The 576716-nt window shown below is 38.9% G+C and overlaps 3 protein-coding genes and 2 pseudogenes across 3 annotated transcripts; 3 read left to right on the top strand and 2 right to left on the bottom strand.

Annotated features, from left to right (window-relative positions):
• Window positions 1–122002: 122002 nt before the first annotated feature.
• Window positions 122003–122094, bottom strand: LOC117034210 (uncharacterized; annotated as a pseudogene).
• A 121951-nt stretch (window positions 122095–244045) lies between these two features.
• On the top strand, window positions 244046–455282 carry SNTB1 (syntrophin beta 1). Its single transcript, XM_033125880.1, has 7 exons — window positions 244046–244949; window positions 343816–344038; window positions 382584–382791; window positions 425354–425493; window positions 442721–442917; window positions 447291–447481; window positions 450435–455282. Exons 1-7 carry the CDS (start codon window positions 244379–244381, stop codon window positions 450525–450527), a joined length of 1623 nt encoding a protein of 540 aa, XP_032981771.1. The 5' UTR covers window positions 244046–244378; the 3' UTR covers window positions 450528–455282.
• A 971-nt stretch (window positions 455283–456253) lies between these two features.
• On the bottom strand, window positions 456254–529986 carry MTBP (MDM2 binding protein). The gene is made up of 22 exons (XM_033125879.1): window positions 529816–529986; window positions 528900–528980; window positions 525655–525728; window positions 525405–525556; window positions 523591–523649; window positions 521909–522050; window positions 520779–520896; window positions 518736–518870; window positions 516693–516787; window positions 515535–515607; window positions 511317–511434; window positions 490170–490343; window positions 488873–488980; window positions 482261–482422; window positions 480159–480276; window positions 476770–476925; window positions 473931–474026; window positions 466161–466427; window positions 464179–464428; window positions 463377–463490; window positions 461672–461737; window positions 456254–461114 (listed from the first exon to the last, which is right to left on the bottom strand). Exons 1-22 carry the CDS (start codon window positions 529928–529930, stop codon window positions 461076–461078), a joined length of 2712 nt encoding a protein of 903 aa, XP_032981770.1. The 5' UTR covers window positions 529931–529986; the 3' UTR covers window positions 456254–461075.
• Window positions 508116–508488, top strand: LOC117033674 (40S ribosomal protein S25-like; annotated as a pseudogene).
• Window positions 529987–530097: 111 nt separating the features above from the next.
• Window positions 530098–563462, top strand: MRPL13 (mitochondrial ribosomal protein L13). Its single transcript, XM_033125878.1, has 7 exons — window positions 530098–530335; window positions 533722–533845; window positions 540801–540894; window positions 545356–545416; window positions 551161–551247; window positions 553848–553969; window positions 563205–563462. The coding sequence occupies exons 1-7, from the start codon at window positions 530309–530311 to the stop codon at window positions 563224–563226; spliced, it is 537 nt and encodes a 178-aa protein (XP_032981769.1). The 5' UTR covers window positions 530098–530308; the 3' UTR covers window positions 563227–563462.
• The last annotated feature ends 13254 nt before the right edge of the window (window positions 563463–576716 follow it).

Genomic DNA, 576716 nt, shown 5'->3' with positions numbered 1-576716 from the left:
TCTGGCTCTTCCCCAAAGTCAAAATGACTATGAAAGGCAAATGTTTTGAATCTATTCAGGATATCAAGGAAGCCACAACAGTGCAACTAAAGACATTCACAAAAAAGAACTTCCAGAACTGCGTCAGAAAGTGGCAAGAATGATGGGATAAGTGTATTCAATGTGAGAGGGAACATTTTGAGGGGGATTAATGGCAATGTTTCTTTTACTGTAATACGTTTTTAAAAATTTAAACATTCACCATATTATTTGATCACATCTCATACTTTCTCCTGCCAACTTCCTACCTTTGGCTACTTTCTCAGTGCTGTTCCTTGGTGCCTCATATTTTCTGACCTCTTCTGAAAAGTAGGCACTCTTCGAAGTTCTATGCTCTATCCTTTTCTCTTCCTTTCTAAGCAATATTTCTCAGCAATGTTTCACACTAGTGATTTCAACCATTGGATGATCCATGAAGATAAACTCAACATGACCTAGCATGTGCTCCAATTCTCCATCTTGGATTTATCTAATCATTTTCACAAATCTGAAACCTCTAAATATCTTTAGCTATTTCCTTTCAACCCCCACAACCAATCAGCCAACAAACCAAGTTGATTCTTACCCCCACACTGTTTCCAATAGCTGTTTTCTCATTTCCATCACTGTTGTCTTTGCTTCATATACCCTACTTTCCAAAATAACTTCCTAAATATCTCCCGGCTTATCACCCTCTTTATGAGTCATCTGAAACCACTCATCTTTCAAACATATAGATATGGTCATATGACCTATTGATTTAAGCCTTTGCTGGCTTTCTATCTTCTCTAGTAAATACACCCAAGTACTTGATACTATCTTCAAGCATCTTCACAGTTGAAACCTAAATTGCTTTATTAGTACTTCTCATTAATACTTTCATTGGTAGTCTGTTAGTCCAGTATTGTGAAACTCCCACCTCAACTTTATTCCTCTATTTACTCACCATCCCCTGAACAAAAAAAATCTGTATAACACCTTAAGTCCTCCTGAGCTCTCTTTCTCTTTTTCTCTTTATGTTTTTCTCTTTTATGTTTTTCTCTTTATGTGGAATATCTTATTGGCACACAATAGATGATAATGAGAGCAACAACAACTACATTTATTGAGCACTTACTATTAGCAAGTACTATTTCAAGAGTTTGTCATTTATTAAGTCATTTAATCCCCACTCAACCCTCTGAGGTAAGTAGCATGATGTCCATTTTGTAAATGAGAAAACAGAGGCACACAGTGGTTAAGTAACTTACCCAAAATCACAGTGCTGATAAAATTTTAATGAAATTCTAATATAAGCAAGGCAGTTCATTTCATTTCATTTGGCAATTAATGTTATGAGGGAGGTATTATGTAGGTTGCACAGGAAATTGGGGTTTACAGAGGTCTGCCTCCAAAATCTTTGCTATTTCCATAATTAAATGCTTCCTCTGATCTAAAGGAAAAGCAAGCTTTATTGTTCGAGTGAAATTTGGGGATTTCCCACTTAATGTAGTATTATTTTCTCCATGATGCTTTCAGCAGGCTGGCCAAATGATGATGGTAAGTAGGCTTGGGTTACACATTTTGTGATGTGCCAGCTGGAGCGCAATCAGCCAAGGGAAATGGATTTGTAAGAACAACTAAATTACGAGTCTGCCTGTGACATCCAATTAGCATAGTTCTGATAGCATCGCTGGCTAAGATAAATGTTATGTAATATACAGTCATGGACTACACAGAGTCTAAGCTTTAGGTTGTGTTTCTAGATATGCTTCCGAAATCAATACCTGTGACATTGTTCACAGCGACTGATTCTGGATTTTAGGTTTTCCTATGTTTTAAATTTTCTTCTGAGCCAAACAGTATGTTTGTTATGAATAAGGCCATTTCAGCTATCAAAATAATGAGGGGCATTTTCTCCCCCAGAACAGTTACGTGGGAGGTTGCTCTTGCCTCTTCTAATGCATCGACAGAAGAAATCAAACCACTCAGACATTGCACAATCACACTTTTTTTTTTTCCCCTCCAAGCTGACTGCTTTTTCTGGGTAACTAAAGATGACATTTTGTAGCTCAGTGTCAGAGATTGAAACCAAAAAGTGAAATCACTACTCAGATGTTGCTATCTATAAAATTGAAAAGCTACAAATTCACCAACCATGTCTTTCCTGCCTTTTGGTCAGTGGCCAAAAATGAAATAACATATTTAGCAAAAAAAAGCCGATTATGAAAGTAGTCTGGGAGATTGTAGATCACTTGAAAGTTTGAGAAAGGGCCTCTATCCAACATTATTGTTTAAGAACGATGTGAGTGAGAGCCAACGGCTGCGTGCACTTCAGTAACCCCCATGGTAAGTGATGGCAGATGTATCACGTGACTTCTAGTCAAAATTTTAAAGCAGAGGCATTTAGTTTGGTCCCGTGGATAATGACGGATTTATACATCAACCTCTAGATCCTGGTTTGTATGGCGAAAAGTGCAAAATCCCACCAAGCCCCAATGTAGACTGCAACGACCACTACCAAACTGTTGTCAGTAAAGAAGTCCTATTTCTGGTCAATGACAGCTCCATTCTCCCATCACTCATGCTCTAATTTCCAGGCAACTTTGAACCCTTCTTCTGCCTCTCCATACACATCTACCATGGAAGTCTTATTAAATCCCCTTTTGTCAGTCTTTTCCCTCTCCCTGCTCCAGAATTAGGATGCTGTATTTTTCAACAGACTTTTTTTGTAGTTGTTTTTTAATAGGCAGCTTGAATTCAAGATCCTAATGTTCACCATTGAACAAATACTCCAGTAATTATCATACTATTTGTCTAGCTTTGTAACAGAATTATAACAAATATAAAGGAAATATTTTAAGGAGGACAGTCTGTCTCAATCTTACTATCCAAACATATCAGCACTTTTTCAAGGCTACCATTTCTAGTCTATTACACATAGCTAAAACACATAGCTATTTGTGTTTCCATATATTCAGATCGCACACATAAATCTATTTTCTACTTTTTAACTAAATATTTGTATATGAAATGAAATGTAATATAAAATTATATTAGGCATTGCTATATATAGGTGTATGGTGTTTATAATTTTCATTTTTAATGGTTTGTCATATTTATGAGGTTACCATACCATACATTATTTAACTACTTTCTTATTATTGGATAATTTCATTGTTTTCAATTTTTGTTACTGAAAATGATAGACTATGATTCTTCATGTCTCTTTTCAATATTAGGTCAGAGGACAGGATGCATAATATAAAATACCAAACTTCATGTTGAACTTGTTGCATAAATGAATGCATTAGAAGTAATGTGTGAGTACATCAGCTATATTTAAAAAATCAGTAAGATGAAATATTTTGAATGCTATTTTTGAATTACATGCGCTCTTTGTAAATTACTCCTAAAGGTTTTTTTTTCATTTAATTTAACCACTGAGGTCCTGATTTTTTCTAATCAATTTGTATGAATGTTTTGTGTAATGTAGAATCAAAACCTTTATCATTTTATATAAATTTTATATGATATTTGTTTTCCTTATTGGCAAGTTTAAAAGTTTTATGCTGGATCAATTGATCTTTGTTTTTATTTTACTTCATTGCTTAAAATATTGCCCCACCAGGCATCTAATAACTACTCAAATTCATTTTCTGCTAGTTATTCCATGATTTCACTTTACTTTATACTTAACTCTTCAATCCATTTGGAATTTTCTTGGGGTATGTTCTCTGGTCATATTCTACAACTACAGAGAACCAGAGTTTTTTTTTTTTTTTTCTTGAACAAAAATGGACAGAACCAATGCCTAGAAATCTACATTTAATAGGTCTGAGATTGAAAAAAAAAATATATATATATTTTTTCACATATAGTAAATGAATATAATTAATATAAGTATTCTTTTTATATATTCAATATCATTATATAATTATTAGTTATAATACATTACCCAATTTAGAAAAGTTGCAAGTTGAGGAAGAGGAAATATGTCAACAATAAATACAGTGTAAAATAAGGTTGGCTCATTTTCCCCTCCAAATCGGTTTGGAATTTCTTTCTTAATCATATGTGACATAACCCTTCTATTTCATATATATATATGTGTATGTGTGTGTGTATATATATATATATATATATATATATACATATATATATATATGTGTGTGTGTATATATATATATATGTGTGTATATATATATATTTGTGTGTGTGTGTGTGTGTGATTACTGCTCTTTTAGATATAAACATTTCTCATGTAAAAGGGAGTCCTAATTCTCTCTTATCTCTATCTGGAGTATGCCGACTTAGTCCTGTTCATCTTCACCCTATGCATAACCCCCTCCAGTTCCTCAGATACATGAACCTTGAATGTCCAAAGGTCATCCATGTGTTACTGAGGTGTGTCACGTTGCAGCAAGTAACCACTGGAATGTTAGCGAGCAGTGTCTCACATTATAGAGAGAACAATAATGAAATTGCAGAAAGTAGCTAATCTGAGAAAGCTGGGTGCCGACACATGGTGCTGGCTTGTTTCTTTATCTCTTAACCTGTTCCACACACTAGAACAGCATCTGTTCCAAGCTGTCCCCTCTTTAATCCATAGACCCTCACTCTCTTGAACAGCACTTAACCTAGGGCATGGTATCAAGACAGGCCTCTCACTTGAAGAAACTAGAGCCCTGTCCACCTTCTCTATGGTGGCAGAGAATGAGATTGCTAAAAGTATACAGAGCCTACTTTCCAGTGCTTCTTGTTGTTTTGTATGGCCATATGACTAAGTTCTCACCAATGGAGTGTGATCATAAGCAGTGCGGGCAACTTGTGTGCACCACTTCCTGACACAGAAATCGTTTGTCCTCTTACATCCTCTCCTTCCTATTTCACTTGGACTAGACCATGCGCATGATGGTGAGCCAGTTTCCACCATGCAGAAGCGGGCAGCATCACAGGAAATGGTATAGCTGCATGAGTGAAGAAATCTGGGCTCCTGAATGATCTCATGGAGCAGACATACTTACCTGACCCAGATACCTGCTGACATCGAGACAATCATACTTTGGGGTCTCTTTGTCAGAATAGTTCACATAGACACAAACTGTTCTCTGGTCATATTCTACAACTATAGAGAACCACATGTGGAGTGTTTTTTTTTTTCCTTGAACAAAAATGAACAGAACCAATGCCTAGAAATCTACATTTAATAGGTCTGAGATTGAAAATATATATATATATACACATATAACAAATATAATTAATATAAGTATTCTTTTTATATATTCAATATAATTATATAATTATTAGTTATTATAATACCTGTCCTTAATTACTCCCCTTCTTTCTAGAATCTGCCCACTTTTTCTTTTAGATAGTCATCATCGTACACATACACACAAGGGAGAAATATAACCCAACTCATACCAGTGAGTGACGTCACTATCAGGGACCCTCGTTAGGTCTCCACCCATCTTTCTGATTATGCCGTTCTCAGCAGTTAGTTCCAAGATGATTTATCATTTATCACTGATAATCCAAAGAATTATAAGATCCCTACCTAGTCTTCTAGAATGACAACTTTCAATGATTTTCAAGGTATTTTTCTATACTCTATCTTCTTAAAGAGTTTAATATTTGTCAGTATTTTCCTTCATGAGTAATTAAATGTCTCTGGAAAATCCTTTCTGTTTGATTACTCTATATTGTAAACATGCTATAGCAACAGACTACCCAATAATTTCCCCTACCACTAGTTTACCTACTGAAATCCTTCTTGCTCATCGTGGTGAATTTATTTTTCTCAAATCAATCTCTGATTGTATCACAAACTTTCTTTTTATAAAAAAATGATCATTTCTAAATATTTATTTTTCAATTACAGTTGACATACAAGATATTAGTTTCAGGTGTACAGCACAGTGATTAGACATTTATATAACTTACAAAATGATCACCCCAATAACTAGTGTCAAAAACTTTCACTAGCACCTATTTTACCTGAAATTTAAGTTCATCCATAAGTGCAGCCTATGCTTTCAACCTTATTATTAATTCTCTCCACCCCCTTTCAAGTACCACATGTGTCACTGGCCACCCTATTCTCCATACTCAGAAAATCTGGCCACAATGCACACCTCCAATATGTCTGCACATCTTTCAAGGTGCAGTTGCAATGTCCCTGCCTTGCCTGTGACATTTTCTCTGAAGCCCTCATCTGAAAGTAACCTATTTCCCTTCTTCACAGAATTTTGATGGCATGCATCCATCTCATATTTTGTTTCACCCTTATATTTTGGAGCATATATCTACTGGGAAGAAAGATTCTTCAGTGCAGGGACACTCTCCCCTTTGTGTCTTCTATCAGCCTTATGACAATGACTTTCCAAAAGCAGAGGTATAAAAACTGTGACATAAAAATGACACTTTGCTTTTGGTAATTAATAATAGCTAAAATGCTATAGCAAATCGTAATCCATACAGTGATTTCTGCAATTGTTTTCTTAATACAATCTCACAACAAACCTGGAGGAAGGAATTCATGGCATGACCATTTTGGTAGATGAAGAACTTGAAACACAGAGAGCTAGCTGATGGGAAACTTGGATTTTTCAACCAAAGCCAACCTCAAAAGGTAAAGATGTTATATTGCTTGTCCTTCCTTCCACATTTCCTCCCACAAACCGGCCCCCCCCACCAACTCTCTCTCTCTCTCTCTCTCTCTCTCTCTCTTCTACTCTGTCAGCTGCACTTTTACTCAAATTTACTCTTTATCCTACAACTAAAGCCAAGTTTTCAATTTTATCCAGAAATTTAAGTATTAAAATATCAATAAAGAATATCTGTATTATTATTAGGAGTATGTGAATACTATTTATGGCTAAAGGGCATTAACTGCTCAGATTTTATTTCCTTCCTTGAATATTCAATATTATGCTTCCTGGATCACTCAACAGATAATTTGTTTTATCGTCAATATCCAAGGGACTTTTTTTTTTCTTATACCAAACAGTTGCTTAAAATTCAGGTTTGTTTTGCATTTGGATTGTGATACAGTTCTTTGTTCATTCTGGAGATTCCCATTGTCTTTTAAGAACATTATTTGTTTTCATCATATCTTCAACTTTCCCAACCTTTAAATGAACTTTCTAATTTAATGACTTTTTTCTTAAAACTTGGCTCTCCTTTGCCCAGAAAAACCATCTTCCTACTCCAATCTGAACTATTTGATCTGACAAGAATCATTCTGAAGCCTAAATCTCTTCAATGATCCCCTAAATGAGACCTCCTGTCAGTTGGATCTGATATCATTTATTATTATTGTTCTATTTTTTTTGTTTATACTGATTTTCTTTAGTCCATACTCAAGTAACTTCCTAAAACAAGGATGCATGAGACATAAACTCCGCGTATGTGAATCATGTATGCCTTCATTACAACCAATAGTTTATGGACATATAATTCCAAGATTTAAAATATTTTTTCCTCATAAATTTGAATAAATTGCTCCACTGACTTCACGTACAGTATTACTGATGAGATCTATGATATCAGTCTGATTAATGTTCCTTAGAAGTGATTTGCTATTTTAGTCTGGAAGATTTTAAGAGTTTCTCTTGATTTTTGGCGTTCTGATGAAACTGAGATTATGCCTACACATGCATGCCTTTTTTTCAATTTATTTTGCCAGGCATTGTTGTGGTCTCTTAGGAAGCTCATTAATAGCATGCCTTGTTACACAGATTCTCAGTAATCAGAAAAAATAAAGTCTAGGTAGAACCCACACTACTGTGGTTTCATTAGAGAATGTACTTTAATATCAGAGTCAGATGGCTTCCTCATTCTATAGCTGGAATTTGGAGGACGTGCTCACAGCTACACTGAACTGGGACCGCCTATTCCACACCCACAGCGTCAGAGTCTCCCCCTACAGGAGCCACGTGGAATGCCTGCCCTACCTGGGGAGTTTGCTTCTAAGTAAAAAGATGAAGCTGAGTACTCCAGTTTTATCTTTTCAAAGTTACCAATGATATAAACCTCTCCATATGCTCCGGGAAAGAGGAAGACATAAAAGGATACCTTAAGTAACACTAAGGATCTTTCTTTACCTGGGAAGAAATATCAAAAGTGGAGAACTGTCCCCTCTTACTAAACCTGAGGTGGATGCTAGGGATATGGAAAAGGGTATCCTAGTATCCTATAGCAACTCTGGGAACATCTTCCTTAATTTCTTTAATAAGCTTCTCACTTCCATTTTCTCCATTCTTTCTTTCTGTACCTGCTATTTATAGAATATTGGCTAATATGATTATTCCTATTCATTGTAATATTTTCTCATATATTCCTTGTCTATTTTTTGTTCTATATTCTTGGACATTTCATCAACTTTATATTACACTCCTCTGAATTTTTTCAACCATCACAGTCTAAATCATTAAGGCCTTTTTCTTGTTCTAATGGTTTCTTTTTATAGCATCACGTTCTTTTTCATTAATGCATTTTTTAAAATATATCTGAGTGTTAATTCCCACCCCCAACAATAAGGCTCAGAACCACATGTCTAAAACATACCAAACTTACTATTATTCCACACGAGCTGGTCTTCCTCTATTATTTGCTATTTCAGTGAATCTGTCAGATTGATTTCAGTCTGACTCAGCTCTGAGACTGTCATTCTTTTAGGGACAACTTTCCTAACCTCTGTGTCACTGACTACTTCTCCATCATTGCACTTCTTAGAACATCGATTTCTCATTGATCTGCGTGATGATTTGATTGGCAATCTCTCTTACTCAGTTTAAAGGCATCTGTTTTTGTTCAGCATGTACAGTGCCTGCAGCCTGACAGGTGCTCATTAGATACCTGTGGTAGGAGTGAAAAAAGGCATGCATGAATGCATGAGTATGATACTTCATGCCTGTAAAATCTAGAGGACTAGGAGTATCGGTATGCCAAGGAACGCTGTGTTGCAAACCAGAGTACTCATGATTTCTTTAGAACTCAAGTTTAATTTATCATCTCTAGGAATCTGTATTTGAGTGCTAAATGACTTAGAAGTGGTTATTTTTTTTTTAATCTGGAACAAGACTCAGTATTGGAAATTAGCAGGTTTTAACCCACAAATGCTTTACCTATACAATTATCTCTTAACTGTCTTTGAGAGGCAGAATATATGCTATTCAAAGAAAGAAATAATAATAACACGAAAATATATATCCTGTTTAATGCTGAAAAGTGCCTAATGGAGAAAAATGAAACAGCACAAGGGAAACAAGAAGTATTAGAGGGAAAGCATTGTTATTGTTGAGCAGTTGGTTAGTTAGCTAGTAGCTAGCTAGTTAGTTAGTTAACTTTTATATGTTCAAGGAAGCCCTCACTTCAAAGATATCATTTGTGCAGAAATGAGAAGGAAGTAAAGAACAAGCAATGTAGACATCTGGTTGAAAACCATTTTGAGAAGATTAAAAAATAAATGTAGAAAGACCATGAAATAGAAGCAAGATTGGCATGGTTGAGGAATATCAAGGAAATAAGTATGGCTGAATTAAAATGATTAAGGGGGAAAAAATAGTAGGTTTTGAGTTTAAAGCAGCGTCCAGAATTCCATGTGAGCCTTTGGTAAGGCTTTGAAACTTTACTGTGAATGAAATGGGAAACCACTGAACACCATACCACAAGCAATATTTAGTCATGATATAACATTACATTCTTAAGAAGTTGACAATCGGATATTAGAGATAGACATGTAGTTAAAATGTTATTGCATATGATGACGTACTATGCTAAGACTATTTCTAGAGAACAATTCAGAGGGCCACCTACCCCATCAGAAGAAATCATATCTAAACTGAGGAAGAAGCAGAGATGTGGCGTCAATCTCATCTTTCATTATTCCTCCCAGTTCTGATTGTTAGTGGGACCCAATAATTGGACAAGGACATTTCTAATTCCTAGATCAAACTTGGAAGGATAGCCAAAGCTTAGTTCATAGAGACTTAGGAAAACTTTGAATATATTGCTGCTACCGTGTTGGTAACCTTGTTCTTCATATGTTATCCGAGTTACATTGTTTTTATTTCCTGACCTTCTGCCATCTTGTAAAAAATCTGACTCGGCTAGTTTCTCTGATTAGCACTTCACTTTTCTACTAACACTTGTCTCCACCTTTATCCAGGAGCAGTCTTTCATTGGAGGTGTCTATCAGTCAGTGTTCAATCAGGAAAACAGAAACTGCTGTAGGGATATCAGGCAGAGAGAAGCTTAGTATAGAGGTTCATTTATAAAATCGATACCCATTTGGCAAGGGAATCTGGGAAATGTAGTTTTCAAGCTTCTAACCCCCAGCAGTACAAAAGAAAGCAAAGTTGCTCTGAGGTTGATTACCAGCAGACAGTTGTCTGAACAGCCCCTTTCAAGAAAGTACAGGTGACTCAGAACCAATATGTCACCCCTACTTAAATGTGAGCATAACCCATTATTTTGAACTCCTGTTGCTATGCTACTATTGGACATACCGATAGAAAACATTGACTGATTCATTCTGAGCTACTATGGTGATATAACTTTGACTGTGAATGGGTCAGATTCTAAGGGCAGGAATTTTGTGAGGTTAAGTGAAATTATTGTTGAATAAGATTCATAGCATGTGACCTACACAGAATAACTATCCTATAAAGGGAATTATTACTACTACTGCTAACAACGACAACAGTAATTGAACCCAGTTATTTTTATTTTTACTACTCTGATGAGCAAAAACGCGCTGTAAAAAATAATAAAATTGAGGCCAAGTGAAAACAGAAAAAGAAAAACCAATTCACTAGTTGACTTCTCCAGTTTCAAAGGGTAGAGAATACTCTCATTCATCCATCCAGAATGTAGTTCTAGACATTTCTAACCCCCCTGGGAAAAGAATGTATACCCATCCCCCTGGTGGAATTGTGCCCACGAGCTTGGCTTATTCTAAGACCCAGGAACAGCCTCTGTCTTACACCCCTATGAAAAACACCCCTAAACAAAGGGCACTCTAAAAGGATGACTCTTTACTGTCATTTCAAACAGTAAAGAATTTCATACCAGTCTTTGGTACCAACAGAATTTCAGCGCATGTGCAGTGGGAGCATAACACTTGCTTGGCTGTGATACTGCTTGCATCACTTTTAAAACGTCACATAAAATGTGCTGAGCTTCCACGCTTTCATTTTGTGTTATCAAGTAAAAACAGGATAGTTGGACTGGTAATAAAGTACTCTTCAGGGAGGATCGTGGAAGCTAGAAACAGTTGCCCCTCAGGGGAGAGCATACAATTCCAGGACTCTCTGGTTCTCCCCGTAAAGCTGTGCAGAGAACGGGTGTCAGAGCCCAGCACCGCTGACCCTGACGACGGAGGGAGCCTAGGGCTGGTCCCTCAATCAGAGCTTTCATCATGTGTTTTTGGTTTATAGGCTCTTATTCTGGCTTCCAGACGGGGCGCTCACAGCTTTCTAACCTGAATAGGCAGAGACCTCATGTTTATCCATCCTGGGGCTCTGACATCTGATGTCCAGCTGTGATTACACCAGAAGAATGGACTCCAGGGGCATCACTCCAGTGACTTCTCCTGGGGAACAGTCTCCAGGGAGGGACACAAAATCCCTCCCAGATCACAGAGGAGGGAGGCTCCAGGGAAAGGCAGCCAAGGAGGCAAGGGAGCTCGGTAGGGAAATTGTTGCTAGGTGTGCACATTTGGGGTCGTAGAAAGAACTAAAAAGTGTTGCTAATGGACCATTTACTTCTCACAGAAGACAGTAACCGGGGTGTATATTTTCTTTTTAAGACATGTTTCCATGGTTCTCCATACCCTTATGTGGAATGCAGAGCTACATGTGCCCCTTCAGTTCTTCACATTAAGGCTCTGTGTAACTCTCCTCATTCAGTTATTCATTCATTCATTCATTCATTCATTCATTCATTCATTCATTCATTCCCTCATTGGTTTTAAATGCCTTGACTGTGTCAGGCACGTGCTAGAGACCGGGAACACAAGAAGGAATGGAAACTCTTTCTTCGAGAGGTTGTCTGTTCTCTCTCCAGTGGTGGCAGACAATAACAAACATAGAATGAATTTAAAAAGCTTGTATAAGGTTTGATATATAAAAAGGCTTTATACAAGAACTTCCATTACATGTGCTGGTCCTGAAACTATCAGAGATTTGTCTTTTGATAAAGTGATGGAGTAGAGGGTGGGAACAGGTCAAGAGAAGGTTGTCAGACAAGAGAAAGTTATTTCCCATGGGCCAGACATCTTTTTTTTCTATCTGTAAAGCCAAAGAGTCAGCTCTTCAGTACACTCTTGGCACAGATTTAACTCGTGGTCAATTAAATCATGACTACATCCACCACCACAAGTTTTGGGGAATTTTACTTGCACTTTCTCAACTGATATTGTTTTGGGAAAAAACGCAAACACTAAACTTTATCATTTTCTTTCTGTAGAATTTCATCCTATCAGTTGGATTCAATCTCCAAATCTGGTGAAATCATTATGAATTGTGCTTCTGTTATCTATTATTGTAACTACTCCACCCAGCTTTATGTCATCTGAAAATTTCACAAACATCCCCTCTTTCTCTTTACCTCTATCCAGCCCTTCTAACACATGGCAACACCAGTGCTCTTTCTAAAATAAAAGTCTGATCTTCTTATCCCCCCTTCCCCCACCACATACACACACAATTTAAACACGACAAAGAGCCTAACACGGAACTCAAGGAACTGCAAGTTTGCCCTTTGTTTGTTTCTTCTTCATCTCTGATACACACCTTCTCTTACCTCCAAATATATTCAACTATTCAGTTTTCAGAACTCAGTGTATACCTGCTGCCTATCTTCCCTAGCTATGCTCTTCTAGAATATACTTTTCTCCTCAATTCCCCTTGATAATTACTATTCATCCTTCAAGCTTCAGCCACATTATAGCTCCTCTGGGAAGCCTTCTCTGGACAAACCCACACCCACAACCCCGCCCCAGGCTGGTGTTCCAATCTCTGTGCTTTCATGATCATTTATATACACATTAATATACCACCTCTAAGATCAATTAAAACTCAGAAACTGTCAAGCTCTTGTGTTCAGACAAATCACCTAAGAATCTTGGTAAAATGCAGGTTCTGATTTGCAGGAAAATCTGCATTTCTTACAAATTCCTGGAACATGATGATGCTACTGGGTCATAGACCACATTTTAAGTAGGAAGAAAATAATTCCTGAATATTTTCTTTCTCAGCTGTGAATATTTTATCATTAGGTCCTATGACTTGACTCATCTTCAAATCCCTAGAACCCAACACACATGTAACTATACAAAACATTTTAGATGAATTGACCCTGTATCATTATCTAATAATCTATGTTTTCAAATGTTGAACCTGTTTACCAGGAACTACCTTCTGTGTTGATGCCAATAGAATTCCCACGCTTCACTCAAAGTAAACATTGGCTGTTTCATTCTTGATTCAGAAAGTCCGGAAAAGAATTGCTGAAGGAGGAGCTCTTGACAGCACCTTTTCTCTGATTTTAGCTGAGGATTTTAGCAAAGAAGATAAAAACAAGTAGGCTACAGATACTTTTTTATTTCATGATACCCATAAAGGGTTTGCATTAGCCTTGATGCAAACCACGTTTACTTGCATGTGTCCTTTATTGTTCCTTCACAACCACCTTGTGAGACAAAGACACACAGACTCCAAAACGCAGCTCACTGGTTTTGATCCCTGACTCTGCTATTAACCTGCTGTGTGTACCAGGGAAAGTGACATAATATCTTTGAGCTTCTATTTATAAAATGAAGAAAACAATAGGTTCTGCCTCACAGGTGTGTTTTGAGAATGTGTTAATGTAAATGAGATGCTCAGATCAGTGCTTATACATGTTAAGTATAACATAAGAATGAGCCACTATTACCATGTTTCCCTGAAAATAAGACCTAGCCAGACCATCAGCTCTAATGCATCTTTTGGAGCAAAAAGTAACTTAAGACCCAGTCTTATTTTACTATAAGACCGAGTCTAATACAATATATACTATACTATACTATACTATACTATACTATACTATACTATACTATACTATAATACCGGGTCTTATATTAATTTTAGCTCCAAAAGACTCATTAAAGCTGATGGTCTGGCTCGGTCTTATTTTCAGAGAAACACGGTGGTGATTAATACACTTGAAATATTTGAGTTCCTGCTGTATGCTACACACTGTGGTCTGAGCTGGGACTACAGTCATATACAAGATTCTCAAGATACATGTCTATTCTCAAGAAGCATATAGCCTTGAGAAAACAGAGAACAAGCAAGGAGATAAATAAATATATAGTTACAAATTGAAACGTGCTATGAAGGAGCCAAAGGGAGCTTATCAGAGCTGGGAAGGGGGTGGGGCGCGGGTTTCAACAAGGTGGTGAGAATCAGGAAAGGTTGGGACTTTGACGTTGACACCTGAAGCCAGCCAGGGAGGCACAGAAAGAAAAGCATTACAGGCAAAAGAAATAACCTCTGCCAAGACCTGAGGTAGGAAACGTATGGGGATGAGATTGAGACTAAGTGAGGTTAAGTGATTGGACTACTGTTAAATTCTAAGCCCCAGCAAAGTCAAGATTACAGCCCACATTCCTCATTATATGGCTTTCATCATTATAATACATCATGTTGTAGGTCCTGCATGGAAGGGCAAATGAGACACGTGGCCAGCCATTTGCTCATGAGATTAGCTCAGCAGCTGCCCAGCCTCAAAGGGGCATAAATCAAAACCAGTCTTGTTATCTACGCATCAGGTTGGATAGGGGATGATATCAAAGTCCAGGGCTTCCTGAAAAAGTTGTCTAGGAAGAAAAGGAAGATATTCCTAATTTTTACTTTGTTATCTGATTCCATAGTATATTAGGCAGCATCCACTAGCTAATATACTATGTTGAAATAAATTACTCCAAGTAAATTACTCCAAAATAACAGTGTTTATCAACAATAAGTTGTGTTTCTCGCTTGCCTTACATTTTGGTGATAATTTGGTTGTAGCTCTGCTCATTCCATGGTCTTGGCTGAACTACGGGAAGACGAAACTAAGCAATGGTTCTTAAATGTTCTGCGAAGAGGAGTCTCACATCACTTCCACTACTACAAGAAAACGTGGCTTGGCTAAAACAAGTTTCATGGCCGAGGCCAACATCAATGAGATGGAAGTTAGAGGGGAGACGTTCTTCTCCCAGGGAGGTGCAGCAAACACACAGAACAGCAGGACTATCTGCCATCTGTACTCAACAGAGGTCTTCAAAATTGTTCTCATTTCAACTTAGGATATTTTAACGGCTTGTGAAGGTTTACTTTCAGGGTTTTGTGAGGGGTTTCTTTAAATCCAGTACAGGTATTTATTCAACAAGCAATTATTGAGTGTTGCTATGGCCGACTCTACTTCCTCTTTGCTCTTAAACCTGTACTCCTCTACCCTTAACCTCAAAGACCCCTACGTGAAAGTCTTATACGTGTCTGTTTTCCAACACACTAAGCAATTAACACAATTCTGACAGTATACCTGGGTTTAGTGCCAGATCCCACAGGTGAAGGGCTCACTTGCAGAAGACTACCCCTACTTCAGATACCAATTGCACGTCCAGGTCGCAGCCTGTGCTCCTGACCTAGTTATGGCTATAAATGGAAGGTCCCCACTGCCTCCTCCTCAGGTCTGATTAATGTGCTAGAGCAGCTCACAGAACTCAGAGAAATATTTACTTACATTACCAATTGATTACAAAGAGTACTATAAAGGCTAGAGAGGAACAGCCTAAGGAAGAGGGAGAGCTACAAGACAAGGTACGTGGGAAGTGACTCAGAGCTGCCTTGCTCTCTCTGAGCGCACCCCTCTTCCCATCTCCACATGTCCGCTCATCCTTTTGTGTTTTTCATGAAGTCTTCCTTACACAGACAAGATGGATTACATTATTGGCCATTGGTGATTGATTCAACCTCTAGCCCCTTGCTCTTCCCTGGAGGTCAGTGTGGAGGGAATAAAAGTTCCAACTCTCTAATCACTTGTTTGGTTCCCCTGGCAACAAAACCCCATCCTTAGATGCTTTCCAAAAGTCACCTCAGTAACATTAATAAACCCAGGTGTGGTTGAAGGGGGTTTATTATGTATATCAAGACACTTTTACTACTTTTTCATTTAGGAAGTTTTGAGGGTTTAGGATCTCTGTACAAAGAATGAGAATGAAGAATAAATATGTATTTTGTATTATGAATCACAGTATCACAGAAAGGAAGGACTGATGGGTGATTAAGCCTTTTTGCTTGTAGTGCATATATACACGGAGGAAAGAAAATGACTGTCAGTGGTAATGTGGCAGAAAGTATGGTTAAATTTGAACCATTTTTAACACCAACACAGATAGCCTTCTCTAATTCTCTCTTTCTGCCTTCTTCCAGAATCCCTGTCTCATACCTCTACTAGTAGCAGAGCCCTACTTTGACCATAAGAAAAATAGGTGCTATTCACCATCTCACATGAACTAAGGGCTCAATATTGTAAAACTTACTGTGAAACTGGAAATGGTGAAAGCACCAACTACCCAAACACACATGAATCAGAGTTTAAAGGTTGTTAATAACCCTCCACAAATATATTTCGCATTAATATGTCAAGAATTTACAAGTATCTACTTAAACATTGGCACCTTACAGGATAATATCACTGCGTGTGAATCTTATACTATGGGACAAACCTAATGAAAAAAAAAAAGGATCTTCTGAGTCTCATTTTCAAATAATATACTGAAACTAAAATTTACTTTCTTGAGGTTAACCCTTTGCTAGACAGAACCAGAGACTCAGAGATTTTGATTTAATACAACTCGTCTAAACGTCCTGAATCTTCATCACATGAAATGGTACCAGCAGGACTGATACTTAGATAGCCACACTGATCTTTTAACTACTACACGCCGGTAGTTAACATTATGAAATACTTCCGTATCTGTTAGTGAAAAGCCGTACCCTAAACCTCTTCCCTGTTGATACACGTTTTGAAATTCACCCCTTGGTTGAAGCCCTTGGTGTTCATGATCAAGTCGGAGCAGTGGTCTAGTGAGATGACTTAGAATTCAAAGAGACAAGTTTGAGCCTCAACTCTGCCACTAATTTGAGATGTGGTACTTGGCAAGCCCTTTCTATTTTTTCTTCATTAAAAAAAATTAAAAATGGCAGCTTGTAGGACTGAAATTACAATCAAACAAGGTTGTGTCAGAGCATTTTATGTTAATTATAATAATAGTAATGTGTAAAAGGTTTATTATGCACCAGAAATTCTCCTAAGTGTTTTACATCCTTACCTGATATCCCCACACACAATGTTATTCAGGACAAATTCCTAACAGTTCTCTTTTATAGATGAAAGAGAACCACCCACGGTCATTATCAATGGGGTGTGGCAGAGCTAGGGCTTGATTCAAGATCGTTCAGAGTCTAGGATTCAGCTAGTTAGCAGAACATTAGAAGTATTAAGAATAGCAAGGTGTTCCTATAATCTTACTTTCAAGAACCAACATATATTTGCACAAAGGTAATTGTGAGTATGACCTTGATTGCCAAGTAACAAAATCTCTTCAAAACATCTGATCTGGGTGAAAAAAGCGAAGGAATTAAGAAATACAAATTGATACTTACAAAACAGTCACAGGGATGTAAAGTACAGCATAGATAATATAATCAATAATGTATTAACTATGTATAGTGCCAGGTGGGTACTAGACTAACCAGGGGATCACTGCATAAATTATATAAATGTCTAACCACTGTGGTGCACACCTGAAGTTAATATAAAATAGTATTGAATGTCAGCTGTAACTGAAAATAAAAAAATAATTTAAAAAAATCGGATCCTGGCCAAAAAAAAAAAAAAGAGTCAAAATAAGAAATCCAGCTTCTTGGTCCACAGACTATATGCCTATGGCCTCCTAAAACACATGTGATGGCTCTTTTAACATGACCAGGAAATGCAAATATTTCTGACCAAATTTTCCAACTTCTGTGTTTCTCTGATGAGAGAACAAGTTACAGCCATTTTCCAGGACTAGGTAAGATGCTCCCTGCTCAACGTGTGCTGCAAGGAGAAGGGTTCATCCGGCAACATCTGTGAACTGAACGGGAAGCCTCTCGCGTTGAGCCCATACTTGAGCCCCGTTGGCTTGTCTTCCCATTTGGAAAAAGACTGAGGCCATGGAAAGTCTCTGACCTTGAAATAGGGCAGGAGTCAATGAACTGAAGTGACCACAGAATTCAGACAACCATGTTGAAACAAAGAGAATTCCAGGCAAAGGCTGGCTTAGTCTGTAATCTATCTTGGAGGAAGTTCACCATTATGACTGCTTCAAGACGCAATGGGATCTGTTCTTACGTTTTGTACTTTCCCCCACAATCCAAGATACATGCTATCCCAGTCTTCTTCCCCTACAGATAGATGGGCACCCAGCGTTTTCATACTCTTTCCCACACTTCTGCCTAAATCTATTCTCAAGGCAGGATTTGATAAATTCATTCCCGAGGGAGAAAATTTGTTAAATAGGTTTCAAGGTCCTGTCTCTCTCAGAGAGATTTACATTTTAATGAGCAAGGCTGCTGCTACTATAGAACCTTCCACTACAGAAGTAAGTCATTCGAATATTAGGATTATAGATTTCTGATGAATGGATCGGAAATCACATTATGTTATACAAGCCCCCATCCAACCTCTTTGACTCTCTGCTACCTCATGGAGGGTTACTGAAGGTAAATACCAGCTTACAAAATAAAGAAAAGTGTAAAGGAACCCGTGATCATGCAAAACACTTCAAAATATCCGTGTCACACTAAGTGCTTGAAATCTCTTATTCTTACCCTCCTGCATGCCCCAAAGATGAACCTCAGATACTGACTCATATATGAAGCCTTCTCTGACTCCCACTGGGGCCTGCTCCACTGTGCCCTTGGCGTGCTATACGAGGTCAGACAGTTAAGTTCGTGAACTCATCCAAGAGAAAGTGCTACATACCTCAGTGCTGAATATCACTATGGTCACCTTCAAAGTACGCCCCTTGGGAAGCTATGCACCAATGCCAGTGCCTAGTCCACCCTTCAAAGCAGTTTTGGAACTCTTTTTCTGGAATGGCCATCAGAGCTGTTGTCCTATTACCCTTGGGGTCCTACTTGTCATCAAAATGTCTTCCTTTCAATATTTCCTTTATCTTCAGGTAAAGAAAGAAGTCATTGGGGGCCAGATCAGGTGAGTGGGGAGGGGGGTGTTCCAATACAGTTATTTGTTTACTGGCTAAAAACTCTCTCACAGACAGTGCCGTGTGAGCTGGTGCATTGTCGTGATGCAAGAGCCATTGTTGGCGAAAAGTTCAGGTCATCTAACTTTTTCCTTGAAGCCTTTTCAGCACTTCCAAATAGTAAACTTGGTTAACTGTTTGTCCAGTTGGTACACATTCATAATGAATAATCCCTCTGATAGCAAAAAAGGTTAGCAGCATCATAGCAACAAGTTTGTGAACGTAATTGTCTGACCTCGTACATTTATCACTTTGTAAGTATTTGTTTAGATATCTGCCTATACATTTGTGAGGACGGGAAGGACAGGGCTCAGATTTTTCATCTCTGAATGTCTGGTTCCTGGCTCATGCTTCAATATAAAAAGCACTCAACAAACATTAGAAGAACGATAAGTGGAAGTAAGCACAAAGGTGTGCCTGTCTTATTTTGTTCCAAAAATGGATTTGAATTAGTTTCCAATATTTAACTATTGTGATGTTTTGACAAGTGCCTGCGGTCCTGCCCTTGATCCCATTGCTCTTAATTTCCACATTGACATTTCAGTACTTTTGCCTTCTATTAAATTACCTCCCTGTGCAATTGCTATTGCTGTTCATTCTCATCACAATGCCAATAACAGTCACGCGACGAAAAGAACACCTCATCTATCCCACGGTAGTTTAGCCTAGCCAACTTGTCCTATGTTAGCCCATCTTCCGGAAGACATGAGTGTTTCAGACCCTTCTGGAGTGCAGGAGCTCCCCAGAACTCCCACCAGAGCCCCAGCAGGCCTCATCCCGGTGCTTCCAAATGCCGCACCTGTTGCAGTGGGCCTTCTTTCATTTTAACATTTGGGGGTTTTCTTTTTTTTTTTTTTTAATTCCATTTTCGGTTTGTATATGTCAGGCCTTCTGTTTTTAATAGATCTCCTTTTGTCAATCATCCACTTCGGAATATTCACTTCAGCTTTCACTTTATTTCCTTTCATCTTCTCATTCATAAATCTTAAAAGCTGTTTCACATTAGTTATTTTTAAAGTATAATCCATTCTGTTTCCTTTGTCAATGTATTTGCAGTGTAGCCAGTGCTGGCTCCGCCCTTTCGTATGATGAAGGCTTTTCTCATAATGCAGATGTATGCATCTACTTGGAGAGATTTCTAAGACTCTACAGATAACTGAAATTTACCTAATATATTTAGGAAATTTGGGGTAGTATGTGAGTTAGTTTAAAGATAGCAGAAACAGGTAATGGGCTCAAATTAGATTAAATACATAATTGTTATTTTTATCCTTCTGTCTCCTTTTAATTTCATCAACAAACATTTATTGAAAATCTGCTCTATGCCATGCACCATGCTGGGCGAGAGTTATTGCAAACAGACATAATCCTTCTCCTGATGTTACTTACAGTCTCATGTGAAAGATTGATGATAACTAAACAAGCAAATAAATGAAATATATGAGGTCTGCAACGATGTCGCTAACCTTTTTTTGATATCAGAGGGATTATGCATTATGAATTTGGACCAACTGGACAAGCAGTTCACCAACTTTACTCTTTGCAAGTGCTGAAAAGGCTGCATGAAAAAGTTAGACAACTTGAACTTTTTGCCAACGGCTCTTGCATCACGGCAATGCACCAGCTCACAGGGCACTGTCTGTGAGGGAGTTTTTAGCCATTAAACAAATAAGTGTATTGGAACATCCTCCCTGCTCACCTGATCTGGCCCCCAGTGACTTCTTTCTTTACCCTAAGATAAAGGAAATATTGAAAGGAAGACATTTGGATGACATTCAGGACATCAGGGTAATATGACGACAGCTCTGATGGCCATTCCAGAAAAAGAGTTCCAAGATTGCTTTGAAGGGTGGACTAGGTGCTGGCGTCGGTGCATAGCTTCCCAAGGGGAGTACTTCAAAGGTGACCGTAGTGATATTCAGCAGTGAGCAATGTAGCACTTTTCCTAGGATGAGTTCGCAAACTTAATTGGCCAACCTCGAATTAGCCCCTAATAGGATGGTCTATATTCTGTTGCAGGGAAAAAAAGGTATTAGAGGTTAAAACAACAAAGTCTTATTTGTCACTCTCATGATGGGTCCTCAGGGGGTTGGCTGGGGAACTGTGTGATATGACACTTCACATCTGTTTATCTATTGCTATGTAACAAATTACCCCAAAACTTAACCATTTAAAACAACAAACATTTACTATCCCCCAAATGTTGTGCTCAGAAATCCAGGTTCATCCACACTGCACACTGAAGACCTGATATGGCTCCTCGGGGAATGATGTGGCGGGCACTACCAGACTCTTCTCCTCCAGAAGATAATCGGAGAATACAGTCGAGACGACAGCTGTTCTACCTGGAAACACTTAGATCTCTTCCACTGGTTCTGTGCCTATCCTCCTACTTCCATGGCTTTGCTTCTTAGGGTTCACACTCTGCCACTTTATCGAGAGGCTTGTCCTGAGGTACTGGTGCTGCTTCACCGACATGCCCTCACGTACTGAGAACCACTGGGCTGGGTAGTCGCTGTCCCTCTGGACAGCCTGTAGCCAGTGACCAACTACTGCAGGGGTAGGGATGCTCAGCTTCCTTACTTCAACGTGAGACAAAATCTCAGGCATACTTTATGCTCCAGAGCTCTCTGCAGAATCAGGCTGAGTGTGGGACTTCACTAGAAATTTCCATCTGCTCAGCTTCTCCTTCTCTGTCCTGCTTCCCCCACTCTCTCGCAGGTTTCTTCTTGGGAGGACTTCCTTATTCAATCACTTACACACAAACCCTTGTCTCAGGTACACCCTGGAGGAGGATGCTTGCTGCATGAGGCAACTGACGAGGCCACCCGAGGTCCTACTTTCTTCCCCAAGGACCAAGGACATCAACATCTATGGCACATATATGACTGGCACACTCTTTGGGAAGCTCTGGGCTAGAGAACCAGTTGTGTGTCAATACACTGTACGGCAAGAATCATGGGACACATAATAGTTTGCAGCCTCAGTTCTGTTCGCTAATCAACAAGGCGAGATAATCTACCTGTTTCTGAATTCCTATCCCTCATGTTATTGACACAGATGTCATAGAACCACCATATTCTCATCTGTAATTTTAGGACAGAAAAAAATGTGTAACAGATGTAAAATTATTTGTAGACTCTTCCAAGTCTCTTTTGCCGATGAGTCCTAATTTTTTTATGGAAGCGGTTTTAGTTGGCATGTGTCCTCCAGCCTTTGCCGTTTGGACCACAGTGTGTAGACATGAATGGTGAAGACACTAACAACTTTACTTAAAGTAGTTGCATCTTACTTTAAACACAACACTAGAAGTCCATGATTTTGCTGACAGACTTCTGGTGTTTGAATTCTATTTAAAGTGAATTTTGAAAAACATAAAACAAAAAAACCTATGCTGGGCAAAAAAAGCTACAAATAGCTTCATGAGCCTTGTGTAATGGACTAACATCTCATTATTTTGATATGAGTTTGTTCTGCCTTGTGGATAATTCAAAGCAACTGCTATTTCCCTTAAATGCCTTGTTATTTTTTAATAAAAATAGCTGAATCTTAGTTAATTGAGACTCACTTATTTTTATTTTTTTTTCCTGCTTCTCATTCATTAAGTTCCACCGTAAAGTTCAAAAAGAGCTAAGAATTATGACAACTAAAAAATCAGTAATAGACTGAGAACTACAGCTTAAATGTAACTATACTTCCCCCCCTTTGAGTAAGCAGCTTTGGGCCCACTCTGTTCCCCACTGCAGGTTTTAATAATAGTAGTTAGGTTGGGTGTTTCTTTCTGCAGTTAATCAAAACTACTTCCCAGCGAGACCGAACTTAGCTTTTTCCACATTTAAACTGCAGCTGTTTTTCATATGGTGGTGTTCCAGAAAGGATCTGCAGTCTCCTAGCCCCATGAGAAGGTGGGCAGAGTATGAGAAAGTTCTGTCTTCCACCATTTCCTGCCTTTTCAGTTCCCGGAACACTCCAAATGAAATGATAAGTTGTTTTGTCCTTAAGAAAATTCTTTCCTCCATCTTTTTCCTCTGTCCAAGCAGTTTAAACACTCAGCAACCAATTTTTTGACTACTCATCTCTCCTGAGGGGACTGAGTACTAGAAAATATTTTCTGTGATATTCAGGCTTTTACTGTAACAATGTGACATAGGTAGTGACAGAAAGCAATCAATTCTGTCACTCAATAGGTATCTGTCCAGAGCTTATCATGGGTCCCTGGACTAACATGGAGGGAACAGAGAGGAACAAACCTAATTCTTCCACTTGACGTGTTTATGATTTTATGTGGGGTCAGAGATAGATAAGCCAATATTTTCAAAACAACAAAGTTAATTACTTAAAAGAAATATATGTGACTTAAGCACAGTGGTTAAGTTACTTGCCCAAGTCACATATTTTTAAAGTGACAAATCAAGAACTTGAACCCAGTAACAATACACTTCTGAGCCCCTGCTTTTTCTAGCACTATGTCACACTGCTTTTCTATTAACCAATTATTCTCATTGTTTGAAAATACTGGCTTATGTTTCAAGTGGAAGAACTTTAGCCTTGTTCATCTCTGCTGTGTGTCTTAGTCTCCAAATCTAGGAAATATAGATAAGACCACGGTACCTTGATTTTTAAAGTATCATTGATTTTTAAAATACCCTAATAATAGGTTGTAAGGGAGCAAACAAAGCACTATATTGAATGTACACATAGCTGTAAAATGCCCCATAATTGCCGAAATTAAAATGTGAAAAAAAATATGAATACAAATATAAAAGAAATATAAGCAATGCCTCAGGAGGTTGTGAGGATAATTGAGAGCATTTAGAAAGAACCTCATTCATTGCCTAATACATAATAGGCATTTTATGAATAGTAGACATTGCCATTGCTGTTCCAGAACTCAGAATAGGGGAGTAGTTAGAGGTAGGAAGGCGCTTAACTATCTCATAAGATAAAGCTTTACTTAAGCTGACTCTTCAAGATTTACTACTCAGGTAGATAAGGAAGGGAACTGCATTTGAAGGAAAGGGAACAATAGATACAAATACACACGGGTATGTTAGTTTTCTAGGAATGTGAAATAGTTTGTGATGGCTAGACTGCAAGGCATGCATGCCAACAGGATGGCAGACAGGGCTGCAGCTGCAAGCAGAACAGGGCCAAGTCCAAAGGGCCTCGAGTGGGCCTAGGGTGGCATGATGTAGAATTTGGGATCTCAAATGGAAAATGAACATAGGGCGAAGAATACTTGAAATTAAATTTCTCTACAAATTTCATTTGTTGCCATTGACTTCTTCTTTTGATTTCCCAGGTAGAAATATCTCAAGAGTTCTAGAGTTTCAACCCCTTTAACAGTGCGGTAACCTCCACAGCAAACTTATGTATTCCACTACTGGTGGACTGAAGAAGTTATAGAGCCCTTTCTTCCCAGCAGCTCATTCAATTCTATAGGAAGCGTAGAACAGAATATATTATAACCTATTTCTGAAGACCCTGACGCTGAGCAGATGACTAAAGGATGGACTTGCCCAAGATCTCATAGCTAGCAAGCAGCAGATTGGGATTCATACTCATGTCTTTGGACTTCCGATCAGAAGCCTATCAGGTCTCTGGGGAAAAGCTCTCCTGTGTCTTTTGTCATATTAGAATCAGGCTAGTCTTTTTAGTCTTTTTTAACACCCTTTGCCTTTGGAACATTCCTTACACAGGTCCTTCTGCCTAAAATGCCCTTACTCCCCTCTAAAATCTGGCCTATCTACCCAAAATCTGACCATCATAAGGGAGCTAATGCAATTCCTTCCTCATTTGAGAAGACTTCTCTGCTTCTTCCAACCCACTGAGGACTTTCTCTGTGGCACCTCCCTATATTCTTATGTATCGAGACCAAATTCTTATACTATTAATCATGGAGCTTTCTTTTCCTTCATTTTCTTCCCAATATTTTGCCCTGGTCATTTGGAGTCATCAGCCTTACCTTGAGTGAAAGTAGGATTTTAAAGCAAAAATTTTTTAAATGTAAGAAAGGCTTAATGTTTGTTCTTATTTTTACCCTTTGAAATACGTGTAGGCTTTTGATTCTAAAGAAAATACCAAATAAAATATAGACCATAAAAATAAATTGGAAATGGAATGATGAAAGGACCAGATAATCCATTCTCGAATTTCCACATCTGTAACTCAAGAGAAACTATTGGTGAACTATGTGGAGATGTCAGCAGGCCAGCATCTCAGATTGCCAAGCGACATGAATGGCCAGTACCGAGATGATTTGTAGATGTTTTTCATCACTGAATGAAGTACCCTATGTCACCTAAAAGAAGCCAAATTAGAATGACTTCACTATAGTAGGGTGTGGACCATCTGTCAACTTTTCTCTTTAGTAGCCAATGAATCATCCAGAAGAAGGAAATCTGCCAGGCCCTAGGGCTTTCCTCAACTCTCTGACAAATGACCATAGTCAGTGGTCCAGGACAATAGGAAAGCTGTACCCTGGAGTTGCAAGCTGCTGTACAACTAGCCCAGAAGAAAGGATTCCTTACCTTCATCCAGCTAAATAAAAAGAAGTGTTTTCAACCTTAACTCTCAGGAGTGGCTATGGAGGGATGTGTAATATAAAGTTGAGTTCTGAAAATTGGGAGGTTCTGGAGAATGGTGAAACCCAACCCCTTCACAGTTCTTAACATCCATATGGTTATTATATTTTTCTTATCTTTATGTCTTTATTCCACAACTAGATTATGAAACACTTTTTGGCTAAGACTAGTCTTATACCATTGCGTATCTCAAACAGCCCTTACAGAAGTGCAATACATAAAACTATATCAATTACTTTATGAGCGGATAACTTTTTCAAAGTCTCAACATAGTAAGAGATCACAGTGACAAATTGTAGATTTGGGACTTCCGATTTTTTAAAAATAATTTCTCCTAAAGCCCATATTAATTCATGAAGTGAGTTAAGTACTGGTAGGTATTACACACGTATTTTTACACCGCTGGAATTATTATAACTTTTAAAAACATGCACATGCATTTTTGTCCTCAGCATTTACTACAAGGTCAGGGTTATAGGTAAATGGGAAAAGCAATGGGCCAGGAGTCTTTGGGATAACACCTTTATGAAGTCTTTCTTGACCAACTACACTCGCAGGGAGGAAATGTCCTTCTCAATGCCCTCATTTTACCCTGTTAGTATTTCTATTATAGCTGCTATTCTTTCATAACCCTTCCCTATTTATACATTTTGCTCTCCCTCTAGAACAGTCGTTCTCAACAAGGAGACATTTAGCAATTAGGGGAGATAATTTTAGTTGCCACAATAGACAGGAGAGGGGAGGTTTGAAGGGGTGATACTGGCATCCAGTAGGCAAAGGCCAGGGATGTTGCTAAACCTCATACAAGGCACAGGCAAGCCCCCACAGCAAAGAGTTATCTAGCCCAAAATGTCAATAATTCGGAGTTGAGGCCTCACTGTAGACTGTAAATCTCTTGAAGGTAGGGATTATGGCTTATTTATGTTTAACCTTAAATGACTGGAATATAGTAATTTATCAGTATTATATTAATAAACCAATACAATAAATATTGTAATAAAGAGAACCTCCTTCAGGTTGTCTAAAGGGCTGTTTCTTCATCTTGGGCCAAGTAGCTATCACTTTTGTTTCCGTTTTGAGACCCCAGACTTTTATCTCTCTTCCAAAGAAAAGTAGTGATAAATATGTGGTAAGTGCTTGCTTATGTGCATGCACTGTCTCAGACCAGAGATGATGCAGGAACAGAAAAAGAAAAAAAATCCTGCTCAACTCTTCTGCCCTGTTATCTCCAAATAACGACACAACACTATTAACAATTTTAAAGCTTTTTAAAAAGTATTAATTTAAGGACTTTCGTCTTATAATTATTACAGAGAAGAACAAGCATAGTTTGTTGGATACTGTTTAGGGAAACTCAAGATGAAAGGACTCAGATATCAGTCAGGCCACATCGGCCTTCATACAGAGCTCTTCCCCTGAGAAATTATCTTTAATTTCTCGTGTTGCTTATTTTTGTTTGTGGGAGGGAAGGGATCATTTCCATGCAGGTGAGAAAGCTTCCAGAAGAGAACATACTAGAGTGGCCACCATGGGCCACAAGAGACAAAGCAGATGTTAAGAATAAGAACTTAATTGGGGCCATATTGTAAAGGACAAACCAAGGAATCTAGATGTCACTCTGTGGTTAATGGAGCGTTATTCAAGAGCTGGAGATCACTCTGGAACTGGCAGTCTGGTCCTTGTTTGTAAATGGTATGATTCTGAAGTGAATTTCCCGGGAGAGGTGTTTTACTGACTTGAGCAGCACTCTCCAACAAAACTTTCTGCAATGGTGGAACAAATACACCTTCTGTGGAGGAAACTGGAAAGTTACTTGGCAAAGAAAGGGTATGCCTCCGGAAGAGGTTAAGATCAAGGAACAACAATCCAATCTACCTCACGGTTCTAGATTGTGGTATCCCATAGGGCAGGCATTAGCTGCATATGGCTAGTGAGCACTTGAAATGTAGTGCTGAGCAACTGAATTTTTCATTTTACTTCATTTTAATTAACTTAAATTTAAACACACTTCTGGCTAGTGGCTCTGGTACTAGATAATGAGAGTCCAGAAAAATCTATGATCTTGGTTAACACTGTCTAATAGAAATAAAATGAGTGTCGTATCTGTATTTTTAAGTTTTCTAGTAGCCATATTAAAAAAGTAAAAAGAAAATTAAAATGATTTTAACAGTCTATTTTATTCAACCCAATTATGCAAAATATCATTTTAATATTTAATCTATATAAAGTTATTAATGAGATAATTTACATTATTTTATTTAATTAAGTCTTCAAAATCTAGTATATATTTTACACTTAACAGCACATCTTAATTTGGATGCTAAATTTCCAATGGTTAACAAGAAACAGAGTCCTACAAAAATAATAAAGTTGTGTTTAATAGAGAGCTATTTTATATGGCTTCCATTTTTAAATCTAAAAATGCACTAATTAAAATGAAATAGCATTAAAATTTTCCTTCCTGAGTCACACTAACCCCATATCAAGCACTCAATAGCCACATATGGCTTGTGGGTACCATAGTGGAAAATAGAGCTCCAGACAAATAAAAAAACTAACAATATTGAGATGAAATATAAAATGAGTTGATCTTGCAGTGAGATCAATATAATAATTGTGATGAAAGTTGACACTATTCAGATTTAGATGCTGGGATTTCCTACCAGAAGTGAAAAATTAAAACAACTTGCGGAAATGGCATTCCCCCATTTCCCGTTCACTTTTTCATTCTCTTATTCCTTCAGAGGCTGTGATAGTTCTAGCGTGTGAATTTGGCCCGTCCTGCTCCCACATGTTCTCCTGTCCTGGCGAAGCAAAATCCCTCTAAACGCAGTTTCAGGGATTCAGCTCCATTTGTGTCAGATCCTCATACTTCATTCTGCTCCACCACCGTAATTCCCGGGACACGGTCCCGTCTCCACAGAGCCGGAACTACTCTGGCTCCTATTGTTAGCGTCTCCTTCTCTCGGGGTTCAACTGAACAAGCAGCTGTTAAGAAGCACAAAAGAGTACTATACACTCCGGATCTATCTTCCTCCTGTCTCTACTCCTTGGCTCAGAAAGATCCTACGTGAGAAATAGGGAGGAAAATGATTTCCAGGCTCCTATATCCACTTTTCTTCCCAACTTCCTCTCCCAAGTATCAGGGAAGAACTGTTTGAAATGTCAGAGCGGAAGACAGGATGTTACCTCTGAAAGGGCATCCTGCCCCTCAGAGTTTGAAGAAAACGGAGTCTCTGATGCGTGCAGTGTACATCTTGTGAAGGTCGGCCATATCCAGATGCAGAGGAGGCCCCAACGGGATGTGAGAACTGCTATTAGGGAACCACTGCCAATTTTTCTTTGGAAGAACTTTCCTTGGAAATGAGAGACTGGCCCCCAGACACTAACTGTTAATGGGCCAACTGGCACATTCCAAATTTTCTATTCCACTCGTGGACAGTCTAACCTTGTCACATGTTGCAAGAGCTTTCTGTAGGGTATTCTTTTTCTTAATTGGCCTCAGGTGCAGAAGGTTGAGTTAATCATTTTCCCCAGTTCATAATACTTGACTGTCTTTCGTTCAGGCAAGCCCCACTGTATTTATTTAATTATTTATTTACTTTATCATTTGCTTACCCATTCATTCATTTTGCTGTATAAGTCCTTTTATCCCCTTTCCTTACTCCTAAATCTCTTCTCTAGATAGGCAAACATTGTATTATGTTTAGTTATATTTTCTTTTTAAATGTATGATACAGTATATACTTTCCGTGTGCGTGTATTTTAACCTATATCATTTATGTTGCTCATGTTGTTTTATATCATTTATTCCATTTCTTAGTTTTTCACTAACATCTGTATGTTGAAGATCCATCACTCCATGCTACTGTGTGTACGACATATCTGTTGCTCCTAATTGTTGCATGATATCCTTGGGGTGCACCCAGCACACTTTACCAATCCGTTGTCCAAGGGAGGGGTAATCAAGCTGTCCCTACTCCCCATCACATGTAATTCTGCAATGGACTTCCTCACACCATGGTTCTTTCTGTACCTACGTGAGAATTTCTTTGGGATCTTGACACAGGGCAGAGGGCAGTCTTGTGTATTTGGCTTAGCATTTTCACAATGACGTTTCTCACTCCAAAAGCCAGAAAATGAGCATTATGCTTCTGAAATCTGCTAAGTATATCCACCCCAATCATGTACTTGGCACTGGTGAAATGATCATAGGCTGAGCCTATGGACAAACTGACCTACTGCGAGATGTACCTGGTCCCGAATTCCGTGTATCGATTGGCCTCCCGATATTCTCACTCACATAGACAGGCCATGACGGCGTTCTGGGTTCCTTGATGGCACCACTGCCAGCTGTATTCAACAGCCTTCAAGTGGTTTGCCCATAACCCTTCCCCCGGGGTGGAGTTCCTGAGGCAGCATTTATAGGCCAGTTGTAGGCTGTCTCATCTCACATAGTAAATATACTCAAACATTCCCAACGCTCTGAGCCTTTTGATCTCACAGTGTACTGGCAAGGCAGTTTCAACATCTCCGACTAATTTACTGTAGGTCTAGAGCAGGGGTGTCCAAACTGCAGCCCGTGGGCCAACTGCGGTCCGCAATCCATTGTTAATTGGCCCGCAGCAAATTCCAAAAATATATTTAGTTTACTTAAATAAACCAGGTGAGGTAATACGTGCTTCACCTCGAGTGAGTGGCCCGGCTGTTTGTGTATTTTACCGCATATGGCCCTTGGTGAAAAACTTTGAAAAAAGTTAGGACACCCCTGGTCTAGAGTATTGCCATTGCCTTAAACAAGCTTTAAGGAAGCAATCGAATACATATTAGAACCAGCTCTAGCATCTTTGCCAAGATGTTAAAGCTATGGTCATGAGAGAGTGTCCCTCAGCCAACAAACTCTTACCTATCTGGCCTTATATTCCATCCACTCTGTATTAGTTTCCTAGGTCTTCTGAAATGAGTTACGACAAACTGGGTGGCTAAAATAAGGGAAAGTTATTCCTTCACAGTTCTGGAGGCTGGAAATCTGAAATCAAGACATCGGCATGGGATGCTGTCTCTGGAAGCTCGGGAGCATCTTTCCTTGCCTTTTTCTAGCTTCTGCCGGTTTCCAGCAATAACTGGGGCTTGTAGACACATCATTCCAATCTCTGTCTCCATTGTCATATGGCATTCTCCCTGTGTGTCTCTGTGTCCCTGTGTCTTCATATTGCCTTCTTATAGGAACACGAGCCATTATATCCAGGATAATCCAGTATGATCTTTTCATAATTTGGTAAAATCTGCAAAGTCCCTATTTATAAATAAGATCCCATTTACAGGTACCAGGGGTTAGAACTTCAACATATCTTTTTAGGGGACACGATTCAAGCCACTGCATACTCTATTTCAACTCTAGTCCAATGCTTTCAATACTGGCTCCCTTATGTGTTCCTCTGTTTGATGTTGATACATAATTACCAGGCCCGCAACTCTTTTAGTATGAAAGCTATTTCCTTCCAGTACAGAAACTGTACTTTTCTGCTCATGCTGGATTGACCCCATCCTTAGTTATCTGTCTGACAGCAAAGAGAGGATATAGGGATAGATATTGAGAACAAGCACCATCTTATAAGTCATTTATCAGAGGTGAGATTTTGTATAAATGGAAGGCTATCTTAATAAGGAGCGGGGAGTCACTTCTGCCAACCTAAAAGACTCAGGAGAATCTTGGGAGTTCAAATACGGTTAAATAGTTTTAAAAAGACTGTGAACACAAAAGTTAATGCAAACCAGGAGAATAATGTATGAACAAATAGAGAATATCAATTAATATAAATTATAAAGAGAATAAACAGAAATTCTGGAGCTCAAAAGCAAAATAACAGAAACAAAACCAAATTCATTACAGAAGTTTAACACCAGATCTGAGCAGGCAGAAGAAAGAATTATCAAACTTAAAGAAAGATATGGTCTAGCTTAAGGAGAAGATAGAAAAAAACAGAAAACAGTCTAAAAGACACTGAGAAACCATCAAGTACATCAACATAAACTTAATGGAAATCCCAGATGAGGGAGAGAGAGAGAAAGGGACAAAAAAAGTGTTTGAAGACATGATGGCTGAAAACCTCCAAACTTGATAAAAGACACTATTCTACATATGCAAGATGATTAACAAACTCCAAGAAGAATAAATGCAAATACACACCAAGGCGCATTATAATCAAATTGTCAAAAGCCAAGGACAAAGGTAGAATCTTGAAAGCAACCTGGAACAGCACCTTTGTCCTATGAGTAGTGTCTGGGAGGAAGAAAGGAGTTCCCAGCCTCTTGGCTTCTGTCACCAGGAATTTAGTGCCTTCAACATGGAGGTGGAGGGGATGACAAATGCTGACAGCGTGCCTCTCCTGTTGAGATACTGTAAGCCTTGATCGGGAGTTGAGGGGAGTGGGAGCCCCCTAGTCTTGGTTTCATCCACCCAGAGTGGAGCTTCCCTCAAGCTGAACTCCAGAAGCGGGTGGGCAGGAAGGAAGCATGCTACGGCTCCAATGCCACAAACCCTCCCCAGTCTTACTGAGAGTTAGTCGATTTTCTTGATTAAACATTTCTACCTTAAGACAATTTACAGGGACTTTAAATTGTTGTTTTTATTGTTGGTGTTTAATAGTTTTTGCCAGCTTTGCTTGCTTCTCTGAGAAGTGAGTCTGTGGAGCTCCCCAGGCTGTCGTCTGGAAGTGGAGCTCACCACTGGGCTACTTTTGAAGTGTTCTGAGTTATTTTAAGGGAACTTCAGTAGACCGGCACCAAAAAAAAAAAAAAAAAAAAAAGTAAAGAACAAAAAGAAGATTCCTAGTAGACTCTCCAGAATGCAATCGTATTTTTGTGACTTCTTTAATGTTAATTATCCTACAGCTATTTGAGGATGAAACCACACTTTGCCACCACTGGTGGTGCCCTCTGTAAAAACAGACATTTGTTTCAAGGCTACTGCCTCTCAGACACCCCAACTTGTATTTTCTGCATCCTTCCTGTTCTTGCCCACCCAGTGTTTATGAAAAAAAGTAGGGAAAATAGCCCTCCTTCTTCACTGTAGGCCATGCTTTGTCACTGAAGTGGGCCCTGAAGGGGAAAAAAAAGCCCCTCAACAATATACCTCTATAATCTGTCTGATGTTCGCTTTCCACATACATAGACCTGACTGGCTCCATGGGACTGGGCCTGAAAACCAATCTCTGGGAGATGCATCATTGGATCCTCAAAATATTAATTCCTCCCTCTTTGCTTTTGTACACACAAAACTCTAATAAAAATCTATAAAGAGATCTGCTTATAATGGCTTTTTCCATTAGTTCATTAAATATGGATATTTTTGCTTCTTTCCCCTTGACTCTCAAGTATTTCCTAGAGCAAGAGTTGGCAAACTATGGCCTGTAGGCCAAATCTAGCCTGCCACCTGTTTTGGTACAGTCTGTGAGTTACCAAATGGTTTTGACAGGTAAATATTTGTAATCAGTTTAATAATAGCGAACACTATCTTTGAACAGACAAGAAATATTGTACTATTGTTATGTAATGTGATAAATATTGCTACATCAGCAACCATATTACAATATATGTGTGAGAGTAACCCACTGAACACCTTAAACTGACACATCTAATTCATTCAATTAAAAAATTTGTAGAAATGTGCCTTCTTTCTTATTATATAATGTATACACTATCCTCAATTTGTTCTGTTGGCCCAAAAGTCTAACATATTTACTATCTGTCTCTTTAAAGAAAAAGTTTTCCAACTGTGACCCTAATGAATGCCCAAGAGAATCTAGGCATTCTCTGAAGACTTCTAGAGAAGAGTACAAAAGGTGTGAAAATTGGCACACTTCCGTACAGGATATAGTATGCTGGATCTGGGGGAAAAGACTCTAAGAGCTAGTGACAAAGCTGCAAGGTCCAATAGCACAGCCACAGATTTGCAGCAGATGTGGTCAATTTACTTCTTTCCTGACCAGATGGAGACTATAAAGTCAGAAGCAAGACAACCTTCTTTGTACCCGTTCTTTACACTGTCAACACATAAACTCCGAAAAAAATGGCAGGCACCTTGCTTTCTTCAGGGCAAAACACATGCAATGAATTTTTATTAGCCTAATTCTCACCCATATGCATGGCTAACTCACCGTGCAATGGTTTTTATGCTCCAGCCACCTGTGCAGTTGCATGATATATTTGGGTCAGAGACAACAGGACATGGTAGAAGCTTTGCAAGATAAGGAATAGGAACTTAAGGGTTTATCCTGCCACTTAACTGAGGGCCGAAGTCTATTAAGTGATTTAACCTACTAAGTCTTCGGTTTTCTTCTCTATGAAATGGAAACTATAATACATAGCTACTTCCAAAGCTGATATTCCTAACATGAATGACCAATACGGTGCAAGCATTGATCAGCTAGAACGTATGTTTGTCATGAAAAGCGGGTAAGCCATACGAGCCAAACTCCCATAAATTGTTCAGGGACTAAATGACAAATTGTTTTGTCAGAGAGCCTAAAACAGAGTAAGTGCTTCATAGTTTTTGGTATCGTCACAATTACACAATTCCTTCTCTTCTTTAAAAATGATTTCCAACCTTATTTGTTAAAATGCCCTGTATTTCCCCTAGAGTGACACATTCACAGTGTCAGATCTTCTATTTATTTTTGGAGATTTGCCCACAGTGAAGAAATGGGCTCTCTTGAAATAAATATCTGGAACGTGATCCCCCAGGCTGGCATGATTGGGAAATATTACCCTTTTGCCCATAACACTAAGAACCATAACTGGCAGTGAAGATTCTTACTAGAAGCAAAGAGTCATAGGTCTTGAGAAAAAGCAAACTTATAAGAAAGGGTCGTGGTAAATTTAACAGGTTTTACCCAAGCTCAGACCACATGGAGAAAAGCCTCAGGCAGAAAAGCAACCATTAGTTCACCCTGGTTTTGATCTAGATGCTTTAAGTATTTTCTAGGTTGAAATCAAAATATAGAACACTTCTCAGCAACAGCAATTAGGAGAAAGGTCAAAATGTGATCAGCAAAGTTCTACATCTTAATTAGGTCCACCATGACATAAAACAGAAATGATGATTTATGGACTATGTATGGGAAGACGTTGGGCTTTATATTCATTTTCTCATAGAACCCTTACATTTCTATCAGGTAGTATATTGGACACGTTTCAATCACCACTTTACAGTCTCTTGCTCTTTCCTGTCCACAACTACAGCAAACAGCTCTGCCTGGGATTCTCCTGGCTTCATATTGTACAACTGATAGCATCTGGCCTCAGACCACCTGTCTTAGTCAGTTCTAGGCTGCTATAGCGAAGTACCATAGGTGGCTTATAAACAACAAGAAATTATTTCTCACAGTTCTGGAAGCTGGGAAGACAGATCAAACCGAGTGAGGGCCCGCTTCCTGGTTCATAGATAGCAGTCTTCTTGCTGTGTCCCCACATGACTGAAGGAACTAGGAAGCTCTCTGGCATCTCTTTCATAAGGACTCCACCCTCATGACCTAACTATCCCCCAAAGGCCCTACGTCCTCATACCACGACACTGGGAGCTAGGATTTCAACATATGAAATTTGAGGGGATGCAAACATTTAGTCCATTGTACCACTCATTCCATTTGTTTCTTTATCTTCAACCCCAAGACTTCTCTTTTGATGCTCCAGAGTAGGACCCCAAGGCAACTAGGTCAACATCTATGTTGCAACCCAGCAATGAAAAGGAGCTAACCCCCAGGCAAATCTTTATTCAGTGAGAATCAGGAGCTGAGGGATGCATGTTTTCCCTTCTTTCCCCCAAGATGGACAATCTTGAAATGTTTTTCCCATGGCTTCTTAGACAGTACTGCAGAATTAAGTAACCAGAAGCATGCAGCAATGGCCGAATCAATAATACATCTTCGTACTGGCTCTCCCTTCTTCTCTCCTTCACTACTCAGTCTCTTATTCCTCCTCCCTGGGACCACAGTCCTCACAGCTATACTCACACATTCACACATCACTCAAAGAAGACTCTGTCTTAGGATCAGCCTTCTGTGGAACTCGGTAATAATCCAGCAAGTACCAAGAATGGCCCTAAACAGTACCCTCTCGATATGGAATTCTGGAGCCTGATTACTCATCGGTCAGATGGAATAAGATCCCTATTCCCATGTTACTATGGTGAGGAGTACCACTGGAATTAAGAATAGAACTACATTAGAATAACTAAAAGTTTTACATCTCTCTCTCTTCCTTTCTCTCTCTCACACAGGCCAAATTCTTCATGTTTTACTTTTTTTCCCCCAGAGAATGATTCTGTTTCCAAATTATTAATCTATACTGTTATATTTAATACTTCTTTTCATTTCATTGCTTTATCCATTAGTTCTTTAATTTGCTTCTAAAAATAAAGCTTATTTCATTTATTTTGTCTTTATTAGTTTTCATTAAATGTAATTAAGAATATTAGATTTTCTGAATATCTCTTTGACGACATCCCGTTATTTTGCACTGTGTTTTTAATATCTAAGTAGTCTGTGATTTCAGTTTTAATTTCGTCTTACATTTAAAAAATTAGAAGAGGTCAATATGTTTTGTTGTTAACTTCTAAATAATTGAGTTTTATTAATTTGTTTATTTATCTTTTGTTGCTAATATATAATTTCATTCAATTTTTGCCATAAAATATAGATTATATAATCTCATGTTTTTAAAATATCCTTCAACTTTCTTTGCGGCTTCATAATGGGTAACTTTGAAAGTATTCTATTAATGTTTCAAAACCAAATATATTCTTTCTTTATTGGATAAAATAAAATTAAATCTAATTTCCAGTATGATTCACCCATCTTCTTTATATCTTTACATGTTCTTTTTATTTTTGCCTATTCAATTCATTGGTTTCTGAGACAAGTGTCATAAAGCCTTCCACTATAATATGTGTGTGGGTTTTTCTACTGCTCATATTTCTAATAGCTTTTATTGTATACATTGTGTGTGTATATGTGTGTGTGTTGTGTGCATGGGTGTGTTTCTTCTATTATATTTCTAATATATATTTCTCTTCAATAAGATGTTTAAATGCTTATGGTGAATTGTAATTTTTATTTATAAAAACTGTTACTTTTTTCTGTGTATTTTCAACCTTGATTTCTATTGTTTTACATACACTGCCATTCTTTTTGTTAACATTTTCACAAAGTATTTATCACTTCATTTTTCACTTTGTATTGTTTCTTCTTTTGAATATGTGTATGATAAACAAGATACAACTGAAGTTGATGAATTTGTTTACCTAACACAAGAATCTTACATTTATTAATTTTATCTTTTTTGCCCTTTATGTGACTCAACAAATTTTTTATTTCACTGCTTATGTTTTTAATTATGAAGACTGATGATTCCTTTTACAAGAAGTAATTTTGTTTGTTTTTAAGAATGGGTTACTCTCTCGTATTTACAAAACTATTATTTATACCTCTTTTCATATTTCCTTCCACCTTTTATGCTAAATCTGTTTCATGGGGAGACAGTGCTTCTGTTAAGTTTGCTGCTTCACTTTTATGTCTTGGTGCTCTGCAAAGGTTTGGTGGTTTTTATTCATCAGGAATTGTTTACTTTTCATAATATTGTAACTAGGGCATATTTCCATGACCTAATCAGAATCTCTCATTCCTAGGCAGACAGTCCAGACTCTGACTGCAGGAGTCCAACCTCTGAAGATTATGCAGGGAATAAGAAAATGGCATGTGACAACACAGAATGTAAAATTTAGTTTCTAGTTCCATGTCGTGACCTACAGGTTTCCTTGTGGTACTACCTTCAGGTCTGAGGCCAACAAGCCCACTCTGGCAATCTCATACATTACAACGACCACCTTCACCTCTATCTCATCCAGTACAGCTATTTCACTCTTTTCATTGACAACTCTTTCTGCCACATAACAGACCATGGCCAATGATTCCTGAATTTTCACTTCCTCTAGAGAGCAGTTACACTAACTTAGAAACTCTTATTTCCAGTCTGATCCAGGTTTTTATTTGCCTGTCTTAGGAAAGATAGCTACCCATGTACCCATGGTTTGTATCCAAGGTATCAGGTTATACTGACGTGATGGCTCCCAGAGTAATCATATAGATGAAAGAGTATAGGGGGAGAGTGGGAACCGGTGGTTACCAAAGGAATTCCTTAGAAACAAGGCAGGTGATGGCCAGAGGGAAAAAATACCAAGTACTTTGTGCAGGACAGACATTTAGTGATTGAATGCAAGAGGAAAAGGAGGTTAAAATTAGCAAAATAACAAAACTGTTACAGAAACTGGGAGGAACAATGCCAAGTGGTCTTTTGCATGGCTCAACAGCTGCATAAATGTGAACCTTAGAATGCATGACAATTGAACATGTACATGACTTTTGCAGCTCCAAAAGCATCAAATGATGCCTGCTTTCCATCTGCGCTATGTAGTATTTAATGTGTATATTTATATATAGTTTTTCCTCAACCTACTTCAAAAAGGTTTTGTGTTGGCTTACCATGAAAGACAAGCACATAATCAGATTATTTAACAGTTGAAACAGAAAACACCATAAACTCTAAGGGAAAATAAACGGAACAGAAATGTAGGTTGCAGTTATCATGACTGAGCATTAAATCTGGCTCTGGGCTCCTTGGTACCCAACGCAAAATGTTTTCAGAGTCTGAATAATGAAAGATGTTAGATCATCCAGACTGAAGAAAAAAAAAACAAATCCTGGGAAGGAATTTATCATATCTTTATTCAAAAGATAATAAAACATGTAAAGGGAAATCTTAAAATAGAAGCATTCTTCATATAAAAATATTTTCTGTAAATCATAAGTTAAAAAATCAGAGTCTAACATTAAGGCCTTAGTTAAGGTATGTCTTTAGAAGGCTAAGATGTTGTGGTCTTGGTATATATATCTCCTTGGATTTCAACGTTACACGCGTCTCCTATACATCGTTAATTTCAACTCATCTCTTTACATTTATTGTAGGTGTTGCCTCCTTCTCAAAGCTTGCCTTAATTGACTTTTTGCTCCCTGGGCTCAGGTAGGTGTTTTTCCACATGAGGCAGCACTGCTATTCTTCTTCAGCACAAGTATATGTCTTTATCATAGTATGGTATCATAATTGTCCTGCTGCTAGTGTCAATGCTTGTTGAGGGTAAGGACCATGACTTATTCATCTTTATATGCCAAATGCCTGCTACCGTGCCTGTGTTATGTAAACACTTTTAATATTTATTAAATAAATGAAATAGGAAAATAATTAATGTTGCTCTAACTTGATACAACTTTATTGTGTACATTCCCTATCGCTGTAGGTAGAGACTCTTTATGTCTATCTTATTCTAATCCCAATGTCTTCAATGGTGATTCTGATAGAACCTTAAGATCAGACTAAATTTTTTGATTTGCTCACTTTGAAAAATGCTACATGACTTGGATGCTAAATATTTGTGTTTTACAAGTGCAATGGGATATATCACCTCCTAGGGAATCTTCAGATAGGGTCGATTATTTTCCTCAAGCAGTAAATTTGGGTGTGTCCATAAAGCCATCAATTATTGAGTGCTTACCATCTTTGGTCATTTCCTAATTGGTACCATTGAGTCCCATGGCTTTAAAGGTCATCTGTATATTGATTAGTCCCACATTCATACCTCCAGGCCCAACTCACTCCTTGAAAGCACCTTTCATTCATCCAGTTGCTCATACCAACCCTCTCGGAATCATTCTTGATGTCTCGCTTCCCCTTATACCCTGAATGCATTTGTTATTACCAAATACCAAGGAGTGTGACTGCTGGATCATATGTCAAGAATATGTTTAGCTCTGTAATAAACTGCCAAGCTCTCTTCCAAAGTGGTTATAGATAGCATTGTGCAGTCTTGTCAGCAATGAAGGAGAATTTCTGTTGCTCTACTTCCTCACCAGCATTTGGTGTTGTCAGGGTTTTAGAATTCGACTATTCTAATAGGTGTTTAATGCTATCTCGTCATTGTTATAATTTGCATTTTCCTGATAACATGATGTGGAACATCTTTTCACGTGTGTATTTGCCATCTGCATACATTTTTAGTGAGGTGTCTGCTCAGGTCTCAGTCTTCGGCTCATTTTTTAAATTGGGTTGTTTTCTTACTGCAAAGTTTAAGTGTTCTTTGTATATTTTGGATAACAGTCCTTTATCAGATATGTCTCTTGCAAATATTTTCTCCCCATCTGTGGCCTATCTTCTCATTCTTTGACACTGTCTTTTGCAGAGCAGAACTTTTTAATTTTAATGAAGTTCAGCTTCTCAAATATTTTTTTCATGGATTGTGCCTTTGATTTTGTATCTAAAAAATTATCACTATACCCAGGGACACCTTGATTTTCTCCTACATTGTCTTCTAGAAGTTTTATAGTTTTGCATCTTATATTAAGTGCTAAATCCAGTTTGAGTAATTTTTTGTAAAGGACATAAGATCTGTGTGTAGATTCCTTTTTTTTACTTTAATGTGGATGTGCAGGTGTTCCAGTACCATCTGTTAAAAAGACTGTCTTTGCTCCATTGTATTGCCTTTGCTCCTTTATCAAAGATCGGCTGACTATATTTATGAGTGTCTATTTCTGGGCTCTCTACTCTGTTCCACTGACCTATTTATCTATCCGTTCATCTATACCACACTGTCTTTATTACAATAACTTTATAGTAAGACTTAAAGTCAGGTAGTGTCAATCCTAAAACTGTTCTTCTCCTTTAATACTGAGGTGGCTATTCTTGGCCTTTTTCTTTCCATATAAACTATAGTATCAGTTTGTCAACATCTGGGATTTTGATTGGGATTGCTTTGAATCGATCGATCAAGTCGAGAAGTGACATCTAGACAACATTGTATCTTCCTATCCACGAGCATGGATAATCTCTCCACCTATTTTGTTCTTCTTTCATTTCTTTCATCAGTTTTGTAATTTTCCTCATGTAAATCTTACACATATTTTGTTGTATTTATACCAAAGTATTTCTTCTTGGTGGTGCTAATGTAAATGGCAACATGTTTTTAATTTCAAATCCCACATGTTGATTCCTTGTATATAGGAAAGTTATTGACTTTTATTAATCTTGTAGCCTTCCAACTTGCTATAATTGCTTATTCATTCCAGGACTATTTTTTTTTGTCTGTTTTTTTCAGATTAACTATATAGATGGTCATGTCATCTGTGAACAAAGACAGTTTTATTTGTCCCTTCCCAATATCTATTACTTTATGTTCTTATCTTATTGCATTAGCCAGGACTTCCAGTATGATGTTTAACTGAAGTTGTGAAAAGGGACATCCTTGCCTTGCTCCTGATATCTAAATTATTTATTTTTCTTAAGAGTTGACACCGTGAAAAGTAGTAGACCTTTTGGTTTGAAATGAACGATTAGAGAAAATGTTTTGAAATAGTCTATTGCTTGAATCATTAATAAACATCTACTAAAAAAAGGAAAATGCTAAATTTAGTTAGTTAGGGCAAGAGTTCAGCTCTTTAATCAAGATCAAATAAAAGCAATTGTTTAAATCTTTCTCCCATAAAATTTTATTCTGTTAGCCAGTCCAGAAGAGTAAGCAATGTTCGTCCTCAGATGGTCAGCACAGAACCCTAGTCCTTTCTTTTTTGTCCTCTGATTCTCTAGGCTATTGTCTTTGTATGTTCAAACATAGTTCATCCCCACTGTGCCCATATTCCAGCTTGTAAGGAACAGCAAGTAAAAGCAGAACACAAATAGTTTCCTTTAAAGTTGATAATGTTAAAGATATATGGTCTAACACTTAAGTTTGCAAACTTGTTGCAACAATGGTGCTAATCTTTTTTTTTTTAATATCAGAGGGATTATTCATTATGAATTGTGTCAACTGGGCAAACAGTTAACCAAGTTTACTATTTGGAAGTGCTGAAAAGGCTGCGTGAACAAGTTAGACGACCTCAACTTTTCACCATCAATTCATGGCTCTCGCATCACAACAATGCACCAGCTCACATGGCACTGTCTGTGAGGGAGTTTTTAGCCAGTAAACAAATAACTGTATTGCAACACCGTCCCTACTCACGTATCTGGCCCCCAATGACTTCTTTCTTTACCTGAATGAAGCTAAAGGGAATATAGAAAGAAAGACATTTTGATGACATTCAGGACATCAAGGGTAACATGACAACAGCTCAGATGGCTATTCCAGATAAAGAGTTCCAAAATTGCTTTGAAGGAGGGACTTGGAATGGCGTCGGTGCATAGCTTCCCAAGGGGAGTACTTCAAAGGTGACTGTAGTGATATTCAGCAATGAGGTATGCAGCACTTTTTCTAGGATGAGTTCGTTAACTTAATTGTCCGACCTCGTATCATATATACACACACACATACACACACACACATATACATATACATATATATACATGTATATATATACGTATACGTATGTGTGTGTGTGTGTGTGTGTGTGTATATATATATATCTCACTTCTGCTCACTTCTCACTGGCCACGACTTAGTGATATGGCCACATCTAATTGCAATGAAGGCTACAAAATGTAGCGCATGGTTAGCCAACCATGTATCTAGTTAAAATTTGGTGGTATGGGGAAGAACCTAATACTAAAAATAAAAATAAAATGGATTTCAGAGAACAATTATGAGATGCCACACCACATAATAAGTAGAAATAACAGAGCAATTTTCAAAAATTACAGACAGAACACACAAAATTGTGAGTTTTATAAGTTTAAATCAGTTTTAATGAGGTACTGAAATGTTGAAAGTATTAGGAGAGGCACTGTATAAGAATATAAAATTTCTCATATGTTTAAACCCAAAATTTCTTAAAGTAGGTTCACTCTGGGTAAAGTAAACAAGTGACAATTGTATGAGGTCTTTGGATAAATTTTACTTCATTTTAATAATTATCCCTTTATTTACTGGCTTTCTTTTATGGCAAGCTATCCCATCTTCTCATTTACAACAATTATATGAAGTTTCTTTTAAAAATATATTTAGTCAAAATAAAGCATCACATTTAAAGAACAATATTAAGTAAATTAGAATACAGACATGAGATATATCTAACAAAAATTACTAAGGTCATATACAAATGACTTAATCTATACTCCTTTAATAAACATAAAACTTTCATTCTCTCCGTGTTGATATTTCCAAATAAATTAAACATGGCTAAAAGCAAAAGATTTGATTCCTTTTTGAATGAAATTACATGGGACTATCACTCTCAGTGGACTCCTGTTGGAAATGGGGATGGTAAACATTCCCACCTCAGATGGTTGTTGTGAAGATTAAAAGAACTAAAGAATGAATAAATTTCCAGTTATAAAATGAGTGATGGGTATGTAATGTACAGCATCGGGAATATAGTCAATAATACCAAAATAACCTGGGATGGTGGCAGGTGGCTACCAGACTTATCATGGTGATCACTTCCTTAGGTATATAAATGTTGAGTAACTATGTTCTATGCCTGGAACTAACATAATATTGTACATTAACTATACTTTTAAATAAATCAATGAATTGCATGGTATACAGAAGGCACTCCTGAAATGTTGCTTTTAGTTGAGGTTTTTGGAAATATTAAAGGCTTTTCTTGAAATTGTGAGTCTTGCTTCCATGTCATAGGCTAACACTGTAGTTTGTCAACAGGTGCTGAAGTAATATTTCCTGATCAACCCTTCCTTATTTGACCTCATCATTCAAAAATGCACAAATTTTCTTATATTTCTGTTTCACTGAGTGCTTTAAATTCCATATTACTCCTCACCCACCATTCTCAAAATATGTATATAAATAAAATCAATCTTTGACAGTTCTAGCATTTTCCTATATCCTACCAATGACTGGATAAAAGACTTGTGTCACTGTGGACAACATCCAACCTTTTGTAAAAATTTTGTGCTCATCTAAAACCCTTGCAGGGGGTTCATATGTTGCTTTTAACTTGTTAAATACCGTGCTTGCAGATTCAACCTCACACAAGGATTTTACATTTGCATTCTTTCCCTAGGAGCTGATCTTCATTTGTATACTTTCACGAAGCAACATGCACTAGGCACTGCAGAGGACAGCCCCACCTGCCTGGCTGGCCTTGAAAGATAACTTGTAAGTTAAACACAGTTCATCGCCCCTGCTACAACCAATCCCATTCCTCTTGCCCCAAACAGAGAAAAATCTGATCATTTTTCATGGTCCTCCACACATACAAACACGGCCACACAGCCTTCAATCCCATTAATCCAATGTTAATTTGATGCAAGTTATGTCTAATTTGATGCAACAAATTGCTACTCCCCAGATGACCAGATTCACTCGTTCTCTTTTTTATTAAGAGTCCCTTAATATTCTGGTGTCTAGTGTTTGAAGATAATGAAGTTCTATTATATGCAAGCCATTTACATAAATGGTGGTCAATTTGTATCAGGGCTCATTCTATGCGATATTCGAGGCTGTTTTCAATAAGGTGACTTTTATATTCCAAACCATATGTGTCCAGATGATCATGAGTATAGAATATGTGAGGAGAGCTGGAAATGTGTTTGATTTTTGAAGTTAAACTTCTAACACATCATGGTGGTCTATACAAAAAAAAAACCCATATATATATATATATATATATATACATATATATATATATTTTGCATCTGTGAAAGAAATCAAATGTGGACTTTTCTTTTTTTAATTCTTTAAATGCAAAACAGAATTTGCCTAATATTAAGAACAACAGACAAATTACAACATGAGACAGGAAATAGCTAAACATTGATATCAGACTTCACTGTTCCTGAAATCCACTGAGTATTTCCCACCCAGGCTCCGCTCACAGCTCATCTCCCATAATACCTAAATCCTCTGCCCTGTGCAGAAGTCATTTTTCACTTCATCTCCAGAAACTTCTTCTTCCTTCCTGAGTCTTCCAAACTCTTATAGCCCAGGGCTTCTCAGGCTAATATTAATATTAATATTAATAACAATCATCATCATATTCCCTTATTATTTGAGGCAATTTAGCTCAGCATTTTGTCAAATTCCACCTCCAGAATTAGGCCTGAACTTTTCTGGTTTTCAACTTGAGACTTCTCAAATCAACCAAAGTATCATTCAAGGGTGAAATTAGAGTAAAGACATTTTTAGATACCCTCCAAAAAATTTCCTTTCATGGAACCTTTCTCAGGAAGTTGCTGAAGAAGTTGTTTATTAATACAAAACAGTAAAATCAGGAACATGGAATGCCTGATTTATAACAGGAATTCCCACAAGTTTTCTCAAAACAAAGGATTAACTTGCCAGCCAAAGTGGTATGACAGTCAATGATATGACTACTGGACCAAACTTGTACCTCCTCACCCAAAAGCAGATGCCTAACAATGGAACGGCCTACTAAATTCCCAAATAAGGCATGGGCTCAGCTGTGAAGTCATCTAGGATGCAAGATGTACACGAAACCAAAAGCCATTAGAGCCTGCTGTGCTTTAGTCATTAAAACGCATGCGTCTGGGAGCCAAAGGGTGGGAGTAAGATTGGCCTGTCTCACCAGCAGCCTCAATCACCCACTTGGGTGATTGTGCTTCTCAGGTCATAAACTTGGACTCCACTAGATCAGGAATGCAGGTTTGCAAAAGCTTCTTATAGCTAAGACTAACACCTGGTCACTAAGGGGTAGGAACAAGGTAGCTCCTTCTACTAACCACTACAAAGAAAATGACTTTTAGAGATATGGAGGGGTATAACTTTTTTTAACCCTTTCAGCTTGTTGGTTTTTCTTTTAAAGTTGTGGTAAAAAAAAAAAAAAATATGATGAAATTTACTATCTTAACCATTTCTAAGGGTACGGTTCGGCAGCATCCATTATATTCACACTGTTGTGCAATCAATCTCCAGACTACTTTCATCTTGCGAAACTGAAATTAAAACTATGTACCAGTAAATAACAGCTCCCCAATTCTCCCTCTTCCCAGCCTCTGGCAACCACCATTCTATTTTCTATTTCTGTGAATTTGACTACTCCAGGTAGCTCATGTAAGTGGAATTATACAATATTTGTATTTTTGTGACTGGCTTATTTCACTGAGCATCATGCCCTCAGGTTCATCTATATTTACTATATATACTACATACTACATATGATATATATATATCATATCAAATACACTATATTGTTATAGTATATTTCAAATTTTCCTTCCTTTTAAAGGCTGCATATTCCATTGTATGTATATTCCACATGTTGTTTACATTTGTCCATCACTAGACTGTTCAATTGCCACCATATTGCCACTATATTTTTGCTACTGTGAATAGTGCTGTGATGAACATGAAGGCACAAATATTTCTTGCATACCTTGCCTTCAATTCTCTTGGAGACATATATATATATATATCCAGAAATGGAATTCCTGGGTCATATGCTAATTCTAATTTTAATTTATTTAAGAAATCTGGCATATTGTTTTCCACAGTGGCTGCCAACACTACTAACAGTGCATAAGTGTTTCAATTACTGCATATCCTTGCCAGCACTTGTCATTTTGTGTTTTTTTTTTTTGATAGTAGCCATTTTAAAACCTAAATTGTGTTTCAAAACCCCTTATCAGACACATGATTTGCAAATATTTTTTTCGCTTTCTGCAGGTTGCCTTTTTACTCTGTTGATTGGGTCCTGTGATACACAGTTTTAAATTTTGATATAGTTTGTCTGTTTTTACTTTTGTTGCCTATGCTTCAGCTTGTTTCTTTTTTAAACCACTTTAAATGTAAGACTTTGCTACCATTTAAAATAGTTTGTAAAATTTTGTCAGTGGTACATTGTGAAAACTTTATAAGGGGACATCAAAAAAGACGAAAAGGATATTTAAATCACTCTACAAGAAACAGGGGGGCGGGTCAGGGACAATTATCCCAAGGTGGCAAAAGTAGACCCTGAATTCTAAAGGATGAGCAAAATTCCATCATAATAATAGTAAAAGCTAACTCTCAGTATTATAGTGCAGGTATTATGCTAAGAAATATATATATATATATATATATATATATATATACACACACACACACATTTTCCCAGTGACCCCCATGAGGTAAGCATTACTATACTCAGATGAGATAACTAAAGAGAACAGTTAAGTCACTTGCTCAAATTTCCCCAGATGGTGACTAGCAGAGCTACGAAATGAAACAGTCTAATCGGAGGACAAAACATGCCAAAACACATGCTCTTAGCTATGCTGTCTCCTTTGATACATGAAGTCGCATAAGGGATTTTAGGCAGAGGGAACAAGACGAGACAAGCACAGAAGTATATATAATGCAATGTATTTCGTGGGAGAAGTTGTAGGAAATTTAAAAGATCTGGACAGAATTCCAATGAGACAAAAAGGGGCTGAGATCCTACCAACAGCCCACGTGTAGGGAAGGCCTGCAAATGTAGGAGAGCAAATTATGGGAGCCTTACAGGACTGAGGAAAGGAGAAATGACCAGGTACATTTGTCTTTCGGAAGAACCATTCTGATACCCTTTGGAAATGGATTGGAAGGTGGACAAACTGGAACACAAAGACCATTTAGGAGGCAGTCGCAGTAATGGTGCAGAGAAAGCCTGATTTCAGGCAGGGGCTGTGGAATGGAGAAAGGATGCTTATTTTTCAGAGACTGAGATATTAATGAGTTAGAATTGGTAGGATTTAGTGTACAAATGGATACTCAAATGGTAAATGAGTCAGAGAGGAGGGATGGAGGGCAGCGGTATGCTGGTAAATGTTTAAGAATCTGCTTTCCAGGAAAAAAAAAAAAGACAATAATATCCTGGTTTGCATAATTTGCCAGTGTCCTTGGTATCAATGCTGAATGCGAAGTAGTTCTGTCTTACAGATACAATAAAAGTTAGTAACCTCAAGAGCACAGATAATAGCAAAATGCAGTAAAATAATTAATTAGAAAGTAATGCATTTGGAGTATTTTATTACCTTTGTTTTTAATAGATTCAGTTGTAACTTTATACGATTTGGTTTTTTAAATAACGGCTATGTTTAGCAACTGGCTCCCCAAATTCCTGAACATTAACCCCTGGTTTCATGAACCAGTGTGAGATGAGTCCAGCACACAGCTAGGGGATACTCAAGATTCTGGCTGAGGTGTCATCTCCTCCAAGAAGCCTCCCTTAATCATACCACAGGAAGTACTGAAGTCCTTCTCTGTGCTCCCGTGGTACTCTGAAGAGTATACTGCTGCTCAGTGCGCACCAGATCTTAATGGCTGATTTGCATCTTATCTTCTCCATGGTGATGGTCTAGTGCTTAGGAAATCAGAGCGAACTTTCCCCAAAATATTTCTGTGCAGACCTAGTTTGGCCTGAAGTACAAAGATAAGTAAGAGGTAGTCTTTATCTTCAAGAAGTTCATCATCTGGGAAGAGAACAGACAGTAACTATTACTACAATCCCCTTGTATTAAGAACTAGGATAAAGGTGAGCATGAAATGCAAAGCAGGCACAGATGGGTGCCAGCTGACCCAAACCAAGTCGGTCAACCAGGGAAAGGATCCTGGAGTGTTGACATCCAGTGCTCAGGATTCTCTCTGCAAAGTCAGTTTTAAGCTTTAACCAAAAAATAAAAAATGAAAAAGAAAGAAAGAAAAAGGAAAAAAGAAACAACTTTCACACTAACAGCAGCCAAAAAGCATTAGACCTATAGCACTAAAGCCAATTTCAGAGTTAATGGAGAGTCTTCCAAGTATTTTTTCACTCTTAAGATTCTGTATATTTAAAACAGTCCATGTTTCCAGATATATTTTTTCTGTCCCTTCCAAGAGTAACTGTTTGCTTGAATGAGGAAAAGGCTTCTGAATTCTCTAAATACAGGAGTAAAGGAAGGAGGTAATTATCCGCTCCCCAGTCTTCATACACACCATCAGGCCCTAACAGAAACACGTTTGTAGGAAACTTTTTTCTAAGCCTAAGATGTTTTCTTGCTCTACTTCCACAGTCAGGGGTATGACGTAGATGGATTCCCATCTATGGGGTAATTGACTCAGTGCTGTCACTGTTCCAGGAAGCCTCAGCCAACGTTCAGCAGCTGATGGCCTTAGCTGGATTCTCACGCCAGTGGCTCGTCTGCAAAATCTCAACATCAAAGTAAAATGTCATTGGTCCTTGAGATTGAAACCTCCCTGAGGATTACAGACAATGAGCCATTGTCCTTCCAAAAGACCCAAATCTGGGAATTTTGAAGTATTCAAAAAGTATTTATTGCTTCTGATTTTTAACGTGTGTGTTTTATCAGCAAAACAGGAACTACCTTTCCAGAAAGGTTGAGAAGTCCAGAGGTAAGTGGGTTATCATTGTTACTAAATAAGTCAATTTCTGGATTTTGATATTATGAGATCTATTTCAAATTTCTCAACTAAGTTTAAGATCCAGTGTTTCCACTTAAGTAGTTACTTACACTTCAAAAAAAAATCTTTTAAATACATTGATTCTGTTTCCCTATCTATTAAATAAGAATCAGATTTTCTACCTTACAATACTTACATAAAGATTAAATGAGATAATATTGAATGAATGAATAAATGTTTCTAAGAGTTTGGGACTACTATTTGCTAAACTAGAGAATACAATGCAAATATTATTTCCATTAATATTATTATTAATGCAAATAAGTGTAATTATTTATATGTAAGCTTATAAAAAGTTTCATACGATTATAAATTATATTAGGATGTTGATGCAAAAGCCAGAAAACATAAACAGATTGACAGCCAAAAACCATAAGTAGAGGGCTCACCACAGGAAAGATGGCACCCTCCTGCTGGCTACTCAGGCAAAGGGCCCCTCACAGGGAAAATGACGACTATCTTACAGCCCTCACCTGAAGCCCTCAGTCTGTCCCCTGTTTGTCTCTGAGGCCTCCTGAGTCACTGTCCCTCCACCAGAGCTCAGGAAGAAAACCACTCAAAGAAAATATGTTTAGAATATGACTTCATGTGAGAGGGTAAAAGGACCAATACGTGTTTATCAGGCATTTCCACAAAGAGCAGTTCAAATCCTTTCTAGTCCTTTGGGATTAATCCTCCAGAAAAGAGGGAAAAGCATCTGCTTTCTTTCCTGCTGAAGCAGGAAAAGCAACTCCTTTGTAGGTATTTCTGGAGAGTCGTGGAGCCAAAGACAAGAAAAGTATCTGTCCATTGAGAAAGCCTGGAGGCAATGACCCCGAATAACAACGAGCACACCTGGTGTCCAGATCTTGGCATCTAATTACCATTCTCCACTGAAAGAAATTAAGGCTCCTTGGAGAAATAGCTGGCTATGGACCGAACTGAAGCAGGAAAAGTACAGGATGAGCCTGGAAGATCTTCTTATGCCAGAGAGCAAGGATGTGCACAAAGAATGACAGAGATGTATCAAAAGGATGCAAAAAAACCCCCAAAAAGCAGCTTGAACAAACTTCTAATGGTTAAATTGGGGGCAATTTGAACAACATATCAAATAAAGACAGTAATGGAGCACAACCTATTGAATCAAATAGGAAAAAACATATTTAAATAAATGGATAAATTTATCTTATATAGTCTTGAAGTAGCTCCCCACAAAATATTTACTTATTACAAATGGAAAACAGATAAATTTTACAGTGGAAAAGTCTGGCAGACATCATCTTAATCAGGAAAACAAACATCAGGAAAACAAACATCACCAACAATGAGACAAATCAAAATCATGCCACATGATAGGATGCAATGAGAAGAACTTAGCATCACTTCTGGCATGTTCCTGCCAAAGACTCACAATTGAGTCTAATCTTGAGGAAATAATAACCCAAATTAAGGGACATTCTTCAAAATAATTGGCCTTTTATTTTCAAAATTGTCAAGATCATGAGAAGACTAAAAAAGTGTCCCAAAGTAAAAAAAAGCTAAAGGGACATCACAACTAAATGCAACGAGAGATTCTAATAGATCATTTTGGTATAAGTGGCATTATTGGAAAAATAATGACATTTAAATGGATTCTGAGGAATATACCATAGTATTATATCAATGTGAATTTGCTGACTTGGTAATTAAATTTGGTTATGTAGAAGAATATCCTTTTTAGTAGGAAACATACACGAATATTCAGATTCAGGAGTAAGCAATATACTACATACGATTCAGGAAAAACAAAAGTTCTGTAACTGTGTTTCCAACTTTTTTGAAAGTTTATGATTATTTCAAAAATTTAAAGATTATATATATGAAAATCTGCTCAAGCATTTGAATAAAATTATTTTCAAAATATTCATATAAAAAATTCAAAACCAATTTTCAAAAAAAAAATCATAGAGCCAAGAGATATTGAATAACCAGTATATACAGAAAACCAATATGTAGAAAATTCATATTTTATATATACAATAATACATAAATAGTCATACAGTTCAATATATAATAACATATAGAAATAAAATTATTAATAAAAGTATTGAAGTTATTTTGTTATCATATACATGATGAGATGTGAAATACGGGGTTTTTAATATGTGATCATTTTGGCAAAGGTTTAAAAACTGATAATATACTAGGCAGTAGGTGTGTGAGGAAAGATACTCGCAAACCCTTTTCATAGCAACAAATTAGTACAGCTTTTCTAACGAGCAATTTGGTAAAATATATAGAAAAATTTAAATTTGTATATCCTGGGACACATCGATTTTTAGAAATTATCTTAAGGAAACAAGTTAAACAAAATGTATGTAAGATGTTCATTATAGCATTGTTTAAAATATAGAAAAATTGGAGTCAGTAAATATTATGTGCATTAATAGAGAATTAATAGTGCATTAAATTATAATACAGCTTGTAATTCATTTAATGAAATATAAAGCTGTTACAAACATTCATACGCTTCTATATTTATTGGCCTTTATTATATAAGATATTCCTGGTATATTATGGTATATTCATGACCTATTAACAAAAAAAGTTTAAAACTGTACTCAGAGTCTAAATTTTTGTAATATAGCATGATAGACAAGATGTTAATCATGGCAAGAATAATAGTTGATATTATTATTTTTCAATAAGCCTGTATTATTTCTATTATAATAAAGAAAAATATTTTACTTTGAAGGTAATTTTTTTTCCTATCTCTGTTTACCACTGATAATAATAAACATTCTTATCTTTATGGTAAATTACCCTTTCCTCTCCTACTCCTATCCTTTGTCTACCTCTTGCATCCATTGTTCCATGATACTATGATTCAATGTCACCACAATTAGTCTTCATCATAGCAGTTGTGACATCACAAAGTCAGGACTATCCTGAGTTGATGTCATAGTGACCCTAGTAGAGAAATCCCTAAATCTTTTTTTTTTTTTTTATTGGGGAAGGGGAACAGGACTTTATTGGGGAACAGTGTGTACTTCCAGGCCTTTTTTCCAAGTCAAGTTGTTGTCCTTTCAATCTTAGTTGTGGAGGGTGCCGTTCAGCTTCAAGTTGTTGTCCTTTCAGTCTTGGTTGTGGAGGGCGCAGCTCAGCTCCAGGTCCGGTAGCCGTTTTCTAGTTGCAGGGGGAGTCGAACCGGCAACCTTGTGGTTGAGAGGATGCACTCCAACCAACTGAGCCATACAGGAGCTCAGCTGCAGCTCAGCTTAAGGTGCTGTGTTCAATCTTAGTTGCAGGGGCAGGGGGCACTGCCCACCATCCCTTGCGGGACTCGAGGAATTGAACCAGCAACCTTGTGGTTGAGAGCCCAGTGGCCCATGTGGGAATCGAACCGGCAGCCTTCGGAGTTAGGAGCATGGAGCTCTAACCGCCTGAGCCACCGGGCCAGCCCAGAGAAATCCCTAAATCTAAAGTACTTTCTCCTTAACCAGGTTAGGGAAAAAAAAAGGTGGAGGGAAAGAAAAAGGAAAATTAAAGGGAGAAAAAAATAAAACTGTTTCTATAAAAACTGATGATTATATTATGTTTCATTAATCAAAATGACCAGTAGTGCGGGTGGATGTGTCAAATAATGCATGTGTTCGCATGTAATATGTATTTGCATCTTAAAGAAAAGCACATCTGGAAAACAAGACTTAATTTTCAAATGTTCCATTGAGATAGAAGAGAAGTGAAAATTTGTTCATACACCAAGCAGAGAAAGAACATGTAGTAGTAGGGAAGGATGTGAGCTAATTCTACAGGCTTTCATTGACGTGTTCTAGAAATCCACTTTCAGCCTTCTTTTCTCCATCATACATTCTCCCTTGAGTACTTCACTTATTCTTCTTGCTTCGATTCTCATCTACTAAATAGTCTTACACACAATTACCAATAACAAAATGAATCCACTTCCATACATGGGGTAAGAACAAAGGAGTTCAAAAAAGAAAGAGGTGATACCTGATGGTGAAACCCAAGAAGGAGCATTGTTGCTGAGCACTCAGAAATGGAAGAAATACCTAGAGCTGGCCAGAAATGGGGAGAGTAGTACAAATGTATGAGGAGCAGAGCATGTATGGAAAGATAAAGAGAAGAAAAAAAACTGAAAAAATTAAATAAAACCCAATAAATTAGTTTAAAGTGAAAAACCATGTATCATGAAATAGGAGGAGATGATGCCAGAAAAATTAATTTGGACTGGATTAAAGAGAGTATTGAATGCCAAATTAAGAATCTGAGACAATAAGAAGAAAAAAAAGAATCTGAGACAATAAAAACATAAACCATTATAATCATAATATCATGTTGACATTTTTCTGCCTGTTCTCTGCTTGCATTTTCTCCTTGATTTAATCAGGCAATTGTTCCTGATACTGTTCTTGCACAAGATGGTGGTTATTATATTTTTTGAAAAGTGGAAAAATAAAAACCCACCGTTAACTCAGTAAGAAAATTGCTGTCACTTTTAATCTCCCTAATTACACAGGTTTAAGGCATTACTAGAAGATTTGGCAACATTTGGGGAAATGACCATTCAGAGTTAAGAGAAATCAGTCCAAAGATCTATGATTTTCAGGGAAATTTCCCAAATCTTTCCAATAAGAATGGACATGGCCCATTCTTCATCCAGGCATGTTGACTATTAACGTCACAATCTATTTGCAATGGGAGTAAACTTTCAGGGCTATAACAGATGACTAGTGAAGGCTTAATGACCAGAGGTCTCAGAAAACTTGGCAACAAAATTCTGAGTACTTTTATTGAGTCTGGAGAAGAAAAGACTTAATTAGTGTCCATCAAAGCACAAAGTAAAGAGAATATGGAAAGATAATGAGACACCTACTAAGCCAATGTCTCTTTGAAGCAAAACTATTTTTGGACTCCTGATTCCCCCACATCCCTACAAACAGGTGAGCATGCTTCCCATGCTAATTTGCACTCTACTTTCCCAGCTCTGTGTGTGACGAATACTCTGCCAAATGGAAGGAGACCTGCCAAGATACTGCGCTTGAACATGGACACACACTCCTCAAAACTTACATGGCTTCAAGTATCCACTACAACAGTATGCTGATCCTAAACCAATCTGACTCTGTGTTGAAATGGACCAAAATTTTTCCTACAGTCTACTTTTAATCATTGCCATTCTTTCGAGGCTCAAAGAATTTTATTTCACTTAATCTGACTTCTGGCCCAAGGAGATTTGGCTATTATCCCTCCAGATAAGTTATTCCTTGCCAGATAGGTAATTATGTAGGATCATTAGAATGGAAATAGGAGGAGCAAAAGTATTCCTAGGGAGGATGGATTGTCTACACACTACGCTAGTAGGGTTGGCTAATTCTCCTTGTTCCAAATCTTCTTCACCATCAGCTTGAAATCTCATCATTAAAATTAATTTACTTGAGTCTTAAGACTTTCATTCTTTAGTATGTCACTACTAAAATGCAAATACCTCTGAAAGCACTAGCATTTCAGGCTTTATCAGCTGGCTCCTTTAGGGAATGCATCACAGGCTGGATAAGTGCTTTGGAGCAGGGGTATAACAGTAAAAAAGAAAGAACTATTAAAAGGAGTAGTAGAACAACAAAGGCACAATTTCCTCCTCACCATTTTGTGCAAGAATGGGAGGAATGCACCATTGTTTCTAATTGAATCTTCTCTGCCTTAATAATTTAGACTCTTCACACTTCTGAAATTCTAGTAATCCCACCTTACCTGAAGAGAATCCCATTAAAAGCAACAAGAACACCAATAGTGGTGGAAGAAAATCAGGACATATTTGAAGCACATTTAGGTTAGAATCAAATAATTGGAAACTTTTGTGTAACTTTCTTGGCTTATGTTGGAGCTGGGAGTACAGGGAGGCAAGAGATGCCATGTGTGATTACTATGTGCATTAGTTTTTCTTGAGACATAGGTTTTCTTTTTTTTTTTTGGGTAAATGCCCAGGATTTCAATAGCTGAGTTCTATAAGAGTGGATTTATTTTCTTTTAAGAAACGGCCATATTATTTTCCAGAATGCTTCCACCATTTTGCATTCCCACTAGCAATACAAGAGAGATCCAGTTTATTTGCATCCTAGGCAGAAATTGGTATTGTCACTATTTTTTATTTTAGCTATTCTAACAGGTCCTTGGCGATATCTCATCATCCTGGTGTTAATTCCCATTTCCCTCATGGCTAGTAATGAATGTCTTTTCATGTGTGTATTTTCCAACTGTAAATCCACTTTAGTAAAATGTCTCTTCATATCTTTTGCCCATTCTCTAATTAGGTTGCTCATTTTTAACGTTGAGTTTTAAGAGTTCTTTATATATTCTAGAGATAAGTCCTTTGTCAGATATGTGACTTGCAAATACTTCCTTAGGTCTGTTGCTTGTCTTTGCATCTTTTTAATAGGGTCTTTATCAGAGCAAAAGAAATTAATCTTTATAAGCCAATTTAGTGAGTTTTTTTTTTTTATTTTTATTCATGGATCAAAATTTAAACTCTTCACCAAGTTGCAGGTCCCAAATATTTTCGTATCTTATCTTCTAAAAGTTTTCAATTTTCCTTTTTGCATTTAAATTCAATCCATTTCAAATACCTCAGAATACAAAATGTAAATATAATATTTAATTTTAAACCACATTTTGAAGCTAACATTTCCAACAGGCAAGAGTCGTAAAACGTCCATTTGCTAGTGGTGGCTGCCATGATAGGACAAGTAATCACCTTCCTGGAGTTTCTCTCGAAGCCTTTACTGTGTGAAGAGTAAACTGTTCTACAAGTTTGCCTTAAACTTGCCTTAAACTTGGAGCTAAGCATATTCTCCGTAGGCTTATCATCTCAGACTAATCCCAGTAAGCATAAAATTGGGAAGACCTTCTCAGATCCTGGCAATGTTTCAGCCATATTTTCTCACTGCAACTGCTAGCTTATCTTTTCCATCATGGGAATCATGAAAGAAAAAACACAATCTCAGCTATGATGGAAACATTAGAAAACGTTTCAACATTTGGATGGCTAGTCCTAGTGATCAATCTAATTCATTTTTATCCATTGATTAAAAAAACATGTATTGGGAACCTATTATGTATCCTTCTCTTGAAGTATATAATCAGAGATTGGCATATAAATGAAGTTGAAAATTACTAACTTCCTTCAAAATATTCTTTCCAAACATAGTTTTTAGAAGAAGAAACCAAACGTGTAATTTTTCATCTCAACATATCCTAGAATATCTTCTATATCCTAATTTTACCATGAACAAGCTACATTTTAAAAGAACAAAACCAAACAAAAATCTCGTAGGTAATGTTATGAACTCGTGCAGCACTTTGAAAAGTTATGTGAGAGGAAAATATTTTCTTGTGGATAATATGAATTTGAAAACTGGTCTCATTATTGCATAGACTGTTTCCAAACTCCCAGATCTTGAGTTATTGAATCAACTGCTGGACCGTCTCGTAGACATAGGATTTCCTTCTCGGTCGGTAAATTTTAACTCTTTACAAAGGAATAATGCCACCAAGTTTATGTTTGTCTGATGTGAAAGTGAAATCTCTCATTTCAGAGACCTAAAACTAGGACAAGCCCGGAGAGAGAAGTGACTATAAAGTAAAAACATGTGGCCCTAAGTCTCCCACCCCATTACACACGCACAACACGCCTCGGCTAGGCAGTGCCCTGCTACAAGACATGCCCGAGAGACACACAGGAGTAGCGTAATATACTCTTACCAACAGAGAATATTAGCCATGAGAAAAGAAGAACAGAGCTGAATGACAATATATATAGATCATACTATCAACAAATACCACCAGCATTAGAAAGGTATTTACCAATTTAGGCAAAAGGATGACAAAGACAACAATTTTCTCTGTCATGTGATTAACTTACCTTTTCTCCTTATGAACCACCTTTGTCTATTTCTGGCTGCCCAGAATTTCGTTTACCTCCAGGGAACTTGCTTAGAGCTGTCAATCAATTCCTAGAAATCACTGAGGGTAACATGTGACATACACTGAGCTAACCTCATCCCTCTAGAGACCATGTTTGATAGATATCACAGCATTCTTTCCCACAGAGCACTCACATATTCTCTATCGATTTATGGGGTTGACACAAGAACACTGTTTTCCATCTCTGCCCTAAGGTATGAATTTAACCACACAAAAATAGTTTTATTTCTGCCCTATGTGTCCTTACCTACTCATAATCATATGCTCCGTTAGCATTTCTCACTATCTTTCTCTCTCTCTGCTTTATGTCAAGATATTTCTTCTTCATTAAAGTCTATCAGTGCCTTCTGACCAACTTCAAAACTTACCACCTCCAGAGACTTCCTAGATATTCTATTCAAGGAAATCCAGTATTCTGGATTTGTTATAACTGAAGCCCAAGTTTGCGAAAAGTTGCCTTTTTTTGTTATAGTCAAACATGTACATCCTCATTAGCCAAATGGAGATGACATCATGTGATCCGTTATGCATAAATGTATGAAAAATATGAGTATGTAACACATGCTATTAAAACCAAATGGAGCAGATATTGAATTATTATGTTGTATAGCTGAAACTATTACGTTCGTGCACAAGTAATTGTTTTTTTTGCAATTACTAACCTTTTAAACTGCAATTATTTGTGCACTAACCTAATAACATGCATGCAATTACATCTTTAAAAAAAGTGGAGCATTCTGTACAGTACAGTGAAATCTTTGAATTATTTAACTGCTTACCTGTACAGTTCCAGAGCAGGTGAAATGGTAGACTACTGAAGTAACATACACGAAAATAGTGAGGATGACAGACCTTAAAAAGGAACAAAGATAGCACTTACAATATGAATCAAATCTTAAAAGGCAAAAATACTAAAAAAATATGTGGAGACTATAATAAAGACATCGCTAAAATTTTACTGAAGCCATAAAAGAACAAAAAAAATGGTAAGACAATCCATATTTCTTGATAAAAACATTGCTATAAAGATGTCATCTCTTCTAAAATTAGTTTTTGATCTTAACACAATTCTGAACCGACAATGGAGTTATTTTTTCAGTGAAGGTTAAGTAACCTGGTAAAATAATTCTAAAGTTAAGCTGGAAAAGTAAATTCATGTGACTTAAGAAAATTTTGAAAAAGAAGAGTAATTAATATAATGTTTAATATTAAAAATAAATTACTTCTATTACTGACAGATTACTTCTATTATTGTTTAGTAATCTCTAAAAATAGATTACTTCTCTCTATTAAAGAGAGGTTACTATTACTTCTTTCTATTACATTGAGGTAATAATAGTGTATATTGAAAATAATAATTTTCATTATATTATTTATTATTATTTATTTATTATTATTGTTATTTATTGTTATTGAGGGGCTATTGTTTGACAGCTTTGGGAATAAACATTTTACATCATTGATTAATTCCCACACAATTCTATACTGAAGACAATATTATGCCTGTTTTACAAATGGCCAGAGTTCGTTCACAAGGTAGAATAGTCTGTTGGATTGGTCCACAGGCTCTGGGGTCAAGGAACTCTATATTCCAATCTCAAATGTACCCCTTGTTAGCTGTGGGCCTTGGAGCTTGTGATTCAACTTTCTGAAGCTTTAATTTCTTATCTGCAATTTGAGGATAATAATTATAAGAGCAATATATGCATGAAACAATATAAGTAGGCTAAGCATCCCCATCACATAATTGATGCTCAATAAATGCAAGCTTAAAAATGCTTTAAAAAACATGGTGGGACAAGTATTGAAATATGATAATAATAGTTAATACAGAAGGTGCCAAAAATTGTACATACATTTTAAGAAAGAAAAAAACTGTATTAAAATTGTAATTCTCCAATATCGGTAATATACTGATAACAAAAGATGAATGCAAGTCATGTGTATACATTTTTTGGCACCCCGGTGTACACAAAGGATGCCAAACAAAAATGTGTACACATTTTAAGAAAGGAAAAAAAGCGTTATTAAAATTACACTGATGGTAACCACTTTGAGCACGTCTTGTAATTGCAGAAGTCAAACGTGACTTGTATTCATCTTTTGTTATCAGTATATAGTGTTACAATTTTAATACGGTTTTTCCTTTCTTCAAATGTGTATGCATTTTTTTGGAACCCTCTGTATATGAGCACTTATGATGTTCTGGGCACTGGTTTTTAGTGTTTCTCATGTATAAATTCATGTCAATTATCCTCACAACATTAGGGGTCGTCATTATTCTTATCCCTGTTTTACAGATTATGAAACAGAGGCACAGAGAGATTAAATAATTTGCCAAGCGCATACAGCTAAACTGAGGCAGAGCTGGGATTAAGCACAAATTGTGCTCTTAGCCACTACAATCTATATAAATTCCTCACATGTGATCACACTGGTAAGAGACACAGAAGGAGAGGGATGGGGTGGGAAAGCCTGAATACAGCCTGTGGTTAGGATACTATTAAATAGCCTGGCCTTGAATAATGAGGACTTAGGCAAGAACAGATACACAGGGATTAAAAGGGAAGAAACTAGGATGGCACCTTTATTTAGGAAAAAAATAATAACAAGATTTAAAAAGCAATCAGATGTAGATGAAAAAAGAGTCCCATTTCCAAGTTAGAGAAATGGAAGAGCTGAGGTTTTTGATCAAGATAGGGAAGGCAGGAGAGAGAACAGATTTAAAAGAACCTTTGCCCAAATTGGCCAAACTGGATACTCTAACACCAAGTCAATAGAAAGAGTTTATTTAACATTTACTATGGGTCATGGACAATTTAAAAATAATAAATCCCCTTGATTAACACTTGATAAAAAAAAGAGAATTTTCACATGAGGACAACATAATAAATACGGATAACAAAACGATGTATTATGGGGATTTCTTGGTTTAAGTTATTCAAGCCAAAGTCTTATTTTGCAGTAATTCGCATGCAGAGAAGTTTTGCAAGTCTTTGGGAAAATCAGGGGAAAGCCAAATATAATTGCTTAAAATTTTGAAGTGCCAATTCTTAACAAATAATACTCAGAGTTTTGTCAAATTCAGGCTATTTAAGATACTTTAAAATTCTCAAAGTTCTAGGGTACTTTTATCAACTGATGCACCCTATAAAATGTCTGGGAATATTATGGGATGACAGCATCCCCTGGCATTATATGTTAACTACAAATTTTCCTATATAGGCATCATTATTAAAGTCATTTTTAAGAGCCCAAATCACCTTTCCCCCAATCCTTCTCACCTCTACTCCTGTATGAATATATGGATACACACCAACTTATTTTCCACAAGACAGCAGAAGAAATTATCCAAAATACGTCACTGACATATGCTGATTTATTCTGACAGTGAAAAAGATTTCCCCTCCTTCTTACAGAATCTTTCCTCAAATTTAGAATAATGTCGCCAGCTTGTTGGCCTGAGAGTCCCAACTCTAACTTCTCCAAGGACAAGGGACCATGATTTATAAAGGTATTACAGCATTCTAGGAGGAGGAAGAGGCCGTGAGGGCTACCAACTGCCAGCTGGTACTTAAAAAAAAAAAAAATCACATCATAATAAAACACAAAATCAACTTCATTCCCATCACTACCACCATCATCAACAAGCCAGTGTCCCACACAGCCATCAGACTATCTTGGGAATTTGTTAATTCTTTTTCTCTGCAAAATTGTCTTTAAAAGACAATACAGGCAACACTGTGGAAATAACTCATCGTATGAGAACACGAGAACTGTTGTACTCAGCTTCTTATCCCTGGTTTATCAGACCAAGTAATTTAAACTCTTTGAGCTTCAGTGACCTCATCTATAAAATACTGGGCCAGGTGAAGAGGCTCTAAAATCTACGCACAATGGTAATGTTGTTATTTGACTATTCTGCCTCAATGTGGATTAAAACATTAGATGGGAGAAGGAGAACCCAGAAGGTAAGTTCTGACTGGCCTCTCTGAAGAGGACCCTGGACCTCATGATCTTTTCTCCTTAAAGTTTCTACCCTCAGCCAAAGTTATAATAAAACATTATAGCCACTGTAGCTCAACCACTACTGTTGTTGCTATTTTTCTGAATGTCGTCAAGATTCTAAACTCATCTTTCTCTTCTCTTCTCTCTTCCCTTCTCTTCCCTTCTCTTCCCTTCCTCCCTCCCTCCCTCCCTCCCTCTCTCTCTCTCTCTCTTTTTCTTGCTCTCTCTCTCTCTTTTTCTTGAGAGTCCTATATGAACAATCACAAATGTTACCCACCAATGACAAAGTGGTACATAAAATGGACATAGAACTAACGGACATGGCTAATGTTCAACTATACAGATTTGAGGGGAATTCTCACTAACATTCATAGGCTCATAGATGTGTAGAGACTGGAAGGGATTCTTAGACTTTAATTATTCTAACCTCATATAAACACATTGGAATCCCTAAGAGATGCTTACTCAGCCTCTCTTTGAGCACTTCCAGTGATATGGCACTTACTCCCTCACAGAACAATACATTCCACATCTTCAGCACCATATAATACATAACACATGACACCCTTTTCTCCAAGGGATACAGGAAAATCCCTTTTAAAAGATCCAGCATGCCCTTGGCAGGACATTTTATAATGCCTCCCCAAGTGATTATTTTGGGAGGTCATTTAATAATCTCGATAATTAAAGACACATAGTTTGAAATGATTAATATCTTAATATCGGCACAATAAATATTTCAAGTATAACAAGCATCTTAAGAGAGGATTTCCTTTGTGGTCATGCATGAGTTCAGGTTTGAAGTTTGTTTTATGAAGAGAGAGAAGGCAGGCAGGATTAAAATGCTCTGTTTTAATTGTACTGTTTGAAAAAGAGTGCATTTAAAATATGTACATATGGTGAGCTTCTAGGAAAAGATGGAAAAGTAAATATACTCATCTATGTTTGTTCTCTTGCAAAACTCCATTAAAATGACAGTAAAGGATTTTTTTAACATATAAATCCACAAAGATGAGGAGAAAAGGATAACAAAGTATTAGAGTTGGAAAATAAATAGATTAATAGTAAATGCCTTAGCGAATCCAAGAAAATTAAATCTTAATAAAGAAGTGAGAAAAGCCATAATCCAACTTGAATTGCCATGAATTCCCTCAAGACTAGAACAGCCAACAGTTCTGAAATTGAAAATAAAGGGGTGGCATAATAAGGAGAACTGACAGAAAGTCCGTTTAAGGAACAAATGTCCAGATCTTGTCTCTGATTGCCAAGAGCTAGAGAACTGGCAACTCTTCAGGGGTTTATCCTCAAAAAAGGATAAAGAGTCTTTACTTGAGGAACACTGGGCACATTTGTGAACAGAGGTATCATTCTCAAAGAGGAGGATTAAGGAAACCCCACCAAACAAGTCTTAAGGGGCTCCAGAGATCCACTCAATAAAAAAACAGGCTTTTCTAATCTTGCAGTCAACCCTGTGAGCCTGAGGTTTGGGTCAAAGACACATCCTGGGAGTGATTAACTTATGGATAAAGAATCTGTCAAGATGATCTCTAGAGGTCAAAGTAGATCCAACACAGGAAGAAGATGAAAGAAACCCCTGAGGACAATGCAAGTGAAGAGAGCTATGAATCAGGCCGAGGGACAACCAGTCCAGAAAGAAGCAGAGAGAATGCTCTGGGAGAAATTCCGTCAGGGGTGGAAAGTGGTAGAACACCCAGTGTTTAATTTGGAGTTGCACTGTGCTAAGGACATAGAAAACTAAATGTAAAAATCAAACAAAAAAACTTAAAGAAAAAACAAAAAGGTGTTCAGAGGAAAAAAATTACCATTCAATATAATGCAGAAAAATATACCTGATCTCTCACTTCCTAAAATTGTGTACATAATTATGGAACTCACAGTTCCAAGTTCAGGGGAAGTATTATTTTGATGTAAATATGAACTATTGAATTGACTAAAATAAACCATAATTATATTAAGAGGCAGGTAGGTAGAAAGTCCATGTATAAGGAATGCAGAGCGAGAAAATAAAGCTAAGTTTCCATTTTCTGTGGTAGAAACCAGTTAATGATTTCTAAAACTAAAACATCAAGAAGTAATATAAGCAAAATTAATCAGAGATATAATGGTTAACACTAAAGAATCAGTAAAAATACTTGAAAGATGTGGCCTATGGAGAAGACAAAATGGGGACAGAGGAAGAAAGGGGATATTGATTTCCGTATCAGTGGGTAACTTTTCTCAGGAGCAGTTTGACATTTTTAAACTGTACGCATCAATGAGAAACAAGGAAAATTAATGGGTTCCCTACAAAGGTTCAGGGCATCTTTGAACAGCCTTAAGAACCAAAAAGGAAAGTATTTCCCCCACCAACACTTGGAATCAATTCAACAGACCCTTGCATTCTAGTCCAGCTGGCAGAGCCCATTCTCACCAAGCTGTCAATAGTCAACCCAACATCTGGGTCCCAAACACTGAATCCAAATTGCACCTCCTTCCTACCTGCTCTGTCAAATATTTAGAGGCTGTAAATGCACTTTGCTGTGGGTTGAACTTGATTGGTTTTATTTCTAGCACATGTAGGCAGAAAGCAGGATTTAACCCAAAGAAGAAATGTGTCTCAGTATTATGCTTTGGAAATCCCTAAAATACTCCAGAGGCCACGGTTGTGTCAGAGTCAAACTACATGGCTGACAGAGAGAATTAAATTAAGGCTACTGTTGTCCAACCGAATAATCTAAGTAGCCTCAGAGACCAGCTGTCAATCTGTCTTCAAAATGTCACGGAATTCTTGGTCTCTCTGTCTCTCAAACTCACACACACACACACACACACACACACACACACACACGTAGCTGAGATTGACTACAGATTTTATTTCTTAATAAATTTTAGTTGGCTTTTGTCTGATCCCTTTGACGTTATGGCAGTTAACCAAAAGGAATCCCCACCTTATGGAAAACAGTATGGGGTTTCCTGAAAAAAATAAAAATAGAGCTGCCATATGAACCAGTAATCCCACTTCTGGACATTTATCTAAAGGAAACTGAATCACTATCTTGAAGAGATACCTGCACTCACCCATTCTATTGATGAATGGATTTTTAAAAATATAATATGATATAAACATAAACACGCACACACAATGGCATATTATTCAGCCTTTTAAAAGAAGGAAATTCTGCCACTTGCAACAATATGGAAGAACCCAGAAAGCATTATGCTAAGCGAAATAAGCCAGACAAAAATACAAATACTGTTATGGTATTATTTATATCGGTATGTACAATCTAAAACAAGAAAATGTTGAACTCACAGAAACAGAGAATATAATGATGGTTGCCAGAGCTGGTGGTGGCAGAAAAGGGGAGAGGATGGTCAAAGGGTACAAACCTGCAGTGATAAGGTGAATAAGTTCTGAGAATCTAATATACAACATGGGGACTACAGTTGATAATATTGTATTGCATTACTCAAAATTTGCTAAGAGAGTAAATCTGAAGTATTCTCTCCCTCCCTCAAAAAAGTTAACTATGTGAGGTGATAGATGTATTAATCAACTTGATTGTAAAAATCAATTCACAAGGTACATATGTCAAATCATCACCTTGTATACTTTAAATATGTTATAATTTTATCAATCAATTTTATCTCAATAAAACTGGGGATAAAAAAGAGATCCTCATTAATTTATTTCCTCCCAGGCTTAGACAGGGTTCCACATTGGTATGCCTGGATTGACGGGCAAATAATACAAACCATAACTGAACTCCTAAGGAAATTCAACTGACTTCAGCAAAGCAGCCAACTAAGAAATAGTAAAGAAGACCAACAGAGCTTGTTCACAAGGCCCTTTTAAAATTGTTTGCTACCTCTTGAGTGCTCCTATTTTGGGTCTAAGGATCCAGTAACTTATGGGAACTAAGCCTTTCCCGGAGGCATTTCTTCTTGGCTTTGAACAGATATTAAATAGAGTCCCCGGGATTCCATGTTTCTATTGAATCACCATAAGTTATATTATAGATACAAATAATTCTACAACAGCATCTGTATGCTAAATGATTCACTTATCTTCTGCCAACACTGGCTCACTAAGTTTTAATTTGAACAAAGCAGGAGTCCCAGACACCAGACCACTGCCAATATACGCTGTGCACTTCTCCAGAGTGGAGTAACCTTTGAGGAGAGTGTAGCTGTGGTTCTGAGACCATCATAGTTTCATCCTGCAGTGCCTCCCTCAACTAGGCAGAATTTTCATATTCAGTTCTATGTATGGATGATCATTTTTGAGTAAGGTCTAAAGACTTTTTCTAATGTTTGCCGCTCTGTTTTTAGTTCCTTATTTAGCCAGAATATAAGAATTTTAGCTATTAGACGGGTTCAAAAGTCCCCCACCAAATGAATTATACCCTAACCAAGCAGAACCCATCACTCATCACTCCATTTCATGTCATTTTAAAATTCAGATTTGAAGTGTATTATAAAATCAGGATACATACACATAAGTTGAATATCCAAAATTAATGATTAGAAAACGTCTGTTACACAGAACTAACTTATTCTTCTTCTTCACCTCCTGGCCTCACGACTTTGATCACACTTTCATTTCCTCATTTAAAATAAAGTTGAGATGAAATTAATGACAGTATCTGGAATAGTAAACACTCCAGAGGTAATAGCTGTTACATTAATTTTATTTTAATACTTCTATGTAGTTCCACTTGTACAAATTCATTTTTCAAACAACAGCATATATATTTAAAAAGTTTAACACTGCTTGTTGATCAATCCCTTCTGAATATAATTTTATAAGGCTTGTGAGAATAATACCAGGTAGACAATTGCTATGAAACTGTGACACATATATACCTTCCATTTTTTTCCCTTTCCAAATGGAAGTACTCTGTCTGCCTTTATATGTAGCCTACAGAGATGGGCAAATATTTTTTTGTTCTTGGGTCTCAAAGAGATTCATATCAAAATCCAAGGTGCAGATTATCACAAAATTAAGCTAGTTGCTATGGTTGGATGCAAATTTGGTGGGTATTCCTTATAGATAAGGTCAGTGTTTTTTTAAGTAAGGCTATGATACAACTATTTGAAGTGATGAAGAAGAAAGATTAAAATAGTGTATTATTATTGCCAGTTATTCACTGTCCTATAACATTATGTTTTCCTACCCAAATGGAATGAGGTCTAACAATTTCACTTTTTTTGATCAAAGAAATAGGCAGTGATATATGCCATATCCAAGCGTTTAGAGAGAATCAGAGCCATCTCAAAAGGGAACAGTAATAGAATTACAGATGACCCACAAACATTATGTAACATAAGAAAGAAAACTTGGTTATTTTAAGACACTGAGATCTGGGGGTCATTTTTATCACAGCCTAATCTAACAAAATTTGATTAGTAATATGTATACAAAAAGTATTGCATTTAATAAGATATGCATTGAAAAGGCACTTCAATTTTTCCAAAAATAAAAAAGGAGCATCTCCCAACAATGATCAATTTTAGTGTGTGTAGTATGTATAGTTGAATTGTGAATTACTAATATATAGTATTTCTGGATTACTAATATATAATAGTATTTTGAACAGCCTCCCTATATTTTAATCATTTCTCACATTATGAACCCTGCTCTTCGGAGGTAGAATTCAGAAAACATTCTTTTAGTGCAAATGCGACACATGACCTACATCCTTCCAAACAGAGACAACCACGTGAGACTTGAGTTTGGAATAGAGCAATGATCTATACAAGCTTCCGTCACGGACACTGACCTGTAGCAAACTTGAAACACACATTTAGTTCTTCAGAAATGGCCGCTCGTGGGATACCCTGCATTCTGTCCTGAATGAGAGGAACTGGACAGCCGGGGTTCTGAGAAGACCCTGCCACACAGTTATACACTGGGCCTGGTTACACTGTTTCAGAGTCCATGTCTCTGTACCTTCTAAACGGCCATTGAGAAATTACATTTTATTATTATTATTAGTTTCAGGTGTACAAACAACATAATGATTAGACATTTACACCCCTCACAAAGTGATAACCCCAAAGTCTACTACCCATCTGACACCATTCATAGCTATTATTACAATACCATTGACTGTATTTCCTATATATATATTTTTACACTCCTATATTTTTTAAATATTACACCCCTATATATATGTATATATATATATATATATATTTTACACCCCATATATATATTTTTTTAAATTAGAGTTGACATTCAATATTATTTTATATTATTTTCAGGTGTAAAGCTCAGTGGTTAGGCATTTATATAATCTATGAAGTGATTCCCCGATAAATCTGGTACCCACCATACGACACCATGCATAGTCTTTACAACATTATTGGTTCTATTCCCCACACTGTAGTCCACATCCCCGTGACTGTTTTGTGACGACCAATGTGTACTTCCTAACCCCTTCACCTCCCCTAAATCCCCTCACATCTAGCAACCACTATCCAGAGATAACGTTGTTATTTGCAATTAGGTATCCCAAACAATACGTATGTAAACAGAAAAATACTGTGTTTTGCTACATTTGTACGTGAGGGTAAAATGGTTCATATTCCAGGGTAAATCAAGGTCTCCTGGAAGATGACACCCTCTCAGCACTTTCATAGGTGAAGATTCAAGGAGAGCAACTTCATCACAGAATTGGACGGTCTAGAGTTCTTGACTATTTCTAGGAAAACACTGCTTTACAACATGGATTTCCAGTCCATTGGGTCACAAATCTCTCTTCTTGCTTTCATTCATCCTCCCCTAATCAACATCCTCATCCCCTCTTCTAAGGACTAATGGTTTTCCTGCCTCTAGTTCTTCAGTAATCTAATTTAACATTCAGATTGCCACCAGAGCAGACACTTTTCTTTACTCAGGAACAGTTATCCCAATACAGGAAAAACCCATCACAATGTGGTCCCAACCTACCTTGCCAGCTGCCTCCTGAACTAAATCCTCTCCTGCTTCCTGCCCTTCAGCCACCTGAGACTTCTGAAAAGTGTGCTCAGTGACTTCTTACGCCTGAACACTTTAGTTCACCCTACTACCAGAAATGTCTTCCACATGGTCAGTGCCTTCCACACCTGCACGCCCGGAAAACTGAAGAGGATAAGAAAGAAACTGCACCGTCCTTCCAAAGAAACAAATACTATCTGTGTGGGCAGCTTTTTTGATCCCTTTGGGGAAATTCATCACTCTCAAATCACTGTGTACCTCTCTTAGAGCATCTATTTCTATTTTGTTGTATTGTTTTATTGTTTGCAGGTATCAACGCACATTATATTGTGAGCTCTTATAGAGGAGGAGGCATGATTGAATCAACTCTATAAATCCAGAGGAGAAATAGTATTTTTGTCTCTAATAAGTACACAAAGAGTGTGTACAGGTAGAAAAAAGAAAATAGCTTTGTCTAGAGTAGAACAGATGATACAGAGCAGGATATACATATCCTCAAAGTTTAAATTTCTCTGCCTAGGCCACAACAGCAGCAACAAATTTTGTTCCAACATGGCCAGGGGAGTCCATAGAAAAAGATGAATGAAAAATGTTCTCAGGAAAGATCAGATTACTGTGATGGCCTTAGGGAAGAAAAGAATCAATTCTGATGTGCATGTTTAGACTGTGGACCATTAAATGGTCTTGAATGTTTGGAAACAGGAAAGGAGTGAAGTCCAGCTTCCCCCTTAAATGTGGTTCCATCGATGGTTGATTATGTACTTAACTATTGGCATCATTCTAAAACAATCAATTCTTCTATACAATGTCACCTCACATAGGCTATCCAGCAAAAATACACTTAGGCCATCATTTCTTTCAATAGGGAGGAAAAGTTGACACAACGAGTTCTATAGTTGCTCAGGGAATCTGGATCATGTGAGGACAGCCATGTGAGTCCAGATGGGGTAAAGTGGGTCTCAGTGTGATTCCATACCCGACATCTTTGTCCCAGGTGACAGAATTCCCTTACTCCCTTCAAACAAAATCAACTTGTTTGAAATTAAAAATTCAGTCATAAGTTAAGCATTTAATGTAAACATTACACAACTCTAGTGATGAGCAAAGAGTGTAGAACATAATGGATGGTCAATAAACATTTGTTGAATTGCACTGAATGACAAATCCATCATCTTCCTCCCACATCACCCCAAAAGAAAAAAAAATGACCTGCTGCTCTGGTTATTCCAGAAATATAATCATCTTGAACTGTATTCATATATCCCAAGTTAAACTTTGTTTTTATCACACCAAAAATCTTATTTATTTTACTTAATCAATCATCTGTCCTGACTCAAAGTATTGATGAAATTGACTATATTTTACTGACATGTAGACATGGTCCACATTCCCTTTGGTAGACCCTTTCACTTTTTAAAATTTCTTCAACTTTGGGCTTCCTAGCTAAGTGTGTATATATATCCTTAATATTTTGACCTCTGTCCTTTTCAAATCAATCAGCTTACAGTGCTTGATTTCTGTAGTGATGAAATATAAGGATTAAATCACCCTCAATCTAAACCAAACTACCAACTCTCTAGAACCAAGAACAAGTTGGAGAAGCCTTCAGAGTCTTATAATGCAAGTCATTATTCTTTATACTAAAATTTAACACAATGGTGAAGCAATCAGTTCTCAGACACTCACAAGGGGAAAAAGAATATTAATTGGTGTGTCTCAATCTAAAACAAAATGCTAATTGGGAGCAATAAATTTTTTTGTGAACTTCATTTGTAATTCATCAACTTGGCCAAATCAAAATGTAGCATAAGGGAACATTCAAGTAAGAAATTTATATGCTTTGGGGATACACAAGGAGATACTGAAAGAGCTGTGATTAATATAGTAAATCATTGAGAAGAAAGTAATTTAATGAAACAGCTGTTTCATCTTTTTTTTTCCTATCTGGGTATAAATATGAAAGTGTATCCTCCTCCTCCAAAACAGAATAATTCTTGCTTTCCATAGAGTAAAAGGGAATCTCTCTATGTTTGTAGTTATACAAAAATAACAAGTAGCAATTCATGTGTGCTATTCATTTTTAGATCATGAAAGAGCTTAATTGTCATGAAAGTATTCCTCTCTTAGTAGTACTACAAAAAATAGATCCAGATATAACGGAAATGGAAAAAACTCCAACTACTCTTCATAAATATTTATGAATGTTAATTTTATGAATATTAATTTTTTCCAGACTGGATAAAATAGGATTCTACTTAGCTGACCATCAAGTGAGCAGTGTTGTGCCTACTCATGTGACAAAAAAAAAATAAAAATGGAAACTCACAAAAGTGATTTGATGGAAACACCAACAGATTGAAAAAAATCTAGGTTTATTGTGTTCAAATTCTCACTTCCTTGCTGAAACACTCATTGCATTTTGTTGATAATTACTAAGCCACACTGCATTTAGAAAAGGTATCCACCACACCACTATGCCTGACACTATATATCTTCATATCATATATTTTTTAAAAGATGACTCTACAGGAAAGGTACCATTGAAACATCACATATAGGCAATTTTGATTATTTTTGTAAAATAACTTTGTCTCCAAATCTGTCTTTAGTATAACAAAATATAATGCCTTTCTATTCAAGTGGGAGAGGGCAGAGAAATGGGAGAAAGGAAATTAACTTTTGTTAATTTTGCCTGTGTGTTAAATATTGTGCTTGGTGCTTCACATGTATTATTTATCCATTCCTCACAAGGCAGATATTATCCCAAAATGATAGATGAGAAAACTGAGAAGATATTACTAACACATCAAATGCTTTATAGGTAGCATAACAGGACAATATCATTGAAGTTTTAATGGAGGCACCAAGATAAACAGATACAGAATTCCAAAGAACCAGACTAAAATGGAAACTTTCAATGTAAGTGTGTTCTAGGCTGGTTTCTTAAACCTTGGTCCCTGCATCATTAACAACTGTCCCAAATTGAGTATATAAAAGGTCAAGAGAGTGGAGAGTTGCTGCCATCTTTGACACATGTGGGGCCACCATTTCACCTTTAGCTTACGAAGAGAACCCTTGTCTCCTTGTAGAGCTTCAGATGAGTTTGATAGACAAGACAGGTGGGTGGGCAAGCTACATTGCCAACTAAGCTTTGGTCAGATGCATCTGGAAAGTAATTGCACTTCCCTTTGAAAGGTGATATGAAAGTGTTGCACGCTTCCCATGGACCGTTTTGTAACCTTGAAGGAGAGAAAATTAGCCTCGAGCCTTTTTTTAAGTCCTGTCCAAGAAGATCTTCTAGAGGAATAATGGGTTTCCAAAAGTGAAAGTACCTGTGGAGAGGGTCTCTGAAGAACCAAGAACTGAAAAGAAGCCGCACCAAGGGAAGGGCATTGCCCTCATAACGGAGGAGCTGCAGCCAGAAGTTTTCAGAAGGAATATCGCTTTAGGAGCCCACAAAAGCTGAGAGAGAGAGGAGGAGAGAGGAAAGAGGAGCTTCACACATCCACAAAGCCAGAGAGGGCAAAGTTATATTCTGACAGCATCAATTCAAGAATTAATTCTGTTTCCTTTCCCCCTATCTCCTCCATATATTCCTTAGTTAGATGAGGGGGCATGGCGGCTAGTCAGTGGGTTCAAGATGGAAAAGAGAGAGTGACCACACCCTCACCCCCAAGCTGAAAGGACAGAAAAAAAATTAACATTAAATGAAATTCCATAATTTGATTATTTTCTGGACTTAAAAATTCATATTTAAAAATTGAACTGTGTTTACAATTTCAAATGATTTTAGGACATTCAGGTGATTTGTAATTTTCTTTTTTTCCCTCTGGATTCAGAAGTCGAGTCATGATGTCTTTCTTCTCTGTTTCCCAAAATGTTACTACCACATGGATTGATCGATGTCCCAGCCACAAATATCAGGATGTTCCAGAGACTCTGGGATCACCTAAACAAACCTAACTACACCCTGGCTCCCACCAGCTGCTAATTATTTAACATAGTTTAGAAAGATGTGGAAGGGCTGAAGAACAAAGCCAGTAATAAGGGAAGAAGGGAGATAATACAAGGTAAAGCGGTATAAGGAGGACGGAAACTTCCCTGAGGAAAAAAATAAAATTTCATGTCATCACCAGCCACAGAAGTGCCCAGCACAAAAAAGACCTCATGCCGGAGACAGGCCTAAGATACATTTCTGCTGAAAGGAGAGAAGAAACTGAAATGTCGACATGCATGGGCAATGTTTTGGTAGCTGAATTGCTTAGGTGTTGACATATTTGAAAAATAAATACTATGTCCTTATGCTGTTACCTCAGTGAAGTCTATTACTTTGGTATTTCTCCAAACCAACAGGCTAGAAGTACACCCAGGGATAAGTTGATAGACCTAATGTGTGTTCTACATGTCTGATACATGAGGATAATTGATATTTGATGAATGAATGAATGAATATGCTTCTAAATCTATCAATGACCATAATAATATTACCTTTCATTACAATATAAATACAACCTCTGTATTTTTGTTTGAGTGTTTGTTGTTGCTTCATTGTTGCTTTATTGTTCCAGTACTTGTTTTTCATAGCTTAAAGGACAAAAGCACCTAGTGAAAGTGGCCTTAAAATCCTCAGGCTTGAAAGAAAAGAAGCCGATGCAATTACAACAATGGCCTGGGAAATCAGGAAACAGTTGGCAAAATTAAACTGCCAGCATCCTATTCAAACTTTAGTAACAATAAGCAGTGGAAGAACTGGACTAAATGAAGGTATGGGGGCTATGGGAAAATCCCTCACAAATCCCTGACGGACAGCTAAGCTCTGAAATCCATCAGAGACCTCTCAGGCTGCCTTGGCTGACTACAAGAAAACTAAACAAGGCCCCTTACTGACAGTAGTGGCACATTGGGGCAGGCAAATTTCTAAGACTTCCCATCAGCTTTACTGAACTTTCTTAGAACTGCATTTTTGTCTTATGCCGTCCCTCCCAACCAACTTTCCTTCCTTCCCTCCTTCCTTCAAAGGGTCAGATGAATGAACAGACACTTCCTTTCCCTTTCCCCTCACTGGGCTCTTGCAAGTCTGACCTGAATTAGCAATTGGTGCTCTGAGGAGCCAGGGTAATATTACAGAGTGTATGCCCAGGTTACCACCCAGCAGTCCAGCAAAAGCTCATGGTAGCCCTGCAAGAATGAGACCCAGTGTGGTTAAATATTTCTGGAGAAATTAAAAATCCATATTTTTATACCAAATTCAGGATTTTTAAACATTGGTTCAAATTGTCCTTAAAAATCATCTGCAAGTCAAACACTAACACACCTACTATCTAAATTTGCCCACAGTCAGCCAGTTTGCAGTCTCCACTCCATAATATAATTCTTTACATTCATAGTATAAAAAATGTGATTTTTAAACCACGTCTACTAGGATCTGCTTTCTCTTTCCTTTTCAGTGTCTTAATTTCCACACCAAGGACAGAGGACTCTAGAAGTTCAAACAAAGGCAGGAGTTTTGAAAAACCTGGAGCCGAGGATGGAAGAGGAGGCCTCGCTGTGCTCAGAGAACACTTGAGACATGGAGATGTACGAAGGGACCACTTGCCTTTAAAGCAACAGAAACAGAGTGAACACCCATGTCTTTCCCTGAGTTCAAAGACAAGGTTTAGACAGCCCTGCCTCCATCAGAGGCTGCTTCTGACCTAGCATTTAAATGTGCTTTCAATTGGCCTTTGAAATTTGAGAAGGCTGTATAGGACCCTTGCTATAAAGTCTTTGCTTAGCCTGGAAAGCATGTCTTTAACGGCAGGCTACTGTAAGCCTTCTCAGTAAATCACTACTACTTATGGGTTTCGATTCTATTATGGTCCAGTCAGGCTTCACCAGTACGAGAAAGGCTGATTTATTTGGCTCTCAAACTCAAAGTTTCTGTCTGTCTTGTTAGAAGACAAAATCAATCTTTTATTTGCCCTCTGCACAATGTTAGTCACTGGAGGTCCCCAAATACACATTCATTTTAGTTGTGCAGAAACGGTTATGGAATATAATTAAAATGGATTCCTAGACCACATTTGTGGTGAAATTTCCGTGACGGACCTGAGTTAATAAACTTCCCTCTTACTCTCCAAGCTCCAAAACATCCTCAGGCTTCCCCTCTGTGTTATTCAGAGAGGACTGAGCCTTAGGGAATATGAACACAGGCCATGCCATTTTAATCAGTAACAAAATGAGTCTCACATTATCTGGTTATTTCCTACGTTATTCGCCAATGCTGTTGAACTTTGCCTCTCTAAGTTTCAGAGAGCCTCAGCCAAGATTTCCAGGGCTTTCTGGCTGGTAAGAATCGGCAGAATCCGAAAGTGGTCCCTCCTCATTGCTAGCCACTTTGACAAATGACTTTCTCAAAGACAGCCATATAAACTGGTTACATTTTTTCTGCACAATCAACCTACTTCAGACTCTGTATCCCACGGTTCAGCTCTACAATTTTCTCAGCTAAAATTTGAGGCGTAGATTCATGTACAGAGAAAACTTCAATGATTCTGTCCATAAATTAATGGAGAGAGATTTGACTCACCACTCAGAGGCCTTGATTGTTATAACAATCCTGCCCTTAATATGTGATTCCAAGAATTGAAAAAAAAAAAAAGAAAAATTCTGGGCCTGTTATCTCATTTATATAATAAGTGTGTTGCACCAAGTAATATCTAAGGTCAGGGATAAATCTCGGTTTTATGAGGCCTGATGTGTATCAACTTGGGGGCCTTTTAGAAGAAAAACAAATTCAAAATTATGAACACAAAGTTAGATATAAAAGGAAATATTTATAATAAGAACAAATTACTAATTTTCAAAGGATGATAAATACCACAGACATCACAAAACAGAAGACGATTAAATATTTTTGTGAATTAACTGCATAGTGCATCTCTATGATACTTACTGTCCTAACTATTTTGGCTGCATAGTCTTGATTGACTCCTCATTTGACAGCAATTTTGTAACATTATTGTCTGCAGAGTAATGAGAAAGACAATTCAGTCTTTCCTCTCGCAGGGTTGATCAAAACTTTTGTATTGTGTATAGTTTATTATGCAGAAAAATTTGTTTCAGTTTCACAACCCATTATTAGTTCTCTCATATAAACCTTTCCTATGTTGCCAAATTTGGGGACACCTCTATCCAGTGTCTTTGTATACAAGCTGTAAGATTCAGAAGAATCTTCCATAGACCAGCTTCCGGCTCTCTCTATTTGAAACTTTGCATCTTCTCCACTATATACATACTCCCAAACCAGATGCCATGGACGCATTTATAATGCAGTATCATTTCTGGCACCTTTGCGACATGAGTCTGAGTGAGTCAGAAAAATTGTTGGTAGGAATATTCCAGGAAGCCATTCCTATAATAAGATGGCTAGCAATAATTTAATAATAACTGGAAGAGATTGCAAATCACATACATATAGCCTATTGAACTCAAACTGCAGTTAACTATATCTTAATTTTTTTCAAGTTTTATATAAAAATATAAAACAATGTAAAATTATTGCCAGGGATCATGCCAGGATCTTGGAAAGATCCCATGTGAGGACCCCTAAAACTTCAGTTTCAGTATCTTCATGGCAAATCCATTTCTATCTAAGACCTTTCCTAATTCCAAACATGGTTCTGAGAAATTAAAGTAGCTAACACTCAAGCCAATATCATGGCTTAGAAAAGAAAAAGTAGAAGAATAAAAAGAAGTGAAGGATAAGGAATAAGTAGATGTATAGGTATATGACATAAATTATTTTGTGATTATGCATTGATTTCAATAACATCTAGCCATTTTCATTTATCATAAACAAACAAGAGTTGGTAGTAAATTCCTCTTGTCAATTAAACTAGGTAAGAATATAATATGTCTTGAATTATTTAAGAACTGAGTTGATCCTGTTCTGAATATAATGTGGACATAGCTTACATTTAGTAATTTAGTATTATTCGCTTAAGTTACAACCTTTAATTCTGATACAAGATTGGATTTAAAACTACAATTCAGTCTGGCAAAAAGGTGTCAGGAATTCTGCTTGCTGTTATTCGTTTGTTCGGTTTTTTGTGGGTTTTTATTTTTTTATCATTATTGAAATTTAACACACAACAAGCTTTGTTGTAATCCCTGAAATGACCCTATATCTAAAAACACAATCATAAGGTGAAAGACTGGTCTTCAAGGAAATTTTAGTAATTAATGGGAAAAGCCCTACACTCTTTACTCATCCATTCATTCAACAAACTTTTATTAATACTTAGTAATATGTAGCAGGCACTGTGCTAGGCAGAAGAATGTGTATACTTTGGTGACTCTGACAGCCTTTTCCCAGTTTCCTGAGCATGTTGATTCCATTCTTGCCAGTCTGCAAGTTCTGAGTTAGTTGGTGAAATAAACAAACAAACAAACAAACAAATAAAATGCTTCTGACTGCCATACGATCTTCCTTCCATTGAATTACAACAGACACAGAGTTTTATAATCAGGAGTTAAAAATCTAGCTTCAAACGCCTTTTCTGCTTCCTACCACCCATGTGACTTAGGCAGGTGGTTTTGAAATGTTTTACTTATATTTGCCCTGACATGCAGAAAATGTAGACTGATGTCTCAATTTTTTTGAAATAAAAAACTTAAATGGGTATAATGTCTGTGGTTTTGGGTATTGTATAAATATTGATATTTTAAAATAATATGGTTATATAATCCTTTTGAATGTATTCCGTATATCTAAATGTCATAATGATAGGCATTTGCCTTCATACATTTAAAAAATACATGAACAAGCTCTTCCTTAACAATTAGGATATTTATCTCATTTCTTTTCTCCTTGAACCTTTTTTCCCATTGCAATACACACACACACACACACACACACACACACACACACACTCTCACACACACACACTCCAAACATAATATATTTTTACATTTAACAGGTCGCCTTATCATACTTATCAACAAAAATATTTACAGAAATTTAAAATAAACATCTGTCATAATTATAATAACCATTAGTTTTACAATTAAACAGAAGAACAAAACTATTGAAATTTTGAAACTCATCAAACAATAAATTAATTTTTGGAAGTTTATCTCTTAGATTTTTTGTTTCTTGTTTCTTGTGTCTGTGGATATTACTTGTCACTAGAATGAAAGTTTTCAGTATCACTTCTATTCCTATTTTTCATTTTTATAGATGTAATCTCTGAGAAAATTTGTCTTACAATAAGCTGAATGAGATATAAAAACATTTCTATTGCAATATCACCCTTTCCTTTGAATTTTTTCCAAGTTATGTGCCAAAATTCATAGTCACCTAGCATCTAAAATTATTTTTCATAGTCTCTCAACTAACAAGTTAGTTATTTCCTCCTTCAATTTTGTTGAAAGCCAAGAATTGGAAAATACCTGACCTATGATTTGTTATGCAGTAATGACAGTCATTCACTTTCTCAGTTTCTGGGAAATATACCAAAAAGGTTTACCAAGTCTTGTTAAATGACAGTTGGTCTTTGACTCAGTGGCACCTTATTTAACCCAATATCCTCAGAAAAGTTTGAGAAAATCAAAATATTGCTATTTTCAGTATGTTTTTGACAATACTGATTTTTAATAAAAATAATTTCTGTTCTTATCATGTGGCTTAAATATATTTTCCTCAAAACCCTGGCACTACAATTGAACGCATTCAGTGTGTGGAAATTAACTACATAACCTACCTGGCAAAGTCCGTCCTCCTTGTCTCACCAATGTAAGTCAAGATTTACTTTCTATGAAGAAATGTTTCACTTTAGTGTTTGATGCAAATAAGTTTATCAATTTGTAGCCATATGACCATCAGCTAACTTCTAAATTATATTTCGAAGATAAATACACAGACAAACCACAGAACTTTGCCATGCTTTTCCTTTTTAATGACTTTTAGCTTTATGCTCCTAAAACTGTCCCTAAAGAACAATGAATTTTTGACAATAGTCAGACACACAGCAAACTAACAGAAATCAGAAAGCTGACTAAAACTGCGGCATGGAGAGCATACAGGAGTCCTTGAGCCCTTCTAGTATAAAGTGAAAGACTATTGCAACTATTCTGAATGAAAGGTGGCACAGTTTATGAGGTCTGACAATTAAGTTCGCGAACTCATCCTAGCAGAAGTGCTACATACCTCATTGCTGAGTATCACTATGGTCACCTTTGAAGTACTGCCCTTGGGAAGCTATGCACCAATGCCTGTGCCTAGTCCACCCTTCAGAGTAATTTTGGAACTCTTTTTCTGGAATGGCCATCAGAGCTTGGCCATCAGAATGGCCAAGAGTATATTGTATTACTCTTGATGTCCTGAATGTCTTCCTTTCAATATTTCCTTTATCTTTGGGTAAAGAAAGAAGTCATTGGGGGCCAGATCAGGTGAGTAGGGAGGGTGTTCCAATACAGTTATTTGTTTACTGGCTAAAATGACCCTCACAGACAGTGCCGTGTGAGCTACATTGTTGTGATGCAAGAGCCATGAATTGTTGGTGAAAAGTTCAGGTTGTCTAACTTTTTCACGCAGCCTTTTCAGCGCTTCCAAGTAGTAAACTTGGCTAACTGTTTGTCCCGTTTGTACAAATTCATAATGAATATTCTCCCTCCTATCAAAAACGGTTAGCAACATTGGTATAAGTTCGCGAAGTTAATTGTCAGACCTTGTAGTCGAAGTACATAGACATTTACCTTGTGACTCAGAATTTCCACTCCCAGATCCATATGCCAAAGACACTGTCACCTGAATGGGAACACATACGAGTATGACTGGTGGAGGTTATCAGATTGTCTGTCACCGGGAGAATAGACAGACATAATGTGGGAAAGGATCACCGTCCAATGGATGGATCTTAATATCACTGTGCTAGAAACAAACAAAACAAAACAAAACAAAACAAAACAAAACAAAAAGGGCCCAGCCCAGTGGCTCAGGTGGTTGGAGTGCCGTGCTCCTCATGCAGAGGTCGCAGTTCGACTCCCACATGGACCAGTGAGCTGCGCCCTCTACAGCTAAGATTGTGAACAACGGCTCTCCATCGAGCTGGCTGCCATGAGCAGCCGGAGGTTGGCGTGAGCTGCTGTGAGCCCACCACTGGTGACCGACTGCCTCAGCCGGTGGGAGCGCAAGGCTCTTATTACCAGCATGGGCCAGAGAGCCATGTCCTACACAACTAGACTGAGAAACAATGGTTTGAACCGGAATGGGGATAGGCAGAAGGGGAAAAAGAGATATATTTCATAATATTTATGTAAATTTAAAATACCTGTACATTAGACAATACATATTTTGCAGAAACACACATGAGGTGATAGGGAGTAAGCACATTAGAATTGTTGCTGCGTTACAATTGACTGAATGCTGACAGATTGACACACGTATCTTATATAGTTTATAAATGTGTGACATATGGTCATCATTCATACTCTGCCTTCAGATACGCTCCAACTAACATAGGACCACCATGTATACTTAAGGATATTCTTTCATTCCTCCTCGGATCTTTTCATGCAGGATGATTGGAGAAATAGTATCAGGGTAAAATAAATGATCCAAAGGGAAGGCAGAAACAGCTCTTAAAAAAATGGATTTGGTCTTCGAAGAACAAAGGGGAGTTCTAACCTTTGATGAATGAAAGTGATCAAGCTCTAGGGAAAAGACTCAGAATTGGGCCAGGGAATCTCTTTCCTCCTCTATCATCCACTGATCCCCCTATCACATCCCCTTGTATTTCCTTTCATATATTCCCACACCATGATTACTAGGTCAAGAACTTTTGAGCTAAATATAAATGACTAATAAATAAAAGAGATGTTAAACCTGTTATGAACTGAATGTTTGTGTCCCTCCGACCTCAATTCATATGTTGAACCTCCGTCTCCCCGGTATGGATATATTTGAAGATGGCAGCCTCCAAGGAAGTAATTAAGGTTAAATGAGGTGATAAGAGTGGGGCCCAGATCCTATAAGATCAGTGTCCTTAAAGAAGAGATACCAGAGAACTAATAGTTGGCCACCCACCTGCACCTTCCTTCCACTTGCGCACACACACACACACACACACACACACACACACACACACACACACGAAAGGCCATGTGAGTACATAGCCAAAAGGTGGCCAGCCAGTCTGCAGGCCAGAATGAGAAATCTCATAGAAACTGAATCAGCCAGAACCTTGATCTTGGAATTCTAGACTCCATAACTGTGAGAAAATAAATCTCCGTTGTTGAAGCCACCAAGTCTGCGGTATTTTGTTTTGGCAGCCTAAGGAGTCCGATACAAACCTCAAGTGTATTTATGGAAATTGTTATTAAAACACTAAAAATATACCTTAAAAATATTTAAAAAGAGAGGGGTATGAGTGAGAATGCTTTTGAAAGAAGGACAGACAGATACATACGCTGACAGATCACTGGATTCAAACTTTTAATTAAATATACAACTCTCTAGTTGGATCTCAAGACATAATGACACAGCATACAAAATTTTAATTATAAAAGTAATGATAAAACAACAAAAACACCACTATTTAGTTATTTCAAAATAGCTTGTTATACCAGGAAGACTGAAAACACACAGCCAGTATTGTAATATTATAACTCTTGGCAACTTAAAGTGTATAAGCTTAAATAAACTGTGTAAGACTAGAGTGTCAAAAGTATAAATATACCAATTTTTGCATGAACTCGACTTCTATTCCCTGTGACTTTCTACTTTATCATGTGACTTTCTACAGCAAATAGCATTTGAGCAGACATGACCTATGCCATGTCCAAGGGGAAACTACAAGATTGTTGTGGGCTGAACTGTTCCCCTAAAAATGTGTATGTTGAAGCCCTAACCCCTAGTCCCTCAGAATGTGACTGAGGGAGATATGTGTCTTTGGAGATAGAGACTTGTAAGAGGTGATTAACTCAAAATGAGGCTAAGATCGTCTCTAATCCATTCTGACTGGTGTCTTGACAAGAGCACTGTTGGAGACACAGAGAGACACTCTTCGTGGGTATGTGCTCACAGAGGAGATCGTGTGAGGAGACAATGAGAGCACGGTCATCTGCAAGCCAAGAAGAGAGGCCTCAGAAGCAGCTGAACCTACCAACACCTTGATCTTGAACTGCATAGTCTTCAGACCCAGGAGGAAAAGAACAAGAAGCTACACGTCCCACATCAGAGCTACTCCTTCAAGCGGGGTCCCAGAAGTGAAAGTTAGGTGAAGCCACATGAGTTACACTTGTAACTGCCAACATGTACCATAAGAATACATTCTTGTGGTTGCAACCCTCCCCACCCCCGACCCCCCACCGCCACACACACACACACACACACACACACACACACACACACACACAGACCAGAGGTGTGTGGAATATACTTTGTGGATGAGTACCAAAGGGCAAAGAGTTAAAATCAGTATTGGACCTCAGCCTAACTAGAGTTGAATCACCACCATGGGAAGGAAAGTCTGGAATCCAGAAATAAATCTGAAATTTTATTTAAATGCATCATTGTCATCATTATTATTTGATTATTTTAAATTGTAGTGGTGGCCAAATTTTATGGATTTGACATTATGGTAGAGGAACAATGACTTCTTAGCCCGGTCAGCTGCCTGATTACACCCATGGTTACCAACTGCACTTGAACAAAACATAAAAGAAACTTACTTTCAGTTGGCAGGGGAGCAATTTGGCTGCTGCTAATGTAAGTTGCCACAAAGTTATTAAGCGTTTCTTCCTCTCCAACATAACCAAAATAAAGCCTTCATAGACTCAAAACAATAAGGAATTTTCTTCTAAAAGCATTCTTGTAAAGCCTGTTGTTTTAAAGTTTGAGTTGAGAGAACAAAATGTTTTTTGGTATGTGTTTTCCTCTAACCCTCGTCCTCTAACACTTCCAGGTCTTACTTTTATAATAATGAATATACATTTATATTTCAATGGACTGTTAGAATGTTAAGAAATAAAGAACTTTTTCCTTCCTGCGCTTGAAGTTTTTTATTTTGTCTGGATCAAAGATATGTATAGATACTTATATAGAGAGAGATGTAGATATTTATAAATCCTGAATGTTTTAGGAATGAGTTTAAGGACTTCCAAACTCTTAAAATTTTGAGATAACTAAGCTTATATCCTATTTTTATTTGTGACTATTTCCCAAATATTATTTTGCATTACAATATTTATACATGAAATTAAATAACTAAAAATTAAATGAAGCTCTCAGCAGTTAATTGTTTAATATTCAGGACATTAATACACTGTGTCCTTAATATCACAAAATTTGGATTAACTTATAACATATTATTTTTGTATTATTTATATTTTACATCTACCTCTGACTCAAAAATAATGTTTTCCCAAGTTATCTAGGCAAAATCACATTAAATGCCATTTTTTGTACTTTCACAAATTATTTTCAAGTTCTTGTTTTTGAACAAAAATGAACATAGTTCAAAATTATCATGGTTTATTGACCACATTTTAGTCTTACAATAATGAATATACATTTATGTTTCAGTAGACTTTCAACATTTCAACTAGTAGAGCATTTAAGGTGATTTTTCACTACAAGTTATATCTAGCTTGCCTACTTGTTTGACATCGAAACATTCATGTATTCAGATATGAATATTCAGAATGTTCAGATAGTGACAATAAGTTCAAATGCCAGTGTTGGCACCCCACCCAAATGCCATACACACTCATACACTAGGGAAAGTCAACAGGAACTTTTACAAACGGAAGCACTGAGACTCTTTCTCTGAAGGCTTTCTCTAATCACAGGAGCTCACTCAGCCTAGTGGGTAGACCAGAAGTACTGAGGGGATAAGCTACCCCCTCCACTTTCCAGAAATCCTTTGTCAATAATCGATGGGATTCGGTGAGTAAATGCCTACCTCAGCTACCACCTCTCAGCTGAGAGGACTCTCGGGTATGTTCTAGTGTATCCACCCGAGTTTATAATTTTAGACTTGAGACCTCGTTGTCCAGTAGTAACAGGCTCAATGACATGCCATAGTGGCTGTCCTCCCTTCCCTGTATCATTTCTCACTCACCTACTAATGCTTTATTGACTTTCCTCCCAAATAAACAACTCACAAGCACATCCTTTGCTCATAGTTGACTTCTGGGGGAACCAAATCTAAGACATACACAATCATATGACTGAACCCACATCAGGAATGCTGGGAGTAATATTAAAATGGGCATTAGGCCCTTCCACCTTCAAAACCCTAAGAACCAAGACAATTTCAATATCAGATTTTTACTGAATGAATTACAATGACCAAAGGTAAAAGAAAAAATAATATGGCTATATGCTGTTCACAAGAGAAATTCCAAACAGCATGGCATGGAAAGATTAAAAGTAAATGGACTGAAAAGATTTTCTAGTAAAATATGAGAGAAAGAAAATAGGCATATTAATATTAATAGCAAATCAAAATCTTCAAAATCGGCAAAGAGGATTTGTTTAAAAAAAAAAAAATGTATGAAAGCTGCAGTCCCCAAAGATGATGATACTATAAGCCATGAACTTGGATGCACTTAGTCATGGAGCATCTAGATATATGCATATTGAAATATAATTTTAGGGTGTTTCAAATCTACAGTAAAATGAAGAAACTTTAACAGCAATCAATAAACAAAGAACCAAAAACTCATAATGGCAACATTCATAAGCATGATTTAATGGATATATAATTTTTTTTGGTTTTTTTTTTTGGTTTTTACTCAACTAAGCATAGATCTGTTTTTACCTTGACATGGTCACAAAATATTAAATGTGAAGTAAGTCACAAAAAGTTTTCACCAAATTTCACAAGGCATAAATCTGGCAAGCCATATCTTCGAATCCCAGTATAATAAAATTAGAAATTCACAACAAAAAAGAAATAAAAATAAATTCATTCAAATTTTAAAACACCTCTCTAAATTATTCTTCATTAAAGAAAAAATAAACAGTGAAATCACAAACTTTTTAGAAATAACCAAAATTCAGATAACCTTAAAAGTGTTGTGGTACAGGAAACTTCATAGCTGTCAATAGTTTTATTAGAAAACAATACATTTTGAAATGAAATATTTCAACTCATGAAGCCATAAAGGAAATATTTAAGAAAAATAAAAATGAAGTGAAAAGATAACAAGTATAAATGCAGGAGACTATACGAAGTAAAAAATAATAGCTATAAAAGGGAAAAAATGATATTTAAAAGAGGAACACATTCTAGTGTGGCTAAAATTGAAAGTTTCCCCAGGACATTTAACCAAACTGTCTTCCCAGGCCAAGAAACACTATCCTCATTATTCGAGTTTTTCTAATTCATATTTCCAAATCATAAAGCAGGAAGAATTTGTGAACTGGGTAGAGCTGCTATTTGGAATTCTCTATTTCCTTTGTTATCACCGTATCGCCACCATCACCATCACCCCCGCTCCTCCCCCAAGACCCCAGCCAAGGCCACATTCCTATTAAGCCTGGCTCAGATCAGCACCACGACTTAAAAAGCCCTGACACACTCACCCCTGTGTAAGTCGCTAACTGCCACTTTACAAAGGTGGACTCTTCCGTGTTAGTCTGAAAATTGTTAAGCCTGTATCAGTTGCCTATGGCTGCATAATAAATCACCCCAAACTCAATGGTTTGAAATGACAAGGATTCATTATTTATCACAATTCTATTCATTAGCTGTGCAATTTGTCTTCTCATTTCCTCTGGCTCCCTGACGCAGTTGCTCTCATGCAGAGAATCAGCTGGGCTTGAAGGTCCAAGTTGTCCTCACTCGTGTATCATAATTGATGCTTGTTGTTGGCTGAAGTGACTTAATTTTTCTGTATGTAGCCTCTCATCCAGGAGACCAGACCTAGCTTCCTTACATGGAAGTCTCAAGACAGCATTCTACGAGGACAAAGACAGAAGCTTAGAAGCCTCTAGAAAGTTAGGCTCTGGCACTGACAAATGTCACTGCATCCACATCCTATGGATAAAGGCAGCATATCGAGGCTACCCTGGGTTGAAGGAGTAGGGTTATGGCCTTCATCTCTTAATGGAAAGAGCTAGAAAATATTATGGCCATGTTTTCAATCTACCATGAACCCGACTGTCTTTGTGACAGAAACCAACTAGATGCTCACCAATGCTACTTCCGCTTTCTGCACGTGAAACTGAACTGTATTTCCCAGACTCCCTGTACGCAGGTTGTGTCCAAGGGCTTGAATTCATGGCACTCCCAGGGGTAGCATGTCCTCTATGGTCTGTCTTCCAGCAATAGCATGTGCTGAAGATGGCAACATCACAAAATGGAAGGAACACAGAGCCCGTTAGGGTTTCTGTGGGTTTTTGTTTGTTTGTTTGTTTGTTTGATTTTGTGTGCGTGTGTCTGTTGTAGTTTTTTTGAAGAAAAACACATCTGAATTTTATCGAACTTTGACATGAATGAGAAATACACTTGTATTGCATGAAGTCAATGAGACTCAAGCACACTACAATCTAGCATACCCTAACTAATAAAACTTTTCAGAACAAAAAGAATGAATCTCAAATAATGGGGTAGAGGACATGGCAGTACACTGGTGACAGAGATTTTTGGTCACTGTTTTTGTTAGGAATTGAGGGAAAAACTCCCCCTCATTTTATACCATTTGGAAATCTCTCTACTTCCTAGAACAGCTCTCCTGATGATATATTAGAACTTTAGGCTCTGTTAGTACCCAAGAAGGTACCGAAGAAGAGACTTCCTTCTGTGGCAGAGATATATACTTGCATAGTATATATTTGCCACAATTCCATCTCACAATTAAAACTACTGCTCCTTATAGAGAAGAGATAGCTGCTAGGAGCATATGCAAGCATCTGGGGACTTGAGCTTATGACTAGCTTAGAAAGACGCTATCTTTGATGACAGTTCCAAAATTATTATTATTATTATTATTATTATTATTATTACACTCTTGGTCTCTCATTATTTCTCATCTCACTCCTTAGATATATTCCTTTCTATTGGAACAGCACTTACAGAATTTCACTCTGAAAGACCTCCTTAAGAGGCTAGTTTTTCCTTTGGTTCATAGCTGAGGCAAGTCACTCAAATGATCAGGATCAAGTGGGTCACTGGGAAATTTTCATCCAGTTTCTGGATTAAAAACTCCTCTGCGTGTTTTAAAGATGTAAACCTGTCCCCGTTATGTCTGGCAGCGATACTGCTGATGAGAAAAACCCTCCCAACCAGGATCTATCCAAGATCTATTTATTTGTCCGTAATCCCTCTGTTTATGTGTTCTTAAATGACTATGAGGCCAATCTGGAACGGAAAGATTTTGCCACAATTTAGACAGATGGTTTCAGTATATGTGTATAAAGAAAGTAATGCTGGAAATGTGAAAATAAAGATATGTTTTGTGCCATTCTAAGTTTTTCTAAGAGAACAAAGATAAAATAACAAGGGAGCATAGGAGGGTGTCAGTGTTACTAAACCATACAGTGTGATCCTCGCACCTTAGAAGCCTCTGGAATAACTACTGAATCTCTGCACTAACACATAGATGGTTTCTTTAGCCCAAACACTTGGGAAAATCTAAACATATGCTCTAGTCACTGCTTTAGAAAACTTGTCTAAGCAATATTAAGTGAATTGTTGCCGATAAAACGGTGACCTCACTCCAAACCTGAGCCCTTTCTAGAAGTGAAGCAAAACCAAATATTTCTGGGCAATTTGAAATATAAACAGAGTTGACCATTTTTCAGGACTTTGCATAGATGACACATTTCTGAACCTTCTACTTTAATCCAGTTATCCAAATTTTAGTGTGCTCTCTCTTAATGGAAAACCCTAGAAGTCTTGGTACATTTCCAGTTTACTGTGTAGAGTCTAGCAATATGAAGATTCATTCATTCATTTACTCATTCATTCGTTCACGTATTCTCAACTAATGCTCACTAAACACTTAGTCTACGTAAGACATGACAACTGATGCTGCAAAATCCTAATATGAATACACCCATCAGCCCTGTCTTCAAGAAACTCACAGGTTTTACAGATGTGTAAACACATTGGTGTGATATAGTATGATAAATGCACAACTCCTGGAAAAACAAATGTATTTTTTTTTCAGATGATGGCTACAGTGGTAACAATATCAAAGAAGTAGAATGGAGGTGTGAAAGGGAAAGAACCCAAGTGTAACAGGTTGCCCAGAGACATATTACCCAGAAATCTGTGTGCTACACCAGTACTATTAATGGTAATTGGCTGAGCTTTGAAACTATTTGTGGTGGTGGAAGAGACAAGGGCTGTATGTGGATCTTGCACATAAACATAAGGAGAAGACTATATACATGTGCTTACAAAGCTCTTTGATGCAGTACAGAAATAAGACCAGCAAGAGAAAGGGGTGTGTTGTGGGCTATGGGTTGGCTATCATGCACTATTGCAGTGAAACACCCAATAAGTTTCTGGATTCTAAATTCTAACTTGGTCATTAGGAAGATATATTTTTCAAGGTAGGAGGACAGAAAAATATTATTTAATATTTTGTTAACTAGATTTATCATTTTTAAATGGCATGCATTACAAGAACTTTTATTTCTAGCTCCAATCCCACCCACAGGTTGTGTATGTTTGGGAAGCTCGTTATCAAAGAGTCACAGGTTTTTTTCAGGCTGGGCTTCTGGTTTCTTTGGTAATAATATTTCCTCATAATCTTTGCAGGTATTTGACATATTTGTTTCCAGTTAGTTCTTATACAAGTAACCACAGCCAATAGTTTCCTTCTCATCCCTCTTTCAATTTAATTTGATCTACCTTGAGCTAATTTGAAACAATGGTTTCAGGTGGGTAGACAACGCTGTTTATCTGATCTTTGGCATTAAGTTGTCTCCTAGTTTCTGAATAACATGTAATGGGAGGGACGCATTAAAGGCTTGAAGTCCCACCCTTGTAAAAATGGTTTCATCAGCACTACTAATAACTAGCCCGATTTCAACTCTTCCTTGTAGAATTTTGCTAAAATATAGCAAAAAAGAAGCCAATACACATCAACAGTGTAACTTTTTTCCAACATGTTTGGCTAGATACCAACTCTGTTGGCATGTGCTCTGCCTTCCAAGGTACTGCAGATCAGAGTTTTATTAAATGTTTTACAAAAGCATAACACAGATCACCAGATTTCTAGCCTACACTATGTATGCCCAACCCCCAAGGCCAATGCTAAGCTAATGGCATATGTTTTACATATCTGTTAGGACAGTGGCCCAATTCTAAGTATCAATTTCTATATTACTTGTAGAAAATAAACTCAGTTGCATGAGACCCAAAACACAGTGATTAAGCAAGAGTCAAGTTCATTCCTCTCTTAATAGCAGTCCAGGGCTGATGGGTAGCTTTGACATTTCCAATGTGGACTTTCTACTCTAGGTCCAAAAGTGAGTGTCCCACCCCACTTATTGTCTCCCAAGTGATAAAAAGAAGGAAAGAGGCAAAAGCAGCACAGATGCATTCATTTTAATGATGAAACACGGAAATAGCACATATACTTTCTGTTTCCATCCAATTAGACAGAACTTATTCATATGGCTACACCAGGCTGCAAGGATAGCCGGGAAGTGTGATCCTTGGGTGTGTGGCTATGTGTACAACTAAAACTGGGGCATTCTGTTACTAAGGAAGAAGAGGAACATATAGTGATGGACAATCAGCAGTCTCTACTACAATGAACCCTGAGGTCAGAATAGGAGCAGGGAGAGAAAGAGGGAATAAAGAAGTTACCGACAGAAGCAGTGTAAATGGTTAGGTAGGGACCATATTCTGAGCTGCTTTGAAATCTGACACTCGGAAGCTGTCAGTTCCTTAGGAAGAGCTCCCTCTACATGGAGTTCTCCCTTTTGTCTTCTAAGAAAATATGTCCCCAAATTATATAAAAGCATATCTGTCACTTGAAGGTTTCAATGATTAGTCTCTTTCTCCTTTATTTTGTAAGACACATTCACCACAAATAAAGAGGCACTCCTGTGTGTGTGTGCAGAAGCAGCTCAGAAGAGCTCCAAGAAGGGAGAAATAACTAACATAATCTGGAACTGTTTTATAGAAGAGGTAGGACTTGAGGTGAATGCAAAAGTAATAAAAAGGGCAGACAAAGTGAGTCAGGCTTCTGTGAGGACTGACCAGAGGGGCCGTTATTGCAAACCCAAGCTCTGGACAAACTCAGAGGGGATGACTCAGAGCCAGGCGGATTAGGACTGGTGTCCATAATAAAAACAGGTGGAACTTGAACTAGTTACTTAACCTCTTGGTTCTTCAGTTTCCTCACCTATAAAACTTGGATAGCAAAGTAGACCTCATAGGGCTACTTTGAAGAATTCAATGAAAGGACGTAGATAAAGTTCTACATAATCTGCATAATGCATACACTGTGATTGAACATGGTAAAGATTTAATCAATATTACCTAAAACATGTTATCTTGGTATTCTTATTTAAATCACAATAAAGGAAAGAATACATATTTTTATTCATACTAATATTTTTCACTGTTTCTAACATTGTGCCTGGAACACAAAAGTCATTGAATGAATGAATGAATGAATGAATGAATGAACGAAAACATTTTGAAACCCATTAAAGTAACTCCCCTATACAAGGTTACCCTGGCTTCTTAAGTTTCTTAATGATTCTTAAACAGTGGCTTAAAAATGAAGAATTTATGTTAGAAATGTGAACCAATGTACATAATTCTACCTGAACAAAGAAAGTCAAAACTGCTTATTAATTTATGATGAAGTCATAATGTCAGGCTGGGAAAACCAAACATACAGCAGCACAGAAATTTCCTAGAACACACACAAAAAGAATCCTTAAGTTTCTGTAGGAAAATGGAGCCATCTACAGGCCAAATCAATTTACCGTAAAAAAAAAAAAAAAAAAACCAAAAAAACCAAAAACAGACAAACAAAAAAACCACTTCATTTCTTGAATTACTCATCATGAAAGAGGAAAGTTTTTTTCTTTAATTTGTTATCACTCTTATTTTTGTTTCTTGTTACTCTCATTCTTCTTCTTCCAAATCTATAGCTCTAGTTCCAAAGCATACCCAGAATATGACCAGTTTTTAGTACGTTCACCACCACCCTATGCCACCATCATTTCTCCCTTAGACCAATGCAATAATCTAACGAGTCCCCTGCTTCTGTATTTGATCCAGGACTGTTTATACGCAACAGAATCAGAAAAATCCTTTCAGTTTTCAAGGTAAACTTAAATCTCTTTCCATTAAATTAAAAAAGTAATGAACGTCCACCATAAATCATACATGATTCCAAGTATTGGTAATAAAGTGATAACAAAGCCATGGTGCCAGGTGTTGTGAAGAAAACAGAAAAGCTTATGGGAAAATCAGTATCCCCAGAATAACATAGGTGAGAGCCGAAGGAATGATGAGGGATGATACAGCTGACTCTCTTAAAAATGAGAGAGCATTTAAGCTGGTTCTTGAAGGACAAGTAGACTGATAGTTTGTTTTTGGTCTTTATAGTGAAAAAAAGAAGAATACTGGGAAGAAGGCAACAGCTACCATTTATTGAGGACTGACTACCTACCAGACAAGTGCTACGTGCTTCAACGCATTCCTTACAACTCCTCAAGTGAGGAGCCGTGTTATCACGTTGTGCAGAGGCAGAAACTGAGAGTTACAGAGCTTGGGTAATTTGCCTAGGGCTACACATCTAGTCAGCGGTGGATCTGAGCCCCAAATCCAGCCTGTTATGGGAGCCTGTGGTCCGTAAGGACTAGGCTTTAGTCTATGAAAAGCAAAACCAGAGATCCTGGTGACGAAGCTACTGCAACAGCATGGAGATTCTCAGGATCTACTCTGTGGGCTTTTCACTGACCAGCATCCTGGAGCTTTAAAGGAACTGTGATTATTTATATGACTGTCCTGCAAATCCCTGCCTCAACAAAAATTGTTGACATTGCAAACCCCTGCGCAAAGAGATACAGATGCTGCATGAAACTGTGAAATTAAGAGGCTCTAACCAGAACATGAACCCATCTGGGCAGGCACTACGTCTTCTCATCATTGTGTCCCCCGTGTGCCATTCTTGGCACACAGTGGATGCTGAATAAATGAACAGATGAACTGACACTCTTCATTTTCGATATCTAGTTACAAACGGAAAGGTAAAAAGTGCCACTGGAGAAAACCAGATTGCACAACAGATTGTGCCTGCTGTCCAACAGTTGACTGCTTTTATTTTCAGATGTCAGCCTTCAACAGGCAATTGGGCAAGGATTTGGAATAGGCTAAATCAAGTGAGCGTTTGGGTACGTCTTGCTTAAGTCTAATTTTACCACCGTGCCTGTCACCAACTTCAGTCAGTGACATACATACGAAATGTATCCTTTGCTGATAATCATTCAGGCAGAGCGTTTGCACCCCCAGAGCCAATGACGACCCTGCCGGGGGCACCAGGTAGTGACACGAGCAGGCATGGAGTTCCTAAAGGTTATGGTGAAGAGAACAAAGGTCCTGACACGAGAGGAACAGTGATGTCTCAGAGTTCATGAAGACCAGCCCACCAGGTTGGAGTCCCATCGGGACTCATTCAGTTTCCAGTCATAGAAATCTTTTTCAGACTTGCTGAAACAATGATTGCCTCCTGTAATTGACATGTTCAAGAGATATGCCCAACTTTAGAAACCACTAGACCCAATGCCTCAAAAATGGCAAGCCCTTCCTTGTCTCTCCAGCTCTTGCTTCAGCATTCCTCTGCATTTGGCTGAATTCTTAGATAGGTTCTCATGTGGAGTTAGCCAGAGTAGTTTCTAGAAGCTTCAAACTTACATTCTATTCGCTTAGCAGCCAGGTGGATAAAGAGGCCTCTTTTCCAATCATTCTTGCTAATAAATCCTTGGACACCCTCTGATTGGCCCTGCTTGTGTCACTGGGCCATCCCTAAACTAGTCACTGTGGCCAAGATCATGCAACCAGCTCTCTGATTGGTCAGAATTGAGGCAGGTACTTATGGCTGGAGTCCAGGGTACCATGGAGCCCATGGTGTCACCTCCGCCCAAATGATACAGACTGAGACTCAAAGAAAATGTATTCTCTACATAAAACCTGAGGTTTCTTTTACCAGAACAAGGTATTGTTTTTGTTGTTGTTATTGTTGTTTTGGGATTTTTTTTAAAAAAGAGATATGAACAGCAGTAGCTGAAAATATGGAAAAACATGGTGAATGTGACCTGACTAGATCTGACTCCTGCCTGAATTGGTTTGGGATGGGAAATGGGAGAGAAAAAGAGAAGAGTAAACCTGTTAAACCACAAAGCAGTCACTAAGAACTGCATTAAGGAGGAAGTCTGACCAAGTTGTAACTGGGTAGTAATGCTATGAAAGGGCCTCATTCATTCACTCATTCGTTCGTTCATTCATTCATTCGTTGTAGGTGATTGAATGAATGCACATGTGCATGAAAGAAAGAATGAGAGAATAAACAAATGCAGAACAACTTTTTAAGGTAGTCATTATTTATCCCATTTAACAGTTAAGGAAAATGAGATACAGAGGCTGAATAGCTCAGTTAAATTTCTAAGAAACTTAGCTGAGGTTTCACCCTTTGGGTCATCATTCCTATGGGCTTTAAAAATGGGGTGCATTAACACAGAAGTTTATTACTGTGAATAATTCTTCATCCTAAAATTCAAAACTGTGACAGGAACTTTCATAATAAGAAAATATAGCTTAAATCTGGACTCTGTCTTTTAGCTAGCCAAGGGTCCTCGGGCAAATAATTTCATCCCCTTAACCTCTGTTTTCGCATCTGTAAAACAGTGATAATTACATACTCTTTACTGTGGAGATTAAATGAGATAATCTACGTAAAAGCACCTAGATAAAATGTAAAATTAAATAAATACATTATGTAATACTAAGTTAAAAAATGTGAGATTTTTTTTTTTAAATAAAATGGAAACCGTGGTCCATGCTCTAAAATCAAACAAAACAGCACCAGAAACGAAAAAACAAAAAAACAAAAAACTTATTTTGGCTTTTACCCAATTGTAACTCTAAATCGTCCACCTGCTGGTACTTAAGTGAATATAATTATGTACAAGGAAAGGAAGAGGCATTTACTAAACACATAATGCATAAAAACATGACCTGAGCTAACTCATTGGATCCTAAAAGCAATTTAGGTTGGGTATCACACCATCTGCAACCTCTTGGACTTTAGAAGCTTTGAATCAACACTACATGACCTTGCCATAGATTGGTTTTTCTCTTTAGTTTTAGACTTGTGCCCAATCTATAACTCTGGACTCCATCCAGGGTCTTGTCTTGAAGTTAAAGTCTTACCAAATGGCTGTCTTCTGCAAAATAAAGGAGTAATTATATCCTTACCCATGTGCCACCTCTACAGCCTTTTCAACGTTTTTCTTCTAACACAAACTCCCTATCCCAAGCCATTACCCCTCTGGTTTTTGTGATGTTCTTCCCCTGTGGCTTCAAAACTATGTCTTCACTCTCCCATTTAATCAAACACTTTCATCACTTCTCTTTTATTCTGACCACCCATCAACAGTCATAGCTGTTTCACAAGTGTCTACTATTCAGCATACAAAACAGGATAATTGAACATTATCATAAAGGGAAATACTGATAAGTTGAACTTTAGAAAAGTCAATAAATTCTGTTCATCAAAACATATCCACTAAGACAATGAAAAAGCTGAGACAATATAGTTGTAATACTTAAATCTGACAGAGAACTTGTATTCAGATTTTTTTTAAAAATCTACTTTACATTAATAAGGAAGGACATCCATTAAAATGGCAAAAAGTTAAAAATACACTGAGTGGATCAGTGTTAGAGAATATGCAGAACTAGAATTCTCACATCCTTCTGGTAGAGTTAAAATTGGTACAACTACTTGAGAAACTATGTGACGGTATCTACTAAACTTGAATGGATACATATCCTATGACCCAGCAATTCGTCTCCTGGCTATATTCCCAACAGAAATGCATATATGTGTCATATAAGAACAAAAAGTATATTTAAGAATGTTCAAAGCAGCATCAATGTAGTAGCCCAAAAGGGAAGCAACACAAAAGTACAACAACAGTGGAAAATAAAATTGTGGTGGTAGACTCAAGTAACAGAAGACCAAACAACTATAAGAAAGAAATGAACGAACTACTGCTATACACAATGGTATGAATGAAATTCAAAAACTCAATGCTGACCAAAACTGCATGTTCTATGATTCCTTTTATAAAAAGTTCAAGGAAGGGAGAAACTGATCTAGAGTAATAGAAGCCAGTACAGTGGTGACCTTTGGTGGGGGGAGGGGTTGACTGGGAAAGGCACGGCAGGGGACTGTGTGGCATTGGCAATATTCTCTGTTTTTATCTGGAGCGTCAGTTGGGTGTTACACAAGTGTGTATACACTTCTTAAAAATACATGAAGTTGTAACTGAAGACGTGTTTCGTTTCCAAATGCAGTTTATATATCCATAAAAAGTACACAAAGAAATCCACATCCTTCTTCATACTTCTCATTAAGACTCATGAATTCCACACAATCAATTTTGTGACTTTAGAATAAACTTGTAAATATGACTGGAATTCACTCATCCACAAGAACATTTTCATACTACATACCCACAAGACCAGCTTAAAAAAAAAAGAAAAAAGACTTTTATTTTCTGCAATTCAGCTTTCTCTGGGCATCATGATGGTTGTGGAAATCATCATGTACAGAAATGGAAAGCAAGAGGTCAAGAGTTTCTAAAACAGGCATCATACTAGTTGCAAATATGTATGGATTACTTACTACACATTAAGCAATGTGATAAGGACTTTAGGGGTAGTATTTCATTTATTGTCACAATAAACATTTAAAAGTAAGTACAATCAGTATTCCCAGTTGAGAGGATAAGGAATCAGATCCAGAAATATTAAGTATCTTGTCTACGTCCACACAGCTGACAAGTGGCTAGAATCAGGATTTAAATCTAAAGATGTCAACTTACCATGTCACCTCCCTGAACACTAGACTCTCCTGCCGTCCTCCGTGGGAGGCAGAGACAGAGGGAGTAGGAGATACTCTATCCTCCCTCTTTGGAAGAGCTTCAAAGTTAGGAGATGGTAGAAAAGAGCATAGACATTTCATTTTCAGAGCTCTAATCTTGCTGGGAGCACAAAGTCTGTGATGGGGGATGCCCTCCATTCTGAAAAGATGGACTGAATGGAAAGAGAACACACAGGCTGTAGAGTATGAGAGATCTCACAGCTCTCCCTCTTGTATGCCGTTGAGTAAGTCTGTTTCTTTACCTATACAATGAAGATGATAGATTATTTTCATAAAGTCATTGTGATAATGAAAATATTGGTTGTCTGAAACCATTGAAATTTGGAGTTTTTTGTTTTGGTTGGTTGGTTGTTTTACTAGTGGAGCAGAGCCGATGTTGTCTAATACACTTTCCTTCTGATGTCTCTTCTAATCCTCACAACAGCCCTGGAATGTATTCAGAAAGGTGATTAGCTTAAAAATCACATGGTCTTTACGTTAAGGTCCCTCAGACCTTTATCCACTATGCAAACTGCTCTAAATTCCTTTTCTCATTCCTTCTTATGTGACCTACCTTGGACAATTTGAAAGAACACTCAAATATCTTTATTTCTCTCCTTTGAAACTTAGAACCAACACTAAGGTGCTGTTTCTGCCTTCTAGATCTTATACTGACCCTTTTCAGCAACTGAGAATCAAGTAATTATAGCTACCATTTCACCAGCACCTTCTTTGTGACATGTCTAAATCTTCAGTAACCTTGGCCCAAAACCTTGCTGCTCTTTCCATTCGGTTTTCATAATTTGCTGCCATCATCTACATAGTTTCCACAAATTAGTATCTTCACAGTCATCTTTGGTTCTCTTCCCCCCTTCAACCCATAAAATCATTGTTTTAAGACAGAGTTTAGCCCACTGCCTCAAACCTTTCCTTCCACTGCCCGATTTGGAAAGCTGGATCTTTCCGTGCTTTAATCGTATCTCACATCTTCCCACTGGTCCCTCTGTTTCCACCTCTCTGCTCCCTTTGTTTAAAGATCTCTCATCTATACTCCCTATAGAATAAACTCCAAATTTCTTAAATGGCAAATAATGCCCGGCACTCTCTAGACCTCCCTTTCCATACGCATCTACCTTCTCTTATCATACTCTGTACTTCTGCCATCCTGACTTTATCACCATTCTTTTTATGACCATTTATGCAAGCTGTCTTCTCCCAACCCCACCCATCTGGAAATCTCTTACATATCATTTAAAATGCTGCTAAGTGTAACTTCCTCTGAGAAAGCTTCCCTCCTCCCCCACCCCCAACTCCCAACAGCCCAATTGGTTAATTTCTATTCTGAGCTCTAATAGCACTAAATATATGGGATTATAGTACCTATTTTCTAATTCCTTTCATTCCTCAGGAGCAAAAGTTGTGTCATTCTTACCTTTGTATCCCCAGCGCTTAGCACTATACCTGGCATATACAGCTGTTATGAGGATTAGAAAAGATATCAGAAAGTATATACAGCATGAATGAATGCATGAATTAATGAACAAATGAATGAAATTTTTACAAATCTAAGCTGAAATATCCACTTGAAGAGATAAATTACAATATAAAGATGGAAATGCTGCAAGGGAGAATGAGAATCTGATTAGGAAAAAAAGCACTGGATGAAGAAGCCATATATCTGTGCCATTCACTGGTCATGTGGCCATGACGGTGTAATTTTAGCCCTCAGGACTCAATGATCTCTGATATCCCTTCCTACTCTAAAATATCATAAGGCTTGAAAGAGAGTAACAAGCCAACCACCTATGTCTTTCTCTTTGTGCTGTAAGTGTTCATTCACATGCTAATGAAGTTGTATCCTACACAAGTCCCTTTCATAACCGAGGCCAGGAGGAAAGAGCCACAGCATTTCTAATCAGCAGTCTTCAGGACACAAGAAAAAGGAGTTTTGCCTCAGGAGTAAAATACAAAGGACACACTCTGGATGTGGGACAAACCACACGAAGTAAGAGGAAATACTCTTTATGAGAAGATTCAAGCCAACCCCTCTCCCCCAACAAAACAAAAAACAAAAAACCTGCCAAATTAGAAGTCCATTCCAATGCAAAGCAGTTTCATTCAGGGGAAGTCATATGGTGCAAAGGTCTTTACTGAGTTGGACCTAGAAACTCCACACTCAAAACAGACAGGAATTTTAACTTTGTACGTGTGGTCCTGCTATTGGCAGTTACCGATATTTCTAATTAGCTTTGGTGGTCCTTTTCAGCCTGGACTGGAACTATTTTTGGTTTCAAAAATAGGGACTCATTTAGTTTAAATTTTGAAATGGAGGAGGGGTAGCATTGAAAGGATACATAGAAAGAAGACTGAGAAGGATCTTATCTGTGCTATTAGCCTTCATGAGGGCAAGTAATAGGGAAAGTCAACTTTCATGGGAGCCCAGGAAAAACCACCCTGCTGACCTCACCAAGATCAGAGGTGTGGCAAAAACACAAGTTGGCTCTTAAAAATTCCTTCTCTGAAGTGACTGAAGTCAGTTCTGCCCACATTTCATTACCTAAAGCAAGTGATATATCCATGCCTGAGATCAGTAGGGTGAGAAAGTATAATTGCGCCCAAAGAGGGGCAGCAAATATTTCGAACAAAATACATTCTACCACAGTAAACAATGACAAACATAAAGAGAATATAAAATGATATAAACGGTTTGACCAAGGCATGTGTGTTGAAGGGGTGAAAGGGAAGAGACAGAGTCACTACTCTCCTTTGCAGGTCATTTATGACTTTCAAGAATGTCGCTATTGTGTTGGAGTCCCTGATTTCAATGGGGTGACAGTATTCCAGAATAGCAGAAGCTCCGTGTCAGCACTTAATCACTAAAGATTAGCCTGGCAAATTTACCAAAAAGAGAAGCAGGGAAACACTGGGAATGTAATATCTTAGCTCAGGGAGACCTCTAGCAGAGCTGAATTGAATACTGTGTCCTTCAGGAAGAAGTACACAAGTGGTTTACTACATTATTCCTTTTTGTTATTTGTCTTTTCTAATTGAATTATAATTGACATACAATATTATGTTAGTTTCAAATATACAACAGTGATTATTATATATATATATATATGGCCAAAAAAATGTAGACACATTTTAGGAAAGGAAGAAACTGTATGAAAATTGTAATAATATATACTGATAACAAAGGATAAATACAAGTCATGTTTGACTTCTGCAATTAAAAGAGGTGCTCAAAGTAGTTACCATCAGCATAATTTTAATAGATTTTTTTCCTTTCTTAAAATGTGTATACATTTTTTTGGCACCCTCTGTATATGTGTACACACACACACACACACACACACACACACACGAAGGTCTGACAATTAAGTTCACAAACTTGTTGCAATGCTCTTGCTAACCTTTTGTGATAACACAGGGATTATTCATTATGAATTTGTACCAACTGGACAAAACAGTTACCCAAGTTTACTATTTGGAAGTATTGAAAGGCTTCATGAAAAAGTTAGATGACCTGAACATTTGCCAACAATTCATGGCTCTTGCATCACAACAATGCATCAGCTCACACGGCACTGTCTGTGAGGGAGTTTTTAGCCAGTAAACAAATAACTGTATTGGAACACCCTCCCTACTCACCTGATCTGGCCCCAAATGGCCTCTTTTTTTACCCCAAGGTAAAGGGAATGTTGATGACATTTAGGACATCAAGAGTGATATGACAACAGCTCTAATGGCCATCCAGAAAAAGAGTTCCAAAATTGCTTTGAAGGGTGAACTGGGCGCTGGCGTCAGTGCATAGCTTCCCAAGGGGAGTATTTCGAAGGTGACCATAACAATATCCAGCAATAAGGTATGTAGCACTTTTTCTAGCATGAGTTCACGAATTTAATTGTCAGTCCTCCTAAATGTGGGTTTATTTCTAGGCTTTCTATTTTATTCCATTGATCTATGTGTCTATTTTTGTGCCCATACCATGCTGTTTTGATTAATATGGTTTTGTAGTATAGTTTGATATCAGGTAGTGTGATACCTTCAACTTTATTTTTTCTCATGAATACTTTTGCTATTTGAGGTCTTTTGTGGTTTCATATATATTTTAAGACTATTTGTTCTAGTTCTGTGAAAAATGCAATTTGGTATGTTGATAGCTATTACAATGAATCTGTAGATTTTCAGTAGCACAGACATTTTAACAATACTAATTTTTTCAATCCATTACAATGGTATGCGAACTCATCCTAGAAAAAGTGCTACTTACCTCACTGCTGAATATCACTACGGTCACCTTCGAAGTGACCCTTGGGAACCTGTGCACTGATGCCAGCACCTAGTTCACCCTTCAAAGCAATTTTGGAACTCTTTCTGAAATGACCATCAGAGCTGTCATTGTATTACCCTTGACATCCTGAATGTCATCAACATGTCTTCCTTTCAATATTTCCTTTATCTTCGGGTAAAGAAAGAAGTCATTGGGGGTCAGATCAGGTAGGTAGGGAGGGAGTTCCAATACAGTTATTTGTTTACTGGTTACAAAACTCCCTCACAGAAGTGCTGTGTGAGCTGGTACGTTGTCATGATGCAAGAGCTATGAATTGTTGGCAAAAAGTTCAGGTCATCTTACTTTCTCAAGCAGCCTTTTCAGTACTTCCAAATCGTAAACTTGGGTAACTGTTTGTCCAATTGGTACAAATTCGTAATAAATAATCCCTCTGATATCAAAAAAAAGGTTAGCAACATCATTGCAACAAGTTCACGAACTTAATTGTCAGACCTGCATATGTCTAAATTTAAAGCAATCCCAAGACACTCAATTGCCATAGTGTTCAAACAGATGTAAAATTGGTGTCACAAAACGTCGTAAATGAGTGAGCTCCCAATAACATGAAGAGCTTTGGAAGGACATGAACATAATACAACACCTCTTTTGAGAGATAACTTGGGAGAAAGTTCTCACCCTTCATTCAGACATTTATGGCACATGAGTCTCACCTCCTTGTCACGAGGTGACCTCACGACCTCCTTCTGTTCCAGGGCACAGGTGCATGGAGATCAATGGTCCTCAACCTTGGCTGCAACCCTCATGGCTGGTCCCTGCCTTTCCCCAAAGATTCTGATTCAGTTGTGGAGAGATGAGGGTCTGAGACTCAGTACTTTGTAAAAGCTCCCAGGTTATTCTAATGTATATCCAGGATTGAGAATCACTAATGTAGGATATTTTACAGTAGTCCGTGGACCAGAGTAATAGACCTGATTTTTTGTCTAGCAAATCACTCTAATAAGGATATTCACATCCTATTTGTTGCGGACTGAATGTTGGTACCTCCCCCCTCACAAATTCAGATGTTGAAGCCCTAACTCCCAATGTGATGGTATTTGCAGCTGAGGCCTGTGGGTGGTAGTTAAGGTTAGATGAGGTCATGAGGGCAGGGCCTCCAACAGGGAATTAGTACCATTATGAGATACCCCAGAGACTGCTTCTCCCTGTCTCCAAACTCACACAAAGAAAAGATCATGTGAGCCCAGAACAAGGTGGCGACCACCTACAAGCCAAGAGAGGAGGCCTCAGAATGAAATTCCCTCCCTGGTACCTTAAGCTTGGACTTCCCAGCCTCCAGAACTATGAAAGATAAATGTCCGTCATTTAAGCCACCTCATCTGTGACATTTTGATATGGCAGCCCAGGCTGACTAGTATATACCATTTCTCTTCAAAATTTCCAGGTCCTATTTATCACTGCTAGCACTACACGCACACACGCACGCACGCACACAGCATTTAGTTTTTTGTTTTTGTTTCATTTGTTTGCCTGTAATGCATTTTTAAATGCAAGGTAACACCATTTATCATCCAAACGAGACGCTTTTGAAAGTGAGAAGGTACACTATTTCTTCCAAAGAGTCTTTAGGATTTATAGTTTGAAGATTCAAAGTCTCTAATGAGGACGAGGCTAAATAGCGGTTAGGAGACCTTTGGTCTGGAGCGGATTCTGCCACTTGCTGCTGGACCACTTCACCTCTGTGGATCGCGCTTTCCCATCATAAAGGGGCGAATCACAGCAGATGCTTTGGTAAGGTCCTGCCTTTCCAGGGCAGGAGTCACGCAACCACCCACTTTAAAAAATGGATTGAGCTTTTCAAAAGTGACAAGATTTAGGACTTTCCTGTTCTCCCAACCCCAAGTTGGTTCATTGGTTCAGGGCAGGTGAGGCCATTCTATCAGTATGATTTTTTAAGTCTGTCCAGAGGATCCTACGGAGCAGCCAAGATTGAAAACTATGAGCTATCTGACAAATTTTTATCAGTAGGGATACAGACAGGTGAAGTCCCTTGCTCAAAATCATACATAGCTTTTATGTAGCAAACTCTGGTTGTCTACCTGCAAAGCTCCGTCTGTCGTATGTGGTACAAGAGCTCCTGGCACATCAGCAGCAACCTGGTGCTATTTCCAGAACTTCTGTTGCTCATATTTGAAAGTGACGAATCAGCCACCCTCACCTATCAGTTGCAGCAGGTGTCCGGGACTGAAACTTCGGTTATTGTAGAGCTGAGCTCGAGCCCTTGTTCCTTCTGGGCCCAGCAGGCTCTACTGGCCTTCCATACGTCGGGTAAAAAGGAGAGTAAGATGCTCAGAGACTAATTGTGAATTGTCACTAGGAATGCCCAGAGATTGCTCTGGCCTGCATTTCCACACAGAACTATTCTCTGGTACACGACACTGGCATTTGGATTAATGTTACATTCTTGGCTCATTCTTCAGTTGCAGCAACACAGAGATTTCTGTCTACATGTACTATTAACTGTCATCTGAGCTTCCCACTCAATGTAGCTGATAATTACACATTCTGGAAGCCGAGTGTCACAACCAATTAGCTTGACAGGCTCCACTGATTCGGGGAGAAATGGAAGCTGTACAAATCTGTTTCATGGTATCTCAGTATAAACAGAGAAGTGATTAAGTGCAAGGGCTACAATAAAATAATACCGGCTTAAACCCAGGCGCATGAGGAGTGAGGAGGAAGATTTTGAGCTTTGGAGCCAGAGACCAAAGTTCAAATCCCAGATCTGCCACTTACAAGTTGAATGGTCTGAAACTCAAGTTAATTAGTCCTACTTTTATTTTTCCTATATATTTACCCCAAAAGTACATTTAAAAACGGATGTGCTTATTAAAGAAAATAATAAATATCTTTAGTTCAGTAGGCCAGATTAAGAAATAGAACTGACCAGTATTCCCCAAACTTCCACAACTGTACCCATTCTCACATCGCCTCTCTCCCTGGTGGTAACTCAAAGGCTCCTTTATTCATTCCCTTCCTTTCCTCTATAGTCTCCCCACCTGTCTCCCCCTAAATACAGAGGATGCCAAAAAAAAATGCAGACACATTTTAAGAAAGGAAAAAAACTGTATTAAAATTGTAATAACTCAATATATACTGAAAGAAAAAGATGAATACAAGTCACGTTTGACATCTGCAATGACAAGAGGTGCTCTAAGTGGTTCCCATCAGCGTCATTTTAATACAGTCTTTTCCTTTCTTAAAATGTGTATACATTTTTTTGGCACTCACCGTATATTTATATTCTGGTTACCTGTTCTGAATTTTAGAATCATGTTACACGTGTGTCTTCTCTACCTTATTCTATTTATTCCACATTGTGTCTATGAGTAGTTCACATTGATGTATGTGGCTAGAGATCATTTCTCTTCACTACTATATAACTTTCTACTGATTGACTATAAAACACTCTATGCAACCATTCTACTGGTAATGGCCATTTGAGATGCTTGGTATTCTGAAAAACTATCAAAAGAAGCATTTCTGTAAAAATTCTCCCAATGTTTCATCATCAATTTTTCTAGAGCAGGAGTCAGCAAACTACAGTCCAAGGGGCAAATCCAGTGTGCCACCAGTTTTTGCAAATAAAGTTTTACTGAAAATAGCCATATGCACTATGTCACTCCCCAATAAGTAGTTAGGTGTAGTTTGTGGGAAATCCTTAGACTGTCAGGCATATGGCCCGTGGCTGCTTTTCCACTATTACAGCCCCAGACCCCATGTACTTTCCTGAATGGTGCCTATTTCCCCCAGTGCTCAACACGAAAATTCTGTATCCCTCCACTCCAAAAGGCCTAGTTTTCTCTTTTTTGCTTTTTTAAAAAGGACCTTTATAGTCCCTTAAAAAAACAGCCCAAATTGTTAGCAACTACTTAAAAAATAATAATTTTCTTTCCTTGAAGGCAAGAATGTTAAATTTCAAACACTCTGAAAGCTAAAGGGAAATTATTGCGTTCATCTGGGGACAGTAGTTTAGGCATGATTGACGGGTACAAGAATAAAGAATGTTGTTTGGAAATAAAAAGGCTGTTCTTTTTACAGCTTCCTACCTCCTGTTTCCTGTACTTGTTCTTACTTAGAGGTAATCCTTCTTAGTAATAATCTCCTCCTCGTCTCTAGGGCAACTTGGTCTGGAAACAACCAAAGGTGATTCCTTAAGAAACCAAACATGTGGGCTAGTCTGGCCAAATGTGTGGCTACTGCAAGAAGAATGCCAAGACTCTCACATCCTGTGAGCTTTCGGAAGGGAATTCGTTGCCTCCCATCTTTATGAGAGATTCCAATCTCATGTGTCAGAGCTCCCTGGGCAGTCCAGGAGACAGCTCTATCTTGAAGCCTGTTATTTCCTTTGGGTAGAAATATGTCGCTCACCAATAAGTGGTAGGTGTGGTTTGTGGAAAATCCTTGGAACTTAACGCCACAGAGACCAGACTTTGGGAAATCTCGGATCCTTTGCTATCCAGAATTCTCAGATAAATTCCAATCCTGTTGTCTGCTCCGACATGTTTTGATTAAGCAAGTCGTTTGGCTACTATTCATTTCCATTTTGTTTTTCAACAAGAATTTTTAAATAAGAAACAACTATGTGAGAGGTCCAGAGCTGGTACAGGTAAAGAAGAATCTGAAATACCCCTATCTTTAAGGACAGCACCACCTACAATATTTGCAGGACTCATGCAAAATGAAAATGCAGGGCCACTTGTTTGAAAATTCTTAAGATTTTCAAGATGGTAATAGGTGATAGCATAGCATTTAACCAAGTGTGAAGTCCTTCTAAATATGGGGTACTGTGCAACTCGCGTCCATAAAGCCAGCCCTAGTAATCTAGTACATGAGATAGACAGGAAGGTAGTTACCTCACAGAACAAGACAAGAGAAGAAAAAAAAAGTGATGTTAAATGTCTATAAAGTAATGTGTTATGGGCATGTAATTCTAAAGGATAATTAGGGCAGGCAACTCACAGCAGGAGATATTTAAACTGGACCCTAAATGAGTGAAGACACTTTTATAGGCAGAGAATGTAACCAAATGCTTTCTTGGCTGGGAAGCAGCACAAGGAGAATTTTGTGGGGTGAGAACATTGGCTTTGATAGGGAAGAGGCAGGAAGGCCACAAGGGGTTAGAGTACAGCGGGCACAGGGGATGCAGTGCTTCACCGAGAAAGGTCCCTTCAGGTCAATTATGGGGTGTTCCTGGGACCTTGAATTCTTTCAATTTGGACTTTACATTTGGAATTTGAATTGGATATACTGAGCCTTCCAAGATTTTTAAGGAGAAGAATGACATGATCAGTTCTAGAATTCCAGGAAAAGAAAATAACACCAGTTGTAATGCGGCAAATGGATCAGAAAAGAAAGGGGCCAGAGACAGGGAAAACTTTTAGAAAATGATGTCCAGGGCTAGAAGATAAGTTCCCCTGTTACAGAGAGAAAGGAGGCAGAAGGAAGACACACGGCAGTGGCCCTTTCTCCTTTAAAAAACAGAAAAGGGAATTGCTAGGAATTTACATTTGTTTTGTTCTTTACGTTTTTTAAACCACTTTATTGAAGTATGATTGACATATAAAGAACTGTATATTTTTAATGTATGCAACGCTATAAATTTAGGGATACATTAATAAAACTATCACCACTATCAAGGCCATAGATATATCCATCATCTCTCCAAGTTTCCTCCCACCCCCACCCCCTTGTAGTATTATTGTGTGTGTATGGTAAGAACACTTACCATAACATTTACCCTGTTAGGAAATTACAATCCAGCATGGTTAGCTATAGGTACTATGCTGTACAGTAAATGTCCAGGACTTATTTACCTTGTATTCATGAAACTATGTACCCTTTGACCATCACCCCTCATTTTCCCTTCCTCCCACTAGCCCCCAGCAGTCACCATTTTACTCCCTGCTTCTATGAGTTTGATTATTTTAGGTTCCACATAAAAGTGAGGGGTGGATGGGTTATAAATATTCATGCAGCTCTCCGGGAGAACTCGATGCCCATCTCAGGAAGATTGTTTTTGCGCCTTCCCAAGCAATGAACAAGGACAGACCCACACTAACACGTTCTAGGCAGGGCAGCTATAGGCAAGGAGGTCAACTGATGAATGTCATGGTCGATGGAAGGACCTACCCTGAGCTGTCCACACATCATTGTATGTTTGTTCCAGTCAAACCACTGAGCTGTTGAGCTGAAACACCCAATCCTTACCTTAGCTGGGCAGCTTCAGGTAAACACCCAGGAAATCCTTTTACAAATTTTCCAGAAAAGACTCAGAAAGCATCAATTTTGAAATTGAGAGATGAGTAGGAACCAGAAAAATAATTTTTTCAATGTCCTTGCAGGATCTGTTTTAAATACTGAAAGTGTCACTTTGTTCAGGAGAAATTTTTAACAAAATATAAAATTTTGATACAAAAAGAGATATCAAACATTAAAACATGGGTTTCTTGCTTCGATTCAAATTGAGATTACCTGCTGCAAATTCGAGTTGGAACAGTTGTAGGGAAAGAGCTCAATTCAAATCATGGTTCTGCAACTTACTCCTGACCTGATCTAAGTAATTTAGCTTCTGAGACGCTGTCTCCTCATCTTAAAAATGCATATACTGTTATTTGCCCTGCAAACTTCTCAAGATTATTAGATTGAGCAAAAGATGAACACGTACACAACATGCCTTGTGGGGCTTCTTAGAAATCTAAGGTTGTACCAGCAGTACTTCTGACTTCAGGGGTCTGAAATTTTCAATTCACTTCTTTATAACAAATACAGTCCCAGGAAACGTGGTATCAAAACTGTTTGAATTGTTGTTGGTGTATGTACGTGTTTTTACTGTTGTTGTTTGGACAAACTTATAGCAAATATTAGCCGATATTATAACACGAGACTGCATCATAAGAAGCCCTGCCAGGCCCTTTAGTGTGTCACCAAGAAAATATACTCGTTATGTTGTCTTCCGAGCATATGGGAAATGTTAAAATAAGTGAACCCAACAAATACTTGTAAATCACATTGCTCTCGCTTCCCTGTCCCCCCAACAAAAAACACTCATAAATCATCCATTTTATGTATAAGCACAGTTGTTACCTCCTACTTGGCTGCTTCTGAGTGTGCAAACTGGTCACGTTAAGTACTATTCCTGGCTTATAGAAAGAATTCGGCTGGCTCTTGCTCTGACGCGTCTTAGGCTGTTTACATGCTTCCCTCTCCCACTAGAAAGAAAAGGTCTTGAGGGCAGACCGACTTCTTTGTTGCATCCTCGGCTCTCGTTTCAGTGCCTGACACGCAGTAGGTGCTCAGTCAATGGCGAAGGAATGAATGAGGATTAAAGAGTTCTCTTAACTATGCACAGTACGATTTTTCTTCTCCACGTGACTGTCGCATGTTCGTGGGTAGATTTGTTTCCTCTGCATTTCTCCAAAGAGAACGAAGAGCACCAAAGCACCCTTTTGTGTTTTTTCATAACACGATTCTACCTAATGTACACTTTCCATCTTTACACAGTGGTAGCGAGTATGCACGCGAAGACGATCATGGTGACGTGAAGCACCCTCGGTAAGCTGAAGAGCGCATTATTCGTTCCTTCAAGAGGCAGAACAGTGGCGCTGAAGCCACGTTACTTCGAATCACATCCCAGTTCTGCTGCTCTTGCTAGGTGAGCCCAGGCATGGACGTGACATCTCAGAGCCTCAGGACTTTCGCTCGATAATGGAGAAATAATACTGCTCACATGACAGCACAGCTGGGAGGCTCCCATCCTTAGTGTGTTGGAGGATAACGCACGAACAGGAAACACATGCAAGGTGCTGGGAACACAGTAAGTACTCAATAAATACAAGAAAATACAGAAAACCCAAGAAACATTGTTAATCACCTGTTAGATCCAAGAAACTAGCTCTAGTGGGGAGAGACAAGACGTAGTCCCAATCCTCAGGGAGTTTAGATTCTAGGCAGAAAAGATCTCCATCCGGGGAATACTTGATAACAGGGATAATCAGACTTCCCCTCTGTTGTTCTCCCAGAGCTCTGCACCGGCACGTAATTGAGAGAAAAAGGATTTTTATAGCAGCCATGTAAATGGACTGTTATATGCCTCCTAAGACTTCAGCTTTTAAATGTAAGTTGGATAGAAATAATAATAATAGTAATAATAACTGTATCATGCTGAAATTTTTATATTTGATCTCACTTAATCTTTGCAACAAAATTGCAAAATAAATATGTCCAAGCTCTGCCCTCATTTTACAAATTGAAGTTCAGAGAAGACAAATAATTGTCCAAGGTATCAAGGGTATCTAACAGCTGCACTGCCACCACGCCTGGAGATTTTCCCTGGCCTTTTGCTGGAACTCGGCAGCTATATCAACAAGCTCAGTGGGAGTATCTTCTCTCCTCATGAGCGTTTCCTGAATTAGGAGCTACCCCGCTGGCTGGGGTGGTTGTGGTGCTTTTGCTTTTCTTGGCCTTAGGGGTGAGACGCAATGGGGTCATCACCACTACCTACATCCTCCCCTTCACTCCCCTCACTTTCCCAGGTTTTTCATCTCTTCGCGTCCCAATCAGGCTTTGTCACCAGGTCTCAGACCTCACACTCCACAGCTTGGACCCTCCTCGCTTTACAAAACGACACCCTACGGTCTCCAACTTACTATCCTGATTTTGTACCATGGCTGCCAGCCCCGAAGCTAGCAGAGTGTGAACAACTGCACATTCTTCTCTAACCTCAGCTCTTCTTCCAGCTTTTTAGCACCCGCTGCAGCGTCTCGTTGGGCATCTGTGTTCTGCGGAACTGCTCAAGGTAAGGCCAGTTCTCTGCAGCAGCCATGCGTTTCCATTGTCTGGTGCAGAGTGCTCTGCACAGCTCCTCAAACAAAGGCCTCAGACCGGTCAGTGTTTTGAGGGAGTTCCCACACTCACGAGGCCGTCCACAAGCAGCTGACATATGGACGACCCTTCCCCACAGAGAGGTTGATGGCCAACCCAGGATTTCCCCCGCAGATGCCTCTTTCAAGACCGACTTCTTCGGTCACCTGGATGGCTGACCAATTAATGTTTCACCACCTCACGAGTTCCCCAGATGAAATCTGAAACTAGTCTCTAAACAGGGAGGGCCAGGAGACACCGAAGAAAGAGGCAGCCACCTAGATTGGTAAGTGGCCGTCTTACTAAGCAAGGGAACTGATATACAAGGTTTACCTTGAATGCCCACAAGATGAGACCTCCACACCCACCAACTAGATTCTTAAAAGTTTATAGAGAGGCTTTAATGAGGTCCAGTCGCATATTCAGTCCAGATGGTCTCAACAACACCTTACTCTCTCAAGGCTGTATCACTGAAGTGGCTCTGGGGAAGGGACTGACTGGCAGATGCACATTCCAGGGGAGGGGACAAGGCGCCTCTAATGCCCAGGTCCAGCTCTCAGGTCAACCAGTGGTCCCATCCTCTCAATGACCTACACCAACATCAAGTGTCACCAAGTCACAGATCAAGCATAACTGCTTTCACAAAGAAACCCCAAAATGTGCAACGGTACAAACACAAAAGAAGTTTAGTTCTTGCCTACATAGTAACGCTGGGATGGTGAGCAGGAAGGCACAAATCCAGGCTGCCAGAAGCTCTGTCACTGTGTGTATTGCAACAAAATAGGAAGGAGAAAATGGATGGAGGCCACTAGATGGGAGGTGTAGCGGCCAGGCCTGGAATTGCACATTGCTTTTGCTAAGTTTCCAGTCTAGAATTCAGTCACATGGTCACCCATAACCCCAGGGAGAAATGGGAAAGGTAGACTCCCATCCATAACTCTATACTGTGGCATGGGGAGCATAAATATTTGTGTATCTTCAAGCCCTCTCTAAACATAAAAGTAAGTACCAAATTCATGATTCTATCCCAGGTCTGCCTGTCTCCAAGCTCCATGAGTCTAAACACTGGTAAGTAGGAGGGCCCCCCTATAGGCTCCGTGCTGCCCCTGAGTCCTGTACATGTTTCAAATACTTTTATACTCAAAACAACTCTGTGCAGTGAGTTCTGTTATTTGATAGACAAAGAAAGCATGACCCAGAAGGATTCAACAGCTCGTTCAGTTCTTTCATAACAATTAACCAACAGAGTATGTGTTTGATCGGGACCTGTACCCTCCCAATCCCTGTCCTGACAACTTCCCAGTATTGTTTCATGTCTGCATGCAAGCCTACAGCCAACGTTTGCGATCAGCCTTGAAGAATACCTTCGACCAGGTATCCCAGGAGCAAAGTTGAGCTCGCTCCACAGGGATGCCACCAAAGGCCCCAAGACATTCTATGGGCTATTATTTTGGCCTGTATGATGCCATCACTAGATTATCTCACTTTCCAGATAATGCTGGCTGTGGGTTATCCGGGAATTCCACAATAAAACATCCCACTGAGAGAAAAAGGTTTTGGCTTTTGACACAAAAATTTAATGTACTTGCAGCTTTTGGAACACAATGTTTCTCCCAAAACGTTTACCATAAAATTGTGACATTTGTCAAGACTAAAAAGCTATAATTCTATTCATATACGACTTTGAAGTTGAAAATTAAAATTGCATTTACTGGACATAGATTTAAAAACCTCTATTTCAAAGTAACCACAGACCAATTTTTTGTAGTGGAGTCTTATATCAGAGGAAATTTCATAGTGGTTGCTCCTTCTAAAGGAATTTCATGGCATTGTGATAACAAGCCCATGCTTTGGACCTAGGTTGCATGTTTAAATCCTAGCTCTGTTACTTCTCCCAGCAATGTGACAAGGGCAAAGGTACGTACTTAATTTCTCTAAGCTAATATTTCCCAATCTGGGAAATGGGAACAAACCCAGTGCCTGTTTGAATTTAGTGTGTTTGTGAAGATTAAGGGATTTACGGTGTCTGACGTACTACTCAGCATTACGCTTGGTCTGTAGTAAGCATTCACCACATTGTATAAGGTAATAAGATATTTTATTTTCCCTTTTTTTTTTTCTTAGATTTGGATTACCTCATAATAGATCAGACAGAAGTTCTTCTTTCTAATACCCTGAGCCCATCAATTGATGCAGTACTGACCATCAACCTATGGGTGGAATCTGTGTTTCATCTTGTTTCAGAAGGGTGGCCCCACATATGTCCTTTCAACTAGATTTACACGGCTTACCCAGCACATTCTTAGTGTAATGTTAATTTGTACCTGCCGAATAAAGGGGCAGGGGATGGGGGACAGAGAAGCTTAACAGTACAGCTGTTAAAAAGCTCAGTTTTAGGGCTGGCCCAGTGGCTCAGGCGGTTGGAGCTCCGTGCTCCTAACTCCGAAGGCTGCCGGTTCGATTCCCACATGGGCCAGTGGGCTCTCAACCACAAGGTTGCCAGTTCAATCCCTCGACTCCCGCAAGGGATGGTGGGCTGCGCCCCCTGCAACTAAAATTGAACACAGCACCTTGAGCTGAGCTGCCGCTGAGCTCCCGGATGGCTCAGTTGGTTGGAGCGTGTCCTCTCAACCACAAGGTTGCCGGTTCGACTCCCGCAAGGGATGGTGGGCTGCGCCCCCTGCAACTAAAATTGAACACAGCACCTTGAGCTGAGCTGTCGCTGAGCTCCCGGATGGCTCAGTTGGTTGGAGCGTGTCCTCTCAACCACAAGGTTGCCGGTTCGACTCCCACAAGGGATAGTGGGCTGCGCCCCCTGCAACTAGCAACGGCAACTGGACGTGGAGCTGAGCTGCGCCCTCCACAACTAAGATCGAAAGGACAACAACTTGACTTGGAAAAAAGGCCGGGAAGTACACACTGTTCCCCAATAAAGTCCTGTTCCCCTTCCCCAATAAAATCTTAAAACAAACAAACAAAAAAGCTCAGTTTTAGAGCCAGATAGACACGTATTAAAAGTCTCCCATTCTGTGTGGCCTTGGGCAAATCACTGAACTTCCCCACCCCTCAGCTTTCTTATCACTAAATGGGCTTTATAATAGTATCATCTGCATAGGCCTACTAGGAAGATTAAGTCTGATATGACAGACACTGTGCTAAACACTTTACAAAAACATAGTAAGTCTCCAATGAGTACAGAAATCCTTTAAGCCTTGCAATGAATGCTCATTTTTTTCTTTAAATCAAGACATGCTAAATGTAAATTTAAAATGGCGCAGTCACTACAGAGAACAGTTTGGCGGTTCCTCAAAAAGTTAAATATAGGATTACTGTGTGATCCAGCAATCCTACTCCTAGATATATACTCAAAAAAAATGAAAACATATGTTCATGCAAAAATGTGTACACAAATGTTTATAGTAGCTTGAGTCATAATATCCAAATGTGAAAGCAACCCAAATGTCCATCAACTGATGAATGGATAAACACTATCAAATACTTGTCAGCAATAAAAAGAAACAAAGTACTAGTATATTCTATAACATGGATGGACCTCAAAAACGTTATGCTAAATGAAAAAAGCCAGACACAAAAGACCACATGTTGTATGATTCCGTTTCTATGGAATACCAGAGTAGGCAAGTCTACAGAGACTGAAAATAGATTAGTGGTTGCCGAGACCTGAGGGGAGGGGGGAAAGAGATGAGGGGCTAATTGGTACGGGGTGTCTTTTGGGGGTGATGAAAATATTTTAAATTTGATTGTGATGATGAAAAACAGGTGAATTTTATGGTATGTAAATTATTATCTCAATAAAGCTGTTTACAAGGAATATATATATAATGGTAACTCTATCTACTACAGGTTCTTAGCTGGAATGTCCAACACACTGCTTGTATGTTATAAACATTCAAAATGTAGCTATCAAATGAAGAGCAAAGATAGAGAAACCTAACTTTTCCTCTGAAATCTCCTGCCACTGACAGACTCACCATTCTCCTCCTAGCCAGAAACCAAGTTGAATCAAGTGCCAAAGCAAACCTCAAAAAGTTGAAAGCGGGGAGCTTTCTTCCGGCGACGTTGGTGTAGGAACTAGCACCTGTGCTTTCTGGTTCTTCCATCTAAAAGAGCAATAATTTCTCACCTACAAATATATTCTCTTTCATATACAACCAAACAGTTTGAAGACTAGAACTTTGTTTTAACAGGTCAGCAGAGAAAAACATTTTAATTACTTAATTGCTCTGTTGTCTGAATTTTTCCTGTGTTTATGACTTGTTGGAGGAAACTAACCTAACTTACTCATTTATTAATATTTGTAGGTCACTTACTCTGCTCCAAGTGCTCAAATTATCGATCTATTTGAGCATCACCAAACAGAAGCATTGTATTTCCCCGAGATGACGTGGATGAATTCGTGGAGATCACATAGAAAAGTAAATTTAATGAAATTAAAGTCTGGTCTGCCATCCAGAAAAAAGTACAAAGGGTACTTGAGTTGCCAAAGGTTTTCAAGCCAAAAAATGGTGACACTCTACTGCCCATTAAGAAGCCATTTCTTATTGGTCTGGTCCCATGCCTTCTATACACACTAAAGGTATTACTGATCCAAAGAGAATGTGGAAAGAAATGTATTTTCCAATGAATAATCCCATTCTCCACACATGAATTCCAACTACAGCTTCTAACACAATAAAAAGGGAGAAATGGCAGAGACGGAGATAGCATGACGTACTGATGCACCCAACGTGGGTCCCTCGGCCTCCCCTGTACTCTAAGCTTTGCTCTGGCCATTCCCTTCAGCTTTCAACTGGCTTCAATTACCTCTAGACTTAACTTCAGCAAACAACAAAGTATTGAAAACTCAATTTTCCATTCTTCAAAGTGCATTACTAGAAAAAGTGAAATGCAAGGCAACAAAGAACATTTAATCATTAGGATCTTGCCCCTTGCTGTGGTGAAACCACACGGCCTGGCCCACTTCCAAGGCTAGAATTAATGAATGAGCAAGATTCTCAGGGAAAGCCTGTAACCACAGCCTGCTCAACCCACAGAGCCTGCCCCTTTATTGCTCTTGGCATGTCTGCCTCTGTTTCTAATGGATCACCTTCCCCCAGGAATACGCACAGAGGGAAAGGTACAGCCTTATGAGTTCATGTTTTCATTTCTTTTCTTTTCTTTAGAAATGGACTTAAGGAGATTTAATTATGCCGAAGCAGAGACGTCTTGAGTCTTAAGACTCAGACTGCAATCAATTGTGTTCCTCTTCTGCCGTTTCTCAGCTGGGGGGAATTTGGTGCTTGCTTGTGGCCATAGTTCTGGGTTACAGTATCTCAACACGAAATCTTCCCAAAGCTTGGACCTCGAAGGCCTGCAAAGCATCGGCCTCTACGATGTCTTTCCCCGTCCTCATCCTTCTTGAAGAGGCGGATCGTGTTGGGTCAGGGTCAAAGACAGTGATGGCTACACCCTAGGGGCTGGAATTTTGTGACAACCAAAGTTAAGAGCTCTTTGGCTTTTATCCTGGGATGTCCTCTTCCGATTGCTTCTCTCTGTCAGGTTTCCTTAAAGCTGCAAAAGAGGCCTGACGATGCTTTGTGACATTTGTTGTATGTCGGCCACTCAATAATCATACCCTCCTTCATATGTGAATTTCACCTTAAATCATTTTGTGGAGACCCCTCTCCCATCTCTACACACAGACTGGCAAATGTCAATGAATCACCCTGCCCATCTCTAACCAACAGGTGAGCACATGACATAAGCTGGGGCCACATATGCTCTCTTGCCAACATTTTAATCTTCAGCAGAATAATATCAAAAAAAGCTGAATACAGTTTAACTTTCTTTTTGGGTGAGAAGAGTGTTTAGGGGAACATATTTGATCAGTTCCTGCTAAAAAGGATGCACTCCTCCACCTCACACCGCCTCTAACACACACAGACAGCTGTTGTAGCCCCTTGTTCTTTTTCCCCCGCCCCCAATCTGGTCCCTGAGGAACTTCATATCCTTCCAATAAATTCCCTCTTTGCATAAGTTAACCAGAGTCAGTTTCTGTTACTTGACACCAAGCAGCTGCATAATAGGTTCAACTTTTCTCATTTAATAAAGCCAACTCAAGGATATAACGAAGAACTGGTCCCTGAAGATGCTGTATGCTTCCAGTCTTCAAGGAAACCTTAACAAACGTACCTTACATTTGTGTAGTCTTTTACAGCCTTGAAAGTACTTTCTCTCTCTCTCTCTACACACACACACACACACACACACACACACACATACACACACACAAACACACGTGTGCATAGCTAGAAGTACACACTCACGTATACACATGCGCGTGTGTGTGTGTGAAGAGAAAGAAAGAGAGAGAGAATATTCTCTACTGAAACTAACAGCTCTGTGACATAAGTAGCTATCAGACCCAGAAAAGAAGTGAATGAGTTGCTCAGAAAAAGAATGACGTTTATAAAAGTCCTCAGATTTTCTGGCTCCAATCCAGAATGCTTTCAAGTAAACATTACACAAAAACACAAAACTACGTGTCTTAACATTTACTGATGAGGTATTATAGATGTCCTATCAGACTTAATCCTCTTCATTACCTTCTAAGATACTATTAGGCTTCTTTAACACTATGAAGTAAATGAGATTTGTGAGTGAATTGTTCTGGTCCTTGGCTAGCAAATTAGAAAGGTGAGGTGATGCACGCCAGGGGTGGTTTTGACTATAAAAGCTATGAATGGGACCCTACATCATATGTACTCTCTACAGTGGGGGAGAAATAAACCCTGAATGGATCAACTTTTAATAAATGCTACTTGATAACTTGTTTAAGTATAGGGGAATAGATTCCTACCACTCACTGTACATAAATCAACATTAATTCAGGGTAGATTAAAGAGTTTTATGTTTAAAAATTAGTGTTTTTAATAGACCAAATAAAATAAAATATAAGCCAGATTTTTCTGATCTCAGGGTGAGGAAAGCCTTTCTAAGCTGAAAAATGAAGGAAGAATCTTAAAGGAAATTATCGATAATATTTGACTACATACCAATGAAAAACATCTGTAGCACAAAAAGTACGAGGAACTGAATTCAAAGACAAACAGGAAAAAATATTTCCAAAATGCATTACACAAGATGAATAGTCTTAGTACGCATATACATTTCTTCTAAAACAAACAAACAAAAGTAAACAATTTTTTGAAAAATGCAATGAAGAGATCACCAAAGAAGTACTCTATATGGGAAGAACATATCTAATAAAAACATAAGTTCTTAATAATAAAAGATACAAATCAAAGCAATTATACACTATTTTTCATTGACCGCACTGACAAGTTTTTGTAGGAGTAGCGATACTATTGTAACACTGAATGCAGTCAAGTGTACAGGGACGGGGTACGTCAGCACAACTTCTCTAAGGTGCTTTAATGATATGTACCAAACACCTTAAATGCAGTCTATACAAGGTATCTCGATGGGCAAGAGTTTTAAACGCATTTTATGTGATAAAATTCAATGCAGTTATTGGTAACAGGGTGATTTTCATCTTCTTTTATACATGTCATATTTTCCAAGTTTCACAGTATCTATAGGAAATGTGTGCATATGTACATACGCATTGCTATATATGTATGTATGTATGCATATATATACATGAAAATTTTAAAAATGATATCCATTTACATTTATCTGTATTTAAGTGTGTGTGTGTGTGTGTGCACGCGTGTGTGCGCGCGCGCGCACTTATTGAGAAGTTTAAGCTCAATGGGGTATAAACTAGAAACCATTTCAATCTCCTTCTATTCTGTGAAATCTCCCTTTTCCATCCCCTGTTCACACCCAGGCATATTCCACAATTTCTGGATACTGTTAGTTACTTGAAAACTCAGCCCTTTGGTTTCAAAACAGAATTTCTCCTTTGATTCAGTGCTCTTCCCGGCTCCAGCACCAGGTAGTGTCCTACCTTGGGGCTCTGGGGGTTGGGGAGGCTGGATGCGTGCTCTGCCCTTTCTCTAAGTTTAGGTAGACAAGGAGCATGGCCAGCTTCTGGGACACAGCCTGCTCTCTCTTTTGGACATAGCCTCTCTTCATTGGAGAACAAAAAGACAATAGATAAGTAAGGAGATAGATAGATAGATAGATAGATAGATAGATAGATAGATAGATAGATAGATAGATAGATGATACATAGACAGACTGACAGACAGGAGAAGGTATTGGGACTAGCGGTACCAAGTCACACTATGTCAGCTGTCCCTGCTTCTCCGAGGACACCGAGAGATGGTGCCCTGTGTGCAGTGCCCTGGTGGCCCTGCAGAGCCCCCTTCACATGGTTCTGGCCGTGCTCCCACTTCCTGCACCCCTTGAACCTTCCCACCACACGGATGTTCCCCCAGAGTCTTTTGCTGCTGGAAAAGTTGCTCTTGTACCGGAGCAACTCTGTCACTCTAGAAAGAAGCGTCTGGGGCTTACCCATCGTGGGCAGCTGAGGAGAACAAGAATAAAGAGAAAGCGACTAAGTACCTCTTGACACGCTGGGTTCTCTTAATGTCTGTCACCATGAGCTCTGGCCACCATTCTCTCTTTTCTCCCAGCTCCTTCCATCCCTCTTTCCTCCAATTCACTCTCCACCTTGCAGCCAAACGACTCCTTCTAAAACTCATATCCAATTGCTTAAAAATCTTTCAATGATTTCCTGTCCCTTTAGGATAAGCTCCAAACATATCAATAGGAGACAGGCCTCTCCTTACCGTCTACCTTCATCTCCTCTTTCACACCCTCTCCTATCTTAGCCATACTGAAGCCTCACCCACCTCCAATAAGCCACATTCTCTCCACTAGGTTTTCACACATGCACTTCCTTTCTCTAGAACACTCGCTACCATTCCTAATGCTATCACACTTGTCTCTATCCTTCACCTAATCAATGCCCGCTCGTTCCACAGATTTCAATTTAAACTGCTCCCTCAGGAAGGTCCCCATGTACTCTTTCATCACCTGTCATACACTCATTACACTGTTGTGCAATCACTGGTTTAATTTCTGTGCTCTCTGATGCAATGCTTTCACTGAGAGTTGGAACTGCGTCTGCCATATTGACAGGGGTTCACATCCCCAAAACCTAGCACCTCGTCACTTGACCCACAATAACCCCTGCAATGCGAATGAACTCATAATTTGGACTGAAGGCTGCTTAAGGGTATCTGTTGGGTTCTCCGCTGGACACAAGCTGAATAACAAAAAAAGAGTTGAATAAAAGGTGTATTTTCAAAACAGTGGGCACAGCTTAAGGAAAGCCGCAAGGTGGACACAGTATCCTGAGGACAGGAACATCAGGGCACACTGATCACACTAAGGCATAAAGGACCTACTCAGAGACAGGGCTGCACAGAGAAGGATGGCTGAGCAGAAGCAAAGCTGACACAAGCCTGCAGTTCAAGGGGGGTGTCAGGGGATAAATACCCCAAGCTCTCACTCCCGCCCACTCCCATCTCAGTTGGTGTCTTCCATGGCCTGAACCAACCCAAAGCCACAGGGCGAGGAAGCAAGGTGATGTGGTCCATGTACAGCAGGCTTCCAGGGCCCAGGGCAGGCTGGGAGGAGGACAGACACCAGCAGAGCAGGTCTGAGCTCTACCTTTCTTGGCCTCCCACTCTGTGCCCGGCACACAGACCATGGGCCATAACCACCCAGGAAAATGGATCCACTAAATTGTATTGAATGAAACAGAATTGAACTGAATTGTTTTCAACTGAATGGAAGCCACCAGACAGCTGAGTTCGTTTCCAAGTCAGACATTGTCTCATCTTCAAGATATAAGCCTGGATAGTGCACCACTGAAATCCAATAGTTTCAGTCTAAGCCTCCTGGTGTAGCAGAGTTTGGAAGGCATAAGAGCACATGTTCCAAGCAAGCCCAGTGAACCCTGCAGCTAACCATTATATGACATTTTATATGACTTGATGTTTTAGTTTTAATTACTGGGTCTCCCTCCCCACTAAGTTTGCGAGGCATAATAATTTGGGCAAAGAAATATTGTTTCTATTTAGGGTTTTACTCCCTCAGAGGCAGTAAACTGTTGAAGGCATATATATATACATATATATATGTATACACTTTTCTTTTTTTTTTAAGGAAAGGCAAGTGCTCTGTTTCCGTGGGATCTCCAACATGTTGCAGCAGCATCTATACAGGCCTGCAGGCGCTGGCATTGGCTTGCACACAGCAGCACCTTGTGAACACGCAGCTGACAATTTACCGAGGGCTGCTTCTCCGAGCACAGGGCGCTTTGAACAGCTGCAAACACTGGGGCAGGTGGCGTGCCAAAGGCAAGTCACGGGCATCCCATTAGAGGAGGGCAGTTAACAGAGTCCTGGAGTTAGAAGGGTCACTCAGGCCAAGTCAGGCTGACTCTAAAATAACTGATCCAAAAAAATCACTCATTTTAGTGGGAAAATATTGCCAAACTTTCATTTCAAGTAACAACCAAATGACTGGATGGTCCCTTGCTTACCCGGTCATGTTATTTCAGCACAGGCCCAATTTGAAGAAAACTACCATTTAAACCCAGCAATTAAACTTGAGCACAATGCAAACAGTTGGACTAGAAGGTCTTTTTATGATTCCAGTGTTGGAAACAGAACCAAAACTATCTGCTATAGGAGAACTACCCCTCGTCAGATTGATATAATAATGAAAATTATTATAACGAGTTCACCCACAATAAAAATATTCTGTGTAATTAAATCATGCTCTAATAGGATTATAGTGGCTACACATAGGCTGAAAAGTCACCTACCTTAATATCAAGGTTTCCCTAAGGCTGTACTGATGGGGGGGGAAAACCCTCCGCAAAAACCCACAGAATTAGTGTCTTATCCAGTCAACTATAAATTAGCACAGTGATCAGATTAATTGTGTAATATGGAAACTCAAAAAATTACACCCTTCATTAAAACCTACCTAGTCTGTTCATTCCAACGGAGAAGTGATTTTAAATTAGGTTCAAACAGCATAAAGCGAGGTGAAGAACTGAAAATAACAGGGAGAACCTTTAACCCAAAAGTTTGGTTTTCTCATCAATCAAAGCTATTGGAAAGTTATTGACCCCCCTGGGAAGTCCTGAAATGGATAATGGAACCAGAGGACAAAAGCAAGCGGGAAGAATGACCCTGAAGGAGCCTCTGGGCCTCTGCTGCTCATGCAGAGAAAGTGAAGACCCACGGGCTGTCTCTGACGAGCCCGCCCAGGGAGGTCAGTTTAAAAGAGGTGCCTCAAAAAATCACGAATAGAGTTACCATCTGACCCAGCAATCCCTCTCCTGGGTGTCTACCCAAAAAATCTGAAAACATTGATCCGCAAAGACAAGTGTACCCCAATGTTCATTGCAGCTTTGTTTACGGTGGCCAAGACCTGGAAACAACGAAAATGTCCTTCGATAGATGAATGGATAAAGAAGTTGTGGTATATATGCACAATGGAACACTATTCAGCGGTAAGAAAAGATGAAATAGGACCATTTGTGACAACATGGATGGATCTTGAGGTTATAATGCTAAGCGAAATAAGTCAGACAGAAAAAGCAGAGAACCATATGATTTCACTGATACGTGGTATATAAACCAAAAACAGCAAAAGAACAAGACAAACAAATGAGAAACAAGAACTCATAGACACAGACAATAGTTTAGTGGTTACCAGAGGGTAAGGGGGGTGTGGGGTGGGAGATGAGGATAAGGGGGATCAAATATATGGTGATGGAAGGAGAACTGACTCCGGGTGGTGAACACACAATGGGATTTACAGATGATGTAATACAGAATTGTACACCTGAAATCTATGTAACTTTACTAACAATTGTCACCCCAATAAACTTTAATTGAAAAAATAAAAAAATAAAAAAAATAAAAGAGCACCAAACGTGACACCCTCCCTCTTCCTCATCCTCTCCTCCTTGACCCAACAACTGGAGAAGAAAGAATGGAAACCAGTAAGCAGTCCAGCAGACGACAGAGTGCATCTACCCCTTAACAATTACATGGCCATGAGCTATACAGCCAACCTGAGCTGGATGGAGGGAAACTTTGATTAGCACATGAGACTGAAGTTTTGAGCTGGACCAGACTGTATTTTTCAATACCTGAAATGAGGCTGCTTCTTTCTGTTGAAAGTAACTTGGCAGCTATGGGATTTTTCTAAATTCAGGGCACAGGGAAGAGGGAGCCAACACATAAGAGAAGGCAGCAGTAAGCAAAAAAATAGGATGATGATTTCCTCTTTGTAACTCAATCAAGAAAATGGTTGCATGCGGTACTGAGAGTTTATAATCGCAACATCCAACATTAATATCAATGTCCTCCCCCCACAGACACACAAAGTACTTTAAGAGGCTCCATGTCGGCTATACGCCCCCACCCCCTGCCAATCCCCTTCTCCAGGGAGAAAAGTTTCTCTAGTTGGTCATGCTAGGTCACATATATTAGGTTGGTGCAAAAGTAATTGCGGTTTTTGCAATTTTAATTTTTTTTTAACCTTTTAAACTGCAATTACCTTTGCACCAACCTAATACATTCATGAATTAAAGGAGACTGAGCCCAAAACTGCTGGTCCTGCTGGTCCTACTGCAATCAAGTAGAGGGGAGTACAGACCATTTCCCAAAAGGAAGGGATGCTGGAAAAGCAAAACAAACGGAACGAGAGCAGGACAGTACACGAGTGCGAGGTGTATCACGTCAGCTGAGCAATATTCTCTGGTTTTGTCGCAGCTCTCAGTAATCATTTCCTTCTGCCTTTTTAAATTATTAATCTACTTTGTAAACTTCTACCTTGAATATCAGGATTACTTGAAGGAACCAAAAGAGCAGGACATCTTTGGGTCAGAGTGAAAGTGGGGTAGTCTTCAGGCCAGTTGGTCCCAATTCAGTTCCTGGTTTTTCCCGGAAGCTGTACTACTTGGGCAAATCTTATTTCCAAGCCTTAAAACTCCTAAAATATCTTACAAAATTAACCAAATCAAGGGAAAAGAATAGTCAGCCAACAGCCACATGAGAGACCTTGCAAACAGTTTAGAACCTCAACCCTCACAACTCTTTAAAAACCTTACAAAATTAAACTAACAAGGGGAAGAAAAAAAAAACCCAACAGTGACCTCAAAAGCAACCTAACTAATTATGTGCTTATCCTTAGAAAACTAAATATATAATCTATATTGTTATGCATCCATTATTGGATTTTAAGGATAAAATCAAGGAACATAAAACTCACCTAACTTTGTTCAACAATAAAGATGTTCTATATAATAAACTGCCCAGGTGAAGTTGTAATTAGAAAAGAAAGACAGAAAACAAAAATCCCAAGGAAAAGGCAGAAGAAGCAGAGACAAGCACAATCAAATTAAACTGGTAAGAATAGATACTACACTTGATCTTAGCCAAAAGACCAAGAAGCGATAACACAATCAGATTAAAAAGACAAACCAAGAAAAACACGACAGGGTCTCAGAAACAAGATGGGAGAGACAAGAAGCTGACTTCTATATGATAGGAGCGCCATCTCGTGGAATATAAGGATCGTGCAGCTGAGGACTTCTGACGCCTTATATCTTTTCTCCATCCATATACAGTTAAGTGCAAATAGTAACATCAATTTTGCAAAACACTGATTGAAATTAATTAAAGGGAAGGCCCCATCTTATGTACTGAAGTTCCAAATTCTTCTTAGGAGAAGCAATGGCTTATAGAACATTCTAAACACGAAATATTAAAAAGATGAACATACATATGAACATGAAAACATTCAGAACAAATCTAAAAATAATGAAATGTGTAAGTAAAGATTTTCTTTAAGTTTTCTATGGTTTATTTCCGTTTAATTTACTCCAATTAATTCATTTGTTCATTCAAGCATAAATATTTATTGAGTACATGTTATGTGCCTGTTAAAAAGCAAAATTCAACCGAGTATATTTGAAGATCTGATTGGCTTTATTAAGCAACTCCTGAATTAGGCAACAACCCATCTAGTGACTAGATGGGTGCTCCAAGGGGTTGTACAAAATGGAAGATTTTTAGATTTGTACAAAAAAGGAAGAAGTGGGGAGGCGGGGAACTGGTAATTAAAAAAAGAAAGGATTATTTTTAGACCCAGACACATCTTCTTTTGGGGGGAAGGGAACTGCAAAGGTTTTTATCATGCAGATTGCCTCTTCTTTCTAGGGGACAGATGACCTTACTGGTGCCTGGCCATAAAATTCCAGACTGGCTGATGAAGGTTATATTTCTAGGAAAGATTGAGACAATAATTATTAGGTCAGGTGTTAAATCTAGGTTTATTATCAAGGACATCAGCACAAGTGACGCCTGTGGGTTTCTTCTTAACATGCCCCAGATACCACTGTGGGTACTGGGGATACAGCAGTGAACAGGCCCTACCTACCCTTTGGTGCTTTGGTTTCAATGGGAGAAAGATAATCGAGAAATGGACAAGCAAATATAAAGTGACAAATAGCGTTAGTGACAAATGCTAACTAAAGTAGGGTGTGGCAGACAGGAGGTAAGGGGGTGTTGAGAGAGGGAATTGCTATTTTACATGAGAGGGATACAGTGAAAATTGATCAGAGGCATGAAATAAGAGAGGGAGTCAGGCTATTGGGGGGTGGAGGGGAAACAGAGCCAATGGTGATTTATAAGCAGAGGTGTTTGGGCTCTGGAATCAGTCACACTTGAACTGGAATCCCAGCTCCACCATTTACCAACTCTGTTACTTGAGCTCTCTAAGCTTCAAGTTCTTCATCTCCAAAAGGGGAATAATAATGCTTTCTTCATTACACTACTAGAAGATCAAATGGGCATTAAATGTTGTAAAGGTTAAATGCATATAAAGTACTTTGCCCAGTGCCAGGCACATGGCGAGGATACAATAAACGTTAGCTGACACCTATGTCAGTTTTGACCATGTAAATTTAGAGACACAGACATTTGATATCACCTTCTTGATTCTGACAATTTTAGGGGACTTTTCAATAATAATAATAATTAATATTTATTGAGTGCTTATTCTATTCGCCTTATATTAAATCCTCACAATATGTCAAAAAGGAGTCATATTGGAATAAAATGTCCATTTTACAGATGAGAAAACTGAGGCTTAAAGAAGTTAAGTAGCTTGCCCATGGTCATTTACACAGCCATTGTGAGCCAGAATTCAGATCCAGGCTATCTGACTACAGAATCTGCACCTCCCACTTCTTCCTATAAAGCACTATTAGGCATGACAGGAAACTAGCCCTCAGCAAGTTGTGCACGTAAGGCAAGTGTCTGAAGCTAAAATCAGAACTCAGATTTCTCATATCTTGCCACTCTGTGAAAGTCTCAGTCAGAATTACTTGACGTAATCATACAGTGATTCAAATTGGACAGTTACACGGCACCTATATGAATCCAAAACAACTGGTCAGTGAAAAATAAGATTTCAACACACTAGGGAGTTGTAAAATTAATTTGGTCAATTGTAACCAGCTTCTTTTAAAAAAATCAATAAACGGCGGGCCCGGTGGCTCAGGCAGTTGGAGCTCCGTGCTCCTAACTCCGAAAGCTGCCGGTTCAATTCGCATATGTGCCAGTGGGCTCTCAACCACAAGGTTGCCAGTTCGATTCCTCGAGTCCCGCAAGGGATGGTGGGCAGCGCCCTCTGCAACTAAGATTGAACACAGCATCTTGAGCTGAGCTGCCTCCCGGATGGCTCAGTTGGTTGGAGCGCATCTTCTTAATCACAACGTTGCCGGTTCGACTCCCGCAAGGGATGGTGGGCTGCGCCCCCTGCAACTAGCAACGGCAACTGGACCTGGAGCTGAGCTGCGCCCTCTACAAGTAAGACTGAAAGGACAACAACTGGCAGCTGAACGGCACCCTCCACAACTAAGATTGAAAGGACAGCAACTTGATTTGGAAAAAAGTCCTGGAAGTACACACTGTTCCCCAATAAAGTCCTGTTCCCCTTCCCCAATAACATCTTTAAAAAAGGAATCAATAAATAAAATGTAAAGTACCACATGTAGTCACACATAGTAAGGATAAGTATTTTTTTAAGTAAACCTTAGTTTCATTTACGTGTGTGCGTGGGTGCACACATATATAAGCACTTAGTACTCTCTGTATTGTGATGTAAAATACACTTGTTATAGGGAATCTCAATCTAAATATCTTGAAAAACACTAATCTCTTTGATTCTCTCAAAAAGAAAAATGGTCGCCCAATTATGCTTTTTGCTTTCTGTTGAAATCGGGTATGTACATCATAAGAGAAATCGCCAAAAGGAAGTATTCATGGTTTGTTCAGACATGTTGCTATCATAAACCCGCCACGTCTTTTCCTATATGTTGTCAGCAAATCTGGATCAAGAGCAAACATTTTACGCTTTTCGTGGTGACTATTTCCTCCAAAGATCTGTCAGATTTTTTTTTCTTTCATTGAGACAAGTCATGTTAGTATCAAACACATACTGCCTTATTTTGATAATTATGAAATTTATGTCACACACTGGAAAAACCCCAAATTACAGGCCTTAAAGAGACAGGCTGCGTTTTCAACCTGTAGGTAAATTTATAGACCATATGTTCAATGGTCCTCAGGCATTTTTCAAAGTTGGAAATGTCAGGCATTTATATGGTTTATTTGTAAAGCACTAACAATAATTGGAACATTATGGTCTGATTATTTGCTAAAGTAATTTATTTAAGCAATTCAAGTAGTTGAAATTAAAGGGTGCAAAAAATATCATGTGACACCAAATAAAATTTTATTACTGTTTTTGCACTTACATAAGTTAGAAACACCTATTAAAAATAAAAAAATAAATAAATAGCTTCCTCCCTTATAACAAAAGTTTAATCTTAGCTCATACTTTTAGAGACACGACATAGAACAAAAGATGTTTTGATAACTTTAGAATTTTCTGTACAAAATATGACTTGGAGCCAAAAATATCAATCAGTTCTGGTAGTACGGTCATCTGAGGCAAAAAGACAAACAATTAAAAAAAAAAACCACAACAGGAAACCTTACATGTGTCTGATATTTTACTCCCATGGTTGTCCTCCCTTGGTGTCCTTCAACTAGTGTTAGAGAAATTTCTGGAACAGAGAACAAAGCTGACCAGAGCTCCTCCATTCACACCTTCCACACCACCACTATGTTTAATTCTACCACTTTCAACATGATCATACCTCCAATGTAAAAACATTCTGCGAGTAAAGCAATGAGGTCTCTAAGGCTTCCATCAGCCCATCAGCCTTCACTTAGGTATACACGTCATTTGCTTCTCTTGTGCTCCCTGTGTCTCCGCAATTGTATTCACAAACCATGAAACATTGATTTCCAAGAAAATACTTATCATTTCTATGGCTCTGATTTTCCTGATCCTCTCTGATTTCAAATACGGTGCTCTCTACTCCTCAGAAACAGGGTTAAAATTGTGCCACACCTCTATCATGCAGCTTCTGTGACAGGTAGCACTTACAGTCTTTCCTGCTGATCCGAAATACCCAGCTTCAGAACCCGCCTCCACACTGCCAGCTGGGTAACCACTACTAGCTGAAAAGAGCTGACATGAGATGAAATGTAGTTGCCCTTCCTACCATTAGCCATCATTATGTCTAAAATCGACATTTTTTTTTTTTTTTTGGTTCAAACTCTGTATCTCAGACTGTCCGTTGCACTTAAAAGGGGAACAAATATCAATGCCAGACAATGTGTTTGGATTGGACAAGAGGGTCACAACATATAACAAGGGAACAAATAGCTTTCCTGGCACAAAATGGTCATGATTAATAGGACTAAACAATGGGAAATCTAATGAGTATCCCATCTTGAGTGTACTATCCCATTGATCAACCAAGAAAATCAAACCTTTTGTCAAGTCAATAGATACAAATCTATAGATCTAAATGAAACTGATACCATAGCTATCTATGACCATGTGTTCTCTTTCGCAAGAACATTGGTAACTAAGCCATGTCTCAAAGGGGACCCAAAGGATTTTGTTTGAAGAGGATTTGACTTTAAAGAATTCCAGCTAGGAGGAACCAGGAACTTCTTGTTTATGGCAAGATAATGTATGTATGGTAACATCAATTGGATCCCCCTCCTCCAGTTAATGACACTAAATGCAGGAAACTGACATGATTCCTTAGTAGAATACACATACCTGAGTTAAAATAGCAGCTTTGCAATTTACTGAGATGTGTTCTTAGTGCATTTAACCTGAGTTTTAGGGTCTTCATATTAAAATGGAATAAAAGCATTTCTGACGATCAGAGAACAAACTCCCTAGCACACAGTAGGTGCTCGGGAAATGGCAGCCACAGACTTTTGTTGTTCTTGTTGCAAAGCCAAAAAGTGCTTTGCTAACTTAGCTGCACTTAACGACTCCAGGGGGCTCCATTCCCATCCTGGTCTAGGTGAGTGGAGTCACAGTTTCACCTGCCTGGCTGTATGGGGTATCCTTAGTGTGCTGTCTGGCACACTAAGCTATTATTGTCTCAGGGGAAAAAAATAAAAAAGTCCCAAAGTCAGACATCCAGAATCGGGAAAGGTACAGGTGGTTTTTCCTGAGATAAAAGATAAAGAAGACAGTTTGGGGGTTGAATCTATGAGTTGCAGAACTCCTCTCCCCCGATACTCCTGGCTTTAAAGTGGGTGCCCTCTGCTAGGGCAACAGGCGATGTTAGAGCACGGACTGCTGAGAGCCATATCCAGGGGTTGTCTGGAAATGGTGAAAGTACTCACCAACAAGCAACATCACGAGCTTAGACAGGACTAAACACAAAGAAACCCTCTGCACTAGAAGAGCTCCTAGAATACTTTTCCTAACCTTAGCGAGGGAAAGACCTCCACTCAGAATCCTAAGACTTGGTTTCCTGCTGACCGGGCTGGGTCACAGAAGTGGAACTTCTTCAGTTGATCATATTAAACTTAGAGAAATAAATACAAGTGCAAATTTTTACCCTTGCGTGTTGAGGAGTAACATCTATTCTGTTAATGTAAGGTCTAGACACCAAATCTGAATTCTGGGATCCTCAGGGCATAGCCTCATAGCCCTCGGTCCATTAGTACTGCCCATTCATTCAATCATTCAATGAACTTTCAAAGAGCAATGGATGTGCCAGGGGCAATATCCAGCAAATACCCCACATTTCAGGAGACGGCAGCCCCACTTCTTGAAACTAACTGACAACCCCATACCCAGAGAAAATCCCCTGGCAGTTGTGTTTGGTTGCGTGATCTTGTCTAACAGGCCATAGATGACTGGGCAGGTGAGAATACCTGACTCAAGCTCGACCAATCAGATTCTCTTGAGAAATGTAATTAAAATGGTGGTGGGAGCTCAGCTGTGTAAACAGAAGAACTTTCCATTGTTCATGCATCCTTCCAGTTTATTGAAAATGTCATGTTCTTTCCCACATCACATCTTTTTATTCTCCTCCTGCTCATAGGTGAGTGGATCTTTCCTCGTACTTCAGGTTTCTTCTTAACCAACACTTACCCCACCCCGCCTACCAGACCATGCGACCCAATTAGTTGCCTCATGTCCCACCCGCAGTTCACTCTTACCAGACCCTGATTATTTTCCTCATCTTCATAACCTTTAGACCAGTTTGAAATGATTAATTAATGCTTTCTGTTTTTATCCTAGAGCCAAAAACGTAAAAACGATGTCTGCTTTACTCACCATCATTTCACACCTAGATTCTAGCTCAGCAGCTGGAATACTGCAGGTCCCAATAACCATATGCTGAATGAATAAATGAATGAATCAGCACATCCCAATTTGGTGGAAATAGATTTTACTATTTCTGCCTCCCAAAAAATTCAAATCTAACCACGAATTATTCTGGGCCTATTTACAATTGCTTAAATCTGAGATGTCAGAGAGATCATTCTCAATGGTTCTACAACTTTTGCTAAGTTTCGTATTCTTTCGCAAAAGGGCCTGCTGAAAATCTCTGCCAATACCTTAGACTTATTTTCTGACTCCCACTGTAGGATGTATAGGGATTGGCCGACCTTGCAAGATGGTCAAAAGAGAATAACTTCCAGGTGTAATGGGAGCATCCTTCCTTTTAATGCCAAAATTATTACTCTTTGACTAGTGCCTTTCTTGTACTATTAAATACTTCCTTCCTACCCACACCCTTCCCAAGCCATCTCCCCATGACCTCAAAATGTCAATTTCATGAATTTCAAGACTCTGACTTGGGAGGACATCTAACTACTTTTCAGATGTATAGCCATGGCTTTTATCTCTAAACCCATGGCTTGTATTTTCATCATTTCATATTCTATAATGACCTATTCCAGTTACAACTCTAACCAGTGTAACTTCTAGTCTTAATTTCCCCTTGATCCAGTCTTCTTTAATCTTCCCTTGCCCTATAACCACTGTTGATGCCAAGAACCATAACTTAATGCAAAGTACTCTGGCCCATTTACTTCTTCCAACACTATTCCATGGGAAAGAGGCCCCAGCAATTCTCTCTGGGTCAGAAAAGAACTGTCATTGTCCAAGCAGTAATTATGGTCTTTTAATATAAAAGGCAAAACCACATTCCTGGGGGATCCGACAAAGGAATTGCTGTGATGGGGTTTAAGCTATTCATGTGGCATTGTGAAACTAGTTCCAAATATTTGAAGCCAGGCCTTAATACACGTACAGTAGTTTAGCTGAGATTATCAGAAAATGCCAAGAAAATGCCTATATGCCTGTTATTGGCCAGATTTTGCAGTCATAGTCTGTGGTAATTCCTACTAACTTGAGTAAGAATTGTACGTAGCTTGTCTGGTTGTATTTATCGATATTGAGTATTAACGACGTACCTGGCCCAAGTTTATTCTTGGAAAAAAATAACATGCCCTCAGCAAACAGGGGTTATGTTTCAGAAATCAAGCATTTAGACCTCTAGTAGATCACTGGTAATTATGGTTCAATCCAAGACTTGTGAGAACTGTCCCTGGGTTCATGAGATTACCCCAACAAAAGATTCTAAAGGACTTCTCAAGAGAAAATAATTTAAAAGATGAAAGTGAACAGGAAGAAGAGCCACAGCAATAATGAAAAATAAAAGACAGAGAGTTGTGGGAGAAGGAAATTTGGGAAATAGCTGAAAACCAGGACATGGCAAAGGGAAAGTACAGAGTAAGGTTAAAAATCACTTCTAGTTCTCCTCCATTCCTAATAATATTAATTGAGCACTGACTATGTGTTATGCACTGTCCCATAGTCTCTACTTGTATTTAATCCTCACACCAATCCTATGAGAAATGTTAGTATGTCCGTTATACAGATGAAGAAATGGAAGCAAAGACAGGCTAAGTAATTTGCCCAAGGTTACCCAGATTGCTCCGAAACAGTCAATGTCCAACACCCCATCATACATACATCCCACTTCAACTGATTTCTAGGTCAGTCACAAGATAGAAAGTTGACCCCCTCTTAGCTCTGGTTAAGGGCAGAGATCTGGCCATTTCTAAAGCTTTTGCTATAGGCAGAAGGAATCCCACTGCTTTGATTTTGAACCAGGTAGCTAGAATACCAGTGCTATCTCTGCTACATTAGCTGTGTAACTTGAGCATCACTTACGAGTATGTCTTTTAGACTAAGTTCTGTTGTTTGTAAAATGGAGGTAATCACTCCCAGTTTCCAGTTCTGCAGGTAAGTATGTCGGACGTCGTTACTTCATCCTAACGTAAATAAAAAACTCAACGGACTGAAAAAGCAACAACTCTTCTTGGATCTGGAAGAGAGGGGAGGACACAGGGCAAACTGCTGCCCCCAAGATTGGAGAGACAGACAGGCAGATGAATACAGAGAGTCACGGTTTGTAGCAGATTCACAAGTAGAAATCTCATCTGGAACCAGTGCCAGCACCGGAGGCCTGAACTGTAATTGAACAGTTACTGGAGGCTCAGTGCGGACAACTCTGAGTTACAACCTTCAGGGAATCCAGTCAAAAAGGGAAGGAGGGTGAAACATTGTGAGATTTACCTCTGGGAGCTCAACCAAGATCTCACAGTACATATCAGAAAAAAATCCCCTTGAGATTTTTTTTTGGCAAGTGGGACGCATATTGAAATGTGCTCAACCACCCCGTTCTTCTAAACTAGTTAACCAGAGCCTACCCTCTGGTGCACAACCTCGCCAACCAGTGAAAGGGACATATCCAACTCCAGCCATTCCTCTCTTACCTACAGGGTGGGGTGGGTGGGGGCAGCTGAGAAAGTTCACAGTCCAGAAGCATAAGTTCACTAAAAAAGGAGGTAATAAAGCCTGCCCATGGCAAGCACTCAGAAATAAAAATTTGATGAATATATAGTTGGCCTACTTACTTCCTTTATTGTTCTGAGCATCAAATAAGATAGGATACAAGAGATGTGCTTAGCAAATCTGAACATACAATTCACAGTGCTGATTATTGTTGCCACAGCAATAAATATCCCTTTAGCCTTTTACTTTGCTCAAATTTGTACTTTTTTTTTTTTTTTTGCCAAATTATTGCCCATTTCTAAAACAGCTTGAGAAAAGTTTCAACTAAATACATGCGGATATGACATTCACTATAATTTGAACTCTACCAAACATGTAGGTTAAAACTGAAAATCCTAATCAATGATTCGCATATTCCCAGCTATTAGAACCTGGTAGAATCATGCCTACTTGGTAGAATCTACCACATGAATTTCTGAATTTTACCCACATGAACTCCAGGTCAGAATATCTCAAGATATTATTTTGAAATTTTCGTATTTATAAAATATGACTTTTCAGTGGAAAAACTTCTACTAATAAAATAATAAAAGTTTACTTGAGACCATGCAGAACTTATACATACACATATATATATATATACATTCTATATAATGTATTTAATATATGTATCATGCATATATATTTTACATACACATCCATAAATATGTCACTTATTCATATACACATGACCATACACCCAGCACTTGCTGTTACAAATACATTATTTAATAAAGTAAAACTTCAACTTCTGCCATACTGATGTAGATTTCATAATTCTCCAAGGCTTGGAATAGACAATTAGCTTTGAATCATAAACAAGAAAATGTCTAAGCAAATTCTGTTTGCAAGATTTAAAGGAGGGGAAATACTGAAGAATGCTTTACCTACTCTATTTAAGAGAGTAAACTTTTCCAGATATACTTGGATCTATTGGAATACAAGATGTTTTCATTTGCGTAGGAGGGAAAGTACTGATTAAGGTGTTCAGCAAAATAACAACAACAAAAAAACACGGTTAATGGTTCTAATGCATTCATAAAAACTTGGCACACACCACATATAATTAATGAAATACCTTGGGGAAAGCAACTGTAAGATTGAACAGGTTGGCTATTATTTATACTTGCATATACATCCCAACATTTTAATCTTGGGCATTTTTTTTTTCCTTGCTAACCAGCACATCTGGACTTACTCCTTTTTTCCTCCTAGGAAAGCCAAGGGGAGGCAAAATTATTTTTTGTAATAAGCCAAGGAAAGTAATTAGGAAATGAGATAGTTCCCATGTCCAAATCATATAATACATAACAAAAGCAATTATCAAAGAGCTGGATATTGTCTGCTATTTTCAATTAAATGCCTCATTACTTCTTTTCACTGTCCTGGATTACTGAAAGTAGGTGGTTGCACACTAATTTAGAAGTGTTCACAATTTAGAATGCCAGAGACGGCCATTCTCACTTGTGCTGAGGAATGTAATTCATTGACATTTTTACAGATGGGAACAACTTGCATGATTAATGATACTGCTGCTTATAATCTTGCTCAAACCCCCAGAAAAGGTACAGAACCACCATCTAAACCAAATATCTGTTCTACCCCCACATCGGCATTACACTGAGAGAAAACATTACCTGAGTTTGAGAAGAAGGGAGAGGGTTAATTTAAAGAATACAGGTTGTGGTTAAGGAGGTTTTTTAGGGGGTAGGGGAGGGAGGTAATTGGATTTCCCCTAATTAATGGCACTAAATGCAGGAAGCTGACATGATCCTTTAGTAGAATAAACTAAATAACAGCTCTGCAACTTACACTCTATGTTGTGAGTTCTTGGCTGATATATTTAACCTGAGTTTTAGTGTTTCCATATTAAAATGAGATAAAAGTTGTTTTCAGGATTAGAGATGACGTACACAAAATCCTTAGCCCATAGTAGATGCTCGTGACATGGCAGCTTGGTAAAACTATCACTGACTAATCCATTCAGGCTCTTCCATTGTTGGGTGAACATATGTGGGACAACAGAGAAGAAAACTTTGCTCCTCCATCACACTTCATGGTATTTCTTCTGAGAATTGGTGAACTGAAGTAGAGCATACTGCAAGGTATTTTTCCAAACCTATCACATTCATAGGTACACAAATTCAAAATCGTGGAATTTGCTCTTCTAAATTCCAAAGATGCCACATCTACCCTTCCTTTTGCCTTAGATAATGACCTTATAACCAGGGTGATGTCTTTGGCTCTCATCCTTATAGTGAGGCAATATCTCAATAGAAGAGTTAAAGGAACATGGATACATTATTGGTTAAGCCCCTTGATCAATACCTGCGATCTTAGTTCTCTCTTGCCAACCAAGACTACAATTCAATAGCTGATCCCAAATTTCTGATACGCCAAAGCCCCTCAAAAGCTGCCTAATCACCTCCTCCTTACTTGCAATGCTTTTAGGGAAATGACTACAAGACTTTCATTAGCAAAACAAGGCAAAGGCCATTTTGTATGGCAATTCCTGATTCTACAACAAACCCACCCAAAGAAATGCATAATCCACACATTCATATATGCTAAGCCATCCTAGCATTCCTAAAACAAACGCTGCTTTGTGTTGACACATTTTAAAATACTATTAGAATTATTAATATTTTACTTAGGTATTTTGCATCTCTATTTATAAATGAGGTTGGCTTAGACTTTCCTTTTCAATTGCCCTTGTCTCATGTTTCTATCAAATTTATAATAAATTTGTAAAAAGTGTTGGGTAAAATTTATGTAAGGTTAAGAGTTCTGTCATTGAAAATACACTGTGGAACCAGTGGTGTTGAGATTATGACTGCAAATTCTACTTGTTAACTTGATATTTCAGATTTTTCATTCATTTTTGGTAATATATGAGTATTCATACTTTTTTAAAAAGTTAATCATTTTATCTAAATTTACAAAGCCATTTGTATATCTTTCTTTATAGTATTATCTCAGAATATTTTTAACCTCTCCTATAATTGCACTTATATTCTTTTTTTCATTTCTGCTTTAGCCTGCATTTCATAAGATTAGGTGTGTAATAATTTAATATTCATTATGTTTTAACATTTTAGTTCTTTTCATTCTAATTTCATGTTTTTAATCAGTTATTTGGAAACACATATTCAATATCCAAAAAAATATAAAACTTGAGGGAACTACCTTTTAATTTTTATGTTCTAATGTGTTTATTGTGGTCAGAGAATGTAATCTGGAGGATATCAATTCTTTGGAATTTATGGGATCTCATAACTTGCTATGTGACCAATTTTTATAATCTTGTCACATGTGCTTGAAAAGTATTAGGTCAGCTGTGTTCACTGTTTTGTTCAAATCTCTCACTGCCTTTTCAATTATTGGTCTGCTTTATCTACAAATTTTTCAGAAAAAAGTGTTAAAAATCACCCAGTATGCCTACAGATCTATCAATTTGTCCTTGATATTATATCAGATTTTTACTTTTATTATCTCAAGAGTACACTGTTAAATACATAAGTATTCTTGAGTATTGTATTATCTTGGTAAGTTAGCTTTTATCAATATGATATATATATATATATATATATATATATATATATATTTTATTGTTTGAACTATATTTTGTCTGACATGAATAGTGCTAAAATTTTTATTTTTGTTTTCAATTTACCCAATACCCCTTTACTCAAAAGTTTTTTTGTTTCTGTTTTTGTTTTTTTTACTAAACTTAATGTGTCTCTGTGATTTGGGTATACCTTTTCTAAAGAGCATTTTACTGGAACTTTTTTTTTCTCTAAGCTAAGACTATCTTGTAACAAGTCGGCTTAATTTTATTTTATAATTCTGGGAATTAGAGTTATATTAGTGGCTACCTGTAATATTTTAACACTCAAACTTACCTTTGTATTTTAGTTATACTTTGCATATTTATAAGGTGTGATCAAACAATATGATGAATGTTTAAATTTTTAAAAAATTATTACAGTAAAAGACACATTGCCATTAATCCCCCTCAAAATCCTCTTCCTCATTTCGAACACACTTATCCCATCGTTCTTGCCACTTTCTGAAGCAGTTCTGGAAGTCCTCTTTCATGAGTGTCGTTAGTTGTGCTGTGGCAGTTGCCTTGATGTCCTGAATCGATTCAAAAAAGTTTACGTTTCATGGTCATTTTGACTTTGGGGAAGAGCCAGAAGTCGCATGGTGCCAGATTTGGTGAATAAGGTGGATGAGGACCCACCGTAATGTTTTTATTTGACAGAAATTGCCGTACAAGAAGCAATGTGTGACATGGTGTATGAAATCCCATCATATAAGCATTCACCTCTTAAGGTAAGTCTAGACAACCTGTATTCCAGGGAATTCAAAACCACCCAAGGTCTTCGCTTTGTCCTGTGTTACCACATAACACCATTAGATGGCAGAAGTCGCAAATAACTGTGTAGTCCAGGCTGGGATTCATTAGTTTTTTTAGGTGGAGCACAGCTGTACTTGGGAAAGTAAAGCAGTCTGTATAATAGAAGGCAGTAGTATCCTGAAATAGTCTTTCAACAGGCTTAAATTTTCATTTTTCTTCCATTGTTCCCCATCTGATGGTCCACTTGGAAAAAAACCTTCTGGGTATTCAATGTATGAGGATTCCTAAGAACAAGAGAACGATATCCCCTGAAATACCAAATGCTATAAAAGTGTTCTTCCATTGCTACCGTGTTTCCCCGAAAATAAGACCTAGCTGGACTATCAGCTCTAACGTGTCTTTTGGAGCAAAAATCAATATAAGACCCTGCCATATTTTAATAAAAGACCGGTCTTATATAATAATATAATACAATATAATACCAGGTATAATATAATACCGGGTATAATATAATACCCAGCCTTATATGATATAAGGGTCTTATATTAAATTTTGATTATATGATTATATGATTACCGGGTCTTATATTAAATTTTGCTCCAAAAGACGCATTAGAGCTGATGGTCTGGCTAGGTCTTATTTTCTTTCGACTGTTCAAATAATATCGGAGGTATTTAAAAAATTCTGTAGCAAATATACTCTTGAAGTGGATCATGCAGATCGGATTTAAGATGAGGCAAGTGATGATTTTTGATAAACCACTGACGCATGTACTGAAAGCATCTCATCTAAGTGTGACTAGCTTCACTGAACAGGACGTAAGTTGGCTCTCCTTGCACGGAATCAACGACAATGCCACAATAGGAGGAGGGAGGCATTCTCAAAAGTGAAACTTGAACTAAATAAAATAAGACCCCCTTGGAGAAGAAATATGGCCAGTGTTCAAAAAAAAAAGTATTTATCTGAAAGAGCATAACTGGTAACTGCTACTTCCTTCTACTGAGCTGCCCTGAGTTCTCTTACCCAACATTCTATTCTAACGGCCCACAGCTGTCCTGCTGAGAGAGGAAGAAGCACAGAAATAAAGCCTCTGTGGGAGCAACTACACAACCCCTGGCTGCTACTCTGCTGAGAGGAAGAAAGAGATCCACAAGTTGTCTCTGGCCTTGGGGAAAGCTCCTCGCGGCATTTCAAGTGCTCAGCACTTGACTTACATCATTTCCCCTGATGTACCCAAGGACCCTCTGTTATCATCCTCATTCCACACAAGGGGAAACTGGGGCTCAGAGAGATTAAACAGCATGCCCAGGACCCCACAACTACTAAGGGGTGGGGGACAGCAGGTTCCAAGGCCAAGACTCTTTCCTCCTCTATAGCTACAGACATAGCAAAGTGGGAAGGGACTAAGGGCCACAGGCTGAGGGCTGGCCCATGTCGGCGTCCTCCCATGGGTGATCCCAACCCCATTCAGCAAATGGAGAGTATCAGAAGAGTGGGGGATGGAGAGATGTGGGTCCTACCCACTGCCAGACTCAGACTACAAGCCTGCAACCACTCCCTGTCTCCACTCACAGCCAACGGGCAGGCTTCTTCTGCCTGTGTTCACAGAGGAGAAATCCAGGTTTGTCTTACTACTTTCTCTTGTAGAATTTAAACTGCCTGGTGCTCGTTTTGAGCATCACATGGCTACACCCTTTGTAAACTTTCTCATTAATCTTCATTTAATGTTTTTGGCAGACATTGCTGACAGTTGCCTAGATACATTATTTCATTAGAGTTAGCAGAATGGAGGGTTTTGTCCCCCGCCCAGCTTTACTGAGATATAATCAACACATAACTCCCTAAGCTTAAGGTGTGCAATGTGTTCATTTGATACATTTATATATTGCAAAATGATTACTACCCAAAATGGAGGTTAAAAAAACAACAAAGAAACCTTATCATTCCTCCTACACTTATCAGCTAGAATTCTTTAATAAAGAAGAATGTTCCCTCATTGCCTGTTTGATCACCTAAAAGTAACAAACAAACAAAAGTAGGATAAATGCTTGATTCTTCCCTTGTATTTATCTATTTTCAGCACAGTGAGCTGGTACCCAAGAAAGCTCCAAATGAACTTGTGGATTTTATACATTTGATGTGTTTCAATATATTATCATCATTGTTTGCTTTTATATTCTTTCTAAATTTTGGCCAGTGGCAGCAACTTCAAGTCCTGCTTTGGGGCATAACAAACATTTCTTGAACCAGGTCTAGAATTGCCATTTGTCCAAGGAGCCCTTGTTCTTTTAAGATTGAAATGGTAACTACACAGTACATTCTGGGTACCAGGAGTGACCATTGCTACTGAGTTGGTCATGCTTCTAGTGGACAGATCTAGGAAATCTGTAGATTTTAGGAAGAGCGAAACAAATGATAAATTTGTGCTGATATTTCTAATTCAAATAAAAAAGATTACAGCATTTTACTTCAATTCTTTTATTTTAAATTTATCTTTTCCTCCTTTGAAAATCTTACCTCCTAAGAAGACTAACTTAATTATTTAGTTGTTTTATCCTACATTTTATATAACAGTATTCAAAAATAATAATGCACACATTGCCACTAACAGCTATCAAAAAAAAAAATTCATTCTAAGATGTCTTTGAACTTCTTTTTGTCCTTAGGATATATCCCCTTAGGAACAGACAATCCAAATATGTGTTTTTAAGTCATTTGAAATAATTCTTGAGATGGTTATGCCACAGAATTGACATTTCTTTCCAGTTTATTTTAAATTTTTAGGACTTGTTATGCTTCTGTTTGTTTTCCTCTTTGGTTTGACTTTGGTTTTAATTGTGTAAAACATTCACATGATTCCAAAGTGACAAAACAAAATAAGGTTAACAGGGAAGTCTATCTCCCCTCCATATCTCCTACCTTCCTGTTCCCTCCATCCCATTTTTTACTAATTTTTGGTTTATCCTGCTACTGACAGTGTATTTCGTATTTTCCCTCTTAAGTGTAGCATCCTGGAAACGCCACACTGCATTTTGTTGTTGTCACATAACAATAAGTCTTGCCCGTCATTCTATCACAGCACACAGAGGTCTTCACATTCCTTTTTACAGCTACATGATGGGGTATCGTGGGAATAGTCCACAGTTTATATAAGGAGTCTCCCTTTGACAGGCATCTGAGTTGTTTCTAGCCTTTCACTAATTGGTGCACTACAGGTATCTTATTTAGCCCTCCCAAGAGTCCAGTTGGTTTGGCTTATTCTCCTCATTTGATACAGGAAGAAACTGCTGCATAAGCAGTTAAGGACTTTTACAAAAGTCAGAGCTAAGTAGGGAGGAGGGGGAATAAGTTTTCTCCTCCTTCCATAATGTCTGTTCTGTGCATGAATCTACATAATGTATTCTGCAGTGTAAATATCCGTTAACACCTTTATTTTAGAGTTGGGGGAAGGAGAGGGAAGCACGTGCTTTGGGGTACAATGTGGAGGAAAATTTAGCATTTAGTTCAAGGCTGGAATTTCAGGTCTCAGACAGCCTGTGGGAAGAGTATCTGAGGGAACAGCTGGCCTTTCTGGCATCGTCCCCAGTCTAAGGAATGCCAGACATTTACAAGCAGGTGGGTCTATTTTTGGCAGAAGGACCTTCTCGATGCCTGCTAAAATCACATCGTGTCCCCTTCTATCTCAGTGCACTTTGCTACCATGGCAAATCCACCAGAGGCTCTCTTAGAAGGATACAGAACTATCCATTCTCTAAACTTTCCTCATCAGTGAGTACCACCTTCTTCCTTCTTACTCTGTAGACCGGTGAAAATTTACTCATATTAAACAGAAGAAAGTTCTGATTAATAAAAATTATTTTACAGTCTTCTTAGAGGAGAAAATTAAGCTGAGATTTAAAGGAAACCTTAAGATGTTGACCAGACATTTTCATTAATTTCCCCCTTTTCCATCACTTCATTTTTAAAGAGAAAATGAAGAAAAATAATTCCGTGTCATTATGTTATTTTTAAATGGGTATCTCAAGGTAGGGCCTCATCTCAGAATACTTTGAGCCCAAACTCCTCCCACATTCTCCTCTCCAAAATCATCATGTTTATAATAAAGACGAAAACCAGTGTAAGATACGAGGATCATCAGCTTTTCAATTCTAAGACACAAATGTCCACTGCACAGTCCTTACCAAACCAGAACAGACAGCCACTACATTTACAGTGATTTTCCAAAAGGGTTCAAACAAAGGAGCTTTCTTTTCAGCCACGGTGACCAGAATACACCATTCCCTGAGTAGTCTTGTTAATAAAAATTTTTATTGTGCCATTGCTAAGCTTCTGAAAACAACCAGCACAAGCACATTCACCACAAAATCGTCACACTACGAAGTGGGCAGCCGGGGTTGACCATGTGGGGATCTGATCTCATCATGGAGCTGAGCCAAATCCTACACCAGCCAGGCTGAGGACACTGCAAGTTCAGCTGTGTGGACCTGTTCAAATGTAGCTCGTGTGCCGTAACGCTGATGTCCGTCCTGTCTAGTCACCAACTGGGACATGTGAGTCGAGGCCTAAAGGTTCCCTCACTCAGCATCTATCAAGTGCTTTCTGCAATGCGCCAGGGATGGGGAAGAAAGTTGTGAGCAAGACACATACTTCCTGCTGCCTGAGAGCAATAGGAAGAAAGAGGAACAGAGAAAAACCATTCTATGCAAGGTAAGTGTTGCAGTAAGACTTTGGGTATATTTTTAAGTTCGTTGTACCTCTATTTATTCATCTGCAAAGGAGGATAACAAAAGTAAGTAAATTACAAGGTTGTAATGAAGAGTAAAACACCTAGAATGTGTCTGACACACAGCATGTGCTCCATAAATACTGGAGGTGCTAAAAAATGTATAAAAGTGGACACTTTGGTCAATGTTGCTCAAGCAGTAGTTTGCTGTAATCACAAGTGTCTGGACGCTGATGGGAACCACTTTGAGCAGCTCTTGACATTGCAAAAGTCAAACGTGACTTGTATTCATCATTTGTTATTGGTATATATTGAGTATTACAATTTTAATACAGTTTTCCTTTCTTAAAACGTGTATACATTCTTTTGGCACCCTGTGTATTAGATATAATTAGTTATTAATTATAATTAATTATTAAATAATTGATTATATTAATTATTAAATAATTATATTATTTAATAATTATTAAATAATTTATTTAATAATATATTAAATAATTATATTATTAAATAATTAATAAATAATTATTACTAATCACTCCCCTGGATTTAAAGCTAGATCTTCTTATCCTTCTTAGAGTACGGTATCTCTTCACTTAACATTGTCAATAGGTTCTGTGACTTTAAATGAAACGACATATAACAAAACCAATTTTACCTACAGTATCTCAACACTATAACAAAATGACATTTAAGGAAATCATGTAATTTGAGGACCTGTTGCATCTTTGTCCCCCAGTGTTTCATTTAATTAACCCAGCAAAACTGGAGTACAACTGCTACCCATATTTGAAGAAGTTGAGGCACAGAGTTGCATGAACTTACCCAAGTCTTACATTTCACATGAAGTAGAGGTGAGACCCAGATCAAGCCACATCAAGTTGGCCCCAAAATGCCTTATGCTTTTGACCCAAACCTCATACTACCTTCCCTGTAAGAGTCAAAACCATCAGACCATATATACACAGAGGAGGAAGAGGTGAATTCCATCATGAGTTACCTAGACCGGCTTCTTGCAGGAAGAAATGTGAGCCTACACTCCCCCGCTACACTTTCCATGACTCTCGTTGCTTTACAATAAAGTACAAACCCCTTACCAAAGCCAGAAATCCTCCTTTGCCTTCAGCCCCTACATGTAAGTTATCAGCAAGTCCTGTGAGTTATAACTATAAATTTTATCCAAATACACACAGTTTTCTTTCTCTGTCTACCGCCATCACCCTAATCCAAGGACCATCATCTCATGCTACTGATCTCCCTGCCCGCTTCCTGCCAACCTAGAATCCACTCTCTGCAGAACAGCAAGAATAAGCATGAAATGCAAATCAGACCATGACACTCCTCTACTTTCAAGTCCTTCAATAATGAGCAATTTTATTTAGAATTGTATCTAAATTTTTTACCGTGGCTCTAAGTATGCATGATCTGGAGTCTGCTTATCTTTCTCACTTCATCTAGTCAACTTCTTCCCGCTCATCATGCTACTGCTCTCAACACCTCCTTTACTGTATCCTACAGAACACATTTTTTTATCCTACCTTGTGGCTTTATACTTCCTGTTTTCTTTGCCCAGGATGCCCTGTCTTTCCTTCCTGACATGCTGCTTATTATTCAGACAGTTAGGTGTCTGATTGGAGAGATAGCTACAAACAAGATAGAAAATCCATGAGCTAAAGCAGATTAAGTGGCAAGAGTGAGTTCAACATTGGATATTTCAAGTTTGAGCTTCCAGATTTACTGGATATTTATTTTAATTTTATTATTATTTTCTTTCTTTTTTTTTTTTTTTTTTGCCACTGAAGCATTTATTCTTCTCTTGTTTTGACCAGTGCCTCCTTTTTCTGAGAGCGATCCTACCTTCACTTACTCGCTGACCTTATGCTTGGGCGGGGCTGTACGCAGTGGTGAGCTGTAAACCAGCTCACGTATATACATACATACATCCATACGTCCCTAATTTGTGGTGTAAATACTCCTACCTTTCCCAATTTAATGCTACTAAGAGTTTAACAACCAGATTAGAAAATTACTGAAATGTAATAATTCACTGGCTCCAACACACCACGGGCTGTATCCCTGATTTTGCAATGAATCACATGACGCAGACTTGCACCAATCAGTGCATTGAATTTCCCCTGGTCATGGTGATTAGTTCTGAGATGGGCATATCAGCCAATTAGAGTCAATGAGATGCAATGATACTCTTACTATGCACCTTGAGAAAAACTTTTACTCTCCCTTGACACATGTAATCAAGAGATGATGCACCATCTGAAGTCAAAGACTAGAGCCAATCCTGAAAGACAGAAAGTAAATCTAGATGACATTATTTGAGCCATAAATCTAGCTGTAGCTACAACTAAATCTATTCATAGACTTTTTGAGTCAATAAATTTCTTTATGTTTTCTTTTCTTAGTGTAAGTAAATTTTGTTCTGCCTTTCCTTTACATCCAAAGAATCTTAGCTGATACTCTGTGTGACATCCAGAAAATTAATTATATAAATATGAAGCCCAGTGGACAAGTTCAAGATTGACAGAATATGGCAGAAATTTAATCCATGCAAAGGAACAAGCTCACCACGAGATAGAACTATCCTGCTAATCACAATTTTCTTTAAAATGTTACAGAATCATTTATGGAGTCACATTAGAGACATGGGAGTCACATTAGAGATTATCCAATCCAACTTTTTCAATTAACAATTTTGAAAACTGTGTCTCTAAAAGATTTAATATTTTTTCCAAGTTTACTTCATAAAACCCAGATTTCCTGACTACTATGTATGCTTTTTTCAAACCCTTGCAAATTATGAGTTACTAGGATCTAATTTAACTCAACAAATATATGTTGTTTATATTATGAATGAAATGTATAACATTTTACACTGTAATAGATAGCACTTTACTATTTCAAAACATCTTGTATAATTTAATCTTCTTGAAAATTTTGTAAAGTAGATGGCACAAGTATTTTAGAGATAAGAAGAAATCTAGGGCTGGCCTGGTGGCTCAGGTGGGTGGAGCGCCGTGCTCCTAACACCGAGGCCGCAGGTTCCATTCCCACATGGGCCCGTGAGCTGCGCCCTTACAGCTAAGATTGTGAACAGCAACTTTTCCTGGAGCTGGACTGCGGTGAGCAGCTGGAGGTTGGCGTGAACTGCCACGCAATGCTGTGGGCTATCGTGTGCTGCCTGCCGCACGGCAGCCGGTGGCCAGTGTGAGTGGCTGGCAGCTGGCCAGAGCTGCCATGAACAGCCAACCGACAACTGGTGACCGACAGCCTCAGCCAGGGGGAGCACTCGAGTGGGGAGGGGAGGCAGGAGAAAGGGGGGAGAAAAAGAAAATCTAGACTTGGAGCTCTTGAATAACTTTTTCAAGGACAAATAGCCAGTGAATAAAGACAGTACTAGAATCTAAGGCATGTGATCCCTTCTGCCAATGTTCTGCATCTCTTTCAATTTAATGGTGTTTCATTGCAAGTGCTAACAGTATGAATTAAATAGCACAACTTCCCAGGATTTTTAGATAACTTCCCATAAATTTCAGAAAAATACATTCTGAGATAGTTGTTCTTTGCACTATAATTTCTGTAATTCTTCAGGCAACTAAGACTTGATCTGTTTAGTAGTCAGGTGTCAGCACAAATAGTTGTATAGCAGGTATATCAGTTTCCAAGGCTGCTATAACAAACACCACAAACTTATTGGCTTGCAACAATGGATATTTATTCCTTCATGATTCTGGGGGCCAAAAGTCTACAACTAGGATCATACTCCCTACAAAGGCTCTAAGGGAGAATCTATTTCATGCCTCTTCCAGCTTCTAGTGGTTGCTGGCTACCTTGGCTTGTGGCCACATCACACCGATCTCTGCCTCCAGTTTCATATTGATTTCTCATTGTGTCTGTCCTCTGTATGTCTCTTGTAAGGACACTTGGGATTGCATTAGGGCCCAACCAGATAATCCAGAATAATCTCATCTCTATATTCTTAATTATTTCTACAAAGACCCTTTTCCCAAATAAGGTATACTCCTAGGTTCAGGGGATTAGGACATGGATCTCTCTTTTTTTTTTTGGGGGGGGGGTTGAGGAATACCATTCAGCCCTCTATGGGAGGCAAAGGAGAAAGATTGTTTTGTTTTGTTTTGTTTTTTAGGAAATGCATTATTTTTCCAAAGGTCAGAAGCCTTATAAATGGAGTGAATCAATGATCTGTACCCCCAGTGACAACAAACCATTCTTTTCCAAAGATGGTCTTCAACTCATTTACAAATTTTGAAAAGATCCAAGTGGTCCATAATACATTCTCTGAAAGGATGCCTTGCCATCAGCTTTGTCAGCTAGCTGTGGGTCATAGGCTAGAGGGTGAAAATGCATCCAACAAGTAGTGACTGGTTTGCATGCTTGGGCATGTGCCCTGTTTATATGATACCCTCTGCCAGAGTGAGCTCCATGCCAAGAGGCAAACTTGAAAAGCCACTGTTGAAACAACAGCTCCTGTTTATATCTGACCAACATAGCAAGTTCTCTGCATCATTCACTCTCCTGGAGACTCAGCCACTAGAACACCTGTACTTCACCTACCATCCTTTACAAAGATTATTATGGACTCATTTCCAAGTACAGAACTATGTCTGTGATGTGTCACAATCTGTAGAACTCACATATAAGCCACAGTCTTTTAGAGACTAGTAACAGCTCTACAGTATGCTTATTTTTCCGTGGGAAAGGTACCCTTCTGCCCTCACTATTGGGAAAGGAAAAGGGAGATGGGAAATAACACTTACTAGCATGATGGACATTTTCATTTTGCCCCCAGATCTACTCTTCGTCCTTCTCCACTCCTGTGACTTTAATGGACTCCTTTAGCAAAGGGCTTCAAGTTGGGATTGGCCAATAGAGGACGCTGAAGGGATTGGAGGGAGGCAAGAAGAGAGGGAGGGAAGCTACACCGTTCATCTCCCAGTCTCCCAGTGCTTGCCAAGGGCAGAATACATCTCCCCACAGAAGCTCTCTCTGAGAACTCTTTCTACGTAGGCTTCTGTCTCTAGGTCCCAGGACACACCCCTACACAGACCTTCAAGCCTGAAACTGGTAACCCCAGAGTACCGTACAGTCTTTTGTGGTTTTCCTCCATGCTATCTATATATTTTTTTTAAAACTTCCTGCTATTACACTTTCTCAAATTTTAATAACTTGAATGGGCCATCTGTTTCCAGGGTCTTCTATTAGATGTTTCTTTATTCCTGTGATTACAACATTCCTACAGGGGAGGTCCTCTTAACTCCATATGATAGATGACAATACTGAAGATTACAAAGGTGACATGACTTGCCCTAGGAAACACAGCTAGCAAGTGAGGAGATAGCATTAGAAACCAGATTTGTCTAAATTCAAAGTCTTTGGATTTTCAGCTATTTCTCTCCAACCTGGAAGAAATGTCTTAAAGTATGCCTGTGAAACAGTAAGTTTGAAGGGACAAAAATACCAAACTGACTTAAATGCTTTATTCAAAGTTAAATTTTATAAAGCCATTCTGAGGCCTGACCACTCTTTAGTATCACATGGAAAAAAGAAAAGTAAAAAGAAAGAAAAGAAATCTACCTAGAAGCTGCCACAATAATTGGAATGTAATTTGCATTTTTTTTTTTTACTGTATTCTCCTAAAAGAAGGCCAGGAGTAAATTATACTTATATGCAGAGCCAAACTTCTTAAAAGCCTCTTTCTTTCCTTCATTATTCTCTCTGTATATCTCATATATGGCAGCTAGCCACAAAATCCGTTTTCTCACCCACCCCCAAACTCTTAAGATCTCTCCCAGCAGGATCACTGCCTCCTGGTTCCTTCATCCTTTTTGTTTTCAGATTCGCTCCTGCCAATACTGCTCTGCCTTTTCCAGTGGAAATCCTTCTTGTCTTTTCCAGGCTTTTCCAGATTTCCTTTAGCACCTTGTCTAATTAGCACAACTAAAGAGCTGGATGGATAGCAACCAAAACAATACAAGCATCTTCTGGAGAGTTTTGCTAACATTTTTTATTTTATTTTTGCCACCTAATATAGATTCACTCAGCTTTTAAGAAGAAAATATTTTGGCATCTTACATGAACTCTATACTAAGGATGACATGTAGATTATAAGTACCTGGAGCAAGGGAAGGGTAGTGGGAGAAGGTGAAGGAATATTCAATTCACGTCATATTCATTCTCTCAGCTTCCCAATGGACGGATGTAGTACAAATATTTGACTCAATTCACTTGTTTGGAACTCCAGACATATTTTATTTGAGAAACTTCATTACATACTATATTTTTTTATCCATCATAAATTGTGTTTGCACATAAAATTATAATTATTAATGATATTTGTTTCCCCATCAATAAATTCACCATCTGTTCTTCTAGGTCCCATTCTCTAACGAGGCAACCACACAGTCCTAACAATACCAGAAGCGGGTTCTAAGAAATACTACCTTTTACAGCTTTTTAAAAAGCTTAATTTGTGAAAACTCAGTACAAGGTAGACTAACACTGCAATCAAAACAAGCTTTTTGCGCTAGACGTTTTAAAAGATAGTAATAGTTATGGGTTGAAAGCAGTTCATCTGGAAGTAGCCTCTTTGGCAGGGCAAAATGGAGAGAAAAAAGGCTGACTAGCTCTGGGACTTAAAAGACAGACCCTCACAGTAACATTAAACACGCAAACTCCTCCTGAATCTACCTGCGGTTTGCAGGGATGACAAAGATCTTCATGTGTCTGGCCCTGAGAAAGGCATCAAGCAAACCTGAGAAGAAGCCAGGTTGTTCTTTTTCTGTAGAGCAGGGAGTAGAGAACGCAAGAAGACTATCATTTGCTGAGTCCTGCCGTGTGTGAGGCATTATTAAGTTAATAACTTACCCTAGGTCACAAAAATAGAAAATACAGAGGCCAGGAATTAAAGACTATCTAAATGTTTATTGTCTGGCCCCTCCACCTCCACTGTCCTATTAAATTGTAACGTCTCTGGGAGCATGAAGCTTGCCAGTCAGCTGATGTATGCCCAGAGCCTTAAACCTAAAAGGAGCTCAATGAAAATATGTCAAATAAATGAACAAATGAATGAGTTCTCTCTGACTTCAAAGCATGGGGTTATTCTCCTCCACCTTACTGATGGCTAGAAAAACGAAACTCAAACAACAGTTGCTCTTAGGTTTTGAGATATCTCCTCTGCAGTGTACTGGCATCAGGATATAGTTTCTTCCTTTCCAAAGCAAACCTCCCCTGCTCATCTAAGTTATCATTGCAAACTGAAAAGTATCATCAACATGGAAATGAAAACCACAATTTCTATTAGCAAACAAACCCATTACTCTTGATGATGGTGTGACCATTTAACTTCGACCCCCATGGTTAATTTGGAAGTAAACTGTAAACCATAAAGAAATTTAGCAGGAATAATTACATTATAATGTAAACTCTCACAAACACCTCATGCTGTTTTAGGTTTTCTGTGGCTGTGTTTGCAGCCAAAACCCAGTCAATCCACCAATTGTTTGCTCTACATTACACCAAGAGTGGTTTGCCTGATTTTTTTTTCCCAGCAGATTGATGAATTGCTTTGGCATCAGGTAGCCAGCTTTTATCTTGGGAAATAATCATCTTCTACAGAGAAAGCTATTCAGTTGTGTGGTAGTGCTTTATCACCAACCATGCATAAATGGTGCTGTTTGCAATTTGATAAACGTGCACAGAGGCTCAGAGGCCCCCAAACACAAGTCTGATATGTAAACACAATCAAATCACGCTATTAACCAAGGGACCAAACTGTGATTGCTCATCCTTCTCTGTCTTTTTCAACTCCTTGGTAAAAAAAAATCTTCATACCTCATTTTGCACAAGCAAAGTGAGGGGCATTTTTCATTCTTGGGTGGCATTAGAATGACTGTCAAATATTTTCCACTTCTTATGTACTGAATTTTTGATTGGTGAAAACTACATCAAAACAAACAACTTCATAAGAAACTGGAGCACTTTCAAAGGCTTTTAAGTCCATTTCAAAATACTGGGGAGTACCTAAGGAATGCCAAAGAATAGCTCATTCTTTCAACCTTTTTTTTTTTTTTTTTATACCAAAGCCTTTGGAATCATAGAATTTCAGGTTAGGAGGGACCAGAAATCTCTCTCTCCCTCTCTCTCACACACACACCCTATTTAGATAATTAAGGATTAAAGTTAATTATATAATATAACTCTTGCCAACAATTATGTAGTAAACATTATCTCCATTTTAAAAATTATGATGAGGATTTCTGCTCAAGATGGTGGAATAGTAAACTCTGTGCTTGCCTCCTCTCACAACCATATCAAAATCACAACTAAACCACAGAACCATTACTGAGAATCACCGGAAGTTTAGCTCGACTGAGGTCCTACAACTAAGGACATACAGAAGCAGCCACCTCAAGACTGGTGGGGGGGGCCGAGACTCAGGGCAGGCTGCTCCTACATCCACATGTGACCATTAAAAATCAGCTATGGAGGTCCCCACCAGAGGAGTAAAGGCTGCCAGTGCCAGGGAGAGAAGTCCCCATAACTTCAACAGAGAAAACCAACAGAGATTGTGCCTGAGTGAGACGAGGGCGGCTGAAGTTTCAAGCACACTTCTTGAAGGGCCTGTGCACATACTTACTCGTTGACAACCTCAATTGCTCTGAACTCCAGGGCGAGGGCAGCAGTGCCAAGGACATATGAGGAGGAACTGAATTATCTGGCAGCAGGCCGAGGACTAGAGGGGCAGCTTTCTTCTAAATGGGGGAGCTGGCAAAAACCATCGTTTCTTTGTTGAGCCCTCACCCCTACCGGCATGCAGATGCAGCCAGCTGCCACACTGAGCCTCCATCAACTTGGCTAACACGGTTCATTTGCCCTGATGCTCTGGGACCCACCCCACCCAACTTTTGGACCCACCCAAGCCACTTCCAGTGGCTTTTCTATAAGAACAGCTTGTCTTGGCTCATGCTGTGGACTTTCCTAAGATCTCTCAAAGGTTCACAAAACTAAAACAAACAGCATCTGGCTTCAGAGTGTCCTGTACCTTTGGCTGAGCAGCCCTAAGACTGGCAGTAGTGACAGCCAACCTCAGATTGTGGCTTGGCCTCTTGATGCACCTCCAAGCCCAGCACAGGTGGCGGCCATCTGTGGATTACTTTGTGGCTCATGCCAGGTGGCCCTGGGCAGGGCACAGGCTGCAGCTAAACTTCACCTGCAGCAGAGCCTCTTGCAGGAGGCCTGGGACTGGCATGCCCAGTGGGCAGCTTCGGACAGGGCCCAGCTGGAGCATCACCTGGCCACCTCCAAGGATAACATACCCAAAGGGTAGACTAAGCAGGCACCAGAGCCCTGCTAAAATAACTCTGCTCTGTAGAGTGAGGCCCTGCACAACAGCTTCTCCACTGTAGTTACAGCCAGTCCTCACAAACAATCAGCCTGAGGGTCAACCCCTCCCACTGAGGGTCAACCCCTCCCAAGGCTCAACTATATTAAGAAAGCACACATAACCCATGCAAGGGACACACATGGAGCACCTGGCTCTAGTGATCAGGGAGACTGTGTCATTGGGCCCCACAGGACACCTACCACATAAGGCCACTCTACTAAAACTGGGAGACACAGCAGCATAGAAACATAATACAAGGAAACAAACACAGGAAGACAGCCAAAATGGGGAGACAGAGAAGTAAGTACCAAATAGAAGAACAGAACAAAGCTCCAGAAAAAGAACTAAAGAAAATGGAGACAAGCAATCTACCAGACACAGAGTCAAAACACTGGTTAAATGGATGCTTGATCTCAGGGAGAATTTCAACAAAGAGATAGGAAATATAAAAATGGCGATAGAAAACATAAAAAGAACCAGTCAGAAATAAAGAATACAATAACTGAAATAAAGAAGACATTAGAGGGAATCAACAGTAGATTAGATGAAACAGAGGACTGAATCAATGATTTAGCAGAACACACATAAAGAGAACAAAAATAATCCAAAACATTGAGGATAGTTAAAGGGCCTCTGTGACATCAAGCGTACCCACATTTGCATCATAGGAGAACCAGAAGAAGAGAGAAAGCAAGGAAATCAAAACCTATATGAAGAAATAATGATGGAGAACTTCCCTAACCTGGTAAAGGAAACAGACATAAAGCCCAGGAAGCACAGAAAATCCTAAACAAGATGAACCCAAACAGGCCCACACCAAGACACATCATAATTAAAATGCCAAAGGTTAAAGACAAACAGAGAATCTTAAAAGCAGCAAGAGAACAGCAGTTAGTTACCTAGAAGAGAATTCCCATAAGATTGTCAGCTGATTTCTCAACAGAAACTTTGCAGGCCAGAAGGGATTCGCACGAAATATTCAAAGTGATGAAAAGCAAGGACCTACAACCAAAATTACTCTAGTCAGCAAAGCTATCATTTAGAATCAAAGGACAGATAAAGAGCTTCCCAGACAAGAAAAAGCTAAAGGACTTCATCACCACCAAAACAGTATTACAAGGAATTTTAGAGAGACCTCTTTAAGAAGTTGAAGGGGGAAAAAAAAAGATAAAAAATATGAATAATAAAATGGAAATAACTACGTATCTTTCAACAATTGCTTAAACGTAAATGGATTAAATGTTCCAGTCAAAAGATAGGGTGGCTGAATGGATAAGAAAATAAGACCCTGATAAAGGATGCCTGCAAGACTCACTTCAGATCAAAAGACACGCAGACTGAAAGTAAAGGGACGGGAAAAGGTATTTCATGAAAATAGAAACAAACAAACAAAAGCTGGGGTAGCAATACTTAAACCACACAAAAGAAACTTTAAAACAAAGGCTATGACTAGAGACAAAGAAGGACCCAATAATCCCACTTCTGGGTGTTTATCTGAAGAAACCCAAAATGGTATTTCAAGGGTCACCGCAGCACTGTTTACAATGGCCAAGATGTGGAAGCAGCTTGGGTGTTTGTTGATGGATGAATGGATAAAGAGGAGGTGGTACATATTGCTCTTTGGTAAACTGAATGTCATCAAAATGTCTTTCTTTCAATATTTCCTTAACTTCGGATAAAGAAATAAGTCATTGGGGGCCAGATCAGGTGAGTAGGGAGGGTGTTATTTGTTTACTGGCTACAAATTCCCTCACAGACAGTGCCGTGTGAGCTGGTGCATTGTCCTGATGCAAGAGCTCTTTCAGGACCATTTTTGCACATACTTTTCTCATGCCAAGATTTTCAGTTAAGATTTTCCTAACTGTTTCTCTATCAATGTTTACTTGGTCTGCTATGCTTCTAACAGTCAGTCAATGATTTTGACGCACAATTTGATGAATTTTTGCAATGTTTTTATCAGTTCTGCTCGTTACTGGCCACCCTGACCTCTCTTCGTCAGTGATGCATTCTCTCCCCTCAGAAAAACATTTGATCCATTTGTAGAAATGCTGTTTTATTCATGGCATTATCCCCATAAACTTAGACTAACATGTCCCTGATTTCACTGCCACTTTTGCCAAGTTTAACAAGAAATTTAATGTTTATTCATTGCTCTAATTCAGGCTCATTTTCACGATGGCACACAAAAACACACAACAATAATAAATGCCACTCAGCAAGACACTGCCACACGTCAACACTGTTAGGTCTCTGAATGTTACAGACCTTGACTTAACGTTAGGTCTCTGAATGTTAGATCTCAGAGACCTTGAGTTGCAGACAGAGCCATGTCTGCAAGTAAACAACAAAATGTCTGTTGGCCTGCACCTGCAGACAGAGCCAAACTTGCGATAACAGAAAATGCCACAAACAGCTACTGGTTTGCAGGCAATCAGCATTTTCTGTTCAAACAATGCTTCCCTGTCAGTACAGCCCCTATAAAAACCTCCTCACCCTCTCCTTCGGGACTGCAAGTCTCCTTTAGGCATGCAGCCCGGACTGTAGCAGTCTTTGCTCAGTCTGATATACTTTTCTCTCTCACAATAAAAACTTTTTTAACTTGCCTGACCACGTGCGTTCCTTTACCGGCCGACCTATCAGACACGAACACAGCTGTGAGACACTGATATACCAAGGTTATGAAACCTTACCGCGCTGTTTGTACACTGCTGCCAATCTCAGCACGTGGTGACAAGTTCGTGAACATAATTGTCAGTCCTTGTATAAAATAATATTGAATGTCAACTGTAATTGAAAAATTTTAAAAGGGGGGAAAAGGTGAAGGGGAATAGGGGATCAAACTTCCAAGTATAAAACAAACAAGTTATGGGGATGTAATGTACAGCATAAGGAATATAGTCAATAATATTATGATAGTGTGGTACATTGTCAGATGGTTGCTGGACCTAACCACGGTAATCACTTCTGTAGGTATATAAATGTTGAACATCTATGGTGTACCCCTGAAACTAATATAATATTGTACGTTAGCTACCATGTTTCCCCGAAAATAAGACTGGGTCTTATATTAATTTTTGCTCCAAAAGACACATTAGGGCTTATGTTCAGGGGATGTCATCCTGAAAAAATCATGCTAGAGCTTATTTTCTGGTTAGGTCTTATTTTCGGGGAAACATGGTATATTTTAATAAAAATCTAAAAACAGATTATGAAACAGAAGCAGAAAAATTAAGCAACTTGCTAAATATCCTACATTTGGTTAAGTGCCAAAATTAAAATCCAATTATATCTCTAACTCTTTACTGCACCACATCACCTTGTCTCTACAATATTCCTACCAACCTGTGCTTGAATTCCTTCTTTGACAATGAACTCAGCCCATCCAATTTCAGACAACTCAACTTCAGGTGTCTGCTCTACAAGTGAATTAAATTTTGTCTTTCTCTAATTTCTACCTACTGATCCTAGATCTGGCCTGGAGCCTTACTGAATAAGTGCAGTCCCTCTTCCAAGTGACAGGATTTTGAATATGTAAAGCTGGCAATCGTGTCACCTGGGGCCTTTTTTCTTGTAGGTAAATATCTCCAGATCCTTCAGCCATCTTTCATACAACATGGTTTAACTTTCTTGATTGCTTTCTATTTTATATGTGTTCCTCTTAAGATGTGACCTAAAACATTTAAACTGTGCTCTGGCCTCATCAAGATCAGAACTCTCACCTTCATCAGCCTACAGTGTTTCCCTGAAAATAAGACCTAGCCGGACCATCAGCTCTAATGCGTCTTTTGGAGCAAAAATTAATATAAGACTCGGTCTTATTTTACTATAAGACCCGGTCTTACGTAATAATGTAGTATAATATAATATAATATAATGTAATATAATATAATATAATGTAAGACCGGTCTTATATTAATTTTTGCTCCAAAAGACGCATTAGAGCTGATGGTCTGGCGAGGTCTTATTTTCAGGGAAACACAGTATTAATGTAGCAAAGATAAAATTAAAGTTTCTCCACTCTGCATCAATCCTATGTTTTTAAACCTATACCTTATGGGCACCCAGCCTTGCCACAGAGTTGCCCCACACTCACACACAGTGCCAGATCTCTAACAATGCTCTCCTAAAAATGCTATGCAAATCCTATATGAAATTAATCAGAGGACCCAATGGGACATTATATTATGAAACTTACTCCTCTTAAATGCCCTGCCTCTCTCCCCAAAGCCTCATGAGCCAAGAAACCCTATCTCTAAGGAGTTCATAAGTCCTTTAAGCGCCTGCCACAAACCCAGTCAGTCTTCTAGGAAAGTGGCCCCAAGCGGCCTTCCCTGCCACAGCTGTCATTACTTGTTAATAAGGTACAGTCACCCATCACCCTTGCCATTGCTGATGAGACCATTCAGGAAGGGGTGCTTGAGCTTAAGTGGACGTACGTGGTCTAGTTACTTCTGGAATGGATATTATGAACTACAGCAGAAAAGATATGCCCTTACCAAGTGATGCCAAATCAACCTCATCATGTATTCTCTTTAGAAAATATACGAGTTAGTCTTAAATTCAAATGTATAAGGAACATATGTGAATTTTATTTCTATTGTAAGTTCCCATATTACCTGGAGTTTAATCATCTTAGGCAATTGAGGGGGTCCCTCTCCTTTGGAAGGGATTACCTCTAACTGGTGGGTGTTTATGGAAGGCTTAGTTATTGCTGGGATAAAGGCATCTCGTTTTGGTCATTAACCTCCCAGGCCTCTATTGAGCTGTCTCCTTCCTTAGGTCTCCCTCCTGGTCTTCAATTATTGATTCACTCCATTTGGGGTATGTCATCGTTATTCTTGAGCATAGGATTTCTCCTGGCTAACTTCCTGAGCACTGGGAAATCCTTCTTTGTACCCATGCCACACACACACACACACACAAAAAAAAAAACACTACAAGAAACTAAGTAGGGTTGTTTATGTCCATTTTCTTATTTCATTCTCCCCAAAAATCGGGGGTAATCTGTTTACACACACCCTCTCAGATCCCCTATACTGCCTAGACTTTTGAAATACACAAATCAAGAAAAGATTCTTTGTTTCTCCTTCTGATATGCCATCATTTTTTCGAGACAATGAGCTCAGCCCTTCCTTTTTATTACCTACATAGCAGAAAGAAATACTAGGAATAAAAACACTTAAATTGATACTGCAAAAAGCATTAGTCTTCTGCTGGTATAAACTGAGTGCACACAAAAAGATGGGGAAATCACTCAAACTCAATGGCTGCCCCAAGTGAGAAGGAAGGAAGTCTTCTGGTTACTGTCAGTATCCTCATTTCATAGGTGACCACACTAAGAGAGAGACTAAGTAACATGCTCAGTCACATACCTAGTAGAACCAGGATTTGAACTCAAGAAATCGGATCTCAGAGTAGTGCTTTTAACAAGGAAAGGATGCAGAAAGAAAAGCCATAATGAATGGCCATAGTGAACTAACTGTTATGAAGAAAGAAAATGTATAGTGCAATGGAGTGTCTAACGAGTGGAGAGGAGAGAATGGCAGGACTCTGATCTAATTTAAAGCATAAGAATAGATCGCTCTGAAAAAGTGACATTTGAGCTGAGATCTGAAAGGCTGTATAGGAGCTAACCAGTCACCAGGAGGTGAGAACAGCACATGCAAAGGCCCTGAGGCAGCACGATCACAGCCTCTTGTAGACCAGAAAGGCCAGCATGCCTGGAGCAGAGAACATGTCAGGGAGATTGGTGAGTGATGAGTCTAGAAAAGAAAGCAGAAGCCACATCTGGCTGGGCCTTGTAAACTACGCTAATGAATTTTACCGGAAATGGCCATCCATAAGAAGAGTCTTAAGTCCTGAGCGTACATTGCCTCTTCAAGCATTCAACATGGATGAATTAACATGTTTTCAAACTCACAAGGTATAGCATGTGGTTGGTTCAACTTGGCAAAGGTTTCCACACTTAACCAATCAGCAGATATGGTAGGGTCACGTGGTCCCTGGAGCCCACCAGTGTGAGCAAGAATGTGTGGTCTACTACAAGCAGATGTATGTATCAGACCACAAATTCCTGCACTGTCCAGCATCTCTGAAATTACCAGATTCCCAGACATACTTGTACTCAGGTTTACCTTGGTCAATGGGTTTTATCATAAAAATAAGACAGAACATTAAGAAAAACGTGACATTCTTTCAGAAAGCAACATTAGCTCCAGCCACCCACTGTACACAGCAAAAGCGCAAGCTGTTTGGTCGTGTGCCTCTCAGCAGCAGGCATCCATTTTGAATGCTCTGCCACTAAGGTTTCTTGGCGAGTCTTGGGCTCTGCTTCTTCTCCTATTATTATGATTTAACTCTCTCTGTGCCTTCTGTTCTAACTCCCCAAGAGCAAGGACCTGATTAAGCTGAACAGTCACCTTTTGGTGTACAGATTCCCTTCTGAGAAGGATCTTCCCACAGTCATTTCATTTCCAGGGAATAACCTAACGAGGGCTGTCATAGCCCCAGTGCCATTTCCTCTCCAATTAACTGAAGGCAGAGCAGTGGTGCTATGGGTGAAACACTAAACCTGAGTGCAGAGTGCTGACTGTAATAAAGAGGCTGGAAACAGCCATAGCTATGCTTGGTTTGATTTACTGGCTATACTGGCTCACCCAGTATTTTTTGAAATTTAATGCTCAACCAACATTTTTAAGTAAGGAGATTTCACGTGAAGACCCAGATTTCCAGTTTCCCTTGAAAAATGTGAATATCAGAAAACACTAGCCACAGTCAACAGACACTGAGTAGTGACTGACACTTAGAAAGTCCCGCGCTCTGCATTTCAACATAGTCCCTGAATCTCCCTACTGTCAGCTAACTTGACTCATTTACTTCCATGCCTGACCCACGTAAGCATTTGAGTTGGCAAACACTGAAGTATTTTCGTGTTTCCCCGAAAATAAGACCTAGCTGGACAATCAGCTCTAATCCATCTTTTGGAGCAAAAATTAATATAAGACCCGGTCTTATTTTACTGTTAAGACTGGGTATAATATAATACCAGGTCTTATATTCATCTTTGCTCCAAAAGACGCATTAGAGCTGATGGTCCGGCGAGGTCTTATTTTCGGGGAAACACGGGATGTGCAGTGACTGTTCTCAAAAGGGAGTTTATGGGGAGGCTGGCACTTCAAGAGTCACTGAGTACAGCACCGTCACGATTTCTAGTGCAGAGACTATGCCTAGTTTCATTTCATTGCTGCTGGCAGCTCCTGAAACAGACTAGTCTCTGAACAGTCAGCCCGTGTCCCTGCACTGCTGCCTTTGGGCAAGTGGTCCTTTCCTTTCCCACGATAGCCTAACCAGACTTGGTGTGAGCATTTTCAAAAGGGGGAGGGATGAAATAAAGACATGGCTCCTAGACATTGGACCAATCCCATCCCACATCTTAGGTCATCTTTTCTGCCCTAATACGCCTGTTACAAAACCCAGTAATAATAGGATGTCCTTGCCAAGCTACATGCTCCTTCTGGTTATCAGACAGCCCAGAGGGGTGGATCCCTCATACTAGTAAAACTGGGCCTCACATTCTTTAAACTAGCATGTTCATGCTTTGGTCTTGAGAAGAGATTCCACAGATTGTGGTAAAAACACATTTTACAGGCCAAACTGGTGTCCATGTACCTGCCAACCATATGACCTTGGGCAAGTCACTTCAAGCCCAGCAAACAGCTCTCTAGCTCCAGCCCTCATCTTGCCATCGTAAGAAATTTCTTATCGCCTCTCCTAGGTTCCCACTCCTCTGCAGGGCCCTCCCCAATCCAAATGTGTAGCCCCGGTTTTGCAAGGAGCAGTTTCTCAACCCTAGAGGTGGCTGCATACTTTCAAAGTGGCTGCAGCTGTCCCTGTTTCAGGGTGAATGCCACCTGGTCTTCATGGCAAAATAATTATGCAAACATCTCACTGTGCTGCCACACACCTCTGATTACCAAACCCATGGAGTCAAGGAGAGGCCCTGTTTGGTGCCACTGCTGTGGTCAGCTGGCATGTGCCACGGGCGCAGACACAGCCTCTGTGAGGACAGGAGAAGTCTTCCCCCGGAGGTGTACGCTGCCATGGAAGCTTCATCTGCCTATCCCACCACCTGAGTCAGTTCCCATATTACAGACTCTTAGGTGTCCTGGCTGCTCCCACTGCCACACACCCTGAGCCACGTTCCCAAAGCACACGTGCAATCTAGCAGAGCTGAGTTGGAAAGCATTTCCCAACGCAATAGCATACTGTGACAGAACCATTTTCTCTCCTTACTTCTTAAGTCCCCCAGCCCCACCCCACTTCCTACCCTTCAGGCCCATACCCATCTCCTACCACAGGATGCGTTTATTTCATCTATGGAAAAACCACAAACAGAGAACGGCCCTGGGCCCGCACGTGACACAGAACGTATGCTCTTCTTCACCTCTCCTTGTGATCACAGCCACCCGAGCCCCTCCCAGTGCCACACACGTTAAACCACCGAGTGACTCAGAGACATGTCAAAATGGGGGCTGTGTGGCCATTCAAGTTTATGTTGCCTGGCAATCATTCAGGAGAGATGTTGCTATAGGGTCCTGCCCTAAGGAAATGGTGAAGCAGGTGACACGGGTAGAGAGGAGGAGTAAAGAGTATGGCGGTTAAGAGCTGGGATGCCAATGACAGATCAACCAAGACGGCGTCCCAGGGGTGCCCCTCCCTGGGCTCTGTGACCATGGTGAGTCACTTAACCTCCCTACGTCTCCATGTCCTCATCTGGAGGATAAGACTCTCATGAGGATCGTAGGAATTAATATAAAGCACTTACAACAGTCCCTGATATGTAAAACGTGCTATGTTTTTTTTTTTTTAATCTGGAGGACTCTTGCCACCCCAGTCCTCCAAGCCCTTGTTCCCATTGAAATGTAGAAATTTCCACGGAGAAATACTCACATGGTACCATTGAAAACTAGGAGGAGGGAACTTCAGACCCTGCAACCAGCTGAAAAGATGTGACTTCCTAAATTACATTTATGTAGTCCTCGTGTTTACTTTTCACCAAAGACATAAATAAATTGTTCATTTTGGTATCTGTCTATATTTCTGAAGTATGTTCTGTGTTGCTGGTTAATAGGAGGGGACTTTCTATGGCCATTGAAGTTGAAGAGGCCCCAAATTGTATCACCCTTCTTTCTCATCCCAGGTGAGAATCCACCGAGAGGGAGTCAGAGAAGAGTCAGGTAAGTGAAGGACAAAGTGCCTGATTTAATACTGATGAAGCGGATGCAAGACTGCAGCTTAGGAAGCAGCTACACTGGGTTTCCTTATACTACACCCTGGATTTGGACAGACCCAGTCACAGGCAGCTCCAAATCCCAAGGCAGGGCCTGACACACAGTAGGCACTCGAGAAAGAATGACTGGAGGGAGATAATTGAGAGAAAAGACACAAGAAGGAAGGAAGGAAAGGAGGGAGGGAGGGAAGAATGTAGAGAGAGAAGGAAGGAAAGAAAGAGTGGAAAAGCAGCAAAAAAACCTTGAAGAATATTATCTTTACTGGTACTGAAAAGAACATTTATGATAAATATTCATGACATTTCGTCACGGTTCCAATATAGCGGTATGAACTTGGGACAATTCCTTAAGCTTTCTGAACTTTTATTTTCTCACTTATAAAAATGAGATTATTCAATACATTATTTCAACGTGTTGGTCTGAGAAGCAATGAAGCTAATGTCAATGAAAGTATCTAGTTCATGTAATAAACACTCAATAAATGTTAGTTAAATGTAGGTAGAAGTTATACATTTTAAATCACCAGTGTTCCGCCAACTGTTAAATTTTTTAAAGGCTCCATTGCACTTCACCCCAGTCTTGAAAACTCTGAAATTAACTCAGGAGCGTGGATTGGGTCCATCATAGCTGCCAGACCGAGGTATTTCACTTTGTATTTCCCTAGAAAAACACATCAAATCTAGGAGTGTAGGCTGGCTCGTGTCTCCTGACGTGGGTGAGGCACCCACACACCGACTGCTACCAACCTCAGGGTCGCCGGTGTAGTGGAGCAGCTCAATCAATGCTTATGTGAAATCTTCATAATTATTAAAGGAGACACAGTCTTAAATAGCTTCTGAAAGTACTACAGCACAACAGAGGATGCTAAATTTTGCCTCAAAATAGCTACCAAAACAGTTTCCCTTTCATGATTGAAAAAATTAAATAAATAAATAACATCCTACCCTGAGTTCCTCATTAAAATTCTCTGCAATTGAATGAGTTCCAGAATCTCTCTGATTACTGTGAGTCTTGGGTGTCAGGGCCTGGAGTTTGGCTTGGAGAGAAGGAAGGAGACGACTACTGATGCGGCATCCAGTACGTGGGTACTGACTTGGTGGGGAGCAAGAGGCCCTCGGTATTATACATGACATTCAAAACCGCGCAGGGGTGTAACCCCCAGCAAACTTTTTAAATAAGATATTGTGCATTAGCTCCCACAGGACAAGGCTGTCTTCATATCTTGGAATCCTCACTCAGTACCAATCATAGCTCCTGACACATCATAAATGTAGGTGGTCGTTGTCTGATAAAAGCACGAAAGGAAGATCAAATAAGATTTGAGGAAATAACTGACGGAGTTGCTGACTGAATAAATGAATCAGTGAGACAGTTTGAAAAACTGCTCAACAGGGCTTTTCAAAGTAGGAACCTAAAGACTTATGAGAAGTGTCTAGGCCTTGGGTTTAAAATTCAGGAACCAGATTTTATCTGGATTGATGAGATATGAGATTATTGGGGTTTTAACCCAGTGAACCTGCTTCTTAAATCACTAATTAATTAAGCAGTGTCAAATTGCTAATTCACTATGAGAAATCTTCATCTGGGGCCCAATTTCTGACTCACAGCAGGCACACATTATTTATAAATAATGTATGCTTTATAAATATTTACTATATATAATATTTAGTCAATGTGACAATTATTTTACGAGTACACACGGTGAGGCAGGCACTGAACTTCGCAGAGGGGAATACCGTGATGAACAAATCTGTGAGATGATGTCATCAGGCAAGCCTCTGCCACCGGGAAATCTATACAGGAAACTTTATTAAGACAGAAAAAGTTGCTTGGCATACAGAATCAGAGAAAATATAATGTAATGATCTTAATAGATAATTTCACCTAACTCTGATGGGGTGCTATTTGCAACTTCCTACCGTCCTTGATCGGGGAGGTCGCTTTAAGAAGAGTTGGCATCAGATACGTAGATCATGAATATAGTATTTCATCCTGGGTGTGCTCTTTTCCTGGAATCTCTTTAGGTTCAGGCAGAGTATTGCACATTATCTCCTTATTTCACTGAGCTCTGCATCCCCCAAATCATAGTGCAATACTTGGCATCTACTGGGCATCCAGCAGTTTATGAAAAACTACAAAATACTGCCCATATATCCAGAGCCAGATTCATAGGCTCATAAGTACGGGAGGATTTATAAGGACAACCATATTGTTGAAATCTCAACTTTCATTATACTGGGGAAAATATCAGGCATAGAGTTATTGAAACCAGAGACAGATGCAAAGAGGGACCAGAATAAGTTGTGATTCACAAAGAAATGAAATGATAAATAAGGCAATATTATACACATATATACCTATATCTATATCAATATCAATTTTTACATGTATATTAGTTTGCTAGGGCTAACAATATACTACAAACTAGGTGACTTATCCACAGTACAGAAATTTATTGTCTCACACTTCCAGAGACTAGAAATCCAAAAACAAAGTGTCGGCAGTGTTGGTTCCTTCTGAGAGATATGAGGGAGAGTCCATTCTGTTACTTGTAGCTTTTGGTGGTGTGCTGGCAATCACCGGTGTTCTTTGGCTTATAGAAGCATCACTCGGATCTCTGCCTTCATCTTCACATGGTGTTCTCCCTGCGTTTGTCTGTCTCTACGTTCAAATTTCCCCTTTTCATAAGGACACGAGTCATATTGGAGTAGGGCCCATCCTAATGACTGCATTTTAACTTGCTTATCTCTGTAAAGACCCCAAATAAGGTCACATTCTGAAGTACTGGGGGTTGGGACTTCAAGATATCTTGTCCATGGGATATAATTCAACTCATTACAATATACTTGTCATTCATAGAAGATTTCTGCACAAGTACACAAGAAAATGTTAACAGCGATAACTTCTAAGGAGTTGGATTATGAGATCAGGGGATTTTTGCTTTTTGCTTTTTACCCTCTGATTCTATTTGGAAAATTCAATGATAGTATTTTCTTGATTAAAAATTACTATCGTTAATGCCTAATTGAAGCTTTCTTCCTTATGTTATTGGAAATAGGCCAGAGAGCATTTAAGAGAAATATATAGCTCCCCCAATCATTTTGTATTTAAACAAACACCTCAGGATTTTTATGAGGAGGAAGAAATCTAGATTCTATTTCCACTGAACACAGTGCTTTACTAAGTCACATAGTGGAGGCTGTCAGCAGTCTGGCGCTGGACTAGTTAAATCCCATTTTAGACACAATGCCCAGTATGTTTTTGGCCTTCAACCTGGGCAAAAGGCAGTATCTGTGACCCATTTTTGAGTGACTACAGCTTATTGGCTAATATCAAACAACATCTCTTCTGTTCTTAAAAAGTGGATTGATGTGGAATTTGCTGTTGCTGCTCTGATCCCTTAAAAGGGCTATGCTAACAGAGCCAAGCAAGGCCATCTGAGGCAGAGGCTCGTTCTTGCTGCATGTCACTTGGCAGTTTTCTCTGAGTAGTCCCCCTGTGCCATGCCTCTAAGGCCACAAGTGTGCATCCCGTGGGGCCCAGCCAAGAAACTTCAGTACATGCCTTTCATCAGTACATTCAAGGCCAACACGGCCCACAATTTATTTCAGCTAACTCACAGCTCAGTTTTCACTTCTGTAGAGAGAAGAATCAGCTAATGGAAACCTTTGATTTCAGTGTCAGTATGAGATTGGGTTGAAAGAGGAGGCTTTTTAACGTAAAAATAGAGAACCTATTGAATTCATCAGTCAGCAACTGCTATTTTCTTTAAGATTTTGCTGATTCCCAGGCGTTGGGGGCAGCATGGGAGTGCAGTGATTAGTAACAGGGGCCTCACGATCAGAAAGACGTGGGTCTGAGTACTGACTGTCAGATATTTAAGGCTGAGCCACATGACGTTGCCAGCGTTCGGCTATTCTGAAATGTAACTCAAGGCATTGAGCAGGCACATCCTCTCTTGGCAGAGCAAAGCCGGATGATTAATTTATAAGACATGGGTTTCACGTTATGGTAATAGGAAGAAAACTAATTTCTCATGACGGATGATAAAGTTCTGCTGAATGATAGTGTGTGCTTGCCCAGTACCCTTGCACACTTATTCTACGGGGACCAGGCTTTTTCTATCCTCTTGCCCCACCGTCCTCATCACAGGACTGCCATCCTCACGGTGACAGGAGGTCTGCTGCACCTCCAGCCATCACACCTACTTCCCAAGCAGCAAGAAGGCAGGAGGACCAAAGGCCTTCAACCTAATAGAAGCTCTTCCCATCAGACTTAAACTTATGTATCTTTGGTCAGAATGGTGTCACACCTCCACTTCTAGACTACAGCTAGGAAAATTGCATACTTAGCTGTCTATTCTCCATGTTATAGAAAAGTAAAGAAGAATCAGTGTTGAGTGAGCCAATTCTTGACCAAAGCAGGGCCAGGGACGGATGGGAGGGCAGGAGGCAGTAGGAGACATCAGTTATTTAGTTATTCTTATTTTTTACATTAAAGTGAGGAACCAGGGTTCAGGGAAGTAACAATCACCCAGATGTAGAGATAAAATTCAAGCCCGAGTCATTTGGACTCGAAAATGTTGGCTCTTAAGAAGAACTGTACTTACTTGGAGCAGAATCTAGACTTTCCCTTTAAGCACCTCAGGCCAGAGTAATGTTCTCTATTCTGATGTAAAAGTAACAATCATGTCTGCAGTTGGCAAGATACCTCCTTTACTGGCTTTAGGACACAGTGGAGTTGATAATTGAGTTGATTATTCAAGATAGATGCTTGCAAATCCTACCAGACCATTGCAGCTACTGACCTCTGAATACAGGAGGCAGAAATACATCTATTTTGTGGCTAAAGAAAATGCCTCCAACTTGATTTACGTACCAGGAATAGTCTCCATCGCTTGTGATGGTTTAAATTGACAAGCTAATATCTTTTCACAGTCCTTTTCTTTTAAGGGTAAGCAGAAGGATGTTCAAACAATTTCTGTGAATGGTAAAATGCAGAAAGATATGGTTCTCAGAACTTCTACATAAAGGCTATCAGCAAGGCACTGAGAAACTGTGGTCGCTAAAGAGAAGAGCGATGAGAGGGATTACAAGCATTTGAGTTGTCTTCCTAATACTGTAAACTGTGAGTAAACTGGAGGACAAAGAGTATATGGAGCAAAATGTTAGATAACAAATAAACCACAGTTGCAAGAGTCTGCAAGTCATTCAGGAGACAAGGTCTGCTTACTCCATCCAACACCTGGATCTTACAATGGAAGGTCTGTCTTCACAGTGTGTTGCATAACAGTTAGGGCTAGACTTCATGGAGCACAGAAACACATCATTTCAAGATATAGCGTACCCTCAGAAGTCTCTGTGTCACGACACAGAGTGAGCCATGGACAAAAGCATGGCACTCGTGTCCTTGAAAACAGAAGCTAAACTGCATGGCCCGCAGAATAAGCTGCAGCACTGGCAATCGGCTCCGGGAATTGGCCCATGTAGACGACTCACTCACGAGTTCCACACACCGTTACTGATCAAATACGGAGCTAATCACTGAGACCCTACTTAAAATAATGTGATCACAGACTAAGAGAGACAGTGCCCTGCTTTAGAGGGAGGGCCCAGTTAAATCGGCTACCATCTCACTTGTGGAGAGCTACCTCCAGGAAAAGGCTATCTTACTACCTTTCCCAGGAACAAGAGGAAAATGAGCCCACTATGACTGAGAGCATGAAAAACTAATTCTATGACCTGAAAAGGTTTCGAAGCTGTACAGGCAAGAACCTCTTGTTAAATAATCAAACAATTAAAAGATTTCTGAGAATCACACAGGGCTTATCCCAAAGTAAGCAAAAAGCTATTAGTCACCTGCTGGGTTATCCAATTATTTATTCAATACAGCCTTTAAAGTAACCTAATGTGTACAAATTGAACTTTTAGAGATATTGATGGTCATGGGACATGAACTGGTGACTAATTTCCCTTAGCACTTTTCGGAATTGAGCAGTTAAACCAGGCACCACATCCATGACTTCTTGTGCCCCAGCACTCATCTCACCTAGTAGCAAATTTTGGATTGTATTTAAATAGTCTCTCATGCTACATTGTATATTCTCTAAGGTCTGGGAATGTTCTGTACTCATCTGTGTATACTAAGCAGTTAACACAAAGCCTGGCATATTGTAGGTTCACAATTCATTTTTAAATATATGAATATATAAGCTCATTTCTCTCTCTAAGGTAAAATGTATAATTTATTAGGAAAAGCACTTAGGTCGGACGTATATAAATATTCTTAATAAAAAGATAAAACAGGTGGGTAATTTTATTTGAAACCTTCTGCTATATTCCTCTTAGAAAAAAAAGAACAACAAAATCTCTCCATGTATTCACGTAAAGAGTAAACAGTGTTTTATAGTCAGTTCATGCTGCTATAACAGAATATCATACTGGGTGATTTAAAAAACATTTATTTCTCACAGTTCTGGAGATTGGGAAGTCCAAGACCAAGTTATCGTCAAATCCAGTGTCTGGTGAAGGCACTCTTCCTGGGTTGCAGACCGATATCTTCTCATTGTAATCTCATGCCAGAGAGCAGAGAGACAGAAAGCAAGTTCTCCATGTCTCTTCTTATAAGGGCCCTGGTCCCACTCAGGAGGGCTTCATCCTCATGACCTAATTACCTCCCAATGTCCCGTCTCCTCATACCATCACTTTGGGGTTAGGATTTCAACTTAAGAATTTTGGGTGTGCACAGACAGTCCATAGCAAACAGTTTTCTAAGGTAAAGTCTTGAGCAGTGTCTGTGTTCCCAAGTGCAATGCACAATGCACAACTCACACAATGCACAGGACCCAGTCCATGATACCCTGTTCCATCGGTTAACAGCTTACTTGTTTTTTATGCAGGTTCACACCACGACACGCAGGCACTCTCTACCAGGCAGTAGCAATTAATGTGGTCTTATTTCAAATGAATGTTCAATAGTTGATTAGTTGATTAGGAAGAAACAGGTTTTTCTCTACATAAAATTTATACTGAAATAGACTAATTTACTAATTCAAATTCATTTACCCAAGTACCGACATAATTGGGCAAAATCATTTTCTTTTCTGTGCAGTTCTTTTTCCTCTTTCATCTTCTTGTGATACTTAATGAACAAGGCACCTTCTTGGGCGGTGTAGTAAGGTGTGCAAAATTTGGATAATAAAACAAATTCTGGGACACAGCACTATATCATGCATTATTCATTTTTAGAATTTCAACAGAGTTTCAGTTATGCCTGGACATGAGAGTCACAACACTCAACAGAGATAGGTGGATGATAAATAACAAGGAGGGCCTTTCTCTTTTCTACTGGAGGAAGCTCTCTCTTTTGACAGCAGCAGGACTAATTAAACCTCCCAAGTTATGTGTAGTAGAAACCTGAGAGTCCATAACTCTGATTTATTCTAAAGATAATTTACCCTCCCTGAGCCCCAACCTCTCACTGGACTCCACGATGCTGAATTTTGGGCACGCTCCTTTAAATTGATTAAGACCTCAGAAAGATCTAAGGCAGCCCCTTTTAATAAAACAACAGGGATTCAAGGAAATTTAAGAGTGTTGTCCCACAGCTGTTCTCTGCAGAAGCCTAAAGGAAAGAAGATGTTCTCATCATGATGGTAGAGGTGGCTTTTGTCTAAGGAGCTAAACCCAGTAAGGTTGCCAAGAGAATCACAAAGTTTTTAAGGAAAATGATTGGCAGAAATACCACCAACTTAGATTTAAAGGAAGAGATACAAACAAAATGAAATCTTTAGAAACTCTGAGAAAGCTACAAACCTAAAAACATGGCTACATTTCATGAAAAAAAAAGGTAACTCAGAGAATGGAAATATGTAAGAGCACAGAAGGCAGAGTCAAGAGTCATGAGGAATTAACTCCTAAGTCTAGTCCTACTCAACGACTATCAACTATTAACCTGTGCCCTGCTGAATTTCAGAATTGCTATGTACTTGTAAGTCCTAGTTACCTCCCATTTCTCCCTTTTTTGAACAGGAGTATCTACAGCAACCATCCTATGTGGGGCCCACCATTGTATGTTGGGTGTGTGTGGAGAAGATAACTTGTCTTTTAGTTCATAGATCTTTCGCTTGAGAGGAACTGCACTCAAGGAAGTGTACTTATGGGAATATCCTAAAAGCCCCATTCACACCTGGACCACTTAAAGTCCAGGGAGATTCTGGACTTTGAGCTAAGGCCATAAGAGAGATTTTTTAGGACTTTGGAAGGGATGAGCATATATTGCATGTGTGAGGGTTGTGAGCTACTGGCAACCAGAGAAAGACTGTGGTTGTCAGGCTTTAACAAATGATTCTAACCTTCTAGTATTCTGCATTTATGTACTCCTTCCATATTGAACGAGGCTGGCTTGTGTAACCAAAAGAATATTGCAAAACTGATGGAACATAACTTCCAAGGCTAGGTCACAGAAGTCACTGTCACTTTCAACTTTTTCTTAATTTGCACTTTCTTCTCAAGTACACAGGACAATTTGTTAGGCAAAAAAAAAAAAAAAAAGTCTCAATAAACTTTAAAAGACTGAAATAATATAAGTATCTTCTCCAGTGAAAATGGAATGAAATTAGAAAAAAATAACAGAAGGAAATCTGGAAAATTCATAAATATGCGGAAATTAAACAACATATTCTTAAGCAATCAAAGGTAAATTAGAAAACACTTTGAGATATAAGAAAATGAAAACACAACATACCAAAACTTATGGGATGCAGTGAAAGTAGTACTCAGAGGAAAATGTATAGCTATAAATGACTATATTAAAAAAGGAGAAAGATCTAAAAATCAATAACCTAGTCTTCTATCTTAAGGAACTAAAAAAGAAGGGCAAGCAAAGTAAAGCCAAAGCAAGTACAAGGAAGGAAATAATAAAGATTAGAATCGAGATCAACGAAATAGAGAATAACAAAACCAAAATTTGTTTCTTTCAAAAATCAATAAAATTGACAAATCTTTACCTAGCCTGACCAAGAAAAAAAGAGATAATACTCAAATCTCTAAAATCAGGTAAGAAAGTGGAACATTACAACTGATTTTACAGAGCTGAAAAGATAACAACAACTCAGATGACCTAAATAATATGGACAAATCCTAGAAACACACAAACTGGCAGAGCAAACACAGAGAGAAATACAAAACCTCAATAGATCTATAACAAATGAAGAGACTGAGTAATTAATCAAAACTCTCTCCACAAAGAAAATCCCAGGACTAGATGCCTTCATGGGTGAATTTTATGAAACATTTAAAGAATTAATATCATTCCTTCGCAAACTCTTCCAAAAAATAGAAGGGGAAGAAACACTTCCTCACTTATTATATGAGGTGACTGACTACTAACCTGTTTCCAAAACCAAAGACACCACGGGAAAAGAAAACTATTGGCTAATACTACCTATGAATATAGACGCAAAAATCCTTACCAAAAACCAGCAAATACATTCAACATTGTACTGGAAGTTTGAGCCGAAGTAATTGAGAGGAAAAGAAAACGAAAGGAAGTTAAGGGAGAGAGGGAAGAAGATAAGGAAGAAGGAAGGAAAGAAGGAAGGCAGGAGAGAAAGAAAGATGGAGAAAAGGAGGGAGGGAGTAGCGAGGGAGGGAGGAGGGAGGGAAGAAAGTATCTATCACTGCTGCTGAAAATAAAAGCTTTTTGGTGGTCCCCACGTTTTTCAGGTCGCTGACTCTCACTGCAAGTCCGTAGGGAATGCATACGAATCCCATGATCCCACGAGACTCAGATTATGCCCCTCACCTCTTCCCTGCAGAGGAGGCTGGGGAAATGATTATCTAGTATCCTTCTGAGTCTTATGAGTGGGGAATTCACACATAGGATGGATTTCTAAAGCTGGGCAGACCAAAAGAACAACACCACCTATTCACTAGCCACATCAAACCAACTGATTTGAGGACTGTCTCAGATAATGACCGTGAAGGGTTTAGCCAGTACCTGGCGATGACTGTGCAGCATCTACTGCTTGCCCAGCAGGATGCTAAGTCCTGTATTGGGTCAAAAGAAGTCAGAGGGCCTGAGCTCCAGGAAATTACAAGCAACCCCCAAAGGGTCAAGATGTGACCTTCCAATGAGGTCAATCCCTTTAGCACAAAGTCCAGTGTTTAGGGAGAGCAAACTGCCTTCTGGTTTCAGGAGACCCCATTACTGTTATTGAAAAGAAGATTTGGCCAGAGAGAAACAATGGAATGTTTTCACTTTCTTGTTTGGAAAGCTATTTAGAGAAAAGGGAAATGAGTAAGCAAGGGATTTGGTGATGTGATGGATGACAAAAGGTTTCTCTCTATGCTGCAATGGCCCAGAAAAGGCAACAGTGACACACGTAATGCTCGTTACTGCTAATGGGAGTTGGGTCTGGCATCCAGAGAAGAGCGTGCCCTTGGAGCTGCGCCTCCCTCTGCGGACAAATTGACATTGAGGGAACCTTGGTCATAAATAATCCCTGCCATTCAAGAGAACATTTAGCCCATTGCCGCAGAGGGAAGACAAAAGAGTCATTGAAGTTTCAGAGACTCTGGAGCTCTTCAGGAAGACTAACAAAGGCACAACAGGCTTCAGAACTGCAATGATGGATAAAAGAAATAAAGGGGTTCTGAGTCACTGGGACTTAGGATGGCTGAAGAATATACATAATACCACACATCCAGGTACAAAATGAATAATCCAGTTACTGCTGCCCAAAACTGTAGTCTACTGCTTTGTGTAGCATTTTTCAAAAAAATAGACAAAAAGTAAATAAAAAATAAAACACTGTCACAGTCCATTCAACCAAGGATGCTGTCCCTGGAAGTACAGTTAAAGATATTTTGAAAGTGCACATACAAAATATAGTTAATAATACTGTAATACTTGTAACTATGTATGATGTCAGATGAGTACTAGACTTATTGGGGTGATCATTTCGTAAGGTATATAAATGTCTGACCACTATGTTTTACGCTGGAAATTAATACAATATTGTGTCTATAATTGAAAGTAAGTTTAAAAAAACTAAAACAATAAAATTAAATGTATATATATTTTTATATATATTATATATATATTAAAATACAGGTATTTTGCTGAAGGACCCATGTTATGTAAACAAATAAATGAGGGAAGGAAGAAAAGAAACAAACAACAGCCAGCTTCACTGAATTTATTTGCCCATCACCCATCTCCCAGAATCTTTCAGGAAGTTAATTTTAAATTCTTTCAAAAGAGTTAAAGACCAATGACCTAAAGTCTCCTCAGACCTAACTATACAGTTTTGAGGGTAAATCTCATGAGACTGACAAGTACCACACAGAGTTCTTTCACAAAACCTGGTCTAAATGGAGTACAGTTTATCAGAACCTTCAGTTTAACCATCTATACCAACCTTTTCAACATCTTCTTGTTCCACATGCTCCCCTATCATTATGCTCTGGCCACACTGGGCTGTTCTCCACTCCATGACAGACCCAGCTCCTGTCTGCCTCTGCGCCCTCTGGCTGTGCTCCAGCCCCACCACCTCTCAGCCTCTCAGCTCTTCACTAAGGAGAAGATCAACTCTGGTCTCATCATTAGTGTTACCCAGACCCCTCTGATGGCTCCACCCACAGTCGTCCTCCCCTTTACTTCAGACCTTTGTTTATCTTCTTCATAACACTTTTGATCATTTGTATTAAAGGGGTTGAGAACATGTCACCCCCAAATATTTAACTTTGGCATATACATTATTTTAAGCTAAAGGAAATCATAACCAGCAGGTACAGGAAAATCTCTCAACCTCCCCTTTACCTGCCTAAAATAAAGTATAACTTTCCCCTTTTGTAAAGGAAAGGTATAGAGGAAACTTCCATTACTAGTAAAGTCATCTGTATCAGCAAGAGAGCTAGTCCCAGAGACAAATTTTTTTCACCTGAGAGACTCTTATCTGCATAACAAGGCAACCTTGATTTTCCACATATATCCTCCCCCTTTGGTACTTGCTTTTCTCTACCAAGTACTACCAAACGCCTATTCCTTTCTGTATCTTGGGATAGTATACAAGTCTCAATCATCTGGACACCTCCCTGAATCTTATATTTTTGTGAACCTCCTGTGAGTATACATGTATTTAAAATTATTTTTTTTTCTCCTGTTAATCTGTCTGAAGTCAACTTAATTCTGAGACCAGCCTCAAAACCTAGAAGGGTAGAAGGAAGCTTTTTTCCCAACCTACACTGTGTTTATTTATTTGTATATGTTCTTGCTTTTCCTTTTTTCCCACTCTAATTCAAGCCCCATGATGGAAGGTGCAGGGTATACATGGCTCCTTATTTTATCCTCCAAGCTAGCAGAGTAACCATCACATGATAGGAAATAAACAAATAAAAGGTGAATAAATAAATGAATGTGTTCCCACTTTTATTATTCAATTGGCAGAAAATGAGAACAGAAGAAAATAAGTTTATATTAACAGATGTATTAAAAATAAAAATTTCCAGATATATCCTGTGGGCATTAAATATTCACCCTATGTACCTAAGTATTTCATCTTTAACATTTACAACCAAATACTAAACAAGAACAGCTCCTTCAAAAAGAACATCTTGAAAGGCAGTAAGAGAATCAACATTTGTGTACCTCTCAGATATTACAGGATCTACATAATTTCTTGCAACTCCAATATTTCTGAGACAGATATAATTAGAAACACAAATCCTATGATTGTTTTTCCTCATCGACTGATGTGAGACATTTAAGTAACAATAAGGAGTAGCATGCAGATATCATATTTCTGGGAAAACTGGGATCAGTATGGATTAGGGTGGTCCAAAGGGACTTCTTGGGAAATGTGGGGCTTAAATTGAATCGCGAAGAATGCAGGACATTCAGAAGGTAGAGAGGAAAAGGATGGTCAGTCTATGCAGATGGCAGAACACAGACCAAGTACAAACAGGAAAGGAGTCCGCAGAGCAATCGAAACAAAAACAGTGGAGAGATCAAGATGGCTGATGGTTCACATCAGGAAGGAAATAAAAAGATCGATTCTGTCGGCATTCTGGAATTCCTTACATTCTAGGCTGACAAGACCAGATTTTATGCTGTACACAAGAATGAACCAGGATGAGAAGTTTTGGTTATGAAGAAAATTGCATGTGAGGAAAATCAATGTGTTTGTGACGAGGTGAACTGTCAACAAGAAAAGCTGGAAAGGGGAAGGGTTCTTACAGAGCTAATGTTCTCATCTAGGTGCTGGGCAGTGAAAGTAGAAAAAGTGTTTAATTGTACCAATCAGGGTCCATTCAGAAAAGCAGAAATCATTCCAAGTATTTCAAACAGAGGGAAGTTAATGCAGAGAACTGGCCACACAGATGATTTTAGAGCTGAAAAGTAAAACAGGGGGACAGTGAAGTCGGTCAGGAATTAACATCAGGAAGCTGTCACCAGCCTCAGGGTTGGAGCAACAATGGGAAGAATGGCACTTACTGGAGTCTAAGATCTGGGGCTACCTCTTGGAAGCTAGAAACAAAGAGAGCCTGTCAGGGTGTAAAGGTTGTTTATTAGAACCTGGAGCCACGGAGCAGCTCTGTCTGCTGCTGGAGAGAAAGGAAAGAAGAAAGTACCATGGCCTTGCCCTCCTCCAATCTCCCATTAGTGGTTCCTTTGGTTGAACCCACAAAGAAGGTTCAACCAGCGAGGTATCATGAAAAATATAGTTCCCTGCAAGTGAAAATGAAAAAGAAGGTTGGGGAATGAATATGAGAATTAACAAGCAAAAGAACAACACCTCAATCAAAGAAGAGAGAAGAGGAGCTGGGACTTTATGACTATAGGATATAAAGAGTGAAGAAGAAAAAGTGTCAAGGCATATGCTTCAATCACACCACTGAAAGATACTGACGAAATCTGGAGAAAAGGTTTATGAGGAAGAGCGTGTGTAGTCAGAGTTCTCCAGAGAAACAACCAATAGGGGTGTGTGTGTGTGTGTGTGTGTGTGTAAAGAGATGGATGACAGATGAAAGAGAGAGAGAGAGCGACTGTAAGAAATTGGCTTCTGTGATTATGGAGGATGACACGTCCCAATATCGTCAGGGTGAGTTGACAAACTGGAGACCCAGGAGAGCGGAGGGTGAAGATCTAATCCAAAGGTCATCAGGCTCAAGACCCAAAAAAGCCAACGTTTGAGTTGGAGTCTGAAGGCAATAAAAAGCTGAGGTCCCAGTTCAAAGGCTTTCAGGCAGTAGGAATTCAGGAACAGAATTACTCAGAGGAAGGTCAGCCCTGTTGTTTTAATCAGGCCTTCAACTGATTGGATGAAGCCCACCCACGTTAGGGAGAACAATCTGCTTTACTCAGTCTATTGATTTAAATGTTTATCTCATCCAATAATACCTTTACAGAAACACCCAGAAAAATGTTTCTCAGAATAATGCAGTCATTCAGAGACCCAGGTTCTTTCCATTTATCCCGATGGCCAGTGGAGTCCTCCACTGATGCTCTGCATCCAACCAGTAGATGAAGAAAGAGAATGGAATGGATGGGTGGGCCATTTATGAGCCAGGCATATATAATTTATTCTCACATCGCATTGGCAAGAACTCACTCCCAGAGCCACACCTCACTGCCTGGGAAGCCAGGAATATAATCTAGATAGGTACCCAGAAGCAAAACGGAAATGGTTCAGTGAATGACTAAGTATGTTCAAGTATGTTGATCTGGTCCTTCTTAAACTATTTTCCAGAGTGAAGAATCCTTTTGTGCTTTTATTCCCTTGGTCCCTGTAAATTCTCCAGCTGAATTATGCTGCTCCTAACCTGAGACATCAGAACTACACACCATATAGCAGAGATGAGAGGGGGAGATACGAAACGAGAGCAGAGAGCTTCTGAACTCAAAAGACCTGAGGAGCAAGTGCATCTCAAACACCTCATTTCACAGAAGAGAACACCGAGTCCCCAAGAAAAGGAGTGACTTGCTCAAGGCCAGACATCGTTAGATATAAAACTGAAACTTCAACACAGCTCTCTTAATTTTCTGTTCAGGATTCTTATCTACACATTATTTCAAATGTGTGTCTGCTAAAATTTGATACAGAGATATAATAAACTTTCTATGTACTTTTTAATACTGTGCTATAATAATGCCTAACATTTTCTTGACTAAGGAAGTACATATTTGATCAACATTCCTAGAGTGCAAACTAACAACCCAGAGGCCTTCATATGAATTAAATTAAAATTTTTTCACTGAGTATTTACTAGGATGCATGTATGCCCTACAAAGGTCTCCAAAAAGGGGGACGTATTTGGAGACAGTTCTTTGTTTTTGTTTTTAATTTTCCTCCGCTTGTCGTGTTAGAATTCTTTCAGTTAGCAACGGAAATATATTAATTTTGGTTAATTTTAAAAAGTAATCTATTGTATCATATAGATAGTGCACGATTCAGGAATACTACCAATATCATCACAGCTCACTCAGTCTATCACTCATATTTACTAATGTTTAATTCTGTCTTGGGTGGCCTGATTCCCTCTTCCTACAGACAGGCTATTTCCACCCGTTGGGAATGACGACCACTGGCAAGGCCAGTCCTACAGGATTTAAATTGATATTCACAGAGAAGAGAGATTTCCCCTCCAGCACCAGCAGAAAAGTCCCAGAGTGGACTCTTTCCTGTCTAGCTTCAGTCACTTGCCTTTCAATGAGTAAATTTGGGTGAGGTTATTGGCAGGGGGAGCAGATACTACGATTGGCAACCCCACCAGAACCACAGAAAAGGATCTACAAAGCATGCTGAGCAGGAAAAAAGATTAACTATCATAGTCCACTCTGGTTGCTGATTAGGAAAAATATATTAAACACAGAAAAAACAAAATGCTTTTTAACACACAACAAAAATCCCAGACAAAACTATAACCTGATTCATTAAGCATACACTTCCAACCTATCAAAGAGGCAACATGCAAATTCAGGATATTTTCACCCCCTCTTTTAAATTATAAATTTAGAACAGTAGAAAGTACAGGATATGGTTCCTCTATCAAATACCTCCTGTTGTTAACGGGTATTACATGGAAAACATCAGACTTAAAGGTAATTTGGTTACTTATGCAAAAGTTAATCATTATGGTAGCCCCTGCCATCCTCTGCCTTGAAACACAGTATAGGTAAATACTGGGTTTGGAAAGGGGCCGTGAACATTATCTAGTTCATCTCTCATTTTGCAGGTTATGGGACTAAAGACCAGAGAAGTGAAGTTACCTGGCTAAGTTATACAGCTTTTTATTGAATGGACCCTGGGTTAAAACTCAAGGTTCCTTGCAGGTAGCATAGTATTTTTTCCATTGTACACCACTGTTCAAAGTTTGTACATGTTCCTCATGTTGTAAGTTTAAAAAAATATGTAGAAGCAAATAGATAATTGTCAACTAAACAGAGAATTTATTGGGCCTGGCAATCGTTCAAAAATTTTTTTAATTTTTTTTGCAACAAGTCTCAATAGAAATTCTCCTCTCTCCATATTTTCCAATACACAACCCTGTCATATTTGTAAAAATGGTTGCTGCTATTGACACCAAGGTTCAAACTGTGTGTTAAATGCTTGCAAAAGTAATTACATGAAATCGAAGCGATGTACATTGTGAGGGATGCCTTTCCAACTCGGTTTCAATTAAAAAAAACAAAACACCTATCCATGCTGTGTCTAGTTTACACAATTATACACAGCATGATCAGATGGAGAAAAGATTCCCTAAATACCATGAACAGCTAAAATAAAGGCCTAATCAATTCGCTTAATTTTAAATTGTCTCAAAATACTAACACAATCATTCTCAACTTTCCTTATTTTAGTAAAAATTAAGTTCTGTTTTTCTTCACTAATAAACATCTGCTCAAGGATCTTAAAATATTAAGATCCTTAAATCCCTAATCAGAAAATGCAAATTAAAATGAGATACTATCTTTTGTCTCTCAGGTTGGTAATGATTAAGAGTGAAAGTATCTAGTTTAGCAAGAATGTGGGGAAAGGGGTAATCGCATATATTTCTAGAGCAAATGTAATCACTTCACCCCCAGGGTAAGTGCAATCACTGTATTTCTAGGGCAAGTGTAGGCACTATAACCTGTCTGCAGGCCAACTTGGCAATGTGCATTTAGAACCATTAGGAAATACTCGGGCCTTCTAATCCAGTAATTCTACTTTCAGTAACTTTCCCTAAGGCGATTATCAAATGTGTACAAAATTGACCCCCCCCCCAAAATGTTCATTTCAATAAGGTGTGTTATGGGGGGGAAAAAAAGGAGTATCACCAAATATCAAAAAAGAAGGTATAGTTAAATAAATCAATAATGGTACGTATGATAGAATATTTTCCAACCTAAATGACCAAGAATAAAACATGAGCAAATAAACTTTAGTGCATTGGTATGACAAAATACTAGGTTACTATTTTCTAAAGGCAGAAAGATGTTATAACAGTATAATCAAATTCTTGTAAACTTCGTACAACATAATATGTTGTGTACACACACACACACACACACACACACACACAGAAATAAAAATAGTATATGCACCAAAAATAGAGGTTAGCTCTATCGGGAAGTATATGCACCACTATTTGGAAGTATATGCACCAAAAATAAATGTTAGCTCTATCTGGATATAATATCCACTTCAAAATGTTGCTGTCCGGATATACAGAATATACAGTAAATATAATATAATAAATATAAATAACATAAAGCCAAGTCAATAGCATTTATAGTTTTTATCCCTCATTTTCATGCATTCAACAAGAATTCATTGTGCAACTGTGATGAGTCAATGCTAAATGTTAACATATGTGCGTGTGTGTGTATGTATGTATGTATATATATGAAATCTCCCAATCAGGGGGCTTGGGAAAAAACAGACCTTCAAAGAATGCCAGTCACCTTCTTGCCTTTGCAATGTTTTCCATGTTACACCCACCCCACACTATTCTACATCTAATGTGGCTCTAAGAAAGAACACAATCAGGGATAGAGAACTATCTGGGGAAGGGGAATAAATCGGGGGGAAAACAAAGCTTCTGGAACTCTGTGAGGTGTCTCTGCACACATCCCTGTGTAGCCAAAGCCTTAAGCCAATGTTAGCTTTGAAATGACAGCCGGATGTCAGGGCTTCATCACCCAGTGATTATCTTAGTCTACCTTACTGATGAACATAAACTAAGGATAACCTCTCTTCCAGAATGTGCTCTCTCATTACCTTTTAAAAGCATGAATCAGACCCTGGAAAGGCTTAGGTTCATTACTTTAAGATAACCATGTGAAGGAACCCAGGGCCACATAGCCAAGCTTAATGGATTCTGTCCCCTGAAAAAGGCATAATTTTGGACTCTCTTTTCAGTTCCCTGTTGGGTTTCCATAGTAACAAATGTCTGGCGGTCAACTCTACTCATCTTTGGTTGGGGAACTATATGAACAAGTAAGAAGAGACAAAAATCTGTCCCCTTTGGGAGCTGATGGGATCTAACTATGGGCATACATTCGGCCATCATAGAGAAGTGGAAGACCCTGAGGTGATGCGGGATTTTAAAGCTAAAGCAATGAAAGCTTCACAGAAGTGTGACACATTTTTTTGCCCCTCCAAATTGCTACCTGGCAAGCTGTTTCCTAACCACCTTTTAGTTTGCTTTCTCTTTTGTTCAAAGAAAGGGTAGAAGGTACCTTTTCAGGCTATTCAACACAAAGGGAGAAAGGACTCTCAAACAGCAATCTAACTTAATGGAAATAAAAGTGAAACTGAATGGAACATGAAGGTGTTACTTGGCTGTGAAATAAACTAAATCTCAAAATGCACAATGACCTAAACTACTGGTTAACTCATTGCTGCAAACGCATATTCTACTGGGGACCGCCATTCTCCCTCCAAGCAACTGCATCAGGAATGTTGGAGGAGGCTTGAGCCATAATGAGTGGGGAATGCAGACTCCAAAGGAATTCTTTTGGTCAAAGTAAGAGAGGTTGTACACACTCACTAAATTCCAGGGAAATATCTAAAACGTGACTGCAGATGTTACACGTAGGTAAGAGAGAGGGGTCATTGCAAGACAGCTTAGTTTCACCTAGAACTTTCTGGTGAACGTAACAGTGAAAGGTTGGTCTGAATCAAGTCCTAGCCATACTAACTACAGTTGCCCTTTGAAAACCATGGAGGTCAGAGGTGTCATCCCCTCACGTAGTTGAAAATTTGCATATAAATTTTGACTCCCGCAACACTTAAATTGTCCCTTGATATCCATGAGGGATCTGTTCCAGTCCTCTGAATGTGCAGAGTCCCAACTTTGGATTGACAACAGTACAAGTATTTATTAAAAATACGTGTGTGTATAAGTGAACCCATGCAGTTCAAACCCATATTGTTCGAGTCAACTGTCCTCCTCATTGCCATATGCTTGCTCTATGTATCCTGACGGAGTAATTATCAACCCTTCTTATCACCACGACATTAACCGCTCAGGAAGGAGGTGTTTAGGCAAGTACCGCCTTTCTCCTACAATTTAACCGACGAGAAGAGCTCTGTGGTCTATCATCAAGGTTCCCGGTGTCAACTTTCAAAAAACCAACGCGACCTTTCCTTAGCACCACCCACGTATGTCCATCAGTAGTCATAAGTATATCAAGGCTCTGCTCTCCAAAAACCAGTGTCCAGCTTGCATTTTACGGAAAGAAATAAAGAGAGGAAGGATTTGATATGTTAACCTGTACCCTTAAAGACATGAAAAAAGTGATTTGGGGAGTTTTTCATAGTTGTGGGAGCCAAGCCTCCTGTCTTCCATATTTCAACAGCATTTACCGTTTATATCCCTCATTTTCGTTCATTCAACAAGAATTCATTGTGCAGCTGCGACGGGTTAAAGCTGAACGATGGCACCTCGTTACCGACTGGTGACACTCCTTGCCCTGTCAAGTAACTGAACACCTGATATGTCTTCTCTCTCAACAAAGGTCTACGTTTCTTCAGGGGTGGACTCATGGGACACTTCTGCCTAGAGAATAAAGATGCGATCCTTCTCCCTCCACAATGTGGCAACAACCCATCTCCCCAGCATCGTCCTCACCTTTCCCTTTCATACACCCTGCATGCCAAATAACCCAGGCTATTCGCCATTACCACATCAATCCTGTACAGGCACCCCTGCCAGAATGCACTGGCTTGGGCGGGTCCTTCCACATGCATGCCCTTCCATAAACGCTTTCCTTCGCTATTATACCCATTCTTCAGTGTCTTTCCCAGATATCCTGTCTACGAAATCTCTGGAAGGCCTCCAGAACCGAAATACTGTCTTCTTTCCCTATGTACCTATAGCATTGTTGTTTCAATTTTCTGTTGTAGAACTTATCACATTCTGCCTTTATTTACAGCCAATAGTGTCATCTCTTCTATTAAATTATAAGCTCGCTATTTACCACTATATACTCCTTGTTGTATATACCAGATACTTAAGGATTTGGGAATAAATTGATCAATAATAGCCATGACAATGATTAATAATGTCTAAGCCAATTCAACCTAATTATCTAATAAAGCACTGATTAAATAATTGTCTTATATCCACAAAATGGAATATTATGCAGTCATTAAAAATAATGAGTTAGAGGGGCCGGCCTGGTGGCTCAGGCGGTTAGAGCTCCCTGCTCCTAACTCCGAAGGCTGCCGATTCGATTCCCCCATGGGCCAGTGGGCTCTCAACCACAAGGTTGCCGGTTCAACTCCTCGACTCCCGCAAGGGATGGTGGGCAGCACCCCCTGCAACTAAGATTGAACACAGCACCTTGAGCTGAGCTGTCGCTGAGCTCCCGGATGGCTCAATTGGTTGGAGTGTGTCCTCTCAACCACAAGGCTGCAGGTTCGACTTCTGCAAGAGGTGGTGGGCTGTGCCCCCTGCAACTAAGACTGAATGGACAACAACCTGAAGCTGAACAGCACCCTCCACAACTAAGATTGAAAAGGACAACAACTTGACTTGGAAAAAAGTCCTGTAAGTACACACTGTTCCCCAATAAAGTCCTGTTCCTCTTCCCCAATTAAAAAAAAAAAATGACTTAGAAGAGATTTCTAGGCTATCACTCTCTTTTATTCTCCTTTGTAGCTTTTTCAAGCTACTTACACCATCTCAAACTCCCCAGCTCTCCTATTTTGTCTTCACTTTCAGCAAGATGACTTTATTTCCTAATTTACAGAGAAAATAAAACCAAATTAAGTTTTCTTTTCAAATTTTTGTCACCAAACATACAAACTCACCTGCACGTATAACCATCCTTTCTTCCATGTAGTTACACTGAAATAGATTTTATTCATCTTGTTTTAAGACTAATTTCCCCCATGTGTCTCAATGTTATCCTCCGCTATATTCTTCCATGCCTCATTTTTTGATTATCCCTTCAACTTTTTTATCTTTAGGTTCTCTCTCTCTCTCGCTCTCGCTCTCGCTCTCCCCACCCTTTCCAAAGGCATTTACAAATGCCATATATTTGCACTTAAGAAAATAATCACCTCACCCTACTCTGCATCCTCTTCATAGAAAAACTTCTCAATGGAGTCAGTTACCTGTTTCCTGAATTTCATCTACTGTGAACTTTCCCTCACTGAAATCTAGCTCTCTTCTCCTCCATTTAAAAAAGAAAGAAAAAACAACAACACTTCCTCAGAATCATTACTTACCTTCTTATCGCTAAAACCTTTTATTACTTCAACCTTTAAGCAGTTACATGATACTTCTGATAGCTCTTCCTTGCACAGCACACTTTTCTCTGGTTATTGTCAGACTACACTCTACACGGTTTTCCTTCTTCCTTTCTGGATTCCTCTTTGTGAGCTCCTCTTCCTCTGACATCCCTTACATCTGCTTAATTCTCAGGTTCTTTCTCTAGATCCTCTTCTCTTCCCACTGCACACATTATCCCTAGGCAATCTCAGCCACCATAATTTCAATTACCATTTTTGTGCTCATGACACACAGACATGAGGTTTGCAGTTTCTGCCCTGATAACTCTCTTCTGCTCAAATCTCAAATATCCAACTGCCTCACAGACATCTCCACTAGACTCCTACGAGCATTGTTTCTCAACATTTTCCAAACTGAAGCCATAATGTCCCACCCCACCATACCCAGCATGCCCCTCTTCTGCTTCCTTCTCAATATTTCTGAAATCCATCAACCTCTCTTCATCCCCTCTTTTCACCCTATTCCAGGCTAGCATCATCTCTCACCAGGATTCCTGAAACTGCCTCACAACTGAGTTTCCTGCCTCAGTCATGCTAAACTCCAGTCTATGTCCTGTATTACAACCATAGCATTTATAAAATATATGTTATATCCCTATTCAAAATCCTTTTGGTGATATCCCATTGCCCTCAGAATAAGCTACAAAATCCTTATTATAATCTCTGTGTTCCATGTTAACGTAATACCTGTTTACTTCTATGATTTTTATCTTTCAAATGCCACCTTTCTTCCCCCTTCTGCTCCAGCCATATTGAAAATCTGAGTTCATCAACTTACTCATTCTACCTTACACTGTGTGGCTTTGCTCATTCTGCCTGTAACGTTCTCCTTTCCTCTAAGACCGCTCTCTAGAACCCGCCAACTGCATGTGGCTAATTCGTCCTCACTCTTCAGATCTCAGGGTAGACACTCAGATTAGAAAGAAGTTTCAGGTATCCTTCTCATTCTTACAAATCCCGTTTGAGTGTCTCTTCTTTCTCCCACAGCATGCGATAGCTCTATCATAACACCTTACCCAAGACATAACAATTTCTGTTACCTGTCTGCATTATAAAATTCTCGAGGACAGATTGTGTCTATGATCACCATTCATTGGTTCAACACATAGGATTGTAGTCCTAGTTCTACAATTTCAGTGGGAAGCAAAAACAGACATGGGAGTTCCTCTGTGTCTCTTATAGCTTCCTGGGGGAAACAGACACTGATCAAATGGTCATATACAGAACTGAACTCAGGTAAATGCTACAAAGGAAAGTTACATCTTATAAAGCCTATAATGAGGATATTGATGTAGTCAAGAAGGCCAGGGCAAGGAAGGCCTTCTGGCTTCTCAAGGATCTGAGACTGAGAGGTAATTAATGAACAGAGAAGAAATGTTCTAGTTTAGGGAACATGTGTCGAAGCCCTAGGGTCAGATTCAAGGAACTGAAAGAGATTTGGTGGGATTGACGCACCAAGAGAAAAAAATTTCAGGAGATTAGTGGAAGACTGGAAAGTAGTTAAAGGTCCAAATATTCCGATTTGCATACTTATCCGATAGTCATTGAAGGATTTCACAGAGATGTGATGTGATCAGATTTTTGGTTTGAAAAGATGCCTGACTGCAGAGCAGAGCATAGATGGGATGGACCCAGACACAGATATTGGTATGCCTCTTAGGTCCCTGGTTGGTGCCATAATCTAGATGACAGATGATGGTGCCATGCATTACATTGGTGGCACTTGATAAGGAAAGAAAAAGATTTGAGAAATATTTAGGAGATAAAATGAATGATACTTGGTGATGGATTAGACAAAGAAGTTAAGAAGAAAAAATTCCCTAGAGCAGTATCTGGCATTAGTATCATTACAATAAATATCTATCCAGTAAATATTTACTACATAATATTAAAAGAAAAAGAAAGCTCTTGAACATTATGTAGTGCATATTTTTTTAATTATAAATATATATATATGAACCATAGTACAATTCTAGTTACTGCACTTACTAACTTTGACCAAGTCACTTAATATCTATGTGACTAAATTTCTTCCTCCATAAAATGGGAGAAAATACATAGTAAAAACCTCATAGGGCATTTTTATGAGAATTAAATGTGAAAATTCACATAAAGCAATTAGCACTATCTTAAATATATAGTAAATGTTCATATATGTGAGCTTTAAAAATATGTATATAATTGCTATATATCATTGCATAAACACAGACAAAATACAGTAAGGGTGTAAATCAAATTCAAAGGGGAGGTTATTTTGGTGGGTATACGAAAATAAGAGGGAGATGGAGTCAAAAAACTATACCAGAAAAACAAGGGATACAAGGGACCACATTTATGAATTGTAAAATTATGTTTCTATATATATATGTTTAAAGACAAGTTTTGCACATTTTCAATAAAATATTTTCTTTATAAGTTTTTCTCCTTTATGGATGCATATTTAAATTTTTCTGCAATAAATATATTTTGTTTATAATAAAAAATTAATTTGTAAATATAAAGAGTTCTGGAGTGTCCATTTTTATATTCAGTGATTCTGAAATTGTATTCTCTTAATATCTAATCCAGTCATTGGTGTTATTTTGTAATTCATAGATAATTTCCCTAAGTTTGAGGGCACAAAATTTTACATAATTTGGCCTGTATTTCTGCTTTAAACATTGAAGAGCTGAAATGCAAAAGAACTTCAAATATATATATACATATATATATATTTGTATATACATATATAATATATATATATCATATATCAAGTACATTTGATAGATATATATATATATCTATATATATCAAATAGATACCACGTTTCCCTGAAAATAAGACCTAGATGGACAATCACCTATAATGCGTATTTTGGAGCAAAAATTAATATAAGACCAGGTCTTATTGCAAAATAAGACCCGGTATTGTGTTATGTTGTGTCGTATTATTGTATTGTATTGTATAGTATTGTATTGTATTATATTATATTATACCCGTCTTATAGTATAGTAAAATAAGACTGGGTCTTATATTAATTTTTGCTCCAAAAGGTGCATTAGAGCTGATTGTCTGGCTAGGTCTTATTTTCGGGGAAACACGGTATATTTCAAATACGTATATCCAACATATATATATGTGTACATATATGTCTACATATATATACACATATATATAGACATACATATATATGTTGGATATATATATGTGTGTGTGTGTGTATATATATATATATATATGCAACCATAATGAAAAAAATAGCTTACTGTACACAATGGACAGGAAAATTAACAAAATAAAGATCTTTGTATTTAAGCAGTGTGAACTCAAGGGTCAATGGCAGATAATAGCCTTAAAAATTGATTTACATAACGAAACAAAAAAAATAGTCTGTAATAATTATTCCCTTTTTTTAATCAAAAGTACTGAAACAAAGCTTCCAAAAAAACACAGTGGAAGCTTGCTTTACTACTGCATTATACAATTAAATGGGCAAGTAAAGGGAGGAAGAAAATTAGGAAACATACAATACTGAACACCTGTGTTATTTCCCAAAGAAGAGATGTCTTAGGTTCATGAAGGCATAGCTAAAGATCGGGTGCAACCAAGCAATCTAGTTACAGAAACAATTTGGAAGAAAGAAAGCTGAAGGATATAACCTAAACTAAATGAAGGTCAAGAGGACTACAATAAATCTTCAGACTTTGAGCTAAAAAAAATTCTTTGATTAATAACTATATTCTAGGTACTGTACTAAGTACATTACAAATGTTATCTCACTCAGTCCTCCCAAACAACCCTTTCCATTCCACTATAAAGAAATCCAGAGATAAAAAAAGGTTAAATAACATGTGAAATAGTCCAACTCTTTGAACTTTCTCTTTGCTCCTGTGGTCTAGGGATTGGAGAAGAGGAACCAAATTTCAGATTGCACTTGAGACAATCTATGCTTGAGTATAAAGGCAGAATTACAAAGTGGCATTTGGAAGAGTCCATCTATCCCTTAAGACCAAATGGCTTTTGTATGATTTTTTTTTTAGGCAAAGGTTTAGATTATAATTCTAGCATGTAAAGCTTGACCGGTCAATGATATCTGAGCACGTTGGCTGTGTCAGTCAAAGGGTGGACGGGCTCAAAGACTTTAACTGAAAAGAATTTAATGAAGAAGCTACTTCCAAAGGTGAGGGCAGGTTTAAAGGGTTCCTCGAAACTGCGGTAAGGACCCCAGGACTAGCAGCACCTCAGCCTTGAGTGGCGTCCCAAGGAGCCTCCTGTCAGAGGTCCAAGATGGCGGCGGCACAGGAAGACGCTGAACTCACGCCCTCTGGTGAGGAAAATGAACTATACGCGGATACGGGTAGCAGTTACTCCTGAGAGACACCAAGTGCTGAATGGGCAGCTTCCGACAACAAACAAGTGAGAGAGCCTGAACAGAGAAGGCTGGGAAGCCGAGGGAGCCCTCTGGAAGCTTCTGGAACTCTCCGCAGCCAGTGGAGCTCCTGGGCACCATTATCTACGAGTATGTTCCCCTCCACTTCCACAGGCGAGAGCATGGACGTGGGGCTTTAACCTACCTGCAAGCCGGCCGCAGCACCTTCACAGCTACACTGCTTTGAGGACGTCTGCCTCCCAACAAAGGGAGCAAGCGGGAAGCCCAGGGCTCAGCAGCAGACGCACCGGGCCTCGTCCTGGGCGGCTCCTCCCATCACGCCGCTGCCGGGGCACCTGTGAGCGCATGCTCGGCTCCCAGCAGCTTCCGGAGACTACCCAGCAGCTTCCGGGGACTACCCAGCAGCTTCCGGGGACTACCCAGCAGCTTCCGGGGACTACCCAGCAGCTTCCGGGGACTACCCAGCAGCTTCCGGGGACTACCCAGCAGCTTCCGGGGACTACCCAGCGGGTGCAGCCTGCACACGGCCCGCTTCTACACACGGGACCATTTTCGGTATAACAAACCAAGAGACTGGGTAGAGAAGACTGGAGAGCCACAAGGGCTCTCGGGGACTGCGGAAATTCTCTGGGGTTGGAGGCACCAGTGGGCGCCATTGTTCATGTCCCTCTCCACCTCCATCAGGTGAGCAGAGACTCTGTCCAGGTGCTCTGGCCTACCTGCATGGTCACTGCAGTGTGTTCCTGGACACATGTTCAAGCCCATTTCGGCTGAACAAAAGGAGCAAGAGGATCAACAGGGCATTATGACACACAACTTGCCTCCCTACCCAGAGCTGCTCTAGTTCCGTGGGCCAGTGCCCAGACAGCATAAGCACCTGTTCAGCTCCTTCTGACCTGCCAAAAACCAGTTGGCACACACAGTCTGCGCAGAGCCCTCTTCTCTATAAGGCAGCTTCTTCAAGACTGGAAGACAGAGCTATTTTGTCTAATTCATATAAACAAACATAGAAAGTGAAACAAAATGAAGAGACAGAAGAATATCTCTCAAATGAAGAAACAAGAAAAATCCCTAAAGAACAGCCTGTCGGTAGCAGGTCATGGATCTTTAGGAATGGAACACAGCAACACATTAGGCATACCTTCACTGCAAGTATTTTCAGGGCTAGAGACATTATTTGAAAGGGAACAATATGGGACACGCTGCAAAATTTAAAGCAAAAATATCATCACTATTGTCCTGGATTTTGGTGGGAACTGATACGATAGTGATTTTTATCATGGAAAGATGGTGTCTATAATTAACTTCAAATGGTTATTGGGCAAGTGAGAAGCAAGTACAGTCTACCTGTGTTTAGAATAACTGTGAAGTAAAAACATCTCAGAGACTGGATCATCTGTTGTTAACAGGAGCAAAACCAAGAGATACTGAATTGGGACGTTTTTGCAAATGAAATATCCTCTTAAAATTCCTCATTTTAGCAATGAGTAAAGTAAGGCCTAGAGAAGCCTAGGAACTAGTATAGCCCACAATATTGAGAAGAAAGAACAAAGAGAACTTACACTATCTGATTTTAAAGCTTACTTCTAAGATACAGTAATCAAAGTAGTGTGATGTTGGTATAGAGATAGATATATAGATCGATAGAATAGAATAGAGACCATAGAAATAAACTTATACATCTATGTGGTCAGTTAATTTTAACAAAGATGCCAAGGCAATTCAATGGAAATAAGATAATATATTTTTTTAAATGTTTGAACAATTGAATATCCAAATGGAAAAAAAGAGGAACCTCGACCCTTGCATCATACCATATGTAAAAAGTAACTCAAAATGAATTGTAGATCTAAACGTAAGAGCCAAAACTATCAAGCATCAGGGAAAGAAAAAAAAACGCATAAAAGCCTTAGCAACTCAGGATTCAGCTAAGACTAAATTTAATAAATAGGACCCCAAAGGCATGAAATATAAAATAAAAAATTCACAAATTTGGCTTCATTGAAATGTAAACTTTTGCTCTTCAAAACACATTAATAAGAAAATTAAAAGGCAATCATAGACTGGAAGAAATATTAACAATGCATGTATTTGACAAAGTATTTGCATCCAGAATACTTAAAAATTTTCACAATACAATAACGAGAGGACAACGAGCCTGGACTACATACAGATTATATGCAAAAGATTATACTTCACAAAATAATGAATACAGATGGCAAATAAGCCCATGAAAATATGCTTATCGTTGATCATTACAGAAATGCAAACTAAAATTATAATGAGATACCATTACACACCCATTAGAATGGCTAGAATTAAAAAGATTGACAATACCAATTATCGGCAGTATGTGAAACAGCTATAGCTCTCTCACATTGGTAGTGAGAATGCACACTGGAAAAATGTGGCAAGTTCTTCAAAAGTTACACATATTCTTCCCATATGCCCAGAAATTTCATTACTAGTATGTATCCAAGAGATATGGGAACATTAATTTACACTTCAACTCAAAAAGTAGATTTATTCATAATATCCCCAAACTGGAAAAAAATTAAATTCCCATCAACATCTGAATAAACTATGGTATAATGAAATACAACTCAGCAATAAAAGTGAAGGAACTGCTAATAAATGCAATGACAAGAACAAACTTAAGGAACATCTTGCTACGTGAAAGTATCTAGACATAAAAGACGACATGCTGTATGGTTTAATTCATGTAAAATTCTAGAAAAGCCAAAACTATAGTAAAAGATAGATCAATAGATCAACCAGGAGTCCAGAAGAGAGAATTAACTTTAAGGGTATACAAAAGAACATTTTAGGGAGATGAAAATATCATGATTACTAAAAAGGTTACACAACTGTATATAATTATCGAAACTCAACAAATTTTACATTTGAAATCAATGAATTTTATTGGGTGAATTACATTTCAATAATGCTGATTTTTAAAAACAGTTCAGGAAAAAAAATACCGATAGCCCTAGTGATTTAATTGTCAATGGAAACTTTTTGCTGTTACAATTTGGCAACGGTATTGCCTTAACTATGAGAATGTAGTGTTTTGCTAATTAGTTACATGTAATCTGATACATGATATGATAAAACTGTGTTTAAAATACAGATTATTCTAAAAAGCCAAGGTAACATTACCAAGTATCCTTGAGGGCAGCAAGTAGAAATCTCATACAATGCTGCTGTTTTCAAAAACAAACTCTTTCGCATTATCCATTAAACCTAAACATACACATACCCTATGACCCCTCGGTTCTATGTGTGAGTATGTATCTGATTAGAATATGTTCTGTACCCATTAAATAAACTATACAAGAATTTCATTCATGCTTTATTCATAATACTCCTAAATGAGAAACTCATGAAATGTCCAAATACAAAACACGGAGAAATAAATGGTAGTATTCACAAAATGGAATACTATTCAGCAATAAAAAATGAACTACTGCTACCTACAACAATACAGGTGAAACTCATAGGCAATGTTGAACAAAATATGCCAGGCCCAAAGTGCCATTCAAATTAAGTTAGGAATATGCAAAATGAATCTAAGTTGGTATAAATCAGAATGGTGCTATTTTGGGTGGGGATTATTATCTGTGAGGGGACATGAGGGAACCTTCGGGAGTGCTGAAAATATTCTATCTTGATCAGGGTAGTGGTAACATGCCTGTATACAAATGTAAAAATCCACCAACGTGCACATTTAAAAATGGTGCACTTTATATGAATTATACCATAATTTAAATGTTTTCTTTTTCAGTTTAAATCATGCTTTAAAATTTATGAAAAACAAAAAAATATATGATATATCATAGCCTTAGAATACTCAGTGTTATTCTTGTTCTGTGGCTAAGAGGCTGAAGAGAGAACGCTTTTGGAACATTCTCTTTCTAAAAATCCCTCTGGAGGGAATTCCCAGAATCAGATAATATGAGCCTTCAAGCCATAGGGGAAAAAAAGCAAGCTCTCAGTTTATTTAATTAAAATGTCAACACTTTTGCCACTCCTCCAGTGCTTATTTCTTTTCAGTGTCACGTAAGGGTGGACCTGGCCTGATTGAGAATACACAAATTATACTCTGCTTTCTGAGTAGTGGTGTGCGCTTATAGGGAGTCAATGATATCAGATTCCCACCTGACAAAAATATTTTTACTAGCCATCATGAGAATGCCTCCTGTCTACTTAATGTTGGTTATGAGCTGGACACTGTGCTGGCTAGTTTGCACACAGTGTCTCCAACCTTGTAGGGAAAGTCTTACTATTAAGAGGCAATATAGAGCATGTTCTCTGGAGTCAGATTCTGTGAGTTAAAAACCTGGTTCTCCTTTTTCTCAGAGGTATAAATTTGGGCCATGATGTCTTCATCTATAAAATGGGAATTAAACACACACACACACACACACACACACACATACACACACACACACACACACACACACACACACACACACACACACACCTTCCTCCCAGGATTGTTGCTAGGATTAAACAGATTTATATATATATATACACACACACACACATAAAGCATTAAGACTATGCCTGGCACATGCTAAGGGCTACACATGTATTTGCTAAATAAAAGGACAAAAATTATTTTAAAGATGAGAAAACACAAGCTCACAGGGCCACAGCTTATCAAGGGTGGGGCAGTGAGGTGCTACACCCCATGTGCAGACCATGAGGGGGTGCACTGTATGCTGGGTTTTTTACATGAGAAAAATAAGGCTTTTATTATCATCATCCCCTAGCAATTCAAAATAATAAGTAAAAATAAAGTCAGAAATAAAATTCCCTCCAATTGTTCCAGGGCCCCACCCACTTTGGACATCTCTGCACTGAGGTTAAATAACTTACCCAAAGTCACACAACTTCAGGTGGTAGAGCTGAGATTCAAACACACAACCGTCAGATTTCAGAGTTTATACCGACTTAACGTAAGGACCATTCTTATTCTCAGAATCCCTGTCTGCTGTGCATAGTATCTATGTCTTCTTCTTTGAAACCCTTTAAGGATTACATATAGTAGGGCAGCTGGTTGGCTCATTTAGTTAGAGCGCAGTGCTCGTAACACCAAGGTTGCCGGTTCGATCCCCGCATGGGCCAGTGAGCTGCACCCTCCACAACTAGATTGAAAACAACGACTTGACTTGGAGCTGATGGGTCCTGGAAAAAGCACACTGTTCCCCAATAAAATAAAATAAAAAAACAAAAACATATAGTACGGTAATACCTACCACGGACTGGGTTCTGTCCAGCCACTAGGTATAGAGCAGTAAGTAAGACAATGTCCTTTCTTCTTGAGAGCTTAGATTTTAGTAGGGTGAGACAGAAAAAAAAAATGCAAGCATATTATTTTCAGATGACAATAAGTAACTAAGAAAATAACCAGGCTGATGGGCCAGAGCCATGGTTCCCAATATAGTAACCATTAGCCACATGTGTTGAGTACTTAGAATGTGGTTAGTCCAAATTGAACTGTGATGTAACTGTGTAATACATATCAATGTCAAAGAGTTAGTAGTAAAAAAAAAAAGTGTAAAATAGCTCATTAATAATTTTTATGTATTTGTCATCTGTTGGTAAGGAAAGGAGCCTTTTTATGTTTAAAACAATATATTTACCATTCCCAGTGCTCTTTATTTTTTTTCAAGTTTCAAGTTTTCATCTGGGTTTATGTTTCTTCCACATAAAACTTCTTTTTAATATTTTTTATAGAGCAAGTCTGCTGGTGATGAATATTCTCAGATTTTGTTCATCTGAAAAAGTCTTTATTTCTCTTTTCTTTTTAAAGGTCTTTCCACTGGATAGAGAATTCTAGGTTGATAGCTTTTGTTCTTTCAGCATTTTGAAGATGTCATTCTATTGTTTTCAGGCCTACAGTGTTTCTGATGAGAAGTCCACAGATTCTTATTTTTTTATTCTGCATGGAATGTGTATTTCGTTTCTCTGGCTGCTTTGAAGATTTATTCTTTATCATAGACTCTCAAAAATTTTATTATAATATGTGAGGTTTTCTTTGCCCACCCTAGTTGGGGTTCTGTCAAGTATCTTGAATATGTGGATTAATAGTTTTCATCAGATTTACAAAAATTTTTGCCAGTGTTTCTTCATATAATTTTCTGGTTTCTTTTTCTCTCCCCTTCCTATAAAACTCTGATTACACTTGACACTTGATATGTTGACACTTGATATTTTTCTCCTGACCACTAAGGTTCTGTTCATTTTGTCTTTCTGCCCTCTGTGTTTCAGTGTGCATAGTTTCCATCGCCATGCTTCCAAATTCAGTAATTTCTCCCACCACCCCCCCCTTCTTAGTGTCTAATCAGTTATTAATCCCTTCCAATGAAATTTTCCATTTCAGGTATCATTTCATTTCTAGAAATTCTGTTTTTTTTAAATCGTTCATTCCTCTCCTCATTAGATTTATGTTTGCGTTTAAATCCTTGAAGGTATTTATATTAGCTATTTTAAGATCCTTGCCTGCTAATCCCATTACCTCTGTCATTTTTTATTTTCTTTATAATGATTGATGCTTCTCCTTGTAGTAGGCTGTGTTTTTTTCTACTTCTTCACACAGCTAGTATTTTTTTTTATTATTAGGTCCTGGACATTGTGCATTTTACAATGTTGAGTGCTGGATTTGGAAAAAAATAATACATTCCTTTAAAAGGTATTGGACTTTATTTGGGCAGGCACTTAAATTACTTGTTATTCAGCTTGAGCTTTTCAGTTTTCTTATTAGCTTTTCAGGGCAGGTTTTGAGTGTCCTTGACTCTAGAGAAGCTAGTTTATTCTCTCTCGTCAGGCATGACCTTCCAGTGTCTCCTCAACAAGAACTCTTTTCTATGGTTTATCAAAATGCAAACATCTCCCAACTCCCTATTAATTCTAGGAACACTTCAGTTTACAGTTCCTTGGTTGTTTTTGCCCAGCCTCATGGAGTCTCACCCTTTCCATCCGGGGGTTAGTATTAAACATAATACTCGAGGGGTCCTTTTGGCAGATTTTAGAGCTCTTTCTCCAGGCAGCTCCCTCCTCTCCAGGACTTTGACCCTCAAATTCCAGAAACCTCACTCTTCCAAAATTCCAAACTGCGTCTCCTTCTTTGTGCTGCTTGAGATTCTCCTCCCTTCCCTGCAATCTGGAAAGTGCTTCCAGACAGAAAGCTCGGATCAACATAAAGTTCACATTGTTTACTTCCCTTTTCTCATGAATCACAGTCCTGCACTGCCTATTGTCTAATGTCCAGAAACAGTTGCCTTATGTGTTTCATCCAGTTTCCTCATTGTTTACCATGAGAGGTGATGTCTCATTATAGCCAGAAGCAAAAGTAAGCCTGTGTGAAAACTGGCAATTTATGAAAACAAGAATGATTTATTTTTAAAAAGTAGATGGATTCCAAGAGCATCTCATCATCAGCAACATCGAATCCAGTTTCCTGATTTTCAAACTTGGTTGTGCATTGAAATAACCTGCAGTGTCTCTCCCAGAATTTCTGATTTAAAGGGTCTGGAATGTTCCTTGCGCATCAGAAATTTCTAAAGCCCCCTTGGTGATTCTGCTGTGTAGCCAGCCTTGAGAACCATTGATTTGATACGCTAAAGTATTTAGTGATGGACATTCCACTACAAAAGGGTGGATGCTGTGTGTGTGCATGTGTGTGTGTGTACAAGTGTTTGCGCACATGTAGAACTGAGTGTACACATGGAGTGTATCCTCCACCTAGCTCTCTAGATCAGTGGTTCTCAAACATTATTGGAGAAACACTGCTCAAAATAAACGCCTAGCAAAACATATTTCCACAGCACAGGATGTGCCTAGCCAGCCCTAAGAAAAGAGTAGAAAATGAGGTTCAAGTGGGTGAAGGCCATTAGAAGCAGCTGTCTGTAAATGGGGAAGGGCCTATAGCTCATGGATCAACCATTTGATCATCTGTTCATTAACGTGAGTCAGACTGGCTACGACTGAATCCTCCCAGAGAAGGCATATGCTTGGCATGCTGGGGCTCAGAGTAGAGGTCATACCCCTCTCCTCCACCCGCCAGTTGCTACAGTTTTTCATACCAAAGCCCCATTTAGGGAATTATTGATGGTTAATCTCTCTCTACTGAATCAGGATTGAATTGAAAAACTCCACAGCCTAAATTGGATTTTCTTCTCCGAATATATTCTAAAAAGAATGAAGATATGAAGAAATAATACATTTATTGAGAGCCAGGTATTTTATATGTGCAGTCTCAATAATAGCACCATTGACCTTGGAGAGGATAGGCTCATTTCAAAGAAGAAACCAAGAAAAACATTAGGACTTTCTCTCTTATGATTTTACCTGTGAGGAAGATGGGAAAAGAAACAAATGATAAGACTGATTAAAGTATATCTACTTTCAGTGAAGCAGATGAGGATATCTAAGGCCCTCTTGATATCTCTTTTGGTCCTCATAGAATTCCCAGATGCTTTTTTGTGAAACTGCTAGAGCTCCACTGAGCACAGAGTGAAAACACGAAGAAAATAAAATAAAAACTATTTCAAAACGTGCCTTTACAATAGACACAAGTCACACCCACTATCCATGGATTCATTTGAAAAACCATTATTGGAAGTCTTCTATTTTTACTAGGACAACTCTAGTACTTCGAAAATTTTCTGCCACATAACTAATCAATCAATAAATATTTGGGTACTGGAAATTCAAAGACACTGCTATCTAAAGGTCTTTGGAAACAAATGAGAATGTCTGCTTGGATTCCCATCCTCCTTTTTCTCACCCAGAGTCCCGAATGTCTCCCTATCTCTCTTTGTGTACAAGGTAAGTGTGGAGGCAAATTCTCCAAGACCCCTAGTGTTGGGAAAATTTCCCGAGGTATACTGAAACCAACCTCCAAAGGAAGACGGGAGCTGAGACAATGAAGAAAGAAGCTGACAACTGCAGAGTTAAACAAAGAGTCTATTAAGGGAACTTAGGGACAGAAGCAGAGTGGAGGGGATGGGGGCTTGAAATATATATATAATATATATATAATATTTGTATTGCCTCCGGGAACACTGGTGGTTTGTAGCCAAGTGGCTCGTGCTTGTTTGCTTCCAAGGCAGTAAACAACTTAATGGGCTACTTATCTATTTAAAAACATTTCTCTCAGGTGCCACCCTTCCCCCGGGTGACTTGATGGTCACTGAGAGTAACTTACTTCTCAAGATGGCATTGATTACATCAAGCACTAGAAACCATTTTGCCTAACACCTAGTGAGGGGTCTTTAGGAGGCGTGGCTACTATCAGCACAATCCAAGGGTTTATGTCTTCTTGTTGGAAGGCCTGGTTTATCCTACTAATATGTGATGAGCACTTTTTATCGGTCACTTTCTATCGTGTAAGGTGCATGATCATATTCAAACCTCATGAGATAAATTATGCCTAATATTATTCCCATTTTATGGATCAGAAAACTAAGGCTCAGAAGGTTAAATAATTTTTCAAAAATCATTCAACTAGAAATCATGGAACAAAGATTCCAACCAAAACATCCACCCTTCAGATATTCCAATGTTCTTATCGCAGGCACAACAGAACAAACCAACCAGCTTCCCAGAGAACTTTTGGACTTGGGGTTTAGCCCAAGCCTCCGACACCTCTTCAGCTTATGCTAGTCCAGATGCCAAACAAGGTGACTAAGACAGTTGTGGTCTCACAAGACAGAGTTCACAAGAGTATTTGCAACCAATCAAATCCCAAGGGTGGGACCCTGATGTCATGGAAAGAACACCATCTGTGGAGTTCAGACACCTGGTTCTTAGACCCAATTCTATCAATTTATGTTAAATGGTTGTACAACTACTACTTATTATATTTGTTAGGTTGCTCACATGAGATAATGTAGAACAAATTACAATAACTACATAATTAATTCATTTGTTTAAGAAAATAAGAAAAGAAACATGATAGAAGTTTAAAAAAAGTGATCCTTACTTAGCTTTTTAGAGAAAGGTTTGGTGGAAGAAGAATTTTAGACCATTGATTACAGTGAGAGTTTTCCTCTATCTTGGGTTTTCATTTATCCTGACCTTTTTCTTTTTTCCCCCATCCCTCATTAACACAAATCATTAAGGTCTAGTTCAAGGTCTTTCACAAATGTATAAATTCAGTGTGATCATACCTATGTGAAAAAATAAATAATTCATTGAAAAAAGAAACTGGAAGGTAATGCACTCAAATGCTAGCATTGATTATCACTGAGTGATGAGAACATAGATGAATTTTTGTTTTCATAAGAGCATTCTTTTCATAATGAGCACATATTATTTTCTGAGTGAAAAAAATAATGCCTATTCATGTGAAGTCCTGTTATACTCACCCAAATGAGTACCTTGAAATAAACAACAATGAAGTAATTGAATAAGTAAAGAGTGCTCAAAAAGTTCTTATCCATAAACATGTGATGTACTTACAGATAAATCAAAAATGAAGGGGAAAAAATATTCTGCAAAATGTAGCAATAATTTTTATAACCATGACTATATTTATGCAAGCAATATAATCTGGGAGGGGTACTGACCTCTGAATGTGAAAGCAGAGGCTTCTCCACTAGATACTTCAACATTGTAACATGTCTCAAACTATTACCAACAAAGAATTGTAGCCACAGAACAGAATAACCAATAAACAGCACAAACTATGACTTACTCAGTGGAAACATCTGAGTATCTACCTTAGCCTGGGTTTTCTTGTGGGTATTTATTAAGTTGGGCAATATCGAGTTGGAAGCGCACATGTTTGGAAGCTCCATTTATATATTTTCTTGGAATACAGGAAAGTATCCACAATTCAATCATGTGGACCAAGTTCAAAGGGTACCCCCCCAAATACACACATCATTGCTTTAAATACTTAACATCAAATGATGCCCAATCTTGTTGAATGCTAGCTGAGGTTCTTCATCAACTTACCATTCTTTTATCAAACTCAAATATTTGTTCAGCTGCTACCTTCCAGCTTAATTCATTTTTCCAGGAAAAAAAAAAAAGAGGAAAGTACTTGGATTTAAACCTAATTGTCAAATGTTCTGGACACGATAGTGGCCTCAATAAAATCAACTTCAAAGATAGGTAATCACAGGTGACGGGGAACATGCTTCAGTGATGCCGCCATATTTGTTGACAATCCATCTTTCAACTGGAAATTTAGTGTCAACTCATCTTTACTTTATGAGACACAAATGGGTGTCACAATCACTTGTCTTTTTTGGTATTTAGCTACTGCTTTATTACTTTCCCCCTGACTCTGTTAGGTTCTTCCTGATCAAGTATCTTCTCTCAGCAACTATTTTAAACAAAGCACTGTCATCTGTTGTGGTAAAGAGAATGAAGGCTAATCCGTTGGCACTTCTTTCTTTGCTTCAGCCTCCTAAGGGAATTTGAAGCATGTGTGGTTCCTCTTTTAGAAGGTTTGCTTTCCTTGTTACTGTTACAGTCCACTCCTATCATTCCTTAATAATGACAATGATTGAAAAGATTTTATAAAATGCTTTCCATCATTTCCTCACGTAATATCCATAGGCTAAGTAATGTTTATGTTTTATGGGGTAGAGGTATTACAAATGCCCAAACCAGGCTTGTACTTTTCACTCATTCTACAAACATGTGAAATACTGGGGAGTGAGAGCCCTGGAATGTGAGCCTTGACCAATGAAAGACAAGAGACAAGAAGGAACCTTGTTTAAATTCATTCCACAAATATGTAGGGAGGACCTAATATATTCTAGGCACTGTACCTGCTTCATGATATGACATAAACCTCTGACATAGGCCATATAGTCTTGTGTCTTTTCTTCTTTATCCTGGAAGCTACTTAAGAACTATAATGAACAGAACTGAAATCACAAGTCTTCTATGCACAGTGTCTTTTAAAAGCAGCCATTTCTCTTAATGGTAGCAAATCTTGGAAATCTTGCTGAAAACCACATAACTCTTAGAGTAAACTATGAGAGGATCTCATCTTCCCATAGTGATAACATTGGGTGAAAAACAAAACTTAGAAATTAAATGGATTACCAGGGCCAGGAATAGTTCTAAAAAATATGAACCAGCATAGAGATGACAAATTTCCTTTTTTGTTTCCAACGAAAGCATTCAAAAATAAACTCAAACTACTATTGCCATAATTTCATAACACAAAGAACATTTTGATTTCAGTAGAAAGGAAATATTTTCAGAATTCTAATATTCTCTTAGAAACGTAATTTTATGAAAGTTCATTAAATATTCTTAGTTTTCTCATTTCACCCCCACTCTAGTTGCCCTGACACTAGACCTTCCACTAAAATCTTTCTATGTGAGCTTTGTCATAGACTCTGTTTTCAAAGAAACCCGTGGCTAGACAGTGCTATTCTTTTATCCTTGTTTTAGAGATGAAGACAAATGAGACTTAAGCAAGTTTGTCCAAGGTTACATAGACCGCAAACTGCATAATTGGGATTCAACTCCAATTTGCCTAATATGTCTGATCATTACGCTAGTATGCTATATTAAGTCACTTGAATAAATTGATCATGTGAGTCATTTTTCACTTTTTGGAAATCAAACTTTGACAGCATTTAGAGATCTCCATCTTTTGCTGGCAATGCCTGGTACATACTAGGCACTAATCAGAGGTTTGTTGAATAAATGAGTGAAGAATAAACTGAGGCATGAACTACCAAAGGAAGGATGAAGGAGCTCTGAGTCCTGCCAGCTCCATTAGGTTTAGCTTGGGTGGGAAGCCTCCATCTGCTTTTAGACTCAGAAACCAGTGTTAATTCAAACTAGACATTGATAGCGGAGGTTCTGTGTTTTCGGCTTTTAATATCTACCATCTGGTCTCAATGCCTCAGTTTATTGGTTCTGATAATGCAGAATTATTTAACTTAAAACAATGGTTTCTAAATACTTATTTCTTTGTTGAGTAATTGTGAATTTTGAGAGACACCCCAGACAGAGGACCAAAATCAAATGTGTTAAAATTAAAGGGAAAATTATGATAGACACCACTAGATACCTAACCCATATTTAGCTTCCCTTTCTTTTTTCGTAAAAGATCCATAATTTGGTTTAGGGTAGTTGAGTATTTTTTAGCTTCCTTTGCAGGTAATGGTAGCTATATGATATACTTGTGACAGGGGCATCTAATTGGAAATCACTAGGAATGGATTCTGAGAAAGCTCTTTAAAAGGGGACTCACTCGGCTAAAATGTACTCGTTGCCCTTCACCTTTCCCCCTTCATTCTACTTAGACTGTGAACTTGAAGCTAGAAAAGGATCATTCATCTTATAACCACAAAACAATATTTTTGCAAATGAAAACCACATGCCGAGGAAGTCTCCGTGGAAACACAGAAGAAACCTGGGTTGCTGGTACTGTCATTCGCTGCCAAACTGGATCTGGACCGCCCACATCCGGAATTCTTGGTAAGTGAAAAAAATAGATCCTCTCATTGTTAAAGAACCTTTTTTTTTTTTCCAGATTCTAATTACTCAGTTCCTAGCAAACTCAATTCCTACCTGATCAATGATACAGACATGCCTTCTTTTAAAAAAACAAAAAATAAAATGATTGAAAATGTGTCGGTACCTTAAGGAATTATAAGAGTATCAAGCAAAGAATTTGGATGCTCAAATGCAGACACTGGAATTGTTAAGAGATGTGAGTCGGATGCCTTCCAAGGTGGAATCATGGAGTAAGAAAGGGAGAAAAAAAAAAAAAAGGAAATAGTTCATTTGAGTGGAAACAAGGTCAAGAGGTAGACCAGATGGTAGATATTAAAAGCTGAAAACACAGAACCTCTGCCATCAATATCTAGATTGAATTAACACTGGTTTCTGAGTCTAAAAGCAGATGGAGGCTTCCCACCCAAGCTAAAGCTAATGGGGTTGGCAGGCCTCAGAGCTCCTTCATCCTTCCTTTGGTAGTTCATGCCTCAGTTTATTCTTCACTCATTTATTCAACAAACCTCTGATTAGTTCCTAGTGTGTACCAGGCATTGCTCGAAAAAGATGGAGATCTCTAAATGCTGTGAAAGTTTGATTTCCAAAAAGTGAAAAATGACTCACATGATCAATTTATTCAAGTGATTTAATATAGAATGATCGATGTATTTAACTAACGTAGAATGATCAATTTATTTAACTCACTTAAGAGGGAATCAGCAGAATCATCAAACATAATCAAAGAACATTTGAGGAACAGAGAATTTATAGGGGTAAAAGAAAGAATATTTGAGTTAGGTTAGATACACAATGAAGAAACTGTCCTCTGCAGTTACATTTTCTACTAGGCAGAAATCATTTGCATCTCCATTGGACAAAATTCTACAAGTTAAAATGTAACATCACAGAGTCAGGGCTCTGGTCCATAATAAACAGGATATCAAACCAAGGCGTTTTTCTCCTCAATCATTAAATAATTCTTGGGTAGGTCTATTAGAACAATGCTCCAGAATGACACTAAAAGGACATGCAGTCCTCTTTGCCTTGTTTCTACGTATCAGATAATTTTGAGAATACAAAGCAGATTCTATGGGCTGTCTATTACAACTATACTTGCCGAACTTCAGGAAAAATAAAAAAACCAACAAAAAGGATTGAAGGAAATAAGTCCTCAGTGTATATATACCTGGAACTTACATATGACAGACACGTCATTTAAGTCTCATCTGATCGAGCAAAGTGGTTATTAGTAAGCAAATTTTTAAAATCAAAAAAATTGAGGTGGAAAGTACTATCACACAATAACAAGAGCAGCAAGTCTGAAATCCATACATGTCTGTTTTTAACTTTTGAGCACTTTCCACTAAGCCACATGGGCACTCATGAAATTCACAGATTTGTTGAGCCATTCACTCATTGGTTAAGTCAACAATATTTATTGATCGCCTACTACATACTCAGCACTCTTTCAGGCCATGGCCCTGGGGTAGTGAACTAAATAGGTTCTATCTTCATTTAGTGTCTGCTTCAAGCCGCTCCCATTCTAAGGGGCCCCACAACTTCATTTTGGCCAGTTATCACCACAACCATTTTCCTCTGACATATATTAAAAAAAAATTTTTTAAATCCCCACTAATTTAAAGTGGTTCCTTTTTCTTTTCAGAAACATGTTCCTCTTTCTGCTATCTCAGCCTGCAGATGCCTGCCCCTTTCGTCCAGTGGCCTCTGCCTTTTCTTGGTCCCTTTTGTCTTTCCCTTCCAAAGCCATTTCATTCCGAGTTCAGAGCTGCAGAGCTTCCCTTGTGAGTCAGACACCTCACATGCTCTGTTCGAAGGTTTCAGATGCCTCAATGACTAGCAGCTGCTCTCGGGAAACCTGACCCAGGAGCCCTTTCCAGCAGTCTGCTCCATGAATGTCCCTACCCTCTGCTAACCGATGCTGGGCCTGGGATGGACAGAACATTACCCCAGGCTAGAGTTCGATTTTTACTTGGGACACAAGTCTTGAGAAAACTGTTCCTTATTACAAAATGTCACATCTATCTACGTGTCCTGTATGAGCAGAATTGAGGCGGCTCTCTTGGTGGTCATTCTGATAAAACAGGACCCAAATGCCCCCAGAGGTCCAGGTATGGAGGAGCTCTATTTGGCATTCAGCAAGAATGCAAAACAGCAAGACCGTATACCTTTATAGCTCATGCAGACCACTTTCTCATGTCCTTGGAACCTGTGGTAAAACTCATTTCCTGCCTTTGAATTGCAGTGACGTGATTGTGCTTCGTGTAAGCGGCAGGCCATGGAATCCTAACCTTTTAGACCTGTGAGTCCAAAACAAAACAAAAAATTAAATTAAATTAAGAGCTAACTATTGAAGTCATGGATATGTTCCTTAGCTTGATTGCATTGATTTTTTCATGATGTGTCCGCATACATAAAAAATGGCAGCTGTACACCTTAAACTTTACAATTGTTATTTGTCAATTATACCTCAATAAAACCGGAAAAAAATCATATGCCCCATTCCCCTGCTTTCGGACAGGACTACACCAGAACTATAACATTCAAGTTGGAGAAACCTAGTCATAGCCCAAGGCAAAAGGGGACAGAAACTTCCACTTTCTCCCTCAATCAACCATTCCAACATTTAAGAGATTCCACTACCAAACACACTTTTCCTGGGGCACAAATGTAATCCCTCCAACTTCAGTTTAACAGTTTCTTCTTCCTCTTCTGTATTTATAGAGATGGCATGAGACTGCTCAGTATCAACTGAACTATATAACCCACTGCCACACTCAAACACAATCTTCTCTAAATGTTCTCAATCCCCAAATGTCTGGAATTACATGGCTGTAGACATTGAACTAGAAAGCAGGCACTTATCTCAGTGAGCTAGCTCTCTGGGGGAATGAAAGAGGAGGCTCTAGCTTGTGGGGAAAAGGCGTTTTTACTTCCTCTGCAGGGCTGACAGGGCCAGGGCCACTCTTATTATTCCTAAACCAAAGGCCAGGCTCAAATATTATATGTCAAACAGAGGCTCACATACCATAAGTCAATATATTTTCAAACTATATCAAGCTAACAAACTGTTGGTTAAAATAGGTTCTATCCTCCTTCTTTGAAGACATATCCCTTCATAATGACAAAATTGAAAAATATTTCTAATACTGTTTATTTTAAATAGTTTAAATCAGCATAATATCAAAGATTACTGGATTTAATTCAATTTGGGGTATCCTGTTGGTAAGCTGCCATTGCTGGAATGAATTCTGAACACAAGACATATGATTCATAAATTATCATATTTTTTTTCATAAAAGTACTTTCTTGCCTGTATTTCAGCACATCACTAATTACATGGTTAAGGAATTTCACATACTTTAGAGTCTACTGACAGCAAAGCTAAATTAGACAAACTTTCTTGAGTCATTTATAGTTCGTAGTCTTCTAAAATTAATTTCAATTTAGAGAAATTTTCCTCTTCTGAGGCAATAGCAACTGGAATTGTCAACAGATTCTTTAAGCAACACCCAGATTCTGAAATTAACTATAATTTTATCATGTTAAACATTTTAATTTGGTCCCATATAATAAATTATCGTCACAAAATGTCAGAAAATATCTTAATTTTATCACATAAGGCACAGGTGCATTATATATTTTCTCATTTCTTTAATGAAATACTCAAATTCATGATATCTGTGTTCCATTTATCTCTTCTAGTGAATCTCATATATTATCTAAATTTAATTTAGTTGGTTTAAACAGAATGTAGTCATTATTTTCAGCATGTATCTGAGAGTAATTATGACATCAGATTTGATATGCGTTTCATCAAAATGTACCTCCTTTGACTAGATCATTATATATAATCATTATATATATTATATAAAGATTATATATAATGTTAAAACATTATATATAATCTCTAAATTATTCCCGATGTCATCGCTCTGAGCATCTCTGAAACCATTCTCCTTGTAACAAATTCAAATTATATACCTTGCATGGCACACAGAATGTTTCTCTATTTGGCAAACATTCTATTTTGCACACTTTTTTCCTCACCCACCAAGTTTATACCATGATCCTAGGCCTTTCTTCAGTGTTCCTTTAATTACTTAATAAGCTGACTATTTTAAAGTATGTGTTATATTTCACTGAATATTTTTGTAAAAATAAAACTATTTGCAATCCCAGCTTCAGTACTGCTCTAATGGCAATTGTCAAGAATCAGTATCACACTTCACATGCGTTACATCTAGACCAGTGCTGCCCAGTAGACTTTTACACATGATGAAAATGTCCTATTTCTAAACTGTCCACTGTGGTAGCCATGCTGCACGTGTGGTTACTGAGTAGTTGAAATGTGGTGACTGAGACCGAGATTCTGGATTTTTAATTGTGTCTAGTTTCAGTTTATATACACTTCAGTGGACGTGTGAGACAGGTGACCACCATACTGGACAGCGCAGACCTTGACTTACATATAAAGAAATTGAAAAGTAATATGAATTTGTCATATTTCAAAATATTTCTCAGTTGCCAATATTGTGCAAATTAATGAAAGCTTCCTTGTCCCTACTTGGAAACCCTATTTCATTACGCAAAATCTATTGATTACATGCTATCTGAGAGGAAGGATTTAGGTTCATTAATTTATCTTTTTAAATTCAGAGTTCTGCCACTCAAATGATTCCCACACTCTGATATAGCGTCCAGGATCTCTACTACATTGTCCCACCCGAGACAGAGATGTACAGAAGCGTTTTGCTGGGGCCTGAACTGTTTTTTTTTGTGTTTTTTTTTGGTGCTGTGTGACATCTTCTAAAACAGAGTCCTAGGTCAAGGGCTCCTCTTGCCCAGATATAGGGTGAGGCAAATGTGACCCTGAGTTCAAAAAGGAGGTGAAGAGAAGAGGAAGGAGAGTAGGGCACAGAGCGTGGTTTATCGTGTCCTCCCCTTGCTTTCTCTACTCAGGATGCCTAAATGTGGAGCTAAACGGTAGTTGGCAGCTTCTGACCACACTTTCTTTCTGTTAAATTATTCATTATTCTGAGGGAGGAAGCAGGATTTTGTATAATCAACACTCAGGAAGTAATAGTCAATTAAATGAATAAACAAAGCCTACATCCATGTACACCACCCCTACCAATAGGAGGAGGGGCTTTGTAATCAGTCACTCTTTTAGGTCCACTAATTTGACACATTTAGCTATAGTCCTAAGAGGACTGTGGCAAACTACATCAACTTACCTGAGATTTACTTTTATATCTATATCAAGACGTTTTCATATTTGGAACAAGAATCCATCTTCTTGATCTTCAGTGAGTTGTTGTATGTTCACTGTCTAGACTTCCAACCGCATTGTTGCATCTGTTACATGAGATGGCTACAAACAGATGGTACATCCAGGCTTTCCTCATTACAGGAACACCATTTCAGGGACACTACATTTGTTTACTAGGGCTACCTTAAAAAGAATGACAAACTGAGTGATTTAAACAGCAATTTGTGTCTTATAGCCCCAGAGTCCGGAAATCCAAGATCAACGTGTTGATAAGACTGTGCTCTCCGAAGGTGCTGGGGAAGAATATGCTACAGATCACTCTCCTAGGTTCTGGTAGTTCCTTTGCCTGTGGCAACTCCAATCTTCACTTGGCATTCACTGTGTGTGTGTGTCCAAATTTCCCCTTTATATACGGACACTAGTCATATTGGATTACAGGGCTCACTCTACTCCATTAAAATCTCATCTTAACTAATTACATCTGCAGCGACCCTGTTTCCAAATATAATCACATTCTTAGTTTCTGGGAGTTAGGGCTTCAACATACAAATGTGAGAGGAACACAATTCAACCTGCAGCACACACACATTCCAGATTCATCTGTTTTTAAATATATTGCTGTGTTGCATTCAACATGTTTTTCTTTTCTAAAAACTCCATATATTTTCTACGTAGATCATGTATCATTTCCATTTACTTATTCTTCCAGGTAAGAGGAACATAAAGAAGGTAAGTGATATTCCTAAATTTACACAATGGTTTCCAACACCAATATCCAAGTGTCCTGATTTCCAGGCCAGTGATTTACTCTAAGATTAGATGACATTGCCTCTTCATACGTGATTTATTTTTCTATTGGTCTAATTCCCATCCAAATTGAATGTTTAAAGGCCACTTAGTCTTGTCCATTTTGTGTGCCCATAAAAATTCCAACTTGATCCTTTGTTATTGTGTTTGGTTTTGAAGAACAAGATAAACTTTTCAGAGACTGGGTTCCAAGTCTTCCTGGAAGCCCATCCGATGGTTCACGACTCTGAATCTCAAGGCAAGACTTGGTTCCTCAGAATCAGGGGATTGTCCCAGGACATCTGTCTGATGACATCTCTGTAATCCCACTGAGGAAAACCATGGAGGTGGACAAAAAAGCCAAAGATTGGAATTCAGGCAGGACATGACTAAAGTTCCACCAAGGCAACATACTAGTTGTAACATCTCCGACTTGATAATATAATTTCAGTAATATAATGTGACTCATCAAAATGCACATTAAAGCATTTTATAAATCATGAAGCATTTATGCAAATGCTAGTTCTTCATGTAATAGTAGTGAAGGGGTTCAAACAGGTCTCCCCCCACCCCCCCGATGTACTACTTTGGCAAGTGGATTATTTTGAGCTGAAGCCACTGAGACCCTGCAAGCTCAGGAGAAACTTCTGCTCCTCCCTTAACTTCCTAGAAGAATCTAAACTGGGGCCCTTGCCCATAATAAGAGTTATTACAAAAATAACTTTTTATGACCTACCTGTATGACAGGACAAACTTCTAGCTACTGAACAACAGCTCTTACCTTCCTGAAAATTGCCTTCCTCCCCTCTGAAGCCTCAGGGTTGTTACCTCATCCTTAGCCCATGATACCATATGTACCTCATTTTACCTTTCTGTCTCTGAACCTCTCATGTATGTGGGGTTTCCCAGCGTATGAATGTATTTAAAGGTGGTTATTTTCTTTTGTTATTCTGTCTCACGTCCATTTAATTATTAGACCAGCTGACAAAACTGAGAGTAATACAAAATAATTTCTTTCTCCCCCACATAAGTATATTCCACTAACATCCCACTGAGCATTTGAACACTACCACTGGCTTCAGGCATCTCGGTGTTCAGAACTCTCTGCTCTCTTTCTCAGCATCTTGAGCGTAAAGTGTGTGTTGTCCAGACAGAGTGGGTCAGAGGAGGACTAATTAAATCTAAGACATAATTGGGTACCTCTCCTGCCAATGCCTTGCATGTAATAAAGAGGGTCTGGATGAGAGAACCTGTCCAGAGTAGATGGTCTGAGACCAATGCCTGGACCCATAATGCTTCCTGGACTAGCTCCAGATGTTCCTTGCACAGACCTGGCATTGGAACTCTGCTTTATCCATGCAATATCTCCCTTCTTGTCCTCCACCACACCACGGAATCCTCACCTAGTCTAAAGCAAAGAAAATTTCAATATGTCTGGACCAAAAAATCTTCCAGTTCTTTCTGAAATTTTCAAACCTAAGAGTCAAAGAGTTTGACTGCTGTCTTCTCTGATCCTTTCTGGTGATCTTCCTCATGTTAACAAATAATATATGTTTAGATATCTGGTAATAGTAGAGGGTTTAGGCCTCTTCTAAGGAAAGTGGACTGGGAGAAATATACAGTCGGTGCCAGAAAAACGTATACACATTTTAAGAAAGGAAAAAACTGTATTAAAATTAGGCTGATGGGAACCACTTTGAGCACCTCTTGTAATTGCTGAAGTCAAATATGACTTGTATTCATCTTTTGTTATTGGTATATGTTAAGTATTACAATTTTTATATAGCTTTTTTTCTTTAAAAGTGTATACTTGTTTTTGGCACCCTCTGTATATAGCAACTCTTAAAAAATATTATTATTCAATGATTTGGTCAGTATATAATTCATAGTGGAAACTCCTCTGCCCCATTATAAGGCAACATTCACTCCATGAAGGTCATTTACTGTCAAAGTAGTCAAAGAGTCTTCCAATGGGAAGCAGTGATCCAACTTGCTCTGCTAGTATTGGTTGTGTGATCCGCGGCTGGTCCCAGAACACCTGTGGTCAGTTGAATAATGGTTCCCAAAGATACCGGGTCCTAATCTCATAAACCTGTAAATGTTACATTATATGGAAAAAGAATCACTGTAAATGTGATTAAACTAAAGATTGAGAATGAGGAGTTTACCCTGGATTATCTAAGTGAGCCCTAAATGCAATCACAAGTATACTTATCAGAGATAGGCAGAGAGATATGTTAGATACACAGAAAGAAGTTGACATGAAGATGGAGAGGTTTGAAGATGCTACACTGCTGGCCTTGAAGATGGAGGAAGGGGTCATCATGAGCCAATGAATGGAAGGAATGCCCATAGCCACCAGAAACTGGAAAAGGCGAGGGAAAGGATCCTTCCCTAGGGCCTCCAGAGGGAGCACAACTCTGCCAACACCTTAATTTTGGCTCAGTGATATTGAGTTTGGAATTCTGGCCTCCAAAACTCTGAAAAAATAAATGCCCATGGTTTTAAGCCATAAAGTTTGTGGCGATTTGTTACAGCAGCCATTGGAAACTAATACAATACATCTGAGTCCAAGTTTCTCATTAGTTGAATTGGGGATGGGAGGCAGAATAGATCAGTGGTTCTAAACTCTGGCTACACAATAGAATCAGCAAGAGAGCTTTTAAATTATTCTAATGTAGGTCTAGCTTCCTAGATTCTGGTTTAACAGCCGATGGTGAAACATGTGTATCAGTGCTTACAAAAGGTCTCCAAGTCATTAAAAGATGTGGGAAGGCATGGAGCTAATAGGCTAGATGGTTCATCCCAAATCTAACATGCTTTGATTCTATGTCTTTATACTCTAACATAATTAACTATGTAAATCTGGGGTCGGAGATCCCTCAGGAGGGCAGGAGGAAAGAAAGTCCCCAGGAGAAACCAAGAAAAGACTTAATGGCATGTAAGACAGGCAGAGGATCATCCCAAGAAATTTTAGCATGTTCCTTTGGTCTTTGACATCCCTTCCTCTCCTGGAGAGGGTGAAATCACGGCAAGCAGTGAGGAAACACTGCAGAAGTAGGTGACTTTCAGAAAGACTACATCAAATGGCAGGCCAATTTAATTCTGAGCTCTGCCAAAATAAAAATCAAAAGATCTGCAGAGATTCAAAGGACTATCTTTCTTAATGATTCATGCATTCATTTACAAGATATTTATTATTTTCTTGTATGATGTTCACTATGCAGTCATTCATCAAATACACATGGGGTACATACTGTGTGTCAGGCACTGTTCTAGGCACTTGAGATCCAGACAAAATCCAGAAAGATCCTATCCTTCTTGAGATACTGGGGGGAAAAACACACTGTAATGAAAAATAAATCAGAGCTGGGGGACAGAGAATGGGGTGGGAGGTGGTGTGCAAGTGTGGACAGCAAAAGGCTTACTGAAGATACATTTGATCAAAGCTCTGAACTGGGTGAGGACAAGAGACTTGGGCATTTACATAAAGAGCTTTCCGAGCAAAGGGTCACTTTTGTCAATAAATCTAGAGAATTAACAATCTCCTCAGCACTTGATTATATGATTAAAGAATGCATGTATTCTCTTCTGCTCAAAATTACTTGGAAATGGAAAATATGAGTATCTATTTAACTGTAAGTAAAGCTTCAGTGTAAGGGATATGGCTTTGGTGAAGAATTGGTTCTATCAATAAGACCCTTCTTTACCCTTTTTAGCACTAAAGAGAGCGAAAGGAAACTTTTCAAGGCGAATACACCAAAAGCAAAAGTTGAGCCATTGTGGCGCTTCAGTCTCCAAAGGGCAAATTCCTTGACAAGAAGCTCAAGGGAGGAACAGTGAGCACGCAGCAGAAGCTGCTAAGCTCCATGCTGATTTTCAGCACTGTGATGTGATTCCCCTTTTATCATTTTTGGACTAGTCCCCTTTCCAATTAGGGATCAGAGCTGCTAAGAATAAAGTGGTGTCTGTTTAGCTGGCAGAAGGCACAATGGCCCACTCATGCCATTAATGGGAGTCATTGTTCAGGAAATATTGCCATTGAGTCTGTTAAATGCTAATGGAATTAATTGCTCTTTTAATGCTGATTGTCACCAGTTCCTTTTTTTTTTTCAATACAGAAAGTCTTCTTTTATTGTAGTGTATCCAAAATATTTCTCATGAAAATACAGATTCACAATTTTAAAACTTCGAGGAACCTTTGCTATTATTTATTTAACCAAGTCATTTATAGAGGAGAATGCAGCCAAGAAAGGCTATGTAACTTAGTTAAAGCCACACGGCTACTTTAATGGCAGACCTGGAATTAGAAACCAGTCTCTTCCCCATCTGATAGTCTTTTCACTCTAGCAGGTTGTGCCAGCAGAAATATTTTTGTTAGAGATATGTAATTCACCGTTAAATTTTCTTTCCCATGAATAAGTGCCAAAGAAGTGTCTTCTCCCAGCGATTTTTACTTAGCACTCAAATAAGAAGTCCAGTTAAACTTCTCATGGCCTTTCTTGTTGAATCCATGCTACCTTGTCCACTCAAGGAAAGGAAACCCTTGCACACTGTACAGCCTGGGGAAATTGAAGGAAAGTATATTGCTCCCTCAGATGCAGGCATGTTGCCTGATGCAATACATTCTGTGGCTTGTGTGGACTTTAGATATCAAGAGTTTGTCCTCTTTCAATGACCTGATCGGCCGTTGGTTGTTGGTAAATTACTCCAGATAGATGAGAGTGCTTCAGCCATCTGAACGCAGTGCTCTGAAGATGGCGCACTCAATGAGCCTTGTTTGAAAAGGGAATCCCTCTAACATTCTGAAAACTACAAATGTGACTCAGTTCACATTTATAGTATGCAAGCACTGTTTCATCTGCATATCCATCGTTCTGCTGTCATTAGCAGAACACAAGGCCCTGGTTTAAACAGACAACTTTAAGCACAACAATAACAACAACGAAAGCGATGAACTTAGAATTCAAAGAATTTTTGCTTCAGGGACTTCATTCAATCATTTATTCAATAAAAAATGTTATTAAGATCTACTAAAAGCCAAGCCCTATAATAGGTGTTAAAAAACTTATTCATGACACTTGTTAAAGATGGAAGGCATACCTCATTCAAAGGGGGAGTGAGAAGATGTTCATAGGGACCGTTATAATAGGGTGTTGTAGTGAGAAAGAGATTGGGCTCAACTCCGAATACCGCATGGGCAAGTGGGAATTTGTAGTCAAGGAGCAGGGTGGGGGACAACAGATAATACAAAGATTAATGGACAGAAACCTCATTTAAATTGTAGTTGGGAAGGCCTTAAGCGGAGCTCTCACACCCTATGTCAATGGCGGAGCCCAACAGGAAGAACTCTGTTTATAATAGCTCTCCCAATGTCCTCTTCCCTTCTAGAAAAGAGTGGCCTCTCTGTTTGGCAGAACATGTATGATTCGCTGTTAGACCACATGGGCCAAATTGCAATTCTCGGTTGTTCCTGAATAAACCCATGTTTGCTGGAGGATTATCTGGCTACCTATTTGTTTTAGGTCTACAACGGAAAATGACGAAAAGGAAACATCAAGGGTAAAAGGAAATTCTTGCTAAACCAACCTAACAGAATTCTTGCTAAAGGAGGCCGCCAGGGTGATAGACATCACTTGATGAGGATGAGGATGGGGAACCCCATGAGGCAGGAAAGATGTTGAGGGTGGGGGATTCGGGCTAACCCTACATAGCAGGATTCTTGCTAAAGTTGGACAATGCAGAAACAAACATGGAAATCTAAAAAGCTGAAGCCCAGTTGCGAAAAGTTCAGGAGCGCCGGAGTAGAGTTTGGTCCAGAGAATCTTTGTTAGAGGCACTAAGTGATAATGTTGAGGTGAGATAGGTTTCCTGCTCTGCCATGGTTTGCAATGTGACCTTTGAAAAATCCATTCTACATCTCTCAACCTCAGTGTTCTCATCTTTAAAATGCAAAGTTTTAATACTTGTCTTAAGATCTTCTCACACAAAGTATCAGCTTTATAAACTATGAATCACATTTTAAATGCAAAGAAATATTTTAAACACAGTCCTTTTGGGGGGATGCTAGTTAATAATAATGGTGTGCCAGGCACTGTGCCAGGATCATTCAATCATTCCAACATCCTGCCAGGGACGCAGCATTGTTTCCTTACAACCAGCAATAACTGAGGCACAGCGAGGTGGTGTTTACCCACGTTCCCAAGGCCAGGAGGTGAAGGGCCCAGGAGTCAAACCCTGTCTGCAGCTCAAAAGGCTCTGAAGTGAAGCCCATGCGTATGTGACTTCTACAAAATAGACCTGACTTCAATTTAGCAAGAAAAAAAACAAAAAACAAAACATAAAGGCTGTAAAACTTTTAAACTATCCAAGCTGGTTTGCAAAATTTCATGGACTTCACAATGACATATACCCCCACCCCCATCAATAGAAATTGTCTCCTGGAGCCAAATGTCTTAGTTCCTGATACAAATTCCAGAACCACCACAAGCAATAATTGAAATCATATTTCCAGGTCAATCAGCCTACACATTTGACAGCTTAACCTAGAGCTGTGTGGTCTCCACTGACACACACACACACAAAAATTGCATCTAGGCCCAGACAATTTCAGTATGATAAACTCAGATAAACAAAGTTTACCTGGGGCGCACACAAAAAATTTTAGGACTAACCATTGCAGGCCTAGATACTTTTTTTTTTTAACCATAAGCAAAAAATTAAAACAAAACAAACAAACCTGAAGAGCTGACAACAAAAATTTCTAATGCAATAAGTCTTCTTTAGAACATTAAACATTGGAGGGCTTCAAAACAAGCCTTTCCAAGATGTGCTTCTTTGGCGTGTGGATTATTTTGAGCTGAAAGCAGTAGAGACTGGGGGCTCCCAAGAAACTTTTACCTCTACCTCAAAGAATTTAAATTTGGGGACTTGCCCATAATAAGAATTATCACTAGAAATAACTTTTATGAACTCTATATAGGGCAGGGAAATTTTTTAATTATTGAACATCGGCTCTTTTTATCATCCTACGGATGACCCTCCTTCCTTCTGAATCCCCAGGATACCTTACCTCATTCCTAGCTCACAATGTCATCCACGCCTCATTTTGCCTTTCTGTCTCTGAACCTCTCATGTCTGTGGGATCTCTGACTCTCTCATGTATGTGGCGTTCCGGTACATATGCACATAATTAAATGTGGTTATTTTCTCTTGTTAATATGTCTCATGGCAATTTAATTATAAGACCAGCCAGAAGAATCTAGAAGGGTAGAGGAAAATTCTTCACCCAAAACATCCAGGAAGCATTAACAGGAAACAAACCTTGTGCGTATTCTCTCATCTTTCTTTTAAGGTGTCACCAGTGGTCCTAAAAGCAAATGCAAACTGAAATCAACCTCACAAGCAGCCTGGACTGAAGTTAGGAAGACATTGAATTCCATCATTACCTGGCATATGTGAAGCCATACCCCTGCTCCCAAGTAATAATCCAAACCCTCACCTGTGTTAACCTTGAAATGTTAGTTCTAGTATCTCTTAGGTAGAAGAGATGTCTTAGGAGAGAGAATTCAACTCATCAAATGTGATTATCTGGCAGTTTGTTTCCTCCGGGTACCTGAAACATGTCTGTCAAGTTAGGGACATGACAAAAAAGAAAAAACGGCAAAGAGCAAAGCTGGGGACCAAGACCACAGAGCAATAGTTGAACTTGGTTCCGACTGTCCTGAACCAATGTTAACATCACCCTTTCTCAATCTGGAAAATGGCTTTTATTTGTTTCACTAAAATAATTCAATTATACTATTTTGAAAATTCCTATTTTTAGGATTTTTGCTTTCTGTGCTTTGTGTAATCCATCTGCCAAACTGCAGAGAGAGTGCTTACTTGGGTACAAATCCTCACTTAGCCCATATATATGCTGCATGTGTGTTATATTTATCATACCACATAGTCCAGCATTGGCTATAAATGTAATACATTTCTGCGTTGTGAAATGTATAGAGACATCTGTATTACTCTTTACTTACATCAAACGACCTACGTGTCTCATCTCTTTCCATCCAGCCTTAACACAATTCTGCAAAGAAACCGAAAAAAGGTGCCACCACTCCCATTTTACTGATCAGGAAAACTAAGCCTCAAAGAGTTTAAGGGACTCACCTGATAAAGCCTAATAGATTCAATGTCAAGTTATAGGAAGAACACAGACCCACCACCTGCTTTACCTTCCTCTCCATCCCTCCCTTCTTTCCTTTCTCCCAGTAGTCAAGAACTATTGAACTCCCTGAATTCAGCAGGCAGACATTGGGTTCCATCCTTGACTGGCAAATTAGTGGTCCCCCTCGCATTCCAATCATCAAAAAGGAATACTCTCAAACCTAACCTTTGCCAAACATGAAATAGTAAACCTAACCTTACCTTACGTCTTAGCTACTATAGGTGTTTTTGTTGGCGTATGTGCATAAACACCTACTGTTTAGTGGTGCAGATCATTTTCACCATTTCACCATGGTGTGACTGTTTTGATCACAAAAGTATTCTTTTGTCTCCAAGTACCCTTGAGAACAATGACTTAAACAACAAAATTGGGCTAATAAAAAACTGAGCAGAGTTCCATATATAAGAATGACTCACGGGAGGCTTAAGGAAGGAAGAGAGAGAGCTTTTACCCTCTTGTCTCCAATGAGCCCATCGTTCTCTCAAACACCCTCACAGTACATCGACTATTTTTTGCTTTCAGCAATAATGCCGTCATTTCCAATGTCCTTAATCACAGGACCTCAGGCAAGCTTCTGACCCCTCCATCCTTCATTCCTGACAGCACATATCAATTGCTTCATTGTAAAGTTTGAATGAGATTGTCTGAAGACAATCAGCATTTTTATGATTAATATCATTAGTAGAGGTCAGCCGGCTGTGAAAATGGGAGATGGAGAGGCAAAGAAGACAGACAAAGGAGAAGCAGTAGCATGGGAAAACTCCGAAAAACTCCTTGTAAGTCAATTACCAATTTTGTTCCTCCTTGAAGGGAGAAAAATTAGTCTTTCCCAGAGCATGTGTGAAGACATGATATGAACGAGCTATAACACACATGTACACACCGGCACACACACAGGAGGGGGAGAGGGGAGAAAGCCATGACGGTGCTAACTAAAATTTGAAGTTTTGTATATAAACTTTAATATGGAATGGAAATTGGAAGACAAGATGCGTGCAGAACATGTTGTGGTTACCAAATGTATGTGATTGTGGAAATATTTTCTCACAGTGTATGTCACAGAATGTTCTGTGGAACACACTTTGGTCAGTTGCATCCGTTTAAAGAGAGAGAGAGAGAGAGAGAGAGAGAGAGAGAGAGAGAGAGAGAGAGAGAGAGAGAGAGATAAGAACTCCAGATAAAATATAGTTGAATTGCACCCACGCACATAGTAAGTTACAGTTTATCGAACACTTAACTGATGTCACCTCAATATACGATGTTTGGATCTCACCCTTCCCTTGAATTTTACCTCATTCTATATGGCCTTCAGTTAAAGCAGCTTGGGACCCGTCTCAACAACACAGAAATCTTTCTCAGTCTCCCTCCAAATTCTCCCATTCTTTTCATTCCTATGTTCTCTTCTTTTACTCTAAATACTGAACCAAGGGAAAGCCACCTCCTTCCTCCTGGACCCCAGGTCCAGCACTTTCTTCTTTCCCAGTAGGATCCTAAATAGAAAGAGGTTACTAAGAGTGCAGCTAGTTAGTCGTTCAACCTTTGTTGAGTATGCCCATGTTATTAGTGATTAGCTGGTGACAGTAAGGATGTACCAGGCCCCGCATGTGGAAATGCTGGGTAAGGCATAACAAATCAAGGCTCTCTATGAAGGTAAATTCATATTAGATTAATAACCCAGCTTCATTGCTGCTATGGGACAAGAGGAGACAAAAGAGAAGTTGTCTTCTGCCACTTTATAGTGCATACATTGCTGGTCCCTGGCTTCCCTGATTAAGGATAAAGCAGGTAGAAATAATTATCTGATGACCCCTGTGTCATTTTTATTAATGTGGCAGCAGTCGGAGATAGTTGGTAACTTTCTTTTTTTTTTCCTTTCACAGGATCTTTCTTTTGTAGCATCATGTCTTCTCCCAACTCTTGGTCCATGTGGTGTGAAAGTGTGGAAAGGATGAATTTCATCCCCCTGATCCAGAGGAAATATATGGCGAGAGAAGTCTGTCCTTCGGCCAAAGGGATACTTTGAGGGATGGGCACATGATGTCAGCAGGTCAATTAGTGTTAACCCTCAGGACTTTGGCTGAACCTCTCAGGAAAGAGAAGTTCTTTGTTCTCTGTGATTCCTCGCTACGAGCACAATGTAAGCCTAGAAATTCTCGTGGCCACGTTAACCACCACATTAGAATAGTTTCATGAGAATGAATCCAAAGCTGAGGAAGGCAAGGCCAAGATAGAGACAGGGAGAGAGAACAAGGCAATTTACTGATGACATTACTTGAGCTACTGGACCCAGCCCTCCTGAAGCTAGAAGCACTTCTGAAGTTCTAGCTTAATGAGCCAATAAATCCCTTTGTACCTAGAGAAGTTTGATTTGAGATTGCAACTAAGTGGATTTTGATTTCTATATAGAATCTCAATAAAGAAAATGAAGTGTGCACATATATATATATAATTTTACCATCTTGCCAGAGATAATTGGAAGAAGAAAACCAAATATTTGTCTTATTTAGAAACATAAACATACAGTGGTAGTTTAAATGTTTATTGAAATTGTTTAGAACAAGATTTTGATGGTCATTTTAGAAATTGTTCATTTTCTCTAATTTTAAAAATGTATTGGCGTAAAAATATTCATTATAATTTCTTTTTTAAAAAATCTCTGTTTTATATACTTATGTTCCCCTTTTTCCCCAATCATGTGTATTTGTGTATTCTTTCTCTGTCTCTCTCTGTCTTTGTCTCTGTCTGTCTCTCTCTCTCTCTCTTTTAAATTAGTTCATAAGTTTGTCTATGTTATTACGCTTTACACTGAACCAGTTTGGAGCTACTGATTCTCTCTATTTCTTTTTATTTTCTACTTAATTTATTTCTGCTTTTACATTTATAATTTATTTCCTTCTGCTTGTTTTGTGTTTAAACTGCTGGGTTTTTTCCTAAGGCTTTAAATTTCCCTGTAGTACCATTTTAGATTTTTGATATGTAAAAAGTTCAGGTATTTCAGCTCTAAATATTTTCTGAACTCCATAATACTACTATTTAATCAACGGGTAATTAGGAAGTATACTTTTTTGATTTTTTTGTTTGTTTTGCTTTGCTCTACAATCACATCTGGTAATTTTTTAGTTTTCTTTATGTTGTAGTTTTCTAATTGCATCATGGTTATAGGAAGGAGTCAGTAATTACTAGTGGAACTTTGGTTTACAGTGAAACGTGCTTTGGAGGTATGAGCATGATTGATTTTGGCAAATGACCAATATATTTTCACAAAAAAGTAATGTATATTTACTAATTGTTAAGCACAGAGTTCGATATAAGTCCGTTAGGTCAAGCTTGCTGTGTTTTTAAATATTTTCTATTTTTCGCCTCATTTTTATTTTGACTTGATTCATTGTCATGCATTCATTTACTCAACACACATTACATTAAGTAGAATATTCCAGATGCTACTTTAGAACCTCGAGGTATAATGAAAGCAAAACCAAAACAAAAGTTCCTGTCACCACAAAGGTTATTTTTCCATGGGGGAGAAGTAAAATATTTAACTTATTTAAGAGTGAAGGGTGGGAGATGAGGGTAAGGGGGATCAAATATATGGTGATGGAAGGAGAACTGACTCTGGGTGGTGAACACACAATGTAATTTATAGATGATGTGATACAGAATTGCACACCTGAAATCTATGTAATTTTACTAACAATTGCCACCCCAATAAAGAAAGAAAGAAAGAAAGAAAGAAAGAAAGAAAGAAAGAAAGAAAGAAAGAAAGAAAGAAAGAAAGAAAGAAAGAAAACTGCTTTGATTTTAATATTATAATAATGCTGTCCAGTCTGGTACCGTTGGACACATAACATTATTGAACACACGAAATGAGGTTGGTTCAAATTGAGACCTGCTGTAAATGTAAAATATTCGGTGGATTTAGAAGACTTAGCACCACCAAAAGTAAAATATTAATAATTTTTATATTCATTACATGTAATATTTTGTATGCATTGGATTAAATAAAATACAGTATTTAAATTAAAAAAAAAAGAGTGAAGGAAGGAAGGAAGGAAAGAAAGAAAGAAAGAAAGAAAGAAAGAAAGAAAGAAAGAAAGAAAGGAAAAAAGAAAGAAAGAAAGAAAACTGCTTTGATTTTAATATTATAATAATGCTGTCCAGTCTGGTACCGTTGGACACATAACATTATTGAACACACGAAATGAGGTTGGTTCAAATTGAGACCTGCTGTAAATGTAAAATATTCGGTGGATTTAGAAGACTTAGCACCACCAAAAGTAAAATATTAATAATTTTTATATTCATTACATGTAAATATTTTGTATGCATTGGATTAAATAAAATACAGTATTTAAATTAAAAAAAAAGAGTGAAGGAAGGAAGGAAGGAAAGAAAGAAAGAAAGAAAGAAAGAAAGAAAGAAAGAAAGAAAGAAAGAAAGAAAGAAAGAAAGAAAGAAAGAAAGAAGATATAGCATTCCAAATAGTGATAAATACATTGAAAAAATAAGGAAAAAAGGGATAAGGAGTGCAAGCATGGGAAAGAAAAGGGGGCTGGACTTTAACTAGGATTAACAAAAAAAAAAAGATTCATTGATAAGGTCACTTTTGACTAAAGACTCAAGGAAGTGAAGATGTGAGCCATGTGGATATCTAAAGTCAAAAAGATCAGCAAGCACAGAGATCCTGAAGTCGGCGCTGGCATGACCAATGAACCCAAGGGAGCCAGTGAAACTTCTCCGGAATAAGTAAAGGGGAGAGTAGGGAATGATGCATTCAGCAAGGAAAGGCAGGCACTGGGTTGGGAGGGGAGAATGAGATCATGTGGGGACTTTGAGCTATTTTCAGGACTTTGGCTTCTATTCTGAGAGAAATGGAAAGTCAGTTGTGTCTATTCCACCCTTCCACTAAAATTGTAGCCCTTGAAGGGTCAAGCTTCACACAGTGCTTTCACTTACCATTCTTTGTCTCATGTGAGGCCATTTTTTCCTATCTCATGTGTGTACCTAATAGCTTATGTGACTAAGACTGACAACCACTCACTCTAGAACTTCCACAGTTCCATGTTGCCAACTACCTTTTTTATAGATCTCGTGGCACCCCGTGGCTTCCCTTATTGATAATCTAAGCTATGCTTCAAAAGGATGTTGTCTATATTTTAACTAGCATTTTGAGGTGTTTAGTCATGAGAGTTTTGAGTTATCTATTCCACCATGTTTCAGATATAAAAATATAACTGTTGTTTTAAAGTAGTTCCTATTGTAAACCTCAGGTTGTCTTCATCTTGACACAAACAATTGTGAAAAAAAACAAAACTGTGTTGCAATTGGCATTACAACTGGCAAAGGAAAAATGTAATTTTCCTATTGCCCCTTTCTTTGTTTCACAAAGTGTTTCTGTTGAACTAAGAGTCTAAGAGCAGAGAACACATTTTTTATTTGAGTCTTCTGAGTTATATTAATTAGTCAATGTTTTCAAAGTGCTTTTTGAGATGAAACCATTATTCATCAGCAAACCCAAGTTTTTTGTTATCACAATGATGGCTCCTTTTAAAGATGCTAATTAGCACCTGCCATGAAAGAACACCTAGACATCCTATTTATGCATTCATAAGTGAAGACTTCATTGGCAAAAAATATATATATATATATATATATATATATATATATATATATATATATATATTTTTTTTTTTTTTTTTTACTGTTACAATAGAAATGAAAATTCACTGCAATGAAAGTGAACATTTTGGAAAATGTTCTGCACTTCCTGAAAATAGAATGTTGCTTGTGGGAGTCACAAGAGAAAACCCATTATTCTCATTGTTTCCATATCATTGTTTCAGTATATATGAGAAATAGCTCCATGTTTCTCAGCTAACAAGATCTCACTGAATAGTCCATTCTCAACACCTGGCCTGTAAGTATTGTTTTATGCGATTTCTACCCTGTTTTTGTAGAGGGGGAAGAATTTAAATGATATTTTCATCATTGAAATGAAAATAACAGTAATGAGTAATTAAGCAGTAACAGGAAGGTTTCTCTCAGGTTCGTTTCTAAAATGCAAAGAGAGAATATTATGCCCTCTCTAATGTTATCCAAATATTTCTTGGCATTTTTTTTTCCAAAATTATATTTTTATCCACACTGTATTTTATTGGACATCAAATGTTTGATATGACACTTGAACTGACTTAATTTTTTCCAAGGGCTAAAACAAATTTGTATAAACCTCCCCTACAGAATCAAAACTGTTTGGAAGGCAACAATAATAGCCGTCTCATCTGAGAAAGTAAGAGGCCTATAAAAATCTAGTAAAGAGAGCCAAGTACACCACAGCTCTTATAAACTTTAAGTCTAAAAATAAACTTTTTCATGACACTTGTTTGAAAAAAAAAGTTGTTCTGAGAGAATATTCTAGAAATAAATGTAATCCAAATGTCTCTTTTTAAAAAAATTAGCTGTAAAGCCTTTGTTTCATAATAAAACAGCCTAATAGGCGAGCAATTTGCTAGCTGTAAAGTAGGTGCTCGGAATGTTGAGTTAACTCTTTTGATGCATTAAGTTAGTTAAATAAATATATAAAATATATTATGACGATCAATTTCATGTGTTTCTTTTCATTTGGCTCATATTTATGGCTTACGTTATATTTTTATTGGATACTACAGGCTTCTCATTTCTGTATCCTTGTGCGTAAGATAGAGCCTATCACATAGTTTATATCGCACCCACCAAGAAACAGTGGAAAGAAGCAGAAGGACAATCTGAGACTGTATAATACAGTACAGAATGGTTATTGTCAAACAGTGTCTCTCTAAACACTGGTGTTTTTGGAACTAGACAATGGTGATCCACCACTAATGGCCTCTTCTCAGTTTTTTGGAGTCAGGGTCAAATGACAGAATTTTCTTAAACTATTAATAGTATTTTTGTTCATGAATTTTTCTTAAACATTTGTTACCATTTGCTGTTTTTGTGCTGTACAATAAATAAATAACAAGCTAGTGTGGTGAACAGAAAAACTGAAAAGAGCCCCATTCACCTAAAACTGAGAACTCCCTAGGAAAACAGTATTCCAGATCCCTCTGTAACTTATTTCCAAACTTCTTACGTTTCAATTCAGTTTGTTCTTGGCTTCTGGCCTTTGGCTTCATTTCTTATTTTGGATCTTCTTCTGCCCTTTGGACAGAAGTCAATATTTGGCTTTGTTAGCTTTCATGGTTGATGCTACTAGAGATGTTGGTTTTGCCTTCCTCTTCTGGACTTGGGCAGGGGGAACCATATTTTAGTTTTGGCCTATTAGCTTTCCCAGCTTGTTCTGAATTGTACTCACAGAAGCCTAAGGTATTATAGATTGAGGAGACAGCATTGCTTTGAGCTCTTTGCCCTTGGTTTTATGAATCACTCTTCACAAAAAAGCATCAGCTCACATAGTCCACTTGATACCACACATGACATTGTCATACTCTCTATAAGAAGAGAGAAACATTTCGTCCCTGAAATCCATAGTGGTTAGGAGCTTTGGGAAGTTAGTAGAATTTAAAAAGCAATCTGTCTGTGAGATTATTTGTCAGGAGACTAGGATGCCGAGAAAAAAGATGTCCATAATGCAAAATACATATACTGAGAACTATAAGAACTATTACTCCCCTTGTTTCCTTTAATTCAACTTAACTCTAATTATCTGCCCCATCTCACCAGGCTGGCAGACTAATTCAATCTCAGGTATTCTCATGGTCTCATCTCTGGCCCAGGTTTGCACCACAATTTGGGATATGTAAGTAATATCTTAAAAAACACAGGGAAAGTCTTCTAACCTCCCGTTTATATAAGGACCACCATGTCTTAGAGTTTAAGCCCACAGTAGCCCCTGGCTTCTAAGTGCCACTTTTGGGGTCTGGGAACTCTTTCTTAAGCTGAGAACCTTCACAATGTAGGTCCCACCTCCCTAGGCATTCATCATAATCTTAACTTCTAAGCTTGTGAGTCCTCTACAGGGGTGGCCACAGAGCAGTGTATAGTCTACAGATCCCTACTGGTATGGGGGCACACAAATCTATCTCCGTTTCCCCATTCTGAAGATTCTCTCTCCATTCCTTTGCCCTCCAACACCTTCACCCTCTCACCTCTTCCTCTGGGACACAATATGTTTAAATATCCATAGGATTTTACAAAAGACAGAAAGAGTTATTAACTTGAGGTTGCTTTTACTGAGACTTTGGCTTCTACCTGGTACAGGAGGCAAGACATGGTACAATCAGGAGGAATGAGAAATACAAGGAGAAATAAAAAAATCATAAATGAATGTTTTAACCAAATAACCTGGGACAAACACAGTCAAAACCATAGATTTAAACAATGACTTCTTTGTTTTTTTTCAAAATCTGTCTCTAGTAACTAGTGTAGTACTTGGCTTACTAAATATCAATCATGTCAAAGAATGAATGAATAAATGCATGAAAAATATTCAATAAGATTTATATTGACCCCAACTTTCCTCAAGTCTGCCAAATGTAAGCAATCTCCATCATTTTCTCAGCCTTCCCCCATAAATCGGTACATCTAAACCACAACTATCTCAAGAGCAAAGAAACAGACTGTAAAGTCCTCACGGTCTGAACCTTCAGTGCTACATGCAGGAGACAAGCAGAACAAAATCCAGGACAGTTTAAACACCTTTTTGTCAAGCAAAAAAGTTTGTGGGCCTATTTTTTTATTCTACTTCTGTATAAGGAACTTTGATGTAAGACTGTGATAGCCCCACCAGTTCTGATGTAGAAAGTGTCTGCAAATTGTTGCTAGGCCAATCAACCCTGCAAAAATCAGCTTCCATTTAAAGAAAAATAAATGCAAAGATAAGAGAGAGTGTGGGTGAGACTCTCGCGCCCTCAACATGTCTCCAGGTTGACAGAACTCAATTTTTTGCTTTACCCACTAAAAAATGATCTATATGCATTGCTATCTTTCCCTCCTTTGATCCTCTTCATATGAGAAATGATTTTCCCCCTCTTTTTGAAAGCAAGTCCCCCCGACTATGTTTGGGATGTGTATGAGTCAGCTTTGCTGTAATAACAAACTTCAAAATCTCAGGGACTTATATCAAAGGTGTACTTCTCAGTCACATCAGTGGACCAACTATGGCTCTCTCTAGGTGACAACTCTTACCCCACAAATCCTCTCACTCCAGTATGCAGGCTGGGAGATCAAACCTCATAGAACACCTAGTTTTCATCGTAAAAGGGAAGAACAGAAGTTGATGATGTATGTCAAGACCGCTCATATACTACAGACCAAAGCATGTCAGATACCCAAGCCCCGTCACTGGAATAAGGATGTATAATTGTCTTAAAGGGAAGAGAGATAATAATACAATCAGAATAATAATAGGATCCCTCTTGTTTCCTCGTGAAGCTTCCTCCATCAATGACCACTTCTCTCTCCTGTATCTTCAACCTCTCTATTCACCCACCACTTGACCTCTGTATGGAAGCAAGCTTAGTCGTCCGCATTAAAATAAACAAGTCACCCTGCAAAGCCAAGTTTTCTCTACTATCTAATCACTCCTCTTTTTTCCAAGATTCTTATCAGAAGAATCAAAGTCTGCTGCCTCTTTTCACTCTTCAACCCACTGCATTATAATCTTTCCCGCCCTACCCACAAAACCTTGACGTGGCTGTTGCCAAGGTTACCAATATGTTCCTAGTTGTTAATTCCAATGAGCACTTTTTCAGTCATCATCTTACTTTATCTCTTGGCCAAGACAGAGCACTGTTGAGGCTCTCATCCCTCTTAGTCGTTCTGATACATGCTCTTCTGGCTTTCTTCCTGTCCTCTTGGCCATGAATTCTAAGTATCTTCTGAGAACTCCTTCTCTTCTTGTTGTATGTTTGTGAAGGCCCCATAAATAGTACCCCCTTTTCCTGCATCCTTTTGGAACTAACTGGGAGATAGGCCGGGAGTCAGGTAGGTGAATATAAAAATGAAGCTACATTTATTGATGAAAGCTATACTGGCAATGTGGTTTAGATGTACAGCAATAATGAACTTCTTAAAACTGTAACTCAGGGGTTAATAGACTTACCCGTTTGGTCCCAAGCAGTGGTGGACACTCATAGGCCTACCCTCAGGGGCAGACATTTTTTAATTGCTTTTTTGAGGATTCTCTGAAGGGAGGCAGATGTGAAAGCAGCAGCAGAAGAAATTACTGAGGCTTCCTTGCTCAGCTCTTCCTTTTAAACTCACCAATCAGATAAGTCACTCCTCTACCCTCTAATTGACAAGGCAGTGAGAGTCAGGTCTGTTACTCTAACTAAAAGTCCCTCAGTGGAGAAATATGAGCCATGAGGAAAGAGGTTCTCTCCTCACCCCACGCTTTCTTACAAATGGTAGATAAAAGAAGGAAGTAATATTCCCACGAGTGTGCATAAGACACAGAGGTAGAAGATGGAGAAGCAGAACATGGCAGGTCTATCCCTTTAGACATTCTGATCACCGCTACACTTAGAATTTAATGCCACCCCAGGCCATGTAACCTGAAATGGCCAGAACTCACCTGTCCATTTCTTGCTTCCATACCACTAACAATCTGTTTATTTTGTGAGGAATGTCTGCCCCGCCTTGTCTCAAGATATCACTCCTAATTTTTCCTTCAAAACTGTTTTCAGACATCATTTAGTGTGTGAAATCTTTTCTGAGTCTCCCTAATTTAGCCATTTCTTCTAATATAACACTCCAACTCTTTCCTTACTGCTCTCATTGTCTTGCAAGAATGCCCCCTGGACACAGGAACCATCCATGGAAAAAAAACCAACATTAAGCTTTTAATTCTACGTGGCCTAGTCAGAGTCCAGCACTTACACCGCGGTAGGCTTTGCAGCACAGATTTGTTGAATCAAACTAAAAAAATCTGAACATAAGAATCTAGAGGATTCCCTTCATTTGTTTTTAAAAGATATCATGAAGGTTAAAAAAATTAAGAAGTATATGGATATATGCTTTGGGCTTTTCAAGTCATGTAGTCTCTTGCAAATATATATAAAGTATATTAGAATATATATATATATATATATATATGAGTATAGATATATATATGTTATATACTGTGGATAGCATATATACACACACAGTATGGGTCAAAGCTTTTTTTATGTGTCTCTGTGTATATCCGTACACACATACACTATGTTCGACAAAGCTCTGGTGTTTGAGCAGATACATTTGGGGAATGTGTTAGAGGACAGGAAGCCCTTCATAGCATAGATGACTGCCCAAAGGACGCCATTGATTTTCATACAGCAAGTAAGATAAATTTCTAGAGCACAGGGGAGACAGTGAAAAAATCTAGAGCACCGCCACATGGGAGTCATTCATTTGGCTTTCATACAAGGAGCAGCCACTTACTAAGGGGCAACATCATCCTCCTCTACTTCATGTTTCCACAGAGGGGAGCCCCACTAGAGTAATGTCCTGGCTTCCTCCCCCACCTTCTTAATCATTCCTCCCCATGAGAGAAGTGATTTATCTAAATGAGAAGCTTGGGAGAAGGAATGGGACCACTCCATTCTTCAAGAGCTATTGGGTCAGCTCAGCTTCTGAGGTGGGGGTGGGCTGGGGGTGGCTCTCTTGGCCCAACGGTTCCTGTAATTGAGTGGGTAGGTGTGTCTGATTCTGGAATTCAGTATTAGGAAGAAACAACCTGGCTGTGGCACCCCCTAAAATTCCACCACTCCTATATTGTGTTTACTGTAACAGCCATTGGAAACACAATTACCAATAAGTCATGATCCCTTCACTCAAGAACCTCATGGCTCATAGGCGGAACCAGGCACAGAAACATAATTATAAAATAAGATGGTAAGTCATGACGGACATAAGTACTGGGTATTATGAGAACACAGAAGAAATACACTTCAACCAACTTGAGGGGTTCAAAGAAATCTCCAGAAGCAAGCTGAGTCTTAAATGAGAATTAAAATTTAGCCATCACAACAATAAATAACAAAATAATTATCATTTATTGACAATGTGCCATGTTCCAGGTAAGTGTTTTACATGAGATATCTTATTTAATACTCATAACAATCCGTGAGATAGATTGTTATTATTCACATCTGAACAATGAGGAAACTGAAACTCAAAAAGTATATACATTATTTGAACTCATACAACTTGTGAGTGATGAGGATGGAGGCAAGTGTGTCTCGGTACTTTAAATCAGGATTTAGCAAAATTTTTCTCTAAAGGGCCAGAGAGTAAATATTTTGGGCTTTGCAAGTCATGTAGTCTCTTGTGACTATTCTCAATTCTGCTGTTATAGCATAAAAACAGCCACAGAGCGTGCATAAATCAACGGGCAGGGCTGTGTTCCCATTAAACTTTATTTACGGACACTGAAATTTGAATTTCATGTAATTTTCCAGTGTCTCTAAATATTCTTCTTCTCCTGGTTTTTTCAACGATTTAAAAAAGTAAAAGCCCTTCTTAGCCATAAAAAAAGATCATCCACCAGCAGGGGAGGGGACAGATTTTGTCCCCGGGCCATCGTCACTGACCCCTGCTTTAAATCATTATATACCCGATTTCCTCTCTGACTCTTGCTTGCAGCTATCCCCTCCTTTGTGACAGCTGGGACCTTGGTTGGTTTTATTTTGTTTTCATTAAAGTGTGAGTTGCTGGATTTTCTTTCCGGTTTTCTAAGGCAGAAAATAATTTCTCACCTTCCCAAAGTGCCACTTAGCTGAAAGTAAAGATGTTACAGCCTATGCAGGTGCCAATTAGAACCCATTACAGTCTGTCTGCCTTGCTGTAATTCTGAAATATTTAGCAGAACTTTACTTCTTGTTCTATCAGCCCGTTATGTTTTTTTCTCAATTCCCCAGGTACGTCCCTCTGAGTTAAGAAGTTCATTCCTCTATTAGTCCAGAGGGGGAGAGTGATAACAAACAAAGTGATGACTTCAGAAAATAACCCTCCAGTTCCTTACTACATGGAAGTGTTGGGTGAGCCCTAGAGCATTCCTTCTTTTATCCAAAGACGAGAAATTAAAAGCTCCTGTCGACACTGTGTTATAGAAGCCTTCATGTAGAAAAGGCCCAAATCCAGTAACATGGTCAAAGTTCACGTCTGACCCTTGTCAGGGGTGGAACTTACTTTCTGAGAACTTCCATCCCTTCTGAGAGTCCTTCATGCCCGCTTAGCCCCTATTCAGCTACTTGCACCCTTAGGTGCCCCATGTCCTCAATATGCCCCTTGGTCAGCTACTCACATCAAAGTCATTGGCAGAATGGCTTCCAGCATTTTGAAACTATTGGATGAGATCCCTGTCCTCCCCAACACACAGGAATGGATTATTCTTGACAGAACTAGTACGTGCCTACCCTAATATCCATTCTCCCTTTCTTCCTTAGTAACAAAACCCAAAATTGTTATCCAGACCAATTACTGTCTAGAATAAAACTAATTTTCCCTACAGCCAGCTGTAAACAAATGACTACATTCTGAACAATGACGTACAAGGGGAACCACAGTTTATATGAAGCATATTAGTATGCACGCTTGTTGTCCATTCTTTCTGTCCCTTTCTCCTTGAAATAAGGATGCTATGGCTGAAGCTCCAATAGCCATCTTGACCACAAATGAAGGCCACAAACAAGGCATAGTGGGTGGAGAGCTAGAAGGAGCATTGGTCCCTATTTTCATATAGCTACCAAATTAGCTCTGAGTTTCTTATATATGGCGCAAAAAAAAAAGTCATTCTTTAGGTTATTTAAATAATCATTTATTGGGTTCCTATTATACACAGTTCCTCCTAACTCTAACTGATACAACACTCAAGTTTGCTGAACTCATGGGCAGAAATATTACGTCTTTGGCTTTTTGAGGCAGTTCAATTCGTATACCACCAGGTACCCAGTGACTGGTAAAGGTCATCAGGGCACGCTCAAGAACAATTTCTTGGCTCCTACTTGTTGGTTCTAGATGAGTCCTCAGCTCAGCTTTGAACTTGGAGACCTTCCATCTTAAATAGGGATAGGACAGGATAGGATAAAGGTCAAGAGCAGAAACTCAAGAGTTCCTTTGCCCCGTCTGCTCAATCATTTACTATCTGTGTGTCCCGGAATAATTTAACCTCTTTATGCGTCAGTTCCTCATCACTAAAATGGTGATATGAATAACAACCACCTCATAGGATTATTGTAATAAGGCTTAAATGAGCTACGGTAAGGCAACATGCTTAAAAACAGTGTCCAGCACAAAGAAGGGCTATCTAAGTGTGTATTATTATTCATATAAGATTAATTACCTAATTTTGCAATTATGAATATAATCATACTATTTATGATTATATCTTTGATGCTTTGGACTTGATTGTGATAGCACTTGATCTTCTTAATATAGAATTATTCTTGTTTATTTAACTCCTTTATAAGTTCATTTTACATATTGTTTTAATTCTTAAAAGATTAATAGTGACTATTAAAAACATTCAAATTGTACATAAGTTGATAAAATAAAACTCAGAAGGCCCCTTACCATGCTGGTCTTCTCACTCTCATTCTCAGCAGCAATCATTATTAACTGCTGCACATGCATTGTTTCAGATATTTTTTTTGTGTAGAGAAGCATAGATAGATATATGTAGAGGGGGTGAGAAACATATATGGATACCTACATTCTTGTTGTTTTATTCAAAAAACACACCTACTATTCTATTACTTGCTTTTTTTACTTATTAGTATTATCTTTAATTGAGGTGCAGTGGACATATGACATTGCATTAATTTTAGGTGTACAACATAATGATTTGATATATGTATATATTGTGAAATGGTCACCACAATAAGTCTAGTTGACATCCATCACCACACATTGTTACAATTTTTCTTGTTGTGATGAAAACTTTTAAGATCTACTCTCTCAGCAACTTGCAAATATACAAAACAGTATTGCTAACTATAGTCATCATGCTGTACATTGCATTCCCAGGACGTATTTATCTTATAACTGGAAGTTTGTACCTTTTGCCTTAATATTATTTTGACATCTTTTAAAATGTTTGTGTGGTATTTCCTGTTCATGGACATCTAAATTATTTCCAGATTTTTACTATTATAAAAAACACTCCACTGAACTTTCTGGCACAGTATCTTTGTGCACTTGTGTATCTGTCAGAAAATTTCCCAAAAACAGAACAGCTGGGTCAAATTGTATGTGTATCACATATAGTTCTAAAAAAGCTCTCCAAAAAGTTTGTTTCAATGTACAGCCCACTGATAGTGAATGCAAGCTCTATCTCACCACACCAGCTTTAAGATTGGGTATTATCAAACTTCTTAAATCTGTGCCAAACTCAGAGATTTTTTTAAAAATAATGCTTTATTATTTCAATTTTTATTGTGAGTGAGGCTGACAAACTTTTTGGAAATTTATCATCTGATTGATTGATTGATTGATTGATTGATTGATTGATTTGATGTCTTTTATTTATGTACTTCCAGTATTTGAATCTTGCTGTTTCCTCAAGGACTCTGGCTTTCTGTGCCCTGGGCTGCCTCCCATAGGGACCCCTACTGGCATTTGGTCCTGACTTTGGACATCAGCCATTCAATTGGCATCTTGGCCTGAGTATCCTGGTTCCAAACGCCCTCTTCTAAGTAGATGGGGGTGGTGATCGGATGAACAGGTTTGGACACACCCATTCAGGAGAGTTAGGTGACACAATAAAAAACTGTAGCCTATTCTATTTCCTAAACCACTGCTCCTCCATGAGACAAAAAGATAGGTTATGTAACCGTAGGCCTCACTAAACTGGTGTGAGTCCTCCCCCAGAGTTCCCAGGTCTCCAACAGCACAAAGTTTGCTGGTGAGAAGCTGTTACCCTGTAGTGAGGACGATGACAAAAGCACAAGTTCTACCATTCTATGTCAGAGTGGAGTCCCTTTGGGAATGGCTGAGAGGGGCAGGGTCCCCCAGGCAATGAGGTCTCCTCAGTCTGGGGCCATCTAGAGCTCCCAAGGTTGACTCTGGCTAATATATTTCCCCAAAGCTCCTGGCATCACCTCCCAGCACCAGCTGCAGCTCCGCAATACAGAGCAAATAACAGAGAACGTGGAGTGCAGCAATCCCTGTTCACGCTTTTCATAGTATGCAGATCAAGTAAAGTAAGTACATTTGTGGGCCATGATTTTGGTAGGTTTGAAATTTGAATCATTTTTTCAGGAACTTGTGCAAAGCCCTGTGTTGTGAAACAAGTGTGCATAACATCCTCCAGAGGCCTCTTAACCTGTCCTTCATCATCCCCTAAAGAAAGGCAAGGTGCAACCCCTTCTTCCTTACTCCAGGGAGCCCCTTTCTTTTTCTCCCACGAATGCTTGCAAAATCTTACTTTTCATCCACTCCAACGAGTACCTGAACTGAGGAAGCTGGGGCACTTGGCAAAAGCAACAAATTGCCCTTCAAAACAAAGAGGCACAGTTTTAAATCCAGCTCCAAGAACACACTGTGCTAATGAATACTCTCCAGCCAGGTAAACCATCTGAGTTCTGAGAGTGACTTTGCATCACACTGCTCTAACCAATCACCCACCCACTATTCATGCTTTACCAACCCACTCGTGCCCTCCTCACCACCACTGGGCCTGCACCAATCCACGCTCACCATTTCTTTCAAGTTTCAACTTAACACTCACTTCTCTGACCCTGCCCTTCTCTGAGGATGCCCACCTTTTACAATTCCCTGGGCACTGAAGTATTCAGTCCCCAACACAATGGATGCCTGTGTGTGTTCAGGGAGGCAGAATAGCTCGGTGAAACTCTCCAGGACTTTGACACCTGGCAGAAGTGTGGTTGGATCCCAGCTCTGGCTTTAGCCAGCTGTGACCTTGGGCAAGTTACTTAATAGTTTCTTCCACTGTCAGACTGATAATCACAGTTGCCTTGGAGAGTTGTTCCAAGGATTAAATCAGATAGTATGTGTAAAGTACTTAGCTCTGGGCTCGACTCAGGCTAGGAGACCTATTAACTTTAGTTTTACCTCTCTTTTCTGGTAGTTGCATATGAGTCCTTTCTTTAAAATCCAACTTGTCCCTCCCTTGAGATCTGAAGCCAAGTTTTATATATATTTTTTTAATGCCATTAAAGTGTCTAGCACAGGCTATTTATGAACTAGTCAACAATTTTTTTTCTGAAATTATTTGACTATTTACATAATATTGAGGTCAAAGGTGAAAGGGACATGTGAGTCAAGTTTAAAATTTGATGGCCTCAATAGAATTGCTAAGTATTATATAGACCAATGATTCTCCAGATATTGAAGAAAAATCACTCAGGGTTTACTAGTAAACTTGGTAAAGTCACACATATTGCTAAGTTTTTGTGTCCTCCACAATAAATGATGCTTAACAATATCTGACTTGTCTACCTTTCCAGGGCATTTTGAGGATCAACATAAAAGCATTTTCAAACAGTAATATAATATAAAAATGAAAGATGTGAGAAGGGTTGGGTAAATTAGACTTCTTAAGATAACCTGGAAAAGGAGGAAAGAGGCAGGCTGTTTCCCCTGGAAACTGCTCGATCTCTGACCATTGTTACAATTTGCAGCCTTGAAATGTGTGCATAATTTGATCCTTTTCTGGATGATGGAGGATCAGGCTATACTTCCCAAGGCCGCTCAGAACCAGATCTGCTTGCTCCTTAAACTCTGCCCCTGTACCTTGGTTAAGCCTATGGTGGCTAAAGCCACTTTCTAAAATATTAGGAGTATTTATGGAGAACAAAGTCCAGCTACTTACCCAGAAATTCTCTCTCGCTGACTACGTTTACAGAGAATATAAAGTACAGAGAATTGTGGAACTCCTATCGATTCAAATACACCCAAACTTCATCTTTATACAAGACCCGTTTTTACCACTGCTGGGATTATGTGGTGCTGGTTTATTTTCATTTGATTTGTTTGTGGAAGTGTTTGTGGAAGTTTGTGGAAGTGTTTGCCTCTTGATAACTGGGAGTTTGGAAAGAGTGGAAAATCACTATCTGGTAGCTCTTCTGTGCCTTTTTTATAGGAACCTGCTATAAAAGCATCTTTTCTGGTGCTGAACCATACAGTAGAAAACAGAATGTCTACCATCTTATTTCTGCCCATCATTTGTGCACTGGTATAGGTTGAAAGAATACACTACCGAGTGGGAAAAAGGCCAGCTGACTAGTTGCCAGAAAAACTATTTTGTCGTATTACGTTTCTTGTAAGAACAGGAATGGGTAGTCTTTGACACTCAGAGATTTGACTCTATGAGAACATGAGATTGTATCAGAGTACTGAGAATAGACTTACCATAAGCAAACTTCCCAGAGACTGATAAAGAAAAACAGACCTCCCAGTTCAGTTACTTACGTTGAGTAGTACAAAATCATGATCTAAGAGTGAAAACCAAATCTAGCCTACATGAGTCTTTGGTTTGCTTGTCTTTTATTTTATTCATGGGGCCAAATGATATTTCATATAAAGATGAGCCAATTTTTTTTCAGCTTCATTGAGATATTATTGATATATAACATTGTGTAAGTTTAAGGTGTATAATATATTGCAAAATGATTATCACAGGAAGGGTACTTAACATGCATCACCTTACATAGTATCTTTTTTTTTTTATGGTGAGAAATTTTAAGACCTACTCTCTTAGTAACTTTCAAATATAAAATACAACATTGTTAACTATAGTCTCCATGCTATATATTAGATCCCCAGAACTTGCTCATCGTACATCTGAAAGTTTGTACCCTTTGGCCACCTTCTCCCATTCCCTATTTCCCCAAAAACCTGGCCAACACCAATCTACTTTATGTTTCTACAAGTTTGGTTTTTTCAGATTCCACATGGAAGAAATATCATACAGTATTTGTCTTTGTCTGACTTATTTCACTCACATAATGTCTTCATGTTGTAGCAAGTGGCAAGATTTCCTTATTTTTATAGCTAAATAATATTCCATTTTATTTTTATGTACCATGTTTTCTTTATCTTTCAACACTTAGATTGTCTCCATATCGTGGCTGTTTGGATAGTGCTGCAATGAATGTGGGAGTACAGACAACCCTTCAAGATCCTGATTTCATCTTCTTCAGGTGAATACCCAGAAGCAAGATTGTTGGATCCTATGAGTGTTCTATTTTTAATTTCCGAGGAACCTCCATACTCTATTTCAGAGTCGCTGCACCAATTTACATTCCCACCGACAGGGCACGAGTGTCCCCTTTCTCCACATCTACTGGCACTTGTTAGCTCTTGTCTTTTTGATAATAGCCATTTAATAAGCTAAGCCAAATTTTAAAAATTCATCTAAAAGTATATTTCTTGATTGTCTTGGAAAATCAGAAGACCTGGCTCCTAAGCTTTCTCCAATGTCAGCAATCACTGCCTGTTGCTGAGAAGTGCGGATTCTTTACGGGAAGTTTGTGTACTCTATGTTCATATATCTTTCTCACCATGGATTATTACCCAACACTGGGGCCATTGATCACGCTACTTGTATCCATTTTTTGTAATATCTCTTCCATACTTATGTCTCTACCTAAATTTGGAAAACTGAATGGAAAAGTAGAGGGCAGAGTATTGCAAGAAAATTGATATATCATCATCCTCCTTCTTCTCTTCTACTCTCATAAGCTGCTTGCTTCCCCAAAATAGAATCACAATAACTTTAGCTTTGAAAGAATTTAATAACTCACGGATTATAATGGACTTTTTGGTGACAGAATCTAAGTTCATTCTGAGTAGATCCTTTTAAAATTTTTTTTTTCTTTTAAAGTATAGTTGGCATACAATATTATATTACTTTCAGGTGTACAACATAGTGATTCACTCCAGATTCTATTGGGGAAAACAGAATTCTCTTTTTAAAAAAGGGAAAGAAAAAGAAGGAAGAAAGGAAATAAAAAAAAAAAAATCCCCAATAATCTCAAAACAAATGTTTCAGTTGCTTGACTTTCTGGAAAGAAAATAAATGGCAACAACGTGTTTTTGCATGTATACCAACATAAGACTCCCTTGCTCTGACTGGAATCTAAAGCTGCTTTTGACTTGGGGGCATTGGTAGTTGGTGACTCTAAGAGGATCAACCACAGTGTTTTAACCTTTCAGAAAGCCTGTGGGACAGAATTTAAAACAACAATGTTAGGGCTGCCCAAGACTCACCCTTTGGAAGAGAGGTTGATTTTCCCGGAGGCTTCCCTTTCAAAATCATTTTCAAGGCCCTCACTCAGAGCACCACGGATGTAAACTCTTGAGTTTCAATCCTCTAAAGCCTAAAATGTGGTGAAAGTAGCAGGGTAACTCAGAGAAGGACACGATGTGGATGGCGTTTGTCAAACTTAAGTCTGAATTCCTCAAATTCATGTGTCCTTGAGTGGGTTTCTTGATTTCTCTGTGTTTCCAGTTTCCATTGATGGAACTTGGGTGACTTTTGCTTCACAGAGTGAATATTGCTTGAGGAAATATAAACAGGCCCTTTGTGAGCACTTTCAAATGTTGGTCTTTATTTTTTTTATTTGTTTGTTTGTTTGTTTCCTTATCTATAATAATGGCAGCTACCATGAACTGGACTGCTTACTATTTGTCAGACCAGTGACTCTCAACCTGACATCCAGTTTTCCCCTGTTTTTAAAGTTGCTCTAATCCTTTTCCCAGCATTTTCGTACACTAGACCAGGGATCATTCTTTATCGATATAGGGCCAGGTTAGAAGTATTTTCACATTTTTGACTGTCTCTAGGGTCAAAGGGTTCAAATGTCAGAGGGCTCTACAATCTCTGTCACAATTACTCAACTCTGTCCACCATTATAGTATGAAAGCTTCCATAGACGATGTGTAGACAAATATGTGTGGCTGTGTTCCAATAAAACTTCACTTACAAAAATAAACAGTTGGACCAGGGGCAATAGTTTGCCAACCCTTGCCTTGACTATGAATCTTCAGCATCCTGTACATAGATCTTGCTATCCTAAGGCATAGGTAAAATTTCAGTTTGTTTTAGGAATGAGGGAGAGAGGCAAAGAGAAAAGGGGGAAAGAAATAGTAAAAGAATGTCAAATGAATTTATATGCTGGACACTATTATATTTAACGAAACACAGAGAAGATTCTTTTTCTTTTTGTCTTAAGCTATACACCTTAACTAGAACATTTACCATTTACTAGCTCTGTCATCATTTCTGTCATGACTGGTTCACATTTATTGATCATTTATTTTTACTCCGTGTGAGCCTTGTGTCAAGTGCCATACATGACTATTTTATTGAATCCTTATAATAATGCTGGGGGATAAAAATAATTTTTAAACACATATTTTATAGGGGGTTACACTGAAGTGTAAAAGAATTAAATACTTTCCCTGGTGTCAGTCAATTAGAGAACTTGAGACAGTCAATTAGAGAACTTGGACTTAAATCTAGGCAGTTTGACCTCACAATTGCTTAACCTATAAGCCTGTTTCTTTATACGTAAAAAAGTAGGTTATCTATCTACACTTTGGTTTCTTGGAAAGATGATAACAGTGAAAGTACCTGAAAGTACCTGGGTCAGAATATGGGAGCACTGACTCAATTCTTTTTCCTTTCTCTACCCTACCATTTGTGATTACATCCAGCAATTATTAAAGAGTAATTGAGTACCCACTATTTTTTTCTGGTTTGACTGATCTAGAATCAGTGATTCCTAGGAGAAAAAAGTTTTAGTCTCGACTTTGCCCCACCCCCCAAGGATGTGTGACCTTAGGAAATCTTTGGCCTTGGGTTTCCACATCTATAAAAGGACGAGAATCTGCTCAGCCTTTCTTAAAGAGCTGTCTTATCTGTATCAGAAACCTCCTTGATAAAATGTACATTTCCTGACCTTTCCCAAGACCAGAATCATCAAAATCTTTTGGGGGTGGGGCTTAGATTTCTGCATTATCCCCAATTCTATTTTGAAAAAAAAGGACTAAACGTATCAAAATATTGAAAGAATCATGCAACAAACCCCCATTTACCTTTTACTAGATTAACTCATTGTTAATTTTTCCATGATTGCTTCATAGATCTCTTGCTCTTGTTCTCTCTTTTCCTCTCTATATTTTCACGTCAGTTCACAGTTTGCCACATTTACTTGATAGTTCTTCTCTTTCTCCATTTGAAAGTCAATTACAGGCATCATTTCATCCCTAAACATATCACTACTTAGCTCCTAAGAACAAAGAGAGTCTATAACAACAATACCATTATCACGCCTAAGGAATTTAACTGACATTGATGCAATTAAATTATCAAGTATACAGTCTATACGTAAATGTCTTTAATTGCCACAAAAAATATCCTTATGGTTTTTCTTTGATGATCCAATCCAAGATCTTGCATTTTATTTTGTTTTTATGTCTCTTTAGCATCCTTTTGTTTAGAAAATTCCACACTATTGTTTGTCATTCACGAACTGACATTTTTGAGGAGCCCAGGCCACTTGTTTTGCAGAATGCCCACCATCTGGATCTGTCTGTTTCCCCATATCTAGATATTTAGATGACAGTGGGCATCAAGCATCTACGTGACATTCTGTGCATCTTTATTGGAATATAATCTAAGGACAAAATGAATTGCAAAGAAATTTTGAACTTACTAAATAGGTTTTTTGTTGGTGTTGCTATTGCAATAGTAATAGGAATTCTGAAACAGTTTCTTTCCATATTGTAGGACACAGAAAACTGAACACATCTATTGACATTTTTGAATACCAGATTTCTCACATATTGAGAGACAAATATGGGATAAGGAAATTCTAGGGACATATCTTACAGCGTTGGATTTGAATTGGGGATATGACTGTGAACTCTATTGTCATAGTAGCAGTAAGCACATCTAGTCTCCAGATCCTGGTTTTTAAATAACATTTCACACTACAAGGAGCCAGGGCTCCTGAAGGAATGGCAGGTCCTAGGGACAGGCAGATAAAATACATCTGGATTCTGGAATAGCTTGTTATGCCAGAAAGCAAAAACCAAACCAAACAAAGCAAAACAAAACCCCCAAAAAACAAAAAAACTGTGCTGGAAGGCAATAGGGACCTGCCAAAAGAACACAGTCAGCTTGAAGAGGTTCATATTGGCCACATTGGGTATATCTAAGCAGAAAACAAAATAGTGATAGTAATGGTTCGTAGCACTTTAAATTAGAATCTATGTCATGGTGAAATTAAAAAGCAACAACAAAAATAATTATATGTAGAACAAAGTTTCTTACTTTAGAAGTATGTCTGCTAATAAATATAGAAGGGATTGTTGAAATCAATACGTGTCATTTTAACATGCTCCCTAGGTGCTTCTAATTCCTTCCAGAGTTTGGGAACAACTATTAGATATTACCTTGAAGCCCTTCAAGTCTATAATAGCTATAGAATCTTCAACATAGCCCCTGCCTCAGAGAAACTAATACTCCACAGAAATATATGGAAAATGAAATTTTAGTCAGCCTGAGATGATTTGTTTTCGCCTTTAAAATATTTCTGAAAAAAAATGTTTTTCCTCACTGTTTTCTACAGCAGTGCTTCAGGTCACTGCTGAAACTTGCCATTCTCTTCTACGGTGGTCGTAGAGAATTCCTTCTCCCTTATTTTCACCACCATCTTCTGTCCCTGCCATGCAAAGTATTTATGCCCATGTAGATGGGAAAAAGTAGTCTGACAAATAGTTGCCTGGATTGTCACCAGGCTCTGCCTTTCGCATGCTCTGGTTTCTGTGTCCTTTCATCAGGCAGACCAGAGTTTTGAGGTCTCGATCGCCTCTTTGCAGTTTAGTCCACTGGACACGGTATGCAAATACAATGTCTTGTGATGCTTCAGAAGCTTGAATTTTCATTTCAGAATTAGAACAGTGCAGTCTTTTGCCTTTAAATGTGTTTTCTGCCTCTGGGCTTCCATGTTTTGCAGTTAATTTGGGCTATTTTTATATAGTTCGTGTTTAATTATGCAAAGAAGCAATTCAAAAGTTAGCATAGTTATGAATTACTCTCCCCATAATCAAGCTTTCCTTTGCTCCCCACGTCCGAATCCATTGCCAGGCCCTGCCAATTCTGATTTCAACACTTGTTAAGCATCATCCTTTGACTTTTCATTTTCCTGATATCATTACCAAAGAGCCACTGCTGTTTGATCCCTCAAGTTTCTCCCTTTGATCACATTAGACTCTAGTCTGAGTAAATGGTACCAAAATGCCCCTTATCCTGGACATCACTGCCTTTAGGACACTACCTGTTGCTTATTCTATCATTTCCTCAAACTCAACAAATCTAAAAGGAGCCCATGCCACCTCTGGATGAGTTCTGCTACCTTCTTCCTGGCCATCTAAGCTCATACCTACTATACTGTAACAATTAAAAAGCATGAGTTTTGGTGTCGAACAGCACTAAGACGTAAACTTGAATCCCAACTCAAACACTTGTAAGCAGTGTGAACTTGTTGAGCTGAACATTCTCCTTTGTAATATGGGGATGACATTCCTTATGTCAAATAGTTGCAGTCTGTAACCAATGACATATATTGCTTACATACAGGGCCTAACACAGAGTAAAGATTTAATAAAGGTGGATTATCGCTTCATTGGCTTCTCCTCTTCCTAGTTCTCTCTCTAGTAAATTATCACAATCTGTTCAATCTTTCTCTAAACCATCTCTTTTACTTCCACACAAATACAGATTCTTTATTATCCCTCCCCAGGCAATTGAACAATCTAAGTTATTTTCCTGTCTTCAGTACCCCCAAAGGCTTGTGTTCTTATTGTGTGCAAGAAATCATGCTAAGGCATTTCAATCTTTCCCAAGTAACCCATTCCTTATTCTGTCAAAAGATTTATCTTCCCCGGTATCTTTTACTTTTTTTCACTACACCTGTCATTTGGTTAGGAAACATCAGTGGCTTTCCAGTACCTTTAGGACAAATTCTACAGCTAGAGTAGATAGGTTCCAACCTGTATGTGGTGGAGAATTATCATTTGGTCTGGCCTAGCCCTCTCTCCTGCCTTGTCTCATATACGTATATATTAATTTATTCTGATGATTTGCTTATTATCCCCATTGCAATGATGGAACTATACTGAGGACTGACCATCATGGTATCTCCCTTTGGCTACCAGTGTAGATAGGTGAACCAAGCTATGCCATTTGAGTTCTTTCTTACTTTGGATATTTTTCCAATTGAGATGAGGGGGAAAGAGCCATTTTCTTCCTAGAAGCCAAGTTAGGCACCATGAATCTTGGAGCTCCCAATGGCCATGGTTTGGCCTTGTGCAATAGAGAGAATAGGGTATGCTAGTATCTATTCTCGTTGTACTGGCGGCTAGCCTTTCTCTTGCCCTTCACGGAATGGCACTGTGAGCTCATGCGTTTCCCACTTAGTGTTTAGTGTCAATTAGGATTCTCTCATTTGGAGCCAAGCATTCTGACTAATAATAGTATCTTTTCACCAGATCCCTGTTTTACTTCTTCTTTCCAAACCCATCTAAGCTGATAAACCTACCGCTCCATGAAGACAATCTGCACTTCCCTTTCTTCCTTCTTTGACCAAGTTGTTTCCCCTGCTGGGAATGTTTGTTCCCTCTTATCTCGTTCTCCAAGGTCTGTACTTCCTTAAGACTCAGCTCAAAACCTTCCTCTTTCATGAAGCTCGGTTTGTTCTCCACTAGCACAAGCTCCCTTAGTTTCACATTTAAAGTTTAGATTGTAAAACCTAAAGTCATCTGATACTTATTTACTAATTGGGTCATTAATTCTTATTATTTCTTACCAATCTACCAAATTAGGAAAAAATTCCAGGCTCAACTAAGGTCTAGAAGTGAAGGGACTACTTCCAAGTCACAAACCCAATTAAAAGCAGAATACATTGAAGTTTCCTTAAAAATACTCATGTCTGACTGATGATAGTGGAGGAATGCATTGAAAAGGGAAAACATGAACCAGCATATTAAATCATCCAAAAATGTCTAGATTTTTAGAGGTTTGCAGAAAAAAGATAAAACATAATTTGAAGAAACTTCTAGAGTTTGCTAAATGATGAAAAATGGAAGACTATAAGCATCCAATGACCTGCATAGTCATATGCACGAGGATCAAAAATGTTGGTGTAATCTTTGAGAGACCTCCAGAGAAGGCAAAGAGGGTAACGTTCTTGCCAGAGAATGCAGTAGGGCAGGAGATGTGGTATTTGGGAACTAGTGCAAGTTACAGTTAGAATGAGGAAGTAGAAGGAATAGATGAGAACTCAATCTAGGATAAAAGGGGATCTGTACATGGCTACACTGAGGGACTAAGAGTTCAGTACAAAGAGTTAATGGGGAGATTATCTGGGCAAAAAGTGCTGCCGTGGGAGGGAATAAATTGGATCATAAACAAAAATGGGCTATCAGGTTGTGAAGCAGAGTATGGAAGGAATTTTCTCAGGGATCAAGGGAGAGTACGCAGGCATGATTCCATAAAGGAAGTGGAGATGGTGTGAAAAAGAGTTAGCATTTCCCTCACAGATAGACCTCTACTTCTCAAGGTTCCAAAAGTAAGTCAACAAGCAACCTCTGGGGGCCTGAAGGTTAGCTTAGCAAGATCCTGAAATACTTAGTTGAAATTTCATTTCTTTTTCATTTCATCTGATGTTAAAGATGTGTATGGGAGAAATTTTGATTCCTTCTTCCTCTTCACCCTCGCACCAGGACATCTTGTATCCCTATTTAGACCAACTTGCTAAAAAGCTCCGAGAATGTGGTGCATGCCTTGCTTACCAGGATTTCAAAGAGCCATTTTATTCAACGTCTTTAATAAGGGATCGAACCTAGCATTCCACAGTTCTTAAAAAAGAATCAAATGTATGAACCCGTAGGAAAAGTGACTTAAATTTATATCATAGATATTAAAAGACTGCTATAAGGCTTGTTTCAACAGCCGGTTGTCATGGAAGGGAAGTAAAGGGAGTACAACTCAGTATGAGAAGGTAGAACATAAACATCTAAGTATTTTCAATCCTGCCTTGGGCTAGTCTGATCCTGGAAGCAAGTCCCCACTGTAACATTCTAAAATGAGTGAGCAATCAAATAACTCTCACCTGACTGACTGTCTGGCTGAGAATATAGGTAGTGGTCTATCTAGTTTATCAAGGACCCGCCCAGGTAAATGCCAGACACATGCAATAGAGGGTGTTTGCCAACCCATTTAAAATTGATGAAGTACCTGCTTGCCAACTGGGGCATCCCTGCTCAGCCTTCTGTTCATATGCCAACCCCCAGTCTCAGTGCTTTATCACTAACCCAGCATTACAATTTTACAGGAGCAGGTAGTCAATAAGCACTTAATCAGTGTGCATTTACATAGGGACTCAGGAGTTTTACATTTCCAGCCTCCCTCCTGCTCCTCTCTCAGTCTGTTCTCTAACTTCCCCTCAGATATCCAGGAGGTCTCCACTTCCTCCTCTTCGCTATTCACCTTGAATCCACTGTCCATCCTGTATATGGAATAATCCCCCAAAAGATGCTCCACCTGTTATTCAGGAAACAGTGCCAAACGTACAATGATCATATTTGCAAACCTAAACTTTGGCACACGTGCTCTCACCAGTAGAAGTTTACTCAGTAGGTAATAGGAAGTAATATTTGAAATCAAGACTGTCCCTGGCTATCCAAAATATATGGTTGTTGAAGCTCGTAGAAGACAAGGAGGATGGTGGTCTGTGTCATAATCCGCCAGGGCCCTACCTGTGATCCGGTCCAACCTATTTCTCTGATCTCTAATCTCTCTCTTCCTCCCATGAGTTGCCCCAGCCACTCTGACCTCCTTTTGGTCCCTTGAACCAGACAAGCTTGGTTCTGTCTCAGGTTCTTTGCACTGGCGTTTCCTTCTCCCTGGGACCCTCTTCTTTAGATCTTCCTTAGACCCCCCCCCTCTTCTTATCATCCATGCCCCAAGATCTCCTTGTCTCAGCCCCAAGATCTCCTTCTCACAAAGCCTTTCCTCAACAGTTATTAATCCCCCAGGTGCCCCTTGCTCCTAGTCACTCCAAATCCTATTACTGTGTTTTACTTTCTTCCCAGAATTTACTTCTCCTCGAAAGTATTTTACGTTTGCAGTCTTTCTTCACCTCCACCCTCCCACCCACTACGATGGCACCTCGCGGGGCACTTCTTCGCCAGTTTGTCTGCTCCCATATATGGCACCTAGAACAGTGCCTGGTGCCTGAGACATGGTAGTAGATGTAGGACACTTTGTGGAATGAGTGGATGAACACTGCCGCTCCTGCCACGCACTGTGGCTCACTCATGTGGAGCTGAGGATTGTGTGACCTGCTTTTGGAAGTCTAAGTTCACCCAAACATCTGTAGGAAAATGCACTTCCCACGGGAAAGGAACACACACCAGAGAACCCCAATTTTGCCTGGGTGGGAAATGGGAGCCAAAAGTTCAGGACAGAAGGAGGAAACAAAACAGAAGATGAAACTAAGCAAAAGAAATCTGGTAAAAAAAAAAAAAAAAAAAAAGGAGGGGGGCTTCAGATGTAATGTGTGGAATACTGAAGGTGGGCTGTTAGTCATGGCAACACAGTTGTGGCTTTGTCGCAAACTCCTGATGTGGCTTGCCTCCAATCTGCCATTGTTCTACTCTGAGCTTCAAATGCCACTCTTCTACGATGAGAAAGCTGGAAGTCTCTTCAACCCTTTCCAGTGACCATTCTTCCTAAGGGGAGACCTAGGAGAGTATAATCTGGCCTGACTGTGAGGATTACAGGGCTGCAGTGCAGTAGTCCCACCCAGAACTAAGAAATGAGTTCAGTAAGGTTTACCTTTGAGAGTCAGCATGAATAATCAGAGGCCAGGTATGCAGAGCCAGCTATCTGAGGGATAAGATTGGATTTCTAGGCCTTGAAGACCATAGCAGTAGCCAGTTTCAACATATGAACATGTCTGAAGGGGAAAAAAATGCATCAATTAGGGAAGGGCAGGGTGTTCTCTAACCTTGGAAAGAAGGCGAGGCCAGACCAAAAGCTGGCAGGACCCTTCTATGTGTGGTCTAGGAGAAGGGCCTTCCCGCTCTGGGCTTCCCTCCCAGTGGAAAGTCTGGCCTCAGGGCAAGATGGACACTGTAGCTAACAGGCTGTGAGTATTTTCAGAAAAATGTAGGGCAATGGTTGAGTCCAGACTCTTTATAGTTGACTTCGAATCCTGACTGCCATTTACTAGTCCCATGACTAGTGCTACATGAAACAGTTTTTAAATGAGTCTCTCTACTTTTCCACCTCTAAAATGGGAGTGATGATAACAGTAAGTATCCCCCCAAATTTCTGGAGGGTTAAGTTAGTATGTATAAAGCATGTAGAATAGGGGCTGTTATTATAATAATTCCATTGGCAAAGCCATCTCTATCACGCATGCCTCAGGCCTAATGGTGTTAAATATATGTCTTCCCTCCTTCTGAAGCCACTTTGAACAGCAACCTACTCCTTCCCGCGAAGCTTTGCTTACACAGAAAAAGAAAACAATAACAAAAACATGCTTATTACAAGATTCTGAGAAATTCCCATCGGAGAGCCTGCAATATCTTACGGCAGACTGGTAAATTATTTCTAGTTTTGCCTGGGGCCTCCCACTTTGCTTGACCACAGAGACAAAAGATACAGGTGCGATGCAAATGGAGGATTTTGCATCTGTACAGGAGCAGATCTGTTTTGATTTCTAAATCGTCATACTGGCATTCTAATGCTTCTCTCCACCTTAGTGTGCTTGGGTTAGAACACAGACCCTCAGGCTCTGATCTCAGCGATGTATGTGAGTCCTCAGTGCCTAAAGCAGAGGGAAGTGCCAACTGGTTTTCCCACGGGACAGTGGGACCACCTATGTCAGCTCCCTCTCTGATCCTGCTCACAGCAGCTGCTGTCCCTACCATGGGCACCTTCACATGAAAGAAAGAGCTTTTGGAAAACTGGTAGGTTAAAAATAAGAAAAGGAGGACACTGCAACTAGAAGCATGAATCCAAGGGTTCCCAGCGACCTGTCTACAGTGACTTTTCCTCCTCCTCCTCCTCCTCAAAAATAAATAAATAAATAAATAAATAAATAAATAAATAAATAAATAAAATTGTCCAAATGTTCTCATTTCATTCTGTGACTCTGCCTGGAATACCAACCACCCATTAGGGATTTGTTTGAGTTGTAAACCTTCCTCAGTGAAAAGTGTGAGTCGTTCAAGAAGACTTAGAGAACTTCCAATGATACAAATCAGTGGAAATGTGTTCAATATTTCTTTTCTCTGACACCTTGCTGGATTGGGTTTACCTTCAGGAATTTCATAGATTTTTGAGTTGTTTTTGGAGAGAGGGGAGGAAAATGTGGAAAGGGGAGGTAACCGAGAACATGAAATACTTGGAGAGGCCCATCAGTACTGCTGAGGGTTGGGGGAGAACTTGAGAAGTTCAAGGACCAGGAGGATTCTGGGAGGACTATGACATGGGTTATGTTGGCATTTCCGGATTGACCCGGGAAGGTAACCAACAATTATAATATTGTTCCCTGGGACACAGGCAGCTTGAACTCCAACTAAGCAACTTGTAAAGGAACTTTTGAGGATACAATCCGTTGCAACTGAGTTCCTAAATGGTGGGCTTCCTAGAGAAAATCTTGGGAAGAAAGACCCAGGAAGCATTTGAGAAAAAATATAGGTTGAGAAGCATAGAGCATATAATGAGCTGGAAGAACATTTGTCCCTGGGGTCTGGGGCAGGCAGCTACCTGCTGAAAACCCTGACCAGCAGAGACTCCTCTCCAGAGAGCTGGCGGAAAGAGGTCCTACATTTAAAGAGAGGGAGTTTGGGACCACTCGAGTTATGCTGACGTTTCTTTCATCCTGGGTTCTTGGGACAGCTTTCTCTCCCCCCTCTCAGAGAACTCTGGGCCTCCGTCTGAGTCTACTGAGAGTCTTGCGGTAGGAAGTGACAGGTAAGAAAGAACTCAGCAGAAGCCAAGCCTTGGTTTGAGGAAACTGGAGTGAGAAGACCTGGGTCTAGATACAATCTGGGGATTAGGACTAAAAGACAATTCAACGGGGTGAGTGAAAGGGAAAGTGGCTCAGGAGCATCCAGTAAGGGGACCATGGCAGGGACACACAGACCCAGCAAAGGTGCGGTGTGGGAACCCGCCGCAAAGGGAGAGTCAAGATGCGAGTGCTGGGGCGGTGTGGACGGAAAGCCCTAGGGAAGCTGTCCCTGCAGCGACGGGAACTCCGAGGAGGGAGGCGGGGAGGGTCTGAGCCTGCGGGCGGCGTGTGACCGCCGAGGCTGCGGCAGCTGGAACAGGTGAGCGGCGGGTCCCCGCCCTTCCCCTTCGCGGCGAGCGTGCCTCCTACCGGCTCTCCTCCGCGCTTCGCCGTGCCGCGCTGCCCTGGGTTTGGGGTTTTGCAACTGGCAGCTGGCTTTTTTTTCCCTCCCCTCCCCTGTTTCTGTCTCTCCTTCTTTTAGATTGCTCCACCCCGCCCAGGATCAGGCGAGGGGGGAACCAGCTGGGCTGCGGCTGCCAACTCGCGCCCGGCGCGGCAGCGAACTCCGGGAGTGGAGTCCCGCGTCCTGCCTTTTCCCCTCGGAGCGCGCTCTCCTCGCGCCCCCGGGCCCCGCGGCTCCCCCACGCAACCCTTCCCCACTTTTCCCCCCTTTTGCAATCACATGGCATTTTAAGAATGCCGGAAAGATGGCGGTAGCGGCGGCGGCGGCGGCAGCGGCGGCCGGGCTGGCCAGCGGGGGAGGCGGCCGGGCACAGCGCAGCGGGCTGCTGGAAGTTTTGGTGCGGGATCGCTGGCACAAAGTTCTGGTGAACTTGAGTGAGGACGCCCTGGTTCTGAGCTGCGAGGAGGGCGCTGCGGCGTACAACGGCATCGGGACCGCCACCAATGGCTCGTTCTGCAGGGGCACCGGGCACCCGGGCGCGGGCAGCTCGCAGCCCCCGGACTCACCGGCCGGGGTCCGCACCGCGTTCACCGACCTGCCAGAGCAGGTGCCGGAGTCCATCTCGAACCAGAAGCGTGGCGTGAAGGTGCTGAAGCAGGAGCTGGGAGGCCTGGGCATCAGCATCAAGGGTGGCAAGGAGAACAAGATGCCCATCCTCATCAGCAAGATCTTCAAGGGGCTGGCGGCGGACCAGACCCAAGCCCTGTACGTGGGCGACGCCATCCTGTCGGTGAACGGAGCCGACCTGCGGGACGCCACCCACGACGAGGCAGTGCAGGCGCTGAAGCGCGCTGGCAAGGAAGTGATGCTGGAAGGTAAGGGGTTAACGCCGCGCGCGGGCCGCGCCAGGCGCGCACACCCACTCACCCTCCCACAGCGCTGCTCGCACTCTCACCCACGTGCTGGGGTGTCGGAGGTGGCACGGAGTTTTGACAACTTTTACCCACCTGGGGGTAACTTGTCCCCACCCTAGAGTCGTTACAGGCTTTGACCCAGGAGAGGTGTGTGAAAAGGCGAAGCCAGCAGGGTGTCTTGAACTCCTACTATGTGCCAAGCACGGGGTAGTCTGCTAAGTGCGCACCGTCTCATTTTTATCTGCAGATAAGCCAAGTGTAGTGTAGGGGCTGGGAAGTGGAACTGGAAATGAACTGTAGACGTAGAGAGTCATCATATCCACTGTACGAAGCGAACTCACTGAGTAATCGCAACTCGGATAGTTTTTTGCTTTGTCAGAATTTCCTCCTCAGAAGCCTGGTCAACCCTCCTAAAAGGGTTGAATGGCGACGGGGCCAGAGAGAGGTGGCAGTGTTTGAATGCTCAAACTCCCACCACCCTTCTCGACTTCCCTCCTTTCCAACTGGAAACTGGGGTTATGGCTGGAGAGTTGTGCCAAGGGCTGGGAAGTGAGCTGCAGCTTTATGCAGAAGTTCACTTCTGCTGCCAGGTGTTCGGCCGGTCAGTCGGGATTCCAGGTTGCTCTGGGTGGAAAGCTGGCGAAGTGGTTTTTCTGCCTCTCTTTTCTTGGGATTTTTCCGGAGGGGTGTGAAAACAACTTTGTATTTGTAAACAGTTTCCCCTGCCTGTGAGGCATCTTAGAAACTACTCTCTTGAGAATAGTGTCCTAATTATTGAATGTGAATACAATAGGTAGTGCTTTTTGTACCTATTTGTGGTTATGTGGTGGCATGTGGAGAGAAGGGCAGTAGGGTAGTAAGCGGATAATCGGTTCTTTCCCACCACCGCTGCATTTTTCACTTGATATCTGCCTCTCTGCCACTTAACTGGCTTTGTACATACCCCTGTCAGCACTAATATTGTGTAATTATTTTATAGATTTACTCAGCTTCCCCCTAACTGTAGATTGAGCTGTCTGGGGTCTTTTATTCCGTCATGGGTCATCTCCCTTGGGCTTAGGGGCTCAGTGACAGACTTGTTGAGTGAAGGAACAAATGAACCCATACCTATTGAAATAGAATGTTCTTCTGAAATCTTGTAAACTGGTGGTTAATTTAAGTCCTAAATTAAGGACGTAAGTCAATTTTCTGTTCAACTGATGTGCTGGTATGTGAAACTGAGAAAGTTCAAAGTTGGGAAACCAACTTTGTTATGTGTGACAGCAGATATAACCTCTTGCCTATTTCCCGACCTGGAATAGGGAGGATTTCCCCTCCCTCTTATTTGCCTAAAGGATTCGTGATGTCTTCATATTTAATTGCTACCCTGGATCTAGAAAGTGGAAGGCTATTTGCTTTGGCTTGATGATTAACATAAGTAAACAGAAAAAAGTTTTCTTGACTCCAGCGTGTATTGGTTTGTGTGACAAGGGGCAGGTGAGATCTGGGGGAAGTGTAGTTTGGACTATAAACTGCTGGACACTGGTTCAGCTTGCAATATTTACTGTAAAATATCAGGGAAGACAAAGGCAGGTCATTTTTATTTCAGGCACTGCCCTTCATTATATCCCTTCTATTCGTCTGCTTGATTTCATTTTAATGAATAATGCCTTAGCAAAGAGGTAAAAAAAAAAAAAAAATCTCTCACCCAAAAAGAGGAAGAAAAGGTGACTCCCTGCAGTTGAAAATAAACAAACAAAAGACCATCAACCCGTTATGTGACTTTATTGATGTGCCACGTGAAAAGTGAGTTTTGTAAAAACCTCTAACATGACCTTTTACAACACATTGTCATATGTGGCAGGCAGCACGTCCGGGGAAGACCTCTGGGCCTTCTAGACAAGAACCAGCTGGGCTAAGGGCAGCGGTCTTATTTCCAGCCTCAGCTTGCAGAAACTGACGGCTCTTAAGAGAAGCAAGTAGAGGCCCCACTCAAAAGAGTGTCTTTTATTCTGAGCGAAGTGTTGGTCCTATTAGATGTGGTAGGAGTGATCATATGCCGTCAAATCAAACGGCAGACATCCTCTCATTTGTAGTGCGGCCTAGTACACAATTTCCCTGCTGAAGGGGCTTATCAGAATCATTGGAAGGGCTTTTTAAGACACGTATCTACTTGTTTGTATTCCAAACGCCATCTTGATTCCAGAATTTCTATATAGGAAAGGCTTTGCAGATGTCACTTCATTGGACGGGAGGGCTAAGGGAGATGTTTTAAAGATATAGTTAAAGATAGGGAAAATACACTTTTTTTTTCCCATTTAGATTGTAGGGGGGAGCTGATGGAGATTAGTGGAGTCCCTTAATCACTGCTAACAGGCACCCCATTACATGGCATGCGCCCCCTAGTGGAGAGTCACTATCTTTACTTGTGGAACACCCTATGAAATGAAAACGCTGAACTTCACATTTCAATGCCTGCCTTCTAGCGTTAGGTTCAGCCACGGAATTATCTTAACCTCCCTGAGCCCCAACGTCTCCTTCTGAAAATTGGGAATAAAGAAACTGGCTGGACACGCTTACATTACAGGGCTGCGGTATGGAAGAATAAAAGAAGGGGAAAAAAGCATATATCAAATGCCTGCTGTGGTTAGTTGTTTTTACGATTTAAATGAAATGAAGATGAAATTGCCCCTTCTGAGGGAAAAACCCTCCCCTTTTTCCTTACTAGAGTTTATATTTCTTATTTTTTATCCTGCTTTATTTTGTACTCTAAAACTGTAATGTTAGGAGGCCATCCTTCTGGGGAAAGAGAGTCATTAAGATAGCTAACCTTTCTTGAGCACACGTTTGTTCATGTTACACTTCGAGTACCTCCACGAGGCTCATGTTATTGTTCTTTTAACTGATGAAGATACTAAAATGTACCGACAGTCGTTTTTTGCTCGAAGCAACGTAGCTAAGAGGCTTGCAGGTCTCTCTGACTTAAAAACTCATACTTGTCACCTCTATGTGAAACAGATACTCTGAGCTTCTTGGTGGAACTGTGTACTTGAGTTGGTGGACGCTTCATCAGTTATTGAGCTCAAGATGTTCTTTCTCACTCCTCAAAGATGCCGAAGTGCTTGGGACAACCCTGAGCTGGAAACAGAAATTGTGTGGGCTGCTCAAAAGGGAGGGCGGGAGGAAGAACGGAGTCTTAAAACCCCAACGCACCAAGTGTCTGGCTATCAAGAGGGACCTGCTGCAGTCCGGCAGGGCCTACGTACTTGAACGCATGGCCAGCAAGGGACTAAGTGGTAATTCAGACTTAAAACAGTGAATACACTGTGTCACGTAAGTCAGCGTTTAACTATTCAACAAAACGAACATCAAAAATCTTCACACCATGAACTCATTTTTCATTTTCGGGAGTGGGAGCAGAGACCTTGCATGCAGTCATGTGGATAATGAACCCCGTAACTCCAGGGGTCACCATTCACATAGACCATTATGTGAATGGCACCTTCTGGAGCTGGCCTGGGTGGGAGGATGAGGGGTGAGGGGTGTGGAGGCATACCTACTTAAACAGCGTCAGCAGCTCTGGGTGGGGGCAGGGAAGTTTTTTGCCCTTAGATTAATAGCAAAATAGTGCTTTGAAAAAACGTCAACTTTTTTGTAACTGAAACTACAATAAAACTAGGTTTTCCATGACGTTGTCTAGATCGAGGAGTGCAGAATGTTTGGGAAGACTCATGTTGGGATGTGGACGTGGGGGGCAGACCGAATCATCCCTGGATCCCAAAGATCTCCTTTGGAACTGAACCAGAAAAAGTGGAAAAAGTGAAAGGAGGAGAAAGTCAGAGACAACTGTTGACATTAACCCTCTCCACCAAATCTTTTCCCTCTACTGCTCCCAGTAATGCTTGGCTGTTGAGATTATCTGACATGTCACTTTCACAGTCACTTTCTCCAGTGGTGGAAGTGGGGATGGCAGGGCAAGGACATGGGGTGCAAAAGAGGGACAGTGAGTTTTGCTGGCATAAAATCTCAGGATTGAATGAAAATTTGAACTTTAAAGAATCTTGCTTTATTTAGGATCAACAGATTCTTAAAGAATACCGAAGAACTCCAGAATTAGAGTCTTGAAACTGGAGTTGTTTATTGTCTTTTCACTAACAGTTACTCTTTTTACAAGATGCTTTATCTCTTTGGGCCTTGATTTTCTTTATTAGAAAGCTAGGGAAGTGGGTTAAGCCATCTCTAAACCTTATTTCACCTCAAATCCCGTCGACTCAGACCCAGCACACCTTCAATAACTATTTTTTCCAATGCCCCTTTTATTATCATCAAATGAATTTCATAAATCATATAACCTAACTCTAATTTAAAATTTAAAAACAATATAATGCCCAGTTATATTATTAATATTATTAATAATATAATACATATTACTAATAATATATAATACGTTAATAATATATTATTAATATGATGGGGAAATAAAGTAAATTATTCCTTAAAAGCTTCCGTAGATAATTCATGGCACAACTACACAGGAGGTCATAACAAGGGAAGCAGATATTAGTACCTGTGTGTAAAATCACTATCAATACACAGATGCAGATAAAGGTGGCTAAGAGTATGTACTGTCCTTTGGGACCTGGTAAAATCTTGCATGCCAATAGCTGAAGGACTTCCTCAGATGTTGCAAGATGTTTAGAATCCCTGGCTCCTATCACTAAATACTAGTAGTACGCCATGAGTACTCCCCTTGACCTCTAAAATGTCTCCATAAATTTCTGCGCTGCTGTTGACGAGGGGTATATTGAACCTCCACCCTCTTGAGAACCAGTGTTCTGTAAGAATGCTAATTCTACATTACACTTTAATAATATCTCACCTTTTGCAAATTCTTTTTACATATGTAATAATAGGTAACGTTTGCTTAACACTTACATTGTGCCACATGCTGTTCTAAACACTTCATATGGACAAAATCATTGATTCTCATAATAACCCAACACTATGTCTATTTTACAGGTGAGAAAACTGAGGCACCAATTGGTTAAGTCACTTGCCAAAGGAACACAGTGAAGAAGTGCTGAGGTTGAGATTCAAGCACAGGCCCTATACCTTTTGATCCTCATAAACAGCCTTATAAAATAAGCACATTAGGGACACTGAGCCTCAGTTTGTTGATTAGGAAAGTGAAGTTCCAAGAAGTAGAATGCTTTGTTCTAATTAGGTTATCTACTTTCTTGTCTGGAATATTAGTTTGCTATGACTATTATAACAAATTACAGTACTCTCCCCTTATCTCTGATTTCATTTCCCCTGGGTTCATTTACCTACAGTCAACCGTGATCTGAAAATATTAAATGGAAAATTCCAGAAATAACAATTCATAAATTTCAAATTGCATGCTTTTCTGAGTAGTATGAATGACAACTACGAACATCAGGATTTACAAGTCACAAAGCACTTGCACAATTATGATCCCATTTGATGCTCTTGTAACCCTGCAAAGGTTATTATTATCATTTTCGTTATAACCATCATCATTTTCATCATCATCATCATCATCATCCCTATTTTATAGAGGATAAAGAAACTCACAGCTCACAGAAATTGTGACTTATTTATGTTCAGTGTATGAGTCAGGACTTTCAGTTGTATTTGACAATAACCCACTCAAAAAGGGGAACATAGGAGAGAAGTGCAAGGATATACTGAGTGGCGGGTATGACTAGATCCAGGACTTTACTCTCCAAGCTCCGCTTTTCTCCCCTCTTGATGGCAGATGGCCCATGATAATATTTGTTCCCTCAGTACAGACGAAAAGAAAAAACAGTCTTAACAATCATAGTAGTTCCCCTTATCTGCAGTTGCTCTTTCTGCGGTTTCAGTCAGCCACGGTCAACCATGGTCCAGAAATATTAAACGGAAAATTCCGGAAAGACACAACCTGTCAGTTGTAAATTATACAGCATTCTGAGTAGTAGGATGAAATCTCGCGATGCCTGCTCCATCCCACCGAGGACATGAACCCTTTTTGTACAGTGTCTCCACACTCTAGATGCTCCTTGCCCTGGGACTCACTCAGTAGTGAGCCATCTAGGTCATTAGATCAACTGTTGTGGTATCACACTGCTGGTGTTCAAGTCACTCTTAGGTTACTTAGTAACGACGCCAAAGCACAAGAGTAGCGATGCTGCCAATTTGGATGTGCCAAAGGGGAGCCTTAAACGGCTTCCTTTAAATGAAACACTGAAAGTTCTCGACTTAATAAGGAAACAAACAAAAAAAAATTGAATGCTGAGGTGGCTAAGATCTAGGGTAAGAACAAATCTTCTATCTGTGAAATTGTAAAGAAGGAAAAAGAAATTCATGCTAGTTTTGCTGTTGCCTCAAACGGCAAAAGTTACAGCCAAGTGTATGATAAGTGCTTAGTTAAGATGGAAACGCAATTACATTTGCGGGTGGAGGATCTGACTTTGTCGTGGCTTGATGATTCTCCTTCGGACATATTGTCAGAAGGTCCATAGTAGCCTAACTCTACATCAGAGTGCCACTAGGGCAGTGCACTTGTCACGTGCTGTGGCCTAGTATGGCTGAGCGGGCAGAATGTGACCTTCAAACGTTTCTGAGGGATAAGAGTGAGGTTGGCAAGACTCTGGTAAAATGACCTGGCTCCCTGCACCCACCCAGCAGCCCTGGTATTCAACCACTTGACTCTGAATTATACTTAGGAGAGCCTTTCTGAGAAAGGCTTAGATTTGTCAAGTGGCTTTCCTTGCATTAAGATTTTTGTCACTGGGCGGTTCCACCCTCTATGGATGGTTGGACTGATGTTATGATCCCCATTTTGTCCAGAAGGAAATGGAAATATCAGATATTAACTGACTTGTCTGAAGTTACCTTGAATGAGGGAGCTGGACATCAGATTATCTAACAAGCTCTTCCTTCTGTATGTGTATGTGACACAAATTCAAGACATCATGCTCTAAGAGGTATCACGCATGACCTCTGATGTCAGGGAGCTTACCGTAATTAATGAGGTCCGGCATTTCTGGCTGATTGTGCAGTACTTGAGATTAGTAATGCAAATAGTATGATTGTTACCCCAGCATTTATAGCGTAGTACCTGGCACATGTTAGACTGTTAAAATGTGATAGAAAGGGAAAAAAATGGAAGAACACGTGGAAGGAAGGAAAGAAGGAAGGAAGGCAAAAAGGAAGGAAGGAAGGAAGGAAGGAAGGAAGGAAGGAAGGAAGGAAGGAAGGAAGGAAGGAAGGAAGGAAGAAAGGAAGGAAGGAAGGAAAAGGGGAGGATGGGAAAGCATTTGGGGATCTAGTGACCTTTTTTATGACTTCCACCCTCAACCACTCATGCTGTTGGACTATGGTGATAAATATTCGGCATCGATAATGAAAACTATACTTTGCTCTGTAGAGCTAAGAAATACAGAAGTGACTTTATAGACCTAGAAAGCACCAGTCTTGAAACACAGTTGACAAGAGAGGAGCCAGACATGATTTTAAAAGTTATCGGGAAATGTAATTATCCTTTTAATGTTACATGTATAACCTTTCCTTTGCTCCCCTGTGGCTCTGGGGACTACAAGTCTGAATCTGTAAGAACGCTTTCTACCTGAGAGGTGAAAACTCTCTGCTTAAATATTTTAATTGTTTCTCTTTTAAGTTTATGTATCAGCCTGAGCATTCAGACCATATTCTTTAAGTGAAGCTGATTTGAATGGTCTTTCAGTTCCTTATTTCTGCTGGGGTGGGTAATGAGGAGTCACGTTCAGCCGTGCATTTTAGCAGTTACCCCATGGAGTATGTATTAAAAATAACTCACTGCACGGGGCTCCACATTTGTGAAAAGCATCTAGCTACCAGTGGTCTGTTTGGTGAAGGGAAATTATTCTCTAGCAGTTAGTGGCCTACTAAGAATTCTATTTCAAATGATGCATTTCCAAGCAGTTAATGTTAAAGAAAAGCCAGAATTTACCCTGCATTTATACCAAGTATTTCATATACCAAACCTCATTACCCACTTCACTGGCTTTGATCTATAATAAGGCTTGCCTTCAGCTCTGGCCTGCAGAGTGAGACTTAAGAGAAAATATGTAATACACGCCACAAAGTAAATGTCCTAACAGACTCATGGAAATGAGCCCCACTCCCAAAGTGGGAGAGACAAGACAGAAATGGTCATGATTAAGAGTGATTATAATGGAAATTACAATGATGAGCTATACTTTAGTTTCATAGACTGTGAAGATGCCTGACCACTGCGTTATACAACTGAACCTGAAGTAGAATAATATTGAATGTCAACTATAATTAAATACACACACACACACACACACACACACAGTGCCAAAAAATGTATAGACATTTTAAGGAAGGAAAAAACTATTAAAATTGTAATACTCAATATATACCAATAACAAAAGATTAATACAAGTCATGTTTGACTTCTGAAATTACAAGAGGGGCTCAAAGTGGTTCCCATCAGCGTCCAGACACTTCTGATTACAGCGAACTACTGCTTGAGCAATGTTGACCAAAGTGTCCATTTGCATCCATTTTCTTGGTTGTGTGTGTGTATATATATATATATATACACACACACATATATACATATACGTATATATATACACACATATATACACATATACACACATACATATTGTGTATATACACACATACATATATACACATATATACATTTATGTATATATATACACACATATATACACATATACACACATACATATTGTGTATATACACACATACATATATACACATATATACATTTATGTATATATATACACACATATATACACATATATATGGTCACGAGATGTACAGCATAGGGAATAGAGTCAATGGTATTGTAACAGCTGTATACAGTGTCAGAGGGGTAGTAGATTGAGGGGGTTATTTCTTTGTGAGGGGTGAAATGTCTAACTAGTACGTTGTTTTGTACACCTGAAACTAATAAAAAAATATTAATAAAAAAGAGTGATTATAATGGAAATTAAAATGGTGACCCAGACTTTAGCTCAGTACTTTTTGAAACTATTTCTCCTCCTTGTGGTTTGAAGCATCGTTTTTAGCATGTGGATGAATGTGCAAAATCTATGTAAACTTTGGTTGCTGAGCATTACTGCAATTGACAAACCTGTTTATTTTACCCTACTGTTCAAACTGCCATTGTTTCTTCCCATTGCAATTTTTTTTTCTTTCTCAAAGCTGTATCGTGCAGGGGTGTAGAGATTTATTCTGGATTTACTCTGTCTGAGCTTAAATTCTTGTTCAGCCTCTTTCTATCTGTGCGATCTTGTGCAAGTTTCTTAACGACAAGCCTCAATTTCTTAATCAGTAGGTTCATTGTGAGGAATAAAGTGATTATGTATGTAAAGTGGTTAGCTCATTGCCTGGAACACAGTAAGCACTGAATAATTATTAACTACATACTGTGTCACATCTGATGCTTAGCTAAGTATTGTTTTCAGAGGGGGAGATTCAATCATATAAGTTAAATGAAGGGTTCAACCATATGTTATAGGAAGTCTTTTGCTGGTGGAGGGGAGGTTTGGCTTTTGCCATGTTAGGGAACTGAATAATGTAACTGATGTCCTAGGAGAGTTCATTTGTCTTGTCGAAGCGAATGATGATCTTACAAGGGTGTATTTCATTGATGATTTGTTAGTTTCATCAGAAGTTTTCCATCAACCAAACCACAGTGTAGGTTGCTGTGGTTTTGGGTGGGCAAATGTGAACTATGTCTTAAAATGCTCATAGGCAGGAACATGAAAAAAATTGTTTCGTAAAGGGAAAGCTGGAAAGTCAGGATTTAATCTACAGAACCAAATTCAAAAGTCTTTGAAACATTTTCTAGTAATTGTAGGAATGTGGAGATCTTACGAGCCCAAAGAAGCCCAACTGTTTCTTTTATTAAAAATGTAAAATATTTACATAACTGTTATTAAGCCAGAATTATATTTTAGTTTTTTCTTCTATTATTTAGTATTATATTTCATGGAATCCGAGACCTTCCGGTGGAAGATACAGCGTTGTTCATGTACCCTTAAGAAAGACAAAAGCTTCTATGATGGGGTGTATAGTAGGATGTCTGCTTAATGTTGGGACAACAAAGAGCTGTCCCTTCTATGTGGGGATAAATGAAAAACAAACCCATTACAGAGAAAAGCACAACAAAGGAACTCACATATTTGAAATCTGATACAGGTAGAAGGAAGAAAAAATGTATCTCCCCTAAGATTTTGAATTGTAAGTCAGTTCTGATAAATATTTAGGACGGAATTTCCAATGTCAATGTAAGTTTAAAAAAATGCTTCGGCAGATAATTTCATCTGAAGTGGTCTCAGGTTGAGAGGGCCCGGATGCATGATCGGAGCAGTGTCAAGACTCTCTGCAAGAACTCGGCTTTCATCCAGGCCTCCAGCGATTTTACGACACATTCCCCAAATTGGAGAAGATAAAATATGAAAAAGATGGGCAGTTTGAATTGATGAGATATGGTGTGTAATAGTTATACAAGTAGTTATTAAAACAATTTTTCTTCTAATGTTTGTAAGATCAGACCTGTTGGTACACTGAAGCAAAAATCTATAGAGGAATGAGATGACATTCCTGTTCTTCTAAAGTATAGCAGTCCAGAGGGGAGGCAGGTGTAACATAATAAATTACATTTATATAAATTACAAATCAATTTTGTTATAATAATAATAGTAATAGTCAATTATAAAGGAGTAAATGCTGTAACAGAACTTACAGACTAGCTAAGAAAATCAAACAATTGAAAAAAAGTTAGTAAAGAATAAAAAAATTAAGAAAAGTAAAACAACAATAAAGAAAGAACTTATGGACTATCTGAAGGCACTAAGGATATGTGAAGTGGAAAGAGATGCTCCACAGAAGATATGACTTATATAGTAAGGTTAGATAAGCAAAGTGAAATTTAAAATATTGGTGGTTATTTGGCTATTCCGGGCCCTGCATTTCAAATGCTTTCACCTGAAACGTCTTTTCATCAGCAATGAAAACCAAGGTTAATGATTTTTCTTTTTTGCTTGCAATGTTCATATATTGTCCTCTGTTTTCTGCTTCATTTTCAAAATGTGTCTAAATCAAAATAATACACGCTTATAGCATCCCTTTGCCTACCCTTTCCCTTACCATCTCTCCTGTTTCCCAGAATATTAGAATACATATTCTAGTATTAAAATACATATATTGTAATGGCGGTATAGGCATATTGATAATCTTAACTATTATACAACATCTAACAATTATTTATACATTTATATATTAGAATATATTCTAATATCCTAAATAAGATGCCTACACTGCTATCTTGATATATCAGTTTTAGCCATTATTGACTAATTCAGCCTATGTTTACAAAATCATAATTATGTCAATATTGTTCTATTTTCCAGCCAAGAAATATGCTATGATCAGGTTTCTTGCAGTTACAAACAACTTTTCTTACTTTGCATTTTCTTAGTTTTCTTGTACCTATCTCAGTTTTGTTTCAAAATGCAGTACTAGGTTTATCAAATTTCTAGCAATATATATATTTTTTCAAATACTGGTACATAACAAATAATCTATCCACGCTGTTCGTTTTTTTTCCTGGAGCCCTGCTCCCCTGGACTGGTTCTATCTTGGCCTGGTGCGTGGCCCTCTTCCTCAGACTGTCCTTGGTTTTCTCAGAACTATGTCTGTTTTTCTGGATCCACTGTCACCTTCACTTGTGGTTTACTCCCTAGTTTTGCTGGAGCACATTCTTCAGCAGCTTACTCGGGAAGATATTTGGGAGGTAAACATGTGAAAATATCTGTTCTCTTACTGTATTGATACTTTGGGTACAATAGTCTAAGGTAGCTGTCATTTTCCCTCAGAAGTTTTCAGAGTTACTGGTGAGAGGTCTGATGCCATTCTCATTCTCTTTCTTTTATGTGTGACCTGTTTCTTCTTTCTGGTTAATAACTTCTTTTAAATCGCTCATATTCTTAGTTGTATTAGGTTGTTGCAAAAGTAATTGCAGTTTTTACAATTATTTTTAACCTTTTAAACTGCAATTGCTTTTGCACCAACCTAATATACAGTGATTTGCCTCTATGTGGAGCTTTTGTTAAACAAGTTTCTAAGCATTTGATGGGCACTAATTAGGGAAAAACCATGGTTCTCAAACTGTGTGCCAAGGTGCTGTAGCGTGCCCTAGTAAACTCATAAGGGTGCCATGGAATATTTTTAAAATTCAAGGAAAACATAGCAACATCTGTTTCACACCAGGCAAACCATTAACTCAAGTTTAACATTAGATTGCTACGTTCCTTCAGTGACATCAATGTTTTTGCCAAGCTGAGTTTTCTGCAGTTGCTGTGATTTAAAAAAAAAAAAAAATGTACCTCATGAACACTAGCATGGAATAGGAAATGAGGGTGGCGGTATCCACTGTGATTTCAAGGTTTGAGAAGTTGTATGGCATCCAACAGGTAAGTTTTTAGGACATAAAGACATTCTACATTGTTCAGAGTTAACTACTTAATAAACTGAATTGGGAGGTATTTTCGGGACGGGGGGAGCCTAGGAGTGCCATGAAAATAATAACTGAGACATTAAGGGTGCCATTTACTGAGTAGGTCGGGACCTGTGGCCTGAAGACTCTTCCACTTAAGTTCTGGGACATTTTCTTGTGTTTTTCTTTGATAATTCGTCTCCTCCATTTTCGTTGTTCTCTGTGTATAGAAGTCCTTTTAGTTGGATGTCGGACACTCTGCGTTGACACTGGAATAACCTGATTTTTGTTGTTGTCGTATTTTTTCCTCCAATTGTCCTTTTTTATTTTTGTGTTTTTCCATGAGAATTACTAGATTTTTACCTACATTTCTTATATTGATTTTTTTTCCCACTTCATTTGCCTTATTGGTAAGTTCCAAGAACATTCTCTTGTTCTCACTGTTCATTTTTTATAGCATCCTCTTATTTTGTGAATGCAATATCTTTGCTGGTCTCTCTAAACATATTAATAATAGTTTCTTAAAATTTATTTTTGCATCAGTATTGACTCGCATGGCTCCAAGTTCCTTACTCTCTACTTCATTTTTCAGTGTATTGTGCATATCTGGTAGTTTCATCTATTTTGAGACTTGTTCCAATTTTGTGTTCCCCGAGAGCCAGAACCTGAGATGAGGAGGAGGTTTACTTGCGATATAATCCCAGGAAATGCTGGTAGTGGAGTGGGAACATGAGATGGTAAAGGGAAAGAATCAATAGGTCCCACTGTGAGTCTCTTAGTCACTGTGGAGCTTAGCACTGAGTACTGAGGAAGCGGGTAAGACTTATTCCCTACTTCTCCATCCATCATTCCATTAAGGGCTACTGATGGGGGTGTCATCTTTCTGGTACTTGCGGCTGGCATCTCTATGAGGGTCATGAGTACTCCCCTGCCAAAAAGATGCCCTCAGGCATACATCTGTAAGGTCTTCACTATCAGCAGCTATCTGCATGTAGAGCCGATGGCAGAGAAGACAATAATACTAACTTAGCTTCATCAGAACCACATTTCCCCATGTTAAAGCGATGCTTAATTTAAAATTGTGGTGGAAGACGGACTGCACTCCGGCTGACACATTTCCATCCCAAATCTTTTGTCAAGTCTGGTTCAGACACAATCAAGATTGAGTATATTATCTTTGGGAAGGCTTGTAGGGCAAAATTTTGGCACCTTGTACCTGATTTTTAATTTCCTTGAATGTGCGGTTAGCAGAGAGTCTCACAGATCCAGTTAGTTGATGACACAGGTCCTGTGGGTAGGTTAGGCACAAATTAGATGAACTGAAGGGGAATATTGTGTTTCTCAACCTCAGTGCTCTTGACATTTTGGACTAGGTAATTCTTTGTTGGGGTGGTTGTGGGGGGGGGCTGCCTTTTGTAATGTAGAATGTTTAGCAGTATCCCTTGTCTCTACCCAGGAGATGAAGTAGCATACTCTCCCCCTGGTTGTAATAACCAGAAATGTCTGCAGACATTGGCAAATGTCCCCTGGAGGGCAACATCCGCCCCCATCGAGAGACCTTGGTGTATGCAGCCTGTAGCACCGGTTCACAAACTTGGCCCTGCATTCAGTATACTTGGGAAGCTTTAGAAACGCTCATGACTCCCCCAGAGATCCTGGTTTTACGTAGCCAGGGATTTGTTCTGGGTATCAGTTGGTTTATCAGCTCCCCCAGTGATTCTAATGTACAATCAATCAAGGCTGAGAACCACCGGCCAAAAATATCTTGTCATTAACTGTGAAGTAGTGAAACAGATGTAAGTCTAGAACCATCAGGAGTGGGGCGGGGCATGGCGAACTGGGGTTTCAGATCTCATGGAAGGTGAGCTCTTGTTGCCATATGGAAGAGAGTTCGTCACTGTTTTGCCTAGAGTCTCTGGATCTTGTAGACTGATTTTCCTGTATTTGTGCTTTGAAGCACACAAAGGACATTGACAGCACACCGATCTTTTGATAACACGATTCCTGTTACGGCAACAAAGAAACTATTGAGTCACAGAGTGACAGTCCAAAGCTTGGACGAGGACCGAGCAAAGTGGACAAACTAGCTTTGCGACCTTGGGCAATCGCTTTACCTGTCTAGAAGTCAGTTTTCTCATTGATAACATGGGTTAACAATAACACTTTCTTTGTGGGGTTGTTGTGAGAATTAAAAGAGTTAATGCAGAACTTAATACCGTGTCTAGCATGAACACTTGAAAGTGCGTTGGTTATTATTGGGATGTATTTGTCTTCCTGCTCTAGACTATAATCCTAAGTGAAGCAATCTAGTCTTACCCCTCTTAAAATCTTCAGTGAACTGAACAGAATTGACCCATTGCAAATACCCGTTGGTTATTAGCCCCCACACAGCAGGATTTGGCCAAAGTAAGAAACAAGCAGCTTTAGTTGGTGAGATTTATTGACTACAAAATAGTGTACATGGCATTGGGTCAACAACCACTCAAGAATGTCTCTAAGCCAGAGACCTTTATTATGTCAACCCCTGGTTAAAAGAGGGCCTAAATGAACAAGGTCAGATGTGCTATCCTGATCCTTACTTTAATACTTGAAACATAGAATTTTGAAATGGATTAACTGGGATTCAAATATTTTAACCACTTCAAAATTTTTATATGGGTACATTTTATTTTAAATTATAGTTCATGTCCCAGATTCATTATTTCTCATTTTGCTGGAAAATGTACTGTCCCCAAATTCACCTTTGCCTCAATAATTATGAAATGACAGGAGACCATGTTCCAGTATGGTATGCTTATCAATTTGTATTTATCGGGGGGAAAATAACTATAATTTCATGACCATCCCAAGTACTGACTGAGTTGTGTATCCTTTGAAAATGCCCACAAGACCTAGAAGAATCATCTGAAAGAAGAAACTTTTTAAAGACTGCATGTCAGACACTGACTTATAAAAGGCCATTCCCAGTTACTTAATATTTTTAGGTGTATTCATGTTTAGACATTTGCGTGCATGTAACGTAAGATATGCACACAAAATATACTTTGGGAAAACCAAAAGTTTACCTGACATAGTTGTAGCGACAGAACAGACATGGAAAATGCACCTCACCCTGCACGACAGCTTCGCTAAATGAGTATTACAGATAGTACGTGCCACGCATATAATGAGGGAGGGATCCTGAAAGCTGGGGACATGTCTTTGTAGAGCTAAGCCTAAACTGGACACAGAGTGATTCATTCTTGACTGCCCCTCACTGCCTGCTTTCACACTGTGTAAAAGCAGCATGGTTGCCATGCAGAACAGCTTTAACCTGAGTCCCCTCACCAGCTCTTTGCCAACCGTGGGAACCAGTTAGACTCTTGGGGGGCAGGTCCCAGGTCCTTGGAGTCTCCCACTTCACACATTTTTCCTGTCAGTTTTCATAGCCACAGCTATTTTATTGCTTTTTGGCTTTCCTCTCGTCTTTCTAACACAATTACAGATTACCCCTTCTTGTAAATTGAATATGTCCTCTCCCAATTCATATGTTGAAGTCCTAACCCCCAGTACCTCAGGATATGACATTTGGAAATAGCATCGTCACAGATGTAATTACTTCAGATGAGGTCAAACTGGAATAGGGTAAACCCCTATTCCAGCACGACTTGTATCCTCACAAAAAGGGGAAATGTGGACACAGACACACACACACACACACACACACACACACACACACACAATACAGTGTGAACATGGAGGCAGAGATCCAGGTGATGCTTCGACAGCCAAGAAACTACAAAGATTGCCAGCAACCCCCCAGAAAAGAACAGAGAGGCACAGAGCTGTTTCTCCCACACAGCCTCCAAAAGGAACCAACCCTGCTGACACCTTGATTTCAGACTTTTGTCTTCTCGAACTGTGAGACAATAAGTTCCTGTTATTTAAGCCACCCATTGTGTGGTGAAGCTTTGTGGGGGCAGCCCTAGCAGACCTATACACCTCCTATAGGACGTTTTAGAACAGACTTCATTGAAATTTGGCAAAGAGTTTAAAGAGTGAGTGCATCGTAATTGAATTCTAGCATATTTTTTCTCTTTGACAAATATCTAATGACACCATTTGTCTTTAGTAAGTGTTCAAACAGATTCCTCGTCACCTCTGGGTGTGTGAGTCAGCACCCAGAGGTCTGGGCAATAGCAAAGGTTGTTGCGAGTTTGTCTGTGTTTGTGATATAGGTAGGGGCTAGGTCTCTGTCACAGTACATAGAGCACTGCGGAATTTTGTTCTCATGCATTTTAGTCTTGCCATGAGGACTATTAGAATTTCTCTACTTTGTACATGAGTCAGAACCTGATAGCCATGCTCCTGAAGTCATGAATGCAGCTCCCCAAACCTTCACCTGGGGGCTTGCTCCATAAAATAGAGGTATTGGATACAAATACTTTTTCTAAGTATGTCACAAATATTGCATAGGGCGTACTTGTGTTAGAAAATATTTGTCGTTTATCTGAAAGTCAAATTTCACTGGGCGTCTTGCATTTTTATTTGCTGAAGCTGACAGCCCTATTTACATGGCTTTGGAGGCAGTAGCCTGCAGCCAGCCAGTGACAAAACCTTGAGTCACTAGAGATAGACTGATCGGAGAGGTGGATCACTGGAAAATGGTTTTGTAAAAATAAAAGTAAATGAACAAGCTGCTCAGAGGCTGTGGCTGTGGCCCTTCTCGGGCCCTTCTCAGAAGAGAAGAGCAGCAGGTGGGGGAGTGTGATTCCTTCTCTGAAGACTCTCTGCTCCTCATCCCCAGTGTTAGAGGGACCAGAGTTTGGTACAGCAATTAAGAAATGGGGTCAGGGGCAAGGAGTAAGATGACCGTGAATCTAGAATCAGCACTGACTGAAATACTAATAAAAACTAATATTACCCATGTGAGCTGAAGTGGTTATCATCTGAAATTGAAGAATTGGCATCTAGTTGTAAAATTAACACAATTGTTAATAACAGCTCCCCCTTTATAGCTTTCCCCTGCTTTCCTTCTAGCATATCATAGTACATATTTATTATATTTTCTACTATATATATAATATATGATATATATATATGTACATATATATATATATATATATATATATATATATATATATATGATTTTTTGGTTTCCTCTCTGTTTCCCTCTGTCTGAGGCTATATTCCCAATGCCTAGAGGATTACCTGGAACTTAGTGGGCACTCAATAAATACTAGCTGAATGAATGAATGAATGAGTGAATGAATGAATAGCTTTCTTTAAGTAACCTACGTCTTTACCGAAGACCCTCTAGTTAGTCAGTATGAAAGAAAGGCCTTACACGCTGAGCTTTCTGTGCGAAGGTCTGAGAAAGTTCTGCTGTTGTAAATTAACTTGGGCTGAGAGCAGTGGCGGAAGAAGTTGAGAGTGGGAAAGACCTTTTTTTTGCCAAAATTTCCAGCATTCTGGTCTAAGTTATCGAGTGGTGTCAGGCTTCAGGACATTGTATGATCTAAAGAACTTCTCGAAGACTAGTTTCTTGCTAACTGGTAGTGAAGTTAGCCTTCTAAACACTGACTTCACCGGCTGTTTGCTCATTCCTCCAGGGTGATTAATGAAGGGGGAACAAAGACACATGGGACGAAAGCTTCATTTCCTGGATCTTATCCTATTATCGTCATCACTAAACCAGTTGCAAGATTTTTTTCCTTTCCACAGCATAAAATCAAATATATCGTGCTTGACCTATATTAAAAATAAGTTGAAGCATGCATTTATCATTGAGGAAGACACTGTGAGCTAGTCACGTTCACAGAAGTTCTTTCATGTGCTTCAAATAATAAATATATGAAGATTTTTAAAAAAAAGAATACATTTTTTGTTCTTTGGCAGCAGCATTAAAATTCAGCTTAAATCTTTGATTGTTAATGTGTTCTAGACTCTTGTAACTAGGATTTTTTTTTTAATCACCTTAGAAAAATCTGTACTTGACTAGTTAAAACAATGTGGGGTTTCAAGTTAAATAGGCTGATTTGCAGTTGCACAATTCCATGGACCCGAACCACCCAAATCTTCATAATTCCAATTATCAGAAGCCCAGGACACTGGAAGGAAAAAAAGTTTTTGAACTGGACTTGGTCCCTTGAGCAGAACACTTGATAGATTACATTTGGGAACAGCATTTCTTCATGGGTAGCCTGTGTCCTCTCTCTTAGGTCTCAGCTTGCCTTATCTTTTTCGCAGCATGATTGGAAGTGGTCTGTGCAATTGCTATGGAAAAATTTACCAGGAGGTTATCATATTTAATGTTTCAGAAAACTTCCTTTTGAAGGTGATAACAGTATTTCTTAATCACTGTGCCGTTGGGCAAGCACAGGTGTGTTGCATACCGTTAAATCACTCTATCCTTAGGACATAATGTTGTTCTTTGAAAGTATTTGGCTCTCATTCCACTTCTTTTGCCTCCCACCCCCTCTTTATGCCAAAGGAGGCACATTTCCCAGACTTACTCTCCACACCTAGCAAGGTATTCATTTAACAAATCTTGAGGGACTTTTTTGTTTAACTCATTTCACCCCAGTTGCGTCTCCAGGCTCACGATCCATGTTTCCTATTCAGTTCTGGTCCATACCTATTGTATGTTTCCTATGTACCAGGCACTATAGCAGTTTCCAGAGATGGAAGTATATTAACAAAGCACCCGTCTTCAAGGTGCTTATAATCCACTGGGGGAAAGTCCTACAGAGTGGCCATGTTCTCTTTTCCTCCATTTTGAGTTTGCCTTGCATTGAGTCAAGAAGAACCATGGAGTAACACATAGTTCAATTCTAGTATTAAAAAGGGTGGGTTGGAATTGTAGCTTAGTCAATTCTGGTTACATTCAAAGTATGAGTCTTGAAAGGCACATGATGGAGAAGCAGAGGACTTTTTGATGTGAATCAGTTAAGAAACATATTGTAAAACCAGCTACCTTTTAATTTAACTACAGTATAAAACCTTAGATCACTGGTCTGCCATCAGAATGTGCTACAATTTTAGTCCCAATTTTACAACATGGGACCTGCCACGATACTTGGCTAGTAGCAGGCAATTAATAAATATTTTGAGAATGAATAAATGAATAAATGAATGGATATGAATGTATGTATTTCCTCTTTCATGCTATTTTTAATACTATTTTTCACAGCATTCTATGCCAAGAATATTTCAATTCCAAATTCCTGAGAGAGAGGGAATCTGCTGCTGTGACTTTGGGCCAGGTGTCTCCTTTGTCCAGTTAGCTGTGTCTAAGAAATCAGAACAAATGGCCTAATGCCCACTCAGTAGGGATTCTGAGCACACTCTCTGGGAAGGGGGTTATGAGTATGACCTGCCATACCTCTGAATAGTTTAAGGAGCAGAGTTCATTGAAAGATTGTGGGGGATCAAGTATCTGGAAGGGGCAGTAGGGAAAAGGGAGTTTGCTGATTTTCCTTTTTCACCCTTGAAATTGGACAGAGATTGAAGGAGTGGCCAGAATTGGAAAGAGTTACAAAGAAAGTGGTATTTTCAGGGGAAAACCAGGCCTCCGTCAGGACAAGTAGGAGGAAGAAGGAGTGCTTGAAAAAGATTAAAGATAAGGCAAAAGAATTTTTTTCATAAGTAAACATAATTCATTTTACTTTATGCTTTAATTATGGGTACTGCCATAATTATTTTTCATTGTCTCATTGTAATTAGATAGGCATGTATCGAACACCCAAGACCTAGTCTACATACGCAGCATTACTTTTATTTCAAACAATGCATTCCAGTGCCAAATAGTATTACTATAAATTTAAGGAAAGCAACCTATTTTTCGGTTGGGATTTACCCATGCTTGTTGAATGACTCAATGAAAAGTGAGTGAATGAATGAGTTAGTGAAAACAGATAAACTAAAGAGAAGTCAGTGTATTTAGAAAACTTATCAGCTTCATGTAATTTACTTTCATGAAAAAATATTTGCTACTCCGTATTAGTCTGTTGCCAGAACTTGTTTTCAAAATTAACCCAGAATAGTTGTCCCATGTTAGATAGCTACATTTGCAAAAGTTTTTAGGCTAATATACAATTGCATATGATAGCAGAACTTTTGATTAGATAGCCCTAATGAGAGGGAAAATTTCCCCTTTTTAAACTCCCTGTACAGTGTCTTTGCTCTAAAGACAAGAAGAGTTGACTAGAAATCAAAGGGAAACCTGTTATCTTCGTTTTTCTTTCTGGGAGAAAAGCAAAAGGTAAATATCATGGTCGAATGGAAAAGTAAATTGGATTTAAAATTTTTATGTGTGTTTCCCAGTTTGAGGTGTTCAGACTTCATTCAACTGTACAGCTATAATTGACAAGACCCCTTAAAATGTGACATGACCACTTGAAGGTTGAACCTTTTGATGTAGCTTTTGGGTGAATACTTTTACATTGTTGGATAATGGCTTTGTTATGTAACACTTGCTCTGCTTATAATGTATACATACTTATGTATAATTTAACTTATTATTACTTCCTTTGATCCTAAAGCATCCTAGAGTATATATTCATTTAGAGGAGATAATGTTATGTATGTTTAGCAGTCTCCATTTTATTTAGTAGAGGATTTAAATGTAGTCAAACGTAAACTGTTAACCAACCAATCTTGTTTTCCAACTGATTTTAACTCTGAAGGGGATATATTCCCAGAAAAAGAAAATCTTCATGAAACTCTGTAAATGTTTGGGGGATGGCTTCAAGGATTTAATCATCTCCTGGTGTTATAGGTTGAATTGTGCCACCCCCCCCCCCGCCCCAAGTTCATACGTTGAAGTCCTAAGGTCACCTCCATAGGTGGAAATTGAGTTATCGCCGATGTAATTAGTTGAGATCATACTGGAGTAGGGTGGGCCTATCATCCAGTATCACTGGTATCCTTATAAAAAGGGGAAATTTACTAAACATGCAGCCCTGCGTTGAAGGAAGACTGTATAAGAGACTTAGGGACAAGGCAATTACCTGCCAGGGAGAGAGTCTCAGAACAGATCCTCCCCTCACAGCCCTCACAGGGAAGCAACCCTGCTGGCCTCTTGAATTTGGACTTCTGGTCTCCAGAACTGAGAGACAAATGTTTTTATTGCTTAAGCCACCCTATTTGTGATTCTTTGTTATGACAGCTCTAGCTAACTAATATACCTGGCTCCTATGTAATCACATCAGTCGTGGTGGCTATACAGGGTGCTGTGGTTCCTCCCTCCTCTGACGCTGATTTTCATTTTGGAAATTTCAATTCCATACCCCAGCACCTGGTACTTTCCGTCTAATGAGGTTGAGTTATGGTATAATTTTCCAGGAAGTCCTATTGTGTAGTCTGAAAATTCCTGAATAAAAATGAATCCGTTCCCTTTTTTATGAAATTCATAAAAACAAGGAGCTCAGGCGTATGTGGCTAATGTACAGATCTAGTAGAGAAGCTAATTCTTGCTTTGGCTCTATGCGCCATGGCCTGGGGCAGGTCACGTCACTTATCTGAATCTCAGTCTTTTTATTTGCAAAATAGAAGATAGTCTGTATATTTTTGTGACTTTGTGAATGTAAATTCAAAAATCTATGTTACATAAGACAAAGGAAGCATACATGTCATAATAACATTTAATTGCTCTTTTCCACTTTCATCTTATCCAAATAAAAATTCCATTGGTTAAAATAAATCGCAAAGTACAGAATGCCTTATAATGAAAAGTACGGTCTCCTGCTTCAGCCCACCCCACCCTCGACAATCCCCTGTTCATTTCTCAGAGGAAACCAGGTTTAACATATTTAGCTCTTTTAGTGGTTACCGCCCTAATTTTAACATTATGCTTATGCTACATTTCCTTGATGATCTACTCTAGACATTATCTCTTCACTCCTTACCACTTACTAGATTTAAAATGAAGAATCACTGATTCAGCAGACATCCCTGATAGCCTGTAGGTCAACTGGCTTCTTAAGGCGTCTCACTCTCTATGAATCTAATTTGAGAAAAGAGCTTTGGCTTCAGTCAGAGGGAGACAGGGATTAGATGATTTCCACAGGGCATAGCACAAGACAATGGGAAAAAGCTTGGTTTAATTACTCAACCTCAAATTGGGCCAGAGTTGTTCTGTTTTTACTCTTTTCTATTTTTCTGCCTGCGTATATTTATTTTAAATGAAATAAAACAAAAACTGAACTTAAAATATTCCAAGTTCCTTTTATAGAAAGGAAAAATATCTATTCTGTTAGCTCATAACTTAAAAAGAGAGAGAGATAGATACTTAAAGGGTAAGATGCTTTATTCTTTCATCTCAAATGCTAACCAAACTGCTGTGAGGATGTCAACTGATGTTCATTTGTGACATTAGCTTGATTTGGTTTTGCAGCTTTCTCCTTCTAGAAAATTGCACTTGGTTACCCAAAGAGTAAGATAAGACCCAGAGTTGAAGAAACCATTACTGTTTCTTGGAAACAGAATTTCTGCAATTCAGATTTTTCTGGAAATGCTATTAAGTAAATGACTTTGACTTCTGATTTAGAAAACCACTTTATCATCCATGATGGCAATAAAATATATTTGACAAAGGTTTTCATGTTGACCACATGGGGTTCCTTTGAGCCCATTCAAAGAATCTGACACATGTCTTCTGTTCATTTTTTTTTTTAATTTAAATTTATTGGGGTGACAATTGTTATTAAAATTACATAGATTTCAGGTGTGCAATTCTATATCACATCATCTATAAATTACATTGTGTGTTCACCACCCAGAGTCAGTTCTCCTTCCATCACCGTATAATTGATCCCCCTTACCCTCATCCCCCACCCCCCAACCCCTTTACCCTCTGGTAACCGCTAAATTACGTTCCCCAGATTAATTTTCAAACCCCGTGGCCATCCTGTGGTCACCGACTGCCCTTCAATCCCTTCACCCGCCCCCCCACCCCCCCCCCCACCCCGCCCATCTAGCAATCCTCAGTTTTTCCTCTTCTGTTCATTTTTAACTCCTGATCAATTTGGAGGATCACCAAAGTGGAAAGAGAAAACTCTGATGTGAATGGAGTTTCAGATTTAACTATAATGTATATCATAGCCACAGATAAATACTCAGGCAAGCTTAAAAGGAGATATTAAAGAATGTGTTTGCTAATGGGACAAACAAATTTAGTGGTGGGGTGAAAAGACATATAGAAAGGGTTGTTTCAGCACTTTTTGCTACTTACCAGCCCTCTTTCTGGAATCTCTCTCTTGCCTTGTGACTTTATAATAGCACCCTTTTCTAGGTCTCCTGTTCTGTCAGACAATTAAGTTCGCGAACTCATCCTCGAAAAAGTGCTACATACTTCATTGCTGAATATCACTATGGTCATCTTCGAAGTACTCCCCTTGGGAAGCTATGCACTGTTGCCAGCGCCTAGCCCACCCTTGAAAGCAATTTTGGAACTCTCTCTGGAATGACCATCAGAGCTGTCATCATGTTACCCTTGATGTCCTGAATGTCATCAAAATGTCTTCCTGTCAATATTTCCTTTTTCTTCAGGTAGAAAAAGAAATCATTGGGGGCCAGACCAGGTGAGTAGGGAGCGTGTTCCAATACAGTTATTTATTTACTGGCTAAAAACTCCCTCACAGACAGTGCCCTGTGAGCTTGTGCATTGTCGTGATGCAAGAGCCATGAATTGTTGACGAAAAGTTCAGGTTGTCTAACTTTTTCATGCAGCCTTTTCAGCACTTCCAAATAGTAAACTTGGTTAACTGTTTTGTTTGTCCACTTGGTACAAATTCATAATGAATAATCCCTCTGATATCAAAAATGCTTAGCAACATCATTGCAACAAGTTCACGAACTTCATTGTCAGACCTCGTATCTTTTCTTACTGCATCATCATTCCCCATATGTCTTTAATAGGCTTTGGTAAGGTCCCAACTGTAATCTACTTCTTTTCTACTTGCACATTTTCCAACTATCACTTATTTGCACACAACTCTCAAATCTCTTTCTCTAGCTATTGCCTCTATCCTGAACTTCAGGCATGTCCCCCCAAATCACCATCGTTCACTGTTCTGCTCAAATTTACTTCCTCCAAGTGCCCCTCAATTGGTAAAAGACTCACAGTCTATCTACTTACCCAAGCCAGAAAACTGAGGCTCAGGCTCTGTACCTGCCCCCCTCTCAGAATTCTGTTCATTCTGCCCCTACAGTGTGTAAATCCTTATGCTTCCCTCTGTGCCCACGGCTCTTGTTTTAGTCAGGTCTTACCATCCTGTTTCAAGACTGTAGTAATGTCTTTATAGGTGAGCTGTCAGCCACCAGCTTCTCTAATCCTCCATTTTTTAAATTTTATTTGGGGCCAGAACTATTTTATTTAACGGGAATTGTGATCACGTCATTTCTGCTCAGAAATCATTCGCTAGATCCTTAGTGATTATCAGGATACTACGGAAACTTCATAGCCTGACATCTGCCACCTTTACATCTGTCTCCACTGGGTTTCACTCTGTATAATACATCGAGAGCCCCACGTGGAGCCTGGCACACAGTAGAGGCCTGATGAATAAATGAATAATGAATAAAGGAATGATTGAATGAATAAATGAACAAATGACTCAACAGGTATTGAGCCTGCCAAACATATGCAACGTCCCATGCTGCCAGGAAAGCTATTTCCCTCCTTCTAAAATAGGTGAAATCCTACTTAAAATGTCATTTTTGTGAAGTTTTCATGACTACCCAATCTCAATCAATTTCCATATCTCAATTTGTGATTTGGGGACATTTTATTCACCCCGTAGTCATGGCAGTTAATATGTCATGGTTATTTACACGTGTGCTGGGACCCTTTATGGAGATGAAGACTCAGCCCCTCATACAAAGCCTGACACACAGAGAAAATCAATCCATGCTTGAACTCTCGCCACCACTAATTTCGTTCAGGGTCTCATTATATTTCTCCTGACGTTCTACAACAGCTTCATAAGTGTTTTCCCCACCTCTGTTCTCCCATCCTAAATTCTACTCTTCACAGCCCTGCTAGATTAATTAGTCCTTTTGTTCTGCAAAATGAAAAGTTTGCAGAAGTGCCAGAACACAGATGGCACTGTGTTAGAGCCTCCTGATTCAGAGGTTGTTGCCTTCTTTAAGGTCTGAAATTTTCCTTTTTTTAGTGACGCCTATCATTTTACAGTTTTAGGCATCCTAGGTTGCAAAATAAATAGAATATCATTTGGTGGGGTCCAGGAGATATTTCAGTAAACGTTAGCTTCTTAATCATTTCACGGTATTTGGTCTTTGACAGTAAATATAGAGTTAGGAAGAAATGTTCTGGGACAAGAAGGAGACATGTTTAAGCCTAAAGTGAACTTAATAACTCTGTATTTTCCCTGCTAACAGGAGTCTTGGAAACTACCTGAGTTGTATCAAATAAATACAATCATTGCAGTTTGCCTAGGTTACGTTCGTGTGCACATAAAGTCCACATATGGCGGAAGCCAATGACCAGACATTGCTAACAGAGCTGGAGTTTGCAAAACAGCTAAACAAGTTATTGAGTTGAGAAATGGAGAGAGTGGAGAGAAACGCCAGGCAAACTGAAGTATTTCTGCTGCTGCTGCTGCTGCGGATGCCACAGCTGATTGGAATTGCTTATTACTTCACTTACTTGCAATAGTGCTTTGGGGGATACAGTTGCCTTCATTGCCTAAATCTGTCCCTGCCACCAGTGACTGGACAAGCCAGGGCATTTTAACAGGCAAGCCTATTACCTGAGAGTTGGCATCTAGTATTCTCTATTAGAAGTAGACGTTTCTCCTGGGATTTAATCTTCTGTGCCAAGTCTGAACCACTTTGGTAGAAAAATGTGGTCCTAATACCGTTTGCCAGTCACCTGTGGCTTGCAGAGTCCTTAATGCTTATTAAGTCATTAATCCTTCCCATGAACCCTGTGAGGAAGGCAGATGTCAAGTCGCGTTTTCTTCCTTCCAAGGGCTGTGAATTTGAAGCACAGATTTGTACCGGCTGTGTGGGCATATCCGTGGCAAATCCTGGGAGGTGACCCAGCCATTTTGAAGTGTCTGAAACCAACATTTAGCAGCTGATTCTTTTTTTTTTTCTCTGTAACTCCAAGATGGCTTCCACTCTATAGCCACCAATCAAAGTCCTCATGGGTATAAATCTAGCAGAAGACATTGGCTGAAAATAAAATTTGGAGAGCAATAGCAATTGCTCAGTTGGGTGGGAAATTGATAACTGTAACATCAAGACAGGATCTTGGGGTTTTTCCAAATTCAACTTGTCAGTTTTTTGAGTTTCCTATTTACCCATGGAATGAGGGTTTGCTTAACCAACTGTTTTCTTCTAATTCCCTCGTAAACATTTATGAATAAAACCATGGCAGGTGCTGTTTCAAGGGACCCAGTCTCTGGCTTCTGGAAAGTTCTGTCCTTCCTCATTCTAAATCTAAATGGTAGAAATGTATCCTACTTGAATATTGGTATTGGATGCTTATAGCTGAAACTGCGATATTATACCTACTTCTAGTTGTCTCATTTCTGGCCCTTAGCTCTACAGATAAAGGCTGATTTCTGAGGATCTGTCCAGTCATAGGACCTGAGTTTAATTGACATGCCTCTCTCGGAAAGCATATTGCCATCTTATTATTTTTCTAATGAAGTACGCAGAGCCCAAGGACATGCAGACTGTTTTGTCACCCATGTATGCATTTATTCATTTAGCAAGTGCTTCTTTAGTATCCACATGTGACAACAATGGGCTAAGCTGTTGGGGATTTTAAAATGATCAGGCTTATGAGGGAAGAGCAGGTGGGCTATTTGGCCCTAGATTTCCTACTCATAAAGGGCCTCAAATTGAGACTTTTGACATTGTTCCTAAATGAAGTTTTATTTTGGTTGTAAGTAAAGGTAATTTATGAAATACAAACATTTAGAAATATAGGAGAGTTTTGGTAATCCTGCTTTGGTAGTTCTTAATTTCATAACATATTGGCAGTTTCAAAAGTGGAAGTGATCTGAGCCCCATACCATCTTTGACAACTGGCTGAGATACCCTCCCTGTGTCTCATGACACCATGAGAGATCAGGCATCCTTCTCCCTAAGAAAGAAAGAAGGTGGTATGCCTGGAAGAAAGGCATTTTAACAGGCAAGGAAGAAGGAACATCTCCGCAGAATACAAATGTTGAGAAGAGCAAAGACAGCCTCTACTTACTCCTTTTTGTGTTAGGAGAATAGCCCTGAAAAGGTGTGGGACATCCGAAAGTCCCACAGGCATTTTCTGGCACAATGAGACGAGAATGGAAATGTCTTAAATCTAATGTGCTCCACCCTTTCTTCTGTAGAGTGGGATCCATAACAGAAGATACTGAACTTTCCCTCGCTCCATGTTCCCCTGCGGCGTCATTACTCCCTGGGACATAGGCTGACTTCAGTTTCTTTCTCTCCCTCCCTCCCTCCCTCCCTCCCTCCCTCTTTCCCTCCATTAAAATTGGGTACATCCTGGTTTACACTTTCTGCCATATCTTCTTGCTACACTACTCCATTGTTCCTATCAACAATAGAGGTTGACCCACATCAAAAGCAGAACATTTGGTTTTAATCAGAACAATATTTGTGTTGTGCTCTTTGATCTTGCCTCTCCTGCCTGGGGCCAGAGCAGGACTTCACCACAGCACTGAATTTAAGGCCACGTGTTCTCTTTGGAGCTGGGATCATCCAGGATGCGGTTAGCCTGTTGCAGAACTAGTATCACTTGGACAAAGAGGCTGCAACCAGTTTTTCTCAGTAAGTCCCAACTACATGAGGAAGAAAAGACAAGAACGCACAAACAAGCAACCCTCTTCTCCTCCCAAAACACAAAAAGACAAAGTAAGCCAGAGTGACTATTTACCTGCCTTGTCTTGTTCCTATTTCTTTTCCTTTGGGTTTTAGACAAGTGCAATATGACAAAAGTTTAACTCTACATTTCCCTGGAGTTCCAGAATTATCTTTGAGCTGCCTTGTGGCTAGGACTACCAAATGTGTCAAAGACTTTTCAAACTCAACATGCCAAGACGGAACGTACCATTTCCCCCTAGAAACCTGCTCTTCCTCTTCAGTTTTTGTAATCTGCTGCCAGGTTCCCAAGCTAGAAGCTTGGCTTCGTCCTACTCTGGTTTCTGTCACTCATCATGTTCTGTTGGTTCTACCACCTAGAAGTCTGTGAATCCAATTACTGCCTCCCCTGCATTCTCTACTCCATACGGCTGCCAGGGAGATCTGTCTAAAATACAGGCAATTGTGCCATTGTCCTCCTTAAAAAGCTCTGAGGATCCCCCAGACTCAGAGGATCATACCCATGACCTTAAACATGGTTTAGCCACGTGGTCCTGTACATCCTGGCTGTAGCCCTGGGACAACCCTCTCTGCAGCCGCACGGATGTCTGACCATGCCTTCCTGGGGCATGCTCGTGAATGCCTCTCTATCTCCACTCCTCCAAGTCATACCATCTGGAATATTCTTGTAACAACTGGTCACATCCTGCTCTTTCTTCTAGATTTAGGTCAACTGTCTCCCCTTTTATCAAGTCTTCTGAGGCCTCCCAATTAGTTGGTGGCTTCATCCTTTTACCTGGACTATGGCTCACTAACAAGAACATGGGTTTTGGAGTTACAGCAAACAGATTTGAGAATCCATTCCACTCTGAATCTCACGGGCGTCCTCTATACCATCAACATAGGGCCACCTTCACAGAATTATTGAGGGGATTAAACAAAATAGCACTGTGTCCAGTAAATGTTAGTTTCCCTCTCACAGCAAATTATACAGAGATATCACATAATTAAAAAAAACATGACCCTGAATCCAGAACATGTGGCTTTAAAGCCCAGCCCCGCCCCTTACTTCTATCTGTGACCTTGAGGAATTACATTTGCTTGAGCAAATCACTCATCTTTCAGTGTCTTCATCATGGTACCTACATCATAGGGTGCTTTGGAATATTAAATGAGATAAATGTAAAGTGACGTACTGGCAGAGAGTAACCGTGTAATAGATGTTGGCTGTAATGATTTTCCCTTGGACCATAGTTATCGGTTACATGGGTTTTTTCCCTATTATGCTGAACATCACCAAAGAGACCAAATTGTGTTTACTTACATTTGTATCATCAGCCACTATCATGAAACATGGAATGAGCATGCGGAAGACATTTCTTCAGCTGCATAAAGCCAGAAGCATTTCGTCTGAAGTTTGAGTTCTGTGCTGCATTTGACAACACAGCCTAGACTTCTTCCAGGATCCTGCCCCTTTCTCACACCCATGCCAATCGCCCTTTAAGACCCATTCAAAACAGGCTCCTCTAAGAAGCTTTCCCCACATCACCCCAAGTCCAGTCACATCTCTCCTTTAGATCTCGGTTACTGTGGCTTTATTAGTTTTTAAAGAAATTATTACCATTTGGCATGTGTATCCTCTGTGGGATTGTAGACGTATAAAGATGGGGACTTCCTTCTTCCCTGCTCTGTGAGTGATGTTGGTACCATTTACAGTGGCACATGTGTGGCAATGTCTTGCGGCAATGTCCTTTTCTTTAATAGTGCCCTTCCTCTTTCTTCTCTTCCCATTCCTTCCAAGGGCCTCTCCAGCCTTGAATGAATGTTTTTGAACGCAGCTTTAGACTAGAGAACTTCCATTCTTGTTCCAGCCCCCCGTCTATCAGTTTAAGGCCTGTTCTTTCCTCTGCTTGTGGCAGTCACACACAATTTGGGGTGTTTTTCACTCTTCCTTTATCATCGTTGATTCCAGTGGCATTCAATGCCAGGAAACATTGATCTGCCCTCTTGGTTGTTATATATATATATATATATATATATACACACACACACACACATACATACATACAAACACACATATACATATGTATGTATATATACGTATATGTTATATATATGTATGTGTATGTGTGTATATATATATATATATATAATTTTTTTTTAAGTGTGCCCCTAACCTCATATCTGAGAGGGTTCTTGACAGGACATACCATGTAGGACAGAGATTAAACATGTATTGTAACATTCTTACCCAACAGAACTAAGAAAAGCAAATTTTGGAAGATTTCTGTCAGTAGGGCTAAATTCTGTGGTAAACTTGCTTAGAGAGCTTGATTAAAGCTCTGTGTTTAGAGTTAAGTTTCAAAGAAAAGAAGGTATGGTTTTCTTTTGTTTGAAGTATGTTTTCCCCATTGTTTGCAAGTCAGATTCTCGAGTTGAAAATGATTTTTGACTGGGAAGAAGACAGAAACCAGTTAAGGGTTTCTGCAGTCCACACTGAGTGGTGACTCTAAGGAAATGTAAGCATATTCCACTTACATTTACATAACCTTAGTTTTATTCACTTCTTAGCAAAGAAATTCAAACACTTGTGATCTAATGGAGAAGAAATTACCTGGACATTTCCCCCTAAATCTGTCCTTTTCTTATTTTCATACAGAAACATAAAATTTTCATGTGCATTTTCCTGAAGAATAATTGTTTCTCCACTTTTTGGATAACAGCAATGATGGAAACTAAAAGAGAACATCACCCAGGGTTTTCTTTAGTTCCGTAAATTCTGATCTCCTTTTATCTCATTCTCCAGATTCTGAGATTCTAATTTTTGACTGGGTCCCTGGGCCTTTCTCTTTTCCCAAAACCTTGTTCGCCTCCCTCTGGGACAGAGCAGTTTCCTTTCTTGGGGATATTGGTCTGCTGGCCCCATTCTATTCCAGCCACAGAGCCAACGTCACTGAGCTGTCAAATCTGCCTGATCTCCTCACATAATGACTTCTGTCACCCTCCCATTGAGTGAACAATCTGGAAATAGTCAATCCAAAGCGATTCTTCCTGTTAAAATTCTAAGATCATCATTCCTTGTCTCTGCCTGTCTTTCCCATTCCCCAAATAAATTTAAATGTAGGTGAAGATTGGTACCAGAGATAAACTGCTTAAGAAAATAAGCACGGTCCATTTCAGTTAGATGATTTCATAGTTAAGCGCCCGTATTTTAGGAGGTATTTTCTGCACATAGGGTTTACATTCTCTGGTTTAATAGCGAAGGCTCAACTGTTGTAAGGTCCAATTTTTCAGTAAGCACTCAAAATCAGGCAAAGGAAGACCATATGGTTAAGCATGGCTCTTATCAGAAAGGCAGGGATGGATGTAGGGAATGAGATAAAGGAAGTTAAGGGGAACTTTCTATGAGTTCCCACACTGACCTCACTTTCTGTACAGGGAATGGTTGTTGTTTCTCTTGTCTCTTTGTGTCAATTCTGCCACCAGGATCAATGTTTATTGGGGGAAAAAAGCCACCTGGCAATGCACAGTTAATAGGAAAGTCACTAGAAGAGTGATTACTGTAGAGTTAGATGTTGAAATAGTTATAGACATAAACTGGTAGGAAGAGAGATACATTTCATGACAGAAATGACAGCTAAGCTGCATAGAAATGTTTCCCACCAAATCCGGTGGCTGATTATAAGCAACCGCCCAATGATTAGTGAGATCAACTTTGTGTAGTAGAGAGAAGCCCTGGGTTAGTAGTGCAGACCTGCCTATGTTCTAGGCCCTGCCCCAAAACAAATTTGCTATGTGAGTTTGGGTAAATCACACAATGATAATATCAGATATTAGGAATGTATTGAACATTCTGTTAAGCATTTTATATGTGCTGGTTATCTGTTATTTGTGTAACAAACCATCCAAAAAAAAATATCATTCTCTCTTACAATTCAGGGGGCTGATGTGCTCAGCTGAGCAGTTCTTTTTTTTTGGTTCCTCTGTACAGTCGCAGTCCAATTGTAAACCATCTAAAGGCTTTAATTCCACGTCTGCACCGTGGCCTGAGATGGCTGGATCAGCTGAGGATTCTTTGAGCAGCCCTGTCTCTGCAGCCTCTCCCTGTGGATAGCTTGGGCTTCCCCACAACATGGTTGGCTCAGATAGTCAGACTTCTTACATGGCTGCTGGTGCCTCCCAGAACAAGCATTCCAAGAGACAGGAAGTAGAAGCTGCCAGTTTCTTAGGCCTGGGCCCAGAAACTGGGACAACACATCATTTCTGCCATATGCACTACAGGTCAAAGCAGTCCCAGAGTCCCTCCACCCCCTTTTAAAGAGGAAGAGAAATTGACCCCACCTCTCAATGGGAGAGGGTCAAAGAATGCAGTGGGATGCCATGTGTCAATCACTCTTGGCTTTAGGGTACAAGCACATGGTCAAGGGGCTAGTGGTTTGTGCTGTTTTGCTGGAACTTGAGCAGGATGAGGACAGTACATTACGTGGGAGACTGTGGTGTGATCACGCACAGGTAAGGTAGTCTCGGTAGCGGGTTAATTGTTTCTGGCTGGGCTGCTGTTTTCTGCAGCGAGTTTCCCAGACAGGAATATCTGTCTTTCTTTCTAGTAAAGCACTTAGAACATCAAAACGATTGTCTGGCTCTTGGGAAGATCACCAAACCAACTGAATGCAATTGCAGTTAAATAATTCAGGCCCCAGAAAGGTACTGCTACTTGGCTGGGTTACGGCCATCTTCCCTGAGTGATCCCAGTAGGACTTCTGGGGAAGTAGAGAAGTAGCCTCTCTCCTTGCATTCATATGAGTTCTCATTTATAATTTATCAAGAATGAGGGAAGTTAGTGTTGGAAAGCGCAGAAAGATATAAATTACGGTTATTATCACTATGGTATATGGATGATAATGCCACGGTGCTCAAGAAACAACAAAGCCTGATAAAAGCCTAGTAATAAAAGAGACTTTTTTTAAAGATCCTTTGTAAGGGCTTTATGTGTTTCATCACATTGAAGTCTCAGAACAAGCCCCTGAGGAACTATCATCCCCATTTTAGAGATGAGAAGGCTGAGGCACAGACATGCTAAGTGATTTGCTCAAGATCATACTGTAGTGTGTGAGCCCAGATTTGAACTAAGATAGTATCGCTGTATAGCCTGTGTTCTAAACAACTGTACCACTAGGTCTTTCTATTGCCTTTTGTTTTTTGTTGTCATTGTTAGCATTTTCAAGGTCTGCAGAGTGGATAAGCAAGCCAAGTAATACAACTAATATGCAAGCGGTTTGTAATATTGAAATATATAAGCATGGTGTGTATCGGAACAATTTACAGATTGTGTACAATTATGAAGTACAGTGGAGTGGGAAGGGATTTTAGAAGCAGTTTATTCCAGCTTCCCACCCAATGCAGGGATTCCCCAGAGAATCATCATCCAGCTTGGCTTGAACTCTAAGGTCAGGTGAATAAAAATACAAATGGCCAACATAAGAGCTGATGCTAATAATTGCTGTAACTATGGAAACCGAGTAGAATACAAAGGACAACAAAAGCTTCTTAAAAGAGAATTAAAAGAAAAAAACAAGATAGTGACTGGGGAACCCAGATAAATTAATAAAGGCTGGAAGATGGAGGCTGGGGGAGGTGAGAGATGTATGAACAGTCAATTTCTGGTTATGTTTAAAACATCAAAACACACTTTTCTGTTTATTTGTTTTAATTAAATAACAAGATTTTTTGTGTTTGTGAAAAAAAAAACTCTACGATAACCACTCATACAATTAAAAATAGGATGCCGTTCTTCTAAATGGCTCTAAGTTATAAAACACAGCTTATGCAGAATAAAAAGTGGAAAAGAAAAAGCAAGGAAACAAAAGAACAACAGTAAACCCCAAAGTGTACGCGTTATGGCCAACACATAGCTTTAAATTCTTCTATTAACACATAAAATATTTTAAAGTTGGTCATAAAGCAATATGCAGTGATTTGCATTCATTACCTGATGAATACAAATTGTCTAGTGAATTATTGTGCTGTACAGTATTTTATTAGTTAATATCTTCTCTAATTACCTTGAAGACAAACTTGATGTCTTACTCACTTTGGTATTGCCAGTGTGTAGTTGGTGCTCAAATATGTGGGAAATTATTTAATAATAAAAAGATAAGTGGATAACAATATGAGGAAAATCGTATTTAACCAAAGACTATGACACACAAGGGAGTGGGTGGTTTCACACTGATAAATGGTATAATTCATGGTGAAGTGATTAATAGATTAGAAATTGTGTGCCAAAGAGCATCGCTGTGAAACATGTGGGCCCAAAACTGTTAGAAATACAGAGATAAATTGGTGGTAAGAATATGGGCTTAGTAATCAGTCATACCTGGATTTGAATGTGGCTTTGCTATTTATTAGCTTGGGCCAATTATTTCTCCTTTCTGAGCCTCATTTTCATCATCTGCAAAAACGGGAATAATCTCGTTGTTGTGAGGATTAAGTGAAGCAATGTAGGTAAAATACTAGCCCAAGGTAGTCAGCCTTCTCCCCCTATTTTAACTTCTGAAAGAAAAAGGAAGGAAGGAAGGAAGGGAGGGAGGGAAGAAAGGGAAGGAAGGAGAGAGGGAGGGAGGCAAAGGGAGGGAGGGAGGGAAAGGGGAAGGGGAGGAGGAGCCCTGTTCTTATCAGTTATTTAGCACTTGGTCAATAAATATACTGGAGCAAGCACACATCCTTGTCATTTTTGCAGTCCCCCAGTGCCAGTATAAAGCCATATTAAAGTAGACATTAAGATGTCTGCTGAATACTGAATAATTTTTTAAAGGAGTGTATCTATCACTTCAGCTCTATTTGCCTTATTACTAACAGAGCTCTGACTATAATAGCTTTAAAAATCAGGGGTTTATTTTCTTATGTCAAGTCCAGACATAGGTGGTCCCGTGGTGGCTCCAGGGAGTTATCAAGGACTCAACATTTCTCCCCTCCTTTAGTTCTACCAACCTTAGCACTTTCCTTTCATGCTCAAGGTCACACAATGGCTGCTGAAGTTCCAGCTGTTATATCTACAACCCAAGTCAGAGGAGGGAAGGGCAACAGTGAAAGACACTTCTCCCACTTTAGTTGCTTCTTTTTAAAAGCGCTCCTGCAGTCCTCACCCACAAATTCTGCTTATATCTCTTACTACCCACCACTCCCTATAATAAAGGCAGGGACATGTGTTTGTTTGTTTGTTTGTTTGTTTGTTTGTTTGTTTGTTTGTTTGTTTGTTTTTGAACTGGGCACTTGGCCACTGCAAGTAAAATAGAGATTCTAATGTTGGTGAAGAAAGTGAGAACTGATACTGGCAAGGCAACAAGCTGTCCAAAGGACTGATGGTTTTCTTGGATGGGAACTTCATGCTTCACCTATGAAACTTTTACACTGACACGCGTATATTCATTGGTGAGCAGAGCCTGGACTGAGGTCCAGAAGTGACCATGGTGCTTTGTTTTGTGGGTTCTGTATGATCTATAGTCTCTAACAGATTTAGTTTAGAGGTCACAAAGCAATTAAAGGTAGCTAGAGAATATTGAAGGGTATTTATCAATTTGACTATATCAACCATATGAAAAAAAATTCAACAGATACAAAAGAATTACAAGTGAACAGTAATGTTTTTCCTCCCACCCCTGACTCCCGGTTATTAAGTTCCTTTCCAAGGAGCAACCACAATTGCTAACCACTATTAGGATTTTGTACAGATTTCTGGACATAGTCTCTGCATTTACATGCACATATGGTTATGCGTTCTAGTTTAATTTTTTAAACAAATGAGACCATACCAGATACACAGCACTGCACATTGATTATTTTACTTAACTAGATTTCTTGGATATCTTTCCAAGGCATATTGAAGACGCTGCCTCCTTCATTTTAACAGCTGCCTAGTATATCACTTCATGGATGTGCCATTGTTTATTTTCTTGATGAGTTTGTGTATACCATCATTTATGTAACCACACCTATTTGGATGAACATTAGATAGTTTCTAATATTTTTCTATCATAAGCAAGACTGTTAACGAATATTCTTAGAAATGTCATTTTCCGTATGTGTAGAAGTACTCCAAGAATTAAAATGTCTCCTGGCTCAAAAGGTATGTGTACTGATGACTTTGAGAAGGTTGCCAGATCACTCTCCTGAAGTATTACACCACTAGCAAAATACTGAAAACGTATTTTTCCTCTTACCCTTGCCAATTACAATGTGTTAGCCAACTTTTTGATCCTTGCTCATCTGATTAGTGAAAAAAACAGCACTGTAGCTTTGATTTGCATTTCACTTATTTTGAGTGAGGTTGAGTATCCTACAGTAGGTTTAAGAGCCTTTCAATGTCTTTTCCTGTTTATGTTCTTTGCCCATTTTTGTTGGATTGCTTAACTCTTCTCGGTGTTCTTTATAGTTTAAGGAAACTAGCCACTCCTTAGTTGCAAATATGTTCCCCATTTGTCTTTTGACTTTGTTTAATAGTATTTTTTAATGCAGAAATTAAAAAAAATTCTTCCATCGTGAAATTTATTAATCGTTTTTTAAGTGAAACGCAGGTTTTATGTCATATGAAAAGCCTATCTTACCTTACAATTATTGTCAAAGGCCATTTTTCTGCAAATATTTAATAGTTCCATTATTTAAGTTTACATCTTGATCCATCTGTAATTTATTGGTTGAAGGCGCATTGTTTTAAACTGACCTATAAATTTTACCTACCCAAAACGAGTTGTACTAATAATATCATGCGTTTTGGTATCTAAAACAAATATAGGGAGACCAGGAACTAGCTCCAAATATCAGCCAGATGGTTGTCAAAAAAGAAGTATGTCAGTTCTGCTAGGACAAAAAGACCAGCCAAACTGCAAGTTACAAGGCAATTTCCTCTCTTCCAGGAAGAAAGAACATTTTAACAATTAGAGTCCAACAATGGAGTCGGCTCCTTATTGCAGGTTTCTTTGTGGCTTTGTAAGCTAACCATTTTTCTGAGTATTCCAGGAAGCCTGCATTGCTTATTTCTTCAGTCTTCTATTGCTTTTCAAGAAGAGCTTTGCATTTTACAATGGGCATCATTACCAAACAGTTCTTGGGGGGAAAAGCGCATATAGTAATGGGATATGTAGGACTCAACTGCCTAAATATCAAAAGACTTTCATGGGAATCACGTACATTATGCTGAAGGTAGCAGTTTCTGAGGTAGGTCAGTGTTGTGCTAAGAGCCTGAGCTTCAGTGTCAGACGCTCTATTTCAGCCCAGGCACCTGTGTGCCTGGCTATACCTCTGAGCCTCAGTTTCCTCATCTATAAATGGGGATATTAATATTACCAACTACAAGGGATTGTTGACAGGAATTCTTGAAAGTTTAAATGCTCAATAAATATTAGCTGTTTTTAGTATCCTGTTTAGGAAAAATTCCATTGCCCAGCGTTTTTTGTGTTTTTTTTTCATTTTGGCAAACATTTATTGAGTGTCTACTGTGTACTAAACACTCTACTGAATTCTGGGGAATAAACAAAGAAGATTACGCAACCTACCTGTTCCCAAAACCACAGCCTGACGTATGGGGACAAAATACTAATAAAATCCACTATTAGACCAATAAGGTCAAAAGCACTGTACAAACTCCAGATTATAATCTAAACTAGAGAATGAATGGCATATGTGGCAAAGTAATTTATGTTGGCAACACGCCTTTGAATGACTAGCAGCTGGACTGGAAAATTAAGTAGAGGCTTCCCCCTCCCCAAACCCAAACAATCCCCTTCTTTCATGAAAGTAACGAGAGATGACAGCACAGGATCAGGTCCTAAGGCACAGCCTTTCATGAACCCAGCCCCTCTTTTCATCCTGATTAGAGAATAAAGGAAATGGGTTTCCTGGCTGGTCTCATCCGGGTAAACATTTTGCCTGCTTTGCAGAACCATGACCATAGTTAAGTGCCATTTGCTGGACCTGTGCTTGGTAGAAAACAGCAGGGTCTTTGTCAGTGAATAGAGCTGTGGTGACAGGGAGGACATTTATAAAAATGCTGGCGTGTATCATGCCCTGTGCCAGTCGGTGCTATTAGTGCTCTTTGATGGGACTCTTGAAATTCACTAGAATCAATCCTGAAAGGAAAGCCAAGGCATAATGAGTAATCAAATTCAGTTGTCTGGAATCCGTAGTTGTGGTGGTGTCTAAACATGGGGAGTATCCCACTGAAAATGGAGAATTTCTGAGAAGTTGAGAAAAATAGGCTGTTCTTTAAAATGTTATTAGAAAAGGTATTTTTGTAAAGGATCATTTGGGTTCTTTTCTAATGGTTTTATTTTTATAAAGAACCAACCATCCATGAGCTTAAGGACATGTGTCTTGGTCTGTTCTGGCTTCTGTAACAAAATAGCACAAATTGGGTACCTTGTAAACAGCAGAAATTTATTTCTCAGAGTTAGAGGCTAGAAGTCCAATAGCGGGGTGTCAGCATGGATGAGTGAGGGCCCTCTTCCTGGTTGCAAACTTGTCTTTGTAACTTCACGTATTTGAAGGAGGGACCAGAGAGCTCTTTGGGGTGTCTTTTATTTGGGCACTAATCCCATTCATGAAGACTTTATCCTCCTGACCTAAGCACCTCCCAGAAGCTCTGCCTCTTGATACCATCACATTGGGCATTAGGATTTCAACACATGAATCTGAGGGAGACCTTCAGACCATAACAACATGGGTAGCTGGTACCCAGCCTCTATGTGAATCCTGTTTTATGGTCAGAGTTATCATGTTGATAAAAAGAAAGGCTTCCATTAAAAGTCTCTGGTTCCTTCACAGGGTGTCCTATAACTATTCAAAAATTTCAATTATAAAACTTGTACAGAGTATGGGGAAATGTCTGGGGTGTGATGACTAAAAAAGCCAACTCTAGTTGCATCTACTTTATGATCACCATTATACTAATATGTGTATGGATAAACTCTGGAAGAGACTTCTTCAATTAAAATTCTTTGATATGCTTGGGCCATGGAATGTGTTCAGAGTTTTCTCTTTTTCTTTTTAATTTTTATGTGCTGTAGAAAATAAATAAAAGTGACTAAAACTGAAAGAACTGTGATTAGGTAAGTGTACAGGCCAACCATCATTCTCCCTTGTGGGCAGGGTCTTGGCCAGTTTTCCCACTGGGCCTGAGTTTTCCGTTTGCTACTACAGAGACTGGTGTGGAATGTCTGGAGCCGCTGAGAGGTGGTACAGCCAGTGTAAGGGTGCTGAAACCATCTCAGAGTTAGGCCTAGGAGTGGGTTGACTACGGCCTGTGGGCCAATTCTGGTCCACCGTCTTTTTTTTTTTTTTTTTTTTGGTTTATCTTCCAAGGTGTTGGGCTGTGTTTACTGTTTGCTATAGCTATGGGTGTCAGAAGCTAAATTTCCTCTCCTGTCCTTGTTTTCTCCTTTCCTGTTATCGTGGGTTTCCCTATAGAATCCTTTATAAATAGGATCTGAGCCTGGCAGTTCTTTTCAGCTGTAATCCCCTGCTATTACACAGGAGCCCTACGGATGTGATGGCACAATGTGGGAGGTGGGGAAGCACTCTTTTATCCTATGATTACATCTTGGTCCTTAGTGAGTCTCTATCATTGTAGATTTAAGAGGCTGTTTATATTTTTTGCCCATTTTTCTGTTGGGTCGATATACTTTTGCAGGCTTTTTAATGTATATAGTTTAAGGAAATTATCCTCCCATTAGTTGTAAATATGTCTCCCATTTGTCTTTTGACTTTGTTTATGGTATTTTTTTTTTCCATGACCCGTTGCAAACTCTTTCAGTCTTCATCGTTATGTATAATGGCTGTAAGACATCAAGTGGGTTGGTGCTGAGGAAGGTCTGTGTGGGCTTATATAATAGGGTGGGTGCAGGCAACAAGAAGATATACGATCTATATAAAATTCTTCACAAGTGCTTCTCAGAATATTTTTCGCCCCTTAGGTGAGACAGGAAGACTCCAATGGGCTGAGGTTGGGTGTTTCCCTTCTCCCAGGCCAGTTAGGCTCTGATAAAAGCCCAGTAGTTTAGGCCTGGTAAAATAGTTTCCGTTGAGGGCAGATCCTGTTAAGGAGAACAGTCTAGATGTATTAGGTTGGTACAAAAGTAATTGCAGTTTTTGCAATTATTTTTAACCTTTTAAACCACAATTACTTTTGCACCAACCTAGTATTTCAAAATGGCTACCTTTCCTCTCCCCTTGCTGGAAGCTTGAAGGGATTTTGTCTGATCTTCACCATGAGAACCCGATGGCGCTCCTGGAGATAAAATTCAGAAAAGTGTGGGGCTCCCTCAAAGTTAGGCCTCTAAGCGTTTTTAATCTTTCAAGCTCAGTCTCCAGTAATTAGTAATTAAAAGGCAATCAGCCAATTACAAATTTAAGTATTCCTCCCCAATGCTAGCTGCAGGAGCATATCTGCTCCTGGTCAGTTGTTATTCTCTGTATCTGCCTGTCTCTCCAATTTGGAGATGGTGATTTGCTCCGTGACCTCAGTTCTCTAATGGACCTAAGAAGAGTTGTTGATTTTCAGTTTTTCAGCTTTTTCTTGTTGTGAGGGTGGGAGTGACAATTTTCAAGCTCTTTATACGTCAAACCAGAAACCAAAGTCCACCACCCTTTTTTGTACAGCTTGTGAACTAAGAATGCCTTTTGTATTATTAAGTGGTTGAAAAAAATTTTTTAAAGAATAATGTATTGTGACATGTAAAAATGATATCAAATTCAAATTTAAGTGTCCAGAAATAAAATTCTGTTGGAACATAGCCACTCTTAATCATTTATGTATTGTTTGTGGCAGAATTAAGTCATTGCAACAGAAATTATGGCCAGCAAAGCCTAAAATATTTACCATCTGATCCTTTACAGAGAAAGTTTGCTGACCTCTGGTTTAGCACACTCTGGACACGGGTTCTGATTAAGTTCGAATCCTTTTGGACACTGTGCTTGAGTTAAAAATCAACACCGAGCATGTATTAAGTGCTGAAGAGGATGTCACATTCAGAGATGAGTGAAAAACGTAGCCCTGCCCCCAAGAAGTTTACAGGCTTGTGGGGAATACTGGAGGGTCAAAAAGTAAGCATTTACGGGACTGGTTCAGAATGAAAAACATTGGAGTTAGTCTTGGGCAAGAGAGAGAGAAAGTCATTGGAGCCCAGCCTGTTTGGTAGAACAGGAAGTAACTGATGATGTGCCAAGGCTGGCTCCTCTTAGGAGTATCAAGTGTAGCACATTGGTGTGCTACACTTTTTGACTCAGCAACAGTCATTAACAGTTATGGACATCCAGTGATTTCTGGGGGCCACCTCAGTATTGTATTGCCACTTTCAAATATGCATAACTGTATTCAATGTGATTTTCAGTTCTTAAGTTACCAAGAGGTATACTGCTTTGGGGAACAAATGGGCTCATTTATCAAAAAAGTATTCAAAGCAGACTGCCAACCTAATCTCAGGAAGTAATGACCAAGACTGGGGAGAATTTTGTAACTATTTCGTGTAGAAAAAGCTAAACCGCAAACTGTTGAGCTTATGTATATCCTGTAATGCAGAGTGGGTCTGTTATGATCTCCATAGAGAATAGGAACTTTAGAACTCTTGGCCAGGACCTGTTGCAAAGTTTTTCAGTCCTCACTGTTATGTATAATAGCCGGTAAGACATCAAGTGGGTTGGTGATGAGGAAGGTTCTGTGTGGGATTATATAATAGGATGGGTGCAGGCAACAAGTAGATATACGATCTGGATTTCCTTGTTCATTAAAGACAACTTCCCTGAGGCCCAAAGTCTTTAGGTAAATGAGATGACCACACTTGCCTCTTGGGTCCTCTTTGGAGGCCATAGTATTAAGGTCGGCCTCGTTCATGATTGAGTAGTTGTTTTGAGTCTTTTCCACTTATGTCCCCACACTATGCCCCCGATTGCACACTATGCCATGGTTTGGCATGGAAACAAAGGTATGTTTCTTGTCACCTTCTTTATCAAAGTGATTGTGAAATCCCCCCAGGAGGTCTTGTAAGTAGGCCACCAACCGATTATGTTAATGGAGTTGGAGAAATAATGAAGCAAATGACCGATGCAGAAGTGACTGAGGCACAAATAACAAGCATGTTCTTGACTGTCTTACAGGTCTCCTAGAATGTAGACTTCACCTCCAACTCAATTCAAAGATTAATTTAATGAAATGTGCGCCTTAGTCTCATCATCCAGACCCTTCTTAAATATGTCCAGAGGTGGAGAACTCATGCTCTCACCTCAACCCATCTGCATTAGGGTTGACTAACGGCCATGCATTAGTCGGGTTCTTGTAGTTGCAAATGACAGAATCCAACTCAAAGAATTTTTAGCTCTCTTGACAAAACTCGGGAAGGGCACGTTTCAGGGACAAGTAGAAACTGGGTTGGAATTCTGGACATTCTGTTTCTCTCTCTGCCTCCCTTATTTTCCTTCTTTCCTCTTTCTATCTCTGATTTTCTCTGTTCTTCATTCTTTCAAATTGGCTTTCTCCACTTAGTAGAAAACATAGTAACTTCCCAAGCTCACATATCCCTGCTTCACGATTAGAAAGGGGATTCTTCGGTTTCCCACATTCCTTGTGTGTGGGAGATCTGATGAGCTGAACTTTCATCCAGTATCTATACCTATGGTCATGATGACCAGGAAGGCAGGACACCCCCACTAGAATGTTATGGCTGGAATAGAGGAAAGTTTTTCACAGAAGGAAAGTGTGTTAGGCTGATGAAACTAGAAATGGACATTAGAGACACCTGGAGTAATTGAGAATGCTTTCATAAATTAAAATGGAATTTTGCTTTCTCTTGAAACATGAAATAAATCTTTCTCCTCTGTGACCTTTCCAATATTTAAATACAGCTTTTATATCTGGCCACTTGCCTATTACAGCAATCTCCTGGCCTACGCCTCCAGTCTCTGAGTTACCTTTCACTCCAATTCGACCCTTTTGGATCTGTCCCTACTTATTCTTTTTCGTCAGTCTCCTAATCACCCTGCCATTCCACCCCACCCTGCTCTAGTCCTGAGTCCCCCTTAATCATTGCTCAGCTGGCCTTGGCAGCTGCAGGACCTATTACTCAGTATCATGTAGGAATGCAGTCCTTTTAGTAGAAAACAGGTTTGGGAACCTGATAGATCTGTTTTGATTCCATCTCCCCCACCGAGTCAAAGTGTGACATTGAGAAACTGACTTAGCCTTTTGCAGTGTTGCTGTAAGGATTACTGCCTAATACCCAACACCCAGTCTCTAGCCTAAGGCCTGGCATATGGGTTGGTGCTCAATAATCTATAGCTGTGGTTATTGTTATCATTATTGTTATCTCAAGTCCTGACATCCCCCAGGTAAGGGACATGTGGTTAGAGACCTTCTACTCCACCCTGTGCCCATGGAGAAAAAGATGGGATTCCTCCTGCCCTGGAAAAGACAACTTGAAGATGTGGCCTGACTATAGGCAGGCAAAAATCAGACCTTGGGACTTCAATTTCTACCCCTCCCCCCCACGCCCTGCCCCACCCTGCAGGCCTTAGATTTCAATCTCAGCATTTAGGCCACTGGGAATGTGGCAGTTGATTTTCTCTGGTTTTCTACCTCAGGTCTTAAGTCAATTGTCTTGAGGGAAATAAAAGGCCCATTATCCCAAGCTAGGGAATTGGACAGAATGCAAATTTCATCTAGGTCAGCTATTAGAGACCCTAAAGGTAGAGATGATTATTCTCTGGGACTTTACTGAGACTGCCAGCTCAACTTGTTCAACTCAACTGAAGAAAGATGGCTTTCATACTCTTACTTTGGCTAAATGTCTTGGCATTTGAGGCTGTCCAAATTTGGGCTCTAGCTAACTTTTCCTGCTTTACGTCCTTTTACTCTCTTACACTCACCTTCTACCCATTCAGATAAGGTTGGTTTACTGTCCTCCCAACCCGCCTTGTGATTAAGCACCTCTGAAATTTTCTTACATCATTACCCAAGTGGGTGTCCTACGCCGAACTAAATCCACCTTTACCACATTATTCATCCACCCATCCATCCATCCACCCATTGAACAAATTCACTTTTGTTTATCCTATTATTATTCTTCTATTCCAGGGGTACTAAGGGTACAGATATGAACACCCTGCTTCTGGGTTGGGGTTTTCTATATAGCAGATCACCTCCCTCACTGCGATCTATTGAGTGAACTTGTGTGAACAATACCAAGTTCCTGGCCTCGTGGGATATACATTCTCGTGAAAGACACAGAAAACAAACACATAAATAAATACTGTAATGCCAGGTGTGTTAAGTATTGTATTCAAAATTAAAGCAAAGAAATAGAAAATGATGTTGAGGGTGGGCCGGGTAGGGAATGATGATGTTAGATAATCGCATTATGGATCCTGGAATCTTAATAATTTGGAGGGTCAGGAAATGGACAATCATCTAGTGCAGAGTATCTCTGACGGCCTCTCTGAAAGATGACTAACCATAGAGATAACACACCGTTGCTCATAAGAGGCTAGGCCTTGGAGTTGGATTAATCTGGGTTTGAATTCCAGCTCAACCACTTGTTACCACTAACCACCATCTTAGAGATGTGACTTCTAAAAGTATATATATTTTATATTAATCAATCATAATATGTATTTAAAACTATATGTAATACATATATACATACTTGTATACATATATAAATATATTTTTTTCTTGGAACTTTAATTTAGCCAAGTTACCTGTTTTGAGATCCAATTAAATTTTTCGTCAACTTTTTGTCTAATAAACCAAGTAAACTTGCTCTTCTGTTAGGCTTCGCTTTGTTAATTATCTCTTTAATTTGGTGTTCAGCTTTTCTCATTGTATATATCATTTTTAATGAGACAAATACATGAAGCGGTGTTTGGGGGAGGTTTATAGGCAGGAAAAAAAACAAGACCATCACCAATAACAGGGAGCAAGTTATAATGCCAAGATTCTCGAAAACATTTTAAATGGCGTGCTGAGTTGCACCATTTGTGGTGAACTGCTTTAAGCTAGAACACGGGGAGCAAACGAGAACTGTTTGGAAAAGCTCCTTGATTATAATGGCGGACATTTATTGGGCACCCATTGTGTGCAGACACTGTACTCAACCCTTATATGTTTCTCTTTTGATCTTCATACTGTTATTAGTCCCATGTTACAGGAAATAAAATGGAAGCTTACAGAGTTTAAATAGGAAGCTCATGATAACATAACTGTTGGAGCTGCTGAGTAGAGAACTTCATTTATTTTTTTTATATATATAAAATAGTTCATTGCCCTACAAGGGAAGAAAGCTTTTATCATGAGCCAAATGCATAAGGGAAAAGAAAAACGGGCCAACTGTAAGACCAGGCGTTTTCTTCCAGTGCCAATAACAATATTGTCACCGCTGCAGGTACAGACATGATTGTGGGGACAGACTTCTTACATGTAAAATCTAGCTTTTAAGATTTAATGCGTATGCATATCTGAGGGGGCTGTTTCAAAAGGGGGGCAATAAACACATGCAAGGAGTGATTTGAGGGGCTCCATGAAATCTTTGTGTCCCGTATTATCTCCTCTAGCCAGTTGCCATTATCTTAAATGCCTTCATTAGGGATGAATACCCTCGCGTGGTTTTTCTAGGGGTCATCTTAATGTGCACAACGCATTCATAGCCTCTCAGATTTCATCGAAATTCAGAGTTTGTCTTCGCACATTCCCTTCCCTCCCTTCCATTCCCTTCCATCTTTCCTACTCTTAGTGTCCTCACTGGACTTTTTGTTTGTACACTGAGTGTCACTTCATTGTCTCCTTCATTAGGACTTCTGCCTTCTGCGACTCTGTCCCTCACTCGCTTGTTCCCTAACGCTGACAGTGGATGATAATGGGTCGATTATTAGATGGAATCCCTTAGCCAGAGACACCATGATTTCTCTCCTTAGAAAACAGTGCTGTAATATTTAGGCAGCAGGTTGATTCTGTGAGTTTTCAACATTTGGATTGTGGTATATTAGGTTGGGAGGATGGTTGAAGGAAGTAAGCAGGCTTCTTTTCAATTTGCCAGAAAGCTTTCCACCTTCTTAAATCACAATTCCCTTTGCTTAGGCATAAGGTTTTGCTTATAAAATGGAAGCCAACCCTTCATTTTCTACCTGACACCTCATGACAGATGGAAATGTCCCTTCTGCTTCTCATTGTTATCTTTCAGCTTCCTTCTTCTCTGAACAAACGAGCATTTGTGATCCTTAGTGAGTCATTTCCATTTAAACAGTAGGCCAGACACACCCCAGTCTATTCAGTTATTTTATAATCAATTCCCTTTTCTGCAGCATCTTTTTTTTCCAAGGGTCAGAGAGCGCTTTGCAAACTCTATTGGCAACATTATCACAAGTCAGAGCATAGTGACTGGCATCCAATGACAGTGATTTAGGAAAGAATGAAGGGGAAAAGACAACTTTGATTTTGATTGACGAATGATAAGCACTTCATGTGTTACCTACATCAGGTGACACCTAGAGAAACAAGCTCAACAAATAAGTTACTAATGAAGGAATTTCAGGTAAGCCAGTTGGTATTGGGAATATTGAGGAGCCCAGCAAGTCATTTCACATTCTACACACTTAATAAATCTCTATTGAATAATTGACCACATAAATGCATTCATTCAAATTATTTGTTGAGCTCCTGCTGTGTGCCAAACACTGGGCATAGCCCTGGGGATGCTGGGATAGGATGGAGTAGTGAAAGAATAGAATACCACAGTGCTTGCCTTCATGAAGGTTACACGAAGACACACAAGGCAAATACACATAATGCAGATGATTAGGAGACACAAGAGAACAAATAATCACAATGAAGATAAAATCTACAGATCAGAGGTTAAAAACTGGCATATTTATAATGGTCTGCTCAGAGTTTAAAAAGTAAACGGTGGGGCTGGCCCAGTGGCTCAGGCGGTTAGAGCGCCATGCTCCTAACTCCGGAGGCTGCCGGTTCGATTCCCACATGGGCCAGTGGGCTCTCAACCACAAGGTTGCCAGTTCGATTCCTCGTGTTCCGCAAGGGATGGTGGGCTCCACCCCCTGCAACTAAGGTTGAACACAGCACCTTGAGCTGAGCTGCCTCCCGGATGGCTCAGTTGGTTGGAGCGCATCCTCTCAACCACAAGGTTGCCTGTTTGACTTCCGCAAGGGATGGTGGGCTGCGCCCCCTGCAACTAGCAACGGCAACTGGACCTGGAGCTGAGCTGCGCCCTCCACAACTAAGACTGAAAGGACAACAACTTGACTTGGAAAAACGTCCTGGAAGTACACACTGTCCCCCAATAAAAAGTCCTGTTCCCCTTCCCCAATAAAAATCTTTAAAAAAAAAAAAAAAAAGAAAGTAAAGGGTGTTTTGAGTCAGTATAGAAAACACACACACATGCACCTGTACATGCATGCACACACACACACACCAATTTTTGAGCTTCTTTTGAGTAGCTCAAATCTGGTAACATTAGCCCCTGTTTCCATTGTAAGAACTGGTTGAAGCCCAGTAGCCTTTCAGATGGGCAGTTTTTCTCCAACTAGCCACAGCTTCCCCCACTCCCCTGCCACGCGTGATACAGTCACGGTCACTTAGACACAGTGAACCTCTTTCACATGGATGCCTCTTTGCCACTCTAAGCATTTAAGTTTGAAAACGCTGCTGTAGGGTGCAGTGGGGAATAAAGAAGGGAGGTGTTAGTCCTATTTTGAGAGGTGTCAGGGAAGAAGTGACTCTTGAGTGTTGTTAAAAGCTGAAATGTTTAATTAGGTGGAAAATGGTGGATGGACATTCCATGCAGAGGGGATAGAAAAGGAAAGGCAAGCAAATGCATGAACTATTAGGGGAACTGTGAGTTTTTGCCTGAAGCATAGTGTTAGGGAAGGGATTGGGGAGACAGGGAAAGGCCAGGTCATGGGGGACCTTGCTTGGCAAGCTAAGGAATTCATATACATTTACAGCCTCTTTTTCTCTGCAATTCCCGCAGTTCAAAGATACTAATACGATGAATTAAACTTCTAAAAAGGAGTTAAAGATAAAGCCGCTGAGTTACTAAGGCCAGAACCCCTGAACCCATCCTGGATTGTTTTTTCTCTACACCTTCATGAATGTATTATCGAGCCCTGCTAATTCCTCATTCTAAATATTCCTTGATTTTGACTCCTTTCCATCTTGATCTTGCACCACTCTCTCTCTTGTTCACTGCATGACTTCCAAGCCCTCCACAGTTTCTAGTTGGGTTTGCTCTTGTCTCAGGGCTTCCTACATGCTGTCTCCCTGCCCAGATCTTACTTTCTTTATGGCAAGTTCTTGCCCACCCACAGGTCCCAGCTTAATTGTCACTAACTCTGGGACCCTTGCCCTGAATTGGCCTCACTCCTCATTTCTTCTTGCACAAGACTAAGTTTCCCTATTTAGATTTTCAAACACCCTTATGCTTCTGCACCGTAAAACATACAGCGATTTTATTGCCTGTGTAATTATCTGCTCAGTGGCTCTTACCATCATTCAACTGTTCCAAGACAGCAAGGGTAGGTGGTGTCTGTCTTGCCCATTGCATCACCTGCCCCAACCAAAGAAACACACCTGCCCCAAACAAGAAGCACAGTTCGTAGCATATCACTGTGGAGTAATACTTATAAAAATAATTATTTAAAACATCAATGCTTTACATAGTAATAATACTGTGGAGTAGTAATAACTGCCATATTATTACTGAGGAGTAATCATGAATGACTGGCTCTATGAACAAAGGGACCTTATTCATTATTTCATTCAAACAGTAAATACTGGAGGCTCATTATGTGCATAGTATTATTTTAGGAGCTGAGGATAGAGCACTCTTTGACTTTGTGAACTGCACACAGATGAGTGCATACGTGAAGGAGCAGGAGAGGATGAACAGAAAAGAAGGAAGAAGGAAAGAAAAGAAAGAAAAATGGAAAGGAAGAAGGAATATTGTTAGCTTAGGTAATGGAATAGTTTGTCTCTGGAGAGAGGGTTGGCCTTGAAAGAGTAAATGAACTTTCTTAATACTTCTTAATAATGAAAATAATCATGTATATGGTTGATTCGATTGAAAAATTGAAAGTAGAAATTTCTGTGTCACATCCCACGATTGCCAGAGGTTTACGAAGTGAAAACTTTAAAACTTGAAAAGAATCGACAATGACTTCGATAGAAAGACTTGGGTGAACAGTCTGTTCACCCAAAAAAAGAAACAGAATCTAGACTCATGAGGAACTTAGGTAAGTTCATAAAAGGGCACTTTAGCAGACCGGGATTCCAAGACCAGCACCGACCTCTCCATACTGATATTTCGAGCCAACCCAAATGTTGCAGCTGCTGAGCCACACCTAGCTGGGCTTTCAGTGGATATGGAAAAACAAGAAAGATATTTGGCTCCTAACTTCCCCTTACGTTTATTTCCGTTTTCTTTTTTTGCAAACCTTTATCAACATTTTTTTCAAAACGCTTTCATAATCACCAAAAAAAAACCTCCACAGGCAACCACAAGAGAGAGCCTCCACAGCATACAGACAACCACAAGACAGTATGGGAGAAGTGGAATAAAATGGCACTAGGTAGATGGATTGTAGTGGTTTGTGTAGAGTATATTGATCCATCTCCTACACATGGAAAAATCAATACATTTAAGTAGCCTTAAAGAAAATATTTGGCTTCTCAGGAAGCAGCCTGACCAACTGCTAGCATACAATGAAAGGAATAATTTAACTTAGCCTCAGTCACAACAAATTCTGCAAACATGTACAGGAGAAAAAGGATGCTTTTCCTTTCTCTTTCACTTCCTCCTACAACAAGCGGATGGTTGAAGGTTTGCCCTAACAGTTAATTTAAAAAGTTGAGGAAAAAACAGGTTGTTGGAAGAACTAGCTACCATGTTTCCCCAAAAATAAGATCTAACCGGACCATCAGCTCTAATGCGTCTTTTGGAGCGAAAATTAATATAAGATCCGGTCTTATTTTAATATAAGATCCGGTCTTATTTTAATATAAGACCGAGTTTTATATAATATAAGACTGGGTATAATGTAATATAATGCCGGGTCTTATATTAATTTTTGCTCTAAAAGATGCATTAGAGCTGATGGTCCGGCTAGGTCTTATTTTCGGGGAAATACGGTAGACACAGGCTCTGCCCCAGACCTCTTAATTAATCCACAGGAGGCTGTCCTCTCAATATTTTTTTCATACCTTCAGCGTTTGAAAAATCAGGCATACTAGATTATTATTATTACAACCAGTGTTTGAAATAATATTTTTATTACTTATATTTATGCCATTAGTAAAATAGCTAGCCTTTATTATTTCCTTCTAGATGCCAGGAATTTGACTACCCATTACATATATAATTACTAACAATAACAAAATTACTACAAGTTGGTCGTATGATTTCTATTATTTTTAGAAAAAGGAACTTGAGGCGCAGAGAGATGCAAATGACTTACTAGAAATCCTGCAGCTGTGAAGTTACATGGTTGGGGACTTAAATGCTTCAGTCTGTCTGGCTCCAAAGTCTGGGCTATTTCCACTCCACTGGGCTTAATGAAACCAGAATACTGCCCCACGCAATGAAACAAGGATGTCATTAGTGTCGTTCTCGTCTTTTGCTGGGTGGGTACTGAAGTATTAACATTACCTCTGGAAGAAATTTTCAGACTTTTATTTCCTTTTGGTATTCTCTGCCTTGAAGTTATATAGTAAACTCAAGAACTAACTTGTTTCCCCTTCTCCCCCTAGCTCGCAAGTGGTCTTGTGTCCTCCTGATGCAGGAATTTGACTTCCCCAGACAGCAGTTCCCTTCACCATCTCCCTTCCTCTTTAGTCTTTATAATTCCTGCATATGCCAGATGCTTCAGAAACAGATCCTTTGTATTGAATTTCCAGACCACAATTCCCAGACCACGGAAGGATGAGGACCAAATTCTGCGTATTCCGTCATCTCTATTTTTGTGGGTAGATGTATTTTTAGAGCAAGTTAAAAAGGAAGAGGGACAAAAAAAAACACTCTCAAGCAAAGAACTCCCTGATCTAATACAGAGAATGCAAGGGTCTTCACGTTCAGTAAAATGGACAGGATGTCAACTGTTGCTACAACAGAGCTTGATTGCATAGAGTCAGAGTGTAATTTCTCTGAGAGAATGCCTGATTGCAGAGGAGAAAGGGGAGTGAAAGGTTTGGGTTAATTAGAGAAGCCAACAGTTATTCTTCAGCAGGCATCCAACTGGTAAACTCTGGCAAACAAGTCTGTTCAAAATTTCATCAAATAGAAAATGCCTAGTATAGTGTAAAATGTATTTCTTGTGGGGGAAGAAAATAGAGGGAAGAAAAGGAAAAATAATCACTTTTTATCTCTCCTCACAGTGACAACCATGTTTGAAAATTAGCGTATTGTTCCAGATTATTTTGTTGGCACATGTGGGCATGGGTATGCATATATACATATATACAAAAATAAGAGCATAATATATATTCTGTATTTCACCTGCTCTTTTTATTTAAAAATACACCACGGACACCTTTCTCTGTTTAAAAAAAAAAAAGAGAGCGAGCGAGAGAGAGAGATAAAGAAATAAAAATGTGAAGGAAAGAAGGAAGTAAAAATTTTACATGACTATTTTTCACTGCTACAGAGTATTCCTTGAATGGATATCCAACAGTTGTTGGCTATATATATTGCTTTATGCTTACCTATTACAAACTACCTGTGTTGACATCCTTGTAGCTGAATCCTTGTTCACTACTTACTAATTTCTTTAGGATAAATTAATAAGAGCGGCATTAATCGGGTAAAAGCTCTGCACATAGTCAAGATTAAACTATGCTCAGAAAGGTCTACAGTCTGAATATAGGAAATACTATTTCTCTAGCCTTCACCAACACTGAGTATTCATGATACTGAGTAATAAAAAGAAAATCATCACTTTAAAAGCTAGCTACTTATTTATTTTGGTTGGTATCCTGACAAATGGCAAAGTGATGTTGTATTATAAACTTGTACACCTGAAATTTATGTTATTAATCAATGTCACCCCAATATATTTAATTAAAAAATAATCTGAAGACTGCAACTTTTATTTAGGAAAATATCTGCTTGACTTTTTAAGTTGAGAAAGACTGGACCAGGGGTTGGCAAACATTTTCTGTAAAGGGTCAGATTGTAAATATTTTAGATTTTGTGGTTCATGAGGTCTCTCTTGCAACTATTAAACTCTGTAGTAGCCCAAAGAAAGCCATAGATGATGGGTGTGGCTGCATTCCAGCAAAATTTGATTTACAAACACAGGTGGATTTGACCCAATGGGTCTGTGGTTTGGCAGTCCTTGGGTTACACCTTTGGCATAGTTTTTAAGATTGAGACAAAAATCAAGCAATAGGACCTTGCAGGATGCAGTAACTGATACTTAGGAAACTCTCGGTAGGAGAGGGCAAAGGTTTGGAGGAGCTGGGAGAGGATTTTGGAGCAGAAGAAGTACAGGGTCATAGCAGGTAGCAAGACTTAAGGAGAATCCTGCCAGAGAGAAATTCCCTATGATGTGGGTGCTGAATAAATTTGGCTGAGGAAATTCCTCATATCTTAATTTTAACCTGTTTCCTGTTTTGCTCCAAATAGGAGTCCTCCTCCATCTTCCTCAGGCCTTCAGTAAGATTTTGCTACAGTTGCTACATTGTGGCCACATGCTTTGGAAGAATGAGGGAGACAGGAATGGTTCCAAGGGTAGAATGGTTGGAAAGAAGTGAACGTGGGCAGTGGGGTGTCATGGTGGATGGAGTGTTGGAGAAATAACCCGGGAGAAGGAGTAAGACCAATTGAAGATAATCTTGCTTCTCTCCACGGAATCTTCAGAAGTTCTAGGGTCATGCTGGATTTCTCTCAGTCTGTGGAAAGGGGCTGTATCAGGAAGGGTCCTAGCAAGAAACAGATGGAATGCTGGAGCAGAGGTGTGGGCAAGGTTAAGGGAACCAGCCAAGATGGGGATGGGCCCAAGGACTAGCAACAGCGGGGAGCCATCAGCACCCCTAAGTGTGGGGAGGTAGGGGAGAGAGTCTTGTCACCAGGGGTTGATGAGAGCTGGAGCCATGGAGGAGGACCCCACCACCCCCAGTTAGCACTTGTAGCTGTGTGCAGCCAAGATCAGAGTGAAGGCGTAGGCTATTAAAATAATCACTCAGACCTCTTTCTTCCCATCTTTGTTCTCCTGCCTCTGCTCCCAATGGCTGGACCAAATGAAAGTCAGAGGGTAATGAGACCGGGAAATGAAATCCACTGAGGTCAGTCTCCAGAACACCAAGAAGGGCAGAGTGAACTAGCCATTTTATTTGCATAATAAAAGAAAGGATATCATCGGAAACTGGAGAGTTTGGTCTATGTGGGTTTAAAAAATTTCTGCCAAATTATTTAATGAAAAATGATATCACATTATTTTAATTCTGTGTTTGTTTTTTAAACATGGCAACAGTACTAGGTGCTCTGGACATAGAGAGAGGGGACAGCAGATACATAAGTGATTTGCATTTGCTTCTTTCTTTTGTTTTGGTGTTAGGAGACTGAAATATGTCCTACAGGCCTGGAGAAACTACTGCCACTAAAAAATTAATAATAAAATATTAAAATAAAAGGAAATAGTTGTGCCTGCTGAGTCCCTGCAATCTTGTATTTACTGGTTAAAAAAAAAAAATTGAATGTATGCCGCTTCAACCATATTAAGATTAACTGAAAATTTTAGTTTTGTATTCTGAGAGAGTGAGAATGATCCATCTTCTCCAGAAGGGTCAGCCTCCAGGGCTGGTAGAGGCACGGAGACAAATGACAATTCATAATCGTCTTCTTGTGTAGCCCAAGGAATCTGTACATATTTCTGTTACAGAGAATTTCATTGTTAGCATTGATCTTCACTTAAATGGATCTGTCGGCTTTCAGAGGGAAGTGAGAGGTACTGGTTAATTTTTAGTGTAAAAGATGTAGGTGCACCTTCTTCCAAGGGTAGATTTAAACAGCTTCTCTTCTTAATGAAACTGGAAATAAATGGAGACGAAGACATGAATTTGCCTAACCCATTAGCTTCTTGTAGGAGGGATTCCCAAGCAAAAAAAAAAAAAAAAAAACACAGCATTTTCTTTTATTGAGACCTGTGGTATAACAGTAGTGTGCTCCATGCTTTAGTCTGAGACACACAAGTTTAGGAACAGATTTAGGTTACTTCATCACTACCTGCCAACATAATAAGGGTGACAACGCACAAAAGCGCCACCCCTCTGAAAGCACTTCAGCCCTTAGGGAGACTAACTGCTGTTTATTTAATGTTTTATTCATAGATTACAAGAGGGTCTTACTTTATCAGGAGACAGGGAATTACCTTCGTGCAAAACAAATTTCATTAGATTTTCAACTTCCTTTGCTGAAGCACAGCGCCTTAATCACAGACCTCGCGTGACCCTTCACTCAGCTTTCTGTTCATATAGTCTGATTACGCCTGCTTGCATTACAGATATCAGTTAACAAGTGTGATGCTGGCCAGGTATCAGAAACATGAATCAAGAAGCCAAGGAACGGGAGTTCAGCCTGTTTTGTAATTACCCGTGTTACGTGCAATTTCCAGACTCCAAGTGATAATGCAACACAGCCAGACACTCGGCACCATTTTAAAATCCGTGTCCTCTGAAGATTAAGCTTCATTGGATTGCCCTCACATATTTTGTCTATAACAGTCAGAGGTTTCGTTGCAGTACCACTGAGCAGAAAGACCCATGAGGAAGGATTTCTCCTCCCTTTGTGTAAGCCACAGGCACTGACTTACAACCCAAAGGTGTCAGAGCAAGTTGCCAACTCTATACCTTCTTTAATACTCACGAGAGAAAAGCAAGTCTATTCATTTGTGTTAGGGTTATATTCATGGAATGGCCAGAAACCCAGCAGGCAAGTAAGCACATTTTAGACTTTACCTGTCTTTCAAGAACAGCTAGAGTTTTGTTAGCTACCCTACAGGCTCTACTGCCCAGACGTCTACTTGTAGAAATTTTTGACCTTTCCTTTAAGAGTTGTGTTGTTCTAAAGACTTGATCATACATAAAAACTACTTTATAGTTTGCATACATGATACCACGTAGGGCACAGTGAGAAATTTCTCAGCAGTCATATTGGCTCTTCAGAATTTTTGCCTGATATTTTAGAATCCCCCAATCCCCACCGTCTGTACAGGATGAGCTTTCCCCTTTGTTCAGCAGAGTAATTCTGGAACCTGGTTGTGCACACACTTAAGGGTCTCCAGTACCCTGATAGGTGACTGTTGATTGTTCTCTTAGTCCATTTGGGCTGCTGTGACAAAATACCTAAAGTAGGTGGCTTATAAAGAATAGAAATTTATTTCTCATAGTTCTAGGCGCTGGGAAGTCCAAGATCAAGGCGCTGGCACATTCGCTGTCTGGTGAGAGCCCCACATCCTGGTTCTTAGATGGTGGTGATGTTGTCACTGTGTCCTCACATGGCAAGAGGGACAAGGGAGCTTTCTTGAGCCCCTTTGATAAGAGCACTAATCTCCTTTATGAGGGCAGAGCACTTCCCAAAGGCCACACCTCCTCATATCCTCACCTGCGGGTTAGGATTTCAACATAGGGATTTTTTTTTTTGGTGGGTGGAGGGAGGACACACAAATATTCAGTCTGTAGCTATTGTAAAAATAAACAAAACAAGGGCTTTTAAATCATTTCATTTTAAAGCACTTTAGTTACGGTGCTTTCTGATTATAATGCATAGTAAGTATAATGTCAGCGATGGAGGGCAAATAGAACAAAACAGATTATCGGCAATGCTGAACTCTGTCCACCTTGGGGTGGTGTCTCTAGGATACGTCTTCTTGGCTTCATGATTTTCTGTGACCACGAAGGATGGTTCAGCATCCTTTCTCTGCATCCTTTCTCATCTTTTCCTTCAGTGCACTGTTTGGCATTCACCTTCAGGGATGGGGCAGCCCCTCTGGTTCCCTCTGCGGGGCCTCAAGAGAGCTGCCTGAAGTTTATCGCACCTCACGTTCCGTTTCTTTGGAATGCCTTATTTTTGTTCACGTGGACATCTCTATATATTCTCCCTTCCCAGTCATTTTAAAAACAGAATTGAGGGACATAGGGCTGTTCCATGAGAGTCACCACTACTGGTTTTACTTGTCCCCTGCCCCCACCCCCAAGATGTGAGTTGATCTGTCTTTCTCCCTCCCTTTTCCAAGAGCCACAGGGGAGCTCTGTCTTAGTTTTGAGAAATTCATGCTGTGTTTGGGGCCTTCTCTGAAGTTTGTGCAGGGTTCCCATCTAAAAACTATCAGTCTGATCATTTTCAGAAAGAGGAGGACCATTTTTCACTCTAAGAGGCAAATGCATCATTCCAGTCTATGATAGTATCCTTTAAAGCTATTGAATGGAACATTTAATGAAATGCCATGTGTGTGGCTTGAAATAGTTAGCAAATGTCCTAAAGGTGGAAGACTTCTACCCCCATCTGCATGAGGAAGCTTGGTCTAGGAGACAAACAGCTAGGGCAGGCTGCTTAGAGTCCTGTCAATCAGTCTCTCTGCCTCTGCAGGAAAATAAATGGCCTTAGATGAACATGATGCTTTCAGTCAAAAACATCCTCCAGAAGAGGTAAGCCAATCACCTGCCTCAATAACTTTTCCTTCACTTAATAATCTTGGGTTGGTGCACTTTTCCTTATGAAATCCTTTCTGTTGCTTTTCAAACCAATACAATACAATGCCCAGGAGAGGCAGGAAAATGTTTTTGAAAGGAGCAGTTTTCTATCTCAAAATGCTTTCCGATAAGTCCAGGCCAAAAACTGGCAGGCACTGTTTTGCTTGGCTGGTAGAGGGCTTGTTTGTTTTTTTTCTTTTTTTCTTTTTTTTTTTTAATTTGTACTCGTATGTCTGGTTTTATTCTCTTGTTTCCACAGGCCCTACCATTTCCTAGTGTTTTTCATCCAGCCCTTTCACATGTGTAGTCTACCTTCCTAGCCCCTGTGGATATTTGGGTTTGGGACTCTTGATTAAAACTCTGACTTTCTCAACTTTCTTTATAAAAGACAGTATTTATATGGTCACCTCATCATCTCCTATGCATACTCATTCAATACTGACCCTAGAATATTTTTGGAGAATGAGGAGTTAGTATAATACATTTTTCTCCCATACGGCTAGGCAAAATTGGTAGTGTTTGCCAATTCCCACAGTGTAAATACTCCCACCATGGCTGAGTCCAGGCTACCTATGCAAAGAAAATCGAATGCTGATCTGGGAAGATGTGCACATAATTGGTTGTGCAAGCCAGCTTTCAGCACATGACTAATTATTGCTGCCATCATACCTATCATCTCTTTCTGGTTTATTTCCTCAAATAGGCACTAATCAGATGAAAATGACATCTGATTTTGGCAATAAAGCAAAATGCCCAGAGAAAAGATGAAATACGTTTCTCTGATAAACCTTAGAAATTACATAAAATATGAGATCAGCATTGTTTTTCTATAAAAGGGGCAAATAGTAAATATTATAGGCTGTGTAGGCCACGCTCTTTATCATATCACTCCTCCTTCTTAGCGTGCTGTCCATACACATACAGGCTCAAAGCCAGATTGGTCCCTGGCTTGTAGCTTGTAGACACCCTGATATAGAAGAATAAAAGTGGGGAAGCTGCTCAGATTCACATTTTTAAAAATTAATAGGGGGTAAAATACCATACTTCTAACCATTTTTTATCTGAGTACCAATGCGTAGATCTGGAATCAAATTTTTAATGCAAGGAAATAAAGGAGATTTTTAATGCAAGGAAATAAAATCAATAGTAGTTGCCACCAAGACTTGGTAGATTTGGATATACATCTGGGATTTGATTATGTGAGGATAGAGCTACAAGAAATGGAGATGGATACACTGAACACCAAGATGGATACACTGGGTCCTGTGTGCGAACTCACTGCCCGACATTAGGCTATGGACCGATGTGGCTAAGGCTGATGTGATGTTATCGTGCCTCGTGACTAAAAGCATGAGCTGTGGGTTCAAACCCTTGCTCTGCCACTGTCTAGCTGGGTGTAACCAGTCTTAAACTCTCTGGGTCTGTTTCCACATCTGTAAAATGGCAGATGCAACTGCAACCACTTCACAGTGCTGCTGTGAAGATTAAATGAGTAATTAGATTTAAAGTGTTTTGTGGCAGGCCCATGGTAAATGCTCTATGACTATTTGTTCTTCTTATTATTGTGACTATTATTATTGTTTGACTGAAGAGGAACTGGATAATGCTTTCTTGAGAGATCACTCTATAGAAGAAAGATGTGGAGGGGGTGGGTGAACTTGAATTTGGATGCTTTATTGTACATGAAACACAAAATATAGCATGTGCCAAGTTCTTGATGATGACAACTTCATAGCCAAGAAGGTAGAGAAAGTGATCAAGGCAGTCGCTATGGACTTCGTCTTAGCTTTGGCCATATTTGTAAGTGGTATATCACTTCCAGGTTTCTAGTTCTCCTCATGTCACTATAATTATAGAATCAAAAAGAAGGAAGGAAGGAAGGAAGGGAAAGGAAGGGAAAGGAAGCGAAGGGAAGGGAAGGGAAGGGAAGGGAAGGGAAGGGAAGGGAAGGGAAGGGAAGGGAAAGAATCTAGTATCTTGCCTGTGGCAAACACAGACCACAGACCTTTTTGAATAGAGGAAGTAGGCAAATGAGTTCCTATAAAATTTCCTTTAGGACCATTGACTGATGTCGCCTGGCTTAGATTGGTTACTCTAAGAATATGGGTCCATGCATGACTGTGTCATTTTTACTCATGCCAGCCCCAGCTCATCTATTAACTTGGCGAGTTTGAATAAGTCACTTGGCATTTATGAATCTCCACTTCCTCGCCAATAAAGTAGGGGTAATAGTAATACTTCCCTATCTGGACAGAAAGCAAAACATTGAAGAATTAGAAAGCACTCTACAAGCCCAAGTGCTTTGTAAATATTGAATACTTAGTAGTTGAGGTAAATGTCAGGAGAATGTGGAACCAAACATTAATCTTTTTGTTATGACAACTCTTTAGATGTGTTTAATTCCTCAGTCCAAACACTGGGGACCCTGAACTTTTCTGACCCTTTCTCCTTTTCTTGTGTTTCTTCTCCCACTATGCCCAAGTATTTCCCTTCTAACATCAAATAACTGTTCATTCTAGTTTCTCTGCAAAAAGTGGTGTTAGCTCATTAGGAGTTCCCGTGTGCTGCTCTCCTTGAGTTCCTAAATACTTGTACACAGAAAAACTTAGGCTTCATTGGAAAATTCCCTTTTTTGACAGAAGTACCATTTTTTGTTAGAATCTGACTGAATGCGCTTATCCGAGAACAGCCCCCACTGTTGGAGTCCTCTTTTCTCATTGGGCTTGCTTATTTCCATGGATGGGAAATAAAGTCATTTCCCTTCAACTTCACAATCCTACTGGGTCCAGGTAATTAGCGAGACTTTTTGTCTGCCACTGTCAGCAGGTTCACTGATTGAGGAAGGTAGAGGTATAGGTAAATTGAGAGGGACAGGGGTATTATTTTTGTAAATATTTTTAATAACGCATAGAGCTTTCTCCAGATTAACTCTGTTCTTTCTCTTGAAATTACAAGAGCTTTTCAGTAAATGCTTGTCTGGACACAGTTTCACAAGGGAGATTTGCTACACGCTGAGGATAGCATTGGTTTCTATTGTTCACTGCTATGCCCATGTCACACCCACCTCAGCTGCCAAACAGAAGAACAATTCTTATGAACAACGATTTGCTTTGCAGTTTTCGTTTATTCTTAAATTGCAGACATGGTTGATGAGTGAAGTCTTCTAGTAACTTTTTACTGGAACAGAATGGAGCATAGTTTTGGGAATTCTGAAGCTGACATGTGTTTGGTGGGAAAAAAAAAAGATAATAAAAACTTTGTCATTTTTTTTGCTTTCCAAAAACCCTCAATGATGATGTGTGCAGTTATCTAAAGCTAGATATACTTGCGTTGAGCTTTGCAATTTGCATAGGATTTTTAGGTACATTATCTTCTCAGCTTTAAAATCGCGTTTTTGAGGATTTGGGTTGATGTTCAGTGACAGCTTTAGAGAACAGAACTAGGATGAAGGACAGGGAGGTACAGTGAGGAGTATTATTTCCCAGAGGTCTCAGCTTCTTCATGTGTAAAGTGGTGATAATTAGGGAACGTACTTCTTAACACTGCTGTCAGGCATTACATAAAGCTGCATAAAGCCTGGCACAAGCTAAGCACTCAGTCAATATTAGCTTTGATGACAATTATGCAAATAAAACTTAGTCTTGAACTTCTTAAGTTATAAGCTTCCTTCCTCCTCTTTGTGCTCCTCTGTTACTTTTATTCAACAAAATATTTACTGACTATTTGGTAGGTTCTACGCACTGTGCTGAAGGCTTTACATTCGTTGATCTTATTGAATTCCTCATGATAAGCCTTGAGGTTGATATGGTTACTAACAGAACTTGACAATCCTGAAGCTAATAGCCTTGAACAAGACAGATATTGTGCCCTCCTGCTAGAGCTTACAGTATAGTGGGCAAGTCAGATGTTAAAGCAGTAATTACAGTATAATAATCACACCACCATAGCTCTCCTTGAGGCAGTGCCTATTTCTCAATTGTGGTTTCTAGATCCTGGAGTTTAAATAGAGTTTTCCTTACTGTTGCTAAGTGCTGTATGTTGTGAAATTATATTACCAACCTCTTGCATCCTTTACGGGTCTTATCAATGACAATCTTGAAAGCTTAGAGATGGAAGAAAATAGAAAGGATATGACTGTTTGCATTTTTCAGGTTAGAGCTGATTATTTGACATGACTAACTAAACAAGACACAGACCTATGCTCCACTCCTTCTTTCAGAAGGGACCAGAGAGCTCGGAATTCCTAGCCAGCGTCCTTAGAGAAGGCAGTTGTTGAAAGAGAAAAGCTACTTGGTTGGCTAAATGGGAATTTAGAAAAGGCTGATTGCTTGGACACCCAGAGTCCCTTGCTGAGCCTGGGCCCTGCAATTCCAAGGAGCTGTATACCGAACACAGAACTAATGTTTTAGGGAGAAAAATGATACAGATGCCTAAGCACATCCCACAAATTGTCAGCCATGGGTAACTTTCAATTTAAAACCGCAGCCAGATTTCTAACATAGACAGACTAGACAGACGTTCTCATCCATACAAAGTGATCTCTCAGGTACAATGACTCATTTCAGGAAGAGGAAAGAACAGGCCACCCAATGATTCTGAAAGAAATTATCGCTTTTTTTTTCCTCCATTTTGTGAGTACTTCTCAGAAACAGTATTTCTCTACCTCATACTTTGCATATATATAATTGTACTCCCAGTCAGGGCCTTTTTTTTTTTTTTTTGGATAAAAGTAGTTTTCTCTGTCACCCCTGTGATGTCTGTTTGTCACATGGACTAACATTCTTGATATTGCCTAATAGCTATAGTTCTGATAGCCCCTGGCAATGATGTGTTTTACCCCAAAGTATAAACTCCTGAAAACACAGGCAGACAGAGTTGACTCATGTCTGTTATGTAAGCTGCCATGCCCTATTTGTCAGTCTGCAAGTGTCTCAAAGAAATGTTGTATATGCTCCTCATTCAGAGAATATTTGTTTGTTCCAAACAGAAATGATCAACTCTGAACCAAAGTACGTGGTGTAATGATCTGAAAGCAAAAGAAACATGTTTCATGCGCAAGAACCCAGAACCCACATCCTCAGAACGAGGTTTCTGTCTTGCTGGTTAAATGTGAGGGAGGAGTAACCAGAAAAGTCTAAGTATGCATTCTGCAAGAGACGGCAAATATCGCTTTGGATATCTTTGCCTTTTGGTTGTTTTTTAAAATCATCAACCGCAATGCTCTCTTCCTCTCAGTGGTTTAAGGTTGCAGAAGTAAGCAGAGTTAACACACAAGTTGTAGGGAGGTATTTGAGAACCAAAGGAGACTTGAAAAACATAACTGATTTACCAACGTCATACCATCGCTTTGAAGAAAACAACACAGCCGCCGTATCCTATTAAAAGTGACAGTAATAAAAGCTCATTACAGAGGTTTTGAGTTTGCCAACTTTTAATTTTCGTACCCTCGTGGAGAGATAAGCATCTCAAAAAGAGCCAAATTGCTTCATACGCCTGTCAAAAGAAGCTCCAGTTTTGAAACACTGCTCACTGTTTACACGGTCCCCCCATTTTCATGAATAAAATTGTCATACTAGTCGCCTTTGCAGAAATTACACAGCATTTGGAAACACGGAGTTTATTCCATTGAAGTTCGTTTTAGGGGTAGTTAAAAATTTAACGAGTCATAATCATTACCCAGAATTAAACCCATGGTATCTAGTAACAGCTGGGGTGCTGAATGATAGACTGGAAGGTTCTGCCACGGGCGTCTGCAGGTTTGACTTCTGGTTCTGGGTTTGGTACTTGTTCGCTGAGTGATTCAGAGAAAGTCTTCTCTTAGTGGGCCCCCGAGTCCTCCCTCATGACATTGAACCTGACATCTGCCTGTTCACTGAGGTCCTTTCCTACACTGACACTCTATGACTCCTGTAGAGGCAAGAGAGCTAACCTTTTCTAATGGAATATTAAGCAGTCTAAGAAGCCTCAGACATCATCGCTTCCAAACCTGGTCCATCCAGGATTTCATAAAGTGGCCCAGAGAGATGATATTGACCCTATTGATCCATTTCTTTTATCTTATTTAATTTTTATTTTATTAAATTTATTGGGGTGACATTGGTTGATAAAATTATATAGGTTTCAAGTGTACAGTTCTATAATACATCATCTGTATATTGCATTGTGTGTTCGCTACCCAAAATTAGATCTCCTTCAGTCAACATATATTTGACCCCCTTTACTCTTTTCTACCTCTCCGCCACCCTCCTTTACCTCTGGTAACCACCATACTGTTGTCTCTGTCTGTGAGCTGTTTGTTTGTTTGTCTTGTTTGTTCATTTGTTGCTTTCAGTTTTATATCCCACATACAAGTGAAATCATATGGTTCTTGACTTTTTCCATCTGACCTATTTTGCTTAACATGATATTCTCAAGATTCATCTATGTTGTTGCAAATGGCAGTATTTCAAATATACAGATTAAATGCAATTCCCACGGTATATTTTAACAAAATAGAACGAAAAATCATAAGATTTGTATGAAATCACAAAATACTTCTAATAGCCAAAGCAATCCTGAGAAAAAAGAACAAAGCCAGACATACCACACTTCCTGTCTTCAAATTATACAACAAAATGACAATAATCAAAACAGCATGATATTGGCAGAAAAACAGACACACAGACCAATTGGACAGAATTGAGCCCAGAAATAAACCCATATATATATATATATATATATATATATATATATGGCAAATAATTTTTGACAAAGGAGCAAAAAACATACAATGGAGAAAAGAAAGCCTCTTCAATAAATGGTGCTGGTAAAATTGGAAAGCCATGTGCAAAACAATGAAACTAGACTATTTGTCACCATACACAAAAACTAACTCAAAATGGATCAAAGACCTAAATGTAATACCTGAAACAATAAAATATATAGAAGAAAGCATAGATATTAAACTTATGGACCTTGGTCTTAGAGAGGATTTTAGGCCAGGGAAGTAAAAGTGAAAATAAATGAATGGGACTGTATCAAACTTACTGATCCATTTCTAATGCTCTGCCACTGACTATGTTTCATTCTTCCTGGATCTGAAAAGAAGGAACTGCTCCTTTGTTTTATGGAATGTGTGTAGTACCTTAATATTGTGGTTGTGTAGTTTTTTTTATTTACTTTAACTGGCGAAAGGGAAAAAACAGAGATAGCTAAGCATTTTTTTTTCCTTGAGCATACTAAAATAGACAGAGTATAATTTGATTTATAAATTTTGCATTTATAAAACTGCAATCCATTCATTTAACTGAAAACACCTGTACTTTTTCTTCTTAGCTATTATTTATTAAGGAAACTGATGGCAGACACTGTTCTAAGCTCTCTGTCTCTGTCTCTGTCTCTCTGTCTCTCTCTCTCTGTCTCTCTCTCTCTCTCTCTCTCTCTCTCTCTCTCTATATATATATATATATATATATATATATATATATATATATATAAAATCAAAAATCTTTACATCACCATGAAACATAGGTGTCGTTATACCCATTTTACAGAAGATGAAATTGAAGTGCAAAGATATTAAGTAACTTACCTAGAGTCAACTCAACTTGTGATGGGACTGATATTTCAGTTTATAACAGTGATCCTAACACCAATGTTATATATATATATATAATATTCAGAGTCCCAAGACATTAACACACACTCTCTGCTCAAAAATATATTAGTGTAGAATTCCTAGTCAGGATGACATAGTAGGTAAACACTGTGCTTGCCTCCTTTCACAACCACGTCAAAATTACAACCAATACAAAACAACCATCATTGAGAATAGCCTAAAATCTGGCTGAACCAAATACCTACAACTAAAGACATACCTTCGAAAGAGGGAGGAGGGACAAAGATGTGGAATGGACTGGTCCCATACCAGTGTGTGACCATTAAAAATTAGGAGGGATGTCTCCTCCCCGCCCACCCAAGGAGCAAGGGGTTGCAACCACACACCATTCTCCCCAATCCAGGGTTCGAGTGCTGAGGAGAGAATTCCCCATAACTTCTGGCTGTGAAAACCACCAGAGACTGTGGCTGAGTGAGATAGATGGCAGCTGAAATCTCAGACACTACTTTAAGGGCCCACACACAGACTTACTCATTGATGGACTCAGTCGGTCTGGGCTCCAGCACTGGAGCAGCAGCTCAAAAGGCTCCAGGGACATGTGGGGAGGAACTGAATTGCCTGGCTTCAAGGCAAGGGTTAGAGAGGAAGCTTGCTCCTGGATGCAGGAGCTGGTGGAAGCTATTATTTCTTTGTTGAGCCCTCCCCTCTCCTCATGTGCAAACACAGGTGTCTGCCATAGTTGAGTCTCCATCAACCTGCCTAACACTTTCATTTACTCCATCCTGGTTGTTCCCAGAGACCCTGCCCCATCCAACTTGCTGGTCAAACCAAGCTGCTTACAGTAGCTTTTCCATATAAACAGCATGTCTTGGCTTATGCTGTAGACTTTCCTAAAATATCTTAAAGGTTCACAAAAACCAAACAAGCAGCTTCTGGCTTCGGCATGTCTCATACGTCTGGCTGAGCAGCCCTAAGCCTGGCACTAGCAACAGCTGACCTCAGTTTGTGGCTTGGCCTCTCAAAGCACTTCCAAACCCAGCGCAGGTGGCGACCATTTGCTGATTGCTTTGTGGCTCATGCCAGGTGGTCCTAGGCAGAGCATTGGCTGACACTGAACTTGGTCTGCAGTGGGGCCCCTCCCAGGAGTTCCCCAGGCCAGTACTCCTGTTGGCCAGCTTTGGACTGAGCCAGAGTATCACCCTGCTGCCTCCTAGAATGACAGACCCAAAGGGCAGACTTGGCAGGCACCAGAGCCTTATTAAAGCAAACTCTGTCCTGTGGTGTCAGCCCCTGCACAACAGCTCCTCCACTGAAGTCATGGCCAATCCTCACAACCAATTAGCCTGCGGGTCAGTCCCTCCCATTGCCATGCAAACTACAACAGGAGGGCACACACTACACACACAAGGCATATACCTGGAACACCTGACTCAGGTGATCATGGAGGCTGTGCCGCTGGGCCCCACAGGATACCTGCTACATCAGGCCACTGTACTAAGACTGGAAGACATAGCAGCCCTACCTAATAAATAGAAACAAACATAGGGAGACAACCAAAATGAGGACACAAAGAAACATGTCCCAAATAAAAGAACAGAACAGAGCTCCAGAAAAATAACCAACCAAAATGGAGACAAACAATCTACCAGATGCAGAGCTCCAAACACTGGTTACACAGATGCTCAGTGATCTCAGGGAGGACTTCAACAAAGAGGAAATATAAAAATGGAGATAGAAAACATAAACAAGAACCAGTCAGAAATAAAGGATACAATAATGGAAATGAAAAATATGTTACAGGGAATCAACAGTAGATTAGATGAAGCAGAGGATCAAATCAGTGATTTAGAAGACAAGGTAGCAGAAAACACCTAAACAGAACAGCAGGAAGAAAAAAATAGGATCATTTAAGAGACTTCTGGGACAACATCAAGCATGCCAACATTCGGGGTACTAGAAGAAGAGAGAGAGCAAGGAATTGAAAACCTATTTGAAGACATAATGACGGAGAACTTCCCTAACCTGTTGAAGGAAATAGACGTTGATACCCAGGAAGGACAGAGAGTCCCAAGGAAAATAAACCCAAACAGGCCCACACCAGGACACATCATAATTAAATTGCCAAAGGTGAACACAAAGCATGTACTTCGTGGTCATACCATCACACAGTAAATCTCAGAAAGAGTTTCGCAGGAAGCTGGCTCCTAATCTCTGTTCCTCTGTGCTACAGTAGGAAGCTGTAAAGTATAGCTAAAAGACCCCAGGGCTTGGAATCAAACTCACACAGAATTTGTTAGCCATTTATTCTCCCAGTGATCAGTAAACAGAATCCTTATAGGAAACCACCCAGCCCAGTGCTAGGCACATAGTGGATTTTACAGAGGCGTGGTTGAAACTTCTGATATCATGACTCTCCTACAATACTTCGGTTCTACTTCACCTGAGTCTTGTTGCCTTAGTGCACATACCGTGAAAAACAAAACCTGGCAGTAGTTTTCCTCATCTCTGAAAGCAGAGGCGAACATTTATTGAGCTTGCATACACGATCACCCAACGATGTTATTACTATTATTTTTGAGACTGAAAACTGAACAGAAAAGTGAAATCGTTTCCTCTCCGTCATGCTTCAGGTAAATGGCCACTGCAGGACTTGAACCCTGATCTAGCTGACACCAACGTGCACGTTCCTAACACACGCGCCTGCCTCTAGTCTCCATCAGATGGTTTCACACTCAGCAGACACAGCCCTTGGACATCACAGAGAAGAAATGAACTTCTTACCACCACAGCGAGCCCCGTTCTCGGCTCACATCCCTGAAGTTTTATGCAGCGTTTTAATTTGTTGCACATGCAAACACTAAGTTGTGGCACCCTTTGACCCCACGTGTCAGAGATTCCATATTATTCTCTCCTGTATGCGTCAGTAGGTAAAGGCTTGTATTGCAGTACATTTTCTGATCTCTCCGACTCCCGCCGTCTCCCAATCCCCTCTTCAGGAGAACCTTCCTGCCTTTACATCTCTTGATCACAGCAGGCTCCATACGATTCCTGCAGTGCCGTGCGGAAAAAGAAAGGGAGAAAAGTGGTGACTGAGAATTCTGGAAAACATTATTTAAGCTGAAGAGGAGCACTGCAAATCGACTATTAGACTATTCATGCTAGTAATGCCAGGACGCATTCCTGTCAGCATGCCAGTTTCAGATTTTTATGGCTGTTTAATTACCACCACTATTCCACATCGCCAGGATGTGCCTCTTCAAAACACTCCTGGAAGTTCATTGTCGATTACAACCAGCTACACGCACTCTCTGCATTGTGGATCTTTAGTAGCTTTCGTCATTCCGTGGCGCTGTCCCAAATAAGTCTAGATAGCAGCTCTAATTTTCCCTCTAAGAATTCATATTCCCCCCCATGTACCATGAAAAAAAAATACACAAAACTGTTTTCTTTCTGCTGAAGAGTGACTTTCCTTGTAACGATTATTTAAACAGGACACTCTTTCAAATTGTCCACCCTTATCTTACATGTGATCTGAAATTCATTTATAAATTTATTTCACCATCTGAATAATTCTGGGAATTCCATATTTGATATCAATATTCAAAGAGGAGTTTAATTCCATAGAGCGTGATTTGTATCAAGAAAACAGCTTTGCTGTGGAAATAGATGATTCTTTTCTTTTACAGACCAACAAATCAAATCCGTATCCAATACAATGTATACTCACTGACCAATCATGTCTCTGAGAACGTCTAAGAAACTAGAGAAGAGAATCTGAGGGCTAAAATCATATTCAGATTTTTAAGTGATAGCTGATGATTTTTTTTTAAGTGTGTATTAAAAAATAGATTCTCAAAACTGAATGAACACAGAATTCTTAGAGAAGGGTGAACAAAATAGTGTTGCTTATCCGGCTCCCATGAGCAGGGAAAACTGTAGTTCCTGTTAAATACTGTATATAGTGAAAACAGAAGCCCTTATGGAGGTGGGAAGGGAGTGAGGCAGCAGATGCAGTATAATGAGGACTGAACTCACCCTGACCTCCCACGTGATCATCTAGCAGATTGATTTATAACAAGTCAATAGTGACATCTTTTTTTTCTTTAGGCTTTTGATACCAGTGCTCTCATTCATTGTCCGTGTTAATGATAATTATTAACTTCATAGGTTTTGTTAATAATATTGAGGCATTTTCACATTGCGACTTTTAGGAAAGTCTCCCCTGCTTGGGATGCTGGGGTAGCTGTCTTAACGTAAGAAAACAGGTTAGTGTCTTAAGATTCTTCTCAGCCCTGTGTTACTATGATTAATATTGTATGTTGTAGGACCTTTTCAGGGACACAATGTCTGTGCTTTCTCTGTTGTAGCTGCTGCTACCACCTACGTCTTTCCTTCAATCCTCTTTTGGTTTGGGGTCCACTGAAAGGAGAGTCTGAGACAAGAACGTAGGTGCAGGTAGTTTATTTGGGAGGCGATCTCAAGAAGCTAGAACGAAGGCAGAGAGATTGATACAGGGAAGAATGGAAAGCCCATCAATATTTCCAGCATAACAGTGGAATATTGAGCTGGTAACCGCTTTGGGCAACTAGAACTATATCTCACTGGCAACCCTTTGAGGAATTGCTCAGAATGCACCTAGAGTCATTGCCGCCACCCCAACAGGTTTGGAGGCTGCACCATTACCCACCAACGCCTCAACCTGCTCTGCTTCCTCTCCCTTTCCCTGACTCTGATTAACTCCTCCACTCTTGGCGGAAAGGGTTCTGCAGCTTTGGAGAAAGTTCTGAAGCAGAAGAGCTGAGAAGCCTTAAGATAAGAAGCTCTCAGTGTCTAAGGGAACTGTGTCCACCACAGCTGGAGCTGAAGTCACACGCGGTTTAAGTCCTAAGGGACTGAAAGGATCAAGCGTGGAACCCCATAGCAGCTGCTGACTCCTGTTCTAACTCCTTTCGCTCACCCACTCTTCGTCTCCACCTCCTAGCCTGCTTTACTGCTATTCACTCTTTGTCTTATGCTTTCATCCCACTGGCTTCAGTCGTCCCTAAGTCTCCTGGCTTTTCTCTTTATCCTCACCCCTTTCTCTCTGCTGTATTACTAATTCAACTGTGCAAGTCTGCCTCCCCTGCTTTTCTTCCTCTCTAGCTGACATCACCCTTGTTTGTGGGCCTTACCTTCCTTATCTGCTTTCCATTTCATGGAAACAGCAAAATACAACCCCCCCCCCCCCGAAAAAAAAAGAAAGATCCTCAAAGCTCAAATCTTACTTTGGGTTAGAGATGGTAGAAGATATCGTGAGCTGATTTGCATCTCTACCTTGAAAATCTCATGCTTCTTCTCCATCAAATTAGTCAACCCTCGTTCCTACTCCCTATTCCCTAGAAGGGAACTGCTACTGAAAATAGCTTTCAGAGTTTGAAAGCTGGAAGGTGGTGTGGGCTGAGGGTTTCAGCTTTTTGGGGAGAGAACTTTATTCCGAGAATTATAGGAGACACACACCTCTGCTGAGTAGATAACACAAAATGATGGGAGTCCATGTTCTATAGTAGCAGTGATGGAATGTATGCCAACTAGAACTAATTAAAGCAGGCAGACCTGGTCCCACAGCTGTCCCTGTAAGCTCTTATTGGGGTGTGTCTAAGAGCTCTGCCTGGTGATATTAACCATCCACATGTTGTTCAGTGTCTCCTGAAACAGGGCACCTTGGAGCGGCACTCAGGCTGAACCTACAGCAAAAAGGCTGATGGATCTCCAAAGCCTTCTCTGCTATCTTCTGTGGGTTTCCTTTGCAGCTTCAGGAACCCAGAATATCTTGGCAGAGCCTAAAGTAATCTCTTTCCTTCATGATGAATGAGCAAGGGTTCCACGCTAACTCCATCAAGCGTGTCTCCTTTGACTTCCCAAAACACATTGTTCATGCTTCTGTAGCAGTGACGATTGGGTTGTAATTTATCTGTTCACAAGTCTGCTGCCTTCCCCATGATACTGGAAGCACCTTGTGGCAGGAGACATGTTCTAGTCATAATAGCTGCCACTTATTGGACATTCAGTATGAGTTAGGCAGGGTACTAAGGCTCGAAGCATATTTAATTTTCTTTGCAATAGTCCTCCTGGATAGGGAATATTATCTTCATTTTGTAAATGAGAAAATTTGAGGTTGAGAGAGGTCAAGTATGCTCAAGGTTGTTGAGGGACAGAATTGGGACTTGGACCCAGTTGCCTATATGTCTAAGCCAGTGCGCATGACCAGTGAGTGAGCTGTATGGCCACCTCACTGCTTATGTACATGTGCCTCTTTGCCCAGAAGTCAAACAGGAGTGAATGAAAGAATACAGACAGTGGACTTAGCAAACCCCAGGCTTATCTCACATTTACTTTCTGTATTTGGAAGTAATATCAGTCATACCCATCCTTCTACACTGAGGAAATGTCATGTTTCTTTGCTTTGCTTTCTAAAAATAATTTTAATTGGCTTTCTGTATAGTTCGTAACATTGCTATATACACTTTCAGTCTTTTCTAAAGCATATGTAATACGTAGTGTGTGCACAGTTGACCCTTGAACAACACGGATTGAGATGTATGGGTCCACTTATATGTGGATTTGTTTCAATAAATACTGTAAACATATGTTCTCAACATTTCTTTATCTTACTTTATTGTATGAATATAGTATATAATACATATAACTTACAAAATATGTGTTAATCGACTGTTTATATTATTGGTCAATGGTGGGCTATTAATACTTAAGTTTTGGGGGGAGTCAAAAGTTACATATAGAGTTTTCAACTGCTCAGGGAGTTAGCACCCCAATCCTCATGTTGTTCAAGCATCAACTGTCTATATATAAACTATTATGTTGTATACAGTTCATTAGAACCTGCTTTGTTCATTTAACAACATAACACCATGAATATTCTTCCATATTAAAATATCATTTCTGATATCGTAGTCGGAATAAGTGTTGTGATAAAACAATCAGATTGAAGGGAACCTTTTTGAAGTCACCACCTACCTTTATCTGAACCAGTGATTTCCCACTTATTTTTAACCATGGCTTATTTTTATTCCCCCAATTAAATCTATATAGAACACCAATAAGTAGCATAACTAAAAATGGCGTCAGGGTTATATTTGTTTGGATTTATTTCGTAAGTGCAGCTTTATCGCATTTGCGTATTAAAAAACCAACCAATCAGAGTAATGAGGCGGTTTCAGTTAGACAGCACTTTGTAACTGGAAGTTAGGGATGGCACTTTTGGTTTTATGTGTGCCTCGGTACCTTGTTCTCTTTGTGCAGTGATGGGAGGATCACGGCCTGTACAGGTATTTGTAAGCGGTCATCATTATTTAACAGATGCTGCTGCAATTAGCTGAGTTTGTCCTGCAGGAGAAGCTTGATTTCAAGGTCTGTGCAAAAATGAATTAACCTTGTAGCAGCACTCCAAACCTTGGTGTGCTCGACATGTCAAAGTCACATATAAGACATGTTTAAATACACGAACACCACTTTTCATGACCATTTTTCAATAGTCAAAAGGTAAATTTTCATTAAAAAGTGAAATCTTAACCCGATGTTTTGTGTGACCCCTTAAAAAGTATGCATTACAGCAACCTGGGATTCCAGGACCTAGGGTTGTCTGGAAATCAGCGAGGAAATCACAGATTTAGCATACCCCCCAAAAGCCTAATGAATAAGTAAATATGAGCTAGGAAGCAGGGAGGCTACCCAAGACTGCCTCAGGAATACACACAAGTATTTAAATCTCCTAATTATGGCCAGAAAATTCTTCCTCATGCCTGACTCAAGTCTCTTAAGCTGCTACCTGAACTCAGCTCGGTATATAGAAGGCTTTTCGAAAATCCTTGATGACTGATAGATTGAGGCTTCTGTGGAGGGGTAAAGTGATTAGTCACCCTCCTTCTCACCAAATAAATAATATATAGTCTCTCACCCATTCCTGATGTGGCATTGTGATAACCTGTGATTAGGCAGCATCATTTTCTGATTAGTCCAATATCCTGCCAAAGCAATAATGACTTCTTTGTCACTTCTGCACAGAAGACGTTTGATTCGCTATATTTTCCATGTTTAAGTTTGTAAAGAAAAAAAAAATCCTGGTCAATGCTCTTTATAGCACATATGCACATATGTGTGTCTCTAATACATATTGTCCCAATACCGTCTGGGATAGAGGTGATTGCAGTGAGTCAGACAGAAAGGGAAAGCCAGTAATTTGACCCGTCTGCTTGAATCAACTCGTTGTTTGGGAAGTTGAGTTCACGTGCCCCAGATAGGCACAGGAGATGATAGGCATACCTGAGGCATAGGAAAGGAAAAGACGCAGTTGTCAGAACGACGTCAGAGCGTCAAAGGGACTTGACACTGCTGGCTGTATGCTGTGATGAGGGTACTTAAATCTATCCTTTCCTTTCTGGCTCATGTCAGGCCAGACATGAGAACCAGAATGCTGGACCTTCAGGTGGGGGCTAAGTGGGGAGTTGGGGGAGAGGAGAGCTTCAGAGCTTAGCCAGGCAAGGTCTAATATGCTTAGCATCGGGCTACCCCAAAGGGCATGTGGGCTTCTTCTCCTGCAGTCTTCTGGTATAGCTGGAGCTGTCTTGGACATGGCATACCAGGAGGCAATTAAAATTATTTAGTGAGCTTTTCCTTATCTGGTTACCTGCCCCTTTATTTACCCTTGCCCATATATTTACTACATTACCTATTGGCAGAAGGTGTGGTGTGGTGGTAGCCCAGACATTATATAAGAAAATGTGTTGCTGTGTTCTAATCTTGATAGAGAGTATAATTTTTTATTGAAATATGTGGATAGTGTGAAATTATTTTACAAATAGGAGGACAAGAGCTTTTGGCTTTGCAAGACTTGGCCACTATTCATGTAACTGGATTCCTGAATAAGAGAGAGAAAAAAGGTCAGGTATGAAGCGTGAGGTTAGCAAGGTGAAATCTGGGTGAATAGTATGTTTAGCTATCAGCAGACCATACTGGCTTTCTTCCTTCCTGTCTCTCTCCCCCACATTCTTGTTTGTACTTCTGGGAATCCCTTCCCAAATTAGCCATCTGCAACCAAGTCTTATCTGAGGCTCCGCTTTGGGCAAAAGCCAAGCTAAGACAGTGAGCTCAACAGTGAGACCATCTTCTACTTCTCTGCTATGGCGATGATGGAAGACAGAAACTTCATCTGGATAAGCCAACCTGAGCAAAGCAAAGAGACACTTGGCCCAGCCACTTATCCGTGCGTCCAAGAAAGTAGGAGTGTGCCTGGAGCAGGGAACTCGTGCGGGGTGTAGTGAGGGAAGGTTGGAAATGGTTGCTGGGAGCTCAGTTGTGGAAAATTTGTATTACCGGGTCAATGAGTTGCGTCTCGGTTCAACTCCTCTGCTGTTGGACGAATCTTTCTTTTACCTGTTGCCGGCTTCCTAGCTAGCGAGAGAGGTGGGCTTTGCAGCACATAGTGATCCATGCCCTCCCTTCATTGCACCTTCTTGCTCCTGGTATCAAAGGAGTTCTAGAATCACAAAAGTCAAGGCAGAAGAGAATATTGTTTCTTCCTTTCTTGTACAGAATTGACCCTTTTTCTGTCTGCGTGCTTCTAACATTTAGAGTTTATAGGAAACCATAGGGGAAAAAAGTGCTCTATTTTTACTTCTTCCTGGTGGTTTTAATTTCCCTTAACTTCTTAAATGGTTCTGGGGACTCTATAGTGCCTCCTATCCAGCCCCCCAAACCTTCACGTCCCACCTCCCAAATAATGCTTAGTCTTTCTTTCATTTTCCTTCCTAGAAGCAGTCAGTGGGTAGCGGGTATGTCAAAATCAGGCCCACTCCTAATATTTTCAAAGCCCTGGGCGTGAGTGAAAATAGAGGTCCACATACTATAGGTCTCAAGAGTTTTATTGTTATCAGTCAAATTTACAAACATTACATAAAATCTACTCAGCCACCTCCTTTGTTGTGTTATGTTTAGAATTCTCCAATCCCTTGGAGTTCCACTCCAGAAACTAATGGAGGGAAAGCTGGTGGGAAACCTGGGGAAGAAGCGGTCGTGGCCTGAGGCGTCTCCCTCTTCTCTGCCAACCTCTGGCTCCATAGGCACCACAACACATTTTTTGTTCACGAGTGGACACCCTTGCCCACCCACACCCTGCGCCAACAAACACATGTCCCTTTGGCCCTTCTTGAGCCTTGAGCATACTGTGGCTCAGTGACCCTCAGGAAGACAAACAAGGAGGAGGTGCCATGTGCCCTGGAGTCAGGTTTGGGGCCATCAGACAGGAAATTCCAGGGACCTGGCTCCAATGGGGCACATTCTTTTGGCCTGGAGGACTCCTCATCCTCTGGCATCAAAGGAAATCTAGAATCAGAGAGGTCAAGGCAGAAAAAGTACTCTTTTTTCCTTTCTTGTATAGAGTTGACACTCTTTTGTCTGAACGCTTGTAACATTTGGAGTTTCTAGGGAACCACAGGGCAGGTGTGTAGCTAGAGAAGGGACAAAGCAGAGCCCTCTAAGAGGGGAGCTCTGGACGATGCCCTCTCTTGGCTGGTTCAGAGGGCAGGACCTCTTAAGGCTGATGGGTGGACACATCAGCTCCTCTTCCGGCACCACTAAAGGGCTCTCTTCTTTGAGCTTCTTAAGGAAAGAGTGCTCTGTTTTCCATTTCATTTTTGTTTTCTCTAAAAATGCCCTGAAGATCCTCTCTCTGAAAATGTGGAGATTAAATGAATAAGGAGCTTCTGACCTTGGCCTTGTTTCTGTGTCTGGAGTACACAACAGACAGTCCATGTTGAACCTCCCTGGCTCCCTTGTACCCTCGACATCATTCTTGGCTATTTATCATCTGCACACAGGGAAGGGTCCATTTGAAACACAAGCCACCTGTGTAAACTCCTGCCTGGCCTCTGCTGCAAGGCTGGAAACGTCCCCATGTTGGAGAAAAGCAAACGTCACTACTCTGGAGGCTGACCTTGTTTGCTAGCCGAGAACCTCCATCAGTAAAACTGAAATCAGAGAGAGAGAGTATATTGTGGCAAAGTTGGAAGAAAAAAAAATCACCTGATGAGCAGGAGTTTTAGTCACATTCCCTGGGCCGTTGGAGTCACCCAAGCATTCCTTTGGCTTGGCTGCTTTCCTGCAAGGGCTCAGTGTCTTAGCTCTCAACCCATGCAGTGGGAGGACAGTCTTAATATAGAGCGGGCTGGTTTGAGTGGGGTTCAATGGGCTGCATCGCAGGCTCTGAGATAGCAGGTGATATTTCATATCATCTAGGCACAACCGAAAGGAATATTACACTGCATTTGCACTATCAGTGAGGTCCTTAGTGGCCTGAGGATCAGAATTGGAGCCTTCTAATCAGTCTGCCGAATGTTTTCCTGCGCAACCTCCTACAGGCCTATGACGAGTTTGCACAGAAAGGCTGAACCCCCTTTCATAGGGGAAAAAGTGATCTACAAGGATGCCTGAAGAGTGTTGAGCCAGGGGAAGTTTCAGTGACAAGTTAAAGGGCTTTGAACTATGAACGAAAGAGTCACTTCTAGGAGAAACCGAAGCATTTCTGCAAAAGGGATTGGCTCCCTGGGCTCTTAGAGCATTGAAATCTGTGACAACTACTGTGAGGGGGATCAGTAAGGAAATTGCTGTTCAGAGAAACCAAAGCTTTGGTTTCTGGGGCCCTTTTGCCTTCATGTGAATTATTTAGCAGCCCCAAAACGACTTCATAGTACTATTAGGTTGGTGCAAAAGTAATTGCGGTCTAAAGGTTAAAAATAATTGCAAAAACCGCAATTACTTTTGCACCAGCCTAATAGCAAAAACTTCTATTTCCAGTGCTAAGTCATGACATTTTAGAATTTCAGGTTGAAGAGAAGGTCAAGGGCACCTAAAGTGAAATGTGATGCTTGAGTCCTCTCCAAGGTGCTACCCAGTGAACTTCCAGCCTCTGTGAGAAACCTGGAATGACAGGGAACTCACTGCTTGTAGCTGTGGACATTTCTGATTGTTAAAAGTTCTTGTTACCAATCAGAATTACAAACATCAACTGTTCAAAAACAGAGACCTATATCTTAACTTCTAGTATCGACCCCAAAGGAAGGAGGACATATATTTGCAAGGTCAGCTGCCGGACTAGGTGATTAACTACCGTGTTTCCCCGAAAATCAGACCGGGTCTTATATTAAGTTTTGCTCCAAAAGACGCAGTAGGGCTTATGTTCAGGGGATGTCATCCTGAAAAATCATGCTAGAGCTTATTTTCCGGTTAGGTCTTATTTTCGGGGAAACACGGTACAAGTTTTGACCTGCACAAAATAGAAGAGTTTGCCTGGGATATTGGCTAAGGAATCAGTTTTATTTTGTGTGAATGTGTGAAGAAAACAACATAATGTGAATAGCTTCAATAAGCATAAACATTTAAGGTTACTAATATGCGAAAACACTTTGAAGTACATTCTGAATGAAAATTGTCAGTAATGATAATGGAATTCTGTACAGATTATATTCTTTATCCTCACGCAGTCAGTCTGTGGAAGACATGCTTGAGGCAGGAAAATGTATTCCTTCATTCATTCATTTATTCATATATTCAAAAAACATTTATTGGACACAACTATGAGCTCAGCCCCAAAACAACAGTGATGAAAGACCTGAGTTTCTTTCCCTGTGAAGGAACCCCGAGTCCAGTGGGAGAGATGATTTAAATTATTCATTTTGATTCACTGAAAAAGGGAATCCCAGGGTTCTACTGGGACTAAGGAATTGTACCTGGATAAAATCAGAGGGAATTTTCCTAGGTAAATGGGACCATCACAGATTGATATCAACTGGTTCTCTTCATTGTTTTCTCCAGAAACCCTAGTCCCTTGATGAGTTAGAGACATGGCTTTTTGATTAGCCCAGACTCTGATTAGTTTCTCAAAACATCCCCGCCTCTGCTGTGCAAGCAGGACAGTCTCATGAATACAAGGAGTGCTTAATAAAGATGAAATGAGGAGGAGGAGAAGAAAGAAAGAAGAATGCCACCTCTTTTACCTGTCATTTCAACCTCTGGTAATGAGGTCCTTTGGTCTGTGCCAAGTAACTTCTCATCGCATGACATCACATGAAATCTTGCATAGAAATTTAATCAAGTCCTATCCACCCTCTTTGTTTAATCATACCTTCTAAGCATCTTCTGTTGTTTATCACTCCTTTAAAAGCAACATCTTTAAATCGTAAAACCCAAGTCTGTCTTTTTTCTTTTTTTTTTAACCACTTTTCTCCCCCAGATGTACAATTCGTGATGCAAACAAAATTGCTGTTGTTTTCTGGGATCTGTTAAGTAACTGCCAGCCTCACTTTTTGATGAGAACCAATAAATTTGAGCGTTGGATAAAAATAAAATATGAACTCCACTTAAATATAAGCAATTTATCCTTCATTACCAGTTAGGATAATGAACCAAATTCCCTATTTCTGTCATAAGGATATGGCGAGCTTAATAAGACCAAACACATGCTTTGACTTTCATGCATTTAATCTAAGCTTATTTTGGAGAAGTGAACAGGTGAAGTTGAGATTAAATGACCTTGAGTGTATCTTATGGAAAAGAAATGGAGATCTGCATAGAGAGGAAAATGAAAAGGGAAATTTATAAGATAAAGGTTGGATATATTATTTACAACTCCCATGGTTGTGTATTGAAAGGGAATTCAACTGTGATAGGGATTTATGTCTTTCGGGTACATGAAATTTTTCCAATTCGTGCTACTACTGTGTTTCCCGAAAATAAGACCTAGCCGGACCATCAGCTCTAATGTGTCTTTTGGAGCAAAAATTAATATAAGACCTGGTCTTATTTTATAATAACATAAAACCGGGCCTTTAATATAATATAATATAATATGATGATATGATATGATATAATGACTGAGCCTTATATTAATTTTTGTTCCAAAAGATGCATTAGAGTTGATTGTCCGGCTAGGTCTTATTTTCGGGGAAACACGGTATGTAGCTCATCTTTTCACAGAAATCCAAGACTGCTGACAGATCAAGACGCTTAACATTTCAGATCCTTTCAGCATTCAGCAAATGTAATAAACATCAGAGGTGGCTTATGTTGAATATAAGAACAGATGTTTCCACAGGAAGCAGAAACTATACCCACAGGCTTGCAGGAACTTGGAAGACATTTTCTTCTATACCTTATTCTAAATGTGACTTGATATTTTAATAAACTTTGTATATACAAGTATTAATCTTTCCCTTTAGGGCATCATTCTTGCCCTAGTTGCCACATGACAAGGGGTCACTTCCAAAGCTCCTCTGTTAGTTCAGTGAACAGAGTCTTCTGAAGTTTTTCCTTGAGGGTTTAGGATTTATATTAATATTGACACCTCACCCTGTCAGACTGATTTTTGGCAAAACTCTTTGGGACTGGTACCCACTTCCCGTTTAGATTTGAAGACCATGCTTTTAGTGAAGAATGCCTCTAGGCAGAAAGAAGGGACTTAAGATATGCATTTCAATGATTCTATTTCCTTCTACAGTATGTATTGATTTATTGTGGCCAAATCTCCTGCGAAAGGCAGGATTGGTATCGTATCTATAAGAGCCAAGCTCCAGTTCCTTTGGAAAAAATTGAATTACATAGTAGGACAGAAGTGACAGCATAAACTTTGGCTCCTGCTAAAGGCTTGCATTATGAATGGCTTTACGTATGCAGGTCTCTCAAATGTAATCTTCTGATGTAGGTGGGTCTCTCTATCTTTGTGGTGGGCAAAAGAGAATGTTTCAGAAATACACTGGGAAGGTAGTCCATCAAAATTGTCTTTGCACAGCAAAGAAAAAAAATTAATTCCTGGTCTGGAAGGATACGTTCAATCTAATTCCACCCCATGTGCCAAATATACGTTTCTGGCATTGATGTCCTTAAAACATATAAAGAATGTGATATGAGAGATACTAATAATGAAACCCTTTCTCCAAATATAGTCCAACCTGTGATAGATTTAGATATTTCTCCTCTTGGCTTTAGCAGTCTCCTGTTCCTGGGTTTCCTCTCTTGAATAATAATAATAATAACCATTTTTTTTGGTAGACCTTAACTAAGTAATAAGCTATATTATCTCTTTTAAGGCTTATATCAAATTGTTATTATTGGGAATTAACGATTATTATATACTACAACATGAATAAATCTCACAAATATGATGCTGAGTGAAAGAAACCAGAGACACACAAAAACAATATTACACTGTATGATTCCATTATATAAAATTCCAGAATAAGCAAATCAGGTTGTTTTTCTGTAGAATGGGGGTAGGGTGACTGAAAAAGGAGCAAGAGGGAAATTTCTAGGCAGATGGAAATGTTCTGTCTTAACATGCCTTCATCCGTACTGACTGAATGATACACTTAAGATGTGAGTAATTCACTCAGTGTAAAGTATGACTACATTTTAAAAGTTATGCTTTCTATTGGTATACAAGTACATAGATGAGGAGGCAGAGCTTTAGGAGGATCAAGCGAGTTGTCCATCATCGTGCAGCTGGAGGAGACAGCTGTGCCTCAGTCTAGGTGATCCTGACTCATAAGCCCAGGTTTTTCCACCCTGAAACAACTTCCAAGAATGATAACATTTATATTACTCCATATATCTTCAGACGCTTCCTGGGAGTAGAGATGGGTTTCTGAAAGCACATCGTTGGGTAATGGGAAGAGCAAAGAGCAAGGGGCCAGCACGCAGCTGCACAGCATGTAAATGTTAGTAGCTAGTGTTGAAATCACAAAACGGGTTCAGATCCCCCCTCGGCGACTCAACTATGCATGTGATATTAGACACGTAAACCTGTCTGTGCTTCAGCTTCTTCCGATGTAAAAATGGGTTGTGGTGAGGCATACATGTCATCATTTGTAGACTGTTCTTAAGTGTCTATCAATTATCAATGAATATTTCCTATTATTAGTCACAGTTTGGGTTAAAGGAGGAATAAATGCCCTTGGGGTATTAGCAGATTTGCTGTGTCATAATATGTCTTACAATGTGAAATCTTTGTCTGTACTGTACCTTTCTAAGTGGCTATATAATTCATTTATCATATTAGTGAAATGTGCATATAAAGCTAACATATAAAGTGTTCCAGGGCTTCCTTCCCTGACTTCCATGTTTTGGCAACAGGCATTGTTGAACACTTTAGAATTGTATAGGAGGCTCCAAGATGGTGAAGTAGATGAACTCTCTGCTTGCCTCCTCCCCATGACCACATTCAAATTACAACTAAATAAACGAACAATCAACCTGGAGAACGATCTGAAGTCTAGCTGAACAGTAGTCCTATAACTAAGAATATAAAGAAGAAGTCACATCAAGACTGGTAGGAGGGGCAGAGATACATCTGATAATGGGTTAATATCCAAAATTTATAAAGAATTCGTACAACTCAACACCAAAAAGAACCCAAACAATCCAATTACAAAATGAGCAGAGGACCTGCATAGACATTTCTCCAAAGAGAACATACACATGATGACTAGACATATGAAAAGATGTTCAATGTCACTAGTCATCAGAGAAAAGCAAATTAAAACCACAATGAGATACCACCTCACACCCATCAGGATGGCTATCATCAATAAATCAATAAACAACATGTGTTGGTGAGGATGCGGAAAAAAGGGAACCGTGTGTACTGTTGGTGGAATTGCAAGTTGGTGCAGACACTATGAAAAATGGTTTGGAGGTTACTCAAGAAATTAAAAATAGAGCTACTTTATGACCCAGGAATTCCTTATCTGGGTATTTATCTGAAGAAATTCAAAACATTAATTTGAAAAGATATATGCACCAGTACGTTCATTTTAGCAGTATTTACAGTAGCCAATATATGGAAGCAACTCAAGTGCCCTTCAATAGATGACTGGTTAAAGAAGATGTGGTACATATATGCAATGGAATATTACTCAGCCATAAAAAAGAATGAAATCTTACCATTTGCGACAACATGGATGAACCTACAGGGTATTATGCTGAGGAAAAAAGTCAGAGAAAGCCAAATACCATATGATCTCACTTGTATGTGGAATCTAAAGAATAAAATAAATGAAAAAACAAACGGAAACAGATTCATACTAGATACAGAAAACAAACTGAAGGTGACCAGGGGGCGGGGGGTTGGGGAGCTGGGTGAAAAAAGTGAAGGAATTAAGAAATGCAAATTGTCGTTACAAAATAGTCATGGGGATGTAAAGTACAGCATAGAGAATATAGTCAATATTGTTGCAAAAACTTTGTATAGTGCCAGGTGGGTACCAGACTAACGGGGGAAGGGATCACTGCGTAAATTATATAAATGTCTAACCACTGTGATTTACCTCTGAAACTAGTATAAAATAATATTGAATGTCAACTGTAACTGAAAAACGTATATATATATATATAAAAAGAGTTGTATATACTTTATTTGCTGAATAATGTCATGTATTTCTCAGTTCTGGTAGAAAATTCATTCCAAGTATAATTCACTTATAAATCTACAATTTCATGAACTCTGGGTATGATTCACTGAAATACGTCTTAATGTTTGTGATTATAGAACTAGAAGGGATTATTTCTTGGAAGTAATTAGTATAGTATATAATTTAATGTGTATGGACTTCTTTAAAGCAGAATACCTATTTAAAAAGTGAGCATCACCCAAGGATTAAAAAGGAAGAAAAAAGAAAGAGTCTTATAATTTTTTATTTGGGCATGTGACAAACAGAATAAACTGCTTTGATGGTAAAAGTCTGTTTTTCAGGTCCTGCTTCTGTTATAATAGCATATTATATACTATGAATATTTGATTATTATATATCAGAGCCCTCTTGAGCCTGCTCAGGTTACAAATCCTGCATGACTTGTAGGCTTATCCTAAAAGGTAACATATCTTAGATAAGCATTATCTGTTGAACAAAAATGAAAACGGAGTGACAGTTATAGCCTACTAGAAAGTAAAGCATTTATAGTTTCCCATGCAGAGATACCAAACTCTCCGGTTCAGGATACCTGACTACATCTGCAGCTATATATCTGATTCTGTGGCACATGGGCCTGGAGGGAAGCCTGAGTATCCAGGACGATGGACAACGAGACAGTTCAATCTGTAATTCACAGACGGAATTTCCCATTTCACAATACTAATCTCATGGAGTTGTTGTGTGTGTTAAACCAGATACTATATGTATAGTATCTGGTATAAAATTTAAAAAAGGCCTCCTATAAATGGTAGCTCCCTTTTGTCCTTTCCAACCAAGACCAAGACAGACAAAGAATAAGGACAGAGGGAGCTGGAAAGTGTATAACACCCTGGAACCATTTGATGGGTTCCATCCTGGGTGGTATTTTGTTATGTTCAAGGTATCCCTATCTCCACCATCCCCCCACCTTCTTTGCAGACAGCCCAGGGCTAAGCAAAGGGCAAAAGGTAAAGATGAAAGCTCGAAAGGGAAGTCGCTGTTGAAAGGAACAGATGACTTAACCTTCCTCCTGATCTGAAACACTGTCTATGTTCCAAGATCTAATCTGAGCGCAGGAAAGATGAGGGGGGTTGTGGGTGTCATGAGGGGAAAGCACAAACTAAACAGGAAGCTGGGTTATTCAAGAACCAGTAGAGTTTAGCTAGAGGATGACAGCCTTCCAGTCAGGCCAATCTGGCTTTTGCTCCTGATTCCCCCACCAATGTATGCAGGGAACATTTCCTCATCTCCTAATCCTCCATCCTTGCAACTGTTAAGTGGGGCTAATAGCACGTAACTCACATACAGCAGCTCCTCGGGTATTGTCCTTTCTTTCAATGTCGTTTCATTATAACATTGATGAGGAAAAAAAGTCAATTCATGGCCAAGGCCACTGTGGACTTTGCGTGTTCCCCCGTGTCTGCGAGGGTTTTCTCTCAGGACTCCAGTTTCCTCCCACATCCTAAAGATGTGTACATGAGGTAAAACCATGTGTGTCAGGCAAGGTGGCATGCGTGGTCTCTGGTCCCGCTCCCCACATAAGAACGCAGGATATGGTGAGGCCAAAAAGGAACACCCAGGGAGCCATGGATAGGGGAGTCATACCACAATATTCTTGCTGGTGGCTGGGTTGGAGACACAGGAAGCAGGAGCCACAGGATCCGCAACCTGCCATCCGCTTCTCTGCCAACCAACCCCTTGCTAACTGCACTCCGCCACGCTAAGGGCAATCCGTGCTTGCCAGCCACCGTCTTCTTGCTAGCCCCCATTTTCCTGCTAGCATAGCCTCGGCAGTTATATTAGTGGCCAATGGCTCACTGGTTACAGCTGATGGCCAACTAGCCACAGCTGATGGCCATCCAATCACAGTTGATGGCCATTTACTACCTGAGCCAGCACCTTTCCACATGAGGCCGAGAGCCTGGAAACTGCACTCCTGGCTCTATCCCCACGATGTGTCTACACTGTCTCATTCTGAATGAGTGCAGGTGTAACCTGCGATGGAAGGGCATCCTGTCCAGGGTGGGTCCTACCTTATGCCCTGAGATGCCAGGATAGGCTCAGGCCACCCACGACCGTGAACTGGAATTAAAGTGTTGGAAAATAATTCTCTTATTTGTTTTTATTCTTCTTTCTTAAATGCATGCATAGCTCACATTAATTTCATATGTTTAATATTAGAAGTGTTTTAGGTCTTTATTTAGAAGTTCGGTGATGTTTTTTGTAACCAGAATATATGTCGTAGGAACTTCACTCTTGTTTGTATCAATTAGCCTAAGGTCAAATTGGTTTCGTTATATTGTCATTTCTCTTAAAATTGCAGTTCCAAGAACCTATTGACGGTATTAAGTGAGGACTTACTGTTTATTTGCTAAAATATTCAACTACATAATATTTAACACATGTTTAGAAATATTTTAAAAGGCAATTTTGCCTAGATACCAATATGAATCTCAAAACAATCACCAGAAAAATATTTTATGGCATATCTGCACTTACAGAAGAATCTAAACCAGAAATCTTTTTGACTTGTGCAAAGGACAAACCATTGGCTGTGGTGGAAAACTAGGACCCAGGCATTCATTTGGCAGAGACAAACACCAGAGTTTTAATGCGCCTGGGTCCAGTAGCCTGAAAAATATGTTCGATCCATTTTTTGATTCATCATGTTGCTTATAGACAAGTGCATTATGCTTGGTGATACAGTTTACTGGCTTAGGTGTGAAACTCGACAGTTTCTATAGGCTGAAAGAGTCCTTGAACCGTATCACTATAAATAACACCTTTAAATATTGCATAAGTTTTTAAAAAATCATTTCAAAAATATCTTTATATACTTTCAATTTTGTCACCCTAAGGCTGCGTCTATCCCGGACACCCCAAGTCAAGGTCCTACAGTTCCCCCAGACAGTTCCCCCTACAGTTCTCTTCTATATATATTGTTGGACTTGCTTTGCTAATACTTTGTTTAGAATTTTTGCACTTATATTTATGAATGAAATGGGTTGGTGATTTTCCTTTTTGAAATTTTTCTTGTCTGGCTTTGTTATTAATGTCATAGTAGCTTCATAGAATAAATTGAAGAGGCCTTTTCTTTGTCTATTTTCTGAAATAGTTTAAGATTCGAATGATCTATTCTTTGAAAATTTCGTAGAATTCACTAGTAAATGAATTACCAGAACTCTGGTTCTGGTCTTTTCTTTCTGGGAAGAATGTTAACCAGTGTTTCCATTCCTTTAAGAGTTATAAGAATAACCACACTTCTCATTTCTACTTAGGTCAGTTTTTAGCAAGCTTATTTTTTTCTAGGAATTTGTACATTTTATCTAAGTCTTCAAATTTGTTATCATAAATCTGTCTAAGTGTTATTTTGTTATCTTTGAAATCTCTTTTGTATCTGTTATTTCCTCTTCTATTTAGAATACTGATTTTCTGTTGCCTCTTTTTATTTCATCAAACACTCCAGGGAATAGTCTGTTTTTTTTAGCCTTTCCTATACTATCTTTAGATTTTTTTCCTTATGACAGATGTGGAATATTTCGATAATTCAAATTCTGACATGATCATTACAGAGTATGTTTATTAATTTAAAGCCCCCCAGTATCCATAGGTTTTTCCCAGCATCAATAGCAATGCAAACTCACTAGTCACAACAGTCTAGCCTCCATGACACTTGTGCAACCATCTGTATGGTTATAACAGTGGTTATTAGATTTATTAGATCAGATATTAGATTTAGAACACGAGGGATCAAATCTCAGGTCTGTTGTATACTTGAGGTTAAGATATTTGAACTCTCTGAACCTCAATTTGCCCACTAATTGTATTATTAAATTTTCTTATAGATCTGTTTATTATTTTTTTTAAAAGCTGTATCTATGCTGATGCTCAACCACCATCCCCTCCTTACCTCTTTAAAAAGCAAAAAAAAAAAACAAAAAACAAGACAACAAAAACAAGCTCTCTTGCATGACTATTCAGAGTCAAATGAAACTTCTGGAAGTTTAAGGGAAAAAACTTGTGAGGTTTTATTCTCCTGGCTCTGACAGTCAGAACCGAGAAGCTTGCTTAGGCCTCTCCTCTGTCATCCTGACCTATTTCTTGTAGTTCTTGGCAATTACTCTCCCCAAAGAGTTATAAGCAATGCCAAGCTAAGTTTGGACTTTAGGAGAAAATCCAGTGCAATAGGCATCAGTTCTGTCCAGCAAGATGTGTTTGTGTTTGCATATGTGTGCTTGGGAGAGGGTAGGAGTTGATGGGGAGAGCTGTTAGGCTGTTACCCTGGGCCATGGAAGTCTCCAGCAAATAAATGCATGGTCCAATTCTTATAGGACTTTCAGTGCATGCAAAGTTCAGATGGGCATGACAATAAGCATGAAATGAGATTATACACACGGACGTGATTTACACAGGAAAGCATTTTCAAAACAGCTGGCGTTCATAACAGTGTCCAGTTTGATGGACCCTGATGTTTCAAAGCCCTCCTCACCATCTGCCTTACCTGCAGATGCCTCTGTGATTGCTTTGGGTCTGAAGTATATCCGGGCTAGGGTGGGGAAAAAAATCCCAGACCTGGGCTGATCTGCCCTTGGTAATGATATTTTGTTTACTTAATGTGGTTTCCTTTGGAAAAGCTTTATGACTCTGGGCTTTGGCCACTGAAAAGTAACAAATTTACTGAACCCCAAGTTTGAGTTGCAGGATGTTATTACCAAGCTCTACCTGGAATAATAGAGGTATACTTCATAGAGATACCTGTTAGGAGGAAGTGAGAGCAGCACTTCCTGCCTTTTGACATAAAGACCTATTTACATATGATCTTCTGTCTAGGAAAGAGTAAAAACAATATTAGGACATGCGTATTCAGACATCCTTTCTGACTGTGACTCACTTCCTGTCTTCAGATGTTAGGGTATAACTGTTAAAATCGTTACTGCATTTTCCCAAGGAAGACAAATGAAATTATTTGTGTGTGTGTTGAATGATATTCTGTGGCAATTCCCAGGTTTTAGGTTTGTATGCCTTTTCTCCCAGGCAGATTATAAAACTCTCAGAAGCAGGAACTTGAATGGCCAGCTGATACTTCTCCCTGCCACGTCTAGTCCCACACGGCACTCAGAATGGGGGCCTAATTTACGTTCAATGAATACGTGAACGAAATGATACTGTCAAGCACTCATGATTTTGATAGTTCCTAGTATTAGAAAAGAGATTGGTATCTGTGCAATATGTATCGTCATTTAAATTTCATAACAACAATTATAGCAACAACATAATAGTAAGGGTGAAATGTGAGTACTAAGTATGTATGTGCCCGGCACTATTCTAAGGGCTTCATATACATTTAAAAAAATATTTAATCCTCGTAACTATTCTATGAGATGAGTCCTGTTATTCTCAGGGGAGGAAACTGAGGTACAGAGAGGTTGCATACCTCGCTCAAAGAAGCCCAACTTGTTAAGTGGAAGATTTGGGATTCGAACCCAGATCTTCTGACTCTGGAGCTCATTTATTAAATGAATATATTGTGTTGCCTCACTGTAGAATTCATTGTTTTCCTCATTTTATCGATGAGCATTCTAAGACTCAGCTAGCTTAACGAACTGTCCTATTATCACCTAACGAATATGTAGCTAAGAAGCATATAGTAATGAAGAAGTGTACAGCATGTTTTACGTGTTGCACAACCATGACCTGTGCTCACAGTATTGGGGTCTTTAGGTTAGGCATCTTAACCATATTCCAGAAGGAACATAAGCATGACAGCTTGAAGGGGTTTTAGAGACAATCTGTTCTTGCACAGAGTAGAATAATCCTTCCTGCAGCATGGCTGGGAGGTGTCTCCTCCAGTTTGTAATGGAATGTCACTAGCAATAAGGAACTCACTGCCTCACAGTGTTTTCTCGTATTGAACACAAACATTAACCTGGTAATTTGTATTCACTGCAGAGATATACAAAGTGAGTTTCACCCAGCCCTCCGTTATTGAGGTTCCATAAACCTTTTCTTTTCTAGGTTAACTCTTAATAATGGTAATGACCCTTATGACATTTACTAACGCCAAGTTCTATATATAAATATATATATATATATGTGTGTGTGTGTGTGTATATATATACACACACATATATATATATTTGTACAAATTATATATAAAAATATTTATATATTTATAAAAATATTTATATATATTTATACAAATATATATATAAATATATATATATATATATATTTGTTTTGTTTTGTTTTGTTTTTTTACCTATATTGACTCATTTAATCCTCACAACAATACTATGATATAGGTGAAAAAAATAACATGTGGGGAAACTAAATAATTTGCCCAAGGCCACAGAGGTCAGTGACAGAAGAGCTAGGAATTTGACCCCAGCCATCAGACTCCAGAGTTTATGCTGTTCACTACTGTGCTCTAATGTCTTTCATTTAATTTATGTTTTCTTCATGTGTTGAGGCTTTCAACAACCTGGTCACTGCCTTACTCTCATCTAAACCTATTAGAGCTCCAGGTATGGTTTGATCAAGGTGGTAAAGAGGGGAACTATGCTCTCTTTTTCTGAACACCATACTTCTACCAGTACAGCCTAACATTTTATTACATTATGTGGCAACTATAGCCATGGAACTCTCTAGAACCTTTCTTCACATGAAATGCTTATAATGATGGTCTCCATATAACATCCTCGTATACGTAAAGTCACGTATGGGCTACAGTGATTTTATTTTGAATACACAACGACAGAACTTTCTATCTTATCCCTATTATATTTCACCTTCTTAGTTTCAGCCCGTGTGCAACACGTAAAATCTTAATTTTGTTATCTAAGGCATTGCATGTCTCTCCCAGCAGTTATGTAGGGACGTGACGTAGTAAAAGCAACATCTTTCGTGCCTGTCATACGTTAGGTTCATCCATTACCACCTTTAGGCTCTGAGAGAATGTGGACCAGCAGCCCGATCACATCTGACTAGTAGTTGCAGCCTCCTTTTAACTGGGCTTGTCTTTTTAATGTAAAGCCAAGCATTTATATTTTATCAGTTCATAAGATGTTCATGATTCTTTGTGTATCTCTGCAGAGTAGAGCCATGATCAGTGAATACAAATTATAGAGGTAAGGTTTGGGTGCAATATAAGAAAAGAAATATAAGGAAAACATTGCAGAATAAAAGGTCTTTTGAAAAGCATGATTTCTAGAATTTTTGTGGTTGCACAAACAGGATTCAGGCATGAACATTTGGTGGCCATATGTAGAGGCAGCATCCAGGGCACAAGGAAAGAGCATGGTAAAGCTATTAGGACTGGAGGCTATAGAGCCGGACAGTTCAAATCCCAGCTCTGCCAATTGCTGTTGTGTGACCTTGAGCAAGTCACTTTAGCTCTCCATGCCACACTCCCCTTGCTTGTAAGGGAGGCATGATAATATTCCTAATTCATAGAACTGCTTTTAAATGAGCTAGTATAATTCAAACATTTAGAGTAGTGCCCAATACATGGTAAGTAGTCAATAATTGCTAGTTATTTTTCTAAAGCTGGAATGGACTGACTGCAGCCCACAGGTCAAATGGGTCCTGTTACCAATAAACTAAAGTGTTATTGGGATGCAGCCGCATTGATTTGTTTCCATACTGTCTGTGGCCTCTTTCATGCTACAGTGGCAGAAATGGAGTAGTTGTGACAGACCCTAAGGCCCACAGATCCACCCCTCCCCCCAGTTTTCTATCTGGCCCTTTACAGAAAAATCTTGCCAACACCCATTCTACAGGATAGAGGATGTGGATTTCTGACCCTCCTCTGTAGCTTCTTCGTCTTGAAACCATGGAGAAGTGACTGATCCTCTCCGGCCTCACTTATAAGATTCGTTCTCCTAAAGAACAAATCTGCAAAAATAAAAAATAAAAAAACAGCATCTTAGAGAACCTATTAACTTTATCATTCATTTGCTCAACGATTCCACATTTTACAGCCGGTCATTTATGTTAATTGCTGTGGCAATAGATGTAAATATCGTTTTGTTTTTTTGTTTTTCTAACACTAACGAGCACTCTCCATGTGCAAGACTCCATTTTAAGCCCTTTGTGTGAGCTAGCTCACTAAACCCTCGTGGCAACTCTCTGTGCTAGGCACTAGTATTTATCCCCATTTCACAGATGGAGAAATGGAGACATTGAGAGGTTAAGGAAATGTCACCTCACAGTTAACTGCCACAGTTGCCAGGTGACAGAGTCAAGATTTGAAACTAAGTAGTGTGGCTCCAGAGTTTAGAGTTTTAACTTCTGGGAAGTAGTCACTCAACATTGAAGACCTTGTGCTTCTACCAGAGACACCTACTATGTGCACACAGATAACTGTGTGTGACGTGTGTTTAAATGTTTGTAAGATGATCAGCACAGCTCCTTGCACAGCAGAAGCCATCCTCGTAATGTTTACGTCCTCATGCTGTTGGGGGTTGCCACAAAGCATGGCGGGAGCTGAAGGGAGGTAAGCCTGGAGGACTTCAAGAAGGAGATCTTTTCTGAAAGATCTTTCCTGAAAGAGACTTACAGGCTATAGGGAGGAGTTTTCCAGAAAGCTTTCCGTGCAGGGGAAATGGCATGTGCAAAGAGCAGACAGACGCAAGAGAGAGCTTGGCGTGTTCAGAGAACTAAACAGCATTTCTCTATGGCTGGCATGTGAACCGTGGGAACCAAGAGGTAATCAGCTGAGATGGGGACAGGAGGTAGGACAGAGCCAGCTGGTGAATGGCTCTGTGTGAACGGGGACACACCCAAGGCCTCGAGGATGTGTCTCTTTCAGCACAGTGCCCTTTAGTTTTCTACTTCTTCAGTGCAAGCTCCTGAGGGCAGGCACCTCTAGTCTGTCTTGTTTACGGGGATAACTCCAACACTTAGAGCGCTGCCCATAGTAGGAACTCATGAAGCATTTTGAATTAATGGATAACTAAACCAATCAGTGTACTTCTGGGTGCTTGTAGGACTCATAAGATAAGATACTTTGCTTGGGACCAGGTGGCATCTCTGGGGGCAGTGACTTTGCTTAACTGAAGAAGAAGAATCAAGGCAGGTCACATCGAATGATGGCACTATCTGAAATAGGATAATTCTGAGATAGTTATTTACTTGAAGGCCAAAGATTAGTCAACAGTTCATACCCAGTTTATTTCACTCCTGACTCCTCATATTGAAACCCAGCACCCTCCCTCATGATGTCCTTCCGACCTCATGAGAGCCCTTTGGTCATCCTTCTAATGTCTTTTTTATTATTATTATTGGGGAATATTGGGGAACAGTGTGTTTTTGCAGGACCCATTAGCTCCATGTCAAGTCGTTGTTTTCAAACTAGTTGTGGAACACACAGCTCACTGGCCCATGTGGGGATCGAACCGGTGACCTTGGTGTTATGAGCACTGCACTCTAACCACTGAGCCAATGGGCCGTCCCCAAAGTCTTTTAAAATCCTACCATTAAGGAACCACCTGGCAGAATGGACGAGAAATAGTGTGAAGTGAATGAAAACAATGATTCTTTTAGAAAACCCTGCCAAACCAAAGAACGAGTGACTTGAGTATGTCTTCTCAACGGGTAGGCTTATTTTCATATTTGTCAGGTGTCTGTAGGGCTTGGGGAAAAAGTCAGAAGAGATGGCTGCCAAAGGCCCAAGAACTCAGCATGTATTTAGCAGGGCCGTGTGTCGGTGATGACACAAACAGTAAGGTGAGATAAGAAAGATTCTTCTTTTTCTAATGTCGTCAGAAGAGGCAGCTTCTCAAAGAATCATAGGATGTTTGAAGGGTAGGGACCGTATTTCCTTCTCTCGACAGGTGAAGAAAATGAGGTTTGTGTGGTGGAGTGACTTGCTCAGGGCTGCAGAGCTAGTTAGTGACTGAGCTGGAACTGCAATCCAGGTCCCCAAGTCCCAGGACCAATTCTCTTTCCACCTCACCACTCAGCCTCCTGAAGGATTAGCTATAACTTCTGAGAAGCTTATATTACTTCTTCCATCATTTCTTGGTCTTTTTGGAAATATTAATGATCTCCCTCTGTATCTTTCCTTTCTAAGATGACCTAGGGAATGCCATTAAGGGGAAGTCTTAAATTGCATTTTGTTAGCAAATTCCACTGTCACCAACCTGTCCCCAACTTGAAAGTTTCACCAAAGGTCCAAATACTCAAGGTTTCTTACCTCCAGCTTTTCCCTTAATCACATTAGAAAATGTACATTTTTGTGTTCATATCCCATACAGTAACGAAGTATTTCTTTTCCATCCTGTAATCTGGAAATCGCTTGTTTATTGTTATTTTTAAGAAGCATCCTTGCACATATCAGGGAGCCTTGCTGGCTCCCCGGAAACCAGCCTTCTAAGAGAGTTGGTTGGATTTGCCTAAAGCATTTCCTTGTTAGTAGCCTGTGTGTGCTTTTCCTTTCAGATGTCATCTGGCTGCCCCAACAAAAATGTGATTATGACTTGGGGCTTTCGCAAACTTGGGCTTCACTGAATGTTCTTTTGAAATCTTCACAACTGCCTGTCCTTCACATGGAAACCTGGAAACATATTGAAAGTGACTTGGTGTATTATGGGTTTGAAGGCCACTTCTTTCTGCTCTCCTCCTCTTTTTTTTGCAACTGGAGATTGGAATTTTAATTGCTCAACTACCATTTGTAATTCATGATGCCCAGAAAGGGCATGGGTTATTAATTAGTTCTGATTAAGAGGCACCCTGAACCTGGGCCTGGCTGCTTATTGATTGGTTTCAACAGCTCTTTGCCTGAAATTATTGTCTGTATGCATGTGGAGGTGTAATTATGCAGACACTAGCTGCTCACTTCTGCCAGGTTAAACCCCCTATTATGAATACGCATTACAGTGTCTTAAAAGGCATTTATTGAAATGCCATCGTTTAATAGTTCAGGCTTACAAAATCAAGCTATCTTATGTTACAGGCACTAGCCTCTTAATTGGATGTTTTCTCCAAGTACATACAAATGTTGGCTTAAATACGTACACACACACACACACACACACACACACACACACACACACACACAATTAATATATACTTTTTTAAGTGAGAGAAACAGTTTTGTTTCATGGTTAAAAAGAGCACTCTGGAGCCAGGTTGCCTGGATTTGACTCATGTGCCTGCCACTTTCTAGCTCTGTAACTGGGCATATGATTTAGCCCCTCTCTTATTGCAGTGGCTTTGGTAAAATGGGGGTGGTTGCAATGTTGGTATCATAGGGTGGTTCTGAGGTTCAAATGAGTTAGTGCACATCAAACACTTACCAAAGTCCATGGGACCTAGTCACTGTGTTTTTCACTGCTTGCTCCACCATATTTACTTGTATTTATATGTTATAAAATCTAGTGTGTTAAGCTGATGAGATTATGGGTGTCTCCCTGTGGCAAAAGCTGAGAGTTGTCCTCTAATATCTAATCTCTTCTTCCACAGTAATAATTTCCCCACTTCACCAGGTTTAAACTAGGTTGGCACAGAGTTAAGAGTAAATGTCTTTTCCATCTACCAGTGGCTGTGTGACTACATAATGGCCAGTGGGTTGGAAGCAGATATAGTGTATCAACTCCTGAAAAGTGGCCTTTAAGGAAGAAGGACACCTTTAAGGTTTGTCCTTCACATCTTCCACCTTTCTACTGATGGGAATTTGGTGATGATGGCTGGAACTCAAGCAGCCACCTTGGATCATTATATAGCAGGCTACGGACACAGAGCAGGAAGGGAGTAGAAGCCTGACGGCCTGACAACATCAGGGAGCACAGCTGCCCTAGCAGCCCTTTTCTTTTTACTCTCGACTTTTGGTAAAATAAAACAAGACAACAACAAAACTCTCTATATTATTTAATACACTGTAATTTGGGGCACCTATTGCAGTCAGCTCTAGTCTTACCCTCCCTGAGTTAGACCACACTCTCAGTATTTTGATTGTAATGTATAGAAATTTCAGGACATTAGGGCCCGGAGAACCATGAAAATGTTTCACACACTCTGATATTTCCTGTGCGAGGCTCTACTTTATCACACCCAGACATGGCTGCACTGCTGTTGTGCTCTGCCTGAGGGGACTTAGCCTCCGGCCTCAGTTGGTGGGTTGGGAGGGGATTGCTTCACATAACTGATGGCCAAGGCTTCTAGAAATAATTATTTGGAGTCTCTTCCAGCAAGAAGAGATATTCTGACAATTTTATTACTTCCCTTAGACCAGAAATTGTGGGCCCTTGGAGGAATCCAATGGCAATTTCCTTCGCTTTCTTCGTTACACAAAAAACAAGTTTCTCCCTTTTCCATATTTCTGAAAAAGATGCAGGGCTCCTGAACAAATGGGCTTTAAGCACGGGTGTGTTGACGTTACTTGTTTTTCCTCAGGACAAGTCTGGGGACAGTTCAGTGACCTCAGTCTATCTTGCTTAGGAACAATGATGACAATCTCTTGAAAATGATTTTTAGGGGCTCTTTGAAGCCTAGGATGACATTTCCTTCCTCCAAAAAGGGTTTCCATTTGATTCTGACAGACCCGTAGAGACTCGTCCAGCTTGGGACCTCCTTAAACCAAGTTTAAGATTTAACACATGTCATCTCCTCACTTCCCTTCCTCCTTGTCTAGGCTTACACTTCTTTTAACCAGAGGCCATTTCTTACTGTGTTTCATGGACAAAGCATTCCTCAGCACATGAAAACTGATACATTTTGGCTGAATGAATGGATCTGTAATTTATGAGACCTACCTTGTTTTCTCTGTCTTTATTTCAGTTGGTCAATTAAAAGGATCACTCTGTATTGAATATCATTTCCAGTAAGGTGTTGTTTCTTCAGAGCATGACTGCGTCTTCTCTCTTTTGTCAATTCCCCAAGTTCTATAAATTCCCCATGTTCATGGACTAAATAGCCGCATAAGAAGTGGCTACTTGGTAAATAATTGCTTCCAAGCTAAGACTGCTGTAGTTCCCACGTCTCTGTTCATGAATGGATCAAGCTACACATTTCTGGGATTCCTCACATGTTATATGGATATTTTGAGTGTTGCTCAGGTTATCTCTGGCAGTCACACCCAATGACCCTCTAACTGGTGGATCTCCATCTACTAATTTCCTCCTCTAGTACATCCGATCTCACTTTTCAGGAGCTCTTGCTGAAGCTGACCTCTGATGCCACCATCCTCTTGCTTATAGACCACCATGGCTAATCACCACTGCCTATAGAAAAGTTTTTCACTGTGCTTCTCATCCTTTATCTAGGTGGGGTGGACAGGTTTCACGAAAGAGTACAATCTCTGGGAAATCAAACCCTAGCTCCAGCACTAACTAGCCACATGATTCCACACAAGCTAACTTCTGAGCCTTCGTGTGCTGACGTGTAAAACAATGTTAGTCTTGCAAGGAATAACCTATGTAAATCTCCGAGTGTCTACCAGAATTAAAGTAGCTCAATAAGACATTTCTTTGTAGCAGGGCCCAGAGGGGATAGCCATGTATTATTTTACTGCTTGTGGATACATGGATACTAGATAAATGAAATATCCTTTACCCATTTCCTCTCTGGACCTAGTTTCCTTATATATAAAGTGAGACTTTAAGTGGTTATTTTGAAGCTTAAATGTGGGAAGCTAGGTAAAATATCTGGTTCCATACTTGGCACACCATTAGGGATATGATAAATGTTCCTTCTTTATCCCTCTTCCAAACTGAGGTCATTGAGGTCCGACTTTCCTTTCCTACAGAATTGTGTTAAAAATTATAAACCAGAGTACACTATATAAAAGAAGGATTGTTATCCTCATCTCTACTTTTTTTAAGTTTTAGCTACCCTTTAACACTGAGTTCAAATGCCAGCTAGTCCATGAAACATCCCTGGATTCTGACTTCTACAACACTCATCCCCCACTCCAGCCAGAAGGATAATAATGCAATTGAAGGAGAATCTTCAAACAATCTCATCTGATACTTGAATTCCCTATAGATCAATAAGCTTGATTCTACACAATATAAAGCTAAGCAGTGTTCTAGCTTCTACTACAACATTTTTAGAGATGAAAAATTCAGTATCTTCAAAACAGGTCTGTTTTAGCTTTGGACAGCATAAATATGTCCCCCTAAATTTTCTGCATTTGTTCTTAGGTATGTTGGTGTTCCCCTTTAAATATATTGCCCAGAAATAAACAATATTCCTTCAAATACAGTGGCCATGTATCACCTTTCTTCTGTCACTACAACCTGTGCCAACAGGTTTTCAGCAACCATGGAGCTGTTTTCTCCTAATTGCACTGCTGTTCAGTTAAGACCCTGCCATCTTATTTTCAAGTACATGTTGGTGCTACGTGACATCTCCTCTGTCTTGACTCAATATGGTTGTTTTTGATATGTATGATTGGTTCTCCAAATGTAGATCCATATTGCAAGCCTCTGGGTACGTTGGGTCTGCTTATTAAATTGTTATGAACCTAATTTGTCACTTGTGCCCCTGGATCCATTTTTTTTCTCATGAGTTCTTCCAAGGTACTTTATTCCTTTATAAAACTTAACTCATCCTTATGCTTTGTGCTATAGTTCATGTACTAGTCCTATGTTGCTATATCATAGGTGGGGTTCCCTAGAAGCAGAGCCTCAGTCTGGGGGGATTGGGCAGCAAACCCGCTCACTCCCAGGCATGGTGGCTTCTGTCGTGCTAAGAGCAGTTCTCCAGAGCAGAGGGGCAGCTAGGAGTTGTTCTCAGGCAACCTACAGCAGCTAGGATGTACGTGCCCTACTGGTAATGGGATCTTACGGGATATCAACAGTACTGACTACAGTTATCTATGATTTTGTAATTCTTGAGAATGGAAACCCCATGTTTTCTATTTCTGCAGTCTCCATAAATTTGGCTCCATGTCTTCTTGCACAACGAAGGCACTCATTTGCGGAATTGAATCATCAAAGATCTAGAGGAAATGTCCCCTAGTTTGCACCCATTCCAATTCACTTCCATTTGTAATAAGAGATATCTGTAAGGGATTTACCCAGATCCTCCCTCAAGCAGCAGAGTTCCTCCCGAAGTCTTCCCCCACCAGACTGTGAGGGATAAAAGGATATGGAAGTTTATATTATAGGTTCCCAGAATCTAGTTGCCCTGTCAACTCAGAAGCTGTCTAAGGACCAAATGCCTAAAATCAGGATGGGCAAGTAACTTCTGAAGATCCAGCAAACATATCAAAGTGCAGAATTTCAGGCTCTTCCACTCAACTCTTAAACTATTTTTGTTTCTTTAAATTTCATAAAGTAATATATGCGTATGGCTAAATATGAAAATGATATAAAAAGGTAATAAATGAATAGTAAAGGTCTATTTCTCCATCATCTTGACTTTTATTTCCACTGTCCAGAGCTAACTCCTGTTAACATTTTCTTGTGTTTCTATCCAGAAATAGTTGTAGATATACAAGCATATCTATTTATGATTTTATACACAAAAAATATTACAGTATATGTTCTACTCACCACTTTTTTTAAACTAATAATAGATCTTAACAGGTCATTCTACATCAACACATCTATATCTGTCTCATTTTTTTTTTTTTAAGATTTTATTGGGGAAGGGGAACAGGACTTTATTGGGGAACAGTGTGTACTTCCAGGCCTGTTTTTCCAAGTCAAGTTGTTGTCCTTTCAATCTTAGTTGTGGAGGGTGCCGTTCAGCTTCAAGTTGTTGTCCTTTCAGTCTTAGTTGTGGAGGGCGCAGCTCAGCTCCAGGTCCAGTTGCCATTGCTAGTTGCAGGGGGCGCAGCCCACCATCCCTTGCGGGCGTTGAACCGGCAACCTTGTGGTTGAGAGCCCGTGCTCCAACCAACTGAACCATCCGGGAGGCAGCTCAGCTCAAGGTGCCGTGTTCAATCTTAGTTGCAGGGGGCGGAGCCCACCATCCCTTGCGGGACTCGAGGAATTGAACTGGCAACCTTGTGGTTGAGAGTCCACTGGCCCATGTGGGAATTGAACCCGCAGCCTTTGGAATTAGGAGCATGGAGCTCCAACCGCCTGAGCCACCGGACTGGCCCCTGTCTCATTTTTTTTTTAAATGACTATATAGATGTCTTATAATTCATTTAATCCTTTTTTAGTGGACATTTAGGTTTTTCCAAGTTTTCAGCTCTTAAATATAATCTTTTTCTATTACAGATTTTTGCATTACGAAATAAGTGTTCCTCTGTGTATTTCTTTGCATATATGCTCTTAGCACTATTAAATGGAAAAGTCTGTCCTTGTTTCTCAATAGAAAAATGATGGCATGGATAGTGAATATGGCTACCGATTCCCTACGTCTATGTTGGATAATCATGAGTCTTTTAGCCTAAGTGAGTCTTTCTCCTTCTCCACCCATTTCTTTCGCAGCCCCTTTCCCAGAATGCAACTTACAATCAGAAAAGATAAGAAGTTGTCCTAGTTGATAAAAGCTGAAAGTAATTCTCAAGTTCAGGTCATCATAATAGCAAGTTCTAAAAACCAGATTAGTATATAATTGAAATGACAGGATAACTATCAGGAGAGGGACGGAAATTCTGAATCGTGTTCAGAATTTAAGAGGTTCAGTATTAAGAGCTTGTCTAATGTCAGACTTTCCAGAAATGCAGCCCTGATGTACTTAAAAGAGCTTACTGTTGTCTTTTTTGCTTGCAGTGAAATACATGCGAGAAGCCACACCCTATGTGAAGAAAGGCTCCCCTGTATCCGAGATTGGGTGGGAAACGCCCCCGCCAGAATCCCCTCGCTTAGGGGGCGGCTCTTCAGACCCTCTGTTGTCATCATCGCAGCCCTTCTCCTTCCATAGAGACCGGAAAAGCATCCCCCTGAAGATGTGCTACGTCACGAGGAGTATGGCCATGGCTGACACCGAGAACAGGTAAAGAAGGCCAATGAACTCTGGATCTCAGCCGCTTTTCACCCTCTGTTGTTTAAAGGGGGCGCTCTTGCCAGGGCTGTACTCGCGTTCTGAAAACAGTGGTTTCCAAAGGGTGTTGCAGAGAGAATGTGTGTGTTCAAGCCAGGAGAACCTTCCATGCATATAAGCTATACTCATATTTATTAATGTTAGCTAATAGTAAGCAAATCAGCCTCTCTGTGGGCATCAGTGCCCTAAACGGTGTATTTGGAGGGTTGGATGGGAGGAAATTTAAAACTCTTTTCTATTGTAAACCTCCTTTTGTGCTCCAGACAGAAAAAGAAGTGGCCCTGGCCCACGCCTAGAGTGCATCTCCCAAAGTCTGTATGTGACTTCTCAGGCCACGGGATAGATACACCACGTCCATGGTGATTATAAGGAGTCCAGCCAAGAGGGGCAAATATCTGGGGGTCCCTTGTCCCCCAAAAGTGGCACCTAATGCATCTGAACAGAAAACATATATCTTTGAGGCAAACAAGAGATACATAAAGAAGAGGGAAGGGAACTGACCCAGCAAATGGGGACTCTTGGTGACCTTTGCATCCATACACAAATGCTAAAAATAGTAACAACTGGGCTGGCTCTTATTTGCCATATAATGTGTGGGACAGCTGCAACCCACCCGAGTAGGAAGTATTTGGCTAGATTCAGCGTTGCTGATGAGGAAAAAAGCCAAAGGGAGTAGGAGCAGGACAAAAGTTGCCTCCTTGGCTCACAGCTCAATGCTCTTTTTGTTTTCTTTCCCAGAAAGCTCATTCTAAGGAAACTGCTGGCCCTTACTCCAGCCAGCTGCAGGATTTACCTCATTCCCCCTACCCGTCCTGTGTCAGCTCGGTGTTCACAGGGATCAGAGATCAGAGGTTTTAGGAGACAGCTGGGGGTATCAGCAAAAGATGAGTCAGAGTAGACCGAGTGGGAAGGAGGCAGAATTCGTAGATAATCCACTCCCATCTGTTCTCTGTGTTGTACCCCCTCAGTTTCTACCACTCTCCTGGGCCTATGGTCGATATCTCAGTAACTCTGTGAGTTTCCTCTTCCCTGGCCTCTTACCCACCCAATCAAACGCATTCTTTTTCCCAGGAGTCTGATGGCTAAGGTTTCAGATCTGATGAATTCATAATTTATTGAGTGCTTACCTGGTGCTGGGCATTATGCTAATTACTTTAGAGCAGAGACTGCAAAGTGGCAGCCTACAGGGGTACCCAGGCCACCGATAGGGTTTTTTAATGACCTATCTAGTGTTTTAAAGAAATTTGAGTTAGTGGTCACAATGAATAGTTGGGAAATTTTTACATTAAGAATCCAGGTTTCTGCTTTTCTGGAAAAATCAGTCGATCTAGTGATATTAGGCCCACGTTGCTGCAGGTAGTGCTCCAATCTACAGGAGTCCAGTAAAGGTTTCTCCTTCAACAAAGAAAGGAACTCTCCTCATCCTTCATATTGCCTTACACTGAGAGGATTTCTTTAATCACCTGCCTGGTCCTTCACCCTGCCTGCCTACTCCTTGAATTGGTAACCCTACTTAGCCCTTTCAACAACTGCCTGAGTTTCTATCATTGTCCCCATTCTATAGAGAAAAAACTGAGGCTCAGTGCTTATGTAAGTTCCAGATATCATGAAGCTAATATCTGACACAAATGGGCTTCAAACTCATGCCTGTAGGGTGGGTGACAGGGTCCGTTTACCAGAAAAAAAACACAGACTAGAAAACTCGGACTGTCGTAGAAATTATTAATGCACTGCGGAGAGAGTTCAAGGAAGTGATTTCTAGGGTTCCCTCCCAGCGGTGGACTTACATGTTATAACATTTCTCTCAAGGCGTTTAATTATATTTTAAAGAATATTTGGGGAGTGATCAGGTCTTACTTCAAATACTGGAAACTTCATTCTGTCAAGCCCATAGAGGGAATGCGTTTTTAAACTCTTGTATCAGTGCCATTCGAGTCCACCCATGATGGGTGTATGTGGGCCTCCCAGGTGGCGAGCGACAGCCTGTTCTGCTTGGGTGTGAGAATCATCAGGGTAGGACTGAAATTATAACCCTGCTAAACCAGAAGTTCCAGGAGGGGACTTCCGTCCAGACAGATCCCAAACTTCTGATAATAATAGTAACCTTTCCTAATGTATACGTATATCAAATCACCACAATGTACACTTTAAATATCATACAGTTTTGTCAATATACCTAATAACACTGAAAAAAAATTAAAGGCTGTGTCGGGGGCCAGGTTTTGAGCCTGGTTGAGAAAGAAAAGAAAAGAAAAAGAAAACAAATATTTTATGGAACTCCAATTATACGCTGGGCAGAGTGTAACGTACCATTCAGAAATGTGGACTCTGGGCTGAGTGGGAGGCATACCGAACACAAAGTGCTTTTACAAGGCTGAGAAATATAGAAATGGGCAAAGCATCCAAAGTAGATGCAAACTAACAGGAACAACAACAAAAAATCTGTTCTGATCTTGATATATGACAAGGGAAAATGCAGATTGAAAAGCACAAAATAAGGCAAAGAAGGACTGGTTTAAGCTAAAGACCAGAGTTTGCAAAGAACATTCACCATCATACATGCACACCAAAGAACACAACAGCAACCTTTACGGCAGAACCTGGGGGAGATGTGAGAAGAAATAGAAACATACTAATATCATGTAATGAAACATACTACTTTCAGTCCAAAGACAGGCAGGTGGACAAAAAGTAAATGAATATGTAAAAGACCCAAATAACGTAATTGATAAGGGAGATCTGGATACATTGCAAACTTTGTACCCTGAGAATAGATAATACAGTTTCTTTTCAAATCCACATAGGATATACACAGAGTTAACCACAGGATAGGTCACAAAAAATGCAGTAAATTCCAGAAGGTAGAAATAATACAAAAATATCTGCTGATGACAGTGGAATAAAACTAGAAAATCCATAACAAAACCAAGAATAGAAAGCTTTTCTTCATGGATTCTTTAAAGCTCTCTATGAAATTACTCTTGGGGCAAAGGAGAAATCAAAACTGAAATTGTCCCTTTTCTAAAAAATAACAATGATTAAAAAAAAAAGAATGCACATATTAAATATAAAAGAGAAAGAAGGAAAAAGGGAGAGTGTATAGTCTGGAGTCAGCTAGACCCACAAAGTAATCTTAGTTTCACCACTGATGTGTGAGTTTGAGCAAGTACCTCATTTAATCCAAATTCCTGGGGGTGAATACTCTAATATTTTATAGACAATGAAACTTAGTTCAGAAGCGAGAGTTGAAGCAAACCGTCAATCTGGGATTCAGGCCGGGGCCTGGCTGACACCAAGCCCAATTTCTTAATTATGATACCCCACTGCCTCCTACTCTCTAGCACCTGGCAGAACAGCTCACCTGAATTGTAAGCACCATCGCCAGGAGTGAATGGTCTCCTAGATACTAAAGCCTGAGAACCGATGACAAATGCCATAGCATCTCGGGGTTTAATCCCCTCGGTGAGTGACACACAGCTTCTTAGAGTTTGCATTACAAACTCTAATGTTCAATTTCTCAAACAGAAACAGCCATAGAACAGCAGGCAGGATTGCTGCTCTTTCTGTGAAAAAGGTCACCCAGCAGGCACTGAATCCACAGGAATATGTCCCTGCTAGTGGCTGTCAATGATGACAACTTTTTTTATAATCCTACCTCTTAAATAACTCTTGTTTTTCATATTCAGCTCTCCACCATCACAGCCACTGCCCTAGTTCAGGCCACTTCCTTAGTCCTCCAGACTATTTGGACACATTTCCTACCAGGTGCTTTGTTTCTAGCTTGCTCCTTTCCCCACCCCTTCCCATCTACCCTATGCCCAGCTGGCCAAGGGAGCGTGAAACACTCAAAACTTATTCATTGGGTCAAAATGGCTCCCTCTCACCTTCACTAATACAGAAACTCCTCAAAACCAATAAGGTGTTGGATCTTCCCTAACTCTCCAGCTCCTCCCACCTTATCCTGTATGCACCAGTAACCCTTAAACAATCTGGGCATGTCCTTCACTTGCCTCTCTGACAGCGTCTTTGTCACCCTTTAAGCCTCAGCACAGGTACAGCACAGGTCCCACTCTAACTTGTGCATAGATCCATCCACGACAGCACCCTTTATAATGACTTGCGATATTTTTTTCTTATGTTGCTACCCAGTTCTTAAAATCATAAGACCCTTGCTATCTGGGGCATCCCATGTTTTCATTTTAATATCCCAGCTTTCTAGAACATAGTTTGATATAAAGCAGACATTCAAAAATATATGATGTTAATAAATGAAAAATGGCATATTGATCTGTCTATTTTTGGTATTCTTACCTGTTCAAAAACTTCTCTTAAAAAAAATCTTCCACTAGGTAGCCTTAGGAATAAGAGAATAAATAAAAACACAGCTCTATGCTGCCAGGCTGAGCAAACTTAAAGAAACCAGGACAACCTTTTAATCAATGAATTGAGGTAAAAGTAGATGGCCCAATATGGAGGGCGTGTGAAGCTTTCATCCTCATGATGCCTACTAGTAACAGGCTCCACAGTAGACCTTCATGGTTAAATTATGGATTGATAAACCATTCTTGAAAAATAGTACACAACTCTATTTATGGTGCACAAATGAAAAATTCCCAGAAGGCTCTGTTGTGGTTTCATATGGAAAAGTTCCACTCAGCACATTATGACTCAGAGGGGTCTGATCAGATCAGTCCTACAGGACACATGGATATGTTCCGACAAAGTGCCCTCCGTGAGACCCTCACAATCCAGCATCCAATCTTCAGCCATAGGGATCAGAAATATGATTAGTGGCATAGTGACATGGGATCCATCTGTGAGGAGTGGACTCGTATTAACCACACAAGCCAGAATTCAGTGGTAATGGGCAAAGCAATTGTCAAGCAGATGGAAATGCTCACATTGGAGGGTCTGTATGTCCTCCCAGTATAGGCAGGCTGTATTGGACGACACGTGTAAACAGAAGCAGAATACCAGAACACCAAGGAATAAAAGTGATGTGGATCTTCAAGGAAAGCTAAGCAATGCATTCTCTCCATGTAGGCTAGCTGTGTGAGAAATTAAATTGTCATCAAGGTCATTGATATAAGTGATGCCAGTAGGCCTTAAGAAGTATATTTTAGACAAAGAAGCTGGAAGCCTTCCCTTCCTGGATCAGGAGAGCCTTGCCAACGTGGCCTTTCTGTTAATTTATGCTTTACTGCATCCCCCATCTCTTTTGGGGTATACATAAATGGGCTGGGGTTCCCCCATGTGGTTCTCCTGTGTCCCCTTCAGTTCACACAATCATATTCCTGATGAGGATCTGAACAGTGGACTTATATCTTTCTTATGAAATTAAATCATTTTCCAGTCCTAGCTCCCTGAAGTTCCTCCCATATCACCTTGTTTGGAGTTTTAGATGATCCCAAATACGTTAGTTCCACATTTATAAACAGGTGGTCTTTTGATGACCATCAACAAAAGAGTAATCATTTTACTACTTTAGCCTTATTTCTACCTCCTTTACGCAGTGTTTGGGGCACATTATTGCCCCCACACACACACACACACCATATGTAGAGTTCTCAACTACAGTTTTTACACCTGGATTACTATTGAAAAATCTTCTCCTTAATACATCTGGAATGAAGATTCATGATGTACTTCTATGTTTTATCACTATAGTAAGCCCTTGGGAAAAGTGCTTCTTCTGTTAAGAGGCTCATAGAATATGTTTTTTCTGGCTCTGTTTTCTTCATTCTTGGTTGGAAACATCATGATGGCCTCATAACTGAAACTATTGCTAGCAGATCGTGATTGACATTTACATTTTGGAAACAAAGGACAAACGTAAAATCAATATATACTGGTGCTATAGTAAGTGGACACAGTTTAAGAATCTAAAACAGGCCCGAATTAACTACGTGCTAATATCAGTGAATAAAACTCTAGAGTTGAAGTTAGAAAATATGGGTTTGAGTCCCAATTCTGTCACTTACTCCCTTTAACTTTAGCTAAATTATCTAATCTCTCTGATTCCCACATTCCTTATCTATAAAATGTGCTTAATAATACTGACCATGTGTAATGGTTGTGATGATTAGATGACTTAATGTACACATCCTCTAATTCCTGTCAGTATAACCATGGCATAAATGCAGCTTTCAATCAAACTATCCTCATTCCTGGGTGCAAGGGGAGAGAAAAGTTTGTTGTGTTTTTTTTTTTTTTTTTTCCCCAGGAGAGAGAAGTTTCCAGGTCATTTCTTCAAGCTGTTGAGCAGGGATTATTTTGTAAGACATCTTTTCACAGACGTTTTTAGCCTTTTGACATTTCTGGCATTCTGCAGGAAACTTCGTTCCAATTTCTCAACTCATGGGTTTACAAAGCCTTAACTATCACCTATATAGCAAACTACCAGTGGTTGGCCCCCTCACCACTACCCGCCCCACTACCCGCCAGACCCCACCCCCACCTCACTTTCCCAGAATGCCTTATTGTCAGCTTGAATACACACCACCCTGGTTTTCAATACCCTCACACCCTTTTGTGGGAGACCTGAGGGTTTCCTTTCCTTTCCTACAAGCTCAGTATTATATTAAAACACAAATGAGCAAACTTTTCTTATTATATCTTATTGGCATATCCAGGTGTTCATTGCAGAAGGTTTTCTGAATTTGTGTAGAGCACCATTTTACTGGAACTGGAAGCCTCATCACATGGCTATGGAATTGCTGCTTGTCCTTAACTATGTATATCATGAACAGAAGTCAATGGTCTAGTTTTTCAATTATAATTTTAAAAAAAGTTAAACTTTTATCATCACATTTAAAATTAAAAACAAACAAGCAAACAAACAAACAAAAAAATTATCTTTTGGGCAATCTACCACTTTCATTTGAAAGTGTGAACTTCTCTCTACCAACCACCAGAAGCACCATTTTGGTCATGCTTATTCATATCTATCTATCTATCTATCTATCTATCCATCCATCCATCCATCCATCCATCCATCCATCCATCCATCCATCCATCCATCTAATTTACCGTATTTCCCCAAAAATAAGACGGGGTCTTATATTAATTTTTTTCCAAAAGACTCATTAGGGCTTATTTTATATTACGAGCATCCTGAAAAATCATGCTAGGGCTTATTTTCCGGTTAGGTCTTATTTTCGGGGAAACATGGTATCTATCACCTCTATCACTGTCTATCTATCTATCTATCTATCTATCTATCTATCTATCTATCTATCTATCTATCATCTACCTACTACCTATCTATCCTTGTTTCTCACCTAGACCACTCCTAGTGAAATATTTTGTTACTATAGAAAGGGTATGCATAAAAAGAGTGATGACCTTGGTGTTTGATTCAACAGTGCACACATTCTGCATTTGAGGAATATAGGAAGTGAAATATATAGTAAAATTGCAACAATTTGTTTAAAAGTGGTTGGGAAGGGGAAATGTAGGGCTGAATTAATCAGAAACATGAAAAAGGAAATAAAGCCCTAAACGGTTGCATTACTTTTAAGTGCACATAGTAAGACAAAGTAAGGAGGCGTGCGTGCCTTGTGGCATTCGTAACACACCTAAGAAAATAGATACGACACTCCCTTTTTAAAGTTATTTTAAATGAAAGGTTGAATGTTATCAAAACAATAAAGGTGGACAGTTTAAAAATCATATAGATCTAAAAGATTTTTTTTTAAAAAAAAGCAATGAATGTTTATCATTCATTTTGCAGCTTGTTTGTAAACCAATCTATAGACTCATGTCTGAAATCTGGGGAATTTTCTCCTATTATTTATTTGATAATATCTTCCTCTCTTTTTGTTCTCTCTCTCTCTCTCTCTGAATCCCCTGTTAGAAAGATGTCTAACTTCCTGGAATGATTTTCTGTTTCTTTATTACTTCTACCACATTTTTTAACTTTATTTTTTATGACCTTTCCTATGAATATATTCTGTTTAAATTTCACCAGTTATATTTTAGTTCTTTTTGTTCTCTGGATGTTTCGTTTTAGTAAAATTTTGTTCTTTCTTGTTTTATGGACACCATATTTTCTCCTAATTCTTAGAGACTATTAATTAGTTTTGCTTATTTTTCTTTGTGCTCTTTGTTTCTCTAGTTATTTTTTTCTTTTTGTTTGTTCCGATCTTCATCTTTCTTGTTGGAGGCTTTCCTCAAATGTCTGGTGATCCTTTGCAAACTTCTCTTTTTTTTTTACACTGAGAGACTGAAACACCTGCCGAGATCTTTGTATGGGGAGGGAGGCTTATCAATTGAGGAGAATTCATGTACAGTTATTGTTTGGCAAGTGAACCTGAGAGACCCTTCCAATCCTACAAATGTCAGCATTTGGAAGTTTTCTCTGGGTCCATTGAGTTACGTAGGGAGAACCATCCAGTCTCTTTCAGGAGGACAGACATCCTTCCATCAGGGGATTCAGAGACAGAGATAGAGAAAAAAGAAAACAGAGGAGGGCATTATCAAATAAATAATAGGAGAAAATTCCCCAAATCTCAGACATAAGACTGTAGATTGGTTTACAAATAGGCTATGAAGTGAATGATAAATATCCATCATTTTTTTATTAGTTTCAGATGTACAAAACAATGCAATAGATAGACATTTCATCCCTCACAAAGTGACAACACCCTCCCCCAATCTATTGCCTCTCTGATATTGTTTATATCTATTACAATTTCGTTGACTCTATTCCCTATGCTATACTCCATATCCCGTGAATATATATATATATATATTATTGGGGTTATTTTCAGAAGCTTCATTATCTCAGCTGGAAAATCCTGGGGCAGCTCTCACCAATTAATAAGGCTCCCTCCCCATACAAAGATCCCAGCAGGTTTTTTATACTTTTATATATATATACACATATATATATATACATATATATATATATATATACACATATATATATATACATATATATATATATATATATATATAAAATTATAGTTGATATACAATATTATTCAGCTTCAGTTTCAGGTGTACAGTGCAGTGGTCAAGCATCTACACCGTCCATGAAGTGGTCTCCCTAATAAGACATGTACCCATCTGACACCCGACAAAACTTTTACATTATCAGTTATATTCCCTAAACTGTCTTTCACGTCCCCGTGGCAATATTGTAGTTACCAATGTGTGCTGTCTATCCCTTTCCCTTCTCCCTCAACCCCACCCCCGCCCTTCTAGCAACCATCAGTTTTACCTGTATATCTCTGAGACTATTTCTCTTTACTCTTGTATATATCACTGAGACTATTTTCTGTTTATTTCTGTTCTTTAGATTCTACATTTAAGCATCACTTTTTTAAAATAAATATTGTAGCTCTATTTGATTTTTCAATTGTCCACCTTTATTATTTTGATAATGCAAACTTTCATTTAAAATAAATTCCCTTGAGAGTGGATAGTGGCAAGCGGGTGGGAGAACACCCGGCTGTCAGCTTTCTCAGAGTCCCACTTACTCAGCTTGAAGACCTCATATGGGACCCTTGTTTTCAGCCCTGCATCACCCCTGACCCTGTCTCTAGAGGTTCCAAGCTCCTGCAGTTTGTGCAGATCCCAGGGCTCACTGCCCTGGAATCCTACTGCAGCCCATAGATTGTAACTTCCTGGGTTTTCCCTCCACTTCCCAGTCAGTTACCTGGCTCCATCTGACTCCATTGCTCTCTGTCCTTCAAACACATGTTAAATTCTTGCCTCTCTTATTCTCTTGTGGGTTTATACCTATTTTACCAATTTTTTTTTAACTAGCATCTTTTAAGGGAGAAGAGATAAACATGATTAGCTAACCCACTACTGTTTTTCCCTGCACAAAAGATTCATTTTAATGAGCTTAAAAAACATTTTCATAGCCTTGTTATTTTTAAGAAAATCTGTTTCCTCCATAGATATAAACTTCAGTATTCATCCTAATTATCATACATTTTTAATCAGTGCGAGATGAATTAGTAAGGTTTCCCTAGCAATGGGATGCTAGTTTAAAAAAAGGAATTTAACTATCTTTGGTTAGCCTTGAGAAAAAGAATAGAGGAGAGGGCTTGCCAAGAAGAGCCGCATGATTTCTTCAATACACAATAAAATGAGTCCGTTTTAGCGCATTCCCATGCCTCTAAGGATCATTCCAGAGAAATTTCAGTTTCTCCTGTTTGAAGAGCACTTGGAGAGGTGGAACTTGACCATCTGGGTGCTAAGAGATTTTTGCTAACGTTGACTCTCAATGTTCAGGTCCTGATCCTTTGTTCTTGATACATTAATTGAACTGCATTTAGTTTGCAAAGAGCTGCCCCAGGATTTTCCAGCTGGGATAATGAAGCTTCTGAAAATAACCCCAATGCTATCCTGCAGGCATCCTCTATTGAAGCAGGCATCACCTACCTAGAGATAGCGAGAAGGGGGGCGGGGGGTCGGTTCACAGAGCAGTCCCTGCCCTCCCTTCCTACCACACACGTGTGGAGTTTTATTTTCCTTCATGGAGGATGGTTTGGGGCACTGAGAGCTGCAGATACATTTAGAACACCTCCTTGGACACACAGGGCCTGTGTCTGTTAAGAGATACTCCCTGTGTTCCTAAAAATTACTAGAACAGGACTTTTGACCTTTTCAGTCCATTAAACCTGGTTGCGATTTCTTTCCTTTTCTTAACTTTCAAGTTTTAAATAGTTTGGACCTTTCAGGTTCTTTGAAAGGTACTGAGGCAGGAGCAGGGACCGAGTTCTTGCCCTGACACCGTCGGGTAGGGGAGAGGTACAAGTAAGCCGGCAATTACCAAACAGGGGGCTATGAATTCAGGGTGCTATGGAAGCGCCCTCCCAGGAAAACTACCTAATCCAAAGTGCTGGTTTTGGAGGTGGGTTGGGGGGTGACAACAGGGAATGACTGTTGGAGGAAGGGATGTCTTTGCTGAGACTGAATAATAAAATAGAAGTTCGCCAGGTCAAAGGTTGGGGTAGGAAGACAGGGAGGGTATTCTTGGCAAAGGAAATAGTATGAGTCTAGTCCCCAGACAAGCAAAACTACAGTTCTGTGAAAGCACTACTGGAGTAGGACAGTGCATGAAAGAGAAGTTGGATGGATTTGAGAGATGTTAAGAGATGGACTCTGTAGAAGTTCGGAAGCAAGTGGGCTTGGAGGGATGAAGAAAGAGAAGGAGTCCAGGACCAATTTGTGTTGTCATCCACGGACATGTAGCCATGGTCAGCCAGCTTCCTGGGCCTGTTTCCTAGATGATTACACTGGCCCTGAGTGAATGAGACTGAGGACGGGTGTGTTTTGGTAGAGGGTGGGCATAGGTGAAGGCATAGGACGGGCTTAGGCTTTTGGAGACAGTGCCTGGATTGAGAGTCAGAGTGTGACTTGCCTTTTGGTACTGTTAGGCCCCTGACTGGATTTTCAAGCATGATGAGGATAGCAGCATGTCTGGTTTTCCTTCTGCATTTGCCATGGTTCTTACAATAGCACATAGAAATCACTCACTAAATACAGGATGGCAATTACAGTGATCTTGGTGATGGTCCTTGCAGGACATACCCTTGAAGGGTTAACCGAAGAGGGTTTAATGAAGCGACTATTTACAGAAGAGTAGGTTGTGTTAAAGGGACCAACAATGACAAGAGAAGCCCCTAGAACTTAGCAAAGGAGGGAAGTTACTGCAGCCTGGTGAGGATGAGTCCTGGGAGATGAACAGTGGCCCAGAGAGGATTGGGGACAGGTCAGCACCCCAACCCTTTCTCTTCTCCCACTCTAGAATCTCATGCCCATGTTTCTGATTGGCTGTACACAACTGGAAGCCAGTGGCTAGAAAGCCTGAGAGATGCTCTTGTTTAGTACATAAAATTGGACATCTTAGAGCACAGAGCAAGGCAAAGAAGGGCGGAGAAAGCCTCTGAAGGCAAAAACAGAAAAAAATAAATCACGAAAGGGTAATTTCATTCTGCCTCTTTGAAAATATGTCTGATACATCTATGACAAGTGATAACTAGTTGTAAGAAAAGTATGATTAACCCAAACACTTCATTTCCTGACCTGTCGGATAAAAACATCTTGGACAGTCCCAAATCAATATTTATAGGTGCCTGCTTAATAATAGGTGTTATTCCCTGGCTAGAGTTTTGATCAAGATTTCTTTTAGCTATAGTGGTGCAAGTTGGATATAGAGGTGACCACTGAAAGGCTCAGGGGAAAAGACAGTTTATTTTACTCAAGCTGGAAGCTACAGAAGGGCAGTGTAGTAGGGAGTGAACAGGCAGCTCAGCTAAGAAATGGCCTTGATGATGGATTTGTGTCCTCTCTTCCAAAAGCGGCAGAGGACTAGAGGGAGTATCACATTCCATTTTGACAGAGCTGGGGGCTGGAGAAGGCACAGGTAAGAGTGCTGCTGTCACCACACCAAGCTGGTTTTGACAGGGAAATATCTATCAAAAGGCAACAGAGAGATAGAGAGATGTGAGAGGAGAAAGGGTTCCACTCGAGCGGTAACCACTGATCTTGGGACGCAGTACTCAGAGCTGCAGAATTGTTTTAATGTTAACTTGCTCTCATCTAAAATGCCAAATCTCTTTCCCTCTACAGACACACTTTCACTTGTAATGGGCTGCTTTCTTATCCCCCAGAAGAAACCCCTCTCCTCCACCTCTGTTATGAAACACACAGGAAACACCAAGTGGTACAATTTGTTTTTGTTTCCTGTATTATTAAATATTCAGGCAATTGGAAAATGTTTTCTCATGTTACCTGGAAACAAAACCCTAGATCCAGAAGTCAGAATTCCTGAAGCTATTTCCTCAAGCTCTCTGATGATATGTTTTCCTGGCTGTATTGTGCAGCCTTGTCAAGTTGATTTGACTTTCAGGCCAGGCCAACCTGAGTTTCATTACTAGCTTTTCTACTTATTATCTGGATGACTTCAGTGAATTTACTTAACTTCTTTCAAATTTTTTTTTAAATATATAAAATGAGGGTGATAGTATCTCTATGTGGATACTGTTTTAAGAATTAAATACGTTGCTAGGAGCCTAGTAGCTGGGACATAGTCAGCACTTAGCAAATGTAATCTCTTTCCATTCATTCATTTTTCAGAAATGTCCATCCCTAAAAAGATGATCAAAGGATTCTTTCAGTGTCATGAAGATGTGCTGAGAACTTTTCAGATAGTTTTAGTAACTGCTTGGAAAGCTCTGGGTAAAATTTTGAGCTGAAACGTACAAAAAGCTGTTTGGGTAGATGAAAACCACAGCGTGACTTCGTACCTTTCTGTCTGATACTGCATCAGTAGTAGCTGACAGTTTGAAGAACTGGGTCAATTTGCAAATAGTATCTTTAGATTAATTTCTCCAGGAAAGACAGAGACAGGACCTGAATCACTAAGAAGGAGTAGACGCCTACCAAGGCCAGAGAGAAATATCCCAGTCAAATTCTCTAGCCTGCTGTCAGATTCGTAGAGGAGAGTGACAGGTAAAACTGCACGTATAAGCCAGAGTAGGAATTCAAACCAAAATAGTTCTGCTGATACCATAGTAACCCCAGGATAACACTGGCTCCAGTTTGCATCCAGTTTCCAGGCTTTACGAATCTATTATCGTTATAGCGTATGTGTGCAAAGTTATAATAGTTCTATTCCTGAGCGACCAGCAGTATAGAGAACGTGTGTTTTGCCTCTTTTTTTCCAGTTCTGAAGATTTTTCTGTTGTGTTCCATCCATTTTTTTTTTCTTTCTGAATCCTTCATAAAGGGAAAAGTACACCATTTTGAGGCAGATGCTTATAGTTTTTGATGTCTATGGAGGAGAGAAGAACTAACTAGTACATATGAGCATTGAGCTAAATGAACTAACCAAACCTCCATTACAAATCAGTGTTCAGAGGAGCTTCGAACTAATGAATTGCTCTCTTAGAAGTCGGCATGTAGTAGTGGAGAGAGATTGTGACTGAAATCAGAAGGCTTTAAACCTAGCTCTTTGTGATCTTGGACACTTTATTATACCTTTCCAAGCCCCCATTAACCCATCTATAAAATGGGTATAATGAGACCTACTTTTCAGAGTTGTTCCACAGATTAAATGCCTTTCAAAATGAGGAATGTATCACACCTTGGATAAGGTGGGGATATATAAAGCCACTGAATGAAAAGGTATGCCTTCCAGAACATGAATTTTGCTCTGAATTTTGGGAGAATAGAATTTATTATAGAGTTCATTTACATGACTTTTAAAGCTAAAAGAAAAGACTTCAAACAAATTTATGCTTTCAGTTATTTTATCTCAAACCTAGATTCTCTAAAAGTACAGGTTCACTCATTTCAACAACGAAGAGTTCTCAGAAAGTTGTTAGAAGAATTTATGTATATAACAGTATTTAGCAAATGTTAGCGTGAAAGAAATAGAAACCAGTCTAGGTAACTTAAGCAGAGGGGGATTTAATACAGGTACCCTTAGAGATATTACAGGTTCATTTCCGGACTACAGGGATAAAGTGAGTCATAATCTTTTCGTGGTGGAGCGTCTTGCCTTCAATTTGTAAAAAACGCAACAACTGTGGAGCGCAGTAAAGCAACGCACAATAAAATGAGGTATGCCTGCATAAGGAATTAGTTGCTTACCAAAAAAAAAATGGTCTCTACTACAGATGGGGTCTCCACTAATGACCCTCAGAACTCTATAAAGCTGATGTAATTAGGAAAGTGGGGAATCAGGAGTTTGCCGTTGGAACTGGAGGAATTATATAGTACCAGAGCAGTGATCCAGGTACCAGGGAACTGGAATGAGGATGCTGGCACCTTGCAAGTGCCTCTTGACACCTAGAAAGCTGGTGATTGAACACTGGTGCTCCAATCAGCTGCTAGTGCCTATTCTTCTTGACACTGACAGCTTTGCTTGCCAGCAGTGGCAATCAAAACATCAGGAGTATGTCCTCCTCTTCACCTTCACTTTCTAAATCTCACAGAATATATTTATATATTTATAAATATATATATATATACATACATATATACGTTCTATATATATATGTTCTATATATATATATATATATATATCTGAACCTAATATATCTCCAGAATCCTAGTTGCAAACAAATCTGGAAAGATGATGTTTTTTTTTTTAATTTATTTTGTTTTTCAGCATTCTGCATCATAAAGAGAGTACAATGAGGCTGAGTAAACCAGTTCACAATATCTGTCACACAAAGTGTTGGCTACATGGTAGAAACTCAAGAAATACTAATTATCCCCCCTTCCCTTTTAAAGACTCAAAACAAGAGCTTAGAAGACACTCTGTGTCTTGGTATGGTTTGGAGAATTGTGCCAATGGTAGTTATCTCCCCTGCTGCATCAGTTTTGTAGAGTTCTGGAAATCGGTTATCGTGGCACAGACAGTAGAGCTCACCAAAGAGTCCATTTGTTCTCCTGAATTTCCAGGCCTTCTTTAGTAATATCGGGTCTCGTGACTATTTCTGACTAGTGAAATGTGATCAGAAATGATGTGTGCACTTCTGAGCTGAGGCAGTGATGGGCACACATGTTCTTAGAGATGCAACACAAATGGTGGAGCTTCCTTAAGCCTGGCTCCCTGAGTGACCTAATGGAACACTTCCCCACCCCCACCGCAGACCTGTTTTGGACATGCAGCATAAGCCCACTTTATTTTCATAAAGTTTGGTTAGGTTAGCTGACTGAGATTTCAGAATAATTTGATACCACAGTATAAACCTATCCCTGCGTGACTAATATGATCTTCATGTAAGTAAATATACTAACCCTTCAGTCGAGCTGATTAATGTTTACTGCTAGACACCAGTGATTCTCATGAAGCTAGGAGTCTTCCATAAATGAAAAATTTTCCTCTTTCTTTCCAACTTTATATAGTTTTTAATATAGAGCGTAAAAACAACCATATTGCTTCCTTTTTAGTGGAAGCCATTCAAGTAAATAACCAAGGCCTAAAGGTACCTGGTGAAGGACCGTTGTGCCTTTTCACACTCAGAACATGTGAAAAGCACCCTTTGTCGTTGCAATTATAGTTGTTGCTTTGGGAGACTCTTATTATCTGTGGCTAAGGCTCTTTTTCTCTGAGTCTAGAGGACACCTTTGTTCAAAAAGAAGCCTTGCTTGTGTTTGCCTCAGCAAAACCAGATGTAATTACAGTATAACCAAATTTTGCCACAACCAAAATGCCAGAATTTGTATGTATTTTCATGGCATTTCTTCTGCCTTTCTAGATTATAATCACTTCCTTTCTAAGACAAGACCACCACTTTTTGATAAATGAAGAACAGAGACTTGAAAACACTCTGTTTTTCAACTTCACCCCTTTACCCATTCTCTCATATTTCCATCTGAATCAGCTTCCACTACAATAAATCTCAAGCTTCCTTTTTTAAAATCTTGTCCTGGCAGCATGGGTGTGAAAATAAAATGAGGTAATATACGTTAAAGTATTGCATAAGCTATGAAGCTATAAGAATGTAAGAAGAAAAAAACATACCTCGCTGAAGATGTCTACAGCTCATTACCCTTTCACTGGGACCCACAAGAAACACAAAGCTTCCTCAACTTGAGTCTCCATGAATCAGCCCTTTGTAGCTGTTACCACGTGGTGTTTTTACATTTATTTGTGTCTTTATTTAACTAACATCTGACTCTCTCACTAGTTCCCATGAGTGCAGTGGTTGCTTTTGCTCATAATTCTGTCCCCAGCACCCAGCCCAGTGACTGGCTCAGGGTAGGCATTGAATATATATTCTTTGGATGAATATATGTATGGATGGATGGACTGATGAGGGAAAGAGAACACCAGAAAGACCCAGGAGATGGAGAAGAACTTCTCAGCTTTCCCATTCAGCATTCCTACAATCTGCATGTTACCGTTGGCAGGGCCAGATGTGTAGAATTTCTTCAGCTATTATCTTTGTGGTGCCTTGGAAGTTCCCCAAGATCTTCCTGATCCCCAGATAGAAAAATTCTTCTTTACAATGATTGCTTCAGTCAGCATATTAGGTTGCGAAACCTGTGAGGCACCATTTATTAGGAAAAGAAAAAAACAAACCACCTTCAACTATGATCTCAGTGAACTTTTTTTCAAGAGAACCAGAACTGTGACCTCTGCTGACCTATTTGTAAGAGTTGAGTTGGAAAGCTTTACGATGAGCTCCAAGCAGGGTCCCTACTACCCTGTGGCCTCTGTTCTTATTGCAGTTGCAGCCCTTCAGCTTAGAATTGCTTGTCCCGAGAGCTGTGAACTCAAGCCCAGAGGAGCTGGTGGGGAAGAGGAGTCGCCGTGGGGCTGGCCTTGGGAAAGACAGTGGCTCTCCCCTTCCAGGAGGCCCAAGAGCTACAGTCCTACTGGAGCTCGAGGGCCGCAATACAGGCATTTCTGGGAATCTGACAGGTTTCATGCTGCTCCAGATTGGCCAGCTGTCCCTGCACTGCCCTACATAGCCCAAACACAGAGGATGGTTTACAGGAAGTCAAAATCCAGCTTGCAGAAGCTTTCCCGTCAGGGTCCACCCAGGAAAACAGACTATTCTGGCATTTTAACCAGAAGGAATTGAATGTAGGGAATTGCTTATAATGGTGAAGGAAAAGCTGAAAAGCCACCAGGGGTTTTCCCTTCCCCCTGCCCTCTAGTCTTGCCCAGTGCCTTCTATGGGCAGAAGCCATGTGACACAGAAGCCTCAAGTTATGATCTCCGCCCCCCCCACACCCCATCATATTGAGCAAAGACAGGGAAAGTGCAAGGAATGGACTCAAGGGCCAACAGTCCAAGATCAGGCCTAGGGAGGCATACCCCTCCTATCTACTATCCAAAACACACTTAGCGTCTCAGACTCTGTAGACTCTTAACAACCATTGCTTAAGCAGCTTTACAGTATATATGACATCATGTTATCGTTACCTGATTCTCTCTCTGAATTGATTTCTTAGTTCAGGGGTTTGAGCTAGTGCATACTTAATCATCCAGTACCTTAATCAGTGTCTGACACGTAGTAGGTGCTCAATACATGTCTGCCAATAGAATGTGTGAATTCATGAATACAAGGAAGCTAGACCTATACTTTTGAGAATAGGATATATTTTTAAGTGCTGGAAGGAACCTTAGAGAACAATTTACACTTGAGTAATCTGGAGCCGAATCGAGAAGGGTTCTCAGGTTGCAATAGGAACTTAGTGGCAAAATGATACATGAATGATGTCTTAATGTCTTCTAGCTTCTTGTTGCTCAAAGTAAGTATGCTATAGGAACTGCAGCCGCGGTTCTCACCCTGGGGGCTTATGAGAAATGCTAAATCTCAGGCCCTACGCCAGGCCTGTCAAACCAGAATCTGCATTTTAATATGATTCATTCCATTACAGTTTGAGAGGCATTTTCATTTTGACTAGATCACTGGGCTTTCAACAAACTAATCTCTCATCCTCTAGTTGAATGCCCCTTTTTTTTGTTTGTTTGTTTTCTAGAGATGAAATTCAATTTCCTAGTGATTCCACATGTGTGAGGAATTTATTCAGGAGGGGATGGTGGTGAAATAAATTAAATTCACTCAATGCCTTGGAAATAAAGCTTTAACAAGTGATCAGAAAAAGTTCCTTCAGTTCAGCTGGGATAACTGACTTTCTGTTTATTCTAAACAAGAATACATTCTAGCACCCACCCTGCGTCATATCCAGGCAAAATATCAGTGCTCCAACTCATAAAAGGTCAACATAGTGCTCTCAACGACTTTTATGAAATGCTTACCTCAAAATTAGAAGCACTATGGAGATGGTTATATGTACATAATCCAGCCTCTCAATGTCATCAGCCTTGTACCTATATCCTAGACTGCTTCGTTCCCTCACATTCTAAGCTGAACCCATTCGAGGCTTCATTTTCTCCTATCTGAAGTAGAGCCGATTTTCTGTTATAGTTATATAGGGAGTAGAGTAAGAGCATGAAGCAGAGAAGTCAACAGCTCATCAGCATAAAGTATTTCCCTCTAGAGTTTCAACGTCTGCCTCTAAGTCTAAGCCTAAGGGTTGCTTACAATTAGTAAAATTGTGTCATTTGAGTTTCTTATTTCCTCCAGCTGTGCTTGATGCAAAATAAGTGATGGTGTTGGCAGGGACCAGAAAAAAAGGAGGGAATATTAAAGCCATGGGTAATATCCACACCTTATAATTGGTTCCTTCCAAAGTTGTTTACTGATAAACTGATGCCAGGAAGACAGATACTTTGGGGGGTTGTTCCTCTTTGGAAAGACAGCGCTGCCCAATAAATGCTTTTGAACTGACCGGAAGTGAGTACAATGTAATCTGTCGCTTAATATATCAGTGATGGCAAGCGCCATAATGCCTTACTAATAAAGACCGCCATGCTGAAAAGACTACATCTTAAAAGGCAAGGTACAAGACTTCAACTCTGATTGAGATGGAATAACAGGAATTAGATTTACTCTCCCACCTGAAACGACCAAAAAACAGGCAAACTATGTTCTCAAGACCTTAGATATCAGGCAGTGATTCCTGAGAAACAGGAAACAAATAAGGCAATCCCTGAGATCACCTTAGCTTTCTGCCTTGAGAGAGTTTTCAGACCTTGGCAAAGGGAGCGGGAACCCCTGTGGAGCACTAAAGGCTCCCTGAGTTGGGAAGACAGAGCTGAGAGTCCAGGAAGACCAAAACAGCTAGCATCCACAAGGCAGACAGCAGAGATGAGAAAGCTGCACAGAGAGAATTCTGGAGATTTCCCTCAAGAGGATCCCCTTGAGTTCAGCTAAATACTGGTGAGCACGTGTGTGTAAGGAAACTGAGAAGGGCCAAGGAAAAAAACGACCCCAAAAGAAGAGAGAGAACATTGCTCAGCCCTCACATAAGGCCAGGAATGATGCCTGTCCTGCCAGTGGGACTGGAAAATAGCATGATTTATATAGGACACTGGGTAGAGTACACTGAGGGCCTCCCCTCAGCAGAGGGAGAAAATTTGCCCTAGATGCAAAACCACCCAGTCCTTCCCAACAAACCTTAAAAGCAACACCTGGAAAGATCAAATGTTTTCCAAGTAGCTTAACTGTGTCCCAGAAAGAGCCACTTAAGAATATAAAAATATCTAGCACTCAACAAGGCAAAATTCACAATGTCTGGCATCTACTAAAAAATTACCAGGCATGCAAAGAAGTAGGAAAATATGGTCCATGATGAAGAGGAAAACCAATCCATTGAATCTGACTAGGAACTGACAGAGATGTTAGAATAAGCCAAGAAGGACATCAAAACAGTTTATATAACTATTCCATATGTTCAAAAAGTTAACACGCATGAGAGAGATATATAAAAAAGATGCAAATCAAACTCCTAAAGATGAAAACTACAATGCAAAATGAAAAACGCACTGGATCGGGTTGATGGCAGATAAGACCTAGAAATAGAAACTATCCACAATGAAACCCTGAGAGAAAGGAAATTTTTTAAAAAGAAATGAACAGAGAATCAATGAGCTATGATACAAATTCAAGCAGCCTAATATACCGATAGCTGGGTCCTCACAGGGGGCAAAGGATAGAAAATCATTTGAAGAAATAATAGCTAAAAATTGTCCAAATTTGATGCCAGCTGTTAACCCATAGCTCCACAGATGCTCAATAAACCCTATATACATGACACATGAAGAAAGTGACACCAAGGCACTTTATCATCAAATTGCTCAACACCAGTGATAAAAAGAAAATCTTAAAATCTGCAAAGATATAGAGAGGGACAAAGAGAAAGCCCCTGCTATAGACTAATTATTTGTGTCCTCCCCCACCCAATTCATATATGGAAACCTAATTCCCAGGGTGATGGTATTAGCAGGTGGGACCTTTGGAAGGTGATTAATTAGTTCATGAGGGTGGATCCCTTATGAGTAGGATTAGTGCCCTTATAAGAAGAGACCCCAGAAAGCTCCTGGCCCCTTTCGCCATGTCAGGAGACAGTGAAAAGATGGCCACTTCTGAAGGAAGAGGGTCCTCACCAGACACTGAATCTGCTAGTGCCCTGATCTTGTATTTCCCAGGCTGCAGAACGGTGAGCAATAAGTTTGTGTTGTTTGCAAGCTACCCATTTTATGATATCCTGTTATAGCAGGATATATCCTGAATAGACTAAGACAGCAACTGATTTTCCATTAGAAGAAATGCAAATAGAAGAGAGTCAAGCAATATCTTCGAAGTATTGACAGAAAATAGTCTGTCAAGTTAGAATTCTATATCCAATGAAAATACCTTTCAAAAATTAAGGTGAAATAAAGACTTGTTCAGACATACAAGGGCTGAAAGAACATATCACCGGCAGGCCTGTACTGTAAGAAATGCTAAAGAAAGTCCTTCAGACAGAAAATTATAACAAATTGAAATATGGATATACAGAAAGGAATGACTCTATACTGCTAGAATGGCAACTCTCCCTCCTTGATCTGTAGGTCCAGTGCCATACCAAGCAAAATCTTACCAGGCTTTTCTGTACAAATCGGTAAACTGATTCTAAATTATATGGAAATGCAAAGGACCTGGAATAGCCAAATGGACTTGAAGAAAGCAAAATTGGAGGTCTAACACCACCTCATTCAAGACTTTTTATAAAGTTACAGTGACCAAAACAGTGGGGCACTGATATCAAGCTAGATAAACTGATCAATGTACATGTTAAGGAGTCCAGAAATATACATATGCATATATATGAAAAATTCTCTAAATTCAATAAAAAGCAATAATACAGTTTTTTTAAAGGGGCAAAAATTTATACAGACACTTCACCACAGAAGATAGATAGATAGGAAATAAGTACATGAAAAGATGTTCTACGTCATTAGTCATTACAGACATGCAAATTAAAACTATAATGAGATACCACTATATATCAAGTGTTGACAAAGATGTAGAAGAATTAGAACTTTCATACACTGCTGCTTTGATACACAGTTTGGTAATTATTTAAAATGTTAAACACATACCTACCAAATGAACCAGCAATTCCACTCCAAGCTATTTACTCCAGAGAAATTAAAGCGCGTGTCCATGAAAAAACAAATGGGGCGGCTGGATGGCTCAGTTGGTTAGAGCTCGAGCTCTGTACAATAGGGTTGCCAGTTCGATTCCCACATGAGCCAGTGAGCTGCACCCTCCACAATTAGATTGAAGACAATGAGCTGCCACTGAGCTTCCGGAGGGGTGGCCGGATGACTCAGTTGGTTAGAGTGCACACCCTTGACAACAAGGTTGCCGGTTCAATTCCCTCATGGGATGGATTGAAAACGGCGACTGGACTTGGAACTGAGCTGCGCCCTCTGCAACTAGATTGAAGGACAATGACTTGGAGCTGACGGGCCCTGGAGAAACACACTGTTCCCTAATATTCCCCAATAAAACACATACACACACACACACACACACACACACACACAGATATTCATAATAGCATTATTTTTAATAACCAACAACTGGAAACAACCCACATGTTCATCAAAAGGTGAATAAACACACAAACAGTGGTGTATCCATACAATGGGTCAGTACTCAGCAATAAAAGGGAATGAACTATTGACGGGTGCTACAGTGAGTATGAATCTCGAAACAATTATACTGTGTAGAAGAAGCCAGAAAAAAAGGACTATATACTGCGTTATTATTACAATTCTTTTTACATTTATTCTATTACATGTAATAGAATTTTACATTTATTCTTTTTACATGTAATTCTATTACATTTATTACAATTCTAGATAACGCAAACTAAGGTACAGTAAGAGAGATGGAGGGAAGAAGAGTCATGGTGGGTATCCATGTCTAAACTTACTGTACACTGACAATCTGTACAGTTTATGTCAATTATACCTAAATAACACTGTTTAAAAAACAAATGCAGTTATAGAAATAGTTTTCTAGAGAAACTGGACTATTTGCTGTTCCAGAACATCCTCAGCTTTGGTGCCTCTCTGTCCCTGGACACGGTGTCCCTACAGACTGGAATGCCCTCCTGCTATTGTCCACCTGTCAAAATCCTCTTATTCTATAAGCCTCATCGCACATGCCTTCATCTTCCTGAAGTATTTCCTGACACACTCTAGCATGCCTTCCTTGACTACCCCATGCTTCTTTAATGGCACACCTGTTCCGCCACGTATTAAAATTATTTTGGTACCATCCCCCTCACTAGGCTGTACATGGCTTGGACTACATCCAATTTATCTGCCTAACAGCATCCAGTGTCCGTGAATGGGTATTTTGAAGTCCATCTTTGGAGAACACCATTTCCCAAAGCAGTAAATCAGAAATCAAACGGTGATAACACAATGCACTTCTTCCTCTGCTGTAGTCTAACATTCAGTATCGAAAGGGTTTTCTCTTTGGCATTTCTACTGCTGGCACCCACATCACTGCAAAGATGTCCTGGATGGTCTTCTTGCCTCCAGTCTCTCTCCCCTCCAATCTCATCTGCCCCGCGTGTTCTAACTACAGTACAAGTTGGATCATGCCACTTGCTTACACTGAATTCTGTCAGGGGGTCCCCTTCAGGCTCTCTTCCTGTTTGCTCCTTCCCTTCCTGGCCCACCTAACCCCATACTTCATCTAAGCCATTAGAGAACCACTCACACTTTCTGTTTTCTTTTTTTTTCGTAATTAAAATTTATTGGGGTGACCATGGTTAGTAACGTGACACAAGTTTCAGGTGTATAATTCTGTGATACATCATCTATACATCACATTGTGTGTCCCCACCCACACACACTCTCTCTATAACGTGCAGTGAGCTCCTCGAAGACCGAGACCATGTTGTCTGACTCAGGGTCCCTAGCGCCTAGCAGACTGCCTGGCAGAGAGCAGGCATTCAAGAAACCTTTTGAATGAAGGATTCAAGTGTGATAAAGGTTATCTGTACTTGCTTCACCCACCCCCAAATCTGGCTGCTTTCAGTTTCTTTTTTTGGAGGAGCTATACCGAAATCTTGGTAAAGCAGTCCAGGCTAATTGATACGCAGCCCTCATGCAGACTGCCCGAGGATGGATATAAAGTTTCATCAATTGACTCCTACACCTGGAGGGAACCAATGTTCGAAATGCTATAAGATAGAAGCAGGCATCCAATCAGCCCAGGAGCTCGGGTCTTCCTGGCAGCACGTACAGAAATCACAGCATTCTCCCCACGTTTCCACTGTCTGCCCCCTCCCACCCTTCCTTCCCCATGAACCTCCATGTGAAGAAGTAGAAAGCCTTGAGTAAATTTTCTTCGTTTGTAATAATTTTCCAGTTCCATTTTAATGTGCATTTTCTTTTTAAAAAAGACCTAATGAAGTCAAAACAAACTTAAACGCATCTCATAGCTTTGCTGCTTCACGGAGAAACTGACTTTCTTCCCAACCTGTTTGGTCCCCTTGGCATTTAGTATAAGAATAAGAAAGATTAAATTTTGTGTAGTGTGACCTTTTGAAAGTTGGGACGAACATTTGCATTATTCTGATTTTTGCCCTCTTGCAACCAGCACAGAATTTCATGACAATTTAAAACTTGTCGAGATCGTTCAGATATAAATTTTTTTTTAAATAGCAATTTTGTGGGGACCTGATTTATTTGTTTGTGCTTGTTTAAATCCTTCAAGTAATGAAAATGATTATTGCTATCTACGAAAGAACTGAAAGTGTCTTTGAGCAAAGGTTTCCCAGAGAAAATAATTAAGAAACTGTCAATTCCATAAATCCTTGACAGTGAATTATCTACAAAGTACAACAGTGAGTATTTCAAAAGCAGAAAGAGATACTAGCCCCACATTCAGAACTAGCCCTCAGGAAAAATGAAAAGCAAGTTAAGTTTGCTTTCAGCACCCCATGAATTCTGTACTCTTTTCCCATTCTCTGAACTTGGATAAACATGGTTGTTAAGCAGTCTGGATTTCTAGGTCCAGTAATACTAGTACCTGCCAGTGTAACCTTGACTCAATCACTTCTCTCCACAAATTAAGAGATTTCACCTTTGAAATGAGGGTTTGGATTAAATGACCTCTACATTCCTTCCAGACTGCTTGTTCTGTTGTGGATTATTCATTTATTCATATATTGAACTAGCGTAATTTTGGTTTCTGCTGTTCCTCTCTATCTAGTTCTCCCTTGCTAACCAAAATTGCCTGTGGTCTTTTCCACGGCTTGCCTCCAAATTCCCTGGCTACTCTCTAGTCCCTTCATGTGGTAAAGACTCTTCAAATTCTTCTCGTCCCATCCAATGTATGTCTCCTCTTCGGGGCCTCCTTCTCTCCTGGGTGGTGGCTATTAATAATCCTTGTTGAAGGGTATTAATGGCTAATGTGCTGCCTTCCATGGGTAAGACATATTTATTTATATAGGGGCCTTAGAGATACAATGTTTTTTGCCCTTTTCTTCTCCTCCCTCCTTGAAAAGAAAGACTTCGTAAAAATGAGAACTGAATGAATGAGTGATACTTTGGCACTGGTGAAGTACTGTGACTATGTGTGAGCAGCAGCCAACTCCACATGGTAAATTATTGCTTCAGTCATTTATTGAGAATTTAATGAAAGATTCCCTGCTCCTGAAACAGATACAAATTATTCTCTCACGTTAGGAATTCCTCATGTGATTTGAATGCTTAAGAAAGTGGGGCTTGTCCAAGATTGCTAGATTGTAATCTCAGTAATGACAGGAAACATAATTGTATTGCGTTCCCCTTCTCTTCATGTGCCTAATGCCCTGTCTAGCAGGCCCTTGAAAAATATGTGATAAATTAACAAATGAGAAGGCATCTGAAATTCTGTAAATGAGTCAAACAAATAAATCTTAGTATTTTACATGAAACTCTGATATAAATGAGCTGGATGGCATCCACTGGCATTCTTACCTCTCAGACATCAGCACTTCAAATTATTATGCCTCGTTGCTTTATTTCTGTGTCATCTTTTTTCCTCTGCTTTGCACATTTGCAAGGCTGCCTGTTTTTACATCAAATCTGGGGAAGGCTCACAAGATCACAAATTGATGATTTTAGCCCAAGAAAATCATGCATGGCAAATTGTCTAAACTAAAATAAGCATTTCCAAGTTGACCACGATTACACATTATCCATGGAAACTAGACTTCTCATGGGATATTAAAACATATTTGACTTATTTGATATACCACGCTTATTACTTAGAACTGAAGTATTTTGAATAGAGAAAATGAACCTGAAAAAAAAAAGAAAAAAAAAGAACTGAAGTAATTTGTACTATAGAATTAAATGCCATTATTCAACACTGCAAGGGTTACCTTCTAGTAAGGGAAAAACAAAAATGTAAAGGAAGGCAGTTGTAGAAACTTGACAAGAAAGGGAGTCACCATAAAGATGGAATAAGCTTTGAATAGTAGACAGCGCCATCCATCCACTAAGCCCAGCAAATACTTACAGAGTACGCCCTCCATGTATCAGGCAGTGGGGGTAAAATGAAGAGAATTCTGGTACATATCATGCCCTCAAGTAATTTACAGTCTGATTGGGGGAGCTAAGCCTTATAAGAGTAATTATCAGATGACCAAAAGCCAGGACTCTCTCCAAGGGTGGGGCAATCAGGAGTAGTATAGGTGGCCTGTTTCTGGAGGGTGATGAGTTGAAATGCTTTCTAGAAATATCAAATAGACATCATGAGTGCTGCCAATCCCCACTCCCCTGCCCTTGGACGACATCAATAAATGATCATGAGACTTTCCCTAGCTGAGCCTAAATGAGACCTCGGGCTTTTTTTCAAGATATCTTTTCGGGTAGCCATGACCATTTCAAGCAACCGCTACTAATCAAAGTTGGCCAGCAAAATAAAACTTATCTCCCATCCTAGATAAGTGATTGTCCCAGCTCCAACTGAGAAAACTTGGCAACTTACAGTCTGCCTCACTCTTCTGAACAGGAGATACTCCCAAGATAATACTGCTAGAACTTGGAGACTGAATGGGTACTAGGAGAAGAAGACAGGGGACATCGAGGATGATTGGGTCCTCCAACTTGCATTATTGGGAGGATGCGAATGCTATTAAGACAGAATAGCCACAGAATGAGCAGATTGCTGAGAATAAGCTGCCATATGTCTATACTGCAAATTTGAGGTTATAACAAGACACCCAAGTGAAGACGGAAATATTTACCCAAAGTCATAATGTTTCTCGCCAACTCTGAACCATTTTCAGGTTTTTTTTTTTTATTATTGTTGTTGTTGTTGTTTAATCTTAGTAACGGGCACTGTCATTCACTCAGTTGTCTCAACCAAAAACCTAGGCAACATCCTTTACACTTTGCTCTTCTCCATCCCTCATAGCTAATCCATCTTGAAGTCCTATGCGTTTTATTTTCTATATATTTTTCTAATCCACGTACTTTATACCATTTTCCCCACTAGATATTGCATAGGACATACGCTAAAAATTTATTCATTGTTTATCTGAAAGTCAAAATAACTGGGCATCCTATTTTTTTTTATTTACTAAATGTGGCAACCCTAGCCCAACATAATCTCATTCCAAAACAGCAAAAAATAGGTCAGCATTCAGGCTCTAAATGCTATTCTCTGGATTGGACTATGGGTGAATTATTTATTTTGTCAGTGTATGGTACTACCGTGTTTCCCCGAAAATAAGACCTAGCCGGACCATCAGCTCTAATGCGTCTTTTGGAATTTTAATTCTTGCTCCAAAAGACGCATTAGAGCTGATGGTCCGGCTAGGTCTTATTTTCGGGGAAACACAGTAAGTGTATGGATAATAAAGACAAGTGTACATTTACGTGACCTGCATAGCACCTTGTATATTTAGATGAATTTTCAAAAAATAATCATAATAATCAGTGGAGCAAGGTCAAACCACAGAATGTTTTGTGAGGTACAGATGAAGAGTGCAGTGGAAAGACAAAATGTTTTCTCTAGTTTGACATTAATTAGCTGACTCTTCTTCTAAAACTTTGATAACAATATCATTCCCCTAAGAAGGGCCGACGTGCTGAAATTCTTCACATATTTTGTAAATTTATGTGTTACTGAAAAACTGAAACCTAGCCAACATGAGAGATACTGTCAGGTTCCCTGAGAGGTTAGCAGAATACTCGATCACGCATGACCTGTTTTTGAAACGAGATTTTGAGCAAAACAGCAGAACACCTTTTCTGGCTTCTTTTCCATTAACTGCTCACGCTTGACACATTCCTTAGATGATCTCATTAGCTCCCATCACGGCAACCAGATTCCCAAATCTGCAGTCATAGCTGGGGAGGGTAGTTTCAGGTTGGAGAATCAACTCTGGCTAAGGAGATGTAGGGTGCTAACATATTTTTCCAACGAGTTCAGAGAGCCAGGCTAAGCAGCTCAACACTCAACCATATTGGGAGGGCTATTCTAGAAAAAAATACTACTTAACCATCCCACAGCCCACACAACTGCCTCAGTTTACACCAATGACAACTCGAGACTGAAAAACCAACGCCACTGCTACCACTAAGGGCTGGATGCCTCCACCGCCATACTGTACAAAATATGGATTCCATGCACATTTATTTCTTCACATTGCCTCCATCAAAGTTGCCATTTTCAGTGAGTGGCTCTGTGTCCCAACAGCAAGGAAGGCTGGAAACTTGAATTCTGGTTTCTACCTTGGGAAAGCTCCACTCAGAGTTTGGAAAATGTTCCAAATACACAGACAAGGAAGGGTGTTGAAAGATACTGAACAGCACCCAACATGAAAAACGTTCCCCTACTCTTAGGCAACACACCACACTTTACAAACATCCTCGTAAATAAAAGGTAATGGTGAAGACCCAGGCTTTGGAGTCATAGGAACTGGGGTTCCAGTTCTAGCTTTGCCTCGTATTGGCTAGAAGATTAGTCAAGCTAACCCCTCTGAGGTACCATCTTCTCACCTGGGAAGGAGACCCATCAATACTAGTCCTCGTAGGATGGTGGGAAGAACACAGTGAGAAAAGGGAACATGTTTAGTGGTGGACTTGACATCCCCACAGGACAAGCACTTATCCTCATTATGAATATGTTTACTCCCTATCTTTTCATGTTTCCTGAAGTCTTTGAGTCACAAGCAATTGGGAGATTTTGAAAAGAATCTCTCTTTTTTCTTTCGCGTTGTCTTTTTCACCTGAGAGTATTTGTTTTCCTCGTGTACCATTTCACTGATGACATTATAGCAAAAGGTGTACCTTTATTTTCTTTAAGAAACTTTTCTAATATTTTTCTGATTACATTACCAAAAATTGGAAATGATAGAAAAGGAGAAAGGGGGGGGGAATGAAAAATACCTCAAAAGTCCACTATCTAGAGAGAGCCGCTGTTAATAGAGTGCCATGTCTTCGTGTGCTGGGAAGTAGTTTTTTATCAACCGTAAGAATCGCAGATTTATAGAATGGGAAGCAACTGTCAAGGCCATGGGTTTGAATTCCCTTTGATTCCCGGTGTTTGCTGTAAGCCCACAGGGCCCATCCTCCCGACTACCTTCATCTGCATTTTCTCTGGCTTCACAGTGGAGGGGAACAGTCACTGGAAACCTTTGTTGCCAGGTTGCACGTTTTGTTTTATTTATCAATTTTATGGTAGGAGGCTTCCAACTTGTGTGTGTCAGCCTCGTGCTTCTAAACGGGGGGAGTAGAGAATGCTGGGAAATATTATTTGGCTCAGTGGGAGCCTTTGAGAGAGTGAGAGAGGAAGAAAATTACTCTTTTATTGCGAGGTTTGCCAAATGATCGCTGAGAAGCTGTGATATCATTCATATGCGGTGCCAAGCTGGATCGAAACTGCTCATCTTGGCAGACATCTAGAGTGAGCGTCTAATTCCTCGGGGTTGGTACGGGCCTTTATCAGAAATAGTTCCATAGGCAGTATTTACATAACTGTGGTGGAGTGTGAGAATAAACACAGCTGTGGCATTGCCCTAAATATTTCTATTCAGCAGGGAATTAAAAGAGAACTTTATCGCTGAACTACAGATAAACACAATTCATCAAGCAGTGGTCAGTTCAACTGGGGAACAAAATAGGAGTTATAAAGACTGGCCTGCTGAAAATAGCTCCAATCAGCCGTCCGGACTTTATTGTTCCTTTACTTACTCCCTTCCCCCTCTTTCTCAGTTTCAGAAATATAGGACTCAACAACGAGCAAGGAAGTTGTCTAGATTTTTTTTTTTTATTGCCAAGAAGGTAGTGGAAGCCACTCTGATTTACTGAATGTAGGCCTACTATGGGCCAGCATGCTTCCAGGTGCTTTATAAATGTCCCTCATTCCAGAAGGGTTCCCTTTTTCTTTCTGGGTTATAGAATTCAGTGTTGGTGAGAGTAAGGTGTTTTTCTTTTTTGGCCAACGAGAAGCTTTTTTCACTGAAAATGAAGCATGATTTTCACAGTTCTAAATGATCTGCGTCTTCCAAGTTACTTTAAATATCTAAAAGTCTCCATCTATTTTAAGCAGCAGTGCAGTCCCCATCCAGCTATGCACAGGAAGATAGTTACTAGGTATATTCGTTCTCTAGGACTTCCATATCATAGTGGCACAAACTGGAAAGCTTAAAACAACAGAACTTTATTCTCTCTGTTGTGGAGGCCGTCAGTATGAAATCAAGTTGTTGGTAGGGTTGGTTCCTTCCGGAGACTTTGAGGGAGAAACCGTCCCATGCCTGTCTCGTAGCTTCCGGTGGTTGTCGGACCCTTGCATTCCTTGGCCTGTGGAGGCATCACTCCATTCTCTACCTGCATCTTTACATGGCCTTCTTCTCTGTGTCTCTGTGTCTTTTCTGTCTCTTATAATGGCATTCTTACTGGATGTTGGACCCCCCCTAATCCAGCGGGTAGATTAATGAGGTAAGGATGTCACTGCCAACCTTACTTTAATTACTTCTGCAAAGATTCTATTTCTCAACCAGTCACATTCTGAGGTTCTGGATAGACATACACTTGGGGTGGGGGGGATACCAATTAAACTTACTACACAGGGTGAGCTTCTTGGGGACGGGACCAGCTACTCTACTTGCCTCTACAGCACCCCACCCATGCTAAACACCGGTGAGTGCTCAGGAATACTCGCAAACACAGCGTATCTGTGTGCATGGCCAAGAAATCGCTGCATGTTTCCAACTTTAATTTGTAACCCAGGACATTTACTGGGATTTTCTGTTTCAATATGCATGCCATGTCTCTTTACTGAGAGTGTAATTAAGAGAGAGCCTCAGTACGACACAAAATGCAATACAAAAGCATTGTATTCCCTAATGTTCCTCTACCCAATTACTGAGCCTACAAAAGAGTCTTAAAATGCCAAAAGCATAAATGACAACTGCTAACATCAGGATTTACAAGTCACAAAGCACTTGCACAACTAGGATCTCATTTGATGCTCCAGTACTGCACGGAGGTTATTATCCCCTTCACTATAATCATCGTTATCACTTTCATCGTCATCATCACCATCATCTTTATTTTATAGGCGACAAAGAAGCTCAAGGCTCATAGAAATTAAGTGACCTATTTGTGGTCAGTATATGAGTCGGGACTTTTCGTTGTATTTGACAATAAGGGGAATATATGAGAAAAGTGCAAGGGTGTACTGAGTGTCAGGGACGACTGGATCTCCGTCCCTCATCTCAGCTCTGCTTTCCTCCCTTCACTGGCCAGATGGCCTCATTTGATCCCTGATGATGTCTGATCCTCAATGTATATGATGAGAATGAAAGTCTCCTTAGCAATTACTCCTGCAGAAGTCCTGGGTCTGGATCTCCACATTGGATCACACCTACAACCCTCGAACCATGAAGCCCCTAAACCATATAGACTGAGAATAGGAGTAAAGCCTCTTACCAGAAAAGGGGACATGGACACTGGGCAGACAGAAGCACAGTCGTCCATAAGGAAGCATAGTTTACAAATGACAGAGCTTGGACGTGAGACAGGGTTATGTTTTCCAACAGGCCAGTTCTGCTGCTCTTCCTCCTCCTTTTCCTTCTCCTCTTCCTCCTCTTTTGTTCAAATACAGTGAATAAAACAATGGGTTCACACGGAAAAAAAATTCAGAAGATTCAAACTTATACAGTGAAAAATCTCCCTTCTAAACTTGTCCTCCTGTCACTCAATTTCTTTCTTAATTGAACCCACCTGTATACCTCTCCAGGCATAGAATCCATATTTCCAAACATTCACATAGATCATTTTTTCATCAGTATCCTGTCCTGTGCTTTTTTTTCCCCACTCCCATTGTATTAGGCATTTTTGGTTCCTTGACTTTAATAACTTCAACCACCCAGCCACAGTGGCATTTTCACACACCACTTAGTTATTTTCCCACTCTTGAGTTGTTCTTATGTTCCTTTTCTTCCTCTCCCTCTTCCTCCATCCCCTCTTTCTACTTCATTTTCTCATTGTTATCTCCTTCCATACATTCACAGATTGATGAAGTCATGATTGGAGTTGAAATTGATTTTTAAAAGAATGGGTTACATGAAATATTTGACCCTACCAAATGGTTCTTTTGGGGTAGGTTGTCAGCAAAATACTTTAGAAAAATAAAACCATTTCCCTTCTCTTTTTCACCCGTTGCCACTGGTTAGCTTCAGCAGTTGAGGGAGCAAAGGGACTTCAACAGATGGTTGTAGCTCTAGTTATGACCACAATCATATCAACTGGTGCTCCTGAACTTGATCTTCAAATAGCTTTTTTAGTTAGAACAAAGAGGTAGATGGAAAAAGTGGTGATGTATTATCAGGTTTGCCCCAGATCTTTCAGTATCTCACAAAAGACTCATGCATCTCTTCCCAAAGTTGTTTTGTGTTTTTTTTTTCCATTCCAGGTTGTTAGAAATAGTCCTTGTATAACTTTTTCATTTTTTCTGGGGCTTGCATTTTCCTCCAAATCTAAGTTCTCTGAAAAAGAGTTGAGCCAGAGCCCAACCCTGGAAAACTCTGCCTGCCTCATTGGACCCCTACCATTTCACTGTACACAAATTTGTGGAGACTATTCCTTGTAAACTAGAATATGAACTAGAATTGATCAAGATCCGCTTGACACTGTGATATCTCATGCATATATTATCTCATTTAGTCTTTCCCGTAATCTTGAGAGGCAAGTGTATTGAGCCATTTTACAGATAAGGAAATCGAGGCACAGGGAGGTTAAGTAACTTGCGTAAGGCCTCATAACCAACAAGTTTTAGAGCCAGACTTAATGCAAAAATCCATGTGCTTCACAACTACCCCCGGCACACGTGCTTTACATTAGCAAGAAAATGGGCTACTGGAAGAACCACTGCACAGCCAGCCCAGGAATGCAATTTCTTTCTCTATCTCTGCATACTCGAAAAAGCTTGTTGCACTGGATCACGTGTTGGTAAAATGAGATTAAATGACAAATTAGACCAAAGTATATGTAGTTAGTTTTGTGCTAGGTAATGTGATACGTAATATATGTATAAAATCAGACCTTGACCTTGTCTAGAATCTCAGAGGTTCTGGGGACTTTAGTGCCACCAGGTACTTACTGTTTGCTTTAGAACATAGAGCTTATTGGCATTAAAAGGAAGAGTTTGTATCCCTTTTTTCCTTCCCCTTTTGGGTTTTTTTGGGAGTAAGGGAAAAGACAATGTTGATCGTTGAATTTGACAATAAGGGGAACACGTGAGAAAAGGGCCAGGATATATGAGTGTCAGGCACGACTGGGTCTCCGGCTCTCATCTCAGCTCTGCTTTCCTCCCCTCTTGAAGGCCTGATGGCCTCATTAGATCCATGAATGTGTCTGATCCCTCAACATATATGAGGAAATTGAAATTCTTTCATTTATTCATGGCACAAGTAACTGACAGCATTTCTGTGCCAGCACAACCAACAATGCTTAAGCCACCATCATTTTTGGTGGTTTCATGCTGCTCCCGTAGCTGTCAATGAGACGCTCTTTCTCATCCCTCCTGTTGCCACTGACCCTAATCTTGAGCCCACAGTCTGTCTCACTTTATAACCTGGAGATCCAGCTCAGTCAGAAAGAAGGGTCTTCTTCTTCATCCAAATCGATAAACTCTTTCTAGGTTGCTGGTTCACAGCCCCAAATACGCTCTTTACATCTGGAATAGACTCTCCAGAACTTTGCTTCATCCAAAGCCTCTCTGTAGTGGTTTCAAGATACAATCCCAAATCCTTTGATTCTCTTCCTTTCAAGAGGTGAAGCCTACTTCTTTGCCTCATGAGTGTGCATTGGACTTAGTGACTCACTTCTGACAAAAAGAATGAACCAGAAGTGATGGCACATGGTGGCATGGAAGATCAGGTCATGAAAGGAATAGGAGTTCCTTCATGCTGTCTGGGTGAAAACCAGCTGCCATGTCATGAAGGTACTCAAGTAGCCATTGGAGAAGCCCATGGGGCAAGGAACTGAGGCCTCCAGCCAACAGCCACGTGAGTGCTCCATCTGGGAAGTGGCTCTGCAGCCCAGTTGAGCTTTCAGATGCCTGTGGCCCCTGCTGATATCCTGTGAAGTGACCGGAGCTCCTGAGTCAGAACCACTCTCAGCTAAGCCATTCCCAAATTCATGATGTGCAGATACTATGAGGTAACCAATGTTTGGAGTGTTAAGCCACTTAATTCCTCAGCAGTGGGTTGCTAATACACTTTTCAAGAGCCTCTGTTGTGTAGCCCTTCTGGTGACAATCACCTACAGGTGTATCTATCCCTTTAGGGGGGGTTTTGCTTGGACTTAGAGAGGCCTGCCATGATCCTTAACCTATATAATTTGTGGAACATTTAAAACTTATATCCAGGGGCCGGCCCGGTGGCTCAGGCAGTTAGAGCTCCGTGTTCCTAACTCCGAAGGCTGCTGGTTCGATTCCCACATGGGTCAGTGGGCTCTCAACCACAAGGTTGCCAGTTCAACTCCTCGAGTCCCACAAGGGATGGTGGGCAGCGCCCCCTGCAACTAAGATTGAACACGGCACCTTGAGCTGAGCTGCTGCTGAGCTCCCAAATGGCTCAGTTGGTTGGAGCGCGTCCTCTCAACCACAGGGTTGCCGGTTCAACTCCCACAAGCGATGGTGAGCTGCGCCCCCTGCAACTAGCAACGGCAACTGGACCTGGAGCTGAACTGCGCCCTCCACAACTAAGACTGAAAGGACAACAACTTGAAGCTGAATGGCACCGTCCACAACTAAGATTGAAAGGACAACAACTTGACTTGGAAAAAAGGCCTGGAAGTACACACTGTTCCCCAACAAAGTCCTATTCGCCTTCCCCAATAATTAAAAAAAAAGATAAAAAAGTAACTTCTAATAAGAAAAATATTATTAAAAAAAACAATAAAAAAAACAAAAAACTTATATCTAGGCCTCAACCTCTAGAAATTCTTATTCAGTGGGTCTGGAATGGGGTCCAAGCATCTGTATTTAATTAAAATATTTAATTAAATGATTTTTTTTTAAAAAAACTATTTTAAGGGTTTCTGAAGAATGCTTTTGAATGAGAACATCTAGTTCTTCATTGACTCTAAAAGCCACAGTCTTCTCTATTCTGTGTCGTCCTCTGTGTTCTTTCGTTGAGGCTGGTTGGGTGTGGGGGAGGTCAATTCACCTCTCAGCATGTCCACCTCCGCCACTGGGAACCCTGGCAAGCAACCAAGCTCAGGGCTTTCTCTTATGAACCCATAGAGCAGCCTTTCTCTGCCTGAAATTGCATCAGATTTACCTGGAGGGTGTTGGCCGTGCCTCACCCCTAGAATTTCTAATTCAGTGGGCCCAGAGTGGGAGCCAAGAATTTTCATTTCTATTAAGTCTCCACGTTATACTGCTGCTGTTGGTCTGTGGCCACATCTTGAGAACCATCACTGAAAAAAACACTGGACCTGGTATTTAAACTTTGCCTCAGAAACAGTCCAAGGTCCGCTCTATACTACAGGCAACAACAAACAATGAAAACAAACAAAACCCCATCCATTTTTCCCAAGACAAAAGTAATCCATGGTGACAGAAATCCTAATAGTGGTTATTTTGGGGGACAGTAACTGGAAAGAGGATATTAAAGGGAACCTCTGTAATATTCTATTTCTTGATCTGACTGGTGGTTATATCAATGTGTTCTCTTTGCGGAAGTACATTTGAGCTGTACATGACAATTTGTGCACTTTTCTAACTATGTGTTATACTTAAAATCTTACTTAAAAATTACTAGTAATGATAAATACTGTCAAAAATCTGGGGCAAATGGGCCTCCTCTTCACCAGCATGTACCTCTGTTTACAAGTCAGCTTTCCCCCGGGGATATGCTGGCAACCCAACAAAGAAAATATTCTTTCTTGCTTGCTTTTGTGCTGGCATTATTTGTGTGTGTGCGTGTGTGTGTGTGTGTGTGTGTATGTGTGAATGTGTGTGGTACCTGGGGAGTGGTTGCTTCCCAAGCTGTCATTTCTTTAAAAACAAATCCAGATCTTCAAAAGAAAATATTGTAAAAGAAATATTTGCCTGTTTTAAATTCTTAGAGTAATAGATATTAATAGGATAACTTGAAATGCAAGTTCAGCTCTCATTACTGCTTTCCCAGAATCCTAGTTTGTGCAACTTTACTGAAGAGTAAGAACTTTGGGAGGGAAGGAAAACTCACCTCAGACTGACTGCCCATTTCTTTGTGAAGTGCCCAAGGGGCATGAGATTAATTCTCCTAGATGAGGACAAATGTCACTTAAAGAATTCCCTGTTTCATCACATAAAATCTTTGGAGCCTCAGTGAGGAGTCTTGTTTTGCAAATTTCTTACAAAAAAAAAAAAAAGCTAATTATTGCTAAAACTCCCCTAGAGACATTCCACTTTCTACATCATTCTTTTTTCCACAATTTAAGTTTATGGGTAAAAAGGTTTCCTCAGTCTAAAACGTTGGTTTCAAATGTAAATGAGGCCAGGTTACTTGGGACTTCTGATTTTCTTGTTAGTTTGAGACTCAGGAGCTTCGGGATATGTTTTCTGGTTACGATGCCCTTGGACAGCTATAGAGGACAGTGGGTATTCCCCTGTTAGGTTGACCAGCCTAAAAGAGAGACATCATAATACAGTATTTGATTCATGGGCTTTTGAGCCTAACCAACACGGGTTTGAATCCCAGGTCTGGGGTAAATTACCTCTTTCTCTTTCCCTCCAAACTTCAGTTTTTTTCTTCCATTAAATGGGATTAATAATATCAGTCAGAGGGCTAGTAGGAAAATTACATAAAATCACATGAAAGGATTTAAATTTCTGCTTGGCACATAGCAAATGCGTAATGTAGCATAATTGTTGAGGGATGAAGGAAATTAATAAACAGATCATTTTATTCAGATCCCCAATCCCTATATCTTTGTAATGCAAATATGAATGAATAAATGGTATTTATTTGCATGTATCCATGAATGAATAAAATACATTGTTTTCTCTGCAATAAAAATTATGTCTAAAAATTATAGATGTGGAGGACAGGTTAATGGTTTCCAGGGATTTGGCATTGTGGTGCGGAAGGGAGACTAAATGATAGCTGGAGGGAGAGCTTTGTAGTGATAGGATAATTCTGTACCTTGATTGCAGTGGTGGTTACACAGATCTGCACGTGATAAAATGGCATGGGACTATACACTTACATTCTACCAATGTCACTTCCCTGGTTTTGATATTGTATCATAATTACGTAAAATATAACCAGCATGGAGAAAAACTGGGTGAAGGGTATGCTGAGACCTCTCTGTACTATTTTTGCAACATGATGTTAACCTATAAATACTTCAAAACAAAAATTTAAACTAAAAAAAAAAATCTATCTAGAATTTCCTCCTTTTACCACAATGACAGTATTCAGATCTCTCCTTCTGTATCCCAGGTGATCCAGTTGGAGTTCTGGCATGAACTTTGGTGTTTTGATTTTAAATATAACACTCTCAGTGCATATGTCTCCGTATTGTTACCCCTTCCTAGGCCATTTCACTACTTTACTACACATGTCCAAGGGTTAAGTGGTAAGTAAATGTGCCACAGACGGGATTCCTAAAGAATGCAAAGTTGGGTCATCTTTAATTCTAAAATATTCACAATTACCACTGAGCAGTGAGATTCAGCATGTGGCTAGATATTCCAATCTACTTCCTGCCAGCAGCAGCAAGGATATGAGTATATTATTAAAATACTCTGCAGATTGAGAGGTAAGAAAACTTCGTATCAGCTTACAGCTTGGAAGTCTTGATATAATACTACAAACAAGCCAGTCAGCTCAATAACCGGAAAACCAGACGTCCTTAATTCAGGTGATATGGTGGTTGGATGCCTGTTCCCCCAGCACCTCGCCCAATGACTGGGTCTTCAACAAATATTTGCGGGAGAATGAATGAGTGAATGAGTGAGTGAATGATGGGACCATTAAGGTTAACCCTGCAAAACTGACAGTCTACAAGTCAGAGTAAAGAATGAGTTCACCTTTGTGACTCGGGACTTAAAGAAGCGTGATCTGTCAGGAACCCTTCTAACCCTTCTCTTTGCTTCTCTAGGCAGCTTGAAATCCACTCTCCAGATGCTAAGCATACAGTGATCTTAAGGAGCAAGGACTCAGCCACTGCCCAGGCCTGGTTCACTGCCATCCATTCCAACGTCAGTGACCTGCTGGCCCGAGTGATTGCAGAGGTCAGAGAGCAGCTGGGGAAAACAGGCATCGCTGGGAGCCGAGATATCCGACACCTCGGCTGGCTTGCAGAAAAGGTAAGGAAGACACCCCCCGTAATTGTCGTTTTCCCCCAGGTTTCACCAGCACTGCAGCGACCATTGAGGTCGGTTACCTCATCCCATAGGCTGATTCTCTCACTCACTGTCTGTTTGGATTACTACTAGCCCGTCTCCAACCAGTTTGCCTCTGCATTTTACAGGGGTTGTGTCTTAATCAACTTTGCTTCCCCCATGAATACTCCAACATGTGGCAAATTGCAGGTGATCACTAATTGTTTGTTGAATGAATGAATGAATGAATGAATGAGCGAGTAGATGGACAGTTTGATGCCCACATCTATATATGAAGGGCAGGAATAATAACTCAAACTCACAACAGAGCTGTTGCCTTGGAAGGAAGTTGAAAGTGTTGCTTAAGAATGTTTGTGTGGGTTTTGACGAACGTGCTTGTTAATAAAGCAGATACGTTTACAAATAATAGCAATAATAATATCAGCAAAGATTTCTTTGAGCGAAGACTATGTGTCGACTCTTTTCATATATTATCTTGCATTTTATCTGTACTCTTAAGCCAGCAGACCCTGAACGCCATCATTTTTGCACACCTATTTTGCGCCAGGCATGGCACTAGGCGGGAACGGGGAGGGGTGTCTAATGAACAAAGACTTGGTCTCGGTTCTCAGGGAGGACAGCTGCTGTGGAAAGCACCTGGGGTCATATCAACACTGTCACTCTGATTTCTTTTCCCAAGCTATGTGATATGTAGAAGATAGTAAAACTCACTTTGCAGTGATCTCCTGGGAGTTAACCCTTTTCTTCACTTCAAAGGACTGAGCCTTTGCCATTTTCCCTACACAGGGTTGCTATCTCTTTAACTTGACCTCGAGTGCTCAGGAACACTGGGCTTTGGGGACAGTCTGACCTCCCAGTGACTCACATTCTAATAGGTGGTAAATGGGAATAATGATCACCACAATAACCACTTTCCTGCCAGGGAACCATGTCACCTGAGAAGGCCCAGTCAAATGGCACTTGAAAATAATGCTTAAACACAGCATTTGGCTGTTTTTCACCATTGTTCTTTGTTTGTATCATCAGTTCATGCGTGGGGCTCAGCCACAAAGTTCAATACAAACTGAGCTGTTTGGTTTGGTAGTGTCCCATCTCTTACAGATTTCAAAGGAGTCAAGGGACAATGCAGGTGGTGGTAGCTCCAAAATCATAATAAACACAAACCACAGGTAGGCTCTTATGTGTCAGGGTTCTTGATGAAAACAACACGGCAAATCTGGATGACCTCATTTTAGAAGTCACAGTTTCTAACATCTCCACTTTTTACTCTCTCCAAATATATGTATTTTTATTAGGAGAAGGCCTGTTATTCGCCAGGGATCTTACATTGGCAAGTAACAGAAAGCTCAACTCAGCTTGAGCAAAAAAAGAGGTTGTAGCACTTCTGATAACTACAATTATCAGGCTACACTTAAGGCATGGTGGGACCAAGGGGTTTACATAATATTAGGCTTCCCTCTCCATCTCTTTGCACCTTTTCCCATTTTATTGGTTTATACGTAGGCAAGCACTCTTCCTTGGCCCGACTATTCCAGGCTTGCGTTTTTCCTCACAGCTGACCATCTTTGCCCCCATAGTTCCAACCAAAGTCCTGAGATGAAGCCTAATCGGACTGACTTAAATCATGTGTTCAGCCCCGTGCTGAGGCTGAGATCAGCCTCCGCTAAGCCATGTGCACTCAGAGATGAGGAGAGGTGGTTCTCTAATGGAAAATTAGGCTGCTGTGTAAAGAAAATACTAAATGGATTCTGGGGAAGCAAAAGCAACAGACATTCACTATAGAAGAAAAGGGGAGGAGTTGATGGGGATGGAAAATACCCTCCCTCGGTGTTGGTCCTGAGAGAACTTGGAGACGTGCCACATATTTCAGGGTCCTGGCAGAAGTTGGATGGCAAACTCAAAAGGGATGATTGGCAAGGATTTATTGCAGGAATAACTTATAAAGTGTGACCACGGTAAGGGAAACCAATAAGAGATGGAGAAGCATTACCGAGTGAAAACCAGAAAGACTTATAAAAACTAGCAAGACTTGTAGCTGTAGGAAAGGGCTGCCCACTTAATAGCTGTGGTCTTTGAGAAACACAACCTCTGCCCGCTGATCTGCTGGTGTCTCCCATTGGCTGTGGCTGACCGGAAGCCAGAGGCAAAGGAGCCCCAGTGATGCACTCTGTGAAGGTCCGCCTTCCAGGGCACAGAGCAGGATGGGAAAGGTAGAGCCTGACTCTGGAAGGGCAAAGGGAGGCTGCCCAGAATGCACAGCTCTCCACCTTCCAAATAACCGAGATGGTCTCAACTCCCAAAAGTATGTTTCTCTCATCTCTGTTAATACAAACGAGAATTAAAGTCATTACCATTTGGACAGTCAAAAAATAGTAGTGGGTCTTTATTAATGATATTGAAAATTTTTCCAAAGGTTCCATTTTCTCACATATGAATTGCCTGCATATGCCTTTTGCTTATCCCAAATTACCAGTAGACATGTTTTTAGGAGAAATAATAAAGGTGCATAAAACACTTTTTCTGGTTTTAGAATATTATTGTTCTTTGGATGTAATTTCAGATCATCATTACAGATGTTTCTTTCACTTGTATTATGTATTGTATCCATAAAGTAATGATGACTTATCACGGACAATTATCAGAAGTAAGAATATCTTTTATTGCCTTCACCTAAAACTTCCTGAAAGATTACCATGGATCAATTCTATGGGAATCAATTCAAACTGGAATCTTTTTTGAATAAATATTTAATACTGAATCCTAGTGTGGAGACATATGAACGGTTTTTAGCAAAATGTTACAATGAATAGCAAATGCTTCATACTGTGGCTTTCTTATATTATCACAAATATTAGCAAATTTGCTTGGTATTTGGAAAGATATAAAGTGTGATCCTGTATATATTCAGCTGTAATTTACCTTAAATTGATGTCCTTTGTCTTTTCCTGTACTGTTAATCTTTGATTTTGTGGATTACCAGTAGCGCTGGGACAAGATTTGTACATATATTTAACTTCAAGTTTTCAGAATTGGCATTTACATGAACTAAAACAATATGAAACAATAACAACTTCCCTTTTAAAGTCCTGTTTGATGCAAATCCTAAACTCTCTTCTACACTACACAGGAGTTAAACTTTGTATTAACGTTATTTTTTCTGTGAGATGGTCTGGGGACTGGAAGAACGGCTCCTACAAAATGGCGAGTTCTTGAATCAAATGGGGAGAGTTCAGTGCTCTCCAAGAGAGGAGAATGAACATGAGGAAAAAAATGGAGGTAGTGAATTAATACAGCTTATTGGGAGGGCAGATCTAAAGGGAGGTGAAGCTTCATCCTGAAGGAAGGTAACAAGCAAATCTGGTACCTTGGAGGACATCCGATTATGGAAGATCTTGAAAAGTGGAAAGAAGGTTTGATTTTGACTTTGTGGCCAGTAGGGAACCTTCCTATGCAAAATCAGAGAGAAGGGAATTTAGGAATGATTGCTATGGACTGAATGTTTGTATCCCCCCAAATCCATGTGTTGAAGCCCTCATCCTTAAAGGGATGGTATTTGTAGGTGGGGCCTTTTGGAGGTAATTAAGTTTAGAGGAGGTCATGAGGGTGGAGTATTCATAAATGGGATTGGTGCCCATATAGAGGATGAAAAGACCAGAGCGTTCTCTCTCTCCATCATGTAAGCAAGAGGGTAGCCTTCTATAAGCCAGGAAGGCGGCCATTGCCAGAACCCCATGTTGGCTCTCTGATCTTGGACTTCCAGCTGCAAAACTGTGAGAAATAAATGTTTGCTGTTTAAGCCTCTCAGTCTACAGTTTTTCTGTTATAGCAACCTGAACAAAGACAGTGAGCTAACCCAACCTCTTCTTTTTATCTGAGACCCAGAGAGAATGGAAGGTGTTTTATCGAAAGTCACATTCGAAGTAAAAATACAGAAATAATTAAGAGAGTGGGACACTGCGGTGAAATCATGATTTCTTTTACTTAACTTGCAAAAGAATCACCCACTGCAGCTCACCCACTGCAATCGATTTTACTCTTTCCTTGAACTCTAGTAGCCATACTCTGGATTCTCTACAGTATCAGTGTCAACACTGGGCCAGCAGCCTTTGAACTGGCGCCATAGTCCTCATCTCCTTGACTTCCTGATTCTGTCAACTACACCACAGGGACAGGTCCTGGACTGCTTTCCCCTGTGAGTGCCCTCCCCTGTAGATGGGCCAGATGCACAATGTAAAGTCTTTCCCACAATTAGTCTCAGAATGTTTCACTCCTCTCAGGCCCCTATCTGTCCCCAAAGAACCCATGAATGCTAATCCCTACCCTGAATTATAAAATGCATCATGCCCCAAACACATTATTTTTCAATCATTGTTCTTTAGTTAATCTTTTTTACAGTAATCATGGAGGTGTTTTCAAAGGTCCTATTTCAGACAAGAGAAAAATGAACTGAGTTGCTACTTAGAAAAGCAATAATAAACAGGCATATGGCAGCAATAACAAACAAGCAATAATAAACAGTGCTCAGTTCATCAGGAGTTGCCTTAGCTTCTCTTTGTTATCTCAGTTTGCAAACTATTTCTTGTCAGATGAAAAACACAGCACAACAAAACAATAACACCAGTTGGAAGCTCTGAGACGCAAGTCCAATCCTCAGCTTTCCTCGTATCCACTTCAGATTCTTTCAAATGGGAGCATTTATATCCCTGTGCCTCCCTTGGGTGTTACTGGAGGAAGGGAAGTTGGTAATTAGTATTTATGATGTGCCTGGTCTGTTTCAGGCAATGTGCTTTAAATAATCTCTATCCTATGAGGTAAGCTTGGAGAAAATGAGTAACTTTTCTACGATCACTCATCTAGTAAGTGGTAGAGCCAGAGTTTGAGCCCTTCTTTCGAATTCCCTAGCCCAGAACTTTCCACTACGCTGAGCTAATAAAGGGGCCCAGTGAATATCTGTCCATATGAGTGAGGCCCCCCCAGAATCCAGTATCGGAGCAGTATCACATACCAAAAGCACTGCTTCAGAACTAAGAAACATACCAAAAACATTCAAGATCCTTTATTTGCCTTTTGAAAATAGGGGGTGTCTCCATCCAGTTCAGGCTGCTGTAAAAAAGTATCATAGACTGGGTGGTTTAAACAACCGAAATGTATCTCTCACAGTTCTGGACGCTCAAGGCCCAGAGATCAAGGTATCAACATGGTCGAGTTCTGGTGGAAATCCTCTTTCTGACTTACAGACAGCCCTCTTCTCATTGTGTCCTCACAGGACAGAGGGAGAGAAAGGGCCGACTCTCCCTCTCCTCTTATGAGGACATTAATCCTGTCATGGGGGACTCTACCTACATGACCTCGTCACCTCCCAAAGGCCCCACCTCCAAATGCCATCGCTTTAGGGCTTCAACATATGAATTTGGGGGGACACAAGCATTCTGTCCACAGTGGGTGGAATTCACATATCAGGACTAAAATTATCTAAAATCTTTTACTAAAACCTTTTATCCACATCCATTCCCATCGTCAACTGCTTTCCTTCCTCCCATAACACTGAAAGAAACAAATTAAGGAGATGCTCTCCTCTCGGTTTTTGCCATTCATTCTTGACTGTCAATCAACTGAACCTCTCCAGCCAGACACCTCGCTTTATAGTCCACACAGTAATCCTCCTCTTTTGTTTTGTATTGAAGAAGCCCAAAGAACAGGTCCTACAAAGACTGAAATCATCTTTGATAAAACAGGTTCGGGGAAGACTAGATTATAACATGTGCGTATGCATCAGCACTCACAAATGCACACTCACCTGACACACAAACCCCACATAAGTGGTTACTTTGTTTTGTACCTTCTGTGGTTTAATTAATAGCACCAGTCTCTCAGCCTCATGGTTCAAATCTCAGTTACCAAGGTATATTAGCTGTGAGTAATTTCATCAAGTAAAAACTTTGTTGTGAGCTCTTCAGTCCACAAACCACTGTGTGACTAGAAGATGTGCATCTGGACCTGTGACCAGTCACGTCACTTCTTTTCAAGTCCCTCAGTGGTTGATCACTGTGCATCTGTTAGTTCACATCCAGACAGCGAAGTGAGGAGTTGTGTTTCCTCCTTGTCTCTTGGTGACATTTTACAGGAATGGATAATAGAAAAGGGGAACGATCCAAAAAAGATGAAAGTGCAGCAAAACAAAAAGTGGTAACTCTGGAAGTGAAATTCAGCTCAAGTGTAAATAGAATTATAAGGGAAATAGCTGACCATAGGAATGTTGACACTGATATGGTTCAAGAGACTCTTGATATAGTGACAGAAGAACCTAGTGAAGATAAAGTTATAAACATAGATGAAGACAATAGCTATGAAGGAAGATGCCCCAGAAGTGACGCCAGTGGAAAACTTCATATTTGAGGAACTCTCAGAGATAGTTCACATCACTGAAAGTACAAAGTATAAAATGTTGCTTGCTGATCCAGACTTAGAAAGGAGTATTACCACTTGCCAAGGCCTAGAAAAGGTGCTCACTCTGTATCATACGTTATACAAGGACAAGGCAACAGCCCTGTTCAAACTACTCTTGATGAGTTTTTGACAAGGAAAGAAAGCTCTTTAATTCTCAGTCTTTCTAATGTTTTAAATTACAGTTTACTAAATAAACATTGCTTTTACTTTTGCATTTTCCTACACATTTATAGCTGACAGTAAAACAAGTTTTAATTCTAATAAAAATTTTCAAAGGACAATATTATGTTTTCCAATTGATTAAGATTATTTACTATGGTTTCAGCTTGTGTAATCATTTTTTATTGTCCAGAACTACTGTGCAAAAGCAGGACTGCCTCCCCGCCCCACCCCCATATCTCTCTCTCTGTCTCTCTCTCTCCTTCTCTCCCCGCTTCCCATCTATCCCTATATCTATCTATCCATTCATCTATCTTACCAACCCAGTAATTTCATTCTCTAGCTACATTGCCCACCTGTGTTACAAGAATCTCAAGTGCAAATTAAAATAGCCCTGACCTGAGTAAAACAGGCTGCTGGTAATCAAGATCTTGGCAGTGTAATTAATGGAATGATATTTCTGGAGCCTCTAAATATATCAGCTCCACCATCTGCCTAAATAAAAATCACCTAAGTAGGAATTCCCCACCACTTCCTCCAGGGAGAAAACCGCCTCTGACCTAAGGGAACTCCCATCTGATAAATGGAAACAGAACCACTGTCCAGGCTACTCTGACTTGCATCATCCCTAAATCAAGACTGTTTGTTATGCCGGGAAACAGTCTGTTAATGTAATTAAGTGCGAATGGGCCTGTTGTGTTGTGTTGTGTTAAAAGGCAGTGCTCGGGTGAGGGGGATCAAATGTATGGTGATGGAAGGGGAGCTGACTCTGGGTGGTGAACACACAGTGTGATTTATGGATGATGTGATACAGAATTGCACAACTGAAATCTATGTAATTCTACTAACAATTGTCACCCCAATAAATTAAAAATAAATAAAAATAAATAAATAAATAAATAAATAAATAAATAAATAAATAAAAAAAAGGCAGTGCGCAAGGTCCTGAGGGAATCATCCAGGAGATGGAGCAAGCCTGAGGAAAATCTAGCCACAGCTTGGTTATCTACCTGCTGGTCTTTTACTACAAGTGTTTAAAGTAAATGTACCAATGTGGATGTAATTCAGATTTCCTCCATCTTCCATTCTGTCAAGTAAAAACCAGAGATTTGAAATTGGGACGGAGGGGTGGGGGGTGGGGTGGCAGTGGCAGTTTCATGCCATAACGAAAGCATGAAAACACGCCCATTTTTCTACGTGACGTCACAGTTATGTGAATCATTCTCACCCAGGTGGAAACATCAGAGCTGCCCGTGCAGGAGAGATGGGAGCATGTACATTTCCTTCTTGTAGGTAATTCCCACAATTCACATGGGCCCGTTTCCGTCTTTATGGAGGAGACTACAGGACTTGAGATAGAAAACTCCCTTTGCCTGGTTGTGTGGCTAACAGACCCTGCTGAACTTTATTTTGTCTCACTGGTTATTCCTTTATGAAATATCTCTCCTCCAGCAAACTCCCTGACTTTAGTAAAGGAAAAATGATTTTCCTCTGGATTTCCACTATTTGATTGTTCTGATCATCTCCTATTCACCCCCTTGGGAAGGGAAGGATCCCTACCCTAAATAGTACGAGATGGCCAAACACGTGACACCCAGCAGTGGACAGATGAGACTGGCAATAGTTTATTAGTCACATACAGTCAGAGCCTGCGAAGGAAGACATCGCGTACCATGCAGGGCCACATGGGGTTTGCACAGGGAACAGGGTGAAACAGGAGAAGCTGTGGAAGGCAGGCTGTGTAGAAATAAGAGGGTGAGGTGCTCCCTGGTTGGTCTGGGAGGAAGTGATTGGCTTGTCTGAATAATTTTGCAGGCTATTAGGGAAGTAAAACCCATTAGACTGAGGACTAGGTTGAGCGCAGCTGGCCAAGCTGATAAAAGAACCACCATGTTTCCCTGAAAATAAGACCCAGCTGGACAATCAGCTCTAATTTGGAGCCAAAAATAATACAAGACCCGGTCTTATTTTACTATAATATAAGACCGGGTCCCTAATATAATGTAAAGTAATGTAATGTAATGTAATATAATATAATATAATATAATATAATATAATATAATATAATATAATATATAATATAATATACCAGGTCTTATATTAATTTTTGCTCCAAAAGACACATTAGAGCTGATTGTCCAGCTAGGTCTTATTTTCGGGGAAACACGGTAGATGAGTGAGAACAGGTGGTGAGTATATCAGATGCGAGCAGGAGCTTTCGGGCCCTGTGAAGCTCAAAAATATCCAGGCAGCATGTGAAATTGTAGGCCTTACAATAGATTAATGGAAGTTAGAATTTTTTAAGAGCTAAGTCTGAGATGAAGAATCTTGGGGAGTGATTACTGAGGGAAGACTGTTAAAAGATAAACTGAGGCGTATTAAAACTGTGAAGAGTTTATTTGAGCAAAAGTCAATTCCAATTGGGCAATGCCAAACCAGAAGTGGTTATAGGCACTTCACTGACAGATCAGGGAAGGATTTACATAGAGAAAGTGCAGAAGCAAAGTAAGGAAGCTACTGATTGGCTTAAAGCCCCGTTGGCTGTTTGTGATTGATTGTCTCTGGGGTTCAATTTTATAATCTTGAGACCATCGACAGGCTTGGACTTTGGTTTGCTTTCATAGTCTGCCATGGCATTCGAGCCACGTCAGTCTAATGGCCTTCTTATTTAATTAATGAAACACCTCTTAGGAGAAACCTGTAAGAAAGTGAGTGACGCAGCATAGACAGGAAGGAAGCTACCATAGACATGGTACCAGCTAAAATCTAGCCTCAATCTGATCCCACAGGGAGCTCTGGAGCATGACTGGCAGCACAGGGTTCTCCCATTTGAAGCCGAGGGGATTGGGAGCTGGTACCCCCACATAAGTCAGCCACTGGCTGCGATCCACTTCTATCAGCCAAGGACAGTTCTCTAAAGAAGAGGGATTGAGCTGTGAGTAGTCAATATCACGTCAGATCAGGGTTGGCTGCACCAACCTAGTAAAGGGAATTTTGGCAGAGGACCAACAATATCCATTAAAATCACTGTTGTGTTCCCATGGGCAAAAGAAAATTCCAGCAGATGTACACGGGACCTTTAAGTGGCATAAAGATACTAGCCAGTTCCATGACATGCTGACAACCTACCTAGAAGTTTACTTTTATTTACAACTGTATTCAAATTTTAGTAACTCGCCCTGGCATTTAATGACTCCTCCCTCCCTCACACCATGGACTAATTATTTTTTAATGCTTTGAAATCCCCCAATGTCACTTTCAGAACCCCTTTGCATCCTTACATTTTTGGCTTGGGCTTTTTATCGCTGCTAATAGGACTAGGCTGCACTATGGCAAATGCCATGCAAATTAACACATTTCGTTTTCCATCTTGAAATTTCTTCAAGGTGGTATTTTCAGGTCTTGTAAGTTGAATCAGTACCCTGGTTCATCAAGTGAGTAAATATGAAGTTCTTTACATCGATTTTATTTAAAATTAGGGATAGAAATATAAGTGTATTTGGCATCTGATTTAAGAATACCCATATTTATATATGGTCTGTGTCAAGATGAAAGTGAGCGTTTTTGTTGAGCCTCAGAGGTTACCCAGGACTCTTAGCATTACCGCCCCCACCACTCCCTTCCCTTTCATAATGAGTCAGGAGGAGGCCCTAAAATAGTCCTCGATCTGTTTTTGCCCTCCGGGTTATAACCTTGCAGAGCAAAGAGGTGATTTCTTACTTAGGTCTGTAACTCCAGTGCCTAAGCAGTGTCTGGGAAATAATAGGTGGTCAATCTATGTTTTGGCGTCAGGGAAAGGCTGACCTGATAGAATGAGTTTGTAAGTTTTCCCTCTTCAGTTTTTGGGTAGTTTGAGATGGACAGGCATGAACTCGTCTTTAGATGTTTGGTAGAATTCACCCGTGAAGCCGTCTGGTCCTATACTTTGGTTGGTTGGGAGTTTTTAAATTACAGATTTAATTCCATTACTAGTAACCAGTCTGTTCAGATTTTCTATTTCTTCCTGAGTTAATCTTGGAAGTTTGTTTTGGGAATTTATCCTTTTCATCTAGGTTGTCCATTTTGTTGGCATATAATAATTCATAGTAATGTCTTACGATCCTTTATATTTCTGTGGCGTCATTTGGAACTTCTCTTTTATTTTTGATTTAATTTATTTGGGACTACTCTCTTTTTTTCTTAATGACTCTTACTAAAGTTTTACCAATTTTGTTTATCTTTTCAATGCACCAGCTTTTAATCTCATTGATCTTTTCTCTTTTTTTTCTAAGTGTCCATTTCATGTATTTTCATTCTCATCTTTATTATTTCCTTCCTTCTACTAATTTAGGGCTTTGTTCTTCTTTTTCTAGTTCCTTCAGCTTAGTAAGGTTAGATTGTTTATTTGAAATTTTTTGTTTGTTTGTTTCTTGAGGTCAGCCTGTATCACTATAAACTTCCTTCTTATGACTTTTGCTGTGTTCCATAAATTTTGGAATGTTGTATTTCCATTTCATTCTTTTAGGGGTTAATATTCAAAATATTTAAAGAACTCATACAACTCAATATCAAAAAAAAAATGAACAATCTAATAAAATATGGGCTGAAGACTTGAACAGACATTTCTCCAAAGAAGGCATACCGATGTGAAAAGATGTTCAACATCACTAACCATCAGGGAAATGCGAATCATAACCACAATGAGATATCACCTCATACCTGTCAGAATAGCTATTATAAAAAAAGACAACAAATAACAAGGGCTAGTGAGGATGTGGAAAAAGGGGAATCCTTGTGCACTGTTGGTGGGATTATAAATTGGTGCAGCCATTATGGAAAACAGTATGGAGGTTCCTCAAAAAATTAAAAATAGAACTACCATATAATCTAGCAATTCCACTTCTGGGTATTTATCTGAAGAAATTGAAAACTCTAATTTGAAAAGATATATGCATCCCTATGTTCATTGCAGCACTATTTACAATAGCCAAGATATGGAAGCAACCTAAGTGCCCATCGATTGACGAATGGATAAAGAAGATGTGATATATACACACATACACATATACATATATATAGTATTATGCTAAGTGAAATCAGACAAAGACAAATACTTGTATGTGGAATCTAAAAAAACAAAACAAGTGAACGACAACAACAGCAAAAACCCAGAAACATACTCATAGACATAGAGAAGATAACTGATGGTTTCCAGAGGGGGGGAGGGGTAGAGAAATGGGCAGAAAGGTGAAGTGGATTAAGAGGTACAAACTTCCGGTTATAAAATAAGTCAGTCATGGGAATGTAATTTCCATCACAGGTAATATAGTCAATAATATAACTTTGTATGGTGACAGGTAATTACTAGACTTATCATAATGATCACATATGAGTGTTGAGTCACTATGCCATACACCTGAAACTAATACAATACTGCATGTCAGCTATACTTCAAGTAAGAAAAGTGAAAAGATTTGAAAGATTTTAATGGGTCCTATTTGGTCCATTGCTTAATTTTACAGAGAAAGTCCTCAAGTAAGGAGCATATTATGTGATGTCTGGAAAAGATGTCGTAAGTTGAAGTTATGTAAATCAATCTCAATGTCCCTATAAACAGAATGTGAAATTCATATCTATGGGTATAATTTTAACTAAAAACTTATTGTTAAGCTTGTAGAAGTAATTCTATATTGAATCAACTATCAATTACAAAAACACCTTTTTCAAGTTCATATAAACGTGATTAAATAAAGCAATCATAATTAAATGTACAAAAATGAATTTCAAGAAAAGGTTTAAGATAATGTATTCATAATCCGTTTTTTCTTTACATGGACGAGATCAAAAGTTGAGGGGACAAATATTTGCAGGAAGTTTAGAGTTCTTGATGACTTTTTTAGAAAGCAGCCCATAGATTTGTATTTGTGATATTTTCTCCATTTTATGTTTAAACTTTTATTGTAGCAAACAAGGACCTTAAGCATAATTGCTAGTCATTCAGGTTTCTGGAAGCTGCACCCTACACCCTTATGTTATTCTGAGAAAGTGGACCTTAGAATTCTAGGAGCCACCTTCTCGTGGCACTTGGTTTTCCACCATTTGACCTTATGCCACATTGTTTTCCGTCTATTTCAAGCTTCAAGGCTTTAGCTTGAATAACTGGATTGATAGGTAATTTTATCCAGAATTCAACAACCATAAATTCAAAATGGAACTGTCACAGGACTCTGTTTTTTTTCCTTCTCCATCATCTTTTAAGAGTTGAACGTCTTTTTGATTATAAACAATCAAATGGTTTTTTAAAACAAATGTATGATTAGTTATTTGCCCATCCACATGGTAAACATAATTCAGCACCTGTAATTCATTCATTCAGTAAATAACTTTTGAGTACATGCAATATGCTAGGCAGGTTTAAGTACATGGGGATATAACATTAAACAAGTCAGTCAAGTTCCTTGCTGCACTGTGGCTGAATTTCATTGGGGAGATGGATAATATACTAGAAAAGAAACAACTCAGACAGTAGTAATAAGTGCTATAAAGAGAATGAGCGATGTGAATGTAAAGGACTAGGGAAGCGATTTTAGATAATTATTTATAATGGGCAAGACAGTAGGTACCAAGGTTTTCCAAGGAACTCACTAACAATTGGGGAAGATGGACATAGAAACTAAGAATTCCAAATATAGAACCATGCATGCTATTATTTCTGTATTACATCCTGTAAAGACTCATAGGAAGGAAATCAGCTCACTTGGCCCAGGAGGATAAGAAAGGTATTGAGCTGAATCTTAAAATCGGGTAGAAAAAGACTTTCCTGGTAGCAGGAACAGCATGTGCAAAGGCTAAAAGGCACAAAATGCATGGCCTCATTTAAGAACAGCCATATTTGGAGCTGGAGCACAGAATATATACATTCAGGTGGTACCACTCTCAGCAACGCCCTTAGGCAGTTGGACCTTTCCTCAGATGCTGTTCTACTGCATTTTTAAAATTCTTTTTCGGAATTGTCTTTAAAGACAATTTCTTAGCAATGTATGAAAATCTACTTTAGAGTCCCATGGCATCCCTGTCGGCCCAAATGTGTTTTATTTTTAACTTTCACCCTGCTTGGCTCAGCTCAGCACCGTCCACCCCTTTAGATGATAGCTCCAGCTATCATGGCTAGGTAAGTTGCTACCTGGAGGTAAGTTTTGAGCCTTGGAACATAATTGGGCATACTATTGTGACACCTAAGGCTGACCACCAGGGGCGCCATATCCAAAATACAGAAGCTGAAAGCTGTAAATTCTCAGTGGAAAGTAATTCAACATTTTTTGAGTGCTTACCACTGGGCCAGGTGCTCTGTTCCACTTTACTACTAGTTCTATTGAGTTTTACATATTAACTCTCTCTTCACCCAATACGTATAAATCTGTACGCTCAAGACTATCTTTCTTTTAAAAAATTAAAGAACTGTAGCATATTGCTTTTTACGAAATATACTCTAGGGCTTTATGTATTGTACGGAAATAGTTTTAGAAGTGGACCCTCCGGTGACTCTCCTACAGAGAAGTTCTTCCTTGATATCCCAATTCTAAGAACAATGCAAAATATAACAAACAATTGTCTTGATCAGTTTGAGCTGGTCTAACAAAATACCACAGACAGGTAGCTTAATAAACAACAGAAATGTATTTCTCACAGTTCTGGAGGCTGGAAGTCCAAGGTCAGCGTGCCCATATGGTCAGGGGAGGGCTCTCGGTAACTGCAGACTTCTCGTTGTGTCCTCACACAGTGAAAGGGACGACGGACCTTTGTGGGCTCTCTTTTATAAGGGCACTGATTCCACTCGTGTGGGTTCTGCCCTCATGACTTAATCACTTCCCAAAGACCTCACCTCCGAACGCCATCACCTTGGGCGTTAGGTTGTCCACGTATGAATTTGGGGTGGGGGTAAGCACAAACATTCAGACCAAAGCAACAATTATTTGCTTAGTGCTTTACAGAGTCTTTTCATAGTAATTACGTACTGTAAGTCTCCTGAGAACTCAAGAGTCCACACCCTTCACCTACCAGAGCTCAGGTGAGTTCTATGCTCTTGATGAGTGAGCACCTGCCCGCGCAAAGGCTGTGTGTCCAGTTCAGAGGTGTGGGCTGCCTGCTGTACAGGAACCCCCATCCCCATTCAGGAAGAACAGGCCCCCTCAGACAGGTGGTGCCTGCCTCATGATTGTCAAGGCACAAAGCGCTTACTGGGATTCTGCCCACAAGGTGCGGTCACTGACAATAAAAGCGACTCTTTGAATAGGGCTGAAAAGAAAGCTGAGTCTCAGTGTCGGAATGATTAGTATGACCTTTTATTTTTAAGTGGTTTTATGAAAATGTGAGTACTGCATGCTGCGTAATTTTAAACAGGGGGGTCTTTTCCTTCTTTTTCAAAACAGGCCTTCAAAAGAATCAAGCTAATTTTATGCACCCGTGATGGGTCAGGTAATCATCTCTAAAATCACCAACTGCTGGCAGTCAGCCTCCTACCTCATTGTTGCACCCTTAAGGGAAAGAGAAGCTGTTAGTAACAGCGTGAGAGTCCCGCCCAAAATGTCCTATTAAATAATTATGTTGAAACATGACAAACCTGGAGATCTGAGGAAGATCTTCTTTCCTAATATAATTTTTCCACTCCTACTAGAGTTTGTTGTCCTCCAAGAAAAGGAGAGAGGAGGCATGTGAGCGGTGTTTGTGTGCAAAATGGTGCATTACCGGGGATGATTTCAGAGGCTCCATTCTGGGAAGTTTTTAAAGGGCTATTTATTACTACATCCAGTTAAGGAAGAAATTGGTAGGAAGGAGAGAAAAAAACAGGTAGGATGGAAAGAAGGAAGGAAAAAAGGAAGGAAGGGAGGGAGGAAGGGAGGAAGGAAAGGGAAACATATGCTGTAATCACTTTACTTCCGTTAGATTTAAACCTGGTTATGTTATTCGGAGGATAAAAATAACATTTGGATTTAACAACACATGCTTTAAAACTTCTGCGTGGATCCCTGATGCATGGTACTATATGATTCCTGGAAATATGATAATGCCTCTTGAATGTTCAGCTTTCTCTTAGTTTGGTGATAAGCCCAGTGAATTTTTCATGTGAGCAGAAAGGCAAATTGGTAACGGTGAAGCCCGGTGGGTCTTGCAAAGGGATTTTTCCTCCCCTCAGTTTTTAATGAGGCCCCATATTTGTCGTCCTCGCCAGTGGCCACTTTGAGTGCCATGTGCTCCGTGTGTGTCACACAGCTGCTGCCAGGCTGCTGACCTCTGGCGTTTGGTGAGATTCAGCTGAGACTCTCATCCAAGATCCAACATATTGTTGGATCCATGATGTCGGTTCTTGGCTCTGATACTAATGAGTTGCATGGTGTACATATTAGCCCAGGCTCTGGCAGTGCTAATGCCAGACACACAATGAGTTGGAGTTGGGAGGAGGGCAGCGAGACGCCCAGGGCACTGGTGTCTTAAAAGACGTGAGCAATTAGAAAAGCTGTGTTGCAGAATCACCGTGTCATAGCTCATGGGAAGGAATAAGCAATCAAGGGGTGGAAAAAACATGCTGTCTTATATCTCCTCTTAAATAAATAATAATAAAAAAAAATCCCTCCACATCAGAGAGGTGCTTTATGAACTGTGAAATAGGGAGGAAAGTTGAAATGTTTGAAGAGTCAGGTAATAGCTTTTATTACCAAAAGGAAGCTGAGTTCCAGCCCTGCTGTTGAGTAAGTATAGATTTAAGACCTTCGGACATGGCCAGGTGGCACTAACCACGACGATTTTTCAAGGCAGTGTTGTACTGTCCATCTGTTTTTCTGTTTTTCGGTTTTTTTGTTTTTTTCTTTCAGGCAATGGCAGGCCAGAGCCAGGGTACAAAAGAGCATGCTGCGATGGCCTTGGAAGCCATTTTTCAAAAGACAGTGGCATGTAAGAATTTCTACCAGTGCGTTCTGGGCAGTGTAATTGCCAGAGAGGAAATTGTGCCTACATTTTCACTGCACCTGGAATGCCTAACTATTACTGGATCCTAGCTCAAGACAGACTGATTAAACGGGTAAAGGTGTTAGGAAAATTGACTGTAAACTCAGCTGTACTTACTAAAGATAACTACTTGACTTTGGACAAGATACCAATCTTAAATTTGTCGCAAACGCCTCATTTTACAATTCAAACACCGAGGTGAAGAAAGGAATAAATGGCTTTGCACTGTATTTCGCTGTTTCCCCTAAGCACTAAAGTTATAGGGGAAAGAAGAGTACTCGTGTGATGCAATGGGTACACAGCAGACGCCCGCCCACAAGGCTCGGTTCTGACCCTCACTCTGCTTTTAGGAGCTCTTTCTTCTCGAGTGAACCCGATAGCCTCTCTGAGCTCCTGCATCCACCCCTGGAAATGCTAATAGTGACTTACGTGAAAGCGCTTTGTAAACTGTAGAGCCCCATATAGACGGAAGCTACTATTTTTAATTTATTAGCCAAGAGAATGCTTTCCAGACGCTGTTACTACAGTTTAAAAGGGGCTGTGTAAGAGAAAAAGAAGAAATGGAATCCGTGATCAAATGATTCTGGGGGGGAAAAAAAAAAGCTGTATTTTGCCTTTACTATTTTGCTGACATTGAAGGCTCTAAGATGTCCTGATATAAAGAAGGCCATTTGAATTTGTTTAATATTGGGCTTCCTAAATCAGTCTCACCATTGTAATTCGCCATCTTTATCCTTGTAGAGACAGACACAAAGAATGTCATGCGCTACTTATTTTGTATAAATGTTGATAAATGTTATATTCACTCATGTACCATCAATGATTGGGCATCTGGAGAGCAGGCAACAGTATGGCAGGGTTTCAGAGTGTAGAACTCCATCAGAATTTCCTGGAAGTGGATAGTGCTAGTGAAAAATGCAGATTCTGGGGCCCTACCCCAAACCCACTGAATCAGGATCCCCCTGGGAGGTGGGGCCTGGAAATGCGCATTTTCCGCAAGCTCCCAGGAGATTCTGCAACACGCTGAAGTTTAATTACCACCACTGCATACTGTGGTAAAGAAGAGGATGGACTGGAGAGTTAGCCTGGTTTTACGACTTCCTAATTGTGTCACCTGAGCAAGCTCCTTGAATTCAGTTTCTAAGCTCGTTTTCTTATCTGTGGAAGGGGTATGATGACTGTTTTGCAAAGGTTTTGTAAAGATTAACCGATCTAATGTATGCAAAGTGCTTATCACCACGTCTGTTTTAGTCCATTTAGGCTGCTGTAACAGAATACCAAAGACTGGGTGACTTATAAACAACGGAAATTATTTCTCACAGTCTGGAGGTGGGAGGTCCAAGGTTAGGGTGCAGTCTTGGTTGGGTGAGGGCCCTCTTCCAGGTTGAAACGTCTCCTTGTATCCTCACATGGGAGAAAGAGCAAAGGACCTTTGAGGGGTCTCTTATAAAAGGCGTTAATCCCATTCACGAAGGCTCTGCCCTCATGATGTAATCATCTGCCCAAGGACCCACCTTCTAGTACCATCACTTTGAGGATTGGGATTTCAACATACGACGTTGGTGGGGAGCGGGACAAGAACACTCAGACCATAGCAACCTCTGATATAATGAGATCTCACTAACACAAATGATAACTGCTATTATTATTCTTATTGTTGTTATTGAGACCACTATACAAGGTGGAAATAAAATAAACGTGCTCACTGTTCAGGGCTAGAGCTAAATTTTAGTAGTTAACTGCAGATGCCATGATATGTGCTAAGGGGATATAGCAGTGAAATCAGGTGGAAACTCAGTGTTTCGCTCTTTTTGGAGACACTCGTGGAAGTCTCTACAAAGAAGGTATTTGAGTTAACCTTGAAGCAGATGTCTTCTGGGTAAGAACCAACCCTACTAATAAACAGGAAAAAAAAAATTCCTAAGAATACTTTCAGCAAACCCGAAAGAAATTTGCCACATATCTGGCACTACCACCTTGGTAGCTTTGTGAGTTGGCTTCCTTTCACCTCGTGTCTCAGAAGTAATTTTTCTTCCTATGATTTAATTTTCTTAAGACTATCATAGGGAACATGAAAAAAACAACACTCCATAAATATTAAAAAATAATTGTAAATAATAGTTCTAGTTTCTTGATTCTCCCTCCCCCTTGCCCTCGAGCTTCCAATTGTTATTTGGTAACCTCTAATTTGGCTGCTTCTCTCTTTTCCCCACTCTTTGATACCTGGCCAACAGGTAGCTACAAGTGGCCATGAACAAAGGTCTAATTAATCCCAAGCTCAGTAGTGGATAAGATAGATAACAACCACCATTAATTTTGTAAGAGCTCTGTTTAGCATTATCGAGAAAATCCAGCACATTTAGGTTAATAGCTTGCTGTAAGGTCAGCCCTGATCAAGGGCAGTAAGGTGCTACGAATGCAAAATATAGTCCCTGTCCTAAGTAGTTTGTAAGTTGATTAATGAAGGAAACAACAAAGTGAGACGTTCCCAAATCAAAGAATGATCCACAGAGAAAATGTACAAAGGCAAGACACAATTCTATTACATTAAATAGCTGTATAAGTCTTCCTGTGTTTAATTAGAGACCTCTGAGATCAGATGGGCTAAGAACATTGGTCCAGCCTCATGGGAGATCCCAAAAGGAAAGATTTGGGTGGAAAATATGAATTTAATAAGTCTCACCTCTAGTACCCGTCATAGGATTACATGTTTTCACATGCGTAGCAGGTCTGTGCTATGAGTCCAGAAAGCATCGAGCCAATATTTCAGGTATTTTCTACAAAGCCTGGAAAACATCAGGCAGCACAGTGGCCCAGCGTTGGTGGACTATCCGTGTACATAGACATGTAATAGTAGATGAAGTGAGACACATCTCTCTTCCTCCCACGCAGAAAAGGAGGGAGAATACACAAGAGTACTGATATGGTTTGCTTTTCATTCATTTTGATGCTTTCTTAAAAACATATTTTCTTTTTTTAAATGAATGTGTGCTCATTGTAAGCTCTATCTTCCATTCATTTTTCAGTGTGATTATAGATTCTGCTCGGGTGGCTCTGTGTCGCTGGTAGCTCTTCCAGAAGACACTCCCGGGATGATGGGAGACAAGTTGGCTTGGAACCTTACCAGCAGCTGTCTCTTCTGATGGCTCAGGCGGTCCCACTCCGGCCCAATGCCTGTTTAGTCATTTAAAGACTATTGCTGGTAGGTCGTCATTTGATCACACACATAGGTCGTTAGTGAGAGAAATGCTCCAGCATGGAGCTGTGCACGTGGTCTGCCCCATTATTTCCCTCACTATGTATAGTGACTTAAACTGTCACTATATCAGAGGGGAGCAGGCAATTCTACACCAAGCTTTTCCTGTGTTAGGATCTTTGCTTTATCTTTCTTTTTTATTTCTTTTTGTTCTTGCCTGCTACTGGATTTCTTGTTTTCATTTTGTTCCTTTCTTTTGCTTTATCTTCCCTTTCTACTTACTTTGGAAATTACAGAGTCCCTTTTTATTTCCGTGTTTATGGTTTCTAATATTTTAAATAGACTTCCATTATGGTATCTGTCCTTTCACTGTGTTACAGTCGATCGTATTCGTTGACGAGGGCTGCCATAACAAACTACCACAGACTAAGTGGCTTAAGCAACAGAAATTTATGTTCTCTCAGTTCTAGAGGCTAGAAGTCCAAGATCAAGGTGTTAGCAGGGTTGGTTTCTTCTGAGGCTTCTTTTCTTGGCTTGAAGATGGCTGCCTTCTCCCTGTGTCTTCATGTGGTCTTCATTCACTGTGTGTCTGTCTCCTAATCTCCTCTTGTAAGAACAAAAGTCATACTGGATTAAGGCCCACCCTTATGACTTCATTTTATCTTAGTTACCTCTTTAAAGAACTTGTCTCCAAATACAGTCAAATTCTTAAATACTGGGGGTTAGGACTTCGACATATGAATTTGGGGACAAGGGGAAAAACAATTCGGCCCATAAGTTCTTAGTGTTATAATAATTCTATGTGATGTGTCTGTTAACTCGTTTTCATGGAAGATTTTTATCACATGTGTTTTGAAATTTTGGGCTGTGAGCTCATCTCCAGTGGATGTTTAATTGTGGGAATATTATGTGCATGGGTTAAAGGTATGTACCTACAGAGCAGCTTTATCCTGAAGGATCTGCCAGAATGTCAATGATTCGGGCTAATATTTGTGATAGATACCTGGCTTGGGCTTTCCTGGACCAGGTAGGCAGTATAAATGCCAACCATAGACCCCCAAGAAGCATAAGCCTGTGTTTATAAATTATCAGAGGAGACTTTTTATCCTGTTCAAATTAGAGAATTTTGTCAAGAACTTTTTTTCTATCTACTCTTTGATTAACTGTGAAGCCCTTCAACGGTTCAGATGTATACGTGGAAGTCAATTCCAACTTCGCGCTCCGCAGGCATAGCCACCTATGTTGTACAGCACCCCGCCTTTCTCAAATGGTACTAAAGCCTGTTTTGAGTCACGGAGACCAATAACCTTTCCTTTGTTTCTTCTCCATCTTAGCCATAGCATCAGCCCATTGTTTCACATCAGTTTCCTTTTTTTTTCCTTGCACCTGAGGCTTTCAGGTATTCACTTAATAGGATATATGTTAGATTTTATCCAGCATTTGTAGGTGTTTGTAGCACACAGGTTTACCAGATACCTACTCTTCCATTGAGAGAATGAAAAGTTACATGGTGGGCTCACTGATATTGCTTTAAATTTATAAATTGATTTAGGGAAGAGTGACATCTTTATGAAGATGAATATTCCCTTCCAAGAACTGTATGTTTGTTTAGATTTTCTTTGTGTCCCTCCATTAGAGTTTTTGAATTTTTTTTATGTGGATTTGTGCCTCTCTTTATTTTTCGTTTACTTTTAGCTATTATATATACGATTTTTTCCATTTTAACTTTCACTGACTTTGCATATATGAAGGCTATGATTTCTCTATATTAATTTTTTACTTAGCCAACTTGTTGAATTTTTCTGTTGTTTTTAACTGTTTTCCAGTTGCCTCTTTTGGCTTTTCCAGGTTCTCCATCTCAACACCCAAATATGGTACTTTTAACTGTGTCTTCTAATTTTTTATGCCTCTACTTTATTTCTTTTGCTGGATTTATAATACTTTCTTCACCATGTTGCATAATAGTGAAGATACAGAGCATTCTGCTATTTTGCCTAACTTAAACAAGAATATACAGATCGTTTCTTTTTGAACTTGCCACTGGATAACTTGCAATTTAAAGTGACTGACATTTATGTAGGTCTCAGAATTTAAAAGCACTTTCCTATACATCGTCATGTTGCATGTTCTTACCAGCAACTGATTTTGTGAGACACAGAAAATACCCATTTTGCTCCATTTGCGTTTAAAGACAAGTTGTTGAAAATTTTACCCAAGTGGCCAATGGCCTTCAGTCGTACCTGCAGGGGGAAGTTTTATCCATTTTTGGTTACCAGATGTAGTGGTAAAATCTGCCGCTTCACAGATCTCTTGTCTATTTCTTACTAAAAACCCAAATCTGGTCTTCTTTTCTTTAACTAAAAAAGCAAGTGAGAAAAATCAAATAAAGCAGTGTAAAGTATTGGACTGAAATATATGTGTCTTAGTATAAACTTTTAGGGTAATAGCTGTTGCTTTCAGATACTTACGTGAAGCACTGCAAAGCCCTGGTCTGATCTGTCTGCATTTATACAGTTGATGGTATTTGCTCAGGGCTGCTGTGTAAGGTTGTATAGTTTGTGCACTCCACAAACGTGCTCAGCAGTGGGGACCAGTAGGGGCAAAATCCAACTGATGTCCCACTTGCCAAGCCTCATGCTGCCGATGGTGGCGGGGGCCTGACCCCACCAGAGGAAGGGGCCACCTTGTAGCTAAATGGTGCACCTGCAGGGCACCATCTTCCCAGAAGAGGGCGCCTTTTTCTAATTCTCTTAATGTGTCTATAAAGCTGATATCACATGCCATGGATAAAACCCACTCCGTTAAAAGCATAATTCCATACACAGTTCATGGGAACTACAGTGCAGACTCACACTAGTGTCATGCGGGGGCTTTGCCCCTCTGGACTTTAACGAATGTGAGATCATCTTTGCAGAACGTTCCCTTTTAGAAGTCTCCGTTTTGAAACATGACGCCCGTCTTCATTACTGTCAACGACAAACATCTATGGGGCATGGACTAAACAGGGATCACTAATGAGCACTAGACAGAAAACGCTGCATGCATCATTTAGCGTGGCTACTTAACATGCACTAGCCAAGATCATGTGTCATGGGTTTTCTTGTGAATGTACATTACTCTTTCCTGAAGTGAAATTTCTGCAGCACAACCAGACGTGGGGACGGTCACTAGAAAGCATACGTTCCCATGTCGTAGGCTCATAGCTACTTCCCGAGCATTTGCAATCTTCCTGGGAGATGCAGTAAGGAAAATCTCCTGGTGGTGGGGACCTCGTTTGTCTTTATTGCTGTATTCACTGTACCCAGCTGGGTGCTTGGCCCAAAGTACATGCATACTAAGTGATTCTGCAGCTAATGCCACATTGGAGGAGGATTTTTGAAGGAGGTTCATGGAGGAGAAAGGATGGGTAAAGCTTGGCGTGGCATAAAATAAGGGACAGCATTACAGAGGGCAGTGCTGTTCTGAGCAAAGATGCTAAGGTGAGAAGGAAGGATTAACAAGGGGTTTTGCGGTCCCAGTGGGGGGCGGGGTGGCCAGAAAAGCCCTGAGTTCCCACTGAGAATCAGGGAGACTCTCCCCTGGTGAGAGGATAGGAGGCCAGATTAGAGAGAAGTTGGAAAACCATGAGGAGAAGCTGTTGGGAGTAGAAAGGCTTTGGACTGGTGTGCAGATAGTTCACCCAGTGGGTAGTTACGGTATAAACACCAGCAAAGGAACAGCCCTCCAAAAAAGAGAAAGGTTTAGCTTTGAGGAACTGCTGAAGAATTTTGCAGTTGGAAACTCTTTTAATTTCAGCATACCATATATATTCTGTTTCAAGCCTAAGGCTTGATTATAGTTTGAATATGTAAACAAATAGAACCACCACCTTTTCAGGACCTCCAGGTTCTGCAGGTCTTTGGTCCTTGGGGCTGCAGGAGGGGCAGGTTCCTTCCTGGCAGGGGCTTCGCAAGAGGTGGGCCTTTTCCAGACTGCAGACAACAGCAAACTAGCAGGCTGTGCCCCCTCCGATGGTGGTGCTCCCAGCCTCGTGCTTTGTATAATTAGCTGATGACTTATATCCTCATTAAGAGCTTACCAGTCAAAATGATCAATCAGCAAACTCATTAATTGGGATCTTCCTTTGTGGTTCTGTTGTGAAGGATGCCCATTTTTTCAGTGGTGTGCCTGAAAATTGCCATCCTGTAAAAATGCCCATTTGGCAAGAACCCTGGCTATGAAACAGGCGTGTGCACGTCACGCATGCTTATAGACACTCATCACACTACTTGTGGGAGGCAGGTCAGTACCTCCCTCCACCCCCCTACCATGTGGTACTACTTTCCTATAGCTGCTGTAACAAGTCACCACAGGCTTCAAATGCAAAGTTTAAACATGATGCAAAAATATCAAAATCATTTGGGGTTTATACATTAAGCTCTGTAGGAGAAACCCCCACCCCCCACTCCCCACACACACTTTGTAAGTGACAAAAGTAAGAAAAGCACATGAAACACTCAAAGAATAGAGCATGGGGTAAAATAAATCGTGAAAGGCCCTGCTTCCTGCCTGATCCCATCCTAAGAAGGAACCTCCGGAACACTTTGCTAACTGTTAGAATCTGGCCTCCTGTCATCTCACCAGGGGAGTCTCCTTGATTCTCAGTGGGAACTCAGAGCTTATCTGGCCCCCCACTTCGAGACCAGGACTTTTTCATATTTGCGAATTTGGGCCAGCTTTAAAAACAGACTCCCCAGATGGGTTCCTAGATGAGGTGACCTATGGGGTTAAGAAAAACCCCTGTCCCATGTGCCATCTCCCCAAATAATTTTCTCATTATGCCATTTCATGGCTGAAATTCCAGCAGTAACAATTCATTTCTTTGGCTTAATGGTTTGTCCCTTCTTAAGATGCAAATACCTCATGCAAGACGAACCCTTTAAGCCCTAACCGTCCTTATAAGAATGTGTTTATTTAAATTAAGTCATTCCCTCTCCCTGCTCCCTTATCTCATCTCCTGCTTGGTTTATTATCACAATTTTGTACTTGTTTCTTTGTTTCCTTGCTTTTTTGGTCTGTCACCACCATAGACCCCAAATTTCAAGAGGACAGAGACTACTTGACCCCTGTCATGCAGGGACTCATGCAGGGTCTCCGGTCCCGCTCCCCACATAAGAACACAGGATATGGTGAGGCCAAAAAGGAACACCCACGAAGCCATAGATAGGGGAGTCATACCACTATAGTCTCGCTGGCGGCTGGGTTGGAGACACAGGAAGTAGGAGCCACACTATCCGCAACCTGCCGTCCACTTCTGTCTGCCAACCAACCTCACTTGCTAGCTGCAATCCGCCTCTCTGCAATCTGCAATCCACACTCCGCCACTTGCTAGCTCAGCTACCATCTTCTTGCTAGCTCCCATTTGCTGCTAGCGTAGCCATGGCACGTATTAGTGGCCAGTGGCTCACTGGTTACAGCTGACAGCCAACTAGCCACAGCTGATGGCCATCTAATCACAGTCGATGGCCATTTACTATCCGAGTGAGCACCTTTCCACGTGAGGGCAACAGCCTGGAAACTGCACTCCTGGCTCTGTCCCCACACCCCCTCTTTACTATCCAGTTCCTGGGGTATAAAGACACAGGATGTGTTCAACAAATATTTGGGTGAAAGACCTTGAAAAAAATGGACTCAGACGTGAGACCTAAGAGGGCTGGAACGTAATGGAAGGCAAAAGAAATGTGGTGTGAGAGGCCGAGGCTGCCCACTGCTGTCAACCCTGACCTTGCTTCCTGATGGCTTCTGCTTCAGCAGGTGGCTGTGCTGGTTGTGACATATTTTGCACGTCACTCCTGGTGGCCACAGTGAAACTTGACTGACCTCACACTTTTCTTCATGATCCACCCTATGAATGAAAACTCTCTGGAACTGATGTTTAAAAATGTGATAAGATAGAAAAATCAAAGCAAGGGAAAAGGATCTGTTTGGGGGTAGATTTTTTGTGAGTCCCAAAAGTTGTTTTTTCCCCCTCCTTTTTCCTTTTAACAGCTGTATAAACATTTACCCAAAAAAAGCCATGGGAACAGGGTGTGGGTGCAGAATCATATGCAAAGGAATCTGCTGTGTGCAGAAATATTTAGAGAAAGCCAGCAACATCCATGCACCTGTTATTCCAGGTGTGTGCATCAAATTCACTGACCATGTTAACACTTGCCTTCAGTGGCATTTCATGCAAAGGGAATTTCAGGATTCAGAATAGCAAAGCCTCCAGAGTAAGAGAAAGTGGACTTGACGGAATAAAGGGCTTGGATAAGCCTCCTGGTGTCAGCAAATACCACGGTTTATAATTGTATATTGTTTGTTTGTTTGATGATTTCTGTCACATCTGTCCCCTCTTCCAGCCTGTAAGTCACACCTGGAGAATGCTCTCTGGTCCTGCTTCTTACAACCTGCCCAGCTTCTAGCACAGGGCTTAGCATAGAGCATGCGCTCAAAACACATTGGTACAGGAATGGACACATATTACGTCATTTAGTTGGGATGGCCTGTTCTAGCGGTTTAAATGGAGTTTTTGAAAAATTTCAGCTTCTTAGTTTGACATAGATCTTACTTTTTTTTTTTTATCTGAGTAGCTTTCTAGCAAAGCTTTCAGCCTGTTTTACACACTTAAAGAAAATCTATGTTCATCGATGACTTAGCTTTTCTCATGAATAGGGTCAACTGTAGATAATTAGTGACTATTAATCAAAGCAGTAGAAAGAGATTGTCTCCTAATTTTCTCTTTTGAGAAAGTAGTAAAATTAAAGTCAAGTGGTGTGTGTGTTTTTTTCACTTGCTTCATCATCAGCAGCAACTGAACAATCCCTTTTTCAATTTAAGTTAATGAGAATGGGTCTTTGCAGCCAAAATGCTGAGAACAAAATGCCTGCATATTAAGCAAATGATTTCCTTTAACCTAAGTCACACCCCTTTGCACACAATGACAACGAAAGAAGAACTGAGTTTTTATGGGGATGGGAAAGAAAACATTGCGAATGGGATTTTGCAGGACGCTCAGGGGGGACAAAGCTAGAAAGGACCCCAAAATGTGTTGGAGGCGAAGTTAGTATGAGACAAAAGAAGAGGCCAGAATGAATGTATTTACAGACTCATGACACAGGGCAGTTGTTGGTACCAACTACAACCCATTGCGTTGTCATGGTTAATGTGTTTTCTATCCAAAACCTTGCACTCCCCAAGTGAGTCTAAAGCCAAGAGAGTGAGGAGGTCCCGCAGTTGCTATGCATCTCTGCCAAATCTATCTAGAATAGCGTGCACATCTTTGATCCTCAGGTCTTAAGATGGATAGAGGGAAAAAGGGACTATAATGAAAAAGGTCACCAATTCTCTAAGGGTCAAAAGGTGGAGATGAGGTCAACTAAATCTAACAGAGTTCGGCAAATGAAAAGCAGATAAGAAGATGCTGCAGGAAGAAGTAAATTATTGGAAGCAAAAGATGAAAAGACAAGAAGCGTGTTCTTGAGGAGTTTGGAATGGCTGATTTTCGGAACTTTCTCATGGTCCAAGGACTGAGGAAAATCCTGGAGTAAAGTATCTGAGGATCCATGATGCTGAGTGTCAGGCTGGTTGTGGTGGATGTTTTGTGCGTGACCCACTCCTGCAGATGCTTCCTTTAGGGAAGTATATCGCCTCTCAGACAATCCATTCCACAGACTCAAAGGTGCTGTTGCTGTGTTCAGTTGAAATCTATGATTAGACACAGGGAGCAGGGGTCAGACTTGGTTAAGAATCTGCTGATATGACAGTGGATGTCATTTCATATCTGATGAGCCCTGCGAGGCCAGCCGGAAGTGTGGGGATTCCAGGGACCCCTGTTAATAAAGTGCATACTTGGACAACACGTACTCCTGTAAACACTGTGTCATGCTTCCTATGCTCCTTACTTTTCGTATGTTACCTCATTTGATTCTCAGTTATCCTATGAAGTAGATACTGTTATCTACCTAAATGAGGGCAGCGTGAGGCACTGGTAGAAACTGGAGGACAAAGGCAGGGACAATCTTCCCCTCTCTGCAGGTACTTCTTCCCCTCTCTGCAGTTAGGTTCATCACAGTTAGTGTACTACATTGCTGGTTTTATAAACCTGAAGTAAAAGCCCTCGCATAGGTCCAACATCATCCAGAAAACATTCGTATTTGGAAAGATTTCAAGTCTGATATGGTACTACATTGAAACAGTACCTGCTTATGTCACGCTTAATTCTGCTGAGCTTCTGTAGAATGTTCAAATGTCCTTGGAACTTTCCTCGTGACTCTTTGAAGGATCACAAAAAAAAGCATGTTGGCTGCAAATGTGTTCATTGCATAAGAAACATCTGAGGGAGAAAACATAAGGTTAAAGAAAGGAGGACAAACCCATGTCATCCTATGGTTTCACAGCCACTTTTCTATTTAGAAATAACATTTATCGTGTTTCCTGTTTGATAACTACAAGGAGTACAGCAGCAGATATGAAAGAGTCCTCTTTTCAGGGCAGGAGGTGCCTGTACAGATGACCTAACCAAATGAGTGTGAACGGGGATATTTAAAGAAGCCTAATGGGGTGCAGGTGGAAGACGTCTGGATTGGAATTGTTGGAGGAAGGGGAATATGAAGATAAGCTGGAACTAGGAAACAGAATTTCCTACTGGACATATTGTCACTCCTAGTAATTTTGGTGTTTATTAGTAAAGAGAGAGAATAGATATTGGGTGGGCAGCGAGCAGTTATTCTCACCATAGTACCATAGGACACAACAAAAAAATCATGGAAATGGTACATTAATGACTAGAGTGCGGAAAAGCTACTATTCAGGAATCAAATGTTCATGGATATAACATTAGCAAGAAATGAAAAGGGGGAAATCCCTGAGCAGAGCCTATTCTAGCTTAGAGGTTCACTTGGGCAGACACACCTTTATTCAGGTTACCTCTTTTCAACAACGAACATTTATCATAGTATCGTAGACACTGACAAAATGGTTAAAAAAATAAAGGGCGATGATCCAGTGTCAGAATGACTTATGTGCACCCGGGGATCCCAAAGAAGCTTGTGCATCAGAGTCTCCAGAAGAAGTTATAAAAATAGGGATGGAGAGTCTCGGTCGCTAGATACCAGAATTCAGTGGATTTGGAATTCAGGAATCTATAGTTTTAAGGAGTGCTCCAGTGATACGGAGGCCGGAAATCCGAGGGTCTGACCTTTGGAAATCACAGACAGAAAAAGAGTGCTATGTAAATGATCAGTGTGGTAATTAATGGTCAGTGACATTTATTGCAGATATTCTCAAACACTAGTAAGCACAAGACTTACCGAGGGACCTGGCTATAAATGGAGACTCCTGCTCCATCCCCAACCCTTTGGAATAATTTGAGTCTAGAAGGGACAGACAACTGAAGTTGTAACTAGCAGCCCAGATGATTCTGAAGCAGACCAAATTGCAGAAATTTGTGATCTGCAGACAAAATTTTGAGAAACACCGATTTTTGAGAACTTACTCTTTGCCGGGCCCTGGCAAAGAAATAATGTGTATAAGCCACTTATACACATTATCTGATTCCATCCTTCTACTAGTCATATGGGAGAGGAACTTTGATCACCTCCATTTTACAGATGAGGAAAGAGCAGCGTGGAGAAGATAAAGAACTCATTCAAGATCACACTGCAAATAGCTGAGCTGACTTGTGGACTAGAACTGTCGGACAGCAAGATTTATGTTCTTCATACTAGATTGCCTCCTTGCTTCCAGAAGGTCAGAGAGAGAGAGAGAGAAAGAGAGAGACAGAAAAAGAAAAAAAACAGTATCTTCCCAGTTGGGGCAGGTTTTATGAAGGTATTTAAATAAAAGTAAGATAAGTGGACTTTGGAATTTGTCACACACAAATTCTGAGATTTCTCTAACATGAAATTGCTTTGCTTTTGTTTTAGTTATAAAACTTTAATAGGTCCAACTGAAAGCAAACATGTTGATACCATGTTTCCCTGAAAATAAAACTTGGCTGGACAATCAGCTCTAATGTGTCTTTTGGAGCAAAAATTAATATAAGACCCGGTCTTACATTATGTTAGATAAGACCCGGTCTTATAGTAAAATAGGACCGGGTATTATATTAATTTTTGCTCCAAAAGACACATTAGAGATGATTGTCTGGTTAGGTCTTATTTTCGGGGAAACACGGTATTTCTTTCATATAGTAAATAGTGCTATGATAACTGAATAGCTGTTAGCCCAGGCCATGACTTTAGAAAATGCTGATGTGTGGTGTTGTGCCCAGACACTCCCTACATTGTAACAGCCTCTTCCTTCAAAGAACACTTGGCTTTCTCCTTTGAAGGATAAATATTTTGAAGGATAAATGTTATAACATGAGGGGAACATCAACAAGGAAACCCACAGACACACCCAGTGAAAACAAAACAGGATACTGAAGCAGAGACTTTTTTTGGTAAGAACTTGCTCCTTTTGGATTTAGTGATAATGTCAGCCGCCTTTCAGAAGATAACTGTGTACAAAATTATGAATTTCTGCTTCATACTGGTATCCCTTTAAAGGCCGTGTTTCCTGGGCGTTAGAGAAGGAAAGCCTGTAAGTCAAAGATAACTTGTTTACCAAACAGTGACTGTAATTGAAATGGCCCTTTGGAGTTCATGCAAGTATAGAATAGCTTTCGCCACCAGACTGAGAGGAGTCTAATTTAATTACCTGTGCATGTCACAGATTAGAAGCAGCCTTTCATCTGTTTCTCGAAGCTGAATATGGACAATTCACACTCACAACTAGTGAAGGGAATAGGAAATTGGAGCTATGGATGGGAGAAGAATGCCCGAGAGAGCACATAGGCCCCTTACAGCATTTATTGGGGGCCTTCGACACCTCCCCATATGACTTCAATCCTTTAGAGTTCAGTCAGAATCTACTGAAAGCCCCTATGTCCCAGGTATTATGAAGGTACCATACATACCTAGATAAAATATGGAACCATGAGGACATCAAGGACAGGCATCCCATACAAGATGAGAATTCCCAGAGGCTGATTTGTCTAAAATTAAAAGTATGAAAATTAATAAACAGAAGCCTCATTTAAAACGGAATCTGGAGGCTAGGAGAGAGAACTCGCATGCTCATGTCACTCAATGCACATTACTGACCCCAACAGGAGGAGATGTACCCTCCGTCTCCCACAAGAAGTGACTATTTTACTACCTCAATGGAGGAAGAAAAGATTCCTTCTTGCCCGGGAACAGCTCAGCCAATGGGAGACTGCCAGAACTCAGCCAATGAAAAGTCACGACACCTTCGGATTTTCAGTTTCCTCTAATAGACTCCTCATTGACAACAGCCCCTCCCAAGTCCATAAAAGAGCGTTCCTCTCCTTTGTTTCTCTGGACTTGTGTGTTGCTCACCTTTAGACTGCATGTCCTGAAGTGCAGTTCTTAGCTGTTCTCAAATAAACCCATTTTGCTAGAGAAATATCTGGCTGTCTATTTGTTTAAGGTCAACAGAGGGAATCAGTAAGGGGGTAGGCATAGGTAACATGTTAGGGACCGAGGATTATAATGGAGACTTTTGTCGTTTGTGAGAGCTGTGTTTCAATAATTCTGAGAGTCCCTAATTCTTAAAGCCACTGTGTATAAATTTTCTTCAATAAAGTTCGGTTTTCCAAGAAAGATTACTAATTATATCTTTCCCTGTCCCTTCACTTGTATCACCTACACTAGAAGTCACTTTTTTGGTATCCACATTTCATATAGACACAGAGATGGTTTTCCTTCAAGAGAGCCACTAACTAGGTCACACATCGACACACACACAGAGTTTTGAGGATGGAAGCTGCTCTTAGCCAGTGTCTCTCAATAGCTAATACCCACTCTCATACCTCAGCCTTCAGTTAATTTAGGTCACACTTGCATTTTAGAAGAATGTTGGAGCCTTTGAGGAACACGAGGGACTCATCAAAACCTTGTATGTTACATCTGTGAATGCCTTTGCAGCAACTGTGTTTGTGTGTGTTGTGTATTTCTCAAAGGTAGTGCTCATTAGTTAATAGCAATCTGGCAAACAGTGGGCCAGATGTCTGGCTTGCAACTATATTTTCCTTGGTCTCCATATTGTTTACTTTTTAATTTTTTTATTACAGAAAAACTTATAAATTTACCTAAAAGAAAAGACAAAAACAATAATGAACCTCCACATTCCCCTAACCCAGTTTTAATAATTGTCAACATTTTGTCCATCTTATTTTCTCCATCTACCATTTTGAGGGGAGAGGGTGGGAGAGAACATGCTGGAGCTTTTAAAATAAATGTCGAACTTCATCACGTCATTCCATACTATATTTTTTATTTATTTATTTGAATTAGTGGCCAACTGAGGGAGGCAGAATAATGCCACCCACCTCCCAAAAGATGGCCACATCTTAATACTCAGAGCCTGTGGCTATGTTGGCTTACATGGTAAAAGGAACTTTACAGTTGTAATTAAGTTAAGAATCTTGAGATCGTGAGATTACTGTGGGTTCTCTGGGTGGGCCCAATTTAACCCCATTCATAATCTGGTGGTCCTCATAGTAGGGAGGTATCAGAGTCAAGAGAAGGTGATTCGGTGACAGAAACAGAGGGAGAACAGGCAATGTGATGTGGGCCCATGAGCTAAGGAAGGTAGGCAGCCTCTAGAAGCTGGAAAAGCCAAGGAAATGGATTCTCCCCGAGGGCCTCCAGAGGGAAGCAGCCCTGCCGACATCTTGATTTTCAGACTTCTGACCGCCAGAACTATCAGAGAGTAAATACCACGATGTTTGTGGTGTTTTCTTAGAGCAGCAATAGGAAACGAATATGCTCTTTTAAAAGTAGGGAAAATTTACATCCAAAATGCAAATTTATGGCTTCTTTTGAAAGATTGGAGATTTGGTGACGCTGTGCCCACCGGCTTTTCCGATAGGGTGACGGTAAGCTAATGGTGAAAAGAAGCTACCCCAAAAGTGGGATTCTTTTTTTCTTAGATCTGGTCCTCGGTAGTCTCTGAATTTGTGACTCCTTATCTAGAAGATTCTATGGTCAACACAGCCACTATAACACTGCTGAAAGCATGTGTTTTGAATCTAGTGGTTTCTAAGCCATGAACTGGAAGGGTCAGGAGCCGCTTAACTTTCTAGTGGTGCAAATATCTAGAAAAGTTTGGTATTAATAGTTACAAATATCCAAACACATTTTTATAACCAGATAGTCATCTGATATATGATGCTAAACATATATGGTTGATTTAAAACTGCATAGCACATTAGGCTGGACTTCACTATCTCAGAATTTGCAAACATTTGTACGGGGATGAGCACCACCCACAAAGAATAAGGTTTTCTAAAGTAACAAAAACATGCAAATTAAATTTATAGTCTAATGGAAGGTTTCATCACCTTTAGAGGACAAACTACGCTTCATTTACTAACTCTTTAATTGTGCAATGAAGAGTAAATATAACAGACTAATTTTGCCTCGGCTACTCGTTATAAATAGAAATATCCCTTAGCGAACAGCAGACTAAGGGTTATGAGTCATTTACACCTTAGTCTTGAATTACTTTAATCAGATGTGAGACTTGGGGAATAACGAGCTTTGATTATTCAGAGGGGAGTTTAGGAAGTTGGATTAAACTGATGTCTGGCTAGAGTGAAGCCCCACGTGCCAGAAGGTGGGAAAGAAGAGCAGAAATGAAGGACCCCAAGGGGAAACATAGCCTCCTGCACAGCTGCACAGAACCGAGCCCAGGGCACTCCAGTCAGCCGGAAACATTACCGCTGAGCTCCCAGCTGTCTTCCCTCCTACCTCTCTCCTCATTTTCCCACATCATCCCCCTTTTCCTTTCTTATGGGAGGCAGCTTTGTGATCTGGAAATAGCGCAGCTTTGAAGTCAAGAAGGCACATTAGTGGCTTTGTTACTCTAATTATGTAATCTTACCCAGTACATGACCTCTCCGAACCAGTTTCTTCTTCTGGAAAACAGCGATAATAATAAATGCCTCCAAGTGTTAAAAGGATGAAGGGAGAGGAAACATAGCATGGTGTTTGTATTACTTCTTAGGGCTGCCATAACAAACTTCTACAAATGTACTGTCTTACAGTTCTGGGTGCTAAGAGCCCAAGATGCAGGTGTCAGCAGGGTTAGTTCCTTCTGACGTCTGTGAGGGAAAAGCTGCTCCATGCTTCTCTCCTAGGTTCTGGTGGCTTGCTGGCAATCTTAGGCTTTATGCGTCTTGTTGATGCATAACCCTGATGTCTGCCTTCATTGTGTGTGTCTGTGTCCAAATTTCCCGTTTTATAAGCACATCAGTCGTATTAGATTAGGGCTCACTGTATTCCAGGACAACCTCATCTTAACTAATTACATCTGCAATGACCATATTTCCAAAAATGGTCACTTTCTGAGATTAGGACTGCAACATATTAATTTGGGGAAGGGGGAGACACAATATACCCTTAATCGTGCTCACCACAGTGGAGGTGCTCCAAACATATTTACTCCCCCAGACTTCTCCTCCCTTGATAAAGAGAATACTTTTCCTGTCATGTACATGCTTAAAGCGTCAGATTTAAATGATTCAAAACCTAACATGTCATGTTCTCTGTAAACCTTTCTCCTTCTAACGTACTACTATTTTTAAGAGACCCAAAGATAGAGCAAACCCCATGTTATCCTGACCTTACTCAATTATAATATTGTATAATTCAGGCAGGTTCACAGAATTGAAATTTACTTTTCTCAGAAAACATTGAGCTGAGCAAATCAGTCAACAAGATGAAAAGGGAATGTTTACCAGTTTACAAGAAGAAATCCCTCTGAAGCAGGCTAAGAAATTCATTTGCATACAAACAGCAGGTCTCCATTTCAAAGAGCTGGTGTTTTGAAGTGGTCCAAAGGAAGTGGCCATGTCCTGGGGGGAAACCCAGGATGTTTCCAGTTGAGCCAAGTCACTATGGGGGGCGGGGGGTGACAAATGAAATCTTTTGACTCTAAACAGAATGGTTGGTGAGACAGCCTTCTAGGAGCTGAGGCTCACGAATGAGAAAAGGGACTGACAGGATAAGCTGGTCCAGATCCAGAAAGATGAGTGAGGGAATGAGTTTAACGGCCACGGAGCCAGGGCTCCTCTAGAGGGAAGGAGAAAAGTAGCTGTAGAAATGAATGTAGGAAGGGAAATGAGCTGACACAGTTATTTGAAGTGGGCATGACAAGGGGGTCACACAGCAGAATCCGGTTTGGGGCCCAGGATTTCTCCCAGAATGCTGAGCGCTGCGGGGTTGCGTAGGATTTGGATAATGATACTACTCACCTTTTCTCTTTTCTGAGGTCCCCATCCGAGAGTAAGAGTAAAGGATGTACTAAAGGGAAACAAGAAAAAGAGCACATTTTTAGTAGCTGAGCAAGTGCCCAATAAGCCCTCATGCCAAACTCTGATGAATGTCAAATTATATAGAACTTGGCCGAAGGGACACACGGTGCCTTCTGTGGCTTCTCTTGAAGCTAGGATGCTTGGGGATGGAAACAAGTCGATCAGGTGAACCCAAATGACCATTCTGCCCCCAAGGTGAGTCTGGCACATACATTCTCCTCATGCAGATAACCAAAGGGCAGAAAGAGGGGCATAGGGTGGCACTCGTCCTCCCTGTGATACAGAGTAGGCTGCTCCAGCAAGGCTGTCATTCTGCTTTTCAAACGGCAGAGAAGGGCGTAGGCTGGAAAATCCTGCGAAACTTAAAGAGGCATAGGCTCCCGTTGGATGGATCTGGCTCTTCCAACGTATGAGCCCAACTTGACTGCGTTTAGCCTGGACTTGCAGTAACACAGACTGAGTAACCCAAGTAGAATCCAACAAGCTTTTTAAAGCAAGAGGAGACCTCAGAGTCACTGCCGGGAATGCGTCTTAGAATGCTGTCCTTTGGAAGAGCGGCCTCTTAGCAGTAAGCAGATGAGGCACAACAGTGGAAAGGTCAGGTTCCTGCGTTTGGAAAGCGATACGTCGTGATGGCGGCTTGACCTTGTCGAGCCTTCTGCCTCCTCTTTCCGTGAAGCTATCTGACGAGAGAAGATTCGAAACCCTGGCTGTGCAGTCATCTCCTTGGATATGTGTCATCTGCCCTAAGGTTGGCTTTATTATAAAATCCCGGGGACCAACGCATCGCTTTTCATAGAGCCATCGAAGGCCTCTGGTAGGGCACATCAGCATCTGACCTTCTGCATACTCAGTAAATAACTTTTAAAAATCAACTCCATGTCTCCAAGTGTTCAAAGGGAAAAAGAGAACTGAAAACTGAAAAGTAGTGGGCTCCGACCACTGTCTTACGATTGATTTCTTGTCTTTACCCCCCGAGCCCACTCAAAATTCAGGTCCACTCGGGATCTCAGAACGTGATGTGGTTTGGAAATAGGGTCTTTGCAGACAGAATTAGCTGAGTTCATACTGGAATAGGGTGAGCTCTAAATCCAGTAACAGGTGTCTTTATAAGAAGGCCATATGAAGACAGACAGAAGTCCATGTGACAAGGGAGGCAGAGATTGCAGAGATGCAGCTTCAAACCACAAAACACCAAGGGACACTGGTAGCTACCGGAAGTTAGGAAGAGGCAAGGAAGGGTTCTTCCTTAGAGCATTTAGAGGGAGCAGGTCCTGCTAACACCTGAGGTGATTTATCTATAACCCAGATACCAAAGTCTCACCATGCCAACTTATATGTTGATGATGAATCTGGGGCTTCATTATATATAGTTTACAGAAGTCCAGAACCAGTTTTAGAAGTTGGCAGAAGGGAACAAGCCTGATATGGGGCTGCTGGTGGCTGATGGGAGTGTTAGCATATAAAAATGTTACGCACTTTAAGTGTCACCCAGTCATACTCTATTTTTCATTCCGTATTTTTCACTGTTTCTCTAACATTTTTCATCATCGTCTTGACATCCATCAAGTCTGCTCCCACTGTGATCTCTCACGTCTCCTTTGCCTTCTTTACTTTTGCATCCAGGTGTAGATGTCCCGTCTGGCTCCCAATTGCGGGTCCGTGGCGTTCTCAGGGCCGGCTAGAAGACAGAAGTAGGTTAAGTGGGACTCCCTTAGCATGTTCCCTGTGGCCACATTGCTGCTTGTTCCTCTTCTTTTGGTAAAGTGAAGGTGATCTCTATCTGTCTCTCTGAGAGTTGGTGCAAGGATTCGTTATCTAATGTTTGTAGAGCATTTGAAAATTGATAACTTCTAATTAAATTATCACTCTGGTAACTTGTCCTTTGTTCTAAATACCTTGAATCCTGAAGTGAAAAGCTTTCAATGAAAAAGTTATCCAGATAACCATGATCTCCAACACAAAAGTTGTGACTGAACTTCCTTGGTGAACATTTTTCACTCTGCTATTAGTCACTCCCCCTATATCTAGACCTTCCTTCCTGCTCAGCATAGCTGGAAGAAAGTGTACTTGCGGTGATGGGGAGAGTTTCACATTTCCAGTATCTGACAAAGGGGAAGTGCTTTAAATACATTGTCTCATTTAATCCTCCTAAAATAGGCCTAGGAGACCATTATGAGCATGTTGCACATCCGTGAACAAGAGCTCATAGCAGTTAAGTAGTCGTGTGTTGCTTGATGATGGGGCTATGTTCTGAGAAAGGTGGCATTCGGCACTTTGGTCATTGTGCGAACATAAGAATGCACTGACACAAACCTAGATGGCCTCCTCCACACCGAGGCTGTAGGGTATAGCCTATTGTTCCCAGGCTACAAGCATGTAGGCATGTCACTGTGCTGAATATGGTAGGCAACTGTATTATAACCTGCGTTACTGCGTAATGATGACTACTACATCACTAGGTGATAGGAATTTTTCAGCTTGATTCTAGTCTTATGGGACCACCATTGTGTACAGAGGTCGAACAATTAAGTACGTGAACTCAACCTAGAATAGGTGCTACATATCTCATTGCTGAATATCACTATGGTCACCTTTGAAGTACTCCCCTTGGGAAGCTATGCACCGATGCTAGTGCCTAGTCCACCCTTCAAAGCAATGTTGGAACTCTTTTTCTGTAATGGTGATCAAAATGTCTTCCTTTCAAGATTTCCTTTACCTTCAGGTAAAGAAAGATGTCATTGGGGGCCAGATCAGGAAAGTAGGGAGGGTGTTCCAATACAGTTATTTGTTTACTGGCTAAAAACTCCCTCACAGACAGTGCCCTGTGCGCTGGTGCATTGTCGTGATGCAAGAGCCATGAATTGTTGGCAAAAAGTTCAGGTCATCTAACTTTTTCATGCAGCCTTTTCAGCACTTGCAAATAGTAAACTTGGTTAACTGTTTGTCCAGTTGGTACAAATTCATAATGAATAATCCCCCTGATGTCAAAAAAAGGTTATCAACATCGTTGCAAAAAGTTTGTGAATTTAATGGTCAGACCTCATATGGTCCATTGTTGAACATAAGGTCCTTATGTGATACATGACTATAATCTGTTCAGCTCTCTCAGAAAAGAGGTTGCAAAGCCAATTCTTTTGAAGACATTTGGTTTTGGAGACATTGCTGTTTGTCTCCAAAGATGATGAGCTCTTCCTGCCACCCTGTGCTTAGGTAGCAGATAGAAAATAAGTACGATGGGAAGAGGTGGCATGAGGGGAGAAAAACAGACCCACACGTTGTTTTTTTGTCCTCTGAAGAGAGTCCACTGAACAAAGAGATGGAAAGCAAGCGTCCCAGTAACTAAAGCAATCCCAGCCTAGTAGCAGGGAATTTTAACATGAACAAGATGATTGATTTTGAAGTTGGACATGCTGTTAGCAATAATTTAGTCTTACATCTTCCCTTTGGCAGATGAGGACATTAGACCCACAAGGCAAACAATTCTTGCCCAGCTCTTTAATTTGATATTCACTTATTCTTACTCTAATGCAGTAGTAAGAATAGCTAACATTTTTGAAGGCTTGCTTGCTTACTGAATTCAAGACATTTTTTTTTAAGTTTTCTCTATGTATTAATTCATTTAATCCTTGCAACACTGCCTAAGAGGCAACGCTATTATTCTTGTTACTGGAAATCCCTACCAAAAAAGGCACTGAAAGGTTCTGACTAAAACTGTCTCTTTGAATGTAATCTGCAGATTCTAGGTATTTTAGAGGAGCTGAGGTCAACAGTTTTCAAACTGTATTCCAATGGTTCTAGGAACCCCACTCAGAAGTGTGGGTGGTAGCAGGCTAAAGACATAAGGTTGCCAGCCCCTACAAACCCTCTTTCGATTGTTTTACATTTTGTTCTATGGCTTGTGATTTAATCTGATCAGAAGGTCCAAAGAATTTTAAAAGTTTGGGAAGCCTCTGAACTAGATGGCTTATGAGACCTGTCTGAAATTGAGGATTCAATCTACTTTCCTCAATTCTTTCTTTTAATTGAGATACAATTACACATGTAACCATGTGTAAGTTTAAGGTGCACAACGTGTTGAGTTCATACATTTCTATCTACTTCCCTCAATTATGACCTGTGTCTTCTTAACACGCTTTTAAATTCTCCACGTCATTTCGTAACGCTTTTCTCTCGTGATCTGCAGAAGTGATGATGGGGACAGCATTCAGTACTCAGCTGGGCTTCAGAATACTTTCAGAAGTGAGTGTTCATTTCCCTGGTTCTGTCCCCTTCACCGTTTTCATTAGAAACCTGGTCAGTTTTTAAGAAACTGCTACAGCATGTGATGGCAGAAAGCTGGGGTTGACATGGAAGTCACATTTTAATGAAATGTAGACACATTCCCAGAGCTGTTGCAGTAACAGTGGACAGTCTCTGGGTGCCGGGAAGTTTGGATGTGGAATGGAAGTTGTCACTGAACGACAGCACAAATACTCAAGCCTGAAGAAAAGTGTTCTTGAAAGGCTTTGCAATTGGACGCTCCCATGGCCCGACATGTGGTTTTGACAACCTGCTGTTCAATCTGAAATGTTTCTCCTTGGGAAGCCGGTTGTCCTCATGGGCAGAGTTCTACCTTTGAGCATTCCCATAGTATTCAAATGAAAACTGTACACGGGAATGGTGGAACATGTCCACGCTGAGTCTTCTCACAGCAGAGTTAACATAGCCACCCAGGGCCCTTTCATAAACCGCAAACTTTTTTAGGGTCTTGGAATTATTCACACCTATCTATACCACTTGACACATGGGGGAGTTTACGATTCCACTATTAGAAGAGTCTGCATTGCACTATTGGCATTTACTGTGGAGGTTTCTTCTGCAAACTTAATACTGGTTTTGAGGAATGATGCTTAGTTGTGCTCACATTGAAATGACGGGTTCCAAAGTTAATGAATCAGATCTGACTAGGTAAGTAAGATAGGCACTTTGGGAGGATCATTTGTAGCTTCTCCAGTCCTATTTAATGAGCTGGAAAAGTAATTTACTAGGTTTAATGTAGAGGCTGGAAAAAATTTATCCCAAACTCCCCAAATACTTTATGCCTTGGGATCATAGCTTATTCACCTTGTAGGGTCTGGTGTATTGCCTTCTCTAACATTTTATTTTGGGCTCCTGAAATTGCATTTCTTCTGTTAGAAAAAGCAATAGGCAAAAGCTGGATTTATTTTTTAATATGCGCAATGCACAAAGGGACAAGTAAACTGGGCAGTCATTCACATTCTAGTATAAATAGCTTCACAGGAGATTTCTTCCTTCTAGAAAGGGAGGTTTTATTTGGAATTGTTAAAGGGGAGAGAGGGCATTTGAAAAATAAAGATGATCATTGTGCAATGAATTCTTCCTGGGAGAACTTTGGAAGATATGCAAGGAGAATGAATTGAAATTGTTAGCACCAAAGATATTCTGGGTTTGCCTTATAATTTTTCCCAAGGAAAGTCAGTACTTTGTTATATTGTTGCCATTTCCAAAGAATACCTTTTCTTGACAGTGAGAAATCAGTGAGTTCTTGAACTTCTTGAAGTTTAGAAATCAGTGAGTCTGCCACAGTTATCCCACCCTAAGTTTCACTGAGGGCCTTATCGTCTGCCAGGTGCCACGCTAAGCACACTGCATGCAGTCTCATTTGATCGCCACTGTCGCGTCAGGAGGTACGTGCTACTTAGGTTCTAAGCAGTGCTTTTTCTGCACCATGCTAAGCACTGCAGACATTTTAACTCAATCTTCACAACAACCCTCTGATATAAGTACTGTTATTTCCCCATTTTACAGATACAGAAACTGAAATATAAAGAGGTTAGCTGACTTGCCCCAGGTTCCTCAGCTAGTCAATTGTGGAGCTATGATTTATGTTCAGGTATTCTAGCTCCAGAGTCAGCACTCTTAACCACTGTTGTGTATGATGTTATCTTTATCAGTGAGAAAACAGAAGCACAGAGGATAATAACTTACCCAAAGCCACACAGGCAATAAATAATGGGGCGGGGATCAGACTCAGGCAGCCTATAAAACTACGTAACCGACAGAGCTCAAACTTATACCAGCTCCTCAACTTTGATCACTCATTCGTACAGCCACACGCACTTGCTTCCACCTCAATACAAATTTCACTGTGGCATGTAAGAAAAGGTAACGATAAGACTAGAAAGGGTCACCTGAAAAAAACTAACAAAAGAATAGAAAGGGAAGAAATTAGCTTTATCATTTAGCTTACTGGCTAGTTTACTTTAATTCTGAATGGATTTTGGACATTGGTTTGCACTGGATTAATTGCCACCCTCAAAGACAACCTTAACCTCATCTAGAGCAGTGCTTCTTAATCTTTAATGAGCATAGGAATCACCCGAAGTTCTTGCTAAAATGTAAACTGTGATTCAGTAGGTCTGAGATGGGCCTGAGAGTCTGCATTTCCTTCCAGCCAGCTCCCAGGTCATGCCGATGTCTCGGAACAGGATATGATCCATGATTTGAGTAGTAAGGATAGAGCATTGAGCTTTTCCGTACTGAGCATCAAACTGTATCCCAGAGTTCAAGTGGGAAGGAGGGCATTTTCAAAGCTGGAAGAACACTTAGGGAGGTGGGGGATCAGCACTAGGGAGGCGGGGAGCTCATGAGATAAGATCTGAGCTACACAGGCTCCCAGGATGGGAAGGAACTTTCAGGGTACTTGGGTCCAGTCATCCAAGTGATGTCTGAATCTTCTCATATCCCTGCCAGGTCATCTCAGTCCTTGAGTTAAAGGATGATCTGCGATGAATAGAACTACACATTCACTAGAGCAAGAGAATTTCAAGATAGTGCCTGAATCACAAAAACAATCTAAGAGTGAAAGACTGGGGAAAGAGGCTGTGATGTCTCCGACTTGTTCAGACAGACATTCACCTGCACAGTGACTTTTCAGAGGCTTTGGATTTTTATTCCAAAGCTTTTAAACCTTACCATTTCACAACTGAAACAACACATTCTACCAGAGAAGCAGCTGGGAGTGCTTAGTGCCCCAAGCATCTATGTCCCACTATGAAATAAAGACCGCGGCCTGGCAGGTGAGAAACAGTGACAGTTGTTTGGCAACCTGGCCGCTTCTTGGCTACACTGACTATACATATTCCAGGGCCTTGAGGAACGATATGTCCCAAGATGAAGAATCATGTGATCATGAATGGTTTCTTCTCATTTTAATCTGACAACCTGAACCAAAAGGTGTTCTTATGATTGGGTCTTCTGACTGGGGGGATGCCATCTTCTGCTTTCCGGTCACTCTTTTCTCAGGCTGTTGTTTACCAGTTCTCTGCTTTCTGTTTCAGGTGCCCGGGGAGGGCGAGAAACAGTGGAAGCCAGCCCTGGTTGTACTGACTGAGAAGGACCTTTTAATCTATGACAGCATGCCACGGAGGAAGGAAGCGTGGTTCAGCCCAGTTCACACGTACCCTCTGCTTGCTACCAGGTAGCCAGGGCTTTGTGGTTGGGTATGACATGTTTGCAGTTCGAAACTATTTTAGTCAATTACCGTTATTTCAACACCTTACATTACTGCTTACTGTTGCAACAGGAGATGGGAATTCTTCCAGAATATAGCCAGCTGTTTTTAGCCAGATAGATTAATGATCAATTATAGCCAAACACAGGGCAACACAGAGACAAAGAACAAACTGCTTATCCAACAGGAAGGTACAGTGACATCTGTGAGATGGTCCCAGCCGAATTACCTTCTTGGGTCTCCATCGTATCCCCTTTGAGATGAACTCTGCCCATGTATTGACAATCTTGAAGTTCAGGTGGAAAGAATTATCCATCAAGGGCCTTCACTTGGTGGCACAAAGAATGTCATATGGGAATGTCCCACGGGGCTTTTTTAAAGCTCGTTCAGCATGAGAGACCCTCTAACAGGTTCTTCCTCAGTTGTGCCATGCTGCCTATGGAAGTGGGCCTGCCAGGGTCTGCCTGCTTCTCAGGACCTTCAATGCACATTTATTGTTCATTTGACTTATTATCTTTTTTTTTTTTTTAAAGATTTTATTGGGGAAGGGGAACAGGACTTTATTGGGGAACAGTGTGTATTTCCAGGGCTTTTTCCAAGTCAAGTTGTTGTCCTTTCAATCTTAGTTGTGGAGGGCACAGCTTAGCTCCAGGTCTAGTTGCCATTGCTAGTTGCAGGGGGCACAGCCCACCATCCCTTGGGGGAGTCAAACCGGCAACCTTGTGGTTGAGAGGACACGCTCCAACCAACTGAGCCATCCGGGAGCTCAGCGGGAGCTCAGCTCGAGATGCCATGTTCAATCTTAGTTGCAGGGGGTGAGGCCCACCACCCTTGCGGGAGTTGAGGAATCGAACCGGCAACCTTGTGGTTGAGAGCCCACTGGCCCATGTGAGAATCGAATCAGCAGCCTTTGGCGTTAGGAACACGGAGCTCTAACCGCCTGAACCACTGGGCCGGCCCTGTGACTTATTATCTTAATGCATCATATGCTCACCCCCTTCTTTGAAGGCCTGTATCCTGAACACAAAAGCACATCAAACTGGAATCTTGCCTCCAAGTAGCTGACAACTCCCAGATCCGGCTTCTATCACCAGGTCTTCCTGTATGTGCTGTACGATCTTCATTACTCCTACATCTCCGTCTCTTTACCTAGAAGCTAAGCATGCGAACATAATGGTTGTGGCCTCCCCGCCATAGTGCTTGGCAGTACTGGGCCCTTACGTGTCTGTTGAATGAATTATTGAACAATGTGGAACAAACTCTAGAAGGAGTGTGGTCCAACAGACAGAGCATAGTGGACTGAGGTTTGGGGCATCTGTCCTGAGCAAAAGATAGAAATAAGACAAATTCTGTGCTGGAAGGACTGAGGGGCCAAACAGGTTATAGTAAAGGCTCAGGTGTAGGGAAGAGAATGAGGCTCGGTGACAGAGCAAGAGGTAACACAAAATTGAAATGGTGGTAGTGAGCGGAGCTAAAACGCCTTAAAATTCCTCTTACTTCCACTCGTGGTTGATTATGGAGACCAACAAGGGTGGCCTGAAGATGGCAATTATTGGCCCCGGAGGTGAATAGAGGAATCCTTCAGGGGCCAGGAACCAGGCCTAGATCACTTAGACATTAATCAAATAAATAAAATCATATAAAAGAATAATTTAATTGTTGAGGCTCCTAAGCCTCAAAATCTTTGGCAGGCTAGCTATTAAATAAAGTACTTTTGATGTTTACAATAAAAGCTTAATAAGCAGAACCCAAATATCCTAAAATGTTCTTATGAAGACTCAGGGTCTATCTGAGGATCCATTCAGATTCAGCCCAATCTCCATCGCTTTCTACAGTTTACGTTGCAATCCTCCTCCATGGGCTCTGAGACCTTCCCACAACCAAAACCAAAGAAAGATTAGACCACACTCACTGCATTTACTAAGAAGAGAAACTGGATTCATGCCTCTTGGAATGATTTTCAAGAACACAAGTTTAAATAAGGTAGAGTTTCTAGGCAACTTGAAAACAAAACTTACCCGAAAGACATAGCTTCCTCACAGTTTCTGAGCATTCTGACTAATGAAGGCTGCCTTTTCATTCGTGCATGCTCTCACTCACTCATTCATTCAGGATTTCAAACATTCAGTTCCTCCGCCAGAGGAGCCACATTTCAAGTCCTCCGCACTCGTGGCTGGTGGCCACCATTTTAGACAGCACAGATCTAGAACATTTCCATCATCATAGAAATTTCGATTGGACAGCACTGCCCTAGCGCATAAATGATTACCTCAGAATTTGTCCTGATTCAGGCAAGTGACTGGACTTGCACAGTGTCACAGCAGTCCGTCCAATGCGCAGGCTGCCTGGTGGGATGTCCTCTTGCACGCTTATCAGGCTGTCTGCACAAGCAGGCCTCCTATGGGTCAGGTCAGTCCTGCAGAAAGTTGTGGATGTGAACCTTTAAGAGCAAAGCTGCCGAAGGGGGGACGGGTGTGCAGATACAGTAAATGCCATTGGGGGAGGTTTGGTGGGACGGGGGGCACGGACTGTATCTGTTTCAGGCTCACAAGCCACAGGGATGCCAGGTCTGGATTGTGAGCGAAGCACATGAATGGCCGGAAACCATGAGCCTACCTCCAGTATGGAAATAGAAGATGGAAACCCCTTCAGTGCAAACTGTGTTCATTTAGAACAAAAGATGTAGCATAAAACGAAGTTGGTGTCTATCACCTATACGTAGAGGAGATACAGAGGTGATACGTGACCTCCCAACTCACTGCCCTTTGTCAAATGACCCTGCTTGGCCACTGAACTGCAAAAGAAAAATATGTGTTTATATGCGTGTATTAGCCCTATTAGCAATTATAAAATTAGGCCCATAATCATGACCCTGATCTCCAGCTGACAGCCTGTGAGGCAGAGTCTGTCCAAGATGTTAGGGTGACACTGGCTATTTATTCTGACTTCCTCCCCTCGAGCTAGTAGGTGATTTGTTGCCTACTCCGGTGCAGCAGCCTAGAAAAGTAAGAGCTGGAGTTTCCATTCCCGTTTTCCTCCCACCAGGACAGTACTTAACCCCAGGCTGGTGACTCCCGCTCCCTCTGTCAGAATCATCTGTTAAATGCCCTCCAGGAATGCTTTTGTCTCCAAATCCCAGGGGACATAGTATACTTTGGGGAATTTTTTAATTTTTATTTTTAATTAACCTTTTGGCTTGTGCATCAGTAAACCCTGGTTTGCATACATTGGTCATGGTGAGCTTCTCTCCATGACTGAAGATATGCCTAGAAAAAGACTTTGGAAAACAAACAACAAGGATAAGGACCCCTCCCTTTCCTGTTCTCCCTTTTCCCAGTAATCACGCTGGGGAGATGTACCTTTTTTGTAGCTTCACGCTGGGCTTGTGAATGAGTAGTTGTGGATCAAGTTTCACCCCAGCTGAAGATTGAAAACTATTCTATCCTTGCAGGTAAACCCAGCTTTCTGAGGTGGGAGGCTGGGCTGACGCTATTCGTTTCTGCCAGAAGAGGTAGAAATCAAAGGAAAACTCTGGATCTTTCCATTATAGAGGTGACTCCAGTACTTCCACTGGCTTATTCTCTAGCCAAATATTTAAGCTCATCAAGTGACTCCTGCTTTTACTCCCCATGTGTTCTGTACAGTCATCTGTACCACTGTGTCCTTCATATATGAGCATTTGGGCACATAGCCTGTGTAGTAGCATTATTTGTCTTGCAGTAGATTTTTCTAAGGGGCATTCTGGATCCAAGATGGCGAAGAAGACAAACATTGTGCCTACCTCATTCCATGAACACATTAAAATTACAACTAAATTATAGAACAGTCAACCTGAGAACCATATGAAGTCTGGCTGAACAGAAGTCCTATAAGAGAATATAAAGAAGAAGCCATGTCAAGCCTGGTAGGAAGGGCAGAGATGCAGAATGGCTGGCTCCACACCTGCATGTGGAGAACTGAGAGGGCTAATTCAGCAGCAGAGGTTCCCCCAGGAAGAGCTAGGGACCCCAGCCCAGAGTACTGGTGCCAGGAAAGGAGCCTGATAATATCTAGCTGTGAAAAACAGTGGGCATTCTGACCATTCAGGTGGGACAGAAGGCTGCAGGAAACCCAGACATACTCTTAAATTGCCTGCACACAGACTCACTCCCTTGTAGATACTCACCCCAGGGTTAATCAAAAGACACAGGAGGGCTGAATAGATAAGAAAACAAAACCCTTACATATGCTGTCTATAAGTGACTCACTTCAGATGGAAAGACACATACAGACTGAAAGTGAAGGGATGGAAAAAAGATATTTCATGAAAACGGAAATGAATAACAACAACAAAAAATCTGGGGTAGCAATACTTATACCAGACAAAATAGACTTTAAAACAAAGGCTATAACAAGAGATAAAGAATGACCCAGTAATCCTACTTCTGAGTATTTATCTGAAGAAACCCAAAACTCTACTTCAAGGGGACGAATGCATCCATATGTTCATTGCAGCATTGTTTATAATGGTCAACATGTGGAGGCAGCATGTGGGTGTCCATCGATGGAAGAATGGATAAAGAGGAGGTGGTACATATATACGATGGAATATTGCTCAGCCGTGGAAGGGAATGGGTTCTTGCCATCTGAGGAGGCATGGGTGGACCTGGAGGATATTGTGCTGAGTGGAGTATGTCAGACAGAGAAAGACAGATGCAATGTGATTTCGCTTATACTGTGTTTCCCTGAAAATAAGACCTAGCTGGACCATCAGCTCTAATGCATGCTTTGGAGCAAAAATTAATATAAGACCTGGTATTATATTTTATTATTTATTATATTATTTTATATTATATTATACCCGATATTATATTATATTATGTTATATTATATTATGTTATATTATATTATACCCAGTCTTATATTATATTAAAATAAGACTGGGTCTTATATTAATTTTTGCTCCAAAAGACACATTAGAGCTGATGGTCCGCTTGGTCTTATTTTCAGAGAAACACGGTATGTGGACTCTAAAGAACAAAATAAACCAGCAAAACAGAAACTCATAGATAAAGAGAACATTTTGATGGCTGCCAGATGGGAGAGAGGCTGGGGGTGTGTGAAAAAGAGGAAGGAATTAAGAAGTACAAATTGGTAGTTACAAAATATCATGGGTGTAAAGTAAAGCATAGGGAATATAGTCAGTGATATGGCAATAATTATGTATAGTGCCAGGTGGGTACTAGACTAGTCAGGCAGGTTACTTCTTAAATTATATAAATGTCTAACCACTATGCAGTACATCTGAAATTAATATAAAATAATACTGAATGTCAACTGAAATTGGAAAATTGTGTAAAAGGGGAAAAAGTGCAGGGGAATAAGAGGTCCAAAGTTTCAGGTATGAAGCAAATCAGTCATGGGGATATAATGTACAGCATGGGGAATATAGTCAATAATATTGTGATATCATGGTATAGTATCAGATGGTTGCTGGACTTATGGTGATCACTTCTTTAGGTATATAAACGTTGAGTAATGATGCTGTACCCCTGAGACGAATATAATATTGTATATTTACTATCTTTTTAACAAAAACATTTTTAAAAACCTTGATCAAAGACAGAATCCCAAGGATAAATAAAATTTACCTGTTGAAAGTGCTCCTGATTTGATGCCAAGTAAAAGTACAATCTATATGAAACAGTAAAAAAAAAAAAAGGGGGACGGTGTGTGAGTGTTCTGTCTTTAAAATTTACTTTTGAAATATTTAATTGGGGTATGATTTATCAATAGTAATGTAGATACATCTTAAATGTGCAGCTTAATTTTTACTTATGGATATAGAGTCATGTCTTCTAAAAGCTTAATCTAGGGTATCTACTAATTAATCAGCCTGGGTGTCATTACCATTTGCAAATACAGTTAAGTCCTCACCTAACATAGTCTATAGGTTCTTGGAAACTGCAACTTTAACCAATTTCACCATAAGCTGACTGATATCAACAAGAATTAAGTCCCTACAGCATATTTCTGTATATCAATTAGCCTTTGGGAAAACTGGTTTTTGCTACACCTGATTTCACTTAAAGTTACAGTTTCCAAGAACCTATGGACAATGTTAAGTGAGGACTTACTGTAGACCAGGCAGTAATAAACCAGTAGATGACCTTTGTAAAGGAAGACTAGGTCAAGGACAAGTGCTTTCCATGATTCTATCAGAGTTTGGCTGTTTACTGAAGATTCCTGTTCTGAGGACCTTGCCTAGAGATTCTGGCTCAGCAGGCCAGTTTGGGCGTCAGGAAAACGTGTTTTTAACAAGTATTGGGCAAACGTACTCCTCAGCGTTCCTATATTTAACCCTTACAACCCTATGAGGTTGAGGGTTTATTCCCATTTCACAGACAAGTAAACTGAGGAACTAAGAGGCGAAGTAACTCAACCCACATCCAGCTAGCAAGAGAGACCTGAGATTCTGATTCTGAGTCCACCTTCTTAACCACTGTTCTCTGCGGCCTCCCAGGAGCATTTTCTTATTCCCTGGAGTTTTAGTGGCTCTTTGAATTTGCTAAGTGTAGAACACAAACCTTTCCTTAGCTCTCCTGACAACTTAATTGTAAGGTCTACTGCAAAGTGATTATGAAAATTAAATAATGAGGACTGCATTAGTCAGCCCAGGCCGCCACAACAAAATACCACAGACCGGGTGGCGTAAGCAACAGATAATTATTTTCTCACAATTCCGGAGGGTGAAGTCCAAGACCAGGTGCCAGCATGGTGGGTGTCTAGCAAGAGCTCTCTTCTTGGTTGGTAGATGGCCACCCTCTTGCTGTGTGCCCACGGGACTTCTGTGTCCACATCGGGGAGAGAGAGAACTGGAACTCTTGTGACTCTTACAAGGACACTAACTCTGTCAGAGCAGGGCCATACCCTCAGGACTTCTTCATTCAGCCTGAATGGTCTCCTTATTGGTCCTATCTCTAAATACAGTCACATAGAGAATTGGGACTTTGACATATGGACTGATGGGGTGGGGATGGGGTAGGATTCAATCCATAGCAGTGACCTAAATACAGGCTTATCTAGCATAATGCCTGGCACGTAGCAGGACTGGGCAACTGTCAGTCACCTTCGCCGTGATGGACAGCCCTGAACAGAATGTCAGAGATCTTCCTTTTTGTTCCAAAAGAACGGGCTGGGACTCTAGCTAGTAGGAAACAGGTTTCTTCCAAAATCGACTTATTCCGTCAAACGCAGTTCATAGTTGATTTGTTTAGGTCCCTCCACCACTCCCCGCCCACCCCTTAGGCCCAGGCACATCTAATTTATATTTTTCTGGAAGATAAAATATTTGATTGTGTTTCATAGCAGTCGCCCCAGGAATGCTCACATGTTCTTGGTGTTGGCCTCCATGCAGAGATGTTTAGAAGGAGTCACCTCTCCCACTGACAAGCTTCAGTGGTGCCACAAGCATCAGTCGTTCAGCAGTGCACTCAGGAAGTTCACAATACCCATGTCGGCATTTTAGCGAGTCTCATCCCTCAGCTTTTTATGAATCCTTGGGAACACATTTTTTTGCTTAGCCAAAGCCTATTTGATGTTGCTGAACATTAAAAAAAAAAAGGTGCTCTTGCCCATTTGGAGTAAGTGTATTGGTTTTTTTTGTCACTGTCGTCATAATTGGCGAGCAAGATGGGCCTACAGAGAACGAGGATTAAGGTCACACTATTTCTGGAATTCTGGAGGAGGGGAGGCATAACGCAGAGATTCTGCACACCCAGTTTGTAGGCGAAAGGTTTGGAAGCACAGAGCCTGTGAAGAGTGACGTGGGGCTGAGCCCAGTTCTCTGACCTGTGGGCCTGAGGGTAGGGTTTGGGGTAGCTGAAAAAGAGGAACAGACGAATGCCCACCCCTCTCCTATGATACCGCTTGGGAGCCAAAGACACTGAGCATTTCTACTAAACATGCAGCATAATTATTGGTGCCGAAGGAACTAACCTGTTTCTCAGTGCTAAAAGGAGCTGCTGCCTCAGGCCCGCCTCAGTAATTTTAGGAATGCTTTCCACAGGGAAAGTCTGGCCAACTGCATTTGTCAAACATTATATTGCAAGCCGCCTGTGGTGTTCCCACTACGCCTGGGAGGCCTTCTCACTCTTAGGGAATGTAGGCATCATCCATGGGCAGTGCAAAAGGATTTACGTGTCTGAGGAGCTACACTCCGCCCACCTGTAAAGTGTGGGGTTCTCCTACACACCCATCCATTCCATGTGCCCCATGATACTTAGCGATCACACTGACTGCCAGCCTCGTGCCTTTCCTCATGCCATTTTGGGAGCCCCTCGGAACTGGTGGGAGGGAGGTGAGCAGAGTGAGGAGATCCATGGACTTTGGAATCAGACAAACCGGCAGCTGAATCCTGAGACCTCGACTTACCATGTGATCTTGGGCAAAATATTAATCTCCGAATTCCAGTCTCCTCATCTGGATGAAGGGGGCGATAGTATCTTTTGCTTCCTCCAGCTATTGACAGGATCGATTGAGACACAGTGGATGCAAATGCTTAGCCTATGACAGAGATCTAATAAGTGACTGGTCAATGTCAGCAATTGTTAAGATTGGAGGACATCATGAAAATTAACATGTGAACGACTGATAAGTAATTGGACATATTTGGTTGTACATGGAATATTGCGTGTATCAGGCACTCATGGCGTCTTAAATCAAAGTCAGTGAGCTATAAGGGCTGGGCTAATGAAAAGTTGTTGGTTTGTTTGTAGGGAAAGGGAGGTGTGAGGTGAAAACTGGGGGAGTGGAACCCCTCAACTCACACCACAAAGCTAGTTCTGAATGCTACTTGAAACAACACCGCAGGTAGGTAGCCTAATGATGGTTTCCTCCTTGGGGCAAGAATGTTCAGTTCACTTTAAGGAACTCTTAAAAGGCTCTTATTAGGGGCAGACATTGTATTATTGATCGTAGGGGAATACTGTAGTACCTCGGTTTTTGAACGTCTCCGTTGATGAACATTTCGGTTTACGAAAGCTGTTTACGAAAGCCAGAAGTAAATGCTTCGGTTTTCGGACACACCTTGGAAGTTGAACATGTCACACGGCTTCCACTGACTGCAAGATCCTGAGGCCTAGCTGTCGGCTGTTTTCCCACTTTTCAGAACTTGAATGGTCTTCCGGAACGGATTACGTTTGAAAACCGAGGTACCACTGTAAAAAGAATAAACCAACTGTCATAAGAGCTAATTGTTCAGGTTATTCACTCCTTGTTTCATTTTCTCAGTAAAATAGAGTTAATTTTAATTGTCCTTGTCTTACATGGCGAAGCTCTTGAAGGCCTTATTATAATACACATTTTTACACATTGTGATATATGTTGAACTATATAAAGCATAGATGGGATAAGGGAATAGGTAAGAGATAACCAGAAAATTCAAAGAACATATTTAAAAATCAGAGCTTTAAGACTGCTAAATAACACAAAGACTATTACCTTCAAAGGAAAAATTTCCCAAGACATTGGAATATCATGCATGATGTGAGAATATCTGTCAGAACGTAAGTCTTGTTCATCTTGGAGAAGAAAAGTGCATGGATAATTTAAAGCCATGGATGACAGGAAGTCTTCATTATACTCTGTCACTTCAGTTTTCTTCCTACCTGTAGTGACAAGCTGGAGTTTGGCCCCTTTTCCTGCTATGATAGAAAGAATATAGACTTTGTAGTCATGTGGACCTGGGTTCAAATCCTGGACACTCACTCTGTGATCCTAGGCAGCTACTTAACCACACAGAACCATGGATTATTTATTTTTTATTTTTTTTTTTGGTAAAGTGGAACCCATAATACCACTTTATGAAGAGTCATTGTAGAGACTACATGATAGTGTTATCGATGCAAATTTTCACTTCGTAGGCATCTAATAATGTCCTTCCTCCATACTACTGCTGGAAGGTGGCCGTGAAAGGTCAGGAGGCCACAGAGAATGTTTGGAGGATAATCACTTGTCTTTGGAAATCTACCCAAGTGATACCATTAAACAGTCAAGAATTGGCTCCCATCTCTTTTGCGGCTCTTTCTCCTCTATTAAGTTGGTCTTTGCGTATAGTCAATACCTGTTAGCAATATCAGCTTTCCTGGAGATGGGACCTTGCCTTATCCAAATGACACATGCTTAGAAGATAGACATGAGGCAGTTGTTCAGCTAGTCTTGGCTGAGGGGGTTTGGTACCTGAGTGGCCCCTCCTACCTCACAGATGGGTCCTTGTTAGTGATTCTTTCTCCTCACTTCTTTCCTAGAGTCTCTTGACTGCTGGGCTCCATTAGGGGTGGCCTTTGGATGAGAGTATTCGAGAGCACCAGACCGTTTAAGGCATCTGACTGGTTGCTTTTTCTTTCTTTTTTTTTTGGTAGCTTGCATTGTGGCATCAGTTGGGAGATGCTAATTACAGCAATTAAGTAAAATGAGGATGTAATATTGCTTAGCAACCCAGTTACCTAATATGTAATTTTACTAATTTGGCTGAACTGGTGTGCTGCAGTTGTTTTTGTTTTAATTAAGGATATTAATAATAATGTTTTTGTATGGAATGTTTTAGGCAACATTCTCTAACTCCCGTCCAGAATTAAATTAGTGCTTCAGCATACCTTGTGAAACAGGTTTTAGTTTTTGTTTTTATCAAAATCAGTCAGGCCAAGGGGCATAGCCGAAGCTCCAGAAACAATAATGCGGCCTAGTCCCTCAGTTACTGATGGAGAAACATTAGGCCTGGCCTCCTGTAGGAATGAGTATTTCTACCACCAAGTTCCTCCACGTCTTCGACAAAGAATTTTACCCAAAAATGTACTTATCCCACAGCCATGCTGAGCTGCATGGAATCCACCACTTTGGGCCTTTGAAGTAATTTTAAGACATTTCACCATTTCTTTGTATCTACCCATTTCATTTATATACAATTCTTCAAATGCACTCGGGAGCCATGCTGGCCACCAACGTGAAAGTTTAATGACTTTCACTTTTTTGATAAAATGGTCACCTTCTACTCTCAGACCAAAAAAGGTAACTCTGACTGCCTCAATAAACAAGTCACTACTGAAAACACCAGTTGCCAGAGATGGAAAGAAGAGACAGATTGAAAGAAGAGACAGATTGAAAGAAGAGACAGATTGAAAGAAGAGACAGATTGAAAGAAGAGACAGTAAATGGATGTGAGGCTGATCGCGTGGAACATTTCATCCTAGTTACCTATTGAGATCACTTTTTTTCAGAATTGAATTTAACTGGAGATTAGCATTTAGTGAATGTGAACCCAAGTTCTTCGGATTTAGCATTAGCTACTGTTTCATGTGGTTGAGGGACTGAGGGTGGGAGAGAAGTCAGCATCTCACCGTGGTCATTCATTTCGTATAAGTCCTCATTGTATCCCAGCTGTTCATTTAGTCATTCATTTAATAACTATTTACTGAATACCTGCCATGTGCCTGGAATTGTTCTTGGTGCTAGGCATTCAACAGGGAATAATCCAATTAAAAGTCCTGCCCTAATTGAACTAATGATAATAATAGATATTACTATATAATCTATATCAGGCGTTGTGTCATGCAGCGTTTATATAACTTATTTCATCCTCACCACACGACCACGAGGCAGGCATATTGTTATCCCCAGTTTGCATTTGAAAAGTCTGGGGCATGGAGAGTTTAAGAAACTTGCTAAGGTCACACAGTTGGTAAATATCTCACCTGGGGTATCTGACGCTGCCCTGTCTGCTCATATCTGTGCCTTCCTTTTTTTTGCGCCACTCTCTACTATCGCGTGGTCCTATTCATTTGTTCGCTTAGTCACACTCCTTTGTAAGAGGAAGTGTAAAATCTTGCTGGAGTTGGTGACTTTGCTTCCAACCATGGGTTTATCCATGGGAATGTGTATCTGAATTTTGTAACCAGGAAATGAAGCATATCCTTGGGTTTCTCAAGCAGTTTCAGATAAAACTAAGAAATTGGGTGTGAATTGCAGCTTGAAAGCCTGTCCCAGGGTGCCAGTATTTTTCTCTGGCTGAGTAAGAAAGTTATCTTCTCTTGGGAGACAGCATTTTCGTGGTGGCTATAGTTTAGTTCCTACCGCAGATAAGAGACAGATGGTCATATTTTTAAGGATACACAAATAGCTGAAAATGTAAAATAATTGAAAGATAAATAATAGCTATTTCTGAGTCCCTCCTGAGACTGCAGATCAGGAAAGGTCTTTGGGAAGAATCTTGGGAGGAATATAAAAAGCCTGTTCCTGGCAAAATGGGCAGAACTCAGGCAGACGGATTCTGTCCTTAGCCCTTACCTTTTCAAATGTCCAAATGGTGACTTTTCACATCTTAATGTCCAGTTGACATTTACTTGGTACTTAATGTCTAGAATCTGGCTACGGTAATGTGTTCTCAAATGTGGTCTGCAAATGAAGACTCCATTAGGAGGACTTTTCACTGGCCCCAAATATTCAAACATTTCAAAATAGGTCAGGTGTGCGTGTGTGTGTGTGTGTGTGTGTGTTGGTGTGTGTGTGCATTTTCCTTTGCAAACTTAAAACATGCGTTTTAAAAATGTTTTGAAAAATTGTATTCATGCAGTTATTCAGCTAACATGAACAGAACACCTAACATGTGCCAGGTAGGATGCTAGATACCATGGAATCATGAGAGATGGGACAAGATTCCTCCCCTAAAGGCCATCAAGGTCTAGTAAGGAAGATGAGGTGGTCCTCTTAAAATGATGGCATCCATGGCTTGGTAATGATGTGTGAGAGTCCAGAGGAGGGCACCTACCTTGAGGAGATCATGGTATGCTTGGTCTTGAGCTCCAGCAGATGGCGATGCACATTTGTTTCCACGGCGTCATCCTACCCAGGAGCTGTCAACTTTGACCCAGGAACAACAAACCTTACAGAGTGAGGTGAAGGCCTTAAGAAGTACAAATGGGTAGTTACAAAATAATCATGGATGTAAAGTACAGCAGAGGGAATATAGTTAATAATAAGGTAATAACTGTGTAGTGCCAGGTGGGTACTAGACTAGTCAGAGGGATCACTTCTTAAATTATATAAATGTCTAACCACTATGCTGTACACCTGATATTAATATAAAATCATATTGAATGTCAACTGCAATTGAAAAATTTAAAGGGGGGAAAGGTGACGGGGAATAAGAGGTTCAAATTTCCAGGTATAAAACAAATAAGTCATGGGGATGTGATGTACCTTTTAGTACCTTGGTGTATAGTCTTCCCAGCAAGGATTTGAGTTCTTTGAAGCAGAAGGATGCTGTCTTTCAAATGCCACTCATTTCTGGTCTTCCACTGCACCATGGGGAATACAATCAATAATACTGTGATAACGTGGTACCGTGTTAGGTGGTTGCTGGACTTACCATGGTAATCACTTCTTTAGGTATATAAATGTTGAATAACTATGGTGTCCACTGAAATAAATACAATATTGTATGTTAGCTATATTTTAATAAAAACCTTAACAAAAAGGTTTGACAGGGTAGATCTGAGGCCACAGCTCTGCCTTCATACCTAATTGGATTGACTCCTAATGGTTATGGTTACTTAACACAGTACCCATCTGACTGGTAAGCTGTGAATCCAATACTGATTTCTTTCAAGTCCAAATGAATATTACAGGAAACTGTCAACACATTTTTTTTCTGAATATTCACTTCATCTATTACTTTTCTAGTAATCTTGTTTGTGAATGAAACAGCTGAATATAAGGAAGCCACATAGACCCTCATGAACTACTATTTCCTCTTTTCGAAAGTAAAATACGGTAACTTAAAAAAAATCCAATACAGAACCTCGCCTGGGAACAGGGTCACAGAATCTACTTTATTCCATGTTCTGAAAATCAGGATACAATTTCCCAGTCGTCCAACCGCTAACTTGTTCTCCCAGATTTCCCAAAGATCCCCATGGCCCTGAGTTTCACTTACATACTAAATCCTTCTAGTACCTTGGTGTGCAGTCTTCTCAGCAAGGACTTGAGTTCTTTGAAGCAGAAGGATGCTCTCTTCCAAATGCCACTCCCTTCTGGTTTTCCATCGCACCTTACTCAGGCTCAGATCTAAAAAGCATTCTTTTCGTCAAGCAGCAAAGCACGAATTTACAAGTTACCTTGTCTTTCAGCCATCCGTCCATCTTACAGTTAGCCTGGAGATGTAGAGAGCTGCCTCTTCCTTACCTTCTGGGACCATAGGCATCTAAAAGCAGCAGCTCATGTTGTCTTTGGCATCATTAGGGAACCTTTCCTAATTTGGATCTTCACTCTCCCATCTGAAGGACTCTTTCCTCTGAATAGTGTTTTGACATTCTGAGGCAGGAATTATGCTTTTAACAGAAGAAAACCAAGGGTAGAGGCAAGGGATGGAAATCATACTGACTGAGTACAAACTGAGTATGCTAGGTTCTATGCTATGCACCGTACGTAGAGTATTTCATTTGCCGTCCACAGTTATTTATGAGGTAGGATTCTTGGAACATTGAAAGGGCAGAATGGGGCTCTGATGCAGGTTTTTATGCTTCCCAAAGCTATGTGAATTACCAGTTTACCACGCAGTCTGTCAGAGATGCCGAACTGGTACCGATTGTAAGATTTCAACAAAGGAAGAACTAGATAGATTTATTAGAGCGTCTAAAATTTAAACACCATTGAATATAAAAATACTTTCGAACAATTAAGAAAAAAACAATATAAATTTGTGCTTTTTATGTATATCTTTCTTAATACATTTTTACCCGACCCTCAAGCCATTTAAAAACTGACACTGGGCTTTTGAGAATGGCTTCTGTTTTCTTTACCCTCACTGAGATTGTGAAACCTCCGTCGGTTTCTCAGCCCCTCTTGTTCACTTCTCATTACAAAATTCCCTTCTCCCTCCTGACGAAGTAGACTCAGTGTTTACATGTGAAATTCCTGTGTGTGAGCACCCATGAGACTTCCTCTCACACTGTCCTAGACTCCTTTCAAGGAGATTCATGAAATTTCTCTATCTTTGATTATTTTTTTATCTTGAGGTATAATTGACGAATAACATTATATATGTGTAAAGTGTACGACGACGTGATGATTTGATATACATGTGGAATGATTACCCCAATCATCACATTTATCACCTCATAGTTACACTGTGTTTGTGTGTGTGAGAGAACACTTAAGATCTACTCTGTTAGCAAATTTCAAGTATACAATACAGTATTATTAACTATAGTCACCAAGGTATACATTAGATCCTCAAAACATATTCATCTTATAACTAAAAGTTTGTACCCTTTGATCAATAGCTCCCCATTTCCCCCAGCCTCCAGCCCCTGGCAACCATCATTCTATGCTTTGTTTCTGTGAATTTGACTTTTAATTGTTTTTAATTTTTTTTTTTTTTTTTTTTAAGATTCCACATATAAGTGAGCCCATATGGTATTTCTCTGTCTGGCTTATTTCACTTAGTATAATTCCCTCCAGTTTTATCTACATTGTTGCAAATGGCAGGATTTCCTTCTTTTTAAAAACTGAATAATCTAGTGTGTGTATATGTGTGTGTGTGTGTGTGTGTGTGTGTGTGTATCGTTTTTTTAAATTCACTCATCCATCGATGGACCATTTCTTGGCTATTGTGAGTAATACTGCAATGAAATGAGAGTACACATATTTCTTTGAGATACTGATTTTGCTTCCTTTGGATGCATTCCCAGAAGTGGAATTGCTGGGTCATATGGTAGTTTTAATTTTAATTTTTTGAGGAAACTCCATACTGTTTTCCATAATGGTGGTACCAATTACATTCCTACCAAGTGTACAAGGGTTCCTTTTTCTCCACATTCTTGCCAACAGTTGTTATCTCTTGGGAATTTCTCTATCTTCCAAGATTTTACAACGCAAGGGTTTTGTAATGAATGTTTTTCTTCAAGTTGGCACTGCAAACTACTACCTCCAACTTGATAAGTAAAAAAAGCTCCTAAGAGTTATAGAGTTATACAGCAAGCTTGTTGCTAGGAATTCAACAGGCTACAATATTTTTTTTTCAGCTGATAACTCTGGTCTATAATATTTAAGCTTACAACAGAAAATAAGCTTTGGGATTTCCATTGTGCAGTTTTTAATCTAGAGGTAACAAGTGCTTTGCCTAAAAAAAAAATTCTCCCTACCACCAAGCGAATAGACACACCTGAAATTTCTGTGGCAACTGGTAAAGTGTTTCTTTCTGTGTTAAAAGATAAGGCTGAAAATGCAAAGACCCTGGAGAGCAGTAACATTTACTAAATTATACTTTCGCTATCCTGCAAATTATTGATATGATAGTCTCTCCCAAAAGGAGGTTGAGATATTGAGAAGTCGGATAGAGCCTGAGAGATCCGAGTGTATTTTATAGGAAGCAAGTGAGAAGTAGGAGCCAATGGCTGCTCAGAAGGTTACACTCTGCAAAGTCTGGCTTTTCAGCAAATATTTACTGTGGGCATCACGTCCTGTGCTCATAAGTTGTAAAATCAGTGTGAACAATGAGTACAGTAAAAATCGCTCTTGAAAATCCCTTACATGTCCCATAAAGTACAATTTGCTTCCTTTTCTTAAGAAGTCCAGCATTGCCAGTTCTTTCTCAAGCTTTAATACAGATACACAGATTGCTACTTCTTCAATGGAGTCCCAAGGCTGTTTGCTTGCATTTGGAGAGCATGTGCATGAAAAATGCCTACTCAGACGTACATTCAATGTAGCCAGATGCTCCTACTACAAGAAACGGGGATGAAGTCTAACCCAGGAAACAATAGCTTTCCTGTTCCTTCTCATGCTCACACTGGGACCTACATATGCCCAGGAAAGGAACGGTGGGGGGAATTTCACACATTTTTTAAGTTGTCCTCTCTCTCATTTACTTAATTCTCTTTCTTTCTGGATGAGTTTGTCTAACTGTAGTTAAAGTCACATTATTCAATGGCACTGCATATTCGAGCAGATGCACAGGTCTTGGAAACTTCTTAATCTCACTCCACCATCATGAGGGGATGGCAGAAAACTCTGGTGAACATAAGGGTACAACGGACCCTTGGGTTTCAGATCAGAATGACAGAGAGCAAGTCACCAATTTCGGGGCTTTTACCAGGTGACGTGTCCAGTGAATAAAGTAGCTTACACTTTCATGATCTCTTTTTCTCTCTCTAAACAGGTTGGTCCATTCGGGCCCAGGGAAAGGATCACCGCAGGCTGGTGTGGATCTGTCTTTTGCAACACGAACCGGTACCAGGCAGGGGATTGAGACACATGTCTTCAGGGCCGAAATCAGCAGGGACCTCTCTCATTGGACAAGGAGCATAGTACAGGGCTGCCACAACTCAGCTGAACTCATTACCGAAGTCAGCACCGGTGAGTGCAGCTGGCGACGGGGTCCCAATGTCACCCTCTTTCTAGGAAGAATGCACCCTCTACTCCACTCTGGCTTCAGAGAAGTTTCCATTACTGGCCTTTGGGGGTACTTAAAGTTCCAGAGGTAAACCTCAGTTCTTCTAAGTGAAGGCACACCGTATGCCCTAGGAAAATGGAACCTGAGGGTTTGGTTATGAAAAGCGGTATCCCATCTTCATTCAAAGAAAAGTTGGCAATTTAGCTCGTTGAATGTAATTTTTCTACCTGTAACCCCTGGGTAGCTTCATGGAGGCATGAACTTTGAGGCACAGCAAGTAGGGTTCTTGTTAGGAGCAACAGAACTTGATTCTAAATTATTTATCACAGAATAAAATTATCGGAAATATATTTGGAAGCTTGCAAATTTGATCAGGAAACTGGACCACCAGGCTCTGAAAACGAGCAGGAACCAAAGGCATGTAGGTGAGGGTGAGCAGAGCAAAGCGTGTACCCTTGGGAAGAATCACCCATCATCTCTGCCCCTGGGATGCATGGAGACGCAGACAGGAAGGAGGGAGCGTGCAATGGTGCAGTCACATTCACGTAGCGCTCGAAGGAAGGATGAGTCAGACATGTGCGTGTAGAAGGAAGAACCCTTCTACTACAGGAGTGAGTGACGATATCCTGTGTGCCAAGCATTTTACATGATGTCTCTGTTTCTCATACTGTGCAAAACAGCCCTTTCTGGGTTCCTGAAATCAGCTAACTGAGACAAGACTAATATTTTAAAAATGAAATAACTTGGAATCGAAATACCAGTGTAGATGCTGTTTTGTTTTGTAGAACCATCCAGGTGTGTGTGTGTGTCCTGGGCCACAAGACATTGCCTCATCTCATCTTATAATCCTCACAATTCCCTTGTCAACCGAATTGTACAAATCAGGAAGCAAATTCCTAAGACAGGTGAAGTAACTTGCCCAAGATCACATGAGTAACAAACAACAAACTGACTTTAACACTATGTTGTGTCTCTCTAAAGTTCTTTCTTCGTTCACGACAGTGTCTACAGAGACACGGAACTTCTCACTGTTAGGCCAGTGATCCAAAAACAACAGTTCTTTTCAGACTGCTATGATAAATAATTTTCATGCCACTCTCTAAATCATACAGGTAGGGAGGAAGGTACATAGATAGGTACACGACAGATAGATGATAGATGATCAATAGATAGACACATAGATACATACATACATAGAAACATAGATGCATAAATTGATGCTGGATGATAGAGAGACCCATGCTGTCCAGTATGCTAGCCTTTAGTCATATGTAGCTATTTAAATGCAAATGTAAATAAGCAACTTAGTTGCTCTAGCCACATTTCAAGTGCTCAATCGCCACATGTGCCTAATAGCTACCATGTTGCACAGTGCAGATCTAGTACATTTCCAGCATGGTAGAATGCCCCATGGTACAGCTTTACTCTAGAGGAGCAGGATTTCCCACATGTCATCTTAGGTACAGTGTTTCCAAACTTTAGCTGCACTGAACACAACAAAGTGTTTCAGTTTTACCCTCAAGAGCTTTAGATTGCTGACCCACAGTTCCTGGTGGGGCCTGAGAATTTCTATCTAATGACGTAGCGGGTGGTGCTGGCGCTCCTGGTTGGTGGACCACTCTGCGAGTAGTGCTGCATTAGGGTGCAGCTTCCTCTGGCACCGAGAGGATTCAAAAGATGGGACACACATCAACCTGTAGTAGGGTTTCTCCACATTTCCTCTACTTGTGCAAACATGAAACACCAGTGGTTTTGTAGAATTCCTGCTGCATCTGCAACGTAATCAATGTCTTTTAGAAATTATCCTGAAACAAATTAGTGCCCCTCGATATTTTCAAACATTGTTGAAAACCTTTTTGGAGTGTCATTGAAGCTTTACTATTTTATGCCTCTTCTGTATGGCAAGAAAAACTTGAGTTTTGAACCCAAGAGATGGAAAAGGCCCAAGCCACCGGCAAGCTAAATCTAATGCAGTTATATGTGTAATACCAGAGAAGTTCAGGTTCCTTGCGACAACTTCAGAAGTGTTCTAGGAAAGAATAAAGGTGGCCAAAGGGATTTCGTGTACTTCACATCCCACAAATTTTGTAAAATCCTTCTCTCTCAATAAACTGAACTCTACTCACGCAGGAAAACAGTGAAGCTATTGATAGAACAGCCAAAGGAGAATAACTAGCAACTGTGTGGACTGAGCTAGCGGGTGGTGGGAGAGAAGAAATGGAAAGGGCCAAAGGTGCAACCCAGTTACAAATTGAAAGATACTTGCAGGATTGGGGAAAGAGGCTTATGTTTTAATGACCTTGGGGCTCCAATGAAGTTGATGATATTTTCAGTTTATCCTGGGAAGATGGAGAACATTTTCAGATAACCGATGCCATTATATAAAGGCATCGAATACCATCTGAGATCAACTAGAAAAAGGAATCACAAGCAGCGAAGTCAGAATATCTGAGGGCATAGCTTCCAAGTTCAAACACCGAGGAAGGAAAAACAGTGAAACCCAAGTTCAGAGCCCATTCACCCACATATTCTGCAGGTGGCAGAAGCGATGAGTGTCAAAAATGGGGATTCAAGGTGAGAAGCCAGAACTATACCTTTGCCACTGGTCTCGGTCACCCTTGGACTGGAGGGGTGGCAGAGGTCTAGGACCCTTCCGAGAGGATAACAAGATTTATCGATTGGCTTTGCCTAGAAGGATCCAAAGACCTATTAGAGAATGCACCTTAGGAAAATATCAGCCCTTAGTTCCAAGCCGAAAGTTGCCACAGTAAGTTGGAGGAAATGGGGCATATGTTTTAACCAGAGTTTCAGGTGGAAGCCACCTCATTCTGTGGGCAGACACACAGCCCTATTTCTTCCCCCACACTCTGAAGGTCTCCCCCAGCCCACTGTGATTTCTCTGAGAAACTCCTTCCAAGGTCCCTCTCCATATCCCTCCATCTCCTGAGTAGCAGAGTGTGAGAAAGACACAAGGCAGAGTGGAAAGAACTTGAATTTTGAAATCTAAATCACCTGGATTGTGACACGTTCACCTCTGAGCTTTGCTTGTTTTCACCTATAATAAGCTAAGGTCCTGCTTCAGAAGTGTGTGGCAAGGTAAAATTCAGTTTGGTTTATAAGCTGAGCTAATGCAAGTCTAATCAATAATGCCCTTACTCTTACTCCTCCCAAATCCCATTCCCAGCAAAGAAAACACCCTGGTATCCCTAAAGAGCTTTCAGACGTACAGAGGCCTGAGCCAATTTACTTGCCTGGGTGTGTTTTGTGAGGCAAAAAAAACCCGGAAAAAAAAAAAAACCCTCCAATCTGATATCTAATAACCTTTACCAGAACTCTTTTATCAAGGGTTTTAAACCTTCACTAGTCTTCCTAAATGGGAACTTGGATTCTGGTGGCTGTCCTTCCAACCAGCTCATAAGCTTAAAGCGCTGGTCTCTTTCTAAATGCAGTGAGGACCACAGAAAAAAGCTGGCACCTAACATGAGCCAGAGATTTCAGTGTTGTTCCTTTTGGATCCGAGGGCAGCGTGTGGACCATTCCTGGATGCCACACTGGGCAGGGGGAGGAAATGTCCTTCTTCGTGGAAGATGCCACATCTGACATCGATCTGCTATAGCACCTTTTCCAGGACCCAAGGTCATCAGATCATCAGGGAAATTCAAAAGGCACCCCTTTCTACTTGTAAATGAGCTTTGTTCAGCTTTCTTGAAATTAGATCATCTTTGAACTACCCACTCCTGACTTAGGAGTGTTACATTTGTTAACTTGGGTCATATAATGGGAGGAATGCTTGCTTTTTCACCAGGGGGAAGACATTGACTGAGTGTGTGTGTGTGTGTGTGTGTGTGTGTGTGTGAGAGAGAGAGAGAGAGAGAGAGAGAGAGAGAGAGAGAGAGAGAGAGAGAGAGAGAATCAAGATTCAGCGGTAGCTTGCCCTAAATCAGAATCAGACGTCAGCGTTTCCCCTCTTGAGACGAGGCCATTGGAAGGCAAGTACACCTATCTGCCTGTGGGTTGTCAGATGATCAGATCAGGGCTAGAGCCTGGATAAAATTCAGTAAATCACAGCAAATGGAATTTCTTTCCATTTCCTTTAGTTTCATAGAACAAGTTAAATTACAAGATCGAAAGCAATCCAAGGGGAATATTTTCATGAACAATTATTAATTTTTTAACTTTAGAAAGAAATCTGTGGCTGGCCTTTGGGACAGAGACCTAAAAGTTAAGTGCCTGGGAAAATGGATTGACTTCCATTGTTCACCTCTCTTTCTCTCTCTCTTTTTCTCTCTTTCTCTCTCTCTCCCTCTCTCTCTCTCTCTCTCTCCCTCTCTCTCAGCTTGCACCTACAAAAACCAGGAGTGCCGCCTGACCATACATTATGACAATGGATTTTCTGTTACCACTGAACCACAGGAGGGTGCCTTTCCCAAGACAATCATACAGGCTCCGTATGAAAAGCTGAAAATGTCTTCAGATGATGGAATAAGGATGCTGTATTTAGATTTTGGAGGCAAAGATGGAGAGATTGTAAGTGCACGTTCCTGTACAAAGTGTGATTTCGTGTATGTCATGATGCGACATAACCTATAATGGCTCACAAACCTAATGCCACCTTGTATTTATTTATCAGTTGCCGATTAAGTAAGTACTTGCAAACTGACGTCTTATTTGCTCCTTGAGAAACAGTGATCAGATCCAATTTTTTTTCAGTGTTTAACTTTGGTCTGATTGTCCACTAGAACACTAGAGAAATATTTGAGTTAAAGGAAAGAATCCTTTACAAAGTTAGCATGGAATTCTTCTCAGATAGTGTCCCACCAGCTTCAAAATATTCCCTTTATTTTTGAAAGCATCAAGCCTGTGATGTAACCTCGGTATTGTGCTAGGTGTCAGGGATGCAGGGATGTAAAAGACACAGTCACGCCTGCTGAAAGGTCTCCGAGGAACAGAGCATGGAGAGCAAGAGGTGTGTGGGAGACGCTGGACTAGAGGCAGAGTGGAAATGGCAGTGGGGGAACAGAGAAACCATCCCCTCTACCCACGCGGAGACAGTGCCAGACAAAAGCCCAGGGTTTGGAGGCTAATGTTAAATAACATCCAACAAAATTAATGAATTTGTTAGTTAAGGTAACATCGATACTTTTCATATCCACGCAAACAGCCCCTGTGTTTAAATTCATGGTTTCCTGTGATCATTACTGACTACTCTAATGAAAAGGGAAATTAGTTCAGTTCCACCAAAGGGCAAGAATTGCACATTCTTCTACTTTCTAGCAAGGGTACTTCTTAACATTTCTCAAGCCCGAGCATCTCATTTAAACTGCAGAATGTAGAACTTCGAAGAGGACCTTGATTTTTTGTAACAAGTAGTCTCTGTTTGGCTTAATAACTAGTCCCTGGGTTAGTCAACAAATACTGATTTCCACTTGATGCCAGGGATGGGGAATATAGAACACACAGCGATAAATCTCAGTTTTAAAGGTCCAATCATTGATTTCAGTTTGGCTACTGACCTCCACACTCTCTCCTTTGCCAAGCCCCATCTCTCCATAGTTATTTCATTCATTTCAATTCTCCGAAAACCATTCAGGGTTACCTAGTGGGGGATGGCTCAGAGAAAGGGCCAGGACCACACTTCTAAAAGAGTGTAGAGGCCTTTACAGTTCCAGCACCACTGGTCTAGAACATGCAATACTAGTAGCCCCAACACAGCACCAGATTTCTTATAAAGACCACACCCTGTGGCCAAGTTGATCTGAACTCACTTTCGGAGAACATTTTCCAGCTCATCATGTTTCTAACTTTTAAAATGGATCTGCAGTGTTTTGTAGGGTTTCTTGTTGTCAGTAAGTTAAGCCTGAAGAACCAGTTTGGAAATAAGTGACTTGAAAGTCAATTTTACTTGAGAAAGCTTCTAGTTCACTTGCTGCTCTGTCAATCACCCAACTGTGTACTTTTGCCTAAAGGTGACTACTCTCTAGTGAAGTGGGAAAGAACGAGGACCAGTCTCCTGCTTTATATGTATCCTTGGCTTGAAAATTCAAGGCTGTTTTTGCCTGTGACAAAAATCACTTATGTTTAAATGTCAACCTTTTTGCCTATAATTACAGCCCGAGCTGGAAGACTTAGGAAGGACTGATTTTTTGGCTGCCAGTATATGAGGCTGACAAGCTCAAGTTCAGAGATACCTCCCACAGTGTCTAGTTAAGCAAGCCCAGGAAGCATACACCAGGCTTTTCTGGTGTATGGGTGGGGGGAGCAGAGAAGAGATGTAGGAAATGCATTAAATTGAGGGTATAAGAACCCCATGTTTTCTAAGTCTGGAATTAATCACCAACTGTCCTGGGCAAGTCCTTGGATTTCTGTAGATGTGAGTCTCCCCACCCACAAAATACAGGGACTGAAGTAGTTCATCTTTAAGGTAACTTCCAAAAGTTGCCATCTGCATTAGTGTAATAGAAAAGTGTGCTTAAGCCCTGACTCAGGTATCAGAATTGCATTTGAGTCCAGGCTTTCTCTGGATGGTAAGATCTATGATCTCAGAAAGTTTTCTAACTTCTCCAACTCGTAGTTTCCCATAGCAATCAGAGATAATAACAATAGTTACCTCATAGGGATTTTGTGAGAATTCAATGAGCTAGTATAGAGAAAATATGTAGCACAGTGCCTGCCTGGTTCATGATGTGTAAAACCTTAACTTTGCTACATATTATTATAAGTTCAGGTTATTATTTTCCAGCAGCATCCGTCATCCTTAGAACGGAACTGGGGACAACAGATGAGAGTTGGGAACAACTCCCTAGTTCTCCTGAATTCGGTCAGGCGAGAAACATTCAACCTCTTCCGCGCTGACAATGTGTCAGCTCTGCTAGGCACACACCAGGAGGATGAGACATTAGAAGGGGGCTTAGCAGACAACAATCCAATCGTACAGGGCAGTGAGGACACAGCTGCTTCGCAGAATGGATTCTGTGTTTATAAGAAATTTTCACATACAGTATCTCATTTAATACACGAATCACCCTGTGAGTTGGATAGGACCGAGAGAAATTTTAAGTGACTCTCAAGAGTCTCCATGTAAGAAGTGTTAGAGCCAGGACGCAAACCTACTCTTCACATGTGAAATTTAGCATCGCTTCAGGTTGTACCTAATCCCAACACAAACGGTATCACTATGTGACACCAAAAGAAAACGGTTTAGACAGCCAAGGGCAGCATCAACATTTATGCCGTTGGTATACATACATTTCACAGCACCTATTTCAGGAAAAAAAAGATATATGAGATGCAAGGAATAAGTTCAAAGAGTTATTTATTTATTTTTTTTATCTCATCGAGGGGCAAGGACTCAAAACCATTAATTGCCCCAGTTACCTCTTAAAAGCAGGAAGCACACAGATCCGTTTGATGTGTAAATCGCTATTTTGTATGAAGCATTAATTTAAAAATCTCTCATGCTCTCCTCTTTTTTAAATTTCAGCAACTGGACCTTCATTCCTGCCCCAAGCCAATCGTTTTCATCATTCATTCCTTCCTGTCAGCGAAAATTACAAGACTGGGCTTGGTTGCCTGAACAGAGGGGCGACTTGCCTTTGAGAAAAGGAGGGCTGCGATGCCACCAGAAAGTGGGCCATCAGACACCATTTGCAGTGAGCAATGCACCAGATGTCGTATGCCCCCGTCAGCTTTAGCTCCCGAGTCCTGCGTCACTGTCCCAGACTCCTCTGTCAGTTTCACCAACAAGGGGGTACCCTAGGAAAACACAAGGGATATCAGAATACAACTGTCTTTTCAGAACAGTAAAGAGGAGAGGGCGATTGGAAATACACCGCATAGCTTCCGACAATCAAGGGCGTGAACATTAGAACAGCACGTACAGATCTTACTCACACCAGTTTCTAGTCTACTGGCTCACCCAGGTAAGCAAGGGCTGAATAGATGAAAACTGGACATTGTCACCGCTCTCCTCCCCAGTAACCAGGACTCCTTGTTCTGTGATGTATCTCCTACTTCTCAGTTGACTTTCGCAGGCAAGGAAAGAAAAGTACTTCAAATGGAAAGCCACCCTTTATTTAAGTGTGAAGAAGCTGTTACTTTTTCTTAATGAATTATCTTTCAATAATGGAGAAAGATTCTGAAGTATTCTCATGAGCGTATCCTGAGCAGGAATTAAAACAAAGTCTCGGATACTGATCTGAGCTGTAAGCTGGTGGAAACTGAGCCAAAGTAGACTGCAAATTGCAAAGCTTTGCTGAAGAGTGGTGTGCAAGAAAGAAGCTTAATTCTGGGCTGCATTCACACCAAGGTCTGCTGTCATAGAGCCAAGACTGACAGTTTTATTTATAGAAAGCAAATTATGGATATTTTTTTAAAAGATTGCCATTTTGATTACACACACACACACACAAAATCAACTAACATGGGGTTAACTAATTATCCTCATTTTGTGGTTTTCAGTGGACGCACTGAGCAATGTATTGACCCTTGTTTCTGCCTGTGCTTGTTTATGCATGCGTTTTTGAACCAGTAATAGAGCAGCTTCATACACTTCTGGATGATGCTGGGTTTTAGGTATAGACCCAGTATTATAATCACATCTATTGATAGCACCCTGCAGCTCTTTGGGAATTCCAGGGAAATAATATAATGACCTGATATTTTTCTACAAGAATATTTTCAGACACCATATAGCGTATTACTGATTTAATGCTTTTATCTTTCAAAACAAACTCACCAAAAATACACCTACTATTTAATTTGGGAGTCACTTTCCTCAGACTTTGAAAATTAGCTCTAGAACTTCTGTAAGCATTTGTAACCCTTCTTTCCCCTGCAGTTTACATAGACAAATGTTTTAGGTTAGATTTGTGTGTTTTTTCGGAATCATATTTTAGCAAACACCTATGCAAAGAGCTTTAAAAAGTGAAAACGGTTAAAGGAATGTAATTTTGCTCACTGAGACAGATGTGTTTCTTGAGTTACAATGTTTTATTTTAGATCAGCCTTTCCCAAAGTATGTATCATGTAACACTAGTTCCAGAGGTCAAAGACTGGTGTTTTGTGGGAGTGGAAACAGGTTTGGTAATCAAAAATGTTTGTTAAATACTGAGTTAAGAAATGTTAAACAGATTTCACAACTGCAGGCCTCCTCAGAGACTTTAATGTACGTTGTGATTCTTCAAGGGAGGAACCTGTGTGCCATTCCCTACACTCACCTACAGAACTCCTTTCTAACAGAGCATCATGTGAAGCTAGTGTCTAAAAAAAAAAAAGTATATACCAGCTTTGGGACATTGATTTTTTTGTCCCTTTTTTTTTTTTTTTTGGGTTTCCTATTTTGAAATGCTGAAGAATGAAGTCCCAGGCTGCTATTGTTAGGAAAGCTTTGATGCATTTGTAAACTATACTGCATTCTTTCATTACATATTTTCAAAATCACTGGAATGTTGTTATACAAGAAAATTATACTTGTGTATTGTAAATAACATATTAAAATACACATATTAATGCCAATAGTTTAATTCAACAATATATAATCTAAGGTGCTCAGTAGTACATGAAGTATGAGTTAATTACTCATAATTAAGTTGCAAAGATCCTATTATATATTTATAGACACATTAAAATGATCATAATTAGAAATATTATTTCTTCATCACTTAAGTTTTGGACTGATTAAGATGTGGGTGGAAATCAACAGAAACTACATTCTCTGCATTTATAAAAATTTAATTTAAATATTTATATTTTAGAAAAAATATATTTGAATAAAATTAATGCATTTTCTGAATTATGTGTCATTAGCAAGAAATAGAAAATTTTACTAAGCGAATTGTATATATGAATCATTTTATTTTTTTCCAAGTTAGTGTATCATGTCAGAGTGGATATGATGAATCAATTTCACTCACTCATTTTTTTCTCATTCTGAATTCAACAAGTTACAATGACTACACTGTAGATCTTTTTAATCTTCATGTGTGTTATGAATGTTGTGAATGACACAAACTCATATGTCTGGTTCATGCCTGGGTATAGTTAACGAAATCAACTGAGTCATTTTGGGGACTTTGTTTCTGCCCAATTCGTTCTGTGCTCAGTCCGTTTCTTATTTGAATCAATGAATTATTAAATTCACATGTTTGTCTCTTTCAGGGCAAACCAATACAAATGAATGATGTTTAACTACTTAGTGAGAAGCTATTCATTTGCTCTTTGGGGTGACATATGTGTGATGACATATCTTTAAATCATCCCATAGGGATTTAAAGAAGGCCAATAGGAACTTAGACAATTTTTTTTTTCAGATTTGAACGGAGAAACAAAACCATACACCTATTAAAAAATACCTAGGCAGAGGCATTTAATTAATTCTATCAGTCGATGGGCTGAAGATGCTGCACAATGCATGTTCCTTTGTCTAAAAGCTTGTTGACCCTTCTTGGTTGAAGTCAGAAGGGACGGTCATTAATGGTCAGGATTCTCCTAAAATTAACGTACAGGGGCCGTTCTGGCCTTTGTTTTACAAATATCAGATACTCTACGTTCAGAGGACTGCAATGGGCTGGGACGAGGGAGTAATTTTTGAATGTACCTTGAGTTAAAAAAAAAATGTGCCTATGTTTATAGCACCATGGGTATCATGTAAAATTTATATGAGTTAAATAAATATTCACCTCTGAATATGGTGGACTGGCTGGTGGTTTCCTGATAGCCACAGAGGGACATGGGAGTATGAAGACACAGCCTACTACTTTCTTCCTCCAAGACTGGCCTTGAAAGGTGCGAATGGGTAAAAGGGATGCTATCAGCATTTTGTTTTGTTTTGTTTTGCATGTATTTTTGTGTGTATAGTTTCAGGATGTGTCTTCACTTGGGGCTCAGGGATCTCATTTTTAACTAAGTTTTCATGGGATTCAACCTATACACCAAACTCCAAATACTTGAATTCTCTGTAGGACTTGGTTGTGTTTAAATTGCTTGTAATAAATGTGACCGACTTGGGGAGAGAAGTCTTTTTGCTATTCGAAAATTTAGTAGTATTGAGATTATATTTAGAACTGTAGAATCTCAGTGTTAAGGAGACTTTAGAGATCATCAAGCACATTATTTCCCAAAGTCTATTCATAATTTTAGCAATACCACTTTAGTATCTTAGTATATGATTTGCTAGTAGTATAGCAACATAGCATATACATATAAAAAGGAATATACACCAATTTAAAAATTTTAAATGTTTGTACCACCCAAAATCATACCAGATATACTATGGTACTACATTTTGGGAAATGCTGACTTTGTATAATATTCCACTAAAGTCAGGAATCTCTTCCTGAACATACCTTGTACTTGTTTATTCCCGCAGAAATGGAAAATTTCCCGGGGGAGGGAGCGCCTTATCTTTTGATGCAAGCCACTCCATTGCTGGATGGCTACAGTTGTTAGAAAGTTCTTAAATTCTTAGAGCAAAACTTATGTCTGCCTAACTTTCAGTCATCATCACCCTGTTCTACCCTAGAAAGACTGAAAGTCGAATTTTTTCCACCTGAGTGTCCCAAATAAAAAGACAAATCAAGGCTGAGGATGACTAGGTAATATAAAATGATCTGAAAATGGCTTTAAATAGGACATTTACAATTCCTCATTTTCATCTTTAAAATACCAATTGGCCAAGATTAAAACTTTCCATAATAATTAGTGGTGGAAAGTGATGGGAAAACAGGCACTTATACATCCATTCGTAGGTATATAGTATTTAGCAATATTTTGGAGGACAATTTGGCAATATCTATAAAAATTTAAAAATCCATGTAACTTTTGACTTATGGGGATTCATCCTAGAGATATAACTGCACAAGGGCACAAAGACTAATGTATAAGGATCATCTTTGCAGCATTGTTACAAGAAGCTGAAAAGGTCAATGTGACCGTCTAGAACTAAATAAATCTTGGCATATCTATGCATTAGAATATTCTACAACTGTTCACAAAGAATGGTCCATTTGTAAGTGCTAATATGCACAAAATTTCTAAAGGCAAGTTCTGCAAAATGCAAACATAGATACACTGTACACACACATTCCATTTGTTTTTTAGAAAGTGGTTCTCTTCATGCTCCCCGGGGCACTGCTGGGGCATTCTGGAAATCTGTGCTAGTGTTTTGTTGTCACCATGATTGGGGGGCAAAGGGCCCTATTGGTGTTTACTGAACAAGAGTCAGAATTGGTAGACTTCTTGCAGTGTGATGACAGTGCCTACATCTAATGGGACCATTTCCCACACAATTTTTGTATCCTCTGAGTTATTCATGTAGGTTAAAAAAAAAAAACATGTTTATAATTATCTGAGCCTAGACCCTGACTACATTTTACATACGAAAACATTTTTTTGAGTGATTCCATAGATTCAGAATTTTCTTGGTATACAACAATCATGGATAGGGGAAGATTGTGCTTTTGTTTAGCATGAGGCGTTCTATAAAAAATTTTGCAAAAACAAGTCATGAGTAACAAGCCTATACATGGAACCTGAGTCACCAATACAAAACTCCTGACTACTTTTGTTTGTGCCTCATTCATGTGGAATCTAGGTAAAAGTCAAATATTCCACTGCATCTTGTAGTGTAGTTGTAGCCTAGCCTCTCCATAGTGAAATGCATATTATTTTATTCTCATTCCTTTTCTAAACGTCTTTACCTTACAGCTAGGGGTATCAATTTAAAAAAATCCAGAGTGCAAGTAGGTTATACTGCTGCATTGGGCTCATCCTATGTCTCTCAGCCGCCTGGCCTCCTAGACTCTGCGCTGCCCACTCAACCTTAGGTACCATCGCCAGCTCTGCTTGGCCCAAGGTTTTCTGCCACTTACAGCCAACTAAGTGCTTGCCTGGAAATGCTGCCTCCCCTTACCTTTTGCCTTGGCTGCTGCCAGGCAGCCAAGCTGAGAAGATGCATACTTGAATTTCTGGGTTCTGCCACCAATTCCAGACTTGGATGAAAGGCCACACACTAGGGCTTAAGAACTGGTGTCCTGAGCAACTGTTAAAGATAATGACCTGAGAAACCCAGAACTGTAGGGGATTAAAAGCTTTGTGAAGCCAAACACGGTAACAGGATGGACCCGAGCAGATGAATAAAGAGTCCTATGCTTCCTCCTTGTCTGAAATGAGGTTTCTCCACACATCATATATCCCGAGAGACGTCCCATGTGAGTGGGAAGACACCTGCTGGTGGCTGCGCAGCTTTGAGCCTCATGAAACAGTGGCCAGGGCAGTAACGTGTCACCCTGCCTGCCTTGCCTGCCTTTTCTCCTGACTCTCCTTCACTCTCAGTGCCCTGGGATTGGACCTCTTACATAAAACATCAGCTTAATCCTTGCCTCGGGTTTCGTTTTCTAGGGGGCTTGGCCAAAGCCCTTTCTTCATGACTTTTACCTCATGACAGCCAAGGGGACATTACAAATATTTCTTAGAAAAGGGATGCTGGCTCTGCTCAGTTGAGACAATGGACACATAATGATATGCTTGTACTTGGGTAAAAATGTCTGGGAGGATACATTAAGAAAAACAAAACAACAGAACAAACGCCTCTTTCTATTAGTTACTGTTGGAAAGTGGGCCCAGGGCCATGGGTATGACTTTAATACCCTTCTCTATTACGTGAACTTCTTAAATGTGCATTGCAAAATTCTCTTTTGAAAAAGGTTTCCCTTTTCTTTTAATGGGTAAATAATGTTTTGATAATGGCAAGTAACATTTTCACGCTGTTAATAAAAATCCTAAATAATAGAACTATTTGAATATATGGCCCGAAATTAATTTTATCATGTCACCTGTGGGCTTCTCAATTACACTAAATTTGATTTCACAAGGGTACGCCTCAGGAACACGACTAAACCACGTCCAAGGAGGCTATGGAGTCATGTTTGTATAACAGAAAAGCAGTAGGAATCTCTATTTTGGCCTCTTCTATTCATTTTTCTTTTTCTTGGACAAAACTAAGGCCTTTTCTTGGAAGAGTGTAAGACTCAATACAGAGAACATTGTTCAAACAGTACCACCGCAAGAGGGGCAGGGCAGAGGTGGAGTTGGGCGAAAAATGACACCCAATGGGGACGAGAGACGGGTGGGAACTGACACCCAGTCAGCCCACCCACTGAGAAGGCATCCCATACGCAAGGCCTGTCACCCTGACTCCAGGTTCAGAGGCGGAGCCCAGGGGCCTGCCGGCTGCAATTCTGGCTTGGCTTGGACCGGGGCCTCGGAATGGTGAAAGCAAACTTTGTTTTCCCCAAGAAACAAAGCTAGTTCTCCTTTCAGCAACTTTCAACAAGTCTTTGGATGAATAAAGCCTATTTCCTCCCAAGAACTCTAAGGCAGTGTACAGTCTCATTAATCGCAGCTTCCCTGCTTCGTAATTCTTACCTGAACAAGGGGTGAAGAAACTGCTGCTTCTGCAAGTTTTCTGGGTCTCACGAGAAAGGCCAATCCAGTCCAAAGAGAAGCTATTATAGTTCTTTTTCTGCAAGTAGGGCCTTCTAACGCAGACCTTAATAAATGAAGTTTTTGCAACTTTCGCTCTTGCACGTGGCCTCTCCATGAATTCTTCGATGTGAATGGAACCTAATGTTCATGGCAAACGAACCACCTCACAACCTGGTGGCTTAGAACCCAGCCGCGTGTTATTTTTCACTATGCTGTGGGTTGGCCGTGCAGTTCCCTGCTGGTTCTGCCTGGGCTCACTCACGTGGCTGCACTTAGCTGGAGCACTGTGCTGGATGGCAGGTCCAAGACGCCTCACTCACCGTCGTGTGCTGCAGCTGGTGCTGGCTGTCAGACGGGGCACCTCGGTTCTCTTCCACATGGCCTCTCATCCTCTAGTAGGCGACCCGGTTCTCTTATGTGGCTGCTTAGTTGGGACAGGGTTCGACAAGAGCAAACCAGAAGCTGCATGGTCCTCGAGGCCTGGATTCCAGCTCACACCATGCCTTTTATGTCACATATGGCCAAACCAAGTCACAGTGCCAGCCCAGATTCAAGGATGAGGGAATTAGATTCCGTCTCCCGATGGGAGGAGCTTGAAGCTTTGTGGCCATATTTAACCTACTATATTCCACTCTCGCCACAATTATTTTCGTTCTCCTATATGCAAAATATGTTCATTTCCTCCCAATACGGGCTAAAGTCCAAGTATTTTGTGATCTTTATCTTGTCCAGATAGGGATGAGATTTCCCATGATGTGGCTTTTTAAAATCCAGAATATTGTGACCTAATTAACTAATTAAACTAGTTAAACGCCATCTATACACCCAACATTCAATGGTGAGGCGCGGACAGGATAACTGCAACAGATACTTCCTTTCATTAAGGGGCTAGTCACTAAGCCATAATAATTCTGAAATCCAGTTGGCATGTCACCAGTTCTCACTGTCAGGGGCAAGGAATGTGATCCTGGGTTCATTTCTGCTACCTGGGAGTGGTACCCTACTCCATTATTCTTAGCTCTGCCCTATGGGCTCCTGGCTCTGAGTTTCTGAAAAGTCTTTCTTATCCATAAGAAACAATCCGTTTGCAACTGAATAGTTTTCCCATCCTTCTTCCTACCTATTAAAATTTGGTGGCCAGGAGTCCTATTTTCATTTTGATACAAATTCCTTAAAACTGTATGAACTTTCTGTTGCCAAGAAAATTCAATGGCGAAAGTACAGTTTTTTTTCCCTGCAAATAGTGCTGAGACAACTGAATAATGATATGCAAAAGAATGAAGGTGAATCCCTTCCTCAAAAATTAACTCAAAATGGATCATAGACCTAAACGTAAGAGAGAAAACTAAAAAGTGAAAAGACAACCCAAAGAACGGGAGAAAATATTTGTAAATCACGTATCTGATAAGGGACTAGAATTCAACATATAAAGAACAAGCTCAACAATCAAAAGACACATATTCTAATTAAAAATGGTCAAAGGATTTGAGTGGACATTTCTGCAAAGAACATCCAGAGATGGCCAATCAGCAGATGAAAAGATGTTCAACATCATTCGTTATTAGGGAAATGCAAATCAAAACCACACTGAGATACCACTTCACACTTCACATCATTGGTTATATCACTTAAGTCATTAAATATTTCTAAGGTCTTAATAACAAAGGATATAGAACCACAGCTTTGGTGTGATTTGTCTCCTGAGGTATTTCTTACTTTGGGAATCTATTGCCATTGGAGATACTGGAAGTGGGAAGCCATTTTAGTTGCCAATCCAGAATGTGCTAAGCCCTAGGTATCTTTTAAATTCTGCTAGAAAACAGAATAGTTCCTTCTTTAGCGCATCTATCTTTTCCTGTACCTTATCATATTCACCTGTATAAATAAACAAATGCAGCCTTGATACTTTAACATTCTGCCTGGCGATAACCTTAACTAGCTCCATTAAGTTCATTAGGTGCAACTTCTCTTTCCGAGGTTATACAGGCAACAGTTTTGCCACATGTATCACCACTACACAACACAGCTGAGCTGGCTAGGAGGGCCCTGTGATGCCCTCCTTCCCGAGAAAAAGGGTCTCATTCCAAACTTCTCACTTTAAAGCGTGTGAGCTTTCAGCATGATTCCCAACAGCAGTAACTAACTCCCCAGAATAGCTGACATCTAAGCTCAGCCTATATACCCTCCCATATACCTTTCAAGGTCCCTCTCATGCTTACCCCGTATAAACAGAGAGCCACTGGTCAGCTGGGTTCCTCTCCTGGAGCACAGCTCCAAGGCAGGTGCAGCTGTGCTTTAGCCCTGCCTGCCTCTTCTACCACGAGTCTTAGCTTATACCAAGTGGCGTTTGCCAGATGGTCTTGCTCAGTGTCCTCTCAGGGTAAAAAAACCCAAAACACCATAAACACAATGACAAAGGACTAACCCACTTAATAAGTAAGAACCCTTACAAACTAGCAAGAAAAAGTCAACTTATTCAAAAAAAAAACAGCCAATTAAAGAGTGGCCAACATATTTAAAAAAATGTTGCCCCTCACTATTTTCCGTCATCAAAATAGGAAACGGGGACTCTGCCATTGGGTGTGTAAACTGATCTCTCAGAAAGGCAATTTGGAGATATTTACCAATAATCTTACAACCCACAAATTCTACTTCTAAAAAGAAAATAATCAATACTGTATTAGGAAGATTCATTAAAGTTTTATTTATAATAGGGAAAAATTGAACCTATATGATCCAACCACAGGGGATTAGATAAACATTTTGGTTCATTTGTATTATGCAGTTATTAAAATAATAATATAGGATATAAAATTTATGACACATTAAGTGAAAAGCAGGCTGTAAATTAATACACACACATAAATACATATGCACACACACAACCCCAATTTTGAAAATATTTTTAAATAATTACATATATTTAAAATATATATAACTGACAGTGGTTACCTATAGGTAATGGGGGGGAATGTTGGAATTTTTTCACTCATCTTTGTAGTGCCTGCATTTTCCAGAATTTCTACAATGGGGAAAAGATATTTTTTTCTGGAAGTCTGTACTTAGTCATTTTTGCTATGACTTATTTTCACAATTTCTGCCCCCTCTTCATTTTTGATTCCAGATAAACACTAGTAGCTCCACCAGGGATGGTTCTACGGTAGTGGTAAGGGAAGATGGCTTCCTGTGTGAATTTTTATTTTTGCCCGTATTTTCTAAATCAAGAGGCATCCAATAAATTATGCCCTTGGAACACATGAGAAAAACCATTTGCACTCTCACTTGAGCCTCAGTAATTTAAATAGCCCTAACAGACACATTCACCAAGAAATAAAGAAGTATATTTTTCTATTTATTGGAATAATTAAATAACCAAGAGTAAAACTTTTAAAACATATATACAAATATTAACTTTAAAAATTAAAATATGGTGAAATTATTTAATAGGTATACAATTAAAATACATTAACTGAGCATCCTCAAAACTACATAAATACGAGATATTTATGAAATTCTTTAGAGATGTAACATCTATTCTTTGAATAAACTTTGAAATTTGTTTATAATGTTCAAACTGAGGGAAGAAAGCAATAAGTAATAGCTCTGTCAATTTATAATTGTCCAAAAAAATGATCTTGTGTTATTTCTTGCTTGTCTTTTCTAATACCCATTCAATTACCTGGGGAGGGGAGAAAAAATAGGGTTATGGTTCATTTATATTAAAAATATAAGTGATAGAAAAGGATACTGTTAAAACTTCAAAAGAAAATGGTAGAAATTTTAAAATAAAAAGTGACAACTCAAAATCTTAAAACATTTTATCTTAAAAACACTTTTTATTTTCTAAGAGTACTTTCTGCTTAACTTTCACTACAGACTATTATAATTGTTCTCATTAGACAAAATGAAGATTCTGGTTTATTTTCTCACCTTTATCTGAAAATGTTTTCTAAGTGTCACTAGAAAAAAATTAAACCAAACTTTGAAAACAACTAATCAAATGGGTTAATTTTTCTAGCTTTTTGGATTTACTTTGTAATTTTTCTTTCTTGGCATCATTTTAGAATCTGTTGTTCACAGAGCAACCTAGTAAATACTACTAAATACTCTGCTTGCATATGTCTATTACTAAGTATTTTAAAGAGTGTTCTTACTACATAGATAACAGCATCATAGCTACCCTGAAATCAAACAGCAATGTAACTGAACGTAGTTTTATGGGAATAATTTATTTACCTGTACAGCATTATTGTTTGCTGCTTTCTTCATTTCTTCAAATAGACCCCTTGAAGTTTTAAGATCCTAAACACAACAAAATACAGCATTTTACCACTTGTACATTGTTACAGAGAACAGATTACTAAATAAATTTGAGATTTTCCTTTATGTTTTAGCATCTTTTGTGTTAGAAGTTTTCCTCAAAAGTCAGCTAAACCTTGGCTGTTTAGTTGTACTTAAAAATGAAGTACTGAGTCAGGTGGGTACAGGACTAATCGGGGCAGGGGATTACTTCCTAAATTATATAAATGTCTAACCACTATGTTGTACACATGAAACTAATATAAAATAATACTGAATGTCAACTGTAATTGAAAAAAAAAATAGTCATGGGGATGTAAAGTGTAGCATAGGAAGTATAGTCAATAATGTAACAACTAGTGTCAGGTGGGTACTGGACTTATGGGGATGAGCACTTTGTGATGTAGATAAATGTCTAATCAACAGGTTGTGTGTACACTTGAAACTAATAAAAAAAGAAAAATCCTAAAAAAAAAAGGAAATTACATGAGATAAAAATCCATATCAAAAAATATTTTCATATTGATTACATGTTGAAATATTTTAGATATTTTATATTAAACAAAATATATTATTAAAAAATAAAATAAAAAATAAAAATTAGATACTGACAAACTTACTGGAAGCTCTGTCTTGTGCAGAGCTTGTATACTGGTGGCTTCAATAAGGGGGCCACTGGCTTTCTCACTGTGGCCCCCAATTCTTCTCTCCTCCAGAGACTATTTCCCAGAAAGGTGGTGGAGAGAACTGTGTGTGATGGGCCGTAGTTAACATGTGGGAGAAGAATGGGCGGAGCAAGCTGCAAGTTCCTGAGCTGACTCTGTGGATCCTTATTTAATTCCCCTTTCCCACCCGGCCCTTGCCCCTGGCTTTCCATGATATTGGTGTCTTCAATTCCTGAGTGTCTCAGAGGCTGTGTCAGATGAATTGGTTTGGTTCTCACTGGTATTCTACCAGGCAGGCATTCAGGTCGTCACTTCTTTTACTCTGCTATGCCACACTTCCGAGCAATTCCTCTCGTCAACAATGTACTAAAAACAAGTCCACATTTTTTCCTTTCCTTTATTCTTGGTTTTTGTACTTTAATACTCTCTTTCTTGAGAGATTTCAGAAAGGAGGGGAACTGAATATATGTGGTCAATTTGCAATTTTAATCAGAGACCCACATAAAACTGTGATTCAAGTCAGAACCTCTTAAAACTGGAGATAATCTAACCACATCTACATGTACATTTTAGAAAACTGCCATCTGAGTTGCTTATTTATCCAATGTCCTACAACTAGCTGACAATGGATCCAAAATTAGAAACTGGGTGTTTTGATACTCAGTCCATTGGCCATTTCACTATAAACGAAAATTACTAATTAAGCATTTTTTGAAACTTATCAACTGAAGTCAAACACTTGTTAGGAAAATACTTAGGATACCAATTAAAATGTGTAGGGACTATGTGTAGGGACTACAATCAAATAAATCAAATTTAAAATATTTTGGCTCCAGTTTTTCATCTCCATTAAAAAAAAAAATCTGGAAACAAGTTATAATTAATGAGTGTGAAAAATACTCCTAAAGATTACTTCATGTCAAATAAAAACGTGAGAACATGACCTCAGTTTTGCCGTTAGTGGAGAAGACAGGTACCTTTAGATAGAACTTGGAGATCTCAAACAGACGCTGGCTGCAAGCCGTGAAACACTCGTGTGCCTCAGCAATACCATGTTTCCTCAAGGTTTCAGCAACCACTTCTTTCAATATCTTGAATAGAACATAACATATGACTAATATTTCTTAGAAAAGATACAAACATATTATTTCTGCTTTAGAGTTCAATTCTGTGAATGACACAGCCATGTATTAATAGCTGTACTAAAGATAGATAAAAGATAGATATAAGCTCATTAAGACAAAACAATTGAGAAAAATAGAGACCTGAAATATATACATGATCACACAGGATGATATCTGTTAGCAAGAGATGGCTAGGGTATCTTAACAGAGAAATTTAAATCTTAAGTTCTGAGTTGAAATCTGAGTGTAAAAGTTATATACAGAGTGTAAAAGTTATAACACAGAAATTTCAATCATGCGTACTGAATTGAAATCTGAGTGTAAAAGTTATACTCAGCTGGCATATATGCACATACGTATGCATTTATTTTTTATTATGGAACATTTCAAACACTGAAAAGTAGAACATTTTGTAACGAATCCCTATCTCAATATGTCTATAAACCAGCATCAAGAGGAGCCATTTGTGGCTAATTTTGTTTCATTTAGACTCTCGCCACCCACTTTCCCATTATCCTCCTTTTACCAGATTATTTTAAAGTAAGTTGTAGATACCATTCATTTCTTTCATAAAATTTTTAGAGATATACTTTAAATGAATCAAATAAAGGAATTTCTTCCCACGAAGCCAGAGAGACAGGAAATGAACCTTTACCCGTGTATGTTTCTGTGATCTTGATTCCTTAATTTGCCTCAGTGTTTTTGATTCGTGCACCCTTTTCAGACCTGAACTGGCCATTGCAGTGACATTTGGAGCTTCATAGCTCGGAACTGGAAGAGGTGGACAAGTCCCAGATAATGATCTCTGTGCCCACTGCTTTCTGGATGGCACCGCATGGTGGTGGTGACTAGAACTGGTGCTTGTCTGAGAAAGAAGAGAATCTGAACTATCAGATTTCACAAGCCTATGGTGGGGGAAAATATTAAAAACAGAGATTAAATGACTCAACAAGGAGGTCCAGTTTCTGTCCTAAATGTTGCCAACTATACCCACTGAAACATAAACCCAAGAAAAGCAGATAAAATTTCTTGCTGCTACTGCCTTAAATAAGCAATCGACATCACATGATACAGTTGCTCCCTTAGTTCTTCCAATGAGTGACGAAAACACAGAAGCCAACTGATAACAAACTATTAGGTTGGTGCAGAAGTAATTGCAGTTTTTGCAATTATTTTTAACCTTTTAAACTGCAATTACTTTTGCACCAACCTAACAGAATTCCAGCTAATAGGAAAAGCAATAAGTAATATTACTGTCACCCTCCCCATCATTTACAATTTCTAACATAAATCAGCTATGGCATGCCAGGTGGTACTATTTATAGACTCAGCACGCATCTGTTAAGTACTTACGTTTTTCTATTAAGATAATTTTGACAAAGAAACCATAGCCTATACTTGTACCTATGTGACTACGTGTGCAAAATAAATAACAATGTTAAAACAAATTCAAATAAAGCTATAAAACTGACTCTTGTTTCAATCTTTCTAAAATGTTTAAATTTCCTTTTACAAGACAGGTGTCATATCCTTTAATTTTGCTAACCAAAGGGCCACAACATACTTTCTATTCTTGAACATGTATCTCTTTATTAGTCTCAAGTCAGAAGTAAGAAATATTATTACAAAATACAGTATCCTAAATGTTAATGTATTTGCTTTTTAGCTTGATCAGGTGTAAAAAGTACCATAATTTGTCAAGTCCTCATGAAAATAACTTAGTTATTCCATATCAGGGAAATACCATGTTTCCCCGAAAATAAGACCTAACCAGAAAATAAGCCCTAGCATGATTTTTCAGGATGTCATCCCCTGAACATAAGGCCAAATGCGTCTTTTGGAGCAAAAATGAATATTTAAGACCCGGTCTTATTTTGGGGGAAACACGATATTTTTAACTGTTCAAAAAAGATTTGAAAGTTTCTCTTTAACATATTTCAAACTTTTTGGAAAGGTTTAAACACAATAAGAGTTTAAGGCTTGCTTTAGATGCCAAAGATCTAAATTTGACAAAGATTCTAAATATATATAAATTCAATAGACATTAGTGTTCATTGCATAAACTTCTAATTTCTGTTCAAGTATTTGGACATTTTACTTAGCTAGCAAAAAAAGTATCTAGGAAATTTCACATAATGTATTATTATGGAGGCTTTAAAGCTATATTTTATATGAAACAAGTGCTTTTAAAATGGTGCCTCATGGAACCCCTTTTTCAGGGGCCAATGTGGGCAGGAAGCAGTGAGAGTAAAGAGAAGGACAAGCTAACCGGAGAACTGCCATCCCCAGACACCCTCTTAGATAGAGAAACTCAGCTGCTTAATCTATTGGATAAGATCTCCAGTGTTCCTTGGCTTAAAATCTTTACAATCCGTAAATGCTTTACAATGCTAATGGACTGTATATTAGCATATAAAGCAAGAAACAGTGTGCTTCTTCCAAGTCATTTCTTTTTATAACTTATAAGCAAATCACCAACAGCTCACAATAAAAACAAAATTCCTGGTATGGAGGAATTAATCTAAAATCTATGCAGAAAGCAGCTTAAAAATATGAACGGCTACCAGGAAAAAAAAATACCCAAAGGACTAAAATACTTTCTGTGAAGATACTATTTTTATGTACTTAGTATATCACCTTTTATTGGGATAAAGGCAATTCAGATCTTTTGATCTCCTTTTCAATCGGGATACTTCAGTCCGGAGTTCACTCTGTAAAGCTTCTCCGTCAGGAACACTTCCAGGCTCTGACAAAGCTGCAGGAGATGGAAGAGGGCTCAACACAGTAGCTACTGGAAGACTTTCCCGGGTGCAGGTAGTTTGAGTTTCATAACGAATAAGACGAGACTGAAGTTCAGAAAATCCCCCATCTCTTTCTAAAGATTTCCGGTCATCCAAGCAGTATCTAAGTGAGAGAAAGATCATTAAAATCAAAGCCCTTATGACAGCAATGGGCTTTCCCCTGCCAATTAGAAAATAGCAAACATGTCCTTAAAGAGTTCTTATTTGACTTCCTAATTATTGGTAGAAGGTTGAGTTGAGTGATTGGCCGCCTTTTCTCACAAGTTCAGCTTTTTCTAGGCTGCTGGATGACATGGCAAAAGATTTAAACATTTGAAGTATGACTCCTCTTTGACTTTTTCTGGGCAACAGATTAAGTTAATCCTCTGGCTTACTTTCAAAATAATACAGTTGCTGTTTTAATACTTTTTAAATCTCTACCAACCTCTGATTTCTCAGCATGGCTGATATGTAGCAACGTGAAATGCTAACTTCTGTCAGCAAGGGTACATTTATTTTCAACACAAAGATTAAAAGGGTATAAAGGCATTCTAAACTGGCTCACCAAACACAGCTCAGAACAGTCCGAATTTTTTGCATTGAATCTCACTTTCCACCTTATTGACTGATTGACAGATTGTCCTTCAAGCACTTTAGCTGTCTCTGTGCATCTAGTTTCTAGCTAAATCTGATTGAAGGCCATCAGTGAGATGTTAGCTCGGAGAAATGCCACGTTGTTAAGTACAACAGTGAAGCATATCCGGAAGATCGCCTGTGAGGTGTGTGACTTTGAAAAGTTCTGCACTGTCTCCCATGCTACAGCTGCAGCAAGGAAGCACAAATGGTTTCACATATGCTATGGTAGGACTAGAAAAATTAAAACCTTTCTCTGTGACCTGTCCTCTTCACTTGTAAAATTCTAAGATGCTCCCTAAAATTAGATTTTGTGTTCATAAGCCTTTTGTTCAACTCCCAAGCAGTGTATCGCTACCCAAACATCTGACTGATTGCCTGATGGAGGTTTTAAGGAATTCCTCTCTCTCTCTCTCTCCCTGCGATACTTTCCTATTTGGTTTCTAAGAGTACAGACCAGGGAGAGAGACTCCCTGGATTTAAATCTGGCTTCACCACTGACTAGCTGTGTGAACTTGGCCAAATTACTTAACTTTGTCTCTGCTTCTGTTGCCTTGTCTGCAAAACGAGATTTATAGCGGGGATCTCAAAGAGCTATTGTGAGCATTCTTTGAATGGGTACAAGTTAGCACTTTGAATCCGTGCCTGGAGCACACAAGCAAAGTGGTCAATAAATGTACGCTGCTTCTGTCATTGTTGTTGTTATAATAATAATTATCGTTATTGTTATTTTGTCATCATCATCATCACTAGTTTTATTTTCTACCACAGCATATCCTATAGTATGCTGATAAAATACATAGCATAGCCAGGATTTAAACCCAGGTTGATGGCTTCAGAGCCTGATTTGAACCAACGTATTTTAGTATACTATGCCTAGGTGAAGTGTAAGGATTATCTCACTCAGAGGTCAGTCCATAGCTGAACATTAGAATCATCTGAAGAACTTTTAAGGGATATTGACACCTGGTGTACATGCCCAGAGTTTCTGATTTAATAGGTCTGGGGTGAGACCCAGTCTTGGATAGTCTTTTAAAAGCTGTCGAGGTGAACCTAAAGTGTAGCTAGGACTGAAAAATCTCTGATGTAACCCAATAGTGTAACAGTGGAGAAAACTATTGCCTAAGTCAGAATGTTAAACGGTGGCAGAGCAGTGTCTAGAACCTAAGTTTCTCAATTCTCTAGTATTCTTTCTACAGTTTGTTGTTTAATAAAACATATTTCACGAAAAACCAGCAGTAATCCTAAGGATTACTGATGAGTCCTACTTCTGTAATGGGCCTCTGATTGAATCTAGGGTAAAATTAAGGACCATGGATGTTAAGAAAGGTTCTAGGCAAGAAGCAATGTATACACATCTGCAATAACATAAAATGTATACACATTGCAGTAATGCAAAAAAAGGGGGGGGGCAATGTAATACTTGATTAGCCTATGGGGAATTTTTGAGAGAAAAGAGGACAATCTTGACTCTAAACGAGTACTTTTTCTTACTCTAAGATTTTGATACTAAGACGCAGAATTTTTCTTTCAGTTTTAACATCTCTTGATCGTATCTATCCATAATATCCCTTCAACTCCCTTATGGGCACTGCGCATGTTGACTTTAATTGCCATTTAAAATGTCTTCAAAAAGATTATACTATGATTTGTCATTGAAACAAGTTACTGAGTAAGTAATAAAGGAACAGAAACAGAGCAGCAGAGTGTACATTTGGTATTAGTGAAGTAAATATGGATGGCTGGATGAATGACTACAGTTTCATATTTTCTTGCAAAACAATAACTAAATGCTGTTTGCATCCAAAGGAAGGAAAATACCTATAAAATTAAGCTGTTTTTGTCGTGTAAATACAAAACAGACACGATACTGCCTACCCCACACCAAACAATGCCAATGAATGCACGAGAAACTGTTAAAACCCCTAGGATAGATGAAAGAAAATTCAAAGCAACAAGAGGCTGATGTGAACAACTGATTGTCACAGTTTGTCAGCAGAGTTTAATTTGTTGTTAAAGAAAGCAGTGCGTATTACAATCAATGGTATCTTATACCCAAGGATAGAATAGATAAGTGAAAAAAACCAAATAGGCCATCAGTGGATATGCTTCACTTTGCCTTAAGAAACACAGATTTGCAATTGAGCAGTTCATATATTTTTTCCAAATATTCTTTATGTCATAGTAGAAGAAGAGCCCAAGAATTCCAAAGGCTTACAGCAAACACAGGAAGAGAGAACTTTCCTTGTGGTTTCCTATGTACTTTAAAATTTCACTTGAATTTTGTTTCTACTCCACAATCTATGTTTAACATAAATAGACCCCCCCCCAATGCAATACACACAAATCTTGAAAAGAACGCACGTTTCTGGATTCACTTTGCTCACTTATTGTAAATTCAGTAGTTCGAGCTCAATGTCCCAAGCTTAACTAGCATAAATTTATAAAGAAAACTGAGTCACAGCTAGATTTATTTCCTTATGGAGGTAGGCAATAGACGAGAAGAATACTATTCTTTTATAATGAATCAGAATTTCATAACATTATAACTGTATAAATAAATAAACCTCTGCGTCAATTTAGACCAATCAAGAAATGATGCTCAAATAACTCTTGATTTAATACTTTAATAAATGATCATGAAGAATGATCATTTATATTTCTATGTACCATTAAAATTTATCGATAGTAAACTGAAAACAACAGAAGAAAAAAGTAGGGAGATAAGACTCAGAATAGTCAAGACTAAACTACAGCAGTTGGGGAAAAATAGTCAAAAACATGGTTATGTGATGGATACTTCAGTCATCAGTTAAAATGGAATTATTATAGCTTATTCCATTCAAATCAGTGCTTCAGTGAGTTTGTAGGGCTGAAGAGGAGAAAAGCACGTATTTCATGGGGTGGACATGCTGACCATACAGCCAAGAAAATGTTAATACTCGTTAGTATATTTTCTCAGTAGAGTTGATCATTATTGTTGAGAACAGTAATATAAACACTAGTTACTGTTTTAACTTTCAGACTCAAGTTATACACAAAGCATCTTCAATGCTTATTAGGTTCCACTAACAGATTAGGAGGCCCTAAAATTCTTATCAAACAAAATGGGAGAAATACTGCTTTATAGCTGATGAAATATGAAATAGACGTTTAGATATATTATTTGAAAACATAAAAATAAACAGCAGAAAACTCAAATTGAGAAAGGAAACCAAATCCTTGTCTTTCATAATAGGGAGTCAATAATATTTTATATGGGAATAATATTTTATATGGGAATATTAAAAATATTAATGGAAGAGGATCCTTTAGACTAAGAGTGGCAACCACCAGAGAAAATAAAATCAAACAAATGCAACACTTGTTTCTGAAAACTGGAACTGGAGGTAGGGAGTAATAAAGGAATTGCTGGTTTTTATTATAAACTGTTCTGTAATACTTAATTTCTAGGTCTTTAATAAAATCACAAAGAAGGGAGAAAACAAAAATATATCCTATTAAGCAAAATTTTATATACTTGAAAAAAGAAGTGTCTACCTAAATTTGACTAAGGTAAATTTAGAGCTAACAAAAAGTTAAATCTGTAATCATTGCACAAATGGGTATATAGCTAAAAATATGAATAGTTTAAATAAAACGTTTACCTAAATTTAAATTTATTTGGGAAACATATCTAACATTTTGATGTTAGAGAGAAAAGCATAATCCTCTCAAATAAGGAATTCTTTCCTCAAATATCAGAAATGAAAAGTCTGAACAAATGGCATTTCTTACCTTTTATGATTCAGGGGTGATGCCTGTTGTTAACAAAACAATTTAAATTCACGTAAGTTATAAATTCTTATGTGAACCACTTAGAAGTACCATTTCATGTGGTTCTTCTTTCAGAAATGACTCATTAATGGATGTTGTAGTTCCCGTGGCTCATTTCAAAGTCCTCAAGTTCCACACTCAGACAGACATTTAATGTCTTAGTTTAATGTTGCTTGTTATGCTCAGTAGTACTGCTTTGTATACATATACCAGTTATTTATTTCTTCTCCCATTGTACACCTAGGCTATTTCCCAATGGGGCTATTATGAATACAATTGCTCTGCACATTCTTGGACAAGTCTTCTTGTGAAGTTATGATTTCATTTCTCTTAGGCAAATACCTAGTAATGGAATTGCTGAGAGATAGGGTCTGAGTATGTTTAGTGTTATAAGAACCTGCCAGACCCTTTTCTGAAGTAGACATATCATTTTATATTCCCACCGACAACATATGAGAGTTCTGATTATTCCATATACTTGCCTATAATTTATCAGTCTTCTCAATTTTAGCCATTTTAGTCGGGGCACAGAATTTTATTTTAGGATGTACTATAATTATTTAACCAAGCCCTTCAAATTTAGACATTATTTTTAATGTTTCTTATTTTAAATAACACTGAGAACAAATACCCTTGCATAATAATTCAGTGTATATCACTAATTTTTTCATTAGGCTAAATTAATCAATCAGTTGTTGCAAACATTTGCAAATTTTTCTATTCTACATTTCTTGCTAAGATTACTTCTGATATTTATGGCTTTACTTGCTATTTTGAATGGGTTCTTTTTCATTGTGTTTAAAATTGGAAATGGCTGGTTAGAGAAAAACTGTGCTTTTTATGTGTATCTTATCATTGCCATTTTACAAATTCTCCCACTACTTCTAATAGTCTTTCAGGTCTCTACTTCTGTTGGTTTCCTTATTAATACATATAACTCCTTTAAACTCTTTACTTTTCCTTATTTTAATTCATTGGCTAAAACTAACAGAACAACGGTTTTAAAAAGAAAACTAGCGACAGCAGGTATCTTTTCTTGCAAGTAACTTGAATGGGAGTTTAATTTTGATGCTCGAAAATAAAGTCACTGAGGATTTTGCCCCTAGTGTCAAACTTTACATCAATATTCCTTAAATGAAATAAATACTATTTAAATATAGCAAGGAATCTAAACAAGTCCTAGAATGACTTGTTGGATGGTGACCTTCCATATTTTTTAAAATTGCACTACCAGCCACCTACTGTGTTTCCCCGAAAGTAAGACCTAGCTGGACAATCAGCTCTAATGCGTATTTTGGAGCAAAAATTAATGTAAGACCTGGTCTTATTTTACTGTAATATAAGACCAGGTCTTATATGATATATGATATGATATGATATGATACAATATAATACCGGGTCTTATATTAATTTTGCTCTAAAAGACACATTAGAGCTGATGGCCTGGCTAGGTCTTATTTTCGGGGAAACAGGGTAATATGCCTAAGCTAAAAACACTGAAGAAATTCTTATTTCCATCCTCATCCCCAACATCTAATTGGCTTCCCAAGTTCTTTCCATAGCTCCTATTTGTATTCTCCTTCCTATTTTCACTATCTTGATAGTATTCTAGCCTTTCAACATCTCTTGCTTGAAATATTTCAATTTATCAAAGGACAATGAGATTTCTTTCAATGAAACAAACCCAAGCATATAATTTCATGCTTTAAAAAGAAAGGGTTTTTACTGTAAAGTAAAGATCTCCCTGCCAGATCAACTATCATCTTCACGACTATATAATTTGGTCTCATTATAATACAAAATACTTATTCTGATGAAAAAACAAAAATGCTATTTCTTCTTCCTAGAATCTATACCTCTGTACCTCTCTCCTCTCCCAGATAGTCCCTTTCTGCCAGGTAAACTACCATTCATTCTTTCAAACATAGTTCAGACGTCCTCTCTGAAATTCTCTCAAATATTTCCTGACGCTAATTTGCTCCATCCACTGGACAATTACATAACTGTCTTCTAACACCATTTATACTCTACTAAAATCATGTAGGTTTTTCTTTCTTTCTCCCCTAATAGAATATGTGCTAATTAATGGCAGAAATAGTCATCTTACAGTCTTTTGTATCTTTAGCCCCTGAGTGAATGACTGTCAGTGAAGTATTTTTAAACTTTGTATGAAACAAAGAATAAGTTCACAAAAGCCAATCGAAAAGTATGTTTCAGTTTTTCCCCGATAAACTGAAAGTTGCTTCTTAAAGATTAAGGTAAAATCAAGTTATTTTCCATTTTCATTTATAAAAAATCAATATATTTTGCTTTAAGAATGTGAAATATTTTACAAAATGAATTACTCAGTTCTTGAAAATTCATCATAAAATATATCATCACCACCATTCCATTTCCTCTCCTTGTGAAAATGGCAGATATGAACGAGCTCTCAGAAACTAATACCTTTAAGCAAGAGAATCCTTTGAAATTTTATTCCAACTGGTCAGTACAAATTCTATCAAAATGCACACATAATTAACATGTTACAAATGGGAACATATTCTATCTAATAGTTTCTGAGCAACTAAATGTAATTAGTGACCAGGGAATATTAATATGACCAGTACTACAAATACATTTATAACGTAGGAATCAAAATAATTTTGATTAAAATATCTAGTGAGTAATATTAGGATGTTTGAATACGATTAAACTGAATCATTATCCAATGACTTTTTTTTTTTAAATAGAAGACAAATTATTTGTGTACATACGGCTTTGTTTTTTGATATAGCGTGTTTCCCGAAAATAAGGCCTAGCTGGATCATCAGCTCTAATGCATCTTTTAAAGCTAAAATTAATATAAGACCCAGTCTTATTATATTATGTTACATTATATTATATTATATTATATTATATTATATTATATTATATTATATTATACCTGGTATTATATTATATTGTTATATAAGACCCAGTCTTATAGTAAAGTAAGACTGGGTCTCATATTAATTTTTGCTCCAAAAGACACATTAGAGCTGATTGGCTGGCTAGGTTTTATTTTCGGGGAAATACGGTATTTTCTCTTTGGCTCTATATCTCGATTTATATCATTTTATTAGTCACTCTTTACACTCACACACGATAAACTACATCAGTAACACGCAGAAGAGTAAAGTGTAAATCAAAAACTTACTCAATTCCATGATAATGACATACTGAAGCTTTTTCAAATGGTAAAACCCGAAGTTTCCGAGGACTAAGTTCTGGTGTCAGAACAAAAGTTTTTTCCCTGCAACAAAATTGTTTTATTTGTATTTAAAGTTTATTAAGAGAAAAAGTATCAGAAAGTGTCTAAACAAAGAAATATGACTTCCTTCAGTACAAGTGAATCTTACATGGGATAAAAAGTAAGTTGTATCAGACCTTAGAAAATGAAGCAGGGGTAGGCGTGTGGATTTTATCACCTACATTTTCTGTAACTCAAGTTTCCAAACTTATGATGCTACTTATTTTATAAAAGTATTCTGAGAAATGGATAAATCAAGAATGGAAAATCATTTGAAGTGGAAATTCAAAAAGCAGCATTATTCTGGAAGGATTTTTTTCTTGGTATAATGAACTAATGATTATACATTTAGTTCCATTCTTTTTTACAGGGGAATGATTAAGTCAACTTGAATCTTTGGTAACAAAAGAGGTATTTAATTCCTACTATAACATATGAAGGACCCAGATCTTTCTTTACCTGGGAATGTAGTCATCTTGACACCTACTTTAAGAGTCAGCAACCATTTTAAATATTAGAGCGTTTTAGAGGCTAACTGTTGACTTAAGTTCTTCTGAGATAGGTTTTCAATGAGCAGGTATGTTAAAATCAATCATATGGTGAGCTTACGTGAAACGGTCATGCTCAGCCCCTTCCATATCCAGACCTGCCAGGGGTATATAAAAATCTCGGGAAGAAGGTCACTGCAATTAGGTTCAGCTCTCCGGATTATTCTAATAGGTGCCCGCCCTCCTTCTCTGCCTGAATTGGGAGGCACTATTCTAACGGACTGGATCATATTCCTGAAGCTCAGAACAGATTAGCTGGGAATGGAAGAATTATGCATCAGTGGTCTTTACACAGTAATAGAAAGAATGAAGTATCAGAGGCTTGAATTCAGAAGACTTAGAAATGGTACACAGAAAGGCAAGTAGACAGTAGAGTACCAAGAATACATTCACTATCACATTTTCCCCCCTGTGGCATTAGGAAAGAAACTGCCCACTTTGCCACAGAAAATTATCTAGGGTATTATGATAAGCATCTGAAATTATTACATTAAAATATAAGACACATGCTGATTAATAAATTCTAAAGGACAGAATTTATATTCTAATGCATTCACTTAAAGTGTTCCACAAAAAGTAGCACTAATAAATTGCAATGACCCCAGTGGCTTGTTGACTGAGCATAAAAGTGAATAATTTTGTAATATATAATAGAACTCTTTAGGTCCCTAGAATTTCAGTTATTACCCTTGCCATGTTGTATTCCATTTCTGATTTCAATCCCTCTCAGTAACTTTATCTTTTTTGGTTTAATTTTACTCAGACCTTGTTCTTTCTAAAAGAAACATTTTAACCAACATGTATTTTGTCATGTTTAATATTTCTTTGGTATATACACAGGAGTCAGGCCTGTACTTTAATTTAGTATAGCACTGCGAATGGCTCCTTGCATAGGTAGACACTTAATAAAGTCCACAGGTTCTTAATTCAGTGCCATGAAAGCTCATCCTTCAACTTTAACATTAATAGAAGATATATTTGATAAGGATTCAGTTCTTTACTAACATCAAGGAACCGTATCAAACTTTCCTAAATCAATCATCTGTAAACTAAAGAAAGAATTAAATACATCTCCCCTACAACATTGCATTTAGAAAGACATCTGGTCAAAAACAGTAAAATGTAATGTACATAATTCAGTTTTAGCAAACCCATCTGACTGCCAGTTCATGCTTAGTGATTTAGAAGGACAATATTCCAAAACTAAATAGATGAAAATGTGTATACACTTCTTCACTTTTGTGATTCCCACAAAAAAGGAAAATGACTCCAAAATTACATAATTTTTATGTCATTAAAATCATTAAGTCATTAAGACCCAGAGTCTCTCTCTCTCCCCCCGCCCCCCCAGTGAACATCCACATTAAGGAAATCTGCTCTATTATTGTCTTTTAGATATAACTGTCTTCAAATAGATCCCTCCAAAATTTACCTTTAAAATCAGTATTTGCCAAAACAACCTTTGTAAAAGAGATCAAAATTATCTATAATTTTTAAGGTCCTTTGGAAGGTTTTCAAAACAATGGATTAACAATTAAGAAGAAGTTGGGGTAGTAAACAAATTATTAAAATCTCACCAGTATTTGATGTCACAATTTTAACTGTAATTACGTCAACTTTAGCAACATCCAGTTTTTACCAACTAGTCACTTAGTGGAAGTTGTCTTGGAAGTCAAATTAGTTATAAATTATTCATGTAGACACTGAGTTCTTACTTGGTAATGTTATAGTTTCAAAAGCATTTTTATTACACTTTCCTTTTCCCTCAGTTGAAAGACTGCTTTTTGCTACTATTACGCATGACTGACAATGTCATGACAAGTACACAGCAGCAAAATCAAAACTACAGAGTCACAGAAAAGAGAATTAAAATATATACATATTTGCAAGTCAAATCATATTTTTTCCTTGAAAAGTACTGTCCTTTGTATACAAAGTAGAAGCTCCTGACTTTTACAGGGATTGGGCTGAGATTGCTCTTATTATTCCTGTTCCCCTTACATTCAGTACCACGAAACAGCAGGACATTTGGCTACGGTAAAATGTGAGGATGAAGGCCAACTGACAAAGATTGGGATCCAACTTGTGAATTCTGCCTAAGTGGCACAGGACATCAATTACCTGGGGAAATGAGATGCAACGCTTTTTAAATGATTTTTTGAAAAAAATTAATTGGAGATTGTAAGTTTATAACTTACCCTTTTTGAATCTGTAAAGGCTGAAGATCTCCAATTGGCAATCCATCTGAGGTAAAGAATTTCAGCAATTCTTTAGCATCTAATAATGTGATTGAATCCCGTGCACCCTCTTTATGGCCCAGCAACTGTTCAGACGAACAAGGTAAGGAACTGGTTCTGGGAAAATAATGTTATGTAGATTCAATGAAAGTGGATCAGAATTCACCACAGTCAGGAAAAGATGGCACAGGCAGAAAACAGAAAAATGTACAAATAAACCTGAAGAACTACACATTTGGGAAGAAAATAAAGTAAAATCTCTGCAAATCACTTAGTATCAAAGTGTATTTTAAAAAACCTGTAGGTCACAGTGAAACTTAGTTACCATATCAACAATGATTCTCTTCTACTGAACTAAAATGGATATAATTATATTCTTTATAAATGGCAGCATGCTTTATTATTTAGTACTGTGAAGTTATCAAGTCTATAAAATTTAAATCAAAACTTTCTTGTATGTTCTGGAACCCCACAATATTGTAAAATTTCAAGAGTAGAGACTGGATGTTCCAGTTTTCTATGAATTTGAAAGATTACTTGAAGTGCAACCATGAAATAAGGCAGTAATCAGAAATCTCTCCAAGGTCTCTTCTAGCCATGATTATGACATTATGAATAAGCACTGGATCACTATTATACCTAAAATATATGCACAACTTTATACTTTTCAAACTACTTTACATACATTACATTCCTTTTTTAAAAATAATAAATTTTATTGGGGAATATTGGGGAACAGTGTGTTTCTCCAGGGCCCATCAGCTCCAAGTCGTTGCCCTTCAGTCTAGTTGTGGAGGGCGCAGCTCACTGGCCCATGTGGGAAATTAACCCACAACCCTGCTGTTCAGAGCTTGCGCTCTAACCAACTGAGCCATCCAGCCACCCCAACATACACTACATTCTTCATTCCCTTGAAAAAGACAGCATAGGTCTCACCTCCAAATCAAGTTAACACCTGAAAATAAGTACTTTGGAAAGTGAAAATCAGCATACCAAGCCTAAAAAACAATCATGATTCCTATTTTTCAGATAGATACTAACAGACAATAGTTTACCTTATAGACACAGGGTGACACAGCTATTTTAAATAGAAGTAGACTAGTTAGTTAGAAGTAGACTATTTAGTTAGACTAGTTAGTCAGAAGTAGACTAACTCTGAATGAAGTACTATTTCTACTGTATCACTCTATAAACCCAAAAAGCTCTTAGAAAATTTTAAAAACAGGAAAGAGAAAAATGCTTTAGACTCAGAGAATGTGAAAGGTTTTATCAAGCACTGAGTCGCAGATCACACGAAGGCTTTATGTCACAAAGCACAAATAAAATCTTTCAATGTCAGCACAGAATATTAATTTCCTGACTTTATATAAATTCAACTATGCGTGATTATTGTATTACTTATTTTATTATCAAATCAAGCATTTTTACTGATAATTATATGATTAAAATGTTGACATTATGGGTTACTACTTAACATTTCTATACACTAGGGATCAATGCTGTACCGACAATAACACTTTCCCCTTCCCATGCCCGTTATTTTTTAAATTGAAAATATAAATCTAATAAAAATAGTCAAACAAGAAAATAATCAAATATGTTCTATAAACTTTATACTCAAGGAGGGCAAGAATTACATTATGAGTTTAATTTAATTTCTATATAGCTCTAATAGTAACTCACAAAGGTTCTCTAATAGTAACTCACAAAGGTTTCTTAATGAAAATTAATCTCAATCATTTTACAAGCTGGATGTAATGGGGAAATGTAGAATTTGCATTTATATAGAATCCTGGAAACAAGGATATCAAAGCAATTTAAAATCCTATTTGTGATAAATTACACTACTAACATATGTCAGGTTAAAAAGAACAAAAACCAAAACACTGACAACACTTTATTTTGTTCAGTGTTTTCAAGCTTACAAAGTATTTTATCATTCATTATCTCACTAAGTTTTCACAACTTGAAGTAGCACTGAGACTGTCATCCTCATCTTAAAGATGAGGCAACAAAGTCACACAACAGGTGACTGATTTTGTCTAAAACCAAATTCTTAGGACTTCTGAATTTCACCATGGAGTGGTCTTTCATTCTCCAGGTAAACCTGTGTTTTTTGTTTTTTTTTATCACACTTTTTCTGCATTTATTGAGATGATGCTATGGATTTTCTCCTCGATACTATTAAGGTGATAAATTATACTGATTAGTTTTTTTTATTAGTTTCAGGTGCACAAGACAAAGTAATACTTAGACGTTTATCATTTATATCCCTCACACTGTGTGAACCCCCCTCCCCCCATTCACTATCCCTCTGACATCACACAGAGCCATTAAACCTGTTTTAACACAAAACATATCCTTAAAATATGCAACATTACTTTTGTCCACAATCAAGAATTTGATGGTACCTCTCCATATTTTGATGACCTGCATGGCCCTATATGTCTAAATGTGTTTCACTCATTTATCCATTACATCTCAGATCAAATGTAACCTCCTTAGAGAGCTGTCCCTGACCATCCAGCCTTATCTAAATTTCCACCATCTTCCTCCCCTCAACAAGTAAAATTATTATCCCTCAGTCCCTTTGTTTCTTTTATTCATTACACATAGAATAATTAATAATCATTGTATTTACTTGTCTGGTTGTTTTCTTTTGACTGTCTCTCCCATTAAAAGGTAAGCTCTAAGAGGAGAGCCTGACACATAGTTGATGCTCAATAAATATCTATTGATATATATGAACAAAATGTTATAGCAACTCTTACATGTTATCAAAAGGGGCTAAAAGTAAAAATGTGATTTGAAATACTTTGGAGGAAGGTAATGTAAGAGAGCTAAATTCTTCTTCTTTTACTCCATCATTCAAGAAATGTATTGAGTGCCTAAAATGTACTGAACTAAAATAAACAAACAAATACATTCCGCCTCTTAGATTTAAAACATGTAAGAATATAAAGCCGGATAGTTTAAAGTGGCTCAAAGTAGAAGAACACTTTTACTTCATTTTATATGCTCCAGTATTATTTAAATATTTCTTATCTATTCATATACTATGTAACTCTATGGACGGTAGTCTGAAAAGCCATTCACTAAAATGTTAACTGTGATTATCTACCCCCGGAAAGTACAAATAGAAGGAAGGAGAATAAGAGGATTTTCTCAACATACCACTGTAATGCCTTATCTCTCTCTCTCTCTCTCCTCTCCTCTCTCTCTCTCTCCCCTTATAGCAGTTAAGCATATATTTCTTTTATAATAAAATTACAAAAAATTAGTATCTGATAAACACAATGTCAGAAGAAAAAAAAAGTTCGTTTAAAAATACTGAGCTGTTTAAATACTACCTCATTTTCTGTTTCGTTTTTTCAAACATTTCCAGATTTTGAAGAACATGCCTTTCAGGCCATTCCAGGGGATTGGTTTCCATTAGACTTGAAGAAATAGGTTCTAGTGGACTGGTGTCTAAAGAGAAAGAAATACACATAAGCACCGAAAAGTATTAACCTACTGAATTTTGCTATGTAAGAATGTATTATGTAGATACATACATCCGTGTGTGTATAAAGACATGTTGGATTCACTGTACAATCCTTACCTCGGGCATTTATTAAGGTTATCTCTGATGGCCTGAACTGTGCAAAATGTCACAGAAAAGGTTTTTGCAAACGAAAAAAAAGTCACCATTATTAAGCTTTATTTATTTTACTATCGCCTCAAAAGAAAAGTGCATCATCCCAAGACGTATAATAAGTTCCTCCGCTCCTAATAAAGAGTCCTGTGACCATTCTATCCTAGATAGATCCCTTTCCTTGAAATTCATATTTAGTTATTTAACCAAAAAATACACAGCACTTATTTCATAAAAGGCAACTTTCTAATAAGCAATTTACGAATAATTTATTTAATCCTCATAACAACCTATGTCATTGCTAATTTAAAGATTAAAAAAAAAACAACAAAAAAACTAAGGCTCAGAGAGGTTAGAAAACTTGCCCAAGGTCACATAGCAAGCAAGCTGCAGAGCTGGGATTCAAACTTCTTAATCTTGCGCCAGAGCCCATGCTATGACGGGGAGCTATTCTCTCTCCCTTACTGAACACACCCCCCATTTACAAGTAACCATAGACTGTCTCCAACATCTTTCAAATTACTCCACACTACTATTTAACTTTGGTACTGATATGTAACAATGATGGTGATGATAATACAAATGACAGCTCAAACAATTTGGGGGGCATTTATTGTGTTCTAAGTGTTTTATATGTATCAACTCATTTAATCCTCGCAATAACCCTAGTAAGTGGGTAATATTATTATCCCCATTCGAAACGTGAAGAAACAGAGGCAAGGCATTCAGCAAACAAGCTACAAAACTGAGTTTGAAACCCTGGCAGTCTAGCTCCAGGACCTGGGCTTAGAACATGGCACTAAAAGCTGCATGTATATTTTGCTTTCCAAATAGATCATATGCCTGTTGAAAGCCAAGGATTCCAATTTTAACTTCATCGTGTACCTTCGTGGTGTCAAACAGACAACAGGTACTCAACAAACATTACTGTTAACTTGATGCTTCGATCGTTTTCTTATTAATCTATGGAATAAAAACGATTCTCATAGAATTAAAAACAAAAACTATGCCATACATTTAAAATGCCAGGCATCTTCAATTGCTTTCTTATTAGATCTTGAGAAGCTTCCCTCTATTCAAATTCATCACAATAATAAGAACCAGGAAAATAGAAATACAAGTTAATATAGAAATGACTTCCTGCTCCCTCGGCAAAGTTTGGTAACTTCCTGCAAGTTACCATAATGAATGGCAAATGTTGGAGCATCTTATTATGTGAAGTTTTAACTATATTATATTCACTGGGTACGTTCCACTTTTCTCACTTTATGAAAACACAGCTTACTAGAAATCCACCCATTCTAGCAGCTTAGTAAGAGCAGTAAGAGGGTTTGCCTTAAAAGCCTCTCCCTCTGCTTAAAAACAATTATACTAAACATGCTTTCTGAAAGAGGTAATCAGAAAATTTTTAATGTTTAAATGATGAGAAATACAGGCCATCTCTCTCTCTCTCTCTCTCTCTCTCTCACACACACACACACACACACACACAAACATACACACACACACATACAAACAGGAAGTCCTCACTTAACAACATCAATAGGTTCTGTAACTTTAAGTGAAATGACACGAAATCAATTTTATCAAAGGCTAATTGATATAAAAAGTTAAATTCCTACAGAACTTCATCAAGTTGTAACGAAACAATGTTGAATAAAACGAGGACCTGCTGTATTTAGAAATACAAATATCTATCGTTATTTCTATTTAAAAGATACGTTTTGATTTTATTAATATATTTTATTAAGTTTTTGTAATAATAAATGTCACACACAAAAAAAAAACCCTTAATATTTACAGCAAAAAAAATCTTACCATTTAACAGATTGGAGGTGTTAATTTTGTCTGTCTTGATTAGAATTGTTTTAGGAATCATAGCGTCAAAATGATCTAAAAAGCGTTCCCTTGAGAGTATCAATAGATTTTTGAGTTCATCAACAGAAACTACTTCAGGCTGCTTTGCCAACTTTCTCCTTTCTGCAAGACAACAAATTAATAGAATTAACCATATGACCGTTATTTTAAATCCTCTCTAAACCACATCTACCACTATTTTATGGGAATTTCAAAAGTAAAACAAGTGAATTTATCCAGCGAATCACCATTCCTGTGTAAACCCGCTTTAATTTTACTCCCATTTGTAGGTAATGGTGGAATTTCCAGTTATATGAGGGAAACAGAAAAAGAGTCATTTGTTAACACTGAAAGGAGATAAACGGTGAAGGCAAGTTTATCAAAGTTTTCAGAAATATATTGCAGCGCTTTATGCTGGTGTTTTTGTGAAACTAAAACCTGTAAGACTTTTGGTTAAACATGGTAGCTTGGCCATTTCCACGTATTTCTTCTCTTTCCCCAAACTTAAAATCACAGTAAAGGAAGGAGAAAAGACAACAAAAGGAGAAACGATAAAGAATGACAGTTTTCAACAAATCCTGGAAGATAGTGATGACGCCTTGGTAATTGAATCCGGTAGAGCTGAGGCAGGATCAACTTGGGTGCCTACAGTCGCACAACCTATGGGGTATTAGAAAGATGGAGGCGAGGAACTGGGCTAAAACAGGACCAGATCCGTGGACGTTAAGGGAGGGAGCAGTGAGAACCAAAGGTCCCTACCCACCCCGTCCTCCAGTCTCAGAGTTCGGTGACTTCACTTTCATACTTTTGGTAGAAACTGAAAACGAGTCTCAGACTATGAAATACCAGGTGCATTAAAAGGTGGTATTGATGCTGGGGTTAAATAAGAGTGTATATACGAATGGTCGGACTCCTCGCCCTGCAGCCAGAAAGCTAGCAGCTACAAATGACCCACTGGAAAGATTACGGGATTCTCCTTTTGAAAAACTGAAGGCCTACAGAGAAAAGAGGGTGGTACTGATATTGAAGAGGAGGTAGGGACAGGAATTTACAACCAAAATGTTGAATTGTCACCCCATCACTCCACAACGCAGCTTGCCAGATACTGTATTAGAGTGAGGCATGTAGAACTTCCCAAGTAAATCAGGACTGACATAAAAAATCACCAGACACTAAGGAAAGGTGCTGAGGGGCAGGCGGCTCTGCATTTCCACGGTCCTGTGGTGACACGTGTAAGGACTTTGATTCAATAACACTTCCAACCCCCTTTTCCCTCCCATCACTCACTGAGCTAGTTTGGAGAAGAAACTAGGCATGCTCTGATGAGACCCTTCCTCTCCAACTTTCATCTGAGCTAGCAAAGCCTCAGAATGTCTGAGCTCTGCAAGGTGGTGAGGACCCTGCCCCCTCAGGGCTGATCTGTGCAGCTGCCCAGCTCTGGTAGTCATTCAGGGGATACATTCAATTCTAGGTGTGCATATCAGAAAACCCACCTGGCCACAGATCTAAAAAGTCATTTCCTTCAATCCAGCTTTTACCTGTATTTTATCTCCATCTGCGTGTGTCTTAAGTTTATTTCTCAACTGGTTTTTGGGAGGGAAAAAAAGGTATTATTTATTGCGCAAACTAAAAAAAAGTCCAGGATGAAAAAGAGAGACAAAAGCAAGCAAAGAGGAAAAAAAATGAGCCAGCAGAAACAAAAAACATCCCAGAGGAAAGAACGTTTGTTGTAATTAATATTCTCATAGAAATAAGAGAGGGTACTATACCCAAGGAACAAGCACAAGATGCTCCGATAAAGAAACAGTCAATGAACAAGAAAAAACTTAAAAATTAGGCACGAGAACTCAAATTTTTAAAATTCCATAAAAGGGATTAAAATAAAATGGAAGATAACCCCCAGAAACTAGAGCAAAAAGATAACAATATGGAAATGGAAATGAAAAGCAGGTGTCCTGTCCTGGAAAGCCAATGTACAACTAATAAGAGGCCTAGAAAGAAGTAAAAGAGAAAATGGGAGGAAGGAAATAACTAAAGAGATCAGAAAAATTTTCAGACTTAAGACTGTGAATCTTCTATTGAAATGGCTCATCAAATACACAGCTTGAGAGGGAAGAAAGGAAGGGCGGAACACACACACACACTACAAGTCACAATAAAACTTTTGGAGACAAAGCTCCTGGGGATAACGGTTCCAGAATGGGGTGAAAACAAATAAACCAAAACTGCAAAGGATAAGAATAGTCCTGGATTTCTCAACAGGAACACAGCAACGCAGAAGATAACAGAGCAATGCCTTCAAAACACTAAGGATAAAGAATTTCCAACTTGGAATTCCAGATGAATTATCAATCAAGTAAAGATATTTTCAGACATGCAAGAGCTGAAAAATGTATGCCCTTTGAACTTTTACTCAAGAAGCTTCTGGAAGATATGCTCCAACTAAACATGGGAGCAATCCAAGAAAAAGGAGCATGATAGGTCTAGGAAAAAGAAGATTCTAAAAGAGAACAGAGAGAAGTCTCAGCAGGTCTAAGAAGCAATGTGTTCATAATAGAGCAAAGTATAAACATTCCGGAAAAAAAATTAAGAGAAATAAAATGGAACTGCTGTGTTCGACAATATGGTGAATTATTTGATGGGTATGTGGCAGAAATGCTGGTGCCTCTGGAAAACATAACAATATTTTGCGTGTGAGGAAGAATGGGAAATTAACAATACGGTGATCATCAACCATAAGAAAAACAAACATGATATAAGAAAGGAGAGTTGGTCATCATCACAGATTACATGACTCAGCAGTAAACTTATGTGTATACAATCTTAGTCACGCTGAAACTAACCCGATTTAACCAAAATTCGTGACGTCACTGGAAAGGGTGGAAAGGGGAAGTGAAGATGATGTGGGAGAGTTGTCTTTATCTTCCAAAGTTAGATGTTAAAATAATGTCTGAAACCGGTAAGTCAAGAAGTATCAGCATACAGATATTATTTCGAAAACTGAAGGAAACGTCAGAAAAACTAGCTGCCTGTGGATAGAGACGGACAGATGGGGAGAACAGGGCAGGGCCCTGCTCGTTTCCCTTTTAAGTTTTCCAGTTCCACTTGAATTTTTAAACTATACCTATGCATTCCTTTTATAAAAAATATTTCCATTTTGAAACACTTATGGGCTAATCACATTTTCTTTTATAATAAAATAGTAAAGTATAAATTTAGAGAGAATTCAATTCAACAGACATTTGCGCGTGCACTGCCTGGAAGGAACAGCGCTGTGCCCTCGGATACAGAGGATTAGAGCACATGACCTCACTAGGTGAGGTCGGTACACAAATAACAGAAGGGAATAGGTTGGAAAAGCAGCAGCCAGTCTTGAGGTTCTGCTTTATACCATCAGCTTTAGGAGAAATGCCTCTGTAAAATCCCACCTCACCAATGTGGGTAATTTGGAAGGGCTCTTCCAGTTCTGATCCAAGATGAATAACACATGACTTCTGCAGTGAACCACTCTAGTTGTGGTAAAGTGAGAGTTGTAATATATGCTGCTTTTATTACATCTTCTGAGTGAGAAAATAAAAAGCAATCAAGCTTTTTATTCTCTGCACAACCTGCTGGAAGCCAATCTAAAACAAAAAGTTATCGATAGTTTGCTTCCGTCTGAATGATATGCAACCAATAATACGCTTCAGAAATTAGCCCTATATTTGTATTAATCCTAAAAATATACTTAAATCATGAATCTGACGTATGCTTATGGAAACGTGTCAATTAGATGACATATTGGGCAATCTGGAGACCAGGGCACGCCTTCCTTCTGACCTTGATGACTGAGCAATAGAGACGGAAAACAGATGAAGTTTAACAGGGTTATGAGCAGGATAATTTACCCAGGTGAAAAATAATCTCTACATAAACGAGTTTGCACACAAGTGGCAGATAAAGATTTGGGAGAAATATATTGAACTAAAGTCTAAAAATAAATTAGCTAAAGAATACTAGTCCTTCAAAAGCTAGTAATAACTAAGGATTTATTAAAGAAAAATATAGAGCAGCATATCTAAAGGATCAGCAGATGAAGCAATCAGGTTTGCACTGGTTCTATAAATGGTAAAAAGATGTGGAGAGCTGAGAATAGTGACCCAATATTGCAACAGAATGACTGTTGTTTTGGTATTTGTTTTGCATCACACTGAATGGACTTTTACTTGAAAATTGTTCTTAAACTCCTTTAAAAATACGTGAAACAAGATGTTTAATATTTCCAAATACAACAAGTTACAAATTATCAAAAAAATGGGTAAAATATAAATTCTAAAATTTAAAATTTTAAATATCATTCTAAACAATAGGATGAGACACAATTTTTTTTAAAAAAATAAATAACATTAGTGACAGTAAATTAGGCTAAAAACTTAAACCCTAACAGGAATTTTATTTGATTTTTGTGTTATTTTAAAAAACAAAAAGCCTCAATAATGTGAGTACATTTTCATGCAATCTTTTCCAGTTGCTCTTTTTGGTTCAGTACTAGTCAGAGAAAGAGTGGGCAGAGATAAGAACAAGTTCACTCCGTGTCCGTGTCTTGATAATTCTGAAAAACCTTTTGGAAAAACTTTGTTTTTCAGCAAAGACTACAATTTTGTATTGATACAGAATCACTGATTCTTTTTTCCAAAAAAACGCTGTTCCTTTTACATTACTGAGTTTTTGTCATGTACAGATTAATTAAAAATATCAATTTAAGTACTTTTATATTCATATTTCACTTCTTTAAGAATCACTGAACTAGACACTCAGATATTCTTACACTGGAAACTTTGTTTTGCAGTCATTTTCCTCTGTCTTTGGAGACACAAGAATTCTGAACAGATGCGTCTTTGTCCCCAGTTTTTAATCCAGTATTAACTCTCTGGGTAGAGAAGAGATTGATTCAGCAAGCAATTCCACCATAAATGGATTAACTGGGTCATTAATTTTAGTCAAGATTTAATGCTTCAGATTGCAAATGAGCCATTTCATGGATATGCCCAGAGCTGGTGTCTCCAGCGGCTACTTAGCTCCAAGGCTTCCTTCAACTTCAGGACCCTACCTGCCCCTTCCAGGCTCTCTTCCATCCTTACAGGTGCTGCCTGTGTTACAGCTCAGATTTTGGTGCTTCTACATTTTTAGCGTCTGTTCAGTAGGTACTTCTGTTCCCCTCTGCCCCCAGCAGCACTTCCAGTCACATCTATAGGCAGCTATGTAGTTTTAGCTGCTAGTATTTCCCTTTCCAGCCACGGAGGATGGATGGCCTTACTGGGGTTAACTCTTCTTACCCAAAGGAGAGATGCACCAGCTTCAAAGACCTGCCTGTTTTTCCACTCTGACAGTGTTTCTGGTGGGAAGGGTAAGGAAGAGAGGTAACAATGAAAGATAGGGGAGATGTTGAAGGAACCAAGTTAGAAAGAGCAGCGGGAGGGTTATGGCAGGAGTCGGGCCCTGCACAGGGGTTTAGCAGGGACAGAACAAGGACAACAAGTGAATAATTCTGCGGGTTGATGTTTGAAGTGAAAGTGTTTTATCCCAGAAATACTAGTATCACAGTATTTATTTTTTTCTTGGATTTAACATGTACTACTTTTTATTGAAACTGATTTGCCTTTCTAATTATATTTTCTTTGAGCTAATATCATTTTCAAAGTTAAAAAAAAAAAGTCAATGGTTGGAGGAATTCAAGACTACACAATTACCCTGTTCTTTGTACAACTGAAAAAGTAGGTAATTCTTACATGAATAACTGAGACCAAGTATTCTAAAATTTTTTCCATTGAATAACAGTCTATTAAAGTCAAAATATTTTTTAAGTGCTTTTAAAGAATGCTAGTTTGTATTTTACAATATATCTACTTAACCCTAATATCATTTTTTTCTATATGCAACTTATGAGGCCTCACAATTTAATTTCTTAGAAATTCTGTATCAATTTGCTTAAAATAAGTTTATATTAGATATTAATGAGTGATTATTAAAAAATGTTAAAATTGATAACCAAGAAATACAGAAAAAAAATCATGATCTTTGAAAAGGTGACAATTTTTTGAATAAGGAAAATCCATAATGCCAATTTTATCCAGTATGTGAAATATGCTTAGTTATTATATTATTGGTAATCATGATTAAAGCCTAAGAATCAATGCTCAAGCTAACATATTAACTTCTCTGAATATGCGTTTTTTTCTGTTTGTAGTCTCTTATGACAGCTAAAAATACATAAGGAGAAATCTAAAGAGATCTATATTAACCAGAATAAATTGTAAGTATCTTTTCCAGCATATGGTTGAGAATGATGAAATACAAAAGTTTCCTGGAGAAATATTTTTATAAATGTTAACAATGATGTACAAATAAGTAGGAATATTTTGAATCTGATGGAAAAAAAATCGCAGTCTTTGTCGACTCTCAACCACCTCTATAAATGTGTGTCACAACAAAAAAGACAAAGTGTATAAGAAAAAGTGTAGAAATAACAATGCATTATGTCTAAACAAGTCAACATCCTTACAGTAGAATAAAATGTACAAAATTGTTACTTACTCAGATATTCTTTCAAAGCCAAAGCTTGAACATTAGCTAACTGCTTCTCTCTCTGTATAAGCTGCTCCCCAGAAAAATGTGGAAGTGACATGAAGTCAAAAGGGAAGCCTGAGAAACAGAAAAAAGTCAGTATTAAAGATGTTCTATGATAACAATTAATATTCAGTTCCCAGGAAATGTGTTATTACAGAATTAAAAAAAATAAGTCAATTGCTCATCTCTCTTGATCTTGCATATTTCAAAATAGATAATAATTAAGCTGCAGGAAATAAGCATACTAAATTATTGTGCATTTTAAACTTTCATCTGCTTCTTAAATGAAAGGATTTAGGTAGCAGGATAGAATTCCCTCTACCACATTTTCTTCTGCAGGCTCAGCTAATTGAAATTCCTACAGAAAACACAGATAGAGTGAAAGCCCGACTCTAAAGACGGCCCCCAGTGAACCACACCTCCTGCTGTTCACCCAGTGTGGAGTCCCTCCACAACAAACCCAGGCCGGCCCTGCGAAACCAACAAAGTATGGTAAAAGTGACAGTGAACGACCTCTAGGCAAGGTCATAAAAGCCTTGAGACTTCTTAAAGCAATTGCTCTAAGAGAAGTTAGCAACCCTGTAAGAAATCAAACTATCCTGAAACTATGATGTGAGGAAGCCCAAGCTGGGCATGAAAAAATGGCACGTGAAAAGAAAGTTCACTGTCAGCCCTTCCAGCCATCTTAACCCAGGTGCCAAACATCCGGGAGAAGGAGCCATCTACACACCACGTCCTCTTAATTCTTCAAATGACTGGAGCCCCGGCTATGTGTGACTGCTCTCATATGTGAGACTTCAAAATAGAAACATCCAGCTGAGCCATCAACTCAAAGGACTATGAGATATAATAATAAACAGTCATTTTAAAGCTAAATTTGGGGTCGTTTGTCACACAGTAATAAATAACCAAAACATAGAGCTTGGAGAGAAAAGAAGAGCAGTAAAAAAAAACAACAAGATGCTTAAGAGAAAGTAAATGAAAATGAGAAATAAATTATAGAAAAATAATATGTGTTTAAAGTGGAAAGTACTAAAAATGTCCTATTCGGAATTGAAGATTCACCTAGTAAATTTTACTGGGTATAATGTAAAAGGGATTAATTCTCTATTCCCTGCATTGTTCAAATATGTTATATGTTTAAAATAAAAGGTAAATTTACTGAAAGTGAAATGGAGTTTGGGGAAAATAAGTTCATTAAAAACATGTTAATTATATATGCAAACAAATGTAAAAATGTTTTCCAGCTAAAGTTAACACTTACTCAGTGACGTTTCTTCTGCCCTGGCTTTCATTTTTCCATGAATTAAACTGAGTGCAAATGAACCATTGATCTGGTTAGCTGAGTGAATCAGTGTGGCTTTACATTTTCTGTTGCCATCACCTTGTAACAAGAGATAATAGCTAGAACACTCTCCTTTCACTTCAACATCTGGAACTAAAGAAAAACAATTATTTTGTTAAATATGTGAAAAGTCAGCATCACTATGGCAGAATCATACATTTGACCCATAGGATATAATGACGTTTCTGTTATTTGAAAACAAGCTATTACCCAATACATTTGGAGCTAGCAGTTGTTCATTTAACTGAGAATGCTATTATAAAAAAAATGACACAAAGCATAAACATTTTCCTTTAAATTAAAACTATGTATACTCATTCATTAACTTTGGATGTAGCTCACTGGAGTTCCATGATATTTTTCTTATATAATCACACCCATAATATATCAACTACCATTTCTAGCTTCCATTTCTTTCAAGTGAAATAAACTGACCCCTACAGGCACACCCAACTCAACTAGTGGGTGAGAAGTAAACAGACGTACTTAAGAGAATATTTTTGCTCCTTGCAGTGGGTACCCATAATGTATTTTACAGAAGGAATGGAGAGCATTCATTAATCTGGCATGCCAGTTATGTGAAGGTCAGTTACGACAGTGCCTAGTATATTTTAAAAACAAATCAAGTGAGGGTTATAGTGAAGGTTGAAGAAAAACTGTGAAGCCTTTGAGATTAAAAATAGAAGCAGAGTTCTTTTTGTTGAAGATGGTGCATTGGACATAAGAATTTATTTTCACTATCTCCTGAAATTCCATGAAATGAGAATAAAGAGATGTTAAAAATAGCATAAATCCACAAGGACTAATATCTGAGAGAAGAGAACAGAAACTAAATTCTGAAAGCAGAAAAGCAGATGAACAACTGGCAACAGACCTCAATCTCTCAATTGCTAAGGAAGCTGAGAAAAACAGTAGAAAGCTTTGAAGCAAAACAATTTACACTACAATCCATGCCAAGAGACTCTGGGATGGTGACCCCAGATGGTATAACAAGCAAAATCAAGGTGAAATAAGAAGACAGGTCGAAAGTCTGAAAAGCAGTTTGGCTTCCTGATTCCTCCTTATTCTATTCAGGCAAATGCTTGTCCTTTCCCTCACCCAGAATACTAGTGGTATTCTCTGAAGAAAGTAAAATAATGTGTCTCTGACCGGGTAGATATAAAAACAGAGCTTAGGGTCAGAATTATCAATGGTGAAAGCCTTTATACAGAATATTGAGGCTCTTTACTCTTCTTCATTCACATAACTTCCAGAATTTTGGAAGCCAGATAGCAGTACTGAGTCTTCTTTTGGAAATGTGGTCTGTCCTACATAAAAGACTAAAGAATCCCAATATTGGGGGTCACCTCCTATAGGGTTCCAGCAAGATCATCCTAAAATGAAGATCGTAGTCAACAAGCTCCACCCATGTACCCCAATTTTCCAATCAGCTTTCTGGTACTCTCCCTTAAATATGAGCTGGCAGCCAAACATTATGAGACCTCAAGAAAAGTTAAAGCTCCATGCTCCTAACTCCGAAGGCTGCCGGTTCGATTCCCACATGGGCCAGTGGGCTCTCAACCACAAGGTTGCCGGTTCAACTCCTCAACTCCCGCAAGGGATGGTGGGTTGCGCCCCCTGCAACTAACAAAGGCAACTGGACCTGGAGCTGAGCTGTGCCCTCCACAACCACGATTGAAAGGATAACAACTGGACTTGGAAAAAATCCTGGAAGGACACACTGTTACCCAATAAATTCCTGTTCCCCTTCCCCAATAAAATCTTTAAAAAAAAAAAAGTCTCTAGTATAAAAGCCAGATGCCAAAGAAAAAAAAAAAAAACTAGAAAAAGGTGACTAAAAATAAATCAAAAAGACAAAAAGAAACATATCAGATCACTAAAATCCTCAGAGAAGATATCGCATCTATTAAATAGAACAGAAAATTACAAGAGGAAAAAAAACATTAAGAGCGCATGGAAATTAAAATTAAGAAAACAGAAATATATATTTTAACTAAAAGGTTAGACGATGAAGTTCAGTGAATCTATCAGAAAGTAGATTAAGACAAAGAAATGGAAAATAGGAGAGAAAGAGAGGCAGAGAGAGAGACCAAAACCAAAAGGAACAACATCCAAACAGGAGTAACAGAAAAGAGAACATTAAAATATGGAGTAAAAGAAATTAGCAATAAAATAATAACATTGTCCCCAATAAAAAGACAATTTTCCAAGCATGCTGAGTGCCCAATATAAGTATAAAATATACTCAACAAGGTGTGTCATCTGAAAATTCAGAAGACTAGAAACAACAAGTAGATGATACAAAATTCCAGAGAAAATCTAGGTTTCTTATAAAAATAAAAATCAAGAGTAAAACAATGACACTAGAATCCTAAACAATGTTAAACGCTGGAAAACAATGGAGCAATGCTTTCAAAATTCTACTAGAAAAATGTTCTCCAACCTAGAATGCTAAATTAAAGCGAAAGGATAGAATAAAAACATTTTTAGGCTTGGAGGGTTTAAAAAATTTTTCTCCTATAAACCCTTTTACACGAACATTAAAGGATTTTAGAGATTTTTCACTCCCACCAAAATGAGAGTAAATGAAGAAACAGGAGGATTAAAAGATCCAAGGAACCAACAAAATAAATTTCTATAATGATGAAAAGATAGCTTCTGACTCAAAAGCTATGCAACAAACCTAAGAGCGTAAAACCAACCAATCTGGATTACACAGGTCAGAAAGATTTCTTAAATGTACTGAAAGGAGTTTCTTAAGTGGGAAAAGGCTTCATGTTTGAGTATTAAAAAAAAAAAAAAAAAGAATCAACAACTCTAGATAAAACAAAATACTGTACAGGAAAAAAATAAGATATGCTACATCGCTCAACCATGAATAGCGATTGATTACGTAAGCATAATAACAAAAACAATGATTATCAATCTGAAATTATTATGTGATCATTCTGGGAGGACAGGGAAATGAAAAGCATGTGAGTGTGTGATAAGAGCAAAGAAATGAAAGAGGATTCATATTTCCCAGATTGAAAACTTACTAGAAAGCTATAGTAATCAAGACAGTGAGGTATCGGTATAAGGACAGACAGATTAACAGAATTGAGAGTCAAGAAATATACTCTTACACTTACAGCCAGGTGGTTTTCAACAAAGGTACCAACACAACTGAAAGGAGAAAGAACAGTCTTTTTCAACAAATGATTTGCGACAATGGGACATCTATATGCAAAAAAAATGAAGTTGGAACCCTACCCTTCTACCTCAGAATATACACAAAAATTAATCCAAAATCAATCATAGATATAAATCATAGCTAAAACTCCAAAACTCTTAGAACAAAACAAAGGCATAAATCTTCATGACCTTGGCTTAGGCAATGATTTGTTAACTGTGATAGCAAAGCACAAGCAACAAAAGAAAAAACACAGAAAATAGGATTTCATTCAAATTAAAAACTTTTGTGCTTCAAGGTACACCATGAAGAGAATAAAAAAATCAACCCACTATGGACTTTAATGATAATGTGTTAAGTTAGGTTCATCAATACACCACTCTAGTGTAGGACGTTGATAATGGAGGGGGTTATATAAGTGTGGGGACATGGACTATATAAAAACACTCTGTACTTTGTGTTCTACTGTGCTATGTACTGAAAACTGCTCTAAAAAATAGTTTATTAATTAAAAAAAAATCTATCCATGACAAGACTGCTGTGAAGATTCAATGTGAAATGCTGCACGGAAAGTGCTTACTTAGCTCATTGACTGATATATTCCAATTGCTCAATAAAAATTACCAATTAAAAAAAAAGTCAACCCAAACAAAAAGTCAACCCACAGAATGAGGGACAATTTTTGTAAATCATATAGCTTATAAAGGATTTGTATCTAGAATATATAAATAACTCCACATATATAATAAAAAGACAACTCAATTAAAAAGTGGGTAAAGGATCTAAACAGACAATTCCTCCAAGATATACACAAATAGCCAATAAGCACATGAAAAGATGCTCAACATCATTAGCCAACACGGTCCTGTAAATCAAAACCACAAAGATACCACTTCACATCCCTTGGATGGTTATAATCCAAAGTATAGATAATAGCAAGTGTTGATGAGGATATAGAGAAACTGGAACCCTCATAGATTTCTGGTGGGAATATAAAATGGTATAGTCACTTTACAAAAGTTTGGCGGTCCCTTGAAAAGTTAAGTGCACTGTTAATATATGACCCAGTAATTCCACTTCAAAATAATTTTAAACATGTTCACACAAAACATGATTCACACAAATTTAAATACATTCACACAATAACATGTACACAAATATTCACAGCAGCATTATTTATGATGCTCAAAAGTGTCAACAGCCCACAAGTCCATCAATTGATACGAGAATAAATAAAATGTGGTATATCCAAATGATGGAATATTATCTAGCAATAAAAAGGAATGAAGTACTGGGATGCACTACAACATGGATGAACTTGAAAGCATTATGCTACGTGAAAGAAGCCAGTCATTAAAGACTACACATTGTGTGATGGCACTTATCTGAAATGTCCACAACAAGCAAATCCATACAGAAACAGACGAAGGGATGGGAGGGTCAGGTGATGGGAGTGCACAGTAACTACCTAAGGGTATGGAGTCGCTTTGGGGATAGGTGAAAACGTCCGCAAGTTGACTGGTAATGGCTGCACAGCTTTGCGAACACACTAAAAACCATGGAATTGTATGTTTTAAATGGCTGAATTGTATAGTGGGTAAATTACATCTCAACAAAGCTCTTTTCTTAAAATTTAAAATTATCTTAGGAATGTAATGTTCTAATTACAAAGAGTTCTTAGAATTTGGGGATATATATGTACATAATATATATATTTACATATGTATGTATATACAGAGGGTGCCAAAAAAAGTATACATATTTTAAGAAAGGAAAAAACTGTATTAAAATTGTAATACTCAATATATACCAACAACAAAAGATGAATATAAGTCATGTGTATACATTTTTTGGCACCTCCATATGTAGAGTGTTTATATACACACAGCAAGAGAAATCTACTGTAAGTTTATTGTAATAGTTTAGTTGATAGATATGAGCCTATTGTGGGTTAAAGTCTATCCCCCAAAACAACCATGAAACACAAAAAAACACTTTTTTGCAATTAGCTTGAAATAGAGATATTAATGCTATTCATAAACATCAATCTTGGAAAAGGAATTTAAATAAAGGTTATTAGAAAGGAAAAGCACTTGTTACCAGCTGTATTTAAAACTATGGTTTGCCAAGAGTTACTTAATTCATTTACCAATTGAACACTTTGCAAACTCAAGTTATAGGTGTCTCTTCAATCCAAGTCATCCTTTTCACATGTATTTAAATTCCGTCCCCTTTATTAGTACTATAATTGCTGAAGCCTATAATCACAACGATGTTATTTTCCTTAAAAGAAAAGTATTTATTTTAAATAACTCCCCTAACCGTAATGACTAGGCAGTCATTTAAAAAATTTGTTCCAGATTTGGCAGGTGTTAATTGAAGACTTATTAAATAATTTTTATGTAAATACACAGAGTAGCAGATTTACAATTAGCATAGTTATTCAATTCTCATAGCTCTTCCTAAAGAAATAAGGGAAAATGATGATAACAGAAAATTCTTCTCTATTTTCATCTGTTATTTTTACACTATCAACTTTCAAGGGCTTGCATGGCCCCTCGTCACCAAATCCATACATCCACTTTAGATCTACATGATAGGTAAAATGAGAGAAGCAGAAATAGCAAGTTTCCTTTAGTTGTACCTAATTTTTAAAATAGTATATAAACTATAACGAAGAGATGTGTCACTATTACTTTCATTAACAAAATTCTAGTATAATAAAAACGTAGCTATATTTTATATGAATATGCTTTGCAGCAGTTCTTAAAATCCTGTAGGACCCCCGTTGTGTGACAGTTCAACAATGTAAAAACAAAACCATATTCATGCAAAGGGGAAATAATATTCCACATGATATAAAGAAAAATATCCTAGGATAATTAGGGAAAGAGAATATACTGGTTAAGTGAATATTCTGACTTCTTGAAAAGTGTATATATACACTTAAAAAGTGTATGTATGTATTTATACATGTGTATATATATATATATATATATGCGTTAATATGTATATATACGTATATATGTATTAATATTGACTGTCACTGTTGGAGGCATGAGTGTTTGTGTGTGACTGAATATGTACTTACAATTATATTCTCTAATAACCCCTGGCATAAAATAAACATCTCTATGAAAGAAATCTTGTTACTACCTAAAAGAGATCTAGATTCCCATACAGTTTTAACAGTGAATTAATGTTTTCTTTGAAATTTGCTCTTATATGGCTTTTTTATGCCAGGGGTCAGGGTCAATAGAGAATATAATTGCAGGCACATATTCAGACACACAAACACACATGCCTCCAACAGTTACAGTCAATATTAATACATAAACCGGAGGTGCCAAAAAAATGTGACAATACAAGTGGACACTGGTCAATGTTGCTCATGCAGTAGTTGGCCATAATAAGAAGTGTCTGGATCCTGATGGTAACCACTTAGAGCACCTCTTGTAATTGCAGAAGTCAAAAGTGACTTGTATTCATCAGTTGTTATTGGTATATATTGAGTATTACAATTTTAATACAGTTTTCCTTTCTTAAAATGTGTATACATTTTTTTGGCACCCTCTGTATGTACACATGTACTCACATATATCAAAGTCTGAGTTTGATTAATTTAAAGAAATGACACAATGGTGCATCCATCACTTTAATCCAGTTTTGGAAAACTTCCATTATCTCTTTGCAATCAATCTCTCTTCCTACTCATGGCCGCAGGCACTGATGTGCTTTGTGTCTCCTTTTGCCTTTTATAGAAATTTCACACAAATGAAATCATATATAGTCTTTTAAGGCTGACTTTATAAACTTAGCATTTTTAGGTACACCCAAAACTTTTACACCTTTTTATTGCTGAGGAGCATTCCATGGTATGGACAAAACAGTGTTTTTATCTATTCATGAGTTGATGGATATTTGAAGTTTCTACCCTGTTTCCCTGAAAACAAAACCTAGCCAGCCGGACAATCAGTTCTAATGCGTCTTTTGGAGCAAAAATTAATATAAGATCCGGTCTTATCTAACATAATAAAATATAAGACCGGGTCTTATATTAATTTTTGTTCTAAAAGACACGTTAGAGCTGATTGTCCAGCTAGGTCTTATTTTCGGGGAAACACAGTAATTCTTAGCTATTACGAATACTGCTTGTATAAATAGTTGCTTACAAACATTTGAATGAACATATGTTCCCATTTCTCCTGGATAAATACCTACGAAAGTACTGGGCTGTGTAGTTAAGTGTAAGCTTAACTACCAAACTGTTTTCCAGAGTAGCTGTACCATTTTACATCCCCACCAACAATGTGTGAGGTTTGCAGTTTTTCCAATTCCTCAATATTTGATAGTCAGTTTTCAAAAATAGCCATTCAAGTGAGTGTATTATAGAATCACATTGTGGTTTTAATTTGCATTTCCCTAAAGACTAACGATAATGAGCATCTTTCATGTGTTTTATTAGCTAGTCATGTATCTTTAGTAAAATGTCTATTCAAGTCTCTTACCCACTCATTAATTGGGCTGTCTCCTTATGGAGTTTATAAACACACACACACACACACACACACACACACACACACACACACACACACACACACACGGTGCCAAAAAAATGTATACACATTATAAGAAAGGAAAACTGTGTTAAAATTGTAATACTTGATATATACCAATAACAAAAGATGAATACAAGTCACATTTGACTTCTGCAATTACAAGAGGTGCTCAAAATAGTTACGGTCAGTATCCAGACACTTCTGATTAAGGAGAACTACTGCTTGATCAACGCAGACCCAAGTGTCCACTTATAAACATTTTTTTGGCACCTCCGATATATATGTTAGATATATAGTTAGAAGTATTTTTTTCTTAGTTGCCTTTAAAAATCTTTCTTTAGTGTTTTTGAAAAGAGGGGCATTTTTAATTTTAGTGACTTTATAGTTTTTTCTTTTGACAGATCGTCCTTTTGGTGTGTATGTTCTCTTACAGAGGTTTTGTAGTTTTAGTACCTACGTTTAGGTATATGATCCATTTTGAGTTAATTTTTATGTAAAAGTCTAACATATGTATAAAATTTGTTACATACAGATATCCTACTCTCCCAGCACTGTATTAAGGAGACTATCCTTTTCCTGTTGCCATCTTTTTCTCTATCCCATCCCACTGACAGAGGTGTATTCTTAGTCCAATTCTACACTGCCGTGACTACTGTGGCTTTATAATACATTAAGTTGAGAATCAGGGAGTGTAAGTTCTCAGTTGTTCTTCCTTTTCAAGATTATTCTTTTGCCCATTCTAGGTCCTTTGCAATTCCATATAAATTTAGCATAAGTGTGTCAATTTCTATGAAAATTCCTCCTGGAATTTTGTTAGATATTGGATTGAATCTATAGGTCAATTTGAAGACAAGTGCCATCTTAATACTGAGTTTTCTAATTTAGGAACATAGTGTATCTCTCCATTTACATTTACGTATATCTCCTTAACTGAGTAATGCTTTGACATTTTCAGTGCACAGGTCATATACTTCTTGTCAGCTATAGTCCTCAGTATTATATTCATTGACTTCCGGTCTAATTTCCTTCCTTCTACTTATTTGGATTTAGTCTTCTAGCTTCTTGAGGTAGATGTTTAGATTATTGATGTTAGATCTTTCTCCTATTCTAAGCGTCTAAGATCCTCTTACTGTGTTGCCCCGAAAATAAGACCTAGCCAGACCATCAGCTCTAATGCATCTTTTGGAGCAAAAATTAATATAAGACCCAGTCTTATTTTAATATAATATAAGACCAGGTTTTATATAATATGTCTGGCTAGGTCTTATTTTTGGGGAAACACAGTTGTACTGCTTTAGTTGCCTCACATAGATTTACATTTTGTTTTTATTTCTATTCAGTTAAAACTATTTTATCTAATTTCCCCTCTGATTTCTTCTTTGACCTACTGGTTATTTAGAAGAATGCTTTTTAATTTGCAAATATTTAAAGTATTTCTCACATTTCGGCCGGTTTCTAATTTAATTCCATTGTAATCGGAGAACATACTGTGTATTATTTCTATCCTTTTAAATTTATTGCGCCTCATTTAATGGCCTCACAGATATATATGGTCTCGCCTGAAGAATGTTCCATATGTCCTTGAAGAAGATGACTATGTTGTTGAGTGCTGTGACCAGTCAAATTTAGTGGAGTGAAGTTGGTTGATAGTGTTCACTACTGAATTCCTAGCACCTAGACTGATGCCTTGAATACACAATAAATTTTTGCCGACTGGGAGAATGCTTCGTCTCTGCCAAAATAATGAGACATTTTTTTTTCCAAGATCACCCTTAAATTTTTTCCTTTCAAAAGAATTCCAATTTTTTAAAAAAATGAGGCAACAACACTCAGAAATGTAAAATTGTCATCAACGGTACGGAGATACATCCAGACTTGGGTGAAAATTCTGATTTTACCCTGTGGCCTTAGAGAATTTTCTTGATTTCTCTGCACCTTAGCTTTTTCATTTGTAACATAAAATTTGGCAATGATCAACATCCTATTTTTTGACACTTTCATAAAACTTTTCTGTCAACGTATGGTGAGCCAGGCACTTTTTATTATAGAACTGGTTTTTCAATCCAGGTTTAAATATAGAAGTCTTTCTTCAGAAATGTAACAGGGTTTAGTTAATTGCATTTGTTCATATAGTTCTTTTGCATTTTCCCCAGTATCATAATAATTTCTGGGTATTTCACCAAAAACCACTTTTAAAAATCATTCTTTTGCTATTCTTAAGTATACTTCAGTGGAGCATTGTTTTTCTATTTTAGGTCAAACCATATGACATTTATGCTGATATTTAACAATTTTTGATATACAAATACAGCAAAACTATGTGGTTCAAACTAATACATATGTATGTATTTTATTTCACCAAGGGATGATATGTTAAACCTAAGGAACTATTAAAAACTGGGGCACAAATTCTGGTTCACACTGCATAGACGAAGTCCATTAAAACTCTTTCTTTACTTTTTCAGACGCAGTTATTACTACCTGAAAATATATATTTCACTTATTATCTAACAAATATTTTTGAATACCTAGCAAGCGTCAGGCACTGTTCCAGGCACTAAGAATAAATCAATGAATTAAAGTAAAAAGATTTCATCATGTTTCTTCTCAGTTTTAGTGGGATAAACAGATCCACATTTGTATATTAGATATTGGTAAGTACCAAGGATAAAAAATAAAGCTGGGAAGATGGATATAATGTCAGGAGAACAGTCCACTTGTAATTTTGGATGGGCGGGCAAATTAGGTCCTAAATGAGAAAATGACTTTGGAGTAAAGGCCACCCAAAATTGAGAGACCTAGCCGTAGAATTATCTGGGAGAAGAACGAAAGTTATTATCTCCACTATCATGTAAGCTACCTGAGGGCAATGACTTTTATTCTATTTACTGTTGGTCCAGCATGTAAAACAGTGCCTTGTATATTGTAGATACTCAATAAAAATACTTGTTGAAAAACTGAATATTTGATGCACATACAAATAGGTATAAACGCTTACATATATACACCCTGATTTTTTAACCACAGATGTTAGCATAATAACTTTTGCATACCTTGCTTTTATTCATGTAATATCTCTTGGGGATTGTTTCTAGCTGATTGCTACTGAATACAGTGTTATAATAAGTAAGACTTACAATTACTTGTCAATATCTATTTTCTATGTTACAGTATTAATTCCAAGAGAGGAGGAGCCAAGTCTGTCTTTCTCATCACTGATCCCCAGATTATAGTACCATGCCAGATACACAGTATTTACTCAGTCTTCAAAAAACTGAATGAAAGGATGACTGAATGAATGAATGAATAACAAGATCATAAAATAATAAATCAGGGAGCACTTGTAGGAAGCAGTATAAAGTTTAGTTTGGAAGACAGGCAACATGCAGGGCAACAGCAGAGCACAGTTGGGCATAATTCAGTACGTTGTCCGAAAACAAGAGTTTTCATTTAGGCAGCTGATCTGAGAGTTGCTATCTGATTTGAGACAGTGAGAAAGGTTATTTAGTCGCACTAGGCATGGGATATGAAGTTTTTCTATGTAAGAGCTATTAAAACTTTTATAATAGCTAAAACGTGGCTACTCTTTTTACAAAAGGAATCATCCTGTCAATGGAATAATTTCTCCTATACAGACGGCTATGGGTAGAATAGTACTTAATTATCAACTGTCCACTTTGATTTTGTTCTACTAAGATTTAAACAAACAAAAAAACTGTAAAGTATCAGTTTAAACTTCCCTTAATGATATAGCCTAATTAGTATCAACAATCTGTCTTATAAGATTATCATGTGACATCCATCTTATTCAGAAGTTACCGAAATTAATCTCCAAATTTCAAGAGGTTACAATTTTTTAAAAAATCAAATCAAGCCACATAGTAAGGTACTTTCTTAAAGTTGCAATGAAATAAAAAAGATTAAAAAACAACATAAAAAAAACCCCAACTGAGGTGACATCATAAAAATGGCAGCGTGAGGTGAGCCTCTGGAAATCTACGCTGGAATTCACAACAAATTGAACAACTGTAACTCCACAAAGGACTCCCTGTGCAGCACACAGGCAAGACTAAGAGGCTCACTACTGAAATCATCTAAAGGTGGACAAATTGCGTGAGCAGGGGAGTTGGGAAGGAAGAAGTGCGGAGACGGGGCCGCACGGGCACAGGACGCAGCCCTGGCTCAGTGCTCCGAGCTCGCTGCATCCCGGAGCTACCGCAGCTGCGGGACAGGGAAGAACTCAGACTGCTAGGGCTCCGCTTAGGGCCCACAGGGCTGAGGGGGCAGCATATAACACGGCTGAACACATCGCTCACGGCAGAGACCTCGGAGCAAAGACTGAGGGAAGAAGGCTGAAAACGGTGGTTTAAGCCCTCACTGCCAAGCAGAGAACGGAAGCCTTAGGCACCGAGACTGGCCGCCCCCTCCCTACCCTCCCAGAGCTCGCCCTGCCTCCACCTGCCCGTTGCTAGAAGCGGAACAGTAGCTGTGTCAGATCAAAAGAACAGAATACTTGCAGTTTTGAGAACTGTGGTCCACAGACACAAACTCACAGCCCAACTAGTTCCAGCAAAGGGGAGGGGGCCGTGGAAGCAGGACTGGCTGTGGTGGTGGTCGCCACCATTGCTCTGGGCCACCTCTCACAAGCCACCCCGCCCCTGTCCCCACCTATCTGAGCAGATCCCTGCAGGAGTAAACAGAGCTGCTGAAATACATGGGCTCTGAATCTGGTGCAGGACAAGCTTTGGAACGTCAGAGCTCTCCGCATCTCCACAGGGAAGCGGTGCCCTATGACCCAGGTGAACTGTTCACAGAGGAGAAGTCCGCCTTCCAGGGAATCCCCCCATTGTGTGAGAAGCCGGAATAGTGCAGAGAAAACATAACACTACAGTGTGAGAGAGAATAAAAGGCTGCAGTCGGAGAGAAAATAAAACATTCTACCAACACCTACTGGAAAACAAAAGAAAGACCTCTTTCTAGCAACCTGTTACAGAACCCACTCCTGTAGATGTCTAGGAAGAGAAATAATAAATCATTAATTGCCATGAATAACTAAGGCAACAAGACAGCTCAGAAAGAAAATTAAAAGACTCCAGAAAATGAACTTAAAGACATGGAAATATGTGACTAAAATGACAGAATTCAAGTTGTAGTTCTGAAAAAACTCAACGAGATGCAAGAAAACACAGACAAGCAGTTTAACGAACACAGAAACACAATCAAAGAACAAAATGAACATTTTACCAAAGAGATTGAAATTTTAAAAAAGAACCAAATAGAATTTCTGGAGATTCAGAACTCAAAAGAAGAAATTAAGAATGAAATAGCCAGCTTAGGTAGTACAGTTGACCAGATGGAGGAAAGAATCAGTGACGTCGAAGATAGAGATCTGGAAATGACATAGATAGAAGAAGAAAGAGACTTGAGACTTAAAAAGAAATGAAAGAACTCTATAAGAACTTTCTGACTCCATCAGAAAGACCAATATGGGAATAATGGGCATACCAGAAGGGGAAGAAAGGGAGAAGGGAACAGAGAGTATATTCAAACAAATAGTCAATGAGAACTTCCCAAACTTGTGGAAAGAACTGGATCCTCGAATCCAAGAAGCAAATAGAACACCTAATTACCTCAACCTCAACAGGCCTTCTCCAAGGCACATTGTATTGAAGCTGTCAAAAATCAACAACAAAGAAAGAATCCTCAAGGCAGCCAGGGAAAAGAAGACGGTAACCTACAATGGAAAGCCCATCAGATTTTTCAGAAGAAACTCTACAAGCCAGGAGGGACTGGAATCCAATATTCAAGCTATTGAAAGACAGAAATTATGAGCCAAGAATAATATATCCAGCAAAGATATCCTTTAGATATGAGGGAGGAATAAAGACCTTTCCAGACATACAGAAGCTGAGGGAATTTTCTAACACATGACCTGCACTACAAGACATACTAAAGGCGGTTATTCAACTAGCATCAATAGGGATAATTTGTGGCAACCAAACATAAAAAGGGGGAGAGTAAAGGCCCTGAATATAGGAATAGAGAAAGTAAGCATGCTGAAGAAAATGGAATACTCTAAATATCAAACTTTCTTTTACATAAACTTAATGGTAACCACTCAAAAAAATCCAGAACTGAAATATGTAACGTAATAAAAGGAGAAACAGAGGGAAAAATCATAGAATACTACCACACAGAAATAACAGACAACTAAAAAGGCAAAAAAAAAAAAAAAAAAAAAAAAATGAAGACACAGTCTTACCAGAAAACTAAAAATACAATGAGAGGAAATCCTCACAAATCAATAATCACCCTAAATGTAAATGGACTGAACTCACCAATAAAAAGGCCCAGAGTAGCAGATGGATCAAAAAACTAAACCCAACCATATGCTGCCTCCAAGAGATACATCTCAGCTACAAGGACAAATATAGACTCAAAGTGAAAGGGTAGAAATTGACACTCCAAGCAAATGGTATCCAGAGGAAATCAGGTGTATCCATACTGATAGCAGATGAAACAGACTTCAGGATAAAAAAGGTAGTAAGAGACAAAGATGGACATTTCATAATGATAAAGAGGACTATACAACAAGAAGACATAACAGTCATCAATATTTATGCCCCCAATCAAGGAACACCGAAATATACCAAGCAACTACTAACAGAACTAAAGGGAGAAATTGACCAAAACACAATTATAGTAGGGGACCTAAATACATCATTGACAGCTATGGATAGATCATCCAAACAGAAAATAAATAAAGAAATAGCAGCCCTAAATGACTCATAAGATGAAATGGACATAATTGACATTTGTACAGTACTTCATCCTAGAACATCAGACTATGCATTTTTTGTAGTGTACATGAAACATTCTCAAGGATAGACCATATATTGTGACATAAAACTAGCCTCAGCAAATTTAAGAAGATTGAAATCATACCAAGCATATTCTCTGATCACAAGACTTTGATATCAACTGCAAAAAGAAAGCAGGAAAAACCACAAATATGTGGAGATTAAGCAACATACTTTTAAAGAACGACCAGGTCAAAGAAGAAATAAGAGAAGAGATCAAAAGATACACAGAAACAAATGACAATGAAAAAACATCCTACCAAAATTTTTGGGAGGCAGCAAAAGCAGTTTTGAGAGGGAAATTTATATCATTACAGGCCTATCTCAACAAACAAGAAAAATCCCAAATAAATAACCTCACGTTACACCTTAAAGAACTAGAAAAAGAACAAATGAAACCCAAGGTCAGCGGAAGAAAGGAAATAATAAAAATCAGAGCAGAACTAAATGAAATAGAGAACAAAAAGACAATAGAAAAAAATTAATGTGACAAAAAGCTGGTTCTTTGAAAGGGTTAATAAAATTGACAAACCCTTGGCTAGACTCACTAAGATAAAAAGAGAAAAGACACTACTAAACAAAATCAGAAACGAGAGAAGGGAAGTTATCATGGATGCCACAGAAATACAAAGGATCATCCAAGAATACTATGAAGGACTGTATGCCACCAAATTCAATAATCTAGAAGAAATGGACAAGTTCTTAGAAACATATAGCCTTTCTAGGCTGAATCATGAAGAACTGGAAAATCTAAGTAGACAGATCACCAGTAAGGAAATCGAATCAGTCATCTGAAACCTTCCCAAAAGCAAAAGTCCGGGACCAGATGGCTTCACTAGTGAATTCTATCAAACCTTCAAAGAAGATCTAATACCTGTCCTATTCAAACTCTTCCAAAAAACTGAAGAGACAATACTCCCTAACTCATTTTATGAGGTCAATATTACCCTGATACCAAAACCTGGTAAGGATAACACAAAAAAAGAAAACTACAGACCAATATCTCTGATGAATACACATGCAAAAATCCTAAACAAAATTCTAGCAAATCAAATGCAACAATGCATTAAAAAGATTATTCATCACGACCATGTTGGGTTCATGCCAGGGGCACAAGGATGGTTCAACATACACAAATTCATCACTGTGATACATCACATAAACAAAATAAAGGACAAAAATTATATGATTTGCATCAATTGATGCAGAAAAGGCATTTGACAAGATACAACATCCATTTATGATTAAAGCAACAAAATAGGTATAGAAGGAAAATAACATAATAAAGGCCATTCATGACAAACCCTCAATTAATCTCATAATTATAGTGAAAAACTGAAGCCCTTTGCTCTATGTTCAGGAACACGACAGGGCTGTCCTCTATCACCTCTGCTTTTCAACATAGTGTTGGAAGTCCTGGCCAGAGCAATCAGGCAAGAGAAAGAAATAAAAGGCATCCAAATTGGGAATGAAGAAGTTAAATTGTCAATCTTTGCAGATAACTTGATGCTGTATATAGAAAACCCTAAAGACTCCACCAAAAAGCCATTAGAAACAATCGACGAATACAGTAAATTTGCTGGCTACAAAATGAACATACAAAAGTCCATTGCATTAGTATATACTAACAGTGAAATCTCAGGAAAATAAATAAATAAATAAATAAATAAATAAATAAATAAATAAATAAATAAATTTTGCAATTGCAACAAAAAGAATAAAATACCTAGGAATAAACTTAACCAAGGATGTGAAGGACCTATATGCTGAAAACTATAAGACATTTTTAAAAGAAATTGAAGAAGACACAAAGAAATGGAAAGGTATTCTGTACTCATGGATTGGAAGAATCAACATAGTTAAAATGGCCGTACTACCCAAAGCAATATACAGATTTAATGCAATCCCCATCAAAATTCCAATGGCATTTTTTAAAGAAATAGAACAAAAAATCATCAGATTTGTTTGGAACCACAAAAGACCCCGAATAGCCAAAGCAATCTTAAGAAAAAAGAACAATGCTGGAGGTATCACACTCCCTGACTTTAGCTTGTACTACAGGGCAACAATAATCAAAACAGCATGGTATTGGCAGAAAAACAGACACGTAGACCAATGGAATAGAATTGAGAACTCAGAAGTAAAACCACATAAATATGGACAGATAATTTTTGACAAAGAAGCAAAAAACATACAATGGAGCAAAGACAACCTCTTCAATAAATGATGCTGGGAGAATTAGAAAGCCATGTGCAAAAGAATGAAACTGGACTGCTATCTGTCACCATGCACCAAAATTAATTCAAAATGCATCAAAGACTTAAGCATAAGACCTGAAACAATAAACTGCATAGAAGAAAACACAGGTACTAAACTTACGGACCTTGGGTTCAAAGAGCATTTTATGAATATGACTCCAAAGGCAAGGGAAGTAAAAGCTGATAAATGAATGGGACTATATCAAATTTAAAAGCGTCTGCACAGCAAAAGAAACCATCGACAAAATAAAGAGGCAACCAACCGAATGGGAGAAGATTTTTGCAAACAGTGCCTCCGATAAGGGGCTAATATCCAAAATATACAAGGAACTCATACAATTCAACAACAACAAAAAACAAACAACCCTATTGAAAAATGGGCAGAGGAACTGAAAAGACATTTCTCCAAGAGGACATACAAATGGCAAATAGACATATGAAAAAATACTCAACATCACTAATCATCAGAGAAATGCAAATAAAAACCACAATGAGATATCACCTCACACCAGTTAGAATGGCTATCATCAACAAGACAAATAGTAACAACTGTTGGAGAGGCTGTGGAGAAAAAGGAACCCTCATACACTGTTGGTGGGAATGCAGACTGGTGCAGCCGCTATGGAAGGCAGTGTGGAGGTTCCTCAAAAATTAAAAATAGAATTACCGTGTAATCCAGCAATCCCTCTCCTGGGTATCTACCCAAAAAATCTGAAAACATTTATCCATAAAGACAAGTGTGCTCCAATGTTCACTGCAGCTTTATTTATGGTGCCCAAGACATGGAAACAACCAAAACGTCCTTCGATAGATGAATGGATAAAGAAGTTGTGATATACATACACAATGGAATACTACTTGGCAGTAAGAAAAGATGAAATAGTACCATTTGTGACAACATGGATGGATCTTGAGATTATAATGCTAAGCAAAATAAGTCAGAAAAAGTAGAGCTCCCTTTTTGTCCGACACCTTAGCGAAGCTGCAGTTGTAGCCGCTGCTATCCGCGCTTCGCCATGCCGCCCAAAGATGACAAGAGAAGAAAGATGCTGGAAAGTCGGCCAGGAAAGACAAAGACCAGTGAACAAATCTGGAGACTAGGCCAAAAAGAAGTGGTCCAAAGGCAAAGTTCGGGACAAGCTCAATAACCTAGTCTTGTGTGACAAAGCGACATATGACAAACTTTGTAAGGAAGTTCCCAACTATAAGCTTATAACCCCAGCTGTTGTGTCTGAGAGACTGAAGATCTGCGGTTCCTTGGCCAGGGCAGCCCTTCAGGAGCTCCTTAGGAAAGGACTTATTAAATTAGTTTCAACGCACGGAGCTTAAGTAATTTACACCAGAAACACCAAGGGTGGGGATGCCCCAGCTGCTGGTGAAGATGCCTGAAAAACAGGTCCCACCCACTGCACATTTTGAAAAATTAAACTTTATGAAGTCAAAAAAAAAAAGGAAAAGAGAATCATATGATTTCACTGATACGTGGTATATAAACCGAAAACAACAAAAGAACAACACAAACAACTGAAAGAACAAAAACTCATAGACATAGACAATACTTTAGGGGTTACTACAAGGTAAGGGGGGAGGAGAGAGTGGGGCTCTAGAAGAAGGTAAACGGGCTCTAATATATGGCGATGGAAAGAGAACTGACTCTGGGTGGTTAACACACAATTTGAGATGTAGATAATGTATTACAGAATTGTACACCTGAAATCTATGTAATTTTACTAACAATTGTCGCCCCAATAAACTTTAATTTAAAGAAACAAAAATACAACAAAGTTAAAAATAAATTCTCAATCAGTAAATTACCTTGGAAAACGTTGCAAGAAGAAAAATGAGTAAGGGGCTGCCCAGAGTATACTCAATTTCAGTTAGGAAATATTAACATTCAATTTATATAAATAAGTTTTAACACACGTAATGTTGAGAAATCGATAAATATTATACCATTATTTCATGTAGTATAAGTGAAGTTGATTCTATTGGCAACCAGTAAATTTATTTCTGATTTTGTTCTAGCATCTGCCAAAATCACCAGGTAAACATTTATTCCCTGTGAGGAGCTGAGAAGGGTTAAAGCTGTACTTCTTCCTGTACTGATACAGTGCAATAATCTCTATTAACAATGTCTCCTCCTCCAGGAAGCTTTCCTGAACTCTTAAGGCTATGTCAGGTCATACAGTCTGCAAGTATCCTCCACTTCACCTTCAACCTGTCAGCTAAACCGATTTATAATGATTTTTCAAAGTACCTTCCTCACTTGACTATAAATTTCACAAAGAGCCAGGCATCTATTTCTTCAAGTGTAATGAGCCGGTTTGACTCTTCATTTTCACACCTTGCACCATAATCTTTATCATGCAATATATGGTATTTTGATGTTGATATTAATGATTATAACTTTCTAGGATCTTCCAACTACAATTTACTAAAAATCATTTCCTAACTTTTCCTGCACTTTTACCTTAAATCCAGGTATTTCTCAGGACCCTATCCTGGGCTCTCTTCTTTAGTCATGTCTGTAAGGGGTTTTTTTTCCAGCCACTCCTAAGGCTTCAATTATTACCTGGACACACCAATGGTAGGCTTTTGTATAGGTGGCTTCTCAGTATTCACACCTGTTTAGTCACCTCCCCTTGAATCTAGGCCATTCTTGGGAGTAGCTTTAAATAAGAGAATATAGCCAAAGTGATTCTGAGACTAAGCCTTAAAAAGGACTGGCAGCTTTGACATTTGTACATTTTGGAGTCTTGAGGCACCAGGTAAAAATTCCAGCTAACCTGCTACAGAGATCACATGAGGAAACTACGTGGCAATGAAAAAGCTCTGAGACTATATGGAGAGAGAAAGACAGCTGTGCCTGCATCCTAGCTGAGCCGAACCTCTAGTCTAAACAAGCCACAAGCTCAATGCTGCCGTCTCAGTGACCACTGATGAGACTGGCAGAAGATGCGTCCAGCTGAACCTAGCTCAAATTGCAGAACTACAAGCAAATAAAATGTTTGTTCTTTTAAGTCACTTAGTTTTAGAGTAGTTTGTTATAAAATAAGCAAAACAGCTGGTAAAGTCAAAATCTAAATCTCTAGTTCTGACCACTCTCTAGAGATATAGATCTAAATTTCAAACTCTATAGATTATTTACATTTCAAATTCAATATTTACTAAAATGGATTTTATTCTCTCACCTATTTTCTATATAGTGCAGTATTAGCCATTGACATTAAAATTGTACCCCTAAAAATTCTAGGGCTCTGAGATTTCTTCTAGAGATTTCTTCTAGAACGATCCAAGTAGATATGTCACACTTCCAAGTTCTTAGTCTCATCATATCATAGGTCACAAAAACTAACTGCAAGCTTGAAAATAATTTAAACAAATTATTATTAAGTAAAGAAAAACACTTACACTGAAGCAAAGTATGAAGGGACACACTTTAACTCTATGACTTTCGGCAGTTACAGTTTGAGCTTCAATTACCTCATGAAATAAGAGAGTTTGGATTTAAATAATCTGATTTTGCAACAGAAATGAGGGTTTCATTTTTGACAATGGCATCTTGACTATAACAGATTACTAGAGAGGCAACACAGTGCAGTGATTTAAAAGCACAGAGCCTGGGTTCAAATCCTTAGAGAAGTTGCAGAGCTGTTAACTGGGAGAACCAGGAACTGAACTAAGATTCTGTCAATTAATACCTCTCCAACTTCTCCAAGCCCCAATTTCCCCATCTGTTAAATGGGTAAAAAATAAGTTTATAGGGCTATTATAAAAATTAAATGAATCACTATTTCTCAAGTACTTAGCACACTGTATAGCGTATAATCAGGCTATTAAATTAGTTCTACTAATTTCTTCAGAACATTGCAATCTCAACTTTGTTTTTTAAATATAACACATAATAAATTAATCACTTCATCTTTACAATTTTTTTTTCTGAACTGTCTCTAAGAAACCCATGTTCAATATAATTAGCTATCTAATTAACTGAAAGTTCTGCCTTTAGGTCACTGATGTTTTTTGAATGAGTAAGGTTGTATTTACTTTATGTCACAGTAGTTGCTAGCCAGTAAAAATCCTTAAAATGAAGTGTGTCCTTTTTAATCACTAGTAATAAATATTATTTTCTAAAGAAGAAACGCTACCTCCATTTCACATTTGATAAAAAACTTATGTGTTGAACCATTAAAACAACTTAAAGATTTACTACTTACCACTGATTGTCTTGGGCTTTTTGGCTATATATTCCTTCCATTTTCTTGAACTGAGTTGGTTGGGAGGTGGAATAAGTATGTTACTAATAGTACATGGCAATACAAAAAGAGCACCGATCTGAATAAAACAAGAACATATTTTTAGTGACTGCACACTGAGATTAATTCTTAAATAGTATCTGACAATACTCCATTCATATTTCATGTAACATGTATTTAGTAATGCTCGCTCTCAATAACTCCACTATAAAAGCTAAAAAAAACCCAAAAAACCCCAAAACAATGCCCCACCCCCGCCAAAAAAAAAAAGCCGAAAACCAGTCAAACAAAAACAGAAAGGTATTCCAAGCTACAGGTACCCCTTTTCTGCTGAGTTATATATCTCTTAAAAACCCTGTTATTCGCAATAGTTGATTCCAGTTCAGGTTATAGGTGTAATTTCTTTATATATCTGCAAACTAACAAGAGGCCAGGAATTCCATCATAAAGAGATTTTTGTCACACGTAGGCATAATTTTACATTTTGATTGGATAGATTATGTTCCTGGCTTCAAAATTAGAATTTGGAAGGCAATTTCAAAACTTTTGTTCCTAGAAATCAGAGATGTAATGCTAATAGATATAACATGCAGAGAAACCATGAATCATATGCCAGAAAACAAACAGCAGTTTCTGACTGATTTATGGGCAAACTGAACTCATTCATCTTTGTATTCCCAGAGCTGGGCAAACAGATGTTTTTTAAATATGTTTCCAAAAAACCACCATAATATATTTAGGCAAATTCTCAGTTTGATTAGGCACTGACTAAAACAAACTGCAACTCTGAAAGCCATATTTCACCCGTTATTTTACAACATAAGCTACAACAGTCAGGACATCCTAATAAATACCTTTTTTAAAAAAAACTCTGGGGAAATTTAGGCAGGGCTTTAGCCATAGAGCTCAAATCTTATGCAAAATCACTTTTAATTGTCCTAGGTAGATGAGTGGGTTACATGAGACTTGTGATACTCAAATAATACATTAATGTGCTAATTTTATTGCTATTTATTACTTTTACTTATGTATTCTTAATTAACAAATATAAAAATAAGTGTATTAAGAGAAAAATAAGAAAGGTAAAATTAAATATGCATATTTTTATTATAGTCATAACCTTTTTTTTAAGTCAAATGTATTTTACATAGTGAAGCATTAGACATTACAAATAAAAATATTTAGCAATGGAAAATAATCATTAAGTATAAAAGCCATATGTGTGAATTTCTAAACGCTAAGTCCCAGTACTGCATTCTTACATAAATAAGACTTCATAGCCCAAAATGCATGGCAACACTGTATGACACAAAGTATAGATAAGACTGTAATATGAGTATGCCAGATCAGGACCCATTTATAGCTTAACAATTACATAATTGTTATAATTATAGTCATAGCTTAACAATTCAGAGATGCTAAATGCAGTTCAATGACTGATATAAATGTGTCCTGACCCATTACAGCCAAATAAGTGGCCACATTTTTTAGATAGCCTATTTTTGATTAAGCATTTGCTACAAATATGAAAATAAACATTTCTAAATCCCGTAAGCTATAATTCTGTACAAAATAAATCTATGTCAATTGTTATACAGCATTCATACAAGCTTGGATCGTGATAATTTGTTCTCACTCACATGCTAATCATTAGATAGATTCTGAGAGACTTGAGAATGGTCCTTTTAGATTATCATTCTACCTACAGAACTTAAAAGCCAAAAAAACATCTCTAACCTAAGTTTCAAAACTTGATGCCATCTTTTCAGTGGCACCCTCATCCCACCCCCAAACAAGTAGGCAGCATGACAATCATGTTTCAGGCCTTGCAAATTCTCCTCTCTTAAAAAAAAAATGTATTTCCTGGCCATATGATTAGTAGATGTCATGGTTCCCTAACATTCCTATCTTCTCTGATCTAATAAAATAAGCTTTACTTTAAAAGACTTTTAGTTTTATTTGGAGGCCAATCACACCTTTTATTTTTGGTTAAGCTCTGAAATTGACTTAGGATCACAGAAATCACTGGAACTTATGTACTACGGAACTTTCCTAGGGAGACCTCATCCACTTTATTCCCTCCAGTAACTGAAACAAACACCTGGTACATAGCTGGCAGTCTCCCCATTCCCCCCAAAATGTTGAATAAATAAATGAAAACCAAATTATAAAGCACTAGAATTATATCAAGGAATGAGCATGCAATTCAAAACTACTTTTTTCAAAAATGTAAAAGACTAATTATGACCCAATGTAAAGGAAAATAAACTGCTTCACAGAGATGTATTAGCTAAATTACATAATGCATGTTTCTAAAAATTATCTCTATGGCTGCATTAAAGTAGAAACGTATGTAAAGTTCTATTTATTTTTCTCTTACTGACAAAATATATTCTAATATTTTATAGTAATTGTTCCAGAAGCATAAAAATAACAATCTAATACAACAAATTTAGAACAAAATAATTGAAAATACAATATTAATAGCTATCAATAGTTAAGCTTGCTTCTAGGATTAGTGTTGCCTATCTTCAATAACTAGATGGATTAAGATTTTTTTTTTATTCTTAGTGTTTTCTTGTCTTTTTCTGTCTTTTTATAACTATACTACTTCACTTCTACATACATATTTCTGTAGCGATGTATAATCTTATTAATCTATGTTTCAAGTAGGTTCCCCACCTGATTACCCTATCTCAGTTTGTTTATTTTCTTCATAGTTCTTATTATATATTTTCTAGTTTTCCGACATAAATGTAAGCTCCATGAGATAGCGTCTTCATCTACACAATGCATCATTGGATCCTTAATATCTACTCCAATTCTTGGCACTCAGTAAGACATACGTTGGATAAATTAAAAAAGACAAATTTTAAAATTTCAACATTTAGCATGTTAGGTATTCTTTAGAGGATAAAAACACAGATTAATACTATATTTCAGTCTGTTCTTTCAAAAGCCATTTCGTAAAATAAATACTTTGGTGCACAATTCAAAAATAATTTCATGGAAAAAAGAGGCTGAAAGTCAAAATTTTCATTTAAAAATTTTCATATGAAATTTTCATTTCATATAGTCAAGCATCTTAAAGCCAAAATCATATTTACTTTATCAATTCTTCAGAGAATTATAATCAAGATTTGATTATAGCACCATGGAGAAACTATAATGATAAAAGTCATTTTTCTCCCAGCAGGATTATTTAATCCTGCATTTGTTGTTTAAAACAATAAGAAAATGTTATGTAAATACTGGCAATGAATATTTTGTGCACTAAAAGTTGTTTTCATAGAAACACAGTAGTTGAACAAATAATCAGAAACAAAATCATTTGTAGTTTTTCCTACTAAAAACTGCACTTGACTTTAGATAGATTATGCCACTTAAAATTCTTTATGTTGTAGTTAAAAATTTTTAAATACCGTGTTTCCCCAAAAATAAGACCTAGCCAGACCATCAGCTCTAATGCGTCTTTTAATTAATATAAGACCCAGTCTTTTATATTATATTATATTAGGTTAGATTAGATTAGATTAGTTTAGATTAGATTATATAAAACCCGGTCTTATTTTACTATATGACCGGGTCTTATAGTAAAATAAGACCGGGTCTTATATTAATCTTTGTTCCAAAAGACGTATTAGAGCTGATGGTCCGGGAGGTCTTATTTTTGAGGAAACACAGTATCAGTTTACATTATCATTATATATGTGTGTATAATATATACTGAAATAGCTACAAATCTCCTAAAGATTATCAGAATTAAGAAAGAAAAACTGAAAACTTACAAATGATCATTCAGTGAAGGTTTAGAAATTTTTCTCACTTCTACCCACCTGCCCTACCATGAAAAGGATAATGCAGACATATGACTATCTCCTTACAGAATTAAAATCAGATGTTGAAGGAACCGGTGAACAATAACCTAATGTGTTCTAAAATTTTAAAGCAATTACCAGTCATGAAACTTACTTTTGAAAACCTCTTCTAAAAAACAAAATATCACTTCATGTTTGCAGAGGACTTTGGGGTCACTATAGTTCAAAATATCTTAATATAAATTAGGACCAACATCATGGTTAAAGACACCAAATCATCATGCAAAACATATTCACAAACTATATTCTCCTTTCTCAAACATCCTTCAATATTGTTAAAAAACAAAACAAAACAGGACACCTTGCCACACAGAGAAGACATCTGCTCCAACAGCAACGAGGAATTCTTCTTGGTACTGTTTTTTGTCAATCCTCTGTACCAAGGAGTTAAAGACATGATGGAACAGTAACTGTAAAGCCACTCTATTCCCTAATATAAGTTCAATTCTCCAATTCACAAGACACTCACATTTATTTGTTTAAATGTTAACTGTAGGAATTCACAATTACTTCTTTCCTTAAGGATAATTATTTTTCTGATCCTGAAAATGTAACAAGAAATAGTGCTACTCTGAATAGCATTACGATAAACTATTAGAAAAAGAGATTTGTAAAATCTGTAGATTCTGAACAAAAAATTCAAGAACACTATGCTAGTTTTCCATTTGTAGCCAACAATTTCTTCTTTATATAAAATGTTCTGGTCTTACTGTGTTTCCCCAAAAATGAGACCTAGCCGGACCATCAGCTCTAATGCGTCTTTTGGAGCAAAAACAAATATAAGACCCAGTACTCATATCATATTATACTATATCATATTATATTACATTATATTATATTATAAAGACCCAGGGATATGTTATGTTATGTTATACTATATTATACTGGGTTTTATATTATATTAAAATAAGACTGGGTCTTATATTAATTTTTGCTCCAAAAGACACATTAGAGCTGATGGTCCGGCTAGGTCTTATTTTCAGGGAAACACGGCAGGTGTGTTTCCAAAAATTCTTAGATATATTTTTTTAAGAGTTTTACATATGTTGATTATTTGCACATGTATGTGATAGAATTTATATTTACTTAAGTATATAAAAAGACACAGTGGACAGGCACACTTACATATCCATCCTGCCAATGGCAAGATATACATCTGAACATTTCAGGAAGATATAAATTATTGGTTTTCTCCAAATATTCCTAACTTGTCTCCCTCCTCCCTACCCTATAAGCTATAAGTAGCAATAGCAGGAAGTCTTCTGCATAGTTTAAAAGTATAAATACGGTACTTAAGGGAGGAATATTCTTGCAAGTTATAGAACTTCTCTTAAAACAATGGCAATGAAAAGTATTCTGAATATTATTTTTTAAAAAATGTGATTAAACATTTAAATGTGGAAACATTCTACCTGATGCATAAATGTAATCTAAAATGAAGATGTAAATGAAAGGATACAATTCAAATTCAATGTCCGACATATAGCAGGAGGGTAGATCTGATAATTTTATCATCTGCACAAATTCTAAAGCAGGGCCGTAATAATGGAAAACCTAGAAAAGATATTAAAATGATGCAACGATTTAAAATACTATAAATAAAGTGAAAGTGAACAAATTAGTGATGAGGGTTTAAAACTTTAAAATGAATCTTAAAAAGCAGGTATTTACACATTATGCAAATGAAACATTTAATCCTCTATAGCAGACAACGGTTTCTTTTATTTCAATTCTATTAATACCTTTCAGAGTAGAAACAGACATAAAGGTTTCTTAGTAACTGGAAAGAGTTTTAATAGGAAGAAAATGAGCACTATAGAAAGAGGCAATCAACAAAGGAAAGGTTCTCAACCTTTTCTGTTCATCTTCAGCCAGACAGACAGATGACCCAAGAGGCAAGGATGTTCAAAGAACAAATAAGGAGGGTCTGCAAGACTGAGAAGGAGAAAGAAAAAACACTCCAGGATGAACTTAGATTGAGTGGTATGCTGAGATTTAAAAACAGATTAAAAAAAAAAAGAAATCCTTGGAGGAAATAGTAAAAAAATAAAAGAAAGAACTAGTGAAGCCAAGAGTGCTAATTAACAAAGAAGTTCCACTCAGAGAAATAAAACAGCACTATTCTTTGGGTAGAGTCAACAACTACATTCAGAGTTAGCTAATGAAGAAGAACAAGTGTATTTCAGGAGTTGGGGCTAGAGAGCTTCGTAAGAAGGTCAAAGAAAAGCAAACGCATCTTGAGGAAACTACACGAAGTTTTAAACTTGCAGAAAGCTGAGTAATTTCACCACAGCTGAGTAATTTTCAGGGAGAGAGAGAGAGAGAGAGAAGACAAGAGAGAGAGAGAGAGAGAGAGAGAGAGAGAGAGAGAGAGAGAGAGAGAGAGAGAGAGAGAGAGAGAGAGAGAGAGAGAAACTGAGATTTCCACTTATTAAAGAGTTTGTACCCTAAGACTTCCTTCAATAGCAGCAAAAATTAGATACATTATTCATACTTAAATGGTGTACTATCAAAGATGAGAAGTGGAGGTCATCAATTTTATGTTTTTAATCTTTAGGAAAAAATTGAATATTCCAGCGAAAGATGGCCATGGTAAATTACTTGAAGTAAACAATTCTGAACAACTATTGGGAAATGTGTTTGCACCGGAAATATGCCCTTTTTGTGCACTACTCTTTGATCAGAAAATATTATCCATGAGTCTGAATATTTTATCCATGGATAAAATATTATCCATGAGTGAAGAAGTATCATTATAACTTCACTACTGTTACATTTTGCACATTCTTGAACTGGGTTTTTTAACGTGATTTCTAAAGTGCTTCTACATAAATACCTCTTGTTATCTTATTTTTCCAATGTAAAAAAAAAAGCCAATTAAACCCTTTTAAATTATTATACTTTATCATTACTTGCATTTTAAGAGTAAATCTATGGCAGTATGGGACAAGAACTATTTTAGAATTATAAATGAAGCATATGTTGGATACTGTGTCAGATGCTAATCTCTCACTTCATTTAAGCCTCATAATAACTTTGTAAGATAAGTTATTACTGTCTCCATTTCACAAATGAGTTAATCTATTCAAAGTTACAGTAATAGGTGACAGAGTCAGGTTTCAAACCCAGGTCTACCTAACATCAAAGCCTATTCTCTTTCCACTATGTCATACTCTCTCCAAACTGAGTCTTAGAAAGGTCACACAGGAAAGTCCAAGCCAACGGTAGTTTCAGGTCTATACTGATCTAAAGTTAGCAACATTTCATAAAAAAAAAAAAAAAAAAAAATGTTTTAAATCTAAAACAATGATAGTTTTGCCAACATTCAATGCTGATAACACTGTATAATTTAAGCACTTAATTATAATTACAATAAAAATTAAGCAAGTGAGCACACTTAAGCACATCTATTACTAAAATGTTTATTCAAGATCCAAACATATCTTATAGAAACAAAAATATGCATGAATGGATAACAGCAAAAAAATTAAACACAGATTACCTTTGGCAAAATAGTCTTATCCTTTGATGGTATTATCTTTTTGTCAAGAAAGCAAGTATTTAAGTTAGATGTACTAAAATTTGTAGGTGTGACTCCCTTTAAACAAAATTCGGGAAAACTAATTTCAAATCCAAACTGAAAAGAAACCAAGAGAACACAGTTACAGACATCATCAATAAAGTTACAAAGTTAATAATACACTAACAGTTAATACAACTGTTAATAAAGTAACAGTTAATACAACTGTTACAAAGTTGGAATGTAACAGTTGAGAGGAAAACCCTATGTAAATTTGTTTTTCTTTCCTTGGGTCAAAGTGTGGTTCTTCCATTTATGTACACATCCTTATTTCAACTTACACATGAATTTTTCATGAAAAGCTCTTTATCAGCCCACAAGAGTATATTAAGCCCATTTTATGCAACCAACGAACCAAACAACCTCCTTTACATGTACTAGTTCAATATCTGGCTTCCTACCAGTCTGGCAGTTCTGCAAAAACAGAAGTTGCTCATGCAACAACAGAAGTTGTGGATGAAAAGATCAATTCCTGCAGAAACAGCAATGGTAGGGGTGCTAATACGTAATGGTAACAATGATAGCTAAGACTTATTGAGTGGTTACTTTGTGTTTTATAGAATTCAATCCTCATAAAAATCTACAGCTAGGAACTATTATTATCCCTTTCTAATAGACGAAGACAACTGTTGCACTAAAAGCTGAAATGTTACTCAATATGTCACACAAAACTACAAAGAGAGTTGGGATTTGCATGCAGGCACTGTACTTCTAGCATCTCTGTCCTTAACCACTGTGATGCCTGTTGGCTAAAAGCTATTCTCTACAAAAAAAAAAAAACAAAAAACAAACAAACAAAAAAAACAACTGATTTCAAGTTTTAAATGCATCCTGTGCAGATATGGACATTTAATTTCCTATTCATAGGAATAAAATAATATTCCTAAGAATAAAAGAATCACATGTAAAGAACTCTGCCATAAGTTGCCTATATATAAACATGCAGTTTCAGAAAGTGAATACAAAAGCAATTCTCCTAACTGATGGTATCTTGCATTCTTCTAGGTGTCTCTAGAGTTTATTTACACTAAAACCACTACAGAAAGGTTAACCTGCAGATTTCACCTTCCACAGATAAGGATGAAACAGTGTTCAAATCAGTAAGAAGGATCCAGCCACATTAACTCCTGTTGTCTTATTAGAGTTTTTATTACATCATTATTAAGGCTGAATTGAAAAGTTAAAGTCTAATAATTAGTGCAATAAACCTTTACGGAATGCAAGGGCCCACTCATGCTCCCATGTCACCCTGAACAAGTATTAAGAAACTTGGTTTTAGCTTTGCCTACATACAAAAATACATGAATTACTAGGAGCACTCATTTCAACACGGACACAACTTATACAAATGACCAAACATTCATTCACAGTAAGAGATAACAAATAGAATTGGAACTTCATAGAAATGTAAGATTAGAGGGTCCAACTAATCTAATATTCTCATCTTGTAGTTGAGAAATCTGGAATCTAGGAAGGTTAAAAAAAAAAAAAAGAAAAATCGTTCAAAATCAAAGAACTGGTTAGTAGAGGGCAAAGTTCACCTAACATGGTATTACAGGTGAGAAAATACATTCTAAGCAGTTTTTCTACACATGGAACAAAATAAAGCAGCTTGGATAAACCACGTGAATTCCACTAACGTCAAATCTATATTTTAGAAGAATGTTGCATTCTAGAACTGCAGTGTCCAAAACATCATCACAGTGACTACTTCAATTTAAATTAATTAAAATAAAGTTAAAAATTCAGTTCTTTTGTTGAAATAGTCAGATGTAAAGTGCTCAGTCGCAATGCTAGTGGGCTACTGTATTAGTAAAGAACATTTCCATTATCGTGGAAAGTTCTATGCTATTCTAAAACATTTGTATACGGTGCATTTTCATTAAGATTCATTTAAACTATCTGTGTTGTAAATAAACTTGCAAGGCCTGCTTTGGAAACTGTGATAATTGGAAATCCACTTACCTTTCTTTCCCATAGCTGGATCTTACCCCTCCATAACTCCTTTGAGTCAATAGCACTTGCAAAATCTTCTAAAGATACAATATTAGCAGAAAGGTATTCTGCAATTTTCTGACAACTTCTATAAATAAAAGATTAGGGTAATTAAATACAGGGTTGTATATTTTACTTAGATTTAATGCTTATAGTTAACTACAAGCCTAACAGGCAAAAATATAAAGTTTATATTGCTGCTTTACCTACTTTTGAAAATGTTACAGAATACCCATTAAGTCAGCCTCTGAGGAAGTTGCTATCACATGTTCATTTAACCCCAACATCCCCATGAATTCGGAGTAAACTACCTTTAACTCCACAGACAAAGAAATAGACTCTCCTATTATGCATTGGCTTAAACGTGCCAGACGTGCACACACACACACAAAACACACAGACTCAGTGCTGGTCCCTTTTCTTAAAAAGGAGAACTGACCTCCTAAATTGTTCCTATACATCCTTGTATGAAATTCCATGTGCACTTATCACAGACTATCCTGGTTATTAGCATTCTTATTTCCCCCTCACTGCAATGAAAAGATCAAATCTCACTTTCTTAACTCACCAGTATCTACTGCTGAGCTTAGCATAGAGTGAGTGCTCAATCAACACTTGTTGAATGAAAAAAAACCATCAAGTTAATACAATTTAAATACTTATTTAAGAATCAAACTATAATAAACAGTTGATCCTTATCAAAATGTCATCAAACACAACAGTATATATTTATTTCTACAGCGGCACATAAAACAAATATGACATGAGAAATCCAGTGTAGCCATGTACCCACGGCATTCATCAGCGTGCTCCATGGAAAATGCAAACCCTGTGAAAAGTACACGATGTGTTTGGAAAATTAACGCTCAATACTAATTATAAAACAGCATTGATAGTATTTTCGAAAAACTCCAACATCTCAGAAATGTAAGAAAACCCTAGATTCCTCTCAACAGATAAATCTCCAATCACAGCGTAATATACACAAACTAGCTTTGTCACATTAAATTTTTCAAATGCCAGGCCTATTAAAAACAACATAGCATGTTAATTATAAAACCAGACAAAGGCAGTAATCAAATATGAACAAAGATGCTTACATTTCACGATTTCCTGCAATAGTAATTTTTGCTGAATACCATTCTTTTAAATGTTTTAAGGCTCCAATAGTAGGTAAACAGTCTTTTAATTTAGGAGGATCCTTGTCCGAGGGCAATAGTATTATATCTATCATTGCTCTACCTAGAAAGAGAAAAAGGCATTTTTGAAATTTTTTTTTTTTAACGTTAGGTTTGAAATGTCTCATAGTACCCTGAACAATTGAATGTTATGCTTATCTAGAAGATAAAGGAGAATTTTAACTTAAATTTCTGAAATTCTTCAAAACAATACACATCTTTAGGAGCTCCAAATGTTTAGATGTTCATCATTTGATTTAAAGCCATGTTTTTTTGAAATAGCTAGCATACGCCAGAAAACAATTAACTATATCACAATTACTTGTCAATTATGCACCCATGGTTAATTATACACATTGTTCGTGAGCTCATCAAGTCTATTGTACTGAACAGAGGAAAAAAAAAACCTGTGCAACTTCATTATATTTCTCTAAACTTACCTTTGTTATACAAAAGGGACTGAATTAGTATAAAATTGTAATGTTCAAATAAATTATTTCTCTTTTTAAAGCACAAACACTCAGAAAAACCAATTATACTGATATCACTGGTTCCTGAGAAAGGATAAAGTCATGAAACTTTAAATTTTGTAAAATTATAAATTCAGTGAAGAACCAGAACAATCAAAATGAAACAGAAACCAAATAAAAATGTGATAATAGAAGTATTATAATTTGCCAAACGGCAACGGTATATTTCAGTATGTATTTTGAACTTGACACATATATTTAAAAAAATGGATATATTTTTCTCTATGTATTGTTATTTCCAGGTGGGCTCTTTTACATTAATTTATGATCCTGAATATAAGAATTACACTGTGAACTACAAAGTCCTTTATGGTAATCACATATGCTTTACTCATCATGATATGCCTCAGCTCCTAGTCCAATGCATGGCAGACAGCAGACACAACAAGTATCTGTTTAATAAGTGACCTCCAATAACGAAAATATTCAAAGAACGCTCTTTGAAAGTATTTGTGGATGCCAAATTATATCGAGCTTTAGATGCTACCAACTTGATTAACACAGAGAAAGATGAATTTAAGACAAAAAACCATTTTAAGACTAGTATGATGCAGTATTCATAAAATATGTTTTCCATTACAGGGCAAAAAATGGGTTCTGTAAAAAAAGGCTGATTAAGGGGTTTCTTTTATTGCACACATTATATTTGATAAAGTGTACAGTGACTTCACAGGCTAAAAGAATGTTACCCAAATTATCTAGGTTAAAGAACTTCTTTTTCCAGAAGTTATTCATGGGACTAGTGTTCTATAGAACATATTCTGGAAAACACTGGTATGTAGTGGAGTCTTCTTCAGTAATAGCTAAATAAGGAAACAAATGGATATTTAGTTTTCTGAGTTCTGATTTTTGCCTCATTACATAAAAACAATTAAGAGAACTGTCATATCTCCATAATGTACTTTATTAAAGTAGTGAACTACATTTTGTATCAACTTCAATTAAGACATTCTTTTTCATCCTGAATTTCAAAGTTAAAAGTGACAACCCAAGCATGAAGACTGAATTTGTCAGTCATTCACACAAAAGTGTAAGATACGATACAAGTTATTGAAAGCAGCCTTCAAATATTACCAGGAGCAGGAAGTTTGTCTGATAACTGATGCAAATTTTCCGCAGATTCTTCATATAGACTAAAAGAAAAGGGTAAATTAGAAAACAAACGAAAAAACAGACACATTGCATGTAATCATGAAGATAACATTAATGGATCTATGTGCCAGACACATATGTATGTTAGAGGCACTATCTCATTTGATCCCCACAACAATCCCATGATGTACTACTATTAGAGTTCTCACTTTAAATAATTTTCCTAAAATTACATAATTAGTCGGTATGGAAGGTAGGAGTCAAACCTTGAGTTCAAGTTCTCAGCTATACCCCAAAACAAACAGCAACAACAGAGAAAACCTTTCTAAATCATGTCTAGTATATTAAATATAAATCGTAACTAATAGACTAAGCATTTTTCTGAATCCTTAAAAGTGTTTAATAAAGACACTGCTTTTCTCTGAACAGCATATAACAGGTCTGACTGGAAAATAGATGCTCTTCTCCAATTCTTCAAAATCTATTACTTTTATCTATATGATGAAATTTTTTCTCTAAGTAGTTTATTATATAGCATAAAGATACTTAAATCATTTAGTATAAAAACACCATTGTCTAAATAACTTAAGGCATCATATGGTAAAGTATAGTTTTCAAGCTCCCTCTTGTGGAAATAATTATTAGATCACTTCCTGGAAATATTTACTTTTATACTCTTCATCTTTTAATAGTGGTGGGAAAACATAAAATAGTAAGAGCTCTAAGGCTGGAAAGCACCTCACAAATCATCTAAAAGGATCTCAACAACTACATAGATGAGAAAACAAAGAACCAGAGAAATTAAGTGACTGGTCCAAGATCTTATAACTAGAGACCACCTCTACTAACCATGGCTCAACGCTTTTTTCACAGTTCTACAATGTCTCCCTACGTAAATCAGTACAAACAAATATGATGTGAAAATAGGAAAATTGAATTTTTTTTTAGGTTTTTAGTAATTTATAGATATATGACTACTATCGTGTTTCCCCGAAAATAAGACTGGGTCTTATATTCATTTTTGCTCCAAAAGACGCAGTAGGGCTTATGTTCGGGGGATGTCATCCTGAAAAATCATGCTAGGGTTTATTTTCCGGTTAGGTCTTATTTTCGGGGAAATACGGTAAACAAAATAAACAAGTGATTTTTTTTGTAATGAAATATTATAGAAGACTATTAATTATGAGTAAGAGATGAAATAGTCCATAGAGAAAAAAATTATTACAATTTATGTCACCTGAATCAAGTTATACAATTGTACCATAATTCAAAAAAACCTAAAAGTGAACTCAATCATCCATGTAACCCTCAAAAACTCTTTATAAATTTTAAAGGTGTCTGAAATGCTGAAGATACATATATGTGTGTATATATAAATTGAAGAAATCATATAGCAATCATTTCAGCTTCAAATAGCAAAATGAAAATGGTACTTTGGTTTGAATGCCAATTATTAACCTTAAATAAAGTTTCTATTCAACCTCTTAAAAAACAAATCAGACAGAATTTATCTTCAAGACAGTGACATATTAATTAAAATATCTTTTTATGGCTCCTGCAATTATGTAAGCTTAAGAAGCTAAACATTTTCTGATACCAATTTTTGCATTTTAAACAATTTTATTCAAAGAAAAGGCCCAAACTGCCTAATGTCTTCCAAAATGAAGAGCTGAAAATTTCAATGAACTAAAATTTCCTTATCATAGCTGCTAAAATATCTAATCTTCATTCTCATAGCTAAAACGCTATCTAATGTCAAACATGTTAAAGCTATAATAAAAAGCATATAAACATACTCAGCCAAAGATAATGACTCCTTGCTATTACTATCTTCTTCCTCAAAACACTCAATAGCACTCAAACATTCTTCGATATTTGATTGAAGAATATCTTCAATTTCATCTTTTTCCACACCAAAATGTATCTCTTCCCAGTCAGAACTACAAAACTAATATACCAAAAGATTGCATTAAATGATGGGCTCATGGAATTATTTATATTAACAAAGACATTCACTAGTGACTATTTTTATTTCATTTACATTACCTGATAAAATCCACATATGGCCTGTACTGCAAAGAACCACTTCTTGGAACCAGGTATACCGCCCACCGAACAGGCTTGAAAACAAAATCACACTTATTAGAAGAAAGACATATCAAAAATAAGCAGATGATACAGCATGTATACTTAGAGAATTATATAATTTTGATACATATTATAGAGTTCACCCAGTTATATACATAATAATATAGAATGCGGAGGATCTTTTCCATACACATATACATATGTGTATATGTGTATGGAAAAGATCCTCCGCATTCTATATTATATATTAAGATCATATATATATATACACACACACACACACACACACAAACACACACACACATATATGACCTTTATAGAATCTCTACTGAAAATCCAAACAGAACATTCTGCCTAAAGAGCAAAATCATTCACTAGCCATGAATACTTTGGTCTAGTTCATCACAGATCAAAATCCATTTTATTATTTTAATCCTCATTTCAAACATTAAAATCTACCATAAAGACGTTGAAAAATACACCCACTCAATTATTACTGAGTCACACGAAACTGTGCAAGTCCTCTTAGTGAAAATGATTCTGTTTTCAAAGACAGTGAAGGTCTGGTTTGGCCTGGCAAGAAAGGGAGGAGTTAAGGAGTAACTATAGCCTAAGATCAGGAAGATACTCTTCTTGGAGATTGGAATATCACACGAGGATATGAAATTAAAGGTTACCCCAGGGTGTGTGTCAGAAGAATCATGAAGAATTTAGAGCTATGCATAGAAATTAGATTCAAAGGAGGGAGAAGGAGAAATGGGGTAAACGAGGCTTAACTCCTGGAAGCTAGGAAAGTGCCTATTACCACTTTCTGCCAACAATCTCAGCAGAGGACTTTACCACTTACTTCCTTAAGAAAATAGAAACCGTTAGGTAATAACTCCCATAACATCCCATCAGCAAACACATGACCCGACTTGCATACCCAATGAGCCTTTCCTCTTTCCTTCCTGTGAAACACGTAAGAGGCACTGCCCTTCCGATGCAAGGTTCTCCTTCACACTTACGTTGAGAGCTCAGGCCACTGATTATACCATCTTTCTTGCAGCTTTAATCTCTCCCCCGTCTGTCAGTTTCTTCCCAGTAGCATTTATATTTGAACAAGTGTTTCTCAACTTATTTTTTTTAAAAGGATCTCCTTCAAATTCACCTCCTTTTCCAGTTACTACTATAGCTCTTTCTTTACTCTTCTTCAAGCATGAACTTTCTGAAAGCGCTATCTACACTTGACTCCTTGATTTCATCATCACCTTTTCTACTCCCCTCCAAATCTATTTGTCTGTCTTTTTCTTTCCAACATGTCACTGACCTACACTCACCAAAGTCACCAACGACAGATTACTAAATCTAACAGACACTTTTTAGTTCTGTTGTTACTTGACCTCTTAATCTAAGAATAAGGAAGGAATCAAAGTCACATGTGACTACTTTCTCCTTAAAACCCTTGGCTTCTATGAAACCTATCTTTCCAGCTGTTCCTTTGCATTCCTTTACAAACTGTTCCTTTAAATATTGGGTTTAGTTCCTTTAAATACTAGGATTCAGGTCAAGATTTTCTGCTCTTCTCACTGTCCATAAACAATCCCATCCTTTTTCATGGCTTGAACTGACGTCTATATATTGATGATTCTATAATCTGTATCTCCAGCCCTATTCTGCCTTTTGACTTCCAGACACATGTATCCAATTTTTACAAACCATTCCCACTTTGACATCCTAAACAGCAACCAATCACATTTTAAACTGAACGTGTCTTACTCTCTAAGACTGTAACTGTCTTCTTTCACTAAATACCACCATCATATTATTACTCAAGCCAGAAATCTAGTCATTCTTGATTCCTGTCTCACTCTTCCCTTCTCCTAAATCACATCACCCCAATACTAAGTTAGGCAGATTCTACCTTCATAATTTCCTTCGGATCTATCCATTTTCCTCCACCCTGGTTGCCCCTCTCATTTCTTAGATGGTCTTCTGCAGCAACTGCCTCATATTATACTTTCTTCTAATCTGTCTACTATCCTGTAGCCAGAATACTTTAATAGCACAGACACCCGCATCTCTTCCTTCATGAAAGCCTTTGATGGCTGATTATCACTAGGAAAAAGTCCACCCTGACACAATTTACAAAGTCCTCTACATAGCTACGCCTACCTCTCCAGCTTTACCTCAATTATAATCATATTTGTACTTCCAGTTCCTCCGACTTGCCATTTTACTGAAAGTGATAATTTCCTAGCATGGCAGAAAATTCAATACAGGCAGATCTCTCTTTGCATGGTTCTGATATGCATCTATCTCAGTTACCATGGTTTAACTAAAACCAATCTCCTCCCCCCCAAAAAAAACAAAACGAAAAAAAAACAGGGCTGAAATTCCAGTTACCAAGCTTTATAAATTAACTGTAACTGCATAAAGTAAAACTTCACTGCTAGGTTCTCAGATCACAAATTGCTACATAAATAAAAGATTATGTATCATGGTCAGTGACCAACACATTACTACTTTCAAAGTTCATTGCCGATTGGTCACTACACATGTCATTCAGTTGACACACAGATGGCAAAAGATGTAATTGTCTTGCCTACTGTCTCCCAGTGATAAATCAATGTGTTATTTTACAAAAATGGATAATAGAAAGAGGGAATTGGCAAAAGAAAAAAGAAGATGAATGCACGACGAAAAATCAAAAAGTGGTAACACTGAAAGTGATATTCAACTCTAAGGTAAATGGAATCTAGAAATAGATGCTGTGATAAAAAACATTGTGACAAAAAGGATGAAGATGTCCCAGAGAAGATGATGCTGGTAAAAAACTTTTGCATTAAAGGAACTCAAGTAAGGAAATGGTTGCAAGAGAATTAATAATGTATGAGTATTTGTACTCAGGACAAAATCCTAATGCTCCTTATAATGCCACATTACTCTATTTTATATGGATCTAAAAATGAGCAAGAAAATTTCATAAAGGGAATAAAACTCAAGCTCAGAACTTGAAATAATGTCATAAGAATTTTATGACATTCAAGCATCATGATGAAAGGGACAGTAACTTTTTCTGTTTTGTGTTTCCTTAGTTACCTCCCTAGTCCAGTGACTTGTATACAATCAACAAGTATTTCTTGTACATCTAAATGATCAAATTAATTTATTTCCAATACAAATGTTGTGCTAAGGAAAAGAGAGGTTTACGTTACACTTACCAGGGAAAGTACTATCTTCTGGATTAGTTGAAGCACTAATGCTTCTTTTCAGGAGCTGATAAACACTTGCTGCTGTTAAGTCTGAAAAAGAAAAAACAGATTAACTCAATGGGCTCAAGAGTTACATAATCTAGGCCTACTCTAATTTCATCACCAGAGAGTCTCAAGAACACTATGTGGTACATAAAAGAACTATGCTCTTTTCAAGTTTCGATATAATAAATCTAAAGCAAGCTGAGAAAGTAGGAAAGGCTCCCGATTTATGCATGCTAGCCAGTTAAATCTAAAATTCCCTCAAAAGAATTAATTTCAAGCCAGGAAGAGAAACCCTATCACAATACCCTACATATTAATACAACCACATACACTTCCTCCTCAATATGCCTGCTCAATCAAAACAAACAAATAAATAAAACGCAATACTGTGTCTAGACAGCAGCATCAAAAAGCAGTGCAATTTCAAACGGTTAAAATTGTTTTAAATTTATCTTTTTTTTTTTAACTTATGTGTGGGGTGTCCCTTCCCTTTAGGATGTAAACCCGGGAAACTCAGAGCCTCTTCCATCTTGTTCCTTTTTATATTACCTGCATTTGCAACACAGGAGGCAGAAATACCTACTGAATGTACATATTTTCGAAAAACAGAAATTCCATTACTAAGCCACGGAGAATGTATTCAATTACATTTTTACTGTGCCAAAAACTTCTAAGCGCTGGAATCTTGCATCCACAAATGTGGCCCTATTTTTCGACGAAGATCCATGATACATTTCCGCCCTTCTCAAGTCGATCCCACACAGAGTCGCAGTTACCTGGGACAACTCGTTATAGGTCCCTCTCCAGCAAAACTAGTTCACAAATTCAAATTTCTTCTCCTCCCCGCAAGCTGTTCCCGCTTTCCCAGCCCAGCACTTACCTGGCTGCTTCTCGGTACCCTCAACAGACGCCCCTGGCAGGTGCTCCGCCTCCCCTCCCACCGCGGATGAGACTTTTCCTTCCTTACAGATCACAAGGAGCAGGTACCGATCCATCTCCTCGGAGCTGAGCCCCAGTTTCAGGTCTGGAATTCCACATCAAAACAGCCGCGCGTTGCTGATGCACTTCCGGTTCCCTTCTACTTAGGTCGGCTGGAAATTGTGTGTCCTCCGTTGGTTTTCCGCAGCTTTTCTAGCAAGAGGGTGAATTTCGGGAGTTATTCTCTCAATAATCGCATTATTTCCTTCTTCATGATGAAATCGCGACCGTGGGAAGATTAGAGGGGACCCAGGAAAAGCGAAAAGGCAGACAAGTGCTGGCCGGCCTAGGAACTGTCATGCTTGGTTCTATGTGTTTCCCGCCGGGCCAGTGATGCTGCGGACTGAACTCAGATACTGGAGAAGGGAGGACGGTCCTGCTGGTAGTGGAGAAACATGTCGAGTTTCTCTAGAGCGCCTCAGGTGAGCTCGGACTCTGTTGCTTGATGGGATTCATTGCACTGGCAGAAGGAGGTCAATGGCTCCGGGGGGGTTTACAAAGCTGAGTCGGCAGGAAAGCTGAATCCTAGGGCGAGGAGATGCCTCAGGAAAGCGCAAAAAAGGGGGTCGTGATTTCTTGCCACCACTTGGTTGTCGTTCTCTCTGTACTCGTCTCCTCCTTTTTTTCAGTCAGCCCTGTTCATATTCCCACCCCACCCCCCGGAAAGAGTATTATGAGAGAAGGTCGGAAAGGTAATAAGATGGATCACATAGGTCACTGTAGATCATTGTAAGAATTTGATTTTTACTGAGTAAAATGAGGACCTGTTGGAGGTTTTTGAGCCAAGAAGTGTCATGATCTCACTTAGGTGGTAAAGGGAGCACTCTGGCTGCTGAGCTGAAAATAGACTGCTTAGAGGTGGGGATTGGTAGTGGGTAGAAGCAAAGAATCCGTTTGGAGGTTATTGCAGTAATCCAGGCTAGCCATGATGGTGGCACAAAGCAGGGTAAGTAGCACTGTAGTGTTGAAAAGTGGTCGGGTGCTCTTTAAAGGTGGAGCCAATAGGATTTTCTTAAGGGTTCCATGTGTCACGATAGCAAAAGAAGAAACAAGGATTACTTCAACGTTTTTGTTTCAACAACTGGAAGGATGTGCTATCATCTGAGATGGGGAAGCCTGAGATTGAAGCAGGATTCAGGTGGAAGAGCAGTTCAGTTTTGTATATCGGTTTAAGATGCCTCTTAGCCCAGTTCCGTACCAAATGTGATTCCTTCCTTGCGCTGTTTGTTACCTGTCCCTGATTAGGTAAATACAGGAATTAAAATTAAACATTTAAAAACTTGTATGCCAATTTGGCACTGTGGCACAATTTTAATTTTTTTATATTTTTTTAATAAAAGTATTGGTCTGCAGTAGATTGGGGAATTAACTAGCCTTTTACTATATTTGGTTTAAGAAGCAGTGTAATGCAAATGTTAAGAGGGCAATTGGATTTACCGTGTTTTCCCGAAAATAAGACCTAGCCAGACAATCAGGTCTAATGCATCTTTTGGAGCAAAAATTAATATAAGACCCAGTCTTACTTTACCATTATATAAGACCTGGTCTTACATAACGTAACATAACACCTGGTCTTATTTTACTATAATATAAGACCGGGTCTTATACAGCATAATATAATATAACGTAATATAATAAGACCAGGTCTTATATTAATTTTTGCTCCAAAAGGCACATTAGAGCTGATTGTCGGCTAGGTCTTATTTTCGGGGAAACACGGTAAGTGTAGAGTTCAGGAAAGTGGTACGGGCTAGAGCTGTAAATTTGGGAGTCATAAGCATACAAATAGCATTTAACGGTATGGGTCTGGATGAAGTCTTTGAGGAAGAGAGTGTAGAGAAGAGAGGACCAAGAACTGAATTCTGAGACATTTCAACATTTCAGAGGCCAGAGACAGGCGGAGAACCAGAAAGGTAGGGGAAAAAAACAACACACGGTGGTGTCCTGGAAATCAAGTGAAGAAAGAATACCAGGAGAGGGGAATGGTCAACTTAGAAGTGACCAATAGTTTTAGTAACATGAAGGTCAAAGTAATTTTGACAGCCTGTAGAGCGATGGTGATGGGTGTTGGAAGACAAAAATCAGGTTGGAGTAGGTAGTAGGTTGAAAAGAGAATGGGGAAGAGACCATTGGAGTAATGACAACTCTTTGGAAGAGTTTTGAGAGAAAGGAAAGAAATGAAGTAGCTGGTGGCGAAGTAACATCAGGAGTTGCTTTTTTTTTTAAATTTTATTATGGAAAATTACAGTCATATATAAGTAGATATCACTCAGTTTCACAAAACTAATAGCCAATATCCTTTCATCTGTACCCCCATTCACTTCTTTCCCTTTCTTATGGGGTAAATCTCAGATTCATTACCTCATCAGTAAATATTTTAATATGTTCTCTACAAGATTAAGATTTAAAAAAAAAATTCCAATACCATTTATCAAAGCTAAATGAAAAATTAACTGCAATTCTTGAATATCATCAAATATTGAATATGTTCAAATTTCCAATTTCTCGTATATATTACCTATATTATGTAAATACATAATATTTTTGCCATTTGTTCCTTTGAATTAGGATCCAAAATGCAGCAATTTGCTACGTTTTTTAAGTCTCTCTTAATAGATTCCTAGTCTTATCTTTTTTACCTTTAAATTTATTGAAGGAATGGGATTGTCCTGGAGAGTCCTCACTGTTTGAATTTTTTTTTTATTAGCTCATACGCTTAAAGTGGTAGGGAAAGAATATGCGCTAGAAGCTGTCTATATTTGTAAAAGACATGATCATCTATGTAAAAAATCAGAATCTACCAAAAACTATTAGAACTGATAAATAAGTTTAGCAAGATTGCAGGATACAAGACCAATATACAAAAATGGGGTGTATTTCTATACTAGCAACAAACAATCAGGAATTTAAATTAAAAATGCAATATCATTTACATTGGCCTCAAATATATATAAAATAGGGGATAAATCCGACAAAAGATGTGCGAGGGGAAATAGATTTAAAAAAATGAGAACAGGAGTAAAACAGAATTGGTAAGCAGTGTTATATATAGGCTGATTTTGAGTTTTGTGTTAATTAAATTTAAAACCAGCTAGCCTAGTTGTACTTTTTCCCATCATTGTTTAGCTACTTGTGTATATGTATAGAGAAAGCATCTGGTCGAAATCTTTCTGGGCTTTAAGTTTCTTTGAATTTGAAGGCTCTAACCGGCACCTAAAGGCAGTGGTCTATGCCTGAAGCAGCCTAAAGGTGTCTGTCTAAGGCAGTTTTTTAAAATTTAAGTTTGCTTAGCATCATCCATCTGTACCTTCCCAGCTACATTCTGCAGTTTAACTCTGTCTTGGAATTAAACTGACTAGTCTTCAGTTCCTAATTGGCCACTCATATTTCAATGTGATGTGTCAACTAATCCCAAAATATTTTTGAACACCTTCATAAACAACTTCTACTTTCATAAATGCTTCTCATTACCACGCCAGATTCTATTCTATTGTGATACAAAAAATATGTCAGAATATAAAAAAGAATATATCTTTGGAATGTTTTTAATAAAGTATGATCCATACTGCTAAAAGAAAGGCAAGCAGGAAAAAAATACTGTGTTAATCTTTGCAGAATAATAAGAAAAGACTCCCCTTTTCCAGAAATAGAAATTAAAACAAAACAAAAAAATTGGTTAGTGATAGGATCTTTTTTCAGAGTAATTATTCACATTAACAATAGAATACATGTGATGGTATATAATAATAAACTCAATTATTTCCATTTTAATTAGAATTTTCTTTGTTTCCTCTTCTGTTTTTTCAAGCAATGGGCCACTTTTGCTCGAGTTTGGTATCTTTTAGATGGGAAAATGCAGCCCCCCGGTAAACTTGCTGCTATGGCATCAGTCAGACTTCAAGGATTGCATAAACCTGTGTACCATCAACTGAGTGAGTATCATTTTAGACCTGTCAACAGTTTACGTGCCAGATAGAATCTTGAAGAAGTTTGGGCTGCTTTTCAAGGACCTTTTTTTTCTGAGGATCCCTTATGCCAGCATTTGCTAAAAACCTATTAGGGCACTAAAATGAATTTAGCTTGTTCCTAGGAAAACCATACAGACCAGTTTGCCTGGGACAACCCCATTTTACACCGTTGCCCCACCAAATTATCAGTAGCCCCTCCATTCACTCTCAGAAATATCCTGATTTTGGACTAAAATGTTCACTCCTATACATGTTTCTTCACGGGGCAATGTGCATTTCAATAGACAGGGTTTGAAAATGAGCAAATAAGCTTGCCCTCTCTTCTAAAAGCTCTTTCCCCCAGGAAGATACATAGAGCTAGGTAGGCTCTTTTACTTTTCACTGTTCTGAATGAATAGATTTGCTTTTATGTACCTTTTTTCCAAAGCAAAGCAAGAAAGTTGTTTTCGTACTAGAAGACGTCTGTTTATTATAGTAGTTTTGATCAACTTCACTGAACCTACGCACATCAGTGCCCATCTACTGGTCCAGTGTCAGTTCGTACTCTTCATCTTGCTTGACCTCAACAACATTTGTCGCAGTTGATCACAGTTTTAACTTTATATTTTGTAATATGAAATATACAAAGAGATAGATGATAGGTAGGTAGGTAGATGATAGATAGATAGATAGATAGATAGATAGATAGATAGATAGATAGATAATTTTAAAGAAAGTTAACAATAATAATGATGATAATGAACTGAATACCCATGCCCTCAGCGTTTGTATTGTTTCCATTTTTTTGCCATTACAAACAACATTGCTATGAATATTCTTGTACCTTTTTCCCGGCACTCATGTGGCAGTTTCTCCAAACTCAATAAGACAGGAATTACTGGGTTCAAAGGTACATAGGAAGCTAATTAGTCTTTATTCCGATGTCATCTCCTGCCAACAGCTTGTAAGAGTTTCCATCACTCCTCTTCTTCAGTAACACTTAGTGTTTTCATCCTTTTTACTTTTGAGTACTCAGGTAGATGTGAAATGCTCTCTTTATGGTTTTAATTTGCATTTTCCTATTATAAATGGAGTTACCGCTTTATCATTTATTATTTGGCCTTTTATCATTTCCTCTTCTGTGTCTATGCTTGTCTTTTGCCCATTTTTTTTTAACCAGGTTGTTTGTCCTTTACAGTTTTCTAACTTTTATTATGAAAGTTTTCACATTTTCAGAAATGCTCAGTGAATAGTACAGTGAATTTTTTATACCCTTCATTTCGATTACACAGTTAACATTTTATCATATATTTTTTTATTCAGTCATTTGAAATTAAGTTGAAGATACCATTATTATCTCCCCCAAATACTTCAGCCTATGCATCCTAAGAATAAAGATATTTTCCTGTGTAACCAAAATACCATTATTCTACCTAAGGAAATAAACAATTTAATTACACAGGTCAATGTCCATGGCGTTTTCAAATTTCTCTAGTAGTCCCAAGAATTTGTTTTTAGTTATTACTTTCTTGAGTAGGATCCAACCAAGGTTTCTGTATTGCCTTTAGTTATGTCCTTTTAGAGTCTTTTAATGTAGTATATTCCTTCTCTTATCTTTGTCTTGCCATTAACCTTTTGAAGAGTCTGGACTAATTTTCACATAGAGAACTTTCTTCTTAAAACACATTCTTCACTTATTTTTAGGATGCCATTCTTCCTGTTTCTTCCCCTCTTGCTAACTCCTCTTTCTCAGTCCCCTTTGTTCTCTTCAGCTTTATAAACTCCCAATCATTTTTCTCTCATTAAAAAATCGCGTGTGCCCAGCCCAGTACTTGGACCTCTTCACATTCCTTATTGGATCACAGTCTTAGTTCCCTAAATATAATCTAGGCTCATGGCTCCCAAATTGATATCACCAGTTTTGACCCTTTCCCTGTATTCCAGACTCACAGCCCAATTTCTACTCAGAACACCTTGGGTGTCTAGTAGACATGTCCAATAGAATAAGTCCATTTGGAGATGTCTTGCTTCATGGCTTCCCCTACCCAAACCAACCTTTATCTTCCAGTTTTTCCCATCTCAGTTAATAGCATCTCTTTTGTTTTAGTTGCTCTAGTTCAAAGCTGTTGCTTCATCTGTGACTCTGACTCCTCTTTGTTCAACGCCACATATATAGATACAGATATAGCTATCTGACCCCCTCTCATTCTTTCTCTTCTACTCTAATTTTAAACCACTGTACTCTCTATCCTGAATTATTCCAAAAGCCTCCTCCCTGATCTCCCTGCTTCTACTATTGCCGTACTAGGCTGTTTTCTCCACAAATCAGCTAGTCACCTTTTCCAAATGAAATTCGGAATAAAAGCCAAAGCTCTACCAAATGCCCTACCAGGACCTGCATGATACGGTCCTATTCCCTCGGTGAGTTTATTTCCCACCTCTCTGTACCTTGAGTAATCTACTTAAACCTATTGCTGTTCCATTCCCTTGCCTGCCGGGCACATTTTTTTCTCAGGCCCTTTTCAGTTTGCTCCTTCTGCCTGCACGCTCTTTCCCAGATGTCTCCACGGCTGTCTCCTTCACATCTGTCAGATCTGTGCTCAGTCATTCATATTCTGCGAGCGGCCTTCCCTGATTCCTCTGCTTGCCCTTTCACTCTCTCTCTCTTTACCTTGGCTTTTTTAGAATCACCCCCTGACTTGTTATACATAAATATTTGTTCATTGTCCACCTACCTTCACTGAGGTCACTCTGCCTAAGGAACTCTGCCTGATTTTTTTCACAGCTGCCTCCCTAGTGCCTATAACAGTGCTTGACACATAGTTGGCGCGCAAGAAGTGTTTGTTGAGTGAGTGTATCCATTCCCAAATCCCAGTTTTGAGAGTGAAGAAATTGCTTTTAACCAGGGCCCCGTCATTTAAGCTAGGTTAGATTTTTGATCTGTGGAGCGAGGAGGAAGAGTATTCCAGATGGTTTGATTTGGGCAAGAGGAAGGATTTATGATTTCCCATATTTCTTATACTTGCTGCTCTAACCTCTTTCCTTCACTTAATGAAAATTTCAGTAAGATGTCAAAATAAGGCCACACCCTGTGAAATCTGTCAGTATAGAATATACAAGGATTTTGTCATGTTATTCTTTGTTTTTCAAGCATTTGGTACGATGTCTGTCCCATAATAGATGCTTGTCAGGAGTATCTTGTGGAGTGACACTTTTAAACAGGTGTTTTATGAGCACAGTCAGTGCTCATTATTCACTGTAGTTATTTTCTTTAAAGTTGCTGTGAGTGCTGAATTAATGAACACCGAGACATTGCTTCTAGGGGAAATAGTTTCCTGTGAGCCTCTGGTCACATTTTTGTCAACCAGTCATTACATAGCCTTGTTTAAAGACATCTTATTTTGTGTGTAGGTGTGTGTGCGTGTGTAGTTGATTCTTTAACACTGAACTCATGGCTGGCAGCACTATAACTCATACCTGAATGAAGCTTATGTAACATTTTCTCGGCAGGACACATTTCAGCCTTCTTGCACTTAGGGACACTACACAGCACTTCAGCAGCAGGCTTGGGTTTTAAACAGGGAAGTCACTAATTAAAATCATAAAATGCCAAGAACCCTGGCGCTATGTAGGCCACAAAAGGATACTTGTTAATAGTACAAGAGCTGACCCACGAAGGCAGAGCTTTCACTTTGTTCAGCCTCAGCTCCAAAGATGTATGTTAAGCTACTCATACTTTTTACCATTCTGTGCATGTCTGAATGACTGGGAAAGCACTGCAAGGATTGATTTTGGGGTCACAAATCAATTTTAGAGGGAGTAGGCTAATTCACAGTATGGAATCCACGAATAATAAGGGTTAACTGTACTTTGAAAGTAAAATAGTGACCAGCAGACTTATGCTTGACTAATTATATCTCTTTACTTTAAAAATCCTTTTTTTTTTTTGGCATGCCAGGAGAATGCCATAGTCATTCTCCAATTCATACAATTGTTTAATTCCGTGGAATTTAGATATTTTGTTTAACTGCCTCATTGATAGATGAGGAAACTAAAATCAGAAGAATAAAGTGACTTTCTCACTGTCCCTCAGCTATATTATAGTAGAACTGGCTAGAACCCAGGCAGTTGTTTCCTCATACCGGAAATTACACACTCTACTTCGCATGCTGATTCTTAGCTACTTACACTGTGATTTCTTACTAATCTGCTTTTTCCGTAGCAATGATTATCAACAAAGTGATAGACGAGATCTCTTAGGTTGTCTTTGTGGAAATGCAAATGATACAAAATTGGGGGGAAAGTAGAATTAGTAGTAGGTACCTAATTTCCTTCTTAAAGTATAGCACTTATCTGTCCACTGAAATAAAGTTCTGTTTCCTTACAAGCGGGTCATTATTGCAAAAGTATTCCTAAAGTACTGGTGAGTAAACATTCTGGTAGAAAACCAGAAGAGCTTTTGTGGCTGCCTGTCTGTAATGTAGAATAGCTGTTTAATCAAATTAGAAATTTACGTTTTAAAGACTGAATTGTATTTTTGTTTCCCACTATATACGAGTATATCTTATATCAGCAAAACTTTTCATGTCCACAAGATGTCACCGAAATCAAAACTTAAATTGCAGTTTTCAATTTACACATATGTTATATCTTTAGTTTATTTCTAACATTTATTGGCTTAATCAGCATTTATTAAGCATGTATTGTTGGCTCATGATCACTGTAAACATCTTTATGTGAAAATTGACATTCAGTTTCCCAGAAAAATAGTATTACAAATGATGGTCATCTATCCAGGAGCGACTGTAAAAGTTAACCAATAATGTATCTGAACATAATGTAGATGATATTTGAAGTACTTTTTAGGCCAGTGGACTTTGTGAAGTGTTGTAGAAAATCAGCTTTTCATTTATAAGGTTATTTTTTTTATGGAAAATGTGTAGTGGGTCAAGATGGAAATTATGTTGAACTAGGACAAGAATTCCCTCCTCCCTCTAATTAGAACTATCCTCCTGAATTTGGGACTTGGGAGCTTGTTGAACATGATTCTTTTTCACTGACAAATTAAAAGAAAAGGCATTGGTGATTTTTGGATTGTGTCTTGTTCTTCATGAGGACCCCACCTTCCCTGCTTCCCACAGATTAATTAGTTGAGGAGGACTATATGAACATTTAAAAGAAGCAGAGGGAAACCTTTCTTTAGCACTATCTAAAGTTATTATTAGATTATCTTAAAATACTGCTGGTCCACTTGGAATGAAATAAAAGTTGCACATAGTTCTTAAAGGTTAATATTATGAATACTAGCATACCAAACAATTCAACAAAGGTTAGGTTAGATCTAATTTAATCACTAGTATTCTGTTTCATATTATTATTTAAATTTTTAAGGGCTTGTTAGAAAACAAAAAGTTGATGCTCTTCTTAAAGTTACCCAGATAGCATATATTTCTCTCTTTTTCTTCAGTGTCAGTCTATTTCAAATGTTAATTAATGCATCGTTTTAATTTTGCAATCTTAATTTTACAAATAAAGTTAGCATTAAGGAAAAGTTAAAGATTCCATTTCCCTCTAAAAAGGTGTCATGGAAATAGTCTGAACAGGTTGTTAAGTAACTTGGTGTGTGAGCTTTTGCCAAATCACTTAATCTTAATGGGCCTTGGCTTCTTCGAGTATGAATGTCTGGGTGAACACTAAGGTTATTTCAGCATTCTTTGAGATGAAAGATATCTTCTCGCCCTCTATTTGTTCATCTGGTTCATTTGCCCAATTGCCTCAATAGCCCATCATGTGTCACCTTTAGGAACTTTAGTCACTTAATTTGCCAAATACTGTCATACTATCCTGTTCAGCACACTTCACAGCAAGCTTCCCAGGTCTTTCCTTTACATCTCTGGATTCCTTTTCACTTTAGTGAAGAAAACCTACCTGATTTATCCTCTTTCCCTTACCCTTCTCCTATATAGACTATGAACTTTTCTCTGAAAATTCTGTCATTCAAATTCAAAGCTCTTACAGAATCGCTAATATAATCTTTAGTTTTCATGTACTGTATTTATTTGTACTTATTATTTTTCCAGTCTTTTTCCTTAAATAAGTTTCTAGAATCTTTTAAAGATTTTTTGTTTTTGTCTTTGTTTTTCTATTAGTAGAGTAGGCATTTAATAAATGTTTCTGATTAGTTGATTTTGCCATGTGTAGTGACTCACGTGAACACTTGACTTTTGAAGTTTTTGGGGTTTTTTTAGATGAACTGCCAATCGTAGGGGTACTTTTCACTGGAAAATTAATCCAATACACCTATTTTAATTTTCAAGTCATCCTGGCCTGTCAAATATGTGTATATAATCATAGTTGAGATTGGCGGTTTAAATTTAACTAGTTAAATGTGGTTGGAAAAAACCTTGGGTTAGTATTTAAGAATAAGATCATAGTACTCTATTGTTCTCTAAATTTGAGAAGAAGAATAAATTCTGATGTTTTACATTTGTTTTCAATTTACCTATTGGCAAAACATACTTTTTTATATCTATATACATATTGTTTTCATTTTCTCTTCTGTTATTAAGGGAAAATTTGTATTAGATATTTAAAAATACTTAGTATAAACATTTTTAGTGAAGTATGATTATTAATGGTAAGCTATGATTGAAATAACAGTAGTTTACCTTTCAAGATGTATTATTGGTATTGGCATCTTTATTAAATTCTCTTTCACCTTCCAGTGTCAAGATTTTCCAAATGGCTAGCCAACTCTTTCTATGCTGAGATGTTATGTAAGCACCAACAGAAATCTGTTCAAGAATATTGATATTATACTAACTTGCTTTATATTTTGAATGTGCTGCTTAGATTTTGATAAGTTTTATAAATAACCAAGGCCACTTTTTTCTTAAAGTCCTGGTTTTTCATATAAAATCTTTTTTCTTTTTAAATCTAGGTGACTGCGGTGACCATGTTGTCATAATGAACACAAGGCACATTGCATTTTCTGGAAACAAATGGGAACAAAAAGTATACTCTTCACATACTGGGTAAGACAATGAAAGCCATTGTCAAGGAAGATGGGCAGTTGAAATATATCACTTAATAATACTATTGATCCTGTTTAAAAGAAAAATATAGTTTCAAACTTTGGCATTTAAGAAAATACTAATTTTACTCAGGCTATATATATAATTTACTCAGTCAAAAAAAAAACACAAAAAACAAAAAAACAAAACTGTACCAAATAACTGACAGTATTTGTTTTTCCTAGCAACTTTTTACAGAACCTCTCTGATCAAGACTATACTCAGTTTTTAGTCACTCTTTTCACTTCATTCTTTCTGTTTCCTATAATTCATCTTACTGTTGTTCCAGAACCATCCTGAACATCAGAAAGTACTTGAGATGTTAAGGAGTCATGAGCAAAATCCCAAGTTTGGAAGATACCTACAATCTCCACGACATACCTTTCAAGTTACATGTCTCCCTGCCTGTGTTTGAACTATACCAATCTCATAGCTCATAGGGCAGCCTATTTATTCCACATTTGAAACAATGTGACTCCTTCAAAGATCTTTATGCTATTGAGTCATAGTCTATTTTTCTCTCGCCTTCATATTGGTCATATTTCTTCTCTTCGGGACAGTGTAAAATGACTATATCTCTTCCACCTGACATTCTCGAAATAATTTTAAAACCGTGATTAGCAAGTGCCCACTAATTGATTCTCTCTTCCCTAAGCTAAACACCTGTACTTCCTTCATAGTTCCTCACATAGCTTCACTTCAAATACCTTCATTATATCTTGATCACTCTTCTCTAGATACAATCCTTGCTTGTCAGTATCCTTCTTAACTGAATGCACCTGCCTGGTTGTGTTCTGATGGTTTACTAATACAGTGTGACTTCTCCATCTTTCATTTACACAGTGTTCTGTTGCAGTAGAGCTTTTTAAGTCCATGTCATTATGTGACACACTGAGTTCACTATCAGCTAAAACCCGTAAATCTTTTTCGAGCGTGTTGCCGTTCAACTACTTCTCTTTCCTGTGCGTTTTAGTTACGTTTTAATCTAATTGCAATACCTTAAGTTTATTCCATGTTAAGTTTTATCTCCAGCCTTTTAAGATCTTTTGAGATCTTGAGTTTGTCATATAATGTGTTAGTTAACCCCTCATCCTCAGGGCATGTACAAATTTAATTATGTGTATCTTCTACACTAGTATGCACGATATGATTAGAAATGTTGCTCTTTCATTCTTGATCAAAATTATTCTTTTCTTTCCAATTGCATCTTTGTCTTAGACAAGCAGACTTTGATGCCCTCATCTGTTTCTTTTCCTCTCTTGCCCAAGTAGGTCTTAAATGCTTGGAATAACTTTTTTGCCTCCTTTAGCCAGCCTTTGCCCATTCCTCCCCTCCAATACTTTTATGAACTCTTCAACTTAACAAAAATAAATTCATATCCATCTTTAGTAATTTCTGCTGTTGGCAAATCTTGACATATAAACCACAGTGTATAAAATTTAGAGATAATTGGGAAAGAAAACTAAAGTCGGGATAACATAATCCAATAAAGCAAAGAGGGAAGTATTGACACAAAATGCTAGGATAATTCCTATAACAATAATATCTGTAGTATTACTGCAAATGAAAGAAAATAGTAGCACAGACAGTAGTGAACAGCTAGTAGCCCTCTCAGTCGTGCTCGCTCCCCTGTGGAGGAAAATCCAAACATCTTTCCAAATTATTGGCATCCAATTACCACTACTGTTTCATAATACTTCATTTTAGCCAACATATTGCAGTTTCTTGCCTCTGCCTTTGCATGTGTTGTTCTCCTTGACAAGACTGTTTCTCAAGAACTCTCCTATTTATCCATTAAAACCTAACTCAGATGTCATCCCTTCTGGGATTGCCTTCCATATTTCCTCATCTCCCATAGGGCTAATCGCTTTTTGTTTCTCTGATTCTGTTGACTCTTGACTTATACTTTGGACATACTACTTTTATTATGCTCCTAAAACTTCATTGCAATTATGTATTCACAATTTAACTCTCGTTATAAAAGTTTTAGTACATGCTAATATTAGACAATACAGAGAAGTTTAAAGAATGAAAATCGCCCTTCATCCTTTGACTCAACATTTTAATATAAATTTTTATATCCTTTTCCACTTAATATAAAATTCTCAGAGAGCCCTTTTATAATAATTATTTTTAGTTCCTATATAGAGGTACGCAATAGGATTCATCATTGCTCCCTTTTTTGAAATTAAAATTTTGGCTTTTATAAAGACCTGGAAAACACCTTTATCCATTAAGTATCTCTATATATAGTTATTTAAAATAAAATTCCAGAAATTTAATGTATTTCAGGATCAAAGGGATGATCATTTTTTGTCCTTTGTTAGGTATTTCCAAACATTGGTTTACTATCACAATTTTTGCATATGAACATCTGTTATTACAAAACTGCACAGTATTATCATTGAAAATAGTTTAATAATAAGGTTCTGCTACTTTGATGGGCATGTAATTGTTTACATTTACATAATGGTGAGGTCTCAATACTTTCCTGATCACTTTCTCTGAACATTTTATCCATTAAGAATATTAATCCACCATTACATTTTTTTACCTTTTACAAATTTTTTTATTATGTCCTTTCTGTACAGTTATTTAACTTTTAGATAATTAAATCTCCCTTTCCCTTTGTAATTCCTTTTATATGTGCTAGTCTCAGAAAGTCCTTTCTTGTATAGATATTATATTTTATAAACATTCACTTCTAATTGTTTTAAAGGTTGAGTAAGTTGGGTATGTGTTCACTTTAAAATTTGCCATCTAAAATTTACTGGCATGAGTTAGAGATATCATTTACTATACGATGTCTCAACAGAATTGTTTAATCATTGTTCTTGAGACAAGACCTTGACATGTTTATATGTATATCTCCAGTACCAGCATAATAGGCATTTGGTTAGTGTTTGCTGAATTATTAATAATATGAATTGGAAAAATCTTGGCTAACGTCGCAAACAAATATCTTTCTACTCCAATCAGGTTATCCCATACTGAAGGAGAAATGTACTTATTTTTTCACTAGTAAAAATCAACTGAGTATTGCGTTACTCAAGTTGTTCCTCTACTCAGAATTTTACGGTAGCTCTCCAAATTTTTCAGTATAAAGTCCAAACTCCTGAAACATAATGTAAATGGCATTATGCTTTAGTATTCTCCATTGCAGTGTTAAAAATAGAAAGATAATCTTCAGCATTAAGAGTGTTAAGTATTTTTTCCATGGAGAGAAGGAATACAGGAAGAGAAGTCTAGACAGGTATTTCTTTCTCTGAAGCTGAAATTCCATGAAACAAATGAAATATCATTTTGAAATATCAATTTGAAAATTATCTGTCTTTCTCAGCAAACTTTTAAATATGCTTTCTTAAATTTTATTCCTAAAAGGGTGGTTTATCTTAAAATGTTTTCAAGTCTTGCTGAAAGAAACTTATGAAAGGAATCACATTTAGGTAATCGTAAACTTTTCTTGCAGAGTCCACTAATTTTACATTTTCTTTTTTCCTTCCTTGAAAATCATTTAGACTTTACTTATCCATTCAGTATAATAAAACCTTACATCTGTATATTGTTTTTGTTTTAAATTTCTAAAGCACTTTCACAAACATTTTCTCATTTGACTCGTAAAAATCTTGAAACATAGATGGGGCAAATATTATCATTTTTCTTATATAAGTAAACTTATATAAAAGGTAAACTTATAAAGAGGTAAAATGAGTTGCCTAATAGACTGGTAGCCACTGGCAAACTTAGATATCAGATCTGAATCTGGGGTATCAGGTTACTAAGCTGCCTCCTATGCTATCCCAAATAAACACATTTTTAAGTCTCCAATTTATCCATATTATATGTAATTTTGATCTGAACACAATGAACTATTTTATTACTTAGGACTAACATATAACTCTAGTGGTCTTTTACCAACTGTTAATAGGGAACAGGATCGTGACCTATTTAGAGTTTGACTTCAAAACCAAATGGTCTACCACTGTTTTCCCCAAACCTGACTACTAATTTATACAGACGTTTTGTCTAATTTGTCAAGGAATGCAAAATATTTTGGCGCATTGCTTTTTCTTCCTTAATTCAAACAGTGATAAACTACCCCATAATGAATGAATAAATGAATGCATGGGTGAATGAACAGTGAATAACTTTAAATTCCAATAGCAATATAAATAGTTATGCCAAGAAATTTTCCAAGATGTAAAACTTCTTATGAAATAATGATGGCTGACCCCTTAATAGAATAACATTTCAAATAAGATAGGTTACTACTTAATTTTTAAGGCACTAAAGAATAACCTAGCTTCCAGAACCAAGTATAATTTCATAATAAAAAGTTTTTGTATTATAAAAGAATTTTCTGTTCAAGAATACTGTACTATAGCCTACTCCCAGTTTTAAGGTCTTTGCTTCTTTTAACAGTTACCCAGGTGGATTTAAACAAGTAACAGCTGCTCAACTTCACCAGAAGGATCCAGTAGCAGTAAGTCTATCATATTTTTTTAATATTTATCATCTATGGAAAAACTGGTTCAGACATTGCTTTTTCAGTCTTCCAATATAGCTAGCATTCAAGGCTATAAATTATTTAACCTGTGTCACACAAGCTTTGATAAATATTTCATTATCATTCAATTCTATATATTTTTAATTACTATTATTTATTTAGTATTATTTACTATTTTACATCAAATGAAAGAATTTTGATGCTCTTAAAAAATTTTTTTAACACCTGCATGATCACCTAAAATATAATATGTTTGCTGAAAATGTCTTGGGGAGAGTGAGAGAGAGATATGCATATATGTATGCACGAGTATGTACCGGTACGTTTGTATATCCATTATATCAGATATGCTGAAGATGTTGTTCCAGTCTTATATTCTTACTGACTTTTTTGTTTACTTGATTTATTGATGACCTGAAAGAGTTATGTTGAAATCTCAGTTGTGGATTTGTTCACTTTTCCTTATAGTTCTCTCAGTTTTCACTTTGTATATTTTGAAGATTTAGTGTTAAACTTAAGTTTAGAATTATAATCTTTGTAAAGAATTGATCAGCGTACATACTGACCCTCTTTATTTCCAATATGCTTTTTAACTTAAAGTCTATTTTTTTTAATATTAATATAGCTGTGTCAACCTTCTTTTGACAGTGTTTGCCTGATATAACACTTTATAGTTTAAATTTTACTGGGCTAGAAGTTGTTTTCTTTTTCATCACCTTCTTTCTTACCTTCTTTTGGATTGATGGAGTTTTTTTATCAGAAGTCTAAGATTACTCAATATAGTTACTGTCCTTCAAATCAAATCCAGGCCTTTAGAAGTTTTTTTAACACCCACTCTTCCTCACAATCTATATATTTTCTCTATTCAAGATTTTTCAAAACACTTCCAATTCAACGTCTTGTTATTATTTTATACAGTTGCTGACTTATGATTTTTCTTTGCTTACAATCCCTTCATGTAACTCCCTTCCTTCTGGATTTAGTTTCCCTCGTGAAGTGCTTACTGACACTCCTGTCATAACATTCTCTCAATATTGAACTCTCGTTTGTCTGAAACTATCTTTATTTTTGCCTTCATTCTTGAAAGATAGTTTTGCTTATATACACAATCCTAGGATAACCACTTTTTTACCCTCAGCTTTTTGAAGCTATTATGTAAACAGATTCTAGCTTCTGTTATTACTATTGATAAGTCAGATGTCAGTTTAATTGTTTCTTTGTATGTATTCTGTCTTTTCTTTCTGGATACTTTTAAGATCTTTTCTTTGGCTTTTGTTTTCATGTTTCTTTTCAAATTTTGTTGGTTATTTTGCTTGAGGACTGGTGTGGTCTGTACTGAAAATTTGCCGACTTATATCTTGTAATATTGGCTCCCTTTGTTCTTTATCTATTCTTTCCTTTTGGAAATCTTATACTTTATTGTGCTTTATTTTCACTTTATTGTGCATGATATTCATTAGCTCTCTTCGTATTTTCTATCTCCCTGTCTGTACTGCACTGTCGATAATTTCTTTAGATCTGTGTTCTAGTTCTCTATCTTAATTTTACCTATGTCTCATCTGATTGACCTTTTTATTGGGTTCCTAATTTCGTTTATTGTATTTTTTTTCTTTTCTTGAAATTTTACTGTTTGTTTCTTTTTAAGTTTGCTGGTCAGTTGTGATAGTCTTTCTGTTCTTTTGTCATACTTTGGTTCCCTCATATTTCTTTAGGCATATCAAACATAACTGTTAGCATTTATATTTGATTCTAACATTAGTGGTCTTGTTGAATCTGTAATTTATTGTTTCTGCTCAGGATACTTGGTAAGCTCATGTACCCGGGAACTTCATCTCTGGGAATTCTTGGAGGCCTGTGTTAAAAGTACGTTTCTGCAGGAAAGATTTACTTAGCTTCTGGCAGGTTTATGGGGCTCTTTAAGCTATACTTTAGACTACTGGATTTTCTAAGACCTCTTTAAGCTATACGTTATATTTTGATCCCCATAAAAAGGATGAATTTGGGGCCTCAAAGCCTTTTGAGATCAGGCTCATAGTTAGCAGTTAACTCTCAGGAAAGACTTATTTTTTAATTTTCCCGCTTCACCCTAGATGTTGCCTTTCTGCTCAAAATCTAGTTTTATGAGAATCTTTGATCCTACTACCTGACCCCAACGTGGTGTCCCTTTAAAACCCAAGCCCTGCACTGAGTTAATGCCCTCCAGACAAATGGCAGCCCTAGGACTTTCTTTTCTTTGTAGTACTTTCTCCTGTTTCTGGCCTCCAATTGGTTCTGTGCTTTTAAAAAAAAACTTTTTTTAAATATCATTAACTTCACTAATGTTTATTTATTATTTTATCATTTGAGTTATATACAGGGAGAAGTTTCTAATCCAAATAATGAGTCTTCAGTGTTGCTAGAAACAAAATCTCCTGTTGCCATTTAACAATTTTATTTTTCCGTCCTATAACTCTACAAAAGCCAATCTTTGAACTATACTCATAAGATAGATAGCATTTTCTCCATCAGTAACTATTTTAGCTTTTTACCTAAATGCATTTATGAATGAACAAATGTTATAGTGTTTCCCCGAAAATAAGACCTAATTGGAAAATAAGCCCTAGCATGATTTTTCAGGAGGACATCCTCTGGATATAAGCCCTAAGGCGTCTTTTGTAACACAACTTAATATAAGACCCGGTCTTATGTTGGGGGAAACATGGTACTCTGAAGACATTCTTTTCTGTTTTCCTAAAATGGTGACCAAAAATAAATATCTATCGTCAGGATGCAACCATTTGTTTGGTGTCAATACTGCCTAAGATTTTTCAGGGCGTGGGGGCATATTTTATTATAATAAGGCCTGGCATAACATTTGGAAGTTCCATGCTTTCCTATTTATTTTTACTTTTCATCATATATAGCTATTTTACAAAAACATACTCAGATTGCTTCTTAGGGAATATTTAACACTTTTTCATAACTCGGGTGTTTTTAGACTAGTACGGGTCAAATAAAGTATCCTATTTTGACCATTAATATGGATTGCATATAATGGTATTAAAAAGTTGTAAGGACTGCTGATAATATATCGTAACGGTTACAACAAATTATACTTTTAGCGTTTTAGAATGTTTTTAAAATTAAAGTTGGTGTTTTATTCAGGCATGCTAACCACACACTAGGAGGCAGTATAGGCTAACTTTTCTGATGTGAAGAATTTGGCATTGGCTAAATTGGCAGTAATTGGGGAGTATTTTTGTATGTATAAACAAAGATTGAAATGCGTTCAAAAATGTTTGATGATAGCTTGGAAAATATTTCAGAGTTAAATCCATTTGAATTATTACCTCATTTAAAGATCTTAATTTTTTTTTTAAGTCTTTATTTTGACTTTGTGTTTTGAAAAAGAATGGTTTGCTAAGGAAGAAGCCATTTATTTTACTTCCCCTAAAGTGTTTGTCTGGAGCAGTGAGTCCTCTGCCAGCACACATGATTTGCTAATCATGTGGCCTGTAAGAGAATTTGTTTCATAATGCATCCTTCTGATTATTAGTACAGTCTTAGAATAGTATTTGTAAAATACATTAATACATTTAAATAGTTATTAGTAGGTTATTAAATATTTCAAAATATTTTTTATAATTACATGGAAGATCATTAATTCTAAACCCAAATAAATATGTTGATTCAGCCCTTTCTTTATATCCTTTATCCTTCTCATATATTTAGTTTCTTTAAGCGTTCCTGTGTCCATATATTTTTCCTTCTAACATAGTTCCTTTCTTATGTCTTTTCCCCTCCAATAGTTAATAAAGTTATTTTGTGTGGATCAAATGACACTTGCCCTGGGTTACAGATTATATGAGGAAGGTCTTTAATATTTATTAACCTCTTCTTGTTCTATGTTTCCCACTCCCTGAATTCCTTAGAGCTTATGCTTAAGTCTGTAAAGCTAGAAATACTTGATTGTATGTACATGTCCTATCATATTTATTTCGGGGTGTATATGTTTGTCTCTTTTTCTCTCCCCTGTCAGCTTATAACCTTTTCACATTTTCTAGCTTTTCTTAGAGTGTTACATTTGCATTTTTTAATAGGGCAAATTTTAAAAATACCAACCTGTTAATTCAAGTAAATAGTCAACTAAATTTTTTTAAGAACATGAAAACCAAATGCCAAGTAACCGTACTAATAAAAGAAAATTGCTAAAAGGGTGATTTTCGGAGGATATAATAATGACTTGCTTATCCAGAAAAGATGCTAAATAGTCTTAACATTGTCAGTTTCTGCTTAAGACTTTTAAAACATTGAACATTGTAAAGACTGATAGCTAGATCAGTGCTGTCCAATAGAAATTTCTACCATGATGGAACTGTTCTATGTGTGCACCGTCAAATAAGGTGACCACTAGCCACATGTGGTAACTGACCACTTGAAAAGTGACTGTGTGACTGAGGAACTGAATTTTCAATTGCTCTTAATTTTAACAATATAAATCTACATTTACATAAAGTCTCCAGAGCGTAAAGTATTAGCAGCACTAACCTAGAAAATAAATGGAAAATATGTATGGGATATCATTAGCTTTCGTATGTGGAGAGATTTTGTAGTCTGGTTTGGTGAGAAAATAAAAGGAATAGGAAGTCCTTACAGTGAAGCTGTTTTCTAACGTGGATTGTTTTAGGGCATTAAGCTTTAAAACATGTCAAACTATATCCTTGAAATATTGAGTATAGATGGCAGAAATCTATGTAACACTCCAAACGTCTCCATCGGTCGTTTTATGAAGAACTCACAGAATATGTGTAGACGCTATATACTAGGAGGCCCCCCGCCCCCCCAGGAGATTATGGAGCACAGTGTGACACTAGGTGGCCTACTCTTGACAAAACACATGAAATCACATTTAAACCAACAATGAGGATAAGCTTAAAAGGGGAAAAGTAAATCATAGAAAGGTTAGTTTTCCTTGTTGGGAATGGGTATGGTAGAGAGAAGGGACTTTTTGTCTTCTTGCTAAGTCATGGAGAGAAACACATTGTAGGTGTGATTGCATGTACCGGGGGTCTGTTCTGGGAGTTAGACTGCCTGGTTGGAGTTCCAGCACCACCCCTTATTAAATACATGAAATTGGGGGAGTTCCAGAACCTCACTAAATCTGTTTCCTCATCTGTGAAATGAGACTCAGCATTGTACACAAGAGGACAAGTGGAATGCACTGACCAAAGTACACGTCGTAAGTTGTCAACATGTTAACCATTACCACTGTTGTAGATCTGTGGCCTGTACAGTCAGTCTCATAACTGTGTGGTCAGGCTTAGTTTTTTCATTGGAAACCTGATCTCCCAGCTGGAAGACACAGGATGATGGCCTGTCTGGGCTCTGCTCTATCACTGTGTGATAGATTTTGAGCCACAAGTTCTTGTAAAAGCTTAGAGAATTCCTTCTTAGTCTTGCTAAAATTGGCACATTCGCAGTTTTAATCTTTTCCTTTTGTCTTTTTTCTAAATCAGAATAAACACATAGACCCTAAAGAACAAAGTAATGTACAAGATGGTAAAAGTTCCTTTTCTGTTGCAGCAACATATCTACTTATGTCTTAGTTTTTTTACTTTCATATCCCTATTGAGTCTTAGCCTACTTGTTTTCCTAACTATCTTTAATTATGTTTGCCTTCTTTATATCAAAAGTCACAATTTTTTTTTTTTTATTGAGTCCTACATATACCTGTTTTTCAGATTGTAAAACTAGCTATTTATGGCATGCTACCCAAAAATCTTCACAGAAGAACTATGATGCAGAGGTTGCATCTTTTCCCAGATGAGGTGAGTGAGTGGTCACTGGTCAGACGCTTTTCCTAAATTCTCAATTAAATACTTTATCTTCTTTTAAAATAATTGCCATAGACTTATTTTCAGTGTTTTCATGTCAACTTCTGAAATATTTTCTGTATTTTTCAGTAAGCACACCATAATAACAGTTGCTCTTCATAAAGTCAGCTGTCATTGGACTAAAATTAAAAGTCTGTAAGCTCTGTTTTTCACTTTAATAACTGCTTATTTTTTTTTTTGAACAAGGAACTATGATCAGAGCTCCTGTTATTACTATTACACTGTTTTAAGTACTTCGCTTTTCTCCTTAATATACTATAATGAAACACCAGTGGTTCTAGTCTATAGTAACACAGTTGAGTCCAGGCTCTGGAATCAGACTGGATTAGAATCCGTGCCGCACTATTTATTGACCTTATGGCCATGTACCAGTAATCTATTATCTCTGTTTTCTCATCTGTGAAATTAGTATAATAACAGCACCTGCTCCATACGGGTTAAATGAGATAACATTTGTGAAGCACATAGGGTCTGGCACAGTAAGTGCTACCCTGTTTCCCTAAAAATAAGACCTAGCCGGACCATCAGCTCTAATGCATCTTTTGGAGCAAAGATTAATATAAGACCCGGTCTTATATTTTATTATATTATATATGACCCGATCTTATAGTAAAATAAGACTGGGTCTTATATTAAATTTTGCTCCAAAAGACACATTAGAGCTGATGGTCCGGCTGGGTCTTATTTTCGGGGAAACACGGTGGTTGCGAACATGACCATGGTTATGATTACTGTCCTTATAGTTCCTACTAGAGGAATTATATAGAAAGTCATTCCAGAACACAAGTATATCCACTATTCAAGCCACTCGTGTGCTCTGTTGTTAGCTTAAACAACATATGCAACTCATGCTTTTAGCAAAATGGTCAATTTATTACCTTTGCTTCGCATGAATGAGTAAAATAATTTTCCACTTTACCTTGAGGTACCAAGTACGGGAGCATTTATCTAAGGATGAATGACCTTCATGGAATTACAAGAATTCAAAAGCTGCTGTTTCTGATTATACTGTCACATTTCTTAGAAACCATAATTTTTAACGGACACAAAAATAATATTATTTACCGTTATAAGATTTGAGAGTGGATGTTTTAAGTATTCGTGGTAGTTTAGTTGAACAGTAAATTACTTAAATAACTTCAGACTATAAAATAAATGAACCCGTTTCCCCAAGAATGGATTGTTAAATACTCAAAAGCTTGACAACTCATTTTATTGTCAAAGCCATTCATTGGGAAGCAGGCAGCCATGCCTTGCTGGTAGAAGTACAAAATGATGCAGCCCATAAAGAATCGAGCAATTAGGTAACATTTAACAAAATACATACATAGGGCTATTCATACTTGATCCAGCAATCTTATTTATAGCAATTTAGGCTAAAAATATGCAAGATTATTGTTTCTACATTATTTATAATAGTAAAATAATAGTAACAAATGCTTATTCATAGAAAATTGGATAAACTATGCTATCCATTCAACTGAGTACTATACAATTATAAAACTAAAATGACAAATATTGTTGTGACTTGATAAGTAATGTTTTTCTAGGATATATCGCTAAGTGAAAAAAAAGCAAGGTGAAAAAGAATCTGTAGATAGCATACTACCTTTTCTATGCATATATTCATATATATGTTTACATACACATATATACTGTATTTGCTTCTTTTTGCATAAAGAAATATAGGAAGAATAAATGAGAAAATGAAGTTGGCTACTTATTGGTGCATAGGCACAAAGAGATGGAAGGAATGGGGAAGAAAATGAGATTTTTTTTGGAGAATACCTTTCAGATTTTTTTTTTACTTTAACTTTTGTATCATAAGACTTTATATATTCATAAAATAAAGTTACAGCACAGCTAATGCCCACATCTTGTTTTCTCAGTGCTAGTCCCTAGAAATGGTTGATTCTGGATCTGGCACAGAGAAAAATTAAAGTTCTTATGAAGTCACTTTAAAAATTGCAAGCCTTTGGAAGCCATGATCTTTCTATTTTCCTTCATGTATGCAACACCTAGCACAATTTCTGGTTCATAGAAGGAGTTCCATAAATGTTTGTTGGCTAAATGACCCAGGATCTAGCAGATTTTCATTTTGGAAAGTTTTTTTCTGGCAACAACATGGAGTATGAAAGGTTGTAGCACTGCAAGCAGCAGGCCCAGTACATATATTCATCAGATAACAAATCATGAGAATGAACCAAGGTAGTACCTTTTTTGCAGTTAAAAAGAGAGGGATCAGTTAAACAGTATTTAGAAAACAAAAATATAACTTAGTGGCTCAATAACTGTCAGAATTGAAGATGTCTAATTTACATTTGTCAAGATTAAAATATGAAGTGTGTTACTCTAATGAGATTACTTATATCATTGATTGAATGTACTTTTCAGGAATTTTCACAAAGTTCATATTGTTTTTCTCATTTATAAAGATTGCTTTTGTTTATTATTTTTTAATACTTAACCATTACTAACTTATTACTAAGGAATATATTTTAAGAAAATTAATCCTACATTTTTATTTAACCCAGGATATACCTGAAGATATTCTTAAGAATTTAGTGGAAGAGCTTCCTCAACCACGAAAAGTACCCAGACGTCTAGATGAGTACACACAAGAAGAAATAGAAGCTTTCCCAAGAGTTTGGTCTCCGTAAGTCTTTTTTTTTCTCTTTTTTGTCTTTGTTTTTATTTTCTTGTTTTTTAAGCTGGGTTTGGTGTCCCCTCTTTTATTAATCGAATGATAAGACCCTTGAGGTGGAAAGAGTGAACTTTTTTTGTGTGACTACTTTGGATACTCTTTGCAACTTCTATCTGCAAATAAACTCTAGATGTAAGTGGTAGAACCAAAAGTCTCTAAGTCTTAAGACCTTGCTAGGTAAGTGCAAGCGTGTTCATAAGTGCCTATAATTGTCAGGTATTTTGTTTGGGGTAACGTTACGTGGATGGATTGTAGTTTCTTGGAATGTTAAATGAATTGTCATTACTTAAAACAAAGTGATTCTCCATTTTCCAGATTGCTTTACTAAGACAAGAATATCCTCTAAGAAAAAGTCATTAATTCTGGATACTTATAATCTTGATCCACATAGAACACCAAAACACTTTTTCTTCCCTTCTGTACAGCTCCATCTGCCTAGGGTCTGGAAAGCTGCTTGGATTTCACATACTGTCTCTCCTGTAATTGTTTCCAGGTTGCTTTGCCTGGCCTCCCAGGCTCTCCATAATCTGCCTCTTTCCTATTTCTTCAACTTAAATTCTTCTCACCCCACTGTACTGTTGGAGCAGTATCAGGCTGTTTAAGACTGGCACCCTTTTTAATGCAATTTAACTCTCCTTGCCTTTGTTCTCCTATTACTTCTACATAAAACAGGTCCCTCACCTTTAACGTCTGGGGTAAGTCTTATTCTTTAGACCTTAGTTCAGAGGTCATCTCCTTTAAGAAGCCTTGCCTGAATGTCAAGACCAGACTAAGGGCCCAGCCATCTTCTGCTTCACACTTGCTGTCTGACTCTGTCACTACTGCATTGAGCTCCTCCAGAAAGGGCTTGCGTCTTGGCATGGCTGCGTCCCCAGGGAATAGACCAGTACTTCACATGAGAGAGCCTCAGAAATGTTTACAGAACTTACACAGTAAATCTGGAGAGAACCACATATCCTCATTGCTTGGCCTACACAAGACAGCTAATCTTCCCTCAGATACTGTCCACTATGCTATGAAATCTCATCTCTTTATTGACTCTTTGGCCAGATAGGTTCTGAAAATCTAAAACCTAACAGGTTTGGCTTATGTACAGGAATCTAATCATTGACTCTTGTTATTGCCTTTATATATACACACACACACACATATATATATATATATACATATATATATATGTGTATATATATATATAATCTTCAAACCCTTTCCACACAGGAGAAGTCTGTACAGTATTTCGTTTAAATCTTTTTGACTATGCTGCCTTGTGTCAGGGTCTTCTTTACTAAATCTGCAAATGATGAGCAAACTAATGTTGTCAGTGATCATTTATTGAGCACTTTCAAGTTGCCCGTAGTTGCGCTAGTGGTTTACATGCATTGTATCTAATTCTGTCCACAGGCGTATAAGATAAATATATTATTCCTATTTTTAAGAGGAAGACAAGGGTCAGCTGGTTTGTAGTGCAGCCTGGATTTAAACCTGTGTCTGACTCCAAAGCCTGCGTTCTTTTCACAGAAGCAAACTGCTTCCTTAATGTATATATTTATTCAACAAATACATATTAGCTATCTCTTCTGTGCAGGACACCATAATAGCACTAGGTTAAAGGCTGGATTAAAGAAGTTATTTAATTCAGTTTCAATTATTTAATTCTAGCTCCTGGGTAATGGTCTGAACCATTCTGCTGAAGTGCCTCTTCTTGCCTCTTATAGCATATTACGTAAATATACTTAAGTTATATGTAGTTCGCAAATATTCCACTTTACGAAGTTATATTCTAAAAAAGAATTTTAAGTAGTCCTTGAAGTTTGGGTAGGTTACCATGCTGTATGAAGATCTGTAAATCTTAAGTATGTCATGCCTGATTTCTTATAGAAACATTATCATTAATGAGTTTATTTACCTAAGAGGGGTATGATACTTTCCTTTTTTTTTTTTTAACTAGAAGTATCAAAGGTGCTGTTTAATCAAATATATGACTAAACACATATTTTTATGCACTCAGAGTTACACATCATGAATACTCTAATGTACGAGGTCGGACAATTAAGTTTGCGAACTCATCCTAGAAAAAGTGCTACATACCTCATTGCTGAATATCACTGTGGTCACCTTCGAAGTACTCCCCTTGGGAAGCTATGCACTGATGCCAGTGCTCAGTCCACCCTTCAAAGCAATTTTGGAACTCTTTTTCTGGAATGGCCATCAGAGCTATGGTCGTATTATCCTTGATGTCCCGAATGTCATCAAAATGTCTTCCTTTCAATATTTCCTTTCTCTTCGGGTAAAGAAAGAAGTCATTGGGGGCCAGATCAGGTGAGTAGGAAGGGTGTTCCAATACAGTTATTTGTTTACTGGCTAAAAACTCCCTCACAGACAGTGCCCTGTGAGCTGGTGCATTGTCGTGATGCAAGAGCCATGAATTGTTGGCAAAAAGTTCAGGTCATTTTCATCTAACTTTTTCATGCAGCCTTTTCAGCACTTCTAAATAGCTAACTTCGTTAACTGTTTGTCCAATTGGTACAAATTCATAATGAATAATCCCTCTGATATCAAAAAATGTTTAGCAGCATCATTGCAACAAGTTCTCGAACTTCATTGTCAGACCTCGTATATTCTAAATCAGTTACACCAGGTAGAATAGTACTAATATAATAACCATTCAACAAAAGTTATATTAAATGTTACTATAATCAGAATTCTACTCAAAGTGCTCATTTTAAGTGATTCTTGGTTCATTTAAAACAAAAGGTACTGAGTGCCTTTATTATATTAATGGAATTAAAAGGGGCTTTTCTGTAATTATTTTTAAATAGACTTTTAGAGAAACTTAGAGCCTTTGATGCATTTTTATAGCTATACTCTGGGAATGGATTTTCTTGCCCTTTCTTTTCATTCCAAATTTCTCTGTGGCAGGAATATGCATTAGATAGCAGGTTTTCCTTTATGCTATTAAAGTTGAATTCTTCCTCACAAGTAGCCACACAACGTATGTTAACTTGTGTTCCCAAAATCATAATGTGTGTATACACTTACTGAAATTCAAGGATCTATCATGATATAGGTATACTAGTTATTTAACATAAATCATTCAACATTTCATTAGTCTGCATATCAGAGCTAACATTAAGTCTAGTTCATTTGTATTACTCTAGAATGAATATGATGAGGAAAAACTATGCATTTTTGGATTAACCAAAAGTTTGTTATCTAAGAAAAGGATGATCTTTTACTTCAGGACTATCTAACAGAACTTTCCACAATGAGGAAAAGTCTGTATCAGAGCTGCCAAATGGAGCAGCTCCCGGCCTCATTTGGCTCGAGTACTTACTCTGGGCTAGTGTAGTATAACTGAGGAACTGAATATTTAATTTTATGGAACTTTAACTAATTTAAATTTCAGTAGCTTCATGTGGCTTGTGACTGCCTTAAGGGACTAGGGCATTTTAGTTGTTTGCTATGTCATAAAGTTTTAGTATTACATCCACTGGAATTAGGATTAAAATATTTGATGTACCATGCAATGCAATCCATTGAAAATGGGATTTCTTATTATTGGTAGCTCTGCTTCCATGCGTAAAAATGTTTGTTTTTTTTTCTCCTTTGGAGAAGGAACCTGCTTAAAATATGCTTTTGTTCCACCCAAAAGAGCTAAGCCAAGAATATAATATTTCTTGGGAATGTAGTAACTGGCATTTATCCAAGATCTTATGGTAAACCTGAGGAGACTTGACTGAAACAGATGTACCTGGATTGCACCATAAATAAATAGACACAAAAATAGCTTGCTTTGGTTTTTGTTTCCCTAGCAATAAAACTTAAAATATGTTTATAAAATAAAAATGTATATTTTGTAATTGGAGCTATAATTAGCTTTTGGTTAAATGTAAGTTTATTAGTTTTTTTTCTGTTAGAGACAAAAAGCTTCTGAGCAACAATAACAATTGTCAGACAAAGCTTTGAATCTAGTTAGGTGATTGACAAAACTGTTTTCATCTTAATTCAAAGCTACCATTGTTGGGATTTCACTTAAATTATTTTCAGTCACTTGTAAAAGTTACATTCTCTCAGGCCTAATTTCAGCATACATGGGATTTTTCTTATGATAGTTGTTTAGTCATTTTTAAAACAATGGTAGATAAGAAGGAAAAAGTGATCTTTTTATGAGAAAACTAAACATTTTTTATAACTAAAAGCCACATTTTCATATGAGAAGTATTGACTGAATACCTCACTTCTTAGTGGATATACTTGGTATATTACTAATTTTTATATCTCATAGATACATAAATTGTAGTCACATATGTTATGGGGTTATATTTTGTGTTTCCTGGTGGTACAAAGTAGATGTGTTTGCCATGTGCAAGGAGTGATTGTAGGGTATACACTCAGAATTTGTTTCTCAAAGAAAAAAACTAGCACTCACTAACCCTTCACAATTCAGTTGCCTAAGACTGTAGCTTTCAAATGGTCAGCTTATTTTAATACTGTCAGTAATTATTTCCATAATCATCGCAGTTTTGCCAACACATTACAAAACCACAATAATCATGGAAATTATCATGCTGGCACTGTAATGGAAATTTTTTCATTATGTTGGTTAAAAATAAAACTTGGATCGTTTTAAACTCTATTTTCATTTTTACAAAATTCTGTCAGAGAGCTTTTCTTAGGAAAAACTAGGTATGTGGAAATTTTCAACTTGAATTGCTTCACATTATCCACAGAGTGATAAAACAAATCCAAAGAAGAACTGTATTTTTATTCCTTACCCATTGAATCAGTAATGCTTTATTTTCAGCAAAACCCGCACCTTTGTACAGAAACTAAATGTGGAAAGTTTCAGCATCAATAAATGCATGAAAACAGATGTTTATAATGGAAACCCTGGTCCCTGGCGTTTAAAGCGCTTTATGAAGTGTACTATTAGAAGTGTGCCTGCAAGGGAGAGAGGGTGGTAAGGATGAAGGGGACTGACTCTGGAAGTGTCTTTCCTGAAAGCAGGCTGACAGGGTTCCAGACGCCGGGAACATTAGCCCAGCAAAGGGGGCTTGGTGAGCATCCGGTCCAGTCCATAGCTCTAGAAGAGAGCAAAGCTTTGAGCCCTCTGATACAAAAGCGATTAATCCTAAAAATGCACAGGTTGCCAGTTTTAGTTAAATTAATACCCTGAAAAATACTATTTTTACCTATGGCTTTATATTAATAAAACGTGCTTCAGAGCAGAGACTTAAAAGACACTGGAGAGCATTTTTACCTTTTCAGAGCCCATCAGGAGCTAGGATCTAGACATCTTCAAGATTTTCCATCATTTCATGCTCGTCTAGTCAGGTGGCATTTTCCTACAAGATGAAACTTAATTCACTGCTCTTCACAATCAGAAGTTATTAGCTGGACGTGCAGAGGAGGTGACATTCCAACTTTCCCACTCATTTTAACCAACTCAGCATTGGCCTAAACCCTATACTATACCTCAGTATTTCCAGTGCTGCAATTTGCTCAAATTAGGCATTCTAAACTGTTCTAAATTGTTCTTTTGGATATGAACAGATTAGAACTGGTTGTTAAAATAAAAAGCAATCTCTATTTAAACAACCAAAAGCAAATCACTTACAATCCTAGCCAACAGAACTTAGAACTTCAAAGCGATACTGGAATATAACAATTCCTGTTCATTTTAATTAAAGAAACAATAATTTGATTTAAAAAAAAATTTTTAACAATCTTATGAGTTTAGTTTTTTGTTTTGTTTTGTTTTGTTTTTTTTAAAAAGCACTGTTGGACTTTCTCTGATCAGGCTGGTGGTGCAAGTGCCTGGAGAAGTGATTATAAAATCATCATTATTCTGCTTCACTGTTACCTGTACAGCTCACATCTTTAGTTCAAGGAGTATGTGATGATTTCCTGGAATGGCTTATTCTAAATAATTTCATCCATACAGTGGACATAACTTAAAACTCAATCAAACTGACCTTTTACCATTTTTAAGATTACTCCACTGTCCAAATTCTATTCTAGTCTGAAATATTTTGTTGGAGTAAGCGTTATACTGAGAAATATTATTTAAGAGTGAAAAGACACAGGCCTAAGGGGAAATTCAATATTTTGGAGATTGATTCGACTTGAGTTATATCCAATATCTTGTGTGCCTGCTCTCCTTTGTCGGTACACAGAGAAAAGTAGAAGCATTAGTATAAAAACCTCGCTTCCCCACAGGAGCACCTCTTAAAGCCGTGTGGTATCATTCACTGTTTTCAGTATGAGTGGATGTTTCTAGCTCTGCCAGCATCTAAAGTATCTAGTCCTTCGTGCACACCCCACCCCCTCACACACACATACCTCCCGAAAGCAAGTTAACCATCTGGGGAAGATCCTGATTACTTGTCAATAGAAAGAGCAAGGAATGAGCTGGCAAACAAGTGGCATTTTCAAGGCACTCACTGCTCTAATGACAGATATCTTACAAGCACCCACCACATGCTGTGCCCTGTGCTGATAACTGGAACCAGGCCAGTGTTAGTGGGCCCCTGCCTTCAGAGGCACTGACAGCCCAATAGTGTCATGTAGAGTAAAATGGTGTTTGCAGGTGCTGGAGTCAGAAGGTCTGCACAAAGTCCCTGCCATCCACTTCCTGGCCTTGTATCCTTAGACAAGCTACTCAGCCCCTCTGAGCCTCAGTTTTGTCAACTGAAGCTGCTAACAGTACCTTTCTCACAATGTAGTCATGAAGATAAAATGAGATAATGCACCGGAAGTAGTTAGTTAGTATACTTCATGGCATCTAAGAAGCACATGTTATTTACACAAATAAAATGTATTTCCGTAGGGGCAAGTATAATTTCAGAAACACTGTAATAAAAGTGTGCATGACGTAATCCAGCCATCGCAGAGAAAGCAGCCCTGCCGAAGTTAGAAAGGAAGAGTTGTTGAGGGCTTCTCAGATGTGATTTTTAAGGTGGAATTTTGAAGGGATTCATCAAGTCCCTTCAAGCAGCTAAGAGATTCCAAGCAAAGAAAATCTCAGGTACCCAGATCCAGAGGTGTGAAAGTTTTTATCTGGGCAATAGCAAGTAGTGTAATGGGACCAGAATGTAGAGAAATAAAAGTATAGAAAGAATGACTCAGAAAGGTTAACTGGGGGGTGTTTGAACTTTGGCAAAGCCCGGGAGCGCTAATGAAGATTTTTTTAAGCAGGGCCACTTGATACATGGAAGTGGGTTGGGAAAGGAGGAATCTATGTCAGAGACTCCCAGATGTCTTGCTCTTTGCCTCATTTTTCCTAAACTCCAAATCCGAATTACTAGCTGCCTGCCGTGTCCAGATTTTCTCATATTCAAAACCAAGATTCAGCCTTCAGAATCTGTTCTTCTGCCTGTATTCCCTACCCTGAAAAAATAAATAAATACATAAAGAGCATCGCCGTTCACTGAGTTCTTCTAGCTGAAAATTAGTATGTAGTCGTCCTTGGATTATCATTTTCTAGTAGCCCACTCCTCCATCACCCCTCTACCCCTGGCCTTCTTCCCTCTCCCTTCCTACCCTTTCCCGCGGCAAACGTGTTACTTTTCTGCTTCCTAAATCCTTAACATGTTCTTTCTTCTCACTCATCACTGCTACAGCCCTAACAGAGCCCTCATCTTCACCATCCTCTATTTCTCAAAAAAAAATCTTGAAACAAACGTGGGCTTTATTAGGCCCCTGTGGCCTTCAGGTCACAGCCTCCATTCCTTACAGATTACACCTTTCACACACATTTCCAGTTTTACTTCTAAATTTCATTAAAAGGTGCTTTTGTCATCTCATTATTTAATAAACTAACCTTTAGCATGGAAACTAGACTAAGCACCTTTAATTTATTGAGTGAAGTTGCAGAGACTTTTTGTTAGGACATTAGCTTAGCTCTTTCCAATGGTATCATCACCTCCCTTTTGTAATTATAGGGACCAGCTAGACGGAGAACACATTGTTTTTTTAGAAGGTACTGGTGTCTCTTGCTGCTTTGATTGTATTGAGTCTCATACGGAAGATTGGAAGAGTACTTTGGAGCTGCTCTCAGCTATCGTATCAAACTGTCATTTCCCAGACTTTAGATGCAGTTTTTATGTTTGGAAAGAGATTTCAAACACAGTGACAAATCCTGCAGTTTCTCTTCTTGTTGTTATAGAATGACTGATATGGTGGAGCACATTTGGCTGGTTTCCCAGATCAGTGCCTGAATTCCTCCGAGTTAAATAATAACTTTAAGTTGTAATATAGTTCATTTGCTCAGCCACTAGACTGTTGGTCTTCATAGCTGGACTATCTGGTATCTTGTGAGTGTTTTGTTTAAGAAAACACACTGTAAGTGTAGAAAGGGACTAGATAAGTTGTTTCAGGGCAAACAGAGTTCATCTGCTTTTTAACAGAACTCAAGCTATCAAATATTTTTACAGCTGTTTTAAAAAAATGTCTATTTAGTTTATTTATTACTAACTTCCTTCTGAAAATTCCATATGAGTTCAGTACCTAAAAATACACTGTGAAAAAGATAACGGGACACTACATTTTTGCATTTTATAATTGCCTATTCTTCATTTTCTTCATTGTTATACTTTAACATTTCCCTGAAAATGTTCTTTGTTTTAATTTACTACTAGAAGCAACTTTCAGGTATGATTAATCCTATAAATATATAAATGAGGAAGACAAATTATGTGTGTATAATTAAAATATCAAAGTAGTGTATATATGTATCATAATGAAAATTAAATTTAGCATATGATAAAATAATATACATAGGGAAATTACTCATTCAAAATTTGCCTTTATTAGGTAAATACATATGCTCATATGGGTTTTTAAAATCATAGCAATTCTTTCTATGAAAAGGACTTTCTGAAAAAATACTCTAAAATAGAACACAGAAATTGAATTCAAGTTTTTAAGTTACAAAATACATTCATGCATAGGTACAAAATGGCCTATATTTATATTCTCAAAAGAACTTTGGGAATTGTCACTTAACCATCCTACTTTGTAAGAAATTGGCTTTTTTGTTTTTCACCAAAAACTTAGATATAATGTTTGTAGATAATAATCGATAAAGTTACTTTCATGTTAAATTGGAAAAATAATCTTCCTTCATCAGGCAGGAGAAAATGAAATCAGATTCGGGAAGAAATAAATGTTGACTTTTGTCTTTCAGACCTGAAGATTACCGGCTGTAGAAGAATGAAAATTGCAGAAAATAACTTCTTCCTGATAAATTTCTCCTAACCCACAGGACTGAGTGAAACAACCACTGCATTTTGACAGGAAACTTGTTATGGGCGCTGAAAGTTTGTGGAGAAAGGTCAGGAAGGGATCTTCCTTCAATAGGAAATTGCAGTAAAATACATCATTTTATAGAATTGATTGCTTTATAGTGTGATCTGATTTCAATATTACAAATAGTGATAAGAATAAAATTTCTTAGTTGGTTGACTATTCAATTTTGCCTTTAATGAAAAAATAAGCACTAGATCGCATTGCAGTTAAAGTTGCCAACAAGTGCCCATCCATGCAGATTTCCTCAAATTTCCAATCCCTGTTCTTGCCAACTGGGAAGACGAGCTCCACCTTCACTTTTCCTTTGAGTGATATTTTATCTAACCTCCCATCCATCTAAGTTCATCCCTCCTGCTCAGCAGGGTAAGGTTTGCCCTGAGGTATTTACAAACTGCTATCATCTTTTCCCATAGAGGCTTTCTGTCTCCATGACACCACAATAACAAAATAATGCCCATCTACTCCGTAGAACTCTCACGGCCCCGCTGTGATGCTGTCTCCAGACCCGTGTGATGAGTCCCCACCTTGCCCTGTCTCCTGTCGGTTCCACTTCTGTGCTGGGCACTTAGATTGGGCTGCTGTAATCATGTGGCAACATCTCTTCTCGAAAAAATTAAGATGCTGAGCCACTGTATTGGGGCATTTTTATGGTAGTTTTTTCTTTTCCCCTTCTCTTGCCCTAGCCAGTCAGTAAATTGCAGACCGCCTTTCCCATTCATTCAGCAAACGTGGTCTGGAATGCCTGCTATCTGCCAGGCACAGTGCTAGGCATTGAGCAAATAGAAATCACACATATGTTTCCCCGACATGTGCCCACCAAAGAGCATAGTCTGCAGGGTGGAAAGGAGCTGTAGATAAAGACTTGTCAGTAAGGGCCCCTGGTGTCAGTAACAATGTGTGCCAGGCACAGCCAGCCGCTTTCATTCATACACCAACCCGATAATGTACGCAGTGTTATCCTCCCCTTTTAAACATGGACATACTGAGGCAGCAAGTAGGTAAGTAACTTGGCCAAGGTCACTGCTGAGTGGTAGGATCTGAATCCAGGCTGATTGGCTTAAAAGCCCACAGACTGAGCCATGGCTCGATGACAAAAAGTGAGCATTTATGTTTATGTATCACAAAGTCTGTCATAAAGCAAGTGTAACCTGGTACAGCTCAACAAACAGTACCATTCACAACAGAGTGGCTCTTAGATTTTCAACTGTTGGGCCAAAACGCAGCTCCACGCTTTGCTCTAGATGTAATGATCTTGAGCCCAGCTTGTGATGCAGCAGCTTCCAACAGGGAGGGATTTTTGTCTTGTGTATCCTAAGTCCCTAGAACAATGCCAGGCACATAAGTCTTGGCTGAGAAAGGCTCACGGAAAAGAGTCCTTGTTTCTAACAAGACTGTGGGATTTGAGGACATGAGGTCATAACATGCTGTGTAAGAAGATTGAGCCCAGTCATCATATTATGAAATATTCCATCTGAATATTGAGACTAATCACCACCAGCCTCGCTCCCTGCATGAGAGCCCCTTAGGCGGGGGAGGGGCTGCCTCACCCTGCAGACCCATTAGACCTAAATGGGCTTTACTGATGGACTGAGTTGTTCCTTGCTGTTAGCTCCACTTAGAGAACCAGGGCACAGGGGCGTTTGCACCAAGTAAGTGGCCTCAGAAGCAGAAACTATTAGACCTTCCACAGCCTGCCCATTTGCAATTTTAACAACGACCTGAGCTTAGCCTAAGAGAACACAAGTAGCCAAATAAAATCACAACTCCCTGTATGGGACCCAGTAACCTAAGGGAGGAAGGGAGTCTGGACCAATAGGATCGCAGCTCCTATTGAAGTAAATGAATAGAAGAAACGAGAACTTTAAAAAGTAAGGATTCTTACAGAAAAAGAAGGAAACTATTCCCAGAGTTGAATGGGAAGGCGGGGGAAAAAAGTCAATATATGTATTCTGTTGCTATGTATGTTTGTAATGTGAAAATTAGTGCAGAAATTTAAGGAATTGAATCACTAAAACCAAAATCGTATTTGTTCATACACAGATGATTCACCAGGTACCTGTGTTACAGTATTGGGTAACATCTAAATGTGAAAAACATCCAGCTGAGCATAATGGCCTGTGGAAGAGTAATACAAAACACCTATCTCTATTCTACCCAAGTGCATCGTTGGCTGTATTTTCTCAGTAGAACCTTAGGAAGCGTCCTGATTATATGGAGCAAGGGAAAAACGAAAAGCCTTAGGCATTGAGAAGTTTTGAAACAAGAGAAAATGGGATATTGCAATGGCCAGTAAGCCTAAAGTAATCACAGCTGATAAACTTAAGAGAAACACTGGGGGAAAAAAAAACAACCAGAAACAAAAGCTTAATCTTAACTTACCAATAATCACCTGCTTTCCGGTCAACTGAAATCTGAAAAGCACTCATTTGCAATGGGCTGAAGTTAACTACAAACCTCATAAAGCATGCGAGCAATTGGTGTCATCTGATTTCATTTGGGGCCATACAAACACCTTCTTTATGAGAGGGGTTAACTAACAAAGCAATAAAAGTTGGGTTTCTGTTTTAAGCCAGTTCAGAGGAACAAAAAGACAAGACAATACGCCACAGCCATCTACCTCTGCTATCCCGTTTCATTCAAAAAACTATGATCTTTCCACCTATTCTCCATACGTAGCTCAAAAGCCACAACTCTTCATTACAAACACCTCGACTAAGCCAACTTCATGTCTTGTCAAAATAACATTCTATATTTGCCATAATGTTTCTTTATTAGGAACACAACGATATTTAAAATTGTGGTAGTTTTCTTATATCCCTTACAAGACCGCACAAGGTTAGAGTTTTCTGCCCCAACTCCATTTTTCCCATAAGCCGTGTTATTTTGGAAGCACTATCACACACGAATTCTTTTGTTTTAGGAATGCATTTGCCATGTTACAGGACAGACAGCTGTACTCACTGCAACTGCTGGTTTTATCACATCCTCTTGTCAGGCTGACTCTTCTTCCCGGGTCTGAAGAGGTAACCACCCCCAGCAGAAGGGGCCACCTGGGAGATACTGTACAAAAAAAAAAAGTCGGGTGCCAGCTCCTTGTCATGGCCTGGTTGGAGTAGGGAGCGCCTCGCTACAAGACCTGCAAGGGCAGAGTAAAGCTCTGGCCACAGCCTGTTCTCATATCCAGGCATGGGTTATCTCTAGGGTTCAATGAGGACCTAGCAGGTGGCCAAGATAAAGCTGGGTTCTAAAGCAAGTGTTTAAAGCCGTCCTTTGTCCAGAATGCAATCCTTTCCTTTCTTATCCTATTTCCTAATCTAATTGTACAAAGTGAATACTACTAAGAACTATGGTTGGTGAGATTGATAAATAATGTCTCTTGCTTTAGACAAACTGGGGCATGTGCTGGCCCAGAGGCCAGGCTTGGTAGTAATGAGGGAACGCTGCCATCTTTAAAAGTGATGAAGAGCAGAATTTTGTTTTACCTATAAGGCTTAACCCAAATGAAAGAGGTTTAAAAAAATATGCGCGTAAATTGCATTTAAAAAAGAAAATCAGATTTTTACTATCGTGCCTTCTCCTTGATGCTAATTTCCTCCAAGCCAGAGATCTTTGACACCCGTTGCTCTGCCGGTGCCCCCATTTTTTTCTATGCTGCAGTTGACTGATTTTTGTTTTCCTACCTTCTCCTGGAAAAGGGGGTTCATACCACACTGAGCCAAGAACAACATTCAATGTCCAGATCTTTCCTGGCTGAAAATTCCACCGTGGAACAGGTAGCAAGTTCTGAGTCTGCGATGCCTGAAGCCCCAGGAGGGAATCTGCTGCCAGTCTCTACAGTGCCGAGTTTGAATTGGATAGAACCCTATTTCAGGAGGTATGAGCTTGCCAAGACAGACATGAAGGCTCCATTTCAACTTAAATACAGGCTCGTACAGAGAAATGGCAATTCTCTCTCTCTCGGCCCAAAAACCTAAAGTAAGAGTTGAGTAGTTTTGCAGCATCACTACTGCTCGGGCTTTGCCTTAAAGGAATGTAAACCTGATATCGGCTACCGGTAAAACAGACGCTCACTCCACCTGACAGCCAGCTGGCTGCCAGGAAGCTCTAGGATACATTTTCCACATGAAGGCAGCACAAACAGGACCTCTGAAGGAGACACACATTTGTGTCCGTGCCATTTGGTCCGCGAAAAACTCTTTGATTTCAAACCAACCTTTATTTCAAGGCTTAACTTTGCATTTACTACCACCCTCACTTTTCGATTCCAAAGTCAGTACTTATTAAATCCTTGCCAACGGTAGCTGCTAGAGGCACGTTCTGTTTCTAGTGGAACACCTGTGCTTTGTAGGCTGACGTTTAGGAGCTCCAGCTCGTCAACCTGTATTACATAGTTTAGAGTCAACCCTCAAATTACCTGGCATCCTTGTTAGCAATCACAGAACTAAAAGGGGGCTTAAAATTCAGAAAAATGCTGAGTATAAAGCATCTGTCTTTGGCTTTCTGGCAAATTCACAAAATCCAAATAAAATATTTGTGTAACTTCTTAGAAAAGTATTACCAGTTATTTTATTATTATGTACTATTACCAAACACGGTGTATATGCAGAGCCAGTAAATCACGGAGAAATGTGAATAAGTATATTCTTTAGAAAATCTGATCTAAAAATCTAAACCTTGGAAGCAGTGATGAATAGCCAGCTCTCCAGTCTGTATTAACAAGGGATCACTCATTCAACCAGTATTTATGTTCCAGAAACTATTATATGTGCTTGAGATACATACGTGAATAAAAGTTTCCTGTTATCATGGTGTTCTGTTTCTGGCACAGAGTTGCTAAACCCTTGGAATTTCCTAATTGATGAGATTGATAAATACATATTTTGTTATATTAATGAGGTGACTCTTGGAGAGCACCTAAAGATGGGGGCTGCTTGCCAGGAGAACCAACCATGTGATTAGAGCCTTGGAACTGTCAGTTGCACTCCCTGATCTCCAGGAAGGGGAGAAAGCTGGAGGTTGGATCAATCACCAATGGCCAGTGATTTAATCAATCGTGCCTGTGTAATGAAGCCTCCATAAAAACCCAAAAGGATGGGCTTCAGAGAGCCTTAAGTTGGCTGGAGTTCAGTTAACTTGGGCTGGGTTCGGCTGGGCTTGCCTCCAAGCTGCAGCCTGGATCCAGGTCTATTCCATATGTCTTTGGCAGGCCTTGGGCGAGCCGCTACCTGAGGCACGTTGTCATGGCAAAAGGCAAAAACACAAGAGAGCAAGCCTAGACATGTAAGCAAATTTAAAACCTCTGCTTGTGTTACGTGCCCTAGCATCCCATAGGCCGATGTAAATCAAAGTCAAGGACTTGGAAGATATTCTACTACCACGGAGGTGATGGATGGGGGTGGGGAAGAATTATATAAATATACATATACATGTATATGTATATGTATATTTATATTTTATATATAATATACCCAAAGTGCTTGGGGAAAAGACGTTGGACTCTATGTTCTAAGGTAGCTCCAGTACGATTTTTGACAGATTGGATAGAATGGGAAAGAAAGAGGTTGATCCACTTTCATCCTTTAACCAGCCCTTTGGGCACTCATCTGGATTTCCCTCACCCCAGTATACCACGAGGCTGAAAAAAGAAAGAAAAGGAAACAGAATCATTCAGTCTTCCTAAGGGAGTTTGAAAAAAATTTGCTTTCTTGACCTCATATTTCTCACCATACACCCCCCCCCCCCCCACATTTCTTTGCTCCTTTTTTGCAGGAAGACTCATCCAAAGAGTGGAATGACTTTCCATCTTTATATATTTTTAGCCTCTCTTTTTCTTTCTAATTCCCTCAGGCTTTTGCCCTCCCCATTCCACCAAACTTGCTTTCTGTAAGGTCTCAAGTGCCCTCCACACTTTCCACTTGTCTCAGATGAAAGCCAACATCTATACAAGGGCCCACAAGCCAGTACGTAATCGGGCCCCCAGTCCCCTCTTTAAGCTCATCTCCTACAATTCCCGTGCTCCTTCTTGGCCATGCCAACTGCTTGCTGTTCCGGAATACCCCAGATACCTTCCCACCAGAGGGCCTATGCGATTGCCATTCCCACTGCTCAAATACTCTTCGTCCCGATATGGCCACACGGTGTACTCCCTCACCTCCCTGAAGTCCTTGCTCAAATGTCACTGCTAATAAAGCCTACCCTGATCACCTTAGTTAAAGCTATAATACTCTCCATTCTTGCCCCCAGCTTTCCCAATCCTCTTACCGCTATTTTCCTATAACACATTCTTCCTATGTATTATATCATTTACTGACATATTAGGCTTAGTGGCTTTTTTTTAAAGATTTTATTGGGGAAGGGGAACAGGACTTTTTTGGGGAACAGTGTGTACTTCCAGGCCTTTTTTCCAAGTCAAGTTGTTGTCCTTTCAATCTTAGTTGTGGAGGGCGCAGCTCAGCTCCAGGTCCAGTTGCCGTTTTCTAGTTGCCGGGGGCACAGCCCACCATCCCTTGCGGGACTCGAGGAATTGAACTGGCAACCTTGTGGTTTAGCGCCCACTGGCCCATGTGGGAATCAAACCTGCAGCCTTCGGAGTTAGGAGCATGGAGCTCTAACCGCCTGAGGCACTGGGCCGGCCCCTAGGCTTAGTGTTTATTTTCTGTCATTCCCACAGGAACACAAGTTCAGTGAGATAAAGATTGTGTGTGTCATGCCTGGTAATGTATTCCAAGTGCCTAAAACATGCCAGGAATATATAGCTGTTGCCCAATACACGTTCCCCTAGTTCAAATGTACAGGGTAACCTGGGCAATTGCAATAATCTCCTAACTAGTCTCTTGGACTTGAATTCCCACTCTCTTGTTACAGATCCCTTCTGCTCACTTAGGACTTTAGCCAAAGTTATGGCGAACATTTCTATGAATTCACACTCAACTCTGTTGGCAGTGTCCTATCTCACACATACGCAAGGAACCTCTACTTTCTGTCTCAGAGTACGCTCGTGCAAAGACAGCCCCTGCTTAGAAGTTAACAAAGCTCAATAACGAGGAGACAGAAGTCAGGGAAAGAAAGCTTCAGCCTCTCGGGGACAATTCTAAGAAGTATTCTCTCACTTATCAGAGGACATGGAGGAACTGAAAGCACACCCTCCTACCCCCGCCACCTCTAGCAGCAACACTGATTATGCACCTTTGTATTAGCTTTTCCTTGTTCCCTGTCTCATTTGCTCTGTGCTCACTGAGATTTCTTTAGATCACCTACCAAATACACAATCTGCGTTGAAATCCTTGTTTCATGTTCTACTTGAAAAAAAAACACCAAGCTGACACATGCTTAGTCCATGCTCACGCTGGAGCCAAGGAGATATTTTTAACATAGAGGTCTCTTCACGTCACTCCCAAACCACAACACGTTTTGGATTCCCCATCACCTGGTCAAAACTCCACACACCTTAGGAAGGCCTATAGGACCCTCTCATATTTTTGTAATCCCATCTCTCCATCTCACCTCCATGTACTCCTGTTGTTGGACTTTACATTTCAGTCCCTCCTAAACATTGGTAATTCCCAAACAGCCATTCCCTCATGCCTCCACGCCTTGGGATAACTTTCCAGTGATCCTCTACCCACCCTAGTTCCAACAAGTTTCCCACATCTCAGTTCTTTCCAGGCATTCTTACGTATGTCTTCTCCCTTGCTATCTCTACTCATGTACATCTATTATAAGCATGTCCTTATTGTGTTACAATTGCTTCTCTCCATTGATGAGTTGAGCTTGTTGAAGGCAGAGAATGTGTCTTTTCTTTTGTGTATCCCCAGCACCAACAGTGTCTGGCTCTTGGAAACCTCCAAACGAGGGCCTGGCACATAGTAGGTCCATAGTCTATAATCAGTCTTTGTTGCGTGAGTAAAGGCAGCTTATTAGCTGAGGTAATACTAGCTAATATAATACACATGTGTTTTGGGGTTCTTAGTAAAAGTTCATGTCTTGTTCATGTAACAAGGCAATACAAACGCTCCTGATGAGTCCCTGGTCTTCCCCAAAGTCATCCGGGTACCCAAATACCTTGCCCCTCCTATGAGAAGACCCTGGAGTCCTCTGCATTCAGGTGGCAAATGGGAAAGAAGCAGGTGGATGGGACACACATACTTCTTAACTCTCTTGACTCACACACGTATTTCATTGGTTGAGAACATGTCACGTAGCCATGCTGAGGGAGTCTGAGCAATGAGCAATTCATTTGTGTTTAAGAAGATAGTTTTGGCTGAAGTTAGCCAGTCTCTAGTACAGCAGCCAATATGAAATTATCTGGGACCTGGACAGGAGTGTCTCTTTGGTAATGCCAGTGTTAGGGAGATGAGAAATCCAACCTTTAATCAATTAAGGAAAGAATATATTACGTACAACTCCAGCTTATATGGTTCCCTGAGGAGTAACAAAGCAGTGGATTGCTTCCAAACACACCTGATATTGCTGCAGTCAGTGCCTGCTTCATCATGAAAAAATTTAAAAATAAGTAAATGTTAAGGTTTAGAAATGGTGTGCAAGACACAATCTTTCTGGTAACCATAAACGTCATTGTTCATCTGTCTAGCAATACGCCAGCAGAAACCATCAGCCTGTTTCGACACTGCCAAGCTGCTGGGTAAACGGGCTACCGGATGAATGGTGACTGTGGTCATTCCCATCCATGCAGTTATGTTTCCCCATGCAGGTATAGATCCAATTCCTTCAGAAAGCACCCCAGATGTGGACTACGAGCCATTTCAGAAGAAGAAAAACTTCCCAAAGCTGTAGAACGTGGATAGACCGTTATTGCTCCTGCCCAGTCAGCTTTTGAATGGTATCCAGTTGTCGAGCTTTTCTGCTGCTCGTAATCACTAGAGCGGTGGTTCTTTCCTGGTTTGATAAAACATGCTCACACTTGAGAGAGGAATCAGAGATAGAGCCTCTTGGCAACCCTCCAAGAATATGAACAGGCAGCCAGTGACAACAGACATTTAGTTAGCAGGACTTCTATTTGGGTTCAAATCTGATTGTAGAAATGTTTATAAAAAGAACTCTTTGTGAGGTTCCATCCTTTCAGCCTCCAAACTTTCCAGTTCGTGGGCACAATATAGACATAGACACGAAAAAGGACAGGTAAAGAGAAAACACATGCATTTTCTAATAACCAAACTCTCTTCATACATCTATTCAATAACTGAGCACATTCAAATAATAATGATTTCTCACAGCAAAAGTCAAGCAGGTTAACACATCAGCGACATAATTTTTAGGACATAACAGGGGTAGTTTTTTGTTTTTTTTTTTAATCAGGATTCACTGAATTTGAGCCAGATGACAGGACACTGAAAAATAGAGTTAAATGATTACACTTCTCTTTTCTGTCTCATTCAGTTTAGTTTTGCTTTGTTACCATACACCATTCATTTTAGATCTGGGGAAAAAAGATATTTTTACTTCCCTGGATTTCATAAAACTTCTTTTAAGTTAGGTTAATAAAGGTGAATTTCACAACATTGGTCATGGATATTTTTTAATCAATAAGATACAATGCAATTAAATGAAGAAACAAGCAAGAAAAGTATGGTTATTCATGCCAGCATATGACTTTTATTACTTAGCAAGATACAGAGAAAAAATAAATCATTACCAACATTTATGCATTTAGAAATGCTATCAAGACAAGCAAATCACTCCACCACTCCTGGTAAGGCATTTAGCCTACTGCCCCTTTTATTGTGCTTTAAAAATCACAATTACCTACCATCTTTCTAAAAACATCAATGACTCATTCTTCTTCACTTATCCCATGTCATTAATTATGATGGCGATTTAAAAAAGGCAACAGACTATTTTGTAAAGCAGAAGTTTATTAAAAAATCTTTTGAGATTTTCCTGCAAAATATTAAGCTTCTGAGAGCACATACTTGTTGCAACATGTTTCAAAAAATATGGAAGCATCAAGCATTAAACAGTAAATGGAATTAACACTTTAAAAAGCAAAAGTTCCACACAATCCCAGGAGGTAACCATAGTTATGTGTCTGGAGTTTATTCATCCCCATTTTTCAATATGAACAGAGGAACAGAGTAATAGATGAATATTGTAATTCTGCAACTTGCTTTTTTCATTAAAAAACAGATGGAGGTGTCTTGTGTCAAATTTCTAATAGAATTATTCAGTCTGATAACAATGGAAAGCTTTTGCAGGTATATGCATATAGTTAATTTTTGTTAGTGATAGGTTCATCCTAAAAAATATAGAATAACCAGGAGTTTGTGGCAATGGAATTCTCTGGACACTGAGCTTGTCTAGCACAAATGAACCCTTTACATCAGCGTTTCCAGTGCCACATCAAATCAGGATGAAAAGTTATTATTATTTTTTTAAACCAAATATTTTGGTTCATACCTTGGAAACCTTCGTTCTATATTTGAACATCCCTTCTTGTTGGGGACAGGCCCAAAGGGATTAAATCTTGCCCAGTTATTACAGCCTACATTAGTCATCCAAAAATCACTCCACCGTTTCATCTTTCTTAAGTCCCTATCTGCCACTAATCGGGCCCTTTCTCTGGAAAAAGCAGGAAAAAAAAAAAAACCCTCGACACCAATGTGCCATTCTAAAATCATTCTGTCTTTTTCCTCAAGTTTCTGTCTCACTCAGTGAAATTACCTTTCACTCAGTCTCCCAAACTTGAAATCCTGAAGCCCTTCTTACCTTCTGCCTGTCACCACTTCCCCCTCCCCCTGCCATCAGTCATAAAGTTCTGCCATCAGTCCTCAAATCTGGCTCCTCCTTATTCCTCACGGCGCTGCTGTGGTCCAGGCCCTCATCAGAACTACTCTAACTGGCAGCATGGCACATGCAGAGAAGTGGTCATGAGCTACAGGAGCAAACCGGTCAGCGTTAGAATCCCTTAACTCTTTTGCGGATGTGTGTAACCTTGGACATGTTGCTTACCTTACATGTTTGATCATTTGCAGAAAGGGAATACTTAACTTGTGAAAAGCAACTTAAAGTATCCAGAACAGAAGCCAGGACAAGGCGGGTCTTCATTAAATGTCTTTTTCCCTCCTTGGTCTTTCCCCACACCAGTCTATTTTGTACACTCTTATCAAAATTGTGCCTCCAAATAATAAGCCCAATCAGGCAACTCATCTGCTTAAAGATACCCACTGACTTCCTGTTGACTTCAGGCAGACATCTGAACACTTTAGCCTGGAAGAGATCTTCCACCATCTGGTCCCAATGACCTTACCTGCTTCAACTTAGAGCTGGCAGTTAGGAAGCTCTTCTGCCATTGTGTTCATCTTTTCTTCTCCGGCACCCCAATACATGGTTGAACTCATGGCGGATACCAATCAAAAGTCCGCTAGATGGATGGATGCATACCCAGAGAAGATGGACAAATACATGAACACATGAATGAATACATTTATAGGAAGACAAAATTTAAATTCCTCTTCCTCATATTCTGAAATACCTAATCAATCTGAATTTGCAAGCTTCTATAAAAGCTGATCATTTGTTTTTAGGCATTATTCTTGCCTCCTAAATGTTCTGGCTTAAATCTAGAGAAAAATTCTTCTCACAGTAGACAGAGAATATGATTTGACTCAGATTATAAATGAAACTGTGCTAGGATGCAATGATTCTACAAACATTTATTGAGCAGCTGTCAAGTGCTAAGTACACTGTGGGCAGTCTAAGACTTCTTAAAGAATGCACACAATATGGGAGCACAGAGGTTAAAGAATGAGAGTGGACTGTGGTGTCATGGTTGCCAAGGCTCTCCAGGTGGTTGTGGTGGAGTTCAGGGAAGGTTTCCCACCTGAAGAGAAGCCTAGCTGAGTTTTGAAGATGGAATATGACTATAAGTAGGTCATTTAAACTGGGGTGGGGCAGAAAAGTAGGGCTTTCCAAGTAGAACACCAAAAAAGCATGTCAAAGACAGAGAAACAAGAGATAGCATGTAACAAGGGTTTTGCAACAAGTTCACTGAGGCTGTAGTTTGGAGAATATCTGGCTGAGGGACACATTTCAAAATAAAATAGGAAAAAGTCGTTTGGGAGAATTTGTGGAAACAAAAATGGAAGACGGATTGTAGAAGGCAGGAAGCTCTCCAGGTAATCTCATTCATTCCTGTGGCCTAAATATTATACTACCTACCAGCACATGACTCTTAAACTTCGATCTTTAGCCCTGATGGCTCTCCCAGGATGCAACTCGCCAGTTTAACCCCTCACACTCAGTTATCTCTTCAACTGAACCCTAACCTCTCTGCCCCAAATCTGTAATTCCCAGAGGATATATATATATCTCCATTCACCTAGTTGTTAGTCTCCACCTCTAGTTAATTAACAAGTCCTGTCAAATCCACTAGCTTAGTCTTTCCTCCACCATCTTGTGTTAGACCATGGTAATGTTTTCTCACCCACTATGATCCCCTCCACCCTAATTCTCCACTGTGCAACTGGAATAATCTCAAAATTGTGTTTCTCAAACTGTAGTCTACTGGTTACCTGAGGTGCTTGGTTAAAAAAAGAAGAGTTCCCAACCCTGATGACTGAAACAGCATCTTTCGGGGTTCCTCTGAGACCAGGAATCTGTACTTTAATAATCCCCATCTCCATCCCTTTTTGTCATTAACATTTAAGAATCACTAATATGTCGGGCAGAGTAGTAGAAGTTAAGAGTAGACACCTTGAGCCAAAATGCCTAGCTTTAATTCTAGCTGTGTGTTCTTGGGCAAGTAACTTAACGTTTCTGTTCTTCTGTGTCTTCATTGGAACACTTAGGACAATAGTGAACTACCTAGCTCTTGGGTTGACGATCAAATGAGTTAAAACATTAGTGGTGGCTTTTATTGTTTCTCACCAATATTTCTGGTTTTCTTCTGCTTCCGTGGAACAAATGTACTTCTCCAGCCCAGAAGGTAAATTTGTTCATATAATTTACTTAGACCAATGAAATGTGAGTGGAAGTAGTGTGTGCCACTTCTGAAGGTAGTTGGTGATGATGCTCTATGTTTTCTCTTCTCTTTACATGTTGCTGTGGAAGTGCCCAAGACAGAAGCAATGTGGAACATCGAGCCACTATATGGAGGGCAGCTGTCCTGCTCTCTTGTGTGAGCAAGAAATAGAGGTATATTGTGCTAAGCGCTTGATATGTTAGGGATTGTTGTTACCACAGCACAGCCTAACCCAACCTAAATACTTCAACTATAAAGCCCTTGAAATAGGCCTGGTCTATAGTAACTGCTCAATGACAACTTCAGGAAAGAAGTCAGCAACGTGGCTCATTGGAAAAGCACCTTTTCCCTTCCCTAACTTAAAACACTAGATCATGTCACTCTTCTGCTGAAAATCCATCAATAACTTCTCAT

This window comes from Rhinolophus ferrumequinum, chromosome 14, assembly GCF_004115265.2.
Source record: "Rhinolophus ferrumequinum isolate MPI-CBG mRhiFer1 chromosome 14, mRhiFer1_v1.p, whole genome shotgun sequence".
Lineage (NCBI taxonomy): Eukaryota > Metazoa > Chordata > Mammalia > Chiroptera > Rhinolophidae > Rhinolophus > Rhinolophus ferrumequinum.
The sequence above is the reverse complement of the archived record's forward strand: the minus strand, read 5'-3'. Positions and strand labels throughout refer to the sequence as shown.

What these genes read in the sequence shown, in the direction of transcription:
- SNTB1 (XM_033125880.1), top strand. Translation starts at nt 244,379, where the DNA reads ATGGCGGTAGCGGCGGCGGCGGCGGCAGCGGCGGCCGGGCTGGCCAGC. An exon ending in TCGGCTGGCTTGCAGAAAAG is followed by an intron (nt 382,792 to 425,353) that starts GTAAGGAAGACA and finishes TTTCTGTTTCAG; the next exon opens with GTGCCCGGGGAGGGCGAGAA. An exon ending in GAGGCAAAGATGGAGAGATT is followed by an intron (nt 447,482 to 450,434) that starts GTAAGTGCACGT and finishes TTTAAATTTCAG; the next exon opens with CAACTGGACCTTCATTCCTG.
- MTBP (XM_033125879.1), bottom strand. Translation starts at nt 529,930, where the DNA reads ATGGATCGGTACCTGCTCCTTGTGATCTGTAAGGAAGGAAAAGTCTCA. An exon ending in CACCTCCAATCTGTTAAATG is followed by an intron (nt 480,277 to 482,260) that starts GTAAGATTTTTT and finishes CTTTCTCTTTAG; the next exon opens with ACACCAGTCCACTAGAACCT. An exon ending in GATCACAGAAACATACACGG is followed by an intron (nt 463,491 to 464,178) that starts GTAAAGGTTCAT and finishes GTTCTATTCAAG; the next exon opens with ATATTGAAAGAAGTGGTTGC.
- MRPL13 (XM_033125878.1), top strand. Translation starts at nt 530,309, where the DNA reads ATGTCGAGTTTCTCTAGAGCGCCTCAG. An exon ending in GTTTCTCTAGAGCGCCTCAG is followed by an intron (nt 530,336 to 533,721) that starts GTGAGCTCGGAC and finishes TGTTTTTTCAAG; the next exon opens with CAATGGGCCACTTTTGCTCG. An exon ending in ACCTGTGTACCATCAACTGA is followed by an intron (nt 533,846 to 540,800) that starts GTGAGTATCATT and finishes TTTTAAATCTAG; the next exon opens with GTGACTGCGGTGACCATGTT.